This window comes from Eurosta solidaginis, chromosome 1, assembly GCF_040869045.1.
Source record: "Eurosta solidaginis isolate ZX-2024a chromosome 1, ASM4086904v1, whole genome shotgun sequence".
Taxonomy (NCBI): Eukaryota; Metazoa; Arthropoda; class Insecta; order Diptera; family Tephritidae; genus Eurosta; species Eurosta solidaginis.
This window is the reverse complement of record NC_090319.1, coordinates 349,982,995-350,503,744: the sequence shown is the minus strand read 5'-3', so window position 1 is coordinate 350,503,744 and position 520,750 is coordinate 349,982,995. Positions and strand designations below refer to the sequence as shown.

Here is a 520,750-nt window from a genome sequence, read left to right as displayed (position 1 = left end):
TATGTGTTCCAAATATGAGTCAAATCGGATACGATTTTTGTGAATATATCAATCCTTGCGCCACCTAGCGGTGATTTTTTTCATAGGTCGCTTTCTATTCTTGTATGTATCATGTGTTCCAAATATGACCCAAATCGGCCCACAAATACGATTTTTTTGCATATCTCGATCCTTGCGCCACCTAGCGGCTTTTTTTTCCCTAGACCGCTTTCTATACTTGTATGTCTTATGTGTTCTAAATATGAGCCAAATCGAACGACAAATACGATTTTTGTGAATATCTCGATCCTTGCGCCACCTAGCGGCTATTTTTTCTTATTATTGCATTGTCATCGGGTTCTGAACTATAATCTAAGATTCAAGCTTGTAGCTTATCTGGAAGTTACTTAAATTTCAATTACAAAAAAGTGCTGTCCAACCAGCCTGTCAAGTCAACCTAAATAAAACCGTTTAAAAAACTAGCTATTAGATTTACAAATAAATTCAACATTCTGCAATGAGAACAACAATGGGAGTAGCCAGGCAGAAGCTTAAGCACCAAAACTTGTTTAAGATCAGAATACGCCACCAAATGTATGCTATTTTCTGATGTTAGAAAGAATTATCTCTTTCTGGTATCAGGTGAAACAAATTTTACAAAAGTAACTCCTTATGGATTTCATTTTCTTAAAAACCTGCTTTGAAGCCTACAAAAATGGGGCACGTCGACATTCTTATGCTGTTTATCGTAAAAAGCTGGGGCGGCTTTCCGTAATTCGATATCGAACAAAACGGTGTATCAAATAATCGTTTTTGCGTTCCGTAACACAAAATCTCGTCGCGTCGTATCGAACGTTCCATACAATCTGTTCGATAGCACCTTAGGTGTCGAATTGCTTTTCGTAAGCTAGAGTTTTTAATGTTTTTGCGATTATTTGAGGAATAATTTTAAGCTAAGGAGTCAGCAAACAAACGCTTTTCCCTATTGCAATTATTTTGATGATTCCAATATACTTTCGAAACACATTTTGATACACGAGAAAAATTGAAATACGTAAACCAAAACTGTGTCGTCGAGCGTTCGATATCGAATTAAAGTATCGAGCTAACGAGTGTCGACTATTGAATTATGGCAAGCCACCCCTGATCGGTATAAGCTTTACCGATCTGAACATCCAATGATATTTTCAGCTTTGGACTTTAGTATTTCGCTCCATACGCTGAGTAGAAAGCACCAATAAACGTGGTTTGCGGTATCACCTTTCATGTGGATTGGAGAGATCACATTTAAGTCCCAATTTGCAGGCGTGCGCTCGTACGAACCATTCGCCTCGTGCCTAAACAGCGCAGCCGGAAGAAATTGTTATCGTCTTAGAACCTTCGAACATCAGCCGTGTTTTCTGGCAATAATCTTATTAGCATTCATCTACAGGTCCGCGCACTTTCGCCATTCGGCCTAACGTTTCTTTCGTCTAAGAATGGGTCTCTCTCCTTTCTCCGCGCGCCACGCGTCAACTTCCAGAGCTAAATTCTGGTAGACCTTTTGGCTACCATTGAAAATGAAAGACTAAAGCTTACCCCCTAACTCCGTTACGGAAATGTTTAAAAAACATTGAGCGCTTCGATACAAAAATTACTCAATCCAGGTGCTGGCTTAATACATTTAACATTTTTATTTTGTTATTCGGTTTATTTTTAACTGAAAAATATTTAATGTGCACATCACGCACGCAATGCGACTCACACTCAAGCAACCTCGTCATATGCCGTAAGTGGCCTTAAACCCTACATAAATGGCAAAAGCAAGTAAATACTGAACAGGTCTTCCGCCCATGTCTACGGTTTCAATTGAGTGCTGAGATTTCAATTTGAATTTACGGATACGGAAACTTGTCGTTGCTGGCCAAAAATGTGATCACAGTCTTGCCTACGTGCGTATCCATATTTAATTGCATATTGATTTAAGCGAAAGTGCGTATAGACCACAAAACCCGATGCAAATATGTATCTGAAAAAGCTGTTCTACATTATATTTATGCACTTCGGCAAAATTCAGATTTCCAAAGACAGCAGGCAAGCGCTTTTAAAAGTCGTCGCTCCAGAAAATAGCGCTTTAAGTTATAAATTGGAATTCGTGACGAGTATCTAAAGGTTTTACTATCGGATCGATGCTGGAATGAATTCAGGTTTGAAATGCCTATAAAGGATAAGTTAGCTAGCTGTTAAGACTTTCCGGGCATTATTAGTATCCCGTAGAATAATATTGACTTCAGTTCATCAGCCCTGATAAAGCTGTCACAGGAGAGAAATTTGTTGTCACTGGCAGATTTTTAATAGAAGGGTCTCGCCACCTTGCAAAAGGGACTGTCAGCCTTAGGCATATCTTACTCACTCATTAGCCAACCGGCCAAAGGTCGGTTGTAACTAATCAATGCAATAACAAACTTCGTATTTTGGTTTCATAGCGAAGCCACTAGCCGCACGATTAAGGGAATGTGGCCGATATGAAAGTCGTTTTTCACGTATGATCTCGATTTTCTCACCTACTAGTACCTTTAAAAATAAGCCCAATATCTTCAATCCGCATTCAATCCTAGAAGGACCAATAGCGGGGAATGAACAGGTGTTATATGGGTATTTCAGCCATCGAGTACCACGTCATTAGCGCTTGCCATTTTCACTCGACGCAAAATTTAACGTGTATCCTCTAAGTAAGAAAATCCTTCTTGAAATTCCTGCATATAGAACTATGTTCGGAAATTAAGATTATCAATAACGAGACCAAATTTGTGAAGAGCTTTATCTTATTGGAAACAGGTGATAGTGATTGAAAAGTGAGAGGACTTTTCTACGATCGAAAGTATCATGTAGAGGATGGAAGCAAACTTGACCCCTTTTGTACTGCCAATTGGTGTAAATATATATAAAAATACACTCTCTGCGCCTGAGCGTCTTCATCCTTTCGCCAGCGTAGTCTTAGGTTTTTCATTTGCGGCGCTATGTTCATATCTTAGGCTGCCGCCGTGGTATGAAAGTATGCGATCCTGGTTCCGGGGAAAGTAACATTAAAATACTTTTGAAACACATTTTTCTAAAAGCGACGTAGCCCTCTACAGTGATTTGGTACTTCGCCACGAGATATTCGCAACGAAAATGCATCTGCCTTTCAGATGTGCCTTTCGGAATAGGCGCAAAACATATGTACCCCGTCGCAACAATTTGTATAAATAACAAATAAGGACGGGACTGTCTTCGGCTGTGCCGAAGCCTTCATACCTTTCATGAATGGGGCTGAACAATAATCTTATCCCGTTCGTAATCTCCAAATAATAGGATGTATAAGATAAGAATTATATAGTGAACAGATGTACATACCCACCGATTTTTAAGATAAATATAAGATAAACAAGTAAGGAAGGTTAAGTTCGGGTGTAACCGAACATTACATACTCAGTTGAGAGCTATGGTGACAACATAAGGGAAAATAACCATGTAGGAAAATGAACCGAGGGAAACCCTGGAATGTGTTTGTATGACATGTGTATCAAATGAAAGGCATTAAAGAGTATTTTATGAGGGAGTGGGCCATAGTTCTATAGGTGGACGCCATTTAGGGATATAGCTATAAAGGTGGATCATGGTTGACTCTAGAATGCGTTTGTACGATATGGGTATCAAATGAAAGGTATTAATGAGTATTTTAAAAGGGCGTGGACCTAAGTACCTTAGATGGACGCCTTTTCGAGATATCGCCGTAAAGATGGACCAGGGGTGACTCTAGAATGCGTTTGTACGATATGGGTATCAAATGATAGGTGTTAATGAGCATTTTAAAAGGGAGTAATCCTTAGTTCCATAGGTGGACGCCGTTTCAAGATATCGCCATAAAGGTGGACCAGGGGTGACCCTAGAATTTGTTTGCACAATATGGGCATCAAACGAAAGGTGTTAATGAGTATTTTAAAAGGGAGTGGGCCTTAGTTCCATAGGTGGACGCAGTTTCGAGATATCGCCATAAAGGTGGACCAGGGGTGACCCTAGAATTCGTTTGTGCAATATGGGTATCAAACGAAAGGAGTTAATGAGTATTTTAAGAGGGAGTGGGCCTTTCTGGACCAGGGGTGACTCTAGACTTTGTTTGTACGATATGGGTATCAAATGAAAGTTGTTAATGAGTATTTTTAAAAGGGAGTGGGCCTTCGTTCTATAGGTGTTCGCCTTTTCGAAATATCGCCATAAAGGTGGACCAGGGGTGACTCTAGAATGAGTTTGTACGATATGGGTATCAAATTAAAGGTATTAATGAGAGTTTTAAAAGGGAGTGGTGGTAGTTGTATATGTGAAGGCGTTTTCCAGATATCGACCAAAATGTGGACCAGGGTGACCCAGAACATCATCTGTCGGGTACCGCTAATTTATTTATATATGTAATACCTGCCAAGATTTTAAGGGTTTTTTATTTCGCCCTGCAGAACTTTTTCATTTTCTTCTACTTAATATGGTAGGTGTCACAACCATTTTATAAAGTTTTTTCTAAAGTTATATTTCGCGTCAATAAAACGATCCAATTACCTTACCATATTTCATCCCTTTTTTCGTATTTGGTATAGAATTATGGCATTTTTTTCATTTTTCGTAATTTTCGATATCGAAAAAGTGGGCGTGGTCATAGTCGGATTTCGTTCATTTTTCATACCAAGATAAAGCGAGTTCAAGTAAGCACGTGAACTAAGTTCATTAAAGATATGTCGATTTTTGCTCAAGTTATCGTGTTAACGGCCATGCGGAAGGACAGACGGACGACTGTGTATAAAAACTGGGCGTGGCTTTAACCGATTTCGCCCATTTTCACAGAAAACAGTTAACGCCATAAAATCTATGCCCCTACCAAATTTCAAAAGGATTGGTTAATTTTTGTTCGACTTATGGCGTTAAAAGTATCCTAGACAAATTAAATGAAAAAGGGCGGAGCCACGCCCATTTTTAAATTTTCGTTTATTTTTGTATTTTGTTGCACCATATCATTACTGGAGTTGAATCTTGACATAATTTACTTATATACTGTAAAGATATAAAATTTTTTGTTAAAATTTTACTTTTAAAAAAATTTTTTTTTAAAAGTGGGCGTGGTCCTTCTCCGATTTTGCTAATTTTTATTAAGCGTACATATGGTAATAAGAGTAACGTTCCTGCCAAATTTCATCATGATATCTTCAACGACTGCCAAATTACAGCTTGCAAAAGTTTTAAATTACCTTCTTTTAAAAGTGGGCGGTGCCACGCCCATTGTCCAAAATTTTACTAATTTTCTATTTTGCGTCATAAGTTCAACTCATCTACCAAGTTTCGTCGCTTTATCGGTCTTTTGTAATGAATTATCGCACTTTTTCGGTTTTTCGAAATTTTCGATATCGAAAAAGTGGCCGTGTTTATAGTCCGATATCGTTCATTTTAAATAACGATCTGAGATGAGTGCTCAGGAACCTACATACCAAATTTCATCAAGATACCTCAAAATTTACTCAAGTTATCGTGTTAACGGACGGACGGACGGACATGGCTCAATCAAATTTTTTTTCGATCCTGATTATTTTGATATATGGAAGTCTATATCTATCTCGATTCCTTTATATATGTACAACCAACTGTTATCCAATCAAACTTAATATACTCTCTGAGCTCTGCTCAACTGAGTATAAAAATGGCAAAAGACCCCCTTATCTGAACGATCGGTTGTATGGGATATACATATATTATATATAGCTCCGATCGAAATGATTTTTACAGGAAATCTTCTATGATATATTAAAATATATATCACCGAGTTTCACGTCGGACCAAAGTCAATATACCATTTCATGTTCATGAAAGGTATAAAAAGAAAGACAACGCAAATTAGAAGAGAAGCTCGACCTAAATCTTCTCGTAAATATGTAGCGCGAAGTACTTTTTATACATTTCATGAAAATGAAATGGTATATTAACTTTGGCACGAATCTCAAAATTGTAAGTCCTTAAAGGAAAATAGATAGACCCGCCATTAAGTATACCGAAATAGTCAGTATGAAGAGCTGAGTTGATTTAGCCATGTCCGTCTATCCGTCTGTCTGTTTGTATTCAAACTAGTCCTTCAATTTTTGAGATATCTTGATAAAATTTGGTGAGCGGGTGTATTTAGGTGTCCGATTAGACATTTGTCTGAACCGGCCGGATCGGACCACTATAGCATATATCCTCCATACAACCGATTTTTCAGAAAAAGAGGATTGTTCCTCAATTTATCAGATTGTAGCTGCAAACTTCACCATATGCTTTCGTATATTGCAAGACATAATGACTGAATTAGTGATGGGCATCAAGTCACTGCTTAGCATCGGTTTAGATATGACAGTACCCCTTAGTGTGGCTAATATTGGTAACAGTATATATAGTATATATCTCCCACAACCGATTGTTCATATAAGAAACTTTTCGTAATTACTGCCCCATTTTAAGAGCTAGAGGCTTCCAATTTCAACGAATGCTTACGTATATAGCATATATTGTTGTGTGAAAAAATCATAGAGTTCGGTAGTATATATATTATACACCCCATATAAACTGACATTTTTGTCCCTTTTTTACGTCTAGAAGCTTCATATTTCATTAAATTTAATCAAATACTTACGTTAACGTCAAATATTGTTGAAATACGTGATTCGCAGTCATAGTTTTTAAATGCAGGTCACAAAAAACGTGAAACTTTGCATCCTCACACAAAGTACCTACCTATTTTTATACCTTTCATGAACATGAAATGGTATATTAACTTTGGTCCGATGTTTGTAACGTTGAGAAATATAGAAGATAGACTCACCATTAATTATACCGAATTGATCAGGGCGACGAACTGAGTTGATATAGCCATGTCCGTTTGTCCGTCCGTCCGTCTGTCTGTTTGAACGCAAACTAGTCCCTTAAATTGTGAGATATCTCAATGAAATTTGGTACAAGGATGTATTTTTGTATTATTATTAGACATTTGTCGGATCCGGTAGGATCGGACCACTATAACATATATCTCCCATACAACCGATCGTTCAGATACGACGATTTTGGTCATTCCTGCCGCAATTTAGAAAGCATAAACGTGTAACTTGGTGATATATATTCTAATATATCATAGAAGATATCCTAAAAAATTACTTTGATCGGAGCTATATATAGTTAAATCCAATACAACCGATCGTTCAGATAGAAAGATTTTTGCCGATTTCTCCCTTAATTTCCAATATAAAAACGTGAAACTTGGTGACATATATTCTAATATATCATGGAAGATTCCCTGCAAAAATCATTTCGATCGGAGCTATATATAATATATATCCCATAATACAACCGATCGTCCAGATAAGGGGGTTTTTTGCCATTTTTTATTTTATATTTATCTTAAAAATCGTTTAGGTATGTACATCTGTTCACTGTATATTTCTTATCTTATACATCCAATTATTTGGAGATTACGAACGGGATAAGATTATTGTTCAGCCCCATTCATGAAAGGTATGAAGTCTGCGGCACAGCCGAAGACAGTCCCGTCCTTACTTGTTTATGTTCATATATGCGCTAAGATCACAAAGCTCATCTTTACACCTCCTTGTATAAGCCAGAGAACTTCGTCCAAGGTTTTTAGGGAGTGTTATCGATGTTGATGGTTTGCCGGATATAGATTCGGTACTTTTCGGTAACAAGCACCAATAAAATACTAGCCTGACCAACTCGGAAAACATTTAAGACGACCATATTTAACCTTCTAGGCCAACCAAACTACAGACGGGCATCGCATAGGCAGATCCATTTCATGCTGGTGAAGGCGGCTTCAAAGTCGATGAACGAATATGACGTGTCAATTCTTTTTTCGCGGGTTGTTCCTCGCCGCCGCATTTGAATAGGGCCGCAGACAATCAAGCAGCGCCCGTATCTTTTTCGTTTTTAAATCTGCATACTGCTATTCTTACCTCGTCATAGTTGTGTGGGAGAAGACTGTTTCATCATTTTCAATTGTGGAGGCAAGTCTGGCATCCTCACATGGTGTTTCGTCCCTGTAGGTGCTTTATCGATGCTTCCATTTAAGAGGGTAGAGATTTACTCTGTCTATAATCTAAGCACTATTTGAAGATCGTTTACCATGTTACCGTTTTCGTAAAGGACTTGATTTGGAGCGCTTGGAAACTGCCTTCCATGCCCGAATTTTTTGGTAAAATTATGGGTTGGTATGCCCGTTAGCTAGTATATCAAACTGTTTATGGTTTCACCTTTCTGCCCTTTTTTTCTTTCTGACAAGACGTCTCGCTTCCCTCTCAAACTCACGTTATCATTCGCACACTCTTCATGGTTCATTTGATCTCGACGTGACCCTGTGGTCTGCCACTTCTTACGAAATCAGGAGCATCCTTAAAGTCAGTATGTGGAAATTGAACCTAAATTACTATCTCCTATCGAAGTTGGGATATCGGTTCCCCTTTCATACTGTTAAGTATTTCGTCGGTATATAACGCGATCACTAGGCTCCCTGTCTGCCTGGATCATATACTGTACCACCAATATAGCGTCTAATCAAAATACGATATCTCAGCAAAAAAAAATGATATTTGAACAAACTCAACGCCATTTGAAAGAATAAGACTTGTATTCAAAGATGTCATCCTTTAATTTTGGTGAAAGAAAACATCTGCAAGGCTACATAACCTCAAATATGAGCAAAAACCGTGTTTTTTTGCACTCTAGGTTAGGATATCTCGAAAACCAGAGCTGATAGAGCAATTTTGAGGCCTGATTTCGATTCGTCGCATCAAAATCCTTCGAAAATATATAGTCCGGTTCCTGGGTCTGATATGCTGTCGGTTTGTGTAATCTTTCATGCCGAATATCACGCAGTGGAATATATGGAATGAACAAATTAGATAAATCAGAGCAATTCGTGTTAAAGTTTATTACAGTATAGGCAAGCATGAGTGAGATAAAAGTTCTTCTGTCATGCAAAGCCTAAAGGCCAAGCAATTTGCGCCTGCTGGTATGTGATCGGAGGCCTTCTGGCCAGTGAAGCATCTGTGTAAAAATTTTTTGAACTCCCTCAATTTTATACGATTTTGATTCATAGAAAGGATTCCATATTATTTAGCAATATTCAAGACCACTTCTGACCAAGGATATATAAAGTGCCTTCAACGTCATAGGGTCCTTAAAGTCACTGGTGTTACGTCTACTGAACCCAACCATTGCAACAAATTTTGAAAAAATTAAGTCAATGTGACTAGAAAAAGAGAGTTTGGAGTCAAAAATTACACCCAAGTGTTTACTCTCTTGACAACGATTAAGAGATTTAGCATTTAGTTTGTAGATAAAGTATATGGCAGTTTGTTTTTTTTTTGGAGTTAGACACAACACAGTATTTGTTTGATTTAAAAATAAATTATTGTCTGCGCACCATCCGCCAAAAGAGTCCAGATCAGAACCGTTAGAAATAGTTTGACAAATAAATAGTATTTTTTGTCAAATATATAGTTTTAGTGTTATATTTCAATCACTAAAGGGGAGGAGTGATGGGAAAACATATCGAGTAAAAGTCATAAAATAGCTGCTGGGTTGGTTGCAATTAAGGTATCCTCATTCACAGTTTTGAAAAAAGAAGGGTATTTCAAAAATTATTCAGTTTTTTCGTCTCCTGTAAAATTCGTAAAAGTTGACTTAGCACATTTTCACATTAAGCTAACGATATCGGTGTTTACATTCATGAGTACCTACTCTGTACATATGTATAAATAAAAATATGCTCATAAAGTCATAAACTAAACTCATAGTATTCTATCTCAGAACGAATCCTTTTTCTGTCGCATTAAAATCTGCATTAGGATAGGTCAATGCCCAGCCCATGTGGCGCGTTTGCATGTGCCAACGTCACATGTGGCAATAAAGATTATGTGCTAAAAATTGCATCTCAACATCTGTTATTTCAAAAAATGCAATTATCGTTATTTAATTTTTGCTTTTCTTTTTATAAGCATTTAGCATGCACATCGAGTTTACGTTGAAAAGTCGAAGCGTACATATGTTTATGCATTTCATAATAGCTACACATGGTGCAACGCGTGCAACAGTACGCATGCGCAGCGTGAACTTCGTCTTAGCATTAAAGAACACAATTGCAACAAAACAAATTTTATGCTGTGGAAGGCAATCTTGTGGTTTTATATCATTTTCAACTTTCTATCAAGCTACTGCAAAAAGCTTTCTACTGAATATGTGTTCTATCATTCTTCAGATAAATTCTCCTCCACCCGTTTTACCCAACTCAGTGAAGCTCTCTTCCTTCATCTGTTAATAGAAAGCCTGTCCTAACCGGATCATCTTAGGACGCGTACCATTGATCCCAACTTCGGAACTTTGGAATAATCGGGAGAACTTCTTTATCCAATATTCTACTGGTCATTTCATTTGCTTTTGGAAACGCCCGTGATTCAACCTCAAAGATATTAGCGCAGGTGTGGAAAGTGATTTAGTGTGTTTGCTCGTTTGTCGAGAAAATTAAGTCCAAAGTTGCAATTGTTGCGGAAAACGATCCTCCTCTTGGTTTCAAGACATGATTTTCCATGTTAATTCAGTTGACCGGAATGCAAACCCTTTTGGCTCGCTAGGGGGGACAACATGGTATTATCATACTAAAAGAACCAGCGACATGTTCCAGATGAAGATGTCATCGATCATGCTGAACCATCTAATGGAGTAGGCCCAGACGGCATAGCCTAGCCGTTGCTTAAAAAACTTGGCAAAGAGGGATTTAAACATCTAGCGCATGTCTAAAACTTGTCTTTGTCCCCCTTCGCAATCCCCGAAAAATGGGAAAATAGCGAGGGTGGTACCGCTACGAACGCCTGGGGTGAAATCGTAACATCCGTGATCGTATAACTCGTCACGTAAAAATATGATTTTCGGATCACAAACTGGTGATCGTATACACACAAATTTCATTGAAAATGTAAAAAAAAATTTAAAATAGATGAATAAGTAAAATATAATAACAATTTTCAAACTATTATTATTAACAAAGGTCGAAATCAAACAAGCTTAATCCAAGCCAAAAGGAAATATTGGCTTTTTGGAGTGGATAAAATCGTATCATACTGACAGGCGTTGTGTTGTTACCATTGATGGTGTGTTCTCACAACCTTTCATTGCCTCTTCTGGGGTACCGCAAGGGAGCGTCTTAGGCCCTCTACTATTTGTTCTGTTCATCAGTGACATTAGTAGCTGTTTTTCATTCGCAAATTTTTTTACTTTATGCCAATGACCTCAAAATATTCGCCAAAGTCCAAGATGCCTCTGATGAAGCAAAGCTTCAACACGATATCAACGCTGTTCATTCATGGTGTCTTCGTTTTCGTCTCTCTTTAAACATAAAGAAATGTTTTAAAATGACATTTGCTAAAATTTTAGATTTTCGAAGTACGTCCTACCACATTTATAATACTGTCCTTCAGAATGTTGTGGAAGTAAAGGACCTAGGAGGTTTTTTTGACCCGAAACTGTCTTTTAACAAACATGTTGATTTCATCATTGCGAATACCTACTCTGTTCTAGGCTTTATTCGTCGGAACTGCACCAAGTTCTCAGACCCTTATACTCTTAAAATGTCGTAATAAATTTTTTTTCGCTCACACCTTGAATATGCAGTTTTTATCTGGAGGCCGTATAACCAGGTATCAATAAAAATAATAGAAAGTATGAGTATTTCCCTTGATTTTCCCATGGGAAAACAAGCTTTTTTGAATATTTTACTCTCTTATTTTAAGTAGGTATGTTTTTTTTGTAACCTACACCATTGTTATTAGTCTGTAAGAAATGTTCTTTCATAGACAGTATTGAATAAATATAAATTCATGGCGAGACACCCGCTTTGGTATCGGCTTGCTTCCAATTTAACTTATCCAGAAGCTAACTAAAACCTTTTTAAGTTAACCGTAATCTCTTCAAGAAATTGCGCTAATTTTTTGTTACAAAGATATAATACATAATGATATGCCTGCGCTTTGTTCGATAAGTCCAAAGGGTTACTGCACTCTCTTAACCGCCTTTGGACTATCTTTTCATCGCCTTCGCTATTACTGGAGTTCAAACAGAGCAATAAAATTTGATCTATCGCAGTTATTTACTTTATTTTTTATATTTTGGCAACCAGTTTGACAGTTCAAAATCTATTGTGAGCTAAAAATACAATCCAACCTAATAGCTATCATCCGGTGGCAAAATCCTGAGCCAGATAAATAATTTTGCATGTAAATGCAACAACAACGATTTGAGCCAGATAAATCCAGATAGAAGTCTGGTTCAATTTGTGAGCCAGATAATTTGTTAATTACTTCTTTTTAGGTTGGCAACGAGCTTCTCTTCCAATTTGCGTCGTGCTCCTCTTGATTTTTCCCTACAAATTGGCCGGACGGGACCTATATAGTCCAAAGGCGGTGAAAAGAGTGCAGTAACCCTTTGGACTGATCGAACAAAGCGCAGGCATATCATTTATGTATTATTTCTTTGTAACAAAAAATTGTTTCAGTTTCTTGAAGATGTCGCTTAACTTCAGAAGCTGCTAGGTACTTTCTGGAGAAATTAAATTGGAAGCAAGCCGATACCAAAGTGGGTGTGTCGCCATGAATTCCGCCAATATTTCCTTCTGGCTTGGATTAAGCTTGTTTGAATTCGAACTTTGTTAATACAAAGAGTTTGAAATTTGTTATTATGTTTTATTTATTCTACTATTTTAACTTTATTTATTCAACTATTTTAAATGAAATTTGTGTGTATTCGATCACCAGTTTGTGTTCGAATGAAAGTGGAACGTAACGTGTACCTTCAGTCACTCGTCACCAGGCCCGTGCGCACGGGGGCTTTGGGGATTCACCCCTACCCCCCTCCAACATCGTGTATACCAACAAAAAAAAAAGTTCAAAAATATGATAAACAAGTAAAGAAGGATAAGTTCGGGTGTTACCGAACATTACATACTCAGCTGAGAGTATGAAGTCTAAATTTATCTCGATTAGTTCATACCTTTATGGAATACCGTTATGCGTTATTATGAGTATAATTATAGCTGCGTTGGTTTCGTGGATGGTTTATAAGTGGTTTTTAATTCCATATCACATACATTTGGGAAATATCGACCAAACTGTAGACCAAGGGTGACGTTTTTTGGAACGATTTTCCTTCATGTGTTTGTATGACATGGGTATGAAATGAAAGGTATTAAAGAGTATTTTAAAAGGAAGTGGGCGTTAGTTCCATAGGTGGACGCCTTTTCGAGATATCGCCATAAAGGTGGACCAGGGGTGACTCTAGAATGTGTTTATACGATATGGATATCAAGTGAAAGGTGTTAATGAGGGTTTTAAAAGGCGTTTCGAGATATCGACCAAAATGTGGACCAGAGTGACCCAGAACATCATTTGTTGGGTACCGCTAATTTATATATATATGTAATGCCACGAACAGTGTATATTGGAACGATTTTCCGTCATCCCTTGTCAAATTTGGTTTTGAGACAAACAGTATTTTCGATATCGAAAAAGTGGGCGTGTCATAGTCGGATTTCGCCAATTTTTAATGCCAAGATAAAGGGAGTTCAAATAAGTACGTGAACTAAGTTTAGTAAAGTTATATAGATTTTTGCTCAAGTTATCGTGTTAGAGGATGAGCGGAAGGACAGACCGTAGGCTGTGTATAAAAACTGTGAGTGGCTTCAACCGATTTCGCCCATTTTCACAGAAAACAGTTATCGCCGTAGAATCTATGCCCCTACCAAATTTCATAAGGATTGTTAAATTTTTGTTCTTCTTATTGCATTAAGAGTACCAGTATTCTAGACAAATTAAATGAAAAAGGGCGGAGCCACGCTCATTTCGAAATTTTCTTTTATTTTTGTATTTAGTTGCACCATATCATTACTGGAGTTGAATGTTGACATAATTTACTTATACTTACTTACTGTAAATATATTTAATTTTTTTGTTAAAATTTAACTTTAAAAAAAATTTTTTTGTTCGTCATCCGATTATGCTAATTTTTATTTAGAACACATACGGTAATAGGAGTAACGTTCCTGCCAAATTTCACGATGACATCTTCAACGACTGTCAAATTACAGCTTGCAAAACTTTTAAATTATCTTTTAAAAGTGGACGGTGCCACGCCCATTATCTAAAATTTTACTAATTTTTTATTCTGCGTCAGCAGATCAACACACCTACCAAGTTTCATCGCTTTATCCCGTCTTCGGTAATGAAATATCGCACTTTTTCGGTTTTTCCAAATTTTCGATATCGAAAAAGTGGGCGTGGTTATAGTCCGATTTCGTTCATTTTAAATAGCGCTCTGAGATGAGTGGAACCTACATATCAAATTTCATCAAGATTACTCAAAATTTACTCAAGTTATCGTCTTGAGGGACAGACGGACGGACGGACATGGCTAAATGAATTTCTTTTTTCGTCCAGATCATTTTGATATATCTAATATATAAAATTCTTCTGTCACGGTTTTAGAGGCTTAACTCCTCCGAAACGGCTGATCCGATTCTCATGAAATTTTGTGAGCATATTGGGTAAGTCTGAGAATCGGCCAACGTCTACCTTTTTTTTCGCTACGTGCCTAGGGTCTTGAGACCAAACGTGGACCCGGGTACCCCTAGAATGTGTTTATACAATATGGATATCAAATGAAAGCTGTTGATGAGTGCTATAGTGCAGGATAATTTTCATACAACTGTGAGGCTATGGTCTCGAGACATAGCCCAAAACGTGGACCCGGATAAACCTAAAATGTGTTTTTGCATTATGGGTATCAAATTGAAGCTGTTGATGTATGCTTTTGTACAGAGTAAGTTTTACATCGCTGGATGACTATGGTCTCGAGATATAGGCCAAAACATGGACCCGGATACACCTAGAATGTTTTTTATATTATGGGTATCAAATTGAAGCTGTTGACGTGTGCTATAATATAGAGTAAGTTGAAAAACTTGAGAGAAGAGAAAAGAGAGAAGGAGACTGAGAAAGAGATAGAATGAGACGAAGGTGGAGATGAAGCGAAAAAGACGGAGGGAGGAGTGAATAAAAAGATTAGGAAAAAATTTAGAGGGGTAGGGCAGAGTTAGACGGAAAAAGCTTATTAAAATGTATGCAGATAGGCCAAATTTAGGGCAGAACAACGTCTGCCGGGTCTGCTAGTAGAAGTATATCAATCTCGATTAGTTTATGCCGTTACGCGGTACAGTTATGCGAACAAAGTTAATAGACTCTGTGAGCTCTGCTCAGCTGAGTATAAAAACATAATAAAATTGTTAGAATTTGCCCAACAAACAAATTTTTTCCGACTTTTTCGGGCGCTATCTGTACGCACTATTTTATATGAAGACTATACATACCCTGAATGGCATCAAAACTTAAATTTAACTATGAGTGCAAGGAGTATTCACTTTCTTATATACTTTTAAAACTGACTGAGCTATTAAAATATTAGTTAAGACAAAATAGAAAAATATCAAATCAAGGTAAAAATGCAGCAAATATACAAATGTAAAATTGAGATATTAAAAAAATATGTAGACAGAAAAAAAAAACCAATAAACACAGTCCTTATTATTGAAATAAATTTATTCATTGAATTAATTTGATATCAATTTTTTAGTGTATAACATTTTTACTAATAGCGTTTTCTTTTCTGGCTAAAGTGTTACGCTTTTTGTACGCCGCGCGAGGGTTGTTGTTCTATTCTAAAAAACAGGCAACGCCTTTACGGGGTATTTCGTTCTTTTGTGAAAATTGTTGCCTGCTCGCAACGCAAAAGCGTTACACTTTTACCCTGTATAAAATGGCGGTGTGGCAATGCAACTCTGTGAAACTCTCAATTTGCTCTTAAGTTCCACATAAACTCTGTTAATATGAGTGAATATGGTGAGTTGAAAAGTTCGTTGTATGCACTATAAATGTTGTAACTCTATTAAGGCTTTACCATTTACTTAGGCAACAATTTATTTCAGAAAAGAAAACGCTATAATTTTTTGTTTATTTGATTAGTAGAATTTATGAATTCAGCTACGAATTATATATATTTTGAACTCTACAAATTCACAAAATCTTTTTTTTTTGTTATTTATTGTGTATTAACAATGCAGGAAAAATTTAGTGAAAAATTGTATTGAACCCCTGCACCCCATGAGTAAATCCTGCGCACGGCCCTGCTCGTTACGTATGTTGCGATCCAAAATTACGATCGAAGTAGTACGTTCACGTATATCATAATCCGAAAATCTTGTTTTTACGTGACGAGTTAGTTATACGATCACGGATGTTACGATTTGGCCCCCAGTTAACGTAGGTGAATCTTATCGTCCGATATCTCTCTTGTCGCCAGTAGCCAAGAAACTTGAAACCATTCTGCTTCCGTATTTCACTGCAAAATGCAATCATCAGCATAAATCAATTGTCAGTTACTATGACCAGGTTTCTGAGAATTTAACAGAAATTGCTTACAGACCTTCATTCCCCTTCTTTATGGGTAGTATTCTCGCCTCATTGTGTTAATGATGTTCTGGTGCCATAAGACACAGTTATGCAAACGGTAATAATCAACCAATTCTAAACACAATTTCGTAGCCAGTTTTTTCTCTTCTCCCATTCCTCCATTTCTAAAAAAAAAAAAAGCTTTGTAGAGTTTTACTTCTCCCTTTCCCCTTATTCTGAAAAATGTTCGAAATGGGGAAAACCGGCTAACGGAGGAATGTAGGTATTACGAATGTGTGCCCCGATTACCGTTTACAACTCAACTCTGGTTGGGTTGAAATTTCGCAATTTGGTATTACAGATTACAACTCAACCTGTCAAAAAAAATGTCGGTTGAGTTGTCTAATCCAACAACTTTTTGTGGCATTACCGTTTACAACCTTGTGTTGGTGTAGTGGTCAAAGACGTCAAAATCTTACAACTGATTACTAGCAGTTGTCTCATACAATTTTGCAGTTGTTTTGGAAAAATGTAACGTTTTACAAGACGGTTCACCACCTAATTTTTAACAAAAATTTTTAAAGTTGGTATCAAAAGACACGTTTCGACCTCCGATTTAAGAATCCGAAAACAAAAATTAACAATTTTATTTCCAATAAAATCTAATTTCATGTGGTTGTTGTATTTTGCAGAATTTTTTGTACACACTAATGCAGAAAGTCTTTGGACCCACCCAGAGTTATTTTTACAAATGGCGGCCAAAGGCCGCCAACGCAGGCAGGTGTTCTGTGCAAAAAAATTGTGGATCGGGCCTCATATTTCGGAGCCTCTCGGGCCATTTTGTGGGTTTATGTAAATGTTTTTCGACAGAAATAAAATTTTTAATTTCCGCTTTCGAATCATAAAAACGGAGATCGAAAAGCGTCTTTCGATACCACCTTTGCTAAGAGTTAGATGGTGCACGGGCTCATAAAACGTTACCAAAAAAAAACACAAAATTTGAAGCCGGTAGTTAAACCTCTTTTAATCAACAATTTTGTACACATTTATAGAAAAAACAACGTTTACATTACTTCATTTGAAGCTCGTCATTTGTCACTTAAGCAATTTCTTACTTGGTGCTAGGTAGTTCCAAGGGATTGCAATGATCATGCGAATGTTTTCCGTATTCGCGACATGTCAATCACCAACATTTTTGTCATCTTTGCCAACTAAGTTGAGTTGTACACCGTAATAGGGGCAGTGATTGAAAAGAAGACTTCGCTGGAATTTTTTCACTTGTAAAATTGGAAGAAACGCAACAAAATAGTTCCAGTAAATTTTTTCACCATCGAAAAATTACCCCTTTGTACAAATTTCTGCTAAAGTACATTAACATTAAACCATAATAGCTCAACTTGGCACGGCCGCTAGAGAAAATGCTTTGCGGAACGGAAGGCGATAACTCCAGCGGATAACAAAAGTAGAAAAGATGTCATTTGGCAAAATAGCTGGCTTCGAATATTCTCCTATTCCCCAATTATTGTTCACCCTAGGAGAAACGAGTTGGAGGAATTTTTCCGCTGGAATAAAAAAAACGGGAGAACGAAATTCTGGGGAATATTTAGAATTGAGCTGAATATCAACGGGACATGGGCTTACTTACTTACTTAATTGGCGATTAACCGTTTACATGGTTATAGCCGTCCAACAGGGCGCGCCAGTCGCTCCTTCTCTGTGCCAACCGGCGCCAATTGGTCACACCAAGAGAGTTTAAATCGTTTTCCACCTGGTCATGGGATATGCTTCAAAATAAACGACTACTTCCCTAGCCTTTCCATTTGTGATGTGAACGAAGCAAATGTATGTTATATTGGCTAAAGTCACAACCCTATTGACTGTCAAATCGAATCCGAATTGGTGCTAATTGGATGCAGAGCGGGACAGTTAGCAGCAATTCCTATACCAACAGTGCTTAAGTCTAAGAAGTATGTATATTAAGCAAAAGCAGCGACTTTCTAAGAACCGCCAACGACTGATCCATTATGGACGCGTTCAAAAGACTTGCAAAGGAGGCAATTGCCATTTCCTAGGATATCACAATGTCCAAATTAGCATGAGTACCGCCTCGTAATGAGATTTTTTGCATTGTTTTATTAATTTATTTATTAAGTCTATTGTTTAGAAACCTTACAGACTAAGACGTACACAGGTTTTAATTATTTTTTTGCTGCAGGGTTCAACTTTTTTTACTTCCTAACGAACAGGGGTTTCTGTTCTAATAACAGTTACATCGCACATTTTATTGTAAACACATAGAATTCGAAATTTAAATATGCTTCATTGCAAAGAAAAAATTCAAAGACCACAGTGCCGGCTATTTTTGCACCAAAGTATCTAATGTGTGCAAACATTACCCCACCAGCCGGCTGTTTTGGGATATCAAAAAATCTCGAAAAATTAAAAATTTGATTCACATCTGTTTACAATAAAACGTGCGACATAGCCATCACCATGAATTGTTACCCTTTCTTTCGAATCAGCAAAAACGAAAATACTTTGAAAGATACATATATTAATTTATAAGACACTCTTTTATTATTAAAAGATAATTTCTTTGATGTGTATCTTTTCACACCGAGTTTTAGTTAGATATTACAAATTTGTTATTATTATCATTATTATTATTATTATTATTATTATTATTATATATTTAGCCTTAAAATAAATTTTAAGACTAACAAAAGAGAGCACTAGCTGCTATGGCTATCAGCTCATTACAAATTTAAAGTAGTCAATACGATAAAGAAAAAAATAATACATCAAATTCTTAACCATATACTTATCTTCCTTTTAAAATTTTCACAATTTTTTCATAGTTGTTACAATTAAAGCAACTGTTTTTCAGTTTCCTTATTAGAAATTAAAGCCAATCTATTAGCGAAAGTGGAAGATAGATTTTGACAAGAAGCGAAACAAATTCATTTGAACATGAATTTCATTGCATTGCGTTTTTTTTATACACACTTACGGTCATTACAGCTATGTAACGAAACTTTTTAGTTATTGTGACTAACATCGACAATTCCTTAACTCATTAGGTGGTATCTTAAGAAGAGAAAGCTCGAAAGTTCCTTGCAGTTTGCGTAAAATAAAAGTAATAGTTTTATCCTTGAAGAAGAAAATTAATATAATTGCTTACGAAGTACAAATCACGCAAAATATGGAAATTACAATAAATTATTCTTAAAAAGATTATGGACGAAATATATTAAATAGGTGACTTTGTCCTCTCATTTTCGAAGTGGACGACCACGAACTTCCGCGGAATTGAAGGATAACATAAACATGACAACTATAATAGGAACGGCACTGTTTCTCTTGAGAAAAACGAATTTGATGGTCCATGGCTAAAAAAAAACCCACTTTCACCACAAAAAAGCGATCCCGCACGCTAACTGGTATTGCTAAAACATAAATTGGACATGGAACGATTGGCCATGATTCATATTCTCTTATGAGTGCATAATCAGCTTTAATCAGTCAAGGTTCGCGCTGCGTAGTAAGTCCCAAAAATTTGGAAGATTGAGTCAAAACTGCGTTAAGGCAACAGTGAAGGATTCTCCATATATAATGGTGTGGAACGCATTAAAAACCGTGGGAATGGCTTAGATTTTGTTAATGGGGAGTTAAACTAACTCCGCCGCCTACACTGGCAGCATTCAAGACGGCATCTCACCAATAATTGAGGGCTAATCGAGCACAGTAATCTGAACGCAGCTGCGAATCCATATTTTGGTAATTTTGGGGCTAACCACGCATTACAAAACTGAATTGAATTTATTTATTTTGCGCTATTCTGAGAATATGACTCGTCGTCAGTCGCTCCGAGGCCAATTTCTTTTTTCGCAGAACCAGTTTAGTAGGAGGGAACGACTTTTGTACTAAGAAGTCTGGTTTTATTCTAGCCAGGGACCATATAATTATTGTACCCCAAGTGACAGCGGACCAACAATGTTATTTTTTTCATGTTTTTATTATCAATTCCGCGAAAGTTTCTGGAACAATTTTAAATGTATTCAGAGGAGCTATCCTGACGATATTCCTATTAACGCGTTCAGTGGCCTTTCGTGGTTGTCCACTTTGATAACGTGTGAATAAAGTCCCCTATTCAATATATTTCGTCCAGAATCTCCTTAGGGACAATTCATTATAATCTTCTCCGCTGACCCTGTCCATATTTTGCGTGATTTGTTCTTTTTAGGCATTTATATTATTTTTTTCATCAAGGATAAAATTATTACTTATATGAAATATAGTTGATTTTACAAAAACTGCTACGGACTTTCTAATTTTCTCGCCTTAAAATACCACATAATGAGTTAAGGAATTATCGATATTAACCACAATAACTAAAAAGTTTTGTTACGCAGCTGTAGTGACTGTAGAAACGCCGTAACAGGGAAAACAGTTTCCTCGGCTTTTTTTTACCGCAAGTGTATATGTACTTCACTCACTTCCTGAAAGAGCAGCGCAATCGAAAAAAAAACAATCGGAATCCTTAGCTCCGACCTTAAGGTAAGATAGATTGTCACTCATTCATGGACTGATCTGACCCAATTTTGGGATTATGGCCTTCCTTCAGCAAATGAGCGATTTGACCCCTTGGTTAAGTTATCATTTTTATTTATTGCATAAAATGCAATAACTTGTATTGCATGTTTTTCTTGTGCTTTAAACTATATAAGATGTATAAAAGTTTGCACTTACAACACGCAATTTTTACTTATTTTCCATAAAACATACATATTAATTCATACATATTTTGACATATAAAATCAATTTGCTTAAAGAACATTTTTTACACTTTTTAAGAAAAGCAAGCCTTCCTTGAAATACAAAAAGCACAAATGTTAAACTAAATTACACAAAAACAAAAAAACAAAATCAACAAAAAAGTTAATTTATATACTGTAGTGACAAATATTTCTGCTTGGAAATGAATGCATACAATCTAGTAAATCATAAATCATTGTAGATGCTGTGTGACACTATGTACGCTGTAGTTTTTCTGCAAAGAATAATACAACGCCGATTTAGTACAAAAAATTTTATAAATTTAAACTAGCTATTAATTACCTGAATACCGCTTAAGTTTACGAAACATTTTATTGTCATGTTTGGATTTTCTTGGTTCGGACAATATTCTGCACGCTAGATGCCCCTTGATAGCTGTTACCGCTTCGTACATCATATCTTTATCCAGCTCGAGCGACAAACGGTATTTGCCACTAGGCATTAGTTGCAAACCTGTATCTTGAGCTGGACTTATGCCACTATCACTGTTTTCCCAATCGCTACAGGTGTCTTCATCGCCCGGCGCATCTAGTGAAATCGTCCTACGCTCATCTTCCAATTTAATTTCTTTTGCCGGGCGGGATTTGACAGCTGCGAAAGAAAGTAGATAAAAGAATTATTGAAATCAACTAAGTCTAAACATTCCACGTTTTATTTATGATTCAGATCAGTATTAGGATGATTTTAAAACCTTATTGGCATTATGTATGAAACCATTGGGCTAACAATTTTATATCAATTTATAAACTCCACCATTTCCAGTGGTAAATGCGAAAGCGTCACTTCGATATGAGAATGGTCACTTGTAAATAAGAAAGCGTCAAATGAAATTTCAAAAGCGTGAATTGCAATTGAGAATAAAATGTAAAGGCGAAAGCCTCATATGGAAATGGGAATAGTCAATTGTAAATGAGAAAGCATCAATTGAAAATTAAAAGGTGTCAATTGTAATTGGTAATAGTCAGTTGTAAATGAGAAAAGTCAACTGTGAATTGGAAAGCGCCATATGGAAGAAAGCATCAAATGAACATGTGAAAACGTAATTTGTAATTGAGAATATCAAAATGGTAATAAAGATTAGCTATGCACATATGTGCAACGGGCATATCCTCTAATGATAATAACACTTGTTGGCAAATTGCCTATGTTCCGACTGACAAATCTTGGAGTGAGAGAGCATTTCCATGAAACGACGCTGAATGCCGGAATGCTCCCGCGCAGTGTCAGTTCAGTTGATGTTCTCTCTTCTTCTCGTCCATCCACCGATTCATATGCATAAATATAACAGGTGTTGCTCTTCAAACAACAAACATACATTTGTCAAAAGTATGATAATGTGTCCCTGCACCTATGTTTTTTACTTTTCCCTAGAGAGTCTCAATGGGGCTCAACATCAGCTAAATGCTAAATGCAGTACTCCCGTTTGACCATTTTAGGTATTAGCTAACGCTTCTACATAGAACGCATGGCCCACCAAAACTAAGTAATTTAAATCGTTCGCCTACTCATCCCATCGTTGAAAAACTGACCTTAATGAAGTAGTGCATGCACTCATGCTAAACGGACCCTCTGTCGGTCAATGGACGAGACACTTCAGACACTGATATCTCGCCGAGTAAATTAATGTTCGAGAAATTACAAGTAGCGCTTTCGCATATTCAGTTTATGTTTTTTTATGTGCACCTGGTTGTTGTCATTTCCATATGCCGCTTTCGCATTTACGTCTGACGCATTCTCATTTAGATAGAAAGATGTAAGGCGCGATAACTTCAGGAGAGATTTTAGGTCGAGCTTCTCTTCCAATTTGCGTCGTGCTTTAATTTTTCCTACAAATTGACGGGACGGAACCTACTTATTTTATGCCGACTCCGAACGGCAACTGCAAGGCAGATGAGTTTTCACTGAGAGCTTTCCATGGCAAAAATACACTCGGAGTGCTTGCCAAACACTGCCGAGAGGAGACCAAAATTTCCGAAATTTTGATGTTGCTTTGCCCGGGGAGTGAACCCAGGATCTACGGTGTGGTAGGCGGAGCACGCTACCATCACACCACGGCGGCCGCCATATCTTTCTTATTTACAATTTATTATTCTCATTTCCATGTGTTGCGCTTTCTCATTTCGAACTGGCTATTCTCAAATACAATTTATGCTTTCGTAAGGCTATTTGAGGATAGAAAATATCTTTGCGCTTTCAAGCATTGCCCAACTAAATTTTTCACGTAATAAAAGAGCTTTTGCCTTTTTTGTAGATTTCTCGTGTAGTTTTGATACGATTCGATCAGGCAATTTCGTAATGTTATCAAAGGTTTCACCGAGATTCGAACCGCGAATCCCACGGTGAAACTGCAGTTGCCTTAACCACTAGGCTATCCTGCTTGTATTTGTTTCCTGGCTCGCAGCTTTTTCCTGTTAATCACGGTGTCCGCCAAGGCTGCCTCTTAAGTCGGTTCTATTCTCTTTTTACTTAAATGACCTAAGTGATCACTTTTGCTGGGGCGTCAGGTTTAAGAACATTAATGTGAACGTTCTTATGTACGCCGATGATCTGGTATTGCTTGCGGAATCACCTGTACAGCTAAAGGAAATGATAAACACCCTTTACAACTATTGTAGTCAATGGGCAGCAACTGTCAACTTGATCAAAGCAAAAATCATGATATTTAGGAAAGGTGGTAGTGCCCCCGGCTCATGGAAATGGATCTACGGTAGCGAGGTTATTGAAGTAGTTAACGAATACAAATACTTAGGTGCGCTTCTCACTTGTTAACTATCTTTTAATAAACATTTGCACTCAAAGCTAGTGGATGCTAAAAACGTTATTAACGCAACGTGGCTGAGCTATATTAACCGTCGCATCCGTTTGCCACAGAAAATGAAAATCTACAACTGCAGGATTTACGACTTCGGCCAAGTTGAGAAACTTCTTATATTTTTCGTAAAGAAACTGAGCTTCCTTCCCTCTACTACGCCAAACTACATGTTGTATTTGGAAACAGGCTTGCATCCCCTATATTTACATATGCTTCGCCTGCACATCCTCTATATCTCGTTGCTTTAGCCTATCACATGACAGACTTCCGCGTATTCTAGCAAAGGAGACTGTCAGCCTGGGGATTTCTTGGATAAACACATTACGCAATTGCCACCAGCTAATATACAGACCTTCACTTCCTCCCTCTTAGAACGCTTAGCTGATTATAATACAAATAGGTTTCTCGAAATGGCTCTGAAGTCTACTACCCACGACTTTTACCCGGCCCGAGTGCCGTTGGAGAGTTTGTATTTCACTGACGATTCCAGTGCAAATGCAGCCAGTCCGATTCTGCGGGCACGGGGAGGTATGTTGCATCTAAACGCAAGAATCTATAAAAACATATCGTCTCCACTTTGCACAGTATGTAGCTTGCAGGAGCCAGAAGCCGTTTTTCCCTTTATTGGCACATGTCCGATATATAACAACATTCGTTCCCTTTACTTGGTGAAAGAACTGTAAATATGCCCAGGGTGGTTGCCAGTTTAAATGGATTGAACTTCGAGGCTCTGGTCAAGTTTCTCGCGAATAGCTTTAAAATTAAGGGCTTATTATTAAATGAATTTTTGTAGCTCGATAGTATCTTATTTAAGACGTGGTGCAACCCACAACATACTCTATTATTGTCGCTAATATCTACTTTAATTTATTTATTTAAGTGTTTCGATGTACGCAAAAGCATATGTCATATTTTGTATCTGATTTTCTGGAAACAATAAATACATATATACTACTACTACTAATTTTTTCTTTAAATTATACTCCATTGAAACATGGACTGGCACGCCGAGGACCTCTCTTGTAAAGTTTTCTATATGTTGGTTATGCTAAAGTTGCTGTTAGGGCTCCATATAATAAAATTCTTACCAATCCATGTCTGTACATTGAAGATATCTAAGAAAAGTTTATAGGGAGCCCTTAGACTCAGAAACAACTGCATTGAACGAAGTTTTCACTATTGATTCTTTAGTTAGACATCTTTTCTGCTCAAATCCCTAGAGAGATTAATAGATGTGGATATTAAATCAAAGATGAACTAGGAATTATTCTCTTCAGCACAACGTGCTTACACCCAAGGCAATTCAGTCCATATTGCATTGCATAGGTTGGTCATGAATATAGAGAAAGCCCTGGTGTTTTTTTTTTGCCATAGCTGGAGCTTTCAACAATGTTTCGAAAAAAGCAATCATAAACAGTCTCAAGTCGATTGAAGTTCATCCGGCTCCATGTCAAGCTGCAAAATGATCACACCGCAATGGGGTATATGTGAGGCAACAACATCTGTAAACAGAGGAACGCCGCAGGGTGGGGTTCTATCACCAATGCTGTGGACGTTGGTTATAAGCCAATCGCAACCAAGCACCAGCCCGGCATATGCAGATCACGTTTTAGCCGTCAAAAGCGGCAGATGCCTAACAATCAGATCTCTGATGGGGCAGGCACTTTGGGATTTACATGCCTGGGCATCTGCGAACGTGGAAAAAAACGATCTAGCATTATTTACTAGGAAATATTAGGGACCTTATTGGACTAAGCCTAAGCTCGGATGGATGACCCTAAAAGAAAAATATAGCACAAAGCATCTCTAGGAGTTATAATAGATAGTAAGTTGTCGTGGAAACTCCATGTGGAAGAGAGAGTGAAGAAAGCCTCCACTTCTAGGCCATCCCGCCCTTCCACCCCCTGGATCCATGAGGAGTTTGGGGTCGCCAGAGACTCGGCTGTTAATGAAACAGGATTCGCCACGGATAGGTGAGGTTGACAATTGAGTTTAGAGAAGCTATGTATTGCGCTGGCAACCTTAAAAGGCTATTTTAGTCACCTCTTATGACAGGCATACCTACCGCGGATATATTCTTACCCCCTAACCCGCTGGGGGTATTCTTGTACAGCTCTAATTTTAATTAAGGTGTATTGTTGTTACTTAAAATTCGTGAAATTTTGACTGAAAGCTTTTTGGTTCTTTTTTAGTCTCATAGTATTTTATTTAACACGTGGTGCGACACAAAACGTACTCTGTTATTGTCGCTAATATCTACTTTAATTTATTTATTTAGGTGTTTCGATGTACGCAAAAGCATTAGTCATACTCTGTATCTCATTTTTTGGAAAAAATATACAGTGTTGGAAAAAATAATAGGGACAAATATCAAATCCATTATATCAGCAGTACTTCAATGTGTTTCTGCGCTTTATCATCTGCTTCAAGCATACTAATTCAGGAATTTCAGACCGCAGCACATTTTTCCATGGATGTATTCTGGTAAAAAGAAGTCTATTGGTTTTTGTTTATAAGGCTCAGTAGAAGTCCCATACTAGGATTTCTGACTGAAAGCTTGGCATCCGCCGATTTGTGCATAATCGTTCGGCTTCCTTAAATTAAGTTCTGTTTTCAGCTCTTTATAGGACAAAAAAGGGTTAGCTTTGCAATGGCGAATTAAATTTCCTTCATCGCCAGTAGAGATTTTTCGATTTTTATACTCAGTTGAGCAGAGCTCACAGAGTATATTAACTTTGATTGGATAACGGTTGGTTGTACAGGTATAAAGGAATCGAGACAGATATAGACTTCCATATATCAAAATCACTAGTATCGAAAAAAAATTTGATGGAGCCATGTCCGTCCGTCCGTCCGTCCGTTAACACGATAACTTGAGTTAATTTCGAGGTATCTTGATGAAATTTGGTATGTAGGTTCCTGGGCACTCATCTTAGATCGCTATTTAAAATGAATCGGACTATAACCACGAACACTTTTTCGATATCAAAAATTTCGAAAAACCGAAAAAGTGCGATAATTCATTGCCAAAGACGGATAAAGCGATGAAAATTGGTAGGTGAGTTGAACTTATGACGTACAATAGAAAATTAGTAAAATTTTGGACAATGGGCGTGGCACCGCCCACTTTTAAAATAAGGTAATTTAAAAGTTTTGCAAGCTGTAATTTGGCAGTCGTTGAAGATATCATGATGAAATTTGGCAAGAACGTTACTCCTATTACTATATGTATGCTTACTAAAAAATAGCAAAATCGGAGAACGACCACGCCCACTTTAAAAAAAAGTCAAATTTTAACAAAAAATTTAATATCTTTACAGTATATAAGTAAATTATGTCAACATTCAACTCCAGTAATGCTATGGTGCAACAAATTACAAAAAATAAAAGAAATTTTCAAAATGGGCGTGCCTCCGGCCTTTTTCATTTAATTTGTCTAGAATACTTTTAATGCCATAAGTCGAACAAAAATTTAACAATCCTTGTGAAATTTGGTAGCGGCTTAGATTCTAGGACGATAACTGTTTTCTGTGGAAAAGGGCGAAATCGGTTGAAGCCATGCCCAGTTTTTATACACAGTTCACCGTCTGCTTTTCCGCTCTGCCGTTAATACAATAACTTAAGCGAAAATCGATATATCTTCACTAAACTCAGTTCACGTACTTATCTGAACACACTTTTATCTTTTTCGATATCGAAAATTTTGAAAAATGAAAAAAATAATTCAATACCAAATACGAAAAAAGGGATAAAAAATGGTGATTGGATTGGTTTTTTGACGGAAAATGTACATAACTTTAGAAAAAACTTTGTAAAATGGGTGTGACACCTACCATATTAAGTAGAAGGAAATGAAAAGTTCTGCAAGGCGAAATCAAAAGCCCTTGGAATCATGGCAGGAATACTGTTCGTGGTATCACATATATAAATGAATTAGCGGTACCCGACAGATGATGTTCTGGGTCACCCTGGTCCACATTTTGGCTGATATCTCGAAAACGCCTTCACATATACAACTAAGGGCTCCGTTTTAAAACCCTCATTAATACCTTTAATTTGATACCCATATCGTACAAACAAATTCTAGAGTCAGCCCTGGTCTACCTTTATGGCGATATCCCTAAATGGCGTCCACCTATAGAACTATGGCCCACTGCCTCTTAAAATACTCTTTAATACCTTCCATTTGATACACATGTCATACAAACACATTCCAGGGTTACCCTAGGTTAATTTTCCAACATGGTGAATTTCCCTCATTTTGTCTCCATAGCTCTCAGCTGAGTATGTAATGTTCGGTTACACCCGAACTTAGCCTTCCTTACTTGTTACTTCTTTTTTTTTGTTTTTTTTCGCTATGAGGGGAAGTGAACACTACTTTTTTGAAACAGTTCACCATATATGATATCTTTTACTCATTTTATTGTCTTTTTTCCTTAGACTTAATAACTAAATTCTTAGCCTTTTTTGTGCAGTGTTTAATTCGGCTTATTTAATTATAGTTTATAGTTCAATAACCTATATTATTATTTTAATTTACTTAACATGCACTAAGTACATTAAAAGAAGCTTCAAAAACGGAACTTTTTACAATTTAAAGTGCAAAAATATTAACAAAAATTTGTTGTCCCTATTTATTTTTTCAGGCTAAACCTGGAATGGTTCAGTTTTTCGCAAATAAGACACTGACGGAATACAATTTATTGCAAAAGAATTACCTTTAACTGTTATTGTTATAGGATGCACCATGCCAAGAAACACATTGAAGTACTGCTGATATAATGGATTTGATATTTGTCCCTATTATTTTTTCCATCACTGTATACTACTACTACTACTATTTTTATACTCAGCTGAACAGAGCTCACGGAGTGTATTAACTTTGTTCGCATAACGGTACCCCGTAACGGTATAAACTAATCGAGATAGATATAGACTTCTATATATCAAAATGATAACTATGTCCGTCCGTCCGTCTGTACGTAAACACGATAACTTGAGTAAATTTTGAGCTATCTTAAAGAAATTTGGTATTTAAGTTCCTGGCCACTCATCTCAGATTTAAAATGAACGAAATCGGACTATAACCGCGCCATTTTTTCGATATCGCAAATTTCGAAAACCGAAAAAGTGCGATAAGTCGATAATTAGTAGTAGTAGTGGTAGTGATTTATGTATTTTCTTTCAACTAGTAATTACAATTATTATTTTATTTTTTAAAGCAAAATGAATTAAACTATAAATAAATAAAAATAAATAAAGATTCCAAACAATAACAATAAATGTTGTGTGTCTTAATATCACTTATAAATAAATAACTCATTTAGGAAAATTCGTTGACAATAAGTTCTCTATACTTAAGGCAATTTCTTATATAAACAAAGAGTGAATTATAGTTATAACCCTTAAGGATATTTACCACCTTCTGCAGATCTAAAACTTTCTTATCAAAACAATTAAACCGTATGTCTTTATATATAGGGCATATCCCAATGAAGTGATAGGTGTCTTCAGCTACACATAAATTGCACATAGAACAGTTTTTGGAAAAAAAACATTTTTAAAACATCGAGCATTAAGATTTAGCAAGCCAGCCCTTACTCAGAAAATCAGACTTATGGCGTACGCAGAATACCCATCCTTAAAATAGGTAGAGTACATAGGGAGCAAGTCGGAGTAAAGATCATGTGACGACTGAAAAGAACTATCGGCATAGTCTGCAAACTCTTTTTGAATCAATTTCTCTAGTAAAATTGGTATGCTCAAATTATGCGATGCGGAATAAAAGTCAGGCAGAGGCAGCATGTCGACACTTTCTTAAACGTTTCTCCACTTTTTGACCCAGTACGACTCTTGTCTCACTGTCTCCTCTGCTACAACTCGGGGCAGTCTATTTGCTGGCAAACTTAAACAGCGCGCAATATAAAGCATGTGAATGCGTAAGGTGTGACTGAATAACGACGATAAACCTGATTCAAGGTGTAACATATAGTTTAGTGTATTAGCTGGTAAAAAAATGTATTTTTTTTAAAAAGAAGCGAAGAAGTTTCTCTACGTATTCAAACTTATCAACACCCCAGACTTGCGCACCACAAAACATAATGGACCTATATGCTGCCTCGAAAATTTTCATCTTATTTGAAATACAAATGCGAGGGTTATTTATGTATTTTGACCAGGTAGCATTTGTCGCTGTTTTAACCTCAGCTAGTTTTGCCTCGAGGTGCTTTGTAAAGGATAGTTTGTAATTCAAGAGAACTCCCAGATACTTGTAGTCATTTATAATCTCAATACACTCGCTACACAAGACCAACGAAAAGAAGGACACCTGCTACATTCCCTGAGCACTAATATTTTAGATTTGGCCAAGTTTATCATTTTCTGTAAGACAGTGACAGAGTGTGCTAAAAGAACGATATCGTCGGCGTACATAAGTACTTGTACTGTTGTGTCAGCAACCTTTACACCGCCGGAGAGACTGCCACTTAAATCATTGACGTATAATGAGAACAGAGTTGGACTCAGCAAACAACTTTGCCCGTACACCGTGGTTAACAATAAACGGATCTGAAAGCACTCCATCCATCCATACCTGACTGGCTGTTTCTTCATAAATGGAGCGCAAAACCTGTATAATGTGCCTGGAGAGGCCGAGATGGGCTAACTTATAGAAAAGCACATTCCGTGTAACTGTGTCAAAAGCACATGAAAAATCAACAAAAAAGGCGAAAGTTTTCTTCTTCGCACCAAAGTTTAACTGAACTATACTAGTTAAATTAAACAAATTGTCCATTGTGGAATAGCCTTTACGGAAACCCGCCTGGAATTCAGAAATTATATTGTTACAATCAAGCCAAGCATTGATGCGGCTCAGAAGCAAACCAGCGAAAATTTTGTATATTGAATCAAGCAGTGATAGCCCCCTGTAATTGGATGGAAGATCGGGATCACCCGTTATGAAAAGGGCCACTATGATATTGCTTCGAAACGAAAATATTATGTTGGACAAAGCAAAAAGCTCAGTTAAGAGACATTCTGGTGCGTACATATTAAACTCATAACAGATACGATCTTGACCGGGAGCCTTGTTGTATTTTAAACCTTTTGGAACCAGCTGCAGCTCACGGGGTTCAAAAGGAACATCGAGAAAAGGGTCGATCACCGAAGGCAACGCCTAGTGCATGCAATGAACTTCATTTGTATCCGACAGCAGAATCTTAAAATATTTGTAAAAATCGCTCAATGCCAAATTGCCAGTCACACAGAGAGGATGGTTTTTTGACGAGTTAGCAACCTTCCACCAGTCTCCCGAGTTTCTGACAGTATTTAATAAGTCAATTTCCTTGCATTTATATTGTGACGAATATTAGCAACACTAAGGGATACTATCATCTCTAAGCCGATGCTAAGCAGTGACTTGTATGCACATCAATAAATCAATCATTATGTCTACTCATATGTACGTACACGCAGCGGAGAAGAGACGCACAAACACATACAGATATATTATCTGAAATGCTCCAAAAAGTAGGCAATTGTAATTGTGGAAGTGTCACCCACATATACACGCGCATATGAGAGCTATACACGTGCATCTGTAGTTATAATTATATAGCAGTAACTAAGTAAATTCTAGAAGAGCCCAGAAGTATGCAAACGAGAAATCACAGAGTATAAAAAGCAGCAACAGTAGAGGCACGCCAATCAGTTTGATTTAAGACGCTATCTGGCGAGCAACAGTAGAGTCATCTGAAGTACTTAAATAAAGGCCATTTTGCATTATTGAATAGTGGAGTTATTTATTCAACAATTTAGTGATTCGAACGTTAGCAGAAGGTTGCAAATAAAGGGAATTGCAGTAAATTCGTTACAATATTCTAACTTTTTCTTAGCACAGAGCTTGAAATAACTAGAACGTAGTGCAATATATAACCCACGAGCCTCTTCAGTACCACTTGACCTAAGTTCATCTGAAGTGTTTCAACATCTTTTTGCGCGCCTTAAAACATTGTCTGTCAAACCACACCTGCTCCGGAATAAAGTTGGATTTCTTGCAACAATCTGCTGCAGCAGTTTTTATTTTATTTGTCAAAGTATATACCATAACGTCAATTTCATCATCTGTATTAGCAAAATCACACATGGGCATTGAGCTGATAAGACTGGGATACCTTTGCGCATGCATCTGCTTCCACGGTATCTTCGCAGGACATAAGTTTATGGGAGTATTACTTTCCTTCACGGAAACCTCGAAATGAATGCAAAGTGGCATATGATCTGAAAATTCCCTTTTATCCACTGAAAAATTTTAACTGCCGAAAGAAGATCGAAAGAGCATATGGCGTAATCTATAACCGAACTACCAACAACGTCGCAAAACGTAAATTCACCAGTCACATCACCAGCTAGCCTTCCATTTAAGATAACCCCGCCAACATCTTCGACTAAACCCAGAACTCTTTTACCTTTTGTATGAATGACCATGTCTTTTGACTTTCTGCTTTCCGAAACCCTAGGCATCCCAGTAAAGGCAACCTCTCTGGCTCTCTCTATTGATTTTATCACAAGCGGGCGGTCCCACGCCCATTTAAAATTTTTTTTTCAAATTTTTATTAAGAGTCTCAATATCAGTCCACACGTCAAATTACAACATTCGAGGTGTATTATTTACTAAATAATCAGGTTTTTTGTGTTTTCCAAAATGCTATAAATATAAAAGGTGGGCATGGTTATTATGCGATTTCGCTCATTTTCAACACTAATCTATTCTGGGTCCAGATAAGCTCGTGTACCAAATTTGGTGAAGATATCTTACTATTTACTCAAGTTATCGCGTTAACGGGCAGACGGACGGACAGATATGGCTCAATCAATTTTTATTTAGATACTGATGATTTTGATATATGGAAGTCTAAATCTATCTCGATTCCTTTATACCTGTGCAACGGACCGTTATCCAATCAAAGTTATAATACCCTGTGTACAAGTACAGCTGGGTATAAAAAGGTATTTCAGCAGCCTACTTACTTTAGAAATCCAATATATCCTTCCTTCTGTTTATCACTTTGTGCTAATCTCCGCGAATATTTCCCGATTTGCTTAGACTATTTAAAGATTATTTTCTGGACGGTCTCGATACTATTTTCAAGACAATATCTTGGCATATCGCGCGGACTGGGCCGCGGGTATAGGTTAGTTTTACGAATATGTGAAAGATGAACATACGTTTAAGTCCATAACAAATTAACATCTCATTAACACTTAACGCAAGGTCTTGATTCCGTCAGTCCTCTTAAGTTCAAGCAGTGTTGTTACTCAAAATTTAGTGCACTCCTACTAACTCTGGTTTTGTAGCAGTATACAATAAACTATGAGCGGTTTGGAAATAAAAAATAAAAAAAAAAAAAATATCTTTATAAAAAGCTTGTTGTTGTTGTTGTAGCGATAAGGACACTTACCGAAGACCTTGGGACGATTTGTTATAACCACATGCAACCTTCTCCGCCATCCCACCCTTCCACCCCCTAGATCCATGAGGAAATCGTGGTGGCCAGAGCCTCGACTGTTAATGAAACAGGATTCGCTACGGATAGGTGAGGTTGACAATTGGGTTGGAGAAAATATGTATTGCGCTGGCAACCTGAAAAGGCTGCGCTACAGAAACCCCTTGAATCAGGTATTTTAGTCGCCTCTTACGACAGGCATGCCTACCGCTGGTATATTCTAACCCCCTAACCCGCTGGTGGTATTATTGTACACCTTTAACTTTAATTAAGGTGTATTGTTGTTATTTAAAATTCTTGAAATTTTTACTGAAAACTTTTTTCTTATTTTTTTGTCACATAGTATTTTATTAAACACGTGGTGCGACACACAACATACTCTCTTATTGTCGGTAGTATATACTTTAATTTATTTATTTAGGTGTTTCGATGTACGCAAAAGCATTAGTCATACTCTGTATCTCATTTTTTAGAAAAAATAAATATATACTACTACTACTATTTTCATACTCAGCTGAACAGAGCCCACAGAGTGTATTAATTTTCTTGGCATAACGGTACCCCATAACGGCATAAACTAATCGAGATAGATATAGACTTATATGTATATATCAAAATGATCTGGGCGAAAAAAGAAATTCATTTAGTAATGTCCGCCCGTCCGTAAACACGATAACTTGAGTAAATTTTGAGGTATCTTAATGAAATTCGCCATTTCAAATGATCGAAATCGGACTATAACCACGCCCACTTTTTCGATATCGAAAATTTGGAAAAACCGAAAAAATGCTATAATTCATTACCAAAGACGGATAAAGCGATGAAACTGGGTAGGTGGGTTGACCTTATGACGCAGAATAGAAAATTAATAAAATTTTGGACAATGGGCGTGGCACCGCCCACTTTTAAAAGAAGGTATTTAGGAGTTTTTTGTAATTTGGCAGTTGTTGAAGATATCATGATGAAATTTGACAGGAACGCTACTCCTATTCCTATATGTGTGCTAAATAAATATTAGCAAAATAAGATGACGAACACGCCCACTTAAAAAAAAAAAATTTTAAGTCAAATTTTAACAAAAAATTTAATATCTTTACAGTATATAAGTAAATTATGTCAACATTCAACTCCAGTAATGGTATGGTGCAACAAAATACAAAAATAAAAGAAAATTTCAAAATGAGCGTGGCTCCGCTCTTTTTCATTTAATTTGTCTAGAATACTTTTAATGCCATAAGTCGAACAAAAATTTACACATCCTTGAAAAATTTGGTAAGGGCATAGCTTCTATGACGATAACTGTTTTCTGTGAAAATGGGCGAAATCGGTTGAAGCTACGCCCGCTCGCCCGTTAACACGATAACTTGAGCAAAAATCGAAATATCTTTACTAAACTTAGTTCACGTACTTATCTGAACACACTTTATCTTGGTATTAAAAATGGGCGAGATCCGACTATGACCCCGCCCACTTTTTCGATATCGAAAATTTCGAAAAATGAAAAAAAATGCCATAATTCCATACCAAATACGAAAAAAGGGATGAAACATGGTGATTGGATTGGTTTTTTTGACGCAAAATATAACTTTGGAAAAAACTTTATAAAATGGGTGTGAAAAAGTTCTGCAGGGCGAAATCAAAAGCCCTTGCCACTTAGAATGTTTCACAAGGTTGCCACCTATTCGAAATTAAAAAAATTTATGAGTTATTCCGATATGGGTATCAAACGAAAGGTATTTCACTCCGCAATACAATAGGGACATTTTTGAGTAGGGTTGCCACCTATTCGAAATTAATAAAAATTGCATGATATGCCGATATGGGTATCAAACGAAAGGTATTTCACTCCGCATTAGAATAGGGACATTTTTGAGTAGGGTTGCCATTTAGGGTTGTCACCTATTCGAAATAAAAAAAAAATTGCATGAGATATGCCGAAATGGGTATTAAATGAAAGGTATTTCACTCCGCATTAGAATTAGGACGTTTTTGAGTGGGTTTGCCATTTAGGGTTGTCACCTATTCGAAATTTAAAAAAATTGCATGAGATATACCGATATGGGTATCAAACGAAAAGTATTTCACTCCGCATTAGAATAGGGACGTTTTTGAGTGGGGTTGCCGTTTAAGGTTGCCACCTATTCGAAATTAAAAAAAATTGCATGAGATATGCCGATATGGGTATCAAACGAAAGGTATTTCACTCCGCAATACAATAGGGACATTTTTGAGTAGGGTTGTCATTTAGGGTTGCCACCTATTCGAAATTAATAAAAATTGCATGAGATATGCCGATATGGGTATCAAACGAAAGGTATTTCACACCGCATTACAATAGGGACATTTTTGAGTAGGGTTGCCATTTAGGATTGCCACCTATTCGAAATTAAAAAAAATTTCATGAAATATACCGATATGGGTATTAAACGAAAGGTATGTCACTCCGCATTAGAATAGGGACATTTTTGAGTAGGGTTTCCACCTATTCGAATTTAAAACAAATTGCATGAGATATCCCGATATGGGTATCAAACAAAAGGTGTTTCACTCCGCATTACAATAGGGACATTTTTGAGTAGGGTTGCTATTTAGGGTTGGGGTAGTTAGACGAAATAGTACTCTACTTACTCATATTTTATTAAAGCTTTAAAGGAGAATATTAAAGTTAAACATCTTCGTAAAAAAATCTTACACATGATTCGACTTAATTTTCTTTATTTCACACACGCTAATAAAATTGAAATGCAATATCAAGGCACCGTGGCAAATTCTAGCAGAATATATTTAAATGCATATTTTTGGCAAATATGAAATGAATAATTGCAATTTCTCACAGATTACTATTAGAAAGATTTCTCACCATAGCAAAAAGATATATCACCATGGTAATTTGCTACCGTTGAACACTAGAGGTATATGTTCAATTTGAAAACGACATCTAACCATTTAACTACTTCCCAACAGATGGGCTTAGGGAAGTAAGTTGACAATAATTAAACTAACTGATAGTTGTCATTTGTGAAATTTACAAGTTTTTGGAATGTAATAAAATTGTGAGACTTTCATAGTGTATAACTAAAAAAATGTTTGAAATTAATAATTCGGCGCATGAAGATACTCGACCTAAATAACGTAGTTCTCGATTTCACTAATTGTCATAACAATCCCTTTTACTATAGGCTGGAATTACCCATTTCAAATTTTTCATTCCAGTTCATTTTGCGGTTAGTGTTTGATATGTTTTTGAAATCTATATTTAAGGAAATCAAATATTGGTAAGTAAGCAAGGAAGGCCAAGTTCGGGTGTAACCGAACATTACATACTCAGCTGAGAGCTATGGAGACAAAATAAGGGAAAATCACCATGTAGGAAAATGAACCTAGGGTAACTCTAGAATGCGTTTGTACGACATGGGTATCAAATGAACGGTGTTAATGAGTATTTTAAAAGGGAGTGGGCCTTAGTTCTATAGGTGGACGCCTTTTCGAGATATCGTTATAAAGGTGGACCAGGGTTCACTCTAGAATGCGTTTGTACGATATGGGTATCAAATGAAAGGTGTTAATGAGTTTTTTAAAAGGGAGTGGGCCTTAGTTCCATAGGTGGACGCCTTTTCGAGATATCGCCATAAAGGTGGACCAGGGGTGACTCTAGAATTTGTTTGTACGATATGGGTATCAAATGAAAGGTGTTAATGAGTATTTTAAAAGGGAGTGGGCCTTAGTTCTATGGGTGGACGCCTTTTCGAGATATCGTTATAAAGGTGGTCCAGGGTGTTTGATATGTTTTTGAAATCTATATTTAAGGAAATCAAATATTGGTAAGTAAGCAAGGAAGGCCAAGTTCGGGTGTAACCGAACATTACATACTCAGCTGAGAGCTATGGAGACAAAATAAGGGAAAATCACCATGTAGGAAAATGAACCTAGGGTAACTCTAGAATGCGTTTGTACGACATGGGTATCAAATGAACGGTGTTAATGAGTATTTTAAAAGGGAGTGGGCCTTAGTTCTATAGGTGGACGCCTTTTCGAGATATCGTTATAAAGGTGGACCAGGGTTCACTCTAGAATGCGTTTGTACGATATGGGTATCAAATGAAAGGTGTTAATGAGTTTTTTAAAAGGGAGTGGGCCTTAGTTCTATAGGTGGACGCCTGTTTGAGATATCGCCATAAAGGTGGACCAGGGGTGACTCTAGAATTTGGTTGCACGATATGGGTATCAAATGAAAGGTGTTAATGAGTATTTTAAAAGGGCGTGGGCCTTAGTTCTATATGTGGACGCCTTTTCGAGAAAACGCCATAAAGGTGGACCAGGGGTTACTCTAGAATGTGTTTGTACGAATAGGGTACCAAATGAAAGGCATTAATGAGGGTTTTAAAAGGGAGTGGCCCTTAGTTGTATATGTGAAGGCGTTTTCGAGATATCGACCAAAATGTGGACCATGGTGACCCAGAACATGATCTGTCGGATACCGCTACTTTTTCATTTTCTTCTACTTAATATGGTACGTGTCACACCCATATTACAAATTTTTTTTCTAAAGTTATATTTTGCGTCAATAACCCAATCCAAACACCATGTTTCATCCCATTTTCGTATTTGGTATAGAATTATGGCATTTTTTTCATTTTTCGAAATTTTCGATATCGAAAAAGTGGGCGTGGTCATAGTCGGATTTCGACCATTTTTTATATCAATTCAAACTGAGTTAAGATAAGTGCGTGAACTGAGTTTAGTAAAGATATATGGAATTTTGCTCAAGTTATCGTGTTAACGGCCGAGCGGAAGGACAGACGGTCGACTGTGTATAAAAACTGGGCCTGGCTTCAACCGATCTCGCCCTTTTTCACAGAAATAAGTTATCGTCCTAGAATCTAAGCCCCTACCAAATTTCACAAGGATTGGTAAATTTTTATGGCATTAAAAGTATCCTAGACAAATTAGATGAAAAAGGGCGGAGCCACGCCCATTTTGAAATTTTCTTTTATTTTTGTATTTTATTGCACCATTACTGGAGTTGAATGTTGACATAATTTACTTATATACTGTAAAGATATTAAATTTTTTGAATGTTGACATAATTTACTTATATACTGTAAAGATATTAAATTTTTTGCTAAAATTTGACTTCAAAATTTTTTTTTTTAAGTGCGCGTGGTCGTTCTCCGATTTTGCTAATTTTTATTAAGCATACATATAGTAATAGGAGTAACGTTCTTGCCAAATTTCATCATGATATCTTCAACGACTGCCAAATTACAGCTTGCAAAACTTTTAAATTACCTTATTTTAAAAGTGGGCGGTGCCACGTCCATTGTCCAAAATTTTACTAATTTTCTATTGTACGTCATAAGTTCAACTCACCTACCAAATTTCATCGCGTTATCCGTCTTTGGTAATGAATTATCGCACTTTTTCTGTTTTTTGAAATTTTCGATATCGAAAAAGTGGGCGTGGTTATAGTCCGATATTGTTCATTGTAAATAACGATCTGAGATGAGTGCCCAGGAACCTATATACCAAATTTCATAAAGATACCTCAAAATTTACTCAAGTTATCGTGTTAACGGACATGGCTCAATCAAATTTTTTTCGATACTGATGATTTTGATATATGGAAGTCTATATCTATCTCGATTCCTTTATATATGTACAACCAACCGTTATCCAATCAAAGTTAATATACTCTGTGAGCTATGCTCAACTGAGTATAAAAATATATAATATATCGTCGCCCACTAACCAGAAGCATGAATGTGCAATTTTTTCGATTTTGTGTTATAGGCCTCGTTATATTACCCTTTAGATTCTCTAGGTTCTACTCAAATCTAGAGCTTCCTACGCACATGGAAACCCCAATAATTTGCAGTGCCATTTTCGCGAATGTGAAATTCAATCACACAAAGTTGAGCCAGAAAAATGAATGTAGCACATGTTTCTGGCTGGCAACAAGATAATGATTTTCCTGTTTGTATGACACATTCGTTGATATGGCTCAACAATTTTTGAAAAAAAGTAAGAACAGCACACATTCGTATGTTCGGATGTTCCGGTACACGTGCCTGAAGGTTGGGCACAAATTATTAGAGGAGTTCGTAACTCCCCAAAACTTTTCGAGGTTCACATACAATTGTATGACGATTTTTATACTCAGTTGAGCAGAGCTCACAAAGTATATTAAGTTTGATTGGATAACGGTTGGTTGTACATATATAAAGGAATCGAGATAGATATAGACTTCCATATATCAAAATAATCAGGATCGAAAAAAAATTTGATTGAGCCATGTCCGTCCGTCCGTCCGTCCGTCCGTTAACACGATAACTTGAGTAAATTTTGAGGTATCTTGATGAAATTTGGTATGTAGGTTCCTGAGCACTCATCTCAGATCGCTATTTAAAATGAACGATATCGGACTATAACCACGCCCCCTTTTTCGATATCGAAAATTTCGAAAAACCGAAAAAGTGCGATAATTCATTACCAAAGACAGATAAAGCGACGAAACTTGGTAGATGAGTTGAATTTATGACGCAGAATAGAAAACTAGTAAAATTTTGGACAATGGGCGTGGCACCGCCCACTTTTAAAAGAAGGTAATTTAGAAGTTTTGTAAGCTGTAATTTGTCAGTCGTTGAAGATATCATCATGAAATTTGGCAGGGACGTTACTCCTATTACTATATGTACGCCTAATAAAAATTAGCAAAATCGGAGAAGGACCACGCCCACTTTTAAAAAAAAATTTTTTTTAAAGTAAAATTTTAAAAAAAAATTTAATATCTTCACAGTATATAAGTAAATTATGTCAACATTCAACTCCAGTAATGATATGGTGCAACAAAATACAAAAATAAAAGAAAATTTCAAAATGGGCGTGGCTCCGCCCTTTTTCATTTAATTTGTCTAGGATACTATTAACGCCATAAGTCGAACAAAAATTAACCAATCCTTTTGAAATTTGGTAGGGGCATAGATTTTATGATGTTAACTGTTTTCTGTGAAAATGGGCGAAATCGGTTGATGCCACGCCCAGTTTTTATACCCAGTCGTTCGTCTGTCCTTCCGCATGGCCGTTAACACGATAACTTGAGCAAAAATCGACATATCTTTAATGAACTTAGTTCACGTACTTACTTGAACTCACTTTATCTTGGTATGAAAAATGAACGAAATCCGACAATGACCACGCCCACTTTTTCGATATCGAAAATTACGAAAAATTAAAAAATGCCATAATTCTATACCAAATACGAAAAAAGGGATGAAACATGGTGAGGTAATTGGATTGGTTTATTGACGCGAAATATAACTTTAGAAAAAACTTTATAAAATGGTTGTGACACCTACCATATTAAGTAGAAGAAAATGAAAAAGTTCTGCAGGGCGAAATAAAAAACCCCTAAAATCGTGGCAGGTATTACATATATAAATAAATTAGCGGTATCCAACAGATGATACTCTGGGTCACCCTGGTCCACATTTTGGTCGATATCTGGAAAACGCCTTCACATATACAACTACCACCACTCCCTTTTAAAACTCTCATTAATACCTTTAATTTGATACCCATATCGTACAAACACATTCTAGAGTCACCCCTGGTCCACCTTTATGGCGATATCTCGAAAAGGCGAACACCTATAGAACGAAGGCCCACTCCCTTTTAAAAATACTCATTAAGACCTTTCATTTGATACCCATATCGAACAAACAAAGTCTACAGTAACCCCTGGTCCACCTTTATGGCGATATCTCGAAAAGGCGAACACCTATAGAACGAAGGCCCACTCCCTTTTAAAAATACTCATTAACACCTTTCATTTGATACCCATATCGTACAAACAAAGTCTAGAGTCACCCCTGGTCCACCTTTATGGCGATATCTCGAAAAGGCCCCCTCCCTTTTAAAATACTCATTAACACCTTTCGTTTGATGCCCATATTGTACAAACAAATTCTAGGGTCACCCCTGGTCCACCTTTATGGCGATATCTCGAAACGGCGTCCACCTATGGAACTAAGGATTACTCCCTTTTAAAACACTTATTAACACCTTTCTTTTGATACCCATATTGTACAAACAAATTATAGGGTCACCCCTGGTCCACCTTTATGGCGATATCTCGAAACGGCGTCCACCTATGGAACTAAGGATTACTCCCTTTTAAAATACTCATTAACACCTTTCTTTTGATACCCATATTGTACAAACAAATTCTAGGGTCACCCCTGGTCCACCTTTATGGCGATATCTCGAAACGGCGTCCACCTATGGAACTAAGGATTACTCCCTTTTAAAATACTCATTAACACCTTTCTTTTGATACCCATATTGTACAAACAAATTCTAGGGTCACCCCTGGTCCACCTTTATGGCGATATCTCGAAAAGGCGAACACCTATAGAACGAAGGCCCACTCCCTTTTAAAAATACTCATTAACACCTTTCATTTGATACCCATATCGTACAAACAAAGTCTAGAGTCACCCCTGGTCCACCTTTATGGCGATATCTCGAAAAGGCCCCCTCCCTTTTAAAATACTCATTAACACCTTTCGTTTGATGCCCATATTGTACAAACAAATTCTAGGGTCACCCCTGGTCCACCTTTATGGCGATATCTCGAAACGGCGTCCACCTATGGAACTAAGGATTACTCCCTTTTAAAACACTTATTAACACCTTTCTTTTGATACCCATATTGTACAAACAAATTATAGGGTCACCCCTGGTCCACCTTTATGGCGATATCTCGAAACGGCGTCCACCTATGGAACTAAGGATTACTCCCTTTTAAAATACTCATTAACACCTTTCTTTTGATACCCATATTGTACAAACAAATTCTAGGGTCACCCCTGGTCCACCTTTATGGCGATATCTCGAAACGGCGTCCACCTATGGAACTAAGGATTACTCCCTTTTAAAATACTCATTAACACCTTTCTTTTGATACCCATATTGTACAAACAAATTCTAGGGTCACCCCTGGTCCACCTTTATGGCGATATCTCGAAACGGCGTCCACCTATGGAACTAAGGATTACTCCCTTTTAAAATACTCATTAACACCTTTCTTTTGATACCCATATTGTACAAACAAATTCTAGGGTCACCCCTGGTCCACCTTTATGGCGATATCTCGAAACGGCGTCCACCTATGGAACTAAGGATTACTCCCTTTTAAAACACTTATTAACACCTTTCTTTTGATACCCATATTGTACAAACAAATTATAGGGTCACCCCTGGTCCACCTTTATGGCGATATCTCGAAACGGCGTCCACCTATGGAACTAAGGATTACTCCCTTTTAAAATACTCATTAACACCTTTCTTTTGATACCCATATTGTACAAACAAATTCTAGGGTCACCCCTGGTCCACCTTTATGGCGATATCTCGAAACGGCGTCCACCTATGGAACTAAGGATTACTCCCTTTTAAAATACTCATTAACACCTTTCTTTTGATACCCATATTGTACAAACAAATTCTAGGGTCACCCCTGGTCCACCTTTATGGCGATATCTCGAAACGGCGTCCACCTATGGAACTAAGGATTACTCCCTTTTAAAATACTCATTAACACCTTTCTTTTGATACCCATATTGTACAAACAAATTCTAGGGTCACCCCTGGTCCACGTTTATGGCGATATTTCGAAACTGCGTCCACCTATAGAACTAAGGCCCACTCCCTTTTAAAATACTCATTACCACCATTCGTTTGATACCCATATTGTACAAACAAATTCTAGAGTCAACCCTGATCCACCTTTATGGCGATATCCCTAAATGGCGTCCACCTATAGAAATATGGCCCACTCCCTCATAAAATACTCTTTAATGTCTTTCATTTGATACACATGTCATACAAACACATTCCACGGTTTCCCTCGGTTCATTTTCCTACATGGTTATTTTCCCTTATGTTGTCACCATAGCTCTCAACTGAGTATGTAATGTTCGGTTACACCCGAACTTAATCTTCCTTACTTGTTTTATTTATAATTATTTTACCCAGGGAGCTATAAAACTACCCATGCGATATACTATATGCTAGTTGAGATACATAAAAGATGAGGTGTATAATGTATTCCTCAAAACAAATTATACCGATGAAGAATTTTTAATAGCTGAATATCCGAGAAAAGGTTGTTGTTTAATTGAAGGTAAACCGGTTTATTCGAAGCCGTTGCCTCTTTCTGAATCAAAACAAAATGTATGAAAAACTGGTTATACCAAACATGTCGTTCTTATTATAAAAATCCAGAGGGCAACACTTTACCCGAACCCAACATTTCAGAAGATTCTGATTCTGATGAAAATAAGAACTAGTTCCAAGTTTGCAATAATTGAAATTGAATTGAATGTGTTTATTTTATTTTTTTTCATTTACATACATACTTTCGATAAGTCACAGCCGCGGATGTTTTCCCAAGTTGGTTGGTTGGTTGCTGTGCTGCCCGGCTATGGAGCCGGGCCCAAGTAGCGCTCTAGGCATTTTGATGCACTTTCTCCTGGAACCAATTATATTTTTAGGCTGATGTACCCTGCATATTGTTTTACTCAAACCACTTGGTTAAAACAATATACCTACTGATTTCCTTAATGCGGCAGTTTGACACCGCCCTTAAGTCCGGCAACACATAATTTCCTAGAGTTCGGAACCGAAAATTCGCGAGGGCTGGGCACTCGCAGAGGAAGTGAGTAACCGTTTCCTCCCCTGTACTGTGATGCTCCGTATCCCAATCCGCCAACAGAATTGGCCTAGCAGGTCTTGGCTTGGCACTAACATTATTAAAAAATCAATCTGCAGTGATTTTTTTACGTATTTTGAGGTTAAGGTCATACCATGACTACTTTGGCCAATTCATATAGCGTATTTGAATTCAGCGCATCTAAATGTATAGAAAACCTGGTCCGACTACCTTTAATTTTTTTTTATAGTTGTGTTAACAATAAATTAGATCAGTTTTTAAAATTTTTGTTGTGCCAGAAAAATTAATGTGCTAAATCTCGGAAAATAGAAGGGATGCGAGCAGAGCAATTATCTCAGTTGAAAGAGCATAGTGTGAATATAATATATAGATACATTTTTACATTAGAAACTAATTCTTCTAATTTTGAGGGAGCAATAAACTTTGAAACTCGATATCCCAACATTTTCATTTTGGCACATTCATGCTTCTGGCAAGCGGGCGACGATATGTACATTTAAAAAAAGTTGAGTTTGATTAATGATGACATGTAGAACAAAGTATGTTATGCGGCATACTCGAAGATTGCCGAGCAATGCTCGGTCGCCCTGGTACTATATAAATATATAAATTAATTAAAATGTTCTGGGTCACCCTGGTCCACATTTTGGTCGAAAACTCGAAAACGCCTTCACATATACAACTAAGGGCCACTCCCTTTTAAAACCCTCATTAATACCTTTAATTTGGTACCCATATCGTACAAACACATTCTAGCATATAGAAGGTTGCGTAAACAGGGCCAAAGGGGCAAAACGGCTCATATGAGCCTTTTGCTCATACGGGCACGCTTTGCACATTTAAGTGCTTGGTCAGGGACGATCAAGTGCAGGTATGTGGGGCGAAGAACACAGGAAGAAAATAATATACAAACACACATAAGATTGATAAAGAGAGAGTGTTTGGCCTTATACATATGTGGAAAATAGAGCTGCCACCGCTCTTATTATGTTCAAATTATTAAGCGTTTTAGGATAAATCAGCCTTTATTTACCGGCGGCTTCGCTCGCACTAAAGGCCACAAATATGTAATGTCGCTTTTGTGATTCACAACTCGAACTGAATTTTCAGTTGTAATTTTAAAAGTTCCTTTATGATTCAAATCATAAACAAAGCAATTTTTAAAATTAGAAATCTGGTCGCCGTAAATTAAACACACATGGAACACATGCTCCAACAATTTTCGCAGTGTGGATTTAATGATATATGTATGTGTGTTGATGACTGTGATACTGTGCAAGCCATACTCTCCGTAAAGTCAAATGCTACTGGCTTTGATGGAACCAGTGCGAAGTTTCTCAAAATTATATTGTCAGAGATTCTGTCACATGTGACCCATCTAGTTAACTCCATACTAACGACCTGTGTATTCCCCAGGTGCTGGAAAGTTGCTAAAATCATTCCTGTACATAAGAAAAATAACGAGTACAGGCCCATTGCTATCCTACCATTTTTGTCTAAAGTTGTTGAGCATATCCTTCATAAGCAAATAATGTCATATGTGCATGATAACAGACTTCTAACAGACCTTCAGTCCGGTTTCAGACCGAAGCGAAGTAGCATTTCGGCTCTGTTGGATGTTATAGAAAGCATTAGGATGGAAATAATCTTTCTTTTCTAACTCTACTCGATCATTCCAAAGCGTTTGACTCAGTTGATCATGAGCTTCTATGTCGCAAGCTACAAACTCTTTTGAATTTCTCTTCTCGTGCCGCTGCTTTGATTAGGTCCTACCTCGTGCAGAGATCTCAGGCTGTGTATGTTGGTGGCAATAGGTCTAATTTTGTACCTGTACTCAGGGGTGTTCCGCAAGGTTCAATCCTGGGCCCTTTGTTGTTTGCGTTGTATGTTAATGACTTACCCAATGCGCTAAGATATTGTAATGTTCATATTTATGCTGATGATGTTCAACTATATGTGTGCTGTCCTCTTGATCGTGTTGGCATGTGTATTAATGATATTAACTCTGAATTGACGAATGTAAGTGCATGGGCATCTGCGAATGGTTTATCAATTAATCCTGCCAAATCTAAATGTATTGTCATTCGCAGAAAAGCCTTCGATACACGAAACTTAGGCAAGGTAATGCTAGACGGTGCAGTTATTGAATATGTTGACTCAGCGAAAAACCTTGGTTTGGTATTTAATCAAACTCTGACATGGAATAATCATATCATTAGTAGAGTAGGTAAAGTGTATGGAATGCTTCGTACACTATGGTTAACACAGTATTTCACTCCTTTACACATTAGACTTCTTCTTGCAAAAGCGTACTTAATACCTACGCTACTGTATGGCTGTGAGATTTATGCTAATTGCGACTCTGTATGTAAAACTAAGCTTAATGTTGTTTATAACAACATTGCCAGTTACGTATTAAGGCTATAACGATTTGACCATGTGTCTACGTATGCCGTAAAGTTGTTAAATATTTCTTTTGAAAATTTGTTAAAATTTAGAACAGTGTTGTTCATACATAAGGTTATTCAAACGCAGGAACCAAATTATTTATACCAGAGGCTTCAGTTTCTTCAATCGTCAAGGTCGGCACTGCTTATTTACACTAGACACAAAACTCTGACATCCGAACGTCAATTTTTTATCAACGCGGTACGTCTTTGGAACTCACTTCCAGTTAGTTTAAGGATTATTACTAATACACTGCAATTTACAAATAAAGTGTTTAGTTTTTACAATGATTGTTAACCACCACAACTCTATTTTAATACCTTCTATATTATTGAATGTGAACTTTTAAATATTATATTTCATTTTTTCAAAATATTTATCTCATTTTTTTTTTTTTCCCTTTGTGTTTCATTTTATAATGTATCCCTATTTCTCATTTTCTTACTTCTCCCCTTTTTTATGTTAAGTATTTTTAATTATCAGAGTACCTTATTGTATCACACGTGACTGGCACTGTTAAATAATTTTTTCAAAATTGTTGTGTCAGGATGAATATATATGTTAATAAATATGTTAAAAATATGTGACCTGAAGAAATTTGAAAATTCCTCCATAATTTGAAATTTATAAATGAAAGCAGTTATGTTTATAATAAAACTGGTAAAATTAGTCGTTGTTTATTCGATTGGTACCTTTTTTTATTTGTAAACTGATACATTTCTTTCTAGGCTCATGGCAACACTGCCAACAAGTCTGAAAAGGGTTTCGTTTTCCCACGATTGTATACGAAACGTGCATTAGTACGTTTTTCTACTACTACTTCCTCTAATGCTACTACTTTAAAAATACTTTTTTAAATACTTTTATGTATAAATTGCAAATTGAATCGGCTTGCATATAATTAAATGTATGTGAAGGCGAAATGAATGTCAATAATGCGCTGCTTAACAAAAAGTCGACTTCAGTCTATGGTTATTCCGTTTTTCGTATTTCTTTCCAAAAAATGTATGTTTTTGTTTTCGTACTATTGCAACACAGTTTGGGAATTGGTTTTCGAGGTTGAGAGAGAATATTTTCATTTCAGTTTTTTAAGCTGGAGTCATTGGTGCCGTATGTCGTATCGCTGTATCCGTATCCCTAACGTAATCAGCTGTTTATCGTTACGACGGTAAACCAAAACCCAATTGGTTGGCTACGATACGGTTACGACCTTAGCGGCACCAATAATCGATTGCATTGATTCTCATAAGGTTGATCGAATCAGCTGTTAAAAGGTTACCGATACGGTTACCGATAAAGCACCAATGTCTCCAGCTTTAGTGTTTCCGCAACCTTCTTGCGATGAATATCGTTTGAGGCGAATCCTATGGTATTTCTAATGTATTTTTTTACCCCCCTAACACCCCAAAACACACAAACGTCTCTCCAAGCACTCGCTGGCACTGAAACTGATTTAGGAGCCGAAAATAGGCCCATCCCTGGTCTAAAGAATTCGATGATCCATATATTACTAAAACTCTCTTTATATCTTTGGTGCGGCCAATATTAGAATACGCCAAATCAAAAAATAAAATAGGCCTTTCCCAAAGTGAAATTTTCTCCTGATTCCGAATATGACTTCCATTTCCTGTGGCAGATCTAGTTTCCGAGATATCGGCGAAAATATGAAAATTCCCATTTTTGCAGAACACTACTTCATATAGGTAGGGAAAAAATTTGTAGTTTTCATTTTTTCGTTTTAAACTGTCGAATTATACATTATACTAATTCCCATAAACATTTCTTGCCTTCACCTCCTTTCAGTATCTTCAGTAGTTTGGCTAATATACCAAAAAACGTTGAAAAAATTTTGAGAAAAAACAAGAAATTTTTTACAATATTTCAGATTTAACCACTTTAAAATCGGAAAAATTCTATGGACAAAAAAAAGTTAGCCCTCCTATGTTGTAGGTAATTTAACTACGAAAATTTTAAGCATACCAGTACAACAATCGGACGTGCCGTTGAGAGTATAGCCCCGTTAACTTGCAAGCGTTTATCCTACAATTTTTTATAGAGACAATTTTTATTCAAACTACGTTTTTATTTTTTTATAACGTTTTATTATAGACATATGTTTGCACGTTAAACTGTATTCAATTGAGTAATATGAGTATAAATCAGCAATTCAGTAAAAAACAACAACGACAACAACATTAAATACATATATGTATATCTACATCGAAAAAAAGTTAAATTGAGGGATTTTACCGTGGTGGTCAATAGTGAAGGACGTGGGTACTTTTAACTACCCGTTTATAATTTTCTGGGCTTGTCTCCCGTAAAAATGTCATGTGTCTATTTCGAAATTTGGAAGTACTTGTCGAAGGGCCCAGGCTGCCCCATTGCTGCAAACGAGATCCTAAAACTTCGCTATCAAATTTCGATAATTTCAAATCTCTGGCCAAGTCATTAAGTTCGGCTTGTGAGACTCGATGTGGGACCTCTCCTTCTTCACTATCTGAATTATCTGCTTCGGAGTCACTTTCGCTTGAGGCTTCAAAACTTATAGGCGGCCTAGGTATGGGTAAGGTATGGTCATGTAGTTTTGGTTTTTTAGCTGATGCCACATTTGGATAACTTATTAATTTCCTCTTTTTTTCGTTTTTTCTCGTTTTACCTTTAAGGTCTATCACGCAAATATAGCACTGGTCGTTGTTAAAAGGTTCAGTCCACATCATTGGAACACCAAACTTCATGTTATGACCTTTACCCGATACCCATCTCATTAAAGTTAATCTACAGGAGGCGCAAATAAAATGAGGTGTCCAAGATTAATCGAGATTTTTTACACGGAAACCGAAATAATGAAAGTATGCATCTTTGACAGAATTAGTTATTTTCCGAGCTGAGGTTCCGAAAATATAATGTCGCACATAAAGCAAAAATCATCCGGATTATTTTTACATTTAAAATCTCTTTTGCAACAAGCCATTTCGTAAACACATCTACCGATATAGTATGTATAAATTTGCACTACAATTTGCAAAACAAAATTAACTACAAACAGTAGTGACAATTAAATACTTGATGTCTTTTTAAATTTTTAGACCCTAAGGTAGACTGACCAAATGAAATGTCTCGCCAATTTTATTAAAGTAATACTAAAATTTTAGGATAGACGCTTGCAAGTTAGCGGGGCTATAGTCTTAACGGCACGTCCGATTGTTGTACTGGTATGCTTAACATTTTCGTAGTTAAATTACCTACAACATAGGAGGGCTAATTGGTTTTCGTCCATAGAATTTTTCCGATTTTAAAGTGGTTAAATCTGAAATTTTATAAAATATTTCTTTTTTTTCCCAAAAATGTTTCAACGTTTTTTGGCATAGTGGCCAAACTACTGAAGATACTGAAAGGAGGTGAAGGCAAGAAATGTTTATGGGAATTAGTATAATGTATAATTCGACAGTTTAAAACGAAAAAATGAAAACTACAAATTTTTTCCCTACCTATATGAAGTAGTGTTCTGCAAAAATGGGATTTTCATATGGAAGTCATATTCGGAATATTAGACTGGGATACCTTTGCGCATGCATCTGCTTCCACGGTATCTTCGCAGGACATAAGTTTATGGGAGTATTACTTTCCTTCACGGAAACCTCGAAATGAATGCAAAGTGGCATATGATCTGAAAATTCCCTTTTATCCACTGAAAAATTTTAACTGCCGAAAGAAGATCGAAAGAGCATATGGCGTAATCTATAACCGAACTACCAACAACGTCGCAAAACGTAAATTCACCAGTCACATCACCAGCTAGCCTTCCATTTAAGATAACCCCGCCAACATCTTCGACTAAACCCAGAACTCTTTTACCTTTTGTATGAATGACCATGTCTTTTGACTTTCTGCTTTCCGAAACCCTAGGCATCCCAGTAAAGGCAACCTCTCTGGCTCTCTCTATTGATTTTATCACAAGCGGGCGGTCCCACGCCCATTTAAAATTTTTTTTTCAAATTTTTATTAAGAGTCTCAATATCAGTCCACACGTCAAATTACAACATTCGAGGTGTATTATTTACTAAATAATCAGGTTTTTTGTGTTTTCCAAAATGCTATAAATATAAAAGGTGGGCATGGTTATTATGCGATTTCGCTCATTTTCAACACTAATCTATTCTGGGTCCAGATAAGCTCGTGTACCAAATTTGGTGAAGATATCTTACTATTTACTCAAGTTATCGCGTTAACGGGCAGACGGACGGACAGATATGGCTCAATCAATTTTTATTTAGATACTGATGATTTTGATATATGGAAGTCTAAATCTATCTCGATTCCTTTATACCTGTGCAACGGACCGTTATCCAATCAAAGTTATAATACCCTGTGTACAAGTACAGCTGGGTATAAAAAGGTATTTCAGCAGCCTACTTACTTTAGAAATCCAATATATCCTTCCTTCTGTTTATCACTTTGTGCTAATCTCCGCGAATATTTCCCGATTTGCTTAGACTATTTAAAGATTATTTTCTGGACGGTCTCGATACTATTTTCAAGACAATATCTTGGCATATCGCGCGGACTGGGCCGCGGGTATAGGTTAGTTTTACGAATATGTGAAAGATGAACATACGTTTAAGTCCATAACAAATTAACATCTCATTAACACTTAACGCAAGGTCTTGATTCCGTCAGTCCTCTTAAGTTCAAGCAGTGTTGTTACTCAAAATTTAGTGCACTCCTACTAACTCTGGTTTTGTAGCAGTATACAATAAACTATGAGCGGTTTGGAAATAAAAAATAAAAAAAAAAAAATATCTTTATAAAAAGCTTGTTGTTGTTGTTGTAGCGATAAGGACACTTACCGAAGACCTTGGGACGATTTGTTATAACCACATGCAACCTTCTCCGCCATCCCACCCTTCCACCCCCTAGATCCATGAGGAAATCGTGGTGGCCAGAGCCTCGACTGTTAATGAAACAGGATTCGCTACGGATAGGTGAGGTTGACAATTGGGTTGGAGAAAATATGTATTGCGCTGGCAACCTGAAAAGGCTGCGCTACAGAAACCCCTTGAATCAGGTATTTTAGTCGCCTCTTACGACAGGCATGCCTACCGCTGGTATATTCTAACCCCCTAACCCGCTGGTGGTATTATTGTACACCTTTAACTTTAATTAAGGTGTATTGTTGTTATTTAAAATTCGTGAAATTTTTACTGAAAACTTTTTTCTTATTTTTTTGTCACATAGTATTTTATTAAACACGTGGTGCGACACACAACATACTCTCTTATTGTCGGTAGTATATACTTTAATTTATTTATTTAGGTGTTTCGATGTACGCAAAAGCATTAGTCATACTCTGTATCTCATTTTTTAGAAAAAATAAATATATACTACTACTACTATTTTCATACTCAGCTGAACAGAGCCCACAGAGTGTATTAATTTTCTTGGCATAACGGTACCCCATAACGGCATAAACTAATCGAGATAGATATAGACTTATATGTATATATCAAAATGATCTGGGCGAAAAAAGAAATTCATTTAGTAATGTCCGCCCGTCCGTAAACACGATAACTTGAGTAAATTTTGAGGTATCTTAATGAAATTCGCCATTTCAAATGATCGAAATCGGACTATAACCACGCCCACTTTTTCGATATCGAAAATTTGGAAAAACCGAAAAAATGCTATAATTCATTACCAAAGACGGATAAAGCGATGAAACTGGGTAGGTGGGTTGACCTTATGACGCAGAATAGAAAATTAATAAAATTTTGGACAATGGGCGTGGCACCGCCCACTTTTAAAAGAAGGTATTTAGGAGTTTTTTGTAATTTGGCAGTTGTTGAAGATATCATGATGAAATTTGACAGGAACGTTACTCCTATTCCTATATGTGTGCTAAATAAATATTAGCAAAATAAGATGACGAACACGCCCACTTAAAAAAAAAAAATTTTAAGTCAAATTTTAACAAAAAATTTAATATCTTTACAGTATATAAGTAAATTATGTCAACATTCAACTCCAGTAATGGTATGGTGCAACAAAATACAAAAATAAAAGAAAATTTCAAAATGAGCGTGGCTCCGCTCTTTTTCATTTAATTTGTCTAGAATACTTTTAATGCCATAAGTCGAACAAAAATTTACACATCCTTGAAAAATTTGGTAAGGGCATAGCTTCTATGACGATAACTGTTTTCTGTGAAAATGGGCGAAATCGGTTGAAGCTACGCCCGCTCGCCCGTTAACACGATAACTTGAGCAAAAATCGAAATATCTTTACTAAACTTAGTTCACGTACTTATCTGAACACACTTTATCTTGGTATTAAAAATGGGCGAGATCCGACTATGACCCCGCCCACTTTTTCGATATCGAAAATTTCGAAAAATGAAAAAAAATGCCATAATTCCATACCAAATACGAAAAAAGGGATGAAACATGGTGATTGGATTGGTTTTTTTGACGCAAAATATAACTTTGGAAAAAACTTTATAAAATGGGTGTGAAAAAGTTCTGCAGGGCGAAATCAAAAGCCCTTGCCACTTAGAATGTTTCACAAGGTTGCCACCTATTCGAAATTAAAAAAATTTATGAGTTATTCCGATATGGGTATCAAACGAAAGGTATTTCACTCCGCAATACAATAGGGACATTTTTGAGTAGGGTTGCCACCTATTCGAAATTAATAAAAATTGCATGATATGCCGATATGGGTATCAAACGAAAGGTATTTCACTCCGCATTAGAATAGGGACATTTTTGAGTAGGGTTGCCATTTAGGGTTGTCACCTATTCGAAATAAAAAAAAAATTGCATGAGATATGCCGAAATGGGTATTAAATGAAAGGTATTTCACTCCGCATTAGAATTAGGACGTTTTTGAGTGGGTTTGCCATTTAGGGTTGTCACCTATTCGAAATTTAAAAAAATTGCATGAGATATACCGATATGGGTATCAAACGAAAAGTATTTCACTCCGCATTAGAATAGGGACGTTTTTGAGTGGGGTTGCCGTTTAAGGTTGCCACCTATTCGAAATTAAAAAAAATTGCATGAGATATGCCGATATGGGTATCAAACGAAAGGTATTTCACTCCGCAATACAATAGGGACATTTTTGAGTAGGGTTGTCATTTAGGGTTGCCACCTATTCGAAATTAATAAAAATTGCATGAGATATGCCGATATGGGTATCAAACGAAAGGTATTTCACTCCGAATTACAATAGGGACATTTTTGAGTAGGGTTGCCATTTAGGGTTGCCACCTATTCGAAATTTAAAAAAAATTGTATGAGATATGCCGATATGGGTATCAAACGAAAGGTATTTCACACCGCATTACAATAGGGACATTTTTGAGTAGGGTTGCCATTTAGGATTGCCACCTATTCGAAATTAAAAAAAATTTCATGAAATATACCGATATGGGTATTAAACGAAAGGTATGTCACTCCGCATTAGAATAGGGACATTTTTGAGTAGGGTTTCCACCTATTCGAATTTAAAACAAATTGCATGAGATATCCCGATATGGGTATCAAACAAAAGGTGTTTCACTCCGCATTACAATAGGGACATTTTTGAGTAGGGTTGCTATTTAGGGTTGGGGTAGTTAGACGAAATAGTACTCTACTTACTCATATTTTATTAAAGCTTTAAAGGAGAATATTAAAGTTAAACATCTTCGTAAAAAAATCTTACACATGATTCGACTTAATTTTCTTTATTTCACACACGCTAATAAAATTGAAATGCAATATCAAGGCACCGTGGCAAATTCTAGCAGAATATATTTAAATGCATATTTTTGGCAAATATGAAATGAATAATTGCAATTTCTCACAGATTACTATTAGGAAGATTTCTCACCATAGCAAAAAGATATATCACCATGGTAATTTGCTACCGTTGAACACTAGAGGTATATGTTCAATTTGAAAACGACATCTAACCATTTAACTACTTCCCAACAGATGGGCTTAGGGAAGTAAGTTGACAATAATTAAACTAACTGATAGTTGTCATTTGTGAAATTTACAAGTTTTTGGAATGTAATAAAATTGTGAGACTTTCATAGTGTATAACTAAAAAAATGTTTGAAATTAATAATTCGGCGCATGAAGATACTCGACCTAAATAACGTAGTTCTCGATTTCACTAATTGTCATAACAATCCCTTTTACTATAGGCTGGAATTACCCATTTCAAATTTTTCATTCCAGTTCATTTTGCGGTTAGTGTTTGATATGTTTTTGAAATCTATATTTAAGGAAATCAAATATTGGTAAGTAAGCAAGGAAGGCCAAGTTCGGGTGTAACCGAACATTACATACTCAGCTGAGAGCTATGGAGACAAAATAAGGGAAAATCACCATGTAGGAAAATGAACCTAGGGTAACTCTAGAATGCGTTTGTACGACATGGGTATCAAATGAACGGTGTTAATGAGTATTTTAAAAGGGAGTGGGCCTTAGTTCTATAGGTGGACGCCTTTTCGAGATATCGTTATAAAGGTGGACCAGGGTTCACTCTAGAATGCGTTTGTACGATATGGGTATCAAATGAAAGGTGTTAATGAGTTTTTTAAAAGGGAGTGGGCCTTAGTTCCATAGGTGGACGCCTTTTCGAGATATCGCCATAAAGGTGGACCAGGGGTGACTCTAGAATTTGTTTGTACGATATGGGTATCAAATGAAAGGTGTTAATGAGTATTTTAAAAGGGAGTGGGCCTTAGTTCTATGGGTGGACGCCTTTTCGAGATATCGTTATAAAGGTGGTCCAGGGTGTTTGATATGTTTTTGAAATCTATATTTAAGGAAATCAAATATTGGTAAGTAAGCAAGGAAGGCCAAGTTCGGGTGTAACCGAACATTACATACTCAGCTGAGAGCTATGGAGACAAAATAAGGGAAAATCACCATGTAGGAAAATGAACCTAGGGTAACTCTAGAATGCGTTTGTACGACATGGGTATCAAATGAACGGTGTTAATGAGTATTTTAAAAGGGAGTGGGCCTTAGTTCTATAGGTGGACGCCTTTTCGAGATATCGTTATAAAGGTGGACCAGGGTTCACTCTAGAATGCGTTTGTACGATATGGGTATCAAATGAAAGGTGTTAATGAGTTTTTTAAAAGGGAGTGGGCCTTAGTTCTATAGGTGGACGCCTGTTTGAGATATCGCCATAAAGGTGGACCAGGGGTGACTCTAGAATTTGGTTGCACGATATGGGTATCAAATGAAAGGTGTTAATGAGTATTTTAAAAGGGCGTGGGCCTTAGTTCTATATGTGGACGCCTTTTCGAGAAAACGCCATAAAGGTGGACCAGGGGTTACTCTAGAATGTGTTTGTACGAATAGGGTACCAAATGAAAGGCATTAATGAGGGTTTTAAAAGGGAGTGGCCCTTAGTTGTATATGTGAAGGCGTTTTCGAGATATCGACCAAAATGTGGACCATGGTGACCCAGAACATGATCTGTCGGATACCGCTACTTTTTCATTTTCTTCTACTTAATATGGTACGTGTCACACCCATATTACAAATTTTTTTTCTAAAGTTATATTTTGCGTCAATAACCCAATCCAAACACCATGTTTCATCCCATTTTCGTATTTGGTATAGAATTATGGCATTTTTTTCATTTTTCGAAATTTTCGATATCGAAAAAGTGGGCGTGGTCATAGTCGGATTTCGACCATTTTTTATACCAATTCAAACTGAGTTAAGATAAGTGCGTGAACTGAGTTTAGTAAAGATATATGGAATTTTGCTCAAGTTATCGTGTTAACGGCCGAGCGGAAGGACAGACGGTCGACTGTGTATAAAAACTGGGCCTGGCTTCAACCGATCTCGCCCTTTTTCACAGAAATAAGTTATCGTCCTAGAATCTAAGCCCCTACCAAATTTCACAAGGATTGGTAAATTTTTATGGCATTAAAAGTATCCTAGACAAATTAGATGAAAAAGGGCGGAGCCACGCCCATTTTGAAATTTTCTTTTATTTTTGTATTTTATTGCACCATTACTGGAGTTGAATGTTGACATAATTTACTTATATACTGTAAAGATATTAAATTTTTTGAATGTTGACATAATTTACTTATATACTGTAAAGATATTAAATTTTTTGCTAAAATTTGACTTCAAAATTTTTTTTTTTAAGTGCGCGTGGTCGTTCTCCGATTTTGCTAATTTTTATTAAGCATACATATAGTAATAGGAGTAACGTTCTTGCCAAATTTCATCATGATATCTTCAACGACTGCCAAATTACAGCTTGCAAAACTTTTAAATTACCTTATTTTAAAAGTGGGCGGTGCCACGTCCATTGTCCAAAATTTTACTAATTTTCTATTGTACGTCATAAGTTCAACTCACCTACCAAATTTCATCGCGTTATCCGTCTTTGGTAATGAATTATCGCACTTTTTCTGTTTTTTGAAATTTTCGATATCGAAAAAGTGGGCGTGGTTATAGTCCGATATTGTTCATTGTAAATAACGATCTGAGATGAGTGCCCAGGAACCTATATACCAAATTTCATAAAGATACCTCAAAATTTACTCAAGTTATCGTGTTAACGGACATGGCTCAATCAAATTTTTTTCGATACTGATGATTTTGATATATGGAAGTCTATATCTATCTCGATTCCTTTATATATGTACAACCAACCGTTATCCAATCAAAGTTAATATACTCTGTGAGCTATGCTCAACTGAGTATAAAAATATATAATATATCGTCGCCCACTAACCAGAAGCATGAATGTGCAATTTTTTCGATTTTGTGTTATAGGCCTCGTTATATTACCCTTTAGATTCTCTAGGTTCTACTCAAATCTAGAGCTTCCTACGCACATGGAAACCCCAATAATTTGCAGTGCCATTTTCGCGAATGTGAAATTCAATCACACAAAGTTGAGCCAGAAAAATGAATGTAGCACATGTTTCTGGCTGGCAACAAGATAATGATTTTCCTGTTTGTATGACACATTCGTTGATATGGCTCAACAATTTTTGAAAAAAAGTAAGAACAGCACACATTCGTATGTTCGGATGTTCCGGTACACGTGCCTGAAGGTTGGGCACAAATTATTAGAGGAGTTCGTAACTCCCCAAAACTTTTCGAGGTTCACATACAATTGTATGACGATTTTTATACTCAGTTGAGCAGAGCTCACAAAGTATATTAAGTTTGATTGGATAACGGTTGGTTGTACATATATAAAGGAATCGAGATAGATATAGACTTCCATATATCAAAATAATCAGGATCGAAAAAAAATTTGATTGAGCCATGTCCGTCCGTCCGTCCGTCCGTCCGTTAACACGATAACTTGAGTAAATTTTGAGGTATCTTGATGAAATTTGGTATGTAGGTTCCTGAGCACTCATCTCAGATCGCTATTTAAAATGAACGATATCGGACTATAACCACGCCCCCTTTTTCGATATCGAAAATTTCGAAAAACCGAAAAAGTGCGATAATTCATTACCAAAGACAGATAAAGCGACGAAACTTGGTAGATGAGTTGAATTTATGACGCAGAATAGAAAACTAGTAAAATTTTGGACAATGGGCGTGGCACCGCCCACTTTTAAAAGAAGGTAATTTAGAAGTTTTGTAAGCTGTAATTTGTCAATCGTTGAAGATATCATCATGAAATTTGGCAGGGACGTTACTCCTATTACTATATGTACGCCTAATAAAAATTAGCAAAATCGGAGAAGGACCACGCCCACTTTTAAAAAAAAATTTTTTTTAAAGTAAAATTTTAAAAAAAAATTTAATATCTTCACAGTATATAAGTAAATTATGTCAACATTCAACTCCAGTAATGATATGGTGCAACAAAATACAAAAATAAAAGAAAATTTCAAAATGGGCGTGGCTCCGCCCTTTTTCATTTAATTTGTCTAGGATACTATTAACGCCATAAGTCGAACAAAAATTAACCAATCCTTTTGAAATTTGGTAGGGGCATAGATTTTATGATGTTAACTGTTTTCTGTGAAAATGGGCGAAATCGGTTGATGCCACGCCCAGTTTTTATACCCAGTCGTTCGTCTGTCCTTCCGCATGGCCGTTAACACGATAACTTGAGCAAAAATCGACATATCTTTAATGAACTTAGTTCACGTACTTACTTGAACTCACTTTATCTTGGTATGAAAAATGAACGAAATCCGACAATGACCACGCCCACTTTTTCGATATCGAAAATTACGAAAAATTAAAAAATGCCATAATTCTATACCAAATACGAAAAAAGGGATGAAACATGGTGAGGTAATTGGATTGGTTTATTGACGCGAAATATAACTTTAGAAAAAACTTTATAAAATGGTTGTGACACCTACCATATTAAGTAGAAGAAAATGAAAAAGTTCTGCAGGGCGAAATAAAAAACCCTTAAAATCGTGGCAGGTATTACATATATAAATAAATTAGCGGTATCCAACAGATGATACTCTGGGTCACCCTGGTCCACATTTTGGTCGATATCTGGAAAACGCCTTCACATATACAACTACCACCACTCCCTTTTAAAACTCTCATTAATACCTTTAATTTGATACCCATATCGTACAAACACATTCTAGAGTCACCCCTGGCCCACCTTTATGGCGATATCTCGAAAAGGCGAACACCTATAGAACGAAGGCCCACTCCCTTTTAAAAATACTCATTAAGACCTTTCATTTGATACCCATATCGAACAAACAAAGTCTACAGTAACCCCTGGTCCACCTTTATGGCGATATCTCGAAAAGGCGAACACCTATAGAACGAAGGCCCACTCCCTTTTAAAAATACTCATTAACACCTTTCATTTGATACCCATATCGTACAAACAAAGTCTAGAGTCACCCCTGGTCCACCTTTATGGCGATATCTCGAAAAGGCCCCCTCCCTTTTAAAATACTCATTAACACCTTTCGTTTGATGCCCATATTGTACAAACAAATTCTAGGGTCACCCCTGGTCCACCTTTATGGCGATATCTCGAAACGGCGTCCACCTATGGAACTAAGGATTACTCCCTTTTAAAACACTTATTAACACCTTTCTTTTGATACCCATATTGTACAAACAAATTATAGGGTCACCCCTGGTCCACCTTTATGGCGATATCTCGAAACGGCGTCCACCTATGGAACTAAGGATTACTCCCTTTTAAAATACTCATTAACACCTTTCTTTTGATACCCATATTGTACAAACAAATTCTAGGGTCACCCCTGGTCCACCTTTATGGCGATATCTCGAAACGGCGTCCACCTATGGAACTAAGGATTACTCCCTTTTAAAATACTCATTAACACCTTTCTTTTGATACCCATATTGTACAAACAAATTCTAGGGTCACCCCTGGTCCACCTTTATGGCGATATCTCGAAAAGGCGACCACCTATACAACAACCACAACTCCCTTTTAAACCCTCATTAATACCTTTAATTTGATACGCATATCGTACAAACACATTCTAGCGTCACCCCTGGTCCACGTTTATGGCGATATTTCGAAACTGCGTCCACCTATAGAACTAAGGCCCACTCCCTTTTAAAATACTCATTACCACCATTCGTTTGATACCCATATTGTACAAACAAATTCTAGAGTCAACCCTGATCCACCTTTATGGCGATATCCCTAAATGGCGTCCACCTATAGAAATATGGCCCACTCCCTCATAAAATACTCTTTAATGTCTTTCATTTGATACACATGTCATACAAACACATTCCACGGTTTCCCTCGGTTCATTTTCCTACATGGTTATTTTCCCTTATGTTGTCACCATAGCTCTCAACTGAGTATGTAATGTTCGGTTACACCCGAACTTAATCTTCCTTACTTGTTTTATTTATAATTATTTTACCCAGGGAGCTATAAAACTACCCATGCGATATACTATATGCTAGTTGAGATACATAAAAGATGAGGTGTATAATGTATTCCTCAAAACAAATTATACCGATGAAGAATTTTTAATAGCTGAATATCCGAGAAAAGGTTGTTGTTTAATTGAAGGTAAACCGGTTTATTCGAAGCCGTTGCCTCTTTCTGAATCAAAACAAAATGTATGAAAAACTGGTTATACCAAACATGTCGTTCTTATTATAAAAATCCAGAGGGCAACACTTTACCCGAACCCAACATTTCAGAAGATTCTGATTCTGATGAAAATAAGAACTAGTTCCAAGTTTGCAATAATTGAAATTGAATTGAATGTGTTTATTTTATTTTTTTTCATTTACATACATACTTTCGATAAGTCACAGCCGCGGATGTTTTCCCAAGTTGGTTGGTTGGTTGCTGTGCTGCCCGGCTATGGAGCCGGGCCCAAGTAGCGCTCTAGGCATTTTGATGCACTTTCTCCTGGAACCAATTATATTTTTAGGCTGATGTACCCTGCATATTGTTTTACTCAAACCACTTGGTTAAAACAATATACCTACTGATTTCCTTAATGCGGCAGTTTGACACCGCCCTTAAGTCCGGCAACACATAATTTCCTAGAGTTCGGAACCGAAAATTCGCGAGGGCTGGGCACTCGCAGAGGAAGTGAGTAACCGTTTCCTCCCCTGTACTGTGATGCTCCGTATCCCAATCCGCCAACAGAATTGGCCTAGCAGGTCTTGGCTTGGCACTAACATTATTAAAAAATCAATCTGCAGTGATTTTTTTACGTATTTTGAGGTTAAGGTCATACCATGACTACTTTGGCCAATTCATATAGCGTATTTGAATTCAGCGCATCTAAATGTATAGAAAACCTGGTCCGACTACCTTTAATTTTTTTTTATAGTTGTGTTAACAATAAATTAGATCAGTTTTTAAAATTTTTGTTGTGCCAGAAAAATTAATGTGCTAAATCTCGGAAAATAGAAGGGATGCGAGCAGAGCAATTATCTCAGTTGAAAGAGCATAGTGTGAATATAATATATAGATACATTTTTACATTAGAAACTAATTCTTCTAATTTTGAGGGAGCAATAAACTTTGAAACTCGATATCCCAACATTTTCATTTTGGCACATTCATGCTTCTGGCAAGCGGGCGACGATATGTACATTTAAAAAAAGTTGAGTTTGATTAATGATGACATGTAGAACAAAGTATGTTATGCGGCATACTCGAAGATTGCCGAGCAAAGCTCGGTCGCCCTGGTACTATATAAATATATAAATTAATTAAAATGTTCTGGGTCACCCTGGTCCACATTTTGGTCGAAAACTCGAAAACGCCTTCACATATACAACTAAGGGCCACTCCCTTTTAAAACCCTCATTAATACCTTTAATTTGGTACCCATATCGTACAAACACATTCTAGCATATAGAAGGTTGCGTAAACAGGGCCAAAGGGGCAAAACGGCTCATATGAGCCTTTTGCTCATACGGGCACGCTTTGCACATTTAAGTGCTTGGTCAGGGACGATCAAGTGCAGGTATGTGGGGCGAAGAACACAGGAAGAAAATAATATACAAACACACATAAGATTGATAAAGAGAGAGTGTTTGGCCTTATACATATGTGGAAAATAGAGCTGCCACCGCTCTTATTATGTTCAAATTATTAAGCGTTTTAGGATAAATCAGCCTTTATTTACCGGCGGCTTCGCTCGCACTAAAGGCCACAAATATGTAATGTCGCTTTTGTGATTCACAACTCGAACTGAATTTTCAGTTGTAATTTTAAAAGTTCCTTTATGATTCAAATCATAAACAAAGCAATTTTTAAAATTAGAAATCTGGTCGCCGTAAATTAAACACACATGGAACACATGCTCCAACAATTTTCGCAGTGTGGATTTAATGATATATGTATGTGTGTTGATGACTGTGATACTGTGCAAGCCATACTCTCCGTAAAGTCAAATGCTACTGGCTTTGATGGAACCAGTGCGAAGTTTCTCAAAATTATATTGTCAGAGATTCTGTCACATGTGACCCATCTAGTTAACTCCATACTAACGACCTGTGTATTCCCCAGGTGCTGGAAAGTTGCTAAAATCATTCCTGTACATAAGAAAAATAACGAGTACAGGCCCATTGCTATCCTACCATTTTTGTCTAAAGTTGTTGAGCATATCCTTCATAAGCAAATAATGTCATATGTGCATGATAACAGACTTCTAACAGACCTTCAGTCCGGTTTCAGACCGAAGCGAAGTAGCATTTCGGCTCTGTTGGATGTTATAGAAAGCATTAGGATGGAAATAATCTTTCTTTTCTAACTCTACTCGATCATTCCAAAGCGTTTGACTCAGTTGATCATGAGCTTCTATGTCGCAAGCTACAAACTCTTTTGAATTTCTCTTCTCGTGCCGCTGCTTTGATTAGGTCCTACCTCGTGCAGAGATCTCAGGCTGTGTATGTTGGTGGCAATAGGTCTAATTTTGTACCTGTACTCAGGGGTGTTCCGCAAGGTTCAATCCTGGGCCCTTTGTTGTTTGCGTTGTATGTTAATGACTTACCCAATGCGCTAAGATATTGTAATGTTCATATTTATGCTGATGATGTTCAACTATATGTGTGCTGTCCTCTTGATCGTGTTGGCATGTGTATTAATGATATTAACTCTGAATTGACGAATGTAAGTGCATGGGCATCTGCGAATGGTTTATCAATTAATCCTGCCAAATCTAAATGTATTGTCATTCGCAGAAAAGCCTTCGATACACGAAACTTAGGCAAGGTAATGCTAGACGGTGCAGTTATTGAATATGTTGACTCAGCGAAAAACCTTGGTTTGGTATTTAATCAAACTCTGACATGGAATAATCATATCATTAGTAGAGTAGGTAAAGTGTATGGAATGCTTCGTACACTATGGTTAACACAGTATTTCACTCCTTTACACATTAGACTTCTTCTTGCAAAAGCGTACTTAATACCTACGCTACTGTATGGCTGTGAGATTTATGCTAATTGCGACTCTGTATGTAAAACTAAGCTTAATGTTGTTTATAACAACATTGCCAGTTACGTATTAAGGCTATAACGATTTGACCATGTGTCTACGTATGCCGTAAAGTTGTTAAATATTTCTTTTGAAAATTTGTTAAAATTTAGAACAGTGTTGTTCATACATAAGGTTATTCAAACGCAGGAACCAAATTATTTATACCAGAGGCTTCAGTTTCTTCAATCGTCAAGGTCGGCACTGCTTATTTACACTAGACACAAAACTCTGACATCCGAACGTCAATTTTTTATCAACGCGGTACGTCTTTGGAACTCACTTCCAGTTAGTTTAAGGATTATTACTAATACACTGCAATTTACAAATAAAGTGTTTAGTTTTTACAATGATTGTTAACCACCACAACTCTATTTTAATACCTTCTATATTATTGAATGTGAACTTTTAAATATTATATTTCATTTTTTCAAAATATTTATCTCATTTTTTTTTTTTCCCCTTTGTGTTTCATTTTATAATGTATCCCTATTTCTCATTTTCTTACTTCTCCCCTTTTTTATGTTAAGTATTTTTAATTATCAGAGTACCTTATTGTATCACACGTGACTGGCACTGTTAAATAATTTTTTCAAAATTGTTGTGTCAGGATGAATATATATGTTAATAAATATGTTAAAAATATGTGACCTGAAGAAATTTGAAAATTCCTCCATAATTTGAAATTTATAAATGAAAGCAGTTATGTTTATAATAAAACTGGTAAAATTAGTCGTTGTTTATTCGATTGGTACCTTTTTTTATTTGTAAACTGATACATTTCTTTCTAGGCTCATGGCAACACTGCCAACAAGTCTGAAAAGGGTTTCGTTTTCCCACGATTGTATACGAAACGTGCATTAGTACGTTTTTCTACTACTACTTCCTCTAATGCTACTACTTTAAAATTACTTTTTTAAATACTTTTATGTATAAATTGCAAATTGAATCGGCTTGCATATAATTAAATGTATGTGAAGGCGAAATGAATGTCAATAATGCGCTGCTTAACAAAAAGTCGACTTCAGTCTATGGTTATTCCGTTTTTCGTATTTCTTTCCAAAAAATTTATGTTTTTGTTTTCGTACTATTGCAACACAGTTTGGGAATTGGTTTTCGAGGTTGAGAGAGAATATTTTCATTTCAGTTTTTTAAGCTGGAGTCATTGGTGCCGTATGTCGTATCGCTGTATCCGTATCCCTAACGTAATCAGCTGTTTATCGTTACGACGGTAAACCAAAACCCAATTGGTTGGCTACGATACGGTTACGACCTTAGCGGCACCAATAATCGATTGCATTGATTCTCATAAGGTTGATCGAATCAGCTGTTAAAAGGTTACCGATACGGTTACCGATAAAGCACCAATGTCTCCAGCTTTAGTGTTTCCGCAACCTTCTTGCGATGAATATCGTTTGAGGCGAATCCTATGGTATTTCTAATGTATTTTTTTACCCCCCTAACACCCCAAAACACACAAACGTCTCTCCAAGCACTCGCTGGCACTGAAACTGATTTAGGAGCCGAAAATAGGCCCATCCCTGGTCTAAAGAATTCGATGATCCATATATTACTAAAACTCTCTTTATATCTTTGGTGCGGCCAATATTAGAATACGCCAAATCAAAAAATAAAATAGGCCTTTCCCAAAGTGAAATTTTCTCCTGATTCCGAATATGACTTCCATTTCCTGTGGCAGATCTAGTTTCCGAGATATCGGCGAAAATATGAAAATTCCCATTTTTGCAGAACACTACTTCATATAGGTAGGGAAAAAATTTGTAGTTTTCATTTTTTCGTTTTAAACTGTCGAATTATACATTATACTAATTCCCATAAACATTTCTTGCCTTCACCTCCTTTCAGTATCTTCAGTAGTTTGGCTAATATACCAAAAAACGTTGAAAAAATTTTGAGAAAAAACAAGAAATTTTTTACAATATTTCAGATTTAACCACTTTAAAATCGGAAAAATTCTATGGACAAAAAAAAGTTAGCCCTCCTATGTTGTATGTAATTTAACTACGAAAATTTTAAGCATACCAGTACAACAATCGGACGTGCCGTTGAGAGTATAGCCCCGTTAACTTGCAAGCGTTTATCCTACAATTTTTTATAGAGACAATTTTTATTCAAACTACGTTTTTATTTTTTTATAACGTTTTATTATAGACATATGTTTGCACGTTAAACTGTATTCAATTGAGTAATATGAGTATAAATCAGCAATTCAGTAAAAAACAACAACGACAACAACATTAAATACATATATGTATATCTACATCGAAAAAAATTTAAATTGAGCGATTTTACCGTGGTGGTCAATAGTGAAGGACGTGGGTACTTTTAACTACCCGTTTATAATTTTCTGGGCTTGTCTCCCGTAAAAATGTCATGTGTCTATTTCGAAATTTGGAAGTACTTGTCGAAGGGCCCAGGCTGCCCCATTGCTGCAAACGAGATCCTAAAACTTCGCTATCAAATTTCGATAATTTCAAATCTCTGGCCAAGTCATTAAGTTCGGCTTGTGAGACTCGATGTGGGACCTCTCCTTCTTCACTATCTGAATTATCTGCTTCGGAGTCACTTTCGCTTGAGGCTTCAAAACTTATAGGCGGCCTAGGTATGGGTAAGGTATGGTCATGTAGTTTTGGTTTTTTAGCTGATGCCACATTTGGATAACTTATTAATTTCCTCTTTTTTTCGTTTTTTCTCGTTTTACCTTTAAGGTCTATCACGCAAATATAGCACTGGTCGTTGTTAAAAGGTTCAGTCCACATCATTGGAACACCAAACTTCATGTTATGACCTTTACCCGATACCCATCTCATTAAAGTTAATCTACAGGAGGCGCAAATAAAATGAGGTGTCCAAGATTAATCGAGATTTTTTACACGGAAACCGAAATAATGAAAGTATGCATCTTTGACAGAATTAGTTATTTTCCGAGCTGAGGTTCCGAAAATATAATGTCGCACATAAAGCAAAAATCATCCGGATTATTTTTACATTTAAAATCTCTTTTGCAACAAGCCATTTCGTAAACACATCTACCGATATAGTATGTATAAATTTGCACTACAATTTGCAAAACAAAATTAACAACAAACAGTAGTGACAATTAAATACTTGATGTCTTTTTAAATTTTTAGACCCTAAGGTAGACTGACCAAATGAAATGTCTCGCCAATTTTATTAAAGTAATTTTTAAAATTGGAAAAATGGTCGCTGTAAATTAAACACACATGCAACACATGCTCCAACAATTTTTGCAGTGTGGATTTAATGATATAAAAATACTTTTTAAATACTTTTATGTATATATTGCAAAATTAATCGGCTTGCATATAATTAAATGTATGTGAAGGCGAAATGAATGTCAATAATGCGCTGCTTAACATAAAGTCGACTTCAGTCTATGGTTATTCCGTTTTTCGTATTTCTTGCAAAAAAATGAATGTTTTTGTTTTCGTACTATTGCAACACAGTTTGGGAATTGGTCTTCGAGGTTGAGAGAGAATATTTTCATTCCGCAACCTTCTTGCGATGAATATCGTTTGAGACAAAACGTACGATATTTCCAATGTATTTTTTTACACCCCTAACACCCTAAAACACACAAACTCGCTGGCACTGAAACTGATTTAGGAGCCGAAAATAGGCCCATCCCCGCTCTACGTAATAAAAAAATATCTGCTGACTACATTAAATACGCAATGATTTGAGTGGGTGGCTTGGAATCACGTCCTTTCCAACCTCCCACACATCGCAGCCCTACTTGTTGTGTGTCAAATATACATCAGCTGCTCGAAATCACGTCTTATCACCAGCTCCAGTAACTTTGGGCGGGTGGCTTGGAAATACGTCCTTTCCAACCTCCCACACATCGCAGCCCTACTGGTTATATGTCAAATATACATCAGCTGCTCGAAATCACGTCCATTCCGACAGCACCAATAATCAATTCCCGTTGCTCGGCAGCACAGTCCATCCCGACAACATATTTTATAATATAATTTTGTTTAATTTGTATGCTTCTGTAATTTATCTGTAATCCGTACTATATTTGGTCTGATTAATTGTTAAATTTGTAAACTAATAAATAAATAAATAAAAATAGAATCACCCCTGGTCCTCCTTTGTGGCGATATCTCGAAAAGGCGTCCACCTATAGAACTATGGCCCAGTCCCTTCTAAAATACTCTTTAATAACTTCCATTTGATACCCATGCCATACAAACACATTCCAGGGTTAACCTAGGATCATTTTCCTACATGGTAATTTTCCCTTATTTTGTCTCCAAAGCTGTCAGCTGAGAATGTAATGTTCGGTTATACCCGAACTTAGCCTTCCTTACTTGTTTTCTTTAAATTATACTCCATTGAAACTTGGAGTGGCACGCCGAGGACCTTCTCTTGTAAAGTTTTCTATGTGTTGGTTATGCTAAAGTTGCTGTTTGGGCTCCATATAATAAAATTCTTACCGGTCGATATCTAAGAAAAATGTATAGGAGCCCTTAGACTGAGAAAAAACTGAATAGAATTGAACGAAGTTTTCACTGCTGATTCATTAGTTTGACATCTTTTCTGCTCAAACCCCTAGAGAGGTTAATAGATGTGTATATTAAATCAACTATGAACTAGGAATTATTCTCTTCAGCACAACATACTTACACCAAGGCAATTCAGTCGATATTGCATTGCGTAGGTTGGTCATGAATATAAAGAAAGCTCAAGTGTTTTTTTGACATAGCTGGAGCTTTCAACAATGTTTCGAAAAAAGCAATCATAAACAGTATTAAGTCGATTGAAGTTCATCCGGTCAAGCTGCAAAATAATCGTACCGCAATGGGGTATATGTCAGGCAACAAAATCTGTAAACAGTGGAACGCGGTGGGGGAACGAGGGTGGGGTTCTATCACCAATGCTGTGGACGCTGGTTATAAACCAATCGCGACCAAGAACCAACCAGACCGGCATATGCAGATGACGTTTTAGCCGTCAAATGCGGCAGATGTCTAACAATAATCAGCTTTCTGATGGAGCAGGTGCTTCGGGATGTATGCCTGGGCATCTGCCAACGGGGAAAAACGATCTAGCATTATTTACTAGGAATTATTAGGTCCCTTATTGGACTAAGCCTAAGCTCGGAGGGATAACACTAAAAGAAAAAAATGGCACAACAGTATTTAGGAGTTATAATAGATAGTAAATTGTTGTGGATACTCCATGTGGAAGCGAGCGAAGAAAGACTCCACGGCATTGTGCATGCAAGAGGGTGATAGAATGCCCCCAGCGGGTTAGGGGATCAGAATATACCAACGGTAGGTATGCCTGTCGTAAGAGGCGACTAAAATACCAGATTCAAGGGGCGGTGTAGCGCAACCCTTCACGTTGCCAGCGCAATATATAGCTTCTCCAAACCCAATTGTCAACCTCACCTATCCGCGGTGAATCCTGTTTCACTAACAGACGAGGCTCTGGCGACCCCAAGCTCCTCATGGAGTTTGGGGGTGGGGAGGGAGGGAATGGCCGGAAGTTTTAATGTGGCCACATAAATCGTTCCCGAGATGGTCGGGCTAGCGCCTTAATGGTGCTGTGATACCGGAGCATACCGGATCTGTATCCGGCAAAGGACCATCACATCGATAACACTCCCCAAAACCTTCGGGGAGCAACCTTATCGCTACAACAAGAACAGAATGCACGTGGGACCTATCACCCAAACTCTTTCTTTCGGTATTTAACCATATTTTACTATGGGGCTATTGCTTGATGGACATACACAGAAAAAAGTATGTATACCAAAAAATTTAAAAACTACCTCGGCAACAGCATTCTACACGCCTGCAGACCTAATGGGCGAAAACATCGCGTTTATATAGTAGAGGACTCTTTGGGGACTATCGTCACATAGTTTCAAGATTGTTTTCGAAATTGTTCATGATTTTTTCGGCAAGTATATGGGAAGAACTGCCGCCGCATCTGTTCGTTGTTTTCGAAACTATTTCAAGATCGTTTAAAAAAAAGTATTTCAGGTCCCTACTTACTTTAGAAATCCATAATATACTTCCTTCTGTTTATCACTTTGTGCCTATCTCCGCAAATAGTTCCCAATTTGTTCAAACTATTTCAAAATTATTTTCTGGACGGTCTCGGTACTATTTTCAAGATCATATTTTGGCATATAGTGTAAACTGGAGCGCGGGTATAGGCTAGTTTTACGAATATGTGAAAGATAAACATACGTTTAAATCTATAAAAAATTTACGTCTCATTAACACTTAACGCAAGATCTTGATTACGTCAGCAGTTTGGCAGTAGATACAACTAATTAAGTGTACCTTATTGTACTTTTCTATGGAAATATCATTTTAAAAAGCTTTATAAGCCATTTGTATTTGCTGTCAATATGTATTTCAATTAGTTTTAGCAGGCTATTATGAACCGAGTGAAAAACAAACATTTTTTTTTTGGTATAGATTTTATTTAAATTAAGATGTAGACTACTTCCGCAAAGCAACATCAAAATTTTGGAAACAAGTTTTTTTTTTTTAATTAGAAGAAAATTCTTCTAATCGGGGTCGCCACACAGCGGTGTTTGGCAAGCAATCCGAGTGTATTTCTGCCATAAAAATCTCTCAGTAGAAACTCATCTGCCTTGCAGATGCCGTTCGGAGTTAGCATAAAACAAGTAGATCCAGTTCAGCCGCTTTGTAGGAAAAATTAAAAAGGAGCACGACGCAAATAGGAAGAGAAGCTCGGCCTAAAATCTCTTCGAAGGTTATTGCGCCTTGCATTTATTTTTTGTTTGTTTTTTTTTTTTGTTTTTTATAGACCGAGTGTAAACAAACAAGATCTTTTATTCTATAGCTTTAACTTTAATTCAGATGTATTGTTATTTAAAATTTTCACTGAAAAGTGTTTGCTTATTTTTTAGTCACATGACTCAATTAGGTATAAATAGGGCCCACAAAATTGATCTCGGTATACTTTATAGTTAAAAAGTGGTGCAAAAGGTGTTCAAATAAAATGAATTCTCGAATTCATTTAGCTATCCTGTTTTTCGAGCTAATTTGCCAACTGACCTTTGCTGATGCGCAGTTTCGCATTAAAAATGGTGCAAATACAGAAATAGAGGAGAGCGCACATTCGGTAGCCATATATGTTTGTTGCAAGTATACTTGCGTTGGTTCCTTAGTGAGTCCGCAATTTGTGATTACTGCTGCGCACTGCGTAGTACAGCAAGAGAAAGAACTTGGGAACATCAAGCTTCGAGCAGGTGTAGCCGATATCAACAAAAGTGCGGGGCAACGACGCGATGTGGCGTATATACATTATGATGGTGGTTATGATAAACAAACAGAATTCATGGATATAGCCGTGGTTAAAGCGGTTAAAAGGTTTGACCTGAATGTTCGCGTAGATCCTATTGGTTTTTGCGATGCTGATTTAAAATCGGGAACAACTCTACGACTTAGTGGTTGGGGTGCGGAAACTGGTTTTAATAATGTTCTCCAAACTGCTGAAATGCCTATAGTAGAAATTGAAGATTGCAAAGGTATTTATAAGAATAAACTCGACCCCATAATTGTACCAGAAACAGTCATTTGTGCTGGACTTGGTGTAAGTGATGTGTGTCCAGGAGATTCTGGAGCAGGGGCCCTTGTAAATGGACGACTTTGTGCGGTGGTATTAAGTCGTTGCCTTGACCCCAGTATTCCGAGTTTATTTTTAGATATAACAAATAAAAAAGTAAAAGACTTTCTAAAAATAGAATTGAGGGGTTTAGTTTTAAATTGAATGTTGAGTGGAATATCACCCCAATTCGTCTGAACGCCGCATTTCGAAACATTTTGAGATATGGCGTTTTCGAAACAGCAATTGAGATATGGTGATATTCCAATCAGCAGTTGAAATGGTAGTATTTTGTTTTCTTGTATTATGTTCAAATAAATTGTTATTATTGCGAGTAAATAAATATTTTTGATTCTATGCTATGAAAGTGTGACGCGTGTTAATTACTTAAGTCAGAGGCAAAACTTTGATCACAACTTTAATGTTCCCTTGTGTATGAACAGAGCATGTGATATTAAAAAAATATCGGCATAACTACTTAAAGGCCCTGGCAAACTCCGTGTAAAACAGCTGATCAAACCAACCTTATGGAAATCAATGTAATCGGTTCTTGAAGCCATAGAATAAGGCGCTGTTCATAACGATACGATAGCCAAGCAATTAGGTTTGGTTTTTCGGCATTCCATAATCCATAAATTTTTGCGTTGTACTTAAAAACAAATACTTGGCGTTATTATACTCCGAGGAGATTTAAGCGTAACCTTAGCTTCCATTTGCGTTGTGCTTCTTTTTAGAAATACCCTCGAAGCGTTTACAAAACCACTGCTGAGAGGCGACGCCGCTTAGAAGAGCTTGTTGTCTAATTGAAACAACGCTTTTCTAAGTTGTTGAAGTTGCTTTGGCGGGACTTTAGCCCAAAAAACGTCAGTGTGTTTGGCGGAGCACGCACGCTATCGCCATCTCAGCAAACAAAGTTTCTAACTTTAGAGAAATATTTTGATTTTATAACTCATCAAGAGTTTTTAATATAAATAAACAATCCCAATTGAATAGATTTTAAATAATTGCATTTAATTGTGCTTCAATTAAAAATTCGCACTAGAAACCAATTAGAAATTGACGTTACAATTCGATTAGAATTTTAACACTTTTCTCGATATCGAGAATAAAGTCCGCGTAAAGGTCCATAAACCTTTCGAAGAACTTACCTTTCGAACACTCCCAGAGCCGCTTTATCTGATGTTGTCATGGTCCATGCTTCTGTACCTGGACTTGTAGAGCATGATTTTCGTTTGCCGAGAGAGGACTTTACTTTTCAATTGCCTTCCTAGTCCAAAGTAGTATTTATTGGCAAGAGCGATTATTCGCTGGATTTAAGGGATGATGTTGTTGCTAGTGTTGATGTTGGTTCCCAAATAAACAAAGTCTTTTGCTATTTCGAAATTATGGCTGCCAACAGTAGCGTGGTTGCCAAGGCCCACGATCACAGCAGGTATTTCGTTTTGTCCTCATTCACCACCAAACCCATCTTTACCGCTTCTTTTTCCAGTTTGGAGTAAACAGAACTAACGGCGCGTGTGTTTAGGCTGATGATATCAATGTGATCAGCATAGAATATTGTTCCAGAGCGGTTAAGTTCTGCAGCTAGTATAATTTTCTCCAGCATCAAATTAAAGAAATCGCCTGATAGGTGGTCACCATGTCTGAAGCCTCGTTTAGTTTCGAACGGCTCGGTCCTTCCTAATTCTGACTGAGCTGATGGTGTTGCTCAATGTCAATTTGCACAGCCGTATAAGTTTTGTGGGGAAACCAAATTCCGACATAGCGACATATAGGCAGCTCCTTTTCGTGCTGTCGAAGGCGGCTTAGTCCAGCGAATTAAGACGCAGCGCTGGCTAGGCCATGTTATGCGAATGAAAAATGACGCTCCCGCCAAGAAAGTGTTTTTATCGGAACCCGCCGATGGAAGCAGAGGTAAAGGGCGGCCTCCACTCCGCTGGAAGGACCAGGTGGAAAACTATTTAAATTCCCTTAGTGTGAGCAATTGGCGCCGGTTAGCAGAGAGAAGGAGCGACTGGCGCGCCTTGTTCGACGGCCATAACCGTTTAAACGGTTAAGCGCCAATTAAGTAAGTAAGGTCCTCAGTGATATCCATAAACAGGCGTCGGATCTCTATGTCGGGAATTGCCCGGCGAATCCAGTTCTTAAAGAAAAATACCCAGAACTCGCAGACGAGGAACGCACTATACCTAGGGAAACGCGCGTCACTCTAGCTCAACTTCGATCTGAGTACTCTAACAGGTTAAACTCTTACCTATCTATAATCAACCCCGACTCCCATCTCGACTGATGTGCAGCAAGGCGAAAGTGCGCTCCGTAAGGTCATCGCTTGAGCTTCTGCAAACTTTATTCCGGCCGAATATCTGAAATCACACCCCTGCGCTGAAGCCGCAAACTTAGCCAGAGAACGTGACCTGGCGAGACATCTCGACCCTAGAGACTCCCAATCCCAACTTGGATATTATGTGGCTGGTAAATGAACACAAATGTTCCCAATGGGAGGAGCAATAAAAGTATGGCATCCTCCCTGCGGGTGTTGGTAAAGTGTGGTCAATCGTCAAATCCCTGTGCAATCCAACTTAAAATAACGATGAAGTAGCCATAGTCTTTGGCGACAAAACTTTATCTGATTCGAGCGCCTTTTGCCCACAATTTAACTTGCATTCTTATGTAGACAAAGCCATACGTCGTGCAAACACACGGGCACATAAACACAAACACGACGTGCCACCCATTACCATCACCCCCACAGAGGTTGAAGTAGCCATAGCCAAGGCCAAGCCATGCCAATGCTAAAACACCTTGGCTCTGAGCGAAAAAACTACCTAACACACGTTTTCAACCTGTCTCTGAAGTCCTTTGTCTATTCTGAACAATGCAAAATGGCAAGGATAATTAGACTACTAAAGCCTGGCAAACCAGTTAACGATGGCGAGTCATATCGATCGATATCACTCCTTCCGCCATTAGCGAAGGCTTTTTGCTATCTCATTTCACGGCAAATCTCCGCCTAGCCAGGCACCAACACGGCTTCCGCAAAATGCACAGCACCACCACCGCGCTAAATGCCGTAAACACCCAGATTATTTACGGACTAAATCGGGAAAACCTCCACCATAGGACGGTGCTGGTGGCACTTGACCTGTCAAAAGCTTTTGACACAGTCAACCAAGGTACGCGACTCCACGACATAGAAGGGTCACACCTTTTCCCTTTTCTAAAAAGATGGACCGCAAATTATATGAATGGTCGGCAAGCGTCGTCTCACGAACGAAATCTTAAAACACAGGAAATTCATACAGGGGTACCACAGGGTGGTGTACTATCACCGCTTCTGTTTAATTTTTACATATCAAAACCCCCTCCTCCACCATAAGGAGTTACAATCATATCCTATGCCGACGACTGCACGATTATGACAACAGGACCTGGCCCTTCAATTAATGAATTAGTTTCTAAAATAAACAGCTATCTCCTCGACCACAGAATCGGTAAACTCTTTTGCCAGGACGCGCCCAGTGAACCCTGTTATTAATATGCAATATCCTACCCTTGCAGAAGAAGAAAGCATACCACCAAGGGAGACACGAGTGCCCCCAACGGGTTAGGGGGCTTAGAATATACCCGCGGCAGGTATGCCTGTCTTAAGAAGCAACTAAAATACTAAATTGATTCAAAGGGTTGTGTAGATCAACCCTTTCAAGGTGTTGCCAGCGCAAAATATGGCAACCACCCTGGCCATATCTAAAGTTCTTTCACCAAACTAAAGGGAACGAATGTTGTTATGTATCGAACATGTACCAATAAAGTGAAAAACGTCTTCTGGCTCCTGCAAGTTACATACTGTGCAAAGCGGAGACGATATGTTTTTATAGATTCTTGCGTTTAGATTCAATATACCTCCCCGTGCTCGGAGAATTAGACTGGCACAGTGCATATGCTCGGTGAAATACAAACTCTCCAACGGCACTCGGGCCGGGTAAAGGTCGAGGGTAGTAGACTTCCGAGCCATTTCGACCTATTTGTATTATACTCAGCTAAGCGTTCTAAGAACGAGGAAGTGAAGGTCTGTATATTAGCTGATGGTAACTGCGTAATGAAAGGTAGATTAATGGTGTTAACAAGTTCCTTCCAAGTGTTTATCCAAGAAATCTGCAGGTTGGCAGTCTCCCCTGCTAAAATCCGCGAGTCTCATGTGATAAGCTAAAGCAACAAGCGATATAGAGCATGTGCAGACGAAGCGTATGCAAATACGAGTATAGGGGCTTCAAGCCTGTTTCCAGATGCAACATGTTGTTTGGCGTATTAGAGGGAAGAAATATCGATTTCTTTACGAAAAATCTAAGAAGTTTCTCAACTTGGTCGAATTCGTTAACCCCCCCCCCATAACTGAGCACCGTAAAATATAATGGACCTGGAAGCAATCTCGAAGATTTTTATTTTCTGCGACAAACAGATGCGAGGATTATTAATATAGCTCAGCCCCCTTGCGTTAATAGCTTATGTGTCGGGGCTTCAATTTAGGTGGAAGAGGTAGAACGGGTTTAAGTGGGAGTACGAGAGGGTAAATTCGCGTTCTAATTCTAATTATTTGAAGGCGTATTCAATATGCATATGGTGTATGGATTCCATATATGAGGTAATTTAAGTCGGAGAGGTAGAGGAGTGGATAAAGAAGTAAGCGTGGGAATGAGAATGAAAGTAGGAGTGGAAATTCGAGTGGGTGTGGGATTGGGTTTGGTAGTGAGAGGGAATGAAATGAGAATGGGAAGGGAGTGGATATTAAGGGTATAAGAAAAGGACAGGAATAAGGAGGAGAAATTGATGAAACAGTAGTAAAGCTGTAGTCCGTTCGATGTATAAAGAGTGACAGAGGGAAGGGAAGTCCAACTTTCAAATATAGGGCGGTACAACATTTTCCGGATACGCTAGTACACTGTTAAAAGTTTGAGCCTAAATATGAAACTTTTTGTTCCTCATATACATATGTATGACCAAACCAAATTTTGTTTCAAAATTAAATTTTATCAGTCTTCGTGAAAAAGGCTGCGCAGAATAAAGTTTAAATTTTAAACCAGAGAGGTCTACATCTGCATCTAAAAAAGTAAGAAAAATCTAGTGAACAATGATAAGGTTTCGAACAAACCAACCGGATCACAGTAGTGTGCTCTACCCACTAAGCTATCACATGTCATAACACTTTTCACAAATTAAATTTTTGATGTATTAATATCTTTGCTCACGGTATGTGGGAATCATGAATGTAAGATGTAAGAGGAACCGTAATATTTTCAAAAGGTAAGCTATATCCCAACAAACATTTATATTACAGAACGATTAGAAAATGAATCGTATTTATCTAAGGTAAAAGGTTAGCATTCTCGACAAAAAGCGGACTTTGATCTCGATATCGAGAAAAGTGTTAAAATTCTAATCGAATTGTAACGTCAATTTCTAATTATTTTCTAATGTGAATTTTCAATTAAAGCACAATTAAATGCAATTATTTAAAAAAAATCAATTTAGATTGTTCAATTATATTAAAGAGTTTTGGTGGGTTATAAAATCACAACATTTCTCTAAAGTTAGAAATTTACGCTTAAATCTCCTCTGAAGTTAATCGCCAAACCCGACAACCAAACCTAATTGCTTGGCCATCGTATCGTTATGACCAGGGCGTTATTCTATGGCTTCAATGACCAATTACTTTGATTTCCATACGGTTGGTTGGATCAGCTGTTTTACACGTAGTTTGCCAGGGCCTTGAAGTAGTTATGCCACTATTTTATTTTTATCTCATGATCTGTTCATGCACGAGGGAACTTTAAAATTGTGATCAAAATTTTGCCTCATAACTTAAGTAATTAACACGCGTCACACTTTCATTGCCTACAATCAAAAATATTTATTTACTCGCAATAATAATAATTTATTTATACATAATACAAGAAAAAATACCACCATTTCGACTGCTGAGTGGAATATTACCATATCTCCACTACTGTTTCGAATACGCCATATCTCAAAATATTTCGAAATTCGGCGTTCAGGCGGATTAGGGTGATATTCCACTCAACATTCAATTTATAACTAAACCCCTCAATTCTCTTTTTAGAAAGTCTTGAACTCTTTCATTTGTTATATCTATAAATAAGCTCGGAATAATGGTGCTAACGCAACCACTTATTACCACCGCACAAAGGTGTCCATTTACAAGGGCCCCTGCTCCAGAATCTCCTGGACACACATCACTTACACCACATCCTGCACAAATGAGTGTTTCTGGTAGAATTCTCGGGTAGGGTTTATTGGCATAAAGAATTTTGCAACGGTTAATTTCTACTATAGGCATTTCAGCAGTTTGGAGAACATTGTTAAAGAAAGTTTCCGCACCCCAACCACTAACTCGTAGCATTGTTCCCGGTTTTAATTCAGCATCGCAAAGAAGAATAGGTTCTACGCGAACATTCCGGCCAAACCTTTTAGCCGCTTTAACCACGGCTATGTCCATAAATACTGTTTGCTTATTATAACCAGGATCAATATGTATACTAGCCACATCGCGTCGTTGCCCCTTTTTTCCGTTGATATCAGCTACACCAGCTCGAAGGGTTATATTCTCCGGTTGTTGCTCTTGCTCTTCTACGCAGTGCGCAGCTGTAATTACCAATCGCGGACTCACTAAGGAACCAACGCAAGCATACACGTGGGCAACAAATATGGCTACCGAATGTGCGCTCCGATCTATTTTTGTATTTACACCATTTTTAATGCGAAACTGCGCATCCGTAAACGTCAATTGGCAAATTAGCCCGAAAAACAGGATAGCTAAATTAATTCGAGAACTCATTTTATTTTAACACCTTTTGCACCACTTTTTAACTATAAAGTATACCGAGATCAATTTTGTGGGCCCCATTTATACCTAATTGAGTCATGTGACTAAAAAATAAGCAAACACTCGGTCTATAATACAAAAAAAAAAAAAAAAATAAATAAATGAATGCAAGGCGCAATAACCTCCGAAGAGATTTTAGGCCGAGCTTCTCTTCCTATTTGCGTCGTGCTCCTTTTTAATTTTTCCTACAAAGCGGCTGAACTGGATCTACTTGTTTTATGCCAACTCCGAACGGCATCTGCAAGGCAGATGAGTTTGCACTGAGAGATTTTTATGGCAGAAATACACTCGGACTGCTTGCCAAACACCGCTGAGTGGCGACCCCGATTAGAAGAATTATCTTCTAATTAAAAAAAAAAAACTTGTTTCTAAAATTTTGATGTTGCTTTGCGGAAGTAGTCTACATCTTAATTTAAAACCCAAAAAATATTTTTTTTTTTTTCAAAAAACTGTTATCGCCAAAGTTTTTAGCGGACAATTTTGAGTCGGACAGGGTATACATGAAAATTTTAAAATCAAATGAAACTTTTTTAAGTGGGTCATGAAAAAACCTTAAAAATCAAAGAAAAAAAAAAAATTTTAAAACTCAAAATTTGCAGGCTCGAAAATAATTTTTTTGGGTATGCTTAGTGGAACTTTTTTTTCCTGAGCCCAAAACCTTCGAAAAATCGATGGCACGATATGGGTTAACCTTCGTTCTTGGAAATCAACCCAGCTTAATGTATACACTGCCGTGGAGTCATTCTTCGCTCTCTCTTCCACATGGAGTTTCCACGACAACTTACTATCTATTATAACTCCCAGATGCTTTGTGCTATATTTATACTCAGCTGGGCAGAACTCACAGAGTATATTAATTTTGTACGCATAGCGGTAATCCGTAACTAATCGAGATAGATATAGACTTCTATATATCAAAATGATAGCCATGTAAGCCGTCCGTCTGTATGTAAACACGATAACTTGAGTAAATTTTGAGCTATCTTAATGAAATTTGGTATGTAAGTTCCTGAGCACTCATCTCAGATCGCTATTTAAAATTAACGAAATCCGACCATAACCACGCCCATTTTTTCGATATCGAAAATTTTGAAAAACAGAAAAAGTGCGATAATTCATTACGAAAGACGGATAAAGCGATTAAACTTGGTAGGTGGGCTGACCTTATGACGCAGAATAGAAAATTAGTAAAATTTTGGGCAATAGGCGTGGCTCCGCCCACTTTTAAAAGAAGGTAATTTAAAAGTTTTGCAAGCTGTAATTTGGCAGTCGTTGAAGATATCATGATGAAATTTGGCAGGAACCTTACTCCTATGTGTGCTAAATTAAAATTAGCAAAATCGGATGTCAAATTTTAACAAAAAATTTAATATATATACAATAAGTAAATTATGTCAACATTCAACTCCAGTAATAATATGGTGCAACAAAATACAAAAATGAAGAAAATTTCAAAATGGGCGTGGCTCCGCCCTTTTTTATTTAATTTGTCTAGAATACTTTTAATGCCATAAGTCGGAACACAAATTTACCAATCCTCGTGAAATTTGGTAGAGGCATAGACTCTATGACGGTAACTGTTTTCTATGAAAATGGGTGAAATCGGTTGAAGTCACGCCCAGTTTTAATACACAGTCGACCGTCTGTCCTTCCGCTCGGGCGTTAACACGATAACTTGAGCAAAAATCGATATATCTTTACTAAACTTAGTTCGCGTACTTATCTGAACTCACTTTATCTTAGTATAAAAAATGACCGAAATCCTACTATGACCACGCCCACTTTTTTGATATTGAACATTACGAAAAATGAAAAAATGCCAGAATTCTATACCAAATATGAAAAAAGGAATGAAACATGGTAAATGGATTGGTTTATTGACGCAAAATATAACTTTAGAAAAAACCTTGTAAAATGGATGTGACACCTACCATATTAAGTAGAATAAAATGAAAAAGTTCTGCAGGGCGAAATCAAAAGCCGGTGGAATCTTGGCAGGAATACTGTTCGTGGTATGACATATATAAATAAATTAGCGGTACCCGACAGAAGATGTTCTGGTCCACATTTTGGTCGATATCTCGAAAACGCCTTCACATATACAACTAAGGGTCACTCCCTTTTAAAACCCTCATTAATACTTTTAATTTGATACCAATATCGTACAAACACATTCTAGAGTCATCCCTGGTCCACCTTTATTGTGATATCTCGAAAAGGCGTCCACCTCCCTTTTAAAATACTCATTAACACCTGTCATTTGATACCCATATCGTACAAACACATTCCAAGGTTACCCTAGGTTCATTTTCCTACATGGTGATTTTCCCTTATATTGTCTCCAAAGCTCCAGCTGAGTATCTAATGTTGGGTTACACCCGAACTTAGCCTTCCTTACTTGTTAGGGTTATCCCTCCGAGCTTAGGCTTAGTCCAATAAGGGACCTAATAATTCCTAGAAAGTAATGCTAGATCAGTTTTTTCCGTTTTGGCAGATGCCCAGGCATGTACATCCCGAAGTGCTTGCTCATTCAGAAAGCTGATTATTGTTAGGCATCTGCCGCTTATGACGGCTAAAACGTCATGTGCACATGCAGTTCTGGCTGGTTCTTCGTCGAACCGCCTAAGCGATTGGTTTATAACCAGCGTCCACAGCATTGGTGATACAACCCCACCCTGCGGCGTTTCTCTGGTAACAGATTTTTTTGTCTCCCATGGACCCCATTGCGGTGTTATCATTTTGCAGAATTTCAGATAAATTACTTTTCTATATAACACGTGGCACCGCCCATTTAAATAAAAAATGTCTCCCAATTTCCTCTTACAATAAAACTTGGTAAGTGAAATATCATTGACACAATACTATTTTTCGCTGAGATATAGCTTATTGTTGTAGTTAAAATTTGACTTATAAAATTTCATTATGATATCTTCAACGACTGTCAAATTATAGCTTGCAAAACTTTGGGCGGTGCCGCGCCCATTGTCCAGCTACCAAGTTTCATCGCTTTATCCGTCTTTGGTAATGAATTATCGCACTTAAATATCGAAAAAATGGGCGTGGTTATAGTCCGATTTCGTTCATTTTAAATAGCGATCTGAGATGAGTGCCCAGGAACTTACATACCAAATTTCATTAAGATAGCTCAAAATTTACTCAAGTTATCGTGTTTACGTACAGACGGACGGACATGGTTATCATTTTGATATATAGAAGTCTATAGCTATCTCGATTAGTTTATGCCGTTACGGGGTACCGTTATGCGAACAAAATTAATATACTCTGTGAGCCCTGCTCAGCTGAGTATAAAAAGAGTAGTAGTAGTATATATTTATTTTTTCCATAAAAATCAGATACAGAATATGACTTATGCTTTTGCGTACATCGAAACACCTAAATAAATAAATTAAAGTAGATATTAGCGACAACAACAGAGTATGTTGTGTGTCGCACCACGTGTTAAATAAAATACTATCGAGCTAAAAAATTCATTTAATAATAATTCCCTAATTTTAAAGCCATCCGCGAGAAAATTGGCCAGAGACTCCAAGTTAAATCGATTTAAACTGGCAACCACCATGGCCATATCTAAAGTTTTTCCACCAAAGTAAAGGGAACAAAGGTTGTTATATATCGAACATGTGCCAATAAAGTAAAAAACGTCTGCTGGCTCCTGCAAGTTACATACTGTGCAAAGTGGAGACGATATGTTTTTATATATTCTTGCGTTTAGATTCAACATACCTCCCCGTGCTCGGAGAATCAGACTGGCTGCATATGCACTGTAATCATCAGTGAAATAAAAACTCTCCAACGACACTAGGGCCGCATAAAGGTCGTGGGTAGTAGGCTTCCGAGCCATTTCGAGGAACCTATTGTATGATACTCAGCCAAGCGTTATAAGAGCGAGGAAGTGTATATTAGCTGATGGCAATTCCGTAATGTGTTTATCCAAGAAATCCCCAGGTTGACAGTCTCCTTTGCTAGAATACGGGTAAGTATATTATGTGATAGGCTAAAGCGACGAGCGATATAGAGCATGTGCAGGCGAAGCGTATGTAAATATAGGAGCTGCACGCCTGTTTCCAGATGCAACATGTACTTTGGCGTATTAGAGGGAAAGAAGATCAGTTTCTTTACGAAAAATCTAAGAAGTTTCTCAACTTGGTCGAAGTCGTTAATCCCCCATACCTGCGCCGCGTAAAACATAATGGACCTGGAAGTAGCCTCGAAGATTTTTATTTTCTGCGGCAAACGGGTGCGACGGTTATTAATATAGCTCAGCCACGTTGAGTTAATAGCGTTTTTAGCATCCACTAGCTTTGAGTCCAAATGCTTATTAAAAGATAGTTGACAAGTGCGAAGCGCACCTAAGTATTTGTATTCGTTAACTACTTCAATATCCTCGCTACAGTAGATCCATTTCCATGAGCCACCTTTCCTAAATTCCATGATTTTTGACTTGAACAAATTGTGACAGATAGTGCCCATTGACTACAAAAGTTGTAAAGGGAGTTTATCATTTCCTGTAGCTGTTCAGGTGATTTCGCAACCAAGACCAGATCATCTGCGTACATAAGCACCTTCACATTAATGTTCTTAACCCTGACACCCCCGCACAAATAGTCATTTAGGCCATTTAAGTACAAAGAGAATAGAACCGAGCTTAAGAGGGAGCCTTGGCGGGCACCGTGATTAACAGCGAAAAGCTACGGCAGATCGCCATCAAACAGAACTTTGCAAGACGTATTAGCGTAGACTAATCTTAAAATCATGTTGCGGGGAATCATATCAAAAGCACACAAGAAATCTACAAAAAAGGCAAAAGTTCCTTTATTACGTGAAAAATTGAGTTATGCAATGCTTGAAAGCACAAAGATATTGTCCTTCGTCGAATAGCCTCTGGGAAAACCGGACTGACTCACTTAAAATATTGTTAAAATCGATCCAAGAATTTATGCGACCAAGTAGAAGCCCAGAAAATATTTTATAAATAGTGTCTAGCAGAGAAAGACCTCTGTAATTTGTAGTAGCGGTAGGGACACTTTTTTTTAAAGAGGGTAATCAAGATGGAAGAGTTGAAAGAGGAAGGAATCTGCTTTCTCAAATAAATAAAATTTAGAAGCGCCAGCAGTTCATTGAGTAAACATTGGGGAGTAAACTTGTAAAATTCATAACATACGCCATACTGCCCAGGGGCTTAACCAATTGGAGTTCCCTGCAATCAAAAGTAGCATCAAGAAAGGGGTCAGAAAGCTGGGGCATTGTCCAGTGCACGCACGAATCAATATTATTACGGTATAGGAGTGAAGATAGAAGTCACGGATCTTAGGGTTACATTTTACTTTACAACGGATGTTTTTAAGTGAGTTTGCTAGCCGCCACCAGTCACTTGAATTCCTAACGCTATTAAGCTGTTAAATTTCCTTACATCGCCACTCTAATTTCTTCCAGTTACAGAGCTTAACATATTTTTTACGAAGAGTCAGGTACTTAATCCTATCGCAATCTGCATTCCTCCCTCTCAGCATATTTAAAGCGTTCATTAATCAAACCGACATTTTTCGGTGAGAAGTGACACTTTCCTTTGGAGTGGTGTGCAGTTATAGACACTTTTCCATTAATAGAGGCCTCGGAGTATATATATTCGCTATTAGAGGACCTAGTAATGAGCTCCATGAATTTATTCGCGTTATGTGGTTTCCATTAGTCTGGAAAAAAGTACATGTTCATCGGAGTCGGCACTACACGGACGGCCGTTGAAATTAATAACAACAGGCATATGGTCGGAGAAGCATTTTGATTTGACATACAATCCATCAATTAGACCAAGCAAATCAAAAGAGCAGATAGCATAATCAATCACTATGCGCCCAACTGCACCGCAAAAAGTAAATTCACCACTCATATCACCATCAGCCCTTCCGTTTAAAATAAGCCACCCAGGTCTTCAGCCAAACTAAGTATTCGCCTGCCTTTATTATCTACTACCGAATCTTTGGATGTGCGTGTGTCACGCACACTTGCAAAAGCAGATATCGTATCTTTTTGCACCACATGAGATGAACCCATACGGGCATTAAGATAGCCAGCAATGCAAAATGAGCTCGGTCTAAGATTATCAAAGTAATGCTGAAGAGATTCACAATCGCATTCCAGCGCGTCCAGTTCAAATATTGCGGTAAAAAACAGAAGACGACGTCACTTAAACATACATACAAATATGTGCAACCATGTTTTGTAATAAATTTTAGACTATAGCGCGATTCGATGCATTTTTTAAAGCTAAACAAGCAACCACCGCTAGCACGACAAGCCTTATGTGCTTTCGTTGCATCAATCCAGTGCAGCTGGTACTCTTTAAAAAGATGAAAGAACTTCGATCTATCCTCAGGCAAAACAAGCGTTTCAAATAAAAAGAATATATCAAAACTTTCGATGTAAGTAAATGCATCACCAAATTTAAATTTGCTATTCAATTTAGCTATATTGTACGATAGAACGCAAAGCTATATATGGTTATTTACTTACCTTCATTTGATTTTCGTTTTTGTACAACAGGACTGTCACGCTTATCAGCTTTATGGTCACGTATGGGACAAGTACATATTTTCACATCCATCACACGTTGGGAGAGTATTTCACCACTAAACGTAAGCAGGAAATAAAAGCAATATTTTTAACACACAAATTGCAAAAGGTTGCATGTATCAACATGTTTGATGACACGCTTGCAGAATACAATAGAATTTTTGCTAACGTCATTGTTATACAATGTTGCGTCATCACCAAGTAATCTAATATATCAATTAACTCACCTCATACCCTCAAGTATGAATATAATGCTTGTCTCCTTGCGTCCGATACACGAATTTTGGCATGTAAACTTAATGGCAATCGGTTGCCCAATGGAACTGTCATTTTTGGGCATAGCACATAAGCCTAATGGAATTAAAACTGAGTAACGATCATGAATGCTTTTACCCTCAGCTGTTCCACAGTGTTCTGCTGAAGGATTTTCACAACGTAATAAGCTTTCACGTCGCGCCTGCTCTGGATCTATGAAAAAAGTGGTTGCAATTTAAAATTATTATTTGCTGTATAACAAACAACCCTCAGTACAAGAGCTTTTGCAACAAATTAACTTACCAGCATCTTTGCTTAGGTGATTTTGGCAACGCAAGACCGGCTCGCTCACCTCATGTTTGAAACAAATGAGTATACGTACGCGTAGTTGTTGTAAAGGCAGTTTTGGCACATAGCAAACATCCAAAGTAAACAATTCATTCATGCGTATATACAGTTTTTTGCGTGTAGGAGAATATACCCAGGTTCTCCTGCCTTTGCGGAAATCTCCAACTTGTATGTCAAACTTGTAGCCTCCGATATCATGCTCGTCGAAATTAGGTAACATATCTAAATTCTTTATAACAAAATCATATATGTACAAAATACAAAATTGTAAATCCAAATTAATATATCTGTGGCAATTTGAAATAAACTAATTTAAAAAAAAATTTTAAGTTAAACGGTTTTATTAAAAACAATACCTACATGAAATAATAATAAAGCTAGAAAATAATTAGGTAGGTCCTAGGTACTAGTAATCACACTCCTCATCAATCTAGGGTGTTGATCAGACAATTAAATAAAAGCGTTGGGCGCGTGAAAATTCTAAAAATGTGAGGCGTAGCATAACCTTATTAAGGTTCAGTTAGTCTTATATATGACTATCAATAGAAATTTGATGCGTCCAACGCTTTTATTTAATTGTCTGATCAACGCAATCATTTAGTGACTCATTATAACAAGGACTATTTCCTGACAATTTGTTACAATCTAAGTCCTCAATACATAATCCTTCCAAAGACTTTGCTCGACTCTGCGCTACGTATGCTTGTCCCTCCTCCAACTCCAAAATATATTTATGTCACTTCTACCGGTCTGTATGTAATATTTGTTCCAAATATGGACCAAATCGGACCACAAATACGATTTTTTTGAATATCTCGATATTTGTGCCACCTAGCGGCGATTTTTTTCATAGGTCGCTTTCTATTCTTGTATGTATTATGTGTTCCAAATATGAACCAAATCGGACACAAATACGATTTTTGTGAATATCTCGATCATTGCGCCACCTAGCGACGATTTTTTTTTTCATAGGTCGCTTTCTATTCTTGTATGTATTATGTGTTCCAAATAATAGCCAAATCGGACCACAAATACGATTTTTGTTAATATCTCGATCCATGCGCCACCTAGCGGCGATTTTTTACATAGGTCGCTTTCTATTCTTGTATGTATTATAAGTTCCAAATATGAGCCAAATCGGACCACAAAGACGATTTTTGTGAATATCTCGATCCTTGCGCCACCTAGCGACGATTTTTTTCGTATTATTGCATTGTCATGTTCTGAACTATATTCCAAGTTTCAAGCTTGTAGCTTATCAGGAAGTTACTTAAATTTTAATTACAAAATTCGTTCACAACGGTCGGCCGTGCAGCCGTGCAGCCTGTCAAGCCAACCTAAATAAAACCGTTTAAAAACCACCTAATTCGAGTTAGGATAAAAGTAATATTCTGGCTTCATAACAGAAATCCGTTAATGATTTCCCTGTGTTACTTACTCATAGCCCTAGCGCCAAATGGCTGCTACAAAATATAGGAAGTTACAATGGTGAATTGTGGCTAGCTTTTCAGATAAAGGTCTATGTATCGCCATTATCCTAACTCGAATTAGGTTGTTTTTTTCACATTGCCACAGATATGCTATGAAAATAAAAATATATAAGTACGGACGTTTAAGTTCCAGTGTAACCGAACATAATATACACAGCTGTGCATTATGTTAATACAATGTGAGTGTCATTTTGTTTGTAAATAACAGCCAAAAGGCAGTGTCCAGTTAGTATATCCATCTTGAGCCTTAAGTCTTGTCTCTTTAGAGATATCAGCAACTTCGTAAGTCTAACATCGTAGGATTTGCACATGATATCAGAAATTTTGCAGCACCGCGCTTCTGTCCACGCCTTTCCTGCTTGATGAATCAAATTCAACTCTTGTCTGCTTTTGATTTCTCCCAAAAGGATTGGGACGTATATCGTCGATTCATCAACTGATTCAGCCTCCTTTGCCATATCATCGGCCTTTTCGTTACTTTATTTCCTTTATGACCGGTAGCCCAGTACAGATGTATTGTCCGGCCTCAGCGAAATCTCTCCAATGCTTCTTTACATTCCAGGACACTTATTGATTAAGTACTGTTTGAGATTATTACCTTGATCGCTACCTGACTAACAATACACATATGTATATGGGATATTCCATCCCATTTCGACCAATTTTGAACCCGACCCCTTTAGAATTGGCTGAAAGTTTTTCTTCTTTTTCTAGCTTACGAAAGACGTTTTTCAGAATTTTTTCATCCAACTAAAAAAAAGTTATGAATTTTTAAAAAAACATCGTTTTTGTTTTCAAAATGCTATAACTTTTTCAAAAATTGACCGTTTGGGATCTTTTTTTTTTTTAATTTGTTTTTAAATGTACTTTTCGGAAAAAATGCAAAAAAATGTTTAAAGTTTTTTTTGTAATTTTTCAGTTTTTCGAGATTTTTCGAATTTCGCCAAAAGATCCCAAACGGTCAATTTTTGAAAAAGTTATAGCATTTTGAAAAAACAAACACCGTTTTTTTTTTTAATTCATAACTTATTTTGAGTTGGACACCGTTTTTGTTTTCAAAATGCTATAACTTTTTCAAAAATTGACCGTTTGAGATCTTTTTTTTTAATTTGTTTTTAAATGTCCTTTTCGGAAAAAATACAAAAGATGTTTAAAGTTTTTTTTTTCAATTAAATAAAAAAAAAATAATAATCGGCCCACTACGGGATTAGTGGGGATGATTGCAGAATTGATTGAAGTTTTTTATGAGAAAAAAAAAAACTTTAAAAATTTTTTTGTATTTTTTCCGAAAAGTACATTTAAAAACAAAATTTAGAAAAGAAAAGATCCCAAACGGTGAATTTTTGAAAAAGTTATAGCATTTTGGAAACAAAAACGGTGTTTTTTTGAAAATTCATAACTTTTTTTGAGTTGGATGAAAAAATTTTAAAAAATTCTGAAAAACGTCTTTCGTAAGCTAGAAAAACAAGAAAAACTTTCAGCCAATTCTAAAGGGCCGGGTTCAAAATTGGTCGAAATGGGATGGAATACCCCATATGTATATTGGCGCGACTGCAACTTAAACACACTTCCTCCAGAACTTCTGCTGATCTTTTTACGACTACAAATTCCCCCTGAGACATACTGCAGTGATCTGTCAGCCTGTAGGATCTACTTATTTCTTGATCGAAAAAGTAAACAGCAGACCCGACGATCCCTTTCGTTAATTTGAAACCATATGCAATGCATACGTATGCACGTTTATAATATGTTCTGCCACATCCGCCCCTTGCGCGAACCCTCCGGCTCTATTGTGGCTCCAAGGTTTTTTCGAAGCTCAGGCGCGGGACCACGTAAACCATTTTATATTTAATGGCGCATACTGCTGTGGCCAAAGATTGAATAAAGTATTTTTTATTTTAATTCCATAATTTTTTTACTTGTCAAGGTTATTTAACTGTCAAAGGGTAGGTCTTACACTTCACCACTACAATAATCAAAAAAGTTTGCGGATCTGGTAATGCGGCAAATGTAGTCCGACGCAGTATGATGCGAGGAGTCCGCATACGCCGCCAGAATTGGGCGGGTCCCCGTTCGGCCCTAACCTCAAAAAATCCAGAATGGCCAGTGATTGCCCCTTTTTATTCTTTTGAATCGTGAATGAAGTTATGGATTTACAAAGGTGCAAAATGTGTATATTAAGCTGATATTTAACCAATACAGCCGGCGTATTTCAAAACAGAGAAGCTTTCTTTAAAATCAGGAGCCGTTTGTGTTATACGATCACAGATCGGAAATCATTTTCTTTCAAACTATAAATATTATACTGTAAGACATTTTATAATAAAACAAGTAAAAGTATCTAAGGGTGTAACCGAACATTATATACTCAGCGTGAGCTTCAAATGCACATTTCATTTCAGATAAATTACTTTTCTACATAACACGTGGCACCGCCCGTTTAAAACAAATTTCTCCCCATTTCCTCTTACAATAAAACTTGATAAGTGAAATATCATTGATTCAAAAGTATTTTTTGCTAAGTTATAGCTTATTATTCTAGTCAACGACCCTTTTAAACTTGTTTTATATCTATGTTGCCGTGCTCTGTAACCGATTCCGTCCATTTTTACTAGAAATATTTTCTGCACAATTTCATTACATGTTAATTTTTCTTCGAGTTATGGCTCCCGAAACATAGAAAATTGCTTAGTCATAAAAGGGGCGGTGCCACACCCATTTTCAAAAATTTTAGTGTTTTCCAATTTAATGTTATAATTCAATTTTGAAAGTAAAATTCTATTGATACAAAGCTTTTTTTCGCTAAGATATAGCTTATTATTTTCGTCTACGACCCTTTTAAAAATCTTTTATATAAAAGTGGGCGTGGTCTTTAACCGATCTCGTCCAGAAATAGAAATATTTCCTGCTATAGGGAAAATTTGTGTACCAAATTTTATTATGATCCGTTAATTTTTCTTCGAGTTATGATAGAGAATTGCTTAGTCATAAAAGGGGCGATGCCACGCCCATTTTCAAAATTTGAAGTTTTTCCTATTTACGGTTATAAATACACTTGGGAAATGAAATACCATTGATATAAAGCTCTTTTTTGCAAAGATATAGCTTATTTTATTCGTCCACGACCCTTTTAAAAATCTTTTATATAAAAGTGGGCGTGGTCCTTAACCGATTTCGTTAATTTTTCTTCAAAGCATTCCTTATAGTAAAGGCAACCTCTCTGCCGAATTTTGTTACGATAGGTTTAACGATTTTTGATTTATGATTAATAATATTTGTAAAATAGATTTTATCCCAAGTGGGCGGTGCCACACCATTTTAAATTTTTTTTTTTTCAAATTTTTATCAAGAGTCTCAACACGTCAAATTTCAATATTCTAGGTGTATTATTTACCAAATAATCGGGTTTTTTGTGTTTTCCAAAATGTTATATATATAAAAAGTGGGCGTGGTTATCATCCGATTTCGCTCATTTTCAATACCAATATATTCTGGGTCCAGATAAGCTCGTGTACCATATGTGAAGATATCTCAATATTTACTCAAGTATCGTGTTAACGGACAGACGGACGGACGGACATGGCTCAATCAAATTTTTTTCGATGCTGATGATTTTGGTATATGGAAGTCTATATCTATCTCGATTTCTTTATACCTGTACAACCAACCATTACCCAATCAAAGTTAATATACTGTGTGCAAAGCACTCTGAGTGTAAATATCAAATTATGGATCTAGTGAGCGCTATTCACCACCATTTCAGAGCTATTGTGATTTAAAAATTGGTTTTCGATTATGGATCGTAAAACACGATACGGGCCCAGTTTAAGCATTCTTTGCGTTACGTTGTATCGTTATATGAACAATACACAAGGTATCCCCACACACTAGCACAGCTGGCTATTAAAAAAAAATGAAATACTCACCGGTTTAGCACCCAATTGCTCTTTTAACATTAATTCTTGTATAGCAGATTGCTATTAAAAAAAAGAAATAGAGAAAAGTTATATTAGTATATGGTTTTAAAATAATAATTTGTAATTGTAAATAAGTACATACATACATAAAATACGTAAAAAATTATTATAGATTTATTTATTTACATATTGCTCATAACGGCGATATAAGTTCAAGAGCTTCATTTTTATACTCAGTTGAGCAGAGCTCACAGAGTATATTAAGTTTGATTGGATAACGGTTGGTTGTACATATATAAAGGAATCGAGATAGATATAGACTTCCATATATCAAAATAATCAGGACCGAAAAAAAATTTGATTGAGCCATGTCCGTCCGTCCGTCCGTCCGTTAACACGATAACTTGAGTAAATTTTGAGGTATCTTGATGAAATTTGGTATGTAGGTTCCTGAGCACTCATCTCAGATCGCTATTTAAAATGATAAATGAAAAACCGAAAAAGTGCGATAATTCATTACAAAAGACAGCTAAAGCGACGAAACTTGGTAGATGAGTTGAGCTTATGACGCAGAATAGAAAATTAGTAAAATTTTGGACAACGGGCGTGGCACCGCCCACTTTTAAAAGAAGGTAATTTAGAAATTTTGCAAGCTGTAATTTGGCAGTCGTTGAAGATATCATGATGAAATTTGGCAGGAACGTTACTCCTATTACTATATATACGCTTAATAAAAATTAGCAAAATCGGAGAAGGACCACGCCCACTTTTAAAAAAAAAATTTTTTAAAGTAAAATTTTAACAAAAAATTTAATATCTTTACAGTATATAAGTAAATTATGTTAACATTCAACTCCAGTAATGATATGGTGCAACAAAATACACAAATAAAAGAAAATTTCAAAATGGGCGTGGCTCCGCCCTTTTTCATTTAATTTGTCTAGGATACTTTTAACGCCATAAGTCGAAAAAAATTAACCAATCCTTTTGAAATTTGGTAGGGGCATAGATTTTATGACGTTAACTGTTTTCTGTGAAAATGGGGGAAATCGGTTGATGCCACGCCCAGTTTTTATACACAGTCGTCCGTCTGTCCTTCCGCATGGCCGTTAACACGATAACTTGAGCAAAAATCGACATATCTTTAATGAACTTAGTTCACGTGCTTACTTGAACTCACTTTATCTTGGTATGAAAAATGAGCGAAATCCGACTATGACCACGCCCACTTTTTCGATATCGAAAATTACGAAAAATGAAAAAATGCCATAATTCTATACCAAATACGAAAAAAGGGATGAAACATGGTAAGGTTATTGGATTGTTTTATTGACGCGAAATATAACTTTAGAAAAAGCTTTATAAAATGGTTGTGACACCTACCATATTAAGTAGAAGAAAATGAAAAAGTTCTGCAGGGCGAAATAAAAAACCCTTAAAATCTTTGCAGGTATTACATATATAAATAAATTAGCGGTATCCAACAGATGATGTTCTGGGTCACCCTGGTCCACATTTTGGTCGATATCTGGAAAACGCCTTCACACCACTCCCTTTTAAAACTCTCATTAATACCTTTAATTTGATACCCATATCGTACAAACTCATTCTAGAGCCACCCCTGGTCTACCTTTATGGCGATATCTCGAAAAGGCGTCCACCTATAGAACTAAGCCCCACGCCCTTTTAAAATACTCATTAACACCTTTCATTTGATACCCATATCGTACAAACATATTCTAAAGTCACCTCTGTCACCTCTAAGTCCACCTTTATGGCGATATCTCCAAAAGGCGAACACCTATAAAACGAAGGCCCACTCCCTTTTAGAAATACTCATTAACACCTTTCATTTGATACCCATATCGTACAAACAAAGTCTAGAGTCATCCCTGGTCCACCTTTATTGCGATACCTCGAAAAGGCGTCCACCTACAGAACTAAGGCCCACTCCCTTTTAAAATACTCATTAACTCCTTTCGTTTGATACCCATATTGCACAAACGAATTCTAGAGTCACCCTTGGTCCACCTTTATGGCGATATCTCGAAAATGCGACCACCTATACAACAACCACCACTCCCTTTTAAAACCCTCATTAATACCTTTAATTTGATACCCATATCGTACCAACACATTCTAGAGTCACCCCTGGTCCACCTTTATGGCGATATTTCGAAACGGGGTCCACCTATAGAACTAAGGCCCACTCCCTTTTAAAATACTCATTAACACCTTTCGTTTGATGCCCATATTGTACAAACAAATTCTAGGGTCACCCCTGGTCCACCTTTATGGCGATATCTCGAAACGGCGTCCACCTATGAAACTAAGGATTACTCCCTTTTAAAATACTCATTAACACCTTTCTTTTGATACCCATATTGTACAAACAAATTCTAGGGTCACCCCTGGTCCACCTTTATGGCGATATCTCGAAACGGCGTCCACCTATGGAACTAAGGATTACTCCCTTTTAAAATACTCATTAACACCTTTCATTTGATACCCATATCGTACAAACGTATTCTAGTCACCCCTGGTCCACCTTTATGGCGATATCTCGAAAAGGCGACCACCTATACAACAACCACCACTCCCTTTTAAAACCCTCATGAATACCTTTAATTTGATACCCATATCGTACAAACACATTCTAGAGTCACCCCTGGTCCACCTTTATGGCGATATTTCGAACCGGCATCCACCTATAGAACTAAGGCCCACTCCCTTTTAAAATACTCATTAACACCATTCGTTTGATGCCCATATTGTACAAACAAATTCTAGGGTCACCCCTGGTCCACCTTTGTGGCGATATCTCGAAACAGCGTCCACCTATGGAACTAGGGATTGCTCCCTTTTAAAATACTCATTAACACCTTTCATTTGATACCCATATCGTACAAACGCATTCTAGAGTCAACCCTGATCCACCTTTATGGCTATATCCCTAAATGGCGTCCACCTATAGAACTATGGCCCACTCCCTCATAAAATACTCTTTAATGCCTTTCATTTGATACACATGTCATACAAACACATTCCAGGGTTTCCCTCGGTTCATTTTCCTACATGGTTATTTTCCCTTATGTTGTCACCATAGCTCTCAACTGAGTATGTAATGTTCAGTTACACCCGAACTTAACCTTCCTTACTTGTTTTATTTCTGTCTAGTTGTTAAGCAAATAAACGACTGAATTACTCAAGTGCCTAAACAATACAAACCAGTAATCCAGTACATGACTAACCAAAAAACTGTTTTGTTTTCATTCATAATTGCATGATGTTTGTAAACAAATTTTTCAGTTACCTTCCATTGTAGTTATTCTTCAACTTTCGATTGTATTTTCTGTTTTAATCTACGCTTTTTAGTCGTAAATTATGACTCAATCATCTCATCAGCTGATTTTATTTTTTTCATTTCACTGGTATAGGGATTGTCAAAAGGAGATGGCAACGCAAAATATAACCAGCACATTGACAATTTTTTTCAGCCGTAGTGGTAAATTTTGTATAAAAAATAGTTTCACATCACCTCAAGTTATTTTTTTAGTAAATCCATCTAATTTAGTGCATTATTTTCCCAAAAACACACAAGAATTGCAAATTTTTACGTTTCCTCTCATAACAGGACGCGGACACTTGCTTTTTACCCCAAAGGGCTAAAATACCTTGGGGAGTGTTATCGATGTTGATGGTCCTTTTCCGGATGCAGATCCGGTACGTTCCGGTAACAAGCAATATTAAGGTACTAGGCCCGATCATATCGGGAACGATTTGATATGACCACATGAAACCTTCTAGGCCATACCGCCCTCCTCTCCTAGATCCATAAGAAACTTGGGGTCGCCAGAGCTTCGGCTTTCAAAGAAACAGGTTGACCACTGGTAGGTGAGGTTGACAATCGGGTTGGAGAAGCTATATATTGGGCTGGCAACCTCTTGAAGGGTTGCGCTACACAACCCCTTGAATCAATTTGGTATTTTAGTCGCCTCTTACGACAGGCATACCTGCCGCGGGTATATTCAAAACCCTCTAACCCGTTGGGGTGTAGCGTAATGCCATAGACATGGATGTCCATCAGCGTAGGATACAGTAGTGACTCCTTCTGGCGGTGAATGTAGCTTCGATATATAAAATTTAAACAAAAGCGGGGATAGGACGCGACCCTGTGGTACCCCTTCTTAAATTCCTCTGCGTTTAGATGTTATGTTCCTGAATTGCACCGATACTTGCTGATCAGACAGATAATTTGCGTTTGAAGAAAGGGAGGACCCTTCAAAGTCTTGCAGTAACGTGTCGTAGTTGACCGTATCAAAAGCTTTTGATAGGTCTAGCGCAACGAGTACTTTTCTGTGGTGGGGTTTTTGATTTAACCCGCAATTTATCTGCGTGTTAATGGCTTTTAGTGCGGTGGTAGTGCTATGAAGTTTTCGAAAGACATACTGATTATTTGCAAGACGCAAATTTGCAGTGAAATAGGGAAGCAGAATGGCTGCAAGTGTCTTGGCTACAGCCGATAGCAGAGATATGGGACGATACGATTCTCCTATGTTAGGTGCTTTCTCAGGCTTTAACAGCGGAACAACCCTGGCCATTTTCCATTTTTCGGCGATGACGAAGATTGACAGGGACTAGCTGAAGACATGCGCTAGATAATTTAATCCCTCTTTGCCAAGTTTTTTAAGCATCGTCTAGGCCCATGCTTTCGATGGCTTAACATGAGGGTTGGCATCTTCAACCTCTTTGGCGGTGATGGTAATTGGGGACGCGCAGTGTTTATGCTTGTGTGTGCGTCTATTGGCCCGCCTTCTGGCGTTTTCAACCGTAGAATGCATTACATATTTTTGGCAGAAAGCGCTCGCGCATTTTTTCGCATCCGACAGCACTTTATCGCCAAAGGTGATCGAGATTTTGTCATTGTGCTTAGTCGGGTTCGATAGGGACTTTACGGTGAACCATAGCTTACCTACACCGGCAGAGAGGCTACAATTCTTTAAGTGCTGCTCCCATTTCGCCCGCTTGTGTTCATCCACAAGCAATCTGATGCTTTGGTTTACATATATTTCTTATTTGGGGGTCGCCGTGGTCGTTCTGTCTTATAAGGTCACGTTCTCTCGCTAGAGCTGCGGCCTCCGCTGGAAAATGGGGCCGGATTTCTGGAATTCTTCCGGCGGGGATGAAACGAGCCGAAGTGAATTCAATTATCTTGCGGAAAGCACGCTCCCTGGAAGGGCATCAGTCGGGATAGGGAGAGCATCCTAAATTGTTGTTTTTTAGAACTGGTCGGAAAGATAAGAAAGGAAAAGGACCAAAATTTCATAAAAATCGGTTCAGTCCTTTAACCGAGTTGGGTCACAAACACACGTACAGAAGAAATATATATGTACATTAGGGTAGGTCAAATTGTATGGGGGGGAAAATGGGGAAAAAACACTTCAGGTCATATATATAGTACTTCTATATCAATACCTTCCTATCTTCCTAATGTGCAAATTTTCTGTCAATCATTATTTGCTGAAACTGTGCAAATGTATGTTCTGCGCATGCGCGGGCTTTGTTAGTGTTAGTGAATTGTAGTAGCGTGTGTAAAAATGGTATTAAAGGGGTTACAACGGGTCACTATCCCCTTTACCCAACTTCTGCATACTAATTGTTATAAAATCTCAGTTTAGTCGTTTAAACAATGAAAAGGCCAACAAATACAATACAAGGCTTGAAGTATTTATTATTTAAACATGGGCTGCAGCCATACAAAGTACATTATTTACATAAATAGTAAAAAAAAAAACAAGACGAAGAATTCATATTTTTGAAATGAAAAAAATTCAAATATACATGTATAAAAAATATACTTATACGTACATCCCAACAAGCATTTCTTTAAACATTTTAAAAAATAATGTAAAGGGAATTAGAAACGATATATAAACGTTTTCAGAATTTTACTTATTTTGAGTTTTTTATTGAAGTAAATTTTTGATGAAGTAAACAAAATATGAGTACTGGGCTGGCTGCTATTGGTGTTGAAATAATATCAATTTTGTAAATTTTTTTCTAACATATTCTTTTTCGTCCGTGCTTTTTTTCGTTTCAAAAAACAAACGAATATCTAAATAAAAACTTATTACTTCCTTACACAGCTGTGTCCGGTGATTATTAAAGATGTCATTGCTAAATAAATTTTCGATGGCTATGTGATCGTCCATGATACTATTGGAGAATGCACCACTTGTATTTTGAAAAATTTTATTTATTAAACTTAATTTTGCATTTCCAACTGGGCATGCCTTGAGAACTTGTCTTAAAACTTTCTCTGACACTATACAAATATTACATACGTCCACAGATGGTGCGACAAACGGACCTTTATTTTTGTGCGCTGAAATATTTAAGCCATTTTTTTACAAAAATTTAACGACAGCCTTGAGATTTGGATTGGGATATAAAATTTTCTAACAAAATTAGGGAGGCTCGAAATTCATTTCAGACCTATGGTCCCATGAACAATATTACTCAGTATGACCCATAGATTCAGAAACTGGATGTGCCTTTTCAACAATAAATTTGACTCGCCCTAATGTACATCTATATATATAAAAATCAAATTCTGTGTGTGTGTGTATGTTCGCTATGGAAACGTATTTCCCACACTTCAATCATCACCAAATTTTAGTTATAGGTTCCTTCGATCAACGGAAAGGTTTTAGGCTAAAAATAATTTCGAAATATAAAAGGGGCGTGGCACCTCCCGTACAAATGGAATCTTTGGTACTGCATAACTTTGAAGGTATACATGCCAGAACATTGAAATTCAGTAAGGAGTTATATGAGGTCAATCCCTAACACCACCAAGAAAATGCGGTATTGGGAAAAAGGGGGCGTGGCACCTCCCACACAAATGGAATCTTTGGTACTGCATAATTTTGAAGGTATATATGCCAGAACATTGAAATTCAGTAAGGAGTTATATGAGGTCCATCCCTAAGGGAAAAAGGGGGCGTGGCACCTTCCCTACAAATGTGATTTTTCAGAACTATGGCTGCCGTACAAACTTAAGTTATTTTAACACCTAAAGTTTGACTGCATTGTTGAGTTTGGCTGTTATGCCTTTTGGACGTTGAGTAATCTTCCGCTCATAAAAAATTTGTTAGCTTCAGTCTATCTACATCTTCTATAAAAATCAAATTATGTGTGTGTGTTCCCCATGAAAACGTGTTTCCCATACTTCAATCATCACCAAATCATCAAAAAATGGCTGTAGGTTCCTTCCATCAAGACGAAAGTTTTTCATATTTCAGAATTAAGAATTTTAAATTTAAATGTTTTTGTTTTTTGGCTATGCGAAAAAATGATAATAGCCGTGTTTTTTAACACGCGTATATCCGTTTACGCTTAAACTTTATATTGACTGCTAAGAGACAAACTATAAATACACCTCTGAAATTGCTGCGCATAAATTTTGTCCTACTAAATTTCAATACGCATTATACTCAGATGTAACTGAAATATGTGTCTTTGTTTCACCCTGTACACTAATTCTATGTATTATATGTGTGTCCACAATTCATCGCAACTGATTCAGCTATATGTTATACCCTATGGCCATCAGAGCGTTGCGTCTCCGCTTTTCGGTACACCCTGTTGCTGTAGCTAGTTGTTTTACCACAGCCGCTAGATGGGTCTCCTAAGCATTATCTAAGCGAAGATAGGCGTTTTTTAACACGCGCAAACGAAACGTATACGCGCGTGTTAAAAAACACGGCTAATGTTAACAAAATCAATGATCGCATTCAAAACCAATTTCCTGGTGAAGTGACGAAATATAAATCGATGAACACAGTACGGATGAACATAAAATTGTGAATTATCCAATTGAATTTCTAAACTCTTTAGAACCACCTGGAATGCCTGCGCATATATCAGCTTTGAAAATTGGCTCATCAATCATGCTTCTTCGGAATTTAAACCCACCAAAAATGTGCAATGGAACCAGACTTCCTGTTTAGAAATTAATGCCGAATGTAATCGAAGCAACAATCATCAGCGGTAAAAGCAAAGGTGAATATGTACTCATACCACGGATCCCAATGATTCCTACAGATTTGCCATTCAATTTTAAGCGCTTACAGTTTCCTGTACGCCTTACTTTTGCAATTACAATCAACAAAGCACAAGGACAATCGTTTACTGTTGCAGGATTAAATTTAGAGAATATGTGCTTTTCCCATGGCCAGCTATATGTTGCTTGCTCTAGAGTTGGAACACCAAAAAATTTGTTTATCTATGCACCGAAGGAATAAACCAAAACTATTGTGTACCCACATGCATTACAATGAGATACAAGAATAAAATGTTTTAACAGAAAATTTCACCAAATATGCGTTCACAATTCAATTCAATTTACAGAACAATAAATTAAATTATCAACAAACAAAACAGAAAAAATAACGCAACATTCATTCGATCTCGGACGTTACAACGTATGCCGGGTAAAGCTAGTATATAAAAGATGACGCAACAGGATTGGCTGTTTCGTTTTGCAAAATATTTTGGTGGAACATTTATTTTCACCTGGAGTTGATGACCGAGTTCTAAAAAAATAACTATTACTTTATAAGCTCCTATTGTCTATTGATTAGCGTTAATTGATAGTGTCAAATAAGAATGAACAATTAAAATGTAATTAATCAATCGCATCGATTTTGGTCTCATATTTTTTTTAGAATGCATATTTACATACATGAATGGGTTATACGGCCGAAAATTAACGTTTGGAGTTTAATTAAGGCGCTGTATTTGCATGCAGTAAACGCGCGAAAAGTGATCGGATTCTAACATTGAATACTAAATACACTAGCATACAAAATAAATATGCAAGAATATAAAAAAGGGAAAATAGTGCTAAATATCGTCGTAATCAGTTTTATGTTATTTGGTTTAGCGGCACATTATATATCCTTGCGCGAGCTTCGTTTTTACAATTCTAAAATAATAACCTTATACTCATTAATGATTGCATTAACTTTCACAATAATATACGGCAATAGTATGTGGGGCGATTTACAAACAAATCAGTGGGATTTGAAAAATGCTGTAAAATTGTATAGTTATATGAATATTGTGGCAAGTGTTATAAACTATTTAACAGCTATAATATTATCACGAGTTTTCGTGTGCTATTTTAATAGCGTCCAACTTTTCGGGTATATAAAGTTCTTCAAAATAAGTGGAAAAATGGTGATTGATTCCGTTAGAATAGTGTTTCTGAAATCTTTCCTAATACCAACAATATATGAAGCAACATTGGTGGTACAACAAATACACAATGATTCGAGTATAAATTTATTATTGACCCTCCATACATTATTGCCAATGATAATATCACAAGTGTTTCCAAATCTCTTCTTTATTGCATTAGTTACTTGTAAAATGCTTATGGTAACATTAAATGAACGTTTAGGCGAAATTGTCAAAGAAGTGAATTTTATGCAAAGTGCAGCGCAAATGCGTATACAAAAGCCATATTATCGTATGCAACGTTATTGCGAATTAGCGGATCGTTTGGATACGCTTGCACAGAAATACAGGCTGATTTGTCAACATACAACAAAATATGTGCAATTACTTGCCGCACCACTCATTTACTCTTTATTGTGCAATTTATGTGGTATCACATGTGGTTGCTTTACACAATATTTAGCTATTGCTGATACACTGGTGAACAATGAGCCTTATGATGTATTTAATGTTATAATAAATGCAGTATTTCTTGGAATATCGATAATCGAAGTACTTTTACAAGGACAGATTTCGAATGAAAATAGGCTTAAGGTGAGTAATTGTTTACACGGTTTGCTACTTAAGTATGCGCACGCTCCAATACAAACTTATTTTAAACGCGAAGGGGATTGAAGGGGTCGATAAGTGCAATACAAAACTTTATAGCTTCGCCGCTTCCACAACCCAGTTGTCAACCTCACCTACGCGAGCGGAATCCTGTTGGAAATATGAATGCATTATACACATATTCAGCAGGCAAGATTCTGGCGATCCCAAGTTGCTCTTGGCACTAGGGAGTGTGGGTGAGGTGGCATGGCCTTGAAGGATCACTGTGCTCATCAGCTCGTTTCTAAACAAAAATTCCTTCTTCGTTTTTTTCCACCTTCCATTCCCCCTATTCTGAATAAAAATTCTTGTGAGTTTTTCACTTCGCTCTTTCCTCCTTTTATTCTGAACAATGTTCGAAAAAGAGACAATCGGTTATGGGAGAAAAGTAGGTATTATGAAGGTGATTGAAAGGGAGATTTCGCTGCCATTTTGAGGGAATTTTTCACTTTTTAAATGGAACGGATCACAGCAAAATAGCTCAATTTAATATTTCTTTAACGAAAACCAATTAATTTGTAAAAGCTCGTGCTGAAATGCATTAATATTTGACCATAATACTCGTTATTTTAAGTCTTAGAGCTTATAAGCACACATCGACGTGACATTCGAAAACTAGCACTAGCCCAAAGCCATTGGGGAGTGTCTTTATGGCTACAGTATGCAGTTTCATTATAAAAAGATATGACGAAACATGTTGTTGTTGTTGTAGCGATAAGGGCACTCTCCGAAGGCCTTGGGGAATGTTATCGATGTTGATATTCATTTACCGGATGCAGATCCGGTACGTTCCGGTACCAAGCCCGACCATATCGGGAACGATTTGTTATGACTACATGGGACCTTCTGGGCCATCCCACCCCCTACATCCCTGAGGAGTTAGGGGTCGCCAGAGTATCGGCTGTTAATGAAACAGGATTCGCCAGGGATAGGTGAGGTTGACAATTGGGTTTGGATATGCTATATATTGCGCTGGCAACCTGAAAGGGTTGCGCTACACAACCACTTGAATCTATTTGGTATTTCAGTCGCCGACAGGCATACCTACAGCGGGTATATTCTAACCCCCTCACCCGCTGGGGACTCACAAATTGTCATCAAAGTCCTCTAACGGGAGTCCAAGGAAACTCGCTGTTTCAACAGGGCGTAGGTTCCACATTACAATTAAAAAGATGGTTGGTGTCATATTGGGACACCTCACATGCAGGACATACATTACGTATATGGGGGTTGATTCTGGACAAGTAAGAGTTTAACCTGTTCCAGTATCCAGAAAGAAGTTGGGCCAGGGTGACTAGTGTCTCCCTTGGTAGTGTGCTTTCTTCTTCTGCAAGGGTGGGATATTGCATATTAATAATGGGGCTCACAGGGCGCCTCCTGACAAAGGCGTTTACCGATTTTGTGTGGATTTGGCTAAGGGCCTGCTTATGCTTGCCTGAATCGAACGGCTGTGTTGGCAGATGCCGGATCTCGTCATAGTGCTTTAGGAGATGTTCCCTTAATCCCCGTAGGGCGGTGCTAAATCAAGCTGTTGTTTGCTACGATGTCCTGGTTTGGAGTTCTTTGGCCTCACTATGTAAATGGTGTTCGGGGGTTATAAAGAGACATCCGGTGGCAGTTCTGATTGCGGCATTTTGGCAGGTCTGTAGCCTGCTATTTGCATACTACAGTGTAACCCCATTTGCAGTATTTAAGTATGCCTGAATTTGGTGTAGCAAAGCTCGCCAATATTAGAATAAATATGTTAAAATGTATATATTTTCAGGTACAAGAGACCGGTATAATACTTCAACGCATCAAGCTCACACATGCAGATGAACGTTTCAAACAGGCGGTGGAAGAATTTTCTCTACTTATTTTAGTAGTAAAATATAAAATTCAACCGTTTGGCCTACTTGAGATAAATATATCGCTAGTACAACATGTAAGTAAGTTTACGTCGCCAATTAAAATGTAAGAAGTTGTAACAAAAAGGAAATTTAATAAATAATGCTTTCTTTGAATTTAGCAGAAAATTTATTCATCTGTTGAAAAAAATTGATTTAGTACTTTACATATCATGGGACAATTCACATTCTGTGAAGTGTTAAAACGAAAATGAGTTTTCATACATTTGAACAAATTTTGTTTTTTTTTTTGTAATTTTTTGCATTTTATCACTTCATAGAACGCGAATTCTCCTATAACTTTTTTTCTATGTGGGGTAAACAAGTTCTTTTTTTTTTACAATGATGGTGATTTTTTTTTTTTTTTTGTAATTTTTTGCATTTTATCACTTCATAGAACGCGAATTCTCCTATAACTTTTTTTCTGTGTGGGGTAAACAAGTTCTTTTTTTTTACAATAATGGTGATTTTTTTTTTTTTTTGTTTTTGCATTTTATCACTTCATAGAACGCGAATTCTCCTATAACTTTTTTTCTATGTGGGGTAAACAAGTTTTTTTTTTTTTTTTTTTTTTTTTTTTTTTTTTACAATGTATGGAGATGGTTTGGCGGCCACCGTGGTGTGATGGTAGCGTGCTCCGCCTATCACACCGTATGCCCTGGGTTCGCACCCCAGGCAAAGCAACATCACAATTTTAGAAATAAGGTTTTTCAATTAGAAGAAAAAGCGGAAAAGCGGAGTCGCCCCTCGGCAGTGTTTGGCAAGCGCTCCGGGTGTATTTCTGCCATGAAAAGCTCTCAGTGAAAACTCATCTGCCTTGCAGATGCCGTTCGGAGTCGGCATAAAACATGTAGGTCCCGTCCGGCCAAATTGTAGGGAAAATCAAGAGGAGCACGACGCAAATTGGAAGAGAAGCTCGGTCTTAGATCTCTTCGGAGGTTATCGCGCCCTACATTTATTTTTTTTTATGGTCATGGTTTAAGATATCTAAGACAAGAAAAGTTAACTTTCTCGACCAAACATTTTTGTCTAGAACCTTAAAGATGTATGGAATACTAGTTTTTGCAAAAATTATATTGGCCCATAATCATAGTTGTTCATTCTCTCGCTGCGTACGGTCGTGTTTTTAATCGCTCTCATATTTTCACGGATTCTTATATTTTCCTTTACTTTAAATTGCCAAAATGGATGAATTTTGTGGAAAGTGTAATAAACAATTTTCTAGAACTGGTGACAATAGTCTAGTGCCATGTAATGGGTTCTGCAAGAGGATTTTCCACAGAGCCTGTAGTGAGGGTATATCGGACTATGAAGTAAAGCTAATCAAGGCTAACCCTCATTTGCTTTACTTGTGTGAAAAGTGTGTGAACATGCCGGACAAGCTATCTAATATTTTGAACGCTATTCTTGTGGCTCAAAAACAAGGTTTCGATATAATTTCTAATGCTGTGTCTAAAAAATTCGATGATTTAAAAAATCATATAATGGACTCTTTGAAGTCATCCAACAACAATTTAAATGTTGCTGAGTCATATGGTTGTCCGAATGTCAGAAATAGTGCGCTATTTATTTCTGCTCTCCCCATGGCATCCAATAACAACAACTTAACACAAAGCAATCTAATGGATTTCCCGCTACCCCGCTTGGCACGGAGTTCTCTAATTCCCCTATCGATAATCTGAGAGCTAATGCTTCATCACCTACACCTACTACTACTCTTACATCTATACCTGCTGCTATTATTACTCAGCCGCAAACATCGAATATTCTCTGTACTAGTGCTACTACAAAGACAACTTCTACTTCGCCTGCATCTACATCTACAACTACATCTAAAAACGCCTCATCTTCTAAAGTCTCTCTTTCGTCTAAAACTACATCTACATCTGGAAATACATCAACATCAATTAGCTCCAATTCTACATCTAGAAATAAATCTACTGCATCCACATCCAAATCAACTAAAGCTAACAATCATAAAAATAATTCAAATGTGCCTTCTGATAATTCCAATAAGTCTGATGCTCAAATGGTTGTCAACAATGTGACAAATACTAGTGCAGTGTCGCGCTCTGCTGACACTGTATCGTATGCAGATGCTGCAGCTAGCGCAGTTAATGCAAATGTGCCATCCGTTGATGTTTCTGACAGACAACGAAAGAGTGCATCAAAAGAAATTACGCAAAAATCGCGTGTTGTGAGTGGTAGCAATGACAATGCTGAGATGGATGTATTTGTGCGGTATAAATGGATTCATTTGTCCTCATTTAAGCCATCGGTCACTGAGGAGAGTATTGCTAAATACATCTCTGATCACTTTGGCATTGCTGCTTCTAATGTCGCTTGTTTTAAGTTAGTAAAGAGAGATGTCGACATTAACACTTTAGTGAGAGTCGCTTTTAAAGTTCGAGTGATTGAAAGTGAATATAGCAAACCATAGCGCAATGATACAAGGTGGCAGCATGGTAACATACCTACAAACATAAATAAAGATTCCATGTACTTTGTTTTTGTAAATTCGATGGCCAAATGTCAAAATCGTACTGCATCGGAAGTTGATGAATCAAATCAAATAAAAAAAGTTTATAATCAGCAGTTCCATGCTGCCACCTTGTATCGTTGCGCCATGTAGCAAACTTTTCAATGCTTCTCTTTGGCCCAGTAATGTTTACATTAAGCCCTTCCGTTTTTTTCGAAAAGATGTAGAAATTCCCGCGGAGTCATAGATTTGTCTGACACCTTTCATAATGGCCTCAACGTCTATTATCAGAATGTTAGGGGTCTAAATACTAAACTAGTTGATCTTTTTCTCCGTAGTTATGAACTCTGTTATGACGTTTTGGTTTTTACTGAGACATGGTTGAAACCAACTGTGTTTAACTCTGAGATATTAGCTGATTCTTATGAGATCTTTAGGAATGACCGACGAAACAGAGTTGGTGGAGGCGTGTTAATCGCCGTACACACCAGGTTCTTTGCTGAGGAAGTGTACTTCGATGATTCTTCTGATGTTGAAATCCTCTGCGTGCGAGTTAAACTTTTATCTACTTATAAATATTTTGTTGCGTCTTATATTCCGCCCCAGTCAGATATTTCTATATACTTAAAACATTCTTCCCTATTGAAATTTATATTTGCTATGTCAAGGTCTGTTGATTCTGTCTTAGTGGCTGGCGACTTTAATCTGCCCTTTGTGTCTTGGAATTTTATTGACGGAATGCTAGTTCCCACTGCTTGTAATGTTGTATTCTACGAGTTTCTAAATGACCTTGCAGACATTGGTCTTTATCAACTTAACAGAATTCATAATAAATTTGGCAAATATCTTGATTTGATTTTTTCAGACGACACATCGAATTGTTCTGTTACTCGATGTGATCCAGTGGTACTGCCTGAGGATGTTTACCATCCAGCACTTTTAATTTACCTGGATTGTCTTAGCTTACCCGTGCTGTATACTACCGATCCGAATGCGTCTTCCCGCCGGTTTCTGTTTAGAAAGGCCAATTGGTCTTTACTAATCGACGAAGTCTCTAAAATAAAGTGGCCTGAGTACGACGGAGATATTGAAGCGAGCTCCGTCCATTTCACCAACGTTTTACATGCGATATTCCTCAAATGTGTGCCTTTTTCCAAAACCTCCTCAGCATCTCCAGCTACTGCTTGGAGCTCTAGAGAACTTAATTATCTAAAAAACAAAAAAACACGCTTCTTCAAGCGTTTCAAATTATCTGGCTCTAATAGTGACTATGCTGCATACTCCATCTTGCGCCTTAAGTACAACAGGCTACAGATAAGATGCTATAAGAATTATCTGATGAAGATTAAGCATCGGATCTCTTCCAATCCAAAAACATTTTATTCCTTCGTCAACTCCAAAAGAAAAATTAAAGGGTTTCCTTCTGTAATGAAGTATAACGATCGGATTTCCAGTATTATTCCGAGATTGCAAATATGTTTGCTGACTTTTTTAAATCTAATTACTCGACTATCCCTGACTCCCCTCCGGTGGATTATCAATACATGTTACCTTCGCTTAACTCAGTAGGTATCCCATATATTCATACAGATGAGGTACTAAGGCATATGGAAAGTCTGAAAATTTCCTACTCCAGTGGACCTGATGAAATACCATCTGTTGTGCTCAGAATTTGCGCTCAATTTCTTTGTCAACCCCTTACCTGCTTATTTAATGCCTCTTTGAGGCAAGGGATATTCCCTAAGAAGTGGAAGGAGTCGTTTATAATACCACTTTATAAAAGTGGGAGTAGATCTTGTGTCACAAACTATAGAGGAATAGCCAAACTTTGTGCTATTCCAAAACTATTTGAATCAGTTGTCAACTGGCTTTTGCAGTATCTTCGGCAGTGGACCTGTCTCAACATGGCTTTTGCAGGGGTAAGTCCATTGTGTCTAACTTGCTGGAGTTCACAACCCTCGTATCCAATAACTTAAGGACGAACTGCGAAGTTGATGTCATTTACACTGATTTCAGTAAGGCGTTTGACAAAGTTTCCCATTCCTTACTCCTACTAAAACTCGATCGATTGGGTTTTCCATCACGGCTTCTCTCTTGGGTCTCTTCGTACTTGGTAGGTAGAAAGCAAACCGTTGTGTTTAACAATTGTTTGTCTGAATTCATCAATGTATCTTCTGGAGTTCCACAGGGCAGTCACCTTGGTCCAGTGTTGTTTCTGCTCTTCATTAATGACCTCCCAAATGTTTTGAAGCGCTGCATACCGCTGATGTACGCTGACGATGTCAAACTGGTTATGCCCATTCGCTCACCTGAAGACAGGGCACTTCTTCAATTGGATCTGAATAATCTGGTTGAGTGGTGTGACGTGAACGTCATGTCACTAAATTTACCGAAGTGCATGTTTATGTGTTTTACGAGGAAATCTTTTAAAACCTATCAGTACATGATAGGCGATTATATCATTAAGCAAGTCACAAACTTTACTGATCTTGGCGTTATAATGGACCCTAAACTGGACTTCAAATTACATATCGAATCGTGTGTGAATAGGGCTAGAGGCACTTTGGCTTTCGTAAAAAGGTGGTCAAAGGAATTCAATGACCCCTATGTCACTAAAACTCTTTTTTTATCGTTAGTAAGACCTATATTGGAATATGCTTCCATTATCTGGAACCCGCGTTATCAGGTTCATAGCGACAAATTGGAATCGGTCCAGAAGCAATTTTTGCTCTTTGCTTTAAATCATTTGCCCTGGGATCCATCAAGGAACCTACCGCCCTATTGCAGCCGGTTAAAACTTTTACAGCTGTCTTCACTACAGAGCCGTAGGGAGATGCTTGGCGTTTTATTTATGGTAAAACTATTAAGGGGATGATAAACAGTCCATTTCTGCTTGGCGAGGTGATTTTTAATGTCCCTTTTAGGCTCTCTCGGTATTTCCAACCGCTATATTTAAATACATGTAGATCGAATTTTCAAATGCATGAACCTGTTGTTGTTGTTGTTGTAGCGATAAGGTTGCTCCCCGAAGGCTTTGGGGAGTGTTATCGATGTGATGGTCCTTTGCCGGATAAAGATCCGGTACGCTCCGGTACCACAGCACCATTAAGGTGCTAGCCCGACCATCTCGGGAACGATTTATGTGGCCACATTAAACCTTCAGGCCATTCCCCCCTCCCCACCACCAAGTTCCATGAGGAGCTTGTGGTCGCCAGAGCCTCGTCTGTTAGTGCAACAGGATTCGCCGCGGATAGGTGAGGTTGACAATTGGGTTCGGAGAAGCTATATATTGCGCTGGCAACCTGAAGGGTTGCGTTACACAACCCCTTGAATCTGGTATTTTAGTCGCCTCTTACGACAGGCATACCTACCGCGGGTATATTCTGATCTCCTAACCCGCTGGGGCATGAACCTCTTCGTTGTCTGTGTTAAGATTTCAATAATCACTGCAATAGTATTGATACTTGCGACACACTTTACAGTATAAAAAAATATATACTCACTGCCTTGAACTCATAACTGTTTCAAAATCACATGTTAAACTAAATCGGTTACCTGCTCCAGTTACTTTGGGCGGGTGGCTTGGAATCACGTCCTTTCCAACTTCCTACACATCGCAGCCCTACTCATTGTGTGTTAAATATACATCAGCTGCTCGAAATCACGTCCATTCCGACAGCACTAATAATCAATAGTTACTTTGGGCGGGTGGCTTGGAATCACGTCCTTTCCAACCTCCCACACATCACTGCCCTACTCATTGTGTGTTAATATACATCAGCTGCTGGAAATCACGTCCATTCCGACAGCACTAATAATCAAGTTACTTTGGGCGGGTGGCTTGGAATCACGTCCTTTCCAACCTCCCACACATCGCAGCCCTTCTATTGTGTGTTAAATATACATCAGCTGCTCGAAATCACGTCCTTTCCGACAGCACTGATAATCAATTCCGTTGCTCGGCATGACAGTCCATCCCGACAACTGATTCAATAATATATGTATATACATATTTTATAATATAATTTTGCTCACTATGTTATGCTTGTTAATTTTACACTGTAATCCGCATTTATGTTCATTCATTAATTCATATTTAGTCTGATTGATTGTAAAATTTGTAGACTAACAAATAAATAAATAAATAGTTGAAATAAAATAGAGTTTTATTGGTTTAAACATGGTTCTAAATTAAATATCATTTTAAATCTGTTATAGTCCACTTAAACCATATTTCATCTCTAAAAAGGTATTTTAAATGTAAAATGACATGAGCGCGATTTTAATTTTTTTAAATAGGTTTTAAATTGGTGGTCTGCTGTTAAAAGTTGCGATAAATTAAACAATTTGCTATTTAAACGCGATGAACTTAAATGGAAGTGAAAAAAGGCTTCCCCGACAAGCAAATATACGTAGGTAAGTCAGGAGCTAATTTATTATACCTAGAATGCGTATTAATATGTTTGTGACGAAAATTACACAATCTTAAAATGTGCGATGATTACTTGTCTCCACATATGCGAAATCTTTAACCATTCAAAGATATTTGTGAGTTTTAGTATTTTAGTATCTTTTGAGGGAAAAAGTAGCATCCTATACTGATTTTGGGATTAGATTTAGAAATAAATATTCAATGGAAGGAATTATTTACCACAGGCGTCAATTTTTAATACATGTCAAAAAATTTCGCGAGAGGTGTCAAATGACGCGTTTTTATTTCGGAAGCAATAATCCGAAGGCGGCAAAGTAATACTTGTACTCTCTCAAGATATGTTTGTAAAAAAAACAAATTTAAGACTTTCAACATATTCTCTTTACAACATTCTTACAAACTATATAAACTATTCAACATGAATACGAGTGTATGAGTGGATGGCCTTGTTGCTTCATTTGCTTTAAGGAGCCCAAATCCGCTTTAACTACTTATTAGTTTATGTTGCGAAATTTAAATACTTTTTTAAGAACGAAATTAAGTTAATTTTCTTAAATAAGTATGTTCATGTTCAATTAAAAGATTGTGCACTCAATTTTAAATTGACCGCTGATAAAAAACAGCTAATTTTTACAAAACGTTTGCTAATAACTTTTAAATAGAATTGAATGATAATTATCCGCCACCGATGATCAAAACGCGTTTTCAGGTACTCCTTTGACAATTTTTGTGCTATTAGCTATGTTTTTTTTTTCACGTCTATATACGTTTACGCTTAAACTTTATATGGACCGCTAAGCGACAAACTTTAAATACACCTCTGAAATTGCTACGCATAAAATTAGTACTACTAAATTTCAATACGCATTATACTCAGATGTAACTGGAATATGTGTCCATGTTTCACCCTCTGCACTAATTCCATGTATTCTATGCGCGTCCACTATCTATCACAACTGATTCAGCTATATGTTATACACAGAAATACAACAGAGGGTTGTGTCTCCGCTTTTCGGTACACCCTGTTGCTGTAGCTAGCTTATTTTAGCTGAAAACTCTGATTAATATGTCTATGACAGATCAAAATTTTAAATCCCATTTTTATTTTGGGCAAGATTTTAACTAGAGTATTTTTATCAGCGACTATGATTACGGTCCTATATGTTTAGAGAAATGTCATTGAACAAAAATGTGTGTTTTTTAATTTTACTAAATTTCTATTTTGCATTATAAAAATTAATCCACCTGTTAAGTGCCATCATTTTTTCAGTATTTATTAAAGCACTGTCCCATTTTTTCTATTTTTCGAAATTTGGTGTTATCCAATATGTATGATTTTTATCTAATTTCGACTATTTTCAATACAAAAATATTTTGGTTAAAATAAGCCCGTTAGCTTAAAGCATAAAAAGTTCCGTTTACAAAATTTCGGTCGCCTAACAAGTATTGTTTTTATAAAGTATTTCTATAATGGCAAGGACAGTCTGTACGCCAAAGTTTAACACGTTTTTGAATCACGGGTTGAAAAACTTTAAAATTTTCTTATTCTAAATGAGGGCGGTGCCACGCCCATTTTTTTAAATTTCTTTTTCTTGTCGTAGTCAACCCACATACCAAGTCTCGTAACTTTATGTTGTTGTTGTTGTAGCGATAAGGTTGCTCCCCGAAAGGTTTGGGGAGTGTTATCGATGTGATGGTCCTTTGCCGGATACAGATCCGGTACGCTCCGGTACCACAGCACCATTAAGGTACTAGCCCAACCATCTCGGGAACGATTTATATGGCCACGTTCCATCCTCCCTCCACACCCCAATTTCCATGAGGAGCTTGGGGTCGCCAGAGCCTCGTCTGTTAGTGAAACGGGATTCGCCGCAGATTTGTGAGGTTGACAATTGGGTTTTGGAGAAGCTGTATATTGCGCTGACAACCTGAAGGGTTGCGCTACACAGCCCCTTGAATCTGGTATTTCAGTCGCCTCTTACGACAGGCATACCTACCGCGGGTATATTCTGACCCCCGCTGGGGGAAACTTTAACTCGTAACTTTATCTTTCTTTGGTATTAAATTATCGCAATTTCAACTTTTCGCAAACTTTAGATATCGGTAACAGAGCACCGTATTAATGTGAAAAAGTTACCGAGTGTGAGGAGAGACTGTGTTTGTCTGGTCTGCAGCATCTCAAAATTCTTCAGTACATTTAAAAAAAAGATTGGTTGTCGTGAAACTGGCAATTGAACTTTATGCTTTTGGCCGTTTCGAAACGTTCTAACTGGGAGCACCAAAGAAGGTCAAGTCTTCGTCCACCTGTCTCTCCAAATCCAATGGACGTGTCCTTTTAACTTGCCTCTTTAACGCGGTGTCGGGTGAAAAACTTTCTTGGCCGCAGCGTCTGCGTCCAATCGCATAGCATAACCTACCCAGCGAAGCGTTTGGGTTTTTTCTTTTGGTTTATCAATAAATGTGTACGATTTTATAACGAAAATTCTTTTGTTTGTTTCCCACTTCTAGATCGCCACACGATAAATGCCTATACGTACACAAATGCGTGAAAAAGCAATACTAACATTTGCCTTTTATTGCTTTCAGGTAATATCCGCGGTAACAAGTTTCCTGCTTATACTTGTACAGAGTGATCTTACTCAACGTTTTTCATTGTTGTAAACTGACCATTATTTGTATTTGCCTTACCTGACTGAACTGCATAAGGTTATCGGACTGCAAAGAATAAAAAGTGAAAACATAATTAGCAAAATGATCACAAAGATATGGAATCATCGCAATCTTCTTACATTAAGGCCTTGCAAATATGAATACGGCTCATCACTTGGACTACAATAAAGATTAAAAACTATACTTATGTCAAATTTAATAAATACTACAAATAGACATACATACATAATAAATTCTTCCTGCTTTATGTTATCGTGCGGAGGATTAGATGAATCTGAATTATAAGTTAAATCTGTCATAGCAGGATCCTTATTCGTCTGGTTTGAGCTGCAGGAATATTCGCTGTAATATATACAAAAAGAAGTATGTGGATTAAACCATATTAGTGTACTTCAGACTCCTTTTACCTCATCAATTTTTTAAAAGAGAAATGAATGTGTGTAAGATGGTAAGTTCATTCAAAAAAGATGTATGCTGTGACTGATAAAGTTTTTCATAACCGTGTAGAACAAATTCTGAGGTGGATTTGAATGGATCTTCAATAAAAAGAGCACTCCAGTTACCGCATTTTAATTATTAGAAGCATACAATTTATTAAAAAATAGTACACGAGACAAAAAATTCTAGGCGATGTTAATTCACGAAAATTAGAAAAAACAGAAATAAAATACAAATATTGGAGAAACTAAAATGCGCAATAATGTAGTTGCCACCTCTTCCGAAAGAATGATATCCACAAAATGGATTCCATGTATAAAAAATCAACTAATTGTGGTTCGATTTATGCCCCTATTACGGTGAACAACTCAACTTAGTTGGGTTGTAATTAAAACAACTCAACTTTTAGACAACTCAACTCTTGTTTGGTATTACGAATTACAACTTATTTCAGTTGAAGTTGAATTGAGTTGCCAACTTCAGAAAGTGATGATTTGACAGATAAATGAACAGCTGATCAATTTGTGGAGGAAATTTAAGCATTTACGAAATAAAAGCAAAACGGACATTATATGAAAATCTATTTTATAATGGCGAAAATATCGGTGATTGACATGTCGCGGATGCGGAAAATATTCGCGTGATCATTCTAATCCCTTGGAACTACCACGCACCAAGTAAGAAAATGTTTAAGTGACAAATGATCAGCTTCTCATGAAGTTATTTTGCAGATTTGAAAGGAAGCATTTTGCTCACTACTAAACAAAATGAAGGACCATTTCTACATACGCCTTCGTATTTTGAAATTATGCGCCACACTCCGATTCCTTGCTGACGGCAGCTATCAAATATGCTGTGGAAATGATTTTGGTGTTGGACTGGTTTTATATATTATTGTGAAGCATATTTGTGCGAAGTGGATTAAAACCCAAACAGCAAAAATTGTATTTTACTCTAAAACAGGATTCCCAGGAGTAGTAATTAGTATCAATGGGACTCATGTTCGCATTATTTCACCTATTTTGGCTGCATCCGAACTGTGGCCAGCCTCGTCCAACTTCGGAATGTCGCTACATAAAGTCAAAAAGTTATTCAATGTAATCCTTCGTTTAAACGTTGTTTTTTCCATACAAAATTGTTGTTTATTGTTTGATTAAAAACGGTTTAACTACCGGCTTTCAATTTTTTGTTTTTATTAGGTAACGTTTTATGAGACCGTGCACCATTTAACTCTTATCAAAGGTGATACCAAAAGACGTGTTTCGATCTCCGTTTTTAGGATTCGAAAGCGGAAATTAAAAATTTTATTTCTGTCGAAAGATATTTACAAAAACTCACAAAATGGCCCGAGGGCTCCGAAATATAAGAGCCGATGCACAGTTTTTTTGCACAAAACATTTTTCTGCGTTGGCGGCCTTTGCCCGCGATTTGTAAAAATAACCCTGGGTGGATCCAACGCCTTTCTGCATTAGTGTGTACAAAAAATCTGGCAAAATACAACAACCACATGAAAATTTGAACCGTAATGATATGACAGAAATAAAATTTTTAATTTTTGTTTTCGGATTCTTAAATCGGAGGTCGAAACGTGTCTTTTGATACCAACTTTGAAAATTTTTGTTAAAAATTAGGTGGTGAACCGTCTTCTAAAACTTAACATTTTTTCAAAACAACTGCAAAATTGTATGAGGCAACTGCTAGTGATCAGTTGTAAGATTTTGAAGTCTTTGACAACTACACCAACACAATGTTGTAAACGGTAATGCCAAAAAAAGTTGTTAGACTAGACAACTCAACCGACATTTTTTTTGACAAGTTGAGTTGTAATCCGTAATACCAGATTGCGAAATTTCAACCCAATAAGAGTTGAGTTGTAAACGGTAATAGGGGCATTAATTCGGATTTCTTCAGTTACCTTTTTGAATACGGCGCTTCATAATTTTTTCGTCTTTCGTTTACCAGCAGCTAAGGCATCGAGTCCCGAAACCTTTTCGTAATAGCAGGGCTTCTTAATTCATTTGTAATACGCAGCAAGTGATACCGGGATTTCCGGGTTTGAAAACGAGAATACCGGAATTTTTCAGGATCGTCACCTTTGAATTTTTTTTTCAGAAATAATTATGTAACGTGTACAAACATGAGCAGTTCAACAAAGAACATTAATTTCAGTCCGATTTTAAACAAACAGATGCGAGTAGAACGAAGAAGGAAAATTAATATTTCGCATCCGCTTTGAAGATCCAAATCACACAATCACAAATGTTACATATAAAAGTTCATTCAATTCAAAACACTTCCTTATTTTAACAAGTACACACTGAAGCATAATAAGCATCGCCTGAAAGGCTAGATTTTTTTAACACATATTCTGGCAGTTGAGAAACATCTTTCAGACTAGACATTGGTGGGAGAAATTGTTGATAGCATATCGTCGGTACAATGCTAAAGTCACGAATGTGCCATTTTTGTTTAACGAAATATGATTTATGTCAAACTTGGCAATGCCAAGGCAACGAACGTACATTTTTTTGAAAAACAAAATTAACATTTTCAATTAATATTACTTAGTGGTTAACAAAAGGAAACCTTCCATTAGTGGTTGAAAAATATAAATTGAAATTTCTATTGATTAAGTCTATATTTTTAACAATGTCTTCAAGGTTTGAAACGCGTTTTTCTCAAAACATCAAATATTCGTGACCATAGATGAATGGATTTGCAACTCTTTGTTTCGAGAAAGCGCTGTCAAAATGCACATTTTTTATAACATTTATCAATGATACCACTCCAAACAAAAATGAATAGATCTGAAAATGGGGATTTTTGACATACATTTCGGCGATTATAGTTTCAATCATTTAATAAAATGATAGTCGTAAAATATTTATTTCCTTAAAGTTATTTTACAATAATACGACTAAAAAAAAATAATACGACTAGTTAGAGTTAAATATAAACAAATCTAAGTAAAACTAACATTTCGATTAAATTAATTAGTCAAATATTGTAACTGCATTTAACTCGCAGTGAAAACCATATATTCTTTTGAAATTTCAGTAAATCGGACCTATGATATAATAGTTAACATTATTTAATGGATAGGGCTTATCCTACATGTCTGGCGTTCCAGGTTCTGTGATCAAAATGGACTGGTTGCATCGGGAGTTCATATTTACAAAACCTGTTTTTAGTGATAACTTTTGAATTGGAAATAATCAGACGAATTCTAAATATTCTCGCGGAATTTTGTTCTCGCGGATTTTTTTATTCCCGCGGAAAAATTACTCCAATTTTTTTCTCCTAGGGAGAAGAATAACTGGGGAATAGGAATTTCGAATTTTCGAAGTCAGCTGTTTTGTCAATTGAAATTTCGTTGCGCATTTCTTATTTTGTTTAAAAAATTGTAAAGTTTGATTATTGTTGCCAATTTGTTTGAAATTAAGAAATAAGGTATAAACAATGCACATTATTGCATTTCATGTGGTATTCACTGAAATGCGTCATGAATTGGTGCCACAGCAACATCAGCAGAGGAGCATAAGAAGAAGACCGGCGGAATAACACAAATCCGCCGGAGTTGCCTGCTTTCATTCAGCAAAGCAATTTTCTGGCGGCCAAGTCGAGTTGATATACTTTTCGACTTAAAATAAAGAATATTGTGGGTGTTGTTGTTGTTGTATTAACAGTGAGAATATTGTGGTAGAATGTAAATACATATTTTAGCTCAAATTTGTACAAATAAGTGTTCTTTTTTAAAATAACCAATTTCCTTTAACTATTTTGATGCATTCCCTTTAATTTAACTAATGAAAAAACTCCTATGAAATGGCAGAGAAATCTCACTCTCCCTCACATTCATAATACCTACTTTTCTCCCATAACCGATTTCCGCTTTTTCGAACATTTTTCAGAATAGGAGGAAAGGGAGAAGTGAAAAACATCTCAAGGAATTTTTATTTAGAATACGAGGAATGGAAGAAGGAAAAAAACTCGCACGGATCTTCTTCTTCTTATGCTCCTCTGTTGATGTTGCTTTGGCACCAATTCATTACTCATTTCAGTGAATACCTCTTGCAATGCAATACTGTGCATTGTTTATATTTTATTTCTTAATTTAAGCAAATTCGCAACAATAATTAAACTTTCCTATTTTTTAAACAAAATAAGAAATGCGGAACGAAATTTCAATTGACAAAACAGCTGACTTCGAAAATTCGCAATTCCTATTCCCCAATTATTGTTCTCCCTAGGAGAAAAGAAAATCCGTGAGAACAAAACTCCGAGGGAATATTTAGAATTGGGCTGAATATGTGGGCTATGGTATGGTTATGGCGTTAGCGTTATGGTATGGCCCCATTAATCGATTACATTGATTTCCATAAGGTGGGTTCGATCAACTGTTTTATCTGGTTATGGTTTTATGATTATAAGACACCATTAATTGGCCGCTTGCCACTTTGATTATGCGCCAATGTATAAATAACAGCAGAACGCCTCGTGTTGAGCGCCGCTTTGAAGCGACCAAAGCGTTTATGTAAATCCGCTTTTGACAATTTTGAACCAGGTACGTATAGAAATTTAACATACCTATGCAACAGCAATGTTATCCATATTTATTTATTTTAAATTTTTATCGGTATCTGAATCACTGTTCATTGGAACGAGGAATGTCGCGACTTCGTTTTATGTTCCACAAATTTTCTGCATCAGAATCAAATGCCGTGTGGGCATCACATTCTGCATTTCAGATAACGAAGAGCACTCATTTATCGATGTTATTCTGGTATCGATTTATAAGTATCAGTTACTCACATTCCTGGTTCTGGTAGTCAGAAAATTTTATTTATGCACCGAAAGGAAATACACATGGATTTTGGAGTTTTGTACATAAAGTAATTCTTTTTTTTTTTGTAATTTCTTTAATTTTCTGAGCGACAGTACCTTACTTTTATAATTGTGTATATTATTAGCATACCAAATAAGCTATAACAATAACAAAATATGGGTAGCTCAAGATCTTCGCGAAGTCCCTCTAAACGTCACCATAAGAGCAAACATAAAAAACGAGCAAGAGAGCGAGACCGGGACCGTGGCAATGATGTGGAGCGAATGGATGCTGAAGTACGGTCACATAAAAAAAAACACAAAGTTGCGAGCCGTGAAACTCAGCGAGACAAAGCTCGAGGATTTAGCCATTCAAAACACAAGAAACATGCATACGTAACTATAAGTTCTAGTGACAGTGAAGACTCTGACGAATATCATGCCCTTAACAGAAATCGTAAGCACCGTAAAGAAGTCGAAGTCCCTCGAAAAGAAATAAGCAGACGCCGTACTGAAGAAGAGTTACAAATAATCGAAGAGGAAACAACTAAGCGGGTGGAGCTGTTGGTAAAAAAACGCGTAGAAGAGGAATTAATAAAGCGTAAGGATGAAATTGAAAAGGAAGTTATGCGTCGCGTTGAACTTGCCAAATCCGAAATGGAGTTAGAACTGATGTACGAGTTAGAAAAACAAAAAGAACAATTTCGCGAGGAAGCCCGCCAACGCGAGGAGGCTGAGAAACAAAAACGTGAGGAGCTGGAAGCTATATTAGCGGAAAACAATCGTAAAATAGAAGAGGCACAGAAAAAGTTAGCTGAAGAACGTTTAGCAATAATAGAAGAACAACGTTTAATGGAAGAAAAACGTCAGCTTATGCGTAAGGAAGAAGAAAAGCGCACTAAAGAAGAACAAAAAATCATACTAGGAAAAAATAATTCGCGCCCTAAACTTTCTTTCTCACTTAAACCTGGCGTATCGTGATTCCTTATTTAATTTTTATATTTTTATTTTTAACTGATTTAGATCATTATAACAAGTACATACATACGACATATAAAAACTAAAGTCAATAAATTAAAAAATACCGCTAAGGGCTAGAAATTTGTTATTAAAAATTAAGAAAGCGCTATTTCCTTCATCTACGACTCGGTACCTTGGGCTAGCTGTCAGGGAAAGTGGAATAATCAGATGGTATGTTTAAAAAAAAAAATAAATAAATGTAAGGCGCGATAACCTCCGAAGAGATCTAAGGCCGAGCTCTCTTCCAATTTGCGTCGTGCTCCTCTTGATTTTCCCTACAAATTGGCCGGACGGGACCTACATGTTTTATGCCGACTCCGAACAAGCAAGGCAGATGAGTTTTCACTGAGAGCTTTTCATGGCAGAAATACACTCCGAGCGCTTGCCAAACACTGCCGAGGGGCGACCCCGCTTAGAAAAATTTGCTTCTAATTGAAAAACCTTATTTCTAAAATATTGATGTTGCTTTGGCCGGGGTGCGAACCCCGCTCTGGTACGCAGTAGAGATATACGCCGCCGATTAACGCCGCCGCCGCCGCCGCCGATCTTGGCCGTTTTTCGCACGCCGCCGCCGAATGTCAAAAATATCGGCGTGGCGGCGCAACGTCCGGCGCGTTACTATATTTTCTACTCGTTTAAGACTGTTTAGGCCATTTATTGTTCATGTCGAAAATTGGTCGGATATGGTCGAAAGTGGTATCAACGGATGCGCATCACTGCCAGTTATAAGAAACTAATTGCGAAATTTTTGAAAAAATTAATAATGAACAATTAATTCAAATAAAATGACCCAAGGCGAACATGTTTTTAAACCGTCCTCAAGAATAAGCGAAACCAGTGATGCAAAATCCTTTAGTAGGTTCTAGGGGCATAAACACTCCTTTGAAATTATTCTTACCTCATACTTAAGTTGAGGATATATGTACATATGAGAAGGGTTTGAAAAATCGCTTGGGCTTACATTCAAACATCCGTTGTTTATTTGCGAAACTATACAATAGCGTCTGAAATGTTAATTTTGATTTTCACACTTCATCCTTCAACACCCAAGTCTCCCGGTTTGATATTTCCTAAAGTTGGCGGCCCTATCCAAAACTAGTCCCTTGGAGTGAATCACATTGATTACAGCCTATCAACCAAGTTTAAATATCACCTACACGTTACGGCTCCTTTTAAAATTGTGAATACGTAGGCACATATATCTACCAGGTGAGGCTTTGTCCTTCGCAAGAACACTCAAAGTGGTGAAGCAAAAGCTTTCCCAAAACAGTGGAACTAATGACAGTGTGTGATACTACCCTAACGTAGTGGACAGTTGAACTTGTCTGAAAACTGAAGCTACGCGGTCATCCATAATGAGCTCCTATATCGTAAGGCCGGAAAACCGTAGTTAACAACTTTCAACTTAAAATCCGTCGACTTTCATTCTAAATTTGATTTAACGAAGACTATTGAAATCAATGTTGTGAACACAAACGTCTGCAATCTTTGGCCTACATTTTAAAAATTTTATCCAGGGTCCTTGTAAAATTTTAATTATGTAGATGCGCCGAGGATTATACGGATTTTCACCCATGACGCAATGACATCCACTTAGACTGCTTATGATTTCGAGGGCGGCATCTTTGGGCGAATAGTCACTCCCTAACGTTTCAAAGTGTAGCTCGGCAGCATAGCGCAACAAAAGCATCCGTTGGAAAGTCTTCGGAGCTACACCTAGAGCTTCTAGGAAAGTGACGTTGACGAAGGTATGAGTTCGAAGTCGCAGTCATATAGCTTCTGTACTGGCGTATGGTGTGAGGCTCAGGAGGCGTGGTAGCGACTGGTGGTAGGGATTCCTACTGTTCGCACATCGGAAATTTTAGCTCTTAAAAACAGCCGAAAAAACTGGAGGCGCCCTGAGCCACGATAGTCATGAGTATTAATAGACCATTAATAGCAACCCTAAGTCGCCTTTATGCGTGACCGCCAAGGAGCGACAAATGATTTAAAGAAATTGTGTTCGCGACGATTATTAGGAGTTAACCCTAGGTGAAACTACGCTTTGCACGAGATATACAGGCAAAAGTGTGACTATTTTATGTATCTCTATTTCTTTTCAGCAGACGCAGCAGTACCAATTCCAAAGACCGGGGTTAGGTTCGAAGCCTCTCTGGAGCATGCGAACGAGGGACAATCCCTTCGCAAGGAGATACTCCTGAAAATTTTTGAACGGTCTGCGAGATTTTGATGCAAAAACCCCGGAGCTTTCCAAAATGGCCAACACGTTGATTTCCTTAAATACATATAAACAAAAACTTTCCTAAATATAATTTTTTTAAATAGAAAAATCAAGCTTTTAAAGTAAGAACACCGGCGTACGCCGGCGCGCCGCCTACGCCGCCGCCGCCGGTATATAATAGAGCCTACGCCGCCGCCGCCGATAAAGTGATCGGCGTAAACCTCTAGTACGCAGCACTATTTCACTGGCAACGTCGCTACTACAGTAGACTACTGAATGCTTCTAAAATAAATATATAAATACAACTATATCAGTATACCTGACGCTGGTAGTATTCTATGTTTCCAAAATCTAATGCTGGTAAAAGCAAAATAATGGAATGTGATCGAGTGTCATTCGCAAAGTAAGCATCGGGCTTAACGTCACAAAACAACACATCCTTGACAATTTCTGCTTGGGCGACGTGTGAAATCTGTGTATATTGCTGGTAATACTTTAAAATTTGTGTCAAAGGTAACTATTCTGGGCTTTGTTATGAACAGTATCTTTACTTGAGATGTTCGCGTAAATTCAGTAGTTGGCAAATTTTTCAACACCTTAAGGCGTTCGAATATCAACAGCTTTTACACCGCTCTATGTTAGGATAAACCTTGTAATACTGCAATATTATATCTGTTATTTGCAACTGGGAATTGATATATGGAAAACTGAGCTCTTAATCTGCTTATAAAATGCCTGACCACCTTTTGAGAAACTAATGTTTCCTAAGACTCATGATTTGATTGTTCCAAGCTATAATTAGTAGAGGATATTGATGACAATTAGTGATCGGTCGCACCTATTGGGTGGGGCGAAGCACTGCTACAACAACAACAACAACTTTGAACTCTGATTGTGGGCCAATTACGTTGACTAATTCTTGGTAAATAGGTTAGAACGATCTTAGACGAAAAACGATGGGTTTGTGCCGACTGTGTGCATATCGAATTTCCAAGCCTGACATAAACCCATTCTATTTAGGAAATATTAAATCTTAAGACATATACTATGGATCGTTTTTCGTCGAGTCTTAACACTTAGTGGAATTACAATGTTCCTTCTGTTCTTCTTTCAAAATGTTAATTCTAAAAAGCTCTACGCATATGATTGTATCGTAATATAGCGCAGAGTCGTGCTTTCTTAGATACGGTTTGAACTAGCCAGTCAGTAAAAGCCTACTATAAGCTATTATAAAGTAATAATTACATGGTCAGACTGAACATACACAAATTAAACTTAAATTTAATGAAAGTGTGATTTTTGTCGATATACACTTTTTTCACCCTTGAAGATACCCGAGCTAAGCCGTGATGTAAAGAGAAAAGTTTACAGTAACTTACTTTGCGACAACACTATTTGGAAAGTTTTCTGGAGTTAATGGAAGTGTTTCAGTATTTTTCAATTCTCCGAGCTGTTCATAGCCAGAATGTGCCTCAGAAGAAAATATGTCAAGTGGACTGTTCATCACATCGTAAAATAGCTGTTCTTCTGCATCGGCTATAAAACGCCTTAGCAACTCTGTTTGGGAACTAAGTTGTAAAGTAGTGTAAGAGCTTTCATCATTTAGTTGACGTTTTTCATCACTTCTAAGTAAAACGAATACAAAAAGACATGATCTTATACAGTGCAATTCTTATTTGAACGGATTGCTGAAGTGCTTACCTTAAATTTAAGCTATTATCCGACACAATATCATGTTTTATAGGCCTAGGTTCCGTGCTATTACAATTGCTATCGTGGTGATTTTGAATCATCTCGGAAATTTATAACTGGATTTTGAGTGTTTTGGTGATTTCGCCTTAGAAGATAATTCACCTTTGCTGTTAGTTGATACCTTGAATTGTGATGAAATTCGCAATTGGCGCCCTGATAAGTTGTCGAATATGTTGTTAGAGTTTATGGATAAGTTTATTAAAGATTGCCCTGTTAGCTCTTACCATTCACGATTACCATCGAATTTACAAAACAATTTCTTTGAACGAATTGCAAAAAATTAATAGAATTTACAGTTTTTGCAAATTATTTCAATTCAAAGAGTTATGAGTTCGAGGTACTAAGTTGTACAGGATTTTTCAAACTTGTACCGCAATGCAAACAGCCTTCCGTATTTATAAAAATCTTTATTACATTAACATTATAGAATTTTATATTTTTACGAAAATTACAAAGCAAAGTCATATGGCACAAAAGTTATCGGCTGTTAAACGTAGTGATGCCGCATTATATTTCATAAATCTCTACCATGGTAACCCCAAAAATACCCTATTTATACCCTTTTAAAACGCGAGTACTCCATAAATAATGTAAGGATTACTCATTTGGGGTATAGGAGTGTGCCAAAACTAATCTGTCCCTGCAAAAATTGTTGGATTACGTGTTCCATTTTCTTCATGTTGCAGTGCTATAACAATACTCCTTTGCAATGCGTTTGCGGACCACCACCAGCCGATCATTGCTCGTTTTTTAACGACCGTGATCACGACACGATGACGATCGAACAGATTTGCCAAAATTAAAATATTGCATACAAATAACTGATACTATGGCAACTCTGATAAAATGCGCACTGGTTTTACGTATACATACTATAAAAAAAAAACGCGAGTACTCCATAAATAATGTAAGGAATACTCCTTTGGGAGTATAGGAGTGTTCCAAAACTAATATGTATTCATATAAAAAATGTGCTCCAATCAACATTGCGATGTCCTAGGAGAGGAGTAGGTGATCCCACTCTCGCTTTGTTTGTGAGTATTCCATAGAAAACATACGTGATAGTACTTTCCAAAGTACTTTCACTGTAGTACCCCATGGAGCACCCACAGAGGATCATATGCAAATTACTAAAGAGGAATTGTGTCGGAAAGAATTATCGGAGTGAATTTAATTTAAAATGAAAGTAAATGAAGAGGGGCAATACAAATTTAATATTTTTTACTACGAATATTCTTGTTATTTAGCATTTGCGTGAATAAAGAAACTATTATTTCTCTATACTATAGTACGTATACATAAAACCAGTTCGCGGTTGCATTTTATCAGAGTTGCCATAGGAAAATTTTATTATCAGTTATTTGTATGCAATATTTTACTTTTGGCAAATCTGTTCTATCGTCATTGTGTCGTGATCACGGTTGTTAAAAAACGAGCAATGATCGGCTGATGGTGGTCCCCAAACGCAAAGCAAAGGAATATTAGCCGTGTTTTTTTATACACGTAAACGTCTATACGCTTAAACTTTATATGGACTGCTAAGCGTCAAACTTTAAATACACCTCTGAAATTGCTGCGCATAAAATGTGTACTACTAAATTTCAATACGCATTATACTCAGATGTAACTGAAATATGTGTTTTTGTTTCACCCTCTACACTAATTCTATGTATTCTAGGTGAGTCCACAATTCATCGCAACTGATGTAGCTATATGTTATACCCTATGGCCATCAGAGGGTTGTGTCTCCGCTTCTCGGTACACCCTGTGGCTGCAGCTAGTTATTTAACCACTGCCGCTAGATGGGTCTCCTAAGCATTATCTAAGCGAGGATAGGCGTTTTTTTTCACGCGCAAACGTAAACGTAGACGCGTGTATAAAAAAAGCACGGCTATTGTTAGAGTAATCCAACATGAAGAAAATGGAACACGTAATCCAACAATTTTTGCAGGGTAATTAATGGTGACCTATAACCATAAAACCATAACCAGATAAAAGAGCTGATCGAACCTACCTTATGGTAATCAATGTAATATTTAATCGTGCCATACCGTAGCGCTAACGCCATAACCATACCACAGCCAACCAATTGGCTTTTCGCCATATCCATAACCTAAAAATATTTGAGCTTGTGAATTTAATAACTTTTTGTAGTTTTGATTCATTATTTTGGATACGTTACGACTAAGAGACTTATTTTTTGTGGAATAAGTTTGTAATTTTTTGCATTTTCTTCATTTTTATGAAATTTTCCCGAGTTTTAGGTTAAGGCACCGTTAATAAATCACATTGGAGATGGACATGGATATGGGTATGGTTACGACTATGGCGCTAGGGTTAAGGAAGTTTAATTTAACCTTTAAGAGCTCAGCAGAGCATTTCCACGGATAGTACGTACGACCCTGCAGAGGGTTGGTGGATTGGAACATAGCCGCGACAAATATGCCTATTCTAACAGGCAACTACAATACCAAAGTGAATAAAGGGGTTGTGTAGCGCACCCTTTTCAAGGGGTTCCAGCGCAATTTATTTGTTCTCAGCCCAATTGTCAACCTCACCTCTCCGTGGCGAATCCTATTTCTTTAACAGCCGAGGCTTTGGCTACCCAATTTCCTCATGGACCTAGGGGATGGGAGGACAGGATTGCCTAGAAGATTTCACGTGATCACACTAAACCGTTCCCGTGATGGTTGACCTAGTATCTAAATGGTACGAACCGGATCTGCATCCGGCAGAGAAACATCAACATCGATAACACTCCCCAAAACCTTTGGGGAGCGTCTTTATGTGAACAAAGCACGTACGTGGAGGACACTGAGACACATAACAACTGAAGTAAACACTTTTATGTGGCAAATAATTGTAGAGTCCATTATCAAAATATAAATAGCTAGTGCAACATATATGACCTGGCTGAATGTACCTGACTAAGCCATTACATAGAACTCTAGCCACTTTGTCTTGCTTTCACGCTTTGGGAGCGCCACACGTTAACAATACACTACATTCCACAAACTTTGTGTAGCTTGATATATGTATGGGAACGTATCCAAATTACGTGACCCCTTTAGGGGGGAGGGAAGTTAATTTAGGTATTACACTTGGTCACAGTGGAGAGGGGAAGGATTGAGACTTTGTCACGTAGTCAATAATCTCTAGAAAATCTTGCAATTTTTTTGTGGAATTTATTTCGCGTTCAAAATTTCCATGAAAAATCATTAGAAAAATGTGCACGGTAATGCAGTGGATGACGTGTCTCGCGTGCGACCTCTGCAGGTCCACTCCAGGAGACCAAAAGAGATCTTATGTATCGTGGAGTAAAGCGCGGAGTGGATAGACATCGAGGCTGTCGACGAGGAAAAAATAAGCACGTCTAACGAAACTCCTGATGCTACTGCTCCCATAATCTGCGATGTATCCCAGCGGCTTGATGCTGGATTCGTATTCGTTTTCAATTACAAATTTTCAAATACATTTTTTCTTCTTAATATTATTTACTTATAATTATATGTATGCGCGCACGCTTCGCGTAACGCGGCGGGTGCCGAATTAATAAAAACAAATATAAATCAAATACATTTTTCTAAGTTAGCAAAAAATAATTTAAAAACATACTTATGAACTACTAAGTGAAAACTAAAGGGGAGCTTAAAAAAACTACGGATGATTACCGAGGGGTGGGAGGGGGATAAAAAGTGGTAGAAAATGGGTCAAATAGTTTGGGTACGTTCCCTATGTATGTCCGGACAACCTTTGAACTCATTGATCATGCGAAGCAACGCAACAAAGCGTTCTATGCAAATTTGGGATAACCTTTATTCATCACGAAACTTATAGGTTAAAATTAAATTTTTTCTTACCGTATAACAACAATACCAATAGCTGTGATTTTTACGCGCGTATACATACACACTTAAACATTATATGGACTGCTGAGTGCATAGCTTTATCCGCACTTTTGTTGCTTAAAAAACTAATACTAAAATGTGTGTCTTCACTGTTCTCCACTTTCAATTTTGGTATGCGTTATACACCATGCTTAAGAAGGTTCGTGTATTCACATTACTACCCTATGCAGATGCATATGCAAGTAATAAAAAATACGGCTAATAATTAAGTAACTTGGCACTGTTCAATATTTTCTACATATTTCCAGAACCTCCAAACGGAAACTACAGGTAAGATGAATTCTTGCATAGAAGTTTTCACGAAGATACGCACGCAGTGCTTGCCAATATACCCTCGAGAGTCGATCCCGTTTTAAAAAACATTTTAAATGTATTTTTGATTCTGTTTTTCTCTAGAATCAGTTACTGAAGATTATCTACGATTGGGAATTTTTCGCGACGTGTGGCATCAGTGGATGGATGTGAGTTGTGGAACATAGAGATTGCTGATGATATCGGACTTCGATAATTTTGCCTCAATTCTTTTTTAAAGTACATCTACATTGGCCACAAGTGGGAATTTCGATAAAAGTAAATGGAAGGCATTTTAGAAGGCCGATTAAAGCTGGAGACATTGGTGCTTTATCGGTAACCTTATAACAGCTGATTCGACCAACCTTATGAGAATCAATGCAATCGATTATTGGTGCCGCTAAGGTAGTAACAGTATCGTAGCCAACCAATTGGGTTTTGGTTTACCGTCGTAACGATAAACAGCTGATTACGTTAGGGATACGGATACAGCGATACGACATACGGCACCAATGACTCCGGCTTAAACTTCCTTAACCCTAACACCATAGTCGTAATCACACACAGAAGATTGCGCATTCACGAGTTTAAAATTGCTTCGTTCTGCGCAACTACGTCACACTTGACTGCTTGAGCGATTGAAAGAAAGAAAAAAACAAGAGCTAAAGGAAAACGACGTACGAATTCCCCATAAACAACAGCTGATCTTTTGTTTACATGCGCAATGCGCAATCTTCTGTGTGTGATATGTGGTCGTAATGATACCCATATCCATAACCATCTCCAATATGATCGATTAATGGTGCCTTAACCTAAAAATTGTGAAAATTTCATAAAAATGAAGAAAACGCAGAAAATTATATTCCACAAAAAATAAGTCTCTTAGTCAAAACGTATCCAAAATAATGAATAAAATCTACAAAAAGGTTTTAAATTCACCAGCTCAAATATTTTTAGGTTATGGATATGTTAGGTTATTAATTGGCCCTTAAGGTCCACTTAATGGTGACTTAAGCTCCCATTACTGATACTTAGCATAGACTTGACTTGACTTGGCGTAAACTTGGCAACTTAGCCGCGATTATACTCCACTTGGCGCATACAACCTGGCATCATAATCAGCGTTGAAATTTATTTTTAAATAAATGTCAATTTGGATGACAAAATGTCAAAATGAAATGGAAACAAACAAATGGCATCTCAAAATGTAAACGTCACTTAGAACTTACGTAGAAAATCAAAATTCAACAGACTTCTAAGTCAAGTTAAGTGTTGCCAAGTTTTGAGTAATCAGTAACATGCAATGTTCATTTAACAGAACTGTAAGTGACAGTTCTCAAGTCAAGTCAAGTCTATGCTAAGTATCAGTAATGGAGCCTTAAACCATAACCAAAGAAAACAGCTGATCGAACCAAACCTATGGAAATCAATGTAATCGACTAATCGTGCCATGCCATAACGCTAACCATAGCCAATCAATTGGTTTTTCGCCATATCCACAACCTAAAAATATTTGAGTTGGAGAATTATTTAACTTTTTGTAGATTTTATTTATTATTTTGGATACGTTTTGACTAAGGGACTTATTTTTTGTGTATTATGATCGTAATTTTTTGCGTTTTTTTTTTTCATTTTTACGAATTTTGCACGATTTTTAGGTTAAGGCACCAATAACTGATACCAATTTGATATAAATAAGTAAAAATATGGTTATGACTATGGCGTTACGACTATGTCAACTTTAACTCGTGCTTTAAGGGTCAATTAATGGTAACTTATAACCATAACCAGATAAAACAGCTGCTCGAACTACCTTATGGAAATCAATGTAATCGATTAATGGTGCCATACCATAACGCTAACGCTATAACCATACCATAGCCTATCAACTGGTGATTGGTTTCTCGCCATATCCATAACCTAAACATTTTTGAGTTGGTGAATTTAATAACTTTTGTAGATTTTATTCATTATTTTGGATACGTTATGACTAAGAGACTTATTTTTTGTGGAATATGTTTGTGATTTTTTGCGTTTTCTTCATTTTCATGATATTTTCACGATTTTTAGGTTAAGGCACTATTAATCGATCACAATGGAGATGGTTATGGATGTGGGTATGGTTACGACTATGGCGGTAGGGTTAAGGAAGTTTAATTTGTCCTTTAGGCCGATTTACATACCCAATGCGGCCGTTTGCTTCACTTTGACATCGCTATACAATACCAATGAAACGCCTGACCAAAGCGTTTGTGTAAGCCATGGTTCAACTATATACAGGTTGGCTCATCTGTAAAGCAACAAAATATGTCTGTTCAAATTGTCAAAATCTGTGTATTGGTGTTCGTGCGAATGGTATGGAATGAAAACATAAAACTTAGTAGTTTTTGTATGTGTAAGTAAAATGTTGCCAATGTGTTGGTTTCATTTTGAGTTTGCCATCTCCTTTTGACAATCCCTTCGACCATGCAATGACATAAATAAAATCAGCTGATGAAATGAGCCAACCTGTACATAATTGAACCATGGTGTAAGCCCGCCTGTTGGTCGCTTGGCTTCGCCGTGACCATAGTGTACAAGTACAAGTGTGTTGACTTATCTGTCAAGCATTCTGACAGGCACTCGCTGGATTCGGAATGACAGCGAATTCAAAATGGATACCATTACCGAATGCGCCGAATGATTGAAAAATTGAAAAAGTCGAGACGATTGGTAGTCAAAAATGTTGTCGTTGAGACCAAAAATGCGACTCTAAACCTGAGATTTCCATCAGGTGAGCGAGGCTGTTTGTAGTTTTGACGTTTATCGCTTAGTGAACACACTTGTATAGGTACACTATGGCCGTAACATCGCTACGAGACAACACTCCTGAAAGCGTGATACAGGTACGAATGAAGCGTGATCCAGGTACGGATAGAGATTTAACATGCAAATACAACAACCAAATTGATCCATATGGACGCCCAGAAACCTGGGCATGCCAACAGACATCTGATTGATGAGCCAATACCGCCCAGTGGCTTAAGGAGTCATATCCGTAAGCATTATGAGGAAATACGGCACCTGAAAACATAGTCGTATGAAGCCAAAAAACACAAGCAGGTTCTCAGTGAACTCCACAAACAGGCGCCGGACCTCTATGCCAGCAATTGCCCGGTGAATCCTTTACTAAAAGAACAATACCCTAAACTTGCAAAAGAGGAACGCACATTTCCTAGGGAAACGCGAGTCACTCTAGCTCAACTTCGATTTGGATACTGTAACAGGTTAAACTCTTACCTATCCAGAATCAACCCCGAGATACAAAACATATGTCCTGCTTGTAACGTGTCCCCACATGACACCAACCATCTCTTCAACTGTATTGTGGAACCAATGCCTCTAATACCCCTCTAATTATGGTACACCCCCGTTGAAACAGCAAGTTTCCTTGGACTCCCGTTAGAGGATATTGATGATAATTTGTGATCGGTCGCACCTATTGGATGGGGCCATGACGGAACGATACAAGGTGGCAGCATGGGATAGCTGATTATGAACTTTTTTTATTTGATTTGATACATCAACTTCCGGTGCAGTACGATTTTGACATTTGTCCATCGAATTTACAAAAACAAAGCACAAGGAACTTTTATTTATGTTTGTAGGTATGTCACCATCCCTACAAGAATACTGACTATCATATGACTATCATCTGATTGTCAGCAATGTCAACCTAACGATCAGCGCCTCATACAAACTTTCTATCACAAACTTAAGGGGACTTGCGCAAACGTGATGTAAACAACTGTGTACGTGTGAGTTTTTGTCTCCTTCTTATACACCAACATGGCCTACTGATTAAGTATATAGCCGTACTGCTCACTCTCATTCATTTTCCTGGATCAGTGCTGACACTCTAATTATCAAAAAGTGTCATAAATGATAGTTTGCTGTAGATATCAGGTTTGACTGTTAAACTATCATAAATGACCATTGTTATATTCCGCCAAAAATGAAACAATGCTTTTTGCTTTTTACTTACTTTATTTCATTACGTTTTTAATTTTGTACGTGATAAAAGCATACGTATTTCTTATTTGTTTAAAATAAATAGTTTTATAAGAATTCGAGTTCAGAATGTTCAATTTAAATTCAGAAAATAACAAAACAACAGAAGAGCGCTTTCCTCATGCGGAAACACATTTAAAAATGAATCACCACTAACCACTATTATTTTTCGCGTATCAATTTTTTGAGTGCGCCCCATACATTCCGACAGCTTTTGGTATTTTTTAATATTATTTTCGATTTTTTTTTCTTTTAGCATGGAGCTTTGAAATGCTCTCTTTTTCATTTTTTAAACTTATTTTTTATATGGTTTTCGTCGGTTGAAAATAGCGGAATTTAAAAAATAACAAAACAACCGTGATAATCATTTGATTGTCATATGACAGTCAGGAGTGACAACATGATTAAATCGGATAAACTGTTCTCGCATACATAAAATTCCGTTGAGAATTATGTATCTGTCTCACATGCATAATGGTATCTGCTGCATGTTCTTTTGTTCTGTACCAGGTGTCCGAAGCTTTCCCAGTTTGAGTCCTTTTTCATGATTATAGGCTGTCGTTGGGAACATGCGGACATGCGTGAGCGATCAAAGGAACATACATAAATTTGAGTATCAATGTTTACGTCATTGCAGGATCAGCATTGTCAATTACAAGTGTGAGTGCATTAGTAAAACTATCAGCGTTTCTTGTAGGGATGCTACCACCTTGTATCGTTCCGCCATGGATGGGGCGAAGCACTGCTACAACAACAACAACATAGAACTTTTATTTGTGTTTGTTGGAATACACCAATGCTGCCACTTGTATGGTTTTAACGCTATGTCTCTGGGTTCGAAGATGCCAGCTAAAAGTGACACATTATCACCGCCATCTGGTGTCGTGATGCAAACAGTGCACTATACAAATTCATGGGTACGGTGTAAACCTTCTGCTCTGATAGGAATTCTGGTAAAACTTTCGCCCAATTCGGCACCGTTACTGTGCACTCCCGAAATGATAAAAATGTTACATTTCTGTTAGTAGGTCTATCATTATTTCCTTGGGATCCCCGATAATTTCGATACAGTTCGTGGTCACAACGTAATTTTATCAACATTATTTAAAATCAGAAGTTCCGAGGGATAGATATAAGGAATGACTTGTTAGTATTTTATTGCATATTTTACTACGCACCAACTACACATAACCACGTATATACATACAAAGGTTTTATTGTCACCAATTAGCTAACCCTAAATATCGTCCTCCTTAAATACAATGCTCTCAATCCATTCGAGGTATGGATGAACTTTTACATAAACCCCCGGTGCATTAGATTGAGCACAAAACTTTCCAAACGATGTAATGCCGACAAGAAATTTTACACATTTCAATTCAGGTAGCTCAGCATGCAATGGACCACCAGAGTCCCCTTGGCAGGTGTCCTTTCCACCTTCCATATGACCCGCACAAAATTGCTCATCTAAAATTCCTTTGGGCAAACGACGTTCTTTGTAATACAACTTCTTACATACCACTTGATTGATCTTATTCAAATCCACTTTTTGTAGCGTATTGGAACGCGAACCACGAAATGAAGTACGACCCCAACCTGTTGCTACCATTGTGGGTATTTCGATATCAGGCAACTGCCATATACACACTGGACGCACTTTCGGCGTTATATTTACTTGTCGTGATAATTTCATTAGTCCAATGTCATGATAATAGGTGGAAGTACGATAATCTGGATGGAGTATGATGAGCGCAATGCCTATGTCCTGGGTGTAAGTGGAGTTTTCATTGAGATTAGGTGTACCTAGGCGCACAATATCGGGAGGTTTCCTGCAAAAATAGACGAGAGTAAGAAATCGCGACAATCAAACATGTCGAGCCTCTACCTATGTGGCGGTGATCCCTCTCTTGAAATAAACATAATATCGACTATCAGTTGATACTTTAGTTTTCAATTAACATTTCCAAGAGGCCGTCAGGCATATTGTGACTTTATAAATGTTATTTACTTACTCACTCGATGTTGTACAATGGGCTGCTGTTAGAATATATTGCTCGCTGACTAATGTTCCGCCACAACCCCAAACAATAGCTTTGTTATTCTGAGTCCAACCCAACGCGGCCTACGAAAATAAGTATAATGTTTAGTAATATGTAATAATGTAACATGGCTTCGAGCATGTTTTCACTACAGTTGTGATGGTCTTCAATATGCAACCAAATATGGTTTTCGTAGACTCAGTCTCCTTAACGGATGCTGGGCTGGGAGTAGAATCAAAAATGGAGATGGAGGGTCGATCAGCTTAGATATGGTATAGTCTGATAAATAGCATCAAGTCTACTACGGCAACAAACTATTGCCCCTATTACCGTTTACAACTCAACTTAGTTGGGTTGTAATTAAAACAACTCAACTTTAAGACAACTCAACTCCTGTTTGGTATTACGAATTACAACTTATTTCAGTTGAAATTGAATTGAGTTGCCAACTTCAGAAAGTGATGATTTGACAGATAAATAAACAGCTGATCAATTTGTGGCAGAAATTTAAGCATTTTCAAATGTGATTTTTTTATTAATATTATATGAAATCTATTTTATAATGACAAAAATGTTGGTGATTGACATTTCGCGAATACGGAAAACATTCGCGTGATCATTCCAATCCCTTGGAACTACCAAGCACCAAGTAAGAAAATGTTTAAGTGACAAACAAATAATGAGTTTCATATGAAGTTATTTTGCAGATTTGAAAGGAAGCATTTTACTCAGTACTAAACAAAATTAAGGACCATTTCCGCATACGCGTTCGTATTTTAAAATTATGCGCCATACTCCGATTCCTTGCTGACGGCAGCTATCAAATATGATGTGGAAATGATTTTGGTGTTGGACTGGTTTTAGATATTATTGAGGAGAATATTTGTGCGAAGTAGATTAAAACCCAAACAGAAAAAACTGTATTTTACTCAAATAGGATTCCCAGGAGTAGTGATAAGTATCAATGGGACTCGCATAATTATTTCACCTATTTTGGCTGCATCCGAACTGCGGCCAGCCTCGTCCAACTAAGGTCAAAAAGTTATTCAATGTAATTCGTTTAAACTTTGTTTTTTCTAGAAATGTGTACAAAATTGTTGATTATTGTTTGATTAAAAAAGGTTTAACTACCGGCTTTAAATGTTTTGCTTTTTTTTTGGTAACGTTTTATAAGCCCGTGCACCATCTAACTCTTATCAAAGGTGGTATCAAAAGACGGGTTTCCATCTCCGTTTTTAGGATTCGAGAGCGGAAATTAAAAATTTTATTTCTTTTGAAAGATATTTACAAAGACCCACAAAATGGCCCGAGAGGGTACGAAATATGTGGCCCGTTCCACAGTTTTTTTTTGCACAGAACATCTTTTTGCGTTGGCGGCCTTTGACCGCGATTCGTAAAAATAACTCTGGTTGAGTCCAACACCTTTCTGCATAGCTGTGTACAAAAAATCTGGCAAAATACAACAACCACATGAAATTAGATTTTATTAGAAATAAAATTTTTAATTTTTGTGGTAATTCTTTACGACAGCATGACACTGCTAATACGTGTCCAAAAATATCGAGAGAGGTATTAAACGATGCGTCTTGGCATCAGTATTAATAATCCGAAGGCGGAAAATAAAAATTTTAACTCCTTCAAAAGATATTAAACAAAAACCGAAAAAAGACAACAACATTACAACAACCACATGAAAATCGCCAACTTCAACTACAAATATCTCCGGACAAGAGATAAAATGTTTCTTTTCCGCCTTCGGATTATTGTTCTCGAGATTAATACGCGTCTCGATATTTTTGGACGCGTATTAGCAGTGCCATGCTGTCGCAAAGAATTACAATTTTTGTTTTCGGATTCTTAAATCGGAGGTCGAAACGTGTCTTTTGATATCAACTTTGAACATCTTTGTTAAAAATTAAGTGGTGAACCGTCTTCTAAAACGTAACATTTTTTCAAAACAACTGCAAAATTGCATGAGACAACTGCTAGTAATTTTTTTTGACAGGTTGAGTTGTAATCTGTAATACCAAATTGCGAAATTTCAACTCAACCAGAGTTGAGTTGTAAACGGTAATAGGGGCATATGCTATCATCAGATCACTTTAAGAAAGCCCGTAAAGACGAACATAAGGGCAACGCTAAGATATGGAAAGTAAATAGAGATTGATTTCTCTCATAAATACGAAGGAAGTTTATGGAACATCCGTCAACAGAGCGCCAGCGTTCACACAACGGATGGGGGCATTTGTTCCAATAATTTGATATGTATAAAGCTACAATTCCATAAGCTACAGAACGGGGTGAAATTCGACAATGTCTAAAACGTGCAAAGGCTATTTATAAAAAGCTGCTACAGGATCTACGCGCAACTGGAGTGACATAGAAAGAACATCGCTATTTATACTGTAACAGACGACATATATTTTTTTCCGACAAAATAATCCGAAAATGATCCTACGAAATTAGACTCAGAAAGTGGCTCATATTTCCGAAGAGAGATGACTTGATGCTCACGATAGGCATACTAACTGGACTGAGCTGCTAGAAGAAGCGATTGAGCGCGTTCTGTGTTCGCGTCCTGCGCTCGCCAGGTCAAGGCCCCAGCAATGAGGGGCGGTAGATTAAGCTAGGTCCTAGAAAACTTCCAGTATTTGCTACGGGGATAGAGTTATTCTATAACATAAGTCCTGGTACCTGATTGGGGTTCTTCCGTTTGGTCGTCCAACAAATTCTGGTAACACTATGGACACATTCAGTATATGTGAGTGTTTATTGGCTAGCCAAATCAACCTAACCTAACTCAAATATGGGTAGCATGTGGGAAGTCCCGGCTTGCCTCGTACCATATCTTACAATACCTCGTAAATTAGCCCATCCTTCTCCTTGACTCAACCATTGTAAAATCGAAGAGCAGATAAGGTTAACTATTACGGCGTAAAAGCTTATACAAGCACAAGCCCTATCCTGCTTCAATAAATATCATTCTATCCTGATCATAACTTACCATGTGTGGGTATTCCTCTTCATTCACTATCTGACCACCAACAATCATCGGTAAACTTGGTATGCAGGTTTTACCAGAGAATTTCTGAGGTATATCGAATTTTACACCTTTAATATCACTATTATACTGCTGACATTCTGAAATGAGAAAAAGGTAAAAAAAATTAACTATTTCAATGCTATAATTACATTTTTTTAAATTACTTTTTGCGCTAATGCTTTGTGGCTCCACATGTTTTTCTGCTAATGGACAACAAATGACGGGAATGTTTCGCCGATATGTACAGATATCAATTTTAACACCATGCTCCCGAAAATCTCGCATTACATGCAGACACTGATATGACAATATACAATAACCACTGCGACCATCGAAACTTCGTCGGCAAAATGAACCTTCCTCCAACTCTGTCGTAGCATGAATTTGATTTTCGGTAATATCTCCCATTTGAAAATTGTCGATATTTGGAAAGGGATTTGTTTGTGTTATGGACAATGATTGATCTATATCCGATGTAGTATCATAGCCATTAGCCACGTTGTTAGTTACATCAGTATTAGGCGATTTTGTTCTTTCGTTAAAGCCATTCAAAGGCTCGGGTTGTATGTCAAAATTGTTTGTTTTTCCACGCCATGGTCGTGAAATTGTATATTTTGTAGTCTCGTAGTATTGAAATAACTGTGGCGAACTGAGGGCTAGATTAAATAATTGAGTTTTGTATACTATCTTATGTATGCATATATATATTAGTCCTTAATAATAATACATACCGATTGGGAGTGTGAACAGCAGACTAAAGAGATATATATTATATAAAAATGGTCTTCTGTAGATCATTTTGCAAAACAGAGCGCAGTAGGCCTAGAACAATTTGGACATAATGTTTATTTACATTCATTTGCTATATTTGCTAATAAATCCGTTATAAATAGACGAATGTCATAAGCAAAAAAAAATCTACGTACTAGTTAGAGCAGCATAAGGCAAATAAAGGAAGTAAAAAATTTGTTAGTTATGCCTACTGGCTCGAACAGACCCAGTGGACTGAATATCACAACTAACCAATCAACTATGAACAACAAAAAAAAAAAAAAACAAAAAAACAAACGATCACTTTAATTTTAAAATAATTCTTCGCCATAGTTTTACCTGTAGTAAATTTTGTGATTAATATTTTGTAGGTAGACGTGTGGATTACGATGTTTCATTTCCAAGCTCTTTTCTTTGTCCTACCTGGCGGTATTACTCAAAAGCCGTTGTTTGGATGGCTTTCATAAATAAGTTTTTTGGTAAAATCTATTAGGTAATACCACAACTGTGCTTTCAGTAAACAAAATAATTAAAAAAAAAATTTTTTTTAGTTAAATACTTACATTAAGTAATAATAAAATATGTAATTAAAAAAAATTTTAAGCTAAACGGTTTTATTTATTTATATTTATTATTCATAAAGCGATTTCTAATTCTGTATGCAATATGTGTTCCAAATATGAGCCAAATCGGACCACAAATACGATTTTTTTTAATATCTCGATCCTTGCGCCACCTGGCGGCGATTGTTTTCATATATCACCTTCTATTCATGTATGTAATACCCTGCAAAAATTGTTGGATTACGTGTTCCATTTTCTTCGTGTTGGAGTACTCTAACAATAGTCCTTTGCAATGCGTTTGCGGACCACCATCAGCCGATCATTGCTCTTTTTTTAACGACCATGATCACGACACGGCGACGATCGAACAGAGTTGTCAAAAGTAAAATATTGCATACAAATAACTGGTAATGAAATTTTACTATGGCAACTCTGATAAAATGCAACCGCGCAGTGGTTTTATGTATACGTACTATAGTATAGAGAAATATTAGCTTCTTTATTCACGCAAATGCTAAATAACATAAGAATATATAAAAATAAAATATAAAAGTTGTATTTCCTCTCTTCATTTACTTTCATTTTAAATAAAATTCACTCCGATAATTCTTTCCGACACAATTCCTCTTTAGTACTTTTGCATATGATCTTCTGTGGGTGCTCCATGGAGTACTACAGTGAAAGTACTTTGGAAAGTACTCTCACGTATGTACTCTATGGAATACTCACAAACAAAGCGAGAGTGGGATCACCTACTCCTCTCCTGGGACATCGCAATGTTAATTGGAGCACATTTTTTGTATGAATACAGATTAGTTTTGGAACACTCCTATACTCTCAAAGGAGTATTCCTTACATTATTTATGGAGTACTCGCGTTTTTTGAAGGGTATGTGTTCCTAATATGAGCTTAATCGGAGCACAAATACGATTTTTTGGAATATCTCGATACCTGTGCCACCGTGCGGCGATTTTTTTTCATATCACTCAACTGACGGAAACATGTTTACAACGTTTCAACAAAAATAGTAGGGGGACTCATGTAACCTTATAAATGCCTTATAAAGTGTGAAAACATATAAATTTATCTAGTGCGTAAACGAGCTGTCAAATTTTGTATGAAAAATCATTTACGCAATTTGTATAAATTTACGCGCACATTTCATGTTCCGTGCGAAGTATTGACCTTTCGCTCAAACGGTGTCACTTAAAAAAAAGCGAACATGTAGAAGGGACTTTATTATTTATCCTTCGTCCTTCCTTCACGTTGTAGCGGCGAAAGTATTGTCCGATATTTTGGTAGATAACTGTAGGAATGACCGTTGGGGACGATGAGACAACTTCCGTTTTTTGCAAATTCTTGATTAGCACTGCTAAGTCATAGATAAAATTATATTATATTTTTTATTTTACAACATTCGGGAAACAATATCTACATCAAAGACGGTAAATATAGCGATGGAGTGGAGTTGGGCATCAAATTTACTCTCTGAGCTCCCACAATAAGGTCACAGGCCTGAAAATGGAGCGAAAAAATTAAGCCATTTTAGGGAAGCTAACGCCACAAGCTTTTTCCCAATTTTTCCTCTTTCTTGATCTTGCGGAGTAATTCTTTAATTTAGCTCACAACTGCAAAAACTCGTGCAAAAATATCGGGAGGTGTCAAAAAAATGCGTTTTGGACTCAGGACGACGAATCCGAAAGCGAAAATTAAAAATTTTATTTCTGTCAAAAAATATTCCCAAAAAACTGAAAAATGGCACCGGAGCGCTCCGAAACCGGGGGTGGAATCCATAGTATTGTTGCGTAGGTAATAGTCTAGTTCAGGGGTCGACTGCTAATACGCTACCAAAAATATCGAGAGAGGTGTCAAACGACGCGCGTTGACATCAGTATTAATAATCCGAATGCCGAAAATAAAAATTTTAATTCGTTCAAAAGATATTAACGAAAAACCGAAAAAAGACGCGCGGGTACCTCCGAAACCGGGGGTGGGTTCCATGGTAATTTTGCGCAGAACACCTTTCTGCGTTGGCGGCCTTCGGCCGCGCTTATAAAAAATTACCATGGGAGACCAAATCTATATCCGCGCAAAATACTTTTACCCACAGTTTTTTTTGTGGGTACACAACAACATCAAAATTACAACAGCCACATGAAAATTTTCAACTTTGTAAATATATCTGGAAATAAATAAAATTTTCAATTTCCGTTCTGGGTCCAAAGCGCGTCTTTTGACACCTCTCCCGATATTTTTGGAGGATTTTTAGTAGTTGTGAGCTTAAGTAAAGAATTACCTAATAAATTTTCACATCAAAAGTAAATAAACAAAAAATGTAAACATAAACAAAGTTTGACATTTTATGACCACCTTCGAATGAAAAAACATGTAAAATGCAACTCTGATGCTTTTACCTGGTTATTGTACCATGCAGCAGGCATTTTCATCAGAAATCTCCAACATCAGCAAGTCATTTACAATTATATCTTAGTAAAGACGTTTTAGTATTGATTTTTCACTCAATCTTGGCATTTTTTAATTTGTAAACCAATAAAAAAATTTTTTTTTGCCAATAATACAGCTGATAAACAATTAAGTTTATCAAGAATATTACTAGGTGCGTTCATATAACAGCGTGTGTAAATGGATATAATTTTACACCTTATAAGTTTATATGCTTTCATGAGTTCCCCTAGTTTCGCTGAAATCGCCCAATGAATAGCAGTCGTTTCCTGCTTAATGGCCGCGTCATAATAACCTTTTTCATATAGGTGCATTCAACGCAATCTTAAGCATGAAAGTAACATCAACAATCCCGCAAGACGTTGCGTTTGCAAATATAAAGGAACTTCAGGCTTAGTAATGAAAATTATTTCGTGCTGCCCATTCCCACAAAAAAAAATTGCATGAAGCACTGTTATAAACATTCTCATCATATAAGAAAAATCCTTCCTAACATAATGCAATTTTAAATAGTGAAAACCGTTGGAAAAGTACCAAAAAGTGGGAAAAGTAATTTCACTTGCAAAGTGTCAAAGCACTCATAGCCAAAGCAAATGCCGATTTCTTCTTCTTATGATTTATGTGTAGCAAAAGTTGAAGATTGACAACTTTTGTGTGTGTCAGATGGCGCTAGTTTCACTCGTTCTGCCGTTCTCCATAAAATTTCGTGCGATTATGCAGATTATCAATGATTAGCATAAATAGAGCTGTAAAATGTACCTCTACAGCTGCATTGCATTCCATTCTGGAGATCCCGCCTGCGGACCTAATAGCCAAGAGTATAGCGTCTACTACTGCAGCTGCCTCGTGTCAGATTGACTGCAGGCCGTATGGCCATAACAGTATAGCTTCTACAAAAAGCCCTGTCACATAAGCAGTTTTTCATATAGATGCGTTTAACTCAATCTTATGCATTATGAGTAGATAGCACGTTTTTTGTGGAGAACGGTAGATTGAGTGACACTGGCGCCTTGCGACTTGAAAAAGTAGCCAACTTGCAACTTTTGTTGCAAGCAAAGAATAAGAAGGAGAATTTGACATTTGCTTTGGCTAAGGGTGCTGGCACATGTTGCAAGTGATAATTTTTCCCACTCGTTGGTAACTTTTCTAAAATTTTTTACAGTTAAAAACTGCAATTTAACAGATGAATAGGACAAAAAATATGTTACAAAGTATATTTATTATATAGTGAGAATGTTTATAACAGTGATTCGCAAAATTTTGTATGTGAATAGCCAAGGCGAAATGAACTTCAATTGCCAAGTCTGAAGTTCATATTTAAAAACGCAATATCTTGCGTGATTGTGGCGATGTTACTGGAAAGCATAATACTGTTTTCACACAGACGGCTTATTGAATAATACAGGCAGTTTTCTACATTAAGACGCTTATTGAGCTCAATCTTCCCTACAAAATTCGAATCTATTATTATTTCATTAGTAGCTAATCGAATGCCTAATGAAGTCAAAAGCACAATGCAACTCTGTTGGCATCTTTCCGCTTACGTTTCCGCTTCTTAGTTTTCAAAGCAAATGTCATTGTCTGCATGGCGGAACGATACAAGGTGGCCGCATCGAACAGCTGATTGTAACCTTTTTTATTTGATTTGATACATCAACTACCGGCGCAGTACGATTTTGACATTTGTCCATCGAATTTACAAGTACATGCAATTTTTTTTGTTTGTAGGTATGTCACCATGCTCCCACCTTGTATCGTTCCGCCATGATTGTCTGTCTCATCTTTCATACTAATCGAGCAGTTACTTCTGTGTGAAAGCAAAAAATTTACGATTTCATTAGCACGTGAAATGAGAGCATTAAGTTTCTGTGTGAAAACAGTATAAGATTGCATTGAACGCATCTAGTATATGTATGAAAAACTTAATTGTGTCTGGGCCATAATATATGATTCAAATACTACAGGATGCGGAAATGGCAGAACCATGGTTCAACTATATACAGGTTGGCTCATCTGTAAAGCAACAAAATATGTCTGTTCAAATTGTCAAAATGTGTGTATTGGTGTTGGTGCGAATGATATGGAATGGAAACATAAAACTTAGCAGTTTTTGTATGTGTAAGTAAAATGTTGCCAATGTGTTGGTTTCATTTTGAGTTTGCCATCTCCTTTTGACAATCCCTTCGACCATGCAATGACATAAATAAAATCAGCTGATCAGATGAGCCAACCTGTATAATTGAACCATGGGCAGAACATAATTTACACGTTTATACCGATGACTTCAAATTAACGGCAGGGGGCGGATCTGCTGTTTACCATGCCAATCCAGATATAAAAAGATTCTACAGGCGGTCAGATAATTGTAGTGTTTTTCAAACGGAAATTGCAGCCCTAAAGCCCATTATATATATATATATATATATGGGGTATTCCATCCCATTTCGGCCAATTTTGAACCCGACCCCTTTGGAATTGGCTGAAAGTTTTTCTTCTTTTTCTAGCTTACGAAAGACGTTTTTCAGAATGTTTTCAAATTTTTTCATCCAACTCAAAAAAAGTTATGAATTAAAAAAAAAACGGTGTTTTTTTCAAAATGCTATAACTTTTTCAAAAATTGACCGTTTGGGATCTTTTTTTTTTTAAATTTGTTTTTAAATGTACTTTTCGGAAAAAATACAAAAAAATGTTTAAAGTTTTTTTTTTGTAATTTTTCAGTGTTTCGAGATTTTTCGAATTTAGCCATTTTTTTTTCTCATACAAACTTCAATCAATTCTGCAATCATCCCCACTAATCCCGGAGTGGCCCGATAATTTTTTTTTTTTATTTAATTGAAAAAAAAAAAACTTTAAACATTTTTTTGTATTTTTTCCGAAAAGTACATTTAAAAACAAATTTAAAAAAAAAAGATCCCAAACGGTCAATTTTTGAAAAAGTTATAGCATTTTGAAAACAAAAACGGTGTTTTTTTTTTTAAATTCATAACTTTTTTTGAGTTGGATGAAAAAATTTGAAAAAATTCTGAAAAACGTCTTTCGTAAGCTAGAAAAAGAAGAAAAACTTTCAGCCAATTCTAAAGGGGTCGGGTTCAAAATTGGTCGAAATGGGATGGAATACCCCATATATATATTAAGATCAAGGCTCCAGCTTGTAGGGTCGGCCAAGTTGCCAGATATCGAGGCAGTAATTTAGCTAGGTCCAGAAAACTTCTAGTATATACATACATACTTACATAAGTACATACGTACGTTACAATATTTTATAACATAAGTCTTGGTATCTAATTGGAAGTTTTTCGTAATTCGTAAATTCTCGTAAAGAAAAAATATAGTTTTTATTTTGCCCTGCAATTTTGCGGTAATGTTTTCATACTCAACTTCTGATTGAGGTGATTATTTAGCTATTTTATAAAAAGAAATTGAATTTTTAATTAAATTATGCCAAACAAAGCTTTAATGAAACTAAACTCTCAGTCTCATGTAAGCAAGTGCCGAGCAAAGTGATGAACGCTAAAACCAGTCTTAAACGCTCACAAACAGAATTCCAATTAAAAATAATGACAAGCATCAACACAAAGCTCACTAACTTATTAATATTTCATTTAGTTTTATTAAATTTACAAACTGAATTTCCAATTGCTACGGCTAATTCGAGATTTTCACGGAAAGTGCATAAGCCAGGTGGCCAGTTTCCGTCTAGTGAAATTCAGTCTGCACGAGGGGATTATAATACGCAATCAGACTTTTCACGAAACTTCGGTCTTGGTAAAAGTAATAATGGTAAAGGTAATTCTGCTAATAGAAAAAGTTCTAGTAAAGGTTTGCAAGGCTTCGTCTTGGCCACTGAGCGGAGTCGCAGTAATATTGCACTTGATTGTGATAATCCAAACGGACCCGGTAACGGTCATGGCAAAGGCCATGCTTATGGTCTTTGTCGCGGTAAAGGTAATAATTTTGGCCCTAAATCACCGCCACCCGGTCTCTATAAGCATTTTGCAGCCATCTATGGTGATATTGATCGAGCAATTTATGGTGAAGAGTTTAACGAAGATATTGAAAATAGTGAAGTTTTTGATGATTTCAATGGGAGATCAATTGTTGCTGCAGGGCAGTATCCACATATGGTAAGTAATTGCTTGGCAAATTATAAGAGTTACTCAAAGCTCAATCTTTGTACGATGTATGTTAAATGCATTTTGTAGTTTAACAAAACCAGTTAGTCTCTAAAAATACTAAATTTTTATTGCATTGAAATTGTTCATAATGATGGGAATGTATAGATGTACAAATGTATGAGTATTAGGGTGGTCCAGAAATCAAAACATGTAAAGTCAGAAGCACAGTAACCAAATCCAGCCAAGTTTTTGGCCGTTTTATTTGTGTCAACTATTTTTAGATGATTGGTTATCGATAACAGACCCGAAGTTTAGAGCTAGTTAGGTACCTTCCTATCTTGTTCTGTAGAAGTTACAAACAAACACAAGCCGACAAAATTTAAGAAAAGTTCAGACCCGAAAATGAGTTGTTACTTTTCTGAATGCCTTTTGCTCTCCAAATATGAATATCAGGTCAGATTTTTTAATTGGTTCTGGTTTGTGAACAAACCGAAAAAATCGATTGTGAGTACACAAAAACTAGGCAAACAGCTGACTTTTGCTTACACTTTTACCTTCCTTGGATTTCACAAGGACGCGAACCTTTAGCTAGCAAGGAGAAGACGGAAATTTCGATAACTTACAAACAAACAAGTGACTAACTGAAGATGGCGAAAACTGCTTAAAATTCTTTGTATTATTAGTTCAATATAATTTCTTTCAAGTTTGCATGGTTGGCTGAAGTCACCTTACTTCAGACCTTATGTGCCTAATAGCCTAAAATTATACTTGGAGTTTGTAAAACAGTTTTGTACGGAACAAGTAAGGAAGGCTAAGTTCGGGTGTAACCGAACATTACATACTCAGCTGAGAGCTTTGGAGACAAAATAAGGGAAAATCACCATTTAGCAAAATTAACCTAGGGTAACCCTGGAATGTGTTTTTATGACATGGGTTTCAAACGGAAGGTATTAAAGAGTATTTTAAAAGGGAGTGAGCCATAGTTCTATAAGTGGACGCGATTTCAGGATATCGCCATAAAGGTGGACCAGGGGTGACTCTAGAATATGTGTTGTACGATTTGGGTATCAAATGAAAGGTGTTAATGAGTATTTTAAAAGGGAGTGGGCCTTAGTTCTATAGGTGGACGCCTTTTCGAGATATCGCCATAAAGGTGGACCAGAGGTGATTCTAGAATATGTGTTGTACGATATGGGTATCAAATGAAAGGTGTTAATGATTATTTTAAAAGGGAGTGGGCCGTAGTGCTATAGGTGGACGCCTTTTCGAGATATCGCCATAAAGGTGGACCAGGGGTGACTCTAGAATTTGTTTGTACGATACGGGTATCAAATGAAAAGTGTTAATGAGTATTTTAAAAGGGAGTGGGCCTTAGTGCTATAGATGGACGCCTTTTCGAGATATCGCCATAAAGGTGGACCAGGGGTGACTCTAGAGTGTGTTTGTATGATATGGGTATCAAATGAAAGGTGTTAATGATTATTTAAAACGTAGTAGACGCCTTTTTGAGACATCGCCATAGGGGTGGACCAGGGGTAACTGTAGCATCTGTTTGTATGATTTGGGTATCAAATTAAAGGTATTAATGGGGGTTTTAAAAGGGGGTGGTCCTTAGTTATATATGTGAAAGTCCAAAATGTGGACCAGGGTGACCCAGAACATCATCTGTCGGGTACGGCTAATTTATTTATATATCCAATACTAGGAACAGTATTCCTGCCAAGATTCCAAGGGCGTTTGATTTCGCCCTGCAGAACTTTTGTCATTTTCTTCTACTTAATATGGTAGGTGTCATCACACCCATTTTACAAAATTTTTTCTAAAGTTATATTTTGCGTCAATAAACCAATCCAATTACCATGTTTCATCTCTTTTTTCATATTTGGGATAGAACTATGGCATTTTTTTCATTTTTCGTAATTTTCGATATCGAAAAAGTGGGCGTGGTCATAGTCAGATTTCGGCCATTTTTTATACCAAGATGAAGTGAGTTCAGATAAGTACGTGAACTAAGTTTAGTAAAGATATGTCGATTTTTGCTCAAGTTACCGTGTTAACGGCCGAGCGGAAGGACAGATGGTCGACAGTGTATAAAAACTGGGCGTGGCTCCAACCGATTTCGCCCATGTTCACAGAAAACAGTTATCGTCATAAATTCTATACCCCTACCAAATTTCAAAAGGATTGGTAAATTTTTGTTCGCTTTATGGCATTAAAATTATTCTAGACGAATTAAATGAAAAAGGGCGGAGCCACGCCCATTTTGAAATTTTATTTTAGTTTTATATTTTGTTGCACCATATCATTACTGGAGCTGAATGTTGACATAATTTACTTATATACTGTAAAGATATTAAATTTTTTGTTAAAATTTGACTTAAAAAAATTTTTTTTTAAAAGTGGGCGTGTTCGTTATCCGATATTGCTAATTTTTCTTAGCACACGTATAGTAATAGGGGTAATGTTCCTGCAAAATTTCATCATAATATCTTCAACCACTGCCAAATTAAAGCTTGCGGCTTGGTGCCACGCCTATTGTCCAAAATTTTACTAATTTTCTATTCTGTGTCATAAGGCCAACCCACGTACCAAGTTTCATCGCTTCACCAACTCGACTTAGCTTAGTTAAGTCATATTTTTTAATTTTCCTGTTTCACCACCAATGCTTAGCTAAGTCACAAATTAGCCTACCTATCAGCTGGCTTATTCTCAACTTTCAACAGTGTTGCCGTAGTACAAATTTTGGGTCGAATTAAACCGCAGTATTGATACTTATTTCATTATGCAAATATAGCAACCCCGCTTTTATGTGAATTCACTGTGGCGTGTAATTAAAAACGTAGCCAAAAATACTACTATGTATAAAACAGCTGATAGGGTTTTTGTATGTCAAATGGGTTTAGTAGCTAAGTTGGTGAAACCGAAAACAAACTTAGCCTCAAATCTGGGCTCTTAAGTTGCAACTAAGTTTTAGTCTAAGTCGAGTTGGTGAAATCGGCCCTAAGTGTGAATATCTCAAAAATTAGCCATAATTAAGAAAATTTGACGCTCAAGATTCAGAATACCAAAAGCCTTCAGAAAAGTATAAGTTCCTTTCTGGATCTAGTTTTGTCGACCTTTGTTATAGTTACAAGACACTTCGAAGTTTCGATTGTCTTTAATCGCTTATTCACAAGCACCTCTTCGAAATGCTACTAGGGCCCATCAGCCAAGATGGTCTCTAGACCTTGTACCTCAACGGGTTAGGGGTCTTAGAATATACCCGCGGCACGTATTCCTGTCGTAAGAGCCGAATAAAACACCAAATTTATTCAAAGGCTTGTGTAGCGCAATATGCATCCGGCAAAAATACATCAACATCAATAACACTCCCCTAGGCCTTCGGGGAATGTCCTTATCGCTACAACAAGAACAACATGGCCTCTATAAAATTCATGGTTAGAAAGGTGCAAAATCACGCATGCCAGGTAATATGAGGTGAGCAACGCACATAAAGAAGAGCCAAATGCAGTCTTTTACCTTTACTTTAGCAGATGCGTGTTTGGATGCAAAAGCGCTATTAGACTGAAATGTGAAAATCAACTTATTTCGAACACTCAACAAGTATTACGTTACACTGAAAAAGCAAGCGTAAACGGCGTCAAAACTAACCTAAAGTCTGACACCTGGTACCTCACATGCGTTGTTGTATCTGTGTTACCGAATATATAGTACAATTCTCGGCAGAAATGTGAGGAGCTCAAGCACAGTAAAAGGGAATTTATATACCCTGATCCTGTACTGTCTTCCAAGTCGATGTCCGTGCCATAGAAAAAGTAGCTATATTCTACCAGAGTAGCGTGATATCACCGACCAACATCTTGATTTTTGTTTAAAGACACTTTACCTAAGAGCATTCGAATATATTTTTATTAAATAGAAAATTGTACGGTAGTGCCAAAGTTTGCTGACGCCCATAGAACATCTAAATCTCAATCTCTGCCTTTGCTCGTCTCAGCAATATCGAAGGGAACGAAGTTTATTTATTTATTCAATACTGTCTATGAAAGAACATTTCTTACAGACTAATAACAACGGTGTAGTTTACAAAATAAAAGATACCTTCTTTAAATAAGAGTTTAAAATATTCAAAAAAGCTTGTTTTCCCATGGAAAAATCAAGGGAAATAATCTGAGATAGAATATTAAATTCGCGCATAGATCTTGCAAGAGAGCATTACTGGAAAATTTAGTTTTACTTTTTTCCAAAAAAAAAGATAGTTGACGCGAAGATTTCGCCTTGGTATGTTAAACGTAATCCTTTCCAGAAGATAACGACAATCTATGGTACCATGTATAACATTAAACATGAAATTCAATGATAAGATTGGCCTAGGGGTTTCGAGAGATTCTAAGTCAAGTAGCATAATACGGGATGCATAGGGTGGAATGGGAGTATCAAATTTGAGAGACCGTAAAGCAAAATTAATGAACACCTTTTGAATACGTTCTATTCTTTTTATTGATAACTGGTTATACGGTCTCCAGGTAAAAACTGCATACTCAAGATGTAAGCCAACAAAAGTTATATACAACATTTTAAGAGTATAAGGGTCTGAGAACTTGGTGCAGTTCCGACGAATAAAACCTAGAACAGAGTAGGTCTTCGCAAGAATGAAAAGTTGAAAGACAGTTTCGGGTCAAAAAAAAAAAACTTCTAGGTCCTTTACTTCCACAACATTCTGAAGGACAGTATTAGAAATGTGGTAGGCATACTTCGAAAATGCAAAATTTTAGCAAATGTCATTTTAAAATATTTCTTTACGTTTAAAGAGAGACGAGAATGAAGACACCATGAATGAGCAGAGTTGATATCGCACTGAAGCTTTGCTTCATCAGAGGCATCTTGGACTTTGGCGAATATTTTGAGGTCATAGGCATAAAGTAAAAAATTTTAGAAGGAAAAGTAGCTACTAATGTCATTGATGAAAAGAACAAATAGTAGAGGGCCTAAGACGCTTCTTGCGGTACCCCAGAAGAGGCAATGAAGGGTTGTGAGAACACACCATCAATGGAAGCAACACAACTCTATCAGTAAGATACGATTTTATCCACTTCAAAAAGCAGGAATGGAAGCCCATATATGGTAGTTTTTCAAGTAGTACTGAATGAGAAACTTTATCAAAGGCTTTCGAAAAGTTTGTATATACACAGTCAACCTGGAATCCAGCCGAAAAGGCAGAATTGCAGTAGTCCGTGAACACAGCTAAGTTCGAGGGTGTGGACCGCCCTGCTGATAAAATAGCCAAAAAAGACTCCCACGTGGATATATATAAAGTTCTTCACTTTATTTGTCAATGTCCGGCACCCAGGTATATCACAAAGCTCCTTCTGCACAAGGAGAAAGAGTACTCAATTATGCGCACTTTTTTTCGATAGTTTTGCAAAGGCTATGGATGTGGCCTTTCACTACTATTTGCGTCTCCACCCGACTTTCACTAGGGGTATTCATCATGGGCAAATACGTATCCTAGTAAATGTGTTGGAGCCTGAAAAATGAAGGACCAAACATAACTCGGAAGCAAACTAGTCTGCAATATGCACGACCAGCTCAGAACCCTGTAGGACGAAATCGGGATATTCTAAAAAAGAGCTTAATTTTGTTTTTATCGAGACCGCCGTTGAAAAATTTAAAGATCATCTCTCAAGCACTTCGGGATAGCTTTCGGAACTATTAAGGAACTATTCATATATACATATCTATGATTTTTCTATTATTATAATATTGCAAATTTGCGAGACTAATCTTACAATGTATGTTAAATGCACTATAATGTAGTAATGCGAAGTATATCGCGGCCAATTGTATTATTATAAAATAATAACGTATCTTGTTCTTCAATGTTTTGTTGGGTTTAAATAGTTTGGACTACCCTTATGAGCGCACATTTGTTAGTACTTAAATAGATAAATCAGCGATAAGATAAAACTATGTAATAACAAATTTGGATGGAAAACTTTGTATAATTCGTTGTTGTTTTTTTAACTTTAGGCTGCCCTTGGCTTTCCTTCATATTCCGGCAGCTATGACTACAAATGTGGTGGCAGTTTAATAAACAATGTTTACATTATTACCGTTGCACACTGCTGCTACCAGAGCGGGTAAGGATTCAAAATTTTAAGCGTACATATCGAAAGTACTTATCAATATCGACAGCTGACGGAGAGACTAACGTCCGATTTTTCAGTAGTTGGTTAAACTAAGCTTAAAGTAAGTTTGCTTAAACTCTAGTCAAATTTAAACTCCAGTTAAACTACTGTGCAGTTTTTCAGTCACAGTTTAAGGCCGCCTTTGGGGTAGGCTTCTTTGTGCGGCAACATTGGTTTTTTATTATCTAGATAATTTGTAGATATGACAACAGCCGGAATTTGTTTACCCAACAAACATTTAAAAGATATTTCTCCAGAGAAATATTTAGTTCCGGAGGTGATATCCAACATCTGTATCTAGTTATTCTTAAAACAGGTAGTTCTCAAGTTGATATCCCTCTTCATTTTCCAATCACCATCCAACCTTTGCATTTAGCATTTTCAAATTATTATTCAACCTTTGAGAGATTTTGAGAAATGTACAGTTCTCAAATGAATATTCAACACGTTTCTGCAGTTGATATCCTACATTGGATATCGAGTTGAGGTGAAGTTGAAAAAAAATCTCAAAGGTGGTACCACCAAAGCTAACAGCTATTTATTGTGAGAAATAAACACTTGTTTGGTAGCAGTAATGAAGCGTAATTAATCAACCATTAATTAAATATATTTTATTTTATACTTATTATTAAGCTTAACACCGGCTTATAATAATTGAATATTCAATTATTATGTTTTTCTAAGAGAAACTGAAAAGAGGGAAAGAAACATTTACTGGCATATTGCGATGGTACCATTTCGAAACTACGTAAGTATCATCAGGCAAATGGTACCATCGCAATATGCCAGTAAATTTTTCTTTCCTTCTTTTCAGTTTCTCTAAGCAAAACATAATAATTAAATAGTCACTTATTATAAGCCGGTGGTAAGCTCATGAATTCTTAATAATAAGTATAAATTGAACACACCATTAAAACAAATAAACCTATTTTATTCTATTTTCGTGAAAACACTGTAGTATCGGAATCTTACATTTGAGTCCAGTTAGAGAACCACAAGTTGGGAACTATCATTTTTTCAACATATGTAATACTAGCAGACCCGTCAGACGTTGTTCTGCCCTAAATTTGATCTATCTACATAAATTTTAATAAGCTTTATTAATTCATGTCTTTATTTCGGCTTCGCATGCATATTTATCAGTTTTGCCAGGTTGATGCGACTAAATCGAATATCACAATGAAAATTACTTTAAAGCTCCCAGCAACAGCTTCCATTTGATATCCCTATTACACACACATTCTAGGGGTATCCGTGTCTAGGTTTTGGCCTATATCTTGAGACCCTAGTCACCCAGCGGTATATAAATTACTCTGTACTAAAACACTCATCAACAGCTTCAATTTGATAACCATAATGTGAAAACACACCCTAGTGTTACCGTGATCTACGTTTTGGCCTATATCTCGAGACACAAATAGGTATGAAAACTACCCTGTACTAAAGCACTCATCAACAGCTTTCATTTGTTATCCATATTCTATAAACACATTCTAGGGGTACTCGCGTCCACGTTTTCGCTTATATCTCGAGACCCTAGTTACCCGCGGGTACGAAAAATACCCCGCATCAAAGTACTCATAAACAGCTTCCATTTGATACCCATATTGTACAAACATATAGCAGGATTACCTAGGTCCACGATTTGATCTCAAGACCCTAGCCAGAACGGGATAAAAATTATCCTGTGTCTGTCTCCTGGTTCTAAGCTACCCCTCCACCAATTTTCAGCCAAATATGTTCATCCGTTCCTTCCTCTTCAATCACCCTTTATCTATTAAAAAAAGCGCATCAAAATCCGTTGCGTATTTTTATTTAAAGTTTTAAGCATTCAAAGGGACATAGGCGGTCTGCTGAACTTATTAGGTTTACCAAGGTTAATATATAAATAGTGGTTGGGGTTGTGGCGGGTCACTGTCTCAATATACTACAAAACACCTCATGCTGCAGCTCCATGACGGATGACAGGGTAGAATCATCGCCACACTTAATGCTTGACTGTCCACGTTTTGCCAGAATTAAGTGAAAATATCATGGAATCAGCCTTCTCAATACCGCTTATAAGGTATTGGCAAGTGTATTGTGCGAAAGGTTGAAGCCAACCGCGAATCGGCTGAATGTACATACCTTATCAGTGTGGCTTCAATTCTGGTAAATTTTCCATCGACCCAATTTACTAAAAACCCGCTAAAAGTAATTGACAGACATCACCTTTTCGTCGTGGCGCCTTGGCAACCACGCAGCCATAATTTCGAAATAGTACAAACTACAACATCAGCTCTGAAATTCAGCGAAAATCACTCTTGCCAAGAAATGCTACTTTGGATTAGGAGGGCAATTAAAAAGTACAATCTTCTCGAATCAAACGAAGATCATGCTCTACAAGTCACTTATCGTACCCGTCCTGCTCTATGGTGCAGACGCATTGACCATGATAATATCAGATGTAGTGGCCCTGGGAATGTTCGAGAGAAAAGTTCTTCGAAAGATTTACGGCCCTCTTCAGGTTGGCGACGGCGAGTACCGAAGAAGATTTGCTGATGAGCTGTACGAGCTTCACGCAAAAAACAACATAGTCCAGTGATTTAAAACGCAGCGGCTAGGCCATGTTGAGACATCGGCCCCCACTTCGCTGGAAGGACCAGGTGGAAAACGAGCGAGTAAGCAGAGCGAAGAAGCAACTGGCGCGCCATGTTGAACCGCCATAAGTATTTCGGTCTCGGCTCACTGGAATCTCTGAAGGAGTTATTCATGTTTACATCATGGCAACGCGACAATTCTCCTTTTATCTAAAGCTTATGCTTTCGTTATCTTGTGTGGTTTCACAAGGGCCTACATGTTGCCCCAGCTGGGGCGATTACATACCTTTTCAACATAACCTAACCTTACGTGGTAATAGAGATAATCGATCACCTCCAAGAAGAAACAAGTAAGTCCCTTATTGGACATGAAAACCTTCTATGCTCCTCCTAGCATTGGAATCACCAAGAACTATGTTATTGTCGTCGACCCACCCCAGTCAAACCATTTTATAGCGCAATATATGCACACTATATTTAGTTTTTTTCCCTTAAAGCTTAGCTGCCGAGTCAGTAAAGATTGGCGATATAAATTTGAAGAACACAATAGGAGACGAAATATTTCAAGTACGTTCAGTTGCTGAGATAGTACAACATCCTTTGTATGACCCCACATATTATTATCACGACCTTGCATTAATTCGCTTGATGTTGCCAGTTGTGTAAGTAAGATTCCTAACCACTTGTTTCATATCTATAAACGCGGTTTCTTAATTTGCTACATTTTCTTTTTGTAGCTACACAAACTTTGTTCAACCCATACGTTTGTGGGTCAGCAAGGACATACCTTATGATACACTTCATGCTATGGGCTATGGTTCGACAAGATTTGCTAAAGCTCCAACAAATGTGTTAACCGAATTAGAGTTATCAATTGTACCGTTACAACAATGTAATCTAATGTTGCCACCGGACTCTGCAGTACCAGAAGGGCTGTTGGAATCACAAATTTGTGCTAAGGATTTCGAACAAAATCGTGATACATGTCAGGTGGGTGAAATGTGTCAGAATAATGATACCAGATGCTTTAGAATAGGCGAACACTTTTTATAAACAAATTGTCGTTATCTTGGTAAACATTTTAGGGCGACTCTGGTGGACCACTCCAATTGAATTTAATGCGGAAAAATAAAAAGCATTTTCGTTACTATTTAATTGGCATGACCTCATATGGATCATTTTGTCGTAGTGCTTATCCTGGAGTTTATACACGTGTCTCCTCATACATTGAATGGATAACGTCAGTCGTATGGCCAGATTATTATAAAAACTACTTTCCATCATAACCACTAAAGTGGCAATAGCAAACCAAAATCCAATTAGAAAAATGTATTTGTTGTTACCAAGGATATTTTATTTATTTATTAAATCGATATTTAAAAAAACGAATTTATTATGCAAACAACTTTTTGTTAGACGTTACATAAGTATATATTTTTACTTTAGTTTTGAAAAATTAATTTCTTCAATGGGCGGTAAAAGTAAAAAGAAACGTAACAGCAAAGACTCTACGTCAAGCAATAATGGTAACAGCGAAGAAGTCGAGAAGAAAAAGGAAGGAAAAAAGAAGAGTAGCAGCAGTAAGTCATTGGGGTGTGATATTTTCAATGATGCTGCCATGGAGAATGCTTATTATGTGTGCCATAATGTGCAGGTAAGGAAAGTGTTAATAACCTGCAGATGCGTCCTTATTTGAGGCGCTACCACACAGTGTAAAAGTTATTTGTCACTCTTTGTTTTGGTAGTAAGGATAAGAATAAGGATGTAATGATGTTAGTAGTAATGCTGGCTGGCAACGGCACAAAAAATGCTGCTGGTAACCGCAGCAAAGGGTGGTTATCATAGCAATCGGCACGAGCGGCGGTAGTCGTGCTCACACGTAATTGTCGGCTTCGCGTTGATGAAAATCAAAATTTTTAGATTTTTCGACAGCTGGTCTTTTTGATCGTGGCCAACGTGATTGACAAGCATTAGTGTGTTAGGCAAGGTGCACCCGAGGCTACGCGTCATAGACGCGTACAAGATATTTCATATAGCTACAATTTCTCTACGCCTCAAGATCTGCACACGAAGCTACTTTCGAGCGTCGCTACAAAAAGCAAACAATTATTGAAAAAAAAAATAAAAAATTAAATTTCTTCAGCCATATCCGTCCCCGAAAGGAAAATAGATATTAAACGTTGTTTGCATCCCCGTGCCTTTGTAAATTAGACTAGAGAAAAGAGTGATTTCTAGTTTCCAACACTTTTTACGTCTTTTAAACGCTTCAACAATGTCTAACCAAGCTGTTGTGGTGTTTAATACTCTTTTTTGCTTTGGTAAAATACCTTTCACGCACTTTTATTAACTAAAGTAACATTTTTTACTTATTACACAAATTTGCTTACAAAAAAATTACAAAAAATTGCATGCTTTGTCGCTTTCAAGCAGCTGATGCCTCGTATGCAGCTCTCCATTCAAATTCATGTGTTCGGCATTAAAGCGTACAAATTTCGCATGCAGCGTCTATGACGCATAGCTTCGTGTGCACCTTGCCTTAGTTTTGTGAGAACGTGAAATGAGCAAATTCACGGCAGAAAAAGATTTTACGTTGCGGTTTATGGAAACCTACGAAAATTTCCAAAAATCAGGTAATTTTCCTAGTGGCTTAAGATTGGCATATTAAAAAATTCTTAGAAAAAAGTTCAAAAATTTTTATGAAAATTCGCAAAATTTACAAGCAATAAAAAATCGTCATCCGATGACATGTTTTCGTCCGCACGCTACGAATTTTCAATACAAATGGCGCTTGATGCTTTCCGCTTGTGTGGTGGCCGGGCAAGCGACAATCACCCGATACGCACACAACCACCCGTTGCTATGGTTACCAGCAGCATTTTTGTGCCGTTGCCAGCCGGCATAAGATGCAAATTATAACACTAGATTTTGGTGTATTTGACTAGAGTACGGTGTTTGAAGTTTTATAGCAAAAAGTGAGACTTACGCTAAAACTATCAAATAGACGCCAGAAGACTTTATTCTCTACCTGTGTGCATTTACTCAGATAGCCTAGCAGCGCTCATGGCGCTAAACCCCCCCTCACTTCTTCTAAGGTCGTCATAAGCTGTAAGTGGTCGCTTCACGACGCAGTCAACTTCTCAAACATGACCCTTATATGGGTACCTCGTCACAGTAGCATCGACCGCAACGAGAAAACAGACGAACTTGCAAGCGCAGGCAGGGGCACTGTTGGAGGCTGTTGAGTTAGCTGCTTACAACTGCTACTCCTCAGACACCTGCAGGATAACCAAGCAGTAAGAGTACAAAAGATCTACTAAAAAAGTTAAGGAAAGAAATCTTTATGATCACGGCCACAATAACGGTACACTGGCTGCATGACCTATATGCCGAGAGATTAGTGATCCCTTTTAACAGCATTTGCTGGAGCTGCGACGAGAAAGCCAGCAAAGAAGCAGTCGGGCACTAGTTATGTGTATGCCCTGCTGTAGCACACACTAGGTTTCTAACTATGGGCCGGAAATTAAGGAAGTTGCTAAATATTCTGTTAAAGATATCAGCAGGTTCATAGTCCGGTCCAAATGATTGCAACGGAGTGCCGACTAGCCATACGAAATCAGCAGCAATTGGTTTCAGGAGAATGGGCATCAAAATGGCGCCCCGGCGCGACTGGGCTCGGATCTTTGATATCCGGGCGGCACAGCAACCAACGTCTTATGTCCCGTCCAGAGCGTTTCCTATATGGTTGTGTTGGCAGGTTTTGTCTTCGCGAGGGAGACGGGGGTCCCAACATTCGAAGTGCATACATGGCCTAAAATCATTATTCGTAGAACTTCTGCCATAGCCGTCAAAACGAGTTCTCATGCGAGGATTTTTATTTTTTCTCATTGGAAGGTGTTTTTACACAGGCATATCTTCACAACAAGATTTTCTGGTAGATTTTTGGCGACAATAAAAATTACAAATCATCTCTCAGGTCGATAGTTTGATTTATATATATAGTTTTGGCTGACGGTAAACACTTTTAAAGTAAATAAAGTCTATTAACAAAATCTAAAAATAGAGAAAACTTTTTGATAATTCACAAGAAGTCGACTTGTGTAAGAGAAACTATAGTTTATCTCATGAGTCAATTAGATGAGTTTACATATACGCTTACGGGATTAAACTTTAATTCAAGGCGATTAAGCAGAGTTTTGATTTCAATTGATTTAATTTCAGGATGTGCTGAAGACACGAGGTTTTGCATGGCCCGATGGACAAAAGAAGAAAAAGAAGGGAAAGCGTTAAAAAGTACTAAGTATAAACACCTACAAATATTTTGTTTATATGTAGATTGTGAGATTGATGATGCACATAATTTTTAAATAATAAGCATTTAAATATTTAATAATTTAATAAATATAGTAAGAACACAACCTTTGTTTTGTTATTAATTTTTAAATCTTTTGACGCCCGGTACCACGTAATTGCTTTCCGTCGCACAGTGGGGAAAAACAGAAAGAAGTATATGTATGTATGTAGATACTGTGGCGAATATACATATGTACGCTATATATTAGTGATGTATCGGACACTATGACGCAAGCAAGGGGAATCCATACCAGGTCGTGGCAAAACGAATTCAACCAATTCGCCGTGCAGAAGAATGTCAAGTCAAAAGAAAATTTTCATTGATATCGATTAACTGACATGTTGTTGAACAATGCATTGTATGGACAATTATCAAGAAGAAGCAATCAGCTGTTGGGATAACACCTCTACTCAAGGCGAATCTATACTAGGTGGTGGGAAAGCGAATTCAACCAATTCGCCGTGCAGAAAAATGTCAAGTCAAAAGAAAATGTTCATTGATTTCGATTAACTGACATGTTGTAGTACTATGTGCTGTATGGAAAATTATCAAGAAGAAGCAATCAGCTGATGGGATAACACCACCTGTAATGAATTCGCCTTGCCTCTACTGAATTCGCCTTGGACGCAAGTAAATAAACGTTGCACAATGACAAGAGCAAGGCGAATTCAATAGAGGTGGTGTTATCCCAACAGCTGATTGCTTCTTCTTGATAATTTTCCATACAAAGTCTTGTACAACAATATGTCAGTTAATCGAAATCAATGAAAATTTTCTTTTGATTTGACACTCCTCTGCACGGCGAATTGATTGAATTCGCTTTGCCACCACCTAGTATGGATTCGCCTTGGACAAGAGCAATCTAAGCTGATTAGACAACAAATAATTACGCATACATGTAAACAGCAACAAAGAGCGCATACGAAATTACGGTGTGATCAGAAAAATAAATGTATTTCAAATATGAGCCAATTCGGAACACAAATTAGATTTTTTTGAATATCTCGAATCTTGCGCCACTAGGCGGTGATTGTTTGCATAGATCGCTTTCTATTCATGTATGTAATATGTGTTCAAAATATGAGCTAAATCGGACCACAAATACGATTTCTTTAGTATATCGATCCTTGTGCCACCTGACGGCGATTTCTTCATAGGTCGCATCTATTCATGTGTGTAAACTGTGTTCCAAATATGAGCCAAATCGGACCATAAATACGATTTTTGGAATATCTCCATCCATGCGCCACCGAGTGGAGTTTTTTCTTTTTAATGCATTGTCATCGCAGTGGCGTAGTAAGTGGGGGAGGCGGGCAAGGGGATACGTTGTCCCAGGCACTACTCACAGAGGGGCGCCAAATGGTCTGCAAAGCGGAACTTCTTGGATAATTTGCATTTTTGTTATATATAACTGATTTCTGGAAAAAAATTTCAATACTAATGTATGCATATATCCGGAACACTTGCGGCAGGTTGTGGAAAAATTGAACGCATAGAATGTAGTAGAATATTTAGAACTATTAGCAGAGGACCCTAACACCACAAGGAGGATTGATCGTGTGCAGCTCATATTACAAGATCCAAGGATAAATTTTAGAGAAAAATATCATGATTTTAAATCATTGGCGACAAACTATATGAAAAAGCGAAGTCTCTTTGTAAGAAATGGGATATAGTAAAACGTGTAAGAAGCGCCTGGAGAATCGGTTAGAGATGTCGGTCTTTCCGCAGAATGTGAAATTTCTTGCGTTATGAAAAGTGTTCTCGATCATCTCCAACAAGAAATACGCACAAGATTTACACGAATAAATGACCTTAATTTAAAATTTAGATTTCTCTTTGACGTTGGAAAGATGTTAAACATGGTTAATAACGACTTAAAAAGAAATTGTAAGAACTTGGGTGAATTTTATAATACAGATTTCGATGGAACAGAACTGCAAAATATTAGTTCGCAGTTGAAAAGAAAATGAACCTAAAACTACGTTAGAATTACTTACTTTTATATTCTCGTATGGAGAAGATGTTTTTCCAAACTTGCGAGTGGCACCTAACATACTCTTGACTATCTCAGTTTGAATTGCTACCTGCGAACGTTCATTCATCAAATTAAAACTTATTTCGACATATTTACGATAAACCATGAGGCGAGGTCGCCTAAGTAACCTAACATTATTAAGTGTGGAAAAAGAAAAATTTGAAATGATAAATTTTGATGATATCGTTGATATATTTTCTTCCTCAAAGGCAAGGAAAATTTGCACATAGTTATTAGTTTTACTAATTTATTATAATAATAAAAAAAAAATGTAAGGCGCGATAACCTCCGAAGAGATTTTTGGTCGAACTTCTCTCCCAATTTGCGTCGTGCTCCTTTTTAGTTTTTCGTACAAATTGGCGGGACGGGACCTACTTGTTTAATGCCTACTCCGAACGGCATCTGCAAGCCACATGAGTTTTCACTGAGAAGCTTTTCATGGCAGAAATACACTCGGAGTGCTTGCAAAACACTGCCGAGGGGCGACCCCGTTTAGAAAAGTTTTCTTCTAGTAGAAAAAACTTGTTTCTTAAATTTTGATGTTGCTTTGCCCGGTGCGTGAACGCAGGATCATAGATGTGGTAGGCGGAACAGTTACCATCACACCACGGCGGCCGTATTATAATAATATTAATATTAAATATGTATTTGAGTCTACTTACAGATGATATCTTCAGCCTACGACTTTATTGGTTTATTAATAAAAATATTTGGGCCGGGTGTATGAAAACCTTACTACGCCACTGTGTCATCGGATTATAAATCATATTCCAAGTCCTAAGCTTGTAGCTTATCGGTAAGTTATTTAAATTTCAATCACAACATTCGTAAACAACGCTACACAGAATAAAGCCAAATAAAACCGTTTAAATACACATGAATCTACATTCTGGGTCACCAATTTAAGTGTTTTGCGAATTGTGAGAAGGAAATAAATTAAGTTAAATTCAAAGTCTTTTTTGCAACAAAATCATTTTTTCAGTTACGACCTTTTTAACCCGTCTTCTGAGATACGACTTTATTAACGACTTCGTTCAGATACGTTCTTGTCAAAGCAATTTTAAGTTAGTACCTTTCTATTAGAATAGGTCGAGAATTTTCTTGTAAATAGCCAAAGTCAATATGAGATACAGAAATGAGATAAAAGTACGCAACCATTCGAGAAGGCTATTCGATGGGGAACCAACTGAGAAAAAAAGCAACGCAATCAAATGAATATCAATTCAGTTTGATTTTAAAACTCTGTAAGTGAAGTGCGAAAATAATTTCAATTGTGAAGTACTACTACCATAGTAGTGTTGTGAATAAAGAACATTTTGATATACTGAAGATTTGAATTATTTATACGACAGTTCCTTGATTCAAACCATTTGAGGGAAAAGATGAATCGATAGTTTTTGGTATTCCTTACAAAACATATATTGTAATTAGCTTATAGTATGATTATTCCGATATCACTGTGTAAAATATACCATATAAACATTGGCTCTTACATTGGATACACAAAAAAAAAAAAAAGAAAATAAAGTGCAGTGTTCACATCTTTCGGAGTAATATCAAAAATAGTTTTGATGTGCTTTCAAATTTAGCACCAAAATAGTCCAATGTGAAAACTTAGGTATGGTTCTAGCGTGCTTCGTCGTTCACACCAAGCGTCCTGGGTTCAAGTCCCGGCCAGTTTCAGCAATTTTTTGTTGCATTATTGAATTTAAATTCAATTTTTAGAATAGTTTTTTTTCTGCATTTCTTGGTGATGTAAGTCACACTATGTTGGTGTTTATACTCAGATGAGCAGAGCTCACAGAGTATATTAATTTTGTTCGCATAACGGTACCCCATAACGGCATAAACTATTCGAGATAGACATATGTCGTATTCCATATATCAAAAAGATCTGGGCGAAAAAAAAATTAATTTAGCCAAGTCCGTCCGTCCGTCCGTCCGTCCGTCTGCCCGTAAACACGATAACTTGACTAAAATTTGAGGTATCTTAATGAAATTTGGTATGTAAGTTCATGGGCACTCATCGCAGATCGCTATTTAAAATGTACGAAATCAGACTATAACCACGCCCACTTTTTCGATATCGAAAATTTCGAAAAACCGAAAAAGTGCGATAATTCATTACCAAAGACGGATAAAGCGATGAAACTTGGTAGGTGGGTTGACCTTATGACGCAGAATAGAAAATTAGTGAAATTTTGGACAATAGGTGTGGCACCGCCTACTTTTAAAAGAAGGTAATTTAAAAAGTTTTGCGAGCTGTAATTTGGCAGTTGAGTATGTAATGTTCGGTTACGTACGAACTTAGCCTTCCTTACTTGTTTATATAGAACAACATCACAAAGAGCAGTTTTGACACCAACATATTTTTGTGTAACGAACCCGGATAATGGTTGGTACCCACCCAGTGGAGAAGCGTCTGTTTTTTGAAAGGCACATTTATTCATCGGTTTTCCAGATTTTAACAGAAATAAATATTTATTTTAATGAATTTAAAGCAAATTAAACTAGCAAGCAGTTTTATTTTAATTAAAGTGTAGGCAAAAAGGCATAAACTTATTTTAAAAAGGCATAAACTACTCTTTAACTCTAGCTTTTGTCTTTTATATATCGGCCGAAAGCTTCAAGACGCGTCGTCTGACACCCCTCCTCATATATTTGGACGTGTATTAGCTGCCAAACTCTGTTGTAAATTATTTATCTTTGTTATTCCAATGAAATTCGATTTCAATATCTTACAGCCTTGGATATATATATTCAATATTTATATTGAGATACTAGCAGACCCTAGTTGACGTTGTTCTGCCCTAAATTTGGCCTATCTGCATACATTTTAATAAGCTTTTTTAGTCTAACTCTGCCCTACCCCTCTACACTTTTTCCCAATCCTTTATTCACTCCTCCCTCCGTCTTTTTCGCTTCATCTCCATCTTCATCTCATATTATCTCTTTCTCAGTCTCCTTCTCTCTTTTCTCTTTTCTCAAGTTATTTTCCTTCTTCTTCATCTCTTATTGTCAGTCCCAGAGGGTGGTATGTATTTTGTTCCAGTCCCATTCCGAGTCTCAGTCTCAGTCCCAGTCCTAGTCCTAATCCCAGTCCCAGTCCGTCTCTATTATCCTTCCCGGAAAAAAACATCGTAAATACTAATATAGGCAAATTTATATACGAAATTTAGGGCAAATCGAATAGGACGTATGCAAATAAGTATGTGGGTATTATTAATTCATGTCTATATTTCGGCTTCGCATGTATATTTATCAGTTTTGCCAGGTTGATGCGACGAAATCGAATATCACAATGAACTTCAGAGCTCTCAGCAACAGCTTTCATTTGATATCCATAATACACACACATTCTACCGGTATCCGGGTCCATGTTTTGGCCTATATTTCGAGACCCTAGTCACTCAGCGGTGTAAAACTTACTTACTCTGTACTAAAGCATACATCAACAGCTTCAATTTGATACCCATAATGTAAAAACACATTCTAGGTGTATCCGGGTCCACGTTTTGGGCTATCTCTCGAGACCCTATCCTCCCAGTTGTATGAAAATTATCCTGTACTATATAACTCATCAACAGCTTTCATTTGATATCCATATTGTACAAACAAATTCCAGGGGTACCCGGGTCCACGTTTTGGGCTATATCTCGAGACCCTAGCCTCCCAGTTGTATGAAAATTATCCTGTACTATAGCACTCATCAACAGCTTTCATTTGATATCAATATTGTATAAACACATCCTAGGGGTACCCGGGTCCACGTTTTGATCTCAAGACTCTAGACACGTAGCGAAAAAAAGGTAGACGTTGGCCGATTCTCAGACCTACCCAACATGCTCACAAAATTTCATGAGAATCGGTTCAGCCGTTTCGGAGGAGTTCAGCCTCTAAAACCGTGACAGAAGAATTTTATATATTAGATTAAATATTTCTGCATATGAGTACAACCTTTACCACTGTGGGGCGTCAACGCTTCATTACCACCCACTCTACATAAACCAAATCGTAAAGTAATTCTATTTTTATGTCATGAAAGCCATCATTACGTTCGTTCAGTTTTGAAAACAACAATTCAATAATAAACAAAATTCAAAAGCGCTTTTCTAGAAGAAATTCATTTTATTTTATACATTTTATTACGAAGAAAACAGCAATAGCAAATGACATACATACTTACTTATGTACATACGTACAAACCCTACCAAAAAGAAGTGCTAATCGAAATTATTTTATCTAACAACCGCTAGCAAAAACAACAACGAAGAAAAGCCGATACATCGGCGTTCCCCATAAGTAAATAAAAACACTGCTCTTAACTTGTAGTGATTTAAAGCGACTGCGCACAGAGATTAGCGGCAAGTGTCCACGCGAAAGCGCGAAAATATAAAAAAAAAATAATTTTTAGCGTTTTTCAAATAAAATCGAGTGTAACAACAGAAAAGCTCAACAGTTTATAGGCGCGTTTGAACGCGAGCATTTGGAAAAAGAATTCGCACTCGCAGGGAATTTGTGAATAATCGGCGGAGAAAGTGAAGTGTGCAGTTGGCAAAAGAAGAAAAAAAAATTCCATTAATATTTATTTTTAGTACATATATAATATTTTAGTATAATAAAAAAAAAAAAAAAATGGTTAAAGCACCAGCTATTGGTATTGATTTGGGCACCACCTATTCTTGCGTTGGTGTCTGGCAGAATAATAAAGTCGAGATCATTGCCAATGATCAAGGTAATCGCACCACGCCCAGTTATGTGGCATTTAACGATACGGAACGTTTGATCGGAGATGCGGCCAAAAATCAGGTAGGCAGTTGACCAAGACTACGGTCTTGATATAGACAAAATCATGAAATCGAGTTAAAAAAAATATATTAAAAACGTTTTATTTCGTGAAATAATAACGGCGGACGTCGTGGTATAGTGGTAGTTAAAGGCTTAGTTTCCTCCAAAAGCGGTACCGCTATGTTACGACCGCTAAAGAGCGCCCGGTATACCCTTCAAAAAACGCGAGTACTCTATAAATAATGTAAGGAATACTCCTTTGGGAGTATAGGACTGCTCCAAATCTAATCTGTATTCATAAAAAAAAATGTGATCCAATTAACATTGCGATGTCCTAGGAGAGGAGTAGGTGATCCCACTCTCGCTTTGTTTGTGAGTATTCCATAGAGTACATACGTGAGAGTACTTTCCAAAGTACTTTCACTGTAGTACTCCATGGAGCACCCACAGAGGATCGTATGCCAAAGTACTAAAGAGGAATTGTGTCGGAAAGAATTATCGAAGTGAATTTAATTTAAAATGAAAGTAAATGAAGAGGGGAAATACAACTTTTATATTTTATACTACGAATATTCTTATGTTATTTAGCATTTGCGTGAATAAAGAAACTAATATAATATGTATACATAAAACCAGTGCGCTGTTGCATTTTATCAGAGTTGCCAAAGTAAAATTTTATTATTAGTTATTTGCATGCAATATTTTACGTTTGGCAACTCTATTCGATCGTCATCGTGTCGTGATCACTGTCGTTGAAAAACGAGCAATGATCAGCTGATGGTGGTCCGAAAACGCATTGCAAAGGAGTATTGTTAGAGTACTCCAACATGAAGAAAATGGAACACGTAATCCAACAATTTTTGCAGGGTACTCACCGTTTCTAGCGGCAACGCTTTGAAGGAAACTACGAACTGTTACGGCAGACGAGTTGCAAAAGTTAATTTTACATTTTTGCATATTTTTTTTAGTTGTTTTATAATTTTTCTTTTTATAAACTCACAAGAAAAAAATTTCAATTCAAAAATGTTGTTTATTTTATAAATAATTTGAAATAACGGTGATGAACGAGTTTCTACCGTCATGACGGCAGGGTTGTTTAATGCCCGGCCGCTATATTCCGTTACGGTGAACTTCACCGTCTTCTTAATTTCCACATATGTAATTACTTTTACATTGCAACGTTGACAACGTACTCTACCGCTATGTAACGGCCGCTATATAGCGGTACCGCTTTCGAGGAAACCAAACCTTAAACTTGAATATAAATAACGAGGAACGCCGATGAGTCGCGTTAGAATATTATCCTGTTTATTGAAGAAATGCATTTCTATTTATACAAAACTTCTTAACTTACACATACGTAATTACACTAATACTTACAAACTAAAGGTATCTACATTCCTAATACATATATTCTGTGTCAGCATATTACTTTGACCTAATTTTAGATATTTGTTATTATATATATATAAATATTTTGGAAAGCACATTGACGAACTGTTAATGACGTTCAGTCATGCTGTTAGCGAGTTCGTCAATGTGCCAGTCAAATAGAGTTGACGAATGTAAACAGATATGTGCATTGTATGTCGGCATGTCTGTATGATGTTAAACTCATGCCGAGGTCAATATTATTTATTAGGGTCGCTATGACTTGAATATGTGTGGTCGATTTGAATATGCATTTGTATATGCATAAGACTGCATTATGTGTAAAAAAGTATTCTGGTATATGCATACGAATAAATTGTGAGTAAAGCGTAATCTGGTAAAAAACTACAGTAGCGGAAACATTTTACAAGACGGTGCACCACCTTATGAAAATAAACCTGGGTGGGTCCAACACCCGTTTGTGGATCAAAATTAAATGCGCGTAGAACACGTTTCTCCACTCTGGCAAAATACAACAACCACATGAAAACTTTAGCCGATTTTTTGCTTATATTATTTGACAAATAAAAATTTAAATTTTCGCTTTCGTATTCTAAAATCAGAGATCGAAAGTCTTGTAAAACGTTACCGTGGTAGCGTGCTCGCCTACCACATCAAAAGTCGCGGGTTCAAGGACCAGGAAAGGTAACATCAATACCCTTTAAAAAAAGTTGTTCAAATATAAAAAAACCAAAGGAGGGTCATCCTTGGCAGTGGCTTGCAGAAAACTTCGAGTTTATCTTGCTATGAAACTTTCTCAGCCAAAATTTTTCTGCCTTGCAGATGACGTTCGGAGTCGATATAGAGCAATAGGTCCCGACCCGACAATATGTAGAATAATGAAAAAGATGCAGAACGCAAATTGGAAGAGAAGCTCGGCCTTAATCTCTTACTAGGTATATCGCATATTTTGTTCTATTTATTTAATAATTTTTCAACAAATTGGGGCTAATTTATGTGTTTTTTGGCTTTCCTTCGTAGTGATTTTTATCCAAGCATGGCACTCAACACAAATTTATATGTGACCCGGTCTATGAAAAGGTGGCTTATGACTCAAATAAATTTTTCCACTTTTTTTTGGTTTCGATAGCTTTTGAGACGCTCTTTCACGTGGTGAAAACTAGAAAGTCCTAACTTGGTTAGAAGTGTACTAAAAATGTAGAGAAAGAAGAGCACAAATGAAAGACGATGAAGCCTTTGGTTCCTTCGATGCCAGCTTGGTGGCTGGTGAAGCATCCTCAGATTTTTTGATAGCAGTTTTTTCGATAGCAATGGAGCCAAAATATCGGTCAGAAACTGGTTTGTGCTTTACCTTTTGGGCATGACTGTTCATAATGCAAAAGAAAAACTACTAAGAAACTGAAGAAATGCATTGTTTATCTTTAACAGCTGTTTCTCGCAATTTCTTTTTTAAGTTATAAGCTACTTTTTCATAGACTGGGTCACATATAACGATCTTTAATCTCTTAAGATGAAAATACTGGATTGGTCCTTCAGAAGATCCCTCTGAACGTTTTCTGAAGTAACCACATAGAGATTTGCCACTCTTGTACTTAGTTTGCTTATTTTGCTAAGATTTCACAAACAAGAGCGCAAGAGTCGTGAATGATTCACTAAGTGTCATCATTGTGTTTACGGAAATGTCTTCTTATCTGGCTGCGTGGCAGGACTGTCTCAAACAGTTGTCTGCTGCAATGCCCTAGTTTGCGGCAATTTACCAGAAACTGCCTGTTAAGAATTTCTCTATGCTCCCGAATGCTGAGCATTTTTGCCAAAACTTGCGGTCCACCATTTTTAATCTGAGAAAAATAAATATTGCAACCATCTTTGACTAAGAGTAAAATGCCATGGTTGACTGTGACTTGACGAGAACTTGTGTAGTGAGATTACTTACGGCCATTAAGTCATGGGTGCCATCGCAGAACATTGTGCTATCACTCCAACATGTGCCCTCAGTGGAAGCTGTCGAGGAATTGATTCAACACATTCTTGTCCCATATCCGGCATTACATATAAAATTACTCAGTATCTGGGAGGCTTGTGATAAGAATTTTTGGGATTGATGGTATACCGTCCTAAGATCCAACATTTACCTAAATATATAAACCAAGCGTCAAGAGGCTTCAAAAAATCAAAGCTTATAGATTCACTTGATGAAAAACAAGAAGTTTTATTTTTTTTTGTTAAAAGATCGCGGGTTCGCATCGAGCTCAAGGCCTAACAATAATTTTTTATCATTATTATTGTTATGATAAATGTTTTAAATTAGAATAGAGGATAGAAAAAATTATTATTTACTCTATACGTTTTTCCAGTTAGTGTTAAACGACCCACTTAACTTACGTATCTCTTTAATTCTTCCGTGGAGTTTTCTCCATTTCCTCATACTCTTCCTGCCCTTATTCTTGTCTTGGTCTCACTCAATTACTTTTAATCTTATTGTAATGTTAGTTTTACTCTTCCTGTTAACCTCTTATTCTTAATTTGACTGTCACGCTGTATATCGAGCTTAGCCCTTTTCGGCTTATTTTTATTACTTACGTCGTAAAAATGTTGCAAAATAATATCAAAGTTCTCTATTCCTACGCATGACCGGAATATAAAAAATAAAAAGAATAAATGAAAGGCGCGATAACCTCCGAAGAAATTTAAAGCGGAGCTTCTCTTCCAATTTGAGTCGTGCCCCTTTTAATTTTTCCTACAAATTGGCGGGATGGGATCTATATGTTGTATGTCGACTCCGAACGGCATGTGCAATGCACTGAGAGCTTTACAAATTGAAAATGCACTCAATACAATACATTAAACAAGAGAAAAAGAATTAAACGCCAATTTCTTTCAAAAATTCAAAATACGTTCACTGTTATCCTTGGTATCTAGCGGAATGTGTTTTTATAGGATCGTTGATTAAGAAATAATGAGGCGCACATATATTTCTTGGTGGAACCTGTGCACGTTTGATAAAACATCTTGAATACGGGTTATACTGAGGGGTGGATACTACTTGACAAACGAAATTTTCCTTGAGCATTGTTTGAGCTTTTTTATATTCAGCGTGCTTTGCACACAGAGTATATTAACTTTGATTGGATAACGGTTGGTTGTACAGGTATAAAGGAATCGAAATAGATATAGACTTCCATATATCAAAATCATCAGTATTGAAAGAAAATTTGATTGAGCCATGTCCGTCCGTCTGTCCGTTAACACGATAACTTGAGTAAATTTTGAGGTATTTTAATGACATTTGGTATGTAGGTTCCTGGAAACTCATCCCAGATCGCTATTTAAAATGAATGATATCGGACTATAACCACGCCCACTTTTTCGATATCGAAAATTTCGAAAAACTGAAAAAATGCGATAATTCATTACCAAAGGCGGATAAAGCGATGAAACTTGGTAGGTGGGTTGACCTTATGACGGAGAATAGCAAATTAATAAAAGTTTGGACAATGGGCGTGGCACCGCCCACTTTTAAAAGAAGGTAATTTAAAAGTTTTGCAAGCTGTAATTTGGCAGTCGTTGAAAATATGATGATGCAATTTGGCAGGAACGTTACTACTATTACTATATATGGGGAAATCCGCCAAACTTTGGTTTTTTTGGAGAGAAATTTTTTTTGAAACATGGTATCACGAAAATATCTTTTTCTTAGGATCATTGTGGGGTAAATAGGAGCTATAGTTCATCGTCGTTACTCGTCTTACATAATGCCTCAAAAAGATATATTCAAAAGATGAGGCAAAATATATATAAATTGAGGTCGCAATGTTAAATATAAATTTATTTCAACACTGCTGTACCGATTATATCGAGTTTTTAACAAAATCTGGAGATATATGCAGCTGCTAGCTATGTAAAATTTTTTTGATACATGAGACCCGGTTTTGTAGATATCGGTAAAAATATAAAACCGAATTACCGCCAAATATTTTTTACTGCAAAGTGTGCAACACATTTATTTTAACACCTTTCCACCGATTCTTTTGAAACTTTAAAAACATATAGATATGTGAACGAAGTATGTTTAGGTAAAAAGTTTTAATACCAGAGATCCGGTTTTGGAGATATTGATAAAAATATAAACCCGGAAAACCTTAAATTTTTTTACTTATTTTAATACTTCTTAACCTATTGTGTTGAAATTTTATCAGGATGTACATATCTATTTGGGGTATATTTAGGTAAAATTTTGTTGATACCCGAAACCCGGTTTTAGAGATATCGGCAAAAATATGAAACCGGGTAACCGTCAAATATTTCACACCCGTTTGTTAATTTTTCCTCTACACCACAGTAGTATACGATCAATTGCCTCATCGGGGAATATTCACGCAAGAAAAGTTATTGATGTTTGTACATGAGGCAAGTATATATACGAAATTTTCGCCAAAAATTGGCAATCGTCAAAAAGAGTAGAAACATTTTTTATTTTTTTTTCGTATCGCTTCTTTGATTGATGACAGTTTTGAGTATTGGAGGAGCACATTAATTTTGCTCATACTTTTAGAATCTCGGTCTCAAAAACAACATTCAGTTTAAATTCCATAGCTCAAAATTGTATCGAAAAAATTCAAAAAAAAAAAAAAATCAAAGGTTTCGCTTGAAAAATGTAAAATCGACGTTTTTTACGTTTCGAAGTTCTGCAAAAACTTACTATCAACTTTCTTGATTTTTAAAATCATCAGATCGGATAGTCAAAAGGTCAAACATAATGTCCTTGTACTTTTTTTTGGCCTGAAGTTTTTTGCCCGTGTGTAAAACCCGAGTATCCAAAAAAGTAAAAGTTTTTGGGAATTGCCCATATGTGCTAAATAAAAATTAGCAAAATCGGATGAAGAACACGCCCACTTAAAAAACAAAAAATTTTTTAAGTCAAATTTTAACAAAAAATTGAATATCTTTACAGTATATAAGTAAATTATGTCAACATTCAACTCCAGTAATGATGTTGTGCAACAAAATACAAAAATAAAATAAAATTTCAAAATGAGCGTGGCTCCGCCCTTTTTAATTTAATTTGTCTAGAATACTTTTAATGCTATAAATCGAACAAAAATTTACCAATCATTGTGAAATTTGGTAGGGGCATAGACTCTATGACTATAACTGTTGAAGCCACGCCCAGTTTTTATACACAGTCGACCGTCTGTCCTTCCGCTCGGCCGTTAACACGATAACTTGCGCAAAAAACGATATATCTTAACTAAACTTAGTTCACGTACTTATCTGAAGTCACTTTATGTTGGTATAAAATATGGTCGAAATCCGACTATGACCACGCCCACTTTTTCGATATCGAAAAAAGGGATGAAGCATGGTAATTGGACTGGTTTATTGACGCAAAATATAACTTTAGAAAAAACTTTGTAAAATGGGTGTGAAGTAGAAGAAAATGAAAAAGTTCTGAAGGGCGAAATCAAAAGCCTTTGGAATCTTACATATATAAATAAATTAGCGGTACCCGACAGATGATGTTCTGGGTCACCCTAGTCCACATTTTGGTCGATATCTCGCAAACGCCTTCACATATACAACTAAGGGCCACTCCTTTTTAAAACCCTTACCTTTAATTTGATACCCATATCGTACAAACACATTCTAGAGTCACCCCTGGTTCACCTTTATGGCGACATCACGAAATGGCGTCCACCTATAGAACTAAGGATCACTCACTTTTAAAATACTCATTAACACCTTTCATTTGATACCCATATCATAAAAACACATTCCCGGGTTACCCTATGTTCATTTTCCTACATGGTGATTTACCCTTATTTTGTAGCCAAAGCTCTCAGCTGAGTATGTGATGTTCGGTTACACCCGAACTTAGACACCTTTACTTGCTTTGTATACATTTTCCATTTCTTGCGATATGGATACCACGCTTTAACTTCGGTGAGCAACAAAATATTGTGACCAAATTAAAATTAATTTTTTTAAATAATTTTTTTTGTTTTTTTTTTATAACTTTGCTCCAAAAAACAGACTGTTTCATCATTGCATTAACCAGCTTTATTCGCTTTTTTTTAGACGGCTACCAATTTTTTATGCTAATCAACAATTTGTAATATTTTATTACTTTTCACACCAAAAATGTAATTTTTAATATAATAAATAAATAAAATGCAATCCAACCAATCGCATCATACATTCATATATGAATTTTCGAGTGTGTTTGAAAGCGCAGCCTCTGACAAGCTGTCACAATAAATTTTAACGTTGACATATCATCAAGTGTGAACAAAAATTCAATTTACGCAACGAAGCTATTCTTGACCCATCACTTTACGGTCAAAACATAGTGCTGGAAATTGATATGATCACACGTCGACCAATGTGATCTCATTGAAACTTTTGTAATTATGGCTTTATTACTTGTCATCGTACAGGCTGTAAAAGTCTAAGCCATATTTGATTGTCCCGTTTAGCGCTTACATATATACTTACATACACAATTATATAAATTTGCTATATAAAATGTAGTAACTAAATTTGTACAGAAATATTATAAGTTGTTGTTAGTATGTTTACAGTTACTGCCTTGTACGTGCGCTTATGTCATGTTTAATGTTGTTACTCATTATTTTTACAACAATAAATAAGTTAGCATAAAGATTGCCGCTGACAAGTGATCAAGCGCTTAAATGACTTTGTTTGGATCTAACCAGGTTTGCTTTCCAACATTTTATACCATTTCGGTAAATTACGTTACAAAAGTCGTCGACGCCTGTTAACATTTGTCATAATTACTGGTGTATACATATGCACCTACATACATATATGCCAGTATGTGCATACATATATCGAACTTTTGCTTTTTAACCCAATTAATGTTGACCAAGTTGTAGTTTTGCGGATGTGCGATTCGTGTGAATAAAGTGTGGGTGCAAATATGGCATTTCATCGTATGAATCACACAAAACGCCCGTCACAACTTATGGCATATTCTGGTTTAATGGGAAGAAATCATAGGCAAAAGAAACACATCGTTACAAAAATAGATGCCGGCTGCAATGTGTGGGTTATTATATTACGCGAGTTTTCAAAAATTCTGTATGAATGCTTTCAAATACGATTATTTTTAGTTTATTAATTCAATGAGAGAAAGCAAACATATGTATACTATATGAACATTAGGGTGCACTTTTTTTGCGTTTTTGTCTAGCTGCGATACATTTTTTTTAATGGATAAATGCTTACAGAGTATCAAGTTTTCATGTTATTTTTTCAGTGACATTAACTGTTTCTTGGATGAAATGGTATCGAGTGCTACTATGGTTAGGGAATTTAACATCTACTCTGATAGCCAATCGGCTATCAAGGCATTGAGTTTAACTACAGTGCGATCGAGGGTTGTCTGGGAGTGCCTGACATCGCTTGCGATTGCATCGAATTATTTTACAATTAAGATTATCTGGGTCCCGGGCCATAGTGATATCTCGGGTAACTGGCAAGCGAATCTCTTAGCTCCCATCGGTACAACTTAACCGGTTGAAGATGGCTGTAGGGATTTCGGGATTCCGCTGGTCACCTGTGGATTGCACCTCCATAGCTGGGCCTCGAGTTAGCTCAGCAAGCGTTGGGCGAACACCACGTCTTGCAGGGTAGCCAGAAAGTGGATGGGAGGATGTCTGCTGCAATAATTGGGTTCACTAAGGCTCACCTATCAATGGTCATTAGGGTTTTGACAGGGCACTGTCCCATGGGTATCCATGCGGTACGTCTCATTATACTGGAAACTCCATCCTGCTCCACCTGTATGGAGGATGATGAGGTGGAATCACCAAATCCCTTTATGCATGATTGCCCAGCTTTTGCCAAAACTAGGCGAAAGTACTTCGGTCGCGACACTTGGATCTCCCGAGGATTTATCCAAAGTTGAGATCGGTATCATTCGGAGCTTTATCGTTGCTACCCAACGATTCTCTAAGTAGCTAGATCTAAGTCACTGTTATTTTTGGTGTATGTGGTATCACAACGGACCTTCGTGTTGTCCACGTGAGCTATCTTTATCAGGGCAGCTACCACCTAACCTAACCTAACTGTTTTTGGAGGTTTGAATACCTATCGCAATTAACTCAAATAAGACAGAACATGTGTTGCTGTTTTGATAAATAGTAAATAAATAAATTTTCCTTGTATAACTAAAAGGAAATGAGAGGGTAGGAAGGAAAGGCAAACGCAGAAAAGAAAGGAAAGGAGAGGAAAAAAGGAAAAGTGAGTTACCCTCATCACAAGAAAATTTCGTATGAATATAGTTTAAAACATGTAAGGAAAACTAAGTTCGGTTGTAATCGAACATTACATACTCAGCTGCCAAATTACAGCTTGCAAAACTTTTAAATTACCTTGTTTTAAAAGTGAGCGGTGCCACGCCGATTGTCCAAAATTTTTCCAATTTTCTATTCTGCGTCATAAGGTCAACCCATTTACCAAGTTTCATTGCTTTATCCGTCTTTGGTAATGAATTATCGCACTTTTTCGGTTTTTCGAAATTGTCGATATCGAAAAAGTGGGCGTGGTTATAGTCCGATTTCGTTTATTTTAAACAGCGACCTGAGATGACTGCCCAGGAACCTATATACCAAATTTCATTAAGATACCTCAAAATTTACTGAAATTATCGTATTCACGGACAGACGGACGGGCGGACGGACATGGCTAAATGAATTTTTTTTTCGCCCAGATCATTTTGATATATTTATCTCGATTAGTTTATGCCGTTACCGGGTACCGTCATGCGACAAAATTAATATACTCTGTGAGCTCTGCTCAGCTGAGTATAAAAAACTAAAAATCACACTTTTAAATATTTAGATATTTGATGTTGATAGCACCGTAGGTTCGTGTCTCCGTTAATAAGTAAAATACTGATGAAGCGGTGTCACTTCCCTGCAAGACACGAAAGTAAGATTCAGCAATGCATTAGCAAAAAAATCGTTAAAACTAAAAAAGGATATGCTAAACAAGTGCTTAAATAGAATTGCAAATGCTAGTCACTGTAATCCTTGGTATTTAACCCACTGTGCTCTCACAGGGTCGTTGCTTAAGAAATGGTGAGACGCACATATATTTTTTGGCGAAAGCAAAGCTCCGTTATGCACGTTTGCTAAAAAATTGTTAGATCGTTCTACTTCGTAGCCTAACAGAAATTTGATTCTATACAATTGCGGCACGCCCTAATATATACAAATATACATGTACATATGTATATCAACTCATAAAATAAAATATATCTTTTAATCAAAAAAAAAAAAAAAAAAACAGATTTATGATTTGTTATTTTTCTCTAAATCTTTTTCAACAAAAACTACATATTTTTTTTTAAATTAATTTTAATACAATAAAATTTCTTTTCGCTGTTTTCTACCAACAAAGGAAGCTATCGTATTCTCTTTTTATAATCCAGAGAAATTTGGTCGATAGCTGCTGCCAGTTGGTAGCATGAGGCTTTAAAAAAAGTTCTATTTCTGCGTAGACCACTAGTCATTATATATTTGTTGGCCCACGGTAGATTGCAACGAAATGAAGGAATCGTGGTAATAACCAGTAATTGGATCCTAAAGGGTTTTGGCCGTTGCGTAGCGGTTACACAAGGTATCGCAGCTTCGGGATGATTCGCGCCGATTTGTAGCACCAATGGAGATCAAGTCTTCTTCCAATTGTCCTTTCCAACTCAGTGAAGATTATTTTCGGACCCTCTTGGCAGGGCCGGATTAACAAGAAATCAGAATAGGCAGTTGCCTGGCGCCCCCGATTTTAGGGTCCCCCGAAAAATGAAAAAGACTGTTAAAATTTTCTTAAAACATAAAATTCTAGAGAGTGAAAGAAAAATAATTTTTATTCAAATAAATAAAACTCAATTGACCGCATTCAAAAGGGACGACCAACGAACTAGACAAGGTTCCTCAAAAGGACATTTCCGACTCATTTAACAAATTGTATTAGCATACAAAGAAGTGTATCGAAGTGAAAGGAGCGTATATTGAATAATAAAAAAGAATTATCTCAAACTGTACACTGATAGTTTTTATTTTGAAAAATTTCGGTTATTTTTGGAACAGAGAGTGTATAAGCCTTCAACTCTATTATGACTGCTATGCGTTCATTAAGTCATTGCAAAGTCAAAAAGAAGGGAACGGGCGTGAAAAAGGGCCCCCAAATTGCTTGCCTAGGGCCCCGTTGAGAGTTAATCCGGATCTGCCTCTTGGGATATTTTGCGGATAATTTTTGGAAACACTTCGACACTATTTCGGAATGATTTTCGGCATTAATTCGGTACTATTTTGGGACGTGCACTGAATCATTTTTTGATTATTTCAGGTTTGTTTCGGAATTCTGTTCAGAACTGTTTCGTGAATATTTTAAGATTCTGTATTGTTTGGAGACATTTTCGGAGCTATTTCAAGGATGTTTTGGAATGTTTAGTAATTATGTTTGTGATTGGAATGCTTAGGAAATGTTTCCGATCAGTTGCCATTTTCACCATATAACCTAAGAATTGTTTTCCAGATTATTTCAAGATTGTTTTAAGAGCTATTTCGAGGCTGATTAACAAACTTATTAGGGGGATTGCTTTGGGTTATTTTTGAACTTTCGCCAGATAAATTCGAGATTGTTTTCAGAACTGTTTAAAGACTATTTAGGGATAGTTACATAAAAAAGTGTCCCCAGGGGCAATTGGGACCAACCTTATATAAAAAGAATAATAAATCTGGTTGCAAAAAAGCAAACATCCAAGCATGCGGACATCCAAACTTTTCTTATTCCTGGAATTTTGAAAAAGAAAGCAATTTTCAGATCAATTACCGGATCGTTACGAGACTATCTCCAGATCATTTCAAAAGTTTCTTTGGACTATTTATGAACTTATCGTTTCGAGACTATTTCGAAACATCTTCCTCATTGTTCGAGTCCATTTGGCCACTATTTATGGGGTCATTTGGGACTATTTCAGGATGATTTGAAAACTATTACCGGTACATTTTAAAATTGGTTTCTCTATTATTTCGGATTATTTTGAGATCGTTTCGGATCCATCTTTGTTTCATTTCGAATTGTTGCCTGATTAGTTTCAGAATCTTTCCGGAACAGTTTCAGTTTCAGTTTTCAGGATCTATTTTTACTATACATATATTTCAAAATCTAAGTCTACTTGGTCGTACATATGTGAGTTTAGGGCTTATTGGTTATGTTAATCTTTAAAACTAGTTGAGTAGAGAACTGAAATCAATGAAATCCGAGCAGGCATCTTTTTGTTTTCATACCAATATTGCGCAGTATTATCTTTTCCTATGCGGAAGCATACTGGTTAATATAATAGCGGTACCTTGAGTTAGAAAAAGTATAATTTAGATTTTCTACAGAAAAAATACGTAAAACTTCTTTTTTTTTAGATTTTTTATTCCTTTTATTAATTCTAATACCTTAATATTATCTTTCATTTCCTAGGTTGCCATGAATGCCAAAAATACAGTATTCGATGCTAAACGTCTGATCGGTCGTCGCTTCGATGATGCCAAAATACAAGAGGACATGAAACATTGGCCATTCAAGGTGGTCAACGACTGTGGTAAACCCAAAATCGAGGTTGAGTTCAAGGGCGAAAATAAACGTTTCACACCCGAAGAGATCAGCTCAATGGTGCTGACAAAGATGCGTGAAATCGCAGAAGTTTATCTGGGTGGCAAGGTGAGTGATGCCGTGATCACAGTGCCTGCCTACTTCAACGACAGCCAACGTCAAGCCACTAAAGATGCTGGTTCAATTGCTGGCCTAAATGTGTTACGTATAATTAACGAACCCACTGCTGCTGCTTTGGCTTATGGTTTGGATAAAAATTTGAAAGGTGAAAAGAATGTGTTAATCTTCGATTTGGGTGGTGGCACTTTCGATGTGTCTATATTGTCCATTGATGAAGGTTCTCTGTTCGAAGTCAAGTCTACAGCCGGTGATACACATTTGGGTGGTGAAGATTTCGATAATCGTTTGGTTAATCACTTTGTCGAAGAATTCAAACGCAAACACAAACGTGATCTCTCTTCCAATATACGTGCGCTACGACGTCTACGTACAGCCTGTGAACGTGCTAAACGTACATTGTCGAGCAGCACGGAAGCGACAATTGAAATCGACGCATTGCATGAAGGCATCGACTTCTATTCAAAAATTAGTCGTGCTCGTTTCGAAGAGATGAATATGGACTTATTCCGTTCGACCTTAGAACCAGTTGAACGCGCATTGAATGATGCAAAAATGGATAAAGCCGCCGTACATGATGTGGTGCTAGTAGGCGGCTCAACGCGCATTCCCAAAATACAAAAAATGTTACAAGACTTCTTTGGTGGCAAGCAGCTAAATTTATCCATCAATCCCGATGAAGCTGTCGCTTATGGTGCCGCTGTACAAGCAGCTATACTCACTGGTGTTGGTAGCTCGCAGATTCAGGATGTCTTATTGGTTGATGTTACACCGCTATCTTTGGGTATTGAAACCGCTGGCGGTGTGATGACAAAATTGATTGAACGTAATGCGCGAATTCCATGTAAACAGCAGCAGACCTTCACTACGTACAGTGATAATCAGAATGCTGTCACCATTCAAGTTTATGAAGGTGAACGTGCAATGACAAAGGATAATAATCTTTTGGGTACTTTTAATTTGACCGGCATACCACCGGCACCACGTGGTGTACCAAAAATTGAGGTTACTTTTGATTTAAATGCCGATGGTATCCTCCATGTTTCGGCTAAAGATAACAGCACCGGAAAATCTGAGAAGATCACAATTACCAATGATAAGGGCCGTTTGTCCAAAGCTGAAATCGATCGCATGTTGTCGGATGCAGAACGTTATAAGGATGACGATGAGAAACAGAAGCAACGTGTACAAGCTCGAAATGCATTGGAGAGTTACATCTTTAGCTGTAAACAGGTAAGTAGAAGAGACGAGATAGAATACAGTTTTTATGTAAGCATTATCCTTGAGAGAACATACCATTAGCTGAGATATATTTTAGCCATATTAAAACCCAATTTTATCTGACTTCGTCATAAGTGCCATTGTTGAGACTATTAAATTTTAACCTCTGCGCTAGAAAGTTTCTTTCGAAGTGCCTAAGTTTCACATTCAGAACAGGTTCGAGGTTAAGTCTCCTTTGTAGTCCAAAAAAGTGCAGCTTTTGCAACACATTAATCTCGAAATGGCAAACGCATAGTGATAAGTGGCAGCGGCTATTTTATTTGTAGGTCTTTTTATTCCAAAGCATAACACTTTCCCATTGCAGCGACCATCTTACCTTTCCTTCTGAAGAGCAATCTGCATGGTCGAAAAAAAACTAGAACAAAACCGAGGACATTCTATACCGCTAACTGTACTGACCATTAACTTTACATCCCCTACTGCGGTAGGTTCCATGTCAATGATGTGCCCGACTATGTGGTCGCGCAGTTTAAGGAACGAATCAGCGCCGGTTCGTCTCAGGGGACGAGATGTCTGGGGTAAGAACTGCCAACTCAGTTTAAGGAAGGTATCATCGCTTTTTAAACAAAGTCGGCCCGAGATCCGGCCACCTCAGGTATACAGATGCCGTACCGCAACAAAAGGCGCTGCTGTGGCGGAAGATTATTATTCACCATATTTAGTGTTGCAGCGCTGAGCCCTTCTTGTATGATAGTATGAGGTACGACCTAGATGATACCCTAGAAACTTATAACAAAGACAAATAGGCGGAGAGAGAGGAATTGGTAGCAAGCCAGATGAAATCAGTATAAACAATGAGTCAAACTTAGAAAGCGAAGGAAACGTAAAGTCAATAAGTTGGACGAGGGGGTGACAGGCGAGTCCGAATAACGTAGACTTAGCAAGTTTAGGGACTTAGATTCTTCCTCCAATAAGAATACCTGTCGCAAAATGGGGATACAATTTACAGCCCGGAAGGCTCTTGGTGTGAATATAATTGTTCCCGTAGCAGTCGGTTGTGTACCAAAAGGTGTTAGTACTGGACACATGTCCGACAAACGACCGCTATATCCGCAACGCATGATCCTGGGAGGCCGTATAACTGCAAGAAAGAACGAGGACAATAATAGTGGTAATACGCCAACATCAGTGAGGAAAACGATGAAGCGTTGAAATGGCTGATAATGGCTAACGGGGATAAAGTGTACACTTTCGCTTTATCGGAGAAGCTTAAAGAAAGTAAAGCTGTTAGTCCGGATTTTACTGAGGGGATGCACGGCTTAGCGAAACAGCATCTGGCTTTGGCGCTGATTGATCGTAGCAATTCCTTTGAGCTTATTGATATCATGATCAAAGTGCTGCGGGATGAACCGAGATAACCGCCTTTATCATTCAGTTCAGCGGAGTGGCAAATTGACCTTAGTTGATAGTCCACAATAATGTTGCGACCTTGAGATGGATTGACACCAGCGCATTTGTTATGGAGGTGGATGAGCCTACAGCAACGCCGGAACCATAATATATTGCAACGGGTTCTGAAGGTACTTCGCATATTTCAGAGTGCGCAACAGGAAGTCACCTACATTCATTGTATAAACAGATAGGGCATAGTAAATTAGCCAAAAGTTTGGGCAGTATTTGCCAAGACGAATAGTCCCAAGAAAAACAATCGTATCACAGTTGTGGCTTACTTACTTACTTACTTAATTGGCGCTTAACCGTCTAAACGGTTATGACCGTCCAACAAGGCGCACCAGTCGCTCCTTCGCTCCGCCAACCGGCGCCAATTGGTCACACCAAGGGAGTTTAAATCGTTTTCCACCTGGTCCTTCCAACGGAGTGGGGGCCGCCCTCTACCTCTGCTTCCATAGGCGAGTTACGATAGAAACACTTTCTTGGCCGGAGCATCTTTCATTCGCATAACATGGCCTAGACAGAGCAGCCGTTGCGTTTTAATTCGCTGGACTATGTGGATGTCTGCATATAGCTCGTGCAGCTCATCATTAAATCTTCTTCGGTACTCGCGATCGCCAACGCGTAGAGGTCCCATACATTTTTCGAAGAACATTTCTCTCGAACACTCCCAAAGCCGCTTCATCTGCTGTTGTCATGGTCCGTGCTTCTGCCCCATATAGCAGGACGGGTAAGATAAGTGACTTGTAGAGTATGATTTTCGTTCGCCGAGAGGGGATTTTACTTTTCAATTGCCTACCTAGTCCAAAGTAGCATTTATTTGGCAAGATTGATTCTTCGCTGGATTTCAGTGCTGATGTTGTTGCTAGTGTTGATACTGGTTCCCAAATAAACGAAGTCTTTTACTATTTCGAAATTATGGCTGCCAACAGTAGCGTGGTTGCCAAGGCGCGTATGCGCTGACTCTTTGCTCGATGACAGCAGGTACTTCGTTTTGTCCTCATTCACCATCACACCCATCTTTACCGCTTCTTTTTCCAGTTTGGAGGAAGCAGAACTAACAGCGCGGGTGTTTAGGCCGATGATATCAATGTCATCAGCATATGCCAGTAATTGCACGCCACAGTTGGGGCTAGGGGAGGGAAAAGGTGCAAAGGCCGCCTCGTTAAGGATCCGACCATTGCCACTAGCGCAGCTACCAAATCCAGAAGCAGCAAGTGTGATTGGTCTCCGAAAGTTATAGTACATATCTTCCAAATGGACTTAATTATTTTATTACTTAAATCTTAATACTTAACCGAACATTATTCAGCAACTACTTCAAATTTGTCTGAAGGCCTACTTTCAGATTTCTGCTTAGACGTAACGTCATAATTAGTTCTCTAGATTGAATTTGCTGAGATTTAACTTGCTCGGATGCAATTCTAGATGATAAGCTAGTTTCGTCATCCGTCAAATAAAAACATTCAAGTCGGATTGACTGGCTCTTACTTTAATAGCTTCAACAATGTAAACACTCTAGGAAGTTATTAAAGTGGAGCCGAGAATTTAGAAAGGTTTCCAGCTGCTTGGAAAACAGGCTATAATTTCCCCCTTTACTAACCCATATGTAACTATTACCAGGTATTAAAAAAATAATATATTTTCTTCTTTTAGGCCGTTGAAGATGCACCAGCTGGCCGCCTTACAGATTCCGACAAGTCAACTGTACGAGAAAAATGTACATCCGAAATGTCATGGTTGGATGCCAATACACTTGCCGAAAAAGACGAATTCGAAGATCACCTCAAGGAATGTCAACGAGTCTGCGGCCCGATAATGTCTAAGATGCATGGTGGTGCTGGTAGTGGTGAAGCTGGTGCTGCAAAAAGTGCACAAGGTGGACGCGCAGGTGGACCTACTGTGGAAGAGGTCGATTAGAGCATACCATAGAACTTTTTATATAGTTTTTTTCACTCTCTAAATTGTTAATTTTTCTTTGTTAAATATAAATATTTATTTGCACATTTGACTAAAATCATTAAATCTTATAAACATTTTTTTGTATAGATTTTATGAATCGTGGACAATAATTTTGTAATAAAACATCCATGTCATCTGTAAAAAATTTGTGCTAAGTTACACTAAGAACAATGGAAGCGCCAGGGCCGGATGGGATACTATGGCAATAATACTGGTTGCCAAGAGCAGCCCCGAGTTGGTGCTGCATGTTGTAACGAATTCTGGGGATTTCTGATATTTATGCACCTTCTGCTAATTTCGAATCGCTAAAATATTGAATAAATCACTTCAATATTCAGTATTGCAAACTGGTCTTTATTTATATTACTTTAGGAGTAGTACTTCACAATTATACTTCACAGCTAATAGCGAGTTTAAATGAAAAATGATTAGATATTACTCAGTTTGCGCTGCTTTTTTACTCTCTGTTGCTTCGTCCGCATATTTCTCCAAAGGTCTAGACGTTTCACCTTCTAGAACTGTTGTATCTCCTGTTTGGTAATTTAGTTATATGCGTGTGTGTGTGTGAGTAAGAACTCCGGCTTATGACTACATGTGTATGCCTGTCGTAAGAGGCGGCTAAAATACCAGATTTAAGGGGCTGTGTAGCGCAACCCTTCAGGTTGCCAGCGCAATATATAGCTTCTCCAAACCCAATTGTCAACCTCACTTATCCGCGGGGATTCCCGTTTCACTAAGAGACGAGGCTCTGGCGACCCCAAGCTCTTCATGGAACTTGGGGGTGGGGAGGGAGGGATGGCCTGAAGATTTAATGTGGCCACATAAATCGTTCCCGAGATGGTCGGGCTAGCACCTTAATGCTGCTGTGTTACCGGAGCGTACCGGATCTGTATCCGGCAAAGGACCATCACATCGATAACACTCCCCAAAGCCTTCGGGGAGCAACCTTATCGCTACAACGATAACAAAAATTATTACATGTGTGTGTGTGAGATGATATCTCACTTCGAGCTGCTGGTTATGCGTGCGCATATACTTCTCGTCGTGTGTGTAAATTGTGTTCATGTACACAATTTTGGCTGCTTACTTTATTTGTTGTTGTTGATTATTTTTATACTCAGTTTAGCAGAGCTCACAGAGTATATTAAATTTGATTGGATAACGGTTGGTTGCACATATATAAAGGAATCGAGATAGATATAGACTTCCATATATCAAAATAATCAGGATCGAAAAAAAATTTGATTGAGCCATGTCCGTCCGTCCGTCCGTCCGTCCGTTAACAGGATAACTTGAGTAAATTTTGAGGTATCTTGATGAAATTTGGTATGTAGGTTCCTGAGCACTCATCTCAGATCGCTATTTAAAATAAACGATATCGGACTATAACCACGCCCAATTTTTCTATATCGAAAATTTCTAAAATCCGAAAAAGTGCGATAATTTATTACAAAAGACAGATAAAGCGACGAAACTTGGTAGATGAGTTGAAGTTATGACGCAGAATAGAAAATTAGTAAAATTTTGGACAATGGGCATGGCACCGCCCACTTTTAAAAGAAGGTAATTTAAAATTTTTGCAAGCTGTAATTTGGCAGTCGTTGAATATATCATGATGAAATTTGGCGGGAACGTTACTCCTATTACTATGATTACGCTTAATAAAAATTAGCAAAATCGGAGAAGGACCACGCCCACTTTAAAAAAATTTTTTTTTTTTAAGTAAAATTTTAACAATAAATTTAATATCTTTACAGTATATAAGTAAATTATGTCAACATTCAACTCCAGTAATTATATGGGGCAACAAAATACAAAAATAAAAGAAAATTTCAAAATGGGCGTGGCTCCGCCCTTTTTCATTTAATTTGTCTAGGATACTTTTAACGCCATAAGTCGAACAAAAATTAACCAATCCTTTTGAAATTTGGTAGGGGCATAGATTTTATGACGTTTGTGTGAAAATGGGCGAAATCGGTTGATGCCACGCCCAGTTTTTATACATAGTCGTCCGTCTGTCCTTCCGCATGGCCGTTAACACGATAACTATGACCACGCCCACTTTTTTGATATGGAAAATTATGAAAAATGAAAAAAATGCCATAATTATATACCAAATACGAAAAAAGGGATGAAACATGGTAAGGTAATTGGATTGTTTTATTGACGCGAAATATAACTTTAGAAAAAACTTTATAAAATGGTTGTGACACCTACCATATTAAGTAGAAGAAAATAAAAAAGTTCTGCAGGACGAAATAAAAAACCCTTAAAATCTTGGCAGGAATTACATATATAAATAAATTAGCGGTATCCAACAGATGATATTCTGGGTCACCCTGGTCCACATTTCGGTCGATATCTGGAAAAGGCCTTCACATATACAACTACCACCACTCCCTTTTAAAACTCTCATTAATACCTTTAATTTGATACCCATATCGTACAAACAAAGTCTAGAGTCACCCTGGTCCACCTTTATTGCGATACCTCGAAAAGGCGTCCACCTATTGAACTAAGGCCAACTCCCTTTTAAAATACTCATTAACTCCTTTCGTTTGATATCCATATTGCACAAACCAATTCTAGAGTCCCCCCTGGCCCACCTTTATGGCGATATTTCGAAACGGCGTCCACCTATGGAACTAAGGATTACTCCCTTTTAAAATACTCATTAACACCTTTCTTTTGATACCCATATTGTACAAACAAATTCTAGGGTCACCCCTGGTACACCTTTATGGCGATATCTCGAAAATGCGACCACCTATGGAACTAAGGATTACTCCCTTTTAAAATACTCATTAACACCTTTCTTTTGATACCCATATTGTACAAACAAAACCTAGGGTCACCCCTGCTCCACCTTTATGGTGATATATCGAAACGGCGTCCACCTATGGAACTAAGGATTACTTCCTTTTAAAATACTCATTAACACCTTTCTTTTGATACCCATATTGTACAAACAAATTCTAGGGTCACCCCTGGTGCGCCTTTATGGCGATATCTCGAAAATGCTACCACCTATATAACAACCACCACTCCCTTTTAAAACCCTCATTAATACCTTTAATTCGATACCAATATCGTACAAACACATTCTAGAGTCACCCCTGGTTCACCTTTATGGCGATATTTCGAAACGGCGTCCACCTATAGAACTAGGGCCCACTCCCTTTTAAAATACTCATTAACACCTTTCGTTTGATGCCCATATTGTACAAACAAATTCTAGGGTCACTCCTGGTCTACCTTTATGGCGATATCTCGAAACGGCGTCCACCTATGGAACTAAGGATTACTCCCTTTTAAAATACTCATTAACACCTTTCTTTTGATACCCATATTGTACAAACAAATTCTAGGGTCACCCCTGGTCCACCTTTATGGCGATATCTCGAAACGGCGTCCACCTATGGAACTAAGGATTACTCCCTTTTAAAATACTCATTAACACCTTTCGTTTGATACCCATATCGTACAAACGCATTCTAGAGTCAACCCTGATCCACCTTTATGGCTATAACCAAACTTAACCTTCCTTACTTGTTTATTTTATTAACAGCCTAGTGATGTCAACATTCGCCACAATATGTATAACAAACGCCTGAAAACCAGGATCTTTCCAACAAGGTGGAAGATAGCGCCCCTCGTTTTAATCCCGAAATGCAGAGGAGACCTGGACTCTCCGAAGATAAAAGTCTGTGCCATCAGCAGAGTAGGTTCCGCTTTACAAATGCGGAAAGGTAAGCCAAACCCCGAAGCCGATTGTCTTATTGATCACGTTGGACGTGGTAAATGCATTCAACTTCGTCTGGTGGGACGATATGATCGACGGGCTAAAAAACCCTTTCAAGGCACCCCGTGGTCTACTAGCATATGAAGGCGCAACGTAAAAGAACAGTGGCACAAGAAACCGATCAAGGTCAGAGAAAGGTGAGGATAACAGTCGGAGCAGCTCAGGGATTAGCGTTAGGTCCCGACCTTATCTTATGACAGCCTTCTACTCTTACACATGCCAGAAAGCACTTTTCTGGTCGTTTTCGTAGGAGAATGGCTGCCGTAATAACAGTTTGGAACTGCGAGCGCGGCTTGAATTAAACCAAGTAATGCGCAAAGAGACGAAATCTCACCATAATCAATGTTTGCAAACCAGCAAGTACAAACACGCAGCTCGACTGCTACAATAACAAAAACAATGCAGCTCTATGCAAAATACCTTCTAGTGTGGCTCGATAACAAGCTAACGTTCTCAGAATACTTTCAAGGGCAAGCAAATTGCGCAGACCATAGGGAACCTTAGTCCATTAATTGCAAACATGGGCGGACCAAGGCTATGTATGTATGTACAAGAAAACTGCTTGCATCCGCTTCGAATTCTATGCTTATATACGGTGCAGAAGTTTGGGCGGATGCAATGAAATTGCAGAAGGACAACCCAGAGGTGTGCTAGGAATTACCTAAGTAGACGCAGTCCTTGCAGTTGTATGATTGCAACGAGTCTGCGGTCCGGTAATGTCTAAGACGCAGTTGCGGGTATCATACCAATTCAGCTTCACGCTGCGCAGAGGAAACCAGTTTATCTCCTTCGAGGAAAAGGAGACAAATTTTGCTGTCTTTCAGGCGCAAAAATTATCTATCCGAAGTTGGCAACAGCAAAGGAGCTGCAATGCTGTAGACAAGCGGACCAGGGAATTGATTCCTGCGCTTAAGCTTAACTCGGCCATTGATAAGAATGCTTCCTGGACCTGAGCGCTGTTATCCGTAAGTATTATTTTACCCAGCCAGGGTTTATATGCGTTGCACTCCACTCATATCTCCCTCAGCTCATTAATGCTATTTCAATGCACGAATTCACATCGTGGGATATAGGCTCTAATAAACCAAGCTTCAAATGAAGCATTGTTGCATTAAATGGAAAATTGCAATGAATTTCTGTGGTAGTTGAGCCCATTTGAGTGCTCTTAAATACTTAATCATTCCACGTAGCACATACACAATTATATGCACATGTGAATGAGATTGAAGCCACCTGTTGCTCATTTTTGTGAGCGTGTGAGTGCTAGTTTAGCCAAACATGATGGGAGTACGTTGGCTTGTAAATAAATGTTGCGTAGTGTATCGCCTTATTGTACGACCCATGGCGCAACGATACAAGGTGGCAGCATGGGACAGCTGATTATAAACTTTTTATACCTTTCATGAAAATGAAATTGTATATTAATTTCGTCACGAAACCGAAAATTGTAAGTCCTTAAAGGAAAATAGATAGACCCACCATTAAGTATACCGAAATAATCAGGTTGAAGAGCTGAGTTGATTTAGCCATGTCCGTCTGTCCGTCTGTCCGTCTGTCCGTCTGTCTGTTTGTATGCAAACTAGTCCCTCAATTTTTGAGATATCTTGATAAAATTTGGTGAGCGGGTGTATTTGGGTGTCCGATTAGACATTTGTCGGAACCGACCGGATCGGACCACTATAGCATATATCCTCCATACAACCGATTTTTCAGAAAAAGAGGATTTTTGTAATATCTTACCCAATTTAACAGATTGAAGCTTCAACCTTCACCATATTCTTTCGTATATTGCACATATTGTTGCCTGAAAAAATGTATGAGATCGGTCGTATATATAGTATATATCCCCCACAACCGATTGTTCAGATAAGGAACTTTTCGTAATTACTGCCCTATTTTAAGAGCTAGAGGCTTCAAATTTCAACGAATGCTTACGTATATAGCATATATTGTTGTCTGAAAAAATCATAAAGATCTGTGGCATATATAGTATATATATGGTGGTATATATAGTATATATATAGTATATATATATATATTTTCGCAGAATTTAGCCCCATTTTAACAGCTAGAAGCTTCAACTTTCACCGAATATTTACGTATATAGCATATATTGTTGTCTGAAAAAATCATAGAGATCGGTTGTATATATAGTATATATCTCATACAACCGATTGTTCAGATAAGAAACTTTTCGCAATTTCTACCCCATTTTAACAGCTATAAGCTTCAAATTTCACTGATTGCTTACGTATATAGCATATATTGTTGTCTGAAAAAATCATAGAGATCGGTTGTATATATAGTATATATCTCATACAACCGATTGTTCAGATAAGAAACTTTTCGCAATTTCTACCCCATTTTAACAGCTATAAGCTTCAAATTTCACTGATTGCTTACGTATATAGCATATATTGTTGTCTGAAAAAATCATAGAGATCGGTTGTATATATAGTATATATCTCATACAACCGATTGTTCAGATAAGAAACTTTTCGCAATTTCTACCCCATTTTAACAGCTATAAGCTTCAAATTTCACTGATTGCTTACGTATATAGCATATATTGTTGTCTGAAAAAATCATAGAGATCGGTTGTATATATAGTATATATCTCATACAACCGATTGTTCAGATAAGAAACTTTTCGCAATTTCTACCCCATTTTAACAGCTATAAGCTTCAAATTTCACTGATTGGTTACGTGTATAGCATATATTGATGTCTGAAAAAATCATTGAGATCGGTGGTATACATAGTATATATCTCATACAACCGATTGTTCAGATAAGAAACTTTGCGCAATCTCTGCACCGTTTTAACAGCTAGAAGCTTCAAATTTCACAAAATGCTTACGTATATGTATAGCATATATTGTTGTCTGAAAAAATCATAGAGATCGGTGGTATATATATTATATACTTCATATAAACTGTCATTTTTGCCCCTTTTTTACGGCTAGAAGCTTCAAAATTCATCAAATTTCATCAAATAGTTACGTTTACGTCATATATTTTTGAAATACGTGATTCGTAGTCATAGTTTTTACATGCAGACCACAAAAAACGTGAAGCTTTGCATCCTCGCACAGATTACCTACCTATTTTTATACCTTTCATGAAAATGAAATGGTATATTAATTTCGTCACGAAACCGAAAATTGTAAGTCCTTAAAGGAAAATATATAGACCCACCATTAAGTATACCGAAATAATCAGGTTGAAGAGCTGAGTTGATTTAGCCATGTCCGTCTGTCCGTCTGTCCGTCTGTCTGTTTGTATGCAAACTAGTCCCTCAATTTTTGAGATATCTTGATACAATTTGGTGAGCGGGTGTATTTGGGTGTCCGATTAGACATTTGTCGGAACCGACCGAATCGGACCACTATAGCATATATCCTCCATACAACCCAATTTAACAGATTGAACCTTCAACCGTCACCATATTCTTTCGTATATTGCACATATTGTTGCCTGAAAAAATGTATGAGATCGGTCGTATATATAGTATATATCCCCCACAACCGATTGTTCAGATAAGGAACTTTTCGTAATTACTGGCCTATTTTAAGAGCTAGAGGCTTCAAATTTCAACGAATTTTTACGTATATAGCATATATTGTTGTCTGAAAAAATCATAAAGATCGGTGGTGTGGAGTTATCTACTTTATTTAAATATACTTTATTTTAGTAAATTATTTTTTGAATTACTTTATTTTTGAATATTATTTCAAAACGAAAATTTTAGTGTCAGTGTATTTATAAATTTTCAATGTTAATATTAATATTTTAAAATAAAATAAATAAAATTTTAAAAAATATATAGTTGTATTATCAACTATATAATGGCGAAATATAGTGTTAACTACTTTGTACTCTTTACTTTAATTTTTAAAATAATTTTAATTGAGTTTTCGTGTTAACTTAAAATTTTGAATAACTTCAAAAAAAGAAAATTCTAATTAGTTTTGAAAATATCTAAACTCAAAATAAACAAAAATAAATTTTTATACTTAAAATCAAAATAAAAGATTTTTTAAATATCAACTTGAATGTTGATATAGGTGGTATATATCTAATCTAATATCTAATATATATTATAAATGGCAAAGTTTGGATGTTAAGATGTTTGGATGTTTGGATGTTTGGATGTTTGGATGTTTGGATGTTTGGATGTTTGGATGTTTGTCCAGACGTTTGTCTTTGTGACTCAATAACGCAAGAACGGCTGGACCGATTTGGATGAAATTTTGCACACATATAGCCAATAGTCTAGAAGGATCTACTAGCTATATATTTTTCAAAAGGGGCGTGGTGCCCGCCCCCTAGGAACAGTTATAATTTAATTATTATATTTTTTCGTCTTTGCGACTGAATCACGCCAGAATGGCTACACGGATTTTGATGAAATTTGGGACACAGACAGTAGTCTACTAGCGAAATTTTTTTCGAACATAGAAAGAGGGGTGGGGGTCCCACGACCCCTTCGAGAAATTATTTTTCAATAATTTTTACACATTATAACTTTACGTATACTGGCCTTCACCAATATCACAGACTCAAGGGGTCAAATAAGCCGAGGGCTTACAAAGTAAGCAGTGACACCCTCCGCCCCCCCCCCCCCCTTTATCTCCCCCTCTGGTGTAAAATCCATAAATTGTTATAACTCAATCTAAATTTTCTCCTAAATCAATAGTTTTTGGTATCTGGTACATACAGAACGAGATCTAGACAATTTTGGAGGAACGATCAGTGGTCCTCTCCTCTACTCCCGCCATCCGCCCTCCATCAATTGTTTTTATTAGCACGCTTTTATTAGCTTTACCTGTATGTTTCTATCTAACTTTTTATTCGCTCCAATGCGCCTGCTGCCTTATTAACATGGTTTTATAATTAGCTTCACTTTATTTGTAATCCCGTAAGGGTCATATCGAGACCCTTCCGGGATCATTTCTGGATGGTTTTCGGGATCGGTCCGGGATTACGCCGGGGTAATTTCGGGACTTTTTCGGGACTATTTCGGGATCATTTTGGGACCCTTCCGGGATCATTTCTGTATAGTTTACGGGATCCGTCCGGGATCCCGTCGGGGTTATTTTGGAACATTTTCGGGACTATTCCGGAATCATTTCGGGACTATTTCGCGATCATTTGGGGACCCTTCCGGCATCATTTCTGGATGGTTTTAGGGATCCGTGCGGAATCTCGTCGGGGTCATATGGGGACTTTTTCGGGATCATTTGAGGGCTCTTCCGGCATCATTTCTGGATGGTTTTCGGGATCCGTCTGGGATATCGTCGGGGTCATTTGGGGACTTTTTCGGGATCATTTGGGGGCTCTTACGGCATCATTTCTGGATGGTTTTCGGGATCCGTCCGGGATCTCGTCGGGGTCATTTGGGGACTTTTTCGGGATCATTTTGGGGCTCATCCGGAATCATTTCTGGATGGTTTTCGGGATCCGTCCGGGATCCCGTCGGGGTCATTTCGGGACTTTTTCGCGACTAATACGGGATCATTTGGGAACCCTTTCGGCATCATTTCTGGATGGTTTTCGGGATCCGTCCGGGATCCCGTCGGGGTCATTTGGAGACTTTTTCGGGATCATTTTGGGGCTCATCCGGAATCATTTCTGGATGGTTTTCGGGATCCGTCCGGGATCCCATTAGGGTAATTTCGGGACTATTAGGGGATCATTTGGGAACCTTTCCGGCATCATTTCTGTATAATTTTCGGGATCCGTCCGGGATGCCGACGAGGTCATTTCGGGACTATTTCGGGATCATTTGGGATACCTACCGGCATCATTTCTGGATGGTTTTTGGGATTCGTCCGGGATCCCGTCGTGGTCCTTTCGGGACTTTTTTCGACTAATACGGGATCATTTGCGGACCCTTTCGGCATCATTTCTGGATAGTTGTCGGGATCCCGTCACGGTCATTTCGGGACTATTAGGGGATCATTTGAGGACCTTTCCGGCATCATTTCTGTATTGTTTTCGGAATCCTTTCGGGATCCCGTCAGGGTAATTTTGGGACTTTTTTGGGGCTAATACGGGATCATTTGGGGATCCTCTAGAGGTCGTTTCGTGACTTTTTCTGTTTTATTTCGGGATCATTTGGGGGCCCTTCCGGCATAATTTCTTGATGGTTTGCCGGATCCATCAGGGTCATTTCGGGACCATTTTGGGATCATTTGGGGACCCTTCCGAGATCATTTCTGGATCTGTGCGGGATCCCATCTGGGTCATTTCCGGACTATTTCGGGATCATTTTGGGATCCTTCCGGAATCATTTCTGTATGGTTTTCGCGATCCGTCGTTGATTCCCTCGGAGCCATTTCGGAACATTTTCTGGAGTATGTCGGGGTCATTTGGGGACTTTTTCGGGATCATTTGGGGCTCTTCCGGCATCATTTCTGGATGGTTTTCGGGATCCGTGCGGGATCTCGTCGAGGTCATTTCGGGACTTTTTCGGGATCATTTGGGGGCTCTTCCGGCATCATTTCTGGATGGTTTTCGGGATCCGTCCGGGATCCCATCAGGGTAATTTCGGGACTATTAGGGGATCATTTGTGGACCTTTCCGGCATCATTACTGGATAATTTTCGGTATCCGTCCGGGATGCCGACGAGGTCATTTCGGGATTATTTCGGGATCATTTGTGATACCTAAAGGCATCATTTCTGGATGGTTTTTGGGATTCGTCCGGGCAGCGGTACTTCTCTTCCCGCCATCCGCCCTCCATCAACTGTTTTTATTAGCACGCTTTTATTAGCTTTACCTGTATGTTTCTTTGTAACTCTTCATTCGCTCCAACGCGCCTGCTGCCTTTTCAAAAATGGTTCTACAATTAGCTTCGCCTTATTTGTAATCCCGTTGGGGTCATATCGAGACCCTTCCGGGATCATTTTTGGATGGTTTTCGGGATGCGTCCGGTATCCCGCCGAGGTCATTTCGGGACTTTTTCGGTACTATTTCGGGATAATTTTGGGACCCTTCCGGGATCATTTCTGTATAGTTTTCGGGATCTGTCCGGGATCCCGTCGGGGTTATTTTGGGATATTTTCGGGACTATTCCGGGATAATTTCGGGACTTTTTCGCGAACATTTAGGGACCTTTCCGGCAACATTTCTGGATGGGTTTCGGGATCCGTTTGGCATCCAGTCGGGGTATTTTCGGGATCATTTGCGTACCTTTGAGAGATAAATTCTTGATGGTTTCCGGGATCATTACGGGACTTTTTCGGGGTCATTTTGGGTCCCTTCCGCCATTATTTCTCGATGGTTTTCCGGATCCGTCCGGGATCCCGTCGGGGTTATTTCGCGACTTTTTCGGGATCATTTGGGGTCCCTTCCGGTATCATTTCTGGATGGTTTTCGGGATCCGTTCGGGATCATTTCGGGACTATTAGGGGATCATTTGAAGACCTTTCCGGCATCATTTCTGCATAGTTTCCGGGATCCGTCTGGGATCTCGACAGGGTCATTTCGGGATCATTTCTGCATAGTTTCCGGGGTTCATCCGAGATACCGTCGGGGTCATTTCGGGACTTTTTCTCGACTAATACGGGATCATTTGGGGACCCTTTCGGTATCATTTCTGGATGGATTTCGGTATCCGTCCGCGATCCCGAGAGGGTAATTTCGGGACAATTAGGGGATCATTTGAAGACCTTTCTGGCATCATTTCAGCATAGTTTCCGGTATCCGTCGGGGATCTCGACGGGGTCATTTCGGGATCATTTCTGCATAGTTTCCGGAGTTCATCCGAGATACCGTCGGGGTCATTTCGGGACTTTTTCTCGACTAATACGGGATCATTTGGGGACCCTTTCGGCATCATTTCTGGATGGATTTCGGTATCCGTCCGGGATCCCGAGAGGGTAATTTCGGGACAATTAGGGGATCATTTGAAGACCTTTCCGGCATCATTTCTGCATAGTTTCCGGGATCCGTCGGCGATCTTGACGGGATCATTTCGGGACTATTTCGGGATCATTTCTGCATAGTTTACGGGGTTCGTCCGAGATACCGTCGGGGTCATTTCGGGACTTTTTCTCGACTAATACGGGATCATTTGGGGTCCCTTCCAGCTTCATTTCTGGATGGATTTCGGTATCTGTCGGGGATCCCGTCTTGGTTATTTCGGGACTTTTTCTCTACTAATACGGGATTATTTGGGGACCCTTTCCGCATCGTTACTGGATGGTTTTCGGGATCCGTCCGGGATCCGCGCGGGATCATTTCGGGACTCTTAGGGGATCATTTGAGGACCTCTCCGGCATCATTTCTGCATAGTTTCCTAGATCCGTCGGGGCTCTCGACGGGGTAATTTCGGGACTATTTCCGGATTATTTGGGGTACCTACCGGGATCACATCTGGATGGTTTTTGGTATCCGTCCGGAATCCCGTGGCGATCATTTCGGGACTTTTTCGAGATCATTTGGGGTCCCTTCCGGCATCATTTCTGGATGGTTTTCGGGATCCGTCCGGGATCCCGTCGGGGTCATTTTGGAACTTTTTCGGGATCATTTGGGTTCCTTTCCGGCATCATTTCTGGATGGTTTTCGGGATTCGTCCGGGATCCCGTCGGGGTCATTTTGGGACTTTTTCGGGATCATTTGGGGTACCTACAGGCATCATTTCTGGATGGTTTTCGGTATCCGTCCGGGATTCCGTCGGGGTCATTTTGGGACTTTTTCGGGATCATTTGGGATCCCTTCCGGCATCATTTCTGGATGGTTTTCGGTATTCGTCCGGGATCCCGTCGAGGTCATTTTGGGACTTTTTCGGGATCATTTGGCGTCCCTTCCGGCATCATTTCTGGATGGTTTTCGGGATCTGTCGGGATCCCGTGAGGGTAATTTCGGGACCATTAGGGGATCATTTGATGACCTTTCCGGCATCCTATCTGGATGGTTTTCAGTATCCGTCCGGGATAATGCCGGGGTCATTTCGGGATTTTTTCGGTATCATTTGGGGTACCTACCGGAATCATTTCAGGATGGTTTTTGGTATCCGTCCGGGAACCTGCCGGGGTCATTTCGGGATTTTTTCGGTATCATTTGGGGTACCTACAGGCATCATTTCTGGATGGTTTTCGGTATCCGTCCGGGATCCCTTCGGGGTTATTTCGGGACTTTTTCGGAATTTCTTGGGGTCCCTTCCGTCATCATTTCTGGATGGTTTTCAGGATACCGTCGGGGTAATTTCAGGGCGTCATTTCTGGATGGTTTTAGGGATCCGTCCGGGATCCCGTCAGGGTAATTTCATGAAAATTAGGGGATCATTTGAAGACCTTTCCGGCATCATTTCTGCATAGTTTCCGGGATCCGTCGGGGATCTCGACTGGGTCATTTCGGGACTTTTGCTCGACTAATACGGGATCATTTGGGGACCCTTTCGGCATGATTTTTGGATTGTTTTAGGGATTCGTCCGGGATTCCGTCGGGGTCATTTCTGCACCTTTTCGGGATCATTTGGGGTATTTTTCGCCATCATTTCTATATGGTTTTCGGGATGTGTCCGGGATCCCGTCGGGGTCATTTCGGGACTTTTTTCGACTAATTAGGGATCATTTGGAGACCCTTTCGGCATCATTTCTGGATGGTTTTCGGGATCCGTTGGGGATCCCAGCAGGGTAATTTTGGGACTATTTCGGGATCATTTTGGGGTACCTTCCGCCATCATCTCTAGATAGTTTTCGGGATCCCGTCGGGGTCACTTCGGGACTTTTTCTCGACTGATACGGGCTCAAATGGGGACCCTTTCGGCATCATTTCTGGATATTCTGCGGGATCCGTCCGGCATCTCGTCAGGGCCATTTCGGGACTATTAGGGGATAATTTGAGCACCTTTCCGGCATCATTTCTGGATAGTTTTCTGGATCCGTCCGGGATCCCGTCGGGGTCATTTCTGCACCTTTTCGGGATCATTTGGGGTATTTTTCGACATCATTTCTATATGGTTTTCGGGATGTGTCCGGGATCCCGTCGGGGTCATTTCGGGACTTTTTCTCGACTAATTCGGGATCATTTGGAGACCCTTTCGATTCGTTCTGGATCCCGTAGGGGTCATTTCGGGACTATTTCGGGATCATTTTGGGGTACCTTCCGCCATCATCTCTAGATAGTTTTCGGGATCCCGTCGGGGTCACTTCGGGACTTTTTCTCGACTGATACGGGCTCAAATGGGGACCCTTTCGGCATCATTTCTGGATAGTCTGCGGGATCCGTCCGGCATCCCGTCAGGGCCATTTCGGGACTATTAGGGGATCATTTGAGGACCTTTCCGGCATCATTTCTGGATAGTTTTCTGGATCCGTCCGGGATCCCGTTGGGATCATTTCGAGCCTTTTTCGGGGCTATTTCGGGATCATTTGGGATATTTTCCGACATCATTTCAGTATGGTTTTCGGGATCCATCCGGGATCCCGTCGGGTCCATTTCGGGATCATTTGGTGTCACTTCCGGCATAATTTCTGGATGGTTTTCGGGATCCGTCAGGAATCCCGTCGGGGCCATTCCTGTACTTTTTCGGGACTAATACGGGATGATTTGGGGAGTCTTTCGGTATCATTTCTGGATGGTTTTCGGTATCTGTACGGGAACCAATAAGGGTAATTTCGGGACTTTTTCGGGACTATTCTGAATCATTTTGGGACCCCTCCTGGTTAATTTCTGGATGATTTTCGGGATCTGCCCTGGAATTTTAGTATCATCTTGGGACCCTTCCGGGATCATTTTAGGTCTCTTCCCAACCGGTAGTTCAGCACACATGCCTTTTTAAATTATGAGCTTTTATGTGCGTGGATTTGCTGCTGATTATTCGTAATTAAAATTCGGCATGTTTTATCTTCAATCTGACACAGCTTTTTCGTTCTATTTTTGAGTTTTTTAAATGAATCGTGTAACGAACTGTTATAACTATAATTACACTTTTTGTAATATTTTAACCAACTAAATACCCCAAAAAGCAACACTATTTTCATCTAAAAAATTCTGTTTAGTTTTAGCTAATTGTAGTTTCACTCCTTTGTTCTATGAATAGTAATTCTTTCACCCCTTTCATATCAGTTAATTTAATTTAAAAACAAAATGTATTTTTTTAATTCGAAAAAACTGTATTGTGCTATTCATGAAAGCGTGCCTTTCAGCTTATGTTCTCATTTAGTTCATTTTTTTTACTAAATTACAAAAATAAAATACATTAGACAAAAATAATTTTTAAACAGATAACTTGATAAGCAGGCTAACGTGAATAGTACATATATTTTATTTTCTCCTTGCGGACGGGGCCGCGGGTAAAGGCTAGTATCTAATCTAATATATATTATAAATGGCAAAGTTTGGATGTGAAGATGTTTGGATGTTTGGATGTTTGGATGTTTGGATGTTTGGATGTTTGTCCAGACGTTTGTCTTTGTGACTCAATCACGCAAGAACGGCTGGACCGATTTGGATGAAATTTTGCACACATATAGCCAATAGTCTAGAAGGATCTACTAACTATATATTTTTGAAAAGGGGCGTGGTCCCCGCCCCCTAGGAACAGTTATAATTTAATTATTATATTTTTTCGTCTTTGCGACTGAATCACGACAGAATGGCTACACGGATTTTGATGAAATTTGGGACACAGACAGTAGTCTACTAGCGAAATTTTTTTGGAACATGGAAAGAGGGGTGGGGGTCCCACGACCCCTTCGAGAAATTATTTTTCAATAATTTTTATACATTATAACTTTACGTATACTGGCCTTCACCAATATCACAGACTCAAGGGGTCAAATAAGTCGAGGGCTTACAAAGTAAGCAGTGATACCTTCCGCCCGCCTCCCCCCCTTTATCACCCCTCTGGTGTAAAATCTAGAAATTGTTATAACTCAATATAAATTTTCTCCTAAATCAATAGTTTTTGGTATCTGGTACATACAGAACGAGATCTAGACAATTTTGGAGGAACGATCAGTGGTCCTCTCCTCTACTCCCGCCATCCGCCCTCCATCAATTGTTTTTATTAGCACGCTTTTATTAGCTTTACCTGTATGTTTCTATGTAACTTTTTATTCGCTCCAATGCGCCTGCTGCCTTATTAACATGGTTTTATAATTAGCTTCACCTTATTTGTAATCCCGTAAGGGTCATATCGAGACCCTCCGGGATCATTTCTGGATGGTTTTCGGGATCGGTCCGGGATTACGCCGGGGTAATTTCGGGACTTTTTCGGAACTATTTCGGGATCATTTTGGCACCCTTCCGGGATCATTTCTGTATAGTTTTCGGGATCCGTCCGGGATCCCGTCGGGGTTATTTCGGGACATTTTCGGGACTATTCCGGAATCATCTCGGGACTATTTCGCGATCATTTGGGGACCCTTCCGGCATCATTTCTGGATGGTTTACGGGATCCGTCCGGGATCTTGTCGGGGTCATTTTGGGACTTTTGCGGGATCATTTGGGGTCTCTTCCGGCATAATTTCTGGATGGTTTACGGGATCCGTCCGGGATCCTGTCGGGGTCATTTTGGGACTTTTGCGGGATCATTTGGGGTCTCTTCCGGCATCATTTCTGGATGGTTTACGGGATCCGTCCGGGACCCTGTCGGGGTCATTTTGGGACTTTAGCGGGATCATTTGGGGTCTCCTCCGGCATCATTTCTGGATGGTTTACGGGATCCGTCCGGGATCCTGTCGGGGTCATTTTGGGACTTTTGCGGGATCATTTGGGGTCTCTCCCGGCATCATTTCTGGATGGTTTTCGGGATCCGTCCGGGATCCTGTCGGGGTCATTTTGGGACTTTTGCGGGATCATTTGGGGTCTCTTCCGACATTATTTCTGGATGGTTTACGGGATCCGTCCGGGATCCTGTCGGGGTCATTTTGGGACTTTTGCGGGATCATTTGGGGTATCTTCCGGCATTATTTCTGGATGGTTTACGGGATCCGTCCGGGACCCTGTCGGGTCAATTTGGGACTTTAGCGGGATCATTTGGGGTCTCCTCCGGCATCATTTCTGGATGGTTTTTGGGATCCGTCCGGGATCCCGTCGATGTCATTTCGGGACTATTTCGGCATCATTTGGGGTACCTTCCGCTATCACTTCTAGATGGTTTTCGGGATCCGTCCGGGATCCCGTCGGAGTCATTTCGGAATTTTTTCTCGACTAATACAGGATCATTTGGGGACCCTATCGGCATCATTTCTGGATGGTTTTCGGAATCCGTCCGCGATCCCGTCAGGGTCATTTCGGGACTATTTCGGGATAATTTGGGGTACCTGCCGGCATCATTTCTGGATGGTTTTCGGTATCCGTCCGGGACCCCGTCGGTGTCATTTCGGGACCATTTGGGGTCCATTCCGGCATCATTTCTGGATGGTTTTCGGGATCCGTCCGGGATTCTGTCGGGGTCATTTTGGGACTTTTGCGGGATCATTTGGGGTCTCTTCCGGCATCATTTCTGGATGGTTTTCGGGATCCGTCCGTGATCCTGTCGGGGTCATTTTGGGACTTTTGCGGGATCATTTGGGGTCTCTTCCGGCATTATTTCTGGATGGTTTACAGGATCCTTCCGGGATCCTGTCGGGGTCATTTTGAGACTTTTGCGGGATCATTTGGGGTCTCTTCCGGCATCATTTCTGGATGGTTTACGAGATCCGTCCGGGATCCTGTCGGGGTCATTTTGGGACTTTTGCGGGATCATTTGGGGTCTCTCCCGGCATCATTTCTGGATGGTTTTCGGGATCCGTCCGGGATCCTGTCGGGGTCATTTTGGGACTTTTGCGGGATCATTTGGGGTCTCTTCCGGCATCATTTCTGGATGTTTTACGAGATCCGTCCGGGATCCTGTCGGGGTCATTTTGGGAATTTTGCGAGATCATTTGGGGTCTCTTCCGGCATCATTTCTGGATGGTTTACGGGATCCGTCCGGGACCCTGTCGGGGTCATTTTGGGACTTTAGCGGGATCATTTGGGGTCTCCTCCGTCATCATTTCTGGATGGTTTTCGGGATCCGTCCGGGATCCTGTCGGGGTCATTTTGGGACCTTTGCGGGATCATTTGGGGTCTCTTCCGGCATCATTTCTAGATGGTTTTCGGGATCCGTCCATGATACCGTCGATGTCATTTCGGGACTATTTCGGCATCATTTGGGGTACCTTCCGGTATCAATTCTAAGTGGTTTTCGGGATCCGTCCGGGATCCCGTCGGAGTCATTTCGGAACTTTTTCTCGACTAATACAGGATCATTTGGGGACCCTTTCGGCATCATTTCTGGATAGTTTTAGGGATCCGTTCGGGATCCCGACGGGGTCATATCGGGACCATTTGGGGTACCTACCAGCATCATTTCTGGATGGTTTACGGGATCCGTCCGGGACCCTGTCGGGGTCATTTTGGGGCTTTAGCGGGATCATTTGGGGTCTCCTCCGGCATCATTTCGGGATGGTTTTCGGGATCCGTCCGGGATCCTGTCGGGGTCATTTTGGGACCTTTGCGGGATCATTTGGGGTCTCATCCGGCATCATTTCTGAATGGTTTCCGGATCCATCCGGGATTCCGTTGGCGTAATTTCGGGACTATTAGGGTTTTATTTGGGGACCTTTTCGGCATCATTTCTGGATAGTTTTAGGGATCCGTTCGGGATTCCGACGGGGTCATATCGGGACCATTTGGGGTACCTACCGCCATCATTTCTGGTTGGTTTTCGGGATCCGTCCGGGATCCCGTCGGGATCATTTCGGGACTATTTCGGGATCATTTGGGTACCTATCTTCATCATTTCTGGATGATTTTCGGAATCCGTACGGGATCCCGTCGGGGTCATTTCAGGACTTTTTCGGGATCCGCCCGTGATCCCGGCGGGGTCATTTCGGGACTATTTCGGGATCATTTGGGGTACCTAGATGGATAGTTTTCGGGATTCGTCCGGGATCCCGTCTGGATCATTTCAGGACTTTTTCGGAATCATTTGGGGTATCTTCCGGCCACTTTTCTAGATGGTTTTCGGTATCCGTCCGGCATACCGTCAGGGTAATTTCGGGACTATTTGGGGATAACTTGGGAACCTTTCCGGTATCATTTCTGGATAGTTTCCGGGATCCTTCGGGGATCCCGTCAGGGTCATTTCGGAACCCGAGACTAATACGGGATCATTTGGGGACCCTTTCGCCATCATTTCCGGATGGTTTTCGTGATCCGTCCGGGATACCGTCAGGGTAATTTTGGGACTATTTGGGGATAACTTGGAACCTTTCCGGCATCATTTCTGGATAGTTTCCGGGATCCGTCGGGAATCCCGTCAGGATCATTTCGGAACTATAAGGGGATCATTTCATTTTTCATCTTTCTTTAAGGGGATCATTTCACCTTCCAGCATCATTTCTGTATACTTTTGGGGATCCGTCCGGGATCCCAACGGGGTCATTTCTGGCCTATTTCGGGATCATTTTGGGGTACCAACCGGCATCATTTCTGGATGATCCGGGATCCGTCCGGGATCCCATCGGGGGAATTTCGGGATCATTTGGGGTCCCTTCCGGCATCATTTCTGGATCGTTTTCGGGATCCGTCCGAGATCCCGTCGGGTTTATTTTTTTACTTTTTCGGGAAAATGTCAGGGAATTTCGAGACTGTTCTTGGATCATTTGGGGATCCTTCAGGGATAATTTCTGGATGGTTTTCGGGATCCCGTCGGGGTAATTTCGGGACTTTTTCACGACTATTTCGGGGTCAGTTGCCCTTAAAGATCATTTATGGGTGGTTTTCGGGATCCGTCCGGGATCCCGTCGGAGTTATTTCGGGGTAATTTTGGGACCCTTCCAGGATAATTTCTTCATGATTTTCGGGATGGGTCTGAGTTTTTCGTGACTTTCGGGACTATTTCGGGATCATTTGCGGAACCTTCAGAGATCAATTCTGGATGGTTTGTGGACTTTTCCGGGATCATTTGGGGATCCCTCCAGAGTCATTTCTGGATGGTTTTCGGGATCCCGTCAGGGTCATTTCGGGCCTTTTTCGTGACTACTATTTCGGAATAATTTTGGGACTCTTCCGGGATAATTTCTGGGCGATTTTCGGGATTTGTCCGGGATCCCGTCAGAGTTTTTTCGGGACTTTTTCGGACTATATCGGGATCATTTGCGGACCGTTCAGGAATCAAATCTGGATGGTTTTCGGGATCCGTCCGGGATTCCGTCAGTGTCATTTCGGGACTTTTCGTGACTACTTCGGGATTATTTTGGGACCCTTCCGGCATCATTTCTGGATAGTTTTCTAGATTTGTCCAGGATCCCGTCGGCATCATTTCGTGACTATTTGGTGTCATTTAGGGACACTTCCGGGATCATTTTAGGTCTCTTCGAAACCGGTAATTCAGCACACATGGCCGTGGATTTACGGCAAATTATTCGTAATTAAAATTCGGTATGTTTTATCTTTAACATATCACAGCTTTTTCGTTCTATTTTTAAATGAATCCTGTAACGAACTATTACAACTATAATTAAAATTTTTGTAATATTTTAACCAACTAAATACCCGAAAAAGCAACACTGCTTTCATTTAAAAACTTCTTTTTGGTTTTAGCTAATTGTAGTTTCACTCCTTTGTTCTATGAGTAGTAATTCTTTCACCCCTGTCATATCAATTAATTTAACTTAGAAACAAAATGTATTTTTTTTAATTCGAAAAAAGTGTATTGTACTATTCATGTAAGCGTGCCCATCAGCTCAGTTAGTTCTTTTTTTTTCTGTATTAAAAAATAAAATACATTGACAGAAAACATTTTTAAACAGACAACTTGATAAACAGGCTAACGTGAATAGCACATATATTTTATTTTCTCCTTGCGGACGGGGCCGCGGGTAAAGGCTAGTATATATTATAAATGGGAAAGTTTGGATGTTACGATGTTTGGATGTTTGGATGTTTGGATGTTTGGATGTTTGTCCAGACGTTTGTATTTGTGACTCAATAACGCAAGAACGGCTGGACCGATTTGGATGAAATTTTGCACACATATAGCCAATAGTCTAGAAGGATCTACTAGCTATATATTTTTCAAAAGGGGCGTGGTCCCCGCCCCCTAGGAACAGTTATAATTTAATTATTATATTTTTTCGTTTTTGCGACTGAATCACGCCAGAATGGCTACACGGATTTTGATGAAATTTGGGACACAGACAGTAGTCTACTAGCGAAATTTTTTTCGAACATGGAAAGAGGGGTGGGGGTCCCACGACCCCTTCGAGAAATTATTTTTCATAATTTTTACACATTATAACTTTACGGCCTTCACCAATATCACAGACTCAAGGGGTCAAATAAGTCGAGGGCTTACAAAGTAAGCAGTGACACCCTCCGCCCGGCCCCCTTTATCACCCCCTCTGGTGTAAAATCCATAAATTGTTATAACTCAATCTAAATTTTCTCCTAAATCAATAGTTTTTGGTATCTGGTACATACAGAACGAGATCTAGACAATTTTGGAGGAACGATCAGTGGTCCTCTCCTCTACTTCCGCCATCCGCCCTCCATCAATTGTTTTTATTAGCACGCTTTTATTAGCTTTACCTGTATGTTTCTATCTAACTTTTTATTCGCTCCAATGCGCCTGCTGCCTTATTAACATGGTTTTATAATTAGCTTCACCTTATTTGTAGTCCCGTAAGGGTCATATCGAGACCCTTCCGGGATCATTTCTGGATGGTTTTCTGGATCGGTCCGGGATTACGCCGGGGTAATTTCGGCACTTTTTCGGAAATATTTCGGGATCATATTGGGACCCTTCCGGGATCATTTCTGTATAGTTTACGGGATCCGTCCGGGATCCCGTCGGGGTTATTTTGGAACATTTTCGGGACTATTCCGGAATCATTTCGGGACTATTTCGCGATCATTTGGGGACCCTCCGGTATCATTTCTGGATGGTTTTCGGGACCAGCGCGGGATCTCGTCGGGGTCATATGGGGACTTTTTCGGAATCATTTGGGGGCTCTTCCGGCATCATTTCTGGATGGTTTTTGGGATCCGTCCGGGATATCGTCGGGGTCATTTGGGGACTTTTTCGGGATCATTTGGGGGCTCTTCCGGCATCATTTCTGTATGGTTTTCGGGATCCGTCCGGGATCTCGTCAGGGTCATTTGGGGACTTTTTCGGGATCATTTTGGGACTCATCCGGCATCATTTCTGGATGGTTTTCGGGATCCGTCCGGGATCCCGTCGGGGTCATTTCGGTACTTTTTCGCGACTAATACGGGATCATTTGGGAACCCTTTCGGCATCATTTCTGGATGGTTTTCGGGATCCGTCCGGGATCTTGTCGGGGTCATTTCGGGACTTTTTCGCGACTAATACGGGATCATTTGGGAACCCTTTCGGGTTCATTTCTGGATGGATTTCGGGATCTGTCCGGGATGCCGTCAGGGTCATTTTGGGACTATTAGGTGATCATTTGAGGACCTTTTCGGCATCACTTCTGGATGGTTTTCGGTATCCGCTCAGGATCCCGTCGGAATTATTGCGGGACTTTTTCGGGATCATTTGGTGTCCCTTCCGGCATCATTTCTGGATGGTTTTTGGGATTCGTCCGGCATCCCGTCGGGTTCATTTCGGGACTTTTTCTCGACTAATACGGGATCATTTGCGGGCCCTTTCGGCATCATTTCTAGATAGTTGTCGGGATCCGTTCGGGATCCCGTCAGGGTGTTTTCGGAACTACTAGGTGATCATTTGAGGACATTTCCGGCATCATTTCTGGATAGTTTTCGGGATCCTTTCGGGGTCCAGTCAGGGTCATTTCGGGACTTTTTCGGGATCATTTAGAGATGGCTTTCAGGATTCGTCCGGGAACCCGTCAGGGTAATTTCTGAACTTTTCCGAGACTATTTCGGGATAATTTTGGGACCTTCCCAAGATCATTTCTGGATGGATTTTGGGATCAGTCCGGGATGCCGTCAGGGTCATTTTGGTATTAGGTGATCATTTGAGGACCTTTCCGGCACCACTTCTGGATGGTTTTCGGTATCCGATCAGGATCCCCTCGGAATCATTGCGGAACTTTTTCGGGATCATTTGGGGTCCCTCCTAAGATCATTTCTGGATGGATTTCGGGATCTGTCCGGGATCCCGTCAGGGTCATTTAGGGGTGCGTTCGAGATCCCGTCAGGGTCATTTCGGGACTTCTTCGGGACTATATCGGGATCATTTCTGGATGGTTTATGGAATCCGTCCATGACCCCTTAAGGGTCATTTCGGGACTATTAGGTGATCATTTGAGGACCTTTCCGGCATCACTTCTGGATGATTTTCGGTATCCGTTCGGGATCCCGTCGGAATCAATGCGGGACTTTTACGGAATCATTTGGGATTCCTTCCGGCATCATTTCTGGATGGTTTTCGGGATTTGTCCGGGATCCCGTCGGGGTTATTTCGGGACCTTTTCGGGGCTAATACGGGATCATTTGGGGATCCTCTAGGGGTCGTTTCGTGACTTTTTCTGTATTATTTCGAGATAATTTTGGGACCCTTTCGGCATAATTTCTTGCTGGTTTGCCGGATCCATCAGGGTCATTTCGGGACCATTTTGGGATCATTTGGGGACCCTTCCGAGATCATTTCTGTATCCGTCCGGGATGCCGTAGGAGCCATTGCGGGATTTTTTGTTACTTTTCCGGGATAGTTCTTGCACCCTTCCGGGATCATTTCTGGATCTGTACGGGATCCCATCTGGGTCAATTCCGGACTATTTCGGGATCATTTTGGAATCCTTCCGGAATCATTTCTGTATGGTTTTCGCGATCCATCGTGGATCCCCTCGGAGCCATTTCGGAACTTTTTCTGGAGTTAGTCGGGATAATTTAGGGACCCTTCCTGGATATTTTCTGGATGGTTTTTGAGATCCGCCCGGGAGCCCGTCAGGGTAATTTCGGAACCTTTTCGGGATCATTTTGGAACACCTTCAGGGATCATTTCTGTGTGGTTCTCTGGATACGTCTAGAATCGTGTCGCTCTCATTTCGGGTTTTTTTGGGACTATTCGGGGAACTTTTGGAGACCCTTTCGGGGCATTTCTGGATGGTTTTCGGGATCCGTCCGCGATAGCGTTGGGGTCATTTCGTAGCTTTTTCTGGATAATTTCGGGATCATTTGGGATCCTATCAGGTTATCAGCTCATTTAGTTCTTTTTTTTACTCAATTACAAAAATAAAATGCATTAGACAGAAAACAAAATTTTAAACAGATAATAAGCAGGCTAACGCGAATATCCCATATATTTAAAATTTTCCTTGCGGACGGGGCCGCGGGTAAAGGCTAGTATATATTATAAATGGGAAAGTTTGGATGTTAAGATGTTTGGATGTTTGGATGTTTGGATGTTTAGATGTTTGGATGTTTGGATGTTTGTCCAGACGTTTGTCTTTGTGACTCAATAACGCAAGAACGGCTGGACCGATTTGGATGAAATTTTGCACACATATAGCCAATAGTCTAGAAGGATCTACTAGCTATATATTTTTCAAAAGGGGCGTGGTCCCCGCCCCCTAGGAACAGTTATAATTTAATTATTATATTTTTTCGTCTTTGCGACTGAATCACGCCAGAATGGCCACACGGATTTTGATGAAATTTGGGGCACAGACAGTAGTCTACTAGCGAAATTTTTTTCGAACATGGAAAGAGGGGTGGGGGTCCCACGACCCTTCGAGAAATTATTTTTCATAATTTTTACACATTATAACTTTACGTATACTGGCCTTCGCCAATATCACAGACTCAAGGGGTTAAATAAGTCGAGGGCTTACAAAGTAAGCAGTGACACCCTCCGCCCGCCCCCCTTTATCTTCCCCTCTGGTGTAAAATCCATAAATTGTTATAACTCAATCTAAATTTTCTCCTAAATCAATAGTTTTTGGTATCTGGTACATACAGAACGAGATCTAGACAATTTTGGAGGAACGATCAGTGGTCCTCTCCTCTACTCCCGCCATCCGCCCTCCATCAATTGTTTTTATTAGCACGCTTTTATTAGCTTTACTTGTATGTTTCTATCTAACTTTTTATTCGCTCCAATGCGCCTGCTTCCTTATTAACATGGTTTTATAATTAGCTTCACCTTATTTGTAATCCCGTAAGGGTCATATCGAGACCCTTCCGGGATCATTTCTGGATGGTTTTCGGGATCGGTCCGGGATTACGCCGGGGTAATTTCGGGACTTTTTCGGGACTATTTCGGGATCATTTTGGGACCCTTCCGGAATCATTTCTGTAAAGTTTACGGGATCCGTCCGGGATCCCGTCGGGGTTATTTTGGAACATTTTCGGGACTATTAAAGAATCATTTCGGGACTATTTCGCGATCATTTGGGGACCCTTCCGGCATCATTTCTGGATGGTTTTCGGGATCCGTGCGGGATCTCGTCGGGGTCATATGGGGACTTTTTCGGGTTCATTTGAGGGCTCTTCCGGCATCATTTCTGGATGGTTTTCGGGATCCGTCCGGGATATCGTCGGGGTCATTTGGGGACTTTTTCGGGATCATTTGGGGGCTCTTCCGGCATCATTTCTGGATGGTTTTCGGGATCCGTCCGGGATCTCGTCGGGGTCATTTGGGGACTTTTTCGGGATCATTTTGGGTCTCATCCGGCATCATTTCAGGATGGTTTTCGGGATCCGTCCGGGATCCCGTCGAGGTCATTTCGGGACTTTTTTTCGACTAATACGGGATCATTTGGGAACCCTTTCGGCATCATTTCTGGATGGTTGTGGGGATCCGTTCGGGATCCCGTCACGGTCATTTCGGAACTATTACGGGATCATTTGAGGACCTTTCCGGCATCATTTCTGGATAGTTTTTGGAATCCTTTCGGGATCCCGTCAGGGTAATTTCGGGGCTTTTTCGGGATCATTTAAGGATGGCTTTCAGGATTCGCCCGGGAACCCGTCAGGGTAATTTCTGGACTTTTCCGAGTCTATTTCGGGATCATTTTGGGACCTTCCCAAGATCATTTCTGGATGGATTTCGGGATTTGTCCGGGATGCCCTCAGGGTCATTTTGGGACTATTAGGTGAGCATTTGAGGACCGTTCCGGCATCACTTCTGGATGGTTTTCGGTATCCGTTCAGATTCCCGTCGGAATAATTGCGGGACTTTTTCGGGATCACTGGGGTCCCTTCCAAAATCATTTCTGGATGGTTTTTGGATTCGTCCGGCATCCCGTCGGGGTCATTTCGGGACTTTTTCTCGACTAATACGGGATCATTTGCGGGCCCTTTCGGTATCATTTCTGGATAGTTGTCGGGATCCGTTCGGGATCCCGTCAGGGTCTTTTCGGAACTATTAGGTGATCATTTGAGGACATTTCCGGCATCATTTCTGGATAGTTTTCGGGATCCTTTCGGGGTCCAGTCAGGGTCATTTCGGGACTTTTTCGGGATAATTTAGAGATGGCTTTCAGGATTCGTCCGGGAACCCGTCAGGGTAATTTCTGAACTTTTCCGAGACTATTTCGGGATAATTTTGGGACCTTCCCAAGATCATTTCTGGATGGATTTTGGGATCAGTCCGGGATGCCGTCAGGGTCATTTTGGTATTAGGTGATCAGTTGAGGACCTTTCCGGCATCACTTCTGGATGGTTATCGGTATCCGATCAGGATCCCCTCGGAATCATTGCGGGACTTTTTCGGGATCATTTGGGGTCCCTCCCAAGATCATTTCTGGATGGATTTCGGGATCTGTCGGGGATCCCGTCAGGGTCATTTAGGGGTGCGTTCGAGATCCCGTCAGGGTCATTTCGGGACTTCTTCGGGAATATATCGGGATCATTTCTGGATGGTTTATGGGATCCGTCCATGACCCCTTAAGGGTCATTTCGGGACTATTAGGTGATCATTTGAGGACCTTTCCGGCGTCACTTCTGGATGATTTTCGGTATCCGTTCGGGATCCCGTCGGAATCAATGCGGGACTTTTACGGAATCATTTGGGATTCCTTCCGGCATCATTTCTGGATGGTTTTCGGGATTTGTCCGGGATCCCGTCGGGGTTATTTCGGGACCTTTTCGGGGCTAATACGGGATCATTTGGGGATCCTCTAGGGGTCGTTTTGTGACTTTTTCTGTATTATTTCGTGATCATTTTGGGACCCTTTCGGCATAATTTCTTGATGGTTTGCCGGATCCATCAGGGTCATTTCGGGACCAATTTGGGATCACTTGGGGACCCTTCCGAGATCATTTATGGATCCGTCCGGGATGCCGTAGGAGCCATTTCGGGATTTTTTGTTACTTTTCTGGGTCAATTCCGGACTATTTCGGGATCATTTTGGAATCCTTCCGGAATCATTTCTGTATGGTTTTCGCGATCCATCGTGGATCCCCTCGGACCCATTTCGGAACTTTTTCTGGAGTTAGTCGGGATAATTTAGGGACCCTTCCTGGATATTTTCTGGATGGTTTCTGAGATCCGTCCGGGAGCCCGTCAGGGTAATTTCGGAACTTTTTCGGGACTATTTCGGGATCAATTTGGTACCCTTCAGGCATCATTTCTGTGTGGTTATCTGGATAAGTCTAGAATCGTGTCGTTGTCGTTTCGGGTTTTTTTGGGACTACTTCGTGAACTTTTGGAAACACTTCCGGGGCGTTTCTGGATAGTTTTCGAGATCCGTCCGGGATCATTTCGTGGCTTTTTCTGGATAATTTCGTTATCATTTTGGGATCCTATCAGGTTATCAGCTCATAAAGTTCTTTTTTTACTCAATTACAAAAATAAAATGCATTAGACAGAAAAAAAATTTTAAACAGATAACTTTATAAGCAGGCTAACGTGAATAGCTCACATATTTCATTTTCTCTTTGCGGACGGGGCCGCGGGTAAAGGCTAGTTATATTATAAATGGGAAAGTTTGGATGTTAAGATGTTTGGATGTTTGGATGTTTGGATGTTTGTCCAGACGTTTGTCTTTGTGACTCAATAACGCAAGAACGGCTGGACCGATTTGGATGAAATTTTGCACACATATAGCCAATAGTCTAGAAGGATCTACTAGCTATATATTTTTCAAAAGGGGCGTGGTCCCCGCCCCCTAGGAACAGTTATAATTTAATTATTATATTTTTTCTTCTTTGCGACTGAATCACGCCAGAATGGCTACACGGATTTTGATGAAATTTGGGACACAGACAGTAGTCTACTAGCGAAATTTTTTTCGAACATGGAAAGAGGGGTGGGGGTCCCACGACCCCTTCGAGAAATTATTTTTCATAATTTTTACACATTATAACTTTACGTATACTGGCCTTCACCAATATCACAGACTCAAGGGGTCAAATAAGTCGAGGGCTTACAAAGTAAACAGTGACACCCTCCGTCCGCCCCCTTTATCTCCCCCTCTGGTGTAAAATCCATAAATTGTTATAACTCAATCTAAATTTTCTCCTAAATCAATAGTTTTTGGTATCTGGTACATACAGAACGAGATCTAGACAATTTTGGAGGAACGATCAGTGGTCCTCTCCTCTACTCCCGCCATCCGCCCTCCATCAATTGTTTTTATTAGCACGCTTTTATTAGCTTTACCTTTTTATTCGCTCCAATACGCCTGCTGCCTTATTAACATGGTTTTATAATTAGCTTCACCTTATTTGTAATCCCGTAAGTGTCATATCGAGACCCTTCCGGGATCATTTCTGGATGGTTTTCGGGATCGGTCCGGGATTACGCCGGGGTAATTTCGGGACTTTTTCGGGACTATTTCGGGATCATTTTGGGACCCTTCCGGCATCATTTCTGTATAGTTTACGGGATCCGTCCGGGATCCCGTCGGGGTTATTTTGGAACATTTTCGGGACTATTCCGGAATCATTTCGGGACTATTTCGCAATCATTTGGGGACCCTTCCGGCATCATTTCTGGATGGTTTTCGGGATCCGTGCGGGATCTCGTCGGGGTCATATGGGGACTTTTTCGGGATCATTTGGGGGCTCTTCCGGCATCATTTCTGGATGGTTTTCGGAATCCGTCCGGGATATCGTCGGGGTCATTTGGGGACTTTTTCGGGATCATTTGGGGGCTCTTCCGGCATCATTTCTGGATGGTTTTCGGGATCCGTCCGGGATCTCGTCGGGGTCATTTGGGGACTTTTTCGGGATCACTTTGGGGCTCATCCGGCATCATTTCTGGATGGTTTTCGGGATCCGTCCGGGATCCCGTCGGGGTCATTTCGGGACTTTTTCGCGACTAATACGGGATCATTTGGGAACCCTTTCGGCATCATTTCTGGATGGTTTTCGGGATCCGTCCGGGATCCCATTAGGGTAATTTCGGGACTATTAGGGGATCATTTGGGAACCTTTCCGGCATCATTTCTGGATAATTTTCGGGATCCGTCCGGGATGCCGACGAGGTGATTTCGGGACTATTTCGGGATCATTTGGGATACCTACCGGCATCATTTCTGGATGGTTTTTGGGATTCGTCCGTGATCCCGTCGTGGTCCTTTCGGGATTTTTTTCGACTAATACGGGATCACTTGCGGACCCTTTCGGCATCATTTCTGGATAGTTGTCGGGATCCCGTCACGATCATTTCGGGAATATTAGGGGATCATTTGAGGACCTTTCCGGCATCATTTCTGTATTGTTTTCGGAATCCTTTCGGGATCTCGTCAGGGTCATTTTGGGACTTTTTCGGGGCTAGTACGGGATCATTTGGGGATCCTCTAGGGGTCGTTTCGTGACTTTTTCTGTTTTATTTCGGGATCATTTGGGGACCCTTCCGGCATAATTTCTTGATGGTTTGTCGGATCCATCAGGGTCATTTCGGGACCATTTTGGGATCATTTGGGGACCCTTCCGAGATCATTTCTGGATCCGTCCGGGATGCCGTAGGAGCCATTTCGGGATTTTTTGTTACTTTTCCGGGATAGTTTTTGGACCCTTCCGGGATCATTTCTGGATCTGTGCGGGATCCCATCTGGGTCATTTCCGGACTATTTCGGGATCATTTTGGGATCCTTCCGGAATCATTTCTGTATGGTTTTCGCGATCCGTCGTTGATTCCCTCGGAGCCATTTCGGAACCTTTTCTGGAGTATGTCGGGGTCATTTTGGGACTTTTTCGGGATCATTTGGGGCTCTTCCGGCATCATTTCTGGATGGTTTTCGGGATCCGTGCGGGATCTCGTCGGGGTCATTTGGGGACTTTTTCGGGATCATTTGGGGGCTCTTCCGGCATCATTTCTGGATGGTTTTCGGGATCCGTCCGGGATATCGTCGGGGTCATTTGGGGACTTTTTCGGGATCATTTGGGGGCTCTTCCGGCATCATTTGTGGATGGTTTTCGGGATCCGTCCGGGATCCCATCAGGGTAATTTCGGGACTATTAGGGGATCATTTGTGGACCTTTCCGGCATCATTTCTGGATAATTTTCGGTATCCGTCCGGGATGCCGACGAGGTCATTTCGGGATTATTTCGGGATCATTTGGGATACCTACCGGCATCATTTCTGGATGTTTTTTGGGATTCATCCGGGATCCCGTCACGGTCATTTCGGAACTATTAGGGGATCATTTGAGGACCTTTCCGGCATCATTTTTGGATAGTTTTTGGAATCCTTTCGGGATCCCGTCAGGGTGATTTCGGGGCTTTTTCGGGATAATTTAAGGATGGCTTTCAGGATTCGTCCGGGAACCCGTCAGGGTAATTTCTGGACTTTTCCGAGACTATTTCGGGATCATTTTGGGACCTTCCCAAGATCATTTCTGAATGGATTTCGGGATTTGTCCGGGATGCCCTCAGGGTCATTTTGGGACTATTAGGTGAGCATTTGAGGACCGTTCCGGCATCACCTCTGGATGGTTTTCGGTATCCGTTCAGATTCCCGTCGGAATAATTTCGGGACTTTTTCGGGATCATTGGGGTCCCTTCCGACATCATTTCTGGATGGTTTTTGGGATTCGTCCGGCATCCCGTCGGGGTCATTTCGGGACTTTTTCTCGACTAATACGGGATCATTTGCGGGCCCTTTCGATATCATTTCTGAATAGTTGTCGGGATCCGTTCGGGATTCCGTCAGGGTCTTTTCGGAACTATTGGGAGATCATTTGAGGACCTTTCCGGCATCATTTCTGGTTAGTTTTCGGGATCCTTTCCGGGTCCCATCAGGCTCATTTCGGGACTTTTTCGGCATCATTTAAGATTGGTTTTCAGGATTCGTCCGGGTTCCGTCAGGGTAATTTCTGGACTTTTCCCAGACTATTTCGGGATAATTTTGGGACCCTCCCAAGATCATTTCTGGATGGATTTCGGGATCTGTCCGGGATGCCGTCAGGGTCATTTTGGGACTATTAAGTGATCATTTGAGGACTTTTTCGGCATCACTTCTGGATGGTTTTCGGTATCCGCTCAGGATCCCGTCGGAATTATTGCGGGACTTTTTCGGGATCATTTGGTGTCCCTTCCGGCATCATTTGGATGGTTTTTGGGATTCGTTCGGCATCCCGTCGGGTTCATTTCGGGACTTTTTCTCGACTAATACGGGATCATTTGCGGGCCCTTTCGGCATCATTTCTAGATAGTTGTCGGAATCCGTTCGGGATCCCGTCAGGGTCTTTTCGGAACTATTAGGTGATCCTTTGAGGACATTTCCGGCATCAATTCTGGATAGTTTTCGGGATCCTTTCGGGGTCCAGTCAGGGTCATTTCGGGACTTTCGGGATCATTTAGAGATGGCTTTCAGGATTCGTCCGGGAACCCGTCAGGGTAATTTCTGAACTTTTCCGAGACTATTTCGGGATAATTTTGAGACCTTTCCAAGATCATTTCTGGATGGATTTTGGGATCAGTCCGGGATGCCGTCATGGTCATTTTGGTATTAGGTGATCATTTGAGGACCTTTCCGGCATCACTTCTGGATGGTTTTCGGTATCCGATCAGGATACCCTCGGAATCATTGCGGGACTTTTTCGGGATCATTTGGGGTCCCTCCCAAGATCATTTCTGGATGGATTTCGGGCTCTGTCCGGGATCCCGTCAGGGTCATTTAGGGGTGCGTTCGAGATCCCGTCAGGGTCATTTCGGGACTTCTTCGGGACTATATCGGGATCATTTCTGGATGGTTTATGGGATCCGTCCATGACCCCTTAAGGGTCATTTCGGGACTATTAGGTGATCATTTGAGGACCTTTCCGGCATCACTTCTGGATGATTTTCGGTATCCGTTCGGGATCCCGTCGGAATCAATGCGGGACTTTTACGGAATAATTTGGGATTCCTTCCGGCATCATTTCTGGATGGTTTTCGGGATTTGTCCGGGATCCCGTCGGGTTATTTCGGGACCTTTTCGGGGCTAATACGGGATCATTTGGGGATCCTCTAGGGGTCGTTTCGTGACTTTTTCTGTATTATTTCGGGATCATTTTGGGACCCTTTCGGCACAATTTCTTGATGGTTTGCCGGATCCATCAGGGTCATTTCGGGACCATTTTGGGATCATTTGGGGACCCTACCGAGATCATTTCTGGATCCGTCCGGGATGCCGTAGGAGCCATTTCGGGATTTTTTGTTACTTTTCCGGGATAGTTTTTGCACCCTTCCGGGATCATTTTTGGATCTGTGCGGGATCCCATCTGGGTCAATTCCGGACTATTTCGGGATCATTTTGGAATCCTTCCGGAATCATTTCTGTATGGTTTTCGCGATCCATCGTGGATCCCCTCGGAGCCATTTCGGAACTTTTTCTGGAGTTATTCGGGATAATTTAGGGACCCTTCCTGGATATTTTCTGGATGGTTTTTGAGATCCGCCCGGGAGCCCGTCAGGGTCATTTCGGAACCTTTTCGGGATCATTTTGGAACACCTTCAGGGATCATTTCTGTGTGGTTCTCTGGATACGTCTAGAATCGTGTCGCTCTCATTTCGGGTTTTTTTTGGGACTATTCGGGGAACTTTTGGAGACCCTTTCGGGGCATTTCTGGATGGTTTTCGGGATCCGTCCGCGATAGCGTTGGGGTCATTTCGTAGCTTTTTCTGGATAATTTCGTTATCATTTGGGATCCTATCAGGTTATCAGCTCATTTAGTTCTTTTTTTTACTCAATTACAAAAATAAAATGCATTAGACAGAAAACAAAATTTTAAACAGATAATAAGCAGGCTAACGCGAATAGCCCATATATTTAAAATTTTCCTTGCGGACGGGGCCGCGGGTAAAGGCTAGTAGTATATATATGGTGGTATATATAGTATATATATAGTATATATATATATATTTTCGCAGAATTTATCCCCATTTTAACAGCTAGAAGCTTCAAATTTCACCGAATATTTACGTATATAGCATATATTGTTGTCTGAAAAAATCATAGAGATCGGTTGTATATATAGTATATATCTCATACAACCGATTGTTCAGATAGGAAACTTTTCGCAATTTCTACCCCATTTTAACAGCTATAAGCTTCAAATTTCACTGATTGCTTACGTATATAGCATATATTGTTGTCTGAAAAAATCATAGAGATCGGTGGTATATATATTATATACCCCATATAAACTCTAATTTTTGCCCCCTTTTTACGGTAGAAGCTTCAAAATTCATCAGATTTCATCAAATGGTTACGTTTACGTCATATATTGTTGAAATACGTGATTCGTAGTCATAGTTTTTACACGCAGACCACAAAAAACCTGAAACTTTGCATCCTCACACAAAGTACCTACCTGTTTTTATACTCAGTTGAGCAGAGCTCACAGAGTATATTAACTTTGATTGGATAAAGGTTGGTTGTACAGGTATAAAGGAATTGAGATAGATATAGACTTCCATATATCAAAATCATCAGTATCAAAAAAAAATTCAATTGAGCCATGTCCGTCCGTCCGTCCGTCCGTCCGTCCGTCTGTCCGTTAACACGATAACTTGAGTAAATTTTGAGGTATCTTGATGAAATTTGGTATGTAGGTTCCTAGGAACTCATCTCAGATCGCTATTTAAAATGAACGATATCGGACAATAACCACGCCCACTTTTTCGATATCGAACATTTCGAAAAATCGAAAAAGTGCGATAATTCATTACCAAATATGGATTAAGCGATGAAACTTGGTACATGAGTTGAACTTATGACGCAGAATAGAAAAATAGTAAAATTTTGGACAATGGGCGTGGCACCGCCCACTTTTAAAAGAAGGTAATTTAGAAGTTTTGCAAGCTGTAATTTGGCAGTCGTTGAAGCTATCATGATGAAATTTGGCAGGAACGTTACTCTTATTACTATATGTCTGCTTAATAAAAATTAGCAAAATCTGAGAACGAGCACGCCCACTTTAAAAAAAAAATTTTTTTTAATTCAAATTTTAAAAGAAAAGTTAATATCTTTACAGTATATAAATAAATTATGTCAAAGTTCAACCCTAGTAATGATATGTTGCAACAAAATACAAAAATAAAAGAAAATTTCAAAATGGGCGTGGCTCCGCCCTTTTTCATTTCATTTGTCTAGGATACTTTTAATGCCATAAGTCGAACAAAAATTTACCAATCCTTGTGAAATTTGGTAGGGGCTTAGATTCTAGGACGATAACAGTTTTCTGTGAAAAAGGGCGAAATCGGTTGAAGGCACGCACAGTCGACCGTCTGTCCTTCCGCTCGGCCGTTAACACGATAACTTGAGCAAAAATCGATATATCTTTACTAAACTCAGTTCACGTACTTATCTGAACTCACTTTGTATTGGTGTAAAAAATGGCAGAAATCCGACTATGACCACGCCCACTTTTTCGATATCGAAAATTACGAAAAATGAAAAAAATGCAATAATTTTATACCTAATACGAAAAAAGGGATGAAACATGGTAATTGTATTGGTCTATTGACGCAAAATATAACTTTAGAAAAAAACTTGGTAAAATGGGTGTGACACCTACCATATTAAGTAGAAGAAAATGAAAAGGTTTTGCAGGGCGAAATCAAAAGCCCTTGGAATCTTGGAAGGAATACTGTTCGTGGTATTACATATATAAATAAATTAGCGGTACCCGACATATGGTGTTCCGGATCACCCTGGTCCACATTTTGGTCGATATCTCGAAAACGCCTTCACATATACAACTAAGGGCCACTTCCTTTTAAAACCCTCATTAATACCTTTAATTTGATACCAATATCGTACAAACAAATTCTAGAGTCACCCCTGGTCCACCTTTATGGCGATATCTTGAAAAGGCGTCCACCTATAGAACTAAGGCCCACGCCCTTTTAAAATACTCATTAACACCTTTCATTTGATACCCATATCGTACAAACAAATTATAGAGTCACCCCTGGTCCACCTTTATGGCGATATCTTTAAAAGGCGTCCACCTATAGAACTAAGGCACACGCCCTTTTAAAATACTCACTAACACCTTTCATTTGATACCCATATCGTAAAAACAAATTCTAGAGTCACCCCTGGTCCACCTTTATGGCGATATCTCGAAAAGGCGTCCACCTATAGAACTAAGGCCCACGCTCTTTTAAAATACTCATTAACACCTTTCATTTGATACCCATATTGTACAAACGCATTCTAGAGTCACCCCTGGTCCACGTTTATGGCGATATCCCGAAAAGGCGGCCACCCATAGAACTAGGGCCCACTCCCTTTTAAAACACTCATTAACACCTTTCATTTGATACCCATATTGTACAAAAGCATTCTAAAGTCAACCCTGGTCCACTTTTAAAACGATATTCCGAAAAGGCGTCCATCTATAGAACTTAGGCCCACGCCCTTTTAAAATACTCATTAATACCTTTCATTTGATACCCATATCGTACAAAATAAATTCTAGAGTCACTCCTGGTCCACCTTTATGACGATATCTCGAAAAGGCGTCCACCTATAGAACTTAGGCACACTCCCTTTTAAAATTATCATTAACACATTTCATTTGATACCCATATCGTACAAACAAATTCTAGTGTCAGGCCTGGTCCACCTTTATGGCGATATCCCTAAATGGCGTCCATCTATAGAACTATGTCCCACTTCCATTTGATACACATGTCATACAAACACATTCCAGGGTTACCCTAGGTTCTTTTTACAACATGGTGATTTTCCCTTACTTTGTCTCCACAGCTCTCAACTGAGTATGTAATGTTCGGTTACACCCGAACTTAGCCTTCCTTACTTGTTTATTTTATATTTATCTTAAAAATCGTTGAGGTATGTAGATCTGTTCACTATATATTTCTTATCTTATACATCCGATTATTCGGAGATTACGAGCGGGATAAGATTATTGTTCAGCCCCATTCATGAAAGGTATGAAGTCTTCGGCACAGCCGAAGACAGTCCCGTTTTTACTTGTTTAAATTAATTTGATACATCAACTTCCAGCGTAGTATGATTTTGACATTTGTCTATCGAATTTACAAAAACAAAGTACATGGAATTTTTATTTATGTCTGTAGGTATGTCACCATGCTGCCACCTTGTATCGTTCTGCCATGGTACGACCGTGTCTGACAAACATTTTAATTGTGATTCCACATAAAAAACTGGACGCTGTAGTGTAGCCAATTGTTTTTATTGTTGTTTGACAAGTAACATTTATTCTTGCGCCAATATGTAGTTGTCCTAGCATACATGTGTATGTATGAGCATGTGCGTGTGGGTTTTGTATGTAGTGGGGTTTATATGTATAAATATGATTCGTAGTTATTTGTGGTAATTGCGGTTATTTTGCAGCACGTAGGAGATGAACAGCCACATCATTGTTGTTGATAAAGTTTATTACCGACCTACAACGTGCACATCCAAAAACTTGTAACTTAAGTATATAAGACTTATTTCATTTGGCAAACGCGTTTTACCTCAATAAGCCGTCTTCCTTTCCTTTATTTATATCATCAGCTGTATTTTTCAAGGGGTTTAATGTAAGTTATGCATAATCTTGGGACTCCATTTTTTTTGTGATGTTTAAACATCTTTGCGCACGGTATGGTATACAATGTAAATGGTATACTATATGGGCGATATATGTACGTTCAGAATATAAAAGCAGACGTGAGTTATCGGTAATTTTGCTGTATGGAGTAGTAAAGAATGAGAGTGTCAGTGTAGCCATGACATTATAGCGCAATGAGGTAATTCACACATTAAGGTTCGCTTTTTCAGTGCGAGTTTAAACTCCAGAGTTTAACCCTGCCACTTTGGCCGCTTAAGTTGAGATGAGCGGCAAAATTGTATGTCATCGAACAAAGTGGCAAGGTTCGCTCTAGTCAACTTTGACTTTAATGGATGAAAGTGCACGAAACCATGAAAGTATGTGCTTAGGTATGGTATTCATTATTTGTACGTTTTTTGTATGAAGTAATCAAATGTACAAAAAAAAAAAAACAATAATTAAAATAAAAAAAGTAAAATAAAAAAAAAAATAAAATAAAATACAATAAGATAAAATTAAATTAAATTAAATAAAATAAAATATCATAAAATAACATAAAATAAATTTTAATCAATTAAACAAACAAAGATGATTATACATCAAAAAGGATACTGATTTCTTATTTCATTCAAATAAATAGTGCTTCGGTTAACGAAATTAATATCGATGACTGAAGCTATCGTATAAGATATTGCCGAAAATATCTTCTTCTATTCATTAGTATATACTTAATATCTGATAAAAAAATTGCAGCTTTAACAATAACTTATAGCGGATTAGGGGGATTAGAATAAACCCGCCGTAGGTACGCCTGTCCTAAGATGCGATTAAAATACCAAATGATTCAAGGCGTTGTGTAGCGCAACCCTCTCAAGGGGTGGCCAGCGCAATATACAGCTTCTCCAACCCAATTGCCAACCTCAGCTACCCGTGGCAAATCCTATTTCATTAACAGCCAAGGCTTTGGCGAAGAAGGTTGCAATTGGTCATACCAAAACGTTCCCGAGATGGTCGGGCCAAGGCCTTCGGGGAGAGTATCCTTATCGCTACAACAACGGAAAAAACAACAACAGCAGAAAATGAAACAAAAACGTGATAGCATATCGCTCAACGTATTGTTTACAAATTAATATTGCCCGAATTTATATTCTGTAAGTGCCACACAGGCATAGTGTACAAACATACATATGTATGGAAATGGGAAGGCGCATATGTATGTATGTGCCCCAAAACGATAATAATAAATACGTCTTAATCCTCTTGATTGACATAAGCGAGTGTTTAAGCCCTTATTACACACCCTTCCTAATACCTACACATTAGGGCGGGTCGATTTGTGGGGAGGCAAAAAAATCGCCCATTGCTCTGTGAAAATCATATTCTAGGGATCAAAATAAGAAACTCTGCCGAAGGAACCATAATTCTATAACGAATTCTGATGTCCGGCCCCCCCCCCCCCCCCCCAGGTAGGGGCAAATTTTGAAAAATCCCACTTTGATCCATTTAGAGTGCTCCTTCACTCGAGTCCAAATGTATGACCGACCCCCACTAACTTGGGAGGCCCGACCCACCGATGCCCAGTGGCACACCCCCTGGAACCCCCCCTGGAACCCCCCCTGGGGGTTCACCATACAAACATTTCAAATTATTTTATTGCAATTTTTTTTATTTGTTTATACGTATTAATAAAATATTACGTATACGCAGTGGTGGTGGGGGGTTACATCAGAACTCGTTTTAGAGGTATGGTTCCTTCGGCAAAGTTTCTTATTTTGATCCCTAGAATACGATTTTCACAGAGCAATGAGCGATTTTTAAATCGACCCGCCCTACTACACATACATACGCAGGTTATGAATTGAGTATTAAATCCAGGATGTGTCACTTCAAACATGATAAAAACACAAACAGCAGGTTAAGCAAAAACCCCCCAAACAATTTTCACATAATAAACGCACAGTTGTGATTACAGTTAAGATAACATAGAAAGTGATGTTATTAAGTAATGAAGACCACATAAACACACACACACATGCGTACTAGCCAAGAGTGATAACAAATGATTAAATGTCGAAAAGTGTGTTGTTTTCACGCACTTGTATGCATTTGTTGTTGTTGTTACGATGTTTTGTGATTGCCTTCATTACTGTCTCCAAAAGACGAGGTGACTACGAAATTCAATCACTTTCGGCGCATTCATAAAATGTGTGATACGAATGAAAACGACCAAAAAAGAGCAACATAGAAATTGAAAAAGAAACAATAACAAGAATAGCAAGTATGGTAAGGACGATGCTAGGGACAAAGATGCCGGGCTGATTTAAAGCAAACAAAATAAATTCTTAATAAAATCCTACCAGCTGGTCTTGCACATAGATTAGTATCATGTTATTCATTCATATTCATTATTCCTCCATAAAGGAATCATAATGAAATTGAAAGGCCAGGTTAGGTTAGGTTGAACTGGCCCTTCCATGAGGACCTCACATTCAGAATCCAGAGTGTTACCAGAAATTTGTGTTAACGACCAAACTGAAAAACCCTATCAAAAACCAGGACCTATGTTATAAAATAACTCCGTCCTCTTGGCAAATACTAGAAGCTTCCTAGGGCTGAAGCCACTTGAAAGGCCAACAAACAGAAATATAACGAAGAATCCCTTGCCAGATATCTTTCCTGGCCTAAGAAACTAGTCTTCTCTCTTAATTTTACTTCATTCTTCCGCTTAAATCCTATATACAGATAAACATCAAGATAGGCCAATTTGTATTAACCGGCCCATGAGAAATTCACATAGACTGACAGTACCATAGTTTTACTCGAAGTGCACTCGACGAACAAACTGAAAACGCTATAAGAATCAGTACCTATGTTGTAAAATAGCTATGTCCTTTTGGAAATCACTATAAGCTCTCTAGGACCTATTCTGATTATTGTTTCTAGATCTGAGAGATTTTCCACTTCTAATAACTCACGTATTAGCCTGGCGAGCGCAGGAAAAGTGCGCAAAACATGCTCGATCATCTCCTCCTGCGCTTCGCCTTTCTTACATATGCTATCACTTACTTACTTACTTAATTGGCGCTTAACCGTCTAAACGGATATGACCGTCCAACAAGGCGCGCCAGTCGCTCCTTCGCTCCGTCAACCGGCGCCAGTTAGTCACACCAAGGGAGTTTAAATCGTTTTCCATCTGGTCCTTCCAACAGAGTGGGGGCCGCCCTCTACCTCTGCTTCCATAGGCGTGTTCCGATAGAAACACTTTCTTGGCCGGGCCATCATCTTTCATTCGAATAGCATGTCCTAGCCAGCGCAGCCGCTGCGTTTTAATTCGCTGGACTATGTGGATGTCTGCGTATAGCTCGTACAGCTCATCATTAAATCTTCTTCGGTACTCGCCATCGCCAACGCGTAGAGGTCCATAAATCTTTCGAAGAACTTTTCTCTCCAACACTCCCAAAGCCGCATCATCTGCTGTTGTCATGGTCCATGATTCTGCCCCATATAGCAGGACGGGTACGATAAGTGACTTGCAGAGTATGATTTTCGTTCGCCGGGAGAGTACTTTACTTTTCAATTGCCTACCTAGTCCAAAGTAGCATTTATTGGCAAGATTGATTCTTCGCTTTATTTCAGACCTGATGTTGTTGCTAGTGTTGATGCTGGTTCCCAAATAAACGAAGTCTTTATTATTTCGAAATTATGGCTGCCAACTGTAGCGTGGTTGCCAAGGCGCCTATGCGCTGACTCTTTGCTCGATGACACCAGGTATTTCGTTTTGTCCTCACTCACCATCAAACCCATCTTTACCGCTTCTTTTTGCAGTTTGGAGTAAACAGAACTGTTGTGTTTAGGCCGATGATATCAATGTCATCAGCATATGCCAGTAATTGCACGCCTTTTATAGTATATTGTTCCAGTGCGGTTCAGTTCTGCAGCTAGTATAATTTTCTCCAGCATCAAATTAAAGAAATCGCACGATAGGGGGTCACCCTGTCTGAAACCTCGTTTAGTTTCGAACGGCTCGGAGAGGTCCTTCCCAATTCTGACTGAGCTGATGGTGTTGCTCAACGTCATTTTGCACAGCCGTATAAGTTTTGCGGGGAAACCAAATTCAGACATAGCGGCATATAAACAGATCCTTTTCGTGCTGTCGAAGGCGGCTTTAAAATTAATGAAGAGGTGATGTGTGTCGATTTTCTTTTCACGGGTTTTTTCCAAGATTAGGCGCATTGTGAAAATCTGGCCGATGGTAGATTTACCAGTTCTGAAGCCGCACTAATAAGGTCCAATCAGCCGGTTCACTGTGGGCTTCAATCTTTCGCACAATACACTTGAAAGGACCTTATATGCGATATTAAGAAGGCTGATTTCACGATAGTTGGTACATTTTACAGTATCCCCCTTCTTGTGGACTGGGCAAAGAATACTTAGACTCCAATCGTCGGGCATGCATTCGTCCTCCCATATTTTGTGAAGAAGCTGCTGCATGCGCCTTACCAACTCCTCGCTGCCGTACTTGAATAGCTCCAGAGGCAATCCATCAGCACTCACGGCCTTGTTGTTTTTCAATCTGGTTATTGCTGTTCTAACTTCATCATAATCGGGCGGGGGGACATATATTCCATCATCATCGATTGCGGGATCGGGTTCGTCATCTCTGCTCGGTGAATCGCTGCCTCCATTTAGGAGAGCAAAGAATGGTTCCCTCCATAATCTAAGCACTCTCTGGACATCAGTTACATGGTCGTCGTTTTCGTTCCTACAGGAGTTTGCTCCGGTCCTATAACCTTCAGCTATCACTAATAAAGCTTAATTCAAACACATATGATGACAGAAGGCAGCGTGCAGTAAGAACACCCATCATTAGCCTACTGTCCCTTCTTTTTAGTGATAAGCGTGCCTTTTTTTGTCTAATATCATAAGACCTACACATGATCTTCGACACTACAGCACTGAGCGTGGGTGGTTCCACGCTTTTACTGCTTGATTGATCTTGTGCAACTCTCGCCTTCGTTTTATCTATCCCATTCTTATTCGGACATCTGCGGTACAAGCTTCAAAAGGGATGTACTCTTTTTAGCATATACATCTGCTTTTCATTTCCATATTCCCATGTGCTCGGGGACCATATATAAATGTATATTTCTCCCTGTTCGGATTATTTCTAGGCATCGTTCGCACACATGTTTGGATGTTATGCTATACGAGAATACTGCCTTACTTTCTGCTTGCCTATCAATATCAGAGTTCAAGCTATATTCCTCCAGTGTATCTACTTTTTTGGTGAAGGCTGCTACTTATGCCTGAAAAATACTGCAGTGCTCCGGGTTCTTCTAATATCTGATTTTTACGAATCAGCAGAGTATACTGCAGGCCGTATACTTTCCGTTAGCTTAGGCCATCATTTTACACTTGCATCGCCCCTCTGGCTCGGCATTTAAGCCTAGGCATGGGATAAGGTAGCCTGTTCGTTCAATATTTGATAATTCTATACTACTTTGAGCGTATGGTATGCTCTCAAGCTGCCTCGAGGCATTTAGTCTCATTTCATTTCCTAATGTTATGTTCTTCACCACCAGCTATCTAGGTGCATTGTGTGGAGTGACGCATACATGGCATTGGTGGGGGTTTCAGGACTCATTTTTGTTAAATATAGATAGCCTGCACACCCCCCATAATATCTAGAGGTAGGTACTCTTTGTATGCCCACCATTGCAAGACCAATTTAGTAAAGAATAGCCTTCGAAATTCTTGTAAATAGCAAATGAGAAGGGGGGGGGGGGGAAAGAGAGGGAGATAGCTAAAACATCCAAACGTATGTTAGAGTATCTATATTGGAAATGAAAAAGCGGATGAGCTAGCTTGCTCCGTAGACATCCCAATTAGATTATGCGAGATTAAGAGAAGCCGAGATTGTCAAATGATCGACTAAGCCGGAAAGGCATGGAACCAAGCGCGGGGCTGCAAAGTGCAAAGTTAGATAAAATTTGCCGGACTGTATTTTCATGATGGATACTCTGATGGACAATGGCCTCCGGGGTCACAAGCTTATAAGTTAGGCCATGCCAGTGATAGCAGATATAGGAAGTGTGGGTTAGAGGAGAAAACGATCGGGCATTTCATGTGCTCGTTCCTCGTGCTCGCAAGGCTAAGACTTCACTTAGTATTAGTGGCTCATATATTAGATCTACAAGCAGCAAATAGCATAGGTCCTGGAATGCTTTTTATATTTGCACAGAGGAGAGGGATATTTTAACAAAGGAGCTGGTTTATGATAGGGCTTTCCAGTTTGCACGTTGATTAAAGTTCTGGAAGTACTATGGACTCATTCAGTCTGTGCTGGGTTCTTACGGACCATCCAGTTCAACCTAACCTATGAGTGAAACTTAGAAATCACCTCCTACATGAGTGAGTGAGTTCACTCTAAACTTTTAGAAAACTACAAAAATCATACTCGTATAATTTCCAACAAAAAAAAAAAAAACAACAACAAAAAAAAAAAAACAACAAAAAAATGTAAGCCTAGTTGAGCTTTTGAGCTTGTGAAGGGTGCGACAAATCACACTATGAGCACATAATGTGTGAACAGATTTCAACTGGCTGCTTACATGGAAGTACTTTGTTTCTCTTTGAGAAAACAAAAAAGCTTTTTTACACAGGACGTCTCTTTGATTGGATTGACCCCCACGTCCCGGTCGTATTTCGTTTGTAGAAATTACCAAAAATACAGTTTTAAGTTAATACATGCATGTTGTTCATGCTTACTTATGAGGACTTCGATGAGCCCGTTTTCCTCGTAAGAGTAGGTACTTTGCACTATAACAATACACCGTGTCGTATGAGTAACAAAGTAACATTTAAACAAACACTAAAGCGCCAAATACCCGACACTAACATTTCCGCGAACATTCCGCAATCTTGTTCGCAGCTTTGGCCATACACCATACGAACTTTTGGCCGAACATTAGTTTTCTTTCAGACAGCGATGAATACGGACAACAATTGTGCTGCAGCAATATTGCTCGCTGTGGCAATTAAGCGTAAAAAAAAAGAGAGAAGATCGCAAAAAAAGAATTTGGTGCAAAGAATGGTTTAAAAAACGAGCAGTTCTTGGACAAAGTGAGCTTATTAAAGAACCGGAATTCACGTCACAAAATGATTTTAAAAATTACGTTCGTATGAGCAAGGCAACATTTGACCAACTTTTACAAAAAATTTTGCCACTCATAACGAAATGGTATACAATAATGAGAGATTTTTTATTGTCCATTTTACTTTTCCGCGCACGTCTATTCCGTTCAGAAATTACTACGATTATGAGCTATTTCGCCATACACGCAATTTGCGCGAACTGGCAAACACCACCATACACGACAGAAAAGGTCGCAGAAACATGACATAACGGGAATGTTCGCGGAAATGTTCGTGTAGTGTATTTGGCGCTTAACATAAAATGGTAAAACAAAATTACATCCTTCAAATTCTTGGTTTATTTGATCATTTGACCAATTTAATCGAATAGAACTCAAATCACTCGATTTTAAAATGTGTAATTATAGCAGAATACTTGCAAAATATATTGAAAAATATAACAGAATATGCGTAGAAATCCTATTAATTGGACCAAATGTGCAACAAAAGAACGAAAAACTGTCCTAAATTTCATAGTTTACCATTTACCTATTTGGCAACCCTGACTACAACAGCGACAGAAGCAGCAAATGTTGGTAAGAGTAAAATGCGATTTTCGAAACCTAGCCAAGCTTCAACAAGAGACAATAATTTGTTTTTGAATAGCATACATACACATAAACGACACGGACTCATATCAACAGTTTCATTCGTATGGATTTTTGGTTATGCTATAACGTTGACGAAAGCAAACGCGTTTGATAGCGAGAACACGTAACAAAAATAATGACGTAGAAATTGGCAGCAAAAAACGAATGTGAATAAGTTTATATGTATGCAAATATGCCAGAGATGTAAGGTGGGCACATGCTTTTGTATCTATAATGTACAAAAAATCATTGAAAACCATAACATAGTTTATTTCAATTATGCGCTTTTGAGTTTATTATTGCACCACTTGTTGTTGTTAGACAAAAACTTCTTATTTAAATTAGCATAAACTACGTATCACAACGGATGAGTGAAATGCTACCATAACTCCCCCAGCGGATTGAGGGGCTTAGAATATACCCGCGGCAGGTATGTCTGTCGTAAGAGATGGCTAAAATATCCAAATAATTCAAGGGGTTGTGTGGCGCAACTCTTTAAAGAGGTTGCGGCGCAACTTATGGTTTCTTTAACTGAATTGTCAATCTTACCTACCCGCGGCGAATCCTGTTTCTTTAGCAGCCGAAGCTACGGCTACCCCAAGCTCCTCATGGAACTAGGGGATAGTGAGATAGCCTAGAAAGTTTAGTTAAGTCATATAAAATTGTTCCCGAGCTCGTCGGGCTTGTAACTTAATGTTACTTGGCAAGAACCATCAACATCAATTAAATTCCCCAAAACCTTTCGAGCGGTGTCTTCTTCGCCACAACAACAACTAGAAAAAAAAACTTTCATATCTCGCCAGTCAGTTGGAGAAAGCTATATCTCAAAACTTTTTAATAAAGAACCTACCTTAGTTCAACGAATATTGACTTCATACTAATACAATTCTGAAAGGAAATCCTGGAGGGTACCGCTATTCATTTTTCGAAAAAAACTTTAATCTTGATCTATATTGATACTGCTGCTTTCTTCACGCCTATAATCTGACAGCCTGTTTGATCTACTTATATCTCTATCGACACGTAAATAGCAGACCTGACCCCTTTCTTTAATTTAGAGCCATAGGTATGCACGCGTATAGTATTTCCTGCCATTTCTGCAACCTCGCAGCAACCCTCCGGCTCAATTGTGGGCCCAAGATCTCTTTTGAAGTTCAGGCACGGGACTATATATTCCTTTTGTCCAGTATTAGATGGCGCTATACTGCTATGACAATAAGACCTGCACTCAAGCTGCCCCGAGGCCTTAAATTCGACAGCGTCTGTTTTCTTTTACGCCCTTTTCATTATGGGAATGCTTTAGTAACTTCGTAATATGTGAGTAATGGGACAAAATCACGTTTTTTTGGTGTATATTGGAATAATTTTCCGTCATCCCTTGTCAAATTTGTTTTCGAGACAAACCGTTCTGTTTTGTCTGTTCTTATCTGTTGTTGTCGTTTGTCCTGTATTTATAGTTCGTAGGTACATGAGCAGGTATTTTCAAAATTTAATCTTGTGTATATTTATGTGAATGTGCTGTGTGTTCATTCCGAACCGAAGGTGGATTTTACTGATCGATTTGATTGGCTGACTGAGACAGGTAAAAGTCAGTACTTCTAATCGTTTGACTTTCTTTGTGGGTTTGTTGCTTTGGTTGCGTTTAGTTGTTGTTGATTACTTTGTTTCTTGTGCGAGTAATCAATTTTTAACCCACTCAGCATTTAGGTGATTAAATTTTGAATTTCCCTACATATCATTAAAATTTGATTACTCTTTCTGACTAAATAATGAGTTATCGAACAATTTAAGAAAAGAAATAATCAAATATGAGTACCTTTGATGAATATTGTTTTTCAATCACATTTTGGAATCATATTTGAACCAAATGTGTTTACTTTGTGATCAAAAATTTATAATAATTTTTTAATCAGCTTTCTGAATCTTTTCCGACTATCTTTGTTGAGATTTTACTTTTCATTTAAAATCTTATTTTTTCACGTGCACATTCATATTGTAAATGCTGCTCGTAACCGAATATGTCCCGAATCATTTCTCCACCTTCGGCTTCCCAGAAAATACATAATGGTTGGACAATACAGAGGTTGTGAGCTATTTGAACCCCAGGTAAGTGAAACTATCTTGACATACCTGGATACGGCTTCAACATCCCGTACCGTATTGTACTTTAAGATATTGACGACCATAGTTGATGTCGTAGTCGCAGGTGTACATCGGTCAAGTTTGTTTGCAATGACCTCTGGTTCAAATAGCTCACTTCCGCATGCTTTATTCCTCTGATGAAATAAGATTATTATGTAGTATCTTATTTTGAATGAGATATGAAGAATAAATGCATCATAATCGCATTCAAAAATGATTAAAAAATCTCAACCAAAACGATTGAAGTATGTTTACGAATATGATCAGAAAATGACTATGAAAAGCAGTCAAATATTACACTAAAACAATTAAAGCTCAATTTTACAATGATATCAAATATTAATAAAAAGCGTTTAGAAATAGGAATCATAAATGATTATTCAATAATCATATTTAAGGCACATTTTTCCCCCGACGATACATTAATTTTCGAACAGAAAGTGCTTTTAAATTTGAACGTTTTTAATCATCTTGGGGTATGATATTTAAATATTTTTTAATAAAAATTTTCAAAAAATGCTGGCTGGGTTTATACGACGCCCTTTTGCTTGTATGTGAACGACTCTGGCTGCTTTATTTATGTTTGGTGGCGAACATTAATTTTTAACCATGTGATTCGCGATGTTAGCCTCTGGTATAATGTTTGGATCCCGTGTTTTATATTGTAATCTCTAATGTGTTCTCTGAACTTCGTTCTTGTCTGCCGTCCTGTTTGTCCTATGTAACAGTGTTGGTATCCGCAGGCAAGCTTGTATACTCCGTGGCTGCTAAACGGATTATCTGAGTTAGTGTTAGTTTTTCGTTTTCGTCCTAAATTGTTCGATGTTTTGAACGCTGTCTGTGTTGATGTTGTATTTTATAAAGCAGTTTGCCAATTTATATGCTGCTTCTCCAGTATATGTCATAGTGGTCCAGGTGTGATTATTTTCCTTTTCATTCTTTCTTTTTGGATCTCTTTTTTTTAAGATTAGTTGCAGTCAAAACTTTTTTACAATCTATGATTCTATTCAAAACCTAGTCGCAATCAGCGACTGTAGTCGAAATATGACTTCAATACTTAAATCTAAGTGATTGTAAATTATAATTTTTATACAGTCAGTTATTGTATAGTCAATGACTGCAATAAATTATTCTGAAGAGGTGATTAATTGTGGTCTTTAGAATGATTATGAGTACAATGATGCTTGAATAAAATTGTGATAGCAATATAAGCTGTATTTTGTGATATGATTGCAATGTTATATATCTTCGTTTTGTATAAATTAAACAAGAGCAACAGACTTTTAGTAAATGAAGATATAGTCCTTACGAGTTTAATTGTTAATCGAATTCAGAGTGAAACCACAGAATGAGAGGATGACGACTCATTTCTAATATGAAGTACGGATTTTTTTGCCACTTAAATCTTTTGGTGGGTAGGACTAGATATATTCAAGTAATATGTTTCTAGAAATTGATGTTAATATTTAAAGATCACTTTAGATATTTGGGAATAATTAATTTTTTAGGTCGACCTTTTTCTTTATTTCAATTAAAATTGTTTTCCTTTTGCGCATTTGGAGTTTAGTGTCAAATAGAAAATAACTTCCTTCTTCTAGAGAACAAACATATATTTTCTCCTGTATACAAACTTACATACCGAAGTATCTTCCCTACGCGTATAACATCAATATCCTTTAGCACATACATGCATTCATACTTATATTAGATACATACATACATACGTACGTGCTTTACAACAATACAAAAGTCTTAGCTATAGGACAATACAGCACAAAATATGAGAGAAGGTCTGGCGCCTAAAAATAGATAACATTTATTGGCATTCTGTTGCGAACAGCGTAGTCGTGCACATTGATAACGCGGCAAAAATATAAATATTTTATTGGGCACATGGACTAAACGTTTATCAAAGTTTTATAAGCTTAGCTATGTTTCCGCATTTTTTTTCCAAAAAATTATCAAACAATAAATGAATAATTACTGTTTATGAAAATAAACATGCAAGCCATAGTCGCGCAGACATCAATGAAAATGAAAGTGTGTGCGTGTCGAAAAGGCAGTGAAAGAGAAAGTAAAAAGCATTAGAAATAACAAACAAAATGTGATGCGCTTGTAGTATTTTGTGTGTTTGTGTGTGTAGCGAAGCATGATTTTAGGCGCTCATTGGAGACGACTCCACTTTACTCCATCGCATCATCGTATCAGCGTCGTTCGACATTCGTATTTCAACGTTAGCGTCAATGTTGTTCGTATCACAGTCACCTGGCATATCCTTGCACACTGCTAACAGTGTTGTGCTGTCGTTCGTTCGTTCATGTCGCATGTGCGGTACGCGCGCTTGTACTTTGCTAAGTATACAAGTTTTTTACAGCTTAATCTGACCTACGTTTCGATTGTGTTTTCTTTTTAAATATGTGAATGTGCGCAATTGCAAAATTTAATGTCAAGTTTCAGCATCCAAAGAATTTGAAAGTAATATTTATATACATAAATTAAAAACATGTTAACATATTTCCAAAATAAACATGCATACGACATTTTTATTTCCCAAATTTTTTTTCTTATTTCACTAACTCATTGCTTTCTTGAACTTGTTTCAATTTTTGAATGCAAACTTTGCAAAACTTTTTTCGAACTTGAAATTTGCTGAGTTAACATTTTGTATGAAAATGTCTGTTATATGGTGGTGTTGATAACAAAGTGAAAATGAAAGTTAATTAAATGTATGATTAGCTTAAGATAACATATCAAAACATAATTGAAGTCTTTCATTAAAGTGCACATATTCAAAGCAACAAACAAGTCATTGGTAAGTTTTGTAGAAAACCCAGTGAGCGTAAATCTATCTATCTTCTTAAATCTTATAAAATAAAGTCGCTAAATGCCATGTATGCATATAACTTCACACAGAATGCTCCGATTTTAAAACGGTTTTTTGCATTTGAAAGCTTAGCTACGTGAGATGGTACTGTTAATATAATTTAAAGATATATATTATAGGGGCGTAGTGTAGTACAAAAATCATAAAATTTTTGTTTACACAGCTATAACTCATAAATGGATTTAAACAATTCTACTTTTCAGTAAAACTTTGAAATATTCACCTGCGATCTGGATCAAAAAAATACTTGATTCCTTTCTTATATAAGCCAAATTGTTTAAACAAAAGTAACATTTTTACCAAAAAATGTGTTTGTGTGGTTGTTCCCTGTGTACTGTGCGCGCTAATTGCTTTTGAGTGAGGCCAGGTTCGACACATACATACATGCATATATAGCATTCGCTGCGTTATTTAACTTCGGGCGTAGGTTTATAGGTATGTATGGATGTACATCACTACATAGTAAAAAACAAAGTCGCTTTTTCTGTCCCTATGTCCCTTTGAATGCTTAAACCTTTAAAAATACGCAACGGATTTTGATGCGCTTTTTTAGATAAAGAGTGATTGAAGAGGAAGTAACGGATGAACATATTGAGATCAAAACGTGGACCTGGGTAATCCTGGGATATGTTTGTACAATATGGGTATCGAATGTAAGCTGTTTATGAGTACTTTGATACGGGGTATTTTTCGTACCTGCGGGTAACTGGGGTCTCGAAATATAAGCGAAAACGTGGACGCGGTTACCCCTAGAATGTGTTTATAGAATATGGGTAACGAATGAAAGCTGTTGATGAGTGCTTTAGTACAGAATCATTTTTATTCGGCTGGGTGACTAAGGTCTCAAGAATGTGTGTGTAATATGGATATCAAATTAAAGTTGTTGCTGAGAGCTTTAAAGTAATTTTCATTGTGATATTCGATTTAGTTGCATTAACCTGGCAAAACTGATAAATGTGCATGCGAAGCCGAAATAAAGATATGAATTAATAATACCCACATATGTAACTATTTACATACATCCTATTCGATTTGCCTGGCAATAAGGGATGAAGAAGAATGGGAAAAACTTTAGAGAAGAGAAAAGAGAGGAGACTGAGAAAGAGATAGGGTGAGACGAATATAGAGATAGATGAATCGAAAATACGGAGGGAGGAGTGAATAAAAGGATTAAGGAAAAGTGAGGAGGGGGGGGGGGCAGAGTTAGACGGAAAAAGCTTATTAAAATGTATGGAGATAGACCAAATTGAGGGCAGAACAACGCCTGACGGGTCTGCTAGTAAATCTTATAAAATAAAGTCGCTAAATGCCATGTATGCACATAACTTCACACAGAATGCTCCGATTTTAAAACGGTTTTTCGCATTTGAAAGCTTAGCGACGTGAGATGGTACTGTTAATATAATTTGAAGATATGTATTATAGGGGCGTAGTGTAGTAAAAAATCATAAAATTTTTGTTTACACAGCTATAACTCATAAACGGATGGATGGATTTAAAAAATTCTACTTTTCAGTAAAACTTTGAAATATTTACCTTCGATCTGCATAAAAAAAAATACTTGATTCCTTTCTTATATCAGCCAAATTGTTTAAACAAAAGTAACATTTTTACCAAAAAATGTATTTGTGTGGTTGTTCGCTGTGTACTGTCCGCGCTAATTGCTTTTGAGTGAGGCAAGGTTCGACACATACATACATGCATATATAGCATTCGCTGCGTTATTTAACTTCGGGCGTAGGTTTATAGGTATGTATGGATGTACATCACTACATAGTATAAAACAAAGTCGCTTTTTCTGTCCCTATGTCTTTTTGAATGCTTAAACCTTTAAAAATACGCAACGAGTTTTGATGCGCTTTTTTTAATAGAGTGATTGAAGAGGAAGGAACGGATGAACATATTTCGCTGAAAATTGGTGGGGGGTACCTTAGAATCAGAAGACAGACACAGGATAATTTTTATCCCGTTCTGGCTAGGGTCTTGAGATGAAAACGTGGACGTGGGTATGTTTGTACAATATGGGTATAAAATGAAAGCTGTTTATGAGTGCTTTGATGCGGGGTATTTGTCGTACCCGCGGGTAACTACGGTCTCAAGATATAAGCGAAAACGTGGAAGCGGGTACCCCTAGTATGTGTTTATAGAATATACACATAACAAATGAAAGCTTTTGATGAGTGCTTTAGTACAGGGTAATTTTCATACCTACTAGTGACTAGGGTCTCAACATATAGGCCAAAACAAAATATACACAAATTTAAATTTGATGCATAAAAAATAAATCTTCATTCAATCTTTCATGCCTTTAAACATTATATAACGATTAAATGGTATATTAAGTTTGATACGTTTCTCGAAAATAGATAGACCCAAACTGATCGGGATGGCTAGCTTAATTGATTTACCTCTTTCCGCAAGTCAGCTTGATCCCAAATCACACCTTTTCCAACTGTCTTTCGGAAAAGAAATCTATATCAGAAAAATCAAATGCATTTCAGAAAAGTGTATATGTATTTCAGAAATCCATAAATGTATTTCATATACTTTTGCATTGTCGTCAGTCCTTTCTTCAAACCGGTTAAAAATTTTACCGTCGTCTGAGCGTTGAAAGTACATGCCTTTGGCTTCAGGCAGCGTACATCTTCTGTCTTTTTTATTTATTTCACCAGGTGATTCCACCCTGCAACACTTTGTTGAATACATTTTGAACTTTTATACACTTTTGTTTCAAAAATAAAAAACAAAAGTTTACTTTTGTTGCTAAAAATATACAAATAAAACATGTGTGTAAAAAATAAATTATGCAAAGAAGGCGATGGGGATAAGTTTACAACAACTAAGGCATCACGTGGCTAAATGCGTTTGTAACACTTCGGCCATCATAGGTGTGCGGGTTAAAAACCCACTCCCAAGAGAAGGGGATGTGAAGTGATTTACAAGGCATAATCGAAACAGCTGTCGCCTTGTCCGTCCTGTTGTCACGTTGTTTAAATTTTTCCCAAATTATTAAATAAATTATAAATAAACAAGTAAGGAAGGCTAAGTTCGGGTGTAACCGAACATTACATACTCACTTGAGAGCTTTGGAGACAAAATACGGGAAAATCGCCATGTAAGAAAATGAACCTAGGGTAACTCTGGAAAGTGTTTTTATGACATGGCCATAGTTCTATAGGAGGACCATTTCGAGATATCGGCATATAGGTGGACCAGGGGTGACTCTAGAATGTGTTTGTACTATATGGGTATCAAATAAAAGTGTTAATAAGTATTTTAAAAGGGAGTGGGCCTTTGTTCTATAGGCGGATGCCTCTTCGAGATATCGACAAAAAGGTGGACCAGAGGTGACTCTGGAATGTGTTTGTACGATATGGGTATCAAATTCAAGGTATTAATGAGGGTTTTAAAGGGGAGTGGCCCCTAGTCGTATATGTGAAGCGTTTTCGAGATATCGACCAAAATGTGGACCAGGGTGACACAGAACATCATCTGTCTTGTACTGCTAATTTATTTATATATGCAGTACCTTTAAAGTTATTCCTGCCATGATTCCAAGGGCTTTTGATTTCACCCTGCACAACTTTTTCAATTTCTTCTACTTAATATGGTAGGTCTAAAACCCATTCTACAAAGTTAATTCTTAAGTTATGTATACTTTGCGTCAAAAAACGAATCCAATCACCATGTTTCATCCCTCTTTTCGTATTTGGTATAGAATTATGACATTGTTTTCATTTTTCGAAATTTTCGATATCGAAAAAGTGGGCGTGTTCATAGTCAGATTTCGCCCATTTTTAATACCAAGATAAAGTGTGTTCAAATAAATGCGTGAACTAAGTTTAGTAAACATATATCTATTTTTTTTTTCAAGTTATCGTGTTAACGGCCGAGCGGAAAGACAGACGGCCGACTGTGTATTAAAACTGGGCGTGGCTTCAACCGATTTCGCCAATTTTCACAGAACACAGTTATCATGATAGAAGCAATGCCCTTACCAAATTTCACATGGATTGGTAAATTTTTGTTCGACTTATGGCATTAAAAGTATTCCAGACAAATTAACTGAAAAAGGGCAGACCCACGCCCATTTTGAAATTTTCTTTTATTTTTGCATTATGTTGCACCATATCATTACTGGAGTTGAATGCGGGCATAATTTACTTATATACTGTAAAGATATAAAATTTTTTGTAAAAATTTGACTTTAAAAAATTTTTTTTCGTCATCCGATTTTGCTAATTTTTATTAACCATACATATAGTAAAAGGACTAAGTTTCCTGAAAATTACATCATTATATCATCAACGACTGCCAAATTACAGCTTGCAAAACTTTTAAATTACCTTCTTTTAAAAGTGGGCGGTGCCACGCCCATTGTCGAAAATTTTCCTAATTTTCTATTCTGCGTCATAAGGTCGATCCATATACCAAATTTCATCGCTTTATCCGTCTTTGGTAATGAATTATCGCACTTTTTCGGTTTTTCGAAATTTTCGATATCGAAAAAGTGGGCGTTGTTATAGTCCGATTTCGTTCATTTTAAATATCGATCTGGGATGAGTGGCCAGGAACCTACATACCAAGTTTCATCAATATACCTCAAAACTTACTCAAATTATCGTGTTTACGGCAGACAGACAGACAGACAGATGGACGGACGCGCATGGCTAAATGAAAATCTTTTTTCGCCCAGATAACTTTGATATATAGAAGTCTATATCTATCTCGATTAGTTTATGCCGTTACGGGGCACCGTTATGCGAACAAAGTTAATATACTCTGTGAGCTCTGCTCAGCTGAGTATAAAAATGTGTGTAAAAAATAAATTATGCAAAGAAGGCGATGGGGATAAGTTTACAACAACTAAGGCATAACGTCGCTGGATGCGTTTGTAAAACTTAAGCTATCATAAGAGTGCGGGTTCAAAAGCCACTCCCGAGGGAAAAGCCTTTGAAGAGATTTACGAGGTATAATCCAAACGGCTTTCCCCTTGTTCGTGCTAATGTCACTGTGTTTACATTTGTCTCAAGCTATTAAAAAAAATTCTTTTATCAAAAGTGCTGCAAGCTATAGATTATTTTTCACCATGATTCAATCATAAAAGGCTTGCTCGGTTGACAAAATTTTTGACAATTGCTCTCAAATCCCATGGCATCCATTAACTATGCTGTTTCTTAGCACTTAGAAATTTTAGTTTCGAAGCAATTGGGTACCATGTAGCAATAACATGAAAAAACAATTTAATTTAACTATGGTTTTAAATATATTACAGTAAATTACAATGAACACTGCCAAGGTTTTAGGCAAGGACGTTGGTCTACTCCCACAAAGCATAAGAAGTTGTGTTTAAATAAGTAGTTTAAGGACGAAAGAGCGTTGTTATGTTGTCATTGTAGCAGCAAAACAATTCCTTGAGTTTTATGAATAGTATTCCTAACGCGCGAGCTTTCGATTTGACTACAACGAGGCTCTTAGTTGTCTAATTTTGTTTTTTGTTCTTCAATATTTTGTTTAGACTTCAAAGTCCCACCTGAAGTGAGGTAGTGGCACGAATTCGTTTGTGAGCATCCATGTATCCATGGAGTTCAAAGTGAAGACAATGTCTGTGAAAGCGGATAGACAATAAATTTTTACACAATCCTTTGAATGTAATATAGGCTTGAGCTACAATCTCATCACATAAAGTTTTTTGTTCAGATATTTTTTTACATATAGCGCTCTTATCACACAAAGCTCTTGACATAAAATTCCATGTAAATACGTCTTTTGTGATAGCGCTTCCTGAATGCAAAAAACAGTTCAAGCTTTTTAATTTATCTTCTTTTAGTTCATACATTTTTTTCTTTTTGAAGAGTTGAACCTCTTTAAGTACTTAAAAGGCGCAAACGATACACATTTCGAAAGTTTAGATTCTTTATGCGTAAAACGTAAAAAAAAAAGATATAATAAGTACGCGTAAAATGATGATGCTACTGTCATATTAGCTGTAGGAGTTTGTTTATTTATCTTAGCCTTTATAATGATAACCCTAAGTTGTAAAAGGCTTAGGACAACGATTTGTACATTTGGATAAAATATGATGCGTAAATGAAAAAAAATATAAATAGCAAATATATTTACATACATACGTATACAAATAATCAAGTGGGCATTTCCCAAGTTACTGTCATTTCATTGCTAAAAGCCGCTGTATAGTGTCCTGTTTATTGCTATTGAAAGAGTCGCCGTTAAATTTTAACTGGTATGGAAATAGGGTTTAAAAATTCTTTTTCAAGCGTTCCCAAAATAGAAATCATGGACGGCAACTAAAAATGTTCGAGATATTCTTCGGATCTGTTAATGCTATAGGTCGTTGTTGCATGTTTGTTTAAGTAATAATTCGCCATATCCATGGTAAAAATGTTGATTTCTAAGCACATCGGACGTTCCGTTAGGGTGCTCCTTTTTTGTTTTGATGCTTCAGACAGAACCTTCCGCCACACTTTACCTGTATTGACAATAACAGCACAAAACATAACATAACATAACATAACATGACATAATATAACATACCATAACATAACATAAATTATCATAACATAACATAACATAACATAACACAACATAACGGTGCATCGTTAAACGCTTCTAAAACAGTAATATTACCGAATGTTTCATTAATAGAGTGTCATTATTACCAAACTCAAGAAAACCGTAATTCGCAATTGGTGCTCTATGAAAACTTAAAAAGTTACCAAATAAACATGGCCATGACAGAAGAACAGAGTTTTTTTTTTTACTAAATATATGTAGGAAAGAGATCATTAGAATCACTTTTCCAGAACATTGGCGATACGGCCCACACGCGGAAAGAATGGTAGTCGCACTCAACAACAGGTGAATGAGCTTTAGTGAGAAATGCTGTAAGGAGACCGTCTCCCATTTTCTCTGCGTGTGTCCAGCCCTAGCGAACAGGAGGTTCAGAACTCTAGGCAGTTTTGTGCTGTCCGACCTATGGTGGGTGTCAAAATGATCCATCGGTAGGTTTACGGTTTGAGTAAACACACACAACGTACATTAAGTAATTGATTCTAGAAGAGTGTGCAACAAATTGGCGCCTAGAGAACTACAAAACTATATATAACATAACAAGGCTTAACATAACAAAACATAAGGTAACATAACATAATATGGCATAACATTGAAAATAACGATTTTTTGAAGGTGAAAAAGAACAAAATATCTTGGATTCCAGTAATCCAATTAGATTAGTAGTTTCAATTAAAATTGTGTGCCATTGTTTGGTACCAAAAATATTCTCTAAGTGTACATGATTTGTAGGAAATGCCCATTTGTTTTAGTATATAGCTAAGCAACTTCTCTTCATTTAAGTCTTTAAAACTTGGCTGTTCAGTTTACAACAAAACGATCCAAAGCATTTATTACACTTTCTTTTCTTCTTTTTTTCGTTTCTTGTTTTTACTTGGCGCATCCATGTCTACGAAGAAGTGTGATTTATGCGCGTGACTAAAATTCAGTTTGCCTTACTTGTTAATGCTGCTTACACTAGTGAATTGATTTTGCGTAAATGTGTGTACGTTAGTGCCTTAAGTTGCATTAGAATGAAAAATGGTGACAATCTGTGTTTTTAGATCGCCTTATCAGCAGGCTTAGGGTCGAGGCAGTTTAAATAAACGTTATATAAATTATATTGTAAATAAAAAATTTAAACATACGCATGTAAACTGGATAAAACTGGGTTGTTTGTCCTTTATAAAGCATTTTGATACCTCCTATAAATTTGGCACCAAAAATGCTAAAAGTTACCTTATATTCGCCTTATATTCGCAAGGTCTGAACACTAGTAGATGAAACAGGTAACAGTGTCGTAGCTTCTCCACACGCCATTGAGAGGGTTTCCCACTCTTTCCCTATATAGGCTCAACGGCCAGTGTTCTGGAATCGTTGCTGTGATTTTATGTACATATTTATTTTTTTTTACTTCTCAGTTAACTTTGTGTTCTGCGTTGTCTCCGAATGGCCATTATTTGAATCACTTAAAGAAGTATCTTCTTGTTAAATAGAGATCCTTGAAGATATCCTGCCGCTTGATAGTTAATGTGCTATTAGATGCATTGCCTTCAACATTACTGTGACAAGATAGTCAAGTATGTATGCTGGTTACAGAACGTCATAAGAGCTGCATGGCTATTTAAGTACGTACAAACCTTGCGACCATCTATATGGTTCTCTAAAAAATAGCAACACAGCCTCTTTATCACTACAACCTCCGCATTGAAGATACTAGCTGAATTTGGAAGTTGGATGGAGAGCTGTTGAAGGAGGACTTCACCCATACCTCAGTATATTTTATATATCGGAAGATCAATCAAATCTCGGGCTAAACCTCATCTAAAAATTGTGGTCAAAACTCAATGTAGGCGAAAGGTTCTGGCATCTAGACTCCCTTCGTCTCTTTCGTTCTCAAATTTTTTTTCAGTAATAATTTTCCAGGGAAGCTTGAAATCTATTACGAGGCCAGGGTAATTGCTCTTTGGTGGGAGCGAAAGTTATGTGCCATTTAAATAGTTAAAGCCGTCAAAATTGCGGTATTCTTTTTATAATCAGCGTGCTTTGCACACAGAGTATATTAACTTTGATTGGATAACGGTTGGTTTTACAGGTATAAAGGAATCGAAATTGTTATAGACTTCCATATATCAAAATCATCAGTGTCGAAAACAAATTTGATTGAGCCATGTCCGTCCGTCCTTTCGTCTCTCCGTTCGTCCGTGTGTCCGTTAACACGATAACTTGAGTAAATATTGAGATATCTTCACCATATTTGGTACAAGAGCTTATGTGGACCCAGACAAATATTATTAATCATACATTTTTTAAATCAAATCGAGCTCTAGGCCAAATAATTGTATATTCTTAATTAAACACAATACGTGAATTTTTGATATACAATTATATTATTTAATTTGTCGATATTTCGACTTCAGTCTGAAGTCGTCATCAGGACTAGGTATGAAAAGAACAAACATACATATTAAAATCATAAAAATACACATTTGCACAAGTACAGAACTTACATTGTTGAATGCAATATGTCAACTAGTGTAACAAAAATATAAATTTACGAACAATGCAAAGCAAATAACAATAAAATGTAAATAACACAAAGCCGTTATCATAAACAAAAATTGAACATAAGCAGAAAGTTATCTAATGAGTAGTGAGCGCCGCTCAAGTGATATCAGCTGCAGCCTGCAGGTGAACTCTTTGGTAAACAGTGGGAGATGCTCTTATCTATTATTGTTGTTGTTGTTGATCAGCTGCCTAAAGGCAGAGGCAATACTAATTGTATCAGATTTGAAGTTCATGCGTTTGTCGCTGGGTGTGTTTATGATGTGCAGCATCTCTAATATGTAGCGTTTGTTGTAATTCCTCTCTTGCTGTAGAATTTCTACATTTTCTAAATTGGGAGAGTGTCCAGTTTCTCTGCAATGCTGTGTTAGCTCCGTTTTGCCATCATTAGGGTTGTTGCGATTTTTAATATTCGTTTTATGCCCGGAAATCCTCGTTTTTAGTTTCGATTTAGTAGTCCCCACATATACTTTGTCGCATACGTGGGACCCGTCACCATTACATAGAATTTTATATATCAAGTCCGATTTATCATATTTATCTATTCTGCTCTTGGTATTACTGAAAATTTGTCGCAACGTATTATTGTAGGTAAAGGCAAAATTACATTTCTCTTTGTTATAAATATTTGAATATTTTATTCTGTTGGACAGGCCTGACACATATGTAGTCGATTTATATATTTTTTTATTTTCGGCATTTTTCCTCGCAGTGGGTTTCTTATAATAATCTCTTATAAAGTTTTTTATTTTGCGTGTGGGAAATTCATTATTTTCTAGAACATTTATTATTATTTTAATGTTTTCTTTATCATAAACTTTATCGCTGATGGAGAGAACTCTGTTGATAAAATTTCTGGCCGTATTGACTATTGTAGGTTTGTCATGTTTAGAATTAAAGTTAATTAATCTACCTGACGCGGTAGGTTTTTTATACCAATCAAAACATAATTGGTTATTCGTTTTTATAACAAAAGTATCGAGAAACGGTAGTTTTCCATCCTTCTCCGCCTCAATTGTAAATTTAATACTCCTGTTGTATCCATTTAGAATATTTAGCAATTCTTCCACCGTATCAGTTTTTACAATTGCGAAAAGGTCATCGACGTATTTGGTAAGCAAACGTGGCTTATAAGGGGAGTCATCTTCAAATTTCTCCAGTAATTCTTCCATTACAATGTCTGCTATGACGGGGGATGCTGGGGAACCCATGGGCATACCGCAACGTTGCTGATAAATTTTATTGTTTAATTTAAAATATCTATTATCTCTAATGCAGAATCGAACTACTTCTAGAAAAAGTTCTTTTGTGAGTGTGGTGTGGTTCTTTATCTGGTTCCACTTGGATGCTATAATTTCTAAGGCATGATCTACGGGAATGCTGGGAAAAAGTGAGATGACATCAAATGACGCGAGACTCTCATCATCAGGTATGTATGTATCTTTTATTTTGTTTTTAAATTCAATTGAGTCTTTTACGTTATACTTGGACGATTTGGTTATGTTTGTGAGAATATTAGCTACATACCTGCATAAATTGTACGAAGGGGAGTTGACAGACGAACAAATAGGTCTCAATGGGATATCTGCTTTATGAATTTTGGGCAGGCCATATAATCTAGGCGCATTGGACGTTTTGCTTATAAGTTTATATTTCTCTTTTAAATCTATAACTTTGTTTTTAAAAAATTTTTGTACAATCTCGTTATTTTTGTCTTGTAATTTATTAGTGGGATCTCGTTTCAATACCCGGTAGGCCGAAATGTCATTTACCAAAAGTTGTAACTTCTTTTCATAGTCCGACTTATCCATTAAGATGGTAACATTATCCTTATCTGCATTCAGAACCAATAAGCCTTTGTTATTTTTTAGAAAGGTTTTGGCCGAGTGTAGGGTATCTAATAGCAATTTGTCGCGCGCGCTATTTTTGGTTTTTTTAAGATGATCCCGTATTAGTGTTGTTAAATTATTCCTCTCAATCTCTTGCTGTTCTTTATCTTTGATTGTTTGAATGCAGTCTTCTCCGTCTGCTATCACCTTGAATAAAGGGAACCCACTATTTGTTATTGGCAAAGAGTATTTCGGACCTAAAGAGAGGAGCCACTGAATATCTGTAGGGATCTCGGTTTTCGTAGTATTATGAAACCAATGGGGTATATTTTTAATGTTAAGAGATTGTCTATGTATGTTTTTGAATTTATCGAATTTTTGTGTGTGTGTTTTCCTAATTGTTGTAAGGTTGTTAATTAGGAGTTTATCGCTTTCAAAAAACGCGGTAGAATCTTCTGCATCAAGACTTTGGTTTATTTTGTTGGTTAATGTACTTACCTCTCTTTCATTTTGTTTCTTATGTACATATTTAATTTTTATGAAGAGGAATTTGCACGTTTTTCAGTACACACAATTTTATGTTAACAACCCCACTTTCTCAGAGTTTTCAGAAAGGATAATTCTTTAAAAATTCAAAAATCACCCTAGATGGCAGAATTATATAAACTGGTACTGGTTTGGAAGATGCAGGACTTGCTGTCATCAAAGAAAGATTAAAAACAAAATACCAAGATCAGACGACGCTTATGAGTAATGCATCGTCATCCATTTACGTCGCGTGTTTGCAAGCAGATTACAAGAAATTTAAAAGATCTATAAGAAATGTAAGGCGCGATAACCTCCGAAGAGATTTTAGGCCGAGTTTTACGACGACTCCGAGCGGCATCTGCAAGGCATATGATTTTTAACTGAGATCTTTTCAAAAAACTTTTTCTAAAATTTTGATGTTGCTTTGCCCGGGGCGTGAATCCAGGATCGTCGGTGTGGTAGGCGGAGCCCGCTACCATCACACCACCATAACTGTTATTTAAAGATATAATTGAAAGTCCGACATTTTAAAGCTTTTTTCTAGTTTATACAACTCTAGGTAATGCTATGTCTACCGACTTTCCTTTGCTGTTGCGCTCTAAGTTAAAGTTTTTCGTCTGTTATGTAGATATATGACAAACATATACACACACATCTAGATGTTTAATTGTGTAAAAGATGCAATTAATTAATTTAATTCTGCCAATTCATTCATCTGTATTTATGATAATACATTTCAGTAAAAGTCCCGACAAAACAAAGTTTTTTCGAATAGCGCAATGATTTTGCTAAGTTATTTAGCAAAAAGTTAAGACAAGTTAACGGTATATAATTGATGAGAATTGAGGGTGTTTGAAGAACAAACGAGACATAGATAAAAAAATTGTGTTTGTTTGGGCCGAGTATATGTATATATGTATATATTGTTGCTAAAAGTGTAAAGTGCACATTCAGAATTCACGGATAAACTACGAGTTCAAAATTTCGAAATATGATTGTATTATAAGACGATAAATTTCAATAAATCGGTCTGGAAGCTATCAAAAGCAAATAAAAGTCGAACAAATCTGATGGCTCCGCAGACGCAAGTGTTAGCCGGTATTGAATTTGAGCTCTCAATTGGTGCCTTTTAACGTTAGCAAGGGAAGCTGGTCGTACCAAAATTACTATGGCCCTGTTTTGCACTACAAGTTCATCTCAGTTTGTCAGTTAAACTACGCTTAAACTTATTCTGCACACATTCAGTCAACTTTAACTCAAGTTTGAACTGAGCTTAAGCGGCAGATCCGGCAGGGTTAAACCCTAGTTAATGTATCAGTTATTTGCATTCGTTTTAGCTATCATCATGAGCAAGCCTACTTCTAAAATATCAAGAGTTGTTTCGGAACTGTAACTCAACTTGAAAGTCATAGCATTCTCAGCAAAAAGGGAGTCTTTTATAAACAAAAAACAAGTAAGAAAGGGACTGTCTTGGGCTGTGCCAAAGAGTTCATACCTTTGATGAATGGGGCTGAACAATAATCTTATCCCATTCGTAATCTCCAAATAATCGGCTGTATAAAATAAGATATATATAGTGAACAGATGTACATACCTAAACGATTTTTAAGATAAATATAAAATAAAAAATGGCAAAAAAACCCCTTATCTGAACGATCGGTCGTATGGGATATTTATTATATATAGCTCTATCGAAATGATTTTTACAGAAAATCTTCTATGATATATTAGAATATATATCACCAAGTTTCACGTTTTTATATTGGAAATTAAGGGAGAAATGGCAAAAAATCTTTCTATCTGAACGATCGGTTGTATGGGATATCTACGAAAGAGCATACTGGAGCCCTTTTTAACACGCTTTTATTAGCTTGGCCTGTATCTATCTATGTATCCATGTATGTATGTAACGGAATCTGGAGTAGAGCCGAGAGTCCCGGTAATGCAGAGCTCCGAACTCCGTTGCACCTTTTGAAGCATTTTAAGATAGGTACTTTTAGCTAGTGTAGGCCACCAGACCAAGGCACCATAAAGAAGAATCGGGCGCACAATTGCTGTGTAAATACAGTAGGTCACCTTAGGGGAGAATCTCCAGGAAGTGCCAATTGCTCTCTTGCAGGTGAAGAGCTCTGCTGCTGCCTTCTTGGATTGCTCCACTATATGGTCACTCCATAATAGCTTCCTATCCAGAATGACTCCCAAATACTTGACTTGATCGCTAAATGCTAAGAACGTACCTCCAATTCTTGGCGATGTATGATTTGGTACTTTGTACCTCCTCGTGAAGAGAACAAGCTCGTTTTTATCCGGGTTGACTTCCAAAACTGTGGCGGGTTGTACTCCTGGAGCAGCTCCAGGATGGGTCCGTTGGCGTCACTGGAACCCAGGCTCTAGCCCTTGGTCCTGAGGGGATATCACGCGCCTCCACTACCTTGAGGCGCGCGCCCGGATATACCACCCCTATCAGCGTGACGGCAGCCCTATAGAGGTTGACCGACCTGGCGTCGTCACAGGCAATTAGCTTGACATTGCCCTGGAACCACCTTGCATCGGTGTAAGATGGCGATGGACTAGGCCATCTTCGCTGCTCTCGTCTATAATACCAATGATCTGCCGACCCTTGGCAATTTCGGCGAAAGACCGCGTCCAGCCTCCCTACGTCTTGGCCCTTTTCGGTGCCGTGGGGTTGGATTCATCCATGGACCGCTGGCGTTTCGAGGTTTCATCACTCTTGACTAAAACTTTTAAAATTACTTGAACTAAAAAATTAAAAATAAATAATAGTTTAAAAAAACTAAAAAAACACTCTTTTATAGCAAACCGAACTAAAAAATAGAAAATAATTTTCAATTAAAAAGAGTTTCTATAACAGTAGTAGAAGGTCAAACAATCGTTTCTAGTTAACCACCTCAAAATAAAATTATAATAAAATTTATGTTATTAACAGAATAATTTAATTCAGAGTAAAAAGCGTGGGGTGCATTTGACTACATTTCATATTTTTGCTCTCAGATAGTTGCCAATAGAATGATTGTAACATTCAATATCAAGCACCCCACGCTTTTTACTCTGAATTAAATTATTCTGTTAATAACATAAATTTTATTATAATTTTATTTTGAGGTGATTAACTAGAAACGATTGTTTGACCTTCTACTACTGTTATATAAACTCTTTTTAATTGAAAATTATTTTCTATTTTTTAGTTCGGTTTGCTATATAAGAGTGTTTTTTTAGTTTTTTAAACTATTATTTATTATAGCTTCTGTTTTCACGAAAATTTAATCTCCTTATCTGTTTCTCAATAATATTTCACATGGCTTCAATTTCATGACTTCTTTGCAATCATAAAAATTATATCCGTGTCAAACTTGAATGGTTGAAAGAAACCATCGATTGAATATGATTTTTATTGTATGTTTTCTTGCAATTCTTAATACGGTATTATATTTGGCTTAGCTCTTTAAGTTTTTTTTTAAATTTCTTTTTTAGTGCACTCTTTACTCTTCCTCAATATTTCTCGCCGATGTGCTTATCTCTATACAAATTTTGGTTCACTGTGTATGCTTTTATTATAGGTATATCGCTTTTATTATATTTTTTCTTATTTTCTTTCACTTTTTTGTCATTTGGCTTATTTCACAGGACCAATGCCAATGCCTTGTGGTTGTTATATGTTGGTTTGGTAATCGAGGATGCGTTTTGTGTTTCACCGTTTGTTGGCATTTTATACTAAATTGTTGCTATTGTTATGGTGTCTATTGTTATTCTTTATGTATGTGCATATGAAAGTATATATGTATTGTCACAAACACATATACAACAAGGTATGAGGCTGTCATAAACAAGAATGTCAAGGAACAATTTTGCCAATATTTAGGCTATGCTTTTCTTAAACACCTATTGTTACATTTCTTTTATATTCCATAAGGGAGATTATCATTCAGGTTTGAATATTAAATTTGCTTCTTCCTTCGGTATATCGTTTCCAGTTAATGTGATGCTCGCAAAACTTATCATATAATTTTACCCAGATAACTCATTTCTGTTGCTAGATTGTTTATTACAAACTGTTGAGTTAAATAATTTTAATATCAGAAGCCGTGGTAAAATTTAAATTTAAAGTCGATGGTATATATTCTTAATATTGATTCTTCGGCAGTGTATTTGCTTAAAATGATGTGCATACACCACCTATTCCAGGTTCGAAATAGGTCTCTACGTAGTTGATGATTTTTTGTGTCCATAAGACGCATTGGCTACTCATTTCGACAGCGGCAAATCGGTACCTAATTTTTTTCTGAGCTGCAACATTTTTCTTGCAATATTATTACTGAGCTAAGTTAGGTTGAATTGGCCGGTCCATGAGGACCTCACGTTGACTGAATGAGTTCGTAGTGTTACCACAAATTTGTTTAATGAAAAAACTGAAAAACCCTATCAAAAACCAGGAACTATGTCATAAAATAACTCCGCCCTCTTGGCAAATACTAGAAGCTTTCTTTGACCTATGCCACTTACTGCTTCTTGATCTGACAGCTATATCACTTTTTCTTTTCCTTTTCCAACCCGCACTTACTAGATCTGCTATCACTAACCAAGCCTAGTTTAGAGGCATGTGACGCCAGAAGACAGTGCCCAGTCAGAATACCCGACATGAGTCTACAGCCCTCTATTTTTAATGATAGAAGCAACAATGTTAGTCTAAAATTGTATGGCCTACACATAATCTTCGCCACTTTACAGCCCCACACTTCGACCCACGCCTTTCCCGCTTGGTCCATCATCTGCAAATATCGCCTTATATTAATCTCGTCCTACCCAATTGGAACGTCTACGGAGCAAGCCTAATGGGATGCGCCCTTTTTGGCTAGTTTATTCGCTTTTTCATTCCGATCTATCCCCATATGCCCTGGGATCCAATATAGATGTAGGCTTTTGCATTCCCGATTCTTTACAGGGATTGAATGCACTCTAAGCGACTTTAAGATGCTGTGCTAGGCGAGATTGTTGCAATAATTGCTGCTTGGCTGTCAATATAAAAGTCAATACGGTTGCAGTTTTAGCTATTATCTTCCAGTGTTTCTACTGCTTTGGTTACGGCTAATGTTCCCGCTTGAAAACGTTACAGTGATCTGGCAGCTTGTAGTATCCATTTATTTCCGGAGCAGCGTAGTATACCGCGGACCCTACTCCTTCCACTACTTTGGAAACATCTGTGTATACATGTATCGCCTCGTCTGTCATTTGAGCATCCTCGCGCAAACCATCCACCTCTATTGTGACTTTAAGAGCCCCTCGAAGCGCAGATAGAGAATAAGATAGTCTATTTGTCCCCTAATTCATGACGCCATACAACTAGACTATTATAGAGCCGCTTCTAAATCTATGTAAGGTTTATTGCCAACTAGCTGGTTATGGTTGTGCGAGGCTTCGCCATGTGGCTAGTGTACATTCCAATATATAAATGTTTTGCCCTGTGCCTTGTTTATGGCCATTCCAAAACAATCTTTAACAGGCAACTGAAGTTCTATAAACTTGAATGTAATCTGTAGGCAGATATCATAGGTACTCTAGGTACCACAAGCAGTTAAAATATTAGAAGGATCCGAATTGAATTGTAAACGTTGCGCGGAATGCATGAGCTGCACGGATTGGAAAGTCATAACAACAAAATACACTCAAAAATTATATGCAGCCCTCGCAATATATGTTATGCTCAAATTTATGAGTATTTTCTTGCAACAAATAGGAAACGAATAGGCAACCCGGTTTCAGCGGTATTCCTCTTAATCAACTCATTTCGTTCACGAAAAAGTTTGAGAAATTTATTTTTCATGATATTTGTGGTATTTTATTACCAATATTATTACGCTTGTTACTGATGCATGTATTAACTCCGCCAAGGGGTGCTCCGCCAATGTCCAGAACACATCTAGTGCATACTCCTTTTGTTTTAGAGATTTCTCTATATCCATGAACTCCCTATGCAATGTAGAATTTAACGACATATTTGATTTTATATACAAATATATTAATATCTCATAGGATTTGGGTGGAAAGATGTCAAACCAAAAGGCCTTTCTCCGCTCTCGGTATGAAAAATACTCGAGCCATTCTTCAAGGTTATGGGACGTGTTTTATTTTTATGCAACCCTCAAAGATTATTCTTAGCCATTCTATAATCGTTCCATCGGCAATCTACAGCATAGCAGGGAATATGTCATCTGGACCCGGCGATTTAAACATAGCAAAAGTTTTTATTGCCTGGACTGCATCTCCTTTATATAGACCTTCCTTTTCCTTTCTGTTTCGCTGGAGCATATTACGTCGGCACAAAAATTATAAGTCTTCAACAGATCTCTGTATTCGTCCCAGCACTCCTCGTTTTTCGCAACTATTGCCATCTTAAAAATCTCTTTTACCTGCCCTCTACGAAGACCCAACCCCTTACTTCACCACGTTGGCTCTGCTTTCCCTTTGAATCTTCTCAAAGGACAAACTCTGTCATACGCAGCGCCTTTTTAGGAATATGTTGCAGTCCTCCAACTCTTCTCAGGTGATAATCCTTTTGGCTGACCCAGTCTTCCTTATACACATTTCTGAAATTTTCGGCAGTCCGTTTCCCTAGAGTTTCTAAAGCTTTTCCTTTCTCTACTCCCTTTTAAGGGGATTCTGAAGCTGATATATGCACGGTCTGAGAAGGATGGCCCGTCAAGGTCCTTCCATTCATACACCGATATATCTAGCTCAGAGATTATTGTGATTTCAAGCACATTGCTTGACGTAGGCCTAATATATGTTGGCACGCCAACCTTTGGGAGTGGAGTGCCTTAACACTGGTAAAAGGTATGAATGTTGGACATTTCGAGTTCAATACTCAGCTGCCGAAAAGCTAGCTGATGAAGACGTAAAATTCAGAAACATGTCGTCGTAACCATCGCCCTTTGTATTTTCTCTAATATACATCACTAAATTTATTTCAATAAATCAATTGAGCGAAGTATTATTTTACTAAAACGTTTGCAGTCTAATTAGCTGCAAAAGAGACAACTCCCTGAAAACGTAAGTTAGAAAAAGACGAAAAGCCCAAAAAAAAAACAAAAATATATATAAGCATATGAAAAACAAACCGAAACAAATACATTTAGCCGCGTATTTGTATAGTAAAATATTGTAACGAATTTAGGGAAATTCCGCTTATTTCTAACCTTCTGCGTACGTTCGTATCGCTAAACTGTTGAATAAACACTCCCATATTCTGTATTACAAAATGGTCTTTATTAGACTACTTTGAAAGCACTTCGCAATTAAACTTTACTTCGCAACTGATAGCGTATTTAAATCAAACTGCTTCGTCATGCCTCAGCTTGTGATGCTTTTGTACTCTTCGGTTTCCTCGTTCAACCATTTCTCCTAAGGTCTAGTAATTTCGTGAACCTAATGTTTGTTTACCAGCTATATACACGTATATTTGTAATTTGTATCCATATTCGTGTGTATATGTGAATACTACTACGGCTGATGATGATATGCGTTTGTGAGTATCTCTCTGTTGTTGTTGTATGTGTGTAGATGATGATTGATTTGTTTATATATATAAGTTGCCTAGCGTTTAACCCTGCTACTTTATTTATTAAAAATTGAAACGATAAAAAGGCAAGGCTAAACTAAGCCGACATTAACTGCAGCTTAAATTCACAAAGAAAATTTAAGCAAAATTTTTGCCTTCAATGTGGCTATTTAGAAATAGTTGTATTAAAGAAACATTTGATAAATACTTAGCGTTATAAAGTACGATATAAATATATTGACAATTACCTTAGTAGTATGGTTTCATGTGACTTGAAAAAATTTCATTTAACCTGAAAATGCTATATACATACTGCTTAATATCGGCTTAGTGATGGTAGTATCGCTAATATTCGTCACACACTGTGTTCACCTCATTGTTTTCGCCATGGTTTACGCGTACAATTTTTTACCATACATAAGTGATAGCACACACACAATTTATGTTCCATTTTATCACTTAAGGCGCTCAATGTATGGTGAAGCACACGTCAAACCAATTCAAATAAATGAAGGACAGTTGATTTACAACTCACACAAACACGCTTCTTGCCGCTTCAGTACTGAATTTGCGTTTGTTCGTATCAATTCTCTGCGTAGCGTAAACTTTTTAAAACATTAATCCAAAATATTTCAGAAATGAATTGGCTAGATTTTAATTAAAAAAAAAAAAAATGTAAGGCGCGATAACCTCCGATGAGACTTTAGGCCCAGCTTCTCTTACAACGTGTGTCGTGCTCCTTTTAATTTTTCCTACAAATTGGCGGAATGGGACCTACTTACTTTATGCTGACTCTATACGGCATCTGCATGACTGAGAGCTTTTCATGGCAGAAATACACTGGCAGTGTTTGCCGAACACTGCCGAGGGGCCACCGCGCTTAGAAAAACTGTATTCCTATTGAAAAAACTTGTTTCTAAAATTTTGCTTTGCCTGGGGCCTGGGGATTTTAGTTGCAGTCGCTTCTTTGGTAGTGCTAAATGTAGGAATTCTTTTAAAGACAGTTACAGCCCTATACGTTTAATAGTGTCGAAGATAATATTCCTTCAAAATTTTAGAGTTTTATTTATAACATGCACGGAGGACTTTATTAAATCGATTTCTAAATATTTTATTCCATTCATTTTGTTATCTCCACATAAAAATGGCTTATGAGAGTCACGTTAACTTAGTATATATACTGTCAATATTTAAACAATAGTCAAGCTCTAGGCCAGATCAGATATATAGAAATTTAAACCAAAAAATGATTATGTGTAAACATATATTTGTCATTTTTTTCGATATTTCGACTTCAGTCGACCAGGTGCATTCCACGGTTCCTGAAAATGACTTCAGAATGAAGTCGAAATATCGAAAAAAAATAAAAATTGACAAATATATGTTTACACATAATCATGTTGTGGTTTAAATTTCTATATATCTGATCTGGCCTAGAGCTTGACTATTGTTTAAATATTGACAGTATATATATTGAGGATGGAAGGAAACTTTATTCGAAACTACTAAGTTAACTTGACTCTCATAAGCCATTTTTATGACTATTGTTTAATTATTGACCACGAAGACCGATAAAACAACAACAACGAATATACAGTCAATAGATAATTTAGTAAGACTTGTTTTATTTACAGCATCCCTAATGCTCTTTTTGTGCCAGTTCATTGCTTTGTGTTTCCTATTGTTTGCCTGAGAACTTTGGCTGCCTTGCGTCCTTAGCTAAACATGTTATATAAAATAAGCAGTACTTACGTAGGTAAATATAGTTATATAGTTCTCCTGTAAAATCATCTCTTTATCTTGAGTAAAATTTGACAATGTGTTATATAGCTTCACAGAAAAAATATACCCTGTATAAGCCCTTTTATATTTGGCAAAAATGATTATAGCATGAGGTCTTCAATCTTTTAGGAGTCCTAGATATATGGAGTATTCTTATAATAAGAACCCTTTTAATTGGGTAAACTCTTAAACTTAGACAGTAATTAAAATATATTAAACTTTTATAATATGATATGCTTATCACTATTCCCAGCTATATAAGAAATTAAAGACCTCAACTTCCTTGGAGAAAAACAGCCTAGCTACTGGGCCGATTTTCTTGAATTAAGTCTTAAAATTACACATGTCTACCCTAAATATGCGTAGGCTTATGTTTTAATATTAGGTTAGGTTAGGTTAGGTTAGGTGGTAGCTGCCTGATAAAGATAGCTCACTTGGACAACACGAAGGCCCGTTGTGATACCACATACAGCAAAAATAACGGTGACTTAGCTCTAGCCACTTAGAGAATCGTTGGGTATTAACGATAAATCTCCGAATGATATCGATCTCAATTTTTGATGAATCCTCGGAAAATCCAAGTGAGTCATGGCCGAAGTACTTTCGCCTAGTTCTGGCAAAAGCTGGGCAATCAAGCATAAAGTGATTTGGTGATTCCACCTCATAATCTTACATACAGCTGTAGCAGGATGGAGGTTCCAGTATATTGAGACGTACCGCATGGATACCCATGGGACAGTGCCCTGTCAAAACCCTAATGACCATTGATAGGTGAGCCTTAGTGAACCCAATTATTTCAGCAGACTTGCTGCCATCCACTCTCGGCCAGAAAGATCTTGCTACCCTGCAAAACGTGGTGTCCGCCCAAGGTTTGCTGAGCTGACTCGAGGCCCAGCTATGGAGGAGCAATCCACAGGTGGCCAGCGGAATCCCGAAATCCGTACAGCCATCTTCATCGGGTTAAGTTTTACCGATGCGGGCTAAGAGATCCGCTTGACGGTTACCCGGGATATCACTACGGCCCGGGACCCAGATAATCTTAATTGTAAAATAATTCGATGCAATCGCAAGCGCGGTCAGGCATTCCCAGACCGCCCTCGATCGCACCGTAGTTGAGCTCAAGGCCTTGATAGCCGCTTGGCTTTCAGAGTAGATGTTAAGTTCCCTAACCGTAGTGGCACTGGATACCATTTCATCCACCACATCCTTAATCGCAGCAACTTCCGCTTGGAATAAACTGCAGTGATCAGCTCTTGACAAAAGACTCCCCACTCCGCTGCGGCAATTCTGCCGCATAGAAGTTTGCTAATAAATTCAACCAGAGCCGCCTCGACTCCTAAACCCACCAGAGCTCTTTCGATTGCCCACAGTAAGACATTGTTAAAAGCCCCCTCGATGTCTAGAAAGGTACCGGGGCGAACTCTTTGTGTTCTAGGTAACCCCGAGGTATCCTTTCCTGTAGGTACAGGTCAATCAACCGCTCGAACGTCTTAAGAAGAAACGACAAGAGACTGATTGGCCTGAAATTCTTATGTGATACATGAGAGCTTCTGCCGGCCTTCGGAATGAAGATAACCCTAACCGTGTGCCAAGACTTCGATTTATAGTTAAGCCTGAGGCAGTTAGTGTAAATGATGGCCAACCAGCAGCAGGAAATCCCTAAAGACTTTTGAAGTTGCTCAGGAATGATGCCATCCGGGCGCGGAGACTTATAGGGTTTGAACGACCCTATAGCCCAGGTTATTTGACTATCCCGTATTGGAATGGCAGGCACTTCTGCATGGCCAACGACCGCCGAACATGCAGGCGAAGATCCATGGGCAACTGGGACATCGGGAAAATGATTGTTCAGTAAAAGCTTTAGGGACTACTCATCGACAAGTCCCCACCATCATCTCTCAGACACCACAGAGGAGCGGGATTCCTAGAGAGTATTTTTCTAAGCCTCGCATATTCATTGCAGCCTTCTACGTTTTCGCAGAAGCTTCGCCATGGATCTCGCTTGGCTATCCTTATTTCGTATTTATAAATCACCAGACTTACCTTCTAGAGCTCCCAGTCCAAGGGTAATTTACTCCTCCTGGCTCTGTTGAAGAGCCGCCGACTGGACGCTCTTAGGTCGTCAAGTGAATCCGACCACCAGGGCGGCTTGCCCTTCGCCCTGTAAGTTTCCAATGGACAGGACAGTTGAAAGGCGCTATTGCTTACCGAGGTGAAGTTTTCCACCAGAACGTCTAACTCACTTTCGGACAGGTCCGAACTAACGGTAGGCGCCGCAGGCAACAGCTCTCCCAGCTTCCTACAATACAAGTCCCAGTTAGTACTTTTAGGGTTCCTAAAAGATATTTTACCGGGACGTACTTCGTTCACCGAGAACTGAATATATCGGTGATCAGAGAAGGAGTGCTCGTTGAGAACCCTCCAGCCAGATATCCAACCTTCCAATTCTGTACTAACCAGGGTGAGGTCCAGGACCTCCTCCCTTACCGCAGTAATAAAGGTCGGGTCATTTCTTCTTTTACATATACAAAGCCCCTCATCTACACTAAAAATTAATAAAGGCTCACCTCTAGTGTTGATATCCGAGCTTCCCCAGATGCTATGATGGGCATTAGCATTGGCACCGATGATCACGCCAACAACTCTCCGCCTTGCTTCAGCGGTGATTTCGCCCAGTATCGCAGGTGGTGGTCCCTCTACGTTCCCATGGGCCATGTACGCTGAGGCCACCCACATTTCATTACTGCCTCGCTCGAGGCAGACCATTGTTACGTCAGCATTTCTAAAATTAGAGAGAATAAAAGCTTTAATCTCTTTTTTTAACAAGCTCACAGGATCTAGGCCTACCTGCCTCCCCATGCACCAAGGTGTTGAATTTTCCAGTCCTTAATCCAGAAATCTTTCTGCCGTTACAACTCAGCCACGGCTCCTGGACAAGGACTATATCCACTCCACTTTTTTCAAGGCAGAACAACAAATTTGCGGAAGCCGCCTTATAGTGCTGAAGATTGATTTGACGGATTTCCATCAAAACCGCTCTTCTTCCGCACCCCATACTTGGCGGATTCGTGTTAGTTTTGTCCATTCTAAAAAGTCCCTCCTCAAGGCCGCTATCCGGAGCCGATTGTGTAGTCGCCCTTCAACGGTCTCGTGGTTATCTATACTACGCAGGGAGGCCACGCGAGGGTTCACGCATTTTCTTATGGGTAGTGCGTTCAGAGCCAGACCAGACGCAAAGCGGGAAAATTTTCAACCGCACCTACACCACCAGCTTAACAGCAACGGAGCCGGAACGTACCTTGAGCCACGCCACGGTTTTAACGGGACGTGAGCAGGTGCAGCATTAGGCTACCAGCCATTTCACCCCGACCTACTAAGGTGGCAGAATACCTGTACCAGCCCAAAGTCATCAAGTCAAAAATCAAAGTCATTAATCAAAAACCCTAACAATCCAGTTCGTCACCGTTGTGTAACGATCTTGACACTTAAAAGAGTCCTCCCTCCCATGAGCTCGGCACAATGACTCAGGGGTGCGGGTTTTATCGAGTTGTCCTCTCTAGATCCGCCATTATCAGTGAAGCAAGGTCACCTCGTGCAGGACGCGATAATTATTCACGAGTGATAGTTCGTCACTATGGCCGGTCTAAGACTGATAACAGTCCCTGATCCAGAGCCTAGAACCAAGTATGATATCCAAGCCAAGTATCTTAGCCCCCCTAATATTAGTGTTAGTAAAAATATTTTCAATTTAAAATGTTTAATTTGTCAGCCGGGCCAAGCATCAGCTAGACAGCTTGCCTAGCAATATTTTATTTTCTAAATAAATAAAAATTGCGCCAGTCGCTTCTTCCTTGTGCTAACTGTCGCTAATCGTTTTCCACTTTACCTTTCTACCAGAGTGGGAGCCGCCCTCTTCCACTGATTTCCTAGGCGGGTTCGATAAAAATACCATCTAGCGAGAACATCATCTTCCATTCGCAAAACATGACCTAGCCACCATAGGCACTGTGTTTTAATTCGGTAGACTGTATTGATGTCTGCATAAACCTCGTACATCTCATCATCAAATCTTCTTGGTACTCATCGTCGCCAAAGCGTAGAGATCCGTAAATTGTTCTTTGAAAATTTCCCTCGACATGCCCAGAGTCATCAGATGTTGTTAATGTCCATGCATTGGCAGCATATATTAGTACATTAGTACAGCGATAAGTGACTCGTAAAACATAATTTTAATTTGGTCAGAGAGGACTTTATTTTTCAATAGCCTATTTAATCCATAGCAGCATTTACTGGCAAGAATGATTATTCGCTTGATTTCAAGGCTGACGTTGCTGTTTGTGTGAATACTGGTTCCCAAATAAACGATGTCTTTTAATATTTCAGAATTATGGCTGCCAAAAGTGGCGTTGTTGCCAAAACGCAAGTGCTATGACTCTTGTTTTATTATGGCAGCAGGTTTTTTTTCCACTTTGGAGTAAGGAGAACTTATGGATGAATTTCAGACTTAGTTTCAAGCTTCATATCAACGCTACAAGCAATAAGGTGAAAGGTGTTTTTCCATTAGTTAAACAGTGGTCAAAAGAAATGGGCTTTTTTTTAAACATTAGTAGGGCTAATATTAGAATATGGCTTAGTAGTCTGGAACCCGTGTTATTAAGTCCATGCATTATCAAGTTTATGGAAACAATTTTTTCCATTTGCATTAAGAAATTTAAAAATGTACTCTTTATATAATCTTCCACCTTATAATAATTGAGTAAAGCTTATCAATCTTCCAACTCTTGCTAGACGGAAATAAGTGCTTGGTGTTATGTTTATGACAAAACTACTAAAAAGATCGACTTCAAGCCATTCCTTCTGAACGAGGTAAAATTTTGTGTTTCCTCTGAGCAAAGTATGAGACATTTCAAAAATCTTCTTCTGAATTAGTGTAGAACCAATTTCGAACTGTACCATCCTTTCCGCTGTTTGTGCCAATATTATAACTCCCATTCAAGCACATTTGATAACTCGGACTCCATTTTTTTTTCTATAAAAAAGACTGCTTGCATATCTCTTAATCATTAATGTATAATCTGTTTGTTTCTGTTTTATTTATTTACGTATTACGCTCAGCTGATGATATCACTTCTGTAGCTGAGCAGTTTTGGATTTCTACGCTTAACAAACCGCTGCCCATCATGATCGGGGGAAAAATATTAAAATAAATTAATCGAGTGAACAGAATAATCCTGGTACACTTGAGGGCAGTGCGCTGCCAGAACGTCCATTAAGCAAAAAAAGTTATTTTGCACAAACTTATTACTTTGGTGCGGAAACCTAAGAATTTCCGTAGAGTGAAAATATGGTCGATTATAGATTTACCTGGGCTTATGTCACACTGATAAGGGCCAACCGGTCGATTGAAGGTGGTCTTGAGAGGACCTTATATGCGCTACTTAGAAGGCTAACCTCAGATAGTTCGGAACCTCCATCTTGTGGACTGGGAAAAGAGAACTTATTTTCCAATAGTGGGGCATGTACTTGCCCGACCATATATTGCATAGAAGTTGGTATATGTGACCTACCAACTCCTCGTTTCCGTATGTAAGCAGCTCCACAGGTAAACGAACCTTTAAATAATCATGGCCCACTTCACGAGAGTTGACCCTAGCCAGTTTGCGATAAAAAACAAACAATTTTTGACATATCGTTTTCCCTCTGAAATATACACTCATGTATAAGGCTTATTTCTAGCTTAAGTACGGCTTAATTAAAATTTCTTTATAAAATATATGCACTGTATCGTATTCGTTATTGTTTAAAACCGCTTTGATAAATTGCTCGAAAATTATAACGAGAATTCCATCCACATACCTTACATTGCATTTTTACGTATTTTTTCAAGATTTTGCTTTGTTTTCTTTTCAACCACAACTGTATTGTGAATTATTCCCAATTTTGGTGAAATTGCCTTCTTGGCATTTAGCCATAGCCTTCGCCGCAGCATAATTATACTCAGTTGAGCAGAGCTCACAGAGTATATTAACTTTGATTGGATAACGGTTGGTTGTACAGGTATAAAGGCATCGAGATAGATATAGACTTCCATATATCAAAATCATCAGTATCGAAAAAAAATTTGATTGAGCCATGCCCGCCCGTCCGTCCGTCTTTTAACACGATAACTTGAGTAAATTTTGAGGTATGTTAATGAAATTTGGTACGTAGGTTCCTGAGCACTCATCTCAGATCGCTATTTAAAATGAACGATATCGGACTATAACCACGCCCACTTTTTCGATATCGAAAATTTCGAAAAATCGAAAAAGTGCGATAATTCATTACCAAAGACGGATAAAGCGATGAAACTTAGTAGGTGAGTTGAACTTATGACGCAGAATAGAAAATTAGTAAAGTTTTAGGCAATGGGCGTGGAACCCCCCACTTTTAAATAAAGGTAATTTAGAAGTTTTGCAAGCTATAATTTGGCAGTTGTTGAAGATATCATGATGAAATTTGGCAGGAACGTTACTCCGGTTACGCCTAATAAAAATTATCGAAATCGGAGAACGGCCACGCCCACTTTTTAAAAAAAAAACTTGTTTAAATCAAATTTTAAAAAAAGGTAATATGTTTACAGTATATAAGTAAATTATGTCAACATTCAACTCCAGTAATGATATGGTGCAGCAAAATACAAAAATAAAAGAAAATTTCAAAATGGGCGTGGCTCCGCCCTTTTTCATTTAATTTGTCTAGGATACTTTTAATGCCATAATTCGAACAAAAATTTACCAATCCTTGTGAAATTTGGTAGGGGCTTAGATTCTAGGACGGTGACTGTTTTCTGTGAAAAAGGGCGAAATCGGTTGAAGCGACACCCAGTTTTTAAACACAGGCGACGGTCTGTCCTTCCGCTCGGTCGTTAACACGATAACTTGAGCAAAAATGTATCTTTACGAAACTCAGTTCACGTACTTATATGAACGCACTTTGTGTTGGTGTAAAAAATGGCCGAAATCCGACTGACGACGCCCACTTTTTCGATATCGAAAATTACGGAAAATGAATAAAATGCCATAATCATATACCAGATACGAAAAAAGGGATGAAACATGGTAATTGGATTAGTTTATTGACGCAAAATATAACTTTAAAAAAAAACTTTGAAAAATGGATGTGACACCTACCATATTAAGCAGAAGAAAATGAAAAAGTTCTGCAGGGCGAAATCAAAAGCCCTTGGGATCTTGGCAGGAATACTGTTCGTGGTATTACATATATAAATAAATTAGCGGTACCCGACAGATGATTTTCTGAGTCACCCTGATCCACATTTGGTCGATATCTCGAAAACGCCTTCACATATACAACTACCACCACTCGCTTTTAAAACCCTCATTAATACCTATAATTTGATACCCATATTGTACAAACACATTATAGAGTCACCCCTGGTCCACATTTATGGCGATATTTCGAAAAGGCGTCCACCCATAGAACTAAGGCCCACTCCATTTTAAAATACTCATTAACACCTTTCATTTGATACCCATATCGTGCAAACCCATTCTAGAGTTACCCCTGGTCCACTTTTATATAGTCATCCCTGGTCCATGTTTGTGGCGATATCCCGAAAAGGCGTCAACCCATAGAACTAAGGCCCACTCCATTTTAAAATACTCATTAACACCTTTCATTTGATACCCATATCGTACAACCAAATTCTAGAGTCACCCCTGGTCCACCTTTATGGCGGTATCTCTAAATGGCGTCCACCTATAGAACTATGTCCCACTCCCTCTTAAAATACTCTTTAATACTTTCCATTTGATACACATGTCATTACAAACACATTCCAGGGTTACCCTAGGTTCATTTTCCTACATGGTGATTTTCCCTTATTTTGTCTCCATAGCTCTCAACTGAGTATGTAATGTTCGGTTACACCCGAACTTAGCCTTCCTTATTTGTTGTTTTTTTTTAATTTGGGCATTTTTGTACTTGCTTATGTTCGTTAATATGTAATATAAAAGTATGTATGATTTTCTTTCAAATTCGCAAGTATTAAGAAAAGTAAACTTTGAAAATAAGAAATTGTTTCTCTTCATTCAATTCTTACTTTGGTTGAGCGCATTGTGGGTTTTTGCTAGAACTTTGCTTTTTCAAGTATGGTTTGAAGATGGAGAAAAATTAAACCAAAGCTCCAGCCATAGTAAACAAGCTATCAAAAAACAATAGTAAAATATGTTTTCAGTGTATATATATTTATAGTTCAGTGTTGAAGTTTTGTGGATGGGCTCTTACAATTACAAAAGACAATTTCGACTAAGACTTTGAATTTGACAGATAAATGCTTCAAATTGTGGCAAATGCCACTGAGAAATGTACACAAAGTACTGCACAAACTGTGCTACAACGACAACAACAACGCAGTCAAAATATGCGAAGCTACTCACAAACATGTCTACAGGATTGAAGGCGTATATTACACAGAAGCTCGTAGAAGCATTGCAGTTGTCGTGGTGTGGTGGTATAGTTCCCTACCGCACCAAATGACCTACGTCGAAGTCACTGGAAAAAAAACATCAAATACTTAAGAATATGTTCTTCTAAGCGAGGTCATCCATTGGCCTTAAAAACAGTTCTAGTGTTTTTCTTCCATGAAAAACTTCTCACCGAAAGATCATTTACTTGCAGGTGCCATTGAGATATGTAGATTCCGTTCCCTCATTTTTAGGAAAAATCTAAACGAAGTACGCAACAAATTTAAAGAAAATTTCAGCCCAAATTTCATCGGGAGTATATTGCGTCAAGTAATTTAATTATTATTAGCTATTATTATATTATTAAAATATTGTAACGAATTTACTTGCAATTCCCCTTATTTGCAATCTTCTACTAAGTTCGAATCACTGAACTGTTGAAAAAATAACTCCATTATTGAATAATGGAAAAATGGCCTTTATTAAAGTACTTCACAATAAATAATACTGCTATTGCTCGCCAGATAGCGTCTTAATCAAAACTGAATTCCAGCGCATCTACATTTGCTGCCTTTTATACTCTCTGATTTTTTCGTTCGCATCTTCTAGGCGCTTCCATTTCCAGAATTTACTAGTTGGCCATCAGCTATCAAACTTCTCAGCTGTAACTACAACTGCACGATTTTATAGCTTCTCTCATTGCATACTTTCGGGTGTATCTCAGATATATGCATGTGGTTGTGCGTTGCTCTCAGCTGCATGTACCTACATATGTGTAGACATAATGATTGATTCGTTTATGTATATTTATGGATGTGCATACAAGGCGCTGCTTAGCATCGGCTTAGAGATGGCAGCACCCCTTAGTGTTGCTAATATTCGTAACAATATTTTTGTAAGCCAAATAAGATCTTAGGCTAAAAAGATAGTGTAGAATTTTCTGCCCCTTCCATCGATTTTTCAAATTTTTAGCTCAGATTGGCCGACTTAGTGGCACAAACGTTTGAGTAACACCTTACCAAAGAGCTCATTGGATGCAGATTCTGATTGATATTAATTTTTCGATATTAATTTTTGAGGGAAATTGCTATTTAGTTGTGTTCAGCTATAATTTATGATGCATATGCATTTTGTTCTCTTGATTTTCCGATATAGTAGATAAATGATGTATATTGAAAATATTTTCCGTCATCCTTTATTAGATGTGGTTGAAGAAAACTCAGATCAGATCTGCTGTTATCGTTTGTCTTGTATTTATAGCTCATAGGTAAATGCTATGTTAATTTAAATTGGACTGATTTTCTGTCAACTCCGGTCAAATTTGGTTTGAAGATAAGCCGGTGTTGGGTTTATACCATATTCAGTGTAATTTTTCGTTCTGATCTATTGTTATGGTGATCGTATGCCTTGTATTTATGTTTGGGAACGATTTTCCGGCATCCCTAATCAAGTGCCATTTTCAGTGTAATTTTTTCATCTGATCTGTGTTCGTTTAACTCATACCCATAGTTCATAGTTACATACTAGATTAGATTAGATTAGATTTTTTAGATTAGGTTTATTCATTTTCTTTCAAATCAAAATATTTTTTACATGTTTACATATATAAAATTTCCACTTAAATTAATACATTGAAATTGAAAGAAAAGTAAGGCATTCTGTAAAGTTATCTAAAACTTTTAGTTTTGATTGATTGATTGATAATGGAACAATTTTCCGTAATCGCTTGTCAAATTTGTTATGGACTTTGGCGTTGTGCAATCTTCAGTGTTATTTTTCGTTCGGACCTATTGTTATCGTTTGCCTTGTATTTTAAATTCGTTGGCACATACTACATTGATGTATATTGCACCGATTTTCCATAATCCCCTATAAAATTTGGCTTGGAGATAAATCGGGGTTGGTGTTGGGCCATCTTCAGTGAACATTTTTGTTCTAAACTGTTGTTATCGTTTGCCTGGTATTCAAAATTAATTGATTCATACCATATTGATGTGCACTGGCTAATTCTGCGTCATCTATATATAATATATATATAATATATATCCCATAAAACCGATCGTTCAGATAAGGGGGTTTTTTTATATTTATCTTAAAATCGTTTAGGTATGTACATCTGTTCACTATATATTTCTTATCTTATACAGCACATTATTTGGAGATTACGAATGGGATAAGATTTTTGTTCAGCCCCATTCATGAAAGGTATGAAGTCTTCGGCACAGCCGAAGACAGTCCCGTCCTTACCTGTTTTACCTTTGCCTTTATAACAAATACAATTTAAATTTAAATACAGTTTTTCTTGCGTCTAATTGCTTTCATTTCCTTGCATGCTACATATATACAAATAAGGCATTTATACATAAAACAAAAACACTTATTCCTACGTATTTGGTAATAAGAAACATACACTTTTCATCAATACTTTACACAACTGTTCTTATTCTGGGATTCAAAACACGCACTCAGCGTTCATTTTTCAAGTCGTTAAAATGAAAACTTTACGTTCATCTTTTAGATGACTTTATGTACGTAAATAAACAGACAATAACAATTTGGTAAAACTAAAAATAATAAATAAAAACACACAAAAAAAAAAATTGGCTGTTAACGAGTTGATAATATCGTTCTTAAAATAAAGTTATCATGGTCGTTTTTATCTACAATAGCGAACACGAAAATAGCAGTGAACATTCTTATAAAACTTCGTTATTTAAAAACTTCCTTTTACAATCTTTTTTGAATTTTTTTGTGAACGCAGTTTGTTAGCCCAATCAATTTTAATATCACAAAGTACAAGCTGAAAGTACTAAAAATCGTTAATATGTTACATTTTTTTCGGAGGGTGTTTTTTACTTTATTCCAAGCGAAAGGCGTGCAACCTTGATTTTAAACGGTTTTATTTAGGTTGACTCGACATGTTGGCTGGTTGGGCGGCACGAATTTTGTAATTGAAATTTAAGTGACTTCCCGATAAGCTACAAGCTTGAAATGACAATGCAATAATAAGAAAAGAAACTCCGATAGGTGGCGCAAATATTTCAAAACATCGTATTTGTGGTGTGATTCGGCTTATATTTTGAACACATAATACATACAAGAATAGAAAGCGACCTATGAAAAAAAAATGCGAAAGAAGGCAATTGGGAAAAACTTTACAACAACTAAGGCATGACGTAGCTGAATGTGTTTGTAACCATTCCAACTATCGTAGGAGTGCGGGTTCGACCCCCACTCCCGGGAGAAAAGGCTTTGAAGAGATTTACAAGGTATAATCGAAACAGCTGTCGCCTTGTCCGTCTTGATCTCACGTTGTTTAAAATTTTCTCAAATTATTAAATAAATTATAAAATTAAAAATTGCTTGAAATAAAGGATTTCATACAATTAAAACGATACGGGCAATCCCCGGTTAACTGTTAAAGAAAATCTAAATCACATTTAGAAAGATAAATTGTTAGAAATGAATGCCAATTTGCTTTGTTGTGTTACAAATTAGCATACTCAGAAAAAAATCAGAAAACTCAAATCAAAAGATTCGAAAGGTTTGTAAAATATTTTTAAGTTTTCGAATTTTTCCGAAAACATTTTTAAGATCGGTTTCCAGTTTCATAATTTATGGCAGATTTTTCTTAAATTAAATATCCAAAATAAATAAGAAGCACGCGGTTACATTGCTAATAAGTCCCTTTTGTATAGCTATATTTTATTAAAGTAATTTGTTAAAAATAAACGATTGTGAGCACACAAAGAAATCTGTTTGAACTATTGCACTATTGTGAATATTTGATTGGAAATTACACTGCATTACTGGCAGTTGCTAATATTCACCAGATGGCAGCGCAAACGCATGTGAATATTTAGATGTTTGATTGATAGAACAGCTGATTTTTACAGATATTTGATATGAGACTTTTATATTAGTTGCGCAAGATGCGCACGGGCTCAGCTGGTTGATATACATTCACTAAATTAGGTATTGGTATTGGTATTGAAAATGAACGAAATCCACTTTTCTTGTATCGAAAATTTAGAAAAATGGAAAAAATTAGAGAATTCAAAAATGAATACCCCTAAGCTAATGAAATTGGCTAGGTCGTTTGAATTTATGAAACAAAATATAAATTCCAAAAACGTTTTGGGATATGGGCATGACACCACCCACATTTAGAAGAAGAAAATTTGGAAGTTTAACAGGCCGTTAAAGATATTACATTGACTTAATGAAGTTAATCAAAAATCGGTTAAGGATTACGCCCAATTTTCCTAAAGGTATTAACTTAACAAAGTATGTAATAACTTTATGGTATTTAACTACATTTGACTGATATTCTACTTCAGTAGTCATATGGTTGAGTTAAGAGCAAAACCTAACCAAATTTTGAAAATGGGCGTAACCCGCCCATTTTCTGTCACTCTTTCCAAAATGCTTTTAATGCCATAAGTCGAACAAAAATTGTCCAATCCGAACGAAATTTGCCGTAAACAGTTTTGTCATAGCTACAACTTTTAAACTAAACTTTTACCCGTTCAACTTCATTAGTGGTGGCCTCTGTATCTTGTTTGCTTCTTTTGAACGAAAATGAGTTCAGAATAGAGCCATATTGTATAATTGCGCAGTCTTATAATATTATTAACCACACTAAGCAGAGAAAAACAGTGTTTCGAGTGCACAGCTGGGTATGTAATATTCGGTTTCACACGAAATTAGACTTTCCCACTTTTTTTTGTTCTACTGCCTTGCATACGCTTACATACACACATAAAAACGTATACCTCCCAGCGGGTTAGATAGCTTAGAATAAACATGCGGCTTGTCGTAAAAAAGTGCTAATTCACAAATATGAAAAACACACATCCTTTAGAGAAAAAGGAACAAGGTACACGAGTGTTTTTTATTTTTTTTATTTTTGGCAACCAAACGGCCGTTGTTAGGTCTCTGAGCCCCTCTTGCTGAGCAGTTAGTAGCACGCAGAAATTGGATGACTTAAATACTTTTGATGATAGTAAAAAGTTGGGTATTCTCAAAATACTCATAAGGATGCGTTCAAAGGCAGAAAAAGTCGTGTCAGACTTTCCACGCACGCTGTGATGGAAATATGGATCTCGTGAAGATCTATAAACGTTATTTAAGCTAAGGAATGAGAGTTTCATGAACAAATTTCTGTGCCGACATCGAATTATCCAGCGAAATAGCATGGTTGCGAAAGATCACCTCCAAGTGTGGTTATCTGGCACCAATTGGTCAAACCAAAGGAATTGTAATCACTGTAGCTGTTATAGATACACTTTTTTCATTGGTAGATGATGCGGATGAGCAGGCATACAACACTTACAATCCAAACCTGGTGAGAGCAATATTGATGAAGCGCTAGAAACTTTTTGCAAATCTAAAGCCAGGATTTTCAGTGCGAGTTTAAAATCCAGTTAAAATTGACTAGAGTTGAACCCTGCCACTTCGCCCGCTAAGCTGAGATGAGCAGCAAAAATTTTATGTTATCGAACAAAGTGCTAAGGTTAAAGTCTAGTCAACTGTAACTACAGTTTAAACTCGCACTGAAAAATCAGGCATACATCGCTGATGCCATCTATATTTCCCTGCTTTATTACAAATTTAAGGTGGAACGCATTTAGAGTCTTTGGGAGCAAGTGTCAAACGAAATGGTTTAAAAACAAGTAAAGAAGGCTAAGTTCGGGTGTAACCGAACACTACATACTCAGCTGCCAAATTACAGCTTGCACAACTTTTAAACTACCTTCTTTTTAAAGTGGGCGGTGCCACGCCCATTATCCAAAATTTTACTAATTTTCTATTCTGCGTCATAAAGTCAACCCACGTACCAAATTTCATCGCTTTCTCCGCCTTTGGTAATGATTTCGTTCATTTTAAATAGCGATATGTAATGAGTGCCGAGGAACTTACATACCAAATTTCATTAAGATACCTCAAAATTTACTCAAGTTATGGTGTTTACGGCTAAATGAATTTCTTTTTTCGCCCAGATCATTTTGATATATAGAAGCCTATATCTATCTTGATTACTTTATTTCATTACGCGTTACCGTTATGCGAACAAAATTAATATACTCTGTGAGCTCTGCTCAGCTGAGTATAAGAAAATCGAAAAATTGATCATTCAGCATCATTACTTACTTACTTAATTGGCGCTTAACCGTTTAAACGGTTATGGCCGTCCCACAAGGCGCGCCAGTCGCTCCTTCTCTCTGCCAACCAGCGCCAATTGGTCACACCAAGGGAGTTTAAATCGTTTTCCACTTAGTCCTCTAAGAATCAGCCTTCAAGCAAGACAGAGTACATAATATGCTATCTCTCTTCCGTTTATGGTATTAAAACTTTAAACATAAACATTTCAATAGCGAGCAATGACGACGCGGGGTTATTCTGCGGGATTAGTTAGACTACACAAAATCTTTAATTCAAATGTTTTATAGAAATAGTACGACTGCAAACCAATTATGAATTTCTTATGGCATGCTGTTTTAATGCAAGTTTCTTGTCATTCCTTTGGCTTCAACTGTTGAATAGTACATAAAAAATTTAATGGTTGTATGTATGTATATGAATCTACTTTGCATATGCAATTTCTATAAATATTTATTTGTTGAACTAAAAATAGCATTTAAATGTGTATTTACATGGAAAAGCAATAAAGTGGGGCATAGTATCCTCCAACTGTCGTCACTAACATATCAACACTACTACAAGAAGCACTTAAAAATTGCCGCTCTCAGATGTCTCTTGTCAAGTTTAAATTACGAATTTTATTGAGAATACACACACTAGGGTGGTTCGATTTGTAAGGGTGAAAGTTGACCGATATCGCGCCATCCATTTTTCGATAGGATTTGGGCTCAGGAAAAAAAGTTCCACTACGCATACCCAAAAAAATAATTTTCGAGCCTGCGAAATTTATTTTTTTACTTTTTTTTTGACTTTGATTTTTAAGGTTTTTTTCATGACCTACTAAAAAAATTTTCATATACATACCCTGTCCGACCCAAACATTTTTTTTTTCAAAAAAGCTGCTATCGACAACGTTTTTAGCGAATATTTTTGGGTCGGACAGGGTATACATGAAAATCAAATGAAAATTTTATAATAGGCCATGAAAAAAACCTTAAAAACCAAAGTCGAAAATAAGGTAAACAAGTAAGGACGGTCATGTCTTCGGCTATGCCGAAGACTTCATACCTTCCATGAATGGGGCTGAACAATAATATTAGCCCGTTCGTAATCTCCAAATAATCGGATGTATAAGATAAAAAATATATAGTGAACAGATGCACATACCTAAACGATTTTTAAGATAAATATAAAATAAAAAATGGCAAAAAACCCCCTTATCTGAACGATCGGTTGTATGGGATATATATTATATATAGCTCCAATCGAAATGATTTTTTCATGAAATCTTCTATTATATATTAGAATAAATATCACCAAGTTTAACGTTTTTATATTGGAAACTAAGAGATCGGTTGTATGAGATAGGTATATACTATATACATATAGCTCCGATCAAAGTGATTTTTTCAGGATATCTTCTATGATATATTAGAATATATATCACCGTCTTTCACGTTTATACTTACTAATTTGCGGCAGGAATTACCAAAATCGTCTTATCTGAACGATCGGATGTATGGGAGATATATGTTATAGTGGTCCGATCCTACCGGATCCGACAAATGTCTAATATAATACAAAAATACATCCTTGTGCCAAATTTCATTGAGATATCTCAAAATTTGAGGGACTAGTTTGCGTTCAAACATACAGACGGACATGGCTATATCAACTCAGTTCGGCGCCTTGATCAATTCGCTATACCTAATGGTGAGTCTATCTTCTATATTTCTCAACGTTACAAACATCGGACCAAAGTTAATATACCATTTCATGTTCATCAAAGGCATAAAAATGAAATTTCGCAGGCTCCAAAATTATTTTTTTGGGTATGCTATCTTTTTGGGTATGGTATCTTTTTCCTGAGCCCAAATCCTATTGAAAAATCGATGGCGCGATATCGGTTAATAAATCGACACAGCCTAATACATATTATTTTTACATTATGCATATTCTAAAAAAATACAATAAAGTAATATTAGACTGTTTACTGTTCGAGGTTGCGGGAGGAAGTTCGAGGTTGCCAAGGAAACTTTAAGGTTTTGGAAAAAATATGTACTTGGAGAATGAAGAGCTAAGTTATCACGCTGTTAGGTGCACATTGAATAGGCTCTTAGTTGAAAAAGTTTGAGATATTTTATGATCCTTCTAAATCGACTTAATCTAAAATATCGATATCCTAGTGGATGACAGCATTGAAATCCTTAATGATCCTTAATGAACATGCAGATTACCTAGCAAAACAGGGTGCTATAGCTTCTTAATCCCTATTTGATATGGAGTAAAGAGCCTGAAGAGGTACTTACATACATCAAAAGCCTCCACATAAAAAATTAGGCCGAAAGGTCATGCACAATAGATCTATACAAAGGTCACAGTGCTTTCAGGCCTAATAATAATAATAATACGGTCACGGAAAACTAGTCACGTATACGTTATGATAATTGCTTGGGTGTATGGTTTCCACTGGTATAAAAACTCCACAATTTATAAGAGCTTTGGCTTCTATGACAATATTTCGAAGCTATGCTTATTTAAGAATTGTTACATTACGTAGTATATATGACGGTACGTCATTATAAACAATAGTCCTTATGATTAAAATACACTCTCAGTTGTTGGTTTGTAGGAAAGCTATGTAACCGCTTTCGAATGTGTTCAAGCCCTCATCATAGGCTTTAAGGGGATAGCTATGTTGTACATATATATTTGAAAAATACACAGCCCTATGTTTTGGCTCTCAAGACCCTAGATTTCTAGAGGTTGTAAGTGTATTCCTAATTTTAAGTTAATAATCGCCTCATTAGATTTTCCTTGGATTACTAATGTAATCTTAGCGCTTTTTCTCAACTGATATCCCCATTTAAAGTTGAAAATTAGGTAGCTTATCACCAGCGTTTGTTTACGTTATTTACCGGAAACTGCGAGAATGAGGGGAGACGAAGAGATAAAGGGAGTGTCACAAGGACGAAGAGAAGGAGAGAAAAAGAGGTACGCACGGGGACAGATAGTACTTCGTAAACAATTCTATTAATTTTCTTCTTCAAGGATAAAACTATTACTTTTATGAAACATTTTTGATTTTACGCAAACTGCTAGGAACTTTCTAGTTTTCTCGTCTTAAGATACCGCCTAATGAGTTAAGGAATTGTCGCTGTTAATCACAATAACTAAAAAGTTTCGCTACACAGCTGTAATGACCGTAGAAACGATGTAACAGGGAACACATTGTCGTCGGCTTTTTTTATGACCGTAAGTTGTATATTCAAAATATATGCCAGAATTATGTAAACCTTGCCGGACCCGTGCGCATCTTACGCAACAAATAAAAAAGTCTCATATCAAATATCAATAGAAATCAGCTGTTCTATCAATCAATCATCTATCAATAAAAACTTACATGCGCTTGCGCCGCCATCTGGCGAATGTTAGCAACTGCCGGTAAGGCAGTGTTAGTTCTAATCAATTATTCACAATAGTGCCATAGTGCAAATAGATTTCTTTGTGTGTTCACAATAGTTTATTTTCACCAAATTATTTTAATAAAATATAGCTAAACAAAAGCATTACGGCCAATAATGCCCAAAGTTCGCTAATAGCACGAATCTCCATCTTTACAACCAAAACTTTATTTATATATTTGGATTCCAAATAAGAGCGGAAAACAGATATGCACAAAAAAAACAGCAATTAGATATAATACATAAGATTTATGTCAATAAAAAGAACTAGTGATTACCAGGTACGTGTGAAATATAATTACAAATGTACGTCTATGATTACGACCATTTGCGAAACAATTTTTCTAAAAAGAAGTGACTGTAACTTCACGAATTTGTGGCCAATATCCAAACAGTTTCAGCAGTACGGCCCTCTTCGGCATTCGTATAGGGTCTTTTAAGAATGTTTTTTACCTTAAAAAGTCAGTTGAGAATCTATACTCGAAGCGCGTATGGACGAGAAAATAACGCAGTTTGAGGAAAAAATCGAAGCCGAGGTGGATGCTTTTCGTTTCCTTTCGTATACAGGAGTTGCACTTAAATCGCCCAGCACTTTCAGCAAGCAATCCAAAGGTAAAAACACCATCCTTTGACGGTTATGTTCCTTTCCAGGTCTTTAAGCTACAGTTTCAGAAGACCGCAGCAGTGAAAAACTGGATTGAAGGGACCAGCAGCTGAAATCCTACAGACGATTCCCGAAGGAGAGCGGAACAACTATGACCGCTGTCAAGAGACGTTATTGAAGCGAGCATAGAAAACAGATATAACAAATTGAGTTGCAAAACCGTTACCAAAAAGCGAATGAGACTTTGCAGGAGTTTGCGTCGGATGTTGAAACATTGGCTCATCTCACAAATGCAGATGCACCCGGGAATACACCGAGAGGGTTAAAATTCAGCGCTTTATAAATGGAATGCGGGATGTCGAAACGAAGCGAGCTACATATGCAAACCCAAAGCCAACATTTGCTGAAACGGTATCCCATGCACTGACTCAGGAAACTGCCTCACTTTTGAGTAAGCCAGCGTAGAAAGCTCATCGTAAATAATAGGCAATTAAATGAAGACTAAAAGCTTGAAAATAAAATAATTAAAAAAAATGTTTTAAGTTGAACGGATTTATTGAAAACAATACTTACATGAAGTAATAATAATACTAAAACCTAGAAAATAATTAGGTAGGTCCTATGTACTAGTAAGCATACTCCTCATCAATCTAGGACGTTGATCAGACCAGTAAATAAAAGCACATCAAATTTCTATTGATAGTCATATATAAGACCAACTGAACCTTCTTCAGGTTATGCTACGCCTCACATTTTTAGAAATTTCACGCGTCCAACGCTTTTATTTAATTGTCTGATCAACGCCCTAGATTGATGAGGAGTGTGATGTGTTCCCTTTGAACAAACCTTTCGGATCTTGAAGACGTTCGTCTTCGCAAAGCTCATCAAAATGGCGTTTTACCATCGTTTGTCGAGTTTTAGAAAATTCTGGGATGATGAACCATTTTTCTGCTACACTAAAAATCGATTTTTAAATTTTTAAATTTTCTAACTCAAGTCGATATCTAAACATTTTCATAAGGCATTTGAGAATCGGTGGCTTACACTGAAGTGCTTTAGAGACTGCATCGACAGTAAGTAGGAGCTTGCAATGGAAAACCAATAACATAACAAAATTGTAGTTTTTGATCTGTTTTTTGAATGAAAGAGCTTCATTTCTTTCATCTGATTTGTAATTTAATGGAATGTTTTCGTTAACGCCTTTTGGACTGCAACAAACCGAACTTTAAAATGACAAAGGACATCGTAACGCCCTATCCATCTAGTAAGGTTTAATGTTTTTAATGTTATTGAAGTTGAAAACTCACTTCCTGTATTAGATATAAAACTTAATAAAATATTCCATCTTTCGATACTACGCCCAAACAAATTATAAATTTATTGAATTCTTTCAAACAATTTTTGCATATCAATAATCTCTCTCTTTTTGATTAATTTGATTGAAATGCTTAACGATTAACTTGAAATTGTATTATGGTCTTTAGTTGTCTCACTTTGGATTTTTAGCAGAACTTATAAAAATATACTTTTCAAATAAAAAAAATACTCAGCTACAATGTAATATATTTGAGCTCGCGGGTTCTTGGCTGAGGGCCCTCTTGCAATTTTACCAGTCCTGCCACCCTATTGTTACGCCACTGTTTACCTTTACCTTTCGATTTTACTGTTTACCTTTCGATTGCATCATTACCATTTCACTGCCAATAGGCAGGTAGAGTGCCACTGAGTTTTCTGCAATCAGCTACAATTTTGTTGTTTTTGCGTTTATTTGTGTCGTAATTTGTTGGGCTGAATGATGTTTGTATTGTTCGATTGATTTTCGCAAATGCAATTTATGTGTCGATTTCATCACTTGGCTTTTGATAGTATTCTGAGGTGTTATCTGCTCATTTTATTTACTTCCTTTCACCTTACCTTTTGTTGATGATTTTACACTTCGTTTATTCAAGTATATATTAACGTATTTGTTCTTTGCTCTTTATATTAACTTCGTTTGAAAGCGCCACAAACTGAGCTCTTACAACCCCTACCATTCAGCTGATTTTCTTTTTTCTTTCACTTCATTGTACTTCGATTACGATCGCACCTTGAATTCTTTTCACTTTTTTTACTGTGATTTTTACTCACCCCTTCATTACTGTTTATTCTTTTCAATTGAATGCATTTACGCAGTTCCTTTTTTGAATTGTTATATAAGAAATTAAAGGCCTTAACAAAATATAGTATCTACATATACATACTTACAGAAAGCAAATAAACAGTTTTATATCAACACTTGTATACACTACTAACAAGCGCCTCTATTAGGTGGACACCTTCCTTGGCACAACTGCTTTATTTGTACCAAGGTTTAGGTACAATTTTTAGAACTGATTTCCATCACCTTCAATAAAATTCCTACCTTTGACGGACGACTGAGCGGACAATGTGTGAGCAGCCGCTGTAGAGTAGTGGTAGCATGCCCCTCCTACCACACCGAGGATTCTGAGTTCACGCTCCGTGTAAAGCGACATGACAATTTTAGAAACAAGTTTTTTGAAATAGAAGAAAGTCTTTCTAAGTAGGATCGTCTTCAGCAGTGATTTGGCAAGCATTCCTAGTGTTTTTCTGCCATGAAAAGCTTCTCACTGAAAACTCATCTGCCTCACAGATGCCGTTCGGAGTTGGCATAAATCATGTTTGTCCCGTACCGCCAATTGGTAGGAAAAATTAAAAAGATCACGACGCAAATTGGAAGCAAAGCTTGGCTTTAAATCTCTTCGGAGGTTATCCGCGCTTTACATTTATTTTATTTTATTTATATGAAGAGTTCCATACCAGACTGCACATAAAATTGATGTATATAGGATGGATCCATCGTCAGTGTTAATTTTCGTTCTGATTTATTGTTGACGCTTGTCCTGTATTAATAGTTCGAAAGTACACAAACAGGTATTGCCAAAAAGGATGTTTTTGTATGTGTATGTGCTCTATGTTCATTCAGAATTTAGGGTGGTTTTTACTGATCGAATTTTGTGGCCGACTGAGGCAGGTAGAAGTCAGTAATTCCAGTCGTTTGACCTGCTTTATGTGTTTGTTGCTTTGGTGTGTTTATTTCTTTGTTTTTTTGCTATTGTGTATTTGTCTGTTGTACCTGTGCGATTATTTTCTTTCTTGTAAACAGGTTTTAAATATTCATATATTGTGTTAGATATGGTGTTGTTAGGTTCGTTTATTATTCTCTTCTGTTTGTAGATTTCCAAGTTTTCGAGGACGTTCACATGTCGGCCTTTTGTTTGTATGTGAGGGACCTTTACTGTTTAATTGATGTTTGTTGGGGAACATTAATTTTCGTCCATGTGATACGCGAAGTTCGACCCTGGTTTGATGTGTCCTCTGAACCTCGTTCTTATTTGGCATCCTGTTTGTCCTTTCTAACTGTGTTGGCATACGCAGGCAAGATTGTATACGCCATGACTGCTAAGCAAATCCTCTTAGTTAGTAAGTTCTTAGTTTTCGGCCTAAACTATTAGATGTTTTGAACGCTGTGTTAATGTTGTAATTTTTAAAAAAGTTTGCCAATTTATATGTTGCCTTTCTTTTCATTATTTATTTACGATTCCTTCTGAGCTTATCTTAATAAGCCTTCCCTGTTTCATTAGTTTGGTTATATGTTGCCTTTCCTTTTCATTATTTATTTATGATTCCTTCTGAGCTTATTAAGACTTCCCTGTTTCATTAGTTTGGTTCCACCGGCTTAGAATTTTATCAAATATTATGACATTTCCGAGCTCTTGTCGATTAGAAATCCTTTGCCGAGATTGCTAGGTTAGGTTGTGAGACAAGACTGAATGTATCGATAGTGCCGTGAATGTTACACAATTCCATTTTTTTTTAATAAAATGGTTTATATTTAAAAGAAAAATAATTCCTATAAAAACATAGTGCAAAATTGTTGCTTAGATGTCTAATCTTATGTAAGGTGTATTTCATTCATTGAACAATTGTCTGAGGTCATTGCTTAGCTGCATCATAGAATATAAATTTGTCTAGAAAAGGAATTTCTGAAATATCATCACTCTAAATTCCATCAAACATTTTCTTGTTATTATATCTAAATGCCTTCACTTCGTTCCACTCTATTGGCATTCCATTAATACAGCCGTGGCGTTTCCTAATTGCCCTTAAGTCCAATACAACGCGACATATGTATGTAAATGATTTTCTGCTTCACTATTACATTGTCCTTTGTACGTACATAGAGTGGTTGTCACCCAAATAGCACATTTTCATAAGCTTTTATTTAGTTTCAGTTGGCTGTTGTTTGTAATCAAATATTGCAAGTTAAATTTGATACACTTCCCGGTGTCCGATTAAGCTGAAATTTTGCACGCATGTTTAACTCCGATGACAATGCAATATTACTTTGCGAGAATTTGATAAATTAATCGATAACAGAGTTATCGGTAAAGATTTGTGTTCACCTTGGCATAAAAGCCTAAGTCCGCAAGAACGCAGGTAACTTCGCTTTTTTTGTGCATAAAAAAAACGTAGAAGTTATCGCTAAATGTTGCATACTCTTCTGCGCACTTCGTTTTTGGCGATGGAATTTTAGCTAACCGAAAGTTGGAATTTTATTTTAAAACAGAGCAGAGATCTGCAATGAGTAGTTGTAAACTGAACGCGACATAGGCAAAGTCACAATAAAATATGATTTTAAGTTAGTTAACACTATTTGACACAATTTTATATGTGCTGTCTGTCAAAAATGCTCCAACTAACTTAGTCACATTTTATTTCGATTATGAATATGCACCAATATATTCGCATCATGATATAAAAAATCGTGTACTCATACTCAGTGTTATTTAAACGTAGCGATTCGTATCAGTAATTTTGTTGAGAGTCTTTTTCATCCTGACACCGCGTTAGCATTGAACGCGAAAGATCTGACAACCGAAGATGCTGATATCCGAAGTTAAGCCACTTTTGGCAAACACATACGATATGTTTTCTCGAAAATCTATATATTCATATGTAGTATGTATGTATTAAACGTTTTGTTGTTGCAAGAACACGTGAATATGTGTATGCACATATATAAAAATTCATTTGAATGAGTTGAACAAAGCATGGGGCGCATTCCAAAAGCACAACTGCTGGCGAAGTTGATTAGTGATAACTTCTTGGAACACACAGTTGCAACTTTACGACAAATTAGTGAGCATATCAATTTTCCGCTCCATTAAAAAAAAATAACTGTAAGGCGCGATAACCTCCGAAGAGATCTAAGGCCGAGCTTCTCTTCCAATTTGCGTCGTGCTCCTCTTGATTTTTCCCTACAAATTGGCCGGACGGGACCTACATGTTTTATGCCGACTCCGAACGGCATCTGCAAGGCAGATGAGTTTTCACTGAGAGCTTTTCATGGCAGAAATACAATCGGAGCGCTTGCCAGACACTGCCGAGGGGCGACCCCGCTTAGAAAAATTTCTTCTAATTGAAAAATCTTATTTCTAAAATTTTGATGTTGCTTTGCCCGGGAGTTGAACCCAGGGCATACGGCGTGATAGGCGGAGCACGCTACCATCACACCACGGTGGCCGCCGCTCCATTCACTCAACGTTTTTATCGATTGATTGTTGACAGTTGGCTCAACGTATCGTTTCAAAAGCACAATTCCTTTCACACATCTGATAACTGATTATTAGCAAGATCAATTAATTGATGGAACAAAAAACAATGATCATATTAATGTTAATAATATAATACACAGGAGGTATTCCAAAAGCACTAGAAATATTTATTGATGCTCAAGTTATGTTGAGATATAACGTTGACGTTGCTAAGGGACTTGTAAATGGAGCAATAGGTCACATCTCTGAAATTATATGGCCGTATTACAGACGTGCTCAACTATACCATAACGATATACCATCGGTCCGCGTAGACTTTGGTAACGATGGCGTTCACATAATACAGCCTAAATCAGTTTAATTTCCTTCTAAATTTAATCGCGGCACAGCTGAAATAAGAATGCTCCCGATTGTATTGTCGAGGGCTTCAACTGTGCACAAAATGCAGGGAACTACTATAGATCATGCTGTTATTTATCTAGGCTGCAAATTATTTGCTGCTGGTCAAGCTTATGTGGCTTTAATCCGAGTTAGGTCTTTAGCAGGTCTTCAAATCGAAGAACTTGATTATTCAAAGTTGACTTCGAAGAAACCTTGTATTGTTGATGCATTAAAAGAAATGGATAGGATGAGAAACATTACAAATAATTAAGTAAAGATTATATAACTAATTTAAACAATATTTTACCCTACTAAAAATTAAAAACAAAATTGATATTTAAATTAAATTTAAGAAAAAAGCTTTTATTACTCGTTAATAAAAGGAACTAAAAAGTACAAAATAAAATTCAAGAAAAAAACGTTTTTAAAAATAAGCTTTTATTATTGGTTAATAAAATTAACTAAAAAGTAACTTGACTTTTTGATTTTTAAAAAGTTTTTTTTTCTTTAATTTTATTATTTTTGGAAAGTATTCACAGCTGCTCTTATCTTGTAAGGCCCAAACACATTCGACTTTTGTGTCAACAACTGACTTCGAATACACACATAGAAAGGGCAGCGGCAATGTCAAAGCAACACAAAAAGATTTAAAAAACTTACGTTTTGCTGACGTTGTCAATCATTTTTTGAGATTTCTTGCAATTAATGGAAAGTTTTTAAATTTCCATCATCATTTTCAATTGCAAACATAATTGTGTATTCAACCTATTTGAAATCAATTCATGCATATAGGAAGCTGTATCCCAGCCAGCATTTTTTGAAAATTTTGATCAAAAAATATTTAAATATCATACCACAAGGTGATTAAAAACGTTCGAATTTAAAAGCATTTTCTGTTCGAAAATTAAGGTATCGTCGGGAGAAAAATGTACCTTAAATGTGACTATTCTTGTATCATCATTTATAATTCCTATTTCGAAACGCTTTTTATTCATATTTGATATCATTGTAAAATTGAGCTTTAATTGTTTTAGTGTAATATTTGACTGCTTTTGGCAGTCATTTTCTGATCATATTCGTGAACATATTTGGGTTGAGATTTTTGAATCATTTTTAAATGCGATTATCATGCATTTATTCTTCATATCTCATTCAAAATAAGATACTACATAATAATCTTATTTCATCAGGGGAATAAAGCATGCGGAAGTGAGCTTCACGAACCACTAACTCGCAAACAAACTTAACTGATATACACCTGCGACTACAACATCCAACATCAGCTATTATCATCTACATCTTAGAATACGTATACGACACCGGATGTTGAAGCCGTATCGAGTTATGTCAAGATAGTTTCACTTACCTGGGGTTCAGATAGCTCACAACCTTTGTATTGTCCAACCACTATGTATTTTCTGGGAAGCCGAAGGTGGAGAAATGGTTGGGGAAATCTTTGGTCGCATTTACATTATTTACATCTTGAAGAATATCTTTTATAAAAATTTTTATATATTTTTCCATAGCTTCATGATTGAAAAAATATGTGTATGTAAAAAAAAACAAGACATTTATTGAAAAGTAAAATATAAACAAGTATAAAATTCATTATTCAGACAACAAATATATTCATAAAAGATTCAAAAAGCTGAATTAAAAATGACTATAAATGTTTGATCACCTAAAGCAAATACATTTGTTTCAAATATGATTCCAAAACGCGATTGAAAAATTATATTCAGTTTTCGTTCATCGAAAGGTAAGCATATTTGAATATTCTTTTTGTTGATTTTTATGAAATATTAAAATTTAATCATCAAAGGGCTTCAAAAATGATTCCAAAAAGTGATCGAAAAATTATTTTCACTTTTTGATCAACAAAAGTGTTCATATTTGATTATTTCTTTTGTTCAATTGTACGATAACTCATTAATTAGTCAGAAAGAGTAATCAAACTGTATTGATATGTAGGGAAATTCAAAATTTATTCACCTAAATGCTGAGTGGGATGTATGTAAAATTTATATTTTTTGAGTTGAAAACATATTCATTCTCACATAAGTTATGTGTGCTGTATAAGTTTAATGGTATGAGCAAAGCATACTTGCGACATACATGTTGTATCAATGAAATTTTGTGTTTGTAAAAATCCTATTTTCTGAATCTTACTTCACGTATAAATTTGGGAACACCTTGATTATTCTTTGTCGTCTTAAAAAATATCTTTACACATGATGTAATAAAGCCAGGTGTTCTATGTAGTGGCAGCTCATTTTGAAAGCTACCAATTAATACGAATGATGAGAGAAAGGGGAATAACAGAAGAGGTCGCTTTGTGAAACAGTATTAAATCGAGTACTTTTTTATAACAATGCACTTAATCCAAAATAGTAACGAAACTAATATCTTGTCATTTGTTTATACAAATAAAAAGTGAATATAGGTCACTGCGACTGTCGCGATATATAGACTTGTTTACCATAACGAAATTGTGGAAGCCAGCTCAAAGTACTTTAGAAACAATTTCTGTCACCCAAGAAACAATCGGCCCATTTGCACCTTAACAGCTACGTCACTGTTGACGGGTATAAATTCGAGAATGTGAAGGAATTCGTCTATTTTGAAATCAGCATTAACAGAAAAACATCAGATTAGATATCAAACGAAAAATAACTTTAGCCAACAAGTGCTACTTTAAACTGAGTAGGCAATTGAAAAGTAAAGTCCCATTCAGACGAACAAAAATCACTCTGAACAAGTCACTCATCATGCCTGTCGTGCTCTATGGCTCGGGAATCATTGACGGTGTCGAGATAAGATGGCTCTTGGAGTGTTGAGTTTTCGGAAGATTTATGGTCGCGCACGTGATGCTGACGGCTAGTATCGAAGGATAATCCAGCAGGTTAGGGGTTAGAATATACCCACGGTAGGTATGCCTGTCGTAAGAGGAGACTAAAATACCAAATATATTCAAGGGGTTGTGCAGTGCAACCCTTTCAAAGGGTTGCCAGCGCAATATATAGCTTCTCCATACCCAATTGTCAACCTCACCTATCTGTGGCGAATCCTGTTTCATTAACAGCCGAGGCTCTTGCGACCCCGAACTTCTCATGGATGTAGGGGGTGAGAGGGCAGAATGGCCTAGAAGGTGGTCATAACAAATCGTTCCCGAGATGGTCGGGCTTGGTACCGGAATTGCATCCGGCAAAGGACCATCAACTCGATAACACTCCCCAAGGCCTTCGGGTAGTGTCCTTATCGCTACAACTACATCGAAAGGGGTATAGTGAGGACCTGTATAAGCTTTAACAATTTTTCATACAGAGCGAGTTTTGAGCTGCATAGGCAACTGCTACATAAAAACATATTTGTACTGAATTAAAGAATTAATTAACAGATGCGATGGCAGCAGCATCATGCGATGTTTATTGCAGTGTGCATGAAAGAAATTGGTCTGGTAGAGATATTGTGATTCATGGCTCTGTTTGAATGTTTCGGAATAATGAGGTGAAATATGTACATTGTTCTTCAATGTTCTGTTCATCAGTGCCCCAAACATCGGATATATAAAACACGCAGCCAGATTGACCATTACGCGACACGCGGAAGGCACACGCTTTCATTCTTTTTGATATGCGCAGGATTCTAGAATCAATATCAAAACGGGTCACTATCTAGTCATAGCCAAAGTCAGTCCTTGCTATTGAGCTGCAAAACATGCATCCTGAAACAGTAGTTAAGCAGAAACATAAAATAGTTAAAACATGTATTAGAATTATTATTAACAAACATCTTGCCATTATTTTCGACGGGAATATTAAAATTCAAACAACTTCGTTTAATTTAAATTGTTTTATATAAAAAATTTTACGCATTTGAGTTATAGAAAAGTCAACTCAAAATAGAATTGGAGAAAAAACTGATGTCTTTGCATACTTTTCCAGAAAAATTGATTTGTATGGTTTTTATTACAATTTTTCCTCTAAATGAAAAAGTAGTTTCGCGAAGAGGCAAATTGAGTTTCAGAGTGGGAGTTCAAGATGGCGGATTAGAAAGAGAAGCTGCCAACATCAGTCACCTTGTAATTGCATCATGATCTTCACACTTTTATAAAATAAAATGTGTTCATGGAAATATTTAATTATGGGATATTACTAATTGGTAAGAGAAAAGGCAACTTGAAATATATATATCGTCAATTGGACGAAGCCACTAACGGTTTGACCTATGGATGATTCGTAGTTTGCGAAGAATTTTGTAAACAAGGTGGGACAAACCAAATCTATAAGATTTGTGTAGATAATAATCATCCATATATTTCTGCTGCTGTTATTGTATATTTTTTACACTCAGTTGAGCAGAGCTCACAGAGCATATTAAGTTTGATTGGATAACGGTTGGTTGTACAGGTATAAAGCAATCGAGATAGATATAGACTTCCATATATCAAAATAATCAGGATCGAAAAAAAATTTGATTGAGCCATGTCCGTCCGTCCGTCCGTCCGTTAACACGATAACTTGAGTAAATTTTGAGGTAAATTGATGAAATTTGGTATGTAGGTTCCTGAGCACTCATCTCAGATCGCTATTTAAAATGAACGAAATCGGACCATAACCACGCCCACTTTTTCGATATCGAAAATTTCGTAAAACCGAAAAAGTGCGATAATTCATTACCAAAGAAAGCCAAAACGATGAAACTTGGTAGATGAGTTGACCTTATGACACAGAATAGAAAACTAGTAAAATTTTGGACAACGGGCGTGGCACCGCCCACTTTTAAAAGAAGGTAATTTAAAATTTTTGCAAGCTGTAATTTGGCAGTCGTTGAAGATATCATGATGAAATTTGGCAGGAACGTTACTCCTATTACTATATGTACGCTTAATAAAAATTAGCAAAATCGGAGAAGGACCACGTCCACTTTTAAAAAAAAAATTTTTTTTAAAGTAAAATTTTAACAAAAAATTTAATATCTTTACAGTATATAAGTAAATTATGTCAACATTCAACTCCAGTAATGATATGGTGCAACAAAATACAAAAATAAAAGAAAATTTCAAAATGGGTTTGGCTCCGCCCTTTTCCATTTAATTTGTCTAGGATACTTTTAATGCCATAAGTCGAACAAAAATTTACCAATCCTTTTGAAATTTGGTAGGGGCATAGATATTATGACGTTAACTGTTTTCCGTGAAAATGGGCGAAATCGGTTGAAGCCACGCCCAGTTTTTATACACAGTCGTCCGTCTGTCCTTCCGCATGCCCGTTAACACGATAACTTGAGTAAATTTTGAGGTATCTTGATGAAATTTGGTACGTAGGTTCCTGAGCACTCATCTCAGATCCCTATTTAAAATTAATGAAATCGGACGGTAACCACGCCCACTTTTTCAATATCGAATATTACGAAAAATGAAAAAATGCCACAATTCTATACCAAATACGAAAAGAGGGATGAAACATGGTAATTGGATTGGTTTATTGACGCGAAATATAACTTTAGAAAAAACTTTGTAAAAGGGTTGTGACACCTACCATATTAAGTAGAAGAAAAGAAAAAGTTCTGCAGGGCGAAATAAAGAACCCTTGAAATCTTGGCAGGTATTACATATATAAATAAATTAGCGGTATCCAACAGATGATGTTCTGGGTCACCCTGGTCCACATTTTGGTCGATATCTGGAAAACGCCTTCACATATACAACTACCACCACTCCCTTTTAAAGCTCTCATTAATACCTTTAATTTGATACCAATATCGTACAAACACATTCTGGAGTCACCCCTGGTCCACCTATATGGCGTTATCTCGAAAAGGCGACCACCTATAAAACGAGCGCCCACTCCCTTTTAAAAATACTCATTAACACCTTTCATTTGATACCCATATCGTACAAACAAAGCCTAGAGTCACCCCTGGTCCACCTTAATGGCAATATCTCGAAAAGGCAACCACCTATACAACTACCACCACTCACTTTTAAACCCCTCATTAATACCTTAAATTTGATACCCATATCGTACAAACACATTCTAGAGTCACCCCTGGTCCACCTTTATGGCGATATTTCGAGACGGCGTCCACCTATAGAACTAAGGCCCACTCCCTTTTAAAATACTCATTAACACCTTTCGTTTGATACCCATATTGTACAACAAATTCTAGGGTCACCCCTGGTCCACCTTTATGGAGATATCTCGAAACGGCGTTCACCTATGGAACTAAGGGTTACTCCCTTTTAAAATACTCATTAACACCTTTCATTTGATACCCATATCGTACAAACAAATTCTAGAGTCAACCCTGATCCACCTTTATGGCGATATCCCTAAATGGCGTCCACCTATAGAACTATGGTCCACTCCTTCACAAAATACTCTTTAATGCCTTTCATTTGATACACATGTCATACAAATACATTCCAGGGTTTCCCTCGTTTCATTTTCCTACATGGTTATTTTCCCTTATGTTGTCACCATAGCTCTCAACTGAGTATGTAATGTTCGGTTACACCCGAACTTAACCTTCCTTACTTGTTTTTAGCTGCAATACTATCGCTTCACAAAAACAGAATTGGTGGCTTTGTACGTATGAACTACGCATCTGGTTGCATGCATGCCCTTCGGATGCGTTAGGCATGAATACTGGTCTATGTATATAAAAGTAGTTGCAATGCTGGTATAGAGAATGCATACTCCTTGAGAAACTGCAGGTGTTAAATCAAAAATTACATTAATTTTTACTGGCATGCATACACAGCTCCAATTCGTATCTGAAATAATGATGTTGTATGCATACTTTTCCAACTGGGAATTTAAAAAATTATTGTTATTAATTTTTCGTCATGACGAAAAATCTAAAGATTTCTTTTGCGTTTATTGTGGAAGGGATACTTTCAACTAGGGCTAGGACTATCCGCATATTCGAATATCCGGATATCCATACGGATTTCCGTTGGCACGGATAAAATCCGGACGGCATGGATATCCAGTTAATATTCATTTGTGAAACTATCCGGATAACCGTATTTATGAAAATCCGGTTAATAACTGTATCTTTTGATATCGAGTGAAAGCAACAAATTGATGTACCATATATGTTTATTTAACATTAATAACAATAAATTCGTGGGCATTGAAATAAATTAACAGCGAATACAAAAAAGGCTCGTATTGAGAAATATGTAATATGATGTTAAGCTATTTTCTTCTTATTCTGGTGTAAGAAAACAAGTGCCGATATCATTTCCCGACTCAAACAATTTCGTGTGGGACGAACTACATTTACAGCACTTGAAAATATCCTTTCAGAAGCTGTTGAAGTGGCATGTACCGCACGATATCTTTTGGCGATTTTCGATAGATTGGGATATATTTTTCTATGGTCTTGCCACCAATTGCTGGCACTCAGATTGTGGTTTATTTATTCTTCTAGTAAGTTGTGCTGAAACTCGTCTTCCTCCCTTGTGTCACTCTCATTATCATTTCCGAGTATATCCATGGCCGTGAGATCACTGTTTTTCGGAGCTTCTTCTTGGGCATTCATATCAGAAGTACCCATTTTATTGCCATTTTTTATTTTGTTACGAAAAGGATCAGTCTCAACGTGATTCAGTTGTTTGAACCTCGGATCAAGACAACTCGCTATATTTGCAATACTGATATTTTTCAGAGATGGATCTTTAATGTCTTCAAAAGAAAAACGTCTTCTCAAATCTGCAGCTACTTTTTCTTTGAATGTTGCCATCCTCGTATCAGTGTTTTTAATATCAGATGCTTATTAATAATTTTATGAATGATGTGTTTCACTTTAGAAATTGTAATCCCGCTGTCTCTGCTAAGCACATTTGTCGCAATTTCAAAAGGGGTGAGTAAGTCTATTAGAACATCAAGTGCACCCCAGTCACTGTCTGAAATTGCTATATTTTGAGCGGCCTTCTTGTTGTAAATTGAACGATCAGCAATTACTGCAACAATAGAAGATCTAAGCTCTTTAACTCTTTCCAACATAAAAGGAACTGAATTCCATCTGGTTGGGCAACTTTGGATTAGTTCTTTAACTGGTTTTCAGTTTGTATTAAATGTTTCTCGAGAGTATATGTACGCTTACTCGAATGACTGAAACTCGTAACCAGTTTTAAAACCTTTGAGATGACTACACAAAATTCCGGTAGCTTCATTCCAAAATTAACACTCAATTGAAGTGTATGTGCAATGCATGGATGACTGATTATGTCAGGGCTCAAACTCCGAACAGCATTTGCGTCCATGCCATTCTCTTGAAGATGGAAAAACCGATAGTGGCTCCATAGACTTGATGTCGATCCTTTGTTTTGTAGCGTTTTTTTCACAATATAAACAAATGACACTGTTCTTATTTTCACTTGTTTGTAAAATTGCAGCTTTTTAATTTTTGACGTTAATTAAATAATCTACAAACATATTTTGTGAATAATTTTTCGATGTTTGCTTCGTTCAATTCTGATATGCAGATATTCAACTTTTATATTCCAGTATCCGGACATACGGATATCCGGATTTTCCATATACGTACGTAATATCCGAACAGCAGCTATCCGGATAGCCGGATTTTTTGCTTAGCTATCCGGTTGTTCGAATATCCGGTTTATACGGATAGTTGAAAAATCCGGATGCAGTTCACAGCCCTACTTTCAAAATGTGTTACTTCAAAGTGACGTCAGCGCCAAAATGATGCACATGTCGAAAGTGTGTGGGGCTTTACGGGTTTCCTAAGAACTCAAAATTCATTACGAAATTATATTTTGAAAATTTTTAGTTTTTATTGGGGTATTTTATATAATTATCGATGTTTGTAATTTGAACAGGTTAAATGAAACCAAAGCACCGCGTCAAGAAACAGGTAAATATTTTTATCCTTCATATAGGAGAGTAGTGCTTTTTCAAATCTGACCTTATTTCAAGAGAAACTAGCCTGAACACCACTGATAAGAAGTTATTCCTAAATACCATTAGAATCGAAAGCATGGCTAGTGTCTGAGAAGTGTTGAAGGTCTGAATAGAAATATACCCAATGTGACATATACAAACAACGTAAAGCCTTGTGATAAACAATTTAAATTTAAGAAATTAAAATTAAATTGGCTCAAGAGTATACACAAAGCAATGAATAACAAGAAATACCATAACTTGATATCCCCAAAAATAATGCTATGTGAATTTGATGTGCTGGACCCAATCCTCCTTGAAATTATTAATGCGTCGTTCGAACTGGGAGAATTTCCAAAAAAAATGGAAAACTTCAATGGTGGTACCAGTAGAAAAAGTTAAAAACACGCTAAATCCTGAAGAGTTTCGCCCCATCAATATGTTAATGACCGAAAGTAAAATAGTTGAAAAAGTGGTGCATAAACAATTAGAAGGCTACATGGAGAATAATCGGCTAATATCGGGAAAGCAATCGGGATCCCACAACGTCATAGCTGTGAGTCGGCAATAAATCTAGTAATTTCACACTGGAAGTCAGAAATGGACGACGGGAAATGTATAGTGGCTGTTTTCTTGGATTTCAAGCGACCATTTGAAACAATTGATGGAGGAAATTTGTTAGAAAAAATGAGGCAGTACGGAATTAAGGGAAAAGAATACCGGTGGTTTCAAAGTTACTTAAGTAACAGATGTTAGTGCACTAAAGTATCGGAAAGTATATCAAATCCAGCAAGAATAATGTTAGGCATACCTCAAGGCGCAGTGCTTGCTTGGGACGCTACTATTTTTAATATACATAAACGATATAGAAAATATACTACAGGATGGTGAACAAATTTGTCAATTTGCAGATGATACATTGCTATATATGACAGGAAGTTCTAGTCAGGAATGTATTGCGCGGCTGAATGATAATCTGAAAAATATATGTAAATATCTGGAAATGAACAAACTAAAACTTAATGTGAATAAAACAAAGGCAATGATAATAAAAGGCGAGTCAAATGAAAACATTACAGTTAAGTGTGAAATAATCGACAAAGTTGATGAAATTAAGTATTTAGGCATTATCATCGATGAAAAATTAAATTTCGACATTAAGTATTTAGGCATTTCATCGATGAAAAATTAAATTTCGACTAGCATATAGCTTATGTTTGCAGTGAAATTTCAAAAAAAAAAAAAATTTAATGAATTTTTCCAGAGAATGCGCAAAAAAGTTTCTGTAAATAGTGCCCTAAAGATATATAAATAATGTTATTATAAAGCCACATTTTGAATATTGCTCAACTATACTGTTCCTATGATCCAACCAAATGAAAAGCAGACTCCAAAAATTGCAGAATAAAGATATGCGGTGTATTCTTCTTTGTAATAGATTGACACCAACCACACACATGCCCGATACCCTGAAATGGCTTAACATAAACCAAAGAATTATCATGAATGCTCTACTTTTTGTATTTAAAATGAAGTATAATCTGCTACCAAACTATTAAACAAGCCAAATTGTGTATGTTGGGGATGTGCAACCAGTTTAAGGAAAAAAAATGATTTTAGAATTAACTTTTATAAGTCTAATAAGGCACAAAATATTTTAATGTACAAAGGCCTAAAACTATTTAATGAATTAACAAGTAATATCAAAAATGAAAGAATAATTAATGTATTGTAACGAATTTGCTGCAAATCCTCTTATTTGTAACCTTCTGCTAAGTTCGAATCACTAAACTGTTGAATAAATAACTCCAATATTGAATAATGGAAAAATGGCCTTTATTAAAGTAATTCACAATAACACTTATACTATGCAACAAGCTTGCTTAATAAACAAACTGACTGATAGCTTAAATGAAACTGATCTCTCGCCTCCACTGTTGTCGCCCTTTTATACTGTCCGACCTCCTCGTTGCATATTTATAGGCTTTTCTATTTCCAGAACTTACTAGTTAGTTATAAATTTCTCAGCTACAACTACAGATGTATAATTTTTATAGCTTCTCTCATACCCCAAGCGCTTGCATGTGTGAGCGGCGCTTCCACAATCACAATTGCATAACTTTAGGAGCATTTCAGATAAGATATCTGCATGTGCTGGCGCGTTGCTTGTCCGCCGCGTGCACGCGTATGTGTAGACATAATGATTGAAATATTGATGTGAATTCACATCACTTCTTAGCATCGGCCTAGTGATGGCAGTACCCCTTAGTGCCGCCAACATTCGTAACAGTATTTAAAATACTGCTAATATATTACGTTAGAGCAGTATTTTAGCTCACAATTCCTAATAAGCAAATTACTATCTAATAAGTAAGTTGTACCTGAAAATTTTTGTATTTTTAAATAGCAAAAAAAAGCTAAATAAAGAAAAAACTAACCACATCGAACACTCGTCAATAGCAAAGAGAAGTTAGCTTGATTCGCCGCATCATTAATTTGTTTGCCCCTCCTCTGCGACTTCATCACACATGGTGTTCAGGCCCTGCCTTTAGAGGTTTGGAAAAACTGCCGTTAACTATTTCAATGTGCTAATATTCTTTTAAATTTCACGAGAAGGAGGGGATTTCAGTTGGGAGCAAATGTTACTTACTCACTTACTTAATTGATGTTTAACCGTTTAAATGGTTATGGCCGTCCAACAACTGCCGCCAATTAGTTACACCAAGGGAGTTTAAATCGTTTCCACCTGGTCCTTTCAGCGAAGTGGGGGCTCCCTTCATCTGCTTCCATAGACGGGTTCCGATAGAAACACTTTCTTAGCCGGAACGTCATCTTTTATTAGCATAACATGGCCCAGACAGCGTAGCCGCTGCATTTTAATTCGCTGGACTATGTTGATGTCTGCGTGTAGCACGTAGAGCTCATCATTAAACCTTCTTCGGTACTCCCGATCGCCAACACGTAGAGGCCCGTAAATCTTTCAAAGAACTTTTCTCTGGAACACTCTCAGAACCGCTTCATCTGATGTTGTCATGGTCCATGCTTCTGCACCATATAGCAGGACGGCTACGATAAGTGACTTGTAGAGCATGATTTTCGTTTGCCGAGAGAGGACTTTACTTTTCAATTGCCTTCCTAGTCAAAAATAGCATTTATTGGCAATAGTGATTCTTCGCTGGATTTCAGAGCTCATGTTGTTGTTAAACGTTATGTTAAGCCGAATGCAAACAACCGAAGTAAATCTTTCCGCTAAACGCAGTACATGTATGTATGTTATCACACCGGTGTTGGGTTCATGTAAAGTTAGAGATAAAATCAGTTATGAACACCGAACAAAAATTAAAGTGTGCTATTTATCTGACAACCACTGTACATATATTGTTAATTTATTGATTGGTTGAAACCTTTGAATTAGTCTATATACTAAATTGAATTTATTGCAGTTTTCATATGTACATGCCGTAAAATTTCGTGCATACCTCCTTGCGTGCCACTGATGAACCAGTTTGTCATTTTACTGTCTGTTAGTGCCTTTTTCTGTCTGTCACAAGTATAAGCACACATGCACCCACAAATGTAATATAAAAGTTTTCAATCGTTTATTCAAGGCTTACTGCTCATCAATAATTACACTTGTGCTCATATGATTGTCATCGCTTTTATATATCCACAACACGTGCCATTCTTTGTTTTGTGGTTGATCCTTCACTTTCTCTGTGTTAAAGAAGTTTACAAACACAATTGACAAATTACAAGCTAAATCGCTGTCGGAAAATTTTTTCAATTAAATTTTTTGTTAAACATTGCAATATTTGTATATATGTATACTAGGGCGGGTCGATTTAAAAATCGCTCATTGCTCTATGAAAATCGTATTCTAGGGATCAAAATAAGAAACTTTGCCGAAGGAACCATACCTCTAAAATGAATTCTGATGTCCCCCCCTTTGGGTCGAACTTTTGGGTAGGGGCAATTTCAATTCTACCTGCTGTGTCTTGTGATGGCTTAAAAAAAAACAACACAAGCAATTTTACGATCTGCAATTGTGTTACAGTGATACCTTCATTTTTTAAAGCGGTTGAATAAAAAACCCACACAACTATGTTTACGACATGCAAATGCATCACAGTGATGCCTTGGTTTTAAAAGGGGGTTGTAAAAACGCTAATTTCTAATAATTTTTTAAATTTCTTTTCTATTACTAAGTTAAATTCATTTTCTCATTTACATATGTTCAGACTAAATAAATTTCTAAAAAGAAAAATAAACTCTAAAAAGAAAAAACATAGGCATTTCAAAGTGGGATTTTTCAAAATTTGCCCCTATGACCCAAAGGTGGGGGGGGGGGCATCAGAGGTATGGTTCCTTCGGCAAAGTTTCTTATTTTGATCCCTAGAATATGATTTTCACAGAGCAATGGGCGATTTTTTTGCCTCCCCACAAATCGACTCGGTCTAATGTATACCCAATATATAATTATACTTATCTTTATTTGTATGGATGCTTTGGATATTGTGGGTGATTTTTTTTTATTAGATTTCAATTCAATTCACTTTATTGCATTTCTGCGCGTTGATTGAATTCAATTGCCTCTATTTGTAGGTATGCATGTAACTATAAGAGATTGCTCATATACATTCGTTAGGTTCAAGTAAGCGGCGTTTTCTCTTGATGTTATAGAAAATGCACTACAAATTTTCCATTACAGTGTAAATCTATTAATATCAATCTCTAATAGCACTTCGACATTGAAAATACTAAGAAATTCATTGAATAAATATATAAATAAATTACTACATATATGTAGTATTAACTGATGTGTAGATATAGTAGAGGCTTAAGACGTTCACAAACTCCGCTAGGGCTGCCATCTTGTTGTTGGTGGCGACTCCATATCGGCCGAGTTTGAAGCTGAGTAACTTAGTTGATTGACAGCGACAGTAGGTCGGTGACCTGGATCTTCAAGCTTTCCAAAATTGTGGCTACGGCTGTCCTGGAATCCCAGATGTATACCAAAATGTAGAGATTCTTGGCTAGGAAGCTTCACATAATTATAATTAGGATTTGCTGTACTAAATTAGTAAACAGCTGCAATTATTTGATACAGCGAAACGGCACAATGCTGTTGAGTAGACAAAGTGCATAATGCGACCTTGAGCTGATATAGGGAGTTATTTTGAGCCTACAAGAAGCAGCGCCATTGTTTAAGGCAGTGAATAGAGCACGATACCAAAGGTTCTGCAGCGTCAAAAGCCAAACAAATCGACCCGGAACTAGAAGCTATGTACTTCGCCTTTATCTGACTGCGGAAGAAGGTCAGATATACATCCTCCGAAAAAAATCAGGTGAAGAATATGTTGAACTTAAATTTTGGGAAGATTTCATTGGGCGTGAGCGGTACTTATCTGCACTTAAGGAAAAAAAGTCAAAGAGCAAAAAATCATAGCATGCCAGATGCCGATAAGGTAGAAAGGGCCGTCGAGGGGCTAACGTCAAGGGGAGAAGAAAGAGACGAGAGTCTTGAAAATAGGGAATATACCATGATTCTGCTGGTTCTACAACTAACCTGCGTTGATAGTCAATAAGCGAACTCTTCCTCATATTCATACAAAGAAATATAAATTCCCACATTAATTCATTCCTAGTCTGTGAGGGTCAAGGCTACACGAGAAACACATCAAAAATATCTAGCAATCATATCAAATATTAATATTTCGTGGAAAGTCCATATCTGAAAGAGGGATCAGAAGGCCTCCTCGGCACTGTATGCATGAACAGAATGTTGAGATGACGTAGTGAACAAAAGCCAGTGCATGACGCTCACAAACACATATACATAAGTAAACATGTATCCACAAAGCAAAAGCAGCCACATCAGAAGTTCTGTTACCAGAATTTCTTTACGTTTATTGGATTAAGTTGTACTAGGCGATAATATAGATTTCACATAGACTGAATGTTGCAAAGAAAACGAAAAAACCCAATTAGTTACCAGGATTTGATATAAAATTCCTCCAATTGGGATGTAAGAAAAAATGTGAAAAATCGACTGAATGTTCCTCATTTATTTTGAACTTTGAGTTATTTAGGACAAATGCGATTTGGTTCGAGGAACTGATGGTTGCTATATGCTCAATACTGCATACACTTCCCCTTACTTCTATGAAGTCAGACAATCACATCATACTAAAAACATATATATTTACAAACTCCCTTTAAACTCTCAAAAGAACACCCACCCACTTAGCAAAACAGTGAAAGCAAATCAATAAAATCTCTACACAGCCATTTGTCATTTTTTTTTTCATTTAACACGTCGCGACCGTTTTAAAAATTCGCCAGTCATCCAAATCTTTCAAGGAAGCCGGCGATGAGTAAAATGGGTTTATTTAATGCTTATATCTTTTTGGATTGCGTTTTTCCCCAACCATTTTGAATTTTAGTTTGTAAAGCATTAATGCGAGTTATTTTCGGTACTTTTTATACCTTTCATGAAAACGATATGGTATATTAACTTTGGCACGAATCTTAAAATTGTAAGTCCTTAAAACAGATAGACCCACCATTAAGTATACCGAAATAATCAGGATGAAGAGCTGAGCTGATCTAGCCATGTCCGTCTGTCCGTCTGTCTGTTTGTATGCAAACTAGTCCCTCAATTTTTGAAATATCGTGATACAATTTGTTGAGCGGGCGTGTCCGATTAGACATTTGTCAGAACCGGCCGGATCGGCCCACTATAGCATATATCCTCCATACAACCGATTTTTCATAAAAAGAGGATTTTATCATACATTTTGTTAGTCACCGGTATGTACATAAACAAATCAATCATTATGTCTACACATATGTACGTACAAGCAGCGGAGAGAAACGCACAAACATATGAACATATCTGAGATACTCACAAAAGTATGCAATCATCGGTGGAAGTATCACTCACATATACACGCGCATATGGCCATGCGAGAAGCTATAAACGTACATCTGTAGTTTATATCTGGTAATTTTATAGCTGGTAACTAAGTAGTAAATTCTAGAAGAAGAAACGTCTAGAAGTATGCGAACGAGAAAACCGAAGAGCATAAAACAGCACAAGGTGAGGCATGAAAAATTCAGTTTGTTTTAAACACGCTATCAGTTGCGAAGTGAAGTTTAATTGTGAACTACTTTCAAAGCAGTCTAATAAAGACCATTTTGTAGTATAAAATAGTGTAGTCTTTTATTCAACAGTTTAGCGATACGAACGTTAGAAGAAGGTTGCGAGTAAGCGGAATTTCACTAAATTCGTTACAATATGCTATTCGAAGAGATCGGTGGTATATATAGCATATGTTCACTACAACCGAATATTCAGATAAGAAACTTTTAGCATTTTCTGCACCATTTTAACAGCCAGAAGGTTCAAATTTCACCAAGTGTTTACGTATGTGGCATACATTGTTGTTTGAAAAAATTATAGAGATCGGTCGTATATATGGTAGGTATTCCATACAACCAATTGTTTAGATAAGAAACTTTTCGTAATTTCTGCCCTATTTTAACAGCTAGAATCTTCAAGTTTCACCATATGCTTTTGCATATAGAAATACTGTTGTCTGAAAAATTCGAAGAGATCGGTCGTATATATGGCATATGTCCCCTAAAACCGATTGTACAGGTAAGAAACGTTTCGTAATTGCTATACCCCTTTTACCTTTTAGAAGCTTCAAATTTCACCAAATGCTTACGTATATAGCATTTATTGTTGTCCGAAAAAATTAAAGAGATTGGTGATATATATATTATATCTTTATAACAATTTTTGTTGTTATATCGGCCTACTGATTTGTAATATCGCGAGTTAATATCGAGCTCAAGGCCTAACAATAATTATTTTATCATTATTATTGTTATAACATATTTTTTCTTAATTGAAAAAATTTTAAATTAGAATAGAAGAAAGAAAAAAATTTAGACAACTGCCAAAGCTCGTTGTATAGATCCATTTCGGGAACTGCTAAATTCCTTCATCGGCAACGTTTAGGCGCCGCTGCTATAACCATTCAGCCATCACAGCGGTTTTTTGTTTGTCTTCATTATTCCTACTTCAATTCTGGTTCTTGCAAATTGATATTCACAGCACTGCGGCATCTGTTACAGAATAGTTGTGAAATTGGACTTTGTTTATGGCGATAATGCCATAGTGTCATATTTTATTGACACTTTTTCCCCGTGCTCTGGGATGTATTAACAATTTTTGTTGTTATATCGGCCTACTGATTTGTAATATCGCGAGTTAATATCGAGCTCAAGGCCTAACAATAATTATTTTATCATTATTATTGTTATAATATATTTTTTCTTAATTGAAAAAATTTTAAATTAGAATAGAAGAAAGAAAAAAATTTAGACAATTTTTTTGAGTTTGGTTTTTTGAAGTTGTCTTTGGCAGTTGTCAAAATTTTTTTCTTTCTTCTATTCTAATTTAAAATTTTTTTAATTAAGAAAAAATATGTTATAACAATAATAATGATAAAATAATTATTGTTAGGCCTTGAGCTCGATATTAACTCGCGATATTACAAATCAGTAGGCCGATATAACAACAAAAATTGTTAATACATCCCAGAGCACAGGGAAAAAGTGTCAATAAAATATGACACTATGGCATCATCGCCATAAACAAAGTCCAATTTCACAACTATTCTGTAACAGATGCCGCAGTGCTGTGAATATCAATTGGCAAGAACCAGAATTGAAGTAGGAATAATGAAGACAAACAAAAAACCGCTGTGATGGCTGAACGGTTATAGCAGCGGCGCCTAAACGTTGCCGATGAAGGAATTTAGCAGTTCCCGAAATGGATCTATACAACGAGCTTTGGCAGTTGTCTAAATTTTTTTCTTTCTTCTATTCTAATTTAAAATTTTTTCAATTAAGAAAAAATATGTTATAACAATAATAATGATAAAATAATTATTGTTAGGCCTTGAGCTCGATATTAACTCGCGATATTACAAATCAGTAGGCCGATATAACAACAAAAATTGTTAATACATCCCAGAGCACGGGGAAAAAGTGTCAATAAAATATGACACTATGGCATCATCGCCATAAACAAAGTCCAATTTCACAACTATTCTGTAACAGATGCTGCAGTGCTGTGAATATCAATTGGCAAGAACTAGAATTGAAGTAGGAATAATGTAGACAAACAAAAAACCGCTGTGATGGCTGAATGGTTATAGCAGCGGCGCCTAAACGTTGCCGATGAAGGAATTTAGCAGTTCCCGAAATGGATCTATACAACGAGCTTTGGCAGTTGTCTAAATTTTTTTCTTTCTTCTATTCTAATTTAAAATTTTTTCAATTAAGAAAAAATATGTTATAACAATAATAATGATAAAATAATTATTGTTAGGCCTTGAGCTCGATATTAACTCGCGATATTACAAATCAGTAGGCCGATATAACAACAAAAATTGTTAATACATCCCAGAGAACGGGGAAAAAGTGTCAATAAAATATGACACTATGGCATCATCGCCATAAACAAAGTCCAATTTCACAACTATTCTGTAACAGATGCCGCAGTGCTGTGAATATCAATTGGCAAGAACCAGAATTGAAGTAGGAATAATGTAGACAAACAAAAAACCGCTGTGATGGCTGAATGGTTATAGCAGCGGCGCCTAAACGTTGCCGATGAAGGAATTTAGCAGTTCCCGAAATGGATCTATACAACGAGCTTTGGCAGTTGTCTAAATTTTTTTCTTTCTTCTATTCTAATTTAAAATTTTTTCAATTAAGAAAAAATATGTTATAACAATAATAATGATAAAATAATTATTGTTAGGCCTTGAGCTCGATATTAACTCGCGATATTACAAATCAGTAGGCCGATATAACAACAAAAATTGTTAATACATCCCAGAGCACGGGGAAAAAGTGTCAATAAAATATGACACTATGGCATCATCGCCATAAACAAAGTCCAATTTCACAACTATTCTGTAACAGATGCTGCAGTGCTGTGAATATCAATTGGCAAGAACTAGAATTGAAGTAGGAATAATGTAGACAAACAAAAAACCGCTGTGATGGCTGAATGGTTATAGCAGCGGCGCCTAAACGTTGCCGATGAAGGAATTTAGCAGTTCCCGAAATGGATCTATACAACGAGCTTTGGCAGTTGTCTAAATTTTTTTCTTTCTTCTATTCTAATTTAAAATTTTTTCAATTAAGAAAAAATATGTTATAACAATAATAATGATAAAATAATTATTGTTAGGCCTTGAGCTCGATATTAACTCGCGATATTACAAATCAGTAGGCCGATATAACAACAAAAATTGTTAATACATCCCAGAGCACAGGGAAAAAGTGTCAATAAAATATGACACTATGGCATCATCGCCATAAACAAAGTCCAATTTCACAACTATTCTGTAACAGATGCCGCAGTGCTGTGAATATCAATTGGCAAGAACCAGAATTGAAGTAGGAATAATGAAGACAAACAAAAAACCGCTGTGATGGCTGAACGGTTATAGCAGCGGCGCCTAAACGTTGCCGATGAAGGAATTTAGCAGTTCCCGAAATGGATCTATACAACGAGCTTTGGCAGTTGCCTAAATTTTTTTCTTTCTTCTATTCTAATTTAAAATTTTTTCAATTAAGAAAAAATATGTTATAACAATAATAATGATAAAATAATTATTGTTAGGCCTTGAGCTCGATATTAACTCGCGATATTACAAATCAGTAGGCCGATATAACAACAAAAATTGTTAATACATCCCAGAGCACGGGGAAAAAGTGTCAATAAAATATGACACTATGGCATCATCGCCATAAACAAAGTCCAATTTCACAACTATTCTGTAACAGATGCCGCAGTGCTGTGAATATCAATTGGCAAGAACCAGAATTGAAGTAGGAATAATGAAGACAAACAAAAAACCGCTGTGATGGCTGAATGGTTATAGCAGCGGCGCCTAAACGTTGCCGATGAAGGAATTTAGCAGTTCCCGAAATGGATCTATACAACGAGCTTTGGCAGTTGTCTAAATTTTTTTCTTTCTTCTATTCTAATTTAAAATTTTTTCAATTAAGAAAAAATATGTTATAACAATAATAATGATAAAATAATTATTGTTAGGCCTTGAGCTCGATATTAAATCGCGATATTACAAATCAGTAGGCCGATATAACAACAAAAATTGTTAATACATCCCAGAGAACGGGGAAAAAGTGTCAATAAAATATGACACTATGGCATCATCGCCATAAACAAAGTCCAATTTCACAACTATTCTGTAACAGATGCCGCAGTGCTGTGAATATCAATTGGCAAGAACCAGAATTGAAGTAGGAATAATGAAGACAAACAAAAAACCGCTGTGATGGCTGAACGGTTATAGCAGCGGCGCCTAAACGTTGCCGATGAAGGAATTTAGCAGTTCCCGAAATGGATCTATACAACGAGCTTTGGCAGTTGTCTAAATTTTTTTGTTTCTTCTATTCTAATTTAAAATTTTTTCAATTAAGAAAAAATATGTTATAACAATAATAATGATAAAATAATTATTGTTAGGCCTTGAGCTCGATATTAACTCGCGATATTACAAATCAGTAGGCCGATATAACAACAAAAATTGTTAATACATCCCAGAGCACGGGGAAAAAGTGTCAATAAAATATGACACTATGGCATCATCGCCATAAACAAAGTCCAATTTCACAACTATTCTGTAACAGATGCCGCAGTGCTGTGAATATCAATTGGCAAGAACCAGAATTGAAGTAGGAATAATGAAGACAAACAAAAAACCGCTGTGATGGCTGAATGGTTATAGCAGCGGCGCCTAAACGTTGCCGATGAAGGAATTTAGCAGTTCCCGAAATGGATCTATACAACGAGCTTTGGCAGTTGTCTAAATTTTTTTCTTTCTTCTATTCTAATTTAAAATTTTTTCAATTAAGAAAAAATATGTTATAACAATAATAATGATAAAACAATTATTGTTAGGCCTTGAGCTCGATATTAACTCGCGATATTACAAATCAGTAGGCCGATATAACAACAAAAATTGTTAATACATCCCTAGCACGGGGAAAAAGTGTCAATAAAATATGACACTATGGCATTATCGCCATAAACAAAGTCCAATTTCACAACTATTCTGTAACAGATGCCGCAGTGCTGTGAATATCAATTGGCAAGAACCAGAATTGAAGTAGGAATAATGAAGACAAACAAAAAACCGCTGTGATGGCTGAATGGTTATAGCAGCGGCGCCTAAACGTTGCCGATGAAGGAATTTAGCAGTTCCCGAAATGGATCTATACAACGAGCTTTGGCAGTTGTCTAAATTTTTTTCTTTCTTCTATTCTAATTTAAAATTTTTTCAATTAAGAAAAAATATGTTATAACAATAATAATGATAAAATAATTATTGTTAGGCCTTGAGCTCGATATTAACTCGCGATATTACAAATCAGTAGGCCGATATAACAACAAAAATTGTTAATACATCCCAGAGAACGGGGAAAAAGTGTCAATAAAATATGACACTATGGCATCATCGCCATAAATAAAGTCCAATTTCACAACTATTCTGTAACAGATGCCGCAGTGCTGTGAATATCAATTGGCAAGAACCAGAATTGAAGTAGGAATAATGAAGACAAACAAAAAACCGCTGTGATGGCTGAACGGTTATAGCAGCGGCGCCTAAACGTTGCCGATGAAGGAATTTAGCAGTTCCCGAAATGGATCTATACAACGAGCTTTGGCAGTTGTCTAAATTTTTTTCTTTCTTCTATTCTAATTTAAAATTTTTTCAATTAAGAAAAAATATGTTATAACAATAATAATGATAAAATAATTATTGTTAGGCCTTGAGCTCGATATTAACTCGCGATATTACAAATCAGTAGGCCGATATAACAACAAAAATTGTTAATACATCCCAGAGAACGGGGAAAAAGTGTCAATAAAATATGACACTATGGCATCATCGCCATAAACAAAGTCCAATTTCACAACTATTCTGTAACAGATGCCGCAGTGCTGTGAATATCAATTGGCAAGAACCAGAATTGAAGTAGGAATAATGAAGACAAACAAAAAACCGCTGTGATGGCTGAACGGTTATAGCAGCGGCGCCTAAACGTTGCCGATGAAGGAATTTAGCAGTTCCCGAAATGGATCTATACAACGAGCTTTGGCAGTTGTCTAAATTTTTTTCTTTCTTCTATTCTAATTTAAAATTTTTTCAATTAAGAAAAAATATGTTATAACAATAATAATGATAAAATAATTATTGTTAGGCCTTGAGCTCGATATTAACTCGCGATATTACAAATCAGTAGGCCGATATAACAACAAAAATTGTTAATACATCCCAGAGCACGGGGAAAAAGTGTCAATAAAATATGACACTATGGCATTATCGCCATAAACAAAGTCCAATTTCACAACTATTCTGTAACAGATGCCGCAGTGCTGTGAATATCAATTGGCAAGAACCAGAATTGAAGTAGGAATAATGAAGACAAACAAAAAACCGCTGTGATGGCTGAATGGTTATAGCAGCGGCGCCTAAACGTTGCCGATGAAGGAATTTAGCAGTTCCCGAAATGGATCTATACAACGAGCTTTGGCAGTTGTCTAAATTTTTTTCTTTCTTCTATTCTAATTTAAAATTTTTTCAATTAAGAAAAAATATGTTATAACAATAATAATGATAAAATAATTATTGTTAGGCCTTGAGCTCGATATTATCTCGCGATATTACAAATCAGTAGGCCGATATAACAACAAAAATTGTTAATACATCCCAGAGCACGGGGAAAAAGTGTCAATAAAATATGACACTATGGCATTATCGCCATAAGCAAAGTCCAATTTCACAACTATTCTGTAACAGATGCCGCAGTGCTGTGAATATCAATTGGCAAGAACCAGAATTGAAGTAGGAATAATGAAGACAAACAAAAAACCGCTGTGATGGCTGAACGGTTATAGCAGCGGCGCCTAAACGTTGCCGATGAAGGAATTTAGCAGTTCCCGAAATGGATCTATACAACGAGCTTTGGCAGTTGTCTAAATTTTTTTCTTTCTTCTATTCTAATTTAAAATTTTTTCAATTAAGAAAAAATATGTTATAACAATAATAATGATAAAATAATTATTGTTAGGCCTTGAGCTCGATATTAACTCGCGATATTACAAATCAGTAGGCCGATATAACAACAAAAATTGTTAATACATCCCAGAGCACGGGGAAAAAGTGTCAATAAAATATGACACTATGGCATTATCGCCATAAACAAAGTCCAATTTCACAACTATTCTGTAACAGATGCCGCAGTGCTGTGAATATCAATTGGCAAGAACCAGAATTGAAGTAGGAATAATGAAGACAAACAAAAAACCGCTGTGATGGCTGAACGGTTATAGCAGCGGCGCCTAAACGTTGCCGATGAAGGAATTTAGCAGTTCCCGAAATGGATCTATACAACGAGCTTTGGCAGTTGTCTAAATTTTTTTCTTTCTTCTATTCTAATTTAAAATTTTTTCAATTAAGAAAAAATATGTTATAACAATAATAATGATAAAATAATTATTGTTAGGCCTTGAGCTCGATATTAACTCGCGATATTACAAATCAGTAGGCCGATATAACAACAAAAATTGTTAATACATCCCAGAGCACGGGGAAAAAGTGTCAATAAAATATGACACTATGGCATTATCGCCATAAACAAAGTCCAATTTCACAACTATTCTGTAACAGATGCCGCAGTGCTGTGAATATCAATTGGCAAGAACCAGAATTGAAGTAGGAATAATGAAGACAAACAAAAAACCGCTGTGATGGCTGAATGGTTATAGCAGCGGCGCCTAAACGTTGCCGATGAAGGAATTTAGCAGTTCCCGAAATGGATCTATACAACGAGCTTTGGCAGTTGTCTAAATTTTTTTCTTTCTTCTATTCTAATTTAAAATTTTTTCAATTAAGAAAAAATATGTTATAACAATAATAATGATAAAATAATTATTGTTAGGCCTTGAGCTCGATATTATCTCGCGATATTACAAATCAGTAGGCCGATATAACAACAAAAATTGTTAATACATCCCAGAGCACGGGGAAAAAGTGTCAATAAAATATGACACTATGGCATTATCGCCATAAGCAAAGTCCAATTTCACAACTATTCTGTAACAGATGCCGCAGTGCTGTGAATATCAATTGGCAAGAACCAGAATTGAAGTAGGAATAATGAAGACAAACAAAAAACCGCTGTGATGGCTGAACGGTTATAGCAGCGGCGCCTAAACGTTGCCGATGAAGGAATTTAGCAGTTCCCGAAATGGATCTATACAACGAGCTTTGGCAGTTGTCTAAATTTTTTTCTTTCTTCTATTCTAATTTAAAATTTTTTCAATTAAGAAAAAATATGTTATAACAATAATAATGATAAAATAATTATTGTTAGGCCTTGAGCTCGATATTAACTCGCGATATTACAAATCAGTAGGCCGATATAACAACAAAAATTGTTAATACATCCCAGAGACGGGGAAAAAGTGTCAATAAAATATGACACTATGGCATTATCGCCATAAGCAAAGTCCAATTTCACAACTATTCTGTAACAGATGCCGCAGTGCTGTGAATATCAATTGGCAAGAACCAGAATTGAAGTAGGAATAATGAAGACAAACAAAAAACCGCTGTGATGGCTGAATGGTTATAGCAGCGGCGCCTAAACTTTGCCGATGAAGGAATTTAGCAGTTCCCGAAATGGATCTATACAACGAGCTTTGGCAGTTTTCTAAATTTTTTTCTTTCTTCTATTCTAATTTAAAATTTCTGAGGGGGCCCGCGATTTAGAAGTCCTAAGACATTTTTTTAATTCAGGAGTGTCTTTAGTTGTTCCATGTGCAATTTTTAAGCCGAATTTCAAAAGCAACGAATGTCTGCATTTCGTTTTAATATTATAGTGAAAGGAAAGACCCTCTGGGACAGACAATAAGGGATGGAGAAGAATGAGAAGAACGTGAGGGAATAGAAAAGAGAGAAGGAGACTGAGAAAGAAATAGAACGAGAAAAATATTGAGTATATGAAGCGAACAAGACGGAGGGAGGAGTGAATAAAAGGATCAGGAAAAAGGGAAGAGGGGGAGGGCAGAGTTAGATGGAAAAAGCTTATTAAAATGTATGCAGATAGGCCAAATTTAGGGCAGAACAACGTCTGCCGGGTCTGCTAGTATCCCATATACAGTGTCATTTTTGCCCCCCTTTTAACAGCTAGAAGCTTCAAATTTCATCAAATACTTTCGTTTACGTTATATATTGTTGAGATAAGTGATTCATGGTCCCAGCTATTTCGTGCAGACCACAAAAAAAGGTGAAACTTTGCATCCTCACACAAAGTACCTACCTTTTTTTTTTATTTTCTATAATATCATAAATATCGCTTAGGTATGTATATGTGTTCACTATACATTTCGTATCTTATACAGCCGATTATTTGGATATTGCGAATGGCATCAGATTGTTGTTCAGCCCCATTCATGAAAGGTATGAAGTTTTCGGCACAGCAGAAGACAGTCCCGTTCTTACTTGTTTTCTTTTTGGTTTATCCAGATTTTTTCGCATTGCTTTTTTATTACTAGCAAAGGGGCAACCGTGCACATATTATTCCAGTCTCCTCTGGCTCATCGTGTTCGGTCTATTGACACGTTATGGTGCGTGGCTATTTCTGTTTTATCCTCAAGCGTGTTTGTTATATTGGGTTTTGCACTTAACCAATTTTCCTGGCGAATTTTGTGCTATTTATGTTTGTATATAAGTTTATGGAAGTGCGAAATTCGTTAACGGTTGTGTTATCAACATTTATTCAATTTATTTTTTTCTTTGTTTTTAATTCTTTTTTGTTCAATGCGCGACCTTGATGGCCTGAAACCTCAGCTAGTTGAGCAGGATTCAAATGTCATGCTTGCCTGCTTTAATCCAATAAATTCAATTTCCGCATGAAGTGGTGGATGTTTGGTGATGTTAAAGTGTTGTGGTGAGTACAAAGACACTCTCATGCATTGGAGCGAATGCGGTTGTTTACATAAAAGTGACAAAATGGATAATAATTTTGAGGGTTATATATTCTCGATGGAAATCAACTTTATGTAATTGCAAAGAAACTTTTAAATATTTTTTGGGTGAAGGAGTGAAGAATTTAGTTTATGCTCGGTATATGTACCAACGGCTGCAAGCGGCGCAAAGCACCCTGTTATATAAAGAAAGCCCATATCATAATTTTCTTGCTATCCACCAAACAGGGACCTCATAGTTAAATAAATGTTTGACAATTGCCGTAAATACCTAATGAGTGAGTTTGGCTAATAGGCTCCACGTGCATCTCAAAATCTTCTTACATACATACAGTGTCACGAAGATACGCCGTGAGTTTGACTGGCTCTCCGTCAAGCCGCTTAAGCACTTGGTTGATGACCAACGTCGACAGCATTGGTGATAAAACTCTGCGGCGTTCCTCTGTTTACAGATTTTGTTGACCCGCATAGATCCCATTACAACGTGATCATTCTGTAGCTTAATAAAGCCGATCCAAATTGTTAAGGCCGCGTCAGCTTCAATCGAGTTGAAACCGTCCATGATTGTTCATTTCAAGACATTGTTGAAAGCTCTGTACTGAAAGCTTGGATGGTTTCTTACAATTTTTAAACATTTTTGGGATTATTCTCAGAATAATTTCGTAACTATTTTCAGCATTATTTTCTTGTACCGTCTTCAGTGTCATTTTAATTCTCAGCGTGGAACGGAAAGTCGTTTAAAAATAATTAAACATGTAGGCCCTGTCAGATATAGCAATATTAAAGCAAGAAAAAACATTGTTTTTGGATGACTTTGAACTTCATGTTTCCTTGGGTGGTAAAGTTAAGTCTTAAAAACACACCTAAGCGTATTTTGCCTACCACACCGAATGGCATGGGTTGAAGTCCCGGGCAAAGCAACATCAAAAATGAAAAAAGGTGTTTCAATTAAATTAAGCAGGGTTACATTTCGAAGTGATTTGGAAAACACATCGAGTGTATTTCTGCCATGAAAATTCTCTTTTTAAAGTTACACGTAATATTAATTGAACCGCGTAAAGATGTTCTTAATGTAAGGTTTCGTTTAACAGCAAAATCTGATGAGAATTGGAGTGAGTATTAAATTTTGTTTTTAGCGCATTTATAAGCATTCCTTATTTAATCACAAAATCGCTTTTATAACCACCTATTGTACGTATATAAATATTTCATTGTGTTGTAAAACCTATTATAGAAACCTTGTAAATGGTTTTATTAAACAAGTAATTATAGAAGAGAAAATACAAAATTCCCACAGCACTAATTTGAAGCTTTCAAAGACCTGAAAAAAGTCAAAATATATTTTTACTGATAAATACCTTGAAATATCCATAACATTTTTTAAATTTTAAATTGCAAGAGCTGGTACACAATTTCAGTGCATCAATACTCAAATTTTTGAAGTGTATTCTCCTACACCAACGAGAGAGTGGGTGAAATGTTCATAAATGAAACGAAATTACGCGAAATTTGTTCCGTTTCTAATGCAAATGTCATTCGCAAATATATAAAATTGGGCTCTGAACTCAGGCCTCAGGCTCATTCAAAAAACCGAACTAGCCCAACAAACATAAAAAAATATTTCCCGAACCTTCGAAAAATGTATTGCTCATATGTTGATATCCAACATCACCTGCATGCAATATCCAACTTTTTGGAATTTACAGTACACGAGTTGGTCTCCAACAATGATTCAATTATAAGAGGTTTGTTCTCCAAACTTTAAAAAAATCTGTTCGGGTTGCTTTTACGAAGTAAGAAAAACTGGGAATTTTTAATTCCCTTCAGCGAAAATTGTACTAGAAGAGTACATTTAGGGGATATAATAGTTTTCTCTAAATATCTCGTGAACTGATAAAGATTTATGTTGATTTGGTCATTCTTTCATAATTTGTTTGAAGAATGCCGTACGTCAAAATTTATTCAAAAATACACTATCTTAAAACTTGATTCAAAAACTCCCTATCTGCGCATAAGTTCAATGCGTTTTGACATAAGAGGGAGTTAATGAAAAGTATTCTGAGATAGAGCGTTCTTCAACCTAATTCTGATATAGGGCGTTTTTGTGTGATAGGACGATTTCGAACTGGCTGCCGACATGTGGTGATACTCTACTCCGCAGCCGCAATGAACGGACGAAAAATAAAAGAAAATGGCTTATTGTCTTAGAACTTTATATTCCGGTCTTGACTTTGACAGAAGAGTTACGCTTTTTTGCTGTTCTGCTACACTTATTGGCATTTTTATTCTGAAATTTCCGGATAATTTAGAATATTCGGAACACGTTCATTTGATGCTACCTCACAAGGTGCGAATATTCCAAATATAAAACGTAGCCACAAATTCCTAAATGAAGACGAATGTTCCGAACATATGGAATGAATAAGTTAATATGCTGAATGAGTACATTTCGTTTTGGTAACTCCATTATTTACTAATGACATTTTTACGTGAATCGATTTAATAGTCGAGTTTTTGACGTTGAATTTTAATTTGGTAAAGGTTTCGTGTTTTCATAGGTTTACAAAAGTGCACGATTCCTTGGTGTCTGTACTTTTTTCAGCCACACTAAGCATAGTTAATAAATGTATTATAAAATTAAAAAAATTGTTTTAAGAAATTATGCAGTTCAGTACGGTTATTTGTAAACTGATTGCTTCCTATTTAATATTAATATTAGTAGAATATTTTTCGTGAAATCGCAAAGAAACAACACAGTTAATGAATGTCATTTCGATTTGGAAGGAAAATGGCTGCAATTGTTAAAAACTTTGTTAGCCGAGCAAACCTCCTTTGATTGAATCATGATCTCCAACACACATTTTCCACAATTACTTCACCTTTAAGGAAAGACGTATTTCTTCCATCTAAATCCAGCATATTGCTCAAGCTGTGAAGTTGAAAATACAAATTCTCCCGTAGATGGCACCACAAAAAAGAAAATCAAAAAATATTTTTTCAACCTTCGATAAATATATGTATTGTTCGCAACCTAATATTCTATATCAGTATGTGATTTTATTACAACCTTACAGTTCTCAAGTACACATACAACACGAGAGATTTTGTGAAATTTATAGTTCCCAGCATCGTTCTAAAATTATTGTCCAGCCTTAGACCAGGGGTCTTCATTCCATAGCACAATTGGACCGTCATTGCGTATGCGAAAGTGGAAACAGTTTATATTTTTGAAGACCCATGGCTCAGAGAAATTTATAGTTCCAAAATCTATATCCGACATACATATGTCACTAGTTCTTATCCCGCATTGGGTACCGAGGTGAGGGTGAAAATAAAAAGCAACGGTGGCTTACTACCCAGCTGAAACCTTCTATTTTATAGTTAATTTAGTCTCAGACACTAAGTATTATCAAAATCGGATTTCTTTATCACTGCCCTTACTAAAAATATTGTGTACCTAGCTTTTTTACGATAGCGTCAGTCATTGCAAGAAGCTACAGGCATGTCAAAACAACGCTCTCAGAACTGCTAAAGGTTGTCTCCTTATGTCCCCAGAACACCAATTACACAGTGAGGCGAGAGTACACCCCATAAGAGAGAGAAATGAAATTTCTAACAAACAGTTTCGCCTGAACACCCAGAAAACTGAGAATCCCATCAAGCATCTGATTGAAGGGGCCCCACCTACCAGCCTATCACCCAATGTAATAGGCCCAAAATCTCTGTAGAAACCTTTTACATATATAAAAGGGTGTTGCCATTTTCCGTTTTCGTTCATTTTTTCAGACTCATTTCCTGTTACAAGAGTTATCAGTTTACCCAGTTTTCTGATATTAATATTTGAAAAACAAGTGGGCGGGGCCACACCCCATTAAAAAAAATTAAGTGAGAGGATAGTATTTCAATTTTCATAAGCTATTTGGCTATGGTAACTGCATTTCGCTCATAACTAAAAGGAATGGGTTATGAGTGCCAAGGAATCCGCATTACCACAAGAAATCTCAAAATTTACGCTTGTGATTTCGAAATTATGCTAGTTATTTATTTTTTATTTCTTTTATCACACAAAAATACAAAGTACCCAATCTTATATCAGCAGAATAGCTATTAAATGAACTATCTGGGAGTAGTTATAAATAGGAAACTCTGCAAATATGGCAGAGTGGCTTGCTGGAGTTTTTATCTTAAATTATATACAGAAATTTTGAAGTTGCTTCTAGTGTATATTGCTGTGTTATAGTCACCTGGACGTAACAGATCTAGGAACCTTTAACGTTTACAAAAAGTTCAAAAGCAGTCGGACCCCTACTTTAATGATACTCTTGTCTCCCCTCCGATAGAGACACGTTAGGCCCCACCCACTACTTGATTTGATTAACAAAAGCAATAGCCGTGTTAGCAGCTATGGGAACCAGGAAGTGGATATGCTACGACTTTGAGCATCAAACTCACATACTCACTGATTGTTGCACTTCTGACAATATGGTCGCTTTGCGACTAAACAAAGCGACTTCCCTATCATAATGACGAGAGTGGTCCCATAGATTGCATAACATTCAGTGTGCCATCGACGCATCAATGTTGATGGGTGAAAGAAGGTATCATTTCAGCGGAACTAGAACTATCAAATTTCCCTCAATTTGATAGTTCACCACTTAAGTTTTCGCTTTATATTGGAAACTGCTGTTTTTGTTGTCTTCGAATGCTTTAAGACTAGGGAAGCCTTTTGTATAATTTAATTCGGTACACTCTGGTACCAGCAACTTTTGGTGGCTGCCATGCTGCCTCGGGAACAATTTTTAGAACTTTCTGTTATATAGATTTTGTCGTGGCTTGTTTAAGTCATGCCTACCGTAGGAAACATTTTAGCTCTATAACCCGCTGAAATCGTCGCTGTCAAGCTCACAAGCACAGTTGTAACCACAGCTATCTGGAAGAATCCGAATGCGAAATGCCAATGATTGAACTGGGGAGCTTGGTAGGAAGGCACGACTTACTAAGTTCTCCCAGAAGGTGATCCGGTAGGTTAACATCCGGCCTCTGTGTGTGGTCCTTGGTTCAAGTCCAGAAAAACGATATCAAAATAAGTTTTCTCCATTTGAAGCAACATTTTTCGCGGGGTTGTTGTTGTTATTGACGTGATTAAGATACTTCCCGGAGGTTTTGGGGAGTGTTATTGATATTGATGGTCCTTTGCCGGGTATAGATTCGATACGTTCCGGTAACAAGCACTATTAACGTACAAGCTGGACCATCTTGAGAAAGATTTTATATGACCACATTGAATCTTCGATGCCCTTCTCCACCCCAACCCTCGTTGCATGGAACTTGGGGTCGCCAGGGTTTTGGCTGCTAAAGAAACAGTATTCGCCATGGCTATGTGATGATGAGCATTGGGTTCAAGAAACTATAAATTGCGCTGGCAACCCCTTGAAAGGGTTGCGCATTTCTGCCAGAAAAACTTCTAAGTAAAAATTCATTTGCTTTACACCTTCCGTTTGGAGGCGGCACAAAACATGGGACCTACATGGTACCCCGCCAATTTTAAGGAACATTTTAAAAAGAGCTCGTGGCAAATTGAAGGCGAAGCTGGGTCGTTTTATCCTCGGTGGTATTTCGCGTCTATTACCTACTAACTCTTTTGGTTATCACTATCCACATGTTCGTCATAAAGGCTAGTTTGGACTATCTATGGAAATCACAAGCACATATTTTATACAAAATAAGTCGACGATATCGTATTGTAACGAATTTGCTGCAAATCCTCTTATTTGTAATCCTCTGCTAAGTTCGTATCGCTAAACTGTTGAATAAATAACTCCAATATGTAATAATGCAAAATGGCCTTTATTCAAGTACTTCACAATAACACTTATACTTTGCAACGAATAGCTTGCTTAATAACCAAACTGATTGACAGCTCAAATGAAACTCTACTATTCAAAATAATACTGCTATAGCTCGCTAGATAGCGCTTAATCCAAATCTCAAATCAAACTGAATTACTTCTTACTCGCTTGCCCCGCTTTTATAGTTTACGCTGCATACTTCTAGGCTCTTCGATTTCCATAACTTACTAGTTGTTTCGATTACAAAATCGCCAGCCACAACTACGTGCACAAATTATTGCTCTCTCTTGTGACAACTCAGATAAGATATATGCATGTGTTTGTAGTTTACAGTCTCCCGCACACACATAAGCGTATAAGTAAATTCATCGGTGTGTGACATCTCATCTCTCGCTGCCTTGTATGTAAATGTTGCTCGTCGGATTGTGTACATATGTGTAGACGCAATTATTGATTCGTTTATGTAGATACATAATGATTGAATTATTGATGTGAATTCACGTCACTGCTTAGCATCGGCCTGGAGATGGCAGCACTCCTCAGTTCTGCTAATATTCGTAACACTGCCCTCAACCTAAGTCTGATCGTCCCGATCAGACAAATCTCCCAATCTAAACGCCGCTAGCATCTCCAAATGTACCACCCTTCTAATCGGTGGTTTACCAGTGGTTTGTATGCGGTAGATGGTATCACTGATCTTCTTCACAACTTTGTACGGGCCTTCCCAACTGCACCGAAATTGGGCTGGAACACCTTTCCGCCGGTGAGGGTTGTTTAACAGTACCAAATCTCCATTCCGGAAACCTTCCGAATTATTTTCCCTGTCGTACCTGTGTTCCATCTTACTACTCATTATTCTGGATCGTTCCCTCGCAATCTGTTTCTTGGTCAATGAAGAATTACTTCGCAGAGCTTGCGCTGGACGGATTTCCTTTGCATAATCAGTATCGTTCCGACGCTTCACAACAGTAGTGTGCCTTGGCTTGAAACCACCATTGCATTCTTTTTTGGTTTTAGTACGTCCGTTAGGGCTTTTCAATGCCAGTGTTTCTCTCACAGGTACCTTCGGTTTTGATTTGTTTGGCCCATTTGTTCCATCAACCTTTACCTTTGAATTTCGTGGCCTTCGTCTAGTCTTCTCCAACAGTACCCGATTACTGCTGAACCCTTTTTCCAAACTAAATTTAAGTGGCACATCTTGGTTCTCATAACGCATCACCCTTCTCTGCATATCGATCATGATGTCGTGGTCAACCAAGAAATCCACTCCCAATATAACTTCATCAACAATCTCCGCCACAACAAATTTGTGTAGGACCATGACCTTCCCAATCAATACTTCACATATCACTTCTCCCTGAACTTGGTTATACTCGCCAGTGACCGTACGCAACTTTGCTCCAGGTAACGGTTTTACTCTCCTGTTGACCAAGTCAGATCAGATCAAGGAATGAGATGCGCCTGTATCTACAGTCAGTATTCGTTCTTTGCCATCCACATTCCCTCTGACGGTAAGACTGCTTGATTTCCTTCCAATTTGCGACACAGATATCACAGGGCATTCAATAGCTGGATCTAGCTCTCTACCTCTTACTCGCTCTTGCTCATCTCCTCCAGCTTTGCGTTTACGGCCACCCACATTGTTGGAACTATTAAGACCAAGATCGCAATGACGTGCTATGTGACCGGACTTCCCGCATTTGAAGCATTTGATAACTTTTTCACTTCGCTTTTGCGATCCTTTCAGTGCCTCCAATATTGCGTCTACCCACTCTGGCCTTTCTACTTCCACACGGCGTGCTTTGAAAACTGGTTTACACAGAAGCGACGCTGTTTCCTGAATCAGAGCTTGTGACACCGTTTCTGCGAATGTTGGCTTTGGGTTTGCGTATGTAGCTCGCTTTGTTTCGACGTCCCGTATGCCATTTATAAAGCTCTGAATCTTCACTCTTTCCGTGTATTCCACGGGTGCATCCGCATTTGCAAGATGAGCCAATCTTTCAATGTCCGAAGCAAACTCCTGCAAAGTCTCGTTAGCTTTTTGGTAGCGGTTTTGCAATTCTATTTGAAATATCTGTTTCCTGTGTTCGCTTCCGTATCGCCGTTCTACAGCAGCCATCAATGCGTCATAACTGTTCCGTTCGTACTCTGGAATAGTCTGTAAGCTTTCGGCAGCTGGTCCTTTCAATGCTACGAAGAGTGCGGCAACTTTATCTTCCACATTCCAGTTGTTCACTGCTGTGGTCTTCTCAAACTGTAGCTTAAAGACCTGGAAAGGAACAGAGCCGTCAAAGGATGGTGTTTTTACCTTTGAATTACTAGTTAAAACTGCTGGGCGATTTAGTTGCAACTGCTCGATACGTCCTCTCAAAGCATCCACCTCGGCCTCGATTTTTTCTTCAAACTGTAAAATTTTTGTATCTTGCGCCTCCAACTTCGAGGAAATACGTTCTTCTTGCTCTTCCAGTTGAGCAGAGATCTGCGATGATATCTGTGCTGAAATTTGCGCCGACATTTCGGATATCCGTGCCTCTTGTGCTTCAATCTTCGCTGTTATATGGTTCTCCTGCGATTCCAGCTGAGTTTCCATCTTGGATGTTATGCGTGTCTCTTGCGATTTCAATTGTGATGACATGTTGGTAGATATTTGTGATGACATTTCGGACATTTGTGCCGATATTGCAGCCAACATCATGTTCAGGTCTGTGTTCGTCATTGTCTGCGGTGTTTCATTTTTCTCTTCAATTTTTGCTGTTGTCTCGTCCTCATCAGGATAAAAGACATACTCGTCCACATCAATTGCTTCTGCTTCCATTGCCTCTCGTAGCCGTGCCTGAAGTTCGAGTTTAACGCCACTTGTATTCAATCCACGGCTCTCCAACTCCTTCTTTAGTTGCTGGATCTTCAATTCACTGAACTTTGCCATGTCCTTGTTGTCCTCTGGAATTTATTCAACAATTCCTCTTCTGACACCAATTGTAACGAATTTGTCGCAAATCCTCTTATTTGCAACCCTCTGCTAAGTTCGTATCGCTAAACTGTTGAATAGATAACTCCAATATGTAATAATGCAAAATGGTCTTTATTCAAGTACTTCACAATAACACTTATACTTTGCAACGAATAGCTTGCTTAATAACCAAACTGATTGACAGCTCAAATGAAACTCTACTATTCAAAATAATACTGCTATAGCTCGCTAGATAGCGCTTAATCCAAATCTCAAATCAAACTGAATTACTTCTTACTCGCTTGCCCCGCTTTTATAGTTTACGCTGCATACTTCTAGGCTCTTCGATTTCCAGAACTTACTAGTTGTTTCGATTACAAAATCGCCAGCCACAACTACGTGCACAAATTATTGCTCTCTCTTGTGACAACTCAGATAAGATATATGCATGTGTTTGTAGTTTACAGTCTCCCGCACACACATAAGCGTATAAGTAAATTCATCGGTGTGTGACATCTCATCTCTCGCTGCCTTGTATGTAAATGTTGCTCGTCGGAATGTGTACATATGTGTAGACGCAATTATTGATTCGTTTATGTAGATACATAATGATTGAATTATTGATGTGAATTCACGTCACTGCTTAGCATCGGCCTGGAGATGGCAGCACTCCTCAGTTTTGCTAATATTCGTAACAGTATTTTGAAAGCGTTCTCACTAAACCCAATTTAAAAGGAATTCACGACGCTAGGATAGGCATCGTCTGATACGATTACTGTCTTAGCTGCAGTTGAACTGGGGAAGAGGAAAAGGTGCAGCGTCTATATTCACTTTGTCCTACACCAAATAGTAGGCGTTTTGTTGCTTCCGCTTAACCGTTTCTCAATGTTATTAAAAACTTAAAATGAGGGCATAGCTAAATTTACTGACCACCAATCGTTGGTCTACTATCGAACAAAAAAATTTCACTGCTGCTTGACATAAAGTCAACAAAAACCTTTTTTCTTTCATTTTTATTGGCTGCTTAAAGTTTTACAAACATTTTTGTGCGCCTATGAACGATTTGTTTTACTTTTGTATTCTTCCAGCGCATTTCCCTTTTGGCTATTTACTCAAATGGCGTTCCAATATCCTCGACGCATCAATAAATAAGTGAAATTGAACTTTGTAGGTCACACATACATAGGGTAGTGTTGTTATGTAACCATTGAGATGAACTGTGAGTATCATAAACGAGCGCTACGAATATAGGATGTGAAAAGCACGGTCACAATTAAAAACCCAATAAACATTTATGTTCAATTTCAATTTTAGAACAAATTTTTACTTATACCTCAAACGTTAATTGTAAAATATGTATATCTCGAACAACCATATCCGGCACCTTAAGGTGATGCAGATATTCTAATTGTCAACTTAAGGAATTTTATATATCCACTAATTTCTGAGACATTACCGAATAGGAATAAGATCGAAATATCTTTTTCAAAATAAACAAGTTGAGAATTTTTTCATACCACGTAGGTTGGTTTTCTGTTGTTTATTGGGTAATGTATCTAAGCTCAATAACGTAGCTACTTTGGAATGCTTGATGTATAATTTATATGGTTATAAGGAAATGTGAATTAAGTTAATGTAGATACATAAAACGGTGTTGAAATTGGGTTTTATATTTATCTAAATTCCTTTTTCATGTTTATGGGTCAGCAATTTATGGATCATCAAAATTTGATTACTAAAATCATTCAAAGTAAGTGAAATAAACTTTGACATTATTATGAAGCGTATTAGAAAAAGGTGGTTTTGAGCGAGCTTTCTTTAAGCTAAAAAAAAAATTAGTGAAGCAACTTGACCGGCGGTACTTAACAATAGTTAGTATTGTTACGAATTTTGGAAATTTCTGATAATTATATATAAAATGGTCTTTATTTAGACTACTTTGGGAGTAGTACTTCACAATTAGACTTCACAACGTGAATAGGCATTCAACGTCTTGCGCTACTTTTATACTCTCTGCTGACTCGCCCGCATATTCCTCCCAAGGTCTAGGCCAGCGGTCGTCACCCATAAGCGCTTCACGCAATTGTTTTTGTAAAACGCTTAGGCAAGCACACGGCATAGCCAAGTGCACCACACATGCCCGCGCGCACGCATCCTCTTGCCTTCAACCGAATGTATTCTGATGTGCCCATTAGGAACTAAACTGCTATAATTTCGTGTAAAAAGACTTTTGAAGTAATATTTTTGGGTATATTTTTTGTTTACCTGTACGAAAACAATAAAGCTCTGCTTGTTTTATTTAATTGAACGCATGTAGGATTATTTTTAAATGCATTCAAGAAAACAATGCGATACTTTAATTTTGAAAGCTACCAAGTCCGATTGGGTTTGCGTACGTGCTAGCGCCATCTCTGCTCGCTGATTGGTTGTCGTTATTTTTTCGAAAAATCGAAATGAAAAATAGACATACACTAACAAAAATTTAATAGAATATAATAAATAATATAATAAAACTTGCTTAAGCGTTCATTCCTTCTACGTATTTTTTATGAGTGCATAAATAAGCAGAACGTAAATTATTTTGTCCCCTGTTGTCAAATCCTGTGACACACATGCACAGACCGTACTTTTTGAATTTTGCAGTAATAAAATAATCTTTGAATATTTCTAAAATATAAAATATATACTAAACATTTTTTTACTACGACTAGGTCCGCCGCAATTTTTTTATTTTTGGATATCAATTTTGTTTCAAAGTAGGTGTGGTCACGCTTCCATAAGAAGTTTATGGCGATCGCTGGTCTAGACGTTTCACCTTCTAAAACTCCTTAATCGTTACTTGGTTTGTTAACTATAAGCGTGTGTATGTGTGAGTAACAACTTCTTCCCTTCGCTGATGACTACATGTGTGTATGTGACATATATCTGCACTTCGAGCTGCTGGTTATGTGTGTCGAATATTCTTCGTTGCCTTGTACATAAGCGTGCCTGTTACCGTTTTTGTGTTGTGATTATTTACTAACAGCATAGTGATGTCAACATTCGCCACAGTATATATGGAAAGAAAATGTTCGACAAACCCTTACACATTTTGTACGATTTGATTATATTGGCTCATTTAAGTACGTGTTATATTTCTCAATTTATTCATACCGCTAATGAAAGTTAATAATGCCGTTATTTACATTTTTACTTCCTTTATATTAAGCCACTTTCATATTTATCCGCAAATTTCAGTATTAAGTGGGGAACCTTGTAACAGAGTTTTAGGTAAACAAATCTTGGCGGTATGACGACAATGCAAAAAAAGGAGAAAATATGTCCGCCAGGTGGCGCACGTATACTAATTTTAAAATATGTGTCCAAGTTTGGGAAGTTTTGATTAAAAGTAATACAATACGCATTTTATCTCCGAAAAGATGAAATCCTATTTCTCTTGCAATTTATGGTGTGCTGCTGTTGTTTGCTTTTCTTACAAATTTGCGGATCTACATGTTTTATGAGACATCTGCTAACGGCAAACACATTTCCGAAAATTTTTGATGTTTGTTGCTCTCTCAATTGATTGTAGCACCTTTGGTTTGTGAGATCAGATGCATGTTACGAAAAATTTAAGCGAGTGTCTTAGTAAGTCAAAAAATGTTCCCGAAGCAATGCCGAAACAATAAAAAAGTTGTCCCATATTTTTCCGAAACTGTCCGGAAATGATACCAAACACAATCCAGTAATAACTCGATATTTATATTTTGTGGGTAAAAAAAAAAAAAAAATAAATGTAAGGCGCGGTAACCTCTGAAGAGATCTAAGGCCGAGCTTCTCTTCCAATTTGCGTCGTGCTCCTCTTGATTTTCCCTACAAATTGGCCGGACGGGACCTACATGTTTTATGCCGACTCCGAGCGGCATCTGCAAGGCAGATGAGTTTTCACTGAGAGCTTTTCATGGCAGAAATACACCCGGAGCGCTTGCCAAACACTACCTAGGGGCGACCCCGCTTAGAAAAATTTTCTTCTAATTTAAAAACCTTATTTCTAAAATTTTGATGTTGATTTGTCCGGGATGCGAACCCAGGGCATACGGTGTGGTAGGCGGAGCACGGTACCATCACACCACGGTGGCCATTTTGTGGGTACTTCCGGACTATTTCATGATTGTGTTCGGAAAAAGATTGTGTTTGTGACGAAATAGTTACGATATTACCTCGAAACGGTTTCGCCATGTCTTAGTTTAGGCTAAAGATATGTACTCGTTTTTCATATATGTCGGCTTCAGGTTTATAAAATGTTTAATAAGACCAAAAATTCTTTTATGTTCCACTCATGTTTTTATTCTTAAACGATCCCCAACACAATCAAGAAATGGTCACAAATTATTCCTAATTAATAATTGAGTAAAGAATACAATCAAGAGGTTGATAACCGAAACTCATAGCTTTTGCAATCCAATCGTCAACCTCACTTACACGAGGCGAATCCTGATACAAGTACCTTAGTGGTAATGGGAGAGTACCTTAATAGTGCTTGTTACCGAAACGTACCGGATCTTTATCCATCAAAGGACCATTAACATCGATAACACTCCCTTAAACACCGGTGAGTGTCCTTATCACAATAGCAACAACAACAAAAATCTGGAAATGGTCCCGAAAATCTCCCTTAATATTTCCGGAACGATATTCGAAACGATTCCGTAATAGTCTCAAAAACATTCCCAACAGCAATCCCGAAATAGCGCTGAAACAATCCCGAAAACAATTTTAAAATTATTTAATAAAAGTTAAGAAACGACTCCGGAACAATGTCAAAAATTAACATTACACGATCATGAAAATAGTCCGAATTGACTCCGCAGCGGTTCCGATATATTCCAAAAACTACCTTCGGGGTCACATACTTACCCACAAAATTATAGTGGCTAATTATTCCAAATCTATACGAAAACTCAGAAAAACTATAGAAACAGTCTGAAAACACCACAAAATTATTCTAAAAGTAGTCTCGAAATAACCGCGAATTGGGATGTGATATCGAGGATAGCACCACATGTTAGTTTTGCTTCTGATAATCACTTTACGATCGCTATTGTTTAAATTCAAAATTTGATGATTTTATGAAGATTTTGTCTGAATTGAATGGAATATTTCGGAACAGTTGAAAGCACTTTAAGAGGACTGAACTGGAACTAGTGCTGTATTTTAATGAGATAGTTCTGCATATGTTCGGGGCTGGGGAGATTCACTGCAGGGCAGGTACAGCTCTGCAGATGTTATAGTGGGTACAGAATTTCATGTAACCATTGTTTCACCAACTTTACCCTCTTTTCATTCCTAACTGCGTTATTCCTTTCCATAGCCTGTTATGAGTTCAACATTGTATATCATTGCGTTTGTAAAGCAGGTATAATTACTCCAATGGAAATTAATAAGCTAAGAACTTGAGTGACAAGTTACAACACTCATTCCAGAAAAAGTTCGACAGGAATAGACATAATAAGATGATTGAGTAATATATGCCGTATGTATAGTGACAAGCAATACTGTAACAAAGCATTTGAACTTAAATGAAAGTATTTTATACAAACAACGATTTTATAATTTTGCTTTTATTACTTCTCCATGTATAATAAAAATTTTAAATTTTAAGAAAAATAAATCACCCTTCTGCACTCTCTATAAACGGAACCAAATTTCAAAGAAAAATTAAATAATAAAGGTAAAGGACTCTAACCTTTTTGCAAAGCCGTCAAACGGGTAGGCACGCTCTTTGTGTATTTTGCAAAAAAATCTTGGGGTATCGTTTGCCAAACTTCCCTGCGTCCTTATTCTTATTCATATAGTTGCAGATAAACCATAAATCGGAAATCTCGCACAAGAGGTAACATAATTTCAAACTTCAGACACACCTACTAAAAAACATAAACTAATGAAGAAAACTCAATGGGTTGGGTGTTGAAGAATTGTTTACTTGTTATCGAAATATTTCTTGGTAAGCAGCGGAGCTATCGGGTTTTCATTAGAAACCCAAGAGTATGATTAACCACAAAATTTCAGATTTGTGTGCTGACTACCGTTAGATCTAGATGTGTGATATATCAATCATATTATTTATAATCAATAGTTCCAAAGCCATTGTCCATCTAACTTTCACACTTCAGACAATATGTAATTAAATTTTTCTGTATTTACTGCAGGCACGCTTTTTCATCTGTTTAGAAGGTCCTTTGCAGTGGCTACGCAATTTAAAGGCCGCGGCACAATGAAATTTTTCATATAGATGCGTTTAACGCAAGCTTATGCATTCCAGTAATATCGCCACCATCAACCATAATGTTGCGTTTATAACTATGAACGAAATTCAGACTTGGCAATTGAAGTTTATTTCGCCTTGCCCATTCACATACAAAATTTCGCAAAGCACTGTTAAAAACATTTTCCCTATACAAAGAAAATACTTGCTAACATATTTTGTGTCGTATTCATTTGTTATGTTGCAGTTTTTAATTGTAAAAATTGTTAGAAAAGTTACCAACGAGTGGGAAAAATAACTTCACTTGCAAAGTGAAAAAAAAGTGCCAAAGCAAATGTCAAATTCTTCTTCTTATGCTTTGCTTGCAATAAAAGATACAAGTTGGCTACTTTTACATGTCAGATGGCGCCAGTGTCGCCCAGTCTACCGTTCTCAATAAAAATACGTGCAATCTACTCATAATGCATAAGATTGAGTTAAACGCACCTATATGAAAAACTGCTTATGTGCCGAGGTTTTAACGACCGGCTATGAAACTATATGCCCTGCAGTTGCTCTGCACTGCTAAGCCAATGTAAGGGCCTTACACCTACTTAGTTTGTATATCAATTGAACCAATAAATCAATTGTTATTTTTTTTATAGGGAACTGGTAGTTTTGCAATAAGTATGTCCTAAAAGACGTAAGTTGAAGTATTCGTTCAAATTTTAACAAAAAAATCCAGTTCAATAAAGGTTTAAAGCAATAGGGTATATAAAAACTTTGAAGTTCACACTGTCTTTGTTACAGATCTCGTTGGTTGCCAAGACGCAAGTGCGCTGACTCTTAACTCCATGAAAGCAGGTACTTCGTTTTGTTCTCATTCAGCATCAAACACTCGTATTTGCGTAAGCAGAACTTACGGCGTGGGTATTCAGGCCTATGATATCAATATCGTCAATGTACGCCAGTAATAGCCCTCTTTTATAGAATATTGTTCCAGAGCGCTTAAGTTCTGCAGCTTGTATTATTTTCGCAAGCATCAAATTTAAGAAATCGCACGATATGGGGTCTCCTCGTTTAGTTTTAAACGGCTTGTGTAAGTCCTTCTCAAACTGACTGATATATTTACAAGGCCTTAAGCCACACTGATAAAGTCTTATGGGCTGTTTCACGGTGGGCTTTAGTATTTCACACGATACGATTGATTGGACCTTATAGGGGATATAAGGAAGACTAAATCTGCGATAGTTGACGCAGTTTTCAGGATCCCCCTTCTTGTGGACTGTACAAAAACATTTAGATCGTCAGACATGCACTCGTTCGATCATATTTGGCAAAGAAGCTGATGCATGCGCTATATAACTCATCGCCGCTTTTTTCGAATAGTTTCGGGACCAGGAAAGCTAGAATAAAAATAGGACTAAAATATGATTTAAATTTTTTGCTGGTGCAAGGTAGGAACTTTTGCGCTTAGTTAAATAGCAGCCAGAAAATATTAGTTGTAAAATATTTTTTGTGTGACTAGTTTGGTGCTTAACCGCAGGGTAACTACACACCAACAAATATATGTATCTATAAGTTCATTTATGGTAGCTAATTGCATATAAATCGGCACGTGTGAACTGCATCATGAATCAAGTGTGCTGATGATGGTATATTGATCTTCGAATCCGCTATTAAAGTAGAAGGAACTTAGCGAGTTGTCGCTGATATATCATATAAAATTTTCTCTTCTCTCAACTTTTGAAGTTCCGAAAAGGTAATTCACACAATAGAATTAACTATCTCAGATTCAACCTATTAAGTGTACTACTATTGTTATATTCGATTGCTTTTTGGCTTAGTACCGCCAACGGAAGGCGAATATTTTCCTTTCAGCTAAATTACAAGCGCAGTGTTATTTCGATGTATTTTTATGCAAGGTGGCGTGGCAAATATAATTAGTAGCATCAGCCGACATAATTAGTGGTGCATACCGATTCGTTTTCATTAACTTCTACCGTTGCCAACTTTTTCGTGTTATTGCAAATGCTACTCATGTTACCCATACGCCGTGTATTACTAACCTAGTGAATAAAAAGCAGTCTTGTAAAGTACAGTTTTCATTGTTGTTGATGTTGTAACGGCAATGTCACTCGCTTAAGGTTATAATATAGAAATATAGAAGCGCTAAATCTCAAAACCGCTGAACCGAATGCACGACATCCTCCTAGGTGTTTTATAATTCGATTTTTTGAAAAAACTTTTGAATAAGTAAATTTTGTTGGAAATTTGCTAATACCTTTTTTTTTTGTAGAGCTGTCATGGAATTATATTTTATTTTATATGGAAAGAGTACCGTGAACGTAGCATGATGTAACCAAATAGTAAGAGCAGACTCTTACTAGAGTTAGCGATTTCTTTACGAACACAAGCGAGAGTTTCGAGACCAGAAAAATCCAGAGCTCGAGCTTTTCGATATTCAGGGCAGTCGCTGTATTCACAGTATTTATACACTACGTTTTCTTTTACTTGTGGTTTTTTTTGTTCATTATATTACCTTTACAATGATACTTCACTTTGAAAATATTTATATATTTTGTTCATACCATTCTAAGTTTTTATCGAGAAATCGAGAGCACGGCTCCTCGTAAGATTCTCGAATTTCAAAACTTTCTTATGTTTCGCGGCTTCCCAACATTCAACTTATGCGCTGCATTCCTTCTTGTATTCGGATGTTTTTTTTTTTTGTGGTTTTGTGGAAACTTTCACTTTTGCTCCAAAAGAAATCGTAAGCTCTATATAAAACTTTCTGAGCACTAATTAAATTGAATGTCGAGAAGCTCCAAAGCTTAACGAGTATTCCGAGATTTAAGAATCTCGTGAGAAGCCGATACTCGTGAGAAATTTTTCCTAGAACAGATTCGAGAATGCGTAAGCTCTACTTCTTACAGTTGTGCAATTTTTTTTTTTTAATTTGGTGGCCCCTAATAAGTAGATAAATAACTTTTACTTTATTAAGTACGCAAATTTGTTTAGTTTTTCCTGTTCTCGTCAGACTAAAATAAATTATTCAATTAAGATTTTGATGGTGGTATGGAGCAAGGCATCCAATTCGATTACTGAAAATGCTTGTACAATACTGATGTCAACCAGTGTTCAAAAATAGTGTTTCTTTCACTATCTAAATCTCTATTCGTATTGCTTGTGTAGAAACAAATTTAGATTTTGTAAACCAAGAACCAAACAACAAACTCCGAATCTCGATCTACAATTCTTATCTAGTAAAAAGGGATAAAAAACTATGAGTTCCTTTGCGAAACAGAGACAAAAACCGTCACCAAATTCGTGAATATCTGGATTAACAAGTTGCTGGAAAATTTAGTAGCCATGTTTATTGAATACTTTTTCCTACATTTAATTTTACCAATTTTTTTCACGATATGTCAATTCTTGTTCGAGCTAAGGCTTCGGAATTTATACGTAAAGGTGAACGTGGTCCTTAACCAACTTAATTAATGTGTAACAAACATATTAGTAGTTATAAAAAAATTACGTGTACCGAATGATGTCGCGATATGTCAACTCCTGTTCGAGTTACTTCTACTGAAACGTCAAACGTTGCAAGTAAAAGAAGTGTCAGTGCCACGTCGCTTTTGATCTTTTTCCAATTTCTTATTTATTCATTTTCGGAAGTGAGATAGCATTAATAAAAACCTACTTTTTGCATAGATATTATTGAATTCAACAAGTGGGCGTGACCCTTAACTGATTTAGTACATTTTTTCACAGGAATGTTCAATGTTTTAATGAGAGTATGTGTACAGAATTTTTTAGCGATAAATGAACTTCATTTCGAATTATGACTACTAAGATATACAAAAAGGCCGGGCCACGCCCATTTAAATATTTTTTTTTAATTCTCCAGTTTTCACTTTGTAATAGCATTGATATAAGGTTATTACTTACTTACTTACTTAATTGGCATTTAAATCTTTAAATGATCGTCCTACAATGGGTTAACTGGCGCCGATTGGTCGCGCCAACGGAGTTTTAATCTATTTCCACATGGTCTTTCCAGCGGAGTAGGGGTCACCCTATTCCTTTGATTCCATAGGCGGGTTGCGATAAAAATACTTTCTTAACCGGAGCATCATTTCTTTCGCTTTAATTCGCTGGACTATGTTGATGTCTCCATAGATCTCGTACAGCTCATCATTAAGTATTCTGATGTTGGTGTTTGTGTTAATGCTCGTTCCCAAATAAAGGAAGACTTTTACTTTTTTGGTAGACGACCGCAGGTACTTCGTTTTGTCCTCATTTACCATCAAACGAAGCAAATATATTGCTTGTTATCTTTGCCTACAATGCTTTTAACATTTTTAGCTAAACGTGGGTTTGATCATCTAACGACATAATTTATTTTTACTCAGGCCTATAACCTATAACGTGAAAAGTCTAGTTGAGGGGTTTGTGATAACAGTTTTAACGGTTAATGATATATGTATATATGACCAATATATTTGGAAAATGGATTTTGTCAGAATTAAGAAATGCCTCGCCGCTTTTTGAAAAGAAAAAAAGTTAAGTTTGAGGCTAGTATATCAACCCATGTAGGTGCATTTTTTCCTGAAAAACAATGTCTGTGGTGTTTTGCTGAATTTTATATATATATAAAGATTGAATGCCGAAGAAAGGTGAGTGTCAAGGAACTCACATAACAAATTTCAACAAGATATCTCAGAATTCAAACAAGTAATCGTGTTCACACGGACGGGCGAAATGTGTTACTGATCACATTGATATAAGGAAATCTATATATTTATCTTCATTAAATTTTTAGTAGCAAATCTTACGTCAACAGAATTAACATACTCTGTGAGTCTTGCACAGCTGAGTTAAAAATTTGTGTTGCAATAGATATGTCCCTGTAGCAGCTTAGTAACAGGATTTTATTGAAGTAAGGGATTTTTTGTTCAACAAATTTTAAGTAAGTAGAAATTCATTGGCGTTAAATCAATTGAATGCTTTGACCATCTCGCAATTAAGTTTGCTATTCTTTTCCTCGGGGCAACATCGACGATAATAAAAGAACCCTTTTACTCACACAGAAATTTAAGGACCTATTTCCAGAGATTTCAAAGTTTTAGAAAGGAGGCCATTTTGCTTGTCCCTTAAAAGGATGCCTGTTAGAAATACACAAATATCGAAATGTTTTACTTTACTAATTTGCACGTTAATACTCTAAATTTTGTAAACTCTATGAGAGCAATATCTAACAACAATTACATAAATATTGTTATAAAAAATTTTTTATAAAAAATATGGTTATGGCTTTTTAAATTTTAGTGCAGTTTTAGAAGTTACAAACTTCTTAGCATTTAGAAATTTTGCTCGCCTTTTTTCCTTACGCTGCTATGTTTAAACTGGCCGGTCATTGAAGACTTCATATATACTCAATTTGTTCATAGTGTTAATTTCTGAGTAACGGCTTTCTCTTCAGGTTTGCTGACGTTCTATGTTTTGATACACACACATACATACCTGAATTACATGATGGTCACTTCATATGCGGCTATTTGCCTTCCTGTTAGATGGTCCAATCAACTTTGTGACTTATTGCCTAGTTGTTTAACAAGCTTCTGACTGTTTGGGGGTCTTGCTTGTCTATCCAATAGTTGGCTGTCTACCATTAGACAACAATTTTCTGCTTCGTTTAGCTGGAAAACAAAATTGTATACGTACTCGGTTGAGTAGTTTGCTGCTATATTAGGACTAAAACAAGGAACTCACTTACATATACATATTCGTATAGAATTATCATTTATAATGGTAGTGAGCTTTTTATATGTGTTTTTATGTAAGTATTTGATATTATACAATAGAATGCAATGCTTGCGTCGACGTCCTTCTGTGTGGCCTTCGCGTTCAAATATTTTGTAGGTATGTACCTGGCATTTGATGCACTCTTATTTAAATATAGCTGAGCTAAATTTTTTCCTATGAAGACAAACTCTACATTATTTGCTGCTTAGTAATGCATATTTAATGTAACTACATACCTATCTACTGAAGTGGGAGCGATGTATATCAGAGCTATGGTAGTGGCATTCCTACAGCTGGTCACAATACCAAAACTCCAGCGTCAATATTAGGTACTTTAAAGGCTTGCTGTAAATATGCTTTGTTACCGCGTAGAGAGATGACTGGGCATCTATAAAATACAGCGATATATGTTTTGATACAAAGGATCGCTGGGTGAATGAAGTTGATGTAATTTGATGAGTGAGTATGTTTGTAATGCATGAACTAATGCACCAATCTTTTTGTAAATTTGTACTCCAATTGTTAAAAGATTTAAATAGGACACCTAATCTGTTCTGCTAATAAGTATGTCTTTACATCGTTGCCACCTATTTGACATTTCTAAAACGTATATTACACTGTAAGGATTTGCACTTAATTGTTGCCACTGAGAGCGTCTTTGAGAGGTTGCTACCTAGCTGAAATTTTTTAAAAATTATACGAAATATGCCAATATTTGATATCATATCAATAATTGTTAGTGAAGTTTCTCTTTAAAAATAATTCTTGCTATTTATGGGAGGATATACAGCTGGCTATATAACATTCGGCTTCGCCCTAACTTAGATTTCATTACTTGTTATTTTGAAAATTTATTTGGAAAGTTTTATCTTCGTTGGCGCCTTACCTTTCGCCGGGTTCGTATTTCAATTTGTGATGTTTTCGTACAAATCGTGATCAGCTAACAAACTTTATCTATGAAGCTGTCTTTAAGTGCTTGTATGTTTGCTTTCATTTTCATACTCAGTTTAGCAGAGCTCACAGACTATATTAACTTTGATTGGATAACGGTTGGTTGTACAGGTATAACGGAATCGATATAGATATAGAATTCCATATATCAAAACCATAGTATCGAAAAAAAATTGATTGAGCTATGTCCGTCCGTCCGATAACACGATAACTTGAGTAAATTTTGAGGTATCTTGATGAAATTTGGTATGTGGGTTCCTGGGTACTCATTTCAGATCGCTATTTAAAATGAAGGATATCGGACTATAACAACGCCCACTTTTTCGATATCGAAAAATTGAAAAAGTGCGATAATTCATTACCCAAGACGGATAAAGGGATGAAACTTGGTAAGTGAGTTGAACTTATGACGCAGATTAGAAATTTAGTAAAATCTTGGACAATGGGCGTGGCACCGCCCACTTTTAAAAGGAGGTAATTTAAAAGTTTTGCAAGCTGTAATTTGGTAGTCGTTGAAGATATCATGATGAAATTTGGCGGGAACGTTACTCCTATTACTATATGTATGCTTAATAAAAAAATTTTTTTGAGTCAAATTTAAAAAAAAAGTAAAGATATTTTTACAGTATATAAGAAAATTATGTCAACATTCAACTCCAGTAATGATGTGGTGCAACAAAATACAAAAATAAAAGAAAATTTCAAAATGGGCGTGGCTCCACCCTTTTTCATTTAATTTGTCTAGGATACTTTTAATGCCATATATCGAACAAAACATAACTGTTTTATGTGAAAAAGGGTGAAATAGGTTGAAGCCACACCCAGTTTTTATACACAGTCGGCCGTTTATCCTTCGGCTCGGCCGTTGACACTATAACTTGAGCAAAAGTTGATATATCTTTACTAAACTCAGTTCACGTAATTATTTGAACTCACTTTGTATTGGTATAAAAAATGGCCGAAATCCGACTGTGACCACGTCCACTTTTTCGATATCGAAAATTACGAAAAATGAATAAACTGCCATAATTCTATACCAAATACGAAAAAAGGGATGAAACATGGTAATTGTATTGGTTTATTGGTTCAAAATATAACTTTGTAAAATGGGTGTGACACCTACCATATTAAGTAGAAGAAAATGAAAAAGTTCTGCAGGGCGAAATCAAAAGCCCATGGAATCTTGGCAGGAATACTGTTCGTGGTATTTAATATATAAATAAATTAGCGGTACCCGACAGATGATGGTCTGGTTCACCCTGGTCCACATTTTGGTCGATATCTCGAAAAGGCGTCCACCTATAGAACTAAGCCCCACGCCCTTTTAAAATACTCATTAACACCTTTCATTTGATACCCATATCGTACAAACACAGTCTAGAGTCACCCCTGGTCCACCTTTATGTCGTTATCTGGAAAAGGCGTCCACCCATAGAACCAAGGCCCACTCCCTTTTAAAACCCTCATTAATACCTTTAATTTGATACCCATATAGTAAAAACATATTATAGGGTCACCCCTGGTGCACCTTTATGGCGATATCCCTAAATGGCGTCCACCTATAGAACTATGGCCCACTCCCTCATAAAATACTCTTTAATGCCTTTCATTTGATACACATGTCATACAAACACATTCCAGGATTACCCTCGGTTCATTTTCCTACATGGTTATTTTCCCTTATGTTGTCACCATAGCTCTCAACTTAGTATGTAATGTTCGGTTACACCCGAACTTAGCCTTCCTTACTTGTTATATTTCAATATATCTTTATCTGAATTTGCTTTTCTGTATTCTGTTCTTCATTTAAAGCTGTAAAAAATGTTGTGTCACAACTTACTGTTGTAAATTGAATTACATTCACACGCTGTAAGTGGTACCAGCAATATAACGGTACGGTGTGGTTGTCTGAGTCTTACTATTATGGTTTTTGTTATGAAACTTCAACTTATAACATACTTTAAAACAGCATCGTGTTTTTAATGATTTATTTGTTTTTACCTTTTTCTGTAATTTATTGTTGCCGCCATTTAACCATCTGTTTTTGCAAACACTTAAATACCCCTTCCTTCTTGAAAATTGTGCACGATGAGCAAGGAAAAATATTTCTGTATCCTTTCTAAGTTGCTTATTAACAAACCAAGACTGCTTCCAGTTGTGTTGGTACTAAATGGAAGGTCGAGCTGCTGAACCTTTCATTTTGATAGTCTTGATGAAGCTCTTTTGCAGTTGTTGTTGTTGCTGCTGTTGTAGATATTAAGACACTCCTCATAGGTTTTGGGGAGTATTATCGATGTTCATGTTCCTTTGTCGGATATCGATTCTGTACGTTCCGGTAACAATCACCATCTCGGGAACGATTTAGTATGACTAAATTGAACACGTAAGACCATCCTGCCCCTCAAAACTTCAAATTCCATAGGCAGCTTTGGGTTGCCGGACATCGTCTGGTAAATATGTGTATGACATACTCATATTACTTACAGGATTCCCAATGAGTAAAAAAATAAAATAAAAAAATGAGTAGGGGCGTTAAAAATTGAGTTTCGTAAGCTCTGAAGCTATAAAGGGTAATACAAAGCGTCAACCAACCCGTTATTTACGTCTTGCCAAATTTAGTCTAAAGCCCAACTCCTCGGCACCTACTTAGATTCCCCAAAGTTTTTGCCATGATATCCCCTCAACAAAAGAGAAGGGTATCGAAATCAGGCTTATTGGCCGGAGTTCCGAGCCCTGCTCATGCTCCTCCTATCCTTAGTTATTTTCTTCCATGTTGTAGGAATATTATTGTGGCGCATGCATGATACAAGATATTGTGGTGAATGTGAGCATCACTATGCTGTTAGTAAATAAACACAACAACAAAAACAGCAAGCAACCACACTTACATAGGAGGCGACGAAGAATATTTCACACACATAATGAGCAGCTTAAAGCAAACAGATTATCTCACATACACATATGTAGTCATCAGCTAAGAGCAGAAGTTCTTACTCACAAATACACACGCATATAGCTAAATAGCCAAGTGCGAGATACAAATGTTCCATGTTCGTGAGAAACCTAGACCTTAGGAGGAAGATGCGAACGAGACAATAGAGAGTATAAAAGCAGCCCAAGCTGAGGAATGCCTAATCAGTTTGATTTAAAACGCTACTAGTTGTGAAGTAGAATTATGAAGTACTACTTCCAAAGTAGTATAAGTAAAAACCATTTTGAAATACTGAATATTGGAGTTATTGATTTGACAGCTCAGCGATTGGGACGTAAGCAGACGGTGCATAATTAGCAGGAACTCCTTAAAATTCGTTACCATATACATAATCGACACCACGCTGTCAGCGAACACATCTTTAACGAAATGAAAATTTCTCGATAGGAAATCAGTAAATTTTTGATAACATATCGATAAATTTCCGAAAAATAATCGATAAATTTTTGATTTTAAGCAAATTTTTAACACTTCAATAAGAAATCAATAACTCGTCGACCAGAAATATATAACATGTTTCTAACTCGTAGACAACAAATAGACTTAGCTTTATGTTAGAGAGTAAATAAACCATGTAAAAAGAAAGGTATGCCTAAAATCATTTCAGCCCGGCTCGCTTTCCACTACTTTCACCTGCTTTAAAATCTCAATTACTTGCCTTCAAATATGACCAACAAGGCAGCTTTGCTTTTCCTCTTACTCTTCTTCAAGGGAGGGGTATATGTAGCCATTGGCAGCTTTTTTTATAATATATTTTTTAACCCTCCCATTCATCTACAATGATAACCGTACTGGGTTGTCCAAGTCTTATTTTTACATATTACTGGAATTTGGTCTAATTCATAACCATTGATTTTCGAAGCACTCCACTCTACTTTTTACGCTTTAAAGAGTTGCTAAATCTGATATATGCATGAACTGATAAGGATAAACTCTCAAGAAGCCCCCTCGATTACTAGATACAACCTGTTAAGAAGTTAATGTAGGAACGCTAGCCCTACTTGGCACGTGACTACTCTATTGTCCATAGTTCAACAAAATAGAGATTCCCTTATGTGTGAACCATGTTCAAGGTTGTCAGCGTAAGGGTCTGTACTTTGTTTTAAATGCAGCTAACACCACTAGGTCTGCAGATCTAACGAAATGTAGCATATAAATACAAGCGTTAGTATTTTCTTTCAATGAAGGCATCCCGTACCCTATCTTCAGTTTCCGATTAACAAATATCAGTAACACATACAACTAAGACTCCTCAAGATTCGAGAGGAGTTCGTTCGACGGCACTTTACTCTGTTGGAGGTTTCTCTGTGATATTCCTGGCTATTTGAGTTCCTCTTTTAGTCACTAATTTCGAGTTATTGAGATCTCTTCGTACCTCTCCTGCTTCAAGCGTATTTTGGTTGTTGTCATTAAAGCCGGCCTTTATGGCGCGCATTTGAATACTGAACGTGTCCCTTACAATATATCCTCTTGTTCTATTTTGAATATGTAGTACTGATCTTCCTCCGTGGGGCGAGGTACGATGAGTTCACTCTTATCCCTGCATATACCGGTTCGAACGCTGAAACAAGTTCAATGCATTATCTGAATTCACCACCAATGCATTACTAACCACCTAAATGTGTGCTCCTGTCCCATTCCTTTCGAGGTCTGAACAACTCTCTTTAAAAATATTAATGCGGTTTTATTGTTGTAGTTCATCATATAAACTCCATTGTTCAAATCCGCTGAATGATGCGATAGCAGCAGCTCATTTGCATCCTTCTCCAAATTGTGATTTGAGTAAATTTGCTTTATATAGATATCCCAGTAAAAGATTCCTATGTTATCCCATTTATCCCTTTATGGACAAAGGAAAGGCTGGCTTCCTATAGAACCTCCGTGGTGAAGTCTCCTTATTACCTCCCTATAGATTATCAGTAACTTCGCGAATTGTAGGCATACGATTACTATTTTTTCATGCTCTGGAGCCTTCGAGGTACATGGTTGCAATCCATTGTCATACTCTGTATTATAAATTTGGATGTGTAAGGAATGTCATTGGCGAATAATTTGCCTTCAGCTTCTGCAGCTGGGACGCTTACCCACCAGCTTCTTAAACGCAGTAATGTCACATTCAGCCGATCGATAACTCTACTTCAGAGCTTCTTCTTTCACAAACCTGTTGTGGCATCGATGTTTGCTTGCAGCGGAAAATTCTTCTCAGCTTACTGCCTTCGACCTGTTTCACAAACAAATTTGTTGCAACCTTTCATACATTTATAATTTTTAAGCTGATCTCGAACTTCATTTTCAAATTATTACCCTAAGATAGTGGATGTGGTGTCTGTGAGCCAGCTACAAACAAATTTTCTTCTTGGTTCTAAAATATTTAGGTCATATAATTCGAGTCGTTCAAGTGAAAGTAAACATATTAAGTACCAATTTCGGAGATTATTCAATACATGCACACATAACAGCTGCTTTTATATTAATTCAATATATCTGCATGAGTGACCTACAAATTTCAACATCAGCAACAGGTCGCTTCATGCAAGAGCCGTTTGTCCTTTTTTTATACTCCTCCTTCTGTTAAATGTAATATTTGATGCGCCCCGATAAATTTGAATAAATCTGCATTTTGCATATGTTTCGTAAATGTGTATATATGTATTTTCTAATAACCTCGTTCATGTCCCCTTTTAAGTATTCTGTAAGCTCTTTTAAGGTACGGCGAGCATGAATTAAACACCTCCTCCTTTTAAAAGCTTAAGAACTGCTCTTTGTTATCTTAAAACTGTTAACTTTGTTAAGTTGTTGGGTTATCAAAATGTGGTTGTGGTTAGCATTTTATAACTGTTTTTATGTTCTTACTCTTTTTGATGCTAAGCTAGCAGTATTTAATTGCAAATTTCAGATTCAAGTTTCACCTGAAATTAAGACAAGAAGTTCATATCTTAGCTATTTCTAGTTATACTCAGCTGAGCAGAGCTTACAGAGTATATCAATTTTGTTCGCATAACGGTACCACGTAACGGCATAAAATAATCGAGATAGATATAGACTTCTATATATCAAAATGATCTGCGCGAAAAAATAAATTCATATAGCCATGTCCGTCCGTCCGTCTGTCCGTAAACACGATTTAAAATGAGCGAAATCTTACTATAACCACGCCCACTTTTTCAATATCGAAATTTTCGAAAAACCGAAAAAGTTTGATAATTCATTGCCAAAGATGGATAAAGTGATAAAACTTGGTTGGTGGGTTGACCTTATGACGCAGAATAGAAAACTAGTAAAATTTCGGATAATGGGCCTGGCACCGTCCACTTTTAAAAGAAGGTAATGTAAAAGTTTTGCAAGCTGTAATTTGGCAGCAGAGTATGTAATGTTCGGATACACCCGAATTTAGCCTTCCTTACTTGTTTTTGTTTCCTTTTTTGTTTTTGCTAATTTGGCATTGAAGCTTTCACTTGTTTTGATATAAATTTATTGCTGCATTCTCTCGAGCTTAACGCAAATTTTGTGAACATTCTCCTTTGAATTTATGAATGTAATTAGTGAAAACCCAAAGTTAGCTAAGGGCAATTATGATCAAAATAACTCGCGAAACTAAGCACGTACAAGTATCTATGTACAGGACTGTAATTAGAGTCAAATTAAAAGTAAGTACTACGGTCGTCGCGCATCATATCTGTCCCGGTTTATGGATCGGAATTATGGGCGGTGTCGAGAGAAGATGAGATGGCTCTTGGAGTGTTCGTGGGAAAAGTTTTGCGGAAGATTTATGGTCTTGTGCATGATGCCGACTGAAGGAGATTTGATTATGGGCTGAATGACCTTTACGCAGATATGATAATAGTGCAGCGAATAAAAATCCAAAAATTTCACTAGCTAGGTCATGTTTTGCGAATGGATTAATACGCTCGTGCCAAGAATATATTTAAGTTAATACCGCAGTTTGAAAGCAAAGGAAGGGGAAGGCCGTCACTGAGTTGGCAGAGGCAGATGGAGAAAGACTTGATCACACTTGTTGCTTCCAATTGGCGTCGGTTATCGCAAAACAGGGATAGCGGGCGGTGCTTGTTAGGAAACGGCCAAAATTGCTTGGATAGTTAAGCGTAAATTAATGTTGATGAGTAGTGGTAAATATTTAACGTTTTACAGTGTCCCAAACAATCTTAAATCAGCTATTGTATACGGACACAAAAGCCTTCAATAATTTTCTGACTGCCAGCACAGCTTACTTTCAACATTCTTCGGCGCTCACTTTCGCGTCTACATTAAGCTTCATAGTAATCTATTCCAAGGACAGTTATATGTAATGACATAAAGGAATTGAGTTAGCCATAGACTTCTTTATATCAAAACTCCGATAAAATTTAGAGATATTTAGGCAATTTGGTCCATTTGACATTCTATGGTTCAAAGCCCTTTTGTGGACTTACAAAAGCACTTACCAGGGAAACTATAAGTAACTGGGAAACCAAAAATAGCAGACGTCACTCGATTGACTGCCCAGTGCAAAGACAGGCCAAACTGTTTATACTTCCGGCAACGAATGTATCAGCAAAAATCATTAATCTAAGCAGGGAGGACCTAAGAAATCTCACAGTTAAATCTATCGATACCCAAATATGTTCTTTCTGTGAGCTGGAGGATGAAACGCCGGTTCACATTCTCTGCGAATTCGTCGCCCTGGCTAGGCAGAGACTCTCCCATCTAGGTGGTGTGACTCTTAATCCCTATGTGATATGGAGTAAAAAGTCTGAATAGGTACTTAGATACATAAAAAACCTCCAGAAATTAGGCTGAAAGGTCAGGCACAAAAAAAATCTGCACAAAGTTCGCAGTGCTTCCAGACCTAGTAGTAATAATAATAAAGCCTCCATGGGGCTGTATACATGTAAGAGTGTACAAGAAAGCACGCAGAGATAATGTCTCAAATTCTCTCATTTTGTATTTGTTAAACACACACTTTACTATGGGGTCCTTGTTTGGTGCACAGCCACACAAAGAAGTACGTTTCCCAAAAAAACCAGATAGGGTATGCAGATAACCATCGCTTAGCATAGCGGGAGAACTATTCCCACAGCCCCATTGCATGCCATTCTGCACATCACACCTACAGACCTGATGGCAAAAAAATAGAGTTAGCAACTGCAACAAGGCTTCAGCCCTCGAGGAAACTTGAGTACAGGCCTTGTTGTTATAGCAGTACAGCGCCACCTAACATAGAGCGAATTGATTACATCGTCCTAAACATGAGCTTCGAAGGACATCTATGGGCCACAATAGAGCCCGCGCATTGTCGCAATGATGTAGAAATGACAGAACATACTATGCACGTATATACCGATGGTTCCAAATTAAGGGAAGGGATCGGGCATGCTGTTTACTGTTTCTATACAGGATCCGTGAAGAAAACAGCAGAAAATCTTCAGTAAACGTGTTTAAGTTGCAGTTACGTCAATAAATATTGTGATAGTCAGAAGGCGATTAAAGAAAGAAACTCACACAGTGCTTCATCAAGAAGTGTTTTGGAATGCAAAGAAGCATTGGAGAGAGTTTGTTCAGGCCGGATCATTACATCTACGTTGCTATTAAAGCCCCAAAGGGATACAAGATATTGAAAAGGTGGATGAATTGGCCAAGCAGGGTGTAGAAGTCGATGTATCGACGGTATACGTCCCAATCGGTTTGGGGAGTTCAAAAGGAGACAGTAGTTTCATACAAACTACCAAGCAGGAAAGGCGTGAATAAAGGCGTGGGGCTGTAAAATTTCTAAAATAATTTGAAAATCTTACGACCCATAAAGTTGCTTATATCCACAAAGAAAGAAGACTAGAGGCACACCATGGGCATACTAACTGTACACTGTCTTCTGGCGTAACATGTTTATAAGTTAGATATTTATACCTGCAAAGAGCAATAACATAGGCCGAGCTTCTCTCCCAATTCGCGTCGTGCTCCTTTTTTTCCTACAAATTGGCGAAACGGGACCTACTTGTTTTACATAGCTTTCGAACAGTATCTGCAACGCAGATTACTTTTCTCTTCGACGCTTTTAATTGCAGAAATACCCTTGGAGTGCTTGCCAAATACCGGCGAGGGCCCACCAGCTTGTAAAACCTTTTTTTAATTGAATAAACTTGTTTATAAATTTTTGGTGCTGCTTTGATCAGCAATGGAACTCAGAATATTTGGTGGGGTAGGCGGAGCATGCTGCCACCACACCAACAGCTTATAAGTAAGGCCTCGTCAGTAACAGCAGATGTATGAAGTGCGAGCTGCAGCAATAAACGGTTGAGCACCCTCTGTGTTCGTGTCCTGCGCTCGCCATGTCAAGGTTATAGCTGTTAAAACCAGCAGATTTGTAAGAGGCAGCTTTTAGGCAATATCCCAAAAAACTTCAAATATTCACCAAAAGGACGGGTCTTTCTGTTTCGCCGTCAAATACATTCTGGCATCACTATGAATGTATTATATTAAGCCTTTGTGAGATCTTTATTGACCTCGGTTCATTATAACCTCTCATAGGTTCGGTATTGTTATTTAGTTCCAAAATCGTTAGTGTTTGCTTTGGTATAAAATGCTAAGAAGAATTAATTGACGAATCTCCTCATCTTGACTTAGGCTGTTGTGATTTCTCAACTGAAATATATGTGCGAGCAGCCAGCCCTTCCTTTTGAGCTATTTATAAGGATGCGTTTAAAGTTAACATCTGTGGGGCCTTTATTGAAGTTAACATTCAATCTCAATTGCATTGGCAGTAGAACCGTTTGATCCAGAATTGCAATAAAATGAACTATTTTCGGGTCCATAAATAAAGCGGTTACAAATTTTGTGGTAATGTTAAAATAAAGCCGTTGTGTTGCTATACGAGTATATGGTTTTACTTGAACATCGTTGAGAGATAAACATTAAAGGGCACCAAGTTGCCGGTTAATTGAATGTTCGCTATAAATTTTACTCATTTTTGTTTGTGTGTGCTGGTTGTTGTAAGCTTCAATCGCTTTTACTCAATATGCATATAATTCAAGGATTTGTTGAGACAAAATTATAAAGCTCACCGGCAGAAAACTGGTCAACCACTTAATTGTTATTAAATTGTTTATGCAGGTACATGCTAAATTGAGTTCCATATTTATACAAATTTAATATACATAAAAGGTTAGAAATAGTATGAAATTTGAAGTTTATGAATCTTTGCATATTCTACTACTACTATGCACTTAAACTATAAACAAAAATAAAAAGTTGATTAAATTTTTGAAATTGTATGAGGTTTACATATTAAGTCGCAATGCAAGTATATTTGTATATGCGTATGTGTGTATATTAGAGCTTGTGATATTCTATCAATCGAATTATTCAAATGCTTTTGTATTCGATTTTCAAAATTCGACTAGTAAAATTTATGCATAAAAACTCAATATTTTTTATACCAATGTTTGTAATTACAATTTTAATTATTTAGAGCTTTTCGGCCGATAAAATAAAGACAAAACACAAGGTTTATCTTTTCCTCCTAAGCGTTTCAATGAAATTTTTTCATCTTCATCAGGGAGACTGTATATTTGTCATAAAATATGATATAAAACAAAGCAAACATTAACACATTAGTTAGAATTACACAATTTACATCACTCTGTTGGTAACATAATACTTACATTCAATTTATAACATTGAAACTTTCAACATCTAACACGTAAATAAACAAAACTTTACATTTAATTTACTGTCTCCATTCATGTTTCCTGCTTCGTCCATTGGCTGATAATGCCGTTATATAAGCGCAGTTTATATTGTTGACGTCTTCTTTGAAATTCATTGCAGTATTAATTTTTTGTTGTATTCGTAGAGCCTCCAGCGTCATTCGTGTTCGTTCTTTCCCCTCATCGTCTAATATTTTCGCGTTTTCGAAGTCCGCTGTGTGTCCTTTGTTGGTCAAATGTTCGCATAGTGCTGTTGTTGTTTTTCTATTTTTGGCGTCTAGTCTATGTTCGTTTATTCGTACACTTAGCGATCGCTTCGTCGTTCCAATGTATATTTGATTGCAAGTTTCTCCTGCGCTCCCATTAAATTTTATTTCGTATACCACATTATGTTGTTGTTCTTTGTCGATTTTGTCTTTTGTTTGTGCAAAGATTGTGTTCAAAGTTCGATTTGGTTTATGCGCAAATTTTATATTGTTGTTGCGTGTGATGCTATACAATGTTTTGTTGTCCGTTAATCCTGGTATGCAATTGACGCCTGCATATAGTTGCTTTTCTTTTACATTCTTTTGTTCAGTGATGCTTTGCGCGCAGTTGGTTTGACTAATTTTTGTTGTTATCCATGCGTCTATTAATGTATTAGGGTAGCCATTCTCATACATAATATATTTATTATTTTTAAATTTGTGGTCATGAACTCCTGTTCACTTAAATTGTAGATTTTCTTTATAAAGCTTATGACCGTGTTCTTTTTTGCATCCATGGGTGATTTGAATGGCAATTTAGCATACCAATTAGTTTTTAGGGTTTGGCTCGATTTTATAACTTCGATATCTAGGAAGGGCAAGTTGTTGTTTTTCTCTTTCTCTACTGTAAATTGTATTTTGGTAAGTTGGTTATTTAGTATTTTAAGTATTTCTTCCACGTCCTTAGTTTTAATTATAGCGAATATATCATCTACATATTTGTTTATGTATTTGATATATATGTCCTTTAATTTAAGCTCAGCAATGCTGTCGTATAGAAACTAACAGCTGATCGCTCAAAATTTCTACACACACACAAAAACAATTTTAATGGCCATATTACGAATATCTTTTAGAAAATTCAATTTAAATATTTAGAAAAACATAAACTTTCTTAACTTTAAAATAAGAGAAAATGTTTGTCTATATTTGATTATTATTGATGTCATCTGTATTGCAGCTGCCGTTGGGAGTCATAAAACATGTAGGGGCACTACGTTAATTGGCACAGAAGCCCGGCCTAAAATCTCTTCGAAGACCATCGTGCCTTACATTTATTTAATTTAATTAATGCTGAACATATCAATGGTCCTTAATGTAATCTCTATGGTATGTTGTACTGGAAAATCCCAAAAAACTTCCTTCATATGCCGAAATTAAATAAATACCAAACTTACGTTGACATCCCTCTGGAAAAAAACTGTAAGTTATAAAAAAATAAAATGGCATTTAAATAATTTGTTCACGTATTCCTAGAAGACGGACATAAATATGAGTTAAATTTTTTTGATTTTAATTGAACATTTTTGAGAAATCGGTGTACAAAGCTCTCATATCAGCCGATTCACATCTTGAGCGTTCTTTTCAACGTATCAAGTATAACATGTTTAAACCGCATAGACGTCTCATTTAATTTTAAAGCTCCAGATATTTGTGATGAATACAAAGATGTTCCCAAAAATTAAAAAAAAAAATTGTTTTTCGTGTAGGTCTTATTATTAGGAGGAGCTCCACGACTAAGAGAATCCAACATTTGGAAATCAGCTATGCACTGAAACGCGACGAGTCTGGATGATAAGACGAAGAAACAATTGAACGAAATAATAAGCGACCTAACATCCAAAACCGACCACATCACAGCGGTTGTGGACTTCCATGTTTAGAGCATACGATATCCTTCAAGGGAGGAATGGAAGGCCAAGACAATGGCAGGGGTATTCCAATATACACCGACGGCTCGAAATTGGAAAAGCGAACTGAAGCTGGGATGTACTCAACACATCTACAGTTAAACCAATCATTCCGACTTCCTGACGCATGCAGTGTATTCCAGGCAGAGGTCTATGACATAGATAGAGCAGCAAAGCTGATGTTCACCGACGTAACAATCTTTGTTGACAGCCAAGCCGCCCTAAGCGTATTAGAGTCCAACATGATAAAATCGGATATCGTGCGGCGGTGTAGAGCTTCTCTAGCTTCTATAAGTCATCTAAATGTCTCGCTTTTCTGGGTCCCTAGGCACAGCGGTATTGAAGGGAATGAACTCGCAGATGAGATGGCTAGGAAAGGTTCCGATTTGGACATAAGTGAGGTTCACAGATCCCTCTGATCACCGCTGAGTTAACTCTTGGCAGAATCGGGGAATATGAGAACAGGGCAACGGACTTGCTATGGACCAAAAGGGTTGACTGCGAAGTCTCAAGATCCTTATGGTCATGCTTGTATAGGAAAGGCACCAACTTCTCTCTCAAACTGAACAAATACGCGGCGACGGTACTTACGGGTACCATCACAGGTCATTGTGCTACCGCACCAATGCTTCGACGTTAACGAATACCAACAAGCTCCCTCTGCAGAAGTTGTCATGATGATGAGGAAGAGGAGTCGATCTACCACTTTCTCTGCCGATGTCCGGCGCTTCAAAGAAGCAGGCTCAGATTTCTAGGCTCACAGTTCTTCGACAGCCTGGCAGAGGTTGGGAAAGTGGACGTCTCGCTTCTTCTTGGGTTCATCAGGGAAAGCAAGTGGTTCGTTGAGGCCCACTAGGAGGTAATGTGGTTAAACGAATGTGCCGCCACCCTGCATTTACTGAGGGCACTCACAATGGACAAAATTGTATCCGATTGGAAGTGTGGGTAATACCCACGCTCGCTCTCTTAACCTAACATAACCTTATACATTTTTTTGACTTTATTACCAAAATATAGATTTTCCCGAAAGTTTTGTTTGTTTCCTTATGTCCTTCTCACCGGAATCGCAAGGTTCGGAAAATTTTGCTTGGAGACACAAGTTTTAAGATAAAACATTCCAAGATTTCAATATCTACTAATCAATCAAATTAGCAAAGAGTCAACAAAGGATAAATATTTGGTACATACATGGCGTATACGTATTTTTTTAAAGAACACTTTATAAAAAACTAGCTTTACCAGGCGCACGTTGTAACGTCCGAGATCGAATGGATGTTGCGTTATTTTTTGTTTTGTTTGTTGATAATTTAATTTATTGTTCTGTAAATTGAATTGAATGTTGTACGCATATTTGGTGAAATCTTCTGTTAAAACATTTTATTCTTGTATCTTATTTTATATTATTGTATTGCTTTTACCGCTGATGATTGTTGCTTTGATTACATTCCGAAGAAGCATGACTGTGAGCCAATTTTCAAAGTTTATATATGCGCAGGCATTCCTTTTGGTTCTAAGGAGTGTAGAAATTCATTTGGATAATTCACAATTTTATCTTCATCTGTAACTGTGTCGATCGATTTATATTTCGTCACTTCACCAGGAAATTGATTTGAAAGCGATCATTGATTTTGTTAACATGATCTTTTTTGGGAGCTAAGATAGTTCTTTCGCATAGTCAAAAAACAAAAACATTTAAATTTAAAATTCTTAATTCTGAAATATGCAAAACTTTCGTCTTGATCGAAGGAACCTCGAGCCAAAATTTGGTGATGATCGAAGTATAGCAAACACGTTTTCATAGGGAACACACACACAGAATTTGATTTTTATAGAAGATGTAGATAGACTGAAGCTAAGCAATTTTTTTAACAGCGGCAGATTACTAAATGTCCAAAAGGCATAACAGCTAAACTCAACAATGCAGTCAAAATTTAGGTGTTAAAATAACTTAAGTTTGTACGGCAGCCATAGTTTTTCCCCATTCCACATTTTACTGGAGGTTTTAGGACTTAACGTCACATAACACCTTACCAATTTTAATTATCCTACCATTACGACATCCAGATATATGCAGTATAATATATTCCATTTGTATGGGAGGATCTACGCCCCCTTTTTCCCAAATTCCGCCTTTTCTTGGTGGTGTTAGGGATTACCTCATATAACTCCTTACTGAATTTCAATGTTCTGGCAAGCTATTCGAATAGTTAAATTAATAATCGAATAAAATAATCGATTAGTCGAATAATCGAATTATTCGAAATTTTTTAAGAGCCCTATTGTACATATTTTGAAACATTGCGTGTTAGGGAAATATTAACATTTGAGACATAGTTTTTGAAAGTTGTAGACTGTTTGGCGGTGTTCGATTTTGACTGACTACCTTGACACACAACAACAAACTTGATGATTTTATTAAGAGCAATTTTTCTATTTCTTCCTTTATTTTTGCTGTAAAGTTTTGCGCTTCTAGCAAGTTGCATTATACACACATAAATATGTTTGTTTTTAAGGCATCGTTTATGCATAATCACATTGACCTATAAAATAAATTTACACACGTAAGTTTCTCAGTTGCTTGTAATAAAAGTTATTTAACTAGGAACAACTTCAAACTCGGGTTGGGCACCTTTCAGTTCCATCGTGTACAGGTTAATATTATTTACGAAATATTTCATTGTGACTATCATCCTTAAATTTTCCTCTCCTTAAGGGACTATGTTTGTTAGGCGATTGTACAGCTATCTGCAAAGTTATCATTTCGAGTGGCTGTTTTCTTGAATATTTTGTGAAGGTTTTTTTTTTAATGACGATGATGTAAGGCCTAATATCGGCCGAGCACTTGAGAGCTTATTCGTTTTTTTCATAACACTGAACAGCCAGGTATACAGACGAGCATGCTAGCTTGGGAACACATCCAGCGGGTTAGGAGCTTAAAATATACCCGTGCCATGTATGCCTACACTAAGAGGCAGATAAAATATCCAAATGATTAGAGGGGTTGTGTAGTGCAACCCTTGAAAGAGGTTGCTAGTGCAATTTACAGTTTATCCTACCCAAATTTCAACCTCACCTACCAATGGTGATTCCTTTCTTTCCGTTTCTTTAGCAGCCGAGGCTCTTCAATGTGGTCATTTTAAATCGTTTCAGAGATGGTCGGGATTTCACCCCAATGGTGCTTGTTACCAGAAAGTACCGAGTCAATATCTGGCAAAGGAACATCTTCATGTATAACACCTCCCAAAACCTTAGGGGAGTGTCTCGATCGCTATAACAACAATAACCAAAGCTATGTGGAACTTTCACAGTTTGAAAGGATGTTAATGGGAAAATCTGTGCCAGAGGGGCTGCGCTTAGATATTTTTAATTCTTCAATACCTAAATCATTTTAACATTTTGGACATACTCTGCTGTATTAACTGCAACTCACTAGGTATATTAAAGTATTGGGTAGCTTCGTAAGCTTCTTATTGGTAAAATCCGACACCGACAAGTTATTGTTTTATAATCAGCGTATTAAGAATGCAAATTTATAGCGGAGTTATCGGTTTCTTATTGGTTTGTTTTTCACGGGTTTCAGATGTGTTATCGATTTTGTATGGAAGTTTATCCGGTTTCATTTCAAACCGATTAGTCGCCGATAGCACGCCGATGATAAACCAATAGCTTTTCGACAACGAACTGATGTCTTTTCGCTATGAAAATTTATAACACACTGATAAGAAACCCATAACCTTTCGATAAAAGATCGTAAATATTTTTGTTGACGTGTTGCTAAGTTTTCGCTAAGTAAACGATAATTTTTCTAAAATAAATGGATAATTTTTAAATATAAGTAATATCCCGATGACTCATCGATAACTCTTCGAAATCAAATCGATAAATTTTCAATTACTAAGTAATTACCAATAACTTCTCGATAAAAACTCGATGGCTCTTCGACAGCCTTTGTATACACACTTGTATAGCAAATCCATATCTCGTCTATACCTCGCCGATAACAAACCTGTAATATATCGATAATTCATCGATTGCAAACCGCTAACACCTCAAAACTTATGCTTACATATTTTGTTCCAGCATACAACATTGCATAACGGCTGCCGTGGTGTGGTGGTAGTGTGCTCCGCCTACCACGCCGAAGATCCTGGGTTCACTTCCCGGTTAAAGCAACATCAAAATTTTAGAAACAATTTTTTTCAATTAGAAGAAAATTTTTCGAAACGGAGTCGCCCCTCGGCAGTGTTTGGCAAGCATTCCGGGTGTAACTATTTCTGCCACGAAAAGCTTCTCAGTGAAAACTCATTTGCCTTGTAGATGCCGTTTGGAGTCGTCATTAAACAAGTAGATCCCGTCCCGCCAATTTGTAGGAAAAACTAAAAAAGGAGCACGACGCAAATTGGAAGTAAATTTAGGCCTAAAATCTCTTCGGAAGTTGTCCCGCTTTACATACAACATTTCAATGCTACATATTGCGTCTACACTTACGTCTACACTCACATTCTGGTTGCTCGATTTAGTTAGCTATCGATTTAATACTGTAATTTTCTCTTGGATTAAGGAAAAAATATTGAAAACAGTTGTAGAAACTTCTTTGATTTCAGCAAAATTGGTGACGCAGATTTATTTCTTGGGTTGAGTAGATAAAGTAGGCCCATATATAAATATATGTACATTGTACATATGTGGTATTTACGTAAAAAAAAAATCCTTTATGTGCACAAAAATGCCTACTTTTTTTGGTTTACATAGCTTCCTGTTCAGGAATAATTTTACCACGTTTCACGTTACGTATTTCAGTTATCTTCTTACTTTTACACTCACATTGAAACACGTACATTGTATATGGTGACAAACATCATTTTAAGTAAATAAATATATATGCAAATTTGATAGCTCGTATTTTACTTCGTTTACTTTTTGTTTGTTCTCCTTTGAGGAAATTTTCGCTTCTATTTATGAATATTTTATATCTGAACAAATTTAAGTCAAAGTTAATTCAATTTTTAAAAGAAAAATATTTTATTTGCGTACATTTACGCCATAAAATTAAATTATGTACATATATTTATATTCAATGAACATTACATTGGGTCGAAAGAGAAATTGCACTTGTTGTTGTAAGTTGTCCACAAACCTCGTATTTTTAACTCACACTCTTTTCTTATTCAGCCTCAAACTGTGTACTTAATTCCGTCAAATTTCATACAAAATCTTGGAAGCGCACAATCTCCGTCGGTATTGATTAGCATGAGGAAGTTTTAGTGTGGTCATAAATAAAATTTCAGCACAAATAAACCAAAAAGCTAATAAATTATATTGTAACAAATTTTGGGAAATTTCTGATTATTTTGTATCTTCTGTTAGGTTCGAATCTATGAACTGTCGAACAAATAACTTAAATATTCGCTATAACAAAACATTATTTACAATTGTTTTTGTTTTGTTTGATTCATCTTTAATGTGTCATTGTCCACTGGCGTTTTCATTGATCGATGGAAATTGGCTTCTATTACTCCAATCTTCAAGTCTGGAAATAAGAGCGAGGTAGCAAACTACAGGCCAATATCTAAACTATCAACCTATTCAAAAATGTTTGAGAAAGTAGTAAAGGAGAAGTTGGCTTTGGCTGCTAAAGGAATAATTGATCCATGTCAGCATGGGTTTGTTGCGTGTCGTTCAACAGTGACAAACCTAGCTGTTTTTTCTCAATACTGTGTTTCTGCTACGGGCATCAACTTGATACAATTTATACAGATTTCTCTAAGGCGTTTGATACAGTGTCCCACAAAATACTTCTTCGGAAACTTTAATACATTGGTTTCCATTCAACCTTTCTGCCATGGTTAAAGTCATACCTGACAAACAGAATTTTATTTGTATAAATCGAGACTATGTGGTCCTATGAGTTCTTGGAAACCTCTGGCGTGCCACAAGCAGTGGCGGATCTAGGGGGGATCTATGGGGGCTAAAGCCCCCCAGAGCTGTATCATGTGTTCTCCGTTCGAACTAAACTTGTGGAGAGAATAAAAAAGGTCAAATTTTACGCTTTGATAGCTGACGAAACAACAGACGCAAGTCATAAAGTTCAGCTAACCTTATGCATCCGGTATATCGATGTGGAGGACATTGTTCTACGCGAGGACTTTATAGGATTTATATTGTTGACATCGACTACTGGACAAGACGTGAAGTGGCGAATATTTGAAGAATTGAACGTCCTAGGACTGGATGTAATCAATCTTCGAGGACAAGGCTACGACGGGGGATCGAATTTCTCTGGAAAAGAAAATGGAGTTAGCGTATTGATTTTGAAAGAGCAACCACTTGCATTTTACACTCACTGCTTCAACCATTCCTTGAGTCTCTGTGTATGCAAGGCGTGTGAAGTTCCCGAAATTCGAAATATGCTTGGAACCGTTTCTGCAGTAATACATTTTTTCACATCATCACACAAAAGAACGCAAGCACTTGAGGATGAAATCAAAGAAAGATCACCCGAATCACAGAAAACTTGCCTCAGAACAATTTGCCTCACGCGATGGGTTGAAAAACACGATAGTGTGGAAACCGTTAGTGAATTTCTCCCACATATTGCTGAAGTGTTAGGTAACTTGAAGTTTGATAAAGATCTTGAAACGTCTTCAAAAGCGTCGCAACTTCTCAGTGCTATTGAGAAATCCGAATTTCTGATCGCTCTCCAAACATTCAACGATGTGAATTTACCGATGAGAGTCACTCAGTAGAACACTTCAACAACCTGAATTGCAACTGAAATCGGTCGGTGCTCATATTGATCATATAATCATGTCAAAACGCGTGAAGACGAAACATCGTTCTATTAAATCTTCAAGAGAGCTGAGGAAAAAGCATGTGAATTGGGAATCAAACTCGAAATTCCCCACATTTGTGGCCGACAGAAGCACCGCTCCAATGTTCCAACTAAGAGTGAGGCTCCTCTCGAATTTTTCCGGTGAGTTCTTGTTGATTAAATGCGTTTATTTACGTTTTTAATAGGGGTGAATGATTCGTTGGCATTGTACTTACAGAGCTACAATTTACTACCCTTTCCTGGACTACATGATTTCTTCATTGACGTCAAGGTTTAAAGGTAAATTTTTGAAAATACTGCCTCTGGAGGGACTGATTCCAGCATACTCTGCAGGAGTAACGATTGAAGGAATTGTACTTGCTGCAAAGTTTATAAAGAAGATCTCACCAGTCATAATGAGACAGTGCTGAAAAATGAGATTTTATTGTGGCATAACCATTGCAAAAGTGGCCCATTCAAGAGTGCTCAAACAGCTACTGATGACTCATCGATAACTCTTCGAAATCAAATCGATAAATTTTCAATTACTAAGTAATTACCAATAACTTCTCGATAAAAACTCGATGGCTCTTCGACAGCCTTTGTATACACACTTGTATAGCAAATCCATATCTCGTCTATACCTCGCCGATAACAAACCTGTAATATATCGATAATTCATCGATTGCAAACCGCTAACACCTCAAAACTTATGCTTACATATTTTGTTCCAGCATACAACATTGCATAACGGCTGCCGTGGTGTGGTGGTAGTGTGCTCCGCCTACCACGCCGAAGATCCTGGGTTCACTTCCCGGTTAAAGCAACATCAAAATTTTAGAAACAATTTTTTTCAATTAGAAGAAAATTTTTCGAAACGGAGTCGCCCCTCGGCAGTGTTTGGCAAGCATTCCGGGTGTAACTATTTCTGCCACGAAAAGCTTCTCAGTGAAAACTCATTTGCCTTGTAGATGCCGTTTGGAGTCGTCATTAAACAAGTAGATCCCGTCCCGCCAATTTGTAGGAAAAACTAAAAAAGGAGCACGACGCAAATTGGAAGTAAATTTAGGCCTAAAATCTCTTCGGAAGTTGTCCCGCTTTACATACAACATTTCAATGCTACATATTGCGTCTACACTTACGTCTACACTCACATTCTGGTTGCTCGATTTAGTTAGCTATCGATTTAATACTGTAATTTTCTCTTGGATTAAGGAAAAAATATTGAAAACAGTTGTAGAAACTTCTTTGATTTCAGCAAAATTGGTGACGCAGATTTATTTCTTGGGTTGAGTAGATAAAGTAGGCCCATATATAAATATATGTACATTGTACATATGTGGTATTTACGTAAAAAAAAAATCCTTTATGTGCACAAAAATGCCTACTTTTTTTGGTTTACATAGCTTCCTGTTCAGGAATAATTTTACCACGTTTCACGTTACGTATTTCAGTTATCTTCTTACTTTTACACTCACATTGAAACACGTACATTGTATATGGTGACAAACATCATTTTAAGTAAATAAATATATATGCAAATTTGATAGCTCGTATTTTACTTCGTTTACTTTTTGTTTGTTCTCCTTTGAGGAAATTTTCGCTTCTATTTATGAATATTTTATATCTGAACAAATTTAAGTCAAAGTTAATTCAATTTTTAAAAGAAAAATATTTTATTTGCGTACATTTACGCCATAAAATTAAATTATGTACATATATTTATATTCAATGAACATTACATTGGGTCGAAAGAGAAATTGCACTTGTTGTTGTAAGTTGTCCACAAACCTCGTATTTTTAACTCACACTCTTTTCTTATTCAGCCTCAAACTGTGTACTTAATTCCGTCAAATTTCATACAAAATCTTGGAAGCGCACAATCTCCGTCGGTATTGATTAGCATGAGGAAGTTTTAGTGTGGTCATAAATAAAATTTCAGCACAAATAAACCAAAAAGCTAATAAATTATATTGTAACAAATTTTGGGAAATTTCTGATTATTTTGTATCTTCTGTTAGGTTCGAATCTATGAACTGTCGAACAAATAACTTAAATATTCGCTATAACAAAACATTATTTACAATTGTTTTTGTTTTGTTTGATTCATCTTTAATGTGTCATTGTCCACTGGCGTTTTCATTGATCGATGGAAATTGGCTTCTATTACTCCAATCTTCAAGTCTGGAAATAAGAGCGAGGTAGCAAACTACAGGCCAATATCTAAACTATCAACCTATTCAAAAATGTTTGAGAAAGTAGTAAAGGAGAAGTTGGCTTTGGCTGCTAAAGGAATAATTGATCCATGTCAGCATGGGTTTGTTGCGTGTCGTTCAACAGTGACAAACCTAGCTGTTTTTTCTCAATACTGTGTTTCTGCTACGGGCATCAACTTGATACAATTTATACAGATTTCTCTAAGGCGTTTGATACAGTGTCCCACAAAATACTTCTTCGGAAACTTTAATACATTGGTTTCCATTCAACCTTTCTGCCATGGTTAAAGTCATACCTGACAAACAGAATTTTATTTGTATAAATCGAGACTATGTGGTCCTATGAGTTCTTGGAAACCTCTGGCGTGCCACAAGCAGTGGCGGATCTAGGGGGGATCTATGGGGGCTAAAGCCCCCCAGAGCTGTATCATGTGTTCTCCGTTCGAACTAAACTTGTGGAGAGAATAAAAAAGGTCAAATTTTACGCTTTGATAGCTGACGAAACAACAGACGCAAGTCATAAAGTTCAGCTAACCTTATGCATCCGGTATATCGATGTGGAGGACATTGTTCTACGCGAGGACTTTATAGGATTTATATTGTTGACATCGACTACTGGACAAGACGTGAAGTGGCGAATATTTGAAGAATTGAACGTCCTAGGACTGGATGTAATCAATCTTCGAGGACAAGGCTACGACGGGGGATCGAATTTCTCTGGAAAAGAAAATGGAGTTAGCGTATTGATTTTGAAAGAGCAACCACTTGCATTTTACACTCACTGCTTCAACCATTCCTTGAGTCTCTGTGTATGCAAGGCGTGTGAAGTTCCCGAAATTCGAAATATGCTTGGAACCGTTTCTGCAGTAATACATTTTTTCACATCATCACACAAAAGAACGCAAGCACTTGAGGATGAAATCAAAGAAAGATCACCCGAATCACAGAAAACTTGCCTCAGAACAATTTGCCTCACGCGATGGGTTGAAAAACACGATAGTGTGGAAACCGTTAGTGAATTTCTCCCACATATTGCTGAAGTGTTAGGTAACTTGAAGTTTGATAAAGATCTTGAAACGTCTTCAAAAGCGTCGCAACTTCTCAGTGCTATTGAGAAATCCGAATTTCTGATCGCTCTCCAAACATTCAACGATGTGAATTTACCGATGAGAGTCACTCAGTAGAACACTTCAACAACCTGAATTGCAACTGAAATCGGTCGGTGCTCATATTGATCATATAATCATGTCAAAACGCGTGAAGACGAAACATCGTTCTATTAAATCTTCAAGAGAGCTGAGGAAAAAGCATGTGAATTGGGAATCAAACTCGAAATTCCCCACATTTGTGGCCGACAGAAGCACCGCTCCAATGTTCCAACTAAGAGTGAGGCTCCTCTCGAATTTTTCCGGTGAGTTCTTGTTGATTAAATGCGTTTATTTACGTTTTTAATAGGGGTGAATGATTCGTTGGCATTGTACTTACAGAGCTACAATTTACTACCCTTTCCTGGACTACATGATTTCTTCATTGACGTCAAGGTTTAAAGGTAAATTTTTGAAAATACTGCCTCTGGAGGGACTGATTCCAGCATACTCTGCAGGAGTAACGATTGAAGGAATTGTACTTGCTGCAAAGTTTATAAAGAAGATCTCACCAGTCATAATGAGACAGTGCTGAAAAATGAGATTTTATTGTGGCATAACCATTGCAAAAGTGGCCCATTCAAGAGTGCTCAAACAGCTACTGATGCCCTGAAAGTCATTAAATCAGCACACTTTTCTTCATTTTTTCCAAACGTGACGTTACTGTTGCAAATATTTGCGACTATCCCCGTGACATCAGCGACCGCAGAGCGTTCTTTTTCACTTCTAAAGCGCTTGAAGACTTACTTGAGAGTCAACATGTCTGAAAATCGACTGACTGGTCTGGCACTAGGGAACGTCCACAAAGAAATAGAAACGGACATTGAAGAAATAACCGATCTTTTCTGTAAATCGAAGCCCCGACGACTCGACTCTTTGGATTTGCTAATAAAATTGCTAATTGAAATGCTAATTAAGCTTTTTTACGGGGTTATGCGAAGGATTTTAAGGGCCCATACACTAGGAGTATATTGTATAATCCTTTAGTGCGCTCAAAATTAGAGTACGACCCTATCATAGGGAATCCCATTTACAGCACTTACTCTGCTAGAATTGAAAGGGTTCAACGTAAATTCATTCGATTTACCCTCCTACCCCTTCATTTTGTTAATCCCCTACCACATTATATAAACAAGTGCATGCTTATAAATGTTATGCCACTGCACGTCAGACGTTCAGTATAACTTTCAATTTTTATTTACCTTATTATCTCTGGTACTATTGCTTGCTAAGTTCTGTTGGGGCAGTTAAATTTTCTTGTTCCTAGTAGATCTCTATGCTCTCATAATATATTCTACGGTGAAGTTCTGAGGACCACTTACTTAAGCTTTGCTCCTCTCATAAGAGGCTTCGAAGAGCTTAATAAAATTTCTGGAAGGCTAAATCTTGACTTTGCAATGCCCAGGCCTTTGTTTAAGTTACGGAGTGAGTCTTAATATAGAGAAAATTCATTTCATCCATGAATTAATTTTAGTTATTTAGTTTCAAGTTAATTTGCAAATTTGTAAATCTAGTCAGTAAGGTTTCTGCCATTGACTCAATAAATATGAATATGAATATAGTTGGTAAGGAGGAATAGAAGTGGCAATTTAACAGTAAAGTAGCCACCGCTGCATAAGGCTTAGTACCCTTCGAAATGGATCTACCTGCAAATTACAATTTTTAAATTAAAGAAAAATAAAAAGAAACAATAATTATTGTAAAAAAAAAGATTGTTCTAGCCTTGACCTCCAATCGAACCTTGAATCAAAACGTTATTTATTTAGACTACTTTGGTAGTAGTACTTCACAATTACAGTTATCGCGAACTTCACTTTAGCGTGTTAAAATCAAAGCTTTTATACTGTCAGATACCTAATTCTCCTAAGTTCTAGACGTTTCACGAACATGCCTTCTAGAAGAGTTGTATATATATGTGACCTGGAATCATGAAATGACCCTATTGCACGAAAATACCGTTCTTCACTTTTTGAGTGATTCTTATAGGAAATTTAACGCTCTTTCCAATGGAACAAACCGCATTTAAAGGCAAATCGGAACACAAATTTTTGAAATATTTCGATCCATGTGTCCCCTATCGGAGTTGTTTTCTTATTATTGCATTGTCATCGGGTTCTGAACTATATTCCAAGTTTCAAGCTTGTAACTTATCGGGATGTTAATTAAATTTTAATTACAAACACGTTACGTTCATAATGGTCAGCCGCTGCATAGAGTCAAGCTAAACAAAAACTTAAAGCTTGTTTTTCTCGAAAACTTGTTTTCGCACAATGGGGTCGTTTCATGATTCCAGGTCACATATATACACATATATGTCTGTAGTTTATATGTTTTATTGCTACCTATGTGTTTCGCTTCAAGCTGCTGGTTATGTGTATGAAATATTCTTCGCAGCCTTCTATATATGTGTGTATGTGCCTTATTGTTGTTGTATAGCATTTACTTAGTAGCAGCATAGTGATGGACCGAAAAGCTAATATTCGCCACAATATATTAATCTGGAGATAATTTCTTTTACCATTCCCCATTAACCATTCATATCACGATTACCACATTTTCTGCCATTCACACGCCCATGTGTCTCAAACTACTTGTTCTTTTGAGTAAAATTGTTGAAGTTTTCCAGATTGAATTCTCAACGCGAAAAATTTGCTACTTCACTGCACGGTCATTCCATTATCACAACCAACCATTATCACATACACAAATATATATTCGAGCGAACTAAAGCTTTTTTAATGCGCATATATATGTATGTCTACATAAAGGAAATAACTTTCCCATTACCACAGAAAGAAACTTTGTTCATAATTATTAATCATGCCCTCACAAATGTTAAATAATAACTTATTTTTGTAAGTTTCTGGAAATTGAATTGTGACATCAAGTTTCCTTTGGTAGACAGTTTTTTGGTTAAACTTACCTGGCTTTTGTCCAATTTCTCACTTCACTAGCTGAGATTGTACAGATTGCTATTTGACATTTACGCCCCGATTCTGAGCGTTACCGGTAAAATAGTACCCAGAATATTATGTAACCGAATATCGTTACCAGTTCTTTTATCCGCGATTCTGGCACAAGTGGTAACGCTGTTATCACCGGAACTCTCACCATAAAAAAGTGCTCAGTCAATAAAAGGTACCAGCTCAATAATAATTCACCTAGGATATAATTTATGCCAGGCATTAAAAAGAAAACTGTTGGCAAACACATTGTCGTTAATTATTGATGAAATAAACGACTAATCAAAAAAAAACTCTAGTTTTATAATAATACCAGCTTTACTAGGCGCACGTTGTAACGCCCGAGATCGAATGGCTGTTGCGTTATTTTTTCTGTTTTGTTTTTTAATAATTTAATTTATTCTTCTGTAAATTGAATTGAATTTTGTACGCATATTTGGTGAAATTTTCTGTTAAAATATTTTATTCTTGTATCTCATTGTATCTTATTTTATATTATTGTATTGCTTTTACCGCTGATGATTGTTGCTTTGATTACATTCCGAAGAAGCATGACTGGTGAGCCAATTTTCAAAGTTGTATATGCGCAGGGATTCCTTTTGGTTCTAAGGAGTATAGAAATTCATTTCGATAATTCACAATTTTAACTTCATCTGTAACTGTGTCGATCGATTTATATTTCGTCACTTCACCAGGAAATTGATTTTGAAAGCGATCATTGATTTTGTTAACATGATTATTTTTGGGAGCTAAGATAGTTCTTTCGCATAGCCAAAAAACAAAAACATTTAAATTTAAAATTCTTAATTCTGAAATATGAAAAACTTTCGTCTTGATCGAAGGAACCTCGAGCCAAAATTTGGTGATGATCGAAGTATAGCAAACACGTTTTCATAGGGAACACACACACAGAATTTGATTTTTATAGAAGATGTAGATAGACTGAAGCTAAGCAATTTTTTTAACAGCGGCAGATTACTAAACGTCCAAAAGGCATAACAGCTAAACTCAACAATGCAGTCAAACTTTAGGTGTTAAAATAACTTAAGTTTGTACGGCAGCCATAGTTTTTCCCCATTCCACATTTTACTGGAGGTTTTAGGACTTAACGTCACATAGCTCCTTACCAATTTTAATTATCCTACCATTACGACATCCAGATATATGCAGTATAATATTTTCCATTTGTATGGGAGGTGCCACGCCCCCTTTTTCCCAATTCCATATTTTCTTGATGGTGTTAAGGATTGGCCTCAAATAACTCCTTGCTGAATTTCAATGTTCTGGCATGTATACCTTCAAAGTTATGTAGTACCAAAGATTCCATTTTTCCCAATTTCGCCTTTTCTTGGTGGTGTTAGGGATTGACCTCATATAACTCCTTACTTAATTTCAATGTTCTGGCAAGTATACCTTCAAAGTTATGCATTACTAAAGATTCCATTTGTATGGGAGGTGCCACGTCCCCTTTATCCAAATTCCGCATTTTCTTAGTGGTGTTAGGGATTGATCTCATATAACTCCTCATTGAATTTCAATGTTCTGGCATGTATACCTTCAAAGGTATGCAGTACCAAAGATTCCATTTGTATGGGAGGAGCCACGCCCCTTTTATATATCGAAATTATTTTTAGCCTAAAACCTTCCCGTTGATCGAAGGAACCCATAACCAAAATTTGGTGATGATTGATGTGTGGGAAATACGTTTCCATAGCGAACACAAACACACACAGAATTTGATTTTTATATATTGTTACGAATATTAGCAAAACTAAGGAGTGCTGCCAGCTCTAGGCCGATCTAAGCAGTGACGTGAATGCACATCAATAATTCAATCATTATGTATCTACATAAACGAATGAATAATTGCGTCTACACATATGTACGTAAACGAGCAGCGGAGCGGCAATGCACAAATACATGCATATATCTTATCTGAGTTGTCACAAGAGAGAGCAATAATTTGTGCACGTAGTTGTGGCTGGCGATTTTGTAGCCGAAACTAACTAGTAATTTCAGGAAATCGAAGAGCCTAGAAGTATGAAGCGTAAACTATAAAAGTGGGGCAGGCGAATAAGAAGTAATTCAGTTTGAGTTGAGCTATCAATCAGTTTGCTTAAGCACGCGATCTGGCGGCCAATAGTAGAGTTTCATTTGAGTTATTAGTCAGTTTGGTTATTAAGCCAGCGAGTAGCAAAGTATAAGTGTTATTGTGAAGTACTTTAATAAAGGCCATTTTTCTATCATTCAATATTGGAGTTATTTATTCAACAGTTTAGTGATTCGAACTTAGCAGAGGATTGCAAATAAGAGGATTTGCAGCAAATTCGTACAATATATATGGCTAAACCGATTTGGGATTTCAAAATCAACTAGGATAGGTTAGGTGGTAGCTGCCCTGATAAGGATAGCTCACTTGGACAACACGAAGGTCCGTTGTGATACCACATACACCAAAAATAACGGTGACCTAGATCCAGCTACTTAGAGAATCGTTGGGTAGCAACGATAAAGCTCCGAATGATACCGATCTCAACTTTGGATATATCCTCGGGAGATCCAAGTGAGTCGCGACCGAAGTACTTTCGCCTAATTCTGGCAAAAGCTGGACAATCAAGCATAAAGTGATTTGGTGATTCCACCTCATCATCCTCCATACAGCTGCAGCAGGATGGAGTTTCCAGTATATTGAGACGTACCGCATGGATACCCATGGGACAGTGCCCTGTCAAAACCCCAATGACCATTGATAGGTGAGCCTTAGTGAACCCAATTATTTCAGCAGACCTCCTGCCATCCACTTTCGGCCAGAAAGATCTTGCTACCCTGCAAGACGTGGTATCCGCCCAACGTTTGCTGAGCTGATTCGAGGCCCAGGTATGGAGGAGCAATCCACAGGTGGCCAGCGGGATCCCGAAGTCCCTACAGCCATCTTCATCCGGTTCAGTTGTACCGATGCGGGCTAAGAGATCCGCTTGACAGTTACCCGGGATATCACTATGGCCCGGGACCCAGATAATCTTAATTGTAAAATAATTCGATGCAATCGCAAGCGAGGTCAGGCACTCCCAGACCACCCTCGATCGCACTGTAGTTGAGCTCAAGGCCTTGATAGCCGATTGGCTATCAGAGTAGATGTTAAATTCCCTAACCGTGGTAGCACTGGATCGCAGCAATTTCCGCTTGGAATACACTGCAGTGATCAGCCAACTTAAACTTGCGGCTTAAATTTAGCTCTTGACAAAAGACCCCCCCACCAACCTTTCCATCCAGCTTTGACCCATCCGTGAACAAGTTAACCGGTCCCATGCCCCAGATAATTCCTCTTCCCCAATCCTCTCTCTCTGGAATAACTGGGGTGAAGGTTGGATAGGGAGCTGTTATCGGCATACAGTAGTCCGTTCTGTCCGGGATGAAGTCGAAACTGGTAAGAAGGCTAGAGTGTCCGCGGTCAGAAAGTCTATATCCCATATCACGAAGCCTGACCAACGACCTTGCCGCGGCCGCCTTTCCCGCAATATCTACTGGGTATATGTTCAGCATGACGTTCAGTGCCAAGGTAGGCGTTGTTCTGAGAGCGCCACTGATACCGATCAGCGCCGTCCGTTGCACTGACACTAACATTTTGGAGGTGCTCGCCGTGTCCAGTGCTTTCCACCAGACCATCACCCCATATAGCAGAATCGGTTTGACCACCATCTCATAAAGCCAGTGTACTATTCTTGGCGAGAGTCCCCATCTCTTTCCGATAGCTCCTCTGCAGCAGTACAAGGCAATGGCGGCCTTCCTGGCCCGATCTTCCACATTGGGTCTCCAGGACAGTTTCTTGTCCAAAACAATCCCCAAATATTTAACCCTATCAGAAAGTACCAACGGTACCCCTCCAATCGAGGGAGTTCTGAAATCGGGCACCTTATATCTTCTTGTGAAAAGGACCAATTCCGTTTTTCCCGGGTTGACCGCCAATCCACATGATTCAGCCCACCTAGCCACAGTATCCAGGTAGCCCTGAAGAACATCGCGCAGGGCGCCCAGAAATTTGCCTCTGACTAGGATAGCGAGGTCATCTGCATAGGCAACCACCCGACAACCATTGGCTTCCAGCTCCACAAGAAGCTCGTTGACTACCACAACCCAGAGGAGAGGAGATAGGACACCCCCCTGTGGCGTGCCCCTGCACACCTTCCTCTTAATTATGGCCCCTCCCCACTGCGCTGCGACAATTCTGCCGCATAGAAGTTTGCTAATAAATTCAACCAGAGCCGCCTCGACTCCTAAACCCACCAGAGCTCTGTCGATTGACCCCGGTAAGACATTGTTAAAAGCTCCCTCGATGTCTAGAAAGGCACCCAGAGCATACTCTTTGTGTTCTAGGGACCCCTCTATTTGCTTTACAATCGAATGGAGAGCCGTTTCCGTCGATCTGCCCTTGCAGTACGCATGTTGTGAAGCCGACAGTAACCCCCGAGGTATCCTTTCCCGTAGGTACAGGTCAATCAACCGCTCAAACGTCTTAAGAAGAAACGACGAGAGACTGATTGGCCTGAAATCCTTAGGTGATACATGAGAGCTTCTGCCGGCCTTCGGAATGAAAATAACCCTAACCGTGTGCCAAGACTTCGGGATATAGTTAAGCCTGAGGCAATTAGTATATATGATGGCCAACCAGCGGCAGGAAATCCCCAAAGACCTTTGAAGCTGCGCAGGAATGATTCCATCCGGGCCCGGAGACTTATAGCGCTTGAACGACCCTATAGCCCAGGTTATCTGACTTTCCCGTATTGGAATGGCTGGCACTTCTGCATGGCCAACGACCGCCGACCATGCAGGCGAAGATCCCTGCGCAACTGGGACATCAGGAAAATGATTGTCCAGTAAAAGCCTTAGGGACTCCTCGCTACTCATCGACCAGTCCCCACCATCATCTCTCAGATACCCCAGAGGAGCGGGGTTCCTAGAGAGTATTTTTCTAAATCTCGCGGATTCATTGCAGCCTTCTACGTTTTCGCAGAAGCTTCGCCATGCATCTCGCTTGGCTATCCTTATTTCATATTTATAAATCCCCAGACTCACCTTATAGAGCTCCCAGTCCGAGGGTAATTTACTCCTCCTGGCTCTGTTGAAGAGCCGCCGACTGGACGCTCTTAGGTCGTCAAGAGAATCCGACCACCAGGGCGGCTTGCCCTTCCCCCTGTAAGTTTTCAATGGGCAGGACAGCTGAAAGGCGCTATTGCTTGCCGAGGTGAAGTTTTCCACCAGAACGTCTATCTCAGATTCGGACAGGCCCGAACTAATGATAGGCACCGCAGGCAGTAGCTCTCCCAGCTTCCTACAATACAAGTCCCAGTTAGTACTTTTAGGGTTCCTAAAAGATATTTTACCGGGACGTTCTTCGTTCACTGAGAACTGAATATATCGGTGATCAGAGAAGGAGTGCTCGTTGAGAACCCTCCATCCAGATATCCGACCTTCCAGTTCTCTACTAACCAGGGTGAGGTCCAGGACCTCCTCCCTTAACGCAGTAATAAAAGTCGGGTCATTCCCCCTATTACATATACAAAGTCCCTCATCTACAATAAAAGTAAATAAAGACTTACCTCTAGTGTTGGTATCCGAGCTTCCCCAAATGCTATGATGGGCATTTGCATCGGCACCGATGATCACGCCAACACCTCTCCGCCTTGCTTCAGCGGTGATTTCACCCAGTATCGCAGTTGGTGGTCCCACTACGTCCCCGTGGGGCATGTACGCTGAGACCACCCACATTTCATTACTTCCTCGCTCGAGGCAGACCGTGGTTACGTCAGCATTGCTGAAATTAGAGAGAATAAAAGCTTTAATCTCTTTTTTAACAAGCACATAGGATCTAGGCCTACTTGCCTCCCCATGCACCAAGGTGTTGAATTTTCCAGTCCTTAATCCAGAAATCTTACTGCCGTTACTACTCAGCCACGGCTCCTGGACAAGGACTATATCCACTCCGCCTTTTTCAAGGCAGAACAACAAATTTGCGGAAGCCGCCTTAGAGTGCTGAAGATTGATTTGACGGATTTCCATCAAAAGCGCTCTTCTTCCGCACCCCATCCTTGGCGGATTCGTATTAGTATTGTCCATTCTAAAAAAGTCCCCCCTCAAGGCCGCTATCCGGAGCCGATTGTGTAGTCGCCCTTTAACGATCTCGTGGTTATCTATGCTACGCAGGGAGGCCACGCGAGGGTTGACGTATTACCTTATGAGTAATGCGTTCAGAGCCAGACCGGACGCGAAGCGGGAAAATCTTCAACCGCACCTACACCACCAACTTAACGGCGACGGAGCCGGAACGTACCTTGAGGCCCGCCACAGTTTCAACGGGACGTGGGCAGGTGCAGCATTAGTCTACCAGCCATTTTGGTAGGGTTTCACCCCTGATGACTGATATCAGTCCCTGATTCAGAGCCTGAAACCACTTATGATATCCAAGCCAAGTATCTTAGCCCCCTCAAAATCAACTAACTATCATCTCTCCTTCCTGTATCTTTCCTAAAAATGTCATGTCAATCTGTCGAGCCGTTCTCGAGTTGTGGAGTGACAATCAAAATGTACACTTCTTTTTATATATGGGGTATTCCATCCCATTTCGACCAATTTTGAACCCGACCCCTTTAGAATTGGTCGAAAGTTTTTCTTCTTTTTCTAGCTTAGAAAAGACGTTTTTCAGAATTTTTAAAAATTTTTTCATCCAACTCAAAAAAAGTTATGATTTTTAAAAAACACCGTTTTTGTTTTCAAAATGCTATAACTTTTTCAAAAATTGACCGTTTGGGATCTTTTTCTTTTTAAAAAATTTGTTTTTTAAATGTACTTTTCGGAAAAAATACAAAAAAATGTTTAAAGTTTTTTTTTAATTTTTCAGTTTTTCCAGATTTTTCGAATGTCGCCATTTTTTTTTTTTTTATTTTCTCATAAAAAACTTCAATCAAGTCTGAAAACATCCCCACTAATCCCGGAGTGGGCCGATTATTATTTTTTTTTTATTTAATTGAAAAAAAAAACTTTAAAAATTTTTTTGTATTTTTTCCGAAAAGTACATTTAAAAACAAATTAAAAAAAAAAAAAGATCCCAAACGGTCAATTTTTGAAAAAGTTATATCATTTTGAAAACAAAAACGGTGCTACTTTAAAAATTCATAACTTTTTTTGAGTTGGATGAAAAAATTTGAAAAAATTCTGAAAAACGTCTTTCGTGAGCTAGAAAAAGAAGAAAAACTTTCAGCCAATTCTAAAGGGGTTGGGTTCAAAATTGGTCGAAATGGGATGGAATACCCCATATATAGATTAATAACGGCTAGATATTTCTATCGGTTATACAACACTATGTAAAATATATGAAAGTATCTTGGCACAAGAAATATTTTAACGCGAAGACAGAAGGAAGCAAATACAAAAAAAATTTGATTTCGGAAGAAATGTTTTGTATAAAAATATTCCCGTAGGTGCTAGGAGAATCCCTGAGGCCTGGGATCAAAATTCACACTTACTGAATCTAGGCTCTGATATGAAGTTTAAACGTTAAGGAAAAAAGTAAGCATCTATAAAAATAGCACTAAAAAAATTCCCTAATTTCCATTATGATTTATGAGTTTTCCACATACATAGTTCGGCAACACCACAACGCAAATTTTGAACCGCTTCTTACTAAAAACTAACTGCACTATACATTTTATTTCATTGCAATCAACAACATAATGCTAGAACCAGGAGCTTTGTGACCAAAACTAGGTTCACAACGTTTTGTTGGTGAAAAACATATAATTATCCTATGTCAAAATAGAGTAACATTTTTGGTTGTATGCATATATATTTGTTAGTTCAGTTTGAATTAGAGGCAAGTCTTCACTATGTTTAGTAAAATTTTACATGGAAACATCCTAAAATTTTGTATTTTATACTAATAAAATAAAACAAAAATTTGGTAATTTTTTTCCATAAATTTCGGTCCCAAAAGAAAACATGGTGTGGCAACCGTGTTCGCTTTACCGAAAATGTCTCACTCGTAGATACGACGATGTGTATATGCATATTATGCACGATAAGTTTCTACATAGGTACATATATTTTAATTTATTCTGTGAAAGTACATAATGTAAAAAAATACATATAGCAAGAAACAACACTTTTTATACTCAGTTGAGCAGAGCTCACAGAGTATATTAAGTTTGATTGGATAACGGTTGGTTGTACATATATAAAGGAATCGAGATAGATATAGACTTCCATATATCAAAATAATCAGGATCGAAAAAAAATTTGATTGAGCCATGTCCGTCCGTCCGTCCGTCCGCCCGTTAACACGATAACTTGAGTAAATTTTGAGGTATCTTGATGAAATTTGGTATGTAGATTCCTGGGCACTCATCTCAGATCGCTATTTAAAATGAACGATATCGGACTATAACCACGCCCACTTTTTCGATATCGAAAATTTCGAAAAACCGAAAAAATGCGATAATTCATTGCCAAAGACGGTTACAGCGATGAAACTTGGCAGGTGGGTTGACGTTATGACACAGAATAGAAAATTAGTAAGATTTTGGACAATGGGCGTGGCACCGCCCACTTTTACAAGAAGGCAATTTAAAAGTTTTGCAAGCTGTAATTTGGCAGTCGTTGAAGATATCATGATGAAATTTGGCAGGAACGCTACTACTATTACTATATATGTGCTAAATAAAAATTAGCAAAATTGGATGAAGAACACGCCCACTTTTTAAAAAACTTTTTTTTTAAATTCAAATTTTAGCAAAAAATTTAATATCTTTACTGCATATAAGTAAATTAAGTCAAAATTCAACTCCTGTAATGATATGATGCAACAAAATACAAAAATAAAAGAAAATTTCAAAATGGGCGTGGCTCCGCCCAGTTTCATTTAGTTTGTCTAGAATACTTTTAATGCCATAAGTCGAACAAAAATTTACCAATCCTTCTCAAATTTGGTAGGGACATAGACTCTATGACGGTAACTGTTCTCTGTGAAAATGGGCGAAATCGGTGGAAGCCACGCCCAGTTTTTATACACAGTCCACCGTCTGTCCTTCCGCTCGGCCGTTAACACAATAACTTGAGCAAACAACGATATATCTTTACTAAACTTAGCCCACCTACTTATCTGAACTCACTTTATCTTGGTATAAAAAATGGCCGAAATCCGACCATAACCACGCCCACTTTATCGATATCGAAAATTACGAAAAATGAAAAAAATGCCATAATTCTATACCAAATACGAAAAAAGGGATGAAACATGGTAACTGGATTGGTTTATTGACGCAAAATATAACTTTGGAAAAAACTTTGTAAAATGGGTGTGACACCTACCATATTAAGTAGAAGAAAATGAAAAAGTTCTACAAGGCGAAATCAACAGCCCTTGGAATCTTGGCAGGAATACTGTTAGTGGTATTGCATATATAAATAAATTAGCAGTACCCGACAGATGATTTTCTGGATCACCTTGTCCACATTTTGGTCGATATCGCGAGAACACCTTCACATATACATCTGAGAGCCACTCGCTTTTAAAACCCTCATTAATACCTTTAATTTGATATCCATATCGTACAAACACATTCTAGAGTCACCCCTGGCCCACCCTAATGGCGATATCTCGAAAAGGCGTCCACCTATAGACCTAATGTCCACTCCCTCTTAAAATGCTCAGTAACACCTTTCGTTTGATACCCATATCGTACAAACATTCTAGAGTCACCCCTGGCCCACCCTATTGGCGATGTCTCGAAAAGGCCTCCACCTATAGACCTAATGCCCACTCCCTCTTAAAATGCTCAGTAACACATTTCGTTTGATACCCATATCGTACAAACATTCTAGAGTCACCCCTGGCCCACCCTAATGGCGATATCTCGAAAAGGCGTCCACCTATAGACCTAATGCCCACTCCCTCTTAAAATGCTCAGTAACACCTTTCGTTTGATACCCATATCGTACAAACATTCTAGAGTCACCCTTGGTCGACCTTTATGGCGATATCTCGAAAAGGCGTCCACCTATAGAACTAAGGATTACTCCCTTTTAAAATACTCATTACCACCTTTCATTTAATACCCATATCGTACAAACACATTCTAGAGTTACCCTGGCCCACCCTAATGGCGATATCTGGAAAAGGCGTCCACCTATAGACCTAATGCCCACTCCCTCTTAAAATGCTCAGTAACACCTTTCGTTTGATACCCATATAGTACAAACATTCTAGAGTCACCCTTGGTCGACCTTTATGGCGATATCTCGAAAAGGCGTCCACCTATAGAACTAAGGATTACTCCCTTTTAAAATACTCATTACCACCTTTCATTTAATACCCATATCGTACAAACACATTCTAGAGTTACCCTGGCCCACCCTAATGGCGATATCTCGAAAAGGCGTCCACCTATAGACCTAATGCCCACTCCCTCTTAAAATGCTCAGTAACACCTTTCGTTTGATACCCATATCGTACAAACATTCTAGAGTCACCCTTGGTCGACCTTTATGGCGATATCTCGAAAAGGCGTCCACATATAGAACTAAGGATTACTCCCTTTTAAAATACTCATTACCACCTTTCATTTGATACCCATATCGTACAAACACATTCTATAGTCACCCCTGGCCCACCCTAATGGCGATATCTCGAAAAGGCGTCCACCTATAGACCTAATGCCCACTCACTCTTAAAATGCTCAGTAACACCTTTCGTTTGATACCCATATCGTACAAACATTATAGAGTCACCCCTGGCCCACACTAATGGCGATATCTCGAAAAGACGTCCACCAATAGACCTAATGCCCACTCCCTCTTAAAATGCTCAGTAACACCTTTCGTTTGATACCCATATCGTACAAACACATTCTAGAGTCACCCCTGGCCCACCCCAATGACGATATCTCGAAAAGGCGTCCACTTATAGACGTAATGCCCACTCCCTCTTAAAATGCTCAGTAACACCTTTCGTTTGATACCCATATCGTACAAACATTCTAGAGTCACCCTAGGTCCACCTTTATGGCGATATCTCGAAAAGGCGTCCACCTATAGAACTAAGGATTACTCCCTTTTAAAATACTCATTACCATCTTTCATTTGATACCCATATCATACAAACACATTCTAGAGTCACCCCTGGCCCACCCTAATGGCGACATTTCGAAAAGGCGTCCACCTATAGACCTATTGCCCACTCCCTCTTAAAATGCTCAGTAACACTTTTCGTTTGATACCCATATCGTACAAACAAATTCTAGAGTCAGCCCTGGTCCACCTTTATGGCGATATCCCTAAATGGCGTCCATCCATAGAACTATGGCCTACTCTCTCTTAAAATACTCTTTAATACCTTCCATTTGATACACATGTCATACAACCACATTCCAGGGTTCCCTAGGCTCATTTTCCTACATGGTGATTTTCCTTATTTTGTCTCCATAGCTCTCAACTGAGTATGTAATGTTCGGTTGCACCCGAACTTAGCCTTCCCTACTTGTTACTATTATCTTTACTTATTTGGGCTTACAGTTCTTTATTTTTCAGTTTTACCTTTTTCTAAAAAACGGCTGTTGTGTGGTTATTTCGATGTAACCACCTACTTTTGTGGGTAAAAAAGTATCCGGCTACTTTCGCGGGTAGAATACCAAAAGGGTGTCAAAGTTGTCACATGATTTCGTTACCGTGGTGAAGAATGTTGTTACCACACTACAATCGGGGCGTAAGTTAACAATAAACAAAACCAAATTTCATTATGTGTTTTCATATATTTTTGGTGGAATGTTGGAGATAAAAAAAATAGCCGTGTTTTTTTTTTACACGCGTATACGTTTCGTTTGCGCGTGAAAAAAACGCCTATCCTCACTTAGATAATGCTCAGGAGACCCATCTAGCGGCTGTGGTTAAACAACTAGCTACAGCAAGAGGGTGTACCGAAAAGCGGAGACACAACGCTCTGATGGCCATAGGGTATAACATATAGCTGAATCAGTTGACATTACGAACGTCTTACCAATCCAACGGATGGCTCTTGCTTTTGTGCTGATCTTAAATTGGTGAACGGTTGGTTGGTTAAAGTCAATATCCCGAAGAGGGTGATATGGTCAAATAAAAATTTTCTAAACAGCCATAAAGTCAATTCAGCAGAGGCCATAAAGTTAACTGGCCTAATAACAATTTGATGAGTAATTTTTTTACTATTCGCTTATTATCAATTGTTATCGGTTTTATATTGAACTATTTGTGTCATAACAAACCGAAGAGTTGTCGATAACGAATTGGGAACTAATTGATTAGAAACCGAGAACTTTTTCTTAACACATCGATAGCTTTTTATTACATAACAATTACGTTTGAATAAATTATCGATACAATTTCGATAATAAATCGATAACTGTCCAATAACTAATCGATATTTTCTCGAAAACAAGCCAACGTAATAACACTTCGGAAACAAATAGATAACATATTAAAATAACTCAACAATCTCTTTTTTATCGATTACATCTTTAAAGCAATTCGATAACAAATCGATGTTGCATCTATGCCTCGTCGATATAACATTGATTGATATCAACCCGTTAACACTTCTATAACAAATGGGTAACTCGCCTTCCGATTTCCGATCCTGATTCGATTTTGACTTCTAATTTTTCCTTTCCTATCCCTTTTCCCATTTTAACCTTATTTCCTTTTCATTTCCTTTTTTTTCTTTTTGTCTTGTATTTTCTTTTCTTTTCTTTTCTTTTCTTTCTTTTCTTTACTTTTCTTTTCTTTTCTTTTCTTTTCTTTTCTTTTCTTTTCTTTTCTTTTCTTTCTTTTCTTTACTTTTCTTGCCTTTCCTTTTCTTCCCTTTCCTCTCCCTTTCCTATCTTTTGTAAAAATAATTGAGTAAAATATAATTTCTCTTTGGCTTAACCCCTCCGTGGTGTTGTGGTGCTCGACCCACCAACAACATTTTTTTTTCATTAGAAAAACTGTTTTTCTGTGCGGAGTGGCCTTCGACAGTGATTTGGCGAACACTTTGAGTATATTTCTGCCATGAAAACCTTTTGAGTGAAAATAATGTACCTTGCAGATTCCATTCGGAGTCAGCATAAAACAAGTAGGTCCCGTCCCGCCAATTTGTAGGGAAACTTAAAAGGAGCGCAACTCAAATTGGAAGAGAAGCTCGGCCTTAATCTGCTCGGAGGTAAATCGCGCAAAGTTATTATTTATTTTAACCCCGTTAAGTAGGCCTTGTTTTGGTAGCGCTCTACCCTTTGGTCTCTAATAATATGTTTAGAACTGCTATTGTTAAAATATCGAAATCAAAATTATTGAACATAAGGTTTGTGATAAAAACACACCTCCGGTATTTTTGATTTGTTTGATATAAGTGTTAAATTTTCGTTTTCCCCCTTCTGCTCCCTTGCCATTGTAGTCTGAACAATGTGATTGATGTATGATATTGGGATTCAACTCTTTTTGGTCTCTGAAATAAGTTTAAAATTTAATGTTGTTGACTTTTCGCGAATTAACTTAAAAATCAAGAGCAAAATTCAAAATATCGTTCCAATTTTTGAATTATCTTTATATATACGCCACTTAGCGGACATTTTTTTGGTCGTAAACGCCTTAAAAATCACTTAATATTCCAATGCATTTCGCCTGAGAATAATTTTTTATTCTAAATATTGCATTTGAATAAGACTCGAAGCTGTGTTCAAAGTTTGAGATATCTAGCTCAGTTCGAAGTTACTACTGACAGTTTCTTTCTCTGTTGTTGCATCGCCTCGGCTTTTGAAGTATGATACAGGTTTTAAGACTTTAGCTCCACCAGGTGTTACTCCAAATTTTATTAAAAGATTTCCAATTTCGCACTGAAATTTGAGAACAAACATTAAAGCGACTTCATATAAAAGAAGTAAAAGTAGCGGCCACCTTGGTGTGGTGGTAGTGTGCTGCTAGGTTCACGCCCCAGGCAAAGCAACATTAAAATTTTAGAACCAAATTTTTTTAAATTAGAAGAAAGTTTTTCTAAGCATGGTGGGCCCTCCCCTTCTGTGTATTCTATGAAAAGCTGACGTGAAATAAAACATTATCTGCCTTGCAGATGCCGTTCGGAGTCGGCATAAAATATGTGGGTCCGGTCCCACCAACTTTTAGGAAAATATAAAAAAGGAGCACCGCATAAATTGGAAGAGAATTTCTTTCCATTGTTTTATAAAATTGCTCTTTAGTGATTGACTTAGCTTCGAATGCACGCTCTTCATATACATACATAACTAAAGAAGAGCTTTACGCATTTATTGCGAAAATATTTCCAAAAGTCGCCGCCGAATATTTGGGCACACAATGGTATTAGCTTAGTCTTCTAAAGAATAAGAATACGTGTATCTTTTGTTTGTCTCTTAGCATTAAATAAAAGTTCCTATTGAGGTGTGGGTAGTTCACCTGACATTCGATGTATGCAACAATCGTGTAATTTTAACAAAGAATTTAAGATTTGGCCAGACATTCAATATAAACTTATTAATGATAATTTATTATTTTTTGCTTTCAGTGAGATGTTAAAACATCAAGGCTGTTGAATGAACAAGGATGAATAATGAAAAAGGCTGTTAAACCGAATAATAGTTGAATAAAAAAAGCCTAAGTAAACATAACATTTGTTACGTCTACAAACAAAGGTTTCAGACAAAATAAGCTAAGACAACACAGAAATGTGCTGGCATAGAAGTAAGCCACCTTTGCTGGCGCGTATTAAACGTTTACGGTTTCAAAACAGATGGAAGTAACATTTTTCATTTTCTGCAAATCACACTCTTTAAAGTGCTACTCACACAAAGAAAAATGCCCTCATTGATAATAAAAACACGAAAGGCAAATACCAAAAAGACTAAAACAAGCGAAAGCCACCCATTAATGCAATCAACGCCAACAGTCGCAATGCCACAATTATTAGCCACAAAAAGCATCATCAAAAGCACAAAATTAAATACAAATACAATAGCAAGCGTAACGACAGCAGCGCACATACAAAAAACGCCTTGTGCCAGAAAAAGAGCAGTCACCATCACAAAAAGAAGAAGAAGGAAATTACTTATGCCTATTGTTACTTTGTTTGTGGTGTTCTCAAAAATGGCAATGGCTGTGACTATGACGACGGCAGCGTCTGCGCTTGGCAATGTTAACATTACAAACCACTTAAGTAAAGCTGCTGGTGAGGATGCTGATGATGATGATGATGTAGAGGAGGCGCCTATTACTTCTACAACAATAAGCGCTAGTACGTTTTTGCGTATATTTGACGCCCACTCAATGCCAACAGCAGCCAGCACCGAGGTGAATCAACCAAAATATTTAGGTTTTTTGGCGAATGTACTGCTTGAAGATGGTAAAGAAAATGTAAGTGCTGCGCAGCGTACACAGAGTAATGGCAATGGCAATGGCGTTAACCTTGAAAGCAGTAGTAGCAGTGATGGAGGTAATTTAGTTCCTATTAAATCGGCATCAGCGTTGGCAGTATCCGTAGCAGCGAAAATTATTAATGATTCAATAATATCGACGGTTACATCGACATCTGCGTCAACGTTACCACAAAAGTCTGAAATATCGTCACATTTGGCATTTGTCATAATCAAATGTTTCATTATTGTTTTCATAATACTCGCTGCAATACTTGGCAATATGTTGGTGATTGTGTCTGTTATGCGGCATCGGAAATTGCGGTAAGTGTGTTGCTGTGGTATAATGTTCAGTTGAAAAAAGGATTACATTGTGTAATAGAGTATGGTGGAAGAGTGGCAGTGAATTTAGCGTTAGAGTAGAGAGATGACAGAGCAAAGCTACCCAGTGAACCAAAACAGAAGCGATACGAAACAAATATCCTTAAAGAGTTTCTGTTTAAGCTATTTTTTTAATGGCTTATTTTATAGATATCCAGACGCATGCCTCATTTGATGTTTTACGGAGTCTGCGCTATGCTATATTATGATGGTATTTTTAAATATTTTCCGATGTGTTTTATTCAAGCTTATTGAGTCCGTGATTATACCTGTACACGAAGAAAAAGTGACCTGAATTTTTGACGAAATCCACGTTTCCAAGTTTATTTTACACCTTCTTTGTATCAAACATGATTTCGTATTCATCACATCGAAACCCATTAAGGACTGCGTTTGAAAACATTCGAGGTACGTTGTTAGGTTATAGGGTTTTTTTTTTGTTTTTTTTTTTTTTTAACAAGTCCTTTACTCCTCCTTATATTACCGTTCTTACAATGTCTTTAAATTTATACCATAAGTAGTTTGTATTTAAAAAAAAGTCGGAGAAATTCTTGCATATCCTCTATTAGGGATTAAGTGACATTTCCTAAATCTTTGCAAACTGCTAACCATCTTAAATAAATAAATAAAAAAAACACCTTCCTTACTCCTTAATTGGCGTTTAACAGTTTAACCGTTTATGGCCGTCCAACACGGCGCGTCAGTTGCTCCTTCTCTCTGCCAACCAGCGCCAATTGGTCACAACAAGGGAGTTTAAATCGGTTTCTACCTGCTTCCATAGACGGGTTCCGATAAAAAAACTTTCTTGGCCGGAGCGTCCTCTTTCATTCTCATAACATGGCTTAGCCAGCGCAGCCGCTGCGTTTTAATTCGCTGGACTATGTTGATGTCTGCGTTAAGCTCGTACAGCTCATCGTTAAATCTTCTGCGGTACTCGCCATCGCCATCGCCAACGACTGCTAAACTCACTTTTTCAAAAAAGGCTAAGCATTCTTGGCTTCCTTTCTTGTTACGTCGATTTTGCTTTTGAGCAATGCCAAGTATCTTTCAATCGTTTATGGCATGAGTTTTGTAATTGAAATTTAAGTAACTTTCCGATAAGCTACAAGCTTGAAACTTGGAATATAGTTCAGAACCCGATGACAATGCAATAATAAGAAAAAACTCCGATAGGTGGCGCGTGGATTTGAAATATTCAAAAAAATCCTATTTGTGGTCCGATTTGGCTCATATTTGGAACACATAATACATACATGAATAGAAAGCGGTGTGTGAAAAAATCGCCGCTAGGTGACGCAAGGATCGATATATTAAAAAAAAAAAACGCATTTGTGGTCCGATTTGGTCCATATTTGGAACACATAATAAATACATGAATAGAAAGCGAACTACGATGTCCGATTTGGCTCATATTTGAAACAAATATTACATACCGTCCGGTAGAAGTGACAAAAAAATATTTTGGAGTTGGAGGAGGGGAAAGCATACGTGGCACAGAGTCGAGTAAAATCTTTGGAAGGATTATGTATTTCGATTGATAGTCCTATATATAAGAAAAACTGAACCTTAATATAGTTATGCTACGCCTCACACTTTTAGAAATTTCATGTGCCCAATGTTTTTATTTAGTTGTCTGATCAACGCCCTAGATTGATGAGGAGTGTGATGACTAGTACCTAGGACTTACATAATTATTTTCTAGTTTTTAGTATTATTATTACTTCATGTACGTAATGTTTTCAATAAAACCGTTTAACTAAAAATTTTTTTTAAATTATTTTATTTGAAACACTGTTCGGGATCCGTAGAGAGTTTATCTGTAAATGTGTTCACGTCGAAAGATTCTGAAAATTACACGCTCTATGCAACATTTCCGCTCCAAGTATTGAGTTCCCTCTGAAAAACGTAAGTTACATTTCATATTTTAAGAATTATTTATTATTTTTGTAATGTAAAACATACATTCGCACTCAAATAAGGGAGAGCGAAAAGATAGCTTACTTGGGGCGCTTATATTTTATATGTGCTCTGTTAGGTGTTCGTAATGAAAATATTTCTTTACTTGTGAAGTTGCACTGATTTGAACACAAATAAGATTCCGATATCATTTCAATTAGGCACATAAAAGTTTGTATTTGGTAACACGAATTACTCTCTTGTGCAACAATTCATGTAATGCCATCATATTTTGCACACTATGTAACTTAAAAAATAAAATGTAAATAATTGAATCCTAGAAATAAAACTTGTTTTTCTGTACAGTCGTACGAATTATGAAAATGTCTTAAAAGTTTGTGGATTCTTATCGAACTTTGGTATAATTATGATTAATTTAAAGATGTTTGTGGGCCATATTCATCTGGTGCAGACGCATTTTGGATGCATTTCTATGACTACTAGTGAGCACACAGAGAACGATTTTTTTTCATCTCAAACAAAAAAAAAACAAAAAAACAGAAATTTCCCAGAAAATTTCGTCTTCTATAGCTTCTAGAAGTGTTTCTTTCACGCCGTTTTAGTTAAGTGGGTATGTTCAAGAATTGAGTAAAGTCATATGCCAGGTGGTAGAGTGAACTGTATCCCTGTAGAAAAAACGGTAGATAGCAAAGAGCAGTTTTGCTACAGGTTTAATGACTACCTTTGAACTGGTGCTAAGGGGAAGCAGAGTGGCACAATTGACAATTACACTTATGCCAACAGCCTCTGAGGCCTGACCTATATATGATTTAAATTAACTAATAAAAGGTAGCGACTATTTCAAAAGTACCCACGACTCAACCAGTTGAGTACGTGTTCTAAAGATCAGCACAGGAGGTTCACAGCCATTTCTTAGGAGTCACAATGTTAAAATTGTCAGTTGAGAACACTGCGAGGGTACCGAATTGGAATAAGTACCATCTCTCAAGGCAATAGTTTTGATCTAGTTCAGAACAAGTGCGATTCACTGCACGGATGTCTTCAACCGAAATTTTATATCTTTATAACGAGCTAATCGCAATACTCCTTTCAAACCTTTGTTTATTAATACTTTGTTTAGTGGCGGTGTGTTATGTTAGCGTGCTCAATATCCATAACAAAGGTTCATGCTTCGATTCTCGCAACAGATAACAAAACAAATTAAAGAAAACATGTCATAAACAGAAGAAGTTTGTCCTAAAATACATTATACACGTGTTATATTAGTTGTATTCTATTATTTTTGTTGCGATACGCTGTATTTTATATTTCAAGTGGTTTCTTGCCAACAACAGACAATCTCGCGAATACGTAACAAAATGTTCTGTGCGCGAAAGTAGCATCTGTTCATAACATAGTCGTTACCTTTAGGACCGACGTTGCGTATACGTAATATTAAGGTGCTCTTGGAAAAGCATTGAATAAAAATATAAAAATAATTTTAAAAAATTTTTAAGTTAAACGGTTTTATTGAAAACAATATTTACATGAAGTAATAATTATACTAAAAGCTAGAAAATAATTATGTAGGTCCTAGGTACTAGTCATCACACTCCTCATCAAACTAGGGCGTTGATCAGACAACTAAATAAAAGCGTTGGGCGCGTGAAATTTCTAAAAATGTGAGGCGTAGCATAACCGTATTAAGGTTCAGTTGGTGTTATATATGACCATCAATCGAAATTTGACGCGTCCTACGCTTTTATTTAATTGTATGATCAACGCCCTTGATTGATGAGAAGGACCTACCTAATTATTTTCTAGATTTTAGTATTATTAATACTTCATGTAGGTATTGTTTTCAATAAAACCGTTTAACTTAAAAAAATTTTTTATTAATTTATTTTCAAGTTTTTAGTCTTGATTTAATTGCCCATTATTTCTCATTCTATTTAGTTCATTTAGTGTCTCATTATTACAAGGACTCTTTGCTGACAATTTGTTACAATCTAATTCCTAGATACATAATCCTTCCAACGACTTTACTCGACTCTGCGCCACGTATGCTTGTCCCTCCTCCAATTCCAAAATATTTTGATATCACTTCTACCGGACTGTATGCAATACTTGTTCCAAATATGAGCCAAATCGGACCACAAATACAATTTTTTCGAATATTTCCTTATCCTTGCGACACCTAGCGCCGATTCATTTATAGGTCGCTATCTATTCATGTATGGTTTATGTGTTCCAAATATGAGCAAAATAAGACCACAAAAACGATTTTTTTGAATATTTTGATCTATGCGCCACCTATCGGAGTTTTTTTCTTAGTATTGCATTGTCATCGGGTTCCGAACTATATTCCAAGTTTCAAGCTTGTAGTTTATCGAAAAGTTACTTAAATTTCAATTGCAAAATTCGTGACAGCCAGCCAGCCAGCCGGCCGGCAAATCAAGTCAAGCTAAATAAAACCCTTTAATATAAACTAGAAGTGAGTATTAAGTATTCGTGAAATACGATGAGTAAACATACAGCGCAGCATAGAAAATATTTGTTTTTAATAATTAAAACTCGTCCAGGGATTAAAATTTAACAACAGCAGGGGTACATTTGCCAAAAACAAATAATTTCGCCATACTTAAGAAGAGTTGTATCTGCTTATTTTCGGTAATAACTGATACCGGCAAGTTATTATTTGATTATCGGCTTATTATCGAAAGCGAAATTACCGTTAAGTTATCGGTTTGTTACTGCCGGTTTCATATCTAATTAGAGATGCGTCACCGACCTTATATTAAATTTTTATCGGCTTATGTTTCATAACAAACCGATGAGTCATCGAAAAGAAATTGTTAACACTCTAATGCAATAATTTTTACAAAACGAATCGTTTACTTTCATTTAATAAACCGATAGCGTTTTTGATAATAAATCAATAACTATTTATAACAAATCCATAACTTTTCATGGGTTATCGATAACTTTTTAATAACAAACCAACAACTCTTGAAAAAATCTATAGCTAATCTATAAATTTTCGCTAAATAATCGAAATCTCCTTATAATAAATCGATTGCGTTAAGATAACAAATTGATAAAACTCCGATAAAAAAAAAATAAATTTCCAATAGCAAGTCGATAGCAGTTTGATAACATATTGTAACGAATTTACTTGCAAATCCTCTTATTTGCAATCCTCTGCTAAGTTCGAATCACTAAACTGTTGAATAAATAACTCCAATATTGAATAATGGAAAAATGGCCTTTATTAAAGTACTTCACAATGACACTTATACTTTGCTACTCGCTGGCTTAATAACCAAACTGATTGATAATTCAAATTGAACTCTACTATTGGCCGCCAGATCGCGTGCTTAATCAATAACTGATTGATTGCTCAACTCAAACTGAATTACTTCTTACTCGCCTGCCCCGCTTTTATAGTTTACGCTGCATACTTCTAGGCTCTTCGATTTCCAGAACTTACTAGTTGTTTCGGCTACAAAATCGCCAGCCACAACTACGTGCACAAATTATTGCCCTCTCTTGTGACCACTGAGATAAGATATATGCATGTGTTTGTGCATTGCCGCTCCGCTGCTCGTATACGTACATATGTGTAGACGCAATTATTGATTCGTTTATGTAGATACATAATGATTGAATTATTGATGTAAATTCACGTCACTGCTTAGCATCGGCCTGGAGATGGCAGCACTCCTTAGTTTTGCTAATATTTGTAACCATATAGATAACGTTTTGTTTACATTTCGGTATTTAATTTAAAGCTTTTGCGGTAAACCCATAACTCAAAGATGTTTTTTGTTATCGATAGCAATTATTATAAAACACTTCTATAGCAATTCGGTAACTCGTCGATTAGAAATGGATGCAAGAAACCGATAACTGTGGAACAAAAGCCGTTAGCACTTCGTTAACAAATTGATAACACTTCATCTGGTTTCGGGTTCTGCTTCAGCTTTGACTTCAAATCTTTCCTTTTCTCACGGAATTGTTGACTCATATCAACTCTACGACGTGCATTGTTTTCATATTATGCTACAGAGTGATTCGCTCTCTGCGCTTCGAGGGAGATCTTAAAGCCACAATAGAGATGGAAATGGCGGACGAGGCGATACATGTATACAGATCCTACAAACTGTCGGATCACTGTAGCGTTTTCCAAGCGGAAATATTAGTCGTAATCAAAGCAGAAAAACACTGGAAGAGAATAGCTTAAACTGCAACCACTTTAACTTTTATATTGACAACAGCCAAACAGTAATTAAGGCAATAATCTCGCATAGCACAGCTTCTAAGCATACTCCCATTTGGAGCTTTTTTTTCAAATTTTGCCAGCAGGGTGAATATTTTGTAACACGTTCTTAACGTACCAATTCTTTTTTGGGAGCACCGGTTGGGAATATTCTCCGAATGCCCCTTTCCTCTAAATCCGCCACTGTTGACAGTTTTGCCTTTGTAAATATGAATAATTTAAGCACTTTTATGTATGAACATAAATGTTCACATTTTGCTGTAAAGTGCGTGCATAAATAAGGCGTTAAAAGGACTTGCAAACTATACATTTGTATGTATTTTTATGTGGCTATGCATGAACTCAAAGAAGGTTGAGCAATAGTTGAATCCTCTTAATCATTGAGAAGGAGTGATTTTAACATACTTGGGTGTAATTTTTATGTAAATGTGTTATGCTAATTCATCTTTGTGTAATCGTTTGCTTCTTTTATGGCTAATATTTAAGGATTAATATTGTTGAATTGGGATGCTTACTTGTTAAAGAAATATAATTTTTACAACCCTTTTGCACTAAAGTATCCGAGCGTCTTGTTTCGTACTTTGGCATAGCAAACTATATATTTAACGAATTTATCATATTTAACTTGAAAAGTATCTGCTTTTAATATCTTCTTTAGTTAAATTTGGATAAGTGGATACAATTTTTACCTTTTTTAGATTTGAAGTTTATCAACAAGTTAATTGTTATTATCCGGAGAAACATGACTCTGCATAGAATAATAACAATTTCGATCCGTTTTATGGGCTTAATATCATGAACTTGGAACTTTTCAACAGTTTGTCTTTCTAGATTATATTTTAGCGCACGGCAAGGAAAATGATAACAAGTAAGGAAGGTTAAGTTCGGGTGTAACCGAACATTAGATACTCAGTTGAGAGCTATGGTGACAACATAAGGGAAAATAACCATGTAGGAAAATGAACAGAGGGAAACCCTGGAATGTGTCTCAAATGAAAGGCATTAAAGAGTATTTTATGAGGGAGTGAGCCATAGTTCTATAGGTGGACGCCATTTAGGGATATAGCCATAAAGGTGGATCAGGGTTGACTCTAGAATGCGTTTGTACGATATGGGTATCAAATGAAAGGTGTTAATGAGTATTTTAAAAGGGAGTAATCCTTAGTTCCATAGGTGGACGCCGTTTCGAGGTATCGCCACAAAGGTGGACCAGGAGTGACCCTAGAATTTGTTTGTACAATATGGGCATCAAACAAATGGTGTTATTGAGTATTTTAAAAGGGAGTGGGCCTTAGTTCCATAGGTGGACGCCGTTTCGAGATATCGCCATAAAGGTGGACCAGGGGTGACCCTAGAATTTGTTTGTACAATATGGGCATCAAACGAATGGTGTTAATGAGTATTTTAATAGGGCGTGGGCCTTAGTTCCATAGGTGGACGCCGTTTCGAGATATCGCCATAAAGGTGGACCAGGGGTGACTCTAGAATGTGTTTGTACGATAAGGGATCAAATGAAAGGTGTTAATGAGTATTTTAAAAGGGAGTAATCCTTAGTTCCATAGGTGGACGCCGTTTCGAGATATCGCCATAAAGGTGGACCAGGGGTGACCCTAGAATTTGTTTGTACAATATGGGCATCAAATGAAAGGTGTTAATGAGTATTTTAAAAGGGAGTGGGCCTTAGTTCTATAGGTGGATGCCGTTTCGAAATATCACCATAAAGGTGAACCAGGGGTGACACTAGAATGTGGTTGAACGATATGGGTATCAAATTAAAGGAATTAATGAGGGTTTTAAAAGGGAGTGGTGGTTGTTGTATAGGTGGTCGCATTTTCGAGATATCGCCATAAAGGTGGACCAGGGGTGACCCTAGAATTTGTTTCTACAATATGGGTATCAAAAGAAAGGTGTTAATGAGTATTTTAAAAGGGAATAATCCTTAGTTCCATAGGTGGACGCCGTTTCGAGATACCGCCATAAAGGTGGAGAAGGGGTGACCCTAGAATTTGTTTCTACAATATGGGTATCAAAAGAAAGGTGTTAATGAGTATTTTAAAAGGGAGTAATCCTTAGTTCCATAGGTGGACGCCGTTTCGAGATATCGCCATAAAGGTGGACCAGGGGTGACCCTAGAATTTGTTTGTACAATATGGGCATCAAACGAATGGTGTTAATGAGTATTTTAAAAGGGCGTGGGCCTTAGTTCCATAGGTGGACGCCGTTTCGAGATATCGCCATAAAGGTGGACCAGGGGTGACTCTAGAATGTGTTTGTACGATAAGGGATCAAATGAAAGGTGTTAATGAGTATTTTAAAAGGGAGTAATCCTTAGTTCCATAGGTGGACGCCGTTTCGAGATATCGCCATAAAGGTGGACCAGGGGTGACCCTAGAATTTGTTTGTACAATATGGGCATCAAACGAATGGTGTTAATGAGTATTTTAAAAGGGCGTGGGCCTTAGTTCCATAGGTGGACGCCGTTTCGAGATATCGCCATAAAGGTGGACCAGGGGTGACTCTAGAATGTGTTTGTACGATAAGGGATCAAATGAAAGGTGTTAATGAGTATTTTAAAAGGGAGTAATCCTTAGTTCCATAGGTGGACGCCGTTTCGAGATATCGCCATAAAGGTGGGCCAGGGGTGACTCTAGACTTTGTTTGTACAATATGGGTATCAAACGAAAGGAGTTAATGAGTATTTTAAAAGGGAGTGGGCCTTAGTTCTATAGGTGGACGCCTTTTCGAGGTATCGCAATAAAGGTGGACCAGGGTTGACTCTAGACTTTGTTTGTACAATATGGGCATCAAATGAAAGGTGTTAATGAGTATTTTTAAAAGGGAGTGGGCCTTCGTTCTATAGGTGTTCGCCTTTTCGAGATATCGCCATAAAGGTGGACCAGGGGTGACTTTATAATATGTTTGTACGATATGGGTATTAAATGAAAGGTGTTAATGAGTATTTTAAAAGGGCGTTGGGGCTTAGTTCTATAGGTGGACGCCTTTTCGAGATATCGCCATAAAGGTGGACCAGGGGTGACTCTAGAATGAGTTTGTACGATATGAGTATCAAATTAAAGGTATTAATGAGAGTTTTAAAAGGGAGTGATGGTAGTTGTATATGTGAAGGCGTTTTCTAGATATCGACCAAAATGTGGACCAGGGTGACCCAGAACATCATCTGTTGGATACCGCTAATTCATTTATATATGTAATACCTGCCAAGATTTTAAGAGTTTTTATTTCGCCCTGCAGACTTTTTCATTTTCTTTTACTTAATATGGTAGGTGTCACAACCATTTTATAAAGTTTTTCTAAAGTTATATTTCGCGTCAATAAAACAATCCAATTACCTTACCATGTTTCATCCCTTTTTTCGTATTTGGTATAGAATTATGGCATTTTTTCATTTTTCGTAATTTTCGATATCGAAAAAGTGGGCGTGGTCATAGTCGGATTTCGTTCATTTTTCATACCAAGATAAAGTGAGTTCAAGTAAGCACGTGAACTAAGTTCATTAAAGATATGTCGATTTTTGCTCATGTTATCGTGTTAACGGCCATGCGGAAGGACAGTCGGACGACTGTGTATAAAAACTGGGCGTGGCATCAACCGATTTCGCCCATTTTCACACAAAACAGTTAACGTCATAAAATATATGCCCCTACCAAATTTTAAAAGGATTGGTTAATTTTTGTTCGACTTATGGCGTTAAAAGTATCCTAGACAAATTAAATGAAAAAGGGCGGAGCCACGCCCATTTTGAAATTTTATTTTATTTTTTTATTTTGTTGCATCATATCATTACTGGAGTTGAATGTTGACATAATTTACTTATATACTGTAAAGATATTAAATTTTTTGTTAAAATTTTACTTAAAAAAATTTTTTTTTTAAAAGTGGGCGTGGTCCTTCTCCGATTTTGCTAATAGTAATAGGAGTAACGTTTCTGCCAAATTTCATCATGATATCTTCAACGACTGCCAAATTACAGCTTGCAAAACTTTTAAATTACATTCTTTTAAAAGTGGGCGGTTCCACGCCCATTGTCCAAAATTTTTCTAATTTTCTATTCTGCGTCATAAGTTCAACTTATCTACCAAGTTTCGTCGCTTTAGCTGTCTTTTGTAATGAATTATCGCACTTTTTCTGTTTTTCGAAATTTTCGATATCGAAAAAGTGGGCGTGGTTATAGTCCGATATCGTTAATTTTAAATAGCGATCTGAGATGAGTGCTCAGGAACCTACATACCAAATTTCATCAAGGTACCTCAAAAGTTACTCAAGTTATCGTGTTAACGGACGGACGGACGGACGGACATGGCTCAATCAAATTTTTTTTCGATCCTGATTATTTTGATATATGGAAGTCTATATCTATCTCGATTCCTTTATATATGTACAACCAACCGTTATTCAATCAAACTTAATATACTCTGTGAGCTCTGCTCAACTGAGTATAAAAATTTAAACCAAACAAAAAAGTTTTTATAGCGGACGTGGGAGCTTTTGAAAAAACGGGGAAGGGTTCAAACTCCAATTTCTTGTAGAATTGCGCGGTGGTTGACTATGCCAAAAGCTTTAGAAAGGTCAAGTGTCACAAGTGCCGTCCTATATTGAAGGTTTGGGTGGTTCAGTCCGCCATATAGAGATGTGTTTATGGATCTTTTCCTAGTGATAGCGATATGCATTCTTCCGAAGCCAAGCCGATGGCTGGCTAGCCCAATATTTGTTTTTAAATTAGGGAAGCAGAATGGCTTGCAACGGTTAGCTATTTCATCTGAGCCTATTTATCTAGAGGTGTCGGCCTTTTTAAGAGTTCTTTAATTATCACGTGTTTATGTGCCCTCGATTTGTACGAAATCTAGCCCTGGTAACTGAAGTATGCTTTGCAATATGCCGGACCAAAGCGTTCGCGTATTTCGTCTAGTCCTACGGACAAAATTCTTGTCAATTAACCACTAAGCTACTCACTTCATAGTGCAAATAACCATTTCCAGTTGAAAATGAGAATAGTTATTGTAAATGAGAAATCGTTGGAAATAAGATTCGTTATTTGAAAATTAGATAAGTCAATTGTAAAAAACAAAGCGTCAAATGTAAACAAGGTGTCAAAAAACATGATATGAAAATGAAAATTGTCAATTGCAAATACGTTATTTCGATAAGAGGAGAGTCATTTTAAGAGAGAGGGCGTAAAATGAGCATGCGAAAGCGTCATTTGTATTTGAGAATAGTCAATTGGTAATAAAAAACCCGTCAGATGTAAATGTGAAAGCGAGCTATGGAAATGAGACAAGTCAATTACAAATGAGAAAGCGTCATTTGGAAATGAGAAGGGGCTCATTCGTTCACTTATTCGGCTAAATATCAGTCTCTGGAGTGCCGTCGATTAGTCGACAAAGAGGTCAGTTTATCATGAGCACATGTGCTGTTTAAGTACGGTAGGTTCTTTTACGGTGAGAAAAGCAGGCGAACAATTTTAACGACTAAGTTTTAATGTGCAAGAACGGCCGATGCCACTCGAGAATCAAGCTGGTGCTTCAAATGACCAAATGAAAGTGCTGGATTTAGCGCTATGCTCGCCAATACTGGTCCCCATCGAAAATCTGTACAAACTTATGTTTTATGTATGCAAAGCATCAGCTGTAATATTATTGTATATTAATCGGTTAATGGAGCGAACAGATCAGCAACTGAAGGAAACAACGCGAGAACACTCCAGCATGCAGCGCCGTTCCATGGAAATGCTACCTCACTCTAAGATATGTCAGTCGTAACATAGGCAATTTCCCATCAAGTGTTATTATCCGTTGCCACATATTTACATATTACCATTTTGATATTCTTCTCAATTTCAAATTATTTTTTTGCATTTTCGTTTAATGCTTTCTTATTTAGGTTAGGTAAGGTTAAACTGGCCCGTCAATAAACACCTCACATAGACTGAATATGTCCATAGTGTTACCAGAATTTGTTTGACGGCCAAACGGAAGAACCCCAATCAGTTGTCGGGACATGAAGAAATATGTCTTCTTGGCAAATACTAGCAGTTTGCTAGGATCCCAGCTTAATGGATGCCTCGATATCTGGCAACTCTACCTCACCTAATAGCTGGAGCCTTGATCAGGCGAGCGCAGGACACGAACACAGAACGTGTTCTACCGTTTCTTCCTATGGAATCCATAGGAATTTAGTTTAAATTTTGTGTTGAATATTAGAATCACCATGATGTTAGATTTTTTATGATGTTAGTAAATAATCACAACAACAAAAACAGCAAGCGGCCACACTTACGTACATGTACACATTAAAGCAATCAGCCACACTTATGTACAACTCAACGAAAACTATTCCTTACACATAACCATTACCTTGAAGCAGAGAGATTATTTCACATATATATATGTAGTCGGCAGCTAAGAGCAGAAATTGTTAGTCACACATGCACACGCATATGGCTAGAAGAAAAACATTACTACAGATATACATGTATATAGCTAATTAACCAGGCATGAGATTCAACTGTTTTATAAGGCATATTGCGAAATGTCTAGACTTTAGGAGAAATAAGCGAACGAGACAACAGAGAGTATAAGAGCGGCGCAAGCTGAGGAATAATAATCAGTTTTCATTTAAACACTTTATTAGTGAAGTATAATTATGAAGTACTACTCCCAAAGTAGTCTAAATGAAGCCATTTTACAATACTGAATATTGAAGTTATTTATTCAAGAGTTCAGCCATTCGAACGTTAGCAGAAGTGTATAATTATCAGGATTCCTACGAAATTCGTTACAATATATTTTATCCGATTTATTGTGAGATGTCATACCAGTTGACGTTTCGAAGTTCGCAGTTACAAGAATTTTTTCACACCATGTAAATCCGTTTGCCTTGAATAAACTGAAGCAATGATTATCATTTTCATATGAGTTAATCGTGGATTGCCCGTATTGCTTTAAATGTGTGAAAACATTTATTTCAAGCAATTTTTAATTTTATATTTTATTTAATAATTTGGGAAAAATTTAAATAATATGACATCAGGATGGACAAGGCGACAGCTGTTTCGATTATACCTTGTAAATCTCTTCAAAGCCTTTTCTCCCGGGAGTGGTAGTCGAACCCGCACTCCTACGATAGTTGATATGGGTAAAAACGCATTCAGCTACGTCATGACTTAGTTGTTGTAAAGTTTTTCCCAATTGCTTTCTTTTGCATATATTCTTCTACACATTGTCTGTTAAAAACAATTGGTTAATTGGCTTTAGTTTCTCTGAAACCGCCTTACAAACATGCATAACTTCAACACATAATTACATACGAAGTATGTGATGTGTAGAAGAATATATGCAAAAGAAGGCAATTGGGAAAAACTTTACAACAACTAAGGCATGATGTAGCTGAATGCGTTTTTAACCATTTCAACTATCGTAGGAGTGCGGGTTCGACTCCCACACCCGGGAGAAAAGGCTTTGAAGAGGTTAACAAGGTATAATCGAAACAGCTGTCGCCTTGTCCGTCCTGATGTCACGTTGTTTAAATTTATAATTTTTATCTACACATACAGTAAGACTTGATAAACTTGGAAGAAAAAGCGATGATAAATTGTTCTTGTTTTAAGCTCTTGGTTTCATCGACTAATGTATAAGTAATGCAGCAAAAATTCTAATAAAAGCAAGATAAACAAATTGGAAATATTTCGTTTACATAATTGCATCTAAACGGAGGGAAGATGATCACGAACATAGTTGGGGGAAGCGTACTAAATTTTGAGTGGATCACACTTTCATTAGAATTAAACTAGGTATATTGCAGATTGTTAAGTGCCCACAATTTTTTTCTAGCTTAGTGATTTTGCTGCTTTCCGTCACTACGACTGAATAATTTATTGTAGTAATTTTATTTTTCCACTACTACCAAATTAACGAAATCTAAAAAATGTGTTTATATTTTTATTTTAATACAAAGAAATCAACATTAGTTATGTACCTCTTACTCTCCCTCCTCTTCTCCCTCACTTTTATTTTAATTTGATATTTTATTCATTCCTCTCTCTGCATTCCTTTCTCCCTGCCCGGCTTTTCCAACCCTTCTTTTAAACACAGTTTCCTCGCCTTCTTCCTTTTCCGCTCATTCTATTCCCATCTCTCTATCTAACTTTTACTCTAATTCCACTCTTTCTCAGCTTCTTACTCCTTTCCCAATTTTTCTTTTCTCTAGTTCTTTATATCGATTTCAGTTCTTTACCATTTTGGGGTATGAGAAATAGATAAGATACGATTCTAAAACTTACTTAATATGCTCACAAAATTTTTTGATAATCGATGGAGCCGTTTCGAAGGAGTTCAAACACAAACACTTGGAAACATGGAACACGCATCGCAACCAGGTGACAATTAAACGTGAGGGTAAAAACGTCCGAGCTGGGAAATTTTGCCTTCAAATTTTTAGGCACTTCTCAATAACCCAGCGACATGGAACTTTGAACGAAAGTTTATATATGGGAGAGGGATCAAGGTGTTAAAAAGCCCATTTAGAATTCTATAATCTTGCGTGGATTTTTAAGTAACTACGCTCGACCTACAAACATGAAACCTTACACATAGTTCAAAATAAAAAGAAAATAATGAATGTCTATATCAAAACAAAAAAAAAATGTAAGGCGCGATAACCTCCGAAGAGATTTTAGGCCGAACTTTTCTTCCAACTTGCCTCGGGCTCCTTTTAAAATTTTCCTACAAATTGGTGGGACGGGACCTACTCGTTTTATACTGAGTCCAAACGGCATCTGCAAGGCAGATGAGTTTTCACTGAGAGCTTTTCATGGCAGAAATACACTCGGAGTTCTTGCCAAACACTGCCGAGGGGCGACCACGCTTAGAAAAATTTTCTTCGAATTGAGAAACCTTGTTTCTAAAATTTTGATATTGCTTTGACCGGGGCGTGAACCCAGGATCTTCGGTGTCGTATGCGGAGCACGCTACCACCACACTGCGGCGTCTGCCGCTAAGTACTTTCTTTATGTAAATTGACCAAGAAAGAAAAATACTAAAAATATACCTTTGAACATATCTTGTTGAACTTTGATACTCAAATTTTAACATAAACACTGTAAAAATGTTCATGAGGAACAAAAATTTAAAGTAGGAGTGCAATAAATACGGTTTCCATAAAATCTTTACCTAAGTTATTTATAATGTACCTGTATGGAGAAAGGCTGAACACGTTATAAGCTCAATCGCACTGCTTTACAATAGTAAAGCACGACAATACAATTATAGATGTCAGAATTTTTACGCCCCGATTCTGAGCCTTACCGGTAAAATAGTACCCAGAAAATTATGTAACCGAATATCGTTACCAGTTCTTTTATCCGCGATTCTGGCCCAAGTGGTAACGCTGTTATCACCGAAAAACTCACAAGTGTCTGTGGAGAAATTTTAAAGGTTGTTTTCTTCGCCTTCACGGTTGCCACTTTGGTCCATTTGGACCAAAAATGGTCCCTTCCAACCCCATTTGGTCCGCTGGTCCCTTTTCTTCAATTTTGGTCCTTTTTAGGCAGTAGCCACGATTGGTACTTTTCTTTCTTTTTCGTTCAGGTAAATATTCACAATATTTCCCAAAAATTCGCTATTCTCTCGTTAGCCCCCATATAATTTTAATTACTGCAATGGAAATCTCACCATAAAAAATTGCTCAGTCAATAAAATGTAAAAGAACAATAATATTTCACCTAGGATATAATTTATGCCAGGCATTAAAAAGAAAATTGTTGGCAAACACATTGTCGTTAATTGTTGATGAAATAACCGACTAATCAAAAAAAAAAACTCTTGTTTTATAACAATATTAATAACGGCTAGATATTTCGATCGGTTATCAAACACTAAGTAAAGTATATGAAAATAAAAATTTCTTCTTGCCTAGCCTAGCTTATAGCGAGCACTCTGTCTTGAGCGTAACACTTTCAAAACTTATACAAAGAAATTATATGCATTACTTCTCGTTTGGCACATTGATATTTAAATTTTTCTCACCCAGCTCAATGAGTTCAAGGATTTCCAGGACTATTGTGGTGTTAAGCCACGCAAGGGAATTGAAAAGTAAATACCTTAGCACAAGAAATATTTTAACTTGAAGACAGAAGGAAGCAAATGCAAAAGAGATTTGATTTCGGAAGAAATGTTTTGTATAAAATTATTCCCAAAGGTGCTAGCAGAACCCCTGAGGCCTGGGATCGAAACTCACACTTACTGAATCTAGGCTCTTATATGAAGTTTAAACGTTAAGGGAATAAGTAAGCATCTATAAAAATAGCACTATCAAAATTGCCTAGTTTCATTTATGATTTACTGAGTTTTCCACATACATAGTACAGCAACACCAGAACGCAAATTTTGAACCGTATCTTACTAAAACCTAGCTGCAATCAACAACATAATGCTAGAACCAAGAGCTTTGTGACCAAAACTAGGTTCGCAACGTTTGGTTGGTGAAAGACATAGACGTATCCTATGTCAAAATATAGTATCATTTTTGGTTGCATGCACATATATTTCTTTGTTCAGCTTGAATTAAAGGAAGTGTTCACTGTGTTTAGTAAAATTTTATATGGAAACAACCTAAAATTTTGTATTTTATACTAATAAAATAAAACAAAAATTTGGTCCCTTTTTTCCATGAATTTTGGTCCCAAATGAAAACATGGTGTGGAAACCGTGTTCGCTTTACCGAAAATGTCTCACTTGTAGATACGAGGTTAACGAATAAATGGGACGATGTGTATATGCATATTATGCATGATAAGTTTCTACATAGGTATATTTTAATTTATTCTGTGAAAGTAGATAATGTAAACAAATATATATAGAAAGAGTCAACACTTTTTTACTATTATCTTTACTTATTTGCGCTTACAATTCTTTAGTTTTCAGTTTTGCCTTTTTCAAAACAACAGCTGTTGTGTGGTTATTTCGATGTAACCACCTACTTTTGTGGCTAAAAAATTATCCGGCTACTTTCGCTGGTAGAATAACAAAAGGGTGTAAAAGGTGCCACCTGATTTCGTTACCGTGGTGAATAATGCTGTTACCACACTAGAATGGGGGCGTTAAACAATTTTTTTCTGCAAGGGTTTACATTACTCCCAGTTTGTTTCAATAATGAATTTTTCAAACTACAGAAAAATGGCTTCATCCATTTATGGAAGAGTAACGATATGTATGTAGTAGGTAGATTTACATGTAACCATAGTAAGAACATCAAATGAAAGGAAACCATTAATCATGAATGACCGTCCTTTCCACCACACGCACAAAATGCACCTTTCTCACAACCATGCTTCCATGTTTAGGTTTTTAAAAGACGAATGAGATTTCAACAAGCCGGCTGGTGGGCACCTAATGTTCAATTTCAGCCGAGTTGTATTATTGTATTAAATCCAGTGATAAAATGAGGAATATTTTACATTTTTATAAGAAACAATCACTCAAGAAATATCTTTTGTATTTCTTTACAAGCCTTTTTTAGGTTTTTTTTTTTTTCATTTATACATACATACCAGATGACAGAGCATTAGGCTTAATAATAATTCAAAAACGAAATACAAGCCATAAGGTGTGAAACGGCGCAAACATTTCTTTCCTAGTAGAGCGTCTTAGGGAATATTTTACACCTCTTCGTTCACAGGCAAATTACCTTAACATAAACACACATGGTCAAACGCCACTTTATGAAGCCTTAAACTTGATTTTGATTTATTTTGCACTTGCGATAATTTCCAAGCATCATTTCTCTTATGTAATGATTCGATCTTTCCTGCTAAATAATTTCGTTCTCTTTGGTATCAAAGAGAGAAAAAGGTTGCATTCTACACAGGAAAACTGGCAAGCCTTCAAATTTTCTAGAAATACGGCTACGTATATAACAAGGCTAGAGAAACGCAAGTATTATGGTTCCAAGCTGAATACAGCACTCCCTACCAGCGTCCTGTGGCGCAATATTAAAAAGTTACAAGTTTATATCAAGGAAAAGGTGGAGTGTGCTTACTCCCCTGATGTGGTAAACAATACGTCCCTTTCAAGTAGAACGTCATGTGTTGCAATTCCTCCGCTTGTACCCAGCGAAGTTAGTTGTTTCCGAGGACCGCAGTTTGAATTTTCCACAGTCTCTGAATATGATGTGAGACGGTGTGTATTCAAAATACACTCCAATGCCGTAGGCGAGGATGGGCTGCCGATCAGGTTCATTAAACTGGTTTTACCATATATTGTTGGAACCCTTACCCACATCATAAATCATGCCATTCCCACATCTTGCTTTCCTAGTCTGTGGAAAGTGGCAACTGTTTTACCTGTAGCTAAAAAAAGAGGTGCTAGCTCTCCGTCTGGTTTTCGTCCGATTAGTGTCCTGCCAGCCCTTTCGAAGGTTTTTGAAACAATAATGCATGATCAGATTTCTAGACATATTAATGAGCATAATCTACTTTCCCCCATCCAGTCAGGCTTTAGAAAAAATCATAGCTGTGCAACTGCAATGCTTAAGATCTTGGATGATCTGAGGACTCCTTTTGACGATAATCATTTAACGTTGTTATGTCTGCTTGATTTCTCCAAGGCATTTGATTCGGTCAATCATACGCTCTTATCCAGCAAGCTGACATTTTACTTCTTGGCCCTCTGATTTTCAGCCTCTTTCTTAATGATATTTTTGGAGTGTGTCAATACGTGAGATTTCATGCTTATGCGGATGACATCCAGCTCAATTTATCTGACTCGTCCAAGCAAGTTGACCGTCTTTGCTGTCACATCAATGATGACTTGTCAATGATATACAAATGGGCGACTGCAAATGGTTTGCTACTAAATTGTGATAAGTCCTTTGTGCTACCTATCAGAAAAAATCTTGTGTCACTTGACATACGAGTACATATAAATAATGTGAACCTCCAAGTTGTTGATAAAATCAAGAGCCTAGGATTTATAATAAATTCTAAGCTTTCGTGCAAAGACCATATAAATTCGGTTGTCAGCAAGGTGTATCTAACCCTACGCAATCTGCGGCAGTCTAGTCTATATACCCCTACTAGCACAAGGCGTCAACTTGCTTTGCAACTCATTTTGCCTATAATAACGTCTTCTGAGCTGATATATAGTAAGCTGGATTCTCACTCCGCGCATAAGGTTGAAGTCCTGTTTAATAACATCACGCGTTATGTATATGGTGTGCCCAGGTTCGATCATATTTCGCCCTGGAGACACCGTCTCCTTGGTTGTGGCATCTTAAGTTATTTGAAGGCAAGGAATTGCATATTTTTATTTAAACTCATGATGTCGGCCACGCCGAACTATTTGCATACAAAATTAGTTTTTACTAGGTCAGCTCGTCTAAGTGACTTAATTGTACCACAATTTAACTCGGTAACATCAGCAAGACTTTTTTCGTCAACACTATTCGTCTTTGGAACTCCATTCCGTCAAGTATAAGGAATAAGTTAAACAAAAGCAAATTTAAACAAACGCTTTATGCATATTTCAGTAGCCTTACTCCAGGAACATAGAAGAATGGCCAGCTATCTCTTTATGTTGAAACCGTCAGTTGTAGTTTAAAATTTTATTTTATTACTATTCATTTTTTTTTTTAACTCTAACTTTTACTTTTTAATTTTTATAAATCGCAAGCTTTATTTTAATGTGAATTTGTTTATGAATGCTGTTGTGCTATAAAAGATTTAATAATCTTATTGTACTGATATATATTGAAATAAATGCAATACAATACAATACAATCTTTGAATATAAATAGCTTGTGCCATGCACGGCCTTGATAAATATGATCGGATTGGAAAAAACCGTTCCAGTACTATTTCCTTGGAAATATAAAGTCCCTATTTGGACATAGTCTAAGCCAAAGCCTAAGCTTGGAGGAGTAACCCTACAAGAACAAGTAAGGACGGGACTGTCTGTGACGGGAAGAATTCATACCTTTCATTAATGGGGCTGAACAATAACACTGTGGAACAAATTCAGGTTAGCAAAAGTTAGGTCGATTCTGAGAGTGAGGGATGAAAATAGAGGCTAATTAGAAGACCCGTATCGCTGCCTTTGTTTATGTTAGTTGGAATTTTTTTTAATCGACCTTCGAAAACCATAAAAACAATATGCTGAAAATCGGTATTTGACTGCAAAGTTCGAAGGTCGATTAAAAAAAATTCTAACTATCATAAACAAAAACAGCAATACGGGTCTTCTCATTTAGCCTCTATTTTCACCCCTCACTCTCAGAATCGACCAAACGAGTAAAAAGAGGAGGAAGGAGAAAAATTTATTGCATTTGACTGCAAAGTTCGAAGGTCGATTGAAAAAAAAATATTCGAACTAACATAAACAAACGCGCGATACGGGTCTTCTAATTTAGCCTCCTATTTTCATACCTCACTCTCAGAATCAACATAACTTTTGCTAGTCTCTATTTGTCCCACAGTATAATCTTATCCCTTTCTTAATATCCAAATAATCGGCTGTATAATATAAGAAATATATAACTAGTGAACAGATGTACATGCCTAAACGATTTTTAAAATAAAAAAATTAAATCTTAAATAGATAGGTACTTTGTGTGAGGATGCAACGTTTCACGTTTTTTTGTGGTCTGCATATAAAAACTATGACCGCGAATCAGGGTTGCGTGATTTTTATTTTAATGAATCACAAATCCAAAAATAAAATGTATTTTTATTTGAAAATGTTTTCAAATCAAAGAACTTTTTTACATTTTATTAAATTCGGCATCCAAATCAAAGACACTTCTTATTATTTTGGGTGTGTTTAGTTGAGATGTCTAGCCTTACACGTCGGCTTTATCCCAAAACGTCGTATGTTATTGTTGTAGGTGCTTGCACCCTACCTCCAAGCTCCGTAACACCTGTTGACATTTCTGAGGCCAAGTTTCTCATGGAGCAGGAGCTATTTTGAAGCCCAAGACCTAAAATGCGTGCGTCATGCGCTTTATTTTATCCAATTTGTTAGACCTAGAAAGAACAACTCAATAAAACTCGTAATAGCGAACCGTGCTCATTAAGCCTTTCGTTGTATACACTTTCTTATTTTTACCTACGCCTGATCGGCCTAGCTAAGCTTTCTAGCATAAACGAGTCGTAAGGTATTTATAGCTAGGGGGATCAGCTATGACGAGGCCAAAGAACTCGCTAAGAAACAAATGCTATAGTTGTCCTATCCGGTCATTTCCGATACAGTTTAAATCTGAAACCAATACACATATTCCTGCTCACCGTATTTCATCAAGATATCTCAAAATTGAGAGACAAATTTGCGTTCGAACAAGCAGATGCACATGGCCCAATCAATTCAGATCATTATCCTGCTCATGTCCGTATTTTTATCGGTGGATCTATCTGTTCTCCTTTAAGGACTTATAAGTTCGAGACTCGGACCAAACTTGATGTATCACACCAATTGCATGAAAGGTGTAAAAAGTATTGGATTTGACTGAAAAAAAAAAAATATTTTTTATTTGAATGCCGAATCAAATAAAAAACAAAAAGTATCTTTGATTTGAAGTTGGATTTTAAATCAAAAATTATTTAGAATCACGCAACCCAGCCGGGAATAACTAACTTCAACAGTACATGACGTAAACGTAAATATTTGATGAAATCTGCAGCTTATAGCCGTAAAAAAGGGGCAGAGATGACAGTTTATATGGGGTATATAACGTATATACCATCGATCTCTATGATTTTTCCAGACAACCAAATATGCTATATACGTAAACATTCGGTGAAATTTGAAGCTTCTAGCTGTGAAAATGAAACGAAGTACCTACTGTCGTCGAACAAAGAGTCAGCGCGTATGCGCCTTGGCAACCACGCTACTGTTGGCAGCCACAATTTCGAAATAATAAAAGACTTCGTTTACACTTCATTTCAGATAAATTACTTTTCTACATAACACGCACCGCCAGTTTAAAAAAAAAAAATGTTTCCCTACTTCTTCTTACAATAAAACTTGATAAGTGAAATATCATTGATTAAAAACTACTGTTTGCTAAGTTATAACTTATTATTCTAGTCTGCTACCCTTTTAAACTTGTTTTGTTTCTAAGTTATAGGGAAAATATGTGTTCATAATTTCATTACGATATTTTAATTTTTCTTCGAGCTATGGCTCCCGAAATATATAAAATTGCTTAGTCATAAAAGGCCGGTGCCACACCCAGTTTTTAAATTTAAAGTTTTTCTCATTTACTGTTATAATGAAATGAAATATCATTGATTTAAAGCTCTCTTTTGCAAGGATATAGCTTATTTTATTCGTCCACGACCGTATATAAAAGTGGGCGTGTTCCTAAACCGATTTGCTTAATTTTTCTTCAAAGCATTCTTTATAATAAAGGCAACCTCTCTGCCGAATTTAGTTACGATAGGTTTAACGGCTTTTGATTTATGACTAATGATATTTGTAAAATTGATTGTATCACAAGTGGGCGGTGCCACGCCCATTTAAAAAAAGGCGTATTATCTAATAAATATCGGGGTTTTTGTGTTTTCCAAAATTATATATATATACAAAGTGGGCGTGGTTATCATCCGATTTCGCTCTTTTTCAATACCAATCTATTCTGGGTCCAGATAAGCTACTGTACCAAATTTGGTAAAGATATCTCAATATTTACTCAAGTTATCATGCTAACGGACGGACGGACGGACGTGGCTCAATCAAATTTTTTTTCGATACTGTTGATTTTGATATATGGAAGTCTATATCTATCTCGATTCTTTTATACATGTACAACCAACCGTTATCCAATCAAAGTTAATATAATCTGTTTGCAAAGCACGCTGAGTATAAAAATAAAAATTCTTACTGATTATATTGAAATTTTCCCCAATTTAAGGAAAATTTGTTTAGGAAATGTTATTTCTCATTTTGGGTAAGTTTTTTTTTCTGAGTGAAGGACCATAAAGTTTCTGTTCTTGTTAAAAAAAATGGGTCTTTAAACTGTCTGACCCAAAAGTTTTACCCTTGCATGTTTTTCTTATGAACATTTGTGCTGCTGACCTTTTATTTGTTTACACTTGGACATAGCCTTGTAATGGTAAATTTTTTTTTACAATAAGCCAAAAATTTCTGGGCATGTCAAATTTCCGCAGCTGTCCACTGTCAACAGAAACACGATATCTGTGACATATGATAGGTAATCAAAAGCAGATAAATCAAGATGAAGCGAATATGAGGGCGTATACATTTTTGTATGTTTTTTACAAACGTTTCCCCACGTACATATTGTACAATTGTTTTCTTTGAAAAATCACAAATTGCGATTTCAGATAACATAATAAAACAACATATTTTATTAAATATTTGTCATGATTAGGCTTCCCCAAAAAAATATTGTATGCCAGCAAATTTTCTTTTATACACTACATCGAAATTTCCACAAATTGGCAGAGCCCAAATTGAATATGCAGCAGTTTTTAATATTTTTTTTTTTTTAATGTACGTTGTGGCAGCACGCTGCCCTCAAGTGGTCTAATGAAACCAGGCATAGCCTCTTCAATCGATCGATTTACATATATATATATATTGTGACGAATATTAGCATCACTAAGCTGATACTAAATAAATAATCACGCAACAATAAAAACATGAAGCAGCCACTCGTATATACATGAACACATAAATCATCATTTACACACATATATAGAAGGCAATGAAGAGATATTTCACGCACACACTTGTGGTCATCAGTCGGAGTAGTTGCTCACACATACACACGCATATGACTATGAGAGACGCATAAACTACAAATATACATGTAGCTCAATTACCAAGCATGCAGCTCAAATACAGCACACAAATACCCAGCACAGTTCGCAGTTCTAGAAGGCGAAACGTCTAGACTTTAGTAGATATATTCGAATGAAGCAACGGAGAGTATAAAAGCAGCACAAACTGAGTAGTCACAATCAGTTTAATTTAAACACGCAGTTAGTTGTGAAGTATGTGTTATTGTGAAGTACTCTCAAAGTAGTCTTATAAATACCATTTTGCAATACTGAATATTTGAGTTATTTATTCAACAGTTTAGCGATTCGAACGTTAGCATAAGGTATGGAATAAGCGGAATTTCTGAAAATTCGTTACAATATATTAGATTGGGTCGATTTATTAACCGATATCGCGCCACCGATTTTTCGATATGATTTGGGCTCAGGAAGAAAGTTCCACTACGCATACCCAAAAAAATAATTTTCGAGCCTGCGAAGTTTCATTTTTTTGACTTTTTCCCGACTTTGATTGTTAAGGTTTTTTCATGACCTACTAAAATAATTTTCATTTGATTGTAAAATTTTCATGTATACCCTATCCGACTCAAAAATGCCCGCTAAAAACGTTGCCGATAACAGTTTTTGAAAAAAACAAGTAAGGAAGGTTAAGTTCGGGTGTAACCGAACATTACATACTCAGTTGAGAGCTTTGGTGACAACATAAGGGAAAATAACCATGTAGGAAAATGAACCGAGGGAAACCCTGGAATGTGTTTGTATGACATGTGTATCAAATGAAAGGCATTAAAGAGTATTTTATGAGGGAGTGGGCCATAGTTCTATAGGTGGACGCCATTTAGGGATATAGCCATAAAGGTGTATCGGGGTTGACTCTAGAATGCGTTTGTACGATATGGGTATCAAATGAAAGGTATTAATGAGTATTTTAAAAGGGCGTGGACCTAAGTACTATAGATGGACGCCTTTTCGAGATATCGCCGTAAAGATGGACCAGGGGTAACTCTAGAATGCGTTTGTACGATATGGGTATCAAATGAAAGGTGTATAAAATCAGCACTAACACAGCACTGTGCACTTTCTTAAAATGAAAAAAAGGGAGGGCACGTATTTAAAATATAATAGGTAAGTATTTATTTACACTTTGAAAAACAATATAAAAGGGATAATTACAAAGTGATAAACGAAATATTTGCGCGACGGCGGGCGGGCGATAAATATAAAAACGATGCGATCGATGCGTAGCGAACGGCTGGTAGTTTATTAGAAACTGAAAAACTGAGAGCGCGGTGGTGGTTGGCAAGCCACAGCTGAGCTGCACTGCCAGCGCTTGGCCGCACTGGCCGGGTGTTGCCAGACGGAGGGGGCGGACTTAGTCCGAAAACTCGATCATGTCTTCAACATGCTCCCCCCCCCGCCCGACGCGTTGATGGGTTAAGGGCGGCATCAACCCTGTCCAAGGCCGCCCGTGCCTCGGCTACTAATTGCCGTATTTTGCCGTCTTTGTGACGAGCCGATCGGCTTTGTACCGCGCTCTGGCGGTTTTCCGTGCGGGCTCGTGGGGTTGCCCTATCTCTTCGTTGGCTGTCGTTGTCCTGGCGTCTAGCATGGTTGTTCGGTCGAGCCCGGTGGAGCAAAGTATGGTGGCCGAGGGAGCATTTACGGCAGCTGCTTGCGGAGTCGCACGCTCCGGTGGAGTGTGAAATTGCGAGGCAGTTGAGGCAGTGCCGGTGGGTTTTTGCACACTGGTATCTCTCCTCGGGTTTCATCGCTAAGAATGCCCGGCACTGTCTCAACACATGTCGTTGGCCACAGAGGCGACACTTTGGTCCCTCAGTTGTTCTGCGGGTCCTGCAAAGACAAGAAAGAAAAATATTCGTATTTGCAGGCATGGGTGAGGGTAGCTTATAAATCTCTTTCAGATTGCTAGGGGCATGAAACAGAGGGTACCAGAGGTAGGGTTGGCATTACTAGGCAGTTGGTAGCACGCACAGTTTGGCAATATTTCGGGTTATTAGTCCGTTTTGTGTTTTGAGTTCCACAACTCGAACATGGTTATCCGATCCAGGGTGTAAAGTGATTACCCGTCCCAAACGCCATTCGTTCGGGGGTAGTAAATCATCCTTTACCACGACTAAATCTCCAACTTGAATATTGCGTTGAGGGCATTTCCATTTGTACCGCTTATGCAGCTCCTTGAGATACTCGTTCTTCCATCGTGTGCTGAATTGGTGGTGAAGCACTTTCAGTTTCTGCCATTTGTTGACCAAGGTGAGATGCTCTGCAGTTGGCTCCGGTAACGACAAGAGCGGCGCGCCACGTAGGAAATGCCCTGGGGTTAGGACTAGGGGATCCATTGGATCTTCGGACATAGGGGAGAGCGGTCGGGAGTTGAGGACCGCCTCTATGCGTACTAAGAGGGTAGTAAGCTCTTCGAAGGAGAACTTCTGGTTTCCTGCTACTTTCGTAAAGTGTATCTTGAAACTTTTCACGGCCGCTTCCCATAGCCCACCCATGTGTGGAGCGTATGGTGGGATGAATTTCCATGAGAATCCGTGAGTTGCATATTTTTCTGCGACGTCTGTAGCGACTTCCTTGAGAAATGTGGTGAATTCCCTTTGAAATACGCGTTGTGCGCCGACGAACGTCTTTCCGTTGTCAGAAAATATCTGATGGGGTAGGCCACGGCGACCAGTAAATCGGGCAAAGGCTGCGTTGAAGGCATTCGTGGTGAGATCAGAGCACACTTCTAAATGAACAGCCTTTGTGGAAAAACAGACGAACACACAAACGTAAGCTTTGACATACGAAGCTCGGCGAAGGGGAGAAGTTTTTACCATAAATGGTCCAGCAAAGTCGACTCCTGTTGTATGAAAGGGTAGGGAATACGTTGACCTCTCGGGTGGCAAGGCTGCCATTATCTGCGTTTTCATCTGCTGTTTATAGATGGTGCAGGTTTTGCAGTGGAAGACGAGCTTTTTGACCTTTTGCTTCAAACGTGGAATGTAGTACTGTTGCTGTACCATTCGGATCATCAGCTGTTTGTCGGCGTGCAGCAGGTGCGAATGGAGGAAGTCTAACAGAAGAGAACAAAATCGAGAGTTTTCGGGTATGATAATTGGGTGCCGCTCATTAAAGCTATAGGTGGCATATGCTAATCTTCCAGAAACTCGGATGATTCCTGAGTCATCTAGCATGGGGTTTAATGTCAGAAGGGTGTTCTTTTTGGGTAAGGGTCCTGACGTTTGAAGCAGCTCTGTCGTGTCTCCGTAATGATTCCGTTGAGTTTGAATGATGATTTTGATTTTGGCATCATTCACTTCGGCGTGGGTGAGGTTAAGCGTGTCTGGAACTTCTAGTTTTCTTGCTCTTCGGATAAACCGCAACATATAGGCCACGACTCTAAGTGCTCGAGAAAACGACGAAAACCGGTCGACTATGTCTATATTTTCTTCCTGCAGGGTGTGGAATACGTCCACATGTCGTTGTTCGGGGGGAGTTGGGTGATGAGAAATATCCTTTGGCCACGAAGTTGATGGGTTGATAAGCCAATTAGGTCCTTCCCACCATAATGGACATTGGACTAAATCCTGAGGCTTGCAACCTCGAGTGCCCAAATCCGCTGGGTTATCCTTACTGGAAACGTGCCTCCAAGTGGCGTTGTCGACGTTCTTAAGAATTTCAGAGGTTCTGTTGGCGACATACGTTTTCCAGGTATGGGGTGGTTTTTCTAACCAGGCCAGTACGATGGCAGAATCGCACCAGAGAATGAGTTCGTGTTGGGGTAGATTCAGCTCACTTCGCAGCTGTTTCACTAACTTGGAGAGTAAAACTGCTCCACAGAGCTCCAACCGTGGAAGACTCACGGTTTGGAAGGGTGCTACTTTGCTTTTAGCAGCTAGCAAATGGGATGAAAACTTATTTTCATGGGTTTGTACTCGTAAATATATACAGGCACAAAATGCTTTTTCTGAAGCATCTGAGAATCCATGCAGCTGGATTAGTTTATCGGGGGAATACTGTACCCACCTAGGGATTTTAATGTCTCTGATATGAGGTAAATTTTCATAAATTGAGGTCCATTTTTGGAGAGCTCCGGGCTTCACGTCTTCGTCCCAATCCGTTCCTTCCATCCAGAGTTGTTGCAGCAACATTTTGGCAAGAATCATTATTGGTGAAAGCCATCCTGCGGGGTCAAACAGTTTTGCCACTGCTGATAAAATCTGCCTTTTTGTAGTCGTGTTTTCTGCTGATGGTTGATCATACGTGTAGGTGAAGGTGTCGGTTAGCGCGTTCCACTGAATTCCAAGGGTTTTTGTGGAACTCGAATCATGGAATTTAAGGAAGTCGACGTCTAGCACATCAGGGTCGGGAACGGGTTTTAAAATTTCAGGGTGATTTGCCGACATCTTCCTCAAAGGGAACCCTGCCGATTTTAAAGCTTCGATAACTTGAGTCATAGAGTTCAAAGTGGACTGTATATCATGACCGCCGGACAAAATATCGTCAACATAAGTTTCATTCAATAAAATGTTTTTAGCGAGCGGATATTCGTCTTGACAATCGTGGGCGAGTTGGTGTAGGGTTCGAATCGCCAAATACGGCGCGCAATTTACACCAAAGGTAACTGTTTTTAGTCGAAAATCTTCTATCGGCAGAGTTGGGTGTTTTCGAAAAACGATTCGATGAAAATCTTTATCTTCTTCATGGATGCGTATTTGGCGATACATTTTCTCAATATCGCCGTTAAAAACAAACTTATAAAGTCGCCATTTAAGTATGACGAGCATTAAGTCATTTTGTAGAATGGGGCCTGTATGAAGGACGTCGTTCAACGAGTTGCCAGAATGCGACATTTTTGATGCGTTGAAGACGACTCGCACTTTTGTGGTTTTGCTGTCGGGTTTTATGACAGCATGATGGGGTAGATAAAATGATAGATATTTACCATCTCTAATTATCTCTTGTTGGGAGGCGGGTTCCATGTGATCCATGGTTAAATATTCATTAAGGACTTCAAAATATTTGTCTCTTAATTCGGGTTTTCTTTCGAGGGTTCGTTCGATGCTGATATACTGCTGTTGTGCTGCGGGTCGTGAATGACCGAGTGCCAGATTGGCTGGAAATTCCGATTTGAAAGGTAGTTTTACTCTGTAGCGTCCATCTTCCTCACGAATTGTGGTTGTCCGGTAGAGTGCCTCGCAGTATTCATCATCTGCTGATCGTTGTTGGGTTTGGTGAACTTCTTCCTGTTCCCAAAATTGTCTCAAAAGTTGATTGATGGGGTCATCGGTGCATTCCGTGACATGAGTGCTGAAGGTTGACACCTTTTCAGCTACAGGGCCGCTTAATATCCATCCGAATATTGTGTTTTGGGCAAGTAATGTTCCACTCACATTTCGTAGGAGCCCTTCGGTGAGGATTTGCGGGGTGATATCGCTGCCGATTACCACATCGATTTTAGATGGTATCGAATACTGTGGATCGGCTAACGGTAAATGGGACAGTTCTTCGAGATCGATGCTTGAAACTCTGACTCTGGGCAAGAACTTAGTTAGCTTCGGCAAAATTATTGCTTGTGCGTCTATCATTTGGGTTAAGTCTGCTGAACAGAATGTTATCTGGCAGACTTTATTGGCATTTTTCACAACCGTTCCACCCATTCCAGATATCTGGTGGAGAGACTCTTTTGTGGGTAGACCAAGAACCTTTTGTATACGGGATGATACAAAGGTTTTTTGTGAACCTTGGTCTATTAGGGCACGAATTTTATGAAATTCGCCAGCAAAGTATACTGATACTATTGCTGTGGGTAGTAGGGTGGTTCCATGATTACTCGAGAAGAGTGAAGAAACCGAGTTTTTGTCTTGAGACTGTAGGGAGGAGGTGGCTCTTGCGGCGGCTTTCGATGTTGAGGCTCGCTCGTCGTCCGTTCTCCTAGGGGTGCCGGCTTGGGCATTTTGAGCTCTGGGGTTTGGTTGTGATTGTTGGGGCTTGGGCTGCAAATGCAGTAGCGAATGATGACGCTTTTGGCAATAAACGTACGTGAAACTACTTTTACATTCGTTCTTGGGGTGTGACGTAGACAAACAGTTTTCGCAATAACTATTTTCTCTCACAAATTTGATTCGGTCTGATACCGATAAATTTCTAAACCTAACGCAAGATTTGACTGCGTGGTATTGGTTGCACAATCTACACGAAGCCGTTTTATTGAACTCGGTGTGATATGCATGGGTTTTATTATTGTTGAGTTGGGTCGAGTTTTGATTCACCGTTCGTGGTGTAAAACTCGAAAATTGGGGTTTCGCCTTGCCTGGTCTATAGGTACTTATTCTCTCTACTACCTCGTATCTGCTGGTCAAAAATTTATTCATATCCTCCCAAAGTGGGAGTTCTTTTCGGGAGCTGAGGGATTGTTCCCATAGTGAAAGGCTTTCACTTGGCAGCTTGGATGAGCAGAGGTAAACGAGGATTGGGTCCCAGTCCGTTGTCGGGATTCCTTGGGTGTTAAGGGTTGACATGCAGTTGTTGATTGTTGTCTGCATCTTCTGTATTTGTTCTCCGCTTTCTGCGAATATTGTGGGTAGGTTGAACAGCGTCTTCAGTTGGTTGTCGACGAGTATCCTTTTGTTCTCGTACCTAGATCTGAGCGCTTCCCAGGCAAGCTCGAAATTATTATCGCTCAGTGGGTATTGTTTTACAATAAGCCCAGCTTGTCCTTTTGTTTTCAGGCGTAGATGGTATAATTTTTGAGCGGGTGATAATTTAGGGTGGTTTTTATAGACTGCCGTGAACATATCTCTAAAGGATGGCCAGTCTTCGTATCCACCATGAAATACTTCGGTGTCGCATGGTGGTACTTTTAAATAAAAACCGTTTGCGTCTGAATTGTTCATTGGGTGGGCGGGTATTTGTTGTTGGTTGGTGCTAGCAGTATTAAAAAGCTGTAAGGCTTCTAAAATTTCTGATTTGCATGTTTGGTACGTTTCCATGCATTTAGCGAATTTTTGCTCAACCGAGCCGCTGATCTCTTTGTAATTATCTGAGAAACTTACTTCTCGATGGGACTCTAGCACCTTTGCCCATATTTTATCAAGGTCTTCTAGTTTGACCTTAAGCATACACTCTGATAACTCGGTAGCTTGGGAGGGTGACCATTTCGAGCAGTAAACTTCTAATTGGTTACCGTCATATATAAATTCCTGCAGGCGTTGGTCTGCAGTGGTAAATTTTTGGGTTTCGTTTGTTTTTGGCATTATAATTTAATGTAATTTACCAAGAAATGGGAGCTTTTATTAAGCTGTGAAAATCGAAAAAATGTTTTGTCAAAAGGAAAAAAAAAAATTTTTTTATTTTTTTTTGAAACCAGCCTAATGTACGCTTGGTTCTTTATACGGGCTTGTCTCAGCGCTTCTGAGTACAAGTAATGTGGGTATATAATAATATAAATATTATAATATTTGTGTTCACTGGGATTTTATTTTTTATTTTTTGAGACCGGCCTAATGTGTACCGGCTTTTCGCTTTGTTATATGTACTTGTCTCAGCGCGTCTGAGCACAAGTAAGATGGGTATATAGTACGTATGTATATATATATATGTATGGGTGAAATATATTTGCCGACAAACTGTGGTGTACCAACAACCTTTTGTTTGCCGTGCCAATGCACTTGATCTGTATTGACAAAGTAAATGTATGCAAAATATGTAACCGATGATCTTCTTTGTTGATTCCTTCTATTATGTTGTTACATATGCTCATGCAATTACTTTGTTGAGGGTGGGTTTTTGGCTTATGCAAAAAGATATACAAGTGCGTGTGGGTATTATGGGTGCATATAATTGTGGGTTTGTATGCAAAATTAATATTGGGTGCACCGGTAAAATAAACTTTGAGAAAAGTGACAAAAATTTCGCAAAGTTCGTTGCTATGGTTTTTTTATAAAATATACTTTATGTAATATATGTATATATGGGTAAATTGGGCAGCGGTGAATTTCACGCTGGAAAAATATATATAGCTCGTGGATGATTACCGAACTAAGTGGGTATATACATATATTACATATATACGTATATACTTTTATAATTAAGTAGGTATTTAGCGCAACGAACTTATTGGGTATATAGAACCGGGCAATAGATTTTCCGTTGGTACGGGAATGCAAATTTATTTGTTGAAAAATTTATGTGTTTTTTGAAGGGACTGTACCTGTTGGTAACAGTGAGTAAGCAAATGAAAATATTTTACCGTTTAGGCTTTTTGATGTGGGTTATATACCCAGGGTCCGGATCTTTAGATCGGAGGGGTATATAAATTTTGGGATTTTTAGAATTTGGGGTCCGTACGTTAGACGGAGGGAATATATATGGGAATATATTGGGTAACGAGTACTTACTCAGACATTATTTTCGCTTTTATTTTTGTTACTTGTGCCTTTGTTGTATTGCTGTTGTTGATGTTTTGTTCCTCCTTGTTGGTGTAGTTAGTTAATGTTGTTTCTATTGTAGCGTTGATGTTGTGTTTTTTTTTTCGTTTTTAAAGAAATTCTTTTCTTACATATATTTTTTCTCTTTTCTAAAAAATTTTTGTTTACACAAACTTTTCCTGTATCTTTTCTTTTGTCTTTTTTTTTGAAAATTTTCCTTTTCTCAAAATTATATTTTTCTCACAAACCCCTTTTTTCTTTTCCACTTCACCCGTTTTTTGGTGTTTTCAACAATTTTTGGTAGACCAAATTTTTTCTTTCAAATCGTTCTTCACTTCTTTTCTTAGAATTGTATTTTTTTTCCAATATATTTTGATTTCTTAATTTTTTCTTAAAAAATTTTCCTTCATGTATGTTTATTTATATGTATTTCTTGTAAACCTTTCTTTTTTTTTTGATTTCTCGGCACAAACTTTACTCTTATTACGTTTTGTTTTGTAATATTAATTTCTTCCGTTTTTGTGACACCTTGATGTGTTTTAGTTCTTTTATGTATATATGTATGTGCACTCCTTTTTGTTAAATTTTTAAACCAATTTTGTTTATTTACTTAAGCACTTTTTTGGTCTTTTTTGTGTCCGTACCGATCGCGTTTTGTTTGTTATGTATTTATTTATATAAAATAGTTTTTAGTTTTTTCCAAATATTTGTGTTTTTATTTTTACTTTGTTTTTTGCCGCTGGTTGCCTTTTTGGCACAAAAGGACCATGTATAAAATCAGCACTAACACAGCACTGTGCACTTTCTTAAAATGAAAAAAAGGGAGGGCACGTATTTAAAATATAATAGGTAAGTATTTATTTACACTTTGAAAAACAATATAAAAGGGATAATTACAAAGTGATAAACGAAATATTTGCGCGACGGCGGGCGGGCGATAAATATAAAAACGATGCGATCGATGCGTAGCGAACGGCTGGTAGTTTATTAGAAACTGAAAAACTGAGAGCGCGGTGGTGGTTGGCAAGCCACAGCTGAGCTGCACTGCCAGCGCTTGGCCGCACTGGCCGGGTGTTGCCAGACGGAGGGGGCGGACTTAGTCCGAAAACTCGATCATGTCTTCAACAAAAGGTGTTAATGAGCATTTTAAAAGGGAGTAATCCTTAGTTCCATAGGTGGACGCCGTTTCGAGATATCGCCATAAAGGTGGACCAGGGGTGACCCTAGAATTTGTTTGCACAATATGGGCATCAAACGAAAGGTATTAATGAGTATTTTAAAAGGGAGTGGGCCTTAGTTCTATAGGTGGACGCCGTTTCGAGATATCGCCATAAAGGTGGGCCAGGGGTGACTCTAGAATTCGTTTGTGCAATATGGGTATCAAACGAAAGGAGTTAATGAGTATTTTAAGAGGGAGTGGGTCTTAGTTCTATAAGTGGACGCATTGTCGAGGTATCGCAATAAAGGTGGACCAGGGGTGACTCTAGACTTTGTTTGTACGATATGGGTATCAAATGAAAGGTGTTAATGAGTATTTTTAAAAGGGAGTGGGCCTTCGTTTTATAGGTGTTCGCCTTTCGAGATATCGCCATAAAGGTGGACCAGGGGTGACTTTAGAATTTGTTTGTATGATATGGGTATCAAATGAAAGGTGTTAATGATTATTTTAAAAGGGCGTGGGGCTTAGTTCTATAGGTGGACCCCTTTTCGAGATATCGCCATAAAGGTGGACCAGGGGTGACTCTAGAATTCGTTTGTGCAATATGGGTATCAAACGAAAGGAGTTAATGAGTATTTTAAGAGGGAGTGGGCCTTTATGGACCAGGGGTGACTCTAGACTTTGTTTGTACGATATGGGTATCAAATGAAAGGTGTTAATGAGTATTTTTAAAAGGGAGTGGGCCTTCGTTCTATAGGTGTTCGCCTTTTCGAAATATCGCCATAAAGGTGGACCAGGGGTGACTCTAGAATGAGTTTGTACGATATGGGTATCAAATTAAAGGTATTAATGAGAGTTTTAAAAGGGAGTGGTGGTAGTTGTATATGTGAAGGCGTTTTCCAGATATCGACCAAAATGTGGACCAGGGTGACCCAGAACATCATCTGTTGGATACCGCTAATTTATTTATATATGTAATACCTGCCAAGATTTTAAGGGTTTTTTATTTCGCCCTGCAGAACTTTTTCGTTTTTTCTACTTAATATGGTAGGTGTCACAATCATTTTATAAAGTTTTTTCTAAAGTTATATTTCGCGTCAATAAAACAATCCAATTACCTTACCATATTTCATCCCTTTTTTCGTATTTGGTATAGAATTATGGCATTTTTTAACTTTTTCGTAATTTTCGATATGGAAAAAGTGGGCGTGGTCATAGTCGGATTTCGTTCATTTTTCATACCAAGATAAAGTGAGTTCAGATAAGTACGTGAACTGAGTTTAGTAAAGATATATCGATTTTTGCTCAAGTTATCGTGTTAACGGCCATGCGGAAGGACAGACGGACGACTGTGTATAAAAACTGGGCGTGGCATCAACCGATTTCGCCCATTTTCACAGAAAACAGTTAACGCCATAAAATCTATGCCCCTACCAAATTTCAAAAGGATTGGTTAATTTTTGTTCGACTTATGGCGTTAAAAGTATCCTAGACAAATTAAATGAAAAAGGGCGGAGCCACGCCCATTTTTAAATTTTCTTTTATTTTTGTGTTTTGTTGCACCATATCATTACTGGAGTTGAATCTTGACATAATTTACTTATATACTGTAAAGATATTAAATTTTTTGTTAAAATTTTACTTTTAAAAAAATTTTTTTTTTAAAGTGGGCGTGGTCCCTCTCCGATTTTGCTAATTTTTATTAAGCGTACATATAGTAATAAGAGTAACGTTCCTGCCAAATTTCATCATGATGTCTTCAACGACTGCCAAATTACAGCTTGCAAAATTTTAAATTACCTTCTTTTAAAAGTGGGCGGTGCTACGCCCATTGTCCAAAATTTTACTAATTTTCTATTTTGCGTCATAAGTTCAACTCATCTACCAAGTTTCGTCGCTTTATCGGTCTTTTGTAATGAATTATCGCACTTTTTCGGTTTTTCGAAATTTTCGATATCGAAAAAGTGGGCGTGGTTATAGTCCGATATCGTTCATTTTAAATAGCGATCTGAGATGAGTGCTCAGGAACCTACATACCAAATTTCATCAAGATACCTCAAAATTTACTAAAGTTATCGTGTTAACGGACGGACGGACGGACGGACCGACGGACATGGCTCAATCAAATTTTTTTTCGATCCTGATTATTTTGATATATGGAAGTCTATATCTATCTCGATTCCTTTATATATGTACAACCAACCGTTATCCAATCAAACTTAATATACTCTGTGAGCTCTGCTCAACTGAGTATAAAAAAAATGACTGTTATCGACAACGTTTTTAGCCGACGTATGCGTATTGTTTTTTTTATACCTTTGATGAAAATGAAATGGTATATTAAGTTTGTCACGACTCTCAAAAAAATTGTAAGTCCTCAGGGGGTAGACCCTGTGGTAGGAATATGCATGTTACGAAATCCATGTTGATGGCTGGCTAGCCGAATATTTGAGTTAAAACGAGGGAAGCAAGGTGGTTTCAAAGGGTTAGCTATTTCGTCTATGCCTATTGATCTAGAAGTGTCGGCCTTTTTAATGAGATCGTGTTTGTGTTTATGTGCCCTCGATTTGTACGAAATCTAGCCTTGGTAACTGAAGTATGCTTTGCAAATTGCCACACGAAAGCGTTCGCGTATTTCATCGAGACCTACGGACAAAATTTTTGTCAATTAACTATTGAATATTTTCTCAATATTGCAAATAACCCTGCAAAACTCTATGTAGTCAATGAACTACAACATTTCCATTGTAAATGAGAAAGCGTCAAATGTAAATGCGCAAAAATGATATGAAAATTAGAATAGTCAATTGTAAATGTAAAAGTGTTAAAAGAGAAAAGTCATTTGAAAAATCATTTGTTACTTTGAGCATGCGAAAGCGTCGTTTGTGTTTGGGAATAGTCAATTGGAAATGAGAAACCGTCAGATATAACTGCCAAAGCGTTCATAGGAAATGAGAAAAGTCAAATAAAAATGCGAAAGTATCGTTTGGAAATGAGAAAGTCAATTAAAAATCCGAAAGCGTCATATGGAAATGAGAATAGTCATGCGTAAGTGATCATATGTAATTGCAAGGGGCTCATTTGTTCATTTAATGGGCGAGATCTCAGTGTCTGGAGTGTCGTCGATCGATCGACAAAGAAAAGGTACATTTATCATGAGTACATGTGCTGCTTCAGTTAGGTGGTTTTTTTTTATTTATTTATTTATTTAATTCATTCAGTCTAAAAGTACATGCTTTCTTACAGACTAGTTAAAAATATAAAACAATTCAAGCTTAAACTTATATAAGCTGTTATTAAAATTAAGAACATACCGAATCAATTTGCTAGATGTATAGTCCTAGTTGTGGGTTCATTCATAGCATAATTCCTTTTATGAGTTATTTCGATGAATAATCTATTATGCCGAAGATCATGCAGTGGAATATATGGAATGAACAAACTAGATAAATCGGAGCAATTTATGCTCAAGTTTATTACATTATAGGCAAGCGAAATTATAGTGAGATACAAGTTCCTCTGTCGTGCAAAACCTGAAGACCAAGCACCTGCTGGTATACGATGGGAGACCGTCTGGCCAGTGAAGCATCCGTAAAGCAATTTTCGTAAACATTTTTGAACTCTTTCAATTTTATAGGAGTTAGATTCACAAAAAACGATTCCATATTATTGAACAATATTCAAGGCGACTTCTGACCAAGGAGATATAAAGTGCCTTCAACTTCATAGGGTCCTTAAAGTCACTGGTGTTTCGTCTAATGAACCCAACCATTGCAAAGGACTTTGCAACAATGAAGTCAATATGACTGGAAAAATAGAGTTTGGAGTCAAAAATGACACCCAAATCTTTAATCTCTTGACAACGATTAAGAGATTTTGCATTTAGTTTGTAGTTAAAATATTTCGCAGTTGTCTTTTTGGAATAAGACACAATGCAGCATTTGTTTGTATTTAAAAATAAATTATTGTCTGCGCACCAACCGGCAAAAGAGTTCAGATCAGATTGCAAGTTAGTGCAGTCAGAGCTATTACGGATCGTCAGAAATAGTTTGACATCGTCCGCAAACATCAAACACATTGCGAATTTGAATTGCTGGGGCAAATCATTTATGAAAATTAAGAATAATAGAGGGCCACAATGGGTACCCTGCGGAATACCTGACCAGGCGTTTATATACAGAGATGACTTGTCGGCTCCAATTGCCACAAAGAGCTTTCTGTTCGATAGAAAACTCGTGAAGAATTTCAACAAATTTCCATTGATTCCATACTTGGCTAAATTGCGTACTAGAATAGTATGATCAACCTTGTCGAATGCTTTCGAGAAGTCAGTGTATATGACGTCAAGTTGCTCAGAGTTATCTAAAGCACCCACAATTTGATTAGTAACTAAAGCTAAATTTGTGGAAGTAGACCTACCTGGGAAAGATGCATGCTGACACTCCACTATAGCCTTGCCAATCGAACAATTTACGTTGAAGTACGTGGTCGAATATTTTTGTCAGAGCACTCTGTTTAACAATCGGCCTGTAGTTGCAAATGTCATAGTGGTAACCAGACTTAAATATAGGATTTATGATGAATTTTGAAAGAGATGAGCTAAGGGTTCTGCAATGGAGTTTGCGCATATTTTGAAATGTATCGGAGAAAACTTCTCAGTATCTGATTTTGCACTAGAGAGTGACAGAAGAACATCATCTGCGGTAACAACGAAATTAGAAATTTGGCACTGGCACCCAGAGTGAAATATAGGATAAGGTGAAGAGGTAAACTTTGAATAAACTTTTTGGAATGATTTAGCAAATAATTTGCAGGCATCTTGTGGATTACTGGACTCTTCGCCATCATACTCCATAGTCGTTGGAAAGCCATTGGTTTTTCTTTTGGAGTTAATAACCGACCAGAAACTGGACGGCTTTGACTTTAGTTTTGATTCGAGTTTAAGCATATATTGCTTAAAAAGACACTTATTAAGGAAATGGAATTGCTTTTTAAGTCTTATATAGCTAAGTCGATCAATTTCTTTACAGCTCATCCTATGTTTTTTAAAAGCTTTATTTTTTCTATTTTTAAGATTATTTAGTTTTAGATTAAACCAGGGTGGACTATTCAATAAAACCTTACTTCTTAGAGGTACAAAACTCGAAAGGGCTAGTAAAAGCCTCCTCGTAAAAATTTCATAGGAGACCTCCGGGTTTCCGGAGAAGTTAAAAAGGTCCAATCAGTAGCTACGAAGAACCCGTTTATCGCCACACGATCGGCCTTGAAATAATTATATTCCAATGTAGATTCGGCAGGTTTTTTATAAAAATCATAAAAATCAAAATTTATAGCCAAAGCACTATGGTGAAAACTATTTTCCAAAATTGGAAATGGACACTCAAGGCATGATATTTTTAAATCAGCAGCTCCAAAAACTAGATCTAAGAACCTACCATTCTTATTTGGTTGAGAGCTATATTGTTTCAGACCGTATGAAAATAAGGTGCTAACAACTAGCATATCGATGTCGGATTTAATATTTAATATTTGAAGGTAAAGTATTATAATCATTAGACCAAGATATATTACGTAAGTTGAAATCGCCTAAATATATAATTTCATCAGACGGATTAGCATTATTGACAACTCGACTTAAATTATCCATATGCTTCTGATACATAGGGATACGATGGGAAAAGCGGGCGAACAATTCAAACGACTCCATTTTAATGTGCAAGAACGGCCATGACATTCGAGAATCCTGCTGGTGCTTACAGTGACCAAATGAAAGTGCTGAGTTTACCGCTATGCTCGCCAACCCTGATCTCCATCGAAGATCTCTACGATAAAGTAAGAACTTAGGTACAGGGACACATAACAATACGACTGAAAAACTTATGTTGTATGTATGTAAAGCGTCAGCTGCGATATTTTTGTATATTAATCGGTGATTGGAACGAGATTCCAGCACGCAGTGTCGTTCAATGGCAATGCTGCCTCACTCCAAGATATGTCAGTCGTAACATAGGCGATTTCCCATCAAATGTTATTATCCTTAGAGGATATGCCCTTTTCCACATACATATTACCTTTTAATATTCTCAATTACAAATAAGGTTTTTACATTTTCGTTTACAAGTCGCTTTTTCATTTCCAAATGGCTTATCCCATTTCCATATGCTGCTTTTGCATTTACAGTTGACTATTCTAATTTTAAACTGACTATTGTCAATAAGAATTGACGTTTTCGAATTTTCAAATGACGAATGCTCATTTACAAGTGATTGATCTCATTTCGATATGACGCTTTCGCATTAACAATTGACTATTCTCATTTCAAAATAACGCTTTTGCATTTAGAATTCTATTCTCATTTACAACTGACTATTCTCAATTACGTAAGTAAGTACATATTCTCAATTATAATTTATGTTATGGAACTTTCATTTGACACTTTCTCATTTGCAAGTGACAATTCTCATATAGATATAAATTTTTTACATTTAAAATTGACTCATTTCCATATAAAGATTTCTAATTTACAACTTAAAATGGTGTAAAATGTATGCTGACTACTTTTGCTTTTTACTGCAGGGTATTAACTTCAAAAAGTTATAAGTTAGTATTAATAATACCTATAATAATTAATCTGTTCACATTTGACCTTTTTGTTGGGACACGCAAATTTTTAAAGACGCAAACTTATACACATCTATGCTTGTTTGTGTAATTCTTTATATACAATTTATAAAAAATTTGTATTGAAACCAATAAAGTTTGTTTACTTTACCCATGTCCTTTATAATCTTTTCTCTTTTCATTGAATGATTTTGCCAAAATCAAAACAAAGAAAATTAGACTTTTCGATATCAAGAAAAAAATCTTATTCAGATACAAATAGGAAGGTTTGTACGCCATTGAAGCTTTTGTATCGTTCTAATCTCCGTCAGAGATTGTGTAGGCTTACATATCAGTGCATTACTGCAGGCTATGCTTAACGATATCTACACGTATTTTGCTACCGGCTACCAGTTACCTTTCAATTTTGCTTTCACATATTCACCTACCCATACACGATATTTGTGTGTGTGTGTATACCCTTTTGCTGTCTTGTGTCATGCTCGTCTACGTTTAACATGCTTACTGTAAGTTAATTCCCAAAGACACGTTAAGTACGTATTCGAATGTCACTGAGATAAATGTTACAAAAAGCATTTGAACAGCTTGACCACCCGCCAATTTTGGTGGGATTCAATGCTGCATAAGAAGGGTGAGGAGGAACGGTATGCTATATCTGGAAATTTTAAAGCTTTTACTGTTTGTGCTGAATATTTTGCTTTAAACTTCAATTAGCACGATGCTAAGTATTAGGGTGAAGGGGAACAACAATAAAAACAAAGTATTTAGTAAATTAGAGAAGGCGTCACCGGAAAGATTAAAAGGATATAATTAAAATTTGAATTTATGTTGTCTTTTTATACTCAGCTGAGCAGAGCTCACAGAGTATATTAAATTTGTTCGCACAACGGTAATCCGTAACGGCATAAACTAATCGAGATAGATATAGACTTCTATATATCAAAATGATCTGGCCGAAAAAAGAAATTTATTTAGCCGTGTCCATCCGTCCGTCCATCCGTCCGTAAACCCGATAACTTGAGCAAATTTTGAGGTATCTTGACGAAATTTGGTATGAAGGTTCCTGGACGCTCATCACAGATAGCTATTTAAAATGAATGAAATCGGCCGAACAACCACGCCCACTTTTTCGATATCGAAAATTTCGAAAAACCGAAAAAGTGCGATAATTCATTACCAAAGACGGATAAAGCGATGAAAATTGGTAGATGCGTTGAACTTATGACGCAAAATAGAAAATTAGTAAAATTTTGTACAAAGGGCGTGGCACCGCCCACTTTTAAAAGAAGGTAATTTAAAAGTTTTGCAAGCTGTAATTTGGCAGTCGTTGAAGATATCATGATGAAATTTGGCAGACACGTTACTGCTATTAATATATGTGTGCTAAAAATTAGCAAAATCGGATGACGAGCACGGCTACTTTAAAAAAAAAATTTTTTAAAGTCAAGTTTTAACAAAAAAGTTAATATCTTTACAGTATATAAGTAAATTATGTCAACATTCAACCCCAGTAATGATATGGTGCAACAAAATACAAAAATAAAAGAAAATTTCAAAATGGGCGTGGTTCCGCCCTTTTTAATTTAATTCGTCTAGAATGCTTTTAATGCCATATGTCGAACAAAAATTTACAAATCCTTGTGATATTTGGTAGGGAAATAGATTCTATGACGATAACTTTTTTCTGTGAAAATGGGCGAAATCGGTTGAAGCCACGCCCAGTTTTTATACACAGTCGGCTTTCTGTCCTTCCGCTCGGCCGTTAACACGATAAAATAAAATAAAATAAATGTATGGCGCGATAACCTCCGAAGAGATCTAAGGCCGAGCTTCTCTTCCAATTTGCGTCTTGCTGCTCTTGATTTTCCCTACAAATTGGCCGGACGGGACCTACATGTTTTATGCCGTCTCCGAACGGTATCTGCAAGGCAGATGAGTTTTCACTGAGAGCTTTTCATGGCAGAAATACACCCGGAGCGCTTGCCAAACACTGCCGAGGGGCGACCCCCCTTAGAAAAATCTGTTCGTGATATTACATATATAAATTAATTAGCGGTACCCGACAAATGATGTTCTGGGTCACCCTGGTCCACATTTTCATCGATATCTCGAAAACGCCTGCACATATAACGATGGCTTCGAAATTGCTAACATGTTTACGGATTTCTTCGAATCTACTTATTCAAACACCTATGATTACCCGCCATCGAATTATCCTTTCAAATTGTCTCCTCTGGATTCCCAGGCAGTCCCATATATATGTACTGATGATGTTTTAACTCATCTGGAAAATCTAAAACTTTCTTACTCAAGTGGTCCGGATCAAATTCCGTCGTTAGTTCTGAAATCTTGTGCTCGATACTTATATCGACCTCTAGCCTGTTTGTTTAATGCGTCCCTGAAGCAAGGGGTATTCCCTAAGAAGTGGAAAGAACCATTCATTATACCACTGCATAAAAATGGAAGCAGAACGTGTGTTATAAATTATAGAGGAATAGCCAAACTCAACACTATTCCTAAGCAATTTGAATTGATTATCACAAAACAGTTTGCTTTTAGAGTATCTTCATTAATTGACTTTTCCCAACATGGCTTTTGCAAGGTTAAATCAACGGTGTCCAACTTGCTCGAGTTTACAACCTTTGTATCCAACAGTTTTAAAACTAATTATGAAGTTGATGTTATTTATACTGATTTTAGTAAGGCATTTGATAAAGTTTCTCATTCTATAATTTTATTCAAACTTGATCGGTTAGTATCTCCTCCTCTGCTTCTATCTTGGGTTTCTTCCTATGTGAAGGAAAGAAAACAAACAGTTATATTTAATAATTGCTGGTCTCGGTTCATCAACGTAACATCTGGTGTTCCTCAAGGCAGCCATCTTGGTCCGGTTTTGTTCCTGTTATTCATTAATGACCTTCCTAGTGTTTTGAAGAGCTGCAAGCCGTTGATGTACGCTGATGATGTCAAACTTGTAATGCCTATCCGCTCACCCGTTAATAGGGCATGTCTTAAGGCTGATCTGAATTGTCTTGGTGACTGGTGTAATGTAAACGCCATGTCACTAAACCTACCTAAATGTAAGTTCATGTGTTTTACAAGGAAGTCCTTCCAATCCCATGATTATGTTATTGGCGACTATGTAATCAAGAAAGTCACTATTTTTATTGATTTAGGCGTTACAATGTACCCAAAACTCGATTTTAAACTTCATATTGAATCTTGCGTGAATAGCTCTAAAGGTAGGCTTTCGTTAAACGTTGGTCTAAAGAATTTAATGACCCATACGTTGCAAAAACTCTTTTTACATTATTGGTCAAACCTACTTTGGAATATGCTTCAATAATTTGGAATCCGCGTTATCAGGTTCATTCTGACAAGCTGGAATCGGTCCAGAAACAATTTTTGCTTTTCGCTCTAAAACACTTACCATGGGATCTTTCTAAAAATCGTCCCCCCTATTGCAGCCGGTTAAAACTAATACAGCTGCCCACATTGCAGAGCCGCAGGGAGTTGCTTGGTGTCTTATTTATTGTTAAATTAATAAGAGTATTGACCCTCTTAGTCCATTTTTGCTTGGTGAAATTAAGTTTAACGTTCTTATTAGGCCATCTAGACATTTTCAAAAAATTTTTGTAGCTACATGCAGGTCGAATTATGAAATGCACGTACCTCTTCACTGTTTATGTCGTGATTTTAATAAACACTGTAAAAATTTAGACGTCTGCGACTCGTTTCTTGGTATTAAAAAATACCTTTTAACTACATTAAATTTGTAATTCGAAATGAAGCAAAGAACGCTAAACCGTGATATACTGTTCAACCCTCTGTTTCAAATTTGAAGTACCAGTTACTTGAAACTTGTTTGCAAAATTGCGTTGTGATCATTATTTTTATATGTATGCAGTCAAATTTACTCTGTATAAGTTCTATTTTGTATATATTTTATCTAATATTAATTTGCTTTATTGTCAATTTCAGAAATTATTATTTACTAGCTCCTTCATGAGTACATTTTAACACATTTACAACATTTTATCGTTTGCTTACTTCTAGGTTTTTAATTGAAATTGTCAAACGTTTAATTCAATACTGTTTAAATAATACTTTAAAATTGATGACTGCTTATGTTGTTTATATCGTGTATTACATCTGAGATTTAAGTGTCGGTATATTTGGTCTGTATAATTGTTTAATTTGTAGACTGTTAAATAAATAAATAAATAAATAAATATACAACCAAGGGTCACTCCCTTTTCAAACCCTCATTAATACCTTTAATTTAAAATCCATATACTACAAAGGCATTCTAGTCACCCCTGGTCCAACTTTATGGCGATATCTCGAAAAGGCGTCCACCTATAGAACTAAGGTCCACTCCCTTTTAAAATATCCATTAACACCTTTCATTTGATACCCATATCGTACAAACACATTTTAGAGTGACCTCTGGTCTACCTTTATAGCGATATAAATGGCGTCCACCTATAGAACTATGGCACACTCTCTTTTAGAATACTCTTTAATACCTTCAATTTGAAACCCAGGTCATACAAACACATTCCAGGGTTACCCTAAGTTCATTTTGCTAAATGGTGATTTTCCCTTATTTTGTCTCCAAAGCTCTCAGCTGAGTATTTAATGTTCGGTTACACCCGAACTTAGCCTTCCTTACTTGTTTTCATCGAAGTTATATTATTTTCGTCTGTAAAAGTTTGTGTTGTGATGCTGATTTTGGATACCAATACATAAAATTATAAATTACGAACATTAAACAAAATTAGGCCAATTTACAAAAAAAATTGCCACAAAAACGTATTTACCCAAAAGCGTAGTCCCACATACACCCTCAACAGGGCGTATGAGTTACATGATTCTAACGTTATTTTCTTGTAGCAAGCACAAATTAATTTTTAAAAGTAATAATATATTTGTTTGAGGTTTATTTGAATTTTAAGTACCTCATATACTTCATGACTATGGATTGGTTTCTTTAGCTTGGTCCGCTGCACGAAAATTGTATGTAAGTTCTGAAGGAACTTTTCCTTAAGATAGGCTCTCAAATAAGTATACCGATATTAGGCGTGTTTCTTTTAAAGCGTATACGTTTACGTTTGCGCTTAAGAAAAGACGTTTACCCTCGCTTAGATAATGCTTAGGAGACTCATATAGCGGCAGTGGCTAAATAACTAGCTACAGAAGAGGGTGTACCTAAAATCAGAGACACAAACCTCTGGTGGCCATAATGTATAACATATAGGTGAATCAGTTGCAATGAATAGTGGACACACATAGAATACATAGAATTAGTGTAGAGGGTGAAACATAGACACATATTTCTGTTACATCTGATAATAATGCGTATTGAAATTTATTTGTACAAATTTTATGCGCAGCGTTTTCTGAGGTCTATTTAAAGTTTGACGCTTAGAAGTCCATATAAAGTTTAAGCGTAAACGTCTATAGACGTAAAAAAACACGGCGTTATCATAAGGGTGGACCTGTGTGTAGAAGTTCAAGCAACTGCGAGGAGCTTTTGACCAACCCGGAAATCGTTAGAGCTATTCTTTTACATGCGGCTCAAGCAGCTCACAATTGTCGGTCACTTGCGGCATAGTATTGCGTAGCGGATTTCGCGAATTTTTGATTATCATGCATCTTCTGTTACGGTTCGAATCGCTGAACTATCGAATAAATAACTCCAATATTCAGTATAGTAAAATGGTCTTTATTTACAACTTTATTGTGGCAGTAGTTTTTTACAATTACAATTATCGTGTACTTCACTAGTAGTGTGTTTAAATCAAACTTAATGATTCTCCCTTAGCTTGCGCTGCTTTTATGCCAATGGTCGCCAAAATTGAAACTATGGCTGTGTTAGTAAGATCAAAATCGCCATAGTGACATTGGTTTAGTCGTTGATAAAAAATCAATGCAATAGCACTTATGCGCTCATGTTTGTTAACACTCAAATTTAATCGTAAATATGCCATAGAAACACTACTTTATTGTCGAGATCTGGCTAAATGACGCTTTTATGGATGGTGAATTTTTCGATGAAAATTTATTCTGCGTTTTTCGAAAAGATCGCGATGTATTAAAAACTGGTCTGTCTAGAGGAGGAGGCGTTTTAATTGCGATTCGGCGAAAATATCGAGCGACTCTGGTGCCATTGCCGAATGCTGATTCTCTTTTAGATATGCTTTGCGTTTCTGTACATGGAGTTTCTAAACTTTTAATTTGTGTTTCTTATGTACCGCCTACTAGTAGCGATTTACTTTATAAAGAGCATGTTGATAATATTTTAGCCTTAGCATCTAGTCATGAAAATGTTTGCGTTTTTGGCGACTTCAACCTCAGTAATCTAGAATGGTCTGCTTTTGATAATAGTCGGGGGCTTCTTCCTATTTCTTCAAATGCGTTTGCTGAAACCTATTTGATTGACGGCTTCTCAAGATGTGACCTTAGTCAGATTAACAGTTTTAATAACAGTCTTAATAGAATATTAGATCTCATATTTTTAAGTGATAATATGAATTTTTGCCTCCAGGAATGTCTAGACCCTTTGTCCACTCCTGGTCCCCATCATGTACCGCTTGTTCTTCATTTGGAATTTTATGAGTTTAATTCTTATGTAGAAGATTCACTTTCCAAGTTTTGTTTTAAAAATTACGATGTTGATGCTGTTAATGCGGCAATTGAGTCTATTGATTGGGATTCGCTATTTGCTGAGGTTGAAGTTACCAGTTGTTTTAATATTTTTAAGAATAATTTAAATTGCATTTGTTGTGAAAATATTCCGAGTGTAAGAAAAAAGGTTTACAAAATTCCTTGGTTCACAAAAGAGTTGAAAAAACTGAAGAATTTGCGAAACAAGTTTTTCAAAAAATTTAAAAAATCTAGGTCTCCTACTTCCAAGGAATTGTATTTAAAATATTTGAAAGAATTTAAATCATTGAGCAAAGTTTTGAAGCGGAATTATATAAGTAAATTTGAGGACGATATTAAAGTGAATCCGAAGGCTTTTTGGCGTTATGTGAAGTCAAAGAGATCGTGTTCTAGTATTCCCTCTGCTGTATTTTACAAAGATACACAAGCGGATTCGGCTTTAGATGCTGCAAATCTTTTTGCAGATTTTTTCAGCACGAATTTCGAGGCTGACCCTGTCTTGAGTAGTGGTGGTTTTTTTAGTGCCTTGGATGCTATTGGTTTTTCAGTAAACTTTGGGGCTCTTGAACTCTCGTTAGATGATATTGAACTTGGGATTCGTCAAATCAAGATGTCGTCACAGACTGATGTCGATGGGTTGTCGTCTCACCTTTTTAAAAACTGCGCAACCCTCGCCTACCCGATCTGGCTGCTTTTCAATAAATCCCTTGAGCAAGGCGTCTTTATTGATGCATGGAAAATCTCCTTTATCACGCCAGTTTTTAAATCTGGCAATAAAAACGATATTTCCAATTATCGCCCTATTTCTAAAATTTCCACTGTCTCAAAACTTTTTGAATGCATAGTGAAAAATAAAATTCTTTTCTCCATTCATCGTCTCATCTCTGTTGATCAGCATGGATTCATGTGTGGGAGATCAACCACTTCTAATTTAGCAGTTTTCTCCGAATACTGCATTGAAGCCTTTAGTAACCGCGCCCAAGTTGACACAGTGTATACGGATTTTTCGAAAGCGTTTGATAAAGTTAACCATCGTATTTTGTTATCAAAGTTACAAAGTTTTGGTTTTCATTCAAATTTTTTAAATTGGATTAAATCGTATCTTTCTAATAGATCATGTGAAGTTGTAGTTGATGGGGTGTCCTCGTATTCTTTTATTGCCTCCTCTGGGGTTCCTCAGGGAAGTATATTGGGTCCGATTCTTTTTGTGATGTTCATCAATGATATTACTACTTGTTTTAAATATTCTAAATTTCTCTTGTATGCTGATGACATGAAGATTTTTAGCAAAATAACGTGTTCCTCTGACTCGACGAAACTTCAGAGTGATCTTGACAATGTTGTAGCTTGGTGTCAGAAAAATATGCTTCCCTTAAATATTAAAAAATGCTCCCATGTCTCCTAATCCAAGTCCCGTACTCTTATCCCTACTTCATATTTTATTGGTGGCTCACAACTAGACATTGTTTCTAAAATCACTGATCTTGGGGTGGTCTTTGATTCCAAGTTTACTTTTCATAGCCATCTTAACTATACCATAGCTAAGTCGTACTCTATGCTGGCTTTTGTCAGACGTTTCAGTTCAGATTTCTCCGATCCGTATACTTTAAAGACACTCTTTACTTCACTGGTACGCTCGAAACTAGAATATGCTGCTTTTATTTGGCGTCCGTATTATTCTTGTCATATTAGTCGATTGGAGAGAGTTCAGAAAATCTTTATTAAGTATGCTCTGCGACCCCTTCATTTTGAACTTCCGGTTCCCGCTTATGAGTCTAGATGTTTGCTTATCGGTCTTAAGACACTAAATTGTAGGAGAACCTTCTTATCTCTGACTTTCATTTTTAATTTGATATCTGGGGTGGTGGACTGCCCCTTTTTACTTGAACGTATTTTCTTTGTTATTCCTAATATTTGTTTAAGGAATCATGCCACATTTTATGTGGGGCTGGCGAGGACTAATTAAGCTGCCAATGCTCCTATTGTCAGAGCTCTTAAAGAGTTTAATTTGCTTCCGAAATCTTCAGTTTTGGATTTCTCCTTTTGTGAAAATAGGTTTAAAATGCTACTTAATGACCAGTTAAGTTAGTTGGTATTTGCCTACATTTGTAATTAGTCTGTAAGAAATGTAACAATTTCAAGATTAAATAAATAAATAAATAAATAGAAATAAATAAATAGAAAATTTTAGCAAAATATAATGGACTTGGATAAAGCTTCTCTTTTACTACACACCCAAAAAGTTTAGATATAGTTGAAAGTTTTGATATGGGCCGATAGTTTCTAACATCATTTTTCTTACCACTTTTTAGAATGGGAGTTATGTAAGTGACTTTCCAGTCATCAATGAAGCTACCAAACGCCAGCGACTTGTTAAACAAGATTTTCAAAGGCTCAACAAAAGCTGGACAACTTTTATAATGACTAGTTCGTCAATTGGAATGATGCTGATGCAGAGACTGGCAATTGATATTTCGTGCGACATCGCCAGTTGCTAATATGGAAAAATTACAGAAATCATACTGGTTAGGATTTTTGGCAAACTAGTATTCCTCTAGTATTCAACTAGTTGGTTTGACCGCAGGGTACGCTAGGGCAATCATGTTACAAATATGATGGTTTCATACACATATTTAGCAGGCGAGGCTCTAGCGATCCCAAGTTCCTTATGGAACTGGGAGGTGGGATTAGATAGTATGGCTTGGAAGGTTCAGATATGATCGGACTAGTACCTTAGTGGTATTTGTTACCGTAACGTATCGGATCAATATCCGGCATAGGGTTATTAACATCGTTAGCACATTTCAAAACTTCCGGAGAGTGTCTTCATCGCTACTACAACAAAAACAATAGCTATTTTGTATTTATTTATGCAGAACAAACAATTGGAAACTTATTCTTTATTTTTATGTTTAGTAGCAATAAATTCGCAATGAATAAATAATTGTCATTTTTGTTAGACATATCAAATGTGCAGCCATAAAAGAAACTTTGAAACCTCAACAATCTAGGTTATGACCAAAATAACTCATGTTCAATATTTTTTGTGCTCATGAGCTAAGTTCGTGAACTTCTTGTTGCATATATTAAAAGTCATGCCATTTGGCGTTGGTATTAGCCATTTAATATTTATGCTGTCTCGCGCTGTCAGTTAAGAAGCTAATTTAACAATGAAATAAAAAAAATATTCTTTGATTAAATATTGCGAATGTGTGGGTGGGATATGTAAAGTGCAAACAAAATATGTAATTGATAAACAATATTTTGCACTAAAAGCCTAAATAAAGCCATTATCAATTTCTGTATTAAATTACATGATAAATTACTTTGAAGGCCATTTGCTTGTATTGGGGGAAGAGGACGTACATAGTGAGGCAGGCTTTATCCCTTATCACACTTAACGCTTATGCTTAATATACATTTATGCCATTTCGTTAAAATTTCAATATTTTCTTCGATAGAAATTTTAATTCAAAGAAGTTCTAAAATCTTATTTATGATTTTAAAAAAATTATCAAACCTTTCAAATCAGAAAATTCATCACAAAGGTTTAGAGCTAAGAAAAACTAAGTGCAACTTTTAAGTATAGTAACGAAAACGTTTTCATATAAAAGTAATTGCGTATTGGTGAGGTTGCGTTAGATTAAGGGGCGTGTGTATGAGTTTCCCATTATCCATTGTGAGTGCCCTCAGTGTCAGGTGGTGGCACACTTATCCAACTAGATAACTTCTTTGTAATCCATATTGAGCCACATGCATTATATGTGACCCGGTCTATGAAAAGGTGGCTTATGACTCAAAAAAAAAAGAAGAGCACAAACGTCCTGAAGAAATGCATTGTTTATCTTTAACAGCTGTTCCTCGCAATTTCTCTTTTAGCCATAAGCCACCTTTTCATAGACCGGGTCCATATGAACCATATGAGGGGTGAAAGATACCCACTCCCAATCTCTGCCTGACTGTCCAAGAACCATCCGCCTAGAAATCCGAGTGATTTTGTTCGCAGTTCCGAACATCGACAGCAGAGCTTATGATTTCTTCTCGAACACAAGGGCGAATTTCAAAACCCGAAAAATCGGCTTCTGGCGAAACTCATGTATCTCGAAATGCTTGTTAATCTCGTGATCTTCTCGACACTCAATTCAGTCGCTATGTTGAAAGTATTTATCATTGTAAATTCATACAAGTGAAAAATCTTTCTATTCTTCAATTGCCATACCTACATGTCAAATAATTCCTGACAGGGAGAACGGCTGTCGCGAATAGCCAGAGAATGGAAGAAAGGTGTGTTTTTTGCTCGCTGTTAATAAATTGAAGTGCCATGGATTGCCCATTCGTGTTTCAAACCAATTTTTCTTTTGTATGTGTCTACCGAAAATCATACTTCAAATTAATGTTGATTTTTAAAATCAAGTAAATATAGAAAATATGGGCATCTAGTTTAGCAATCATTTTTAAAAATATGTAAGTAGTGCAATGTAGCAGTCATCTACAAAAATTTTCGAAAAACACTATTGAGCAGATGATTTAATTAATCGAACAGCGATTCAACAGGTGTTTGAGGCTGTTTACTATCGTGAACGTCTTTTTCAAACATTCGCTACTTGTATGAATTCAGAATGGTATTTATAAACTCTGTTTTTGTTTTGACTTTTTATTGCTTTGTTGATTATATTGCCTTTTCAATGATACTTCACTCAATATATATGTATTTTTATAGTTTTTCTCATAATATTCTGAATTTCTATCGAAAAACTAGAACACGGCTTCTCGCGAGATTCTCGAAATACTCGTAATACTTGCGAGCTTCTCGACATTCAATCAAAACAGCGCCTACATTGATTAAGTTGAATGGAAAGAAGGTCGCGAGCGTTACGAGTATTTCGAGAATCTTGCAAGAAGCCGAAACTCACGTGAAATATCTTATCGACAGAGAAAGTGTTGAATCGACTCCTCTTAATTTTCATCCTGACGGCTTCTGCAGAGGAAGCTTGTTGGTATGCTTGCCAGTTGGAGCATTGGTGCAATTGCGTATTGACCTTTGATGACACCCGTAAGTACATTATCACCGAAGATTTGCTTACCTTAAACACGCCCATATTTATCTTGAGATCTCACAATCATCTAAGTTGGTACACAGCAAGTCTGTTGCTCTAATCTTATATTCTCCGATATTCCTCAGGAGTTAACGCAGTGGTGGTCATGCGCGTCACTTATGTCAATTTCGGAACCCTTTTGCGTGTAATTTATCTGGTAAATTGTTTCCAGTGACTTTAGTTTCTCTTTGTTGATCTCAAATTTTATGGACCACATATCACTGCTTTTTCCTTTAAAGGTGTGCATATACAAAAAATTTTAAGAATGGGAACAATTGCCCAGCAGAGCCCTATTATGCTTTAAAACGTAATCATGATTATCAATTTTTGGCACTTAACCGCTTAAACGATTTTGGAAATTTATTAAAAAGTCACGTAAGCTATCCCTATTTCGCTATAGCTAACGGCAAATGAGAGCACCAAGAGAGAAAAAGTGTTCCTAAGTCAGTAAAGTTTTCCCAACCAAACATACATAAATATGTACAGCTGAGCCCGAGTTGACAAAGCTTCTCATTCTCAACGAAGAAGAACTTTACAAAAACAAATCTACATGGCACACAAATCAATATAGAGACAAAATGTCTCAATTGTGTTGTTAGTGTAGAAATGAGAAAACCTGAATTAAGCATGCAAACAAATACCAGCAGGATGGCCTAGTGGTTAAAGGCTACTGCAGTTTCACCATGTGATTCCCGGTTCGAATCCCGGTGAAACCTTTGATAACATTACAAAATTGCCTGATGATGATTACGTTGGCGGTTTTCGAAATGGTCCATCGCAATATGTCAGTAAATGTTCCTTTCTTTTCAGTTTCTCTTAGAAAAAACATAATAATTGAAATTCAATTATTATAAGCCGGTGTTAAGCTCATGAATTCTTAAATATAAGTATTTCCCATTTTCTTTGTCCCGAACAGCGGTGTCAACTGAAATACTTTCTTGGCCGGAGCGTCTTCATCCATTCCTATAACATGACCGAGTCAGCGAAGCCTTTGAATTTTAATTAACTGCACTATCTTAATATCTGCCTTAAGCTCATCGTTATACTTTCTTCAGTGCTCGCCGTTGGTATCACGAACAGACCCATACAGTTTTCGGAGAACTTTTCTCTCGAACACTCCAAGAGCTATCTCATCTTCTCAAACCATCGCCAAGACAGCTATGATTACCAACTATTAAAGTGTTTGGTTTGTCAAGAGGGAACTTTACTTATCAGTTGCCTTCTCAATTCACAGTGGCAGTTGGTAGGATGACATTGTTTTTGCTGTTAAAGACGGTTTCTAAAGAAACGAAATCGTTCATAGGCTCGATTTTATACCCATCAACAGAGACTTGGCTGCCAAGGCGCCAGTTGTGTTGCTAAAATTATCTTCTCCAACTTTATATTGAAGAAGTCGCACGAAATGGAGCCACTTTCTCCGAAGCCCCGTGTGTTTTCGAATGACTCAAAGATTTTGAACGCAATAGCCTTTAACAAATAAGCGTAAAGACATATTTCTGGCCATAGCGTGAAAAGTAAAAACAAAGTAATCTCTCCTCTTATAAATAGTATTGATGTATAAATTAAAAGTATAATAGTCCGCTTTCCAAACTTATGCAAAAATGTATGTCTTCATTGGACGAAGCATTTTTTTTCTTTGTACAACCCAATATAAACTAAAATACTTCGTCCTTCGGATATTGATTGCCTTTCAATATTTCCGTTGATTATTTTTCTGCATATCCACTTTTTTATGCAAGAATTTTATTTTCATAGTTTATGCATATGTGGATACCTTCATATATATACATACATGTGCATATTTGTATCTTCCGCGCAGTGAAACACCCAGGGAGTAAGGAAATATGTGACTAATATTTCGTGACAATTAAGTTGGTGGAACTGGTTTAAAAATGATTAAAGCGGCACAAATAAATATTCAAAACTTTTGTTGCTAATATTTGCGTTAGAATATATTGTGAAAAATATTAGCAACACTAAGGGATACTATCATCTCTAAGCCAACACTAAGCGGTGGCTTGTATGCACATCAATAAATAAATCACTATGTCTATACATATGTCCACACAAGCAGCTGAGAGCAACGCATAAACACATGCATTTATTTGAGATGCTCCCAAAAGTAGGCAATAATTTGTGCAAGTATCACTCACATATGCACGCGCATATGAGAAGCTATATACGCAGTTATAGCTGGTAACTAACTAGTAAATTCTAGAAATAGAACCGCCTAGAAATATGCCAATGAGGAAACCAAAGAGTATAAAAGCGGCAACAGTTGAGGCACGATGAATCAGTTTGATTTAAGCAAGCTATCAGTTGCGAAGTATAAGTGTTATTGTGAAGTACTTTAATAAAGGCCATTTTTGCATTATTGAAGAGTAGACTTATTTATTCAACAGTTTTTCGAACGTTAGCAGAAGATTTGAAATAAGCGGAATTTCAGTAAATTCGTTACAATAGCTTACTATAAAGCTCGTAACCTTTTCCATGTGAACATAGCCCTTGTATACTGTGGGTGCATTTCAATATCATCACTAACTATCATAGGACTCGGATTTTTCCAGAAAATTTAACTGTTATGTTTTATTATTTAAAGTTGTGCATTTACAGTATAACCTGCTTATATCGCAAAAGACAGTTAGCTCAGAACTCTTACTGTCTGTGAGGTAACTTATAACTAGATCGATTTACTGCAGGGTGTATTCATAAGGATGAAGCTATGTAAAATTTGAATAAATTATTTTATTTCAATGCAATGAAAGGCACTCAATAATAAGCTTGTACCTGCACGTTAGACTAGGTCGGCCCCGTACGATTTTTTTGTGTTATTTGAATTTATGTCCTCTTCGTATATCTTTTTAAGTCCAATAGTAATTTTTCAGGGCTTTGTTAAAGAAAAAAAAGTACCTTAAATGTATAAAACTCGATAGTTGTTAATTGCAACAACTGCGTAGAAAATAAAGGTACTTTTTTCTGGTTTGGAAGGGAGTTTCGATATGTACAAATTAAACAAAAGTGTTGATAAGAAAGCATACCTTCTTAGTTTAAATTATATATTCTTGAAGGGGATCGATACAAAAAATTACTTTATGCGACTTATCTCTGGGAAGATTTGCGTCGTGCTCCTTTCAATTTTCTTCTGGACCGGACCTACATTGTTTTTTCCGACTCCAAATGGAATCTGCAAGGCAGAAAAATGTTTCACTGCGAAGCTTTTCATGGCAGAAATACACTCGGGGTGTGTGAAAAATAGCTGCCGAGGTGCGGTCACGATTATAAAGTTCTTTTCCAATTGAAAACACATTTTTATAAACATTCTATGTTACTTTACAGAACCCTATGCATGGTAACTAACGCACGCTACCATCGCACAACGGTGGCCGTATTAATGGATCTTAGCGGTGGCGGTGCTATGTAATTTTCGGAAGGCATATTGGTGGTGTAAAAGCCACAGGCTTGCGGTGAAATATGATTCTCCTTTTAGCTGACTCTCCAGACTTAAGTAGTGGTACCACCCTAAATGCTTTTCTCAGAGCTACTGCTTTCGTGAAGGCCTACCGATTTTGATGGGTTAGCATGTCTAATCGCTTCTTTGACCACTTTTGCAATTATGGTAATGGGAAATGCTCTATATTTATGTTTATATGCGCGTCTGCTGGACTGCTGTTGTCATTTTTCAGCCGAGAAATGCACTACATATTACTTGTTGAAAACGCTCGCGCATTTTTCGGCGTCTGACAGCACTTTATGGCCAAAGGCAAAGGATATTTTGTCATTTTGTTTTGTCGGATTTGAAAGATACTTTACAGATGGCCAACCGAAAGAAAAGTTACAGTTACTAAGATGTCCCACCCATTTCGCCCGCTTTTGTTAATCTAAAAGTTGTGCGATGCAGAAACTTCCCTTGTTGTTTCCAAATGGTACCAGGTTACGCAACCAAGAAGGAACCAGTGCGGTTTATGGGACAGGCTATATCAATTTTCATATTATTAAACTGAAAATTTAATTGCAAGCAAATATTTCACCCATGGCAAATTATAGGTAGACTACTCCAGGGTTGGCTCATCAAAAAAACTTTTTATTTATACACAAAATAATTTTCAAAATTGGTTATAGCAGTACTAAATTCACAAATACACATCCTTAAAATAACTTTAAAATTTGTGTTATTTATTTTGCACATTTTTATAGAAACGTGGGGTGGAACCCGCGGGAATAAGCTGGTTAATTCATATTTTTAAATTTCGCAGCAATGTCTGCCTTCAACGTTCATATCCCAAAAATCCAGCGAGCTCAAAAATTCAACATAAGTGAACAATGAACATATCTAGTCTACAAAGTAGTATCTGTTTTTTATTACATGTATATACATATGCACTTAAATTTTATATACACTGCTAAGTGCATATCTTTATCTACACTTAATGAAATTGTTGCGCAAAAATTAGTACTGCTAAATTTCAGTATCCATTATGCTCCTTTGCAACTGGAATGTGTCTCCCCATTTTACCTCTATACTATTATACACTTCTATGACCGATAAGCGCATGTGTCCACGATTCATCACAACCGATTTAGCTAACACTGTGACCAGCAGAGATGCGTGTATTCGCTATTAAGCACAACCCGTTTTGCAGCGAGTTATTCAACCATTGCCGCGAGTCTTCAATAATTTCCGCTAGACTAGTGTCCTAAAAATTATCCTAGTGATGATAAGTGTGTTTTTTTTTTCACCTGCAAATGTAGATGTAAATACATGTAAAGTAAAAGACACGGCTAGTATCTATCAACCTACACATTAATCTAATAGTTTCGGAATATTTTTTCCTACAATTTAATTAGCCAAATGTATTGAGTTGACAGTTTCTACTTCCTTGAAAACCATTAAACGAACTTGTAAATTTGTTACCAATTATATTCGTTTTAAAGCGTAATTACAAACGTTGCGACGCTTCTTTTTATTCGCACTACAATAAATATCACTCATACGCCCCGGTGTCCCACAGAAAACCAATATCGCAAAACTTCGTTGAATTGTCAATTGTTTGCATGAAAGCTGTTAATATTTGTTGTTGGCTGACTTATTCACCTTTTTTTTGTGTTATTGTTGTTTATATGCGTTTAATTGGTTCAATCGATTTATTGTTGTGTGCTTTTCTTCTTTCAACCTCTTTCCTTTTTTTTTTGGATACGATAGCATCATCACGAATTACTTTGTGGTTTCATTGGCTGTGGCTGATATGTTGGTGGCCCTTTGTGCGATGACATTCAATGCTTCCGTCGAGATTACTGGCAAATGGATGTTTGGTACAGTGATGTGTGATGTATGGAATAGTTTTGATGTTTACTTTTCCACAGCGAGTATTATGCATTTGTGCTGTATATCTGTTGATCGGTAAGTACGGAGTAGGACAAGAGTGTAAGTTTACAAAGTGAAAAGCTTAGAATTCAATTACGATATAAAGTCATATAACATGTATACATATACTTGTTTTTTTCTTAACTTATTTTTTCACTTGCTTCGTAGATATTACGCCATTGTACAACCTCTCGATTATCCATTGATAATGACACATCGTCGCGTATTATTTATGCTTTTGATGGTTTGGCTGTTACCGGCTTTACTTTCTTTCCTACCCATCTGCTCTGGCTGGTATACAACAGCAGAAAACTGGAAATATTTGAAAAACAATCCACATGTAAGTAAGCTCATCCTATTCACAAAAATCACGTTTGTTAATGTACAAGTATAGATAAGGGTGCTCTAAGAAAATATTATTATATCTTTTAAATTTTTAAAAACACACGTACCTATAGAATAAATTAGCATAACTTTTCTGAAGTGAACAAAAAAAAAAAAAAAAAATTTTATAAAAATTTGGAATAGAGATTTTACTAAAATAATTTTAATACAGTCCTGCCTCTTTCTAGGATCCTACATCTTAGCCGGGTGACATAAGATGATGTTTCGCTGGGGATGCTGAGAAGCTATAAAATTTTGTTTTGAGCTTTACGACCCTTTGGATACATAGGGAATCACTAACAAGGTTCTGTTAGAAGAGAGCGCTAATAAACTATCAAAGGAAGTGAGCCTTGTAACTGTTTGTAATGGACCCAAAAAAACTGAACAGTGTATTTATAAACAACATTGCGTGGCGCCATATTTTGATGACATTAGCAAGCTATGAAGAGAACTGCTAGACTATTAAGTCAGGCCAATTAAGTAATAACGAAACAAAAATCGTATTACATTTTCAATTGATTACTTTAAAAAACAAAAAAAAAAACGAGTTAGAACTGGTTTTGTATTTATGTCCCAGTATCTGGATAGATAGCACTAATTGAGGTCACCTATAAAAAACACGAACAAATTATCAATGACATTGCTATGCTTAGAGAAGAATATAGCCAGGCGCTTTTCAGAGTCAAACCGTATTTCTGGCCGAATATTGTGCAGCAACATAATAACCTCTTTAAAGCAACAAAGGTGTCATTTTTGGTACAATTCCTTACCAAAGTGCATAGTTTTTACAAGCAAAGTAATCTTTCCGCCTGTTTGGAAGTGCATAATAAAATATTATTTGTTTCTGAAGAAATCAAGCACACATATACATTTGCACTTACTCTTCGTTCTATACAACACCAATACTCGTATAAACTGTTTTTCAGCATGAATAACCACCAGTAATGCTCTCAAGAAAATACCGTTTGCTTTATTTACTGTAAATGAAAAAATGTGTGCACAAAATGGTACACAGACAAGTTACCGAAACAAAAAAAAACATATATATTTTAAAAAGTATTGTTCCACTGTAATTGAAAAAAAAGCTCAAAAAAAAGCTTGCATGTCATAGTTACATATGTACATATATGCACATATAGAGTTGCAGCTGGTTGATATCAACGGCTAAACGAATATTTTATAAAGGAAATTTTACAACAGCTGCTGCTCCATATTCAACCGGAATGAGATATTTTGATTTATGATTTTGATTTTTCTTGCAAAACCACTTTTAGCTAGTCAGGAACACATATGCAAATATATCCAAACATATGTAAAAAAGTGTATAGTGAAAAATTGATACGAGTGTAATGGAATATTGATATAAAGTAAACATCATTTGTCTAACAAGTTTACATAAGATTTAACTTAGCTGTTGGAATTAGTAAATAAAGTCAGATTTGCAGGTATAAAAGTTTTGTAGCTTCTTTTAAATTATAGTAATTGGCAAATTGTAATCGTAATCGGGTTTGCTGATAGGAGGTTTGAGGGAAAGAGTTCTGGGTTTTCCATTCTTACCAAGGTAAGGTAAAACTGAATTTTTTCGTTGATAAACTTTTTTTATGCGAATTTCAAATAAAACAAGCAAGGGCAAAACTATCTATCTTTGGCTGTGTCTAAGACCTGATACTTTGTTGTTACCTATCTGGAAAATAACAAATAAGAACGGGAATGGATTCTGCTGTGCCGTGGATTTCATACCTTTCATGAATAGAACTCGGCAATAATAGTATCCATTCGTTTTACCCGACAAATGAGGTACATAAAATGGGTAATGAGTGGAGAACAGATGTACACTTATCGATATTTTCGATATATATAAAATAAACAAGTACAAAAGTTTCAGTTCAAATGAAACCGGACGTAACAAACCCAGCTGTGCACTTGAAACTCTGTTGTTGTTTCCTTTGTGTGGTTAATAGTGTTATAAGGCAGCACAATAATACATATTTGGTTCTACTGTGAACTAATTTTTGTTCAAAAGAAGCAAACAAGATACAAAGGCTATCACTCACGAGCTTGAGCGGGTAAAATACAGTTTGCCTTCAGATATCTCTACAAAAGCTGTTTAGGAGCCGCCGGACCTGAGCGATAGGGTGCAGGTATATACTGACAGCTGTAAACTGCATTAAAAGGTGGGTAGCGGTGCCTTCGCACCTTAACTAGGGTGGAATCTATCCTTTAGCCTACCCATTATTGCAGGGTCTTTCAGGCAGAGGAGGTGGCTGCTATAAATGAGGCCGCTGACCACCTGAGAAAGGTTGTTCATGGCCATAACCAAATTTGTATTTACTCTGACAGCCAGGCTGCACTAAAAGCGCTTGGATCAGTCACATATAAGTCCAGGATAGTAGATAAGGGCCGCAAATCTTTTAACGAGATCGCTGAACAAACTTCCCTCAGTCTGGTATGGGTGCCTGGTGCAACACAACCTAAGCTCGTGTGGCCTGAATGAGATGCGAGACGCACAAAAAGTCTCCTTCTTCTTGGAAGGAGGGACATATCTCTGCTGGTTGGACTTATAAACGGCCAAATAGTAATCGGGAGGCTGGGTGCTCCTATGATGATTACTTCAGGAGCTGCAAAGATGAAGAGGAAACGGAAATTGTCAATCAACAAGCGATTGTCCTCTGCTTTCGCACAAGAGGAAGAAATCTCTGGGATCTCCCTTCTCTGACGATCTTTGTGATCTCGCTACGTTTGAACCTGAAAAATTCTTGACATTTTCTAAATCGACTTGTTGGTTTGTGTAGGGGAGAAATCCACGTGGTATCACAATGGGACCTTTTTGAGCCTAATTGCACTGGTGATCGCACCGGTGGCCACTCTTAACGATTTCATTTTCAGGAAAGATGTAAAAAACGTTTGCCTAAAGACGGGATGTATGTGTGTGTTTTTTTGGGCGCCCAAATACCCAGACAATCTTCACAAAGTTTTCATGGAAGGTTCACATGGCCACTTGATATTTTTCCGGCTACATAAAATTTCTTGCCGGTGCCATGCCAACAACCAATAAAAATTTAATTTTGTCAAAAATCCGAGTCTATTAACGCCAAACCATTGACAATTAAGTATGAGTACTCTAAATATTTATTTGTTTATTTATTTATTCATATTATAGCCTAGGACAATCAGAACCTCCTTACAGACTATTTACAAATGTATCTTAACTAATACATATTAAATATTCAAATTAATTAATTCAATAGCAGTTTAAACCTAAATTTATTTAATGTAAAATCAATATCTATAGAATACAGCAAATTAAACTCCCTGAATGCCCTAGCAATTGGAGAATTGGAAGCATAAGTCGTTCTAAGTCTATATAACCAGAAAAAATCGTGACATTGAAGGGTTCGTGAAGGTACATTGAACCGTATACGCTCTAAAAGATAGGGCGAGTCAACCGTCTCATTGATGATATCATATAAAAATGTCAATGAAAACATTGATCTTCTACTCACTAAAGATTTCAGGTTAATTGAAAGGCACCTAGAACTGTATGTAGGAACAGGATCGCGAAAATGCAAAGACCGGAGGGCAAATCGAAAAAATATTTTTTGAATACGCTCAAGTCGGTCTATATGGCAGGCATGGTACGGCCTGCAAATGAAAACAGCATATTCTAGTTTAGATCGCACTAGGGTTGTAAATAAAAGTGTTAAAGTATAAGGATCACTAAAATCCATACTGAAACGGCGAATGAACGCGAGTGTGAAATAAGACTTCGCAATGACATAATTAATCTGACTGTGAAATAGAAACTTCGCATCAAAAACTACACCAAGATCTGATATTTCATCAAAAACCCTCACCGTAGAGTCCCCAAAATGATAAGAAACAGGAAGAACATTTCGAGTTTTAACAAAGGTAATACTAAAACATTTATTTATATTTAAAAGCAGACGATTACGTCTACACAAGTCTATTACGTTATCAAGAAGAGCTTGGAGCATAGTGGACCCAGATTGATTCGTGGTTGATGCAAAAGTCTTCAAGTTAGCAGCATACAATAAGAATTCAGCATAAATGAAACAATGACGTATGTCATTAATAAAGATAACAAATAACAAGTGTACCAACATACTTCCTTGGGGTAACCAGACGTGGCAGTAAACGACCGCGAACAAATACCATCTACCACAACAACACAACTAGGATCTGCCAAGTAAGACCTCACCCAAGATAGCATACTAGAATGGAAGCCCAAGCCAGCAAGTTTAGGTATTAGTAATGAATGGTTGACTTTGTCAAAAGTCTTCGAAAAATCGGTATAGATAGTATCAACTTGTGCCCTCCTATTAAACGAAGAAATACAGAATTCAGAAAATACTGCTAGATTAGTTACAGTTGATCTGCCAGGCATGAAACCATGCTGATTAGGTGAAATCAAGGTCTTTACTGCGAAGAAAATTTTACCCTTAACTACAATTTCAAACAATTTCGAAACAATGGAAAGTTTAGAAATAGGACGGTGGTTGGCAACATTGCTTTTATTACCACTCTTGAATATCGGCGTAATAGATGTTATTTTCCAAGCGTTTATGAAGTCTCCATTCCTGAGAGATTTATTAAAAATTAATAAGATTGGATACGCAACTGCTGCAATATTTTTAAACAAAAAAGAACAGAACCCATCTACATCCATTTGCACTGTCGACTTGATCACCGAAATGCCACAAATGACATATTCAAGAGTCAGGGACAATCGACCAAAATATTAATCAAAATAGAACTTTTGAAAGATGGGCGCTGCCGCGCGCTTTATCGAAAAGGTATTGAAGTATTATAAATTCGATATCAATAACAAACGAAAACGATCATTTATCTGTTTGTTGTCTGTTATATAAATTATATATAATTAACTTACTTTTTTATTTTTATTTATTTATTTATTTCAGTCTATCCATTTCAAATCTTACAGACCAGAATAATTATTAGTTTATTAATATTTTGGGTTCATATGAATTTATGAATTTTACATTTTCAATTAAATATGGTAAATAAAACAAGTTTGAATATATAAAAACTCACATTTAAATCAGTCACATTGGACTATTTGTTACAAAGACGAATACACCTTGTAATGGACCCATTCATCGAGTAATTGGTTTTACTAACTGAATCGACAAACAGACGATTATTTCGTAAACTTCACGGAGGTAGATATACGTTAAATAAGATCTTTAAATCATCACTGTTAATGTTGTTGTTCACCACATTATACAAAAATACTAAGAAATTATAAATTCTTCGGTCATGCAAAGATTGCAATCCTAGAAGCTTTCTTCTACTTATATGAGCTGGAGGACCATCCTAATAGTTGACTCTATATATTTCGTGACTACTTTCTGCACTCTTTCAGTTTTGTCGGAATATATATCATAATATGGATTCCATATAAGAGAACAATATTCGAGGCGACTTCGTACGAGAGCAGTATATAGAGATTTTATAGATAAGGGTATTTAAAGTCCCGTGTATTCCTTTGAATAAAGCCTCAAATGCAAATGATTTGGATACAATGAAATTAATGTATTTACTGAACGTGAGCTTTGTGTCGAAGATCACTCCTAAATCTAAATGTCGAAACAGTCTTTTTTGGAAGTTTTGGAAAAGTTGTCGATTTTATATCGATACGCTATCAAAAAGTTATCAATATACTATAGAATGAGTTATTGATTTTTATTCAAAACAAGTAAGGAAGGTAAAGTTCGGGTGCAACCGAACATTACATACTCAGTTTAGAGCTATGGTGACAACATAAGGGAAAATAACCATGTAGGAAAATGAACCGAGGGAAAACCTGGAATGTGTTTTTATGACATGCGTATCAAATGAAAGGCAGTAAAGAGTATTTTATGAGGGAGTGGGCCATAGTTCTATAGGTGGACGCCATTTAGGGATATAGCCATAAAGGTGGATCAGGGTTGACTCTAGAATGCGCTTGTACGATATGGGTATCAAATGAATGGTGTAAATGAGTATTTTAAAAGGGAGTAATGCTTAGTTCCATAGGTGGACGTCGTTTCGTGATATCGCCATAAAGGTGGGCCAGGGGTGACTCTAGAATTCGTTTGTGCAATACGGGTATCAAACGAAAGGAGCTAATGAGTATTTTAAAAGGGAGTGGGCCTTAGTTCTATAGGTGGACGCTTTTCGAGGTATCGCAATAAAAGTGGACCAGGGGTGACTCTAGACTTTGTTTGTGCGATATGGGTATCAAATTAAAGGTATTAATGAGAGTTTTAAAAGGGAGTGGTGGTAGTTGTATATGTGAAGGCGTTTTCCAGATATCGACCAAAATGTGGACCAGGGTGACCCAGAACATCATCTGTTGGATACCGCTAATTTATTTATATATGTAATACCTGCCAAGATTTTAAGGGTTTTTTATTTCGCCCTGCAGAACTTTTTCATTTTCTTCTACTTAATATGGTCACAACCATTTTATAAAGTTTTTTCTAAAGTTATATTTCGCGTCAATAAAACAATCCAATTACCTTACCATGTTTCATCCCTTTTTTTGTATTTGGTATAGAATTATGGCATTTTTTTCATTTTTCGTAATTTTCGATATCGAAAAAGTGGGCGTGGTCATAGTCGGATTTCGTTCGTTTTTCATACCAAGATAAAGTGAGTTCAAGTAAGCACGTGAACTAAGTTCATTAAAGATGTGTCGATTTTTGCTCAAGTTATCGTGTTAACGGCCATGCGGAAGGACAGACGGACGACTGTGTATAAAAACTGGGCGTGGCATCAACCGATTCCGCCCATTTTCATAGAAAACAGTTAACGTCATAAAATCTACGCCCCTACCAAATTTCAAAAGGATTGGTTAATTTTTGTTCGACTTATGGCGTTAAAAGTATCCTAGACAAATTAAATGAAAAAGGGCGGAGCCACGCCCATTTTGAAATTTTCTTTTATTTTTGTATTTTGTTGCACCACATCATTACTGGAGTTGAATTTTGACATAATTTACTTATATATTGTAAAGATATTAAATTTTTTGTTAAAATTTTACTTTAAAAAAATTTTTTTCTTAAAAGTGGGCGTGGTCCATCTCCGATTTTGCTAATTTTTATTAAGCGTACATATAGTAATAGGAGTAATGTTCCTGCCAAATTTCATCATGATATCTTCAACGACTGCCAAATTACAGCTTGCAAAATTTGTAAATTACCTTCTTTTGAAAGTGGGCGGTGCCACGCCCATTGTCCAAAATTTTACTAATTTTCTATTCTGCGTCATATGTTCAACTCATCTACCAAGTTTCGTCGCTTTATCTGTCTTTTGTAATGAATTATCGCACTTTTTCGGTTTTTCGAAATTTTCGATATCGAAAAAGTGGGGGTGGTTATAGTCCGATATCGTTCATTTTAAATAGCGATCTGAGATGAATGTTCAGGAACCTACATACCAAATTTCATCAAGATACCTCAAAATTTACTCAAGTTATCGTGTTAACGGACGGACGGACATGGCTCAATCAAATTTTTTTTCGATCCTGATTATTTTGATATATGGAAGTCTATATCTATCTCGATTCCTTTATATATGTACAACCAACCGTTATCCAATCAAACTTAATATACTCTGCGAGCTCTGCTCAACTGAGTATAAAAATAACGGTTTGTTATCGATATGTTTTCACAAAGTTATAGATTTTTTTTATCAATTCTTGTTTATCTGTGTCTTTTATAAGTACTCCTGCTATAGTTCAACTCCAACCCCTAACTGAGCTCTAGTTAATTTAAAAATATTTGTTTTATAGGCATACAATCTTATGTGGATACTTTGAATTTCTCAAGTACGTAGTACTAATGACTTTTTTATCTTTAAATACTCTAATGTGTATTAAAGATCCAATTTAAAAAAACCTTATTTAAAAAACTGTAAGCGCAGTAAGCGTACAGGAAATAAAATTATACAGCAAAGTAAAATTCCTCAATATGCATTTCAGCTATTTTCTCGGCACATTGCCTAGAAAATACCGCACTTAGCGGAACAATGCATTATAAAAGTAAAGTTTGCACACACTTAAACAAAGAAGTGCTCATATAATTTCCCAGCTGTCAAATAATCCATTTATTAAGTACTTCACAACTGGCAAATGCCTTGGTGTGATGGTGGCATGCTTTGCCATCCATACTGAAGGTACTGGGTTCAAGTCTGGAGCAAAGCAACATCAAAAATTTAGAAATAGGTTTTTTCAATTGGAAAAATGTTTTTCCCTCGGCAGCGGCTTGGCAAACAATTCGAGTGTATTTCTGTCATAAAAAGCTTTGCAATGAAAACGAATTCGCGTTGAAGCTGCTGTCCGGCATAAAATATATAGCTCCCGTTCCACTAATTTGTAGGAAAAGTTTCAAAGGAACATGATGGAAGTTGGAAGAGAAGTTCGAACACAATAGCGAAGACTACCGGTTTTTTGTACACTCATTGTAATATGGAACTCGATTTATTTTATTTATTTCTTTATTTAAATTAAGTCTGCAATACAGGATACCTTACAGACTAGGATAATTTAAAATAATCTCGCGAAAATTAGAAGAATTATGTATTGTAATTGATTGTAATATCTTATAGACAAATTGAATTTAGAATTCTTACAACATCCGATTTTTATAGTGCAAAGTTAAGCTTAGTTGATGAAGAGAACAGGGCATTTAATTATCTTAGTGCACGAGCAATAGGCGCATTGTTAGCATATCTTGTTCTAAAGTTTTCCAAATAAAAAGGGTAGAACTTACGAAGATTTCTCTGAGGAATATTAAAACTAATCCGCTCAAGTAACATTGGGCAATTAATAATGCCATTAATAACGTTGAAAGGAAAGGAAAGCGAGAGAACTTTCCATCGTTTTTCCAGCGAATCCAAATTAATTAGCAAACGTCGAGAATCTTAAGGCGGAACATGCTCCTCAAACCTTAAGGGACGTAGAGCGTGTATTAGAAAGACCTTTTGAACTCGTTCAATTCTACTTATCGAGAGTTGATCATATCGTCTCCAAATGAAAACAGCATACTCTAAGGGTGATCGAACAAGAGAGGTAAATAGTTGCTTAAACGTATAGGGATCAGAAAATTCCGTGGAGTTGGGACGAATGAAGCCGAGAACGGAATACGATTTTGAGAGTATTAAGTTTATGTGGCCGTTTAAAGTAAGCTTAACATCAAATACCACTCCCAAGTCGTTAAACTCTGTCACATTTTGCAGCACATCATTAGCAATCTGATACGATGTATCGAGGATGCTTAGACGCCTGCAATATGTCAAATGAAAACATTTCTTTATGTTAAGGGAGAGGCGTGACTTCTCACACCATCTATGAAGATTATCCAAATCGGTCTGCAGATGAAAGGAGTCTGATGTGTCGCTTTGATAGATCATGTCAACTACTCATACAAAATACATCCTGTATTTCAGTTCCAGGGTCGGAGGAAGCAAAACTCTTTTTGTGACTCCTTAAAAGATCTACGGATTTCTATGCGTTGGCGATGGCGAGTGCCGAAAAAGATTTAATGATGAGCTATATGAGTTTAACGCAGAAATCAACATGGTCCAGCGAATCAAAATGTAGCGGCTATGCTGGCTAGCCCATGTTATGCGAATGAAAGAAAGTATTTTTATCGGGATCCACCTATGGAAGCAGAAGAAGAGGGCAGCCCCAACTCCGCTGGAAGTACCTCGTGCAAAACGACTGAAACTCCCTTATTGTGACCAATTGGCACCAGTTGGCAGAGCGAAAAAGCAACTGGCGCGCCTTGTTGGAGTAAGATTCCATAAAGGCCTGTTGTTGTTAAAATGCTGATACTTTCCGGTCTACTTCGACACCAGTAAAAAGTATTTGTTGGGAACTGCTAGGTAGTTTCTATATGTACAGCTTACATAGCTAAGTATTTTGCTGCAGGGATTTTATAACTATGTGTGTGCTAAAGTATATACTAAAAGACGTGTGTATTTCTTGCTTGCATTCAACTTTTACATTAAGTTAATTACTAGGAAATTGCGTCAACTTCTCATTCACTGTTAAAGCTATGATTTGTTGGCAGCGTGGTGTGCTGTAGTACAATGGCAGAGCAATTTCTTTCTCCCTAGGCAAATGATTATTCTGTAAAAAATGCGGTTAGTTATGGAAGAATCTGTAATGAGTCTCAAAGGAATTTGCGACTTTAGCCAGTTTTTGTCTCTTTCTATGAGTTGGATGTATGCCTTTTGTTTGGACACCATCTCTTTGGATAGTTCAATTGCACCTGTTTATGCCCGAAGGGATAGTGTCGGACTGGGCCCCTTTATACCCTTAAGTGTACTGTAGGACATGTCCTTCTACACACCTTTATACACTATTGGGTCCTATCCGCGAAAAGTATAAGGAAAGTCGTCCTGCGGATCCCTTACATAACCCAACGGGTACTGTCAAACAAGACCACTTTCTACCTATGCGGAATTTTTACTGATTTTATAATTTTTTTTAAACTCGCATACAATATTTTAAAATCGATAATGTAATAAAAGGTACTACCATTTTGGGCTTGGTATGATGTATCGCATTTCTCTTGAACAATTTGCTTCAACTCCAATTATTTTTTTTTTATTTAAAACGTTTCGTAGCGGTTTTTCTATATTGTTTCTTATACTTGGTTATATCAGTATCAAACTGTCCAATCCCTGGTGCTGATGAGATTGATAAAAATAGTCTATATCTATTTCAACTCCTATATGCCATTATGACCCCCCTGCCTGTTAGGGGCTAGGTATACCGACCGCGCTTGGCCTCCGTAATAAAAGTGCTGTACATCGAGTCGGCCCTAGAGGTAAAGAATTTAGAACATAAATTGCGTACGAGCGAATGCGCCAAGGATAGAAGTCCATCACCCCCAGGAAAGCGACCGAGGAATAATTCGTACTCGACCAAGGAGAACAACGTGGTAAAACCCACTACTACACTAAAAGATGTCTTACCAGGGCACGTGGGTGGTCACAAACGACGGCAAGAAACGCAAGAGAAGACGGAGCGGAAAGAGGAAACTGCAGCCCAAAAGACGGGAGAGTGGCAGTTAGCCAAAAAGAAGAGCAAGAAAAAATCACTTAAGGCTAGGCCGGATGCAATCATCATTTCCAAGGCGGGGGATGCGACGTACGCCGACATATTGCGTAAAGTGAGAAGATGCGACGAATTAAATTCCCTGGGTGATGACGTCAAAACGATTAGAAGAACGGCGAAAGGAGAGCTGTTGCTAGAGCTGAAAAATCGCAAGATGGGAAAACAAGCGCGTACCAAGCAGAAATTGAAGCGGTACTAAAGGACTCGGCTAAAGTTATAACAAAGTCCCAAATGGTCACGCTACAGTGCAGAGATCTCGATGAGATTACTACGCCCGAGGAGATTTGCAACGCCCTCCACCAGCAATGCAACATCAAACTTCCAGATGTGGCTGCCATAAAAAGCATACGCACAGGGTACAGTGGCACGAAGTCGGCATTTATAAACCTTACAGCGGATGATGCCAAGGCGGTTCTTAATACGCAAAGAATCCGGGTAGGATGGGTTTCCTGCCGAATTAGAGAGCTCAAGCAAGAAAAACGCTGTTATAGGTGCTGGGGCTACGGGCATATAGCTCAGAAATGTAAGGCTCTCAGATTCAGCAGGGAAAGCCTCAATTTGGGCACCAGGGAAATTTCTCCCACAGGAAATTATGACGCCAACGGTAGCAGGATTCACGTGGACAAAAATCAACGGTATATACGTCTTCAGTTGCTATGCCCCTCCGAGCATGACCATCGCCGAGCTCGAAGACATGATATACGGGATCACCATTGAAGCATGAGGTAAACACCCGCTTTTAGTGTGTGGAGACTTCAATGCATGGTCATCTTTGTGGGGAAGTAGACGAACCAACGAAAGAGGGAGAGTTCTCCTCGAAAGCCTTACTTCTTTGAGGCTAGAACTCCTAAATGAACCAGGGATATATAAATTCGATACAGGTACCAGACGATCCATTATAGATCTCACCTTCGCTAGCAGCGAAATAGCAAGACGAGCAAAATGGTCCATAAGCAACGTCTACACACACAACGACCATAAAGCTATTAGCGTAGAGCTGCTCGAAACTCCACGAATGGTAGCAGGAAGACATCGACAAAGTAGGAAATGGAAACAGCACCTTTTCGACCCACAAATATTTGACATTATCTGGAAGGACGCCATAGTACGAGAATCGCATGCGGAAGACCAGTAGGTTCAAATCACTAAGTTGCTATGTATGGCATGTGATGCTGCCATGCCCAGAAGTCGCGGAAAAGCACAGCGCACTCCGGTATATTGGTGGAATGACGAAATTGCGGAAGCGCGTAGAAAATGCCACAAAGCACGAAGAATAGCGCAGAGGGCACGCTCATCACCACAATATGCAAAGCTACACAGCACCTATGTCGCACAAAGAAAGGCATTTATAAATGCCATAAAAAAGAGCAAGAAGTTATGCTTTAGGGAACTGCTGGATAATGTCGACCTAGATCCTTGGGGATCAGCCTACAGAACTGTGATGGCCAAAGTTAAAGGACCGATATCACAGCAACCTACGTGCCCGATACTGATGAATATTATTGTTGAAACACTTTTCCCGGCGCAAGATCGCTGGACTTATCCAAGCGAGGATCTAGAAAGTACGGAAATTCCGCAAATTACAGAGCAAGAGGTGCTGGACGCTGCAAAAAGAGTTGCTGATAACAAATCCCCAGGACCCGACGAAGTACCAAACATAGCCCTTCAAGCTGCGATTACAACTAGGGCTACATTATTTACTGATCTTTTTAATGCCTGTATGCAAGAAGCCGTGTTCCCTCGCCCGTGGAAACGACAAAGATTTGTCCTATTGCTGAAACGTGGTAAACAGCCGGACCAACCATTCTCATATAGGCCACTTTGTATGCTGGATTCCCTAGGGAAGATTTTCGAGCGTATAATTAGTGAACGCCTACAGCTGACTCTAGAAAGACCAGGTGGCTTATTGAATAGTTAATATGGATTTCGCAAATCAAGATCCACCGTAGATGCAATACAAACAGTCGTCAATATAGCTAGAGAAGCTATCTCTGGAGGCCAAAATAAAAGGAAGTTCTGTGCACTGATTTTGTTGGACATCAATAATGCTTTTAACACTGCGAACTGGATGCAGATAATGGCAGCGCTGCAAAGCTTCGGCACTCCAGCTTACTTACGCAGAATTATAGGTAGCTATCTTAAAGACAGAGTACTTCTTTTTGACACGGATCAAGGAGCAAAAGAGTACAAAATCACAGGAGGCGTCCCACAGGGATCTGTTCTCGGTCCTACGCTTTGGAATATAATGTATGACGGGGTGCTAAAGATTGATATACCAGAAAACACGAAAATTGTGGGATATGCTGATGATATTGCAGTGGTAGTAGTGGCCAAGAAACTGGACCTGCTTCAAGCATTATGTAATGACGCCGTAGCAAGAATAAAGGAATGGCTGACCAATACAGGACTGGAGTTGGCTAGCCAAAAGACGGAAGTGGTATTATTAAGCTCCAAACGGTCGGCGAACGAGTTAGTCTTAACTGTCGGGGATCATCAAATCACCTCAAAGGATTCCTTAAAATACTTAGGAGTGCACATTGACTCTAAGTTAACTTTCAAAGAGCACCTCAGAGCGGTGGGGGAGAAAATTACCAAAGTTAAGGGATCACTTATGCGAATAATGCCTAACATTGGTGGTCCGAGCGAAGCTATACGTCAGCTATTGTCCACAGTAACCAGCTCAAACAGACCCATCAAAAATATATATTAGCAGCGTACCGACTTGCTTCTTTAAGAATAGCAAGTGCTTATCGGACGGTGTCCGACGACGCGATCCTGGTTCTAACCCGGAAAATCCCAGTGGACTTACTGGCAAGCGAAATGGCCGATCTGTATAACACTAATATCGAGCGACCATCTGAAGAAGACAAGAAAAGAGCAAGGACATAATCAATAGCTAAGTGGCAAGAACGGTGGGAGGCCTCGAGTAAAGGGCGTTGGACTTTTACACTAGTTTGGAACGTAGCTCAATGGAATGAGCGGAAGCACGGCGAACTGAACTACCATCTCACGCAGATAATGAGTGGACATGGCGGTCTCAAAGAGTATTTATGGAAGCGTAGGATAGAGGAATATCCTCATTGCCCAATGTGTACCACAGAGTTAGAAAACGCAGAACACGTCATGTTCTACTGCCCCCGTTTCCACGAAGAAAGACTCACCTTGCATGGAGTCTTTGGGGAGGAACCTACCACGAGAAATTTAGTTGCACATATGTGTAACAGGAAAGAGTGCTGGACTGCAGTGAGCAAAATGACATTTATAGTAATGACACGCCTGATGGATGCTGAGAGGGAGCGCAGAGAAATGCTCATGCGAAGCAGTGGCGATTAAATTGACACTCAGAGCAAATAGCGGGAACCTGGGCGCAGGGACAACAGTAGGCTCTTAAAAAATGAGAAATATGGAACGCCACCCTGAAGTAATGCGAAAGTGGTGCCGGGGTGGGCGACGGTTCCAGAACGGGGCTGTTTTTTAATCTACGGACACACGGTTGCTGCGACAGCAGCAATTATGGTGCATTAGGCATTTTTCAGCCTCCCCGCAAAAAAAAAACAAAAAAAAAAAGGTATACCGACCGTAAAGGGCAATCATATTACCACGTAGCAGATGTTCGTCATCTTATTAAGGATGCTTAAATCGCAGCAAATGTCCGTCATCTTAATAGTGACCTTTATAAATAAAGCTAACCAATCTTGAAGTGGTGTTTTCGCGAAAGGGAGCAGAGTGGAAGTGAAGTATCACCTGCGCGACCCTAACACGGTCGTTAGAAACTGTACAAGGGGGAGCAAGACAAGCCAGTTGTGAAATGATATAATTTATCCCAGATGCTTGTACTCAGGTCTTAATACCTGCCTTCAGGAATCGGATGAATCGCTGGTGTTGTGGTTTTATATAGTATTTTGGCGTTTTCCTTTGACATTTTTCTTTGGATTTTCTTAATGCGATGAATTCACTTCCATGAAAGCTGACAATAAAGCATACTTAACGAGACTATGCGGTTTCTTTTTCATTGGAGTTGGCAATAAAGCATTCTCTTCAAAGTAATGCAGTCACTTCAGACCTCGAATCAGATAGTAAAATATTCTCTTAGGGGTAATGCCGTTTTCTTCATTGCAAAGCTCGCATGTAGTTTACTCTTGGTCCGCTCAGAAGGACACACAACTTCTTTACTTATTCTAGCCTAAACATAAATATTTCAAAGATTTTCTGCGGAAGGTCGAATAAAAGATTGGTAACATCCTAAAATTGTGAACCGTTTGATGTTACCTGTGGATAAAATTGGAAAAAAAGTAGATACATATTGTTTGTGGATAAAAGTTGATAATTTTAAAAGTGGGTTTGTGCTCATTCATGTTTTTGCTTAACTGCGTTAGGCTACGCTGACTGATGGCAGCTAATATTCACAAAAAGGCGTGGGATCTCTATGCGAAAAATTGCCCGACAAACGCAGTTTTTAAAGATAAATACACTAAACTCCCAGAAAAGGAAAGCACTCTCCCTAAAGAGATGCGCGTTACTCTAGTTCAAATTCAATCTGTATACTATAACAGGTTATACTCTTACCTATCCCGTATCAACCCCGACATACATAATCTATATCCTGCTTGAAATGCGTTCCTACATGACACCAACCATCTTTTTGATTGCTATGTGGAACCAACTTCTCTAACATTCTTCTCACTCTGGTCCACTCCTGTTCAAACTGCAAGCTTGCTTGTACTCTCGTTAGAGGATATTCATGACAATTTGTGAGTGGTCGCACCTATTGGCTGGGCAAAGCACCGCTAAACCAACAGCAATATGGCATCCGATATAAAGTAAATTTTATCAGTACCTGTGATTAGTGGAGGCGTATCTCTTATAGATGACGACAAAGTAGTTTTTCACAGAGGAACGGATGTTTGAATCATGATGTGTTGGCAATATTGAATCAGAGGTCCTTAATTGTGAAGCCAGTTTTAATATCATACCAAGATAAGACTTTGTCATTGAAACACCCAATTACAAGCTAATTTGGTACCAATTTTTAGGCTATGAAATGTGGAGGTTGGCAACATGGAGCCGATAGTTGGGCCATTGGTCATGCAATTGCATCCGTGTTTGACAGCATGGGATTTGGTCTTCCATTGACAAGTACTCACATTAAAGCGCATTGAATAATCCCCTTACGTACAACCATACTGTGCAAATATTAGTATCACTATTCTGTTAGTAAATAATCACAACAAAAACAGCAAGCAGCTACACTTATGTACATGTACACATAAAAGCATGCAGACACACTTAAGTAAAAGGCAACGAAGAATGTTCCATGCACATAACCAGCAGCTTGAATCAGAGAGATTATTTCACATACATATATATAGCCTGCTGCTCAGAGCAGAAGTTTATACTCACACATACCCACGCATATAGCTAGAAGAAAAACATAAACTACAGATATACATGTATATAGCCAAATAACCAAGCATGTGTCACAAATGTCCTAGAAGGCCTGTTGGTGAAACGTCTAGACCCTAGGAGAAATGGGCGAAAGAGGTAAGCGAGAGTATAGCAGTAAAGCAGCGCAAGTTGAGGAATCAATGATCAGTTTGATTCAAACACGCTATTAGTGTATTATAATTGTAATTGTGATATACTATTCCTAAAGTAATCTAATAAAAACCATTTTTCAATACTGAATATTGGAGTTATTTATTCGAAAGTTCAGCGATTCGAGCATTAGCACAAGGTGTATAGTTATCAGGAATTTCCCATAATTCCTTATAATACAATAACTGGTTAAATATCGACTGCACAGAAATAGAAAACCTTCTCTTTGCTCAACCACCATGTTTGTGTCATTTTTAGATCTAATTTTATACCGTAATTGTCCTATTTCCAGTAAAAGTAATATAATTTATTAATAAAATTATTTGGGTCAGTGGAAACAAGATTTTATTCGATCTAAATAAAAGCCTATTAGCAATAGGCTTTGAAATTCAAACTCTTTTGTGTTTGCGAGAGTTGCAATCAGGCAAAGTAATGCGTTTGCATAGCTGTAAGGTCACCTATCAGTTGTCCTGGCAGCAATTATCTAATAAAGTGCACTCGGAACTCAATTGAGCTTGTAATTGTGGAAATATGTATGTAAGAGGATGTGCACGCAAATATGTGTGAATGTATTTATCACATACATTTCCGTTTTTATTATGAACCATGTGAAATGGAAATTGATTGTGTTTGTTATTGGTTTTCATATTTGTTTAATGTGTACTACTACGGTTGCCACTTTGTTCCATTTACTTACAATGTTTTGTGCTGTAACCTTAAACATAATCAGAGGAACCTTGTTCGGCGTGGTTTCCAGTATTGTGGATGAAACAGGTTTGACAATTTTTGCATAGATGTCAAAAGTACAAATAAAAACGATCGCCTGATTTTTCAGTGACTAGCGTGGTCTCATTCTGTATCTCTTCTATGACCCACTGAAGATAGGCAGCCAGAAGATGACAGCCACATTGAACATTCTGCCAAAACGCTAAAAGGTAGCCATTCTGAAACTCCTGTCAGTAATTTGACGCATATCATATTTGCTTTGAATACAATGGTTTCCAGGGTCCGTCCGGTATAAGCATTCCAATTAAACCAATTCGCGAGCAATATTCCTCAATTGTTGTGCACAGCAGAGGACAACTCTAAAAGTAAATGTCTTCATTCGATTGCCTTGTCTAAGATCATGGCGCTTAACTCCCATATCACTTTGTCTAAGGCCGTGAACAACTGCAAGAGATTGATTCAAACCGGAGCTAACTTACCAAAGACAGCTCTTATAGGGGTAACTAACTGGTCACAGGAGTATCGAGGGCAACAAGAAAGCGGACGAGCTTGCAAGAGCAGGGGTACTGCTGGATGCTGCGGAGTCGTTTGAGATGCATCATTCACTTACTACAATCAAAAGAAACATACAAATCAGATCCAAGTGTTCACCTGAAAGATAACCAAGCAAATCTGGCCAAGTAGCGATAGTAGGAAAAACGAGAACCTACTTTATAGGCCAAGGAAGGAACTTTTAGGATCACTGTCACAATCACGGTACACTGGCCGCTTAGCCTACATTCTGAGAGAATTGATATCCCTTTTAACACCATTTGCAGCAGCTGTGGCGAGGAGGGCAGCAAAGAAACAGTCGCACGCTAGATAACTATGTGAATATACAGCTGCTAGAACTGCTAGAAGTTTTCCCTGAGAAGCTCTCGATGGCAAAAATACACTCGGAGTGCTAGCAGAATTATTTCCGAAGGGCGACCTGCTTAGAAACCCGTTTTCTAATTTAAAAAATTTGGTTCTCAATTTTCAATGTTGGTGAGTCCCACTCTATTTTTAATCATCACTCAAAAAAAGTTTAAATAAAATTGGTCCTTTTTATACTCAGTTGAGCAGAGCTCACAGAGTATATTAAGTTTGATTGGATAACGGTTGGTTGTACAGGTATAAATGAATTGAGATAGATATAGACTTCCATATATCAAAATCATCAGGATCGAAAAAAATTTGATTGAGCCATGTCCGTCCGTCCGCCCGTTAACACGATAACTTGAGTAAGTTTGGAGGTATCTTGATGAAATTTGGTAGGTAGGTTCCTGAGCACTCATCTCAGATCGCTATTTAAAATGAACGATATCGGACTATAACCACGCCCACTTTTTCGATATCGAAAATTTCGAAAAACCGAAAAAGTGCAATAATTCATTACCAAAGACAGATAAAGCGATGAAACTTGGTAGGTGAGTTGAACTTATGATGAAGAATAGAAAATTAGTAAACTTTTGGACAATAGGCGTGGCACCGCCCACTTTTAAAAGAAGGTAATTTAAAATTTTGCAAGCTGTAATTTGGCAGTCGTTGAAGATATCATGATCAAGTTTGGCAGGAGCGTTACTGCTATGACTATGTGTATGCTTAATAAAAATTAGCAAAATCGGAGAAGGACCACGCCCACTTTTAAAAACAATTTTTTTAAAGTAAAATTTTAACAAAAAATTTAATATCTTTACAGTATATAAGTAAATTATATAAGTAAAGTATATAAGTAAATTATGTCAACATTCAACATTCAACAAAATACAAAAAATAAAGAAAATTTCAAAATAGGCGTGGATCCGCCCTTTTTCCTTTAGTTTGTCTAGGATACTTTTAATGCCATAAGTCGAACAAAAATTTCCCAATCCTTTTGAAATTTGGTCGGGGAATAGATTTCATGACGCTAACTGTTTTCTGTGAAAAAGGGCGAAATCGGTTGAAGCCACGCCCAGTTTTTATACACAGTCGTCCATCTGTCCTTTCGCATGGCCGTTAACACGATAACTTGAGCAAAAGTCGACATATCTTTACTGAACTTACTTCACCTACTTATCTGAACTCACCTTATTTTGGTATAAAAAATGAACGAAATCCGACTATGACCACGCCCACTTTTTCGATATCGAAAATTACGAAAAATGAAAAAAATGCCATAATTCTATACCAAATATGAAAAAAGGGATGAAACATGGTAATTGGATTGGTTTATTGACGCGAAATATAACTTTAGGAAAAACTTTGTAAAATGGTTGTGACACCTACCATATTAAGTAGAAGAAAATGAAAAAGTTTTGCAGGGCGAAATAAAACACCCTTGAAATCTTGGCAGGTATTACATATATAAATAAATTAGCGGTATCTAACAGATGATGTTCTGGGTCACCCTGGTCCACATTTTGGTAGATATCTGGAAAACGACTTCACATATACAACTACCACCACTCCCTTTTAAAACTCTCATTAATACCTTTTATTTGATACCAATATCATACAAACACATTCTAGAGTCATCCCTGGTCCACCTTTATGGCGATATCTCGAAAAGGCGTCCACCTATAGAAATAAGCCCCACGCCCTTTTAAAATACTCATTAACACCTTTCATTTGACACCCATATCATACAATCATATTCTAGAGTCACCCCTGGTCCACCTTTATGGCGATAACTGGAAAAGGCGACCACCTATAGAACGAAGGCCCACCCCCTTTTAAAAATACTCATTAACACCTTTCATTTGATACCAATATCGTACAATCATATTCTAGAGTCACCCCTGGTTCACCTTTATGGCGATATCTCGAAAAGGCGACCACCTATACAACTACCACCACTCCATTTAAAAACCCTCATTAGTACCTTTAATTTGATACCCATATCGTACAAACACATTCTAGATTTACCCCTGGTCCACCTTTATGGCGATATCTCGAAAAGGCGTCCACCTATAGAAATAAGCCCCACGCAATTTTAAAATACTCATTAACACCTTTCATTTGACACCCATATCATACAATCATATTCTAGAGTCACCCCTGGTCCACCTTTATGGCGATAACTGGAAAAGGCGACCACCTATAGAACGAAGGCCCACCCCCTTTTAAAAATACTCATTAACACCTTTCATTTGATACCCATATCGTACAAACAAAGTCTAGAGTCACACCTGGTCCACCTTTATGGCGATATCTCGAAAAGGCGACCACCTATACAACTCCCACCACTCCCTTTTTAAACCCTCGTTAATACCTTTAATTTGATACCCATATCGTACAAACAAATTCTAGGGTCACCCCTGGTGCACCTTTATGGCGATATCTCGAAAAGGCGACCACCTATACAACTCCCACCACTCCCTTTTAAAACCCTCGTTAATACCTTTAATTTGATACCCATATCGTACAAACAAATTCTAGAGTCACCCCTGGTCCACCTTTATGGCGATATCTCGAAAAGGCGACCACCTATACAACTCCCACCACTCCCTTTTAAAACCCTCGTTAATACCTTTAATTTGATACCCATATCGTACAAACAAATTCTAAGGTCACCCCTGGTCCACCTTTATAGCGATATCTCGAAACGGCGTCCACCTATGGAACTAAGGATCACTCCCTTTTAAAATACTCATTAACACCTTTCTTTTGATACCCATATTGTACAAACAAATTCTAGGGTCACCCCTGGTCCACCTTTATGGAGATATCTCGAAACGGCGTCCACCTATGGAACTAAGGATCACTCCCTTTTAAAATACTCATTAACACCTTTCTTTTGATACCCATATTGTACAAACAAATTCTAGAGTCAACCCTGATCCACCTTTATGGCGATATCCCTAAACGACCTCCACCTATATAACTATGGCCCACTCCCTCATAAAATACTCTTTAATGTCTTTCATTTGATAGACATATCATATAAACACATTCCAGGGTTTCCCTCGGTTCATTTTACTACATGGTTATTTTCCCTTATGTTGTCACCATAGCTCTCAACTGAGTATGTAATGTTCGGTTACACCCGAACTTAACCTTCCTTACTTGTTAGTTTTGGTTCTTTTTTTTGTGGCAACCAAGCTTATGTATAGAACAAAGTGCATCACCCATAATAGAAAATACCATCGTGATATTATAATTAGCTTAACTTACTGCCGCAACAACTTCCAGAGCAACTTCCTTCAAAATGCGATTTTCCTATGTTGAGCCAGTTTATGACATGGTATGTGCATATGTATGTAAATAAGTTACTTTTGACGTGAGTATTCTCACGCTGACAGCTGAAATCATTATTGATTCCTTTACTACTGCTGCTGCATTTAATTCATGCTTCATTATTTTCTAATGTTTGCAAATAAGTTTCTCCATTAATGTGCAAAGTAGTCCGATTCCTCGGAAAAAGATTGTTAGCTGTAAAATTTTGTTTCCTGCTTCCATTTTGAGAAGACACGATAAACTAGATATTTCTAAGTCTAGGAAAAAAATAAAAATCTCTTAGGCCCATTTCCAGAACGATAAATTATTTCCTTAACCAGAGTTAATCTGACATGAGGTGTTCATATATTTCTGACAAGTTTTTCAAATTAACTCTAGTTAAAAAGATGGCTTGGCATTCTGAGAAAAATTAAAATGGCAAATCTAGTTATTTAATTACCGACTCGACTTTTAGTAGAATAATGAACATAATCTCATGATATGTAAACTACGTCTAAATCTATTAGTAATATCATTTATTATTGTTATTCCTCACCAATCTAGTGCGTTGATCTGGCAATTCAATAAAAGTGCTGGATGCGACAAATTCTTATTGATAGCAGACCTATAAAGTACTGAGTACATACTTGTACTAGTACCAAATAAGTACAAGTACTAAGTACAAAGTATTAGTACTACAGTACTTGTACTTCGAATCCGAAAGTACAAGTAGATATACTTACGAAATAGTTGCAAGTACACGAAAGTACTTTTTCTGATAAAATATATTAGTTAGATTCATAAATGGAAAATCAAAATATAAGTAAAATTTATATTTGAAAGCAACAAGAAGGAAAACAACATATCAAATAAGTATAAATTGTACAACAGCTGATGATATGAAAGTGGTTTTTTGTTTGCCTTCATTAGTACTAGCTTTTCAAACGAAAATTCCGTGACTGATTGCCTTCTAGGACTATAAACATTGCCTGCTAAAGAAAATAAACGCTCTACTGGGTCGGAGGAAGATGAGGGCATATTCATTTTAAGTAGCAGGTCTTTCATAAGAGGATAACTCTGAAACATATTGAAATCTGTTGATTTATCATTAAAATACTTGTAAAACTCTACTCTTCAACCAATTTCTGAACGTTAGATGATCGTAAGGGTGCTGGTTGATCCGCTGCAAAACCGTTCGATACTTATCAAAGTATTGATGTTCGTGATATAACTTATCAAAGTATTTCGAAAGTACTAACAAGTACTTTACTTGTACTTCAACAATTCAAGTACAAGTACCTCGATACTTATACTTGTACTCATTTTTCGAAGTACTGACGTACTGATACTTGTACTTTTACTGGTAATTTTTCTTTACAGGTCTGATTAATAGCCATAAGTAAGAACAACTGAACCTTAATCTGGTTACGCCTTACATTTTAAGAAATTTCACGCGCCCAACGCTTGTCTGATCAACGCCCCAGATTGATGAGGAGTGTGATGACTAGCACCTAGTACTAGTACGGTAACAACCGATACCGACAAGTTATTGTTTATGTTCGATAGCTAAATTATCGTCAATTTATCGGTTTAAAGCCTAGTGAAATGAGCTTATTTGGTTTTACTCGGCACCCCATATGAAACTTATGGCAAACTCAGGATTCCAAGCTCTTTATGTAAAAGTTCTGTTGATCCATAACGCTAATGGGCAAATAAAAAGGCCCCATTCGAGTACCAAACTCCTGTTTTATGGAATGAACCGTCGGACCAACACAGCGATTGTTATTTTTGTGTGGTTTGGTTAGGTTGGACTGGCCGGTGAATAAAGACCTCACATAGACTGAATGTGTCTCCTAATATCCGGAGCCTTGATCTGGTGAGCGCAGGTGTGGTGACCATAACAAGAATAAACCGAATAAATCAATCTAAATGGATTTATTCCAACCTACTGACTGCTGTTCGACCAGTCCTTAGTGCTAGACATCCATCAGGGCCTGAACCCAGCACAACCTTGCATCATTCAGAGTATTAAATTTAGCAGAATTGCAGCAGCAATGACCAAGATCATGGCAATGGTTCTGATTTTATCGACAATGGTGAGCTGGATTTTTCGACGGCCCCCAGATTAGGGAACTAGTTTGTGATACAGAAAGTTTCCTTACTTTTCTGAGCATATAGACCAACTGATGCTACACTTTCAATATCTTTCAACGTGAGTATCAAGATGCCCTTTTTCCATAGCCACCTGGACCGTTTTCCTGAAAATAAAGGCGATCTCAGTGAAAAGCAGGGCAAGTGTTTACAGCAGCACCTCTACATTATGAAAGAGCGATATCAAGGATACCGGAACGCTTATATGTCAGCTAACTACTGCTGGAGCATTCAGAGTAGTCTTCGAATTGAATACACAAAAGAAAATTAAACTTTCTGTAATAATAAAGTTCAGTTATTGAAAAAAAAAAACATTGATTTTACTTAAAACTTTGTTGTTATTAGGTTAGGTTAGGTTAGGTGGTAGCTGCCCCGATAAAGGAAGCTCACTTGGACAACATGAAGGTCCGTTGTGATACCAAATATAGCAAAATAACGGTGACTTAAATATAGCTACTTAGAAATGGGTAGCAATGAAAAATTCCGAATGATACCAACCTCAACCTTTAGATAAATATTCGGGAGATCCAAGTGAGTCGCGACTGAAGTACTTTCGCCTAGTTCTGGCAAAAGCTGGGCAATCAAGCATAAAGTGATTTGGTGATTTCACCTCATTATCCTACATACAGCTGTAGCAGGAGGGAATTTCCAGTATATTGAGACGTGCCGCATGGCAATTATTTCGGCAGATCTCCTGCCATCAACTTTATTGCTACCATGCAAGAGGTCGTGCCCACCCAACGTTTGCTTAGCTGACTCCAGGCGCAGCTGTGGAGGAGCAAACCACAGGTGGCCAGCGGAATCCCAAAATCCCTACAGCCAACTTCATCCGGTTCAGTTGTACCGATGCGGGCTAAGAGATCCGCTTGACTGTTGGCCGGGATATCATTACGTCCCGGTACTCAGATAATCTTAATTATAAAATAATAAAATAAAACTTCGAGCCATCCGTGAACAAGTTAACCGGTCCCCTGCCGCAGATGATTCATCTTCCCCACTCCTCTCTCAGGGGAATGACTGAAGTGAACGTTGTATAGGGAGAAGTTATCGGCATACAATAGTCCGTCCTGTCCGGAATAAAGTAAGAAGGATAGAGTGTCCGAAGTCAGAAAGCCCATAGCTCATATCACGAAACCTGACCAACGAGCAAGCCGCGGCGGCCTTTCTCGCAATATCTACTAGATGTATGTTCAGCATGAAATATTGTTATTAAGTATTGCGGAAACTAGAGATGCCAGGAAAAAACTTCTTCTACACTTGAAATGTGGGTGAAAAGTAGTTTAACAATAATGCACAAGATCCCATGCAAAAGAACCTGCATTCACCAGTGACATTATTATCATTCGCATTACTTTCGGAATTGTTACTATCTTTTTCTTAATCATCTACTTCTGTTGCACCTTCTTCACGTTTACTTCTTTTTTTTTGTCATTTCACTTTCCTCTTTATATAACATCGATTCGTTTTTCTGCCCCCGCTAACTTTTCCTGCTTTATTTCGCGCATATCAACCGTATCATATTTATTATTTCCAAATTATTCGACACAAAAGTGATTCCTCTTATGTTTACATTTTGTCTTCCCACATACAGCATATCAATCCAACACACTACGACTACATTTTCCCCACCCTTACATTCTGCATATTATTTCCATTAGCATAATACATCAAACACTATGCCTACGTGTATTCTTTTATCTTTCACTTACATTCGGGATTCCCCCATACTCTGAACAAATATGTTTTCACATCAAAAACCTATTAGAACCGTGTGACATGCAAATTCTATAATCCGGTTTTTCGTAGTAACTTTTGCGTGATTTAAAATAAATATTTGCTGTATGTAATGCGCCACAATCTGAAAATCATTCGATTAGTGAAATTAAGTTTTAATTAATTCATTAATACATAAATGCTCACACACAAACCAAATAAACTTTGAAATTAACGCAAATGCGATTAACTGAGTTTATATTTAATTAAGTAATAATTGCATAATAGAAATGTTGAAAAGATAACTCATACGCCATGGCGTACGCTAAGCAAACATTTAGCAAATATGCGCTTGGGGATGTGTGTACATGTGTATGTATTATAAGCTTATCACATTCAATGCATAATATAACAATTAGGGCAACCATATACACATGATAAGGCAATATGAATAAGGTTTTGGCAATAATTTTTGGATTAAAGTTCTCACGCAGAGATTTGCGTTCGAACTAACAAATATAAAAACTATTTTTTGTAAATCATCCTGCACACCCTTTTCACCTGCTCTTGTGCTGCATTCCAAAGTCGAACAGCTTAACAATTTTACAATTTCATAGCTTAACAAATTAACTTTTTTAGTCATTTGCACAACAATTAAACTAGTCGCACATTACTGGCCTTAGGTTAATAGCTTGACAGGAATGTAAACTGCAGGCGGGCGCACTAAACGGTAATTTAAGTCGTAACAAAACTTAAGATGATGATACTTAAGTGCCATTGTGCAACTCATTCGTGGGCGTAGTGAAACAAGAAATTAAGTTTAACACTTCTTCTAAGTACCCGCTTTTGTCGTCCTTTATTTCTCTTTCTTATACTTATGTGACCTTTATTTGCTTTATTTATTTTTTATTTTTATGTGGCACTTATAGTGCGGGCAACCAATGCATTGCGAATGTATAAATATGTATTAACAAGTGCATTAAACATTGAAAGTTCTTAAAATTGAAAAGTTTTGCAAGCAGGAATAAAGTTGTATAAAATGAAAACTGAATGAAATGCAGTTAGATTCAAAGCAGAAATGTAAAGTAGTTCGATTAAAAAAGTGAAAACTTGCCCGAACTATGACAACATTACATAAGTGCATCCTTCCTCCTTTCCTTAGTACTTGCCAACTATCAACGCGCAGCAGTTTTTGTTGCAATTTTCGATTGCATTATAGTCTGATGCTCAATTAATCGAGTCAGTGGTATTGTCGTTATGAACTTGAGGCTTTATTCTATACAAAGACAGCCATACAGATAAATATGCAAACTACTGGCATTTAATGACTTTCAGGTACCGAAAACCTCGCCAGTATGGTTTGCAATCCCTCAATCCTTATCACCACATGAAGAGGACTCGTGGAGCGAAATTGCAAAACAAGGAAAAAATATACATATTTACTGCCAATTGATCTGTATTCGCGAAGAGATATGCTGGCAATAATAAATACCCAACTTCAAACATATATGTATCTTGGAACTTTTTACCAGAAGCATTTATTAAAAAGACAAAAATTATTTCACATTGACGTTACTTAACTTGAAAAAAGTAATCGTTTCCTTTTAAACATTATAAAAAATTCAATGGTACAATATTCAGATCGAAGCTTTCTTCTATTGCGAGTATTATGTAACTCTCCCTACTGGTTTAATTAATTATATTCGGCTTCAGTTAAGTTCAGTGGAGGTTGCGAGAAAGTCAATTAACAAGCATTAACGGCGGTAGTTCCCGATTTTTTCCACTGAATAGTTTTTTTTTTTTCAATTTGTTGGACTAATGCCATGAATTCCCGCTATGAGCATATGAACTTTCTTCGCACTTTACGCGGGAATTCCCGCTGTTTGTTTTATTGAAGGCTCTTCTAAACAATAAATAAACGACAGATACGTTTACATTTTGAACGGGGGGGCACCTGAATGACGGGAATTCCCACAGTAAAGTCGAATATGTTAAAGATTTTAGCTTGTACATCTAGATTAGTCCCGTAGCTTCAGTTGTCGTGGATTAAAAAAACACAGCTATGATATCCTTATTACACAAAAAGGCCAGTAAGTTGAAATAAGACAAATTTTTTGTCACTACTAATATAGTATTAAAGGTACTTTTCTACTACAACTTTTGGTGAAGAGGATTGAATTTTTCCCCGTTTTCCTTACTTCGCAAAAACAACCCGTCCAGATTTTTAAATTTGGGAGTGTCAAAGCTCTGTCATCATTGGAGAAAAAACCTCTAAAAATTGTAGAATAGCAAGTTATTTTTCTTAGCTCAGAGTTAGTTTAAACAAGTTAGGACGGGACTGTCTCCGGCTGTGCTGAAGACTTTATGCCTTTATTGAATGGGGCTGATATACAAATAATCGGCTATATAAGATAAGAAATATATGGTGAAAAGCTGTACTTACGTAAGCCAATTTTAAGATAAATATAAAATAAACAAGTAAGGAAGGCTATGTTCCGATGAAACCGAATATTTCAAACTCAGCTGAGAGCTTAGCTGCGTTGGTTTCGTAGATGGTTTATAAGTTATCTTTAATTCCATATCACACACATAGGTTTGGGAAATATCGACCAAATTGTAACGTTTTTTGAAACGATTTTCCTTCATCCTTCAAATAAGGGAAAACCACCATGTAGGAAAATGAACCTAGGGTAACCCTGGAATGTGTTTGTATGATATGGGTATCAAATGCAAGGTATTAGAGAGTATTTTAAAAGGGAGTGGGCATTAGTTCTATACGTGGACGCCTTTTCGAGATTTCGTCATAGAGGTGAACCAGGTTGACATAATTTACTTATGTAATGTAACGATATTAAATTTTTTGTTAAATTTGACTTAACATTCTTTTTTTTATTTTAATTTTTATTTAGCGTACATATAGTAATAGGAGTAACGATCCTGCCAAATTTCATCATAATTTCAACGACTGCCAAATTACAGCTTGCAAAACTTTTAAATTACCTTCTTTTAAAAATGGGCGGTGCCACGCCAATTTTCCACAATTTTACTAATTTTCTGATCTGCATTATAAGGTCAACCCACCTACCAAGTTTCATCGCTTTATCCGTCTTTGGTAATGAATTATCGCACTTTTCGGTTTTTCGAAGTTTTCGATATCGAAAAAGTGGACGTGGTTATAGTCCGACTTCGTTTATTTTAAATAGCGATCTGAGATGAGTGCCCAGGAACTTTCATACCAAATCTCATTAAGATACTTCAAAAGTTACTCATTATCGCGTTAACGGACAGACGGACGGACATGGCTAAATTAATTTCTTTTTTCGCCCAGATCACTTTGATATATAGAAGTCTATATCTATCTGGACTAGTTTATGCCGTTACGGTGCGAACAAAATTAATATACTCTGTAAGCTCTGTTCAGCTGAGTATAAAAATAGGTAGGTACTTTGTGTGAGGATACAAAGGTTCACGTTGTTTGTGGTCTGCAAGAAATAGCTATGAACATGAATCACTTATCTTAACAATATATAACGTAAACGTATAACGCATTGCTGAATTATGAAGCTTTTAGGCGTTAAAAAGGGGCATATAAAACAGTTTATATGGGGTATATACTATGAATACCACCGATTTCTTATTAGTGAAATTTTAAACCTCTAGCTGTTAAAACGTGACAGTAATTACGAAAAACTTTTTATCTGAACAATCGGTTGTGGGCGATATATGCTATATATACGACCGATATAATCCATTTTTTCAGACAATAATATGTGCAATATATGTAAAGAAGCATATGGTGAAGTTTGAAGCTTCAATCTGATAAATTGAGGAAGATATGACAAAAATCCCTTTTTCTGAAAAATCGATTGTATGGGGGTATATGCTTATATGCTGCAGTGGTCCGATCCGACTCAGTGATTCACGGTGAAGATCAGTGCGGCTTCAGACTTGGAAAATCTACCATCGTCCAGATTTTCACAATGCGCCAAATCTTGGAAAAAATCCGCGAAAAAAGAATCGACACACATCACCTCTTCGTCGATTTTAAAACCGCCTTCGACAGCACGAAAAGGAGCTGTCTATATGCCGCTATTTCTGAATTTGGTGTCCCCGCAAAACTTATTCGGCTGTACAAAATGACGTTGAGCAACACCATCAGCTCAGTCAAAATTGGGAAGGACCTCTCCGAGCCATTCGAAACTAAACGAGGTTTCAGAGAGGGTGAACCCCTATCGTGAGATTTCTTTAATTTGATGCTGGAGAAAATTATGCTTACTGCAAAACTTAACCCCCTGGAATAATATTCTATAAAAGCGCGCCATTACTGGGGTATGCTGGTGACATTGATATCATCGGCCTAAACACGCGCGCCATTAGTTCTGTTTACTCCAAACTGGAAAAAGAAGCGGTAAGGATGGGTTTGATGGTGAATCAGGACAAAACGAAGTACCTGCTGTCATCGAGCAAAGAGTCAGCGCATATGCACCTTGGCAACCACGCTACAGTTGGTAGCCATAATTTCGAAATAGTAAAAGACTTCGTTTATCTGGGAACCAGAATCAACACTACCAACAACACCAGCTCCGAAATCCGGCGAAGAATCACTCTTGCCAATAAAGGCTATTTTGTACTAGGGAGGCAATTAAAAAGTAAATTCCTCTCTCAGCAAATGAAAATCATACTCTACAAGCAACTTATCGTACCCGTTCTGCTATATGGTGCAGAAGCATGGACCATGCCAACAGCAGATGAAGCGGCTCTGGGAGTGTTCGAGAGGAAAGTTCTTCGAAAGATTTATGGACCTCTACGCGTTAGCGATGGCGAGTACCGAAGAAGATTTAAGGATGAGCTGTAAGAGCTATACACAGACGGCTGCGCTGACTAGGCCATGTTATGCGAATGAAAGATGACGCTCCGGCCAAGAAAGTATTTCTATCGGAACCCGCCTATGGAAGCAGAGCTAGAGGGCTTCCCCACTCCGTTGGAAGGACCAGGTGAAAAAAACATTTAAACTCCCTTGGTGTGACCAATTGGCGCCGGTTGGCAGAGAGAAGGAGCGACTGGCGTGCCTTGTTGGACGGCCATAACCGTTTATACGGTTAAGCGCCAATTAAGTAAGGAAGTGAGGTCCGATTCCGACAAATGTGTATTCGGACACCTTAATATATACGCTCACAAAATCTTATCAAGATATAACAAAAGTTGAGGGACTAGTTTGCATACAAACAGACAGACGGAAAGACGGATATGGATAAATCAACCCAGCTCTTTATCCTGATCATTCGATATACTTATTGGTGGGTCTATCTCTTCTCCTTTAAATACTAAAAATTTTGAGATTTGTGACAAACTTAATATACCATTTCATTTTCATGAAAGATATAAAAATTTGTCAAAATTGTGTAAGTTTAAATCCACATGTGATGTAAAAAATTGTAGAGGTAATACATTGAGGTGAGACATAGACACATATTACAGTTGCATCTGAGTATAACGCGTATTGAAATTTAGGACTGCTTATTTTCCACCCAGCAATTTCAGAAGAGTAGATGAAGTTGAGCGCTTAGCAGTCCACATAAAGTTTAAGCGCAAACGTATAAGTGTAAAAAAACTCAGCTTATATATGTATATGTTATTAAGGCCCTCTTTTTCAGTACAAGTTCAACTCAGTTTGTCAGTTAAACTGCGCTTAAACTTATCCTGCAGTTTTGCAGTCTACTTTAACTGAAGTTTAAGCTAAGCCTAATCGGCCGATGTGGCAGAGTTAAACTCTAGTTAACCTATCAGTTATTTGCGTTCGTACGAAATGGCGTGGAATATACCCAACAAGCATTTGGGCTTGTGTACAATTAGAGCTCATGTTGATAACTTGGCATACTTCTAAATCCTCAAGAGTTTTTTCGAAACAGTAGCTCAACTCAAGAATCATAGCGTACTCAGCAAAAGAGGGAACTTTTTATAAAACAAAATATGGTATTACTTAAGTTGAAAAAATGTAATTCACAACTTGTGGTTCTCTAACTGGATGTAATTTGATAAATGTAAGATTCAATGATGTTGATGCAGGATCTTCGGTGTGGTATGCGGAGCACGCTCAGATCACACCACGGCGGCCCCCTATATAATTTATTCTTGATTTATTACTCTTCATTACTCCTATCAGCCAGGTGTTTATTTCTCACAATAAACAACTGTTGGTTTTGGTGGTACCTTCTTGGAGTGTTTTATCAACGCCACCTCAACTCGTTATATAATGTAAGATATCAACTGGAGAAATGGGTTGAATATTCATTTGAGAACTGTCCATTTCTCAAAATCTCTCGAAATTAGGATAATAATTGGAAAGTACTAACGACGTTGGAGATCAACTGGAAAACTTTTAATTTTACAAAATTTCTCAAAGGTTGGAGAATGAAGTTGGATATCAACTCGAGAACTACCTGGTTTAAGAATAATTAAACAATGATGTTGGATATCACTTCCGGAACTAGATATATATTTCGCCGCAGAATTTTTTCCATGTTTGTTGGGTAAACAAAATCCAGCTGTGGCCATATCTCAAATTATCTAGATAATAAAAAAAACCAATATTGTCGCCCAAAGAGCATACCCCAAAGGCGGCCTTAAACTGTGACTGAAAAACTGCTCAGTAGTTTAACTGAAGTTTAAATTTGACAAGAGTTTAAGCAAGCTTAGTTTAAGCTAAGCTTAACCAACCACTGATAAACCGGGCCTAAAGAGGATGTTTGTGCCACAAAATTCTCTGCCGTATCAGCAGCCACTGTTAACTTTTATGTTGACGGAAACAGCTTTTAATAGTATCCTTAGGTTTACATTAATAATTCTTAGTTAACAATGAAGAGCTAAGCGGGCACCGCTTCCATTTTTATTCTATCATTCTTCAATTCGGTGGTCAGAGATACGACACTTAATGAGTCCCAGGGGATACAAAGATGGCCAGATGGGATTTAAACCCGTGGTAGTATACGAAAGAGTATATGTAAATGTTTGTAAACAGATAGAAGTAAATGGGTTGACTTTGTGTATTTCTCTATAAGGGAGTTGAGGATTTTGTGCAAATGGACTAGTATAATTGCGAGGCAATCATCCGTAGTAGATTTTTTACAAGACACTGTCAAAATATATGCATTTGCTATGTCATTGGATAAACGCAACATCAAACATTAGTTATTTTTTTTGTCAATATTGAATAGCAAATCATCAATAACACCAAACTCTGAACTTCCTTTATATTTAATAATTAAAAACACTTTCAACTGTGCAAATACGTACCAATATAAACAAACAATTCCTAGGAAATTTCTTTCGAAAAAAGAATATCAAATATTTACACACTCATTTCGCTAGAATATTCATAATACTGAATTTGTTATTTTGGCTGAGCAAAAGCTGTTTGACCACGTAATCTTGAATTTTAAGCAGGCACTTTTACCGAGAAATTCCGTCAAGCTATAATATATCTATATAAATAGCGCTCACAAAAGTTATCTTGTTTAAATTCAAATTTAGCAACGGGCGAAAAGACACAAAACAAAATGAATTTACGAAATTATTTCGCAATCCTGCTAGTCGCGCTGAGCTGTCCTGTGACCTATACGAATCCACAATTTCGCATTGTTAATGGCAAACCTGCGAATATCAAAGATAGCCCGTATTTAGTGTCATTACATCATAAAAAACAGTATTTTTGCGCTGGTGCATTGGTCACTATGAAAACAGTGATTACAGCTGCACATTGCCTTACAAGGCGAGAGACGAATTTAATGATCGTTGTAGCTGGGGTAACTGATATACGCAAGACTGGACAACGTCGCAAAGTGGACCGTGCAATAATTCCACCAGCATATGACGCCAAAACAAAATCTATGGATATAGGTGCTATTAAAGTGCGCAAACCATTTAAGCGGGGGGCTACAGTAAACATAATATCATTATGCATGTCTAAACCAGCAACGGGTACACAAATGCGAGTAAGTGGATGGGGCACAAAAAATCCAAATATTGTGATACCTGAGAACACTCTCCAAACTACTGTCGTGCCTATAGTAGAAAAGTCGTTTTGTGAGACTCGTTATAAATTGGCAGGGGTAATTTTAACAAACACAATGATTTGTGCTGGATGTGGTGAAACTGATGCCTGTATTGGAGATTCTGGAGCACCGGGCATTGTGAATGGACAACTTTGTACTGTGGTATCAAAAGGGATAGGTTGTGCGGATCCCAATTATCCGGGTATATATACAGATGTAAACAATTCAGACGTTCGCCGCTTTATAAATTACGCGATAGGAATTTAATTGGATGGTGTTGTTATAAAACGAATGCTGAGCGGAATACCAACTTATCTCGGCTATACGCAACATTTCAAACATCTCTAATTTTTTCTATTAATTGATGGTGTATACATATGTACATAGAAAAATACACTTTGTGTGAAGAGTTAGCTTAACATTATAACTAAGCCATGTTTACTTGCTACGCCATCACCTGTTTTAGTTATATATAAGTATATAAAGTTGATATTTATATTCATATATAAACAGATAAATATGGTTTACACCAATAAATGGTTTATGGTTTACATTAAAATGATTTTATCAGTAAAAGCAAAGTTTGGTTTAACGTTTATGCTGAGTTCTTAAAAATTGAAATGATAATTGCGTAAACATAAAAGCATAAAATTGTTTATGTTAATATTTTATTCTATTCTATATACAAAATAAAATTTTTATAAAAACTGTCTCAATTAGAAACACGTTTTTCTAATCGCGGTCGCCCCTCGGAAGTTTTTGGCAAACACTCCGAGTGTATGAAAAGCTTCTCAAAGCGCCGTTCGTAGTCTGCGTAGAAACGAGTAGCTCCCGTCCACAAATTTGTATGAAAAATGGAAAAGAAGTACGGCCAAAGATCTCTTTGAAGGCTTTCGTGCCTTGGATTTATTTATTTTTCTTTCTGGCAGTTTATCAAAAAGTCTTACACCATAACTTCGTATAGAATTTGTGATTTATTGCACAGCAAAGTGGTCGGCCTTATATGGAGTTGGTGGCCAAAAATACTTCCAGTAGAGATATCAACGTGAAACTTTGGTCACGGCTTTAAAAATATGTCAGAATTATTTTTTCATAAAATTGGTGCGGATGGAGCCTTCATACCGACCCACAACCACCCACTTTCACCGCATGCATACAAAAAGTGAGTATATGTGGGGGGAAAAGTGGTAAGATGTGTCCATCGAAAATGCAAAGTTTAATAGGATTAAATAAAGAAATTAAAGTTATTAAAAGATCTTGCATACATAACAATACCAAAAGAACAAACACACACAACAGTTTACTTTTGCATATCGTCGACTGGACAAAATAATGTCGTATGTTACATGTGAGCACATATAACATTCGACAATAATTTATATGAGTGGCACTATCAGAAAACTGTCGCAAAACATAGTTAGTGGCAGAAAGTGGCAGCTGATATTAACACTATAGAATCTTAAAATTTTGACCAATAATATGATATGAGTCCCAACGTGAGGATCGGTGAGGAACCCAACTAAAACTTTAGCTGAAATTAAAATATGTGTGAAAATAAACACTAATAAAGGCACTGGTGAAATTTTAAATAAAAAAAAAAAAAAAACACAACAAGCTAAAGAGAAGTAAACACCTTTAGCTTCAATATTCATTTTTACGTATTTCGGTAAAATGATATTTTATGTATTTTTAAATAGCTTAAATTTGCAATTTATTTTTAACTTGCTCACACTGCAAAAACCAAATAATACCATAACCTCACTTTTGAAGCTATTCTTAAAGAGTACAGTTTGAATACAACAAAAACAAATATAACCTTTAAAATGCTGTTATAACAAGAGATACTAATGACACATTTGGTGATAAACTTTTCACTTTGATTTTTTTATTTTTGGCCTATGAAACCGACCACTGTGCATAGGGAAATAGCAATAACTTATTATACTCAGCTGAGCAGAGCTCAAAGAGTATATTAACTTTGTTCGCATAACGGTAATCCGTAACGGCATAAACTAATCGAGATAGATATAGACTTATATATATCAAAATGATGTGGGCGAAAAAAGAAAATTTATTTAGCCATGTCCCTCCGTCCGTAAACACGATAACTTGAGTAAATTTTGAGATATCTTAATGAAATTTGGTACGTATATTCCTGGGCTCTCATCTCAGATCGCTAGTTAAAATGAACGAAATCGGACTATAACCACGCCCACTTTTTCGATATCGAAAATTTCGAAAAACCGAAAAAGTGCGATAATTCATTACCAAAGACGGATAAAGCGATGAAACTTGGTAGGTGGGTTGACTTTACGACGTAGAATAGAAAATTATTAACATTTTGGACAACTGACGTGGCACCGCCCACTTCTGAAAGAAGGTAGTTTGAAAGTTTTGCAAGCCGTAATTTGGCAGTCGTTGAAGATATCCTGATGAAGTTTAGCAAGAGCGTTACTTCTATTCTCGTATGTGTTATAAATAAAAATTAGCAACATCGGATTAGGAACACGCCCACTTTTCAAAAAAAAAAAATTGTTTAAGTCAAATTTCAACAAAAAATTTAATATTTTTACAGTATATAAATAAATTATGTCAAAATTCAACTCCAGTAATGATATGGTGCAACAAAATACAAAAATAAAAGAAAATTTCAAAATGGGCGTGGCTCCGCCCTTTTTCATTAAATTTGTCTAGAATACTTTTAATGCCATAAGTCGAACAAAAATTAACAAATCCTTGTGGAATTTGGTAGGGGCATATTTTCTATGACAATAACTCTTTTCTGTGAAAATGGGCGAAATAGGTTGAAGCCACGCCCACGTTTTATACACAGTCGACCGTCTGTCCTTCCGCTCAGCCCTTAACACGATAACTTGAGCAAAAATCTATACATCTTTACTCAACTTAGTTCGCGTACTTATCTGAACTCACTTTATCTTGGTACAAAAAATGGCCGAAATCCGACTATGACCACGCCCACTTTTTCGATATCGAATATTACGAAAAATGAAAAAAAATGCCATAATTCTATAACAAATATAAAAAAGGGATGAAAAATTGTGATTGGATTGATTTATTGGTGCAAAATATAAATTTAGAAAAAACTTTGTAAAATGGGTGTGACACCTACCATTTTAAGTAGAAGAAAATGAAAAAGTTCTGCAGGGCGAAATCAAAAGCCCTTAGAATCTTGGCAGGAATACTGTTCGTGGTATGACATATATAAATAAATTAGCGGTACCCGGCAGAAGATGTTCTAGGTCTCCCTGGTCCACATTTTGGTCGGTATCTCGAAAACGCCTTCCCATATACAATTAAGGGCCACTCCCTTATAAAACCTTAATACCTTTAATTTGATACCCATATCGTACAAACACATTCTAGAGTCACCCCTGGTCCACCCTTATTGCGATATCTCGAAAAGGCGTCAACCTATAGAACTAAGGCCCACTACGTTTTAAATAAATATTAACACCTTTCATTTAATACACTTGTCATACAAACACATTCCAGGGTTACCCTACGTTCATTTTGCTAAATGCTGATTTTCCCTTATTTTGTCTCCAAAGCTCTCAGCTGAGTATGTAATGTTCGGTTACACCCGAACTTAGCCTTTCTTACTTGTTACTGTCTATGTATATACTATATATGAATATTATTTCCAAAAATTACGTAATTGTGATTAGAAAACAGATTTTTTATATTGATGTCATCTTAACGCCGACCAGTTATAGTACAAGTACAGTTTTTTTTTTTGATGATGTCATAATTTACAACCATAATAATAACACACTGCCTTAAAGTTTTACTTTTGGTGTTTTGCTTTAAGGATACCAATTTCGACTTTTTTCTGCCATTTTCGGTCATTTTTCTTTTACCGATATTTTTTAATTCGATAAAAAAAAAAGTTTTCTCGATAAAGAGGTTTTTAACGATTCGGCCTCTTGTGTGTCGACAATTTTTTTTCGACATATCGTACGGATCCCCCTAACAGGATAAACATTTCAAATATCTAGTAAAAAATTAAAACAAAAAGTTTACTTCAATTTGTTAAAAATTAATTAAGATTATTTACAGATGCAATCTGTGTTTTATGAAAATTGTTTACAGTTAACCATTTGATCACTCTCCTACTACTACTACTACAACTAGATCAGTGCTTGCAACATTATATCTACACACATACAAGTTAGTTGTGAGATAATTTATCGATGGCTTAATTCACAAAGGCCTTTACTAACAGGTTTTTCACAGATTTTGGTATGATATCTATAAATCTTATAAAATAAAGTCGCTAAATGCCATGTATGCACATAACTTCACACAGAACGCTCCGATTTTAAAACGGTTTTTTGCATTTGAAAGCTTAGCTACGTGATATGGTACAGTTAATATAATTTGAAGGTATATATTATGGGGGCGTGGCAAATTGCCAAAATGTAGTAAAAAATCATAAAATTTTTGTTTACACAGCTATAACTCATAAACGGATGGATGGATTTAAAAAATTCTACTTTTCAGTAAAATTTTGAAATATTTACCTTCGATCTGAATCAAAAAAAAAAATACTTGATTACTTTCTTATTTCAGCCAAATTGTTTAAACAAAAATAACATTTTTATCAAAAAATGCGTATTTGTGTTTGTTCGCTGTGAACTGACCGCGCTAATTGCTTTTGGGTGAGGCTTGATGCGACACATACATACGTACATATATAGCATTCGCTGCGTTATTTAACTTCGGGCGTAGGTTTATAGGTATGTATGGATGTACATCACTACATAGTATAAAACAAAGTTTTTTTTACTGATTTTTTGTATAGATAGTATTAAAAAGCTAAACTGTTTTTGTCTTATTTCATTAAAATACATTAAAAATAATTTATTAATACAAATTTAAACATCTTTTTTAAACAGGAGATATCCTTTGTACCCTTTTAAATATTACCGTAGTCGATTCGACGAAGTATGATGTTTACGTATTAAAAATAAGTATGATATTCTAGCGTTAATAGATAAAGAGTGATTGAAAAGGAAGTAACGGATGAACATATTTGGCTGAAAATTGGTGGAGGGGTAGCTTAGAACCAGGAGGCAGACATAGGCTAATTTTTATCCCGTTCTGGATAGGGTCTTGAGATCAAAACGTGGACCTGGGTAATCCCGGGATATGTTTGTACAATATGGGTATCGAATGGAAGCTGTTTATGAGTACTTTGATACGGGGTATTTTTCGTACCCGTGGGTAACTAGAGATATAAGTGAAAACGTGGGCGCGGGTACCCCTAGAATGTGTTTATACAATATGGATAACGAATGAAAGATGTTGATGAGTGCTTTAGTACAGGGTAGTTTTCATACCTATTTGTGACTAGGGTCTCGATATTGAGGCCAAAACGTGGACCCGGGTACCCCTAGAAAGTGTTTATACAATATGGATAACAAATGAAAGCTGTTGATGAGTGCTTTAGTACAGGGTAGTTTTCATACCTATTTGTGAAGGGTCTCGAGATATAGGCCAAAACGTGCATCAGGGTAACACTAAGATGTGTGTTTTACATTATGGGTATTAAATTGAAACTATTGATGAGTGCATATCAAATGAGTGGATATCAAATGAAAGTTGTTGCTGAGAGCTTTAAAGTAATTTTCATTGTGATATTCGATTTAGTTGCATTATCTTGGCAAAACTGATAAATGTGCATGCGAAGCCGAAATAAAGACATGAATTAATAATACCCACATTACTATTTACATACGTCCTATTCGATGCGCCTGGCAATAAGGGATGAAGAAGAATGGGAAAAACTTTAGAGAAGAGAAAAGAGGGAAGAAGAAGGAGACTGAGAAAGAGATAGAGTGAGACGAAAATAGAGATAGATGAAGCGAAAATACGGACGGAGGAGTGAATAAAAGGATTAAGAAAAAGTGTGGAGGGGGAGGGTGGGAGGCAGAGTTAGATGGAAAAAGTTTATTAAAATGTATGGAGATAGACAAAATTTAGGGCAGAACAACGTCTGACGGGTCTGCAGGTATTATATATTATTGCTTCGCTGCTATGCATATAGATAGGCAAATCCCATAATTAATGTGGTCAGACTTTATTTCTATCACATCGTATTAAATTTTAAATATTTGTTTGATGGAAATAAGATGGTTTATTGTTTTTCCTTATCCTGGTCAAGGAAATATGTTCTCAAAAAAAGGCTTTATCGGTTTTGCTAACATGATTCTTTTACTAACAAAATACAACGCCTTCTCTATATATATGTAGTTGTGTTGTACAACGCGGATCTATATATTTGCTCATGTTTAAAATTTTCCACACTTTTATTTAGCATTGAATAAAAAGTATTTAACCCTCCGATAGATTGTGGCGTCTGCCCAGACGAGAAGGCTTTATTTTTGTGAATAACTTTACTCCTACCCACCTGATCGTGAAAAGCTTTAGTGACTTTTTATGTTTCGAGGCGGTCTTTATAATAATTCGGAAATCGATATGTTTTCTTTTTATTTTATCTTTTTTTGTACCAAAGTTAATTATGTCACATTTTAGCGTAGTCCTCTGGCTATACGAACATATTTTTAAGCCTATAAGACCTCAAAGTTCGTATTCATTTCAAAATTTATCAATAAAAATTGAAATTTATTTCTGGGTAATCACAGTATGCGAAGAGATTTCTTCAAAATTTAAACATTTGTGGATAAAGTTCAAAGTGTCAAATTTCGTCTGCACAGACGACAACGCTAAGATGTGTTGAATTTGTTCACCGCTAATCGGAAAGTTATCCGATTTCACACAGAAACTTAATCGAATCACAATTCCGTTTAATGAAATAATTAAGTTTTCCTTTTATGGAATGCAAAGAAGCATTGGAAAAACTTCGGTAAGGGCAGACCAGAAGGTTACGAAAAGGCCGGTGAGTTAGCAAATGAGGGTGCAACACTCGCTGAATCGACGATAGACGTCCCAATCGCTTTGGGAGGATCCTAAAAGAGACAGATGTTGCGTATGATCCATCAAGCAGGAAAGGAGTGGATAAAAACACGGGGCTGCAAAATATCCAAAATCATGTGCAAAGCCTAAGTTATTAGACTCACAAAGTGGCTCATATCTCTGAGGAGAGAAGACTTAAGGCTCACGATGGGCATAATGACTGGACACGCCTTCTGGCGTCACATGCTTATAAGTTAGGCCTCGTCAGTAACAGCAAGTGTAGGAAGTATGAGCTGCAAGAAGAATCGGTTGAGCACGTTCTGTGTTCGTGTCGTGCGCTCGCCAGGTCAATGCTCCAGATAATAAGGGTGGCAGAGTTGCCAGATCTTGAGGCAGAAATTAATCTGGGTCCTAAAAAAAACCGCTAGTATTTGCCAATAGGACGGATTTAACCTATAACTTATGTCCTGGCACCTGTTGGGGTTCTTCCGTTTAGTCGTCAACCAAAGTCTGGTAACACTATGTACACATTCAGTTTATGTGTGGTCTTTATTGACCTGCCAGTTCAACTTAACCTAACCTTTCACATTAAGCGAACATCTGTTAGAAGCCCCAAAAAATAGTATTTAGAAAACATTTTTAAAATGGATAGCAGCCGTTTCCTCATTTACAATCAAAATAAAATGCACGCCCAACTACTCATAAATGTTGCGCCTTACCAAATAGGTGGCCATTTTTGAATAAATCACATTATAGTTCTAAATAATAAAATCGGACCCATCATGCAAAACGTAGTAGAATTTTGATTCCATTAGGCATTCAATAAAGCAATAATGAGATAGTTAGAAACTTATATTTTGTATGGAAGATTGAGTTCAGTAAGGGCTTCAATGTAGAAAAATTGACTATTGACCCTCTGTGTGAAATTGGTATAAGAAACTTTGCAAAATGGAGTTTTTATAAAAAAACGACAAAACTTTTTGAAAATCAAAAGCCTTTCAAATGTTGTACTCTTTTGTGTACTTCTTAAATAAAATAAAATATTTTTTGCTAGTATTGGAATCACCGAATATTAGTATCACTATTCTCTTAGTAAATAATCACAACAACAAAAACAGAAAGCAGCCACACTTTTGTAGATGTACAGATTAAAGCAAGTAGCCACACTTATCTACAAGGCATCGAAGAACATTTCATGCACATAACCAGTAGCTTGAAAGAGAGAGATAATTTCACATAGATATACGAATCCGGAAGCTAAGAGCAGAAGGTGTTACTAATACATACACATACATATGGCTAGAAGAAAACCATTAACTACTGATGTACATGTATAGAGCTAAATAAACAAGTATGAAATACAACTGTTCTAGAAGGCATGTTCGTGGAACGTCTAGAACTTAGCAGAAATTGCGGACGAGATAACCGAGAGTATAAAAACACCACAAGCTGAGGAACGAGTAGTCATTTTGATTTAAACACGCTATTAGTGAAGTATAACTGTGGAGTACTACTCCCTAAGTAGTCTGAATAAAGACCATTTTGCAATACTGAATATTGGAGTTATTTATTCGACAGCTCAGAGGTTCGAATGTTAGCAGAAGTGTATAATTATCAGGATTCCAACAAAATTTGTTACATTATTTTATTGGTATAAAAATTTGTCGCGCCCGTGTCCTTTTTCATAGTTGGATTTATGTATTAAACTGTAATTTTATTTCTGTTTAGTCTACTAACAAACTGATGTATAATAAATTTATTTTTATGCTGGCCTTACGGTATTCATAGTATCTAAAATTCGCCCCAATCCTGGCGAAACTAAAAATTCGAAAGCAAATCCGGAAAGAATTGTAAATGGATTTTTCCCAAACGCTTTTTATACTCTCTTACTTGTGGACGCAATTTGTAATGGTTCAAGTTCGTCATTTAGGGCAGCATATAACATAGCATAGCTCTTTTGTCTGTATGCGATCTTAGAAAACCAACTATGAGTTTCTGAAATCAAAAATTCAATTTCGCTCGGAAAAAGTTGCGAAACCGACGAAACAGCAAATCGAAGCCGATATTACCGATACTGGTGTTATCTATTCTTAAGCCCCTCAAATTTTTAGCATCTAGCTCAAAAGCATTCAATGTTCCTACAATTGAATCTGCATAAAACTGGTTTTCTAGATTTTCCAAAATTTTGCAAAAAAAAAGTAAAAAAAAAAGGCTTTACGCAAAATCGCAATTTTATAGCTAAACAGTGGAAAAATAGCTAAAATGGCAACACTGTTCATTTATCTCAAACGTACCTACATCTCGCAAATGCATAAACTTCATGCTTACAGTTTGTGTAAAGAATTCTTCTAGAACCATCTTATACCTTAACACATAAGAAGATAATAATAATTCAATTTTCTGAGCGTATAGAAACAGCCATTGCCCAAAAACGATTTTTTTTACATCAGCCAACAAAACCTTCGCAATAGAATGTCGAACAATAAGTCAAGTGCATACCATTTATGGCTTGTTTTCGATGCCGACGTGAAGTTTCTTTAACTGTGAATTTAAAAAAGATATGTATGACAGTAAAAATTAAGCTAAAAGCGCGTTAAATACATGCTACTATGCTAATATACTCTTTGTCTATAGAAATATTATCAATGGAATATTAGTCTTTCTAATTCATTCAATATTTATCCACCATTTAGTAAACAAATGTAGCACATTGATAGCGTGTTCGTGTTTTGAATAATAATATTTCAAAAATGGAATATCTATTGGTAACACAAATTGGGGAAGTCCGTTAATAGGAATCATTAAATAGGGGCTTTACGTAGAGATTATATAAAAAGTGAAATACATTAGGGGGTACAACTTTGTTAGCTGGCCTAATCATGTGAAAACTTCTTCATACCTTCAAAGGGCATTAAACGGAAATGTGAAGCTTCTCAAGGCCAAAATAATGACATATTAATTTTAAAAATCGGACGTCAAATAACCAAGTTACAACGAAAAAACCTTTTCGGCTGTATTTCGAAGGATCAAAAAAAATGTTAGTAAAATTTCTCAGAAACCCTCTCAACATAATCTTTAAATTTAGGGGCGGACAACCCAGTCTAGTGTACATCAAATAAAAACAAAAAATATCACTGTATTTTTACCATTGCTTTTAATCAAAATTTAAAAATGCACTTCATTATTAAAATAATTTTCAATGCCATCAGTTATACTAAAATAGAATTTGATATGCTTGTAACGGCCAGAGCACAAAATGCCATAATTCTCGTTTTATTGCGAAAAATGGTGCAAAAAATCGTTTTGGAAAACTTGCAAAAAGTATTGCAATTAATGTTTGAAATGCATTTTGATTATTTCGATAATGTTACAGTTTTTAGAGATTTACAGAAATTGCAGAAAATATTACAAAATTTAAGGAAAATATTGGATTATGTATCGGATTCACGCCTTTTATTTTTAGAAATGGCATAGCCCTTATTCACTGTTTGAATTTCAGATACCACTTTCGTGTTAAACCAGAGACATGACAAGTACTTTACATTCGAGTATGCATGGGGACATGATTCCCACAAGCATCAGTTACTTTATTATTAAGAAACTCCAGCAGTATGGTCCAATTTACGGTAATCTCTAAAACTATGTGTAGTTATTAAGCTGGGTTGGTCAAGTTTGAAGTTAACTGAACGAAATATAAGGTCATGGGCTGATTTAAATGATGAATGGTAAAAATTAAAGACAATTCAGCGATAATAAGATATTCTAATAGGCTAGGATAACAGTTATTAACGTAACTTGAAGATACTTTTGTGTTTACAATAGAGAGGCTGACTGTGGCTAAGTAACCAACAGTCTATCACTGGAACATTTGCGAACAAGTGATTAAAATATAGATTTCCACAGTCCTAGTGCCTTTCACCCGGAGAAAGAAAGCATCCCTTCCAGAGCCATCGCTGGGTGGAACTAAAATACAATTCTCAATGGAGGCAAAATACCTAGGGGCCACACTGGATAGAACCCTCACGTGGAATACTCATTTGGATGCTATCCTAAACAAAGCAACAAAAGCTTTCTGTCTGTACTCGACTCTACGGCAAAACATGGGAGATATCTCCAAAAACGGTATACCGGACATTTAATAATGTTGTAATGTCAATAGTCACCAATGTTTGCTTAGTTTGGAAGCGGAAAGCCGCGCAAAGGACGACAATAGCAAAACTAAGCAAACTGCTTCTACTAATTTGCATTGGTATAACATGTGCGATGAGAACGTCCCGCGCTGATGCACTTAGTGCTTTAGTGGGAATACCTCCCTCCCTATTCTGATAGAAAAAAAGGCTACACTAGGTGCCCTAAAACTTTAAAATATTTCGGATTTTAAGCCAGGAAACATAATAGGGCATATGAAAGTAATAAGAAAGTTCATAGGAAATCCCACATTACTACTGCGTGACGTTATGTCCCCTAAGCTCAGGATCTCACGCAACTTTGTAGTATCCATTGTAGACAGGACCCACGGGGAAACAGGGGATCCTCATAATAACCCTCACTCAGAGATTTGGTTCACGTATGGATCGAAATTCGATGACGGAAAAACGAGAGCTGGCATCTATGGGCCGAACTTCAAGAAATCGATACCAATGGGATGTTACCCCACCATATTTCAGGAAGAAATCCACGCAATAGGAGTCTGGGGTAGAGAATTAGTGCGGAGGGCTCATCCTCATCATCCTTGAAATCCTACACAGTTACATCGAAGCTAGTGGATGACTGCATTGAAATCCTTAATGAAATAGGAACCAAAAACTAGATTTTGTTAGGATGTATTCCCTGACATCAGGGATATGAAGGTAATGAACATGCAGATTACCTAGCAAAGCAGGGTTCTATAGCAGCTTTCTATGGTCCACAGCCCTTTTGTGGACCCACAAAAGCATACAGCAGTGAAACCATAAGTAACTTGGAATCAAGAGCATTAAGACGTCAGGGCAACTGACTGCCCAGGACAAAGAGGGTTTATACTTTCGGCATCGAATGTATCAGCCAAACTCATTAATCTAAGCAGGGAGGACCTAAGAACTCTCACTGGGTACTATACGGGACACTGTGGTCTTCGATATCACCTAAGTAAGTTAAATCTATCCGATACTCACATTTGTCGTTTCTGTGAGTGGAGGATGAAACGCCGGTTCACATTCCCTGCGAATGCGTCGCTCTGGCAAGGCAGAGTTTTTCCCTTCTAGGTGCTGTGGCTCTTTATGTTATGGAGTAAAAAACCTGAAGTACATCAAAAGAATCCACATACAAAATTTGGCTAAAAGGTCATGCACAATAGATCTGAACAAAGGTCTCAGTGCTTCCAGGCCTAATAATAATGATAATAATAATAATAATAATGATAATAATAATAATAATAATAACAATAATAATAATAGATTTTCACATATAACCAAATAATTGTATGTCTAAATGCTGATGAATTTAATACACGTGTCACAAATATTTCTTATATGGATTACTACAAATTGAGAACTTTCCATACACAAAATTTCGAAATCAACATTGTGTGTACTTTTTTTAGTGATATAATTTACAATGTATGACGAAATTGTAAGAAAAAACCATGCACTCGTTAAATCATAATTTTTCCGGTGGATGGGGATGTCATTACATAACACAACCCAGCAATGTAGATGAAAATTTTATTATTATTCTGCTTAATTTTTTTATTTGGCATCCCTGCCATTTATGTTGTCTGTCTATTCTCATATTTCAATGCTCAGCAAATTTCCAAGTTCTGCTCTGTCGATTTGCACGCTTCGCCACAAATGAGTAAATTGACATGAGCTAACTGTTTTATTATACTTCAAGAGTTACTCATACGCCATGTCGTTACTTTAGCATTGAAAAATTAATGACCATATCAGCTAAATTTGTATGTAATAAAGGTGAAAGCGAAGCGTAGTATGATGATGTAATTATATTCAAAATGAGTGAAGTTTAGAGAATAGATTTAATTATGCTTAACGAAATTAAGACATACATATGTATGCTATACAATTCATTTTTGTGCGTGAAAGTACAATAACCACGACAACGCTCTAAAAATGATATAATTTGTTGTATAAGTATGTTCTTAATGTTGTCCTTTTGTTTAGTTTATTTTGGAACCGTTTTAGTACTCTTGTAACTCTGATTTGAGCAATGCAGAGTGGGTATAGTCCTTATTCAAGAGCGGTAACTGAGTAGTAACGATGATAAGATTTCTGAATTAGCGACGAGCAAGTATAATCCACGGAGGGTGGGGCCGTGTGTAGAAGTCCACGAAAGTGGGGAAAGCTTCTGACCGCCATTCACCTGGGAATGGCCAGAGCGATTCTTTTGCATGTGGTTCAAGCAGCTCACTACTGCCGGTCGCTTGCGGTCAAGTATCCTCTGGGTAGCCGCTAAACACCCGTTTAGCGGTGAGCTAATGTGAGAAGGCGACAACCTGGCTAGGCCACTCTGACATAATCGGTTTAAGGGCTAGCCGGGGGAGATTTCATCGGCAGCGTCTGTACACCTCTAGGTGCGGCTGCAAGCGGCCGTCTCTCTTGGAGCAAGCGGCTCGCTATATAAACGTGCCAAGTAATATTTTCACCCCCGCTGAGCGGGTTGTGCGCTGGGCTTGGGACCCGCCACGTAAAACCATATTCCAATGAAATATAACAACAAGCCTCGGATAAATACACTCTCTATTGATGACGACCATGGCAAACGTTTGAAGGACAATGAATTGAGGGCATGCACCTGGAACGTCCGCTCCCTGAATGGGATTGGTGCAGATGCCCGGCTGGTTGATGTCCTCGTCAAAGCAAAATCTGACATCACCGCCATCCAAGAAATGCGTTGGACGAAGCAAGGTAGAAAGAAGATCAAAAATTGTGACATATATTGGAGTGGCCATGCGAATAAGCGCAGTTTCGGCGTCGGATTCGTGGTGGGAGAGAGACTTTGTCGCCAAGTGCTGGCGTTCACGCCTGTGGACGAGCGTCTCGCCGCTATTCGAATAAAAGCAAAATTTTTTAATATATCATTCATCTGCGCCCATGAGCCGACAGAGGAGAAAGACGATGAGGTGAAAGACACTTTTTATGAACAATTAGAACGCACATACGAGCGCTGCCCCCGTCATGATATAAAAGTCGTGCTTGGCGACTTTAACGCCAGGGTGGGCAAAGAAGGTGTTTTTGGCCCTACAGTCGGAAAGTTCAGCCTACACAATGAAACTTCTCCTAACGGACTGAGGCTCATTGACTTTGCCGGTGCTCGAAACGTGGTCATATCAAGCACGAGGTTCATGCATAAAAAGATACATCAAGCTACATGGCTGTCTCCTGATCGAAATACTCGCAATCAGGTCGATCACGTTGTGATAGACGGACGGCATGCCTCCAGTGTTTTAGATGTGCGAACGATCCGAGGACCTAACATCGATTCGGACCATTATCTCGTTGCAGCCAAAAAACGCACCCGCCTCAACGCGGCTAAAAACAAGGAACAAAAAACACAAGGAAAGCTAGACGTCGAAAAGCTTCAATCACAATAGACTGCCAATGATTTCGCAACTCGTCTCTCACACCTGCTCTCTGAGGGCACAACTCATCCTGAAGGAATACAGGAGCAGTGGGAGCATATCTCCAAAGCACTTCATACTGCCGCCGAGGAAAAAATTGGTTACCGGCGGCCACGAAAAAACAACTGGTATGATGAAGAATGCCGCGTTGCAACCAAAAGAAAAGACGCTGCCTACAGGGCTACGTTAAAAGCGAGCGCGACAAGAGGAGTGTGTTAACGCTATCGTGAGTTGAAAAGGGAAGCGAGACGCCTTTTCAGGAAGAAAAAAGCAGAAGCAGAAAGGCGTGAGTGCGAGGAGCTTGAGCTGCTAGCTACCAGGAATAACGCCCGAAAATTCTACCAAAAAATACGGCGACAGACGGAAGGTTTTAAGACCGGGGCAAACTCCTGTAGGAATGAAAACGGCGACCTTGTAACTGATGTCCAGAGAGTGCTTAGATTATGGAGGGAACACTTCTCTGCTCTCCTAAATGGAGGCAGCAATTCACCGCGCAGAGATGAAGAACCCGAACCCGCAATCGATGATGATGGAATATATGTCCCCCCGCTCGATTATGACGAAGTTAGAATAGCAATAACCAGATTGAAAAACAACAAGGCCGTGGGCGCTGATGAATTGCCTGCGGAGCTATTCAAGTTCGGCGGCGAGGAGTTGGTAAGGCGCATGCAGCAGCTTCTTAGCAAAATATGGGCGGACGAAAGCATGCCCGACGGTTGGAATCTAAGTGTTCTTTGCCCAGTCCACAAGAAGGGGGATACTGCAAAATGCACCAACTATCGTGGAATCAGCCTTCTTAATATCGCATATAAGGTCCTTTCAAATGTATTGTGCGAAAGATTGAAGCCCACCGTGAACCGGCTGATTGGACCTTATCAGTGCGGCTTCAGACCTGGTAAATCTACCATCGACCAGATTTTCACAATGCGCCAAATCTTGGAAAAAACCCGTGAAAAGAGAATCGACACACATCACCTCTTCGTCGACTTTAATGCCGCCTTCGACAGCACGAAAAGGAGGTGCCTATATGCCGCTATGTCTGAATTTGGTTTCCCCGCAAAACTTATACGGCTGTGCAAAATGACGTTGAGCAACACCATCAGCTCAGTCAGAATTGGGAAGGACCTCTCCGAGCCGTTCGAAACTAAACGAGGTTTCAGACAGGGTGACCCCCTATCGTGCGATTTCTTTAATTTGATGCTGGAGAAAATTATACTAGCTGCAGAACTTAACCGCACTGGAACAATATACTATAAAAGCGTGCAATTACTGGCATATGCTGATGATATTGATATCATCGGCCTAAACACCCGCGCTGTTAGTTCTGCTTACTCCAAGCTGGAAAAAGAAGCGGTAAAGATGGGTTTGATGGTGAATGAGGACAAAACGAAGTACCTGCTGTCATCGAGCAAAGAGTCAGCGAATATGCGCCTTGGCAACCACGCTACTGTTGGCAGCCATAATTTCGAAATAGTAAAAGACTTCGTTTATTTGGGAACCAGCATCAACACTAGCAACAACATCAGCACTGAAATCCAGCGAAGAATCAATCTTGCCAATAAATGCTACTTTGGACTAGGTAGGCAATTGAAAAGTAAAGTCCTCTCTCGGCGAACGAAAATCATACTCTACAAGTCACTTATCGTACCCGCCCTGCTATATGGGGCAGAAGCATGGACCATGACAACAGCAGATGAAGCGGCTTTGGGAGTGTTCGAGAGAAAAGTTCTTCGAAAGATTTATGGACCTCTACGCGTTGGCGATGGCGAGTACCGAAGAAGATTTAATGATGAGCTGTACGAGCTATACGCAGACATCAACATAGTCCAGCGAATTAAAACGCAGCGGCTGCGCTGGCTAGGCCATGTTATGCGAATGAAAGATGATGCTCCGGCCAAGAAAGTGTTTCTATCGGAACCCGCCTATGGAAGCAGAGGTAGAGGGCGGCCCCCACTCCGTTGGAAGGACCAGGTGGAAAACGATTTAAACTCCCTTGGTGTGACCAATTGGCGCCGGTTGGCGGAGCGAAGGAGCGACTGGCGCGCCTTGTTGGACGGCCATAACCATTTAGACGGTTAAGCGCCAATTAAGTAAGTAAGTAAGTAAGTAAGTATAATCCACCAATTGGGTTATAATCTCTCGACGATCTTAAAGCTTCCAGTAGGGAGCTTTTGCATAGAGCTAGGAGGGCTAAATTACGCTCAGACTTAGTAACTTACAAGGTGAATTTTGGGATATAGAATTATGTAAAAAGATAACAACGAGGAATTCGAACAGAAGCTTCTGCGAAAACGTGGATGGTTGAACTTAGCTTGCGAGGCTCTATCAAGTTCTCTCTAGGAATCATATCCCTTTGGGGGATCATAGAGATATTATTGATGGCTGGATGGTGAGTAGCAAGACTTTCTTGCAGCTTCTGTTGGACAATTATTTGCCTTATGTCGCTATCGTGCAGAAACTTCAAACTTTACCGGCATTGATTTCTGGCTCTTCGAGAATGCCTGTCATGTCCTTGCAAAAAAGCCAACTTGTATGGGCTATTAATTATTTTATGCCCCACAAGTCTCCGGGCCCTTGTCATGTCTTTCCTGTGCTACTTCAAAATTATTGGCATATTTTTTTCCGCTGGTCAGCTACACTACTTTCGGCATAGAAGCGTGCCTATTTTAAAAGCAAAGCATTACTGTGATGAATTCCAGTGGGCCGGCAATCAGCTTTAGTAAAACGGATCTAGTGATTTTTATGAGTCGGTATAAGATCTCGCTAGCAGGCACACCTCGATCGGGGTAGGGACGTTGTAAGTTTTTGATATAGTAAAATATGTAAGAATTATTTTTATTTGGTTTGCCGGCAAAACGTGAACGATAGAGATAGTAACGCCATGGGTTGCATTGACCTGCTGCAAAGGACAATAGGTAAGAGCTGAGATCTTTCGTCAATGGGAATGTGGTAGGTATATCGAAAATATTCTATGGGGTAATGGTCTAGTGGAAGATATAGAACAACTCGAGCATAATCAAAATGTTAGTGTTAGTACAACGCTCAGCGCAGTTGGGTCTAAGAGGAGCTCTTGGAATAACACCTACCTGGCAACTGTAACCCAGTGGCCGATCAGCCTTCCTGATATTGGATATGGGCTTCTTCCGCTCGGAAATTCCAGCATTCTTTTCAACTGGGAAAAACATACAAATGTGTACCGGGAACTAGGCTCTGTGCAAGCTTCGCCTAAGTAACTTCCTCGAAAGAGTTGTGGAAAATAGATTTATCTATACCAGTGGTCAAAGACACAGTAGAGGAATGTGGCGGAGTTGAACGAAAAGCAGGAGGAGGGTTTTATGTCAGAGGCTCGATAAAAACAAAAAAATTTAATTTACCCGATCACTGTAGCATCTTCCAAGCGTAAGTTGACGCTATTAAGGATGCAGTAGTGGGGCGATGACCAATGCTGCTACAGTTAGATTATTCAATATTTACTTGGATGGGTAAGCAGCTACTAAAACCCTGATTTCAACTGTGGTGCGTTCGAAGGTCGTCTGTGAGCCTTGAGTTCAACTGGTCGCATGCTATTAAGCCGCACAGTTCCTGGCCATAGCAATATCTCGTGCACTTCCTTAAAATTATGTGTGACGCAACTTAACTGCTTTCATTTGAAGCCAAAAGTTAAATGCCCATTAAATGTTCATTCGATTTCTAAATGTGCCACCCTAATGTACATATATCATAAATCCATCCTTCTTGCATATTTATATATTGCGCAGTGCTGCCTGCAATAGCTACAGCAGATCTACGATTTTAACCATTCTAGGATATCTAACAAATTACATTAATTAGGGAAACGCAAAAAAAAAAAAACACTGGAATAACACAAAAAGCCATTTTAAATTTGCAGAATTTACACAAACCCATTTACTTTAGTTAATTCTAAAACAAGTAAGGACGGGACTGTCTTCGGATGTGCCGAAGACTTCATACCTTTCATGAATGGGGCTGAACAATAATCTTATCCCGTTCGTAATCTTCAAATAATCGGATATATAAGATAAGAAATATATAGTGTACAGGTCTACATACCTAAAGGATTTCTAAGATAAATATAAAATAAAAAATGACAAAAAACCCATGGGATATATATCATATATAGCTCCGATCAAAGTGATTTCTGCAGGATATCTTCTACGATATTGTAACAAATTTACTGCAGTTCCCCTTATTTGCAATCTTTTGCCAACTTTCCTATCGCTAAACTGTTGAATAAATAACTCCAATATTGAATAATGGAAAAATGGCCTTTATTAAAGTACTTCACAATAACAGTTATATTTTGCAACTAGCTGGCTTAATAACCAAACTGATAGCTTAAATGAAACTGACTTTCAAAATAATACTGCTATGGCTCGCTAGATAGCGTCTTAATCGAAACAGCTTGATAGCTCAAATCAAACTGAATTCCAGCGCCTCTACATTTGCTGCCTTTTATACTCTCTGATTTCAACGTTCGCTTCTTCTAGGCGCTTCCATTTCCAGAATCTACTAGTTGCCATCAGCTCTCAAACTTCTCAGCTGAAACTACAATTGCACGATTTTATAGCTTCTCTCATTGCATACTTTCAGGAGTATCTCAGATATATGCATGTGCTTGTGCATTGATTCTCCGCTGCTCGTATACGTACATGGTACATATGTGTAGACGCAATTATTGTTTCGTTTATGTAGATACATAATGATTGATCTATGGATGTGCATGATATCACTGTTTAGCATCGGCTTAGAGATAGCAGCACCCCTTAGTTTTGCTAATATTCGTAACAATATATTAGAATATCTGAATGATCGGTTGTATGGGAGATATATGTTATAGTGGTCCGATCCTACCGGATCCGACAAATGTCTAATACAATACAAAAATACATCCTTGTGCCAAATTTCATTGAGATATCTCAAAATTTGAGGGAATAGTTTGCGTTCAAACAGACAGACGGACGGACAGACGGAAATGGCTATATCAACTCAGTTCATCGCCCTCATCAATTCGGTATACTTAATGGTGAGTCTATCTTCTATATTTCTCAACGTTACAAACATCGGACCAAAGTTAATATACCATTTCATAATCATGAAAGGTATATAAATCAAAAATCTGGTGAACAATACAGTGGACAAAGACGGGCTATTGGCTGAAAGAAACGTATATCTCAAGAAAGTTTTTCCAACAAAAATCACAACTAATCGCAGAACGTGTAATTTGAACTTTCTTAAACATTCTGAAGACAATTACATCTGACAGGTTGTTTGCGAGAGTTAAAGACGTACGGGCATAAATATGTATGTTTGTAATATTAGCATGGCTTAACCACAATTTGAAAATAATTGGTTATTTCTGTCCAAAATTTGTTGTTTCTTAAGACCTCCGACAAAATTATTCTGGTTCATTGGCATTTAGCGCGAACTTTAAATTTTATAGCATCTTCACAATTTATTTTCATTATGAAATTCACGCCAGTGTAAACAACAAAACAGCCTTTGGTTATACAGCCGTAAAATTTAGGTTGGATTAGGTTGAATTGGCCTATAAATAAAAATCTCACATAGCCTGAATACGTCCATAGTGTTACAAGAATTTAGAATAACTCTTTTCTCTTGGCAAATTCTAGAAGTTGTCTAGGAATTAGCTGAATTGCTGCCTCAAAACCTTTCAGCTCTGCCGCCCCCAATAGCTGGAACCTTAACAGGCGAGCGCAGTACACGATCACACAACGTACTCAGCCGTTTTATCGTCCAGCTCGCACTTCAGTCATCTGCTGTTACTGACGAGGCCTATTTTGTAAGCCCCAGAAGGCTGTGCCTAGTTAGTATAACCATCGTGAGTCTTAAGTCTCCCATCTTCAAAGATATAAGCCACCTTGTGAGTCGAAAATCGTATGATTTGCACATGATCGTAGAAATTTTGCAGCCCCGCGCTTCTTTCCAAGCCTTTCCCGCTTGATGGATTATATGCAAGACCCGGCTTCTTTTGACTTCTCACAAACGGATTGGAACGCTTACCGTCGATTTAGCGAGTCGTGCACCCTTCATAGCTAACTCATCGACCCTTAATGACCGCAAATCCAGTACAGATGTTTTAGCCTGAGCGAAGTTTTCCAATGCCTCTTTGCATTCCAAAACACTTATTTTATGTAGTACTGTGAGAGATTATTGCCTTAATCGTCGCGTGGGTATCAATATATATATCGACGCGACTAAACACGCTTCCTGCAGAATTTCTGCTGCTTTCTTCACGGCTATAATTTCTGGTCGAAATGTGCTGCAGTAATCTGGCAGCCTACTATAAATTTTTCTGGATTGAAATTTGGAACCATCGGTGTACGCGTGCACAGTGTGTTCGGTCGTTTCTGCACTCTAGCGCTAACCCTGCGACTCAATTGTGACCTCCAGATCACTTGCGAAGCTCAGGCACGGAACTATATATTCCGTTTACTCGATATTAGATGGCGCTATACTGTTATGGCCATACGGCCTGCACTTAAGCTGTCCCGAGGTCTTAAGCCTTGTTGCAGTGGCTAACGCGATATTATTGGCCATTAGGTCTGTAGGCGGGATGTGCAGAATGGCGTGCAATGCAGTTGTCAAAATTATTAAGAAGTATGCAGGATGATAAACGCAAAGCCTAAACTGTGCTGTCTGAAGAAGGAAGCCAAGAATAATCTAAACTGTCAAGTGATCGCTGGTTGGCACTGTAAGAACTCGCAAAGTCCCATATCAATTCGAACACAAAACTTTCGTTATGATAAAGGATCCCTGAAACACATATCAAGCTTTTCGATAGCCAACATCATCCACATCGTATTCACGAGGTTTCAAATATTTCTCAACGAATCTTTTTGGCTCGATCCTGTTATAGTTTTAACCGTAAAAGGCTTACCGAATTTTAGGGAGTGTTAAGTAAGTCAAATTTTGCGCTTTCGGCTCGGGCATGTTTCGGTACTCGAAACTTCTGGTTCTAGCCCACCTTTATCAATAATGATATTTTTACCCCTCCAATCTTTGGTTCATTTGATTTTAGTAGCCTCTTATGAAAGGCAATATGCCAGGAGTTTGAGGACATACCAATTATTTAAGTATCGGGAAGCACGCAAAATTACTTGGCGTACCACGTTAATATACATATTTACAACAAATTGAGTTGGTCAATGTCATCTCAAGGGAAGTCTTGTTCCTTTCTTATGTGTGTTTATGTATGTTCATATAGAATAATTCTACCAAATTTCTTTGTGAAAATAAATTACAACTTCATTCAATTACTCAGAACTTATCTTTTATGCGGTTAAAGTTGGTTTGACATTACCTATTATTTGGTGCGCTACTTGGGAAATTGGCGGCCACCGTGGTGTGATGGTAGCGTGCTCCGCCTACCACACTGTATGCCCTGGGTTCGCACCCCGGGCAAAGCAACATCAAAAATTTTAGAAATAAGGTTTTTAAATTAGAAGAAAATTTTTCTAAGCGGGGTCGCCCCTCGGCAGTGTTTAGGAAGCGCTCCGGGTGTATTTCTGCCATGAAAAGCTCTCAGTGAAAACTCATCTGTCTTGCAGATGCCGTTCGGAGTCGGCATAAAACATGTAGGTCCCGTCCGGCCAATTTGTAGGGAAAATTAAGAGGAGCACGACGCAAATTGGAAGAGAAGCTCGGCCTTAGATCTCTTCGGAGTTTATCGCGCCTTACATTTATTTTTTTTTTTACTTGGGAAATAGAACGAAATAAAACTGATGGGAAAATTAAATTGGTTTTAAAATGAACTTGCTTCTCTTTGATGTTTTCTGTTTTTAAATTCTTTTTTTTCTGCACTTCTTTACAGATTTGTGAATTTAAAGTAAATAAGGCGTACGCTGTTGTTAGCTCATCGATGAGCTTTTGGATACCTGGATTCGTTATGGTTTATATGTATTATCGTATCTATCAAGAGGCAGTACGACAAGAAAGGCTCGTCTATAGGTAAGTCTGCTATGTGTTTTATTTGATTTTAGTACACATTTTCTATTTGTTGTATCACATGTTACAAAAACGTGTTTGAAAATACCATAAATCAATATAACAAGTAAAGTTATCTAAGTTCGGGTGTAACCGAACATTATATACTCAGCGTGAGCTTCAATTGTACATTTCATTTCAGATAAATTACTTTTCTACAAAACACGTGGCACCACCCGTTTAAGAAAAATGTCTCCTCATTTCCTCTTAGAATAAAACTTGATAAGTGAAATATCAATGATTCAAAACTATTTTTTGCTACGTTGGAGCTTATTATTCTAGTCTACGACCCTTTAAAACTTGTTTTATCTAAGATGCCGTGGTCTGTAACCGATCCCGTCCATTTCGACTAGAAATATTTTCTGCTATAAGGAAAATATGTGTACACAATTTCGTTACGATATGTTAATTTTTCTTCTAGTTACGACTCCGGAAATATAGAAAATTGCTAAGTCATAAAAGGGGCAGTGCCACACCCATTTTCAAAAATTTTAGTGTTTTCCAATTTAATCTTATAATTCAATTTAGAAAGTAAAATTCTATTGACACAAAGCTCTTTTTCGCTAAGATATAGCTTATGATTTTTATCTACGACCCTTTTAAAAATCTTTTAAATAAAAGCGGGCGTGGTCTTTAACAGATATTTTCCATTTTTCCTAGAAATATTTCCTTATATTTAAGAATTCATGAGCTTAACACCGGCTTATAATAATTGAATTTCAATTATTATGTTTTCTAAGAGAAACTGAGCATATCTCCAAAGCACTTCATACTGCTGCCGAGGAAAAAATTGGTTACCGGCGGCCACGAAAAAACAACTGGTATGATGAAGAATGCCGCGTTGTAACCGAAAGAAAAGATGCTGCCTACACGGCTACGTTAAAAGCGAGCGCGACAAGAGGAGTGTGTGAACGCTATCGTGAGTTGAAAAGGGAAGCGAAACGCCTTTTCAGGAAGAAAAAAGCAGAAGCAGAAAGGCGTGAGTGCGAGGAGCTTGAGCTGCTAGCCACCAGGAATAACGCCCGAAAATTCTACCAAAAAATACGGCGACAGACGGAAGGTTTTAAGACCGGGGCAAACTCCTGTAGGAATGAAAACGGCGACCTTGTAACTGATGTCCAGAGAGTGCTTAGATTATGGAGGGAACACTTCTCTGCTCTCCTAAATGGAGGCAGCAATTCACCGCGCAGAGATGAAGAACCCGATCCCGCAATTGATGATGATGGAATATATGTCCCCCCGCCCGATTATGACGAAGTTAGAATAGCAATAACCAGATTGAAAAACAACAAGGCCGTGGGCGCTGATGGATTGCCTGCGGAGCTATTCAAGTTCGGCGGCGAGGAGTTGGTAAGGCGCATGCAGCAGCTTCTTACCAAAATATGGGCGGACGAAAGCATGCCCGACGGTTGGAATCTAAGTGTTCTTTGCCCAGTCCACAAGAAGGGGGATACTGCAAAATGCACCAACTATCGTGGAATTAGCCTTCTTAATATCGCATACAAGGTCCTTTCAAGTGTATTGTGCGAAAGATTGAAGCCCACCGTGAACCGGCTGATTGGACCTTATCAGTGCGGCTTCAGACCTGGTACATCTACCATCGACCAGATTTTCACAATGCGCCAAATCTTGGAAAAAACCCGTGAAAAGAGAATCGACACACATCACCTCTTCGTCGACTTTAATGCCGCCTTCGACAGCACGAAAAGGAGGTGCCTATATGCCGCTATGTCTGAATTTGGTTTCCCCGCAAAACTTATACGGCTGTGCAAAATGACGTTGAGCAACACCATCAGCTCAGTCAGAATTGGGAAGGACCTCTCCGAGCCGTTCGAAACTAAACGAGGTTTCAGACAGGGTGAACCCCTATCGTGCGATTTCTTTAATTTGATGCTGGAGAAAATTATACTAGCTGCAGAACTTAACCGCACTGGAACAATATACTATAAAAGCGTGCAATTACTGGCATATGCTGATGACATTGATATCATCGGCCTAAACACCCGCGCTGTTAGTTCGCCTTACTCCAAGCTGGAAAAAGAAGCGGTAAAGATGGGTTTGATGGTGAATGAGGACAAAACGAAGTACCTCCTGTCATCGAGCAAAGATTCAGCGCATATGCGCCTTGACAACCACGCTACCGCTGGCAGCCATAATTTCGAAATAGTAAAAGACTTCGTTTATTTGGGAAACAGCATCAACACTAGCAACAACATCAGCACTGAAATCCAGCGAAGAATCAATCTTGCCAATAAATGCTACTTTGGACTAGGTAGGCAATTGAAAAGTAAAGTCCTCTCTCGGCGAACAAAAATCATACTCTACAAGTCACTTATCGTACCCGTCCTGCTATATGTGGCAGAAGCATTTACCATGACAACAGCAGATGAAGCGGCTTTGGGAGTGTTCGAGAGAAAAGTTCTTCGAAAGATTTATGGACCTCTACGCGTTGGCGATGGCGAGTACCGAAGAAGATTTAATGATGAGCTGTACGAGCTATACGCAGACATCAACATAGTCCAGCGAATTAAAACGCAGCGGCTGCGCTGGCTAGGCCATGTTATGCGAATGAAAGATGATGCTCCGGCCAAGAAAGTGTTTCTATCGGAACCCGCCTATGGAAGCAGAGGTAGAGGGCAGCCCCCACTCTGTTGGAAGGACCAGGTGGAAAACGTTTTAAACTCCCTTGGTGTGACCAATTGGCGCCGGTTGGCGGAGCGAAGGAGCGGCTGGCGCGCCTTGTTGTACGGCCATAACCGTTTAGACGGTTAAGCGCCATTTAAGTAAGTAAGTAAGTAAGTAAGAGGAACTGAAAAGAAAGAAACATTTACTGGCATATTGCGATGGACCCATTTTGGAAACCGCCAACGTAATCATCATCAGGCAATTTTGTAATGTTATCAAAGGTTTCGCCGGGATTTGAACCGTGAATCACATTCGAATCCCGGTGAAACCTTTGATAACATTACAAAATTGCCTGATGATGATTACGTTGGCGGTTTTCGAAATGGGCCCATCGCAATATGCCAGTAAATGTTTCTTTCTTTTCAGTTTCTCTTAGAAAACATAATAATGAAATTCAATTATTATAAGCCGGTGTTAAGCTAATGAATTCTTAAATATAAGTATAGACTGAACACACCATTAAACAAACATACATAAATTCAGAAATATTTCCTGCTATAGGAAAAATTTGTGTACACAATTTTATTGCGATCCCTTAATTTTTCTTCGAGTTAATTTATAGAAAATTGCTTAGTCATAAAAGGGGCGGTGCGACACCCATTTTTTTAAATTTGAAGTTTTTCCTATTTATTGTTATAAATCCACTTGGGAAATGAAATACCATTGATATAAAAGTCTGTTTTGCAAAGATATAGCTTATTTTATTCCTCCACGACCCTCTTAAAAATCTTTTATATAAAAGTGGGCGTGGTCCTTAACTGAGTTCGTAAATTTTTCTTCAAAGCATTCCCTATAGTAAAGGCAACTTCTCTGTCGAATTTTGTTACGATAGGTTTAACGGTTTTTGATTTATGATTAATGATATTTGTAAAATTGATTTTATTACAAGTGGGCGGTGCCACGCCCATTTTAAAAAGAGATGTATTATTTACTAAATTATCAGGGTTTATGTGTTTTCCAAAATTATATATATACAAAGTGGGCGTTGTTATCATCCGATTTCGCTCATTTTCAATACCAACCTATTCTGGGTCCAGATAAGCTACTGTACCAAATTTGGTGAAGATATCTCAATATTTACTCAAGTTATCATGCTAACGGACGGACAGACAGACATGGCTCAATCTAATTTTTTTTTCGATACTGATGATTTTGATTCCTTTATAGCTGTACAACCAACCGTTATCCAATAAAGTTAATATACTCTATGTGCAAAGCACATTGAGTATAAAAATTTAGAATAATCAATGACTCAGGCCGGGGTTGAAACTGCAGTTAAAGTTGAATAGAGTTTAATCTTTCCACTTTTCTCGATAACTCAAATTTCACTGCTCATCTCAGCTTAAGCGGCCAAACTGGCAGAGCTAAACTCTAGTCAACCTTAACTGGAGTTTAAACTGGCACTAAAAAGCCGGGGGTCAGAGAGCGAATATGAACCAAATCAGCTGAAGTTAAAAAAGGAAGAAGAATAGTAAGAAAATTTTAAAGAAAAAGAGTAATCGAAAGTAAAGGTAGAAGAAGAAGGAGGAGGTTAAGAGGAAAAAGAAGGGCTAGTATAGTTACAATGAAGGCCATGCTGAAGATGCTGATGAAAAAGATAAGGCTGATGCTAGCCATGATGAGAAAAGAGCTGAAACGAAGATGAAGGTGGAAGTCGACAACGACTACAATTGTGCTTGCGTTAACAGAAATTATAAGAGTTACATATATGATTACGGCTGTGAATATGGTTATGCTTAAGTGATAAAGGCCATATCCGTAGCGCCGGGAAGCGACGAGCTACGATGTGCGAAGTACCAAAGTCGACAAACTAACAAATTTGTAAGGCTCAATAACCTTCAAAGAGATTTTACGCGGAGCTTCTCTTACAATTTGCATCGTGCTCCTTTAATTTTTCCTTCAAATTGACGGGACGGGACCTATTTTATGCCAATTCCGAGCGACATCTGCAAGGCAGATGAGTTTTCACTAAAAGATTTTCATAGCAGAAATACACTCGGAGTGCTTGCCAAATACTGCCGAGGGGTGACCTCGCTTAGAAAAATGTTCCTTGTTTCAAAAATTTTGATGTTGCTTTGCCCGGAGCGTGAGCCCAGGATTTGCCATGTGATAGGCGGGGCACGCTATCATCACACCACGGCACCCATCAAATTAGCTGGAAATTATTTTTATACAGATTTCGACAGCGCAACACAGAGTTGTCTCAGTGCTGACACATCTGATTTTGAGTTCCTCGCAAAGTTTGGCGACTTTGCCAAATTACGTCGAACAACTGCATGGAAAATGCCATAATTTCTGCCATTGTCAGCAGCCATGCGTTCCTGGGCTAAAAGCCACCACTTTTCGAACCGCGGTCATTACGGGACCACTTCCTCATTACTCTAGGGAACGTTCCATATTTATAATTTTTCAAGAGCGCGCTGGTGCTTCCGCCTTTAGGTCCCGACTTTTTGCCTTGTGTGTTATTTCTACTAACTTACCGATTAATTTCCAGTTTCCGGGCCACTGCCTGTAATATTTTCGATAGATATTTGGCCAACTCATGAGCAGTTAAACAAGGTGTATTCTACACATTTAGTATCTTCGGCTTTTTTATTCCGTGCAAGTATTTTTTGTAATACTAATGTCCAGAAAGCGTTGGGGTAATTTGCCTCGTCAAAGCGTCTGGTGCTCCATGTTTCAATGTCTGTAATTAGTATGGCTATCCATCGCTTCGTCCAGTCACTGCCTAAGCGTTTCTGCCCTGCTCTCTCTGCTAACGCCTTTGATGCGCTCTATCTTTTTTTACTTATATTTCGTTGGAGCTATTTCATTTGTACGACACCGTCCGATAAGCGGAGGCTTCTATAAGAGCTGATGTTTGCTGCATAGGTGTTAGAAGCTTAAAGGGATTTTTTTTCTGCAGCACGTTTGCGCACAATACAGAGCATTTTCTTTTGCTTTTTGTTGCCATTTCGATACCTCTTTAGATGCCTGCTCAGACATATGTTGAAATTATTCCCAGTATGTTAGTAGGGAGTCTAACTTTACTCCTTAACAATGCTTTCTTACATCAACTCTGTTTTTTCTGCTTCCAACTGGAATCAGCGCGATTATCACCACTCCATTCTGTCTATCATAACCTGGTTGAGATTTATGCGTGCTTCTTCTGTAATAACTGGGACAAATTCGTCTGCGTATCCGACTAAGAATGAATAATTGGACATTTCAAGATTGGAATCATAAGTGACGTTTCATAGGTCCTGGGAAATGCGGGTTCAGATAAATCGATTCTATCTGCAGATCTACATGGCGATGTTACTATTTATTTTTATAACTGGACATTTCTGTCATGCGATGATATTATTTATTGGACTAGATAAAGGCGAAGCTCTTGCTATCATTAACTAAAGAAATTACTTGTTACCACCTTGGAAACCAAATTATTATTGCCGCAGTCAATTCGACTTTGTATATGGGGAACCCAACATTGATAACAAAAAGCATGCCAGCCTAAGTTAACGTAATGGTGTGGTGGTAGTGTGCCCGTCAACCAAACCGAAGGTCCTGCGTTCAATACCCGGGAAAAACAAATTCAAAATATTTAGGAAACAGTTATTTTAAGCAAGTCAACCGTCGGCAGTAGTTCGCCAAAAGCTCCGAGTGTACTTCTGCTAATAAAAGTTTCTCAGGGAAAATTCATCTGTCATACCTGACGAAAGCAGATGGGATAGTTTATTGAATGGGTGCAACTGAAAAGCTCACAAGCTGCTCTGCTGAGATGTGTTTTGCGAATAAATTTGAATATTTTGATTTAAGAAATACTTTTTGTCGAAACCCTCATCTGACAGCAGAGAAAGAAAGCTTGAGCTCCCATGGTGCTCTCAATTTATAACAGTCATAGCGAAACTAGGATGACTGGCGTAATTTGCTGTGAAACGCCAAAATTTTAAAAAGCTGCACAGTTCTTGAAAAGTTTGAATTTTTGGATACAAATTCGTAAACTGCTCGACTACTGCAGAGTGAAAACGATGTACCTAAATCCCAGCTAATTTAAGTCAATAAATACCAATCAATTAATGGTCCAGTAATTAATACACTTCTTTCAAAATATCTACTTGTATTAGCCATTAAATTACTTTGCTATCAGTTCACCGACATTTATTTGACATAAATCACTTAGTTGAGTGTTTCATATGAAACCTTTCAATTTCCTACGCCCAGCCAAGTACTTAAATATTCTAATCTCTGAATTTCATCAACTTTACCAAAATCGGGTTTTATTACAAACACTCTTTTATTTATTTATTTATTCCTTTCTTCCACGTCTTTGCCAGATCTAAAGTTGCTGCGCTGTTACTAGACAAACATTTACAGATTAGCCAAATACCCAAACCGCGTCCCAGCATTCAAGTTGAGCAATCGACCATAACAACGATGCGCCGAGAACGTAAAGCCGCACGCACGCTTGGCATTATAATGAGCGCATTTCTAATCTGTTGGCTGCCATTCTTTCTATGGTAAGTATATAAAGTGAATGAATAATAAATATGACTAAAGAATTATTTCTATTTATAGCAAAAGCTGAGCTAAATCCTATAAATATTTCATTCACACACTCATCAAGTTATATGCCAAAATTTTCATAGATTTCAAAGGCGCTGTCATGCATTAAGTCCACTCAGTCATTAACTTCACACTCAAGTCATCTGATACATCACAGCACATACCATTACATAACACAATTTGGTTAATCGAAAAACGATGCTGAAATATTTTTGTATCTTTTTGTTTCTCCGTTTTCTGCTGTCTTTCCATTTTCAGGTACTTGACGTCAACCTTATGTTCTAGTTGTACCACACCACGGATTGTTGTTGGTTTACTCTTTTGGATTGGTTATTTTAATTCAGCTTTGAATCCGATCATTTACGCTTACTTCAATAGAGATTTTCGCGGAGCTTTCAAAAAGACGCTGGAGGTAAAATATATAAATTTTTGTTTATCATAAACATTTAATACTTTTCGCTTAATGTTTGCAATATTTGATTCGAAAATTAAACACTTATTATAAATGGCGTATATATATATGTACACAGTAGATCGGGTCGATTTATGGGAATACCGCAAAAGCAAATAAACGTATGTGCCGAAAATGCAGTGCGGTGCATTCCGAACAGCTTTACTCAAAAGAATATCTATCCAAAACAAATTTTGTTCCAGCGAATTTTAAAAGGGAAGTTCCATAATAAAAAATCGCTTGCAGCTATATCTGGCCTTCGTCAGAGTTTTGGTTTAACAATTCAGAAACAATCTCGAAGGTTTAGCAAAATGATAATGCAAATAATATAGGAAAATTCTGGAGATAGTCTCGAAGTCATACATGGATGGTCACAAAACGACCTCAACATAACCCAAAAAAGTAACTCTAAAACATTCCGAAAAAAGACCTTGAAATAGTGTTGATATCATACTGAAATAGTTTCAAAATGACCCATAAAATAGTTAAAAAACGATACGGAAATTATTTCAAATATTCCTCAAGCTACGCCAAAATAGCTCCAACATTATCTCTTAATCATCATCATTAATTGGCGCTGAAACGCTTAAGCCATTTTTGTCGTTTCGAAAAAGTTACGCCAGCTATCCCTGCCAATTGGGAACATCAAGGAAGGTCAAGTTTTCCTCCACTTGCCTCTCCAAACTGAGTAGAGGTCTCCCCATTCCTCTGCAGGGTATCTCGAAATAACCCTAAAATAATACGGAAATATATCTAAAAGGATTCAAAAATAGTCCCGACATTATAGATAAATTTTTCTTTACTAAACGCAAAATTACCCAAGTAATCAAATTGCAATCCTTCCAAAAGCTGACTGCTTTTACAAAACTGTTTAGATGACTATGTAAATGAACCTCGAATAATTTTATTAACATTATAAATGTGAAAGTATAGATTTTAGGATGTTTGTAGCAGCGCGAAGTTCTCTCGAAATAGCCACAAAATCATCCTGAAAGCTATTTCCAAATTATTTTAAAGCTATCCCGAAGTAGTACCCACATAATTCGTTAAACAATCTGAAAGTAACCGCATTATTGTTTTAAAATCAGTTTATAAATGGTTTCGACATTCCAACGAAAACAGACCCGATAAGATCCACTGGTAGTAAGGACACTATTCCGAAGTATGTCTTAATTGGTAACGAAACGGAAAGTGATAACCGGACTGTTTGGCCCATATACCACAGATTATTGGTCTTCATCGAATAGGCTCAAATTTATAATGATTTAGATCATCAAATATTCTCTAGAGGCGATCTGAATGATCCACAATTTAGCGATTTCATTTTTATTTATTTATTATGATTGTTCTTGTTCACATGTAGCGTGAGCTCCTTCCCATTTCTCAATAAAATTTAGCCATAAGGCTCTTGCAGATTATTTGATATTTGTGTACGAAATCTTAACCCAATTTAGCTACACAGTTTGGCATGATTGAGTGTTATACCTGTTTCCAGGTAGCGTGAGATCCTGTAGGGTGATCCACACTGTTGGGTGGCGCTAAATTTCATTTGAGACTATTCAGCGTTCAAGGGTGATTGGGTCAAAAACAAACATCTGAGCATCGAAACCTCTCAATCGCCCAAATTCTATGCTCTTAAAATTGGCTTACTTGCGATCAGTTTGGTACTCATAGTTTCTGAAGCAAAATGTTTGAAAGTGGTCCGCAAAGCATTTTTCGTATATTCGTTTTTATTGTGATTAAAATCGACCTATGCTTACATTCACATCTTCTTCTTATTTTTTGTTCTTCATACAGTAAATCCACTGCAGATTCTAATTTAAATTTAATGGCACACTTTAAGATTTTCTTGTTGCTATAAATATGTATATATGTAAATAAATTTGTAATTTGCTTAAGTTTTTCTAGGGCTTCAGAAAAGAGTATATGAGAGCCTTAACCATAAGTAGAAAAAGTTATCGCCACATAATATCTACGTGAAGGCCGATTTCTAGAATGTCAAGGAATAACACCAAAACTTATCAAACGCAGAAAATTAAGTTATCTTTTTTGGTTGTCCCAATTTTTTTAGCAACTCGTATATGTATTAGAAAATTGGAATATCCTGGTATTTTCATCACTATTCTGCTCTTGTTCAATAACGGATTACAATTATAGCTGCCCGTATAATACCGTTTCCATGATGAATGCTTAAGTTAAGTAGGACTGGCCGGTCAATAAACACCTCACATAGACTGAATGTGTCCACAGTGTTACCAGAATTTGTTTGACGACCAAACATTAAAAATTCCAACTAGTTTCCAGAACTTATGTTATGAAAAAGCTCTGTCCTCTGGCGAATACTAAAAGTTTTTAGAATCTAGCTTAATAGCTGACTCGATATCCAGCAACTCTATCGCTATTAGTAGCTGGAGCCTTCACCTGGCGATCGCAGGACATGAACAGCGGACGTGCCCAACCGTGCTTACTGCAGCTAGCACTTCCTGCATATACTGTTACTGACGAGGTCCAATTTATAAGGATGTGGCGCCAAAGGCCATTATCTTCTCTTTTTAGAGACATAAGTAAATTTGTGAGTCAAACGTCGTAGGATTTGCACATCACCCTAGAAATTTTGAAGCCCCGCAATTTTTTCCACGCCTTTTATCTTGTCTCATTTTCATTTCATACGGATTGTGGCATCTACCTGCGACTCGTCGAGTTCTGCACCAACCTTTGCCAATGCATAGGTCATTTTGTTACTTTCTATCCAATATGGCCGGAAACCCAGTAAATATGTAGCTGGAGCAAAGTCTCTCTAATGCTTCTTTGCATTCCAGGACACTTCTCGTGGCAAAAATGTGCAAGATTATTGCCTTAATCGCTGCCTGACTATCAATATATAATGCCGCGACTGCAGCTTAAGTACGCCTCCTTAAAACTTTCTGCTGATTTCTTCAGGGCTACGATTTTCGCCTGAAAGACAGCGGGCCGATCTGACAGCCTGTGGGATCTATTAATTTCTGGATCGACACAGTAAACAGCAGACGCGACCTCTTACATTAATTTGGAACCATCGGTATACACATATAGCATGCCCAGCCATTTCCGTACCATTGCGCAAACCCTCCGGCTATAATGCGACATCATATAGTCCATTCTCCCTATGTTAGAAGGTGTAAATGCTGCTATGGCGATATGGCCTGCACTCAAGCTGCCACAAGCTCTTAAGCCTTGTTGCAATTTTTAACGCTATATTTTTGGCCATTTGGTCTGAAGGTGGGATGTGCAAAGTGGATGTAATGCTGTTGCTACCCTCTCTAAGTTTTGGTATACGTACTTTTTTTATGGACAGCCAAACGAGAACCCCATTGTAAAGTGTTGGATTGATAATTGCCACATATGCCCAATGAGAGCATCCTCTTGCATGTATACATTTTCACGGAGGATTCTTTCGCTCTTCTTCCACATCTTATTATTTAGTTTAGGTACTAGATATTATGAACTGTATTTTTCTTATAGGGTTGCCCCTTAAGCTTAGGCTTAATTTCCGTGATAGGAACTTTAACTGATTTCTTTAAAATTTCGGCTGGATTAGTGTAGTTTTGCAGTAATTTTTTACAACAGGCGGCCACCGTGGTGTGATGGCAGCGTGCTCCGCCTACCACACCGAAGATCCTGGGCTCACGCCTCGATCAAAGCAACCTCAAAATTTTAGAAATAAGGTCTTTCAGTTAGAAGAAAAGTTACCTAAGCGGGTCGCTCCTCGGCAGTGGTGGACAAACACTCCGAGTATATTTCTGCCATGAAAATCTCTCAGTGAAAATTTATATGCCTTGCAGATGCCGTTCGAAGTCGGCATAAAACAAATAGATCCCGTCCGGCCAATTTGTAGGAAAAATTAAAAACGAGCACGAGGCAATTTGGAAGAGAAGCTCGGATTAAAATCTCTTCGGAGGTAATCGCGCCTTACATTTAATTATTTATTTGCAGCAACTTATTATGGCAAAATAAAGCCAATATACCTTCCACTTATATATTATAAATTTTTAATCCGAATCTTAATTTCAGTCACTTGATAGCTTATGTATTATATATAAATATATATATATAAGGTTTTATCTTCATAGGGTATAGCATTAATTATAGTGCCGAAACTCTTATCATAAGCCCATAACCACAGCCAACACCACTTACTACTTACTTCAATATATAATCGTATGAGTTCTGCATAGATATCAGATCTGTAAAAGAATGCATTCTTTTGTGAATAGTTGTTCATTTTATTTTGCTTAAAATGAATGCAGCCAACTTTTGAATTCTAAGACTGAGATTAAAAAAATTAAGTCACCATTCAGGGTCCGTATTACCTGAATTCATTTTCAAACCACAATAGTTCTGAAATGGTGGATCGGATTAATGACATATGTGAACTAGCCACAATCAGTATTTGTTAGATCAATAATCACAGTTGCATAGTTATCGGTTGAGTTAAAATGGTTCTCAGACACCGATCGTTAAACGTAATGCGTGCCCAGTACTTAAGTGACTCTCCAAAATTACTTTTAAGTCACGACTACAAAAAAGACTCCAATATTAATTTATTCTTGTATTGAATGAAAAAGACTGGTAAAATCAACCGAAATACGGGTCAATTCAACCGAAATTTCTGTCAATTTCATCCATCGCAACAAGATGTTAAATCAACTGCGCACAAATATTTGACCGCTTTAGTAGTCAAACGAACAAAAAAAATGTTGGTTCGACAGCTTTATACGAAAGTACCTATGTTGCGGCATTTGCAAGGCAGATGAGTTTTTACTGAGATCTTTTCATGGCAGAAAAATACTCGAAGTGCTTGCCGAACAGTTCCGAGGGGCGACCCCGCTTAGGAAAATTTTCTGCTATTTGAAAAACTTTATTTCTAAAATGTTTATATTGCTTTGCTTGGGGTGTGAACCCAGGGTCTTCGGTGTGGTAGGCGGAACACGCTAGCATCGCACCACGGCGGCCGCCATATATATACGTAAATATGTGCATACATATAGTATACAGCATACATAAGTACAAAATAGAGAGCGCAGTGAGCGTAAAATTCTCTTTGAAATCTGCTCATGTATTGACTGTTGATCGCTGTTAAAATGACCAGTGAGATCAGATGTGTAAACAAAAAAATCAGTTAGATTGATTAGGAGTCTGTCAATTTTACCGAATTTTATTAACTTAAGAGCGACGTTTACTCTTCTGTTGAAATGACTAAACTAATTTGTTCGCTTGACAAAGAACTCGATCGAATTAACCATAATTCGATCAATTTCACCGAATCTCCGTTAAGTCAAGATCAACAGAACCAATTTGTTGATTTTACTAGCACCATTTCTTTCAGTATGTATTTAGTCAAAAAGTTAGTCATTAGCTGCATTCGAAATTCGAAGTCATTGACTTTGACCTCAACTGAATTTCATTTGCATAGAGTGTATTCTTTTACAACCCTGATAGACATACGCATACAACTTCATAAATATCACACACTAATATAATTGGCTTAATTAAATTGACTTATAAATTTGTCAATAAATTTAGGCATTCACGCTAACAAATAATGAAATTTAAAAGCTTAAATTTGTACCATTATTGCTTTATTAAATATGCAAACCAGGCTTACCCTCAGAATTTCATGGAGCGCGTTTGACTATAAAAAGTTTTTTTTATACATTAAAGGATGGAATTTAAGTAGTATCTACTTTTGTCAGAGAAGATAGTTTGGCGATCTTGAATACAAGAAGTCTTCAAATTTAACAGTTTTATCACCATTCGCGAGTCGCTTCAAATTGGGTAGTGGTAAGTCACTTAAAAGAAGCTGGAATTGAGTCACCTAAAATGAACTTTAATGGGGCGAACAAAAATCGCCTAATCTTTTTCAGCGAGTTGTATATGATAACACAGTAGATTGGAGATTTCAAGCAGTAAACGTTTTCAAATTAATATTCAATATATTAGTAATACTAATTTAGTATGCGCTAAATGAAAATCTGGGTACAACTTCTTCCTTTGCAGCGATAAGGAGACTCGCCGATGTCTTTGGGGAGTTTTATCGATATTCATGTTCCTTTACCAAATGCAGATACGGTATGTTCAAGAAAATAGTATCAATAAAATGCAAGCCCAATCATCTCGGGAACGAAGTCTTAGCACACGACCAAGGGTACCTTCATTCCAAAGAGTGGTAGAAGCTCCCACGTTCACTTAAGGATTTTAGACAAATTAATCGCTCTTTGTTTCTCCTAAAAAGAAGAGTACGTTATTGATCTCTTAATAACGGACAGTATATCCCAAAAGATTCGGGGAGTTTTATCAATGTTGATGATCATTTGCCCAATATAGATCCGGTGCGCTGCGGTAGCAATTAACATTAAGGTACTAGCTCGACTATTCAGTTGAATCATCTAGATCACAGGCTAAAGCAGTACATCGGCCAGCTTCCGGCCGAATCTCTTATCGCATATAAGAACAAACAAATCGAATTTAGATGACTGCAAGGAATTCGAAGCTCCCCTGAACACTTGTTGGGCTTCGCGTAAGCTAAGCAAACGCTGGGTGTACACAGCCTCTTGCAGTGGAACGCGATCTTTTGGGTGGAAGTGCACAGCTGGGTGTCTGCCAAAATTAGGCTCATCTATCAATGTTAATCTAAGTTTCGGGTCACTGTATACGGGAATATTATGTAGTGCTTTCCAGCTTTAATCAAAATTAGGCGGTAGTTGTTCGGTCTTAACTTTCTCGGATCATCGGAGAACTTATTCAGGTTTGAGTCGTATTCCAAGCCTTGTCAATGGGTATAAAGATTCCTTCAATAGCCATAATGTCACTGGTATTTTATGTAGTATCACAATGAAGCTTCCTCTACCGAGGTATCAACAACAACCTCTTCTTATCTGGTCTTTGGAAAATAGTCCAACGCCAATAACACGTAGGTTTGCCGTTAAACTCGAGGTGGAAAATTAGGTTTTCCTTAACATAATTTTTATGGCTTCGTATCGAATTTGAGCCAAGTTCGAGAAATCAATTTCCACTAAAGCAAGTTCGTGGTCATTAAGAGAAAGAAAGTAATGAAAATCTCGATTAGTTGGAAAAGGAGGGTAAAGCATTCGATGAATCGACGAAATCACAAGGAGACAGGAGTTGCATGTGACATGGACAGAAGCTCGGGGCTGAACATTTTTTTAAGTCATGGGCATATCCTATCCTATATGCAACGATAAATCTAATCGAAGCATGCACGTGAGGGATCGCGATGGGAACATGGTTACTATGGATGAAGAGCAACTCAAAATATGGCAAGACTACTTCGATAAAACATTTAACATAATAGCTCACAATCCCGATATGCCCAGCATTAGTCAACAAAGGAGACCACTGCGTAATATATGCACGCAACCACCAAGTAAGGAAGAAATCGCCGCGGCTATTCGTTCGTTGAAAAATAACAAATAAGCTGGAATTGAAGATATCCCAGCGGAATTCCTGAAATCTGATGTTGACTTTGATATGCTTTATCACCTATTTAGAGCCATCTGGAACTAAGGACAGATACCACCAGAATGGAAAGAGCCCATCATCGTAAAAATAACAAAGAAAGGCGATTTAACTGATTGCAACAATTGGAGAGGCATTGTGCTTGCCCCTGAGGTGAGCAAAGTTTTCAACAGGATTATATTGGAGCACATTGTTCAGCATCTAAACGAACGTCTACGAAAGCAAGAGTCTGGTTTTCGTCCTAATTGCTCCTGTATAGACAACATTGAGGCTATGCGAGCTATCATAGAACAATCCCTTGAGTACTATAGCACGTTTTATGCAAATTTCGTAGACTATGAGAAGGCTTTTGATTCTATTAAAAGGGACTGCATCTGGCTGGCCTTGCAGAGAATTGGAGTTCCTCAAACAATTATTAACATTATAAGGAAGAGCTACGAAAACTGAAAATGCAGAGTGTTGCATAATGGGAAACTGAGCAATGCATTCGAATCGACTACAGGTGTCAAGCAGGGGTGTTTATTGTGGTCTTGGACTGGGTGCTTGAAATATTTGACTCGCAAAATAGGGGCATATACTGGAGACTTAACTCCAGTCTTGAAGATTTGGATTACCCAGATGACATTGTCCTGCTATCACACATACTCCAGCACATGCAGGCAAAAGACGACCACCTGCATCACCAGTCCTCAAAGTTTGGGTTGAAAATAAATATAAGAAAAACAGAATCTATGCGCATTAAAGGTAAAAACTCAGCAAATTTCACAATTGATGGCCAAAATTTTTTAGATACCGAAAGCTTTACATACTTGGGAAGTATTCTCGCCGTAGATGGTGGTGCAAAAAGAGATATAAACGCTCGAATCTAAAAAGCACGGGGATCTTTTGCCAGACTTCGTGGTGTACACGAACTGAAACAAAAATAAAAATTTTTAACGCATGTGTGAATTCTGTTTTGTTGTACGGCTCGGAAACGGCACTAACCGCTGCTTGAGAAATATAATGCAGATATGGTAGCCTATAACGATATCGAACGAAGAGTTATGGAGGCTGACCAACCAAACCAGTGTACATATTGAAATACGGAAGCGTAAATATGGCTGCATAGGCCACACATTACGAAGGCCATGCGATGACGTTGCACATGCTGCCTTAACCTGGAATCCTCAAGGGACACGATGCAGGGGCCGACCAAAGATGACTTAGAGGAGAACGGTTCTTCAGGAAACTGGCAAATCGTTTAACGAACTAAGACAAATAGCACGAAATAGAGATAATTGGAAAACTCTTGTTGAATCCTTAAGCTCCTAATGGAGTACGGAATAAATAATAATAATAATAATATCCTATGATATAAGCCTTACAAAGATGTTTAAACCTCTACACAGAGAAGACTCAAAGCTCATGATGGGCATATTAATTGGACACTGTCTTCTAGCATCACGTGCAAACAAATTCTGGCAACACTATCGAGACATTCAGTCTATGTGAGGTCTTTATTGACCGGCCAGTTAAAAATAATTTCTCGCGAATGTAATTGTTTATTTGACTCCCTATAATTTCTTTTTGCTAGACAGAAGAAATTCTTCTACTTCTCATTTAAAGGACATTCTCTAGCCACTGAGACCAAATTTCTTAATTATACTTCTTAGAAAAAGCGAAATAATATAAATTGACAAGCATATTTTAAATTTCATTGTTTGTGAAAGCTATTAAGTATTTAAAATTTCTAAATTTATTATTTTCTATAAATATAAATATAGAAGAACTGAAAGCTTTATCAAAATTTTTCAACACACAGCTGGCATTCTCATATCTCTTACGGTTCATCACACCATCCAAGTTCTAGACACAACTATACAAAAATATATAAGAATATGGCGTCTGTAAATGGGTATGCTTACAATTCATAACTTTAATTCATATAAGTACATATATTCATATATCCAGTGATACTAACATTTATTTTAGAACTTAATACTAACCGACTTTATTTTTTTTTTTTTTATTTTTTACCTTTATATTAAGTCGCTTTCATGTTTGCCCCCTCATTTTTGACCCACAGAAAAGGCTTTTTCGGTAACTTCCCGCTGAGCTAGACACGTGATACTTAGAACATAGTTCAGATCTGGGAGATATTACAATGCAACTGAAAAAAATCCGCTAGGTGGCGCACGGATCTAGATATACAACAAATTAATCTTAAAATGGAAATTTTGCGATCGACTTTGAACTAACTTCTCGGTGATCCAGAGACTTGAAACTTAGCACATAGTTTGCGAGGCGATGGCACTACAATTCGTGGAAAACAAAATGTCGCCAGGTGGCAGACGAATCGAGATAAACGAAAATCTTGCAATCGATTTCTGAGTAACTCACCGGTGAACTGGAGATATGAGACTTGAGCCGTATGTCAGAACCCGGTGACAATGCAATATTTTATCAAACAAATTCCGCTAGCTAGCGCACGGATCGACATATTAGGAGAATTAATTGTAATTTGGGAATTTTTCAATCCATTTTTAACTAACTTCCCGGTTACATAGAGACTTGTAGCTTAGTACATAGTTCGAGACCCGGTGACGATACAAATTACAGAAAACAAAATTCCGCTAGGTGGCGCGCTAAGTGAGATAACTACAAAACTTAGAAAACGAAGTGAATCTTGCAACCGATTGTTGAGTAACTTCCCTGTAAGCTGGATATATGTATCTTGAGCTGTAAATCAGAACCCGGTGACAATTCAATATTTTATCAAAAACATTCCACTAGGTGGCACATGGATCGAGATATTAGGAAAATTAATTTTAATTTGAGATTCTTTCAATTGATTTTTAACTAACTTCCCGGTTACCTAGAGACTTGTAGCTTAGCACATATTTCGAGACCCGGTGACAATACAATTTATAGGAAACAAAGTTCCGCTAGGTGGCGTGCTAGTCAAGATAACTGCAAATCCTTTAAAAAGGGGGGGAAACTTGCGTCCGATTTTCGAGTAACTTACCGATGAGCTAGAGACATGAAACTTGGGCCGTAAGTCAGAACCCGGTGACAATGCAATATTTTATCAAAAAAATTCCGCTAGGTGGCGCATGGATCGATATATTGAGAAAACTACTTTTAAATTGGGAATCTTGCAATCGTTTTTTAACCAATTTCCTGGATATCTAGAGACTTGAAATCTGAAATATAGTTTAAAACTCGGTGAGAGTGCAATGTTTAATCAAAAAATTTGAGCTGCACAACGCACAACTCGAACTAATTATAAGATTAGGCCATACCTTCATGGCCAGCCTCCTGAGTTTTGCAGGCCTTGTAGAATTCCACCTCGTTCAAGGCCAAACTTAATGCACGTCCTTGCATACTTTTAGGCGTACGCGACTTTCACCACGATTCTTTTAGACTTTCAGGCGTGTGCGAAATTCACCACGATTTTCAGCTGTGCAAATTAAATAGCTGACAAACGAGGTGGAATTCTCTTGTTATGATGCGAGGTGGAATTCAGCGAAAATTCCACTAATTCTCTTAAATCTTGCTATTTTGAACAAATAAATAAAGATACGAATTTTCACTTAGGAATTACTTAAATTACTAATCAAAGTTGTAATTGCCTTTTTGTAGGCATTACTAAAAAATTGAAAATAAAAAGATGAAAAAAAAAAATTTTAAAGATTACTTTTATATAAATAGACAAACAGATAGAAGGCAATTTTTCCTTTAATACAGACATAGTCTCGTTGAATTTTGACTAAAAAACATTAAAAGTAGCTCTTGTAAAAGAATTTTGGGATTTAAAATTATAAAGGTAGAGCGGGTGTTTACATTTTAAATAATCAATTAGTTAATCCCAAGTACATGGTTTGCCTTAAATTGAAAGATTGCGGTCCACCTTCGTTATTTTGTATGGGAAACTTGAGCACACCAATAAACATGGCAACTAACAAGAAGAATATGTAGGGTCATATAATGCACCATTGCACATAACAGTACAGGGTGATGAATGGAAATACTCGTATTGGCATAAAACTTTAGTTAACTTACTTATTTATTAAAAAGAGAATAGGGTCCGCGTTTTAACTGCAGTTAAAGTTGAGCTCAGATTAACTTTGTCATTTTGGCAACTCGTTTATAATTTTATTGCGAATGTAAATTTTAACCGACCAAGTGGTTGATTTCCTAGGCTTATTGTTGCTATTCATTGGAGTGTGGTTTGACGTGACGGCTCCCCAGCCGAGCGCACAACCCGCTCAGCGTGGATGAAAATATTATTTGCACGTTTATATAGCGAGCCGCTTGATTGAAGACAGACGGCCGCTTGCAGCGGCACACCGTGGTGGACAGACGCTGGCGATGAAAGATCCCTCAGCTAGCCCTTAAACCGAGTATGTCAGAGTGGCCTAGCCAGGGTAACCTTCTCACATTAGCTCACCACTAAACGGTTGTTCAGTGGTTACCCAGAGGATACTTGACCGCAAGCGACCGGCAGTAGAGAGCTGCTTGAACCGCATGCAAATGATTCGCTCTGGCCATTCCCAGGTGAATGGCGGTCAGAAGATTTCCCTATTTTTGCGGACTTCCACACACGGCTCCATCCTTCACCCTCTTCAGTACCGCTGGCTACGCTTGCTAGGCCATGTTATGCGAATGAAAGATGACGCTCCGGCCAAGATTTGTTTTTAACGGAACCTGCCTAGGGAAGCAGATGAAGAGGGCGGCCCACTTTGCTGCGCGCCTTTTGTGGACGGCCATAACCGTTGAAACGGTTAAGCGCCAATTAACTAAGTACGTAAGTGGTTGAATTCTGTTTGAAAACGACTTGCTCTCAAAAACTGGACCGTAAAAGATGAAAAACTTGTAGTTAGTACATAACGATAAAAAAAATATCACTCTGTGTCGGCTATCGGTAAGATCCTAACCGTTAGAATATGCCATAACTGCAATATATTTTATAAATTCTAAAAATTCTAAAAATTAAAAAATCAGTATATTTATCCTTCACCCGGTAGCATATATGAAATAATATAACTCACTGCGCCCCCAATCCCAAACCAATCCTGTAAAAGCCTTCATTCCACCTAAAAAATCGCGTAATGTTAGCAAGCCAGATGCATTTTTGTTGCAAAGCTTCTCATGGCAATAATGCACTCGAAGTGTTTACCAAACCATTGCCGAAGACCTACCCTGCTCTGAAAAACTATTTCCAAATTATTTTGATATTGCTTTTTACCAGCATAGAACTCAGAAATTACCCCGTAAAAATTCCGAAAACAATCAAAAAATGAATTCGCAGTGTTTTCAACTAGTCACTTAGTGAACGCAAATCAATTCCGAAGTGTTTCCAAAAATTGTCCATGGGGGACACTAAGAGAAAAGGGGGTCGGATGGCATTAGTAGTGTGTTCAAATTTGAATTAAATTTTACAGGCCAAGCAGTTTTTATGCCGACGTGATGACAGAGGGCAACGACCATACGTCAATTAACCTTGTGTCTACTTCAAATGAGCACATGATTTTGTAAATAAGTGAAAAACTCAACGCACTGGGTTTTTAACCAAACTCTTGAGGAAACATTTAATAAGATAAAATGAAAAAGCAGCAGTCGTAAATTTGGAATACAAAAGCGCACGAGTTTTCAGCCAAATTTTCCATATAGTTTTCTTCAAATACATAAGTCCATTTTATTTCATGAAATTCTTGCCGGACCAGTACTCACAATAGCAGGACCGGGAGTATATTAAGAAATTGGTATACTCAAAATATTTTGAATTTCTTCGGAAAATAAGTTTAAGGGAAACATAAAATTTGTATTTAAGTAAATTTATTTTAGAGTCATTTGAAAAAAAATTACCAGTTTATGTTAATCTTAATAGAGGGACTCATGTAACCATATAAATGCCTTATAAAGTGTGTAAACGTATAAATTTATCTAGTGCGAAAACGAGCTGTCAAATTTTGTATGAAAAACCATTTACACAATTTGTATAAATTTACGCGCACATTTCATTGTGTAAACGCGGTAAACTCAAGGGAATGTAACCTTGCAGACATTACAGCAGGCATTTTCATCAGAAATCTCCAACATCAGCAAGTAAAGGCGTTTTAGTTTTGATTTTTCACCTAATCTTGGCATTTTTTAATTTGTATAAAAATCAAAAAAAATTTGTTTTGCAATAATACAGCTGATAAACAATCAAGATTATCAAGAGTATTACTAGGTGCGTTCATATAACCGCGTGTGTAAATGGATATAATTTTACACCTTATAAGTTTATATGCTTTCATGAGTCCCCCTAATATCTGCATATCATTGACATATACATTAATATTATTTCGTGAGAATATCAAAAAAGTTAACCATACTGTAAAAGCATTTAGCTCTTTCAGAATATTTACTATCTCAAACGGTTCTTAAACTTTAGAAAACACAGTAATAAACATAAGTTTTGGGATATCAGATATCACAAGGTGTTTATGGGACGATTCTGTCAGCTTTGTTGCCATTTTTTTAACAAAACAAGTAAGGAAGGCTAAGTTCGTGTACAACCGAACATTACATACTCAGCTGAGAGCTTTGGAGACAAAATAAGGGAAAATCACCATTTAGCAAAATGAACCTAGGGTATCCCTGGAATGTGTTTGTATGACATATGTATCAAATGAAAGGTGTTAATGATTATTTAAAACGTAGTGGGACTTAGTTCTATAGGTGAACGCCTTTTCGAGTTATCGCAATAAGGGTGGACCAGGGGTGACTCTAGAATGTGTGTGTACGATATGGGTATCAAATTAAAAGTATTAATGGGGGTTTTAAAAGGGAGTAGCCCTTAGTTGTATATGTGAAGGCGTTTTCGAGATATCGACCAAAATGTGGACCAGGGTGACCCAGAACATCTTCTGTCGGGTACCGCTAATTTATTTATATATGTCATACCACGAACAGTATTCCTGCCAAGATTCCAAGGGCTTTTGATTTCGCCCTGCAGAACTTTTTCATTTTCTTCTACTTAATATGGTAGGTGTCACACCCATTTTACAAAGTTTTTCTAAAGTTATATTTTGCGTCAATAAACCAATCCAATTACCATGTTTCATTTCTTTTTTCATATTTGGTATAGAATTATGGCATTTTATTCATTTTTCGTAATTTTCGATATCGGAAAAGTAGGCGTTGTCATAGTCGGATTTCGGCCATATTTTATACCAAGATAAAGTGACTTCAGATAAGTACCTGAACTAAGTTTAATTAAGGTATATAGTTTTTTGCGCAAGTTATCGTGTTAACGGCCGAGCGGAAGGACAAACGGTTGACTGTGTATAAAAACTGGGCGTGGCTTCAACCGATTTCGCCCGTTTTCACAGAAAATAGTTATCGTCATAGAATCTATGTCCCTACCAAATTTCACAAGGATTGGTAAACTTTTGTTTTCTAGTATTCTAGACGAATTAAATGAAAAAGGGCGGAGTTACGCCCATTTTGAAATTTTCTTTTATCTTTGTATTTTGTTGCACCATATCATTACTGGAGTCGAATGTTGACATAATTTACTTTTATACTGTAAAGATATTACATTTTTTGTTAAAATTTGACTTAAAAAAATTTTTTTTTTAAAGTTGGCGTGTTCGTCATACGATTTCGCTAATTTTTATTTAGCACACTTATAGTAATAGGAGTAACGTTCCTGCCAAATTTCGTCATTATATCTTCAACGACTGCCAAATTACAGATTGCAAAACTTTTAAATTACCTTCTTTTAAAAGTGGGCGTTGCCACGCCCGTTGTCCAAAATTTTTCTAATTTTCTACTTTGCGTCATAAGGTCAACTGACCTACCAAGGTTTATCGCTTTATCCGTCTTTGGTAATGAATTATCGCACTTTTTCGGTTTTTAGAAATTTTCGATATCGAAAAAGTGGGCGTGGTTGTACTCCGATTTCGTCCATTTTAAATAGTGATCTGAGATGAGCGCCCGGGAACCTAAATACCAAATGTAATCAAGATACCTCAAAATTTACTGAAGTTATCGTGTTTACAGACGGACGGACGGACGGATGGACATGGCTAAATGAATTTCTTTTTTCACACAGATCATTTTGATATATAGAAGTCTATATCTATCTTGATTAGTTTATGCCGTTACGGATTATGTGAGCTCTGCTCAGCTGAGTATAAAAATATAAAAAAGTCATTGAATTATTTCAAATAGTTGGGTTCAAAAAAAAGAACAAAAGGCTTTCTCCTGCAAGCTGCGGGGATTGAAAACGACAAAATATGCAAGAGTACGGAGCACCCCATTGCGAAACTACAGCATGTATCTGTACGAAGCCTTAAAAACTGGCACATAAAATAACAAAATAAGAAATAAATGTATAAAGACAGTTGCTCAATGCTTTCGTGTGCGAAGTGAAAAGATTGAGAGGAATACCGTTGAATTGATTTTTTATTTCCTACCATTCGTTGCACGAAAATATAAATAGGTTTGTGTTTGTCACTTAACCATTCGCGCAAATCATGTATTCCGTGCAATTCATGCACCGTTTGCAAGACACAGCGAATAGCCCTACTAGCCTATTAGAATTAAATATTGCCCAGCTGACACCAAAATTAAATTATTCAGCTCGGGTAAAATACGAATTCCAGAGAGTGTTAATTTCCACCTAAATCCCATACATATATCTCACGTTTGTATGTTTTGTATGTTTTCCTTTCATTGTATTTCTTTTCGTTTTGCACCTGCTTGAATGTTATACAGTAAAGCTTACGAATAACAATTTCTATAGCATTTTATTTTCTTTTTCACTTACTTATGGACATTTATTTACGTTATAATTTCTTTACTTTTCTCCTATGGTTGTTAATACATTTGTACACGGTTAGAAATTTGACCCTAAATTTTAAACTTATTTGATTAATGAGTCTCAAAATGGTATTAAAATAAAACCAAAAAGGTATCAAAAATCTCAAAATAGAAACTAGTAGACTCTTCTGGGTCTAAAATAAAACCAAAAAGTTTAAACTTGTTGCTAAAAATTGAAAAATTTAATTCTGTTTGATATGTATGGGGTGTTATGATATGGGTCGAAATTTCTCAAGTGGGCCGCTTTAAAATCGATTGTCTCAGTTTTCATTGATTAATACGGCTTATAATCAGTTTGGAGGTAAAAACGATCTCCGCAAAATAATTTTGAAAAAAAAAAAGAAAAAATTTTACATTAGTTATAAACAGTTAGAGTTTTTGATCATGTTATTTTAAAAAATTAATAACTTGTGAACGGTTTATCGAAACTCAACGATTTCTACATCAAAATTTTCGTCAGTTATCATACTTTGCCATAAAAAAACTTTTTTAATAACAAATTATTATTTTTTATAAAAACTTCTACGAGCTCTAGGCCATATATATGTAAATTGAAACACCAAAATTGCTTATTTTACATATAAATTGTATATTTGTCGAGTTTATTGTTATCGATATTTCGAGTTCAAAATTATGGAATGTTGTTATGTTTTATGTGTTAATATGTTTTGGTTTTTATATGCATTTTAGTCTTCAAGATGATTTCAGTTTGAAATCGAAATATCGATTACAATTAACTCGACAAATATACAATTTATATGTAAAATTTGCATTTTTGGTGTTTCGATTTACATATATATGGCCTAGAGCTCGGAAAAAGTTTTTATAAAATTTACAAAATAAAGGCCGAAATAGAATAAAAGAAATTATTTTTTGGCTAAAAAAAAATCCTGTTTGTTTTAAGTAATTAAAAATTAACAAAACTTGTCCGCTTGCGAGAAAATTTTGACACATTTCATTCAATTCTACAATCCCTTAAAAAAATGTTGGTGAAAAAAGTCATTATTTTGCATTAGGTCAAAAGTTATACATGTATTTGTGACCGCATTTCTACCCCGAAACGGCGATAAACACCAAAAACATTTGCCGTTTTACGAACACTCCTCTCCACTGGCATTGATGACTCAGCGCGCGAGCGTCAAAACGTTCTCGTCTAGCGCTGGAGGTAGGAGCACCGTCACAAAAACATGTACAACTTTTGAACTAATGCAAAATAATGACTTTTTTTCACCAACATTTTTTTAAGGGATTGTAGAATTGAATTAAATGTATCAAAATCTTCTCGCAGGCGGAGAAGTTTTATTAATTATTAATTATATAAAACAAACGGGATTTTTTTAGCAAAATAATAATTTGTTATTAAAAAGGATTTTTTTATGGCAAAGTTAATATATATATTATATAGAATATATGACGAAAATTTTTATGTAGTAAACGTTGCATTTCGATAAACCGTTGACGAGTTATTAATTTTTTAAAATAGCATGATCAAAAATTCTAACTGTTCATAACTAATGTAAACAAATTTTTTTTGCAAAAATATTTTGGGGAGAAGGTTTTTAACTGCAAACCGAATAAAAATCGTATTAATCAATGAAAACTGATACAATCGATTATAAAGTGACCCACTTGAGAAATTTCGACCCATATGTATGTTACATTACACAGATGTGATTGCTCAGTGGGTAGAGCCCACTACCGTAAACCGGAGCACGTCAGTTCGAAGCCTTGTCACCGTCTACTTTTCTTTTTGATGCAAATGTTGACTTTTCTATTTTCAAATTGAAACCCTCAGTTCCAGAAGAACCCGTATAGGCTAAGTTTCAAACTAAATTTAGTTTGATCATATATGTAGTACAAAAAGTTTCAGATTTAGACTCAAACTTTTAACCGTGTATGCATATTTTTGTATTGTATATATTAAGGCGCATGTACCAACTTATTTGTAAATGAATTTCATAAATACTCATTACATGCTTAATTACATGTCTTATTAAACGTAATTGTTTGTTTTAGAATATTTTCGTGCGTATAAACAAATATAACTCACACATATGTATATACGAATATACCCAGCAAATATTTGAACCTTATATAAGGCTTATTTAATATGGCTACAAGACTTATGGCATCAGGCCTTAATTCGAAATAGAATATTGGTTGTATGGCGAATTCCTCATAATACTCCTTATTTTTCTGCACTTATGTCTGCAGGCCGAAGTTTTATCTGAAAGATAACTTTATGCATAAGACTTATAGCCCATATTAAATAATTAACTTTATAAGCCAATAGGAAGAGTATAACCACCTTATTATAAGGACTAAAGACCAAATAAAATAAGGCTTATATAAGGCTTTATTATAAGATACTACTTGCTATGTAGTGCTTTACATAAGCCTCCGCGCACAATAACCTGATTTAAGGTTAATGAACCAAGTAGAATAGTCATGTAGTATTCCTTATTTTAACCTTGTTGCAAGTTTAGTTACCCATATAAAATAAGGTTTGCATAGGACTTATATTAAGACACCATAGCCCGTAATCATAGTCGCTGACTAAAATACTCTTTAGTTAAAATCTTGCTAAATTAAAAATGGGATTTAAAATTTTGGTCTGTCATAGACATACTAAACACATTTTGGCGCTATGAAGAAATTTTTTAGAAATTTTAAAAGTTCACACCCTGCTCCTTACAACCCTGGTTAATTGACTCCACGTATAAAAAATTTAAATTTTTTACTTCACAAAAACTTTTACAATAGCACAAAAATTGTTAAAGGAGTACCTGAAAATGCGTTTTGATCACAATCCGGTGGCGGATAATTATCATTCAATTCTATTTAAAAGTTTTTAGCAAATGTTTTGTAAAAATTTGCTACTTTTTCTCAGCCGTCAGTTTAAAATTGAGTGCGCAATCTTTTATTTGAACATGAACATACTTATTTAAAGAAAATTTACATAACTTCGTTCTTAGAAAATTATTTATATCTCGCAACATAAACGAATAAGTAGTTAAAGCGGATTTGGGCTCCTTAAAGCGAAGGAAGCAACAAGGCTATCCACTCACCCATAACTCGTATTCATGTTGAATAGTTTATATAGTTTGTAAGAATGTTGTAAGGAAAAGTTGTTTTCATTTAGGCAGATGTGACGGAAAATGATGCAAACCTTAAATGTTAGGTGGCCCTAACCGTTGAAGCCGTTTAATTTAATATACCCGAAACCGAATAGGGATATCTCCAACCTCGATACTAATAAGTGAAATAAAAAATCAACGCCTGTGGTAAATAATTCCTTCCATTGTATATTTATTTCTAAATTTAATGCCAAAATCAGTATAGGATGCTACTTTTTCCTCAAAAGATACTAAAATATCAAAACTCACAAATATTTTTGAATGCAGAATAGTCTTAATTAAAGATTTCGCATATGTGGAGCCAAGTAACCATCGCACATTTTAAGATTGTGTAATTTCCGTCGCAAACATATTAATACGCATTCTAGGTATAATAAATTAGCTCCTGACGCATATTTGCTTGTCGGGGAAGCCTTTTTTCACTTCTATTTAAGTTCATCGCGTTTAAATAGCAAATTGTTTAATTTCTCGCCACTTTTGACAGCAGACCACCAATTTAAAACCTATTTTAAAAAACTAAAATCGTGCTCATGTCATTTTAAATTTAAAATACTTTTTTAGAGATAAAATAGTGTGTTGAAGCATCAATATTTATCACTGGGTTTAAAACAACGCAGCAGCAGCGTACGGTAGGACGCTAGCAGCGATTCACCTAACAGCAACTTGTTTTGATGTTTTTCATAAAAGGTGCCGCTAATCAAGAGCTTATACAAAATTGCGTTCATAAAAAATGAATATTTCGGCAGGGCGCAAAATCACACCACCCTTCGCATAATACAACAACAAACATCACTCAAGAATCTTCGCTGCCGCTAGGCTAGCTGCACATATAATTAAAGGAAATTATTATAGTTTCAACCACCCACGCGTTAAGATTAACTCTTGTTATTTAATAAACTTAAAATAAATTCTATTCGAGTTTTTTATTCATTGGGAATCCAGAGCTAGAAAAAGCTTCTAGCTCCAACATAGTGTTTAAGTGGACTATAACAGACTTGAAATGATACTTAATTTAGAACCATGTTTAAACCAATAAAACTCTATTTTACTTCGACTATGATTACGGGCCCATTTTTTAGTCACCTATTTCAACAAATTTTTCAAGTAAAGATTGGAATCTATCATCGAAAATTCATTTTAAATTCCTACGATCACACACAGCCACAGTGTAGGGTAGATGAATAGGCAATATACCAGACAGCAGGTTCTTTGAAAATACAAAAACTTCATTTACTTATTGAAACTAGTTTTATCGGCGTTCTTACTTTTTTATGAAGAGAAAATGTGGCTTCCTTAAAAACATTTACAAAATGTATCGACTATAGTTAGTTTTATTCATCATGTATCCCGTTAAAGTTTGGGCAAACGTTTTTCTTATATCTTTTATGTAAATTAAATGGTACATATATTAAGTTTGTCACGAATCTCAAAACTGTTATACCTTAAAGGAAAACAGATAGGCATACTGAATTGGGTTGATTTAGCCATGTCCGTCCGTCTGTTTTCTTGAATGCAAATTAGTCCCACAATTTTTGAGATATTTTGATGAAATTTTGTCAGAGGGTATATTTTGGTGTCGGACGAGATCTTTGTTTGAACCAACTAGATCGGACCACTGTAGCATATATATATCCCCCATACAACCGATATTTGAGAAAATAGGTTTTATTAAAAAATTTTACTCAATTTATCAGTTAGGAGCCAAATACTTAGGTATAGGATATACATTGTTGTCTGGGAAAATTGTACAGATAGGTGTTATATATATGGCATATACCACATACAACAGATTGCTCAGATAAGAAATATTTCGTAATTTCTACACAATTTGAGTATGCCATGTCCGTCCGTCCGTCCGTCTGTCTGTATGTCCGCTAACCCGATAACTTGAGCAAATATTGAAATATCTTCATCAAATTCGGTATACGGGGTTATCAGGAACCAGAAAAGAAAATGAGCGAAATCGGACGATAACTACTACCACTTTTTTGATATCGAAAATTTAGAAAAATGGAAAAAATTGGATAATTCAAAAACGAGTACCGATAAGGTAATGAAATTTGGTAGGTTGATTGGTTTTATGACGAGAAACATAAATTGCAAAAAAATTTGGAATATTGGCGTGGCACCACAACCATTTAGAAGAATATTTGGAAGTTTAACAAGCCGTAAATCAAATGTCATTAAAGATATTACAGTGAAATTTGCCAAATTATATGTTCTGAGTGAAGATAATCAAAATCGGTTAAAGACCATGCCCACTTTTCCTAAAGGTGCAACCTTAACAAAATTTTGCAATAACTCTATGGGATTTAACTACATTTGACTGATATTCTACCACATTAATGGTATGGCTGAGCTAAGAACAAAACTTAAACAAATTTTAAAAATGGGCGTCACCCGCCCCTCTTTTTGTTACTCTTTCCAAAATACTTTTAACGCCTTAAGCTTATTTTTTTTATTTACCTAGGGGATAAGAATTATATACAGCGCAGAGCTTAAATATGGCCTCATTACAAGGTGTACGGTTTATTTTTATTCAGCCCTATTATGGTTGTCAATAATGAGAAAATTAGTGTCGACGCTTATGAATTGGTATCGGCGTTGTCAATGTCGATAACTATTGAGGGGTGTTAATGCTTTTTTGGTATTGGCTAAAACAATGTTGAAGTTGTGTTGACGTGACGCGGCACAAAATTTGTCAACACAGTTTTTAGTGACGACAAGCGCGGCAATACAGAATTCAGCTATTAGAAATTCAAAAAATAAGCTTTTTTATCCTTTTTATGCTCTTTATTTATTAATTTTTTATTAAATTTCAGAAAATAGTCAAAATATCCAGCAACAGTCAGCTTAATAGAATTGTGGTAATATTCTAGGGCAGCGGTCGACTGCTAAAACACGTCCAAAAAACTCAGGAGAGGTTTCAAAAGACACGCATCGACCTCAATTTTAATAATCCGAAGGCGGAAAATACAAATTTTACTTGCGTTAGGAAATATTTGCAAAAAAACAGTTGCAAGCTTTCAAGTGGTTCATTAAAAGATGTTTTGTAATATTTAAGGATTTTTTATTTGCATCTTCGGATTATTAATACGAAAGTCAATGCGGATATTTTGATACCCCTGCCGAATTCGATTCAGTTTTTCATTAGTGCACCACGCTCTGGGAGGTAGATGAGTCGTTAATGGTGTACTAAAGAGAAATGCAATCATCTACAATATATTCACTAAAGTTCGTAAAAAAAATTTCTTGTGTGTATTTTTCCTGGAATGCTTAATTGTGCACTAATAGATTTCAGCAATTATTTAGATCTACAAATTATTCACTAAACAAAAAATATACTCAATACAAATTGTAAATAAACAACTGTCAAAAATATAGGGATCGTAGTTTTATCGATATCACATCAACATCAATACATTGCCTTAGTAAATACCAATTATGCATTGACGTGACATTGATGTCGATACGAAGTGATGGTGGACATTGACAACCGTAACAGGGGTTCATAGTGTACCTAAGGTTCATAGTGTACCTATACCAAGTGTGTTCACTAAGCGATAAACGTCAAAACTACAAACAGCCTCGCTCACCTGATGGAAATCTCAGGTCTAGAGTCGCATTTTTAGTCTCAACGACAACATTTTTGACTACCAATCGTATGGACTTTTTCAATTTTTCAATCATTCGGAGCATTCGGTAATGGTATCCATTTTGAATTCGCTGTCATTCCGAATCCAGCGAGTGCCTGTCAGAATGCTTGACAGATAAGTCAACACACTTGTACTTGTACACTATGCTAAGGTTTGTCTATCATTTGCTGGGTTGTACGTGCACGTTTGCCCGTACACATGTGTTATAATAGCTTAGTATATGACCGCATTGTTTAATTCTTCAACAATTGCCCATTGTCTATCCAAAAAAACATTTCTTACTGATTATATGTTTTCAATGTTTTGTTGTTTCCTTTTTCAGTCCTGCTGTCCGTACGATTTTATAAGTTGTCATGTCAGTGCTGGCGCTGACCTACCACCATATATAAATTCGACCGCCTCCTCAGAGATTCATATGAACATAATACGTACACGACAATATGCTACGTCATCATCAAATCAACTACAAACTCTCTACCAAAATTAAAAGCAGTAAAGTGATGTGGTAAGCATTAATGACGACCATAACAATTATGTACAACAATATACAAATAAGATTCATAAAACCACACGGAAATACATGCGCGTGCGACGACTGGAAGCCAGCAGCCTAATTAACTTAGCCAAAACAAAAATAGTAAACAATAGAGCTCGAAAATATAACAATAAATAAAATTAAGTATTAAGAATATGTTAGTGTATGTATGTACTGTAGTTTATAGCTAGTAAGACACAAAATATTAAACATATCGCACACCTTGGCTATAGTGAGCTAACTCAAAAATCTGAAATTTCGAAGATATGAATACTTTATGGTTTCCCAATTCTATACCCACCAAACTGTATACTCGATTTGTAAATACGTACACCAAAAAGTAAAAAATTAATAACTACAATGGTGCAGTTTTTCGCATTTCCTGTACATTCCAATTTTTTGAGTGCATTGCTGTTTTGATCTAGGCCTGCGATATGTATGCAGATTAGGGTGGTTTTTCAATACAGGGTAGTTTTTTTTTCTCCGAAATTTGTATGTGCTCACTTTTAGAAATGTTCTATTAGATATAAAAATGCAATTGTAAAAGTTTCAGCTCAATCGGAATTCGCCTTCCCGTGCTAAAAGCCTGGAAGTTTGACAAAATCCCAATTTTTACCGAACACTCTAAAATTTTTTATTTTAACCTACGATAAGATACCCGCATTGCAACAGGTGTATTATTAAAAGAAATCAAATTTAATAGACTTTAAATTATATAATAACATTTCTTCTCTAAAAGTGGACAGTTGAAAAGATATTTAACATTTAGTGGACAAAGATTGTTACCTGGTATTGTATTTCGCTGTTCCTCACAATTTCGAAAGCCATTTTACGTTTACTTACCTTATCCGTAAACAACGGATGCACTTTAGTATCTTTATTTATTATAATAGAAAAAACTGGCAGTTAAGAAATTGTTGTAGTAATGTATTTTCAGTCTTTAATTAATGAATATAATGTTGAACAAAATGGTGAGATGATGGTAGCCATTATAGAGTTCACATTCGAAGAAAGAATTCATATTAAAAATAAAAGTTAAAAGGATTAAAAAATTTTGATTTTCAATTTCAGTCATCGGATACGGGTTGATAATCGGTACACTTTGAAACATCGGGGTAAAGCCGCCGGCAATCCCCCACCAGCTGAAGCAAGAATTGGGTCTGCTCCTCGTCTTTTGTAAGAGTGTTATTAAAATCTTGAATTAACTTTACTCTCCTCTCTGCCGTGCCGTTTACTACTTTTATGCTTCTAACAAAACTTTGAAGTTTCAAAAAGTGGTTATTATCAAACCAGCTCATTGGGGCCTCTGCCAAAAAATCCGTTACGACGTTAAAATACTCGAAAAATACAAGAGATTGGTCAGAAATAAACTCATCAATGGAAACATTTTTAAAAAACTTCACAGCTTCCTTTTCAGAAACTTCTTCTCTTCTTTTCTCTCTTTATACTCTTCTTTGATCAGCTCGAGCAGTATTCCTATCTACACCTTCAATGTGACCTTTGCGACCTTTCATTCGCTGACTTTCCAAAAATCTAACATCTTCTTTATTCGACATTTTGGAAATGGCATCTTCCACACTGCTACATCAAAAAGGTTGGGCAGCTTGGATTTGAATGCAAGATTCTTTCCTTCCTGGCATTTTGTCTTCCATGCTGAATTCCTTTGAAGTGATCTCCATTGGTTATATAATTTTTCAACTTTGCAAACAGAATTTTTCGGCATCTGACAAGGTATTCTTGCTTTTGTACGACCCGTTTACACTAGCGAATTTTAAAAATCAACATGACTGCAAGGTGTGGCAATGTAAATTCGTTTTATGTATAAATATCAAATGAACTAAAATATGCCAGAAGTCTCAAGTATCAATATTCGCATAATTGAATTTTAAAACTATTAGACTATATTCAGGTTGAGTCATACACTATTGTTTATGGAACGTTTCTGACTTTATTTTGTATTATTTTTGTCAAAAAACTCGAGTTTATAGGTCTGTTTAACGAACAAAAAATAGTTCAGAACAGGTTAGAGCAGAGCAAAGCAGGACAGCTGACAAAATAGAAATAGAGCAGAAATGACATGAAACACTTGAATCTCGATAATTTCCATTTATTTGGTTTTTTTTTTTAAATCTTCAAAATGAATGCAAATGCACGTATGTGGCGGCCACCGTGGTGTGATGGTAGCGTGCTCCGCCTACCACACCGGATGCCCTGGGTTCAAACCCCGGGTAAAGCAACATCAAAAATTTTAGAAATAAGGTTTTTCAATTAGAAGAAAATTTTTCTAAGCGGGGTCGCCCCTCGGCAGCGTTTGGCAAGCGCTCCGGGTGTATTTCTGCCATGAAAAGCTCTCAGTGAAAACTCATCTGCCTTGCAGATGCCGTTCGGAGTCGGCATAAAATCATGTAGGTCCCGTCCGGCCAATTTGTAGGGAAAATCAAGAGGAGCACGACGCAAATTGGAAGAGAAGCTCGGCCTTAGATCTCTTCGGAGGTTATCGCGCCTTACATTTATTTTTTATTTACGTATGCTAAAACGTAGTTTTTCTTGCAAGCTAGTTTTTTTTTGAAGTTTGCAAAAATTTATTTTTTCTTGACTGGCAATTCTTCTCTGCTCTAACTTACTCCACACAAAAAGCTTGAGCTGTGATCTGGATTACTCCAGTTTTGTTTTGAGCATACTCATGAAATAAAAGAGAGAGCAACCTAGAGCAAGAAAAGTGTTCATGAAACACAATTTTGTGAAATAATTCATCTTGGTGTAAGCTAGAGCAGCTCAATAAACAAACCTTATGGCTCAATATGAACGTGGTCTGAACGTATACGATGCTAAAAATATGTCATATTAAAAAGTTTTATAGAACATCAATAAACTCGAACTTGTCTTGATCAAAATTGTAGGGAACAGCGCAATACCATACCAGGTCACTTCACACGAACTTTAAATATTATATATCTATCAAACCACCCATTTTTAAAGGAAAATGTCTATTATATACTTCAAAGTCCATTAAATTTTTATTTTCATTTGACAATAAATTTATTTCAACATGCATAATATATTGCAAATGAAACAAAAAGATTTTTCGCGAAAAATTGTGACTTGGCCAACTTCAGGGGTCTTTAGGCATGGGAAAGCAAAGTCCGATTGAACTCAAACTTTTACAATTCCTTTATTGCTCTAAACAGCACATTTTAAGAACTGAGCACCTGTAAAATTCGAAAAAAAATTTTAAAAACCACCCTAATGTAGATACTTTGGTTAAAGTTAAAGTAAATTAGTTATTTACATTAGAGATTAAAACTGATTTGCATTAAGCATAAGATTAAGCAAAGTCAATAAATGTGTAAGTATGTAATTAAGTATGTTTGATATTTGTAAGAATGTATACCCTAAAGCGTAGTGAAATTTCATTGACTTTTTGATTGCAATGAGATTCATTGTGAAATAATAAAATGTAGTTTAGTGCTATAAGAAATATCGCGACAATCCCACAGAATTGATAAAGCCTTGAAAATAGTAACTTACTCAAACCTATGTACTCAAATGAAAACGTGTGTGAAAATGCATACATATTAGTATTAGAAAATATATTCATAAGCAAAAATTGCGGATAATGTTAAGGCAAGCTCATATACTCCTGCGAGTAAAACAAAAAACAGAAAAATTATTTTCCTATTGTATCTGTTATCTTTTTCTTTATTGGGATTTTCGCTGTTGGGTACTAAGTCATACCAGCTGTCCCGCATCGCGATAACTGACGTCAATTGGTAGCACCAAAGAAGTTCAAGTCTTAGTGCATCTATCTTTTTCCATTCATAACAGATCCTCTTTTTCAACTGCCTCCCAATACGGGCGCATATAGAAGCATTCTAAGCCGGAGGTTTTTTCATCTGAGCGAATGCTCTGGATAAAACGCTTTGGGTTTTATACAGTTCATTATTAAACCTCTTTTGGTACACACCGTCGACATCACGGTCAGCACTATAATTTTTTTCGTAAAAGTTTTCTGTCGAATAATTTAAGAGCTATTTCATTTCCTTCCTTTTTAGACTAACTGTGCTTTTCCGGGACTGTGGGCACCTGGTGTTTTTTTCTTTGTTCAAAGAGGATTATACATTTCAGTTGCCGACTTCGACCAAAGTAGCACTCGTTGGCAAAAATTATCGTGCCTAAGAGCGCATGTGCCGATTCATCGTTTATTGATTTTCTTTAATACACATTTTCAATTTCATGTCAGTAGTTTGGCGGGAAGCTTTTTAAAAACCGATCCCAAGATTCCAAATCTTGTATGAATATTCCAATTATTACGTTCCGTTTTTCTCCTTTTGGTATTTCTTCCTCAATGAGAAGAATCATTTGCAGGATTCTATATGCCTTTTACAGAACTTGTTGTCCTAAATATTGCAAATTGATAGAACTCTAAGTCATACTCAAAGTTTCAACTATCTAGTTTATCGGAAAGCTCCTTACAGCCGACCTCAAGACTTCTTATCTGCTATGAAATTTTTTTAAGAAATATCTCAACCCGTAACACTTTTTTCCCCTTCATGGTGCATTGCCTTCGAGTGATGTATACTCCAAATTTCAACAATCTCGCTACATGAAAAGTTATTTAAAGATGTATTGCAAGATTCTCCAATTTCGTACTGAAATTTGCGGAAACTAATACGAAGGAAGCAAAAAACATGCAGATTCCAAAATGGTGTCGGAAGGTACGATAGTAAAGTTTTTTTGTAAAAGACTGAAATTCAAGTATTTTGTGTGTATGTATATATGTTCGAAAGAAAAAAATTCTAATAATAAGAATGTAAATATGAATAAAATGAAAAGCGTGCTAAACAATATTTAGTAAACATATCCTTTGTTAAAGAAAGACAACAAAGCATGAATAAATAAAATAATAAAAAATCATTGAAATATTGCAAAAACCATAAATCAAGAACTATTCCTAAAATGTATTAACTCATTCATGTATGTGTGAGAGAGAAGAATTATATAGTAAGGAAAACACATAACCTTACGAGAACAAATAATGTTTATATGCCTTTTGTAAGCAGTATAGATACTGTGGTCATACATATTGTAACGAATTTTGGGAAATTCTGTGTATTTCGCACTTTCTGCTAACGTTCGAATCTCTGAGCTGTCGAATAAACAACTCCAATATTCTGTATTGCAAAATGGTCTTTATTTATACGACATTGGGAGTAGTACTTCGCAACTAATCAAACTGATAAGTTTCCTCAGCTTGCGCTGCTTTTATACTCTCTATTCACATATTTCCCCTAAGGTCTAGACTTTTCACGAATATCGTATAGTTGTATTGCATACTTGGTTATTTAGCTATATGCGTGTGTATGTGTGAGTAAGATTTTGCTCTTAACTGATGACTACATGTGTATGTGTGATATAATTTTTTTTTTTTTCAAAAACTCTTGTAAAAACGTTGGGCATTTTTTTCGCAGACTCGAAAATTATGTTTTTGGGTATGCGTAGTGGAACTTTTTTTCCTGAGCCAAAATCCTATCGAAAAATCGATGACATCGCGCCATAATTGGTTAACTTTCGTCCATACAAATCCACCCAGGTTAATGTACGTATATGTATTATTGCGCAGTCTCGTAACGCTATTAAGCACAGCGTTTCAAGCGCACAGCTGGGTATATAATGTTCGGTTTCACCCGAATTTAGACTTCCTTACTTGCTTGTACTTTCTTTTAAGGGATTTTTTTAAGGTTTTTTTATACTCAGCTGAGCAGAGCTCACAGAGTATATTAACTTTTTTCGAATAACGGTAATTCGTAACGGCATAAACTAATCGAGATAGATATAGACTTCTATATATCAAAATGATCTGGGAGAAAAAAGAAATTCATTTAGCCATGTCCGTCCGTCCGCCTGTAAACACGATAACTTGGGTAAATTTTGAGGTATCTTGATGAAATTTGGTATGTAGGTTTCTGGGCGCTCATCTCAAATCGCTATTTAAAACGAACGAAATCGGACTACAATCACGCCCACTTTTTCGATATCGAAAATTTCGAAAAACCGAAAAAGTGCGATAATTCATTACCAAAGACGGATAAACCAATGAAACTTAGTAGGTGCGTTGACCTTATGACGCAAAATAGAAAATTAGAAAAGTTTTGGACAATGGGCGTCGCACAGCCCACTTTTAAAAGAAGGTAATTTAAAAGTTTTGCAGGCTGTAATTTGAAATTCGTTAAAGATATCATGATGAAATTTGGTAGGCACGTTAATCCTATTACTATATGTGTGCTAAATAAAAATTAGCGAAATCAGATGACGAACACGCCCACTTTAAAAAAAAATTTTTTTTAAAGTCAAATTTTAACAAAAAATTTAATATCTTTACAGTATAAAAGTAAATTATGTCAACATTCGACTCCACTAATGATATGGTGCAACAAAATACAAGGATAAACGAAAATTTCAAAATGGGCGTAACTCCGCCCTTTTTCATTTAATTCGTCTAGAATACTTTTAATGCCATAAGTCGAACAAAAATTTACCGATCCTTGTGAAATTTGGTAGGGACATAGACCCTATGACGATAACTTTTTCCTGTGAAAAAGGGCGAAATCGGTTCAAGCCACGCCCAGTTTTTATACACAGTCGACCGTGTGTCCTTCCGCTCGGCCGTTAACAGGATAACTTGCGCAAAAAACGATATATCTTAACTAAACTTAGTTCACGTACTTATCTGAAGTCACTTCACCTTGGTATAAAATATGGCCGAAATATGACTATGACCACGCCCACTTCTCCGATATTCTGTGAAAAAAGAGATGAAACATGGTAATTGGATTGGTTTTTTGACGCAAAATATAACTTTAGAAAAAACTTTGTAAAACGGGTGTGACACCTACCATATTAAGTAGAAGAAAATGAAAAAGTTCTGCAGGGCGAAATCAAAAGTCCTTGGAATCTTGGCAGGAATACTGTTCGTGGTATGGCATATATAAATAAATTAGCGGTACCCGACAGAAGATGTTCTGGGTCACCCTGGTCAATATTTTGGTCGATATCTCGAAAACGCCTTCACATATACAACTAAGGGCTACTCCCTTTTAAAACCCTCATTAATACTTTTAATTTGATATCCATATCGTACAAACACATTCTATAGTCACCCCTGGTCCACCCTTATTGCGATATCTCGAAAAGGCGTCCACCTATAGAACTAAGGCCCACTACGTTTTAAATAATCATTAACACCTTTCATTTGATACCCTTGTCATACAAACACATTCCAGGGTGAGGTTCATTTTGCTAAATGGTGATTTTTCCTTATTTTGTCTCCAAAGCTCTCAGCTGAGTATGTAATGTTCGGTTACACCCGAACTTAGATTTCCTTACTTGTTTGTTACTTTTTTAAATCATTTCATCTTTTTTCGTTTCAAAACAGCTTTTCTAATCCAAATCGCTTGAGTTCCCTGTAGAGCTACTTTCGAATTACGTAGAACAACACCAACAGCTCGTCATGATTTGGAAATTGCTTCCGGAACTATTCGCCAATGAAGACAGTTCGAGCAACAGAATAAATATATAAAGATAAATCTTTTGGCCTTGAGAACGTGTGTAAGACAAAGTACTTGTGGTTATTGAAGAAACAATAGGCGCGTTCGCTAATTAGCTCTATTCGCCACCTTTAAGTATAAATTCGAAACTGTGAAAGACGTCGTGCATTATGAGTCAAGCAAAGTGAGGTGACATAAAGTCAACGGCCATAATATCAATTGATCTTTGCATAATTTCAAATGACCATAAGGTCCATTCAAGTCAGGATCATTTAATCGTTCTTAAGTTACGCGATTTTTTATTCCAAAATTGTGGTCACGCGCATCTATTCCTCTAATCTGTTTTTATTCTACCGAAAAATTGGTTTGAAAACTGATCCGAAGTGGATTTTTTTGTTTGAAATAAGAAGTATTTCACGTATGTTGGAACGATTATACGTCATCCCTTGTTAATTTTGGTTTGGAGACAAACCGGTCTCGGTGTTACGCCATCTTCAGTGTAATTTTGCGTTCTCTTAATTTTCTTCGTCCGTTCGAAGGATAAATTATAATGATGCTAGCGAAATGCCAAAACCGGTTTGTCTCCAAACCAAGCGTTACAAGAGCTGACGAAAAATCGTTCCTATATACATCAATTATTCACGCTGTCGAAAAATCAAGAAAACAAAACGCATACAAAAAATTGAAATAAACGTTCATCCTGCAAAAATGTTTCTCTCTGCCGGATTCAATTTAGTAAAATATGGCTGTGGACTTTTTTGTCAAAAGGTCATAAGGTCAAACTAAAATTTCCAAAATTTTTATTAAGCCAAATTTAGAAAAGTCACAAATAAAATATCTTTACGGCCACTTCAAGTGGTCATACGGCTTATTTGATAGGCCATAATATTTTTTTTATTTTTTATTTTTTTTTTTTTATTTTTTTTTATTCAATTAACAGACGTTGACCTTATGTCACCTCACAACCAGAAATAATGTGTGTGTGTTACTGTGGACTAAATAGACACTTGAGAAGCTAAGCCATGTCTCAATGACCAATCCTCACGCTCTCATTGCTTTTGATGTATGACTCAAAATCACGGAAGGTGTCGGGAAAATTTGGCATGACCTTTGGAATATTAGGTACTCCGGAATATTTATACTTTTTGATGCCAATGGCGTATGTAATAAGGAGAATAAGGCTGTGCCCATTTAACTGGGAAAGGCAGATGTAGCAACCTTTGGTTTTTCCTAGTGCTACCAATTTAGGGTCAGCGCACTTTCCTACTTTAAACAAGAAATTGTCGATTACAACAGTGTAAGTTAGTTACCTATGTACATATGTACAAATATTATTTTCTATGAATATGAATACAACAGTTGTCAGCAATTATTAAAGTTGTTGGAATAAATTAATATTAAGTTAATATATATAGCAAATAAGTTAATTTTATAAAGTCTTTACCATTTAGGAAAATATGAGCTAAGTAAAATATTGATACTGGCATTAGATGCTTCCAATTATTAGTTAATTACATACATACAAATGTACATATGTATATGTAATACTTCTATACTGCTAGTTCTAAATGTTCATAATGTTGGTTGAAATTGAAATCAAAAGAGGACAGCCTATACAAATTTTATTAAAGTACAACATGTGAAATTATTACAGGAGCGGTTCAAGCATATGTGAAGACACCTGTCCTATGAGAACGCGAAATACGTATTCTGAATATTAAAATTTTAACAACATGTTGTAAGGTGCTGAAAGGTTCAAGCCAAAAATAAGTTCCAATTGATTCGAAAACCAAAATATCCCCTACAATTGTTTTAATGTAATTTTTAATAATTTCATAACTTATATTTTCACCAGAGAATGTTAAGTGTTTTGTGTAAATTCTCTACTTTCACTAATGAAGATTTGATGCTCTTATGAACTGTTAAAATTTAGTTAAACGTCTAAGGCCAGGTTTTTTAGTACAAGTTCAATGCGGTTTGTAAG

At 37.4% G+C, this 520,750-nt stretch overlaps 9 protein-coding genes and 1 long non-coding RNA gene across 17 annotated transcripts; 8 read left to right on the top strand and 2 right to left on the bottom strand.

Moving 5' to 3' along the window:
• Nucleotides 1-18,624: 18,624 nt before the first annotated feature.
• On the bottom strand, nucleotides 18,625-123,043 carry p53. The gene is made up of 12 exons (XM_067762620.1): nucleotides 122,797-123,043; nucleotides 122,522-122,725; nucleotides 122,200-122,445; nucleotides 112,543-112,659; nucleotides 112,437-112,476; nucleotides 112,336-112,362; nucleotides 90,969-91,019; nucleotides 85,508-85,781; nucleotides 85,177-85,417; nucleotides 84,890-85,005; nucleotides 21,630-21,938; nucleotides 18,625-21,561 (listed from the first exon to the last, which is right to left on the bottom strand). The coding sequence occupies exons 2-12, from the start codon at nucleotides 122,611-122,613 to the stop codon at nucleotides 21,542-21,544; spliced, it is 1,533 nt and encodes a 510-aa protein (XP_067618721.1). The 5' UTR covers nucleotides 122,614-122,725; nucleotides 122,797-123,043; the 3' UTR covers nucleotides 18,625-21,541.
• Nucleotides 99,733-112,735, top strand: Gr94a (Gustatory receptor 94a). Its single transcript, XM_067762622.1, has 3 exons — nucleotides 99,733-100,796; nucleotides 102,616-102,774; nucleotides 112,234-112,735. The coding sequence occupies exons 1-3, from the start codon at nucleotides 99,837-99,839 to the stop codon at nucleotides 112,306-112,308; spliced, it is 1,194 nt and encodes a 397-aa protein (XP_067618723.1). The 5' UTR covers nucleotides 99,733-99,836; the 3' UTR covers nucleotides 112,309-112,735.
• On the top strand, nucleotides 117,557-118,702 carry Arglu1 (Arginine and glutamate rich 1). The gene is made up of 2 exons (XM_067762621.1): nucleotides 117,557-117,647; nucleotides 117,726-118,702. Exon 2 carries the CDS (start codon nucleotides 117,757-117,759, stop codon nucleotides 118,558-118,560), a length of 804 nt encoding a protein of 267 aa, XP_067618722.1. The 5' UTR covers nucleotides 117,557-117,647; nucleotides 117,726-117,756; the 3' UTR covers nucleotides 118,561-118,702.
• Nucleotides 123,044-130,885: 7,842 nt separating the features above from the next.
• On the bottom strand, nucleotides 130,886-164,861 carry snk (snake). Of its 6 annotated transcripts, none has more exons than XM_067762611.1 (7): nucleotides 158,934-158,993; nucleotides 136,635-136,725; nucleotides 136,068-136,559; nucleotides 135,865-136,001; nucleotides 132,834-132,943; nucleotides 132,710-132,749; nucleotides 130,886-132,667 (listed from the first exon to the last, which is right to left on the bottom strand). In XM_067762611.1, the coding sequence occupies exons 1-7, from the start codon at nucleotides 158,988-158,990 to the stop codon at nucleotides 132,059-132,061; spliced, it is 1,536 nt and encodes a 511-aa protein (XP_067618712.1). In that variant the 5' UTR covers nucleotides 158,991-158,993; the 3' UTR covers nucleotides 130,886-132,058. The 6 variants fall into 6 exon arrangements, with proteins under 6 accessions (XP_067618712.1, XP_067618717.1, XP_067618716.1 ...); XM_067762616.1 differs by lacking the exon at nucleotides 158,934-158,993 and adding an exon at nucleotides 138,396-138,414; XM_067762615.1 differs by lacking the exon at nucleotides 158,934-158,993 and adding an exon at nucleotides 138,094-138,140.
• On the top strand, nucleotides 133,178-134,002 carry LOC137238055 (uncharacterized). The gene is made up of 2 exons (XR_010949097.1): nucleotides 133,178-133,509; nucleotides 133,568-134,002. It is a non-coding gene; the product is annotated as an uncharacterized lncRNA (long non-coding RNA).
• On the top strand, nucleotides 143,192-153,947 carry LOC137238053 (serine protease snake). The gene is made up of 5 exons (XM_067762618.1): nucleotides 143,192-143,824; nucleotides 149,846-149,955; nucleotides 153,080-153,244; nucleotides 153,320-153,572; nucleotides 153,668-153,947. The coding sequence occupies exons 1-5, from the start codon at nucleotides 143,204-143,206 to the stop codon at nucleotides 153,866-153,868; spliced, it is 1,350 nt and encodes a 449-aa protein (XP_067618719.1). The 5' UTR covers nucleotides 143,192-143,203; the 3' UTR covers nucleotides 153,869-153,947.
• On the top strand, nucleotides 153,910-156,928 carry LOC137238054 (uncharacterized). Its single transcript, XM_067762619.1, has 2 exons — nucleotides 153,910-154,236; nucleotides 156,801-156,928. Exons 1-2 carry the CDS (start codon nucleotides 153,910-153,912, stop codon nucleotides 156,867-156,869), a joined length of 396 nt encoding a protein of 131 aa, XP_067618720.1. The 3' UTR covers nucleotides 156,870-156,928.
• On the top strand, nucleotides 163,368-181,607 carry LOC137238050 (heat shock 70 kDa protein cognate 2). The gene is made up of 3 exons (XM_067762610.1): nucleotides 163,368-163,780; nucleotides 176,648-178,129; nucleotides 181,226-181,607. Exons 1-3 carry the CDS (start codon nucleotides 163,607-163,609, stop codon nucleotides 181,487-181,489), a joined length of 1,920 nt encoding a protein of 639 aa, XP_067618711.1. The 5' UTR covers nucleotides 163,368-163,606; the 3' UTR covers nucleotides 181,490-181,607.
• Nucleotides 181,608-230,923: 49,316 nt separating this feature from the next.
• Nucleotides 230,924-516,515, top strand: LOC137238049 (octopamine receptor beta-1R-like). Of its 3 annotated transcripts, none has more exons than XM_067762607.1 (8): nucleotides 302,282-302,350; nucleotides 302,482-302,581; nucleotides 364,738-365,905; nucleotides 423,124-423,321; nucleotides 423,454-423,625; nucleotides 479,673-479,809; nucleotides 486,847-487,029; nucleotides 487,088-487,224. In XM_067762607.1, exons 3-8 carry the CDS (start codon nucleotides 365,028-365,030, stop codon nucleotides 487,095-487,097), a joined length of 1,578 nt encoding a protein of 525 aa, XP_067618708.1. In that variant the 5' UTR covers nucleotides 302,282-302,350; nucleotides 302,482-302,581; nucleotides 364,738-365,027; the 3' UTR covers nucleotides 487,098-487,224. The 3 variants fall into 3 exon arrangements, with proteins under 3 accessions (XP_067618709.1, XP_067618708.1, XP_067618710.1); XM_067762609.1 differs by lacking the exon at nucleotides 487,088-487,224 and adding exons at nucleotides 487,334-487,487; nucleotides 511,010-516,515 and having other exon boundaries at nucleotides 302,289-302,581; XM_067762608.1 differs by lacking the exons at nucleotides 302,282-302,350; nucleotides 302,482-302,581 and adding an exon at nucleotides 230,924-231,004.
• Nucleotides 456,775-457,701, top strand: LOC137251322 (seminase-like). The gene has a single exon (XM_067785731.1). The coding sequence runs from the start codon at nucleotides 456,775-456,777 to the stop codon at nucleotides 457,534-457,536; it is 762 nt and encodes a 253-aa protein (XP_067641832.1). The 3' UTR covers nucleotides 457,537-457,701.
• Nucleotides 516,516-520,750: the final 4,235 nt, after the last annotated feature.

Coding starts and splice junctions, on each gene's coding strand:
- Gr94a (XM_067762622.1), top strand. CDS start 99,837: ATGCAAGAATATAAAAAAGGGAAAATAGTGCTAAATATCGTCGTAATC. Junction 100,797..102,615: donor CGAATGAAAATAGGCTTAAG/GTGAGTAATTGT, acceptor ATATATTTTCAG/GTACAAGAGACCGGTATAAT. Junction 102,775..112,233: donor ATATATCGCTAGTACAACAT/GTAAGTAAGTTT, acceptor TATTGCTTTCAG/GTAATATCCGCGGTAACAAG.
- Arglu1 (XM_067762621.1), top strand. CDS start 117,757: ATGGGTAGCTCAAGATCTTCGCGAAGTCCCTCTAAACGTCACCATAAG.
- p53 (XM_067762620.1), bottom strand. CDS start 122,613: ATGATTCAAAATCACCACGATAGCAATTGTAATAGCACGGAACCTAGG. Junction 85,418..85,507: donor TCACCTAAGCAAAGATGCTG/GTAAGTTAATTT, acceptor CTTTTTTCATAG/ATCCAGAGCAGGCGCGACGT. Junction 21,562..21,629: donor TAAACTTAAGCGGTATTCAG/GTAATTAATAGC, acceptor TATTCTTTGCAG/AAAAACTACAGCGTACATAG.
- LOC137238053 (XM_067762618.1), top strand. CDS start 143,204: ATGAACGCTAAAACCAGTCTTAAACGCTCACAAACAGAATTCCAATTA. Junction 149,956..153,079: donor CACTGCTGCTACCAGAGCGG/GTAAGGATTCAA, acceptor TTTCCCTTAAAG/CTTAGCTGCCGAGTCAGTAA. Junction 153,573..153,667: donor AAAATCGTGATACATGTCAG/GTGGGTGAAATG, acceptor TAAACATTTTAG/GGCGACTCTGGTGGACCACT.
- LOC137238054 (XM_067762619.1), top strand. CDS start 153,910: ATGTATTTGTTGTTACCAAGGATATTTTATTTATTTATTAAATCGATA. Junction 154,237..156,800: donor ATGTGTGCCATAATGTGCAG/GTAAGGAAAGTG, acceptor ATTTAATTTCAG/GATGTGCTGAAGACACGAGG.
- snk (XM_067762611.1), bottom strand. CDS start 158,990: ATGTTAGGTGCCACTCGCAAGTTTGGAAAAACATCTTCTCCATACGAG. Junction 132,750..132,833: donor CATTGTACAACATCGAGTGA/GTAAGTAAATAA, acceptor ATCAACTGATAG/TCGATATTATGTTTATTTCA. Junction 132,668..132,709: donor AGAGAGGGATCACCGCCACA/TAGGTAGAGGCT, acceptor CGATTTCTTACT/CTCGTCTATTTTTGCAGGAA.
- LOC137238050 (XM_067762610.1), top strand. CDS start 163,607: ATGGTTAAAGCACCAGCTATTGGTATTGATTTGGGCACCACCTATTCT. Junction 163,781..176,647: donor GAGATGCGGCCAAAAATCAG/GTAGGCAGTTGA, acceptor TTCATTTCCTAG/GTTGCCATGAATGCCAAAAA. Junction 178,130..181,225: donor ACATCTTTAGCTGTAAACAG/GTAAGTAGAAGA, acceptor TTCTTCTTTTAG/GCCGTTGAAGATGCACCAGC.
- LOC137238049 (XM_067762609.1), top strand. CDS start 365,028: ATGCCCTCATTGATAATAAAAACACGAAAGGCAAATACCAAAAAGACT. Junction 423,626..479,672: donor ATTTGAAAAACAATCCACAT/GTAAGTAAGCTC, acceptor ACTTCTTTACAG/ATTTGTGAATTTAAAGTAAA. Junction 487,488..511,009: donor CTTTCAAAAAGACGCTGGAG/GTAAAATATATA, acceptor TTCCTTTTTCAG/TCCTGCTGTCCGTACGATTT.
- LOC137251322 (XM_067785731.1), top strand. CDS start 456,775: ATGAATTTACGAAATTATTTCGCAATCCTGCTAGTCGCGCTGAGCTGT.